Source organism: Podarcis raffonei, chromosome 10 (assembly GCF_027172205.1).
Source record: "Podarcis raffonei isolate rPodRaf1 chromosome 10, rPodRaf1.pri, whole genome shotgun sequence".
NCBI classification, from domain to species: Eukaryota; Metazoa; Chordata; class Lepidosauria; order Squamata; family Lacertidae; genus Podarcis; species Podarcis raffonei.
This window is the reverse complement of record NC_070611.1, coordinates 21,351,658-21,928,373: the sequence shown is the minus strand read 5'-3', so window position 1 is coordinate 21,928,373 and position 576,716 is coordinate 21,351,658. Positions and strand designations below refer to the sequence as shown.

Here is a 576,716-nt window from a genome sequence, read left to right as displayed (position 1 = left end):
TGGCATAGGTAGAGACACCAATTTCCCTTTCAGAGCAAATAGGAGCTTGAGGGGAATTTCTATTGGGAAACATCCAACCTTCTCACATTCCAGATGAGGGTTTCCTACCAGTTCAAAATAAGAAAAAGCTATCACATATTTAACATACTGTATACCTTGACTCTCTGTAGGATAAATTTATCCCTCCTTAAATTTATTTCAAATGCATGAATCTCTGCTAGCTTGGACACACGAAGGCAGAAAATAAGAATTCTCACAACAGAAATTGAACAATACCAAATTTCTGGGCAGCAGTAATCCATGGATACTGGACTTTATTTTTTCCCCTATATCTGCATACTAAGAGGCATTCAGGACGACAAAATATAAGCAGTGGCTTTTTGATAGCAACAGTATGTGATTTGGTCTAAAATTGTAAGTCTGAGTGCAAAGTGTTGTTGTTTAGTCATTTAGTCATGCCCGACTCTTCGTGACCCCATGGACCAGAGCACGCCAGGCACTCCTGTCTTCCACAGTGCAAAGTACACATCTTGTATTGTGTCTTTTCCCTTTTTGAGCTACAGATAACACTATTTTGTGGGTTCTTACACTGCTTGTACTGAAGAAGGAACAAGGGAAGAAAAAGGTTAAGAACACCTAAATGCAACCTTTTACATGTTGTTGTTTAATAGTTTAGTCATGTCCGACTCTTTGTGACCCCATGGACCTGAGCATGCCAGGCACTCCTGTCTTCCATTGCCTCCCTCAGTTTGGTCAAACTCATGTTAGTAGCTTCGAGAACATTGTCCAACCATCTCGTCCTCCGTCGTCCCCTTCTCCTTGTGCCCTCCATCTTTCCCAACATCAGGGTCTTTTCCAGGGAGTCTTCTCTTCTCATGAGGTGGCCAAAGTACTGGAGCCTCAGTTTCAGGATCTGTCCTTCCAGTGAGCACTCAGGGCTGATTTCCTTAAGAATGGATAGGTTTGATCTTCTTGCAGTCCATGGGACTCTCAAGAGTCTCCTCCAGCACCATAATTCAAAAGCATCAATTTTTCAGCGATCAGCCTTCTTTATGGTCCAGCTTTCACATAGCTGAGGTATATGCCCTTATTGTCATTATCCCTCCTACTTGATAACAGGAGGGTGAAAGATTAAAGGAGAACCTTTCCCCCAACATGTCTTGTGTTTACACATTTATCCAGCATTATAGTGCTACATTGGTAGAATGATATATCTTCTCCATGTTTTACAAAGAGGTTGACTTTTCCTTATAGGAAATCTGGGTTTAGCTATAAGTGGACAGAATTCCTGCAGGATTTGACAGTATCTGACAAGACAAACACATGTGATAACAATAAAAGGATTCAGGCTTTTGACATAAAAGATGTAATGCAAATACCCTTAAAAGGTCTGGGTAGCTGTGTATGCTATGTGTTTTTCACTCATCTTTGAAGCATTAAAAAAAATAATCTAGCCAAAGCTGGAGTTTCCGGACCAGGTGCAAGCCTCCTTTACCATAGGGCCCCTGCAAACCCTACTGTTCCAAGATATCTTCGGCGAATAGAGAACAATGTATGCTCAGAAGCCGTCATTGCAAAGCTTAGGAAACTTAGGAAGAGCTCTTAGCTTTTGCGAGCCCTCTTGACAGCCTCCCCCATCATTCTACCCGGACACTGAGGTCCAGCACCGAGGGCCTTCTGGTGGTTCCCTCACTGTGAGAAGCCAAGTTACAGGAAACCAGGCAGAGGGCCTTCTCGGTAGTGGCACCTGCCCTGTGGAACGCCCTCCCACCAGGTGTCAAAGACAACAACAACTACCAGACTTTTAGAAGACATCTGAAGGCAGCCCTGTTTAGGGAAGCTTTTAATGTTTGATGTATTACGGTATTTTAATATTTTGTTGGAAGCCACCCAGAGTGTCTGGGGAAGCCCAGCCAAATGGGTATAAATAATGAATTATTATTATTATTATTATTATTATTATTATTATTATTATTATTATTTCCCCCTCATCTTTTACTTGGCGAGTGAATTTAGGAAACTGGTTAAGAAGAGGCCTGGTGGTGGAAGGGCTTTTCCAAGGTTGAATCTGAATGTTGAAGGGTAGATATCTTAGGGGTGGAAAGGCAGATGAAAATTTACCAAGAGTTCTCAAAAAAAAAAAAAGCCTAAAAAACGGAAAATGCATTCTGCACACTTTGTTTCATCTGCATTGAGTTGCAGGGAAGGTCAAATCAGTCTAACTCTGGCCCATATCACACCCATCTATCAGTTCCATATCATTCTTGCATTAAATCTACAACATTTGTTTTAAAATGTATGTGAATACCCATATTCAAATATATATATATATATTTATACCGGTATGTTTTCTCACAAACTGTGCATTTCTAAACATATTTTCTCTACATATTTGCATACATCTAAATGTACTTTCTGAGCTGAAAACTTTGCAAAATATGTAGGAGTGCAAAATCCATCGTAAAGTGTGTGTTCCAATTCACATATTAGCCCAGGAGGTGTGATTATGTTCTGTTGGCATCAGAATTCACAAAGAATGAATTCCTCGAACATTACTTGCCAGCCGTGTTGTGAAGAGCCATGGGCCCTGGCATAATTCCAGGACACACTGAATGTTAGCAGCCTACTGTGAACTGGACTCTGTGGTCATTCCTAGTGATATGCTAAAAGTCTACGCAGGCTTTGTGTTCCAACAGACTACGTATGGCTGTTTTTATACATGCCACTAGTGATTTGAAGTCAGCATGAGGAACAGATAGCATTCTGGTGGTGGTCATGAGATTCAGTTCCTTGTTGTTTTCTTCTTCTTCTTCAGTTGTCTTGTTTTCGATGCAGGAATTATAACATCATTTCCAGACAATACAACTGTAGCATTTGCTGCAGTGACAGATGGACCACACCCAGCTGCGTTTTAAATGCTAAACAAAGACCACAGGAGAGCCAGCTGAGATATTACCTGCTGGGGCGATGAAAATGCTCACTTGTGCATTGTGACTAGCATCCTAAAAAGCAGGATGGCACAATTAGCTTGCCAAGCAGAAAGAGAAGAATTGTCTACGTCCCCTAACTCACCAAAGTTCTGTCATATGCACATCGCTACCCCATTATCAGAGGGACGCGGGTGGCGGTGTGGGTTAAACCACAGAGCCCAGGACTTGCCGATCGGAAGGTCAGCGGTTCGAATCCCCGCAACGGGGTGAGCTCCTGTTGCTCGGTCCCTGCTCCTGCCAACCTAGCAGTTCAAAAGCACACCAGTGCAAGTAGATAAATAGGTACCACTCCGGCGGGAAGGTAAACGGTGTTTCCGTGCACTGCTCTGGTTCACCAGAAGCCACATGACCTGGAAGCTGTACGCCAGCTCCCTTGGCCAATAAAGCGAGATGAGCGCCACAACCCCAGAGTCGGTCACGACTGGACCTAATGGTCAGGGGTCCCTTTACCTTTACTCCATTATCACGTGTTTCTGTTATGTTTGAATCTTGCCCATCCTCTTCAACTTGTTAAGACAAAGCTTTTGATTAAGTCTGAAATCATACACACGTGAATTGTGTGCTCTGCCGCTGAGCTCCAAGGCTTCCCCACACACTGCGATGTGATCTCTGAAGCAAGCTTTTTCGGAGATAGTGTTTTACTGGAGGTGTCAGGGAATGAACCTCAGACTTTGAACATCACTGAAATATAGGGCCTTTCCCAGTGGAAATATATGAAGCTGACCTAAGACACTGCTCGGTAAAAAATAGTCAGCATTATTCACCACAAACGGTTCTTGCTCTTCGGCCCTCTCCTAAGAACCGGACTTTGAAGAAAGGCTTCAGCCTTTTAAGAGGTATGATATTAAAGAGTTCCATTTGAAGACATGATTAACAATTCCCTTTGGGGCAGATTGAACTGGTACAGAACCTGATTGAGCTGAATGTGAACTTTGAACCCAAAGATGACCCAAGTATGTATCAGCAGAGTTCAATCCCTGTTTCTGTGAGACTCCAGTTGCAGGATAACAGTTCCTCCTAGGAACAGCAGCCTTGATTGAGCAGCTATATGCCAGGTGGATAGAGAATTTAATCTGCTGCTACTATGGAAATTCAGATAGAGACTATAGTGTTGGTTCCTCTGCTAAGATCTTGCCATGAATCACTTTGCTGATGTACCATTGGGGGAAAATGTTTCATTGTTGCTTGAGAGAAGTGACAATAAATTCCCCCTTGCCTTTATATTCTGTGTTGACAAAAGGTGCACACCTCACAATTCTTAAAAATCAGAGCTTTAGATAATACTCAGTTAGCTTTTAGTGTCTGCAATCCTGCCAGAATCCCTTGAATTACAAATATTCTTACTGAAGTGTGAGGCATAATTTGATTTCTTTGTAACTCCTCTGAGTTAATGCACACAGAAAATCTTCAGTATATGAAATACATTGGCCAACCAAAGTCTTAAGCATAAGTATGGGGTCTGAAATGGGATGAAAATCCCATAAAATCAATCAATCTAGTGAAAACTTGATGTGTAGGGCCTAAGGAATCAATACATTCATGTATATCACTTGATTTATCTAGAATTGATTACTGAAGACTTACTGCTTACTGAAATGATGACAGGCAAACTGGATATTCTGCCTTAGATTCTATAACACTGATGTCTTGTTCAGTCATCAAGTGATATTACAACCTACCAAATGCAAATCCATATTTCTGGCTTACAATGAAAAAATGTAAGAGTTGGTACTGGCACATTACTCCACCATTGCAGGAGCAAATGCTTAAAATCAGTGTTTGTTTCTGCTCCTCAAAGTGCTTAATTCCCAAACCAAGTGTAATATCAGTTCCGGCAATTCTCAGGTGGGCGCCATTGCCATTATAAGAGAACATGGGAGGCGTTCCTGGTGAGTTCTGGCACCTCTTTTCCTAGAAAAATAGCTCTGTGTAAATATGTCCATCCAACAAGGTAATCTCCTTCTGCTTTTAGTTTTTAAATATTTCATATTATTCAGCACAACTGCAATAAGACCAAGAAGCGGTTCAGAGGGGTGGCAGGAAATCTTTACCTCATTTTCAGCCTATTTGCTTCCATTGCGCTGCAGAAAAAAAAGTAAGTCCGAGTTATCTCTTGACATTAAATGAAGAACAATCCTTTAAATCCTCATTATTCTTAAGCCTTCAAAAGATTACAGGTTTATACAGCAGATGAAAGCAGATGCAAGGGAATGACAAAGATGTACGCAAATGGGAAGTCGAGCATGCTTTCCTTTCCAAACATGGAAAGAAGAAAAATAATATTGACAATCCTTCGGCGCTCTCCTGTTCTCCAAGTGCTATGCTAATGAGAAAGTGTATCTTAAAGAATTGCTTAAAACGAGATACGAGGAGGGTATCTTAACACTGAATAAGCGAATATATTTTTTTGCAATCCATTTAGTAAACAAACAAGCTGTGCCAAGCAAATATCTACTTCTGCAGAAAATGTTATAAGACTCCTGCTGTATTGAATATAGCATGCAGTGGAAATGGAGTGTGTCTTTTCACACCAGACATCTTTTGTCTGGAATTTCCATCCTTTATTCACTCACTTTTTATGGAGAATCCAGACATTGTTAGCATTGGATCACTGCACTCCAGTATTTTTCTGCGATGTCTTCCTATATTTCCCTCCCAGACCTTAATTGTGGCACTCTTTGCACAGTAAAACGCAACAGCAGCACAAACTCATTCAGTCTGTGGACAGGCCAATTGCATGGATGCTGTGCCTTTAGTTAAAAGTCTCCTGTCCCTCTGCCGTGCTTGTTTTATAGCTTCCTGTTGATCACCGCAGAACACTAGTGATGAGTAGCCTTCCAACAGTCCCAGTTTCAGTTTCCATGCCTACAGGGGTGGCTTTCATTGCTGGTTTCCTTGTATTACATTATCATTAACATAGGTCTCCAGGCCTCTCTGTATGACACACAAGACTATATATTTAGGCCACACCCCTCTCTGACCCCACACCCAATGATATTTGCCTGGCTGCAATGTGTCCTTGAATTCTGATGGACTATTTTTCAAACTACTTTTAGAATGTTTTTAATGCTAATGTTTTAATGGTGTGTTTGCCACCCTGGGCTCTTTTGGGAGGCAGGGTGGGACATAAATGGAATAATAATAATAATAATAATAATAATAATAATAATACCTATTTAATTGTTCCACCCACATTTGCCACTGACACATTTGGTTCCAGTGACATGGGCCTGTAGAAAGATGGCCCAAAAGGGAATGCAGCCCTCAAACTGAAAAAATATTTCCAACAGTTGTGGTACAGCCAAGCAGGAATCTGTCTGTTAGCTTTCACTTCTCCTTGAACAATGGAAGGTGAGAGGTAGGAGGTGCCAAATTTTGGTGTTGCACTGCTGAAATTTTAAACTGGAGAAAAGTTGACAACATTCTATGAAAGAAACGTCTCTCCCCCTTTCTTTTATTCTGTATCAATAAACATTTAGCATTTCACTGAAACCTGAGAAACTTCAATGCTTTCTCTGAACATATCAGCCTCTCATCTAAATTCTGTAATAAGGCCTTGATTTTCTACAAAATGAAGCATATTGCTGGCTTGTAGGATGTTCTCAGGAGCAATGTAATACAACTCCCTCCTTGCTCCCCACAGAAATCTGAACTCAAAACTTTTTGACAATGCTTTACTTTTGTTCATTAGGGGAAACAGTTGTAAAAAGCTTATTTCCACCAAGCTGATTTCCAGTTAATTTCTTTTGAGTATAGTAGCTGTGCCCAGAGGAAGCGATAGTTACATCTTTGAATGGAGTGTTAATGTGCCAGAATCTAATATGGATTATGTATCATGGCTGAATTTATAATAAACATTATGAAGGAACACTGTCTTTGTGTTTTAACCAGATATTTAACATGCGCACCCCAAAACCCAGTACCACAAGCGTATTAATAATTAGCCAAAGAGTGATTAAACAGTTGATAAATCAGTAAATGCTCTGATATCAAAGCAAACATCAAAAGTCCATCAGTGGAAGTGTCTGTGTGTAACATATAATAAAGGCCATAGCCCAGTGAGATGTATTGTGTGTGCATGCAGAGAGAGATAAAGAGTATATGAGCCATTGACCAGTGCTAGAGTTTGACTCCTAGACAGCACACATGGCAACATCTGGGTTGTACATGTGAGTTGTATACAGGTGAAACTCAGAAAATTAGAATATCATGGAAAAGTTCATTTATTTCAGTAATTCAACTTAAAAGGTGAAACTAACATATGAGATAGACTCATGACATGCAAAGCAAGATATGTCAAGCCTTTATTTGTTATAATTGTGATGATTATGGCGTACAGCTGATGAAAACCCCAAATTAAGAAGCTCAGAAAATTAGAATATTAAATGAAATCAGCAAAACAAGGACTGCAAATAGAGCAATATTGGACCTCTGAGAAGTAGAAGCATGCATATGTACTCAGTGCTTGGTTTGGACCCCTTTTGCATCAATTACTGCCTCAGTGCGGTGTGGCATGGATGCTATCAGCCTGTGGCACTGCTGAGGTGTTATGGAAGACCAGGATGTTTCAATAGCAGCCTTCAGCTCTTCTGCATTGCTCGGTCTCATGTCTCTCATCTGTCTCTTGGCAATGCCCCATAGATTCTCTATGGGGTTCAGGTCAGGTGAGTTTGCTGGTCAATCAAGCACAGTAATCTCATGGGCATTGAACCAGGTTTTGGTACTTTTGGCAGTGTGGGCAGGTGCCAAAGTCCTGCTGGAAAATGAAGTCAGCATCCCCATAAAGCTCGTCTGCGGAAGGAAGCATGAAGTGCTCCAAAATCTCCTGGTAGACAGCTGTGTTGACCCTGGACTTAATGAAGCACAGTGGACCAACACCAGCTGATGACATGGCTCCCCAAATCTCTTTTCTGATGACAGCAGCTTTTCCATCTCATTTGGAAACCAAGGACCCAGAGTCTGGAGGAGCCACATAATGCCAGATGCTTAATGTCCAGTGTGAAGTTTCCACAGTATGTGTTGATTTGGGGAAGTGTGGAGAGCAAGGCCAATGCATCCAAAGGCAAGGTAAGGGAACTTCCTCAGGTGGCAGGATCCACTGGGACAGCAGACCTGGCCTCCAAGGAATGCATCACCTGCTGGTGCTGCAGTAGCAGCGATGGCTGTGGCCTCCTTGGCAGCCTGCCCCCATGCCACCTCCACAGTTGGCCCCTTGGCAAATAGGAAGTGCTGCTGGTCCCCTCCCATCCCTAGAGAGGAAATGGCAGGGGCTGCCCTCTGGGGTCTCTTTGGCTGCGCGCTGCCCATCACGATTCAGAGCAGGCCCCTTGACTCCTCCAATGGTAGCCTTTGATTCCCACTTCAACCATTGGTTAAGTTTGATTTGATTCCCCCTCCGCTGATCTTCACTCCCCCCCCCCTTTCCTAATGTTGATTTTCGCTCACACCTCTCCTGCTATTGGGCCAGGCAGCATTTTGTGGTTTGCCTTAGGTGCCAAAATGCCTTTGAATAGAGCCAAACAAATGTATCAGAAGGGATAGAAAGATAAGCTGTGAGTGTGTGACACTCTTGGACCTGGATCCTGAGACAACTTGCTGGGATATGGGATCCTGGCTGACTGGCCACCACCATCTCTGCTACTTTGGAATGGAAGAAATGTTCCTTTTTTAATCTTCTTTATTCACCATTGTTATTTCCCCCCGTGTTTGTTTGAAGCTCTGTGCATTTCCAATAAATCTGTGTTAAAACCATAAACATATTTGTTTTCAATACACGATATTTAAGTCCAGCAGGTGAACTAAAGGCTCCCAAGGACCAGGGATTAAACAGATAAGTAGGATTTGGCAGAAAATCTCCAATTAAAGTTCTGGGACCTTATTTAAAAAACCTCCTAAACTTATAATCCTTTCACTTAAGAAGCAGAATCCTGAGACCTCCTGAGAGTGCTGAACATCTTTCACAACTCATTGGATCTAAGCCAATGACATGCTGAGAGAGAGAGAGAGAGAGAGTATGGGCCAGACATAGGCAAACCAGGCCCTCCAGATGTTTTGGGACTACAACTCCCATCATCCCTAGCTAACAGGACCAGTGGTCAGGGATGATGGGAACTGTAGTCTCAAAAACATCTGGAGGGCCAAGTTTGCCTATGCCTAATATTGGCCATAGCCCAGTACGAGAGCATCTCCCTCCCTCTCTCTCTCTCTTCCTTCTCGTCGTCGTCCTCCTCTCTTCTCCAGTTGTGTTCCTCTGCTCACAGAAGGCTCTACAATCCCAAAGAGGTTCCATATGCAGAAGAGAGTGATTCTCATTGTCTCTTCCTGTCCTTTGCAACCCTGTTTTTGCCTCTAACAATCTTCTTCGGAGAGTTAAGGAGCTCTTTGAAGCAGCATTGGAAGTGAAGTTGCAAATAATAATAATAATGCACTTGTTTCCCTCTCATTATCCCCTTGCTCTCATTGATTTGCTGTGAGCTGTGTAAAGGATTGACGAGATTTGTGTTGTCGTCCCCCCATCCCTTGCCCAAATCTAGAACCCTCTTTTATTGTCAAATTTGTTTCTTTGAGGGTGGGGTGGCTGAAGTTCCAAGAGGCAGTCTACCATGTTTGGTGCTGTGGGGTGTGTGTGTGATAATCACCAGTAAGCAATACAATACTGTACATGAGTGTGGCACATGAACAAACACTGCAAGCTGGCAGAAAACTCTTGAAAAACTGATGAGTTTTGTCTGGACAAATACCAAGGAACTAAGTACTAAGCTGAAATTCAGTGAGAGATCATTGCAAGTTCCCTGGCTAGAGAACATATGGCGAAAAAGATGGGATGAAAATTAATGTAAATAAACTTTTTAAAATGACAGTGCAGTGCCTGATGGGGCGTGGGCTTCCTCCAGATAAGGCAGATCCTAATATCCTTAGGTTGGGTGGGCAACAGAAATGTTGAAAAGGTTTTAATTTGTAAAACCAAAATAAACTCATTTATCTTAGCAAGCTACATGTGGTGGCAAAAAGACAGCAGCAATTTATTAACAATGTTTTATTTAAAAAACAACAACAACAACGAATGGAGATAATTTATATACAATAGAATATAGCCACATCCTAATCTATTGTTTCATAGTAATTTTTAATATCCAAGGCAAAATGCCTCTTGCAAATTAAGCAGGAGTTTAGCTTCTTAACTAGAGAGGAACAGTATACACTGCATGACTAATGGTCCAATCCTATGTACAAATCTTTTCAGAAGCAAGATTGAGGAAGGTTAATGGAGCAGACTCCTAGGTAAGCAGGTATTACAGCATTGCAGTCTTAGATTTCAGTCATATGGATACTTATCTGGGTGTAATCCCCACTAAACTCAGTGGGACTTATTTTTGAATAAACATGCATAGGATTGCATTATAAAAGAATATATTTCCAGTGTCACAACTTTATACAGTATGGATTGCATCAATACAACTTTCCCCTTGGTTTACCAGATTTTTGCAAGCAATAACGTTTTAGAAACACAGATAAACTCTTCCCTTGGAATTCACACTCCTTTTTAAAAGCAAACAAAATAATTCACAAGGAATCTAGTTTTTTTTTAAGATTACTTTAACATCTCAAGTGCAGCAGTTATACCTTTGAAGAGCTTCCTCAGAAGAATAAAAAAGTAAACAGAAGTGAGTGCTTTTGAGTATGGATTTTAAAATTAAGTATACAAATATAAATTGCACACACCCACATCATTTTTTGAAAGTTCGTGTGCATTGTGGGAAAGTGTTTGTCTTTGGAAAGTTGTCATCATAAATATTGAATTTGTTCCTAATGTTACTATATTTTGAAGAGCCACACCAGTGAAAGATAAGTTTGCATTTCACAGGTTGTTATTTGCTTACATCAGTGGTGGGGAACTTTTTTTCAACCTCTCCCACAGGCTATTTTGATAGACTGACACTTTTATACACCTATAAATCACCTTTGATCGTTACAACTTCAGGTGAAGTTTCCAAGGAGCTTGTTGCAATCCCCACTTGACCCAGGCATGGTTTGAATTTCCACCCATGTCTGCACATGGGGAAAAGTCTATTTACAGGTGTAGCTTGAATACAAACTGTGCCTGTAAATAGACAAATTGGGGCTTTCAATTTGGCTTTTTAGACAAAATCAGGTGGTAGCTGCTAAAAGTGTGCCTTCAAAGGGGTTCACTGTGAGCATCAATGAGCTCATGGGCACTGCCAGCAAGTCTCCTTGCAAAGGAACAATGAGACATCACTTTAAGCTCCCAATACTTCATCCATGTCCTTGTCTGTCCTGCATCTGGCATCACATACAACACTGGGTGTGGGCAGGTGGATGTGGTTTGCGTGTTCAGACCCAGAAACCTCCCCCCTAAATAAATTCACACTTGACTCAAATTTTGGTTTTGGTTTTTGGCAGAATTTAGGCCACAACTTTATTGATTACAGAAAGTGACTGGTTGCATAGGCTCTGGTTCGACTAGCTCCCTGCACCCTTGCATATAGCGCTGACCCAGGATTCCAGCATAGGTCAGCCAAGGGTGAACACCTGAATAAGAGGAAAGCTGGGAACGGGCTAACTCCGCCACCCAAATGCCCCCCTGGACCCAGGCACAGGCACAACCCTCTCTCTGGGGTTGACCAAACCATCGAGTCCCTGGATTCCTTTAACGGAATACCCTTCACATAGGGATGGTGAGAGCGTTCTCCCATTCCTATCACCTGAACCAGAGCCTATCTGCAACCTTACAAGTTGTGACGATTTGCTATGCGGCAGGCGAAACCCAAATGGCAACAGCCAATCAGCCAAGTGGGGGAAATTCTTGCCATGCCCCTGTCCCAATGACAGACGACACACGATGGCATAGCAAGGTCAAGCGCAAAGCCCTAAAAGTAGGGAGAGGTGGGCGGGTGTTCCAAATGCATGTGCCGAAAGAGGAAGCTCTGGGTCACGTGCATGGGCATAAATAGGTCCCTTGACTGTGTCCCATTGGCCAGATTGCACCCAGCTACGAGCGACCTACCAATTGGGTGTTGTGGCTGTCCAATCGTACCCACCCACAACACAGGGTGTCAGTTTTCCAGGTCTCACCGCAATACGTGCCCTCTTTAAGGGAGGACCCGATTTGGCAAAACATCTGACAGATCAAACTGGGATCCATCCTGGGCCTGATTAAGCAGGCCAGAGAATCCCAAGCCTTGCCTTAAATTTTGTTTTCTATACAGCTTTTTACAGAAAGACAGAAGATTCATAGGTAGACTTCACATGGAGAGAGAAAAATCCTGGACACTGTGTTGCATATTCATAAGGCTACCCACTGGTTATACCTAGAACCTTATGCAGAGTCAATTTGTTGCCTTTTCATTCACCAACTTGACCCCAACATGTGAATATTAAACAAACTCAGCATTCAGCATTCCTCAAGAAGAAGAAGACAGCTGTCTCTGGATTATCTAACAGCTTGCTGGACAACTGCATAATCACAATTTTCCTCTAGGTATAACTGAAATGTGTCCTGCCTATGAATGAATTGGCTCAGCTGAGCCACAGTTAATCGCTGTGACTCTCTTCTGACTGAAAATATCCAATGCACAATCCTGTGCTGCGAATGAAAGAGAAGGCAGGGAAATCAACAGACCACATGAATGAAGCAAGGAGTGTGTCTACACGGGTACTCCTTTGGAATTAAGGCCATAGCCTTGATGTCATCCATTTGGGGTGGAGTTTATTTTCCTACAGTAAACTAAGACATTGAAGCATAAGTAATTCACTTCCTTCATAGCTAAAGAACGTGACTCTTACTAATGAAATATACTTGGAGTCGAGAGTGGATTTCATGCTCTTTATTCAGCTCATAGTGGTGAGGAAGTTCCCTGGAAGTTCCCCCAGAATGTCTGCTTTATATGCATTATTTACACAATGGGCTAATTCCAGGATTCTCCTGTAGGCCAATCAGGTTGCGGATTCACTTCCACCTGGAGCTGGATTGGGTGGCTCCTGTGGACCAATCAGACCGCTGCCTTCTGGGTCCTATTGTTCTAGGACCAATCAAACTGCTGCATTCTGAATCCTATTGTTCTAGGACCAATCGGACTGCTGTATTTTGGATCCTATTCAACTCAGTACATAACAACTAAGACTGGAGAAGTACAGACTGCAAACCTCAATGTATACCATTCCTACCATTTCCCATTGTACCTTAGGGACTCACCAAACCCTGATATCCCCAGGTTGATCGCTGAGGTAATCTGTAGGAGCATTGCTGGTTATCCCATGAGTTGGTGAGACTCATCTGACATAAACACAAAAACGGAGCCTTCACTATTATTGGCCCAGGCCTGTGGAATGCTCTTTTAATTTAGATTCAGCAGGTGTCTTCTGTTGTAACTTTTAAACATTTGTTAGGAGACTTCCAATCCCCTCATCAAGCTACAATTACTAAAGTTCCCTCTGAAGAGGGATTGATTGTTAAACTGCTCTGGAAACTGTAGCTCTATGAGGGGGGAAAGGGAGTCTCCCAGCACAACTCCCAGAATTATTTGAGGAAAGCCATGATTGTTTAAATCAGTATGATACTGCTTCAAATGTATGGCGTTGATGGGACCAGAATGTGTTGCAAATGCACAGGGCACAGACCCTCCAAGTGTCCCTATTTTCCAGGGTCATGCCTGATTTAGAGAAGTCATCCCAGTTTAGGATTTGATCTCAGAATGTCCTGCTTTTCCTTAGGATGTCCCTATATTCACTGGAGAAATGTGGGAGGGTATGGAGTTATCCGACCTGCAAGCCATCTGAAGGCAATCCTGTTTTGTTTTGTTTAATGTTTAATGTTCTATGATGTTTTTATATATGTTGGAAGCTGCCCAGAATGGCAACCCAGTAAGATGTGTGGGGGACGTGGGTGGCGCTGTGGGTTAAACCACAGAGCCTAGGACTTGCCGATCAGAAGGTCGGCGATTCGAATCCCCGCAACGGGGTGAGCTCCTGTTGTTCAGTCCTTGCTCCTGCCAACCTAGCAGTTCGAAAGCACATCAAAGTGCAATTAGATAAATAGGTACCGCTCCGGCAGGAAGGTAAATGGCGTTTCCGTGCACTGCTCTGGTTTGCCAGAAGCGGCTTAGTCATGCTGGCCACATGTCCCGGAAGCTGTACACCAGCTCCTCGGCCAATAAAGTGAGATGAGCGCCACAACCCAAGTCGGCCACGACTGGACTTAATGGTCAGGGGTTCCTTTACCTTTTAAGATGTGTGGGTATAAATGGCAAAATTATCATTATGGAGTGGGACGTTCCTATTTTCATCAGAGAAATGTTGGCGGGTATGAGAGCACACAGAAAGTGACGTTATGCAAGTGGTTTCCTATGTAGCATTGCACCAATCACGAGCTGCGCACTTGTCTCTGTGGCTGAGAAATCTGTTGCACAAAGTTTTAAAATCTGTTGCACAAAGTTCTAAAAGTTTTATTCCCTTCGTTTCACTTCCTCAACATTACGTGGAAATCAAATGCAAATAGTGCTCTAAAGACTAACCAACTCTGACAGTTTGTTGGCAGAATGAACTTCTATCAGCCCTGAGGGAAAATAATGAACAGGTTGTCTTGATGGTATTAAAAGAGGAACTTGAATCCAAACAGAACTCTTTCTGCCTTTAGTCATTTTCCCCTGATGGCAATGAAATTTATTTCTCCTGCTAAAGGACACCATGAGCTATAAATTGGTGAAAAGAAGCTCTTGTTTCTCCGCATTGGGGGGAAAGCTGCTTGTTCAAGGAAAATATAAGGAATTTATTGGAAAATGTTCTGTGTAAATTTGTCATTATTTTTAACCGGCTTTGTCTTTAAGTAATGTATACTGCATAGGGCCAGGAATCTTCAAAACACTTAATGCCACCAAAATTAAGCAGCTTATTCCGACACAAGTGATTAGATGATCACAATCAAATACTGGAGTGTTAAGAATACAAATGGAGACTTCATTATCAAATCAGAATTTCCTAGGTGATGTTTAGGGAACCCCGGTACGCCATGTTTGATGAAGCTACACTTTGCATATGATGTGTGAGCGCATGAATGTAATGTGAGAGGAAATGCATACGCATAGCAACTATCATATGTCTATGCCACTTCAATGGCTATAAAAGGTCGTAAAGCAGCATGACCACGAGCAGACGATTCACACAATTTATTTGAAGTCTTCAGCTGAACATAATGATCCTGCAAAGATTGCAGAGCAATCCTCTGCATGCTTAATCGCAAGGAAGTCCCATTACATTCAATGGGACTTACTCACAGGTGTGCTCAGGGTTGTTGCCATAGTGCCACATGGGCAAAATATGGTGTGCATGGTAAATCGTGTGCCCAGTACATGGAGATACATGCACGGTGATAATACAGTGGTACCTCAGGTTACATACGCTTCAGGTTACAGACTTGGCTAACCCAGAAATAGTGCTTCAGGTTAAGAACTTTGCTTCAGGATGAGAACAGAAATCATGCTCCGGCGGCGTGGCGACAGCAGGAGGCCCCATTAGCTAAAGTGGTGCTTCAGGTTAAGAACAGTTTCAGGTTAAGAACAGACCTCTGGAACAAATTAAGTACTTAACCTGAGGTACTACTGTACTTTATTACAATTATATTATTCCCTTCCTACAAGGAGTCCAGGATGGCTACACAATTATTCCAGTTATTTAATTATTGCAGCAACCCTGTGAGCTAGGTTAACCTGATAAAAGAGTGACATTGGATCATAGGAGCCAACTCTTAGGGTCTTTGGCCACCTAATAAAATATTTGTGAGGGCTTCCCCCCAAAGTTGATGGGGGTTGCCATGCAAATGGTCACATGCACCACAACATGTGATCAATTATGTAGACGGGGGCTTATCTGGGCACCCCCAATATTTTATTCAAGTTGGCACCCCTGCATAGAATCATAGCATTGTAGAAATCATTTAGCCCAAATCCTTGCAATGTAGGAATCTTTTGCCCAACATGGGGTTCAAACACGCGACCCTGAGATTAAGAGTCCCATGCTCTACTGACTGATGGTTAAGAGTGGTAGACTCATAATCTGGTGAACCAGGTTCAATTCCCCGCTCCTCCACATGCAGCTGCTGGGTGACCTTGGGCCAGTCACACTTCTCTGAAGTCTCTCAGCCCCACTCACCTCACAGAGTGTTTGTTGTGGGGGAGGAAGGGAAAGGAGAATGTTAGCCGCTTTGAGACTCCTTTGGGTAGTGATAAAGCGGGATATCAAATCCAAACTCTTCTTCTCTTTGATCTGATCCGACCCTGGATTTCTCCAGTCTTAAGCTACACCCGCACAAGACATATAAAGTACTATCGTACCAATTTTAACAGTCATGGCTTCCCCCAAAGAATTGTGGGAACTGTGGTTTATTAAGGGTGCTGAGCATTGCTAGGAGACCCTTATTCCCCTCACAGAACTACACTTCCCAGTGTTCCCTGGGAAGAGGGGCTGATTGTTAAATATTTCTGTGGACCATAACTCTGTAAAGAGGGCAGAGGTCTTTCACAACCCTTGGCACTCTTAAACTACAGTTCCCACAATTCTTGGGTTTTTTGGGTAAGGGAGAGCCATGACTGTTAAAGTGGTATAATAGTGCTTTAAATGTATGGTGTTGATGTGGCATTTGACTGGTATGATCCTACAGTCAACTTCAGGTTAAGCAGAAAAAAGTCCTAGAGCCGTAAACAATGTGCAAGTACCTTAGTAAATTTCTGATTCGCTTGGCAGCCCTAAATCCTATCTTTAGGGAAGACATTTATTTGCATTTATTTTGCTGAGCCCCGAGTGAGCAGTTTTTGAGAATCCTGTCAAAATGTAGTATATATTGAAATGTCCAAGGAGCTATAGAGAACATCTGAGAGCCCTTCACTTTACCTTGAACTGTTATTAAGGCAATATAAAATGGTCATCAAAAATAAAAAATAAAAAATAATTCTATTCCATGGAATGACAATGGTGATTATCTCCGTATTGCAAAAATAAGGAAAAGTAGGCCAGACCGGTACATTATAATACATGGCTTTAAATTTAAATGTGGAGCCTTTCTGTAGAAGTAAGCCTGCAAGATGCAATTTAAATTCAGACTGGAAAATGGAAGACAGGCATCTCAAAGACCTTATTGAAACTATAAATATTGAAGCGTAATGAAATATATAAATATTTTTTCAGGAAGTTTCACTAGGGAAGAGTTCCTCAACAGGTGGTCTCTTCAGGTGGTCTAATTCAAAGTGATGTGTGAAGAAGATCCAACTGAACTCTTCCTCAAAGGGATCCTTAGAAATGTTCCAGAATTATATTCTTACCAGGGTCAAGCAAAAAGGGCATCCCAACATTCTCCACACTATGTAATAATACTCACACATGTCAAGGTCTTCTCTGTTGTAGCTTAACTGCCATGAGATTCTTCAGAGAAGCCCATGACAGTCAAGCAAAAGAAGGTGGCTTTTTTCAAAAGGCCTTTAGCATCAGTTGACTTGTACATTATATTATTTCTTGATGATGGGAGTAGCATAGCTGATTACTGATGCTTTGAAAAAAGATATCGCTGGGATTTCCAGTGTACTTGATCATTCCTGTTCTCCTGCTGCAGACATTAAGTTTATTATCTTGTAGTGTGATTAATTCTTTTTAATGATTCTGTTGCTATTAAACACTTCGAGTTTTTCAAAGGGCAAATTCGTGTTGTTGTTTTTTTAAAGGAACAAACTGCTTTTACTTTTTAAAAAACAAGCCCTTATTGTGTTCATTCTTGGTTATGACTTTTTAAATATTTTGTATTTGTATATTTTGTTGTGTTAACGTTGATACTTGTGGTTTGCTTAAAGAGAACTCCCCATTTGTGCAGGATTGGTGCACACTACTTTCAGCACTGCAAGGGGGTGATTTGAGTCAGAACTGGGCGGGCATAATTAACAGTTAGCCATGTCTATTAATTTCAATAGGTATACTCAGAGTAGCAGTAGGATTTGTTGCAACCCATTTTTTTAATGTACCAGTGGAAAATCTGATTATAAACTGAGTAGCAGTTTATTTGAAGTAAAATGTGCATAGGATCATTAGCACAGTATCCAATTCATGAATACAATTCTCTGAATGAACTTAAGAAAATGTTTGAAAGTTTCTTCCAAAAAAAGCCCGAAGCCTTCCTGCTAGTTGTTAAGTTGTGGGCGAACATATCAGACGACACAGCGATTCTTCCAAAGCAGCTCTTTATTAGTAAGCTGGAACAGAACTAACTGAGGAGCTCAGTCAGCCTGCTTATATAGAGCTCCAGAACAATGTAACTGTTGCCATTTTCTAAAACTATCCAATCAGTGAACGTCACTTTCGATCCTTCATTTGCATACAAACTATCCAATCACTGAACGTCACTTTCAATCCTTCATTTGCATAACTATCTACAGTATACCCCTGCTGGCCCAGGGTGAGAACTTCAGTACATAACACTAGTAATAATGAGCAATGAAATTTCAAAGAAATTTAGGTGAATATTCATATATGCTACAGTAGCAGCCAGAATTCTAATTGCAAAAGGCTAGAAAGGACACGCTATCCCATCCAAATCAGACTGGGAAAATAAGATGCGAGAATATGCAGAGCTAGCCAGATTATCAGCAAGGTTCTGAGAAGTTACCATTGAAAAATTTAATAGAGAGTGGGAAGTGTACAAAGTTTATCTAAAAGAACATTGCAAAAATATAAATCCGTTGGCAGGTCTGGACTGACTTATCTGTGTGTAATAGGAGAATCTTACAAAATTATTGTAACTGGAATAACCTAGAGGAGATAAAGCTTAGTGTGCAACTATGGAATGATATGAGAACCACAAAGGGGTGGGGGAGACCGGAGGTCACGTAGAAAGTTATTACTAAGTGTGATATATAAAAAGCACTAACTATGGAAGAAATGTTTGTTTCTTTGATCTTTTTTCTGTTGATTACATATGTTACATAGATTTTTAAAACCAATAAAGCATTAAAAAGAAAGAAAGAATACAATTCTCTGGAAATTCTCAGAAATTATCCTGTCATATTTGAACTGTAAGCACATGTATGGACAGGGCCTTGTCAATCATGGCCCCTTATTTGTGAAATCCCCTCCCAATGGATACTTGGGTACTTCTGTTAAGTTCTGGTGTTTCCTCGAAACCCCATTTGTTTTGAGATTATTTCAGCAGGCTGAATTTCTAACACTGCTGGCTTCAAAGTACTTTTCCAATGGTTTAATTGGTTTTATATGCATGTTGGGCCAGACTGGCTGTTTTAAAATTATTGCATTTTATTAAAATGAAACATTTTAAATGTATTTTATGATTTGGGAGGACTCCGAAAGGTGTCGTACTTAAAGTAAATGAATTCAGAAATAAAATGAGCAAATTCCTATTGATCAGTCAGAACATCTGTCCTGTTCATTTAAACATGAAGGCAAATGGAAGAAGTAAGATTATCCACAGGACAAGTGACGGTCACATATCACACGTAATCCCATATCGGGTACAGGGGGCATGGTTCTAGGGCTTCCCAGTGAAGTTCTCAGGTTTTCTGGATCATGTTCAGAATGAACTGATTAATTTACCATTAGCGATGTAAATAGTCATCCTCTTTCTAAAGCTGGTCATTGTGACCTGAGCTCTTGTGTAACTTGAATAGTGCATTGAAAGCCTTTAAAAATATATTAATAGCAGAGAAAGTAGGGCCTTGAGTGACAGACAACTTTGCCTATGGCATGCCTTACAAATCGTATCCAAAAAAGAAATTTTGTCTGATTTGGGGAAGGCCACCTGTATGCCCCAAAACAGAGGTCTGCAAAGATATCTGGGTCTAGAAAGCCCCTGATTACATGATTAAAGAGAAGCAGGGTTCTGATTCTAACTTCACACCTGTCTTCTTTGTACCATTGCTGTGACTTTCTCAGATGAAGTTGAAGTCTGACAGGGAAGCTGTCTGCAGTGGCGGAGGAAGGGGGTGTGGGCCGCCCCGGGTGTCATCACTGTCAGGAGCTCAGCCTACACTCGAGTAGGACCCTGGCAGAGACACATGCCCGACTGGCATGTTCCCTCCCTCCTGGTTGATCGTTCAGGAGCTTTAAAAGCTTTCTTCAGCCAGAACATCACAGTGACCGATGACAACAGACATCGGCAAACTTAAGGATCCGCAGAGTCTTCACAGTTGTGTAACAGACCTCAGCAACTCGGCATTTTGGCTAATCTACTTTATTTACATATAAACAGACACAGAGCACTGCAACATGGCTCCCTCTCTCTCTAGCATCAGACAGCAAAGAGAAAGAACAAAAGACAATAGTCCCACTTCACGGAACACAGTAACACAAACATTCTGTCTCCGTCACTTCCCACTCTATGGAGTCAAAACATATACTGTCATGTGAAAGACAACAATCCCATGACTGCAATCATGGAGCAGGAATTCTAACAATCACTGAGTGGGTGTGGGTGTGACAAAATGAGTTTTTTAAAAATTGGGCTCACGAAACCTTTTAGGAGTGACGTGGTGGCTTAGGTTCTGCGCTGCCTGAAATGGCAGCATGGGACTTGCACTGGCCTGCCTACTGCCTCTCCCTCAGCCACCCTACAGCTGAGGGGGAGGTAGTGTAGAGGCTCCAAGCATCAGAGAGGCTCGCCCCACCCCCATGGGCACAGATTGCCCCACCCTCGGCTGCAGAACATGCCCCCACACCAGGCACATAAGCAGCTAGCTATGCCGCTGGCTGGCTGCACAAGTAGAGGCTCCTCTAGAATATGGGAGCTCTGACAAATTGGGGCTCTTGGTCACATGAAGGGACTTATATGAATACAGCCAGTGTCGACATGCAGAGGGCTGGGAGGCCAGCTGGCAAGCCCAGCTCAGACATATCCATTCATCGGCCCATGCTCCAACGTAAATCAGCAACCCAAACTTCAAAAGCCAGGGCACGCAATTAGCAGAGTGTACTGTGCACACAAGGGACGCGGGTGGCACTGTGGGTTAAACCACAGAGCCTAGGACTTGCCAATCAGAAGGTTGGCGGTTCGAATCCCCACAATGGGGTGAGCTCCCGTCGCTCGGTCCCTGCTCCTGCCAACCTAGCAGTTCAAAAGCACACCAAAGTGCAAGTAGATAAATAGGTACCGCTCTGGCGGGAAGGTAAACGGCGTTTCCGTGCGCTGCTCTGGTTCACCAGAAGTGGCTTAGTCATGCTGGCCACAGGACCCGGAAGCTGTACGCCGGCTCCCTCGACCAAGAAAGCGAGATGAGCGCCGCAACCCCAGAGTTGGTCACGACTGGACCTAATGGTCAGGGGTCCCTTTACCTTACTGCGCACACAGAAGTAGGCGTGAGACATGTGAAGTCATGCTACAGCTACAGATTTAATAAACATAAATCAGAACAAAGAAATATGTTTTTTCTCTCTCATGTCGTCTCGGAGAGAAAAGCAAAAGGAAAAGCTATACGCAACGGAAAAGCTATCCAGCATACTGTGCTGGAATGTAAACAGACATGTGACATGCAACAATCTCATGCCTGTTCCTTAAGGTGGAATGGAAATGTCAACAGCGAGCACACCTGTCACACCTTCAGTCAATACACAGATATTGATAGATGGAGCCAAGAAAATAAGAGCAATGTCAGAGTGGAGCCCTCCTCCCCTTTAATCGTGTGGACTCCCTTCATGTAACACATTTGTGCCATGATGTTCCTGGTTTTTCTCCCCCTCTTCTGATTCCTGCACACCCTCTGGAGCAGATTGTGGGGGTTCACGCAGAGCTGCGGCTATGGAGATGCCCCGTTACAGGAGCAGACACCTTCCTGCGCTACATTTGCACTTCACCTGAGCCGTCAGAATCATTTCAACTATGTTTCTGGTTGGGAGTCTTATAATAAACTTTGAAAAAGTTTTAGATGGAGACGGATGCAAGGCTCCCCCTCCCAAATTAAAAAAAGGGAGGAAATGGAGATTAGGACCAGATTTCTAGATTAGGATCAGAACTGAAATGTATTCTAAGTTGGCTATACATTTAAAATGTATTGGGAAAGTGAATCACAATTCTTTGCATGTTTACTCTGAAGGAAGTTCCATTAAATGTCTGAATAACATGTCTAGAATTGTGATCTAAGACTTCAGTTGTTTGCATGTACATTACCCCAAGGAACAAGCCCTATGGAACTCAGTGAGACTTAGGTAAAGGTAAAGGGACCCCTGACCATTAGATCCAGTCGTGACCAACTCTGGGGTTGCGGCGCTCATCTCGCTTTCTTGGCCGAGGGAGCCGGCGTACAGCTTCCGGGTCATGTAGCTAGCATGAGTAAGCCGCTTCTGGCAAACCAGAGCAGCACATGGAAAAGCCGTTTACCTTCCTGCTGGAGCAGTACCTATTTATCTACTTGCACTTTGACGTGCTTTCGAACTGCTAGGTGGGCAGGAGCAGGGACCGAGCAATGGGAGCTCACCCCGTCGCTGGGATTCGAACTGCCGACCTTCTGATCGGCAAGTCCTAGGCTCTATGGTTTAACCCGCAGTGCCACCCGCGTCCCTTGTGAGACTTACTTCCCAGTAAATATTCATGGATTCGACTATAGGAGTAACGTTTGAAAAGTACACAGTACCTATAAAACCACAATAGTCTAGAGAGTGTAAATCAGCTCTTTCCATCTGTCTTGGTAAATGCCTTGCTTCTGTAATCATTATGCGGTTTCACAATGCCTTTTTAAAAAACACACCCTAAAACTGCAAAATCACACTTTGCTATTCCACTACCAGAGTTCTGATTTTCTGCCATTATGCACTGGTTCAATTAGATCCTTACTACATGTAATGACTCTCTCTGTCTCTGCAGCAAAGAAGCACCAGGGAAACTAAGCATAGATTCCATATATTTCAGATTTGCTTCTCAATTTACTGATTTGTTGAGCAGGGTACAGTTGAGCACTTAACTTTTTGGAATTAGACTTGGCGAGGAAGGGAACGTGTCTCTTGCAGGAGAAGCAATCAGACATCTTTGAATGTGTCATAAATGGAATGGCTCCATCACTTTTCAGGGAATATATGAAGCTTGTCTTGGGGTGTAGCTCATTCTTTCTATACCTGAGAATGTGATCCAAAATGAGCTTCGGGAGTAAAACAGATTGAGGGACTCGGATTTTGAAATCTGTGTGTACTGTTTCAGAACTTCTTATTTCTCTGGACTGGATGTGAAGAGTACTCAAATTCCCCCCTCCGCCAGGGCTGCATGACTGATAGAAACCAACATCACAGACTTTGCAGTCTACACAGCTCACTCTCTGCCATAAGTCCTGAGTGAAAAACCTTCTGCTTCTATCAGCAAGATTCCCTGCTAGCCGGTTATTAAAGCCAGCAGGAATTCTGCTAATTTCCACCTGGGCAACAGCATCTGTCTAAAAGTAGGGGGAGGCTACAAATCTCCCAACACTATATTTTGTCATGGTGTGACTTGTGAGCACTGCTGTGATCCCAAACAACATAGATAGCACTCCGTAAAATGTCTATGAACCGGCACTTGTGCACACTTCTTGGAAGACCTTTAATTTTTGAAGAATATCCCAGTTTTGGTTTTTATCAGGCAATGACTCCTGACCTTACAAGCAGATAATCACATTGGGGGTTACTTATACAGTTCTGCAAAGCAGTCACCCTGCCAATAGGGATGGATTGATCAGTCTTACTGTCACACAGCAGAAGGTTCCTTTCATCCCATTTTCTGTGATCTTTTAAAAGGGAGAATGCACAAAAAAGTCTGCATTTAAGATATACACCTGTCAATGCTCTTGGAGCATTCTGTCATAAAACGTAACCTGTGTGCAACTGTGGGGAGGGAGATAGACCATGTAACAGGTCATATTTGTAAGAATCATGGTACTAGTGTTATCTGTTTTCTGCCGATACCTCCTGAAGAATAATAGAATTGTAGAGTTGGAAGGGACCCAAAGATCATCCAGTCCAACCCCCTGCAAGGCAAGAATCTCAACAAAAGCTAGAAAAATGCAACCTGTGCTGATGATGGAAGTAATGACTCATGCAACATGTTGGCGATTAATATACACAGAACAATAATTATACATACTTTATCAACCTTCTGAGAAAAATACAAAACATTGAACAAAGCCACAAATCAGTCTCTTAAGCCAAGAAAGAGTATTCTCTATAAGATTGAATATCAATATACGTATCAAGACTTTTGAGATTAGACCACTAAAGAAGCCCGGAAAACTACCTTGGGAGTGTGCTACCTGCAAGCCCCAGTTAAAGGGCCCCATCAGGGGTGAACAGTGGCCTCTTGATTAGTTGGACTGCCAGGGCGAAACAGGTGCAAAACGCCGGCACCCTGTCATCTACAACTTCATTGTCCACAACTTTATTAACATCTATCTACAACTCTACTAGCATCTCTCAGTGTTGTGAACTTACCTTTTGTTGCTATCTTCATGAACCCATCTAAAAGACTGAGTTAAGCATTTGAAAAATCTATTGAAACCAGACATTATAAATTCATTTTAGGCTGGGTAGTTCACAAGTCTTTGTGGCTTTGTTCAATGTTTTGTATTTTTCTCAGAAGGTTGATAAAGTATGTATAATTATTGTCCCGTGTATATTAATCGCCAGCGTGTTGCATGAGTCTCACTACTAGTATCTCAACCAAAGCATCCATGATAGATGGCCATCCAACATCTGCTTAAAAACCTACAAAAAAGGAGAGTCTACCACCTTCTGAGGAGTCAGCCCCCCTGCTGAATAGTTCCTACTGTCAGTTCTTAACTCAGAAACCTGTAAAGCTATAATCATCTTGCTTCATTGAGCACCATAGCTTGCTCTCTGTTTCTTTGTCCTGTATATTCTTTTGAGGGGGTGTTCCTGTCTTCCTACGCAGTGTCCCAAAGGTCAGAAAGAGACCTGGAGGGCCGGATTCTGCTCCTGGCCTGAGGCTCCCCATCCCTTTACTAAGAAGATATCTTAGTGCCAGAAAAAAAGAAGCTGTGCATCGCTGGAGCAGCTGTCATGTACAATATAGAGGAGTTATTTTTAGGTGAGGCAATTTAAGCTATGATCCCAAGATTATTTTATTATTATCTTCGAGTTTAGTTTTTTTTTTTTTTATGAAATCCACAGTATCTTTCCTGTCTAAACCATTTTAAGGGAGCCATCTTTTAAGAAGACTGGTTTATGTGGGTGCTACAAATACATCGAGGAATGTGATGGCCGAGAAGGGAAAAGGGGGGGACAGGAACGTAATGTGAGAAGAACATTTTTCACAGCAACCAGCCAGATGCTGATGGGAAGTCCGTATGCAGGCAATGAGGGCAATAGCTCTGTCCTGCTGCTGTTCCCGGCAACTGAAATGCTGTCTCCTAACCAGCCTCTGCTTGCTGCCATTGGATGGCATTCAGCAAGCTGTGCTCAGAGTAGACACATTAGAGTTAATGGACCTAACATGGTCATGTTCATTGATTTCATTGGGTCCACACAGATGTAAAATAGATGAATACCACCCAGTGACATCTTTTTCCTCCACGAATTTCCTCCAACTCCCACTTAGAGTCATCTAAGCTAATGGCACTCAACACAATTGGTGGCAACAAAATTCACAGGTTAAGTATGGAAGTCCGTCCATAATCTCATGCAAGTCAGCATCCTTATATGACCCTAGGTTCCAGCGTTACAGGGGAGAAATAAAGCCTCCCATTTGCACTACCCCATGAATTATTATTTTTTAATAAACCTTGATCAAAAAGCGTTCACCCTTCTTTGGGACATTGTCACAGAATTGTAGAAGGGGCCACAAGGGTCATCTAGTCCAATGTCCTGCAATGGGGGAATCCTGTGCCCAATGTGGGGCTCAAACCCACAACCCTGAGATCAGGAGTCTGTCCTGAGCTATCCCTGGCCATTATAAAGGTAAAGAGACCCCTGACCATTAGGTCCAGTCGTGACCGACTCTGGGGTTGCGGCGCTCATCTCGCTTTATTGGCCGAGGGAGCCGGTGTACAGCTTCCGGGTCATGTGGCCAGCATGACTAAGCCGCTTCTGGAGAACCAGAGCAGCGCATGGAAACGCTGTTTACCTTCCCGCTGGAGCAGTACCTATTTATCTACTTGCATTTGGACGTGCTTTCGAACTGCTAGGTTGGCAGGAGCAGGGACCAAGTGACGGGAGCTCACCCTGTCGTGGGGATTTGAACCACCGACCTTCTGATCAGCAAGCCCCCGTTTCTGTGGTTTAGACCATGGCACCACCCGTGTCCCTGGCCATTATACACAAATGTTAAATTTCAAGCCAATTTTGCACCATGGGTACTGGTGCAAGTGGCAATGCCAGTAGGCTTGCCATGCAGATACAGTCATACCTCATGTTATGTTTGCTTCATGTTACGTTCTTCCAGGTTACGTCCTGCGGTGACCCAGAAGTCCTGGAAAGGGTTACTTCCAGGTTTCACTGCTCAAACATGCGCAGAAGCACCAAATAACATCACGCAGGAGCGTCAAATCGCAACCCGTGCATGCTCAGATGCGCCGCTGCGGGTTGTGCTCTTTTCATGTTGCGAACGGACCTCCAGAATGCATCCTGTTCACAACCAGAGGTACCACTGTATCAATAAATGTTTCTGGCCATTTTATGGTTAGGAATTTGAAAAGAGAGCCTCAACGTTCCTCAGTTTAATGGCTGTGGGATTATTTCCAAAGTGGGAAATCTACCTGCATGGGTGGAATCTCAGGCCTCTACTCTCTGTTTATGTGGAAGAAACCAGAAGTCTTGTGGTTGAGAAACAAGGACAGTGGGAGAGAATAATTCTAGTTTCTAGCTAAAGCTGAAGTACAGTACTGGGACCCTGCTGCTCTATATGGAACCTGCTGCCTGTTGCAAGAGTGCCTGTTTTCATGTGTATTTTCAATAAAGCAAATATTATTAAGATGTCATAAGTCTCCAGTCCTCTCTCTCCCTCTCAGTCAAAGCTAGCTAAACCTGATAGCGCTTCTCCGAGTACTTATTTCTGGGGAAAGTGGGTAACACATAAATATGCCTTTTTGGATAACGCCTCTGATATACCATTGCAATTCTTTATTTTTATCAGTCCACCAGATGCTGTCCAGAATATAGAGAGGCATGGCTCTTGCCTGGCATGCTTTCAGATCCACTGCTGACAGATAAAGAGAGAGATCCTTGGTTGGCAGTATCAACCAGGATAGCAGAGATTAAGGTGACAGCAGAGAAGCTCCCAGTACATTTCCGAGCACAATTCAAAGTATTGGTGCTGACCTTTAAAGCCCTAAACAGCCTCGGCCCAGTATACCTGAAGGAGCGTCTCCACCCCCATCGTTCTGCCCGTACAGTGAGGTCCAGCGCCGAGGGCCTTCTGGCGGTTCCCTCATTGCGAGAAGCAAAGCTACAGGGAACCAGGCAGAGGGCCTTCTCGGTAGTGGCACCCACCCTGTGGAACGCTCTCCCATCAGATGTCAAAGTGATCAACAATTACCTGACATTCAGAAGACATCTTAAGGCAGCCCTGTTCAGGGAAGTTTTTAATGTGTGATTTTAGTGTATTTTTGGTTTCTGTGGAAGCCGCCCAGAGTGGCTGGGGAAACCCAGCCAGATGGGCGGGGTACAAATAATAAATTATTATTATTATTATTATTATTATTATTATTATCATCATCATCATCATCATCATCATCATTAAGCAAGCAGTGTGCAGTTAAGGTGGTCCATTTAACAAACGGCTTAAGTAGTTCTGGCATGGCGTAAGCCAGAGTTGGATGGTGGTACACAACCTAAATGCCTCCTTATAACAAGTCCCAGCTTCAGGACCAACTAGACAGACCCAAATCTTAACAGGAAGGAGCAGCATAATGATGGCAAAGGAAACAAAGGGAGAATCAAGGGAATAACAAGCAGCTAAGGGAAGAAATTGGATCCAATTAAGCCGAGCTAAATAGAATTTCAAATAGATTTTTCAAACCTGATTTTCACTTATCTCGCCCGATAACCCTTGTTGGGAAATGTAAAGGATCTGGTTCCCCCACAAATATGTCCAGTTATTAAGTCTTTTATTGACGACGGCCAGTATCATTGTAACTAAGCACTGGAAAATTGCTCCAAGGCCATTGTTGTGTGTTCATCTGTAGCTTCTTCCAAAGGCTCCCCATTCCTGAGTTAGCTGGTGGAAAGCATCTTAAAACATCTTCACATGTGTCATGGGCTAAGGCAGAAGTCTCCCAGCACTATCTTCTGGAAGCAGCCCATCAGGTAGGAAGGAAACCAGTGAATTTTAATGGCTCCAATTCCAAACCCAGAGTGTCTATCCAATAAGACATCATGGTTGATAGTATCCAAGGGGACTGAGAGGTCCATGAGAAGCAGCAGGCTTGTATTTCACCTATCCCTTTCCTTGAAGGGGTCACCATAATGGTCTGATATAGCTTTTACTTGCATACTTTCTATATCAAAATCAGGTGTGAAATCTGATTGAAATAGATGTAGTCAATGGTCCTATCCAAGAATACTGAGAACCCCAAAACTGAAAGTCAGCAGTAATCTTATTGCCCAACCCAAGCAACCAACAAAAAACAGAAAGAATGCTTAACCTGAACTATACATGTTTCTGTTTATTATAGATGTGTGAAAGCGATATACTTGCCTTGGATTAACTGAAAAATTACTCAATTTATTCCCTCTAAAATCAAGAACAACTGAATTTTGCTAAGCCATTTTGACTTCCCCTCACACCAGCCCTCCACATTTTCAAAAGTCTGCCATACAAGTCCCCCCTTCTCCCAAATACCCTCCATTTCCCTTACTTGGCCAGCAGTCTGGGATAGGGCAAGAGCAAGCGAATAATAATTATCTGGGTCATATTTTGATCTAAGTTGGAGAAGAATATAATGGTACCTTGGTTCTCAAATGCCCTGGTACTCAAACAACTTGGAACCCAAACACTGCAAACCCAGAAGTAAGTGTTCCGGTTTGAGGGAAAAAATTTGGAAGCTGAACATGCTTCGTTTTGAGTGTTACACTTCCATTTTGAGCGCCACAGATGTTGAGTATTACGCCGAGATCTGTCTGTTTTTGCTATTTATTTTGCATTTTTGTTTTTGCGGCTGTTTTTTTTTTTTTTTGTGACTGTGTGGAACCCAGTTCAGCTACTGATTGATTGGGTGACTGCAGTACATTGTTCATTGCTTTTCATTTTATAGTCTCGTTAGATAGTAAAATTCTTGTTAAATTGCTGTTTTAGGGGTTGTTTTTAAAAGTCTGGAACAGACAGTGGCAGAGCTTCATGCTCCAGCACCGGGGGCGGACAGCAGGCGGGGGTGTGGCTGGCGTGCGTCCCGGGGGTGTGACGCATGTCCTGGGGGTGTGGTGAACGTTCTGGGGGCATGGTGTCCAGTGCGGGGGGGGGCAGCCACAATAGCACCCCAGCGGGATCATGGTGCCGGGGGCAGTGTGCTCCCCCAAACCCCTCTTCCTCTGAAATTGGGAACAGATTAATCCATTTTGCATTACTTTCTATAGGAAAGCATGCTTTGGTTTTGGAACAGACTTCCGGAACGGATTAAGTTTGAGAACTAAGGTACCACTGTACAGTGATTTTAAAGATTTGCTCCTCATTTGAAGCAGCCTTTTATGCAAAAACAAGATTCTCCTCTGACCCCGACTTGGGAAAACACCGTCAGCTCCTATATTTGTACTATTGCTTTCTTAGAATGTTAGAAACTATTTAGTACTTTGAGTGTTGGGGAAAACAGTACTTCTGGGAATTACATTTCAGAATGCATCACAGATGTGAGCTGCCTTGTGCGGGTTCTTTTTCCATATATCTCTGCCGGGTTTGAAAGTGTCTCAGGCTTTCATATAAGTTATAATTTATTAAATATTTGTTCTTGCAAGGGGTTTGATTTATTTCTGCAGATATGGCAAGCTGCAGATTCATGGAGTAATAGAAATATTGCCTCTGTAAAGTTTTCGTATTTGTTTGGCAAACTTCTCTCTGCAAATGTCAGGTAGGACCAAGAACGGCTGTGTTTCAACTCAAAAGACCGCATATATGTTCAGCAGCAGCAAACTTGCGGGAGTGTTTGATTAAATGGAATATAGCACCACCTCTGCCTTGCCTGTGAATCTGTGATTATTTGGAGAAGGCACCCAATATCTGACATTCACTAGTTGCTGCTTGACTGAGCAACTGCCATTGGGGGGGGGGGGGGAAGATGGGAGGAATCCATTTTGGAAATCAGCAAAGCTAGCTTGTCTTATTTGAGATGCACATTTCTTTTTCTGTCACCAAGGCAACGAAGTCGTAGGCCTTCTCTTTTCTACTGCATAGATAATGCCTGGCCATTTACCATTAATTGCCCTTTTCATAGTTCTTGGTCAGACTTGTCCACAGAGGTAGAAATCTTAAATTAGATCTCTCCCCTCCCCCTCTGACAACCATTAATTTGAATTAGCATGAACAGTGGGACAGCTCTCCCGGACTGGGCTTCCCTTAACTAGCTTAAAAAAACAACAACCAAACTCTTGCGGTCTGTGCTGTCCTAGCTGCAAGCAGGAGCACATGGGAGTTATAGGAGTTCAGGCATTTGGGGGCAGACAGTGTGCAATGACAACCAACTCTTCTTTCCAGGCACTGTCACTTTGCTTGCAGACTGTTTGGCCTGGAGACAGCATTCTTTCACCTCAGCAGTAGTTCTTTTCTGTATTGGCAAACAGGATCTCTGAACCCCAGCATCCTTTTGGGCAATGTGCCACGGTCCGGTCTACAGGCGATCGAAGTCCTGGCTGACGACGTCGGGACCGGGGGCAAGATGGCAGGGTGGGAGCAGGAACGAGAGTCCAGAAGCCAGGGGTCTGAGGGTCAGGAAGCAGGGAGTCACAAAATCAAGGGTGCAATGGTTGAGAAGCAAGGAATCACGAAGTCAAGGGTCTGAGGATCAGGAAGCAAGAAGCCAAATGCAGCGAGGCAGGAAACATGATGCTGTGGCAAAGAGCCGAAGGGAAATGCTGATCTTATATCCCTTCCCAGCTCTTGCCACCAGATGCAGTGAGTTACCACTTTGCCTCTCCAGAACAAACTTAGGAAGGCCCCAGTCCTACGAAGCCCTACTGGTCACAGGGCCTGGCTCCCGCACACACTCCTGACACAAGGTTGTCTCAGTATAGGTGCAGACCTTGGTAATATGGTGCCCTGTGCAAGGTCAAAATTTGAGCCCCCTCTGCCAGCCCTTGCATTGCCTTCCCAAAGCCCAGTAAGTGGGGTGCCAGGCTTTGGGACAGAGGTGTGAGACTCCTGTAGCACCCTAAAGCCTTCCTGGCTCCTTCCCAAAGCTGGGAAAATGCTTATTAATTAGGCTTTGGGAAGGAAGCGGGAAGCGCCCCCTTGGCATCTGCACCCTGTGTGGGGGAACTGGTTGTGGTGAAGAAGAAGAAGAAGAAGAGGAAGAGGAGGAGGAGTTTGGATTTGATATCCTGCTTTATCACTACCCGAAGGAGTCTCGAAGTCCTTCTCCTTCTCCTTTCCCTTCCTCCCCCACTACAAACACTCTGTGAGGTGAGTGAGGTTGAGAAAATTCAGAGAAGTGTGACTAGCCCAAGGTCACCCAGCAGCTGCTTGTGGAGGAGCGGAGATGTGAACCCGGTTCACCAGATTATGAGTCTACTGCTCTTAACCACTACACCACACTGGTGCCCTAAATCCACCTCTGCTCAGTAGAATCAGCACTACCAGAATAATAATAATATTATTTATACCCTGCCCATCTGGCTGAGTTTCCCCAGCCACTCTGGTCAGCTCCCAATCGAGGGTTAAAAACAATATAGCATTAAATATTAAAAACTTCCCTAAACAGGGCTGTCTTCAGGTGTCTTTTAAAAATAAGATAGCTGCTTATTTCCTTGACATCTGATGGCAGGGCGGGTGCCACTACTGAGAAGGCCCTCTGCCTGGCTCCCTGTAACCGATCTTCTCGCAATGAGGAAACACCAGAAGGCCCTCGGCGCCGGATCTCAGTGTCCGGGCTGGATGATGGGGGTGGAGAGGCTCCTTCAGGTATACTGGACCGAGGCCGTTTAGAGCTTTAAAGGTCAGCACCAACACTTTGAATTGTGCTTGGAAACGTACTGGGAGCCAATGCAGATCTCTCAGGACCGGTGTTATGTGGTCCCAGCAGCCACTCCCAGTCACCAGTCTAGCTGCTGCATTCTGGATTAATTGCAGTTTCCAGGTCACCTTCAAAGGTAGCCCCACGTAGAGTACATTGCAGTAGTCCAAGCGGGAGGTAACCAGAGCATGCACCACTCTGGTGAGACAGTCCACTGTCTGAAGTGAGCTAAAATGACATACACACCTGTTAGGACCAACACCTTAAGTATTAAAAGTTTTGCTGCACCATTCAGACACTAGTTCCTGCCTTCTCCTATCTACCCTGAATGTTGCTCCATACTTCTGCATAGCTAGGCCAGCCTTGAGTGGAATCTGGCTTAGAGGTGAAATCTCTGGGCAATTCAGGCTCAAGGAGTTCCTGGTCAGCATCCTAAGCCTAGGACCTTCATAGTCTGCTCCCTCAGCCCTTCTGACTCAGTTGCTCGCTAGGTAGAGCCAGGGTCATCAGACACGTCTCTTAGGCAGTTGAAGATATTGATTCTTTTCTGCCGCAATAGATAAGTGCTCAAACTCTCCCCTTCCTGAAGCTTTCTCCTCTATTGAAGACTAACATTTAATTCATTTCTTTTCCTTTTTGGATGTTCTACGGATATGGGGACAAATTCTTATTACTCCCTTCTTCCAAGATAATAGGGACTGGCATCAATCCCTTAGCCCTTTTTATCTGATTCTCTGAAACCTCTTCCCCTGTAAAACCAAAATATATAGTTGCCATTAAGAGTTATTAAGCATGTAGACAGGCACAGCATGTTTAAAAGCCTCTTCAAATCCAGAGGCAATTTCTAAGTTAGGACATTGCTTTGTTATAGGGAATTTAGATCACTTGCAAACCCTCCAAGTGTCCCTATTTTCCAGGAGCAGTCCTGGATTTATAGAAGCCATCCCGGTTTCTGATTTGATCCCAGAATGTCCCTCTTTTCTTTAGGACATCCTTATTTTTATCAGAGAAATGTTGGAGGATATGGAGTTATGCGACCCCTGAGCCAAAGAGATAAGTAACTATAGAACCTTTAGAAGAAGGCAGCCCTGTAGAGGGGCATTTTTAATGTTTAATGCTTTATTATGTTTTCATATATGCTGGGTCAACTCAGTCCGATAGGTGGGGTAAATAAATAAATAAATAAATAAATAAATAAAATAATAATGATGATGATCATGATGATGATAATAATAATAGAATGTCCACAGTTCTTTGTTTTCTAGAAAAATAGGTGCCAATACTCACCATGAAGTTGTTATAGTAAAGTGGTGCCGGTACTGTGTACCATTGAATATCCCCTGGGGGGAAAAGCACCAGATATCCTTACTTTCATCAGAGAAATGTTGGAGGGTATGCACTTGGTAGTCAAAACTTAAAAGCAAATAAGGTATTGCAAAATGCTGTCTACTCCAGCATAGAACCCTACTAGCACATCCAACACAGAGAGCTTTTTGCAAATCCTTTTTTCTTTTACACTTTGAATCTCATTTATGAACAATAAATCTACAAACAAAGAGCCGAAGCCCTTTTACTCTTTTCAGTTTTTCTTTGGTTCCCGGCCCCCCATCTCAAAATATACTTTGTAATGGGTTTGTATTTTTGTATAGCTATGAATAAAGGTAAAGGGACCCCTGACCAGTAGGTCCAGTCGTGGCCGACTCTGGGGTTGCGGGGCTCATCTCGCTTTATTGGCTGAGGGAGCCAGTGTACAGCTTCCAGGTCATGTGGCCAGCATGACTAAGCCGCTTCTGGTGAACCAGAGCAGCACACGGAAACGCCGTTTACCTTCCTGCCGGAGCGGTACCTATTTATCTACTTGCACTTTGGCATGCTTTCGAACTGGGCAGCAGTTGGGACTGAGCAACGGGAGCTCACCCTGTCGCAGGGATTCGAACCGCTGACCTTCTGATCGGCAAGCCCTAGGCTCTGTGGTTTAACCCACAGCACCACCCGCGTCCCTCTAGAACAATAGGACCCAGAATGCAGCAGTAATGGGTTTGTATTTTTGTATAGCTATGAATAGGTAAAGGTACCCCTGCCTGTACGGGCCAGTCTTGACAGAATCTAGGGTTGTGGGCTCATCTCACTTTATAGGCCGGGAGCCAGCGCTGTCCGCAGACACTTCCGGGTTACGTGGCCAGCGTGACAAGCTGCATCTGGAGAGCCAGCGCAGCACACGGAACGCCGTTTACCTTCCCGCTGGTAAGCGGTCCCTATTTATCTACTTGCACCCAGGGGTGCTTTCGAACTGCTAGGTTGGCAGGCGCTGGGACCGAACGACGGGGGCGCACCCCGCCACGGGGATTCGAACCGCCGACCATGCGATCGGCAAGTCCTAGGTGCTGAGGTTTTACCCACAGCGCCACCCATCAGACTCTGATGGCATCCACCATTTTAACTCTCTCACCATGTCTCTGGAGCCTTGATATAATGTTGCCTCAGAGTGAAGCTATGTTGAGACTCCCACAGGCATTACAGTGAAATCAAAATGGCAGAGCCCAACACGGCTGTCAAGACTCCAGCACTGGATAAAGGAACACTGAAAAGAAACCACTCAGCTTGGTTGCCTATAACTTGCCTTTTAGATTGGCTGCAGGCTCAGCGGTGGGCGTTCAGACCATTGGCACCTGCCTGGCAGTGCTATCCCCTGACACCAGACCCACCTGGGTGCAAAAGAAGTCTTTGAATTTGTGTTGCTTAAAAAACAAACAAAAAAAACCTTATCTTGATAACAGAAGACTGGTGAGCATTCCATTTCTGTCCCAGCAGAGGAAAGGGGATATTTGAATAGAAACTGATTGAACTATTTTGTAATTGTAATGAGCTTAGTCATTATTACACAATAGTTAGAAATAAGGGCTGAAAATATATTTCAATTTCATTGTAAAATTAAGACTTCGTGATATATATATGTGTGTGTGTGTGTGTGTGTGTGTGTGCGCACACACACACACACACACAATGGGAAAATTAAGTAGGGCATCATATGTAAATGGAATTAAGAAAGAAAGAAAGAAAGAAAGAAAGAAAGAAAGAAATTCACAGGAGACAAGAATGGGATTCTGCTTTCCACAGACTATCAACTGGGTGGCATAGTATTTGAGTAAAATGCAGTTGTTTCTTCTCCAAAGATACCTAGCAGTAGGAACACATAAACTTCAAAGCAACGACAAGTAGAGGTGACCTTAAGCTTGTTAGCATGGAGAGCCATTTTAAAATGTATAAAGAAACCTTAGCCTGCAGGTTGTTCCGTGCTGTTTTAGCTCTTTTATGTAGCTACAGCGTACTAAAGCAACTATTACCAATACCTTACCTGTACTGTTAGTCATACCTACATTTTGTTAACTTTTGGCATTCTGCAGGAACTCGGAAAAAATGAGGAGTGTTGGTTCAGAGGAAAGATTTATAATAAATTCAGTATTGCGGAAATGGCAAGCATATTTGTTTCTCTTCCCTGTGATTGCCTTCTGCAAAAGTACTAATTTATGAAGGAGTCAGCCTGGCAGTAAAGAGGCAAGGTGGGTGCAAGGAAGGAAGAGGGGTTTTTTGGAGATAGTGTTGAGACTTCAGAAAAGCAATGACAAACCTAGACAGCATCTTAAAAAGTAGAGACATCACCTTGCCAACAAAGGTCCGTATAGTAAAAGCTATGGTTTTCCCAGTAGTGATGTATGGAAGTGAGAGCTGGACCATAAAGAAGGCTGATCGCTGAAGAATTGATGCTTTTGAATTATGGTGCTGGAGGAGACTCTTGAGAGTCCCATGGACTGCAAGAAGATCAAACCTATCCATTCTGAAGGAAATCAGCCCTGAGTGCTCACTGGAAGGACAGATCCTGAAGCTGAGGCTCCAATACTTTGGCCACCTCATGAGAAGAGAAGACTCCCTGGAAAAGACCCTGATGTTGGGAAAGATGGAGGGCACAAGGAGAAGGGGACGACAGAGGATGAGATGGCTGGACAGTGTTCTCGAAGCTACCAGCATGAGTTTGACCATGCTGAAGACAGCAGTGCCTGGCGTTCTCTGGTCCATGGGGTCACGAAGAGTCGGACACGACTAAACGACTAAACAACAACAACAACAATTGAGACTTCAAGATAGTGAAAATAGAAAAGCACTTTCTTTTGTGAACTGGATAATAACACATTCAGTATAGTTAATATATTGCTTCCAAGCAGTGTTCAAATTCAGCCTAGAAAGACTCTTATGAAGAGATCTGTTTTCCCTCTATCAACAATAACAAATAAAGATTAGATTCAAGGTACAAAATATAAACTGCGAAGCAAATCCACCAGGGCTAGAAATATTAAATATAGTCTTATCTTTAAGGGATTGGCCTTTCCATGGGTATTTCAGAATGGCAGTCTAAGAAATCCTACATGACTCTTTGGACATGAGTTGCAGAATCAAACCATTAAAAAAAAACCCAGTTCACAAAATACACTTTTATGATTTATGTACTAGATATGTAACCCTGTTTTTTAGGGCACTTACCTTAAAACACACTAATAGAATCGTGTGTGCCATTAAAAAAAAAAACTCCTACAAGGTACTTAATAGCACTGAAGTTACTTGGAATGTAAATTCCCCCCGCTTCCATATTTGGTTAAACAGGTTTTGTAGGCTTTTGAAGCAATACAAAAAGGAGCAGAGTTCGTTTAACAAGTGATGATAGGATAAAAAGAAAGAAAGAAACTGTACAAATATACTACAAGCAACAGCATGTTCAACAAGTGTATATATTTTTTATTCTCTAGTGTGGGGAAAAGTGCTGTCTGATGTTTTTGCTTTTCAGGGCACACACATCTTAGGTGAAGAGTGAACACATCTGTCCATCTTTGCTTTATCGGATTTAGATACTAGTTTAGGAGCAACACTGCTTTCAATATGCTAAAAGGAGGGCTGTCTGTCTGTGGCCTTGCATTCTACCTTTCTACACACATTTCAAGGTGGTGAAGTCAATTTAAAAAACAGCAATAAAGGAATCATTAAAAAGCAAGCAGACAGCATCAAATCAATAAAGCAGCCCGAGAGCCAGTCAAAACACACAACCTGAGCACAGGGGGGAGTGACTCTCTCGAAAGGCAGAGCAAATGTCATTAAAAGCCAAAGAGAACAGGACTGACTTGAAGGGGGGATTAAGAAGAAGGTGCCCAGCATGCATGATTAAGACAGTCATGGGTGCTGTCCCTGGAAAAGGTCCCATCTCAGGTAGCAACCTGCCTGTCTGTCAAAGGCAAGTGCACCTGGGGAAATGTAACATCATTTTATAGTAGACTGCAATGTGTGTCAACCTTGAGATTTAAGCTTGAATTCAGAGTCATGGGTTAAAAAAGGTAGACAGTCAGTGAGTTCCTGTCACTCTCTCCTGTATGTGCTGTATACCTATATACTGCATGTTTATAGACGATGGTCTGCTGCTGACACAAATACTGCTTGAGTGAAGCACTACAGTATATCTTCTCTGTGTCATTTTTTTTCTCTGTCCCTGTCTGTGGCATCCAGTAACACTCAGCTGCTGAGTGTTCAGTATCACATGTACTTCTTTCCTCAGAAAATCTCATACAGCACAATCCTCTACAGTGGTACCTCGGGTTAAGAACTTAATTCGTTCTGGAGGTCCATTCTTAACCTGAAACTGTTCTTACCCTGAAGCACCACTTTAGCTAATAGGGCCTCCCACTGCCGCTGGAGCACGATTTCTGTTCTCATCCTGAAGCAAAGTTCTTAACCCGAGGTACTATCTCTGGATTAGTGGAGTCTGTAACCTGAAGCGTCTGTAACCTGAGGTACAACTGTATATGAGAAGTAAAGGTAAAGGCAAAGGACTCCTAGATGGTTAAAGGCGACTATGGGGTTGCAGCACTCATCTTGCTTTTCAGGCTGAGAGAGCTGGCGTTTTTCCACAGACAGCTTTCCAGGTCATGTGGCCAGCATGACTAAACCGCGTCTGGTGCAATGGAACACCGAGATGGAAACCAGAGTGCACGGAAATGCCGTTTACCTTCCTGCCACAGTGGTATTTATCTACTTGCACTGGCGTGCTTTCGAACTGTAGGTTGGCAGGAGCTGGGACAGAACAATGGGAGCTCACCCCGTCATGGGGATTCGAACTGCCAACCTTCCGATCAGCAAGCCCAAGAGGCTTAGTGGTTTAGACCACAGTGCCATTCTATATGAGAAGTAAGTCCCATTCAGAGTTTACTCCCAGGTAAGTGAGCATATAGGAATCCAGTCTCAATTTCATCCTATAATTTGCCCTAATAGCTCCACGTATAACTTGCCCACATAGCCTCAGTGGGGCAATGTGGGTGTTCTCTCATCCTACTCTGATAACATCAGACAATGGAGGACACATCAGTGAAGCTGAGGGTGCAGTTTCTTCTATCACCATGTCATTTCCTGGAAACTGGAGCATTCCTAGCATGGCAAGGAGCTGCTACCACAGGCTTAAGAGGTTACCATACCGCAATGGTTTTCATTCCATTTCTGGTATCCTCAAAAGGAATCTTCTGACTTGAACGTTTGGGGGGAAACAGAATTAGATTTGCAGTAATATCTATCTGCCAAAGAAGGAAACGAGATCACAACCTGACAAATGGCATCAGCAGCTTGTAGATATAAGCGAACACCACAGCACACAAGTGTCATTTTCTGCCCTTCTTATATTGTAAACAACGGAAGCAATAGATTTGACTTCACCTTCGGTGAGCTGTCTCACCCCACCCACACCTGACATTATTTCTCTAGACCTTTATACATAACCTGACAGCGCTTTGCTCACAGGCTATAAAATTACCGACTGCAATGTGCTTTACGGTGAGCGGTTTGCCAGACTCAGTGTTACGAGGTTATGGCCTTGGAAGTTTGGGGACTCGCAAAATTGACACAACTCTCTTTTAACAGCACCTCAAGTGGCAAAGAGTACTGTGGGCAATGCATGACCCCTGGAAAAAAAAATAGATTCAGCAGTTCAACATGAAAGGCAATTAAAATGAATGCAGCGGCCTTGTACACTTCTGCACATCATAATGAAACCACCAGTGTGCTCCACTCTTTAGAAGTGGAAGCCTAGAATGTCAGGGCCAAAAGCACATTTGCACAGCTGCTCCAGGGAGTTTTGAAGTACTCTTAAGCCAAGCCATAATGTTGTTTTCTTATTTACAATGGGGAAAAAACTTACCATTTAAAAAGTAATATTTTGAGTGAGGGCAGCAAACATTAGATCCAAGACTATTGGTTTACTTTTCATTTTAAAATATATTATTTAAGAATATATTATAATTACTACTACTATTGTCACTATTATTATTCACACTCATGTGTTGTTTTTCCAGTGTTCCAAGTGCTTTACTTTGATTATCCCCATCCCAATGTAACAATCTGTGCCCTGGGCAGAGATACTGAACAAACCAGGAGCTTTTGGCATTTTGATGTGAACCAGCGTAATTCATATTTTCTGAAACAATCCACAATGCACAGCATAGCTATCCTTTGAAATTCAGTGTTCTCCAAATCTTGTGATGCAGTTTTCTGACTGAAAAAGGTGCTCAAAAATTCATACATTAGGGGAAAGTGTGGCTAAGAACACATATATTATACACTACATATGGGGAAATTGCTTGAAAAAATTGTGTATATTGGGCAACGTTGTGTACAAAAATGTGTGCATTGGCAGAGATGTTCACTATGGGTGGTAGCCAATGATGTAGTTCCATTTGTGCAAGGACTTCTAGCCTCACACTCTGGACAACAACCGTACGAGAAATAAGTAAAATAACCAAGCAAGTATTAGAAATCACCCCAGAATTGGCTTTACTAAACATCTTCCAAGACAATAATGCCCACTTATACCACAAAGAACTCATAACCCACCTACTTTCAGCAGCCAGAAGCATCATAGCCAGGCACTGGAGAGACCTGTCAGGAGTAAGCATGGACCAATGGTACCAAACAGTATGGGAAACAGCCCCACTAGAAAAATTAACCAATAAACTGAAACTGACATGGGGACAAATAGAAGAAGACACCTTCACCCTGGTATGGCTCCCCTTTATCACATACACAGCCCAACAAGACATTGACAAAAATCCACCAACAGCATACAAATCAATATGGCTAACCTGATCCAAAACACCCACCCACCCCATTCACACATGAAAACAAAGACCACCACAGCCAACCACAAATGAACAACCACACCCTAGGCCAACCCCAACCTCTCTCACCACCAAAGGAACACAAGCGAACAGCAAAGAACCGGCACAAGCAATGCTGACACCAAACCCTACATATGGTAAGTGAAATAGAAACATCGCCACCTGACCCCACTCTCCCCCATCTCTCCCCCCACCTCTTCCCCCCTTTTTTTCCTAATGTCTCAACAAATGAAAATGATTTGTAAAAATGTTACATGAGGGGAAAAAATGAGAGAGAGACATTGCACACTTTTGAAAATCAACAAAATCTTTAATATAAACAAACAAACAATGAAACTTTCCCTGTTCCTTTCCCCTCACATTCCAGCCTAAAATGCAAACATTTTCATAAGGACATTTTAAAAAAATTCTTGTAAACCAGTGCAGAAATGTGGCAACCTGAATTTAAGATCCTCTGCCTTCCAAACAGAGAAACTGAAATGGACAGCTCCATCCATTCCTAGGGGTTATATCTAGCAGTCGACACAGGCATAGTGGACCCACAAAAATAAAAGGACATGACTAACTTGAGTCCCTTAGCTCCAGTGCGTTTACTCATAAGTGGAGCTTTGATATAGCCCTAGCACTTGGGGCAGAGGGCTTGCAACACCCCTTGCCAAGAGGAGTCCAGTTTATCCTTTGTTCTAAAGAAACTGTAGAATCTAAATTTTACACAGTACTGCTCCTTGTTATTGATGTTGTTGCTCTTGTTGACTTCTACTTGGATAATCCAAGCCTGTTGAAGGACATACAGATCAAAAAAGTTCTTTCACGCTATTAGAGACCAGTTCTTATCTCACTTGCTCTGTGAATCACTGAGGACACAACTAAAGAGAGACCAGTTCTCAGCCCATAAATACTCAAACATCTTCAACAAGAGCTCCCGAGGATTCTTTTTTTCCAGAGGAAAATGTAGGACCAGCAGTGCGACTAATTATCCATCTGCCTAATAAATAAGGAAGGCAGGGAAACCTCGCCATTTTCTGCAGCGTGCTCTGTCCCTGAAACCAACTTTCTTTTCCCAGAGTGCATCATATTTAGTTATTCCTCTGTCCCCGCTCCTGCCTCAGATCTGTTCCACTGCATCAAAATGAAACGGGAATGCATCAAATCATTTAATCCTTCTCAATGGTGTTTTTAGCACAAAATAAATAAAGCTCAGAGAGAAGAGAGCATTTTTCTAAATGAACAGCAGCACACAGGTCATTGAAAGCTTCCTCTGTCGGAGCAATCATTCTTTCACACAGCAGAAAACATCTTTGAAGGATTAGAGGCACTTGTTAATTAATTTTCCAGTCTGACTTCTTCGGTCCCATACATAAAACAGACAGCTAATGTGATTATATGCATGCACATCCTAGAAATCAAGCGTAGCTAACAGGAACCGCTTCTCTAAAGCAGCAGCTGAACAGGGGTTTTTGGTTTTTTTTGAGGGGGGACTGCTGTAATACGAATGTGTTCAGATTATGATTCACAGTTATGGAGAGATGTTTTCATTCATTCATTGTTCAAGCTAACAGTCAACAGTTCATTAAGATATCAGAGCAATTGTAGGGGGGGGGGGGGAGGAAGGATTAAATATGTTCAGTATTTAAAATGGAAAGGTTTGAAGCTATTTAGTCACCCCCGCCCAGGAAACAAAAAAAATAATTTCTGTTTTTGTCACGAAGAAGCCATCAGAATCAATGACTCTTCATTGTGTTCTCTGGATATTGTCAAAGGCTGATAACATTCATAAGCATCTAAAATCAAATCTTTCATGAAGCTGCAATGAAATTTGGAATATACATCGAACTAGTGATGTACGGACACCACAACCCCTGGATTGAGTTTTTCCTTTTCTTATCAAAAATTCCTTTAGGCTTCCATTGGAATTCCTCATATGTTTCCCCCCACTTGCGAAATGCACCTTGAAATTTCATGTTAGGCAAAACCCTGTGGCAATTTAGAATGCGCTGGCCCTCAAGAAATGGCGCTTGTCTTATTGGAACACATTGCAGTTGCCATGAAATTCCACAGATGCTTCATCCATGCAGAAACCTTCAAATACAGTTTGGAGTTGAAATCTGGTGGCAAAGTCTTGTATTTAATTACTACATTTTAAAAATCCTGCTCTTCCTCCAAGGTGCTTAAAGGTAAAGGTAAAGGGACCCCTGACAGTTAAGTCCAGTCACAGACAGCTCTGGGGTTGCGGCGCTCATCTCGCTTTACTGGCCGAGGGATCCGGCGTACAGCTTCCGGGTCATGTGGCCAGCATGACTAAGCCGCTTCTGGTGAACCAGAGCAGCGCATGGAAATGCCGTTTACCTTCCCACTGGAGTGGTACCTATTTATCTACTTGCACTTTGACATGATTTCGAACTGCTAGGTGGGCAGGAGCTGGAACTGAGCAACGGGAGCTCACCCTGTTGCAGGGATTCGAACCGCCAACCTTCTGATCAGCAAGCCCTAGACTCTGTGGTTTAGACCACAGCGCCACCCACATCCCAAGGTGCTTAGGTGCTCGGTTATTGGTCCTCCCCCGTCCTTTTTTAAATCCTCACAACAACTCTGTGAGGTGAGTGGGGCTGCATAGGAGTATTATGGAAGGAATAGAATTTGAATACAGCTCTCCAACACTGTAGCCACTATGCCACAGTGGCTCTAGTAAGGGCTGTGTTAGGAATAAACTCCAATCCTCACATCACCGTGCTCCACTGTGCCTAAAGTCATCCTTCTTATTTTAGTGAATAGGCTATTTGCTATAAGTAGAAGCAACCATTTTGCATGCTGATATAGCTTGCTGATGTCTTTGTCCATGGAGTTTTTTTGGCAGCGATACTGGAGTGGCTTGCCGGTTCCTGCTCCAGGTGGATCACGTTTGGTCAAAACTACTATGACCTGTCCATCTTGGGTGGCCCTACACGGCATAGCTCATAGCTTATCTGAGTTATTCAAGCCCCTTCACCACAGCAAGGCAGTGGTCCATGAAGGGGCTCCAATACTTTGGCCACCTCATGAGAAGACAAGACTCCCTGGAAAAGACCCTGATGTTGGGAAAGATGGAGGGCACAAGGAGAATGGGACGACAGAAGACGAGATGGTTGGATGGTGTTCTTGAGGTTACCAGCATGAGTTTGACCAAGCTGCGGGAGGCGGTGGAGGACAGGGATACCTGGCGTGCTCTGGTCCATGGGGTCACGAAGAGTCGGACACGACCAAACGACTAAACAACAACAACAACATAGCTTGCTGATATAGCCTGGGCTATAGTTCCGTCTCCGGATAAATATTTTGGCCTACATCCTGAAATAAGTGAACTGATGGAACTAAATGTTTCTCATCCCATCCACCCTCCAAGCATCTGCCCCCCCCCGAAAAAAGCCTCTGCAGCAGGGTGGGGGTTGTCAAGGGCCGCTCCTGAACAATGGGGGGGCGTTTCTAGAGCTGTGGGGATTGGTCAAACCAAACAGAGCTCCACCCAGATCCGTATTATTCCTCACTCCTGCAGCATTTCCCTGCCATGGTTCCAACAGCAGCGGCTATTATTCTTTATGCACAGAAATGAAAGGAAGAAGTTCCCACCAAAGAAGAATCGTTGAGTAAGATAATGGACTACGCAGAACCAGCAAAATTAAGAGAATCTAATGACGATTGCTTTGTGGAAGAATGGATGCCCTTTTCGGACTACTTAAAGAAATATTATAGTATGATGAACCTCCATGTAGGATTTGAGATATGAGCAACAGAAGTAATTAGATTATAATATAGTGGTTACGATTTAATAGATAGGGTGTAGCAGAAGGGGAGAAACAACAACTCCATGGAAAATGGGGCGGAAAGTCGACAAAAATAAGAGGAAAAGGTGAAATTGTGTTTTGATTGTATATGTTAAAAACGTTGAAACTTAATATAATTGGGAAAAAATGAGTGGTAAAGTTGGGATGAGCGCCTCATTCCATCTACAAGTATTGTGTTCCGCTCTCATCCTTTAGAAGCCAGAGTTAGGGAGAGGTTGGCTGAGAGCAGAACAAGAAGCCTATGGATAGTTCAGAGATGCCTTTGTCTGAGAAGTGGGTTTTCTGAAAGAATGTCAAGATGGAAAGGAGCACTGATCGAAATAGAAGAGCTGTTCTCTAGATGTATTCTGCAGTTTTCGTCTGTAATAAAACATGTGTACTCTACTTTTATTTGGATAAATCCACAGTATCTATTAAAACCAGGCAGTAAAACTGACACCACTATTCTGTGGAATGAAAGCCAACCGGGGCAGAATAACAAGCAGGGCCTGTAATACCAAAGGCAGGTCAAGAGTTTTCTTTGAGAAAAGCAATGCCATTGTGGAGGTGTGAGTGAAAGAAGGAAATTAATCTCGTAATCACAAACATGATAAATTGGAATGAGCAGGAACAGTGATCCAAGTCTTTCCTCTTTTCATATTTATGTAACTGCAATCATTTTGGGAGGAGGGCTAGCTATGTATGTAACAAGTATATGAAAAATGGGGGAGACACACACCCTTTTCCTTATCCTTCGTTGCTTCCTATGATTAAAGGTATTTATGGAGGACAAAGTCAAATTGCTTAAAATAACAATAGAGGGTAAACACTCTTCAAAATACAAAATACTTCATACATATGCCCCCATTTTCATTTATCAATTTTTAGCATACACTGAGAAGATTTATTTGCAAGTTTTTCAGCTTATCTGGGTTGTTTTTTTTAATCCATCAAAATGAATTAACACCCATGATGAACACCCACATCCGTTAACAATGCCAGTTCATTTCTTCATATCACCATATCATATTACTGAATCTGTGCTGCACAGTCTAATAATAGGGTGTGTTGTTATTTTGTGACAAAGGAATGTTCCCGACTATTTAAAAATCTTGCTGCATTGAACTTTTCACTTTAATATTGAGATAATATTGAACGAATCATCAAAGGATCTCAGTATTCCTTTCTATAGAAAATATTGTTTTCATCCTGGGGACACTGGAAGGCAATAGACCAGAGACTCCTTTTCTGTTCTTTCATTTCTTTTGATATCTCCCTATTAGGACCCAAATTTAAATTCAGCATGATCGCCTAGTAAATAAAAGCCAGAGCAAGACCAGACTTCTAATAATAGATCAGATATCAAGTCATTGTTGTAACAAACAAAAAGATTCTACAATACAAATGTGTTTCTCCAATCTGGTGCTTGACCTCAATTTTGGATTTCGACACAACCACTTCAGTCATGCCACTGACTCTCTGGATGTGTGTCTCCATTGGATAGACACCTGGACAAGCTAGTACAGAGAAGTGGAAATTATAAAGAGACAGAGAAATGTCGTGGGCATAAAGAAGACTGAAAGGGAGATGAAGAAGAAATTACAGAGTCAATGGAATACGAATTCATTGAACAAATGGGCTGAGAGTGGCTATATTCTCCAGGGTTTACAAACCTAGGCATCTAACTGATCTTCAGTGTCTGCTGAAAACAACAGCAATACTTTCCTGTCTTTTAAAGAGTGGGCCAGACCTAGGCAAATAAATGAAATTTATATGACTACACATTCACTCAATGCACACATGAATCACATTCATTTATTCCCTCTTCTTAATTGCAAGTGCTTGTGGCTATTGTGAAAACAAAATAGTTTATTTTAGAACTGAGCCAATACTTCTGAAGACATTTCTTCCAGAGAAAAGAAGGCTACTTCACAGAATTTTCTCCTGAGAAATATTAGAAAATAGGTTAGGAGTGGTGTTTTGGTTCCATTTGAAACAGTTATAAATCGAGTATTAATTCCCAAATAGGTTGTTTTACAAATGTTTTCCAAAGTTGTGTTTTGATTGTGTTAACCTTTGGCAGCGGTAGGTGATGTTGTGAATGGGATCCGTTCCGGAGGCCCGTTCACAACGTGAAAAGCCTGCAACCTGAAGTATCGTACCTGCACAGGTGCGCGGCGCGATTTGGCACTTGTGCGCATGCGTGAAGCATGATTTAGCGCTACTATGCATGTGCGAGCGGCGAAACCCAGAAGTAACCCTTTCCAGTACTTCCAGGTCGCCACAGGACTCAACCTGAAAAAATGTAACATGAAGCAAACGTAACATGAGGTATGACTGTACTGCCAATCGGTGTAGGCAATGCTGAGCTGCATAGACCAATGGACTGACTTGGTATAAGAGGACTTTCCAGTGGTGGTTGGCAGGGGCAGAGGAAGGGGGTGCGGTGGGTGTGGTCCACCCCGGGTGTCACCACTGAGGGGTGACAAAATGCCGGGCAGCATGAGCCACACCTCTCTCCTGGGAGAGACGCAGTGCCTTGGGTGCGAGCAGGCTCTGAGCTGCCCAAACGGTCCACCTGCTGCCTCCCCCCCCCCAGCTGTAGGGTGGCTGAGTGGGAGAGGCAGGCAGTCTCTAGAGGCCCCGTGGTGCAACTCACCCCTTTGGGCCGCTCACTCCACCCTCGTCCCACCCCTATGGGTTGCTCGCCCACCCCCCCGGGCACGCCACGTCAGGCACCCAAGCGGCTTCCTCTGCCACTGGTGGTTGGTACTTATTGGGATGGGTGGGGTGTGTTACGAAAAAGGAGCAATGCAGCAGCGAGCTCCAGAGGGCTGGAAAGCCAAACAGGATGTTGATGCTTGGGACTGTACTGTGGGAACAAAGGAACAGTCTATTCACTGTACTGAGCACTGGATGTTAGCTCAGAGTGTCATCTGACCTGTACTGGAAGTACAGGGGAGGAGTTTCTCTCTCTCTGTTGTTGGCGTTAAGAGAGTGCAGACACGTTTCTCTGTACTGCTGGAAGGACAGAAATAAAGGCATGTAAATACATTTCTGTCTGTCTCTTTCCCCTCCCTGGGGATGGTAGGGAAGAGGGGAGGAGTGGTGTGTTCTTCTCACGTTAGAGGAGGATCGCCGATTGAGATCTCGCCTGATCTTGCCGGGAGTCGCAGACGGGGAGGTCAACAAGGAACTCAAGCCGGGTGCCTGGAGAGTGGCCAATTCCTCTGACTAGGCTTGATTCCTACAGGGTGGAAGGCAGGGAGCCTAGCAGTAAGCTGAGTCAATGACAGGCAGATCCAACTACTTTTGTCGCCATCTTCCTCCCTGCTAAGTTCTACAAGGTCAAAACTGAGACTAAAGAGGAAGATGAGAGCCAGCACCATCCCCCCAACTGAAGGCAGCTGGGGGGCATAACTGAGGACATCCTGGAGGGCTGATGAGGCAGTGCTCCATTAATTGTCCAGCATCCACGGTGGCTTCCTATAAAGAGGTCTCCTTTCTGTTTTCTGCAAGTAAAAGGTTGCCTGCCATGGAGCAAGCGTTTGGGGGATGCATCTATCTTGTGCAGAGATCCTTTGTGCTTTCTGCCTAAGAAACCTTTCAGTGGGCAAATGCATACATTTCCCCTTCTCTCGTGTCACTCTGTTGATTTCCAGGCAGTGTAGCTCGTCTCATAATGGTGTGGTGTGACATGCACTGGAAGGTACTAAATCATATTCACTTTCCATGTGTGTTTGTGTCAATCATCAGTGAGGGCGATACATATTCTCCACCTCCCTCAGCCAACCGTGCGAGGTGCTTTTTGCTTGTCATGATGTCTCAAGATAAAAAGAAATCTTTCTTTGCTCCTGGTGAATAGTCTGTCTATTTATAATGCAGGTATTAATGTTTGCCATTATCACCTTTTCCCTGTCGTCAGCTTAGAAGTCGGGTTTTCCCCATTATTCTGTGCTCACTGCCACCCTTTGTTTCTTTCCTGGCATGCATTTGTCCTTCAAAAATTGCTCATGGTGCATTCAAAGGTTTGTGTATTTTCCCCAGTTTCACTTCCGCTATATACTCTGCCTTTAATATGCCTTCTTTGTGCAACTCTGTGGGGTTGCTCACCCTGGCCTTGTCCCTGAGCAAAAGTCACCTCTTGTGTCATCCTCATCAGTGCTTGAATAGCTATGGATTAATTGCCAATTGCTCCCTACCATCTGTGAATATACTCCATCTCAGAATGAAAGGCAAGCTATGCTGCGTAGGGTCATGGCACAAGTATGAATGAGCATTTTAGAAATAATTTGCATGAGTGTGAGTAATGGCATGTTGGTATTGCTAAGGCCACTGGGCCAACAGTTCACCCTAGGGGCATATTTAAAGTCAAAATGATTGCATTAGTCATTTCATTGAGCAATGGGGACTTTCAACGTAATTACTCAGAAAATCCCCAGAGATTTGTTGTCATTTGTTGGACAAATTGTAATATGGATGTGCTCAAATATATGCATATCCAGTTGAACATGGTCTTTTCTGATGGGGAGAGGATTTCTGCAGGTCTCTCTACTAGCAGAAACATTTTAACACGTGGTCTTCCAGATGATGTTGGATGACAGCTCCCACCATTCCTGACTATTGATCCTGCTGGTTGGGGGCAGATGGGAGTTGAAATCCAATGGCAAATGAATGGTCATAGGTTCTCCATCTCTGCTTGCTTCTATGGCAGGTACCAGAGAATGAAGCAGTGGTGTGTGGTCAGTAGACTAGGGGGACAAGGCTAGACCCCTAAATGTACCCCTGGCACCTCCTCCCCAAAGCCCAGGAAGCTTCTGCTCAGCTTAGGGAGGGAGGCACAATGTTCTAGAGTGGTTCAAAAGCCCTCCTGCCACCTTCCCAAAGCCTGCTTGGCTTTGGAAAGGAGGCAGAATCCTGTCAGAGCCCTGGCACCTCCTTCCCAAAGCCCAGGAAGCTCCTGCCCACCATAGGGAGGGAGGTGTGATGCTCAAGCATGCAACGTTAGGACCTCAAGATGTCCCATGGACGACATCACCCCTCAATTGCCCTCGCAAGCTGGTGCCTCTGGTCCTAATGAAACATTTCACCACACACCACTCGAACAAAGCTGGGTGGTTATATAGGTAAAGCATGCTCTCTCCCTCAGAACTGTTTCTGCACCCAAAGCTCTTAACTTCCATTGGCATTTGGTAAGGAGCTGTCTCTAGTGGCCGAGGTTCATGGTATCTCCACACAGGGTTGGGAAAGACTACTGTGCAAAACATTAGTTGCTGCAAGTCACTGAGGCAGAAAGTCCTGAGGTAGATGGGCCAGTGTAAGTAGGGATGCTTGTGAGATTTGAGCTTCAAAAATTCTTATAAGAATTGGTTGGATCAGCACTCCTAGAGCAGCTGCCATCTTGTCGGCTGAGGAGCTGATGGTAACATCTGGAAGATACTTGGTTGGCAAAGGCTAATATGTGGAACAGAACTTAGTCACCATTTTTCATACTTCTGGCATGTTTCCACTTACAGTGGTACCTCTAGATACAAATGGCATCCGTTCCAGAGCCCCGTTCACATCTAGAAGCAAACGTAACTAACGACAGCACGTCTGCGCACACGCGCGTGTCACTTTTCCCCGCTTCTGCGCATGAACGTGACGTCATTTTGAGTGTCTGCGCATGCGCAAGCGGCGAAACCCAGAAGTAATGTGCTCCGTTACTTCCGGGTTGCCGCGGAATGCAACTCGAACGCGCTCAACCCGAAGCGCATTCAACCCGAGGTATGACTGTACAACATAGTTCCCAGTGCAAAAAGGCCCATTTTGAAAGCAAATATGTTTAGAAATGTATAATTTGAGGGGAAATGCATTTAAAAATATATTTTTTAATATGCATTTAAACTAGGTGGGGTTAATGCAGTTGCGTGGCAAGGTCCCAAACCCTCCCAGGAAGTGGAATAAAGACACATGAAACAGTATTTTAGGTTAATGGGCAAAAAGAGCCACAACTTTATTGGTTACAGAATGTGAGTGGTATTGGCTTAGGCACTGGAAACCACACGACTGTATCTGACACCTGCCCGTCCGCAGGAAGTCTTGGAAGGGTTAACCACCAGTAGGGGGAGTCCTGCTGGTGCACATCAACTAGGAACTCCCCCAGGGTCACCGCTAGGGGTCGTGCCATGGCCCTACCCATAAAGTCTGGGGCTTTGGAGAGACCATGCCCCTCGGATTCCTTTAACAGAATACCCCTGACCAGGGAGAAAAAGGGGGCAAGTCCTCAGCCATGGGCAGTTTTAAATAGCCTGCACCAAGCCTCTGGACCATCCAGATTGGACGGCCTAGGGATGACATGGTCAAGGACCCTCCAATGGCGCAGGGGCTATCCTGCCCCATGTGCATGGGGAGGGCTTGCTTCCAGCCCACAACGTCATTTCCCCGGGAATGTGAAATGGCTAAACAGGACAGAATAAACTTGTGAACACATGTGAAAGTGTCATGGACTTACTGGTGTCTGGAACACAGTTCTTTCCCTAAGCACAAGGCAGCTTCTGCTGTGGCTGTGGGAAGTGAGCACATTTCATACTCACTTCCAACGCTGACTGCTAAAAGGATCACATTTTCATGGCTTGGCAAAAATGTCGAAAGCCAGCCTTATGACACAAACGTTTATGACATTCAGTAGCAAATCACAATGCAGTGATTATCCAAAAAGCTGTACTTTTCATCATTTCAGATCTCTTTTCAGCTGTCCTAAATGCTGTCATTTACTGGTAAATGATGGAAATGAGAATGAAATGGGGTCATCTAGCGAAGGCATTTGGACGCTTCTCAAGAAGTACAACTTAGAATCTTCTGTCAAAAAGTTCTTACTTTTTTCTCGTTGGCATCCTAAAATCTTTGTATTATCCATTAAGCACTGACGTTCTCTGGGTCCCATGCACACACTTCTGAATTTTGTCTGGACCCAGCACTTTTGCACAGTGTATCCATACTATAAAACAGGGGATTCATTTGATACTTTGCTATGGTTTTATGAGTGCTCCTTGACAGATAGCTGTAAAAAAAGTCCTTTCAATCTTTATCAGTCCAATATATTCGCAAATGGTTCTTCCAATTGACCTTCAGATGGGATTTCCACAAGCACTTTGGTTTCTGGCCAGTTCAGTACTTCTCCAAAGTGCTCAATGCCTCATCATTTCTTCCTGCTGAATTGTGCATATTGCTGCTAGCAGAGATGGTAAAAGGAGGTTCAATGCATGCATCTTTTCTTCCTCATTTCACTTTGCAATATTAGTGGTGGTAGCGGGGAGATTCACACGTGTGGAGTTGCATCCAGAGTAGTAGTCACAACCACAATCCCAACACCAGCAATGCTACAGTTTACCTGGACATGTCAGCGGTGAGGTTGCGGCTGCATGGACGCATCAGTAGAGCCCACCCCATCCCTGCCCAGCCCAGATAAACTACAGCAATGCCTGTTAGGATATTTCCGTTCCACCTTAAAAGGGAGCAGGATGTTTGTGTCACAGCCTGCGTATTTCCTGTTCACAGGATGTTTATGTTGTGTCGTTGCTTTCGTTTTCTTCTTCTTGCCTGAGCAGACCGAAGCAGACGGTCATGGTTTCTTTGTTCTGACCAACGCTGAATAAACTGTAAATATGCTCTCCTGCTGTGCATCTTTCACTGTGTGAATTCTGCTGATAGAGTGTGCACCAGCCTAAGAATGTGGCAATCTAATATTCTGAGGCTTCGTGTCGCTAAGAGCTGATACTGCGTGTCTACGGGAGATCGATGGATCGTCCGGCAGCCAGCTTGGGGCTAAGATGGACTTTGTCTCCCTGGCAGTATCCCAACAATGCCAGTGTTGAATAGGTGGCTTGGTGACTACTGCCACCCTACTGGAGGGTCCAATACGTTGCACTAGTGACTAGACTGATGATGGAAATACACTACTGCCAACATATGCCTCCAGTGTTCAAAAGCCAGGTTCAAGTTTCTTGTATTGATTTTCAAGGTTCTGAACGAGTCCAGGACTGCCTAACGCCTTATATTGAAATATAATACAGGTGTTGAATACAGCACAATATATTATGGGCAGTCCCGTGAATCCACTGGATGAAATAGCGGAAGATCAGGCAGAAGATATAGTAGCATTATTAGTCGCACCAACAGGGTAAAGAACAGCTTCTATCCGTGGGCTGTTAGGCTGCTGAATGAAAAGATAACAACAGGGCAACTGACTTTCGGGTTTGGTGGGTGTGCGTCAGTAAATGAGGGGAATTAAGACTAAGAGAGCGGAGTGGGGGTGCTTGTGTAATCTCACTGTATACAAGTTGTACAAGTGACAATAAAGTATTTCAATTTTGATATCTGTGCCCGATCACTGAGATCTTTGGAGACTTCTTAGCAGTCCCTCTATTGCTCACATTCACAGGTCATATCCACCAGGAGCCATGTATTATGGGCTCAATGTTAAGAAGCTCCCTTCCACCTGAGGCCAGACAGGCCCCCTCCCTGTTGGACTTTTGCCATCTACTGAATAATAATAATAATAATTTATTATTTATACCCCGCCCATCTGGCTGGGTTTCCCCAGCCACTCTGGGCTGCTCCCAACAGAATATTAAAAACACGCTAAAACATCAAACACTAAAACCTTTCCTATACAGGTCTGCCTTCATATGTCTTCTAAAAGTCAGATAGTTGTTTATTTCCATGACATCTGATGGAGGGCATTCCACAGGGCAGGTGCCACTACCGAGAAGGCCCCTGTAACCTCACTTCTCGCAGTGAGGGAACCGCCAGACAGCCCTCAGAGCTGGACCTCAGTGTCCAGGCTGAATGATGGGGGTGGAGATGCTCCTTCAGGTATAGTGGGCCAAGGCCGTTTAGGACTTTAAAGATCAGCACCAACAGCACCAATCCAAGATTTAGAACCTCAAAGCCAAAGTGAGAGCATTTGGGTCAAAATTAAGAGAGAGAAGAATAACAGTGACCTCATTGTGGGAGTTTACTATAGATCCCCAAGCCAAACGGAGGACATAGATGATGCCTTCCTGGAACAGATGGCCAAGCATGCAAAAGGAAGGGAGATAGTAGTAATTTGTTGGATGTCAAACTCAGCCAAGAGCATAAGGTCAAACAGATTCCTCACTGGCCTTGCAGACAACTTCATTGTCCAGAAAGTGGGAGAAGCAACAAGAGGAACAGCCATTTTAGATCTGGTCCTAACCAATGTTGATGACCTGGTTAGTTGGGTAGAAGTGGAAGGATCATTAGGCGCGAGTGATCATGCTCTTCGGAAGTTTACTATACAGCGGAAAGGAGCAGCCAAACATACTAGGACTCAATTTCTTGACTTTAAGAAAGCCGACTTCATAAAACTTAGGGAAGTGCTGGGTGAGATCCCATGGACAGTAATACTAAAAGGAAAGGGAGTTCATGATGGCTGGGAGTTTGTTAAGAGGGAGATAGTAAAAGCACAACTTCAGGCAATACCAATGAGACGGAAACATGGAAGGTGCCTAAAGAAGCCAGGGTGGCTATCTAAAGAACTTTTAACGGAGTTAAGATTAAAAAAGGATGTGTACAAAAAAATGGAAAAGGGGGGAAACCACCAAAGAGGAATTCAAACAAATAGCCAGCACGTGTAGACACAAAGTCAGAAAAGCTAAAGCACAGAATGAACTCAGGCTTGCTAGAGAGGTTAAAAGCAACAAAAAAGGCTTTTATGGGTATGTTCGAAGCAAAAGGAAGAACAAAGAAACAGTGGGGTCACTCAGAGGAGAAGATGGTGAAATGCAAACAGGGGACACAGAAAGGGCTGAACTCCTCAATGCCTTCTTTGCCTCAGTCTTCTCTGATAAAGAAAACAATGCCCGACCTGAAGAATTTGGAGCAAATGATTCAGCAGAGGAAACACGGCCCAGAATAACTAAGGAGATAGTACAAGAATACTTAGCTAGTTTAGATGTATTCAAGTCTCCAGGGCCAGATGAACTGCATCCAAGAGTATTAAAAGAACTGGCAGATGTGAACTCAGAACCACTGGCAGTCATCTTTGAGAATTCCTGGAGAACAGGTGAAGTCCTGGCAGACTGGAGGAGGGCAAATGTTGTCCCTATTTTCAAAAAGGGGAAAAGAGAGGACCCAAATAATTACCGCCCAGTCAGTCTGACATCAATACCAGGGAAGATTCTGGAGCAGATCATTAAGCAAACAGTCTGTGAGCACCTAGAAAGGAATGCTCTGATCACCAATAGTCAGCATGGATTTCTGAAAAATAAGTCATGTCAGACTAACCTGATCTCGTTTTTTGACAGAATTACAAGCCTGGTAGATGAAGGGAATGCAGTGGATGTAGCCTACCTTGATTTCAGCAAGGCATTTGACAAGGTGCCCCATGATATTCTTGTAAAGAAGCTGGTAAAATGCGGTCTTGACTATGCTATGCAGTGGATTTGTAACTGGCTGACTGACTGAACCCAAAGGGTGCTCATCAATGGTTCATCTTCATCCTGGAGAAGAGTGACTAGTGGGGTGCCACAGGGTTCTGTCTTGGGCCCGGTCTTATTCAACATCTTTATCAACGACTTGGATGATGGACTCAAGGGCATCCTGATCAAATTTGCAGATGACACCAAACTGGGAGGGGTGGCTAACACCCCAGAGGACAGGATCACACTTCAAAACGACCTTGACAGATTAGAGAACTGGGCCAAAACAAACAAGATGAATTTTAACAGGGAGAAATGTAAAGTATTGCACTTGGGCAAAAAAAATGAAAGGCACAAATACAAGATGGGTGACACCTGGCTTGAGAGCAGTACATGTGAAAAGGATCTAGGAGTCTTGGTTGACCACAAACTTGACATGAGCCAACAGTGTGACGCGGCAGCTAAAAAAGCCAATGCAATTCTGGGCTGCATCAATAGGAGTATAGCATCTAGATCAAGGGAAGTAATAGTGCCACTGTATTCTGCTCTGGTCAGACCTCACCTGGAGTACTGTGTCCAGTTCTGGGCACCACAGTTCAAGAAGGACACTGACAAACTGGAATGTGTCCAGAGGAGGGCAACCAAAATGGTCAAAGGCCTGGAAACGATGCCTTATGAGGAACGGCTAAGGGAGCTGGGCATGTTTAGCCTGGAGAAGAGGAGGTTAAGGGGTGATATGATAGCCATGTTCAAATATATAAAAGGATGTCACATAGAGGAGGGAGAAAGGTTGTTTTCTGCTGCTCCAGAGAAGCGGACACGGAGCAATGGATCCAAACTACAAGAAAGAAGATTCCACCTAAACATTAGGAAGAACTTCCTGACAGTAAGAGCTGTTCGACAGTGGAATTTGCTGCCAAGGAGTGTGGTGGAGTCTCCTTCTTTGGAGGTCTTTAAGCAGAGGCTTGACAACCATATGTCAGGAGTGCTCTGATGGTGTCTCCTGCTTGGCAGGGGGTTGGACTCGATGGCCCTTGTGGTCTCTTCCAACTCTATGATTCTATGATTCTATGACTTTGAAGTGTGCTCGGAAACGTACTGGGAGCCAATGTTGGTCTTTCAGGACCAGTGTTATATGGTCTCGGCAGCGGCTCCCAATCACCAGCCTAGCTGCTGTAGTCTGGATTAGTTGTAGTTTCTGGGTCATCATCAAAGGTAGTCCCACATAGAGCTCATTGCAGTAGTCCAAGTGAGAGATAACCAGAGAATTCACCACTCCGGCAAGACAGTCTGCGGGAAGGTAGGGTCTCAGCCTCCGTACCAGATGGAGCTTGTAGACAGCTGCCCTGGACACAGACTTAATCTGCACCTCCATGGACAGCTGTGAGTCCAAAATGACTCCCAGGCTGCTGAAGACTTTTTTTATTCTAGCAGGCATTTTAATGGAATTCTGACATTATACTTTAAACCATGTCTCTCTCTGTGTGTTGTATTCCTTGTGCAGCACGTAGAGACAATTGCAATTAAGCAGGAGGAAATAAATTGTTTTAATAAATAAATAAAATTAGAAACCATCTGGGCTGAGAGATTTCATAGAATGATAGAAGGGACTTTGGGAGATATCTAGTCCAACCCCCTGCAATGCAGGAATATGCAGTTGTCCCATATGGGGATCAAACCTGCAACCTTGGCATTATCAGCACCATGCTCTAACCAACTGAGCTATGCAGCTGATTGGTTGGTTTTTAATTTGTCCATTAAGCACAGGACTTCATTTCTTCTCACCGCTACTTACTTATCTCTCTGGCCCCTCTCTCCCTTTCCATATATGTTTGTGCGTGTGTATAGCCTTGTACTGAAAGCCTAACGAGGCGCTTTACAAAACGTCAGACCCTGACCATATAGGGTTTTAGAAGCAAGTTGATTTAGATGGTTAAAAGTAATGGGACCCCTGACCATTAGGTCTAGTCGTGACTGATTCTGGGGTTGCGGCGCTCATCTCGCTTTATTTGCCGAGGGAGCCGGCGTACAACTTCTGGGTCATGTGGCCAGCATGACTAAGCCGCTTCTGGAGAACCAGAGCAGCGCACGGAAACGCCGTTTACCTTCCCGCCGGAATGGTACCTATTTATCTACTTGCACTTTGACGTGCTTTTGAACTGCTAGGTTGGCAGGAGCAGGGACTGAGCGACGGGAGCTCACCCCATCGTGGGGATTCGAACCGCCAACCTTCTGATTGGCAAGTCCTAGGCTCAGTGGTTTAACCACAGCGCCCTATTTAGATTGTTACTTCCCAGTAAAAGTATTTAGAGTGCAGACAAAATCATTGCCAAGGGTCTGCTTACATTCTGAAATATAGGCAAAGGAAAAATAATAGGCCAGAAATCAGACTACAAGAGACCAAAAGCATAATATGGATGTGATTAAATGCAAATGTCAAGGAAACACTCACAGAGTAGTAAGTAGACTGGACAAGGATGAAGGAACAGTGGGGCTTAAAGCAAATTAAATAAGTTGAATAAAATTTACATAAATGATGCAGGCAAGCTCCCTTTGGGAACAAAATGAAAAAGACAGCAGTCATTGGCCATCCATATACAAGAGAAAAACCTATCTCAGGATCTATGACATCAGGGTTTGTTTTAAATTTGCCTTTGTACAGTTTACATGCTTATTTTTCAATGAAATATCAAGCCTAATTTTATTGAACATTTGCTCCAGAGGTGGAGATTAATGTTTTATAACCCTTCAGCAAATAACCAAGTTTGCCACAGCCTCAACTCTCAAGCAACTCCTTCCAAAACTTCAATCAATAACAATGTGAGAGTTAGGTGAAAATCAGATTGTATCATTACAGTCAAAGCACCACAAGAAACTCATAAGGAAAAGAAGTAGGGTCTCCAGGTGGCATCCAATGATTTCACAACGGGATTTCTGGTTTTCCTCTGCTTTTCTGTACCATCAAAATCAGCTTCAGGGTCCCTCACCAGAAAGGGCATGCAGGGGCTGCAGGGAGCACAGGTGGAGAGGAAAGAGAAGTTTTGTTGTGTGAGTGGACTACTGCAATGAGCTCTACATGGGGCTACCTTTGAAAGTGACTTGGAAATGACAATTAATCCAGAATGTGGCTGCTAGATTGGTGGCTGGAAGCAGCCGCTGGGACCACATAATCTGGTCCTAAAAGATCTACATTGGCTCCCTGTGCATTTCCAAGTACAATTCAAAGTTTTGTTGTTGAACTTGAAAGCCCTACATGGCTTTGGCCTTCCACCACCACCGTTCAGTCAAACTCCGAGGGCCTTCTGGCAGTTCCATCATTGCGAGAAATAACTTTTGTGCTCAGCAATAAAAAGATGAAAAGCAGTATTGGTGTAGAATGGCTACATCAGGCATAGGCAAACTCGGCCCTCTAGATGTTTTGGGACTACAACTCCCATCATTCCTAAGTAGCAGGACCAGTGGTCAGGGATGATGGGAGTTGTAGTCCCAAAACATCTGGAGGGCTGAGTTTGCCTATGCCTGGGCTACATCTTCACTTAAATCTGCAGGCACAGCATGCCACATCAAAGCAGTGCTGTGAATTAATTGGGAAGGGATGGGAGGAGAGAAGAGATGGTCTGCTCTTATCCACCCAGGGTATTGGCCTGGTTATACCAGAAATGGCCTCAGGTGGTCTGAACACACCCAACCACCTTTTCTAGGGGGAAACTGCATTGAGCAAAGGCAGGCCCCCCTCCCATAGATGCCTCAAATCTGTACAGTACTGCCAAGTTTAGCCACTCCAGAAGACATAAAATAATCCTTCCTGGTCTTCAAAAGAGTGACTGGGTGTGGCCTGCGGTAATCCTGCAAGCTAAGTGGGGAGGATAGGTTGAGTTGCCCATCTGGCTCAACCGAGACCAGCCCACAGGGTCTTTTACAGGGCCTCACAAATTTCATTTTCCATATCCCATGAGATGGGTAAATAAAATCCCTGTTCTCAGAAGATTTGGGCTCAGCAAGAGGCTGTGGGACTGCCCCAGTGGCACAAACCAGTACATTCAATGCTGCACTTTCACAGCTGTACAGACTGGGGCATTAAACTACCTGGAGTTCTTTTGCTTGAATATTGGTGAAAAATTGAAATGCAGCCTACAATGACTCATTATTTTGAAAGTTGAAGTAGAGGAGGGAGAGAAGGAAAACAGTTTTATATTCTAATCAGGTGTGCTAATAGTATATTCTCAATGAGTCAGACATTCTTTAGTGCATTCCTTTTGTTCCGTCATGTCCTGGAATAACAACTCTCTAGACAAGCGGGGAAAGTGGATGGAATATTCAATTTTGTTGGGTAAGGACTTAAAATTGCAACCTTTTTTATGAACCATGTGCCTCTTCCCTCCACCATTACTTTCTGCAATTTTGCAGGCTTCAGCTTGCTATTCTGTGATTCTATTATAATCTGTCTCTTACAGATCAGCACTTCTGTAGTTATTCAGACTGTTTCTCATTGGCACACACACACACACACACACACACACACCAGGTTGAACTAAATGCATATTTCTGAACTTCCAGGAGGATTTCAGAAGAGGCTTAGAAATAAGACCAGTTCCAGGATCCAAACTTTCTCCATGAAATGCATCTGGAGAGCTGGTTGGAGTTGCAGTTTTAACTGTGGAGCTGGGCTGTCCAAAGTTATAGACACAACTGCTCAGAGATCATTGCTGTGACCGGAACAATGAAATAAATGTGCTACCACAATGGCAGGAGTCTTCATAAAATAAGGCTACAGATTAGGCATGGGAACTTCTGCCCTGATAGATGTTGCTGAACTAAAACTCCTATCATCCAGAAAGGTTCTCCACATCTTCTATAGATGCAGCTTTAGCCTAGAGTTGCCATATTTCAAAAAGTGAAAATCTGGATGCAATCTAGCCAGGTGCCTGTAGGAAGCACACAAGCAGAATCTGGGCACAACAAATAGGGCTTGCCCGTGGAGACTGTGGTGTCTTTATGTGAACCACCCTGAGACCTCTGGGTATAGGGCGGTATATAAATTCAATAAATAAATAGTGATATATGTGATTCCCAACAACTGGTATTCAGAGGCTTACTCTGCCTATAACAAATGCATTTCTCTCCCAGTTGGTGCATTACATGGAAAGGATTACTGAACATGAACTCAGCGTCAAATTCAACAGTGTTTACTCTCAGGTAAGTGCATATAGGATTGCAGCCTCAATCTTCTTGCCTCAGTTCCATAAAACAGCCTCTTTTCACCACGGCAGACTTTGGCAATATGGTGCCCTGAACAAGGACAAAATTTGGCATGCACACCTGAAATAGTTCTTATTTTCACATTAATTCCTTTTGGTACAGTTGCTTTTTTATGGAGCTTCTCTGTAGATAGCACATAAATATAGGCATTTATTATTCACATTAGGTTGAGTGCCCTGTGTGGTGGAACTGCCCTAAATCCAGGACTGCTTTTCATATAGCAAACTCTTGAATGTTGTAAACTGAATTGCCATTTTATTCACTATTTTCTGTAAGTATAGTTGTTTGTGAATCATATTCCCAGTGAAAATAAGGACTTGCAGTAGACCGAAGCTGCCATTTTATTCAAGCTGGCACCCTTGCTTGGAATGTTGGGCAGATGGATATTGGGATTTAATTCTGAGTGAACCTACTGAGGACTGAGCTGACAAGCTTACCAGGACATTCTCCTTTAATTCATTTCATTCTCTGGAATACCTTTCTGGAACAGTCCCATAAACATCAGTAAGACTGATCCCTTTAATAGGACACTATTGCCACTGTGAATATTTGCAGAACCAAGCCCTCTTGAATATTTACAAGTTCCACAACCCATCCTAATCTTCGATGAAAATGAGAAAACCAGGTAAACTGGCTGCAAGCATATATAGTGGTTCTACATTTGCTTTGTGCCATTGGTACAAATCTGATCATAAGGTGATGCTATAAACCAATGTGATGACTTAACTGCAATGTCCTTGTAAGTAAACCCAACCCCACTGAATTCAACTGGACTTTTTCCCAAGAAAATTGAGCTTAAGCTGTCAACTTAATAAAACATTTGGACTTGCAAGCCTTTACTTCTAGGTTTCAAATACCTTTTTAATGCCTTCTTTTTCTGACACATTCAAGAATTTCTGTGGAGGACAAAGAATCAAGTTTTGGATAGTTCTACATATTTTGTGGAAGGCTGTGCTATACAGCACACCCACACATCCCTTTAAATGGAGCGTGCCTTCATCTTTTGTCCCCAAAGCTGTAGAAAATACCATAGATAATATAGCTTTTGATACAGTATCTTATCCAAAGTACACAAAATGCAAAACCTAATTTAAATAGGCCTTGAAGAAGTAACATTTTCCTCCCTGTAGTATAAAGGAATCAATGCTTTGGTAAATTTTTGGGACAGAGCTGCAAAATTTGAGAGCATGTGAGCAAAGGGCCTTGTCACTTTGGAAGCAAAACCACAAAAAAGCAGAATTAAACAAAGAGGTAGTTCTGCAGAAATGAATCAAAGTCACAATTCATAAAGAAAGCAAGTCCAAGGGGGCTTTAAGTATAAAATGACATTTTATATTGTTTCTGACATGGTGGCAAAGTACAGCGGGTCACATTTTAACTGGAATATAATGTGCACAATTAACTTAGTGTGGGGTCAGATATTGAACTGTAGAGTTGGTTTTTACTGGCAAGATCCTTGGAAAAAACCAACCACTCCCTGTGTACAGCTGAATCTTTGTCAAACAGTGACCACAACTCAAAATGGAATGGTGCTTCCAACACACATGCAAGCTTTGAGTTGCTCTATTGGTTTCCTTCAGTAGTGAGAAAAAACCATGCAGCGGTGCCATCAGGACAGGACTTCGGAGCAGAAGGCACCAGCAGCTCAACTGCTCACTGGGACAGAATATTGCCATCCTATTATGCTACTGCTGAAAGAATTGCAGGGGCTGCCAATTAACTACAAGGCTAAGTTCAATATGCTGGTACTGGTGTACAAAGTCCTATACAGACCAGGAGACCTAAAATATAGTTTCACCCTTTATATACCCAACTGTTCTACAGGAAAGGGTATCAGGACGTCAATTCCACACAATGTAGGAATTGGACCTTTACTGTGCTGGCACTTCTGAACTACCTCCCATTACATATCAGACAAATGTTGTCTGATGTCACTGTCAACGGAAGATCTTCCTTTTCCAAAAACCCTTTTAAGTGGAATTTATCAGTGACCCGGAAACTACAACTAATCCAGAACGCAACAGCTAGACTGGTGACTGGGGGTGGCCGCCGAGACGACATAACAACGGTCTTGAAAGACCTACATTGGCTCCCAGTACGTTTCCGAGCACAATTCAAAGTGTTGGTGCTGACCTTTAAAGCCCTAAACGGCCTCAGTCCAGTATATGTGAAGGAGTGTCTCCACCCCCATCGTTCTACCCGGACACTAAGGTCCAGCACCAAGGGCCTTCTGGTGGTTCCCTCACTGTGAGAAGCCAAGTTATAGGGAACCAGGCAGAGGGCCTTCTCGGTAGTGGCGCCCTCCCTGTGGAACGCCCTCCCACAAAGTTGTTGTCAAAGAGGACAACAACTACCAGACTTTTAGATGACATCTGAAGGCAGCCCTGTTTAGGGAAGCTTTTAATGTTTGATGTATTACAGTATTTTAATATTTTTTTGGAAGCCGCCCAGAGTGGCTGGGGAAGCCCAGCCAGATAGGCGGGGTATAAATAATAAATTATTATCATTATCATTATCATCATCATCATCATCATCAGTCTATACCTGAATTGAATTTGGTGTTGTTTTTATATGGTTTCACTGTTGATTTTTTTTCATTAAATTGCTTCAGGGATGTTTCATGGGAAGCTATATAAATAAAAATGAAACCACTTCATTGACTCCTTGCATGCTTATAAGTTGTAACTCTTGGCAAAAAATGGTGTTGCTTAACTCAGATGTTCAGAAAGAGTGACTGAATGTTTTAATAAGAAGCCTCAGCAATAGCCACTGTGATATTATTTCCTTTTATGGTACCCTATCTGAACTCTGATATGAATACTATCAACAACAGCTAAGAGTCTTGTGGAATCTTAAGTCTAATGACCCTTTGATGCTTTTGCTGCAAAACACTAGCACAGATACCCCTCTGGAAATGTTTACTATAAAACAAGTCATGTCGGCTTATTGTAGCATCACTAGAGCCTATTTAATTTAACGTGTCACAGCAGTTTGTCCCTTTGCTGCTACAGACCCATCCAGCTGCCCATCTTCTGGCATTGGTTGCTGACAGCAGCAAACAGTTGCCAACAGATTCACATTCCTCCATGTAGTGATGGCCCCTGGGTAAAATCTGAAGCTACACGAGTCCATCTCAGAGTCTATTCAGTGCCCAGATGGGTGACCATCTGGGAAACCGTATGTCCACCACCTTGGGTTCCATGACAGAATGAAGGTAGGACAGAAGTGTAAGCCAGCAAATAAAGTCAATGGAAAGTATTTAGGTTCTACAAACACAGGCTTGGTTCACAGATCCTGAAGAATATGTAGAGCTTTGTAAGAACTAGTAGCCATCTAGAATCCCTTTCTACATAAATGCATGCATGACCAGGGCTACAGACTTCCCTGACCAATAGTAAAAAACAGTAGAAGAGGGACTTCTGATTTAGCAGTTACAAGATGATATACTTCCAATGATCCGAACAAGAAGCAGAAAGTTTTTATTTTCGGAGTCTAATTTAGCTGGGTTGTAAGAGAGGAGTTTAATTGTTCTGCTTATTAAGTGGTGTGGTTTTGCTGGAAAAAAAAGAAAGCTCAACAACTTTTCTGTCCACATTTTTGAAATATGGCAACCCTAATGAACAACAAACTTCAGATATTCAGGAATCCAAGATGTGGATTTAAGAAAATAGAATGCCATACACAATGGTCACAAAAATGTTTTAGGATCTCATTTTCTTAAGTCCTTTGGAATGGGAAACACAAGATTTCAGTTTCAATCAAATGCATGAATACTATGTATTATTGTACTTGTGGATACTTTGGTGGAACTGATATTTTGGAATATCATTTCTGTCTTTTGTTTCTGTGCTTTTGTTTCTCATACTAAATTCATATCAAAATCAGAGCTCGGCCATCTCTACCGCAGACAATTTACAGAGATAGGTATTTTTTATTGCCCTGAAGGGACTGGCTGGTGTTCAGGTTTCCTGCTGCGGCTGTGCATTGTGAAATATGGGCTGCCTGTGCACCATATGTCTGCTGCTCTTAGCTCTTCAGATGAGCAGTGGGATATAAATATGATAAATAAATAATTTTCCCCTACAATAGCCTAGGAAATTCATCTTGTGGAGTGGCTGTTAGACTCCAATTGTCTTAAGTGCAGCTCAATTAGCTTTCATCAATTTGTACAGAACGATACTAACAAACTGCTACTTACAAAGTACTGAACTGATGACAGCTGAAGATCCATTATGAAAAGGCATCGATAAACTGAAAATGTGCTTGTAGAGAACCACCCCACCTCCAATAAAATTTGCATGTTCTATTTATGTATAATTTATGTATTTATGTATTGTGGAGGGTTGTCTCCAGTGCTATTTTTCTAGGAAAAATAGGTGCCAGAGGTGTCACCATGAATGCCTCCCTTGTTCTGTGATAATGGTAACGGCGCACACCTGAGAGGTGCCCAAACTGCATCAAGTTCCAGCTGAAAAAGAAGTCCTGTTTGCTTCACACCTTAGTATCTCCGTTTCTTTATTTAAGCTATAAATTTGTCTTTTATCACTGCCACTATGTCACTAAATACCAGGTCAATTTTATACCATAGGCATGGGATAAAACAGCATAGACTCAACTATGGAAAGAAAAGGTTTTTTTAATCACATATATATCCACTCTTCCTCCCAAAGGAGCCTAGGGTAGGACAGATGGATAGATGGTAGGTAGGTAGGTAGGTAGGTAGATAATGTTTAATCTAATCTATCTATCATAAATAGAAGGTGATGTCAGCTGGCATGGCTACCTACAGTATGTTGAACATCACTTGCTTACTATTTCTTTAAGTCAGAATGGTTACACTGTAAGATTACTGTTTCTTTATGAAGGCAATTATGAGAGATTCAGTTCCTCCCAATAGTCAAAACTTTTAGCCTGTTTCCTTATACCATTCCTACCCAGTGAACACTCATTAACTAGGCACTGAGAACAATCTTCAGCCTTTCCATCTGCTATCTTCATCCTGGTCTAGTAGCCTCTGTGGCATCAGGCACTAAGCATCCCTAATGACTCTTGAGACATATACTCTTCCCCACAGACCTCATTTTCACCAAGTTCAGAACTTGTCTTCTCAGTTTTCTAATCCTCAGTATCCTCCACCTGACTCTAGATTCCAGCTCATACAGTGTACATCCTCTAGCTAACCCCTGGGACCAGCCTTTTATTTCCAATCAGGGTCTCTCTCCAGCCAATCATGTTAAGTTTGGGTGGAATTCTCTCTCCCCTCCTCCCCTCCCCCACCCTCATACACCCATAACTATGGTCCAATGAGATGAGGCAGAATGTCCACAGAATGACCAATCAGAACTCACGAGTTTCTAAACCACCCTCACAACTACCTTTGTTTTGACACAATGCAAATGGCAGTTAAGTGACCCAGAGCCCCTCTGCCATTTCTTTGTAGCCCTACAGCTCTCTGCAGAAAGTCATGAGTTTGCATGCAGTTAACACTTCACATTCAACAGTATAGATTGGATTGTATATTCCTTTGGGACAAAATTTTACCTCAAAAATAAATCACAATAATCCCAAACTGCCCCAAAGCGGCTGAGGAAACACAGTCAGATGGATAGGGTATAAATAACAAAATTATTAAAATTAATTATTATAAACTTTCAGATCCTTGGGGTAACAGGGTCCTTGCTGGGTGTGTGTATGTAACATTTTTGCTACCCCAGTGTTTCCTAGGTATCCGTGTTCGTTTCCCACCATCTTCAGCCCCCTTTGATTCCTATTGTCCTGAACCCCTGGCCTACCTGGCAGCAAGTTGGTATGCCAAGTCCAAAAGGTCAGGAAACACAGTCCAGGGTCAATCCAAGTAGCCAGATCTGAAGTCCTGCAGTCAGGGTACAGTCCAGAGTCAAACCTGAAGCACAGTCCCATAGAGTTCCTGGAGCATCCTAGGGACGCTGCTGGCTCTGTGGCCTAAACCACTGAGCCTCTTGTGCTTGCTGATCAGAAGGTTCGTGGTTTGAGTCCCCAGACCAGCTTGCGCTCCCATTGTTCTGTCCCGGCTCCTGCCAACCTAGCAGAGCAGTTTGAAAGCACGCCAGTGCAAGTAGATAAATAGGTGCTGCTGCGGCAAGAAGGTAAATGGCATTTCCGTGTGCTCTGGTTTCTGTCATGGTGTTCCATTGCGCCAAAAGTGCTTTAGTCATGCTGGCCACATGACCCGGAAAGCTGTCTGTGGACAAACACCACCTCTCTCAGCCTAAAAGCGAGATGAGAGCTGCAACCCCATAGTCGCCTTTGACTGAACTTAACTGTCCAGGGGTCCTTGACCTTTTACCTTTTTTTATCTGGAGTATCCAAGCTGAGGCCCATCAACATGGGGAGTTGAGCAGACACAGCACTTCAGCTCAGCTTCCATTTTGTACTCCACATGCTGATTGCAGCATCTGGGCTTGACGAGGCAAGTGACCCTCACCTGCTCCAAGTCTAGTCCAGCTGACCCCAGCTGACCAATCAGAGCTCTCCCAGAGCTAGCAAGCCACACCTGGCCCTTGCCTGTTTCAGCCTCCTGAACCACCCCTCCCACTTCTCCCTACGCCTCCTCTGTCTCTAGTGGTGGGTCCTGCTGCTCTGGTTTCTATGCACTGATCCACATCCCCTGACCATCCTCTGTCACCCTGGGAGTACTTCCTCCCTCATTCCGAGCTTACCCTAGTGTGTCCCAGTCCCGACTACACCCCTCACCAGGATCCTCTTCCTATTGCGTGTCATCCTGCCATTTCATGTCCCCTAATATATCTGCTGCAAAACAGTCAAATGTGCCCTTGTGAGAGAACCACTATAGCTATCATTCTAAAATTGACAGGCTTTATCCTTTTAGATGGGACACGGGTGGCGCTGCAGTCTAAACAACTGAGCCTAGGGCTTGCTGATCAGAAGATCAGCGGTTCGAATCCCAGCAATGGGGTGAGCTCCCATTGTTCAGTCCCAGCTCCTGCCCACCTAGCAGTTCGAAAGCATGTCAAAGTGCACGTAGATAAATAGGTGGGAAGGTAAACGGTGTTTCTGTGCGCTGCTCTGGTTCGCCAGAAGCAGCTTAGTCATGCGGCCACATGACTCGGAAGCTGTACGCCGGCTTCCATGGCCAATAAAGCGAGATGAGCACGCAACCCCAGAGTCGTCCACGGCTGGACCTAATGGTCAGGGATACCTTTACCTTTACCTTTTATCCTTTTAGAATCATAGAATCATAGAATCATAGAGTTGGAAGAGACCACAAGGGCCATCGAGTCCAACCCCCTGCCAAGCAGGAAACACCATCAGAGCACTCCTGACATATGGTTGTCAAGCCTCTGCTTAAAGACCTCCAAAGAAGGAGACTCCACCACACTCCTTGGCAGCAAATTCCACTGTCGAACAGCTCTTACTGTCAGGAAGTTCTTCCTAATGTTTAGGTGGAATCTTCTTTCTTGTAGTTTGGATCCATTGCTCCGTGTCCGCTTCTCTGGAGCAGCAGAAAACAACCTTTCTCCCTCCTCTATGTGACATCCTTTTATATATTTGAACATGGCTATCATATCACCCCTTAACCTCCTCTTCTCCAGGCTAAACATGCCCAGCTCCCTTAGCCGTTCCTCATAAGGCATCGTTTCCAGGCCTTTGACCATTTTGGTTGCCCTCCTCTGGACACGTTCCAGTTTGTCAATGTCCTTCTTGAACTGTGGTGCCCAGAACTGGACACAGTACTCCAGGTGAGGTCTGACCAGAGCAGAATACAGTGGCACTATTACTTCCCTTGATCTAGATGCTATACTCCTATTGATGCAGCCCAGAATTGCATTGGCTTTTTTAGCTGCCGCGTCACACTGTTGGCTCATGTCAAGTTTGTGGTCAACCAAGACTCCTAGATCCTTTTCACATGTACTGCTCTCAAGCCAGGTGTCACCCATCTTGTATTTGTGCCTCTCATTTTTTTTGCCCAAGTGCAATACTTTACATTTCTCCCTGTTAAAATTCATCTTGTTTGTTTTGGCCCAGTTCTCTAATCTGTCAAGGTCGTTTTGAAGTGTGTTCCTGTCCTCTGGGGTGTTAGCCACCCCTCCCAGTTTGGTGTCATCTGCAAATTTGATCAGGATGCCCTTGAGTCCATCATCCAAGTCGTTGATAAAGATGTTGAATAAGACCGGGCCCAAGACAGAACCCTGTGGCACCCCACTAGTCACTCTTCTCCAGGATGAAGAGGAACCATTGATGAGCACCCTTTGGGTTCGGTCAGTCAGCCAGTTACAAATCCACTGAGTGGTAGCATAGTCAAGACCGCATTTTACCAGCTTCTTTACAAGAATATCATGGGGCACCTTGTCAAATGCCTTGCTGAAATCAAGGTAGGCTACATCCACTGCGTTCCCTTCATCTACCAGGCTTGTAATTCTGTCAAAAAACGAGATCAGGTTAGTCTGACATGACTTATTTTTCAGAAATCCATGCTGACTATTGGTGATCACAGCATTCCTTTCCAGGTGCTCACAGACTGTTTGCTTAATGATCTGCTCCAGAATCTTCCCTGGTATTGATGTCAGACTGACTGGGCGGTAATTATTTGGGTCCTCTCTTTTCCCCTTTTTGAAAATAGGGACAACATTTGCCCTCCTCCAGTCTGCCGGGACTTCGCCTGTTCTCCAGGAATTCTCAAAGATGACTGCCAGTGGTTCTGAAATCACATCTGCCAGTTCTTTTAATACTCTTGGATGCAGTTCATCTGGCCCTGGAGACTTGAATACATCTAGACTAGCCAAGTATTCTTGTACTATCTCCTTAGTTATTCTGGGCTGTGTTTCCTCTGCTGAATCATTTGCTCCAAATTCTTCAGGTCGGGCATTGTTTTCTTTATCGGAGAAGACTGAGGCAAAGAAGGCATTGAGGAGTTCAGCCCTTTCTGTGTCCCCTGTTTGCATTTCACCATCTTCTCCTCTGAGTGACCCCACTGTTTCTTTGTTCTTCCTTTTGCTACGAACATACCCATAAAAGCCTTTTTTGTTGCTTTTAACCTCTCTAGCAAGCCTGAGTTCATTCTGTGCTTTAGCTTTTCTGACTTTGTGTCTACACGTGCTGGCTATTTGTTTGAATTCCTCTTTGGTGGTTTCCCCCCTTTTCCATTTTTTTGTACACATCCTTTTTTAATCTTAACTCAGTTAAAAGTTCTTTAGATAGCCACCCTGGCTTCTTTAGGCACCTTCCATGTTTCCGTCTCATTGGTATTGCCTGAAGTTGTGCTTTTACTATCTCCCTCTTAACAAACTCCCAGCCATCATGAACTCCCTTTCCTTTTAGTATTACTGTCCATGGGATCTCACCCAGCACTTCCCTAAGTTTTATGAAGTCGGCTTTCTTAAAGTCAAGAAATTGAGTCCTAGTATGCTTGGCTGCTCCTTTCCGCTGTATAGTAAACTTCAGAAGAGCATGATCACTCGCGCCTAATGATCCTTCCACTTCTACCCCACTAACCAGGTCATCAACATTGGTTAGGACCAGATCTAAAATGGCTGTTCCTCTTGTAGCTTCTCCCACTTTCTGGACAATGAAGTTGTCTGCAAGGCCAGTGAGGAATCTGTTTGACCTTATGCTCTTGGCTGAGTTTGACATCCAACAAATATCCGGGTAATTGAAGTCCCCCATTACTACTATCTCCCTTCCTTTTGCATGCTTGGCCATCTGTTCCAGGAAGGCATCATCTATGTCCTCCGTTTGGCTTGGGGATCTATAGTAAACTCCCACAATGAGGTCACTGTTATTCTTCTCTCCCTTAATTTTGACCCAAATGCTCTCACTTTGGCTTTGAGGTTCTAAATCTTGGATCTCTTCACAGGTATACACATCCCTGACATATAACGCCACTCCTCCTCCTTTCTTGTCTGGTCTGTTTCTCTGAAATAGATTGTATCCCTCCATTATTACATTCCAATCGTGGGACTTATCCCACCAGGTTTCAGTGATGCCTATTATGTCATATTTAGTTTGCTGTACCAAGAGCTCAAGCTCATCTTGTTTATTTCCCAATAGGGGCAACTATTTCCAAATTGCATCAAATTGTGGCAGAAAAGGAAAAATGTATAGACTTTTTTTGTTTTTAAAAGCATTTTTTAAAAGATGCCCTGAATGGAACCCCCTGGATTTGTGTGTTTATGATATCACAGGCTTAATCTACTCTGGAGTGGGGTGGGGGGGAGCTCCTATGCCTGCAAATTTCAGCCACTTATTGGAAAAGGAGAAACAAAGTTGGGGCAATTTTAAGGCTCCCCATTATAGTGAATGGGAATGGTGAAATAGAGCTTCATTTCAAACAGATCTAATTAGGTTCTGAATAATGAGTTGAAAAGGAAAGAAACAGAGTGGCTCTGAAACAAATAGTGCTTCTTCCCAAAGCTACTGATATAGATACAAGTCAAATATTATGACCAGTGCATACCCCTAATATAGAGGCATCATGACAGGTAGCTATTGATAAGACTATCTCCTCTTATCTAAGCATCTTTTCCTGATGTTCAGATCAAGAGCTATGCCCCGGGTGCCTAACAGGCAGCCTTAGGGTTCAAGTTCATAAGTTTATTTTTCTAGCCAAAGGCCATGGCAAGCTTGCATTAGGCAATACAGAATATACATCTATAATATAAAAATCCATAATATAGAAAATACGTTGCTAAGTTCCTGAGCATTAAAACAAAGTTCCCCTTGTGTATCTCCGACAGTTCGAATTTTCATGTTATTTTGCCATTTTAAAATCCAATTTGCCAACATCTATGATGTAAGAGAAAGACGTTACTAGGCAGCCTTAGAGTATTAGCAAGATTTATAATGTTTACAAGACTCGCCTTTCACTTTTGCTAGAAGTCTATAGCACAATATAATTTATGTTTTGAATGTGTAATTACAATGTTGATTATGTTTCAAAACTGAAATTCTCTATGAGGGAAACCTCTGAGTAGCTTGCGCCTTATTGAAGTTTTCTGTCATAATGAAGGTTATTCATATTAGAACTCTATAAATACTTCAATTCTTTACAGATATTCTGTAGAGGCATACAGACAAATAGATATTGTTAGAAGTGTTCCTATGGCTGGGCTGGTTCCTCACTCAGAGTATGTATAGCAGGGATGGAAAACCTCAGGCTTGGGTGTAACATGGTGACTGGGTTCTTGGACACCCACTTTGTCAGGGGCCTGAGGGCCAGTTGTGAATCTTTAGAAGAAGAAGAAGAAGAGTTTGGATTTGATATCCCGCCTTTCACTCCCTTTAAGGAGTCTCAAAGCGGCTAACATTCTCCTTTCCCTTCCTCCCCCACAACAAACACTCTGTGAGGTGAGTGGGGCTGAGAGACTTCAAAGAAGTGTGACTGGCCCAAGGTCACCCAGCAGTTGCATGTGGAGGAGCGGAGACGCGAACCCGGTTCCCCAGATTATGAGACTACCGCTCTTAACCACTACACCACACTGGCTCCTATGCACTCAAGTTCTGGGTGGTGGTGACTTGACCTCTGCTGCAGGATCCACTAGGGGGCTCCTCCTCTAGTACTCAGACTACAACCCACCCAGAAGGCCCATCAAAAGGCTATTCTGGAGGCAGAGCTAGAGAAGCATGGGGGGGGGAATGCACATGTGAAAATAACATACCAAAATGCATTATATTAGACAAAAATTGTTTTGCAAAAAATCAGCATATTCAACAAAACTGCATACAAACATGTCACTAAAATGCTGGTGGATTTCCATGCAAACCTTTAAAAAATAAATCAAGTGCAAATGGTTGTGAAAATGTAGAGAACTGAACTCAAAATGGGGAAAAAGAGAGAAGCAGAAAACTGATAGATCCCCCCATTCCTAATCTTGTTGCATCCTAAGTACATCTCAGAGATTTACATGTAAGCAAATATGTTGAGTTGGAATCATTTATTGTGTGCCGCGCTAAATGTTTGTTTCGCTGGCAAAGGATTCGGACCTCTGATGTTAGTGCTTTCCTCAGTAGCACAGGAGGTCATCAACATCAAATATTCAGGAGCTCAATCTACTGTGCATCTGGGTCAGCTCCTGCATTGTTTGGCGTTCTCATTAACGATCTGCAAGAGAGGGTAAACAGTAGTGCATTAATGAATAATGCTTAGGACTAGATTGGGTCTGTTAGAATCAGCCTGTGTATCAGTAGCAATTCAGAGCAACATTTTCCAACGAGCAGAGCCATTCACTATAATCTCCTTTATTTCTGAACAGATGTAGAGGGTCAATGTCTCATCATGGTCCTTCCTCTACTAGAATCCCCCCCCCCAAAAAAAGTTGCTGTATGTTGACAGTGCAAACAGACACAGTCATGTGCTTGGATAAGGTGCCAAATTGATAGACAGGTATAAGGTGTGCAAAGATGACCTTTGGAAAGATGGCTGTGAACTAGTGGAGACTCATAAGAATTCACAGTGAGTGTGGAATAGAAGAAAAACAGACCTCTCTGCCTCTCTTCCTCTTCTCACTCCCCAAAGGGGAATGCTCCCTTCTGTTCTAGCCAAAGATATCCTGACTTGAGTATTACTGCTATGACAATACCAGGCCTATCATACCAGTAATACTCAAGGCAGGCAGGCCTGGGACACAGGTGGTGCTGTGGTCTAAACCACTGAGCCTTTTGGGCTTGACAATCAGAAGGTCAGTGGTTTGAATCCCGGCGATGGGGTGAGCTCCTGTTGCTCGGTCCCAGCTCCTGCCAACCTAGCAGTTTGAAAGCACACCAGTGCAAGTAGATAAATAGGTACCAGGAAGGTAAACGGCGTTTCCGTGCGCTCTGGTTTCCATCACAGAGTTCCATTGTGCCAGAAGCAGTATAGTCATGCTGGTCACATGACCCAGAAAGCTGTCTGTGGACAAACGCTGGCTCCCTTGGCCTGAAATTGAGATGAGTGCCTCAACTCCATAGTTGCCTTTGACTGGACTTAACTGTCCAGGGGTCCTTAGCTTTTACCTTTTTTAGTAGCAGGCCTCTACTAGAGCTGACTTTCTGGGCTTGACTCCTGTCTCCTGCAGGAAGTCAGTGTTCAATGGCACAACTGATATGTATGGAAAACCAAACATTGATGTTTCCGTATCGGTTCTGCAGATGTATATAATTTGAGTGCATATATAAGCTGAGAGTTAGAGTTGCTCAGGTATGTTAGCAGTGATGTATGTTGTTGTTGTTGTTTAGTCGTTTAGTCGTGTCTGACTCTTTGTGACCCCAAGGACCAGAACACGCCAGGCACTCCTGTCTTCCACTGCCTCCCGCAGTTTATTCAAACCCATGCTGGTAGCTTTGAGAACACTATCCAACCATCTCGTCCTCTGCCGTCCCCTTCTCCTTGTGCCCTCCATCTTTCCCAACATCAGGGTCTTTTCCAGGGAGTCTTCTCTTCTCATGAGGTGGCCAAAGTATTGGAGTCTCAGCTTCAGGATCTGTCCTTCCAGTGAGCACTCAGGGCTGATTTCCTTAAGAATGGATAGGTTTGATAGCAGTGATGTATAGGAGCTGGCTAATTTAAGGCTGTTTTAACCTGTAATGATAGAACTGGTATTGCGATAAAGAACTGTTTTTCTTAACAGCACATGCTGCTAAAGCCTATTCCATGCAAATGATATGAATATCAGAAAGTAAAAAAGAAATGCCTGGAACATTTTTACTTGATTATTCCATTTGTCTCAGCCTGCAGCAGTTTTCTCGTCTCTTGGGACTCCTTGAGTGGAACGTCCATTGTCAAAGAAACAGCCGTTCTCTTAGGAACAGCAGAATTCTTAATGCACAGTCAGTTCAAAATAGGCAAGAGCAAAATGTAGTATGAGTTTTGAGTACACAAAAAAAAGAAAATAGTTTAAAAAAACTTTTTTTAGAATTACAGATGAAAAGATTTGCGGTTAGTACCACAAATCAGTAGATTTTCAGGAGACTGACTAATGTAAGGAAGTGAGTATCGTTGTAAATATTTTTATAAATTTTAAGTGGTTATGAGTGACAAACAAAATATCCAATTCAAAATTCAAAGGAGGAGAATTTCGTGAATAATCTGTATATATTGAACAACATCCTCTCTATTTTTCATTAATTTGTTTGCCAATGCATCATAAAAACATTCGGTTGAATCCAAGTGATCCATACGCAGAGAAGACCAAATGAAATCAAAAAGGTTAAATTAGTCATGACAGATTTAGTCCATTGATTTCAATAGGTCTACTTTGCATACTGACCACAAGATTTGGTTTGGGCTGGACTTTGGCACTTCAAACAAGAGCAAGCACTTCATTGTCTGATTTGACCTGGAGTTTAAAGCTGTGCCCCAGTTTAGGGAGAAAATGAAGCTTCATGTCTCCCTTATTCCCTGAACCCATAAAAAAAAATTGGCTGTACCCTTTTCTATACAGTGGCACCTCAGGTTACATACGCTTCAGGTTACATACTCTTCAGGTTACAGACTCTGCTAACCCGGAAATAGTACCTCGGGTTAAGAACTTTGCTTCAGGATGAGAACAGAAATTGTGCTCCGGCGGCGTGGCAGCAGCAGGAGGCCCCATTAGCTAAAGTGGTGCTTCAGGTTAAGAACAGTTTCAGGTTAAGAACGGACCTCCGGAACGAATTAAGTACTTAACTGGATGTACCACTGTATTTGGCAGAACTGGATGAAATTTGTAGGAGTATCGGTTCCTCTTGAGCATGTAAAGTTTGCCAAATTACAGGTGAATACATTCAGAACTTTTGCACTGGGTAACTTTGACAGTTGATATTTCTTCTTCTAAAAAAGAAATATCAATAATTTCTTTTGAAAACTGACAGAATTTGATGAAGCTTTCAGGCATGGTAGCCTCTTTTGAAGGAACGAACTCTGTGAAATTTCAGGATAGATGCAATAGTTTTCCTGCAAGGGCAATCCCTACAGTTTGGAGTGGTTAAAAAAAATCACTTAATCTCCATTATTTTATAGGCAATTTGTATGAAAATAGCATACATAAAAGAGATCCCTTTAGGTATGAATCCCTGCCAAATTACAGATGAAGAGGTACAGCAGGTTTTTTTGTGCTAGGCCCAAAAGTTCATTAAAGGGAACTTTAGAATTCATTAAGGAAAATGTAATACTAAATTGAATTTGCTCCCCCTCCCCATGGTTTTGTGGACAATACTTCTAGAGGACTGCAAAATTTTGGATGAAATGAGGGCTGGTTGCTAGGAAGTTATGATGAATGAAGGAAAAAAGAGTGCAGGCCCCAAAATTCACAGAAACCAAGGGCAACACCAATGTACATGAACAGATGTTTGGGAATGTGACACAGAAGCAGAAAAACTTGAATATTCAGTATTTCATAAGCAAGCATCTGTAGCAGCGCAGAACAGACAGGAACAAGCTGATGCACTGTGTCAATATCCTTTCCCCAAAACAAAGTGATTGAAAGCCCTGGTAGAAGTTAGATCCATCAGTTACATGTACAAAAAGCTCTCCCTTCCAACTTTCCCCATCCTGGCTCTTTCCCTATATGGCAAGCTTGGGGAGAGGTGCTTCAGTTTTTGCAGACATACTGTCTGCAGCATTTATTTTTTTTAACCTCCAAATCTCCAGAGCACTTTGGAGATCCAAACTCCAGTTCCTAGGGATTGCATCTTGATTTGCATGAGGACCGAATCTGTCTGAAGCAGCCGCACATTGTTTCTTGATTTGAGACACGACTTAATCCTTTGCACACCCCTCCTGCACACATACAGAGGATTGCTGAGAGGGGACATTTTGAAAAGACTGCATAGCAACAGACACGAGAAACAGCCAAAATTCATGCTGCTGAATTTGTAATGTGCTATGAGTCAGAGAAATTGAAATCCTTGCCTTCAAGTCAATATTTGTTGCAATGGGTACTTTGGGAGAGCTAATTGTTTTATTTTATTTTTACATTAACTTGTTTTGAAATTATACTGATTCGGTAATGAGAAAACAGTCTCTTCTTTGGAAAAGGAGGGTTCCAGCGGAGCTGGAGTAATTAATTAATAAATGATTGCCTACACTCTAATAAAAGTGATTATTATTTGTTTACTTTGTTTTGTTCTCCTCAGGCCCAAATGCTACAGAGTGATGCATGCTGCAATTTTACTCATGTTTGCTTGGATTTAAGTTCAGCTGATGCTAACCCAGCAGTCAGGCTATCCATTTGGTAAGGCAGGCCTATGTAGCTTGTGACCCAAGTCAAACACCAGCAGTCAGGAATATGTGGCAGACCACTTCCAGGGGATTTGATAAGTCTTTATTCTCCTTACTTGTTTTTTGTTCTAATGAAAAGCACTTTTGCTTGTTCAAGGCAGGCTACTCAATTTCTGCCAATCCCCTTCTTAATGGTAGCCCCTTCCAGCTTCCAAAACGATTCCTGAGAGTTGGGGAACCTTCTAGCACATTCTGGGACATTGTGCAGAGAGCTGCAGAGGGTGGGGGCATAAGTGAAAATCAGACACCACTTTTTGCATCAGCTTGTTCTGCTAATGCAAAGCCACCTATTGGATGCAGGCCACTGGGCCTACTACCATCAATTGCCATTGTGAACGTCAAATAGCTGTTGTTGTTTAGTCATTTACTCGTGTCCGACTATTCGTGACCCCATGGACCAGAGCACGCCAGGCACTTCTGTCTTCCACTGCCTCCCGCTGTTTGGTCAAACTCATGCTGGTAGCTTCGAGAACACTGTCCAACCATCTCGTCCTCTGTCGTCCCCTTCTCCTTGTGCCCTCCATCTTTCCCAACATCAGGGTCTTTTCCAGGTCAAATAGCTATCGACACCTTATTCTGAATGGAAATTCACCTCCCTTTCAAATCGTAAAATAGTACGCATTGTACGTAGCGCTTAGTTACACTGTTTAGGTACAGTACATAGTTATATTTGTACGATTATGCAGTATATAAACCGAACAAAGATGTAAGATGCTTCAAAGGCCGGGCAAACACTTGAAGCATACTTGACTGCCTGCAAACAGAATCGAGATGAGTACAGCCCTCTTTGAATGAATTATCTGCCTCAACTATGGTTGCGCCATACACAGCTCCCTGGTGCCCAGCTGCAGTGTTGCCATCATCTGCCCACCCCAGTGGAGAGCTGCCCTTTGACTCTTCATGTGCTAATAATAATAATAATAATAATAATAATAATAATAATAATAATAATAATTTTATTTATACCCTGCCCTCCCCAGCCAGAGCCGGGCTCAGGGCGGCTAACACCAGTAAAATTACAGTAAAAACATACTAGGGAAAAATAAACCCATTTAAAATACAGGTTAAAATGCCATTTAAAATGTAGCCTCATTTTAAAAGTAGCCCATAGATCAAAACCATAAGGGGAGGGAAACATAAGGGTCAGATTGAGTCCAAACCAAAGGCCAGGTGGAACAGCTCTGTCTTGCATCCCCTGCGGAAAGATGTCAAGTCCCGCAGGGCCCTAGTCTCTTGTGACAGAGTGTTCCACCAAGTCGGGGCCAGTACTGAAAAGGCCCTGGCCCTAAGCTGAGACAAATCTAACCACCTTGCAACCTGGGACCTCCAAAATGTTGTCATTTGTGGACCTTAAGGTCTTCCACGGACCTTAAAGGAAAGCAGAGGCATGCCTTGGGCCGAAGATTGGGGGGCCAGTGCTGCATATTGCACATGTCATCAAGAGGAGCCATGTCTTTGGGAAGAGGCCTGGCCCAGCACCGTGTAACTTCATTGGAGGTTGAATCCTGACAAGACAGAAGTACTGTTTTGGGGGGACAGGAGGCGGGCAGGTGTGGAGGATTCCCTGGTCCTGAATGGGGTAACTGTGCCCCTGAAGGACCAGGTGCGCAGCCTGGGAGTCATTTTGGACTCACAGCTGTCCATGGAGGCACAGGTCAAATCTGTGTCCAGGGCAGCTGTTTACCAGCTCCATCTGGTACATAGGCTGAGACCCTATCTGCCTGCGGACTGTCTCGCCAGAGTGGTGCATGCTCTGGTTATCTCCCGCTTGGATTACTGCAATGCGCTCTACGTGGGGCTACCTTTGAAGGTGACTCGGAAACTACAACTAATCCAGAATGCAGCAGCTAGACTGGTGACTGGGGGCGGCCGCCGAGACCATATAACACTGGTCTTGAAAGACCTACATTGGCTCCCAGTACGTTTCCGAGCACAATTCAAAGTGTTGGTGCTGACCTTTAAAGCCCTAAACGGCCTCGGGCCAGTATACCTGAAGGAGCGTCTCCACCCCCATCATTCTGCCCGGACGCTGAGGTCCAGCGCCGAGGGCCTTCTGGCGGTTCCCTCATTGCGAGAAGCAAAGCTACAGGGAACCAGGCAGAGGGCCTTCTCAGTAGTGGCGCCCGCCCTGTGGAATGCCCTTCCAGCAGATGTCAAAGAGATAAACAACTACTTGACATTCAGAAGACATCTTAAGGCAGCCCTGTTCAGGGAAGTTTTTAACGTGTGATATTTTACTGTATTTTTGGTTTTTATGGAAGCCGCCCAGAGTGGCTGGGGAGGCCCAGCCAGATGGGCGGGGTATAAATAATAAATTATTATTATTATTATTATTCATCCTCTCTCCCATTAAGGAGAAGCCTGCCTTTGATGCTGTGCTGGGCTCAGCTTGGCGATTCGGCCTGAATATTGGTGGGTGGCTGAGCCCCCTGCTAAGGAATACTGAGGTGACTGATGACACCCCTGCCCCTTAGAATTGGCACACCCTCTTTTGGGAATTATAGGGACAGAACTACCGAAACTGTATAGAAACGTATTCATGCACGCTACTACAGCAGCAAGAATGTCATTCTCCCCAGGAAAGAAGCAGAAGTCCCAGCAAAGGAAGAATGGATACAAAAACTGATGGAATATGCAGAAATGGCAAAACTTACCGGAAGAATAAGAAATCAAGAGAACAAACTTTTTATAAACTAATGGAAATGGTTTATTGAATATTTACAGATAAATTGTAAACAGATAAGAACATCAGCAGGATTATTGTAATAATCTGCAGTTTGATAAGAGTATATAAGTAGATGAATAAATGAGCAAATTTAGTTAATTTAGATATGCAGGAGAAATTAAAAATGAATTAAAGAACTGCAGAAAGAGGAGGAAGGAAGTCAAGTTTTGAAATGTTAAAATGATTGTAAAATTAGTGAAATGTAGAAACCTTAAAAGCATAGATAAATAAATAAAAAAGAATTGGCACACCTGAAGGAGAGCATAGGTAAAGGTAAAGGGACCCCTGACCATCAGGTCCAGTTGTGACCGACTCTGGGGTTGCAGCGCTCATCTCGCTTTATTGGCCGAGGGAGCCGGCATACAGCTTCCAGGTCATGTGGCCAGCATGACTAAGCCGCTTCTGGCAAACCACAGCAGCGCACGGAAACACCGTTTACCTTCCTGCTGGAGCGGTACCTATTTATCTACCTGGACTTTGACGTGCTTTCGAACTGCTAGGTTGGCAGGAGCAGGGACCGAGCAACGGGAGCTCACCCCATCGCGGGGATTCGAACCGCCAACCTTCTGATTGGCAAGTCCTAGCCTCTGTGGTTTAAGCCACAGCGCCACTTGCGTCCCTGAAGGAGAGCATAGTACGGGCCTATTGGGCCTCTCGCTGACTGCAGAGGATGATAACACCACCATCTTCTGAGGCTCATGGGTAGTTCAGATCCCAGGATACCAGCCAGAAAAAGGTAAAGTCAAGATCACAACACTGACAGCACACTTTACTTGCAAGTACTGGGACAAAAGACCAACTTATCTTCAGGGGAGCTTTCAGCACCTGCTTCATCAATTTTCATTTCAACGTGAAAGCCCCCCCCCCCTTCCAGGGGCAGGTAAATCTTATAGGTCATGGAGTCAGGGCTGGACCACCCAGGAGGCAAGGGGAGGCCACTGCCTCAGATGGCAAGATCCACAGGTGCAGCAGTTCCAGATCCAAGCTACATCGTCCGCTGCTGCCGCTGCTGCCGCTATCATAGTGGCATAACAGAGGGAGGTTTTCTCAGATGTATCTTAACTGAAACACCGTTACTTTTCAACTGCAGCAGATTTCATAGCAGCATGACGATAGGCACTGAGTAAATGATAAAAGTAATATGCATCAGACGCAATTGGATTATCTTTCGGTACTTACTCCTTTTTTATGAAACCTTCATAATTAAGAGAAAATGGGGAAATGAATTTATCATTTGACATATTCAAAGGTTGAATCAAGACAAGTTAACGGCGTACTGTTATGACAAGTGCAAGAAGTAAATGAAAAATATCAGAACTAATTTGGTTTGGAGCTATTACTGGAGTAAACTAATAAGATAATATGCACTCTCCACGTAAACACAAAACTTGAATTTGAAGTTCCTACAGGACTCATTTTGTTTGATTTATCCTTTAGTAAGTATTGCACGATTGTCCTGATTTAATTTATTCCTTTTATTTTTAAGCATTTGCACAGTAAAATTGGTAGAATATGAGATTTGCTCAGTGATATTACAAATGAACTCTGGGTAATCTCAGGATACCTTTTTGAAGCAAAACTACTAACTGAATGTTTCACATGGGCTTATAGAAACCCATTTTTAGCTCTTATACTTGCTGGAATAGAAACTTAAAAAAAAATCTTCCTTGTTTCTGTCCCTTCCTGGTTTTTCTTTGCTTTTCCCTCTGCCTTTCCCTCTCTGTCTCTTTAATTATCCATTAAATTCTATAACTGCTCTTTCGGAGAAGTTTATAGCTTCTCCTAGTGTGTCATTTAACTTCTTTTGACTGTATTTTTCAGTTACTCTGACACCTCTTGGTGCTCCTTGTCACATCTCAGTGTCAGTTCTCAAGGTTACACTCATTGTCAGCCATGTTTTCAAACTTACTATACCCTCAGTTGCAATTCTGTCATACGCCTCTTCTTTTCTAAATGACAGATCCATCCCCACGTTCTGTTCCAGCCCCCATATTTTTAAAGCAGCCAGAATTCTCCCCGTGGTGCCCTACAGATCCAAATACTAGAAATATAAGACAGCGTTCAACTAGGTTTCATTCAGAGTAGCCCCACTGAAATTAATGAACCTCACTAAGGCAGGGCCATTTATTTCTTTTTATATATAGAATATGATTTTTATTGATTTTCAAAAAGAAAAGAAAATAATTTTTTAAAAGAACAAAGAAAAGAAAAAATAAAGTTACATCATAATATCATAAAAATTCCATATGTTGAGATTACTCTGAATCTTGACTCCCCACCCCAATCCTATCCATGGGTCCTATTAATTCTATTTTCAACTGCATATGAACACTTCTCCAATTTTTCATATTTCTAGATTATCTATGCTTTCAGTTACAATGCAAGTGTAATTAAAATCCTGCTACTGTTTTGACCTGTTTGCAATGATTTTGTATATGCATAATAAATATTTCCCATTCTTTTTTAATTTATTGTCTTCTTGATTCCTGAGTTTCCCAGGTAGTTTTGCCATTTCAGCATAGTCCATCATCTTGATTTGCCATTCTTCTTTGGTCGGGGTTGTCTCTTCCTTCCACCTCTGGGCTAACAACATCCGAACAGCTGTTGTAGCATAAAAGGGCCATTGATTTCAACTCTGAGTAAAACTTAGCTGAATATTGCCCATAATTTCAAACTGTACCAATTCAGGTGCAGCTCTAGTTACCTGCATCCCTTATTTTTTAAAGATGAGGTAGTTAAAAGTAAACTTTTTTACTTGATTCTGTCTAAGTGTAATGGCCAAAAAGTATAACCATGAAGGTGGCTATTTAATAATAAAAAAAGCAAACACACAGAGAGAAACATAGCTTTTTAGTTTCCATAAGGCAAGTGAGGAGATCATATGGATGTTCAGATGTTGTTGGACTACAATTCCCATCCACCCTGATTATTGACCATGCTGGCTGGGGCTGGTGGGAACTGGAGTCCAACTACATTGAGAGGGCCACAGGTTCTTATCCCCTACCATAAGGAATCATGCTCTGTACTCCCAAGAAGTTTACAACCCTAAATGCAGACCATTAATTTACCTCAGTTTCAGTTGCTTTTCTCCTTTGCTGGTTTACCTCAGAAATGTGAGGTGCAACACCCATCTATGGGTGGTGTTCACCTAAGTTTTACTCAGAGTAGACACATTAAATTTAGCAGAGTCATGTTCATCCATTTCAGTGGGTCTACTCTAGATGAAGCTTAGCTGAATGCCACCCCTATATATTTAACACAACGTTGGAGAAAATATTACCCATAACAACAAATTAGAATTTATATGAGCACTTCAAGATTTAAGTATCACTAGAACAAATCCTCAAATACGTTTGTTAGGCTTAAGCTTCCTGATAAACATATCCTCTGCTTACGTCTACTGTGGTCGTCTTCTGCAGGATTAAGACATCTCATCTTAAAGGAGGCAAACATGAAAGTTAAACCCTTGTTTGAAAAGTAATAGAATTATTTTATAGCTGCCACTTGTACACACAGAAGTCCTGAAATCTCATGTATCAATATAGCATGTGTCTGGTATGTGTTTAATTACATTCAAAGCAGCTGTGGGCTTTCATTTTGTATTCCAGTTAGTTTTTGTTTGAAATCGAGGCCCAGTGTAACATTTGCATGAGAACCTTGATCTTAGATATGGGAGCCTCCTGGTGGGAGCTGCAAATATGGCCACTGCCATTCCTAAGACGTGACCTCCATTTTTCAGGTTACTGCAATAGCACAAATTATAGTATTGTGGAGGTATCTGCTTAAACAAGGGATACCTTTGCATGAGAATGGTGTGGTTGTGTCTCAGTGGTATCCTAGAACCTGCCAAAGCTGCACATGAGGTAAATGCGAAGAGCCCCAATTAGAAAACATTAACGCATGGTGTGTTCGTTCAGTTCTTGTTTGTTTGCCTGCAATCATCTGGGAATGAGGTCCATTAAACATGGGATTTACTTCCAAGTACTGCTAATGAGCTTTGGACTATACCACAGGGGCTGTGCTATAGGGAGACCTATACTGCATGCTCCCCGCAATGTTAAAAAAAAAGTTTTAAAAAGTCAAGTGCTTTGGGATTTTAATGAAGCGCATTAAATGAAATGAATCATCCTAATTTTATTTATATCCCATCTTTCCACATAGTCAGTTTACATCAAGAGATATTTGAAACAAGAGAGAAGAGGAGCATAAATATTTTAATATATAGGACAGTACAATGAACAATGCAAATGAATGCAATAATACTTTTATTTCTGAAGCACACATCAAAGTAGGAAGTGAGAGACGTCCCAATGTGAGAGATTTCTTCAGGTCGGAGACTTGGACACTTGAAAGCATGTGGAAGGGGGGTAAAGAAATAGTTGTGTGAGGAGCTCAGAAGCTCACAGGGGCTGGACCCTGTACTTTCTCTAATCATGGGCATGATAGGGTCTGAATTATAGGAGCCAACTCCTAGAGGCCAAGGTCTCTTTGCCCACCCACAATAAAATATCTGAGAGGATCACCACCCCCAAATTGATGGGTATTGCCATTCAAATGGTGTGTGTGTGCCGAGGCTTGCAATGGATTATGTGGGGAGGGGCTTACTTGTTCCCCACTCCTCAATATTTTATTCAAGTTGGCACCCCTAGTCTGAAATGTTTTAAATTGGTTCTGAATAAGTCAAGAAATGTTCCTACTGCCAGGTGGTGGTGGGATAGCTCCATCTATGTGTAGACAAACTGAAACGAGCTCTTCCATGACAGACAGCAGGCTCCCCACTTCCCCCTGTAACTGCTTCTTCGTTTAAGAAAATTCAACAAGAACTTGGAAGCTCACCCACAATTCCCTTCATTCTGTTGAGATACGTATTTCTGAGCATATCGACTCCAAAAATGTGCCTCTTAATTGATATGTTCTTTAGTCCAGAAGTTAATCAGGAACCTCCTTGATGGACCATAGCCATTCCTAACTTGCTCCACTGGTGGTTTGCAAAAAGCAGGGAGGGGGGAGCGTTAGGAGTGTGGCTTGTTACCTCATTGCAACCAGGGATGAGGCAGAGTGCTGATCAACATGAACAGAGAGTTGCATATCCTCCAACATTTCTCCAGTGGAAATAGGGACGTCCTAAGGAAAAGTGAGACATTTCGGGATCAAATCAGAAACTGGAATGGCTTCTGTAAATCCAGGACTATCCCTGGAAAATAGGGTCTGACATTGTGAAAGACGAAGGCCTATTTTATGGGCCATTGCCTTAGTACAGCCAGTGTGGTGTAGTTGTTAAGAGCAGTGGACTTGTAATCTGATGAACTGGATTTGCGTCTCTGCTCCTCCACATGCAGCTGCTGGGTGACCTTGAGCTAGTCACACTTCTCTGAAGTCTCTGAGCCTCACTCACCTCACAGAGTGTTTGTTGTGGGGGAGGAAGGGAAAGGAGATGGTTAGGTGCTTTGAGACTCCTTAGGGTAGTAATAAAACGGGATATCAAATCCAAACTACTACTACTACTACTACTACTACTACTACTACTACTACTCTTCTTCTTCTTCTTCTTCTTCTTCTTCTTCTTCTTCTTCTTCTTCTTCTTCTTTTTCTTCTTCTTCTTCAGTGCAGTTGCTCACATACCAATGTATGCAGGGCCGTCTTACCCATAGAGGCTAGTGGCACGGGGCGCCAGGGCACCAAGTTCTGGAGGGCGCCAGGGAAGAGGCAAGGCTGGACACGGCGTCTTCCAGCATCAGCTCGTCGCCCTCGCCCGCCTCTGCCATCCTGCGCCGAAGCAGCACCACACCTGGAGCCTCCGTCTGCCGTGGCCACCGCCGCATGAAGTGGCCAGCTGAGCCAGGAGGCACCGCGTCCAGCGTCCACCTCTTCCCCACCGGAGGAGGCGCCCTCCAGTCACTGCCCACCTCCTCCAGCCCCACCGGCAGCGCCGTCCTTCCTAAAAAAAAACCTCCGGGAAATGGTGGGGGCGCCGCCGGAGGGAGCTTTGCACCATGGCGCCAGATACAGTGGTACCTCAGGTTAAGTACTTAATTCATTCCGGAGGCCCATACTTAACCTGAAACTGTTCTTAATCTGAAGCACCACTTTAGCTAATGGGGCCTCCTGCTGCCGCTGCGCCACCGGAGCACAATTTCTGTTCTTATCCTGAAGCAAAGTTCTTAACCCGAGGTAATATTTCTGGGTTAGCAGAGTCTGTAACCTGAAGCGTATGTAACCTGAAACGTATGTAACCTGAGGTACCACTGTATGCTTAAGACGGCCCTGAACGTATGCATGCCATAATATTATGAAATGAAAAGAAGTTTCAGCCATCCCATACTGCAGAAATGCAGAAAGGCAAACCCACTGCTGCCAGTTATCAAAACACAGCAAGATCTTCCCTCACAATTTCTTTCCCTCATCTTTCCTGCTGCTGGAGAAGCCAAGCCAGAAATGCTCTTAAATCTCTTCTAAATCCTACAATAGAGAATGTGATGAAGAGCTAAGATACTGGGGTTCTTCTCAAACCAGAAAAGGTGATTATGTGCTCTATCTATAAGGCCCACATTTACAGTGCATTTGCAGGCTTTAAATCGGCAGGATGAGTGCTGTGTTCTTCCTGGCCTTCATTGAGTGCCCTAGGCCCTCTCTGTTCCTGAGAGACAAATGGCCTGGATTTTAAAATGTAAGAAACATCCCAAAGACAACACTGTACTTTGCTGGCTTCCATTTCTAAACAGGAGACGATTCCGCTTCTCGCAAGTGGTTGCCATTCCACGTAGATCTCTTCCTTGCTTCTCTTCACTCCTTCCCTCTTGTTTCGTGCATTCTTGATCTACTTGACACTGCTCCTGTTTTCTTTCTTTCTCAGTTAACTTCACTGTTTTCTCCTATTTGTTCTGCATTGTTTCCTAAGGAGGCTGATTCGCTCTTTGCTCGTTCTACAACAATTGATTCTCTCAATCCTCGATTCGTTCTCATTGTTTTTCTCCATCACCCTTGGCTTATTTTTTTCATTGCACTGCGGACCCACTCACAGTGGCCCCTCCCTAGGGAGCAAGGCCTAACCTAAGAAAGGCGAATAAACTGGACAAGACAACATTCTGGGATTTCAAAACTGGCCACAACTTTATTGATTGCAGATGTAGGCAGTATTTGGCTTAGGCATTGGGTGTATATCCTTCTCAGCCTCTTGGTGGAGGGCTGAGGCATGACAGGGTTGAGCCTAGGATTAATGGGTCATCTACCAGGCAAAGATCTACGCAGATGGCCATCTCAGGCAGCTGAAGACAGCTCTATGTCCTATCAACCGAATGCCCTGGCTTTTGGACAGAGACTTCCATGTAGACCCTTCAAACAGGATACACCTCTGTTATGTACTGAGTTGAATAGGATCCAAACTGCAGCAGTCTGATTGGTCCTAGAACAATAGGATCCAAAAGGCAGCAGTCTGATTGGTCCTAGAACAATAGGATCCAAAAGGCAGCAGTCTGATTGGTCCTAGAACAATAGGATTCAGAATGCAGCAGTCTGATTGGTCCTAGAACAATGCAGCAGTATGATTGGTTGGCAGGAACCACCCAATCATGCTCCAGATAGAAGTGAATCCACAACCTGATTGGCTTACAGTAGAATTCCGGAATTAGCCAATCATGTGCAGCCCATTGTGTAAATAATGTATATAAAGCAGATACTTTGAGGGGACTTCGATTCATTCCTCCTCACCACTATGAGCTGAATAAAGAGCATGAAATCACTTTGCGACTCTGAGTATATTTCAACCTCTTCTGAGGTTGGGCTGATATACCACTTCAGGCCCCCACCTGATGTTAGACTAAAAGATTTGCCTTATCTGCCAAAGTCATGATCATTGCTATGGTGAAGGCAACATCCGAAAATGGGGCCAATCTGTTTGCAAGCAAATTCCTTCCCAGCTCTGAACATGGCAACCATTATAGAACCAACACAAAGTTGATAAACACAGTGCGGAAGGAAGGAAGGAAGGAAGGAAGGAAGGAAGGAAGGGAGGGAGGGAGGTAGGTTAGCATACAAAACCACAATAGGACTAAATAAGAAGTGAGCAGGGAGAGTGTTCTTCGGCCGACTGTGGTTCTGAGGTCAGGCGCAGCTGGCTCTTATTGGCTAGGGGTAGACCTGAGTGAAGCCTGCTCCACACCCAAACAATGTCCACCCAGTCTGGCCAAAATTGAAAAACTGGCCAGGTGGGAAAATTTGCTAACCAAAGGGGCCAGCCAGGGGAATCCCAAAATGCCAGGCACCATGCCTAGTGTTGCTCTCCAGGGATTTTGGCCTACTGCGCTGGGCTGCAACCACCACCCACGCCGGGACTGGGTAAGCAGCCACAAACTTCATTCAAGTACTTGGGCTAGTGGACGTTCATGGCACAGGTCCCAAGCATGTGTTACTTTTCTCCAATATACATTTATGTTTGATTCCTCTTCTGCTTCTGTTTGTGAAACGATCTTATTTCTCAAAATGGATTCTTTTCCCTCCTCTTCTCCTTGCCATCTCTTGTCCACAGTTGATTCTCTTCCCTCATCTCTAACTCATCAAGGGGCTCATTCCCTGTCACCAATAATTTGTATTAAAATGTTTCATTAACAATAGAAATGAGAGAAGGGACTATAAATATAGTTAGAATAAAAACTTGATTGATTGCATCATATTTTGGATGATGCAAAACTAATTTTTGGGTCAATTCCCCCAGCTGCTATTCATTCCTCTACTTTTGTTGACCAATCTTTGTTTATTTATGACTTCTTCCAGAACCTTCTTTGCTTCTTCCATTCTTCTCCCCACCTCGTGTATTTCTTACGTGTTATTTTCTCTTAGTGTTTTCAAAAATGTAATTTTCTTTTTGATATTTGCCATTCTGGTTTCTGGGTTACCATTCAACAGAAGCTATTTACCTTTCTTAACTTTTTTTCTAATCTACCAAGAGAGCAGCACCAGTATTTTCCTTCATGTACACCATGTTTCAATACTATTTATCGTTCTGTTCTTCTTTGTATGTTCTTGACTTTCAGGGTTCTGCTCTGACTCTGTTTTGCTTTTATCGTGTTTATGTCCCTTAATGGAGACCCAGTCATAATTTCTCCTCTTTTCCAAAATCCATCAGGATTTCCTCAAGATTTTATTTTAGACTACCTGCTTTTTTATTTATCAGTATCTACATCCTTTCGTTCCTCTTCGTTCAGAAATTTGCTATTATCATATATTTGCTTACAGTTCAGTTACTCTTTTATACCTACAGCACGTCCTTTTCTTCATTCACCTTGTCTTCTTGTGGTTTCCCATGAGTCTCTGCTCACTCTTTGAAGCTAATTATTTCATAGGCAGAATTTCTTTATTTATCCTACAGATACTTCCCTTACCATTCCTTCTGATTATTTTTTTCCTGTTGCTGATGTCAAGAGTTTTCCTTTCCTTTCCTTTGAGAACAGGGTGTCAAGGTAGCTGACAAAAAAAGGGAAAATTAACATACCATACATATAGGGAGATGGTTTATTTTAAGTGGTGATTGAAGAAGGCACTGGAAGATGGGGTGTTATTGTGAAATGTCCACTTCCCAGCCTTAGATGTTTCTATCTGCTACTCCTAGATGGGCTACATTCCAAGGTTGATGAACCCCATCTGCCCCTGGGCTATAAACGTTCTTAATGCATAATAAACAAGATTATGACAATCTTTCCCACTCCTTGTCCACAGCACAATTTTTGTTGGAGGCCACTCAGATCCTTGAACAGCATTGATATGCTAGGGCTGCCATAGACCTGAAATTTCCATGACATATCCAGGATTCATCTGTCGGGAATAGCGACCGGCGGAATTTCTGAAAATCAGTGAAAATTTCCAGGAAAACCAGGGTGTATGGCAAACCATGTTCGAAGGGTTGATTTTTCCCCCGGCGAATTTCCTTAAAAATTTCTTTTTTCTTTTGGAGATCTTGCAAAAAAAGCTCAACTATATTGGCCACCACCAATATTTGTTGTTGTTGTTGTTTAGTCATTTAGTCGTGTCCGACTCTTCGTGACCCCATGGACCAGAGCACGCCAGGCACTCCTGTTTTCCACTGCCTCCCGCAGTTTGGTCAAACTCATGCTGGTAGCTTCGAGATCACTGTCCAACCATCTCGTCCTCTGTCGTCCCCTTCTCCTTGTGCCCTCCATCTTTCCCAACATCAGGGTCTTTTCCAGGGAGTCTTCTCTTCTCATGAGGTGGCCAAAGTATTGGAGCCCCAGCTTCAGGGTCTGTCCTTCCAGTGAGCACTCAGGGCTGATTTCCTTAAGAATGGAGAGGTTTGATCTTCTTGCAGTCCATGGGACTCTCAAGAGTCTCCTCCAGCACCATAATTCAAAAGCATCAATTCTTCGGCGATCAGCCTTCTTTATGGTCCAGCTCTCACTTCCATTCATCACTACTGGGAAAACCATAGCTTTAACTATACGGACCTTTGTTGGCAAGGTGATGTCTCTGCTTTTTAAGAAGGCTGCCATAGGCAAGTATTAAAAGCTCACAGCTCATTCTGCTTTGACTCTTCAACCGTCTTACTGGAATATATAGAACGGTTTTGGAGTACATTTGTGGTGCGTTCCTGCCTAACGATTCCCATAATCATTTTTCAGCATGGTAACATCACTTCACAATTTTGGTTTGGCAAAGTGGCCTTGAGGATGTGTCAGATCTAACGCTTCCAACATCCTTTCTATCTCCTTTTCAAGCAAAACTTGTTGCGCCGCATGACAGCTAGAAAAGGCCAAGATCATCAGTGAGGAAAGAACTCCATTCCTAGTGGCAATAAGTTACAGCTGGGCCATGAAAATGAAGACCATGGGATATTTTTATGACTAAATTTCTGCAATCATTTGTTGGCTTAACTAGGATTGGCGTATTTCAAAAAACGTGATTTGTCAGCTGACTTGCCTAAGATCCAGGACATCCCCCCCCCCTAACGTCAATTCCGCCTTTGAAATCCCGGTGATGTCCGGGAAAATCTGGGTGTGTGGCAGTCGTAGCTTAACTGTTGTCATATATTCCCCCCCTTAAATTTCAGAAATCTGTAACTCTACAGTGTTGCATCAGATCTCTCTGAAGCTGGCAAAGCTCTAACTCCTTAGGGGAACAATTTGAGTTTTCAGTTAATATTCCTTTCCACTCTCAAACTTTGGCAGTTTTGAAGTCCCTTGATTTTTATAAAATGAGAAGTGTGAATCCCTACCCCACCATTTTCTTTCTTAACCCAATAATAATTGACTGCAGTACGTTAAAACTTTCTAAATCACTCCTCTATGAAGCGCCATCATAATGCAGACAGCTACGCTTCTGAAAGCTAGAGTTGATGCTACAGTCTCAAGGTGTGAATCTTAGCCACATTCTCTGCCATGCGTATGCATGAACGCTTTAATGCATGTTATTTCACTGAAGCTTTTCTTCCAGAATAAATAAGATGAAATTAGAGAAGGGTAGTAAGCCCCTATAATTTTCTTTGTGCTTGCGGAAATCACAATATTCACTTTTTCAGAACATCGCTTTCCCCTTTTATTTAAAATAATAATAATAGAAAAAGAAGCAGTCGTTTTGAAATGAGGATGAAAGGATTATTAATATCGAAAAACCTACACATTTTCCCCTGCAGAATCTTTGTCTATAATGAATCTAATGGCAGGGGGTGATTATTATCTTAGCATACTCTTGCAACCTCGCATCTTTCAGAATGAATCATCAATATAATTCAGCCAAAGGCATATTTGGGTGAGCACTGGCTGATAACAAGAATTGTTTCGGAAAGGATATTTTAATTCTTTAAAACTCTCCCCCACATTGCTTCATGCTTGAATTGTCTTTGGTTTCTGAATTATTAGCAGAACTCTTTGAAATATTTAGCAAAATCATGGTTCGCTGCCTCTCTAAGGCAAGCCGGATAGTGCTCTCAGCATGGCAGAGAAGGGAGGAAGGAACAAGCTAACTCTCTGAGATGACAGCCCCAGGAACCAATCAAGCATCCTTGGACAGCTTCTGGGGGCAGGTATGAGTTGTGGACCAGAGGGAAGACTAGCTTCCTCCAGTCTACACCCTTGGTGAAAGGTTCGGCAATCTAAGTACTATGTTTTTCTTAAAGAAACCTGAACGCCCAAAGCCTCCAGGCAAAAGTACCTTTTAAAAAGGTATTGCCAGAAAGATTACAGCACATCTCACCAGGCAATATATAAGTCTCCTCATCCACGCTTCTTTATTTTACGCTACACATCTCTTCCTAGAAATAGTCTCTTGGTTTCAGCATTAGGATAATAAATATTTTAAACTGCTGAAAGTTATTGTTGCTTTACTATCCCGCCAGTAAGAGTACATCATCCCGCTATTTCACACACAGCACCGAGAGAAACTAGTTTCTGCGGTCTGGCAGTTGCCATGGAAACTGATGTCAGAAGGCCTACTGTTTAACTACAACACAATTTGGAGTATTATGGGATCTTGCACTGCCTCTCTTGGAAAAAAACAACAACAAGCAAAGTCTCCAAAGGAATGGGTGATCTGTTATCTAGCTATTTAATACTTCTAGACAACCTGTCAAGTTGAATGGATTAATTAATTAATTCTGGGTGAGATTCTCCTAATGCCTCATCGGTGGAAGCCCTGTGCAAGGACATTGAAATCCAACCTCTCTTTTTAACTCTTAGGATTGCTATATGTTGCTCTGTCTCTGGAAGGACTTTTGGTGCTCTTCATGGGCTGGAGAAAACTACTGCTCTAATTGGCAGGTCCAGCTTCTGCCCCAATAATGGTGTTGTGCTACAGTCCATTTACCTTTGTCAGCTGGTCTTGGAAATGCAACGATGTTATCTAGCAGAAAAGTCACTTCATCCATGGCCGTGCTTGCTGGGACTGATGGGAGTTGTAGTTCAGCAACATCTGGAGGGCCAAATGTTTTCTATATACCCTCTCCATTCTTAAGGAAATCAGCCCTGAGTGCTCACTCGAAGGACAGATCGTGAAGCTGGGGCTCCAATAGTTTGGCCACCTCATGAGAAGAGAAGACTCCCTGGAAAAGACCCTGATGTTGGGAAAGATGGAGGGCACAAGGAGAAGGGGACGACAGAGGACGAGATGGTTGGACAGTGTTTTCGAAGCTACCAACATAGAATCATAAATCATAAATCATAAAGAAGATCAAACCTATCCATTCTTAAGGAAATCAGCCCTGAGTGCTCACTGGAAGGACAGATCGTGAAGCTGAGGCTCCAATACTTTGGCCACCTCATGAGAAGAGAAGACTCCCTGGAAAAGACCCTGATGTTGGGAAAGATGGAGGGCACAAGGAGAAGGGGACGACAGAGGACAAGATGGTTGGACAGTGTTCTCGAAGTTACCAGCATGAGTTTGACCAAACTGCGGGAGGCAGTGGAAGACAGGAGTGCCTGGCGTGCTCTGGTCCATGGGGTCACGAAGTGTCGGACACGACTAAACGACTAAACAACAAGTACCTGTGGCACAGGCGAATGTTTTTAGTGTCTTGACTCTTCTCTTAAACTGAAGTTTTGTTTTTTTAAAAAAAATCTTAATTGGAGTATATAAGCAGAACCCATCCTATGCACTGGAGAAAATTATGTCCTAATGTGTTCATACAAATGTTAATTGATGTGCCGACGGATAATGCCAGGAGAGCATTAAAATTATAAATTATAGCACCTGCACAAACTTCTGCAACATGTAAACCGTAAACATGTTAAAGGATTTTGCAACAAGCCCCAGCCAAATGCTCAGAAGAATCAGAAGTGCTATGCTGCATCAGACTAGGAATTCAGGAAGTCCAGCACCCTGTTTTCAGAATTTACTACCATTTCCAAGCTGCATAAACCAGAATTCCACATCAAACTTTCTAGCAGATTGTGCTAAATTATATGATGAAGTCCAAATACAGGTTTGTTTGTTTTTATTCCTTTAGCCATTTCCTCCATAGCATGCATTTTTTTAAAAAGCTCTATCATAACTTCAGGAGCAGGAAAAGTTTAATTATTTTTATTTTTATTTTTATTTTTATTTTTATTTTTATTTTTATTTGTACCCCGCCCATCTGACTGGCCACTCTAGGTAGTTTCCAACAAACATAAAAGCATAATAAAGCATCAAACATTAAAAACCTCCCTATAAGGGGCTGCCGTCAGATGTCTTCTAAAAGTTGTATAGTTATTTATCTCCTTGACATCTGATGGAAGGGTGTTCCACAGGGTGGGTGCCACTACTGAGAAGGCCCTGGTGTCCTGTAACTTCCCTTATGTAGTGATGGATCCGCCAGAAGGTCCTCAGAACTAGATCTCAGCGCCGAGGCTGAAGGATGAGGATGGAGACGCTCCTTTGAGTATAGAGGGCCAAGGGGTGCAGGAACATTTCTCTATTAAGACCCATTGACTCAAATTCTAGGGTTCTGAGAGAGGGAGGAAACCTTTTCTCTATCCGCTTCCTCAGCACCACAAATAATCTTGTACACCTCCAGCATGTCCCCTCTGCACCTCCAACCAAGCACAGGAAATTGCTTGGACAGTATTGCTGATCCATGCAGGGAGCTGTCCATGGGCTAAGGTAGAAATCTTGGCCAAAACCCGTGACCTGAAATCTTTGGAGCTGCCAGTGTGGGAAGTAGGTATAGATCTCACACAAAGACCGCATGTGCTTTTCCCAGTGAACTAAGGCTGCTCCCCAAGAGACTTGAGAGGTAAAAAACACCATTATGTGTCTCACTGTGTATATATGAGGATAAATTTATTTTTTTGTATCACAGAGATGGGAAAGGACACTGCAGCTGTGTATGTGTGTGCTGTAGATTCAGGTTTTCTTTATGGCTATATTTAGCGATAATATGAGCTTTCTCCTCTGACAACAAAAGGAAATCTACTTCCTTCCATTTTCACATTTCAAGGTGTTCAATTGCTAGTTGATATTATTTTTAAAAGATGGTTTTAAAAAATATTTTCTGCACAAAGAGCAACATCAATTTGGAGAAACATAAAAGAGAAAGGAAACGAGTCCCAGCATTTCTTCCAGCTGATGCAGCTTGCCTCTGCTTGAGTGAAACAAATGGTATGGGGCATTGATATTTCAAATAAAGTGGACAACCAGTGCCGATGTGAAACAAACCAATGGCATTTATCCAGGTTCTTTGGACTTTCTTTCTTTGCTTTCCTTTAGAAAGGCAACATAGCTGTAAGAATTCTGAAAGCACAGTTCTTTCCGTCTATGCATCCTTGCACAATGGTGGCACCTTCTCGCAGCAAGATTGTATTTTTCTATTATAGTCATTGCACTAAAATGAAATTTACATGAGGATTTCCACGTGGGCACCTAAGCTACGCATTTTGATTTGCGCACTGTGTACAGCATGCATTCTAAGTACCTGCCGAGGTCTTTATTAATATTGAGACACATGCTACATGATTTCAAGGGGCTTACATTTAAAACATCGTACTACAAACACGAGGTGCTTATTAGCAATAGATAAATTGAGCGGCTATGTTCTGAAATATAGTGAACACACACACACATATTGAATCTTAAGGAATATTGTGTAATGTGTGCTGTACACCAGTCATCAGCTGGAACCAGTGAATTTCTTTTCCTGGGGGGACACATACCCCTAATTTTGTGAATCATTGTACTTTTGTCCATTTACTGTATTTATTTTTCCCGATTTGAACTATAAAATGGTGATTCTCTTGAGTCAAAATGAGAGTGCCCCTAAACATTTTTTTAGGGGAAAAAAGCACTGGCTGGAACTATTTAGATAAAACATTGATTTTCAGGGAAGTTTTTAATATGTGACATTTTAGTGTATTTTTGGTCTCTGTGGAAGCCACCCAGAGTGGCTGGGGAAACCCAGCCAGATGGGTGAGTTACAAATAATAAATTAGTAGTAGTAGTAGTAGTAGTAGTAGTAGTAGTAGTAGTAGTATAGTTACAAAACACTGAAAGTTGCTGGATGCTGTACAATAAGCACCAGCCTTGCCCTCAGATTTTACATACAGCACTTCCCCATATATCAGCCTGCCTGGTCCCTAAGATCTTCAGGGGTGGCCATTTTGGAGGTTCCCCTGCTGAGTGTAACCCAGATGTGGTGACTCAGGTCAGGGACTTCTCTGTGGTGGCTCCCCAGCTATAGAATCCCCTTCTCTCAGTTGTACAGCAAGTCCTATCATTATTCGGTTTCCATGACTGGTTAAAGATGTACCCCTTCCCCAGCACCACGGGGGGTGGGGGTGGTTTTCTCAAAGCCAACAGCAATTTCACGGATGCCCATTTCCTGTATGACACGGTGGGTTTCAGACTGGTTTTAAACAGCTACATTGCATTTTATAGTTTTAATATATAGGTCCTTTAGTTAGTAAAATGCTCTGGGTTCACACGTGATGAGGAGGGATTTCAGCATTGAATGAATGAATCTAAAAGGTGAAGAAGGGACACTTTAGGGAGGGAAGAATAAAAGAGAAGGAAAATCCACCAAGGAAAGCCAGGTCAATAGAAGAACATTATCTCATGCAGAGTGCAAGAGTCTGAGAGGGATGGACCACTTGTCAAAATGGTCAAGGGTCTTTCTTCCTCTCCTTCTATAGAGCTTCAGGGATGCTGGAGGATGAAAAGGGTAACTAACCTAGATACAGGTTCAGTGGTACCTCGGGTTACAGATGCTTCAGGTTACAGACGCTTCAGGTTACAGACTCCGCTAACCCAGAAACTCTGGAACCTCAGGATTCCAGAATTTACAGCTATCAGTTTTGAGGGAAGGCAGGCAAGGACCCACAGCCCAGGTGGGGCTTGTTAGATAAGATTTGATGTGCTGTGTCATGTACTCAACTATAATGAAAACAAAAAATTTTTTTCCTTCCCGTAGCACCTTAAAGACCAACTAAGTTAGTTCTTGGTATGAGCTTTTGTGTGCATGCACACTTCTTCAGATACCACACGAAGAAGTGCATGCACACGAAAGCTCATACCAAGAACTAACTTAGTTGGTCTTTAAGGTGCTACGGGAAGGAAAAAAATTTTTTGTTTTGACTATGGCAGACCAACACGGCTACCTTTCTGTAACTCAACTATAATGGTACCTCGGGTTACAGAAGCTTCAGGTTACAGTCGCTTCAGGTTACAGACTCTGCTAACCCAGAAAGAGTACCTTGGGTTAAGAACTTTGCTTCAGGATGAGAACAGAAATCGCGGCGACGTGGCAGCAGCAGGAGGCCCCATGAGCAAGTGGTACCTCAGTTTAAGAACAGTTTCAGGCTAAGAACAGACCTCCAGAACTAATTAAGTTCTTAACCCAAGGTACCACTGTAAATTTCAAGAGAATGACATACAGAAGGGCAGGGAGCTAAGAAGGATTTGACTATAAATAAGATGCGGCAAGGGAAAATGTCATACAGCCTTCTCCATCCTGGTACCCTCCTGACATTTTGGATTACAACTCCCATCACCCCTAGTCTGCCTAGCCAATGGCCAGAAATGATGAGACAATCTGAAACATCTAGGTTGCACTTGGTTGGGAAAGGCTGGCGAAATGGAAAATCTAGACACACTTCTCTTATCCCCTTAAGGAATTCCTTCTCTCTGCTAACAGCTTCCCATCCCTATTGAAGGGAAGAGGAACACACCAAGGAATGCGTCTAACATGGAGAATGGACAGAGCAAAGGTAAGCATCTGTGAAGAAGATAAATAATCAAGTTCCCAGGTGAAAATGTAAAAGTATGTAATGTAATGTCGGCATTGAAGGGCTTGCTTAATATACACCACTATGCTGAACATTATCCAACCCAGTTACAGATAGGTAGCCGTGTTGGTCTGCCATAGTCAAAACAAAACAAAAATTTCTCTCCAGTAGCACCTTAAAGACCAACTAAGTTAGTTCTTGGTATGAGCTTTCGTGTGCATGCACACTTCTTCAGATACACTGAAACAGAAGTTGCCAGATCCTTCTATATAGTGAGAAGGTGGGGAGGGGTATTACTCAGAAGGGTGGTGGGAATGGGTGATTGGCAGATAGCTGTGATGAGCCTGTTGACGACTCTTAACGACTGCAATAGGTCTTACAGGAAAAAGCAAGGGGTGAGAAGGTGAAAAATGGCTTTGTCATGTATAATGAGATAAGAATCCAATGTCTTTGTTCAGACCAGGTCTCTCCATGGTTTTAAGTTTGGTAATGAGTTGCAATTCAGCAGCTTCTCTTTCCAGTCTATTTCTGAAATTCCTTTGTAGTAAAACAGCCAACAGAGAATATCCCCCAGGCAACAGGTGTTAGTCAAGTAAGTTTTGCTCAGAGTAAACCTACTGAAATTAATGGACATAATTTTCATTAATTCCAATACATATATTCTGGGGGAAACCTGGATGACTACCACCCATTGTTTGAATCATGACACAACAATATTTGCCCTCTAATGCACATCTCTCCACTCTATTTTTCTGCCCTCTAAGCCAGTATGACAACATCTGCAAAACTCTAGTTTTGCAGTCACGCAGATTATGTAATGTTGTTCACCCTTAGTCTAGTAAGCATAAATGACGGGTAGGAACTAAGAAACATTGACCTCAGTGGACATCTGTTAATGCCAGCACATAATCAGCCTGATATATAATCCAGTTAAGCTGCGGTATTAAGATTTATGTAGATTTAGTCCCATTGACTTTCAGTACTTTGACTTAACTGGCTTGTGGATTGGGCTGTTAAGAGAGCACCCAAGAGGAATCAGAGACACAGCACTTTTACAAATGAGGCATGAACTCCATGGCATCGGAAGGAAGAAAGGGTTTGTATGAACAATCCGACAAACAAGAAATTAACAGATGCAGCATCTGTTTAGAAAAAATAAAAAATAAACACAGTAATGGATTTGTGTGTTTTCTTTGGGGGGGGGTCCTTAACTTTATTTTTGTCACTTTTAAGTTAATGAGCCAACTCTTTGTACGGATCAAGGGCTTTCACAACAGCCACCTTAGCTTATCTCCAACACTGCAAAGGGTTGAGCGAGGGAGAACAACACACGGCCAGAACTTCACCTGCTCTTTCTGCCAAAGCAGTTCGAAAAGGCAAGCGACTTTTTAAACTGAAGGTTCTTTATCAGTGGAAGACAGTTGGGATAGACATCACAAGTCAAACTCTGGCTTGGTGTACAAGTCTTTGTCTGCATGTAGACCACATTGTTCAAACGGTGCCTTCAAACTATAGGGAATCCTATTGACTCTTAGCAATCAAATGGCAGAGTTGATTGGGAACCCTCATCATCAGAAGAGTCCTGCTGGATTGAATGACAGATTTGTCTAGTCTTCTGTTGTTGTTTAGTCGTTTAGTCATGTCTGACTCTTTGTGACCCCATGGACCAGAGCACGCCGGGCACTCCTGTCTTCCACTGCCTCCCGCAGTTTGGTCAAACTCATGTTTATGATTCTATGTTGATTTATTATTTATGATTTATGATTCTATGTTGGTAGCTTCGAAAACACTGTCCAACCATCTCGTCCTCTGTCGTCCCCTTCTCCTTGTGCCCTCCATCTTTCCCAGCATCAGGGTCTTTTCCAGGGACTCTGCTCTTCTCATGAGGTGGCCAAAGTACTGGAGCCTCAGCTTCACGATCTGTCCTTCCAGTGAGCACTCAGGGCTGATTTCCTTAAGAATGGATGTGTTTGATCTTCTTGCAGTCCATGGGACTCTCCAGAGTCTCTTCCAGCACCATAATTCAAAAGCATCAATTCTTCGGCGATCAGCCTTCTTTATGGTCCAGCTCTCACTTCCATACATCACTACTGGGGAAACCATAGCTTTAACTATATGGACCTTTGTTGGCAAAGTGATGTCTCTGCTTTTTAAGATGCTGTCTAGGTTTGCCATTGCTTTTCTCCCAAGAAGCAGGCATCTTTTAATTTCGTGACTGCTGTCTAGTCTAGTCTAGTCCTAACCAACAAGCTTCTGCTCAGAAGCCCACAAGCAGGGCTTGAAGTCAACAACCCTTTCCCACTTCTGCCCTGCGAATGGCGTTCAATGGCATCTTGCCTCTAAACACAGGGATTCCATATGGCCATCATGACTAAAGGCCATTGATAAGACTTATCCTCCATGAATTGGTTTAATCCACTTTTAATAAGAACTCTGTTTCCAGCCACTGCATTCATTGGACCCTGGCCAGGGTAGCGAGCCAAAGGAAGGGATAATCCATAGCACACAGACGATGGTGGGGAGAAATATTTTTGTGGGAGGGGAATTATGATGGGCAGAAGAAGTTGTCTGCTTCTAAATATTTCCACCTAAGTAAGCATTTCACTTGCCCCATGTCAGAGATAGGGATGCCTGAGAAACGGGATTTTCTCTGATGCAAACAGACCTGAGCTAAACTTCTGGAATTAAAATGCAGAATGGATTTCACACTTTGTTGGCTTCCACGATACTTTGAGATAAAATATGTTCATCAGATGTGTATTTTCTAAGAAAAGGCATTCCGAATTATGTATTTCAAGACGAATCTTCATATGGATTATTATTTTATTGCAAATTAAGGTGACGATGCGATGGAACAGATTTATGAAGGAATGCATGACAAAATGACATTCACCGAAGGTAGAGTGATTCATCCATCCCTTGCAGAGAATCAGCGCAGAGAGCAGTAATCCAAAAGTATCTGTTTTTAAAATTAAAAAACCCAAGTCGAGTGCTGAAATTTCCATTCCAAAGCCTTATGAATCCCATCCACCAAAGGCAGAAGTGTGTGTGAATCATACAGCACTCATGAAAAATGCTGAAATCAACCTTCTATAAGGATAATTTCACCGTTCTGAGAGAACCCATGAATGTGCCTCTCTTCATGCTCTTTCTGTAGTGTATTGACCTTCCTGGCTTGCCATACCAGGAACTGCTGAGTCAGCTCTTAGGAGGTGTGTTGTTTCAGTACAATTCTGCAATACAAGCAGCAACTTGTTTCATTGCTTGTTCCGTCCAAAACCCTATTTTACATTAAAGTTGTTTCTGTGTCTTTGTGGCCTTCTCTTCATGATACTTTTACTTTCAATCTAGACAAAGCACACAACAGGGGCCTCCTCAAATATTATCTTGGGGAGACTGAAGACCCCTCGGCATTGGCTCCTATGGATGGCTGTGACTTAACTTTCCACAGCTTCTAAAATACTTGGGTCTTAGGGTCTTTCATCTTTCATGCAGATCAGACCTAGGATGGATCTACACACAGGGGAAAAAAACACTGCAAATAAGTCATAAATTAAATTGCTAGAACAAAAGAAAAAACCCCTATGTAAAACTGCATAGAAAGGTTTTGTGCTCTACAGCGCCATCTGCTGTTGCATGTTTATAATGCATTCAAAACACTGTTATTTTGACTAATGTAGCTGGGTCCCTACAGACATAAAAACAGTTTGAGCTCTTCATAACAACCCTTAATAAGAATGAACAAAAGAGGATGCAAGGTGGTTAAAGATAGCAGAAAGCCACTGGAAAAGTTTAAGTTAGCTTCCAGGCAGTCACTATTTTGCAGAAGGGTATGGCATACAGGCAACAGGGTGCAACAAACCCATTTTAAAGGAGTGGACTTTCTGTGGTAAGGAAAGTGATGGGAAAACACACTTCAAAGTGTGGGAGAATGATTGATGGGAACACATCTGGGCTACGTACATACCATACACTTAAAGTAACAACCCCCCGACTCCTGGATACTGTAGTTTAATTATCAGATCTACAATTCCAAACACTTTCAACAAACAACAGTTCCCTGAAGTCTTTTTTTCAAAGGTGTTTTAAATGTATGGTGCAGCCCAGGTGATTTTCCACAAAAGTATCCACGCAAAACAAATCAGGCTGGAGGCTCATCAGGAAGCAAATATAAAAAGTTGCCAAAAATTTATTCTATATGGCTTTTACACATTATGAAGATTATTGTGACACTGATAGTAAATTAATAAGTTACATTTCAATCATCCTGAAAAGCCAGACATTTTTTAAAAATTTATTTCACAGATGACAGCTTTCCAAGTAGCTTGGTATATTTTACTTCCCTAATGAACGTGCATGCCATAAAATATGCCAGTCTAATATGCTAGAATAAAACAATAAATATGCAAATGTGCCATACTTCAATACTTTGTGATATATGGTAAAGCAAACCCTAATCCATCAGACTTTTCTAATTACAGCATCCCATCTATTAAGAAATACATTAGAACATTGCTAATATAAAAATAATTGCCTTGGTGGAACACATTTTATATCACAGCAGGGCTATATTTGTTTATTTTGTTTCTGATGAAAATTATGGTCCAAACATTGCTGCACATATGATTGCAACGTGGAGGTGGCTGGCTGAAGAGTAATTTCGGCAATTAAGTACAATTTTGTAAACTTCTGAAGAGAAATTACCTTTCAGATGACTGCATTCAAAGATAAGTGTGTGGCTTATTAAGCCCTCCTAGTAGTATTTTCAAACAATTAAACGTTAAAGAAATTAATAGCTTTAGTGTCAGTCAGCAATTGTTCGCTAACTAATCAAAACATTGTGCAAGTTTCCTCAGAACCTGAAAAGGTCCTGATATGAAGGCAGATCACATAGCAGGTAATACTCACAATGAGTGGAAAGTTTTCACAAGCTTTGACATGGTAGAAAGAGTCACAAATTAAAAGCATATTACACAGCACACTTCAAAGGATTTTACCTCACTTAATTTAAGATGCCAAAACTAAAGCTAGTCTGCAATTTTATTCTGACATTTCATCTGTCTGGCACATAAGGAAGGGTTATCATGACCCCAAGTCCCTTGCTCACTACAATTATTCAGGCCTACAATTTTACTTTTGAAAGGCTCGTTTCTTTGCCATTTCTCGCCTCTCCTCCTCTCCCTCGGTGCACCAAGTCAGCATGATATTAAAAGTGATCTGGTTTATTTAAGAAATGATGGTACTTGACGGTCATCTCTGAGGACAGATTAAGGCTTAACTCTGACGCTACAGATTAAGTGTATTTAATGTTCCTGAAAGTACAGGCTGTTTAAAACCCAGTTAATGAAAGTAATTTGCTGTAGGTATTTAGATTCTTTGTATATATCTAAATACACTTGTTCATTATCTTTCCCTGCCTCCCCCTACTTTCAGAGTTTGACTTGCTCTCCATGGCAATTTTTAGTGGATTCTTTATCCGTGCGTATCAATTGAGGAAACACCTCTACATTCCAAACCCATGGATGGCGATAAAGTACAGTGAGTTCTGCCTGTGTTCCTCTTCTAGCACAGGGGTTTATGAACTCAGTCTCTCCATTTCAGTACAGTGGTACCTCAGGTTAAGTACTTTATTAGTTCTGGAGGTCTGTTCTTAACCTGAAACTGTTCTTAACCTGAAGCACCACTTTAGATAATGGGGCCACCTGCTGTCGCCGTGCCGCCGGAGCCCGATTTCTGTTCTTATCCTGAAGGAAAGTTCTTAACCTGAAGCACGATTTCTGGGTTAGCGGAGTGTGTAACCTGAAGCGTATGTAACCTGAGGTACCACTGTACTAATAATATTTCTCAATACAAGAGGTGGGAAACATTTTTCACCTCCAGGACCACATGCCAATGTGGATACACTTCTGGGGGGCCAATAATGGGCAGAGCCAGAGAGCATAGTAGGTGGGGCCAGTATCCCCCCAAAAAATGGGCCAGGCCAGAGCAGAAAAGTGTTCTGGCTTAAATTATCTAGAAGAAAGAACATCCTGCTTCAATTTTCACTGTGCCTACCAGTCTTTGCTGTACAACACCCATCTTAATTAAGCCCCACTGCATATAAGACATTATGTAGATGATTTTTTTTTTTGGTAGCAGGCACAACTAATTTTCTAGAAAGCATATGAAACCAATTCCTTTCTGACTTTACTGTGCTACACAGAGGGAGAAAGAGAAATGAAATCTAGCATACACAAAAAATACCCCACACCCCTTTTTTCCTCCAAGTCCTTAAATCGGGGGGGGGGGGGGAGATATGATTTATTTGAAGAAAACTAAACACTGCCTTTGCCAATTGTCTTAACTATACAGAAAGAGAGGTTGGGGATGCCTTTAAGGAAGGAGCAAAGCACACGGCAATTTTATTTTGAGCACAGTTGGGAAACTAACCAATTGTTTAAACACCAAGAACTGCTTTGGATCACAGGAGCTCCATGTGTCCCTCTGCATTTAAAAAGATCCCTTAAAGACTGTGATTGTGATTACTAATGTTTAAAAGCCTCTCTCACACTATATTCCCCCTTGGCGCTTGACAGATGCGGTTACAGTTGACCAGCCACCCCAAAGTCTTTTGTCTCCCTCATTTCTGGCTCAGACATGCTAGCATGCTGGAACCTCCTTTTCCTAACTCTCCCTAAAGTCAGGATGCTTGCGGGAAGCAGTGAAGGTGGGTGGAGCGGTTGTAAACTAGCAGAAGCTGTTCGCTGCAGAAGAGGAGGACAGAGGTGGAGTTGGCCTGTACTGAGCAAAATATGGAGCAATGAGTGGGCTCAAATGATGCCTCTGATTAAAGGAGATTTCACAGCTATTTGAGGCAGTTTGCTTTGTTCCTCCATCAGCAGCTCTGCAAAGACTCAGCAGCCACGCATCCCATTCCCCTCCTCTCAGCTGTTTCTCTCAGTTAGCTAAACAGCAGGGATGAGAAGATTGCATGAAAGAGAGGCTGAAACCGCCCCACTCCACAATCTCTTTCCTTTGGCCACTGATGAGCTGATTTGTGGGAAGCAGTGGAGAATTTAGGAAATGGGTGGAGAGGCTGGGGAGAATGGGTGGGGCTTTGGAGGGTACTGACAAATCAGATGGGAAGGCTTTGCAGGCAGCAGGGTCCCCCTCCCCTCGCACTGCCTTGCACTCAGAAAGTTTCTTTTATTATGTACCATCTGCAATAACAGGACAACCATTTTGCATGCATCTCTGCAAACGTAAGAGAAATAGCATTTGTTAAGTATATGGCTGCACTCTGTTAACAGATAAATGTAGGGATGAACCCAGACTTAAGCCACAGGGTCTCAGTATATGTAGTATAAACACCGACAACTGGGAAACACTGGCCTGTGAGCGCTCCAATTGTAGAACAGCCTTTACCAAAGGTGTCATGGGCTTTGAAGACGCTCGAACTCAGGACGAAAGGGAGAAACATACTAAGAGGAAGGCACACTTGGCAAACCCTCACCGTGATCAACGCCCGCCTGGGAACCGTCCCCACTGTGGAAGGACGTGTGGATCCAGACTTAAAGATAGGGATCATTGGTTCTTGTAACCACCGATAAAAACTTCGCCACTGCTAATGTTCTAGTGTTTGTCCGGTCTTCCAATAGGAACCTGACATAGTGAGCCTCTGATTTTCCTGGGAAAGGTACCAACAAGGGTAATATCAGTTCAGCCCTGGCTTGCTCATATTTTGCACAGTGCAGCAAAATATGTTTTATAGAATCGATGTCTTGAGCACATGAGCAAAGTTTATGAAAGACAATCTTACTCGGCTACAAGTGATCGCCAAAGAAGAAGAAAGAAGATATGTACAGTTTGCCTTTCATTCTCCAATACAGTGGTACCTCGGGTTAAGTACTTAATTCGTTCCGGAGGTCCGTACTTAACCTGAAACTGTTCTTAACCTGAAGCACCACTTTAGCTAATGGGGCCTCCTGTTGCTGCTGCGCCGCCGGAGCACGATTTCTGTTCTCATCCTGAAGCAAAGTTCTTAACCTGAAGCACTATTTCTGGGTTAGCGGAGTCTGTAACCTGAAGCATATGTAACCCAAGGTACCACTGTATAAGTAAATACCAAGATACATACTAATTCTGCCCTGTGTTCTCCAGTATTCTTTTTCAGCGTTTTGCTTTCTGTTCACGAGAAATGTGATCCAATGGACAATATCTTGGACTTAGCCATGCGTCCCACCTTCAAGTCCCACCTTCACTTTACCATCTCTCAAAAAAGGACGCTTCCTGAGATTGTTTTGAGGACAGCGATGCCAACGAATAAAATATTAGGAGGGCCAGGTAAGCCCCACCTCACAGAATCAATCACATGATGTGGTGCATGCACACCATTTAAATGGCAATGCCCATCAACATTGGAAGGGCAATCCCCTCAAATATTTTATTGGGGGGCGGTCTGAAGGGACCTTGACCCCTAGGAGTTGGCTCCTGTGTTTGAGGATGAAAACTATAGTTACCTGTGTTAACAATATGCTAAAGCATTGCTGTTTGCTGTAGAAAAGTAATAACCAAAGACGGACTAAAACTAGAACAGAAGATGTGATATATGATGCTCATAATTACACAGATGGAGCACATAACTCTGAGATTCATCATAAAGTAAATATAGCCCCACAGCTTTGGAATAGAACATGTAATATCAGGTGTGAAATTTAAAAATGATATTCTTACGCTCTAGCAGGGGGGTAAGGGAGCTGTGGCCCTGCAGATGTTGTTGAACTTCAGCACCCAGCAGCTCAAGACAGCATGACTGATTATCAGGGATTATGGGAGTCAGGGCTTTTTTCCAGCTGAAACTCCCCTAAAAAGAGCTCAACAAGTTCTGGCACCTCTTTTTCTAGAAAAAAAAGCCCTGGTGCAAGTTATAGTCCAACAATATCTGGAAGGCCAGAAGTTCCTCATCCATGCTCTAGTTTGGGACTGCCTCTCCTGGTATGTCCCACAGAGGAACTTACGGTCTTCAAACAAAAACATCCTAAAGGTCCCAGGCCACAGAGAGGTTAGGCTGGCCTCAACTAGAGCCAGGGCTTTTTCGGCTGTGGCTCCGATCTGGTGGAACGCTCTGCCACAAGAGATTAGGGCCCTGCGGGACTTGACATCTTTCCGCAGGGCCTGCAAGACTGTGGCAAGGGGACAGCCTGACTCCCTCCTTTGGCAATCTACCCAATGGTCGCCAACAATTTGATTTGAAGTAATTTTTTAATGAAATGATTTTAAAATGTTGTCTTACTTTATTGTTGTCCTGAGCCCGGCTTCGGCTGGGGAGGGCGGGGTATAAATAAAATATTATTTTATTATTTTTATTTTTATTATTATTATTATTATTATTATTATTATTATTATTATTATTATTCTAATCCTATAATTCCTAGAAGGATGTGCACAGCTTCATGCTATTTACAAAGTCTCTTGGATGGAAATGTCTATCTAATAGTACACAGTTAATCAAGGTTCATGCATGGTCTTCCTTTTTTAAAAAAAAATTATTTCAAAACCAAAAAAAAAATTACAAACATCAAATTCAACAGATGGATTTTGAACATGCATGGTGTTCCTTATTCCCAACGGGCATACTTCCCAACCTTTGCTAATGCTTTGGTAAGTAAGTTTGAGATTCTTTTCTCTTGTAATTCAAGTCTTATCCTTTCATTTCCGACAAATAGTATTTGTGCAAAATGGCACAGTGGATTGCCAGTAGATTGCAAGCGGAAGGTGTGCTTATAAATCCATTGAACTTCATTAGACCCACGCGGTAGTTCACATATTTCTGACAAAATTAAATAACACATTTGGGGAGTGTGTGAATTTTCTGTCATAGGTAATTTTTCATGTCCTCTCACACAATGAAAGTGTAATATTCTCCGTAGGTGCCAATGTAGTGCACTTTAATGGTAAGTAAAACCGTTCTTTAAAAATAATAAAAAAGAAAGAAGCACTAATCTCATCTCATTGAATAGCAACCTAAAATTAAACTTGTCAACCACTTGAGCGTTGGAGACAGACATGTTAAAGGAAATTGCTGCCTCACTTAAAAAACAACTACTGCATATTTGAAGTTTAATCAGTAAGAAAAGGGATGACAGTAGTGCTATGTTGAACATTTATCCTGTATTTCTCCCTTTGCCGTTCTCCATCAATTAATAAGAAAATAAATTGCCTAGGGCTGTTTGCAAGTGTCTATTCTTCCATTCTACAAATCATCTCTTCAGCATCCAAGATGGCCACGCTTCAAATAAAGTCCAGGGTCTTTTTCACATAAGGAAACACAGGCAGCCACAAACATACAGCCTCCTTAGCCACCTCACGATAAGGCAAGTTCAAAACCCTGCATCCGTCAACCGTCTAAAGAGCCCTGCGAATGAGGCAGAAAACAGAACTGTCTTTTGCAAAAGAAGACACTTTCAACACAGCTCTTCATGGCACTTCCTGGACACAGCCACCATATTAAGCAGCATATGGGGAGACTAGAAAAGTCACTTCCTAACAAGCTATCTTGAAGTCTCATTAGAGACATCTTGGAGGACAATTCAACGGATGTTTGGCATCACATACTTTCCCCAATACACTACAGATATAGTGAGGTGGCCTAAGTTCAAGGTCAGAAACCTCATGCGAGCATCCCCATACAACCAAGAGTAACAATGTGCTTTTGTCACCATCGTTAATGGGCTGTGTTCATCAGAGAACAGCGTGAACTTTGGTCTACACACGTTGAGTAGAAGAATAACATGGACTCTTGAGATGCCGGTGTTATTATAGGGCAGGTGGAGAGTATTTGTTCCAAATTCTATCTCAAGTTTTTAACAAAACTCAGCAAATCGAGCAGAAAAGCCCAAAACCACTCTTCTCACTGCTAATTGTTTTGTAGATCTAGACAAATGCTTATGTAAAGGAGCATTAGAAAGTGTGCACCTAAAGCACTAGTCTGTTTTCCCCCTTCAGCACTCTACTTCATCCTGTTGCATGTGGATCAGGCCTCACCTTGGATCTATTCAAATGAATCTGGCTAAGATAGCTACCACCTCCTTGGAGGTTTTGCCAGTTGCAACACTAGGGTCAGGAATATAGAGCTAAAGTCAATGTTGAAGGGGCTAGTCATCTTCCCCAAAAGGATTATGTACTGGGACCTGGGGCATCCCAGTTTTTGGACTCAAAGCACCCTCAGACCCAGCCAGCATAGCCAATAATCAAGAAAGATGGTAGGTGTAGTCCATCGTTCTGCCCCACCTCCATCGTCTGCCCGGACTCTGAGGTCCAGTGCCGAGGGCCTTCTGGCGGTTCCCTCACTGTGAGAAGCCAAGTTACAGGGAACCAGGCAAAGGGCCTTCTCGGTAGGGGCACCTGCCCTCTGGAATGCCCTCCCACCAGATGTCAAAGAGAAAAACAACTACCAGACTTTTAGAAGACATCTGAAGGCAGCCCTCTTTAGGGAAGCTTTTAATGTTTAATAGGTTATTATATTTTAGTGTTTTGTTGGAAGCCGCCCAGAGTGGCTGGGGAAACCCAGCCAGATGGGTGGGGTATAAATAATAAATAATTTATTTATTATTAAATAATAAATAATAAATTATTATTAATTATTATTATTATTACGCCTGAAGGACCACAGGTTGCCCATGGGTTGTCGTAGTCTTGTGCTGAGCAACAATGAACAGAGCTCAGTGGAGCAGGATGCTGCCCAACCTCTGAGGTGTGCTTGCCTGTAGGCAAGTCAGTATCCAAAGTCAAGTCCAATCCTAGGGTTGGGCAAACAGAAATTCACATGGTCAGATGGTCCAGGGGTCAGGAAATCTGATGGCCAAAGGGTCAAGATGAGCAGGAAGCAGCAAAGTAGAGCCAGAAACTACAAGTGGTGTTTTCAGCTGCTGCTGGAAACTCTGCTTAAGAACCCTGAAGCCAGCTGGTTCTCATCATTGCCTTCTCCTCTGTCTCCTTGAAGGCTGATCAGTTGCAGGTGGAGTCACTCTGCCTTCTCCCTCTTCAGGCTGCTGTTCAGCAGGTGAAGCTGACTCCTGGTCCATGATATGGGACAGGTATATGTTCTCCCTAAATACAAGACTACAAACCACAAATCACTCATGGTCCAGTTTCTGCCACCAGAAACTCTCATGGCAACCAGTCCTTTGATTTTCTCCCATACATGTCCCTGCTATTTGCACGCTGGGTATTATACTGTGGTATTATCTAATATTATTAACCTCTAAGGAAGTCCATTTAAAAAAATTATGAGCTTCTGTATTGGGAATATTTAACTGCTCTTAAAACTCATATTAATGTAAAGAAAATTAATGATAAGATGTTAGAATGAGACACCATCATGCATACCATCAAAGATCAGTAAAGTGTGATCCTCATTTCTTGCATGGGTGAGTGCCAGAACCAATTAGGCTCTCATATATTATCGGCGATAACAATGTTATACAATAAAGGTCACACAAAATTGCATGTGTTGGTTTATATTGTATTAGACTGATGATAAAGAAGTAATAAGGCAGTCAAGCTTTCCAGGAGCATAGATTCTCAGACTGGGGACCCTAATTTCAGTTGAAAAATAGACAAAGCAGCACAGTGTTGATTCAGATCATGTAATTCAATTAAGGGACAGGCTTGAATTGAATGGGTCCCTTCTTCAAAAATAGCCCACGAGCGTGAAGTTGCTCTGAATTATTTTAACTAAACCTGCAGTGAGAAGAGAATATGGTTCTCACTAGAAGGTGACCTTTTAATACTTTACCAATGATAATACTCCTCAAGATATAATACATGATCTAAAGCAAGAACAAGCTAAATACCTTTCATAACCATTGCGTCTTAGAATTATAGGACCTTGCCGAAATGATTTATGGAATGCCACATAGTAGTGCAATAGTTAAAGCTAACGGATATGAGCTGTCAAGATGCTGTATCTGAAATTATGCTCCTTTCTAGGTGACTAGCCCTACAAAGTAAGGACTAGCATTTTCCCCCTGCTCCTTTTGTATTGCTAAGAATAAAGTACATTACGTCACCTACTCTCCAGTTTGTACATCACTAGGAAGTACTTTAAATTCATCAGTGGTGATCATCCTAGGGCTGTCACACTTCTGGATTTTCCCATACAACTTTTGGGGTGTCCTGGTTTTTACTTTTTGAAATATGGCAACTCCAGATCATCATATCATTAATAACAGAATCCTATAAAAAAACATTTTCATCATCACTGACCATCGACAATGTTGGCTGGGGCTAATGGGAGCTGGAGTCTAATATCATTCAAAGAGCCGCAAGTTACCCACCTCTGCTTCATTATCAACAAAAGTAATCACATTACTTCACATACATTGTCTCAGTAATCCTTCTGATGACACATACAATAGTTCAGTATTCCTGTCCTATGCAGAAGCAGAGGCAGAAAAAGGATGAAATAAACGAGGCTGCAACCTGAACCTATATAGTTATTCATCTTGTTGCTAGTTTTATTTATTCTGTTGCTGTTTTTAAGTCATTGATTTGTTGTCTTTTTTCATTACTGTAATGGATAGATGGAAAGACAGAGAGACAATTACACTTTTATTAGTCTCCTTGGATGTTTGGATTGAAAAGCAGGATTTAAGTGTTTTAAAACAAATATACGGTACCTTGTCCTGAGCTGATGGATAATTTTGCATCTGTAGATTTGAAGAGCTAGCCATAACCATAAAAATCTGCAGGGTCCTGATTCCAGTGTATTATGGCCTAGAATTCGAACTTTAGTACTCAGATCAATCTGATGAATTTAATATGCTAAATTACTATGAAAGGCCACAATATTTTAAACATAAAGGGGGGGGAGTTAACAATATTTTAAAAATATGGTCCGATTGGTTTAATAGTGGCATGCCCTCACAATCTCAACATTATGCACTGTGATGGGATGGTGAGCTGTTTGTGCGTAAAATCCTAGTCCCTCAGAGTTTGGCTAAGTCCACAAACCTCTGTCTGTGACGGAGCTCCTTAAGCATGGCTCCATCAGTCGCTCGTTGAATCGGACAGTGGGCGTTTACGGAACTTCTTCCAGCATAAAAGCTCCTTATCGGAAACGCGTCTTCTGGACTCTCGGCGTGACAGTTTCCGGCGAGGAGTGGGTGTCCCTATAGGAGGTCCTGAAACCTCCCCACTGTTCTCGCTTGAAGTGTCTCTGAGCCCTCCCTCCGACTCACTTTCCCTTGGAACTCCACTTCTCCCCCTGCTGGTTCCCTCCTCAGCTGAATGGTCTCTCTCACCCTCCGTGAGCCCTTTCACCTCCTGCGTCTCAGATGGCAGTTCCCTGACATCCACCTCCCCTCCAGGGCCCCCTTCACCCCCTTCCCTCCCCTCCTCTGCGGGAGGCGAGGGAGCAAAACCCCTGAAGGAACCTCCCTCATCTTCCGAAGTTTCGAACACTTCCCTCCACCTGTTGCTGTTTCCGGTTTCCAAGTACTCCTCCTCATCGGAGTCTGTTCCTTCTTCCAACTCCGATTCCCTGAATCCTTCCAGTTCCTCCTCATCGTCGGTGGTGCCAAAGTACTCCCTCCGGAACCTCGCTACTGGCTGAGGTTTCCTGGGGAACCTTTGGTGGAACGTTTCGATCAAGATCTCGTCACGGACCTCCTCTGCCGTCACCCAGGTGTTTTCCGACTCCGGTTCCCCTTCCCACGCGACCAAATACTCCACCTGATTACCCTTCCACCTGGAGTCGATGATTTCCGCCACATGGTTGCTGCTTTCCCTTTCTTCTATGGCTGGCCCCCGTGTGGATACCCCTTCACCTTCCCCCCTATATGGTGACAGTAATGACCTGTGGAATACTGGGTGCAGTTTCATGTGGTTCGGTAACCGGAGTCTGAAAGCCACTGGGTTGACCTGTTGGATGACCTCAAATGGTCCCAATCTTTTGGGTCTCAATTTCTTGCAACCCCCCTTGAACGGCAACCCTTGGGTTGATAGCCAGACCTGACTCCCCACCCTAATGGTTTCACCTTCCCTTCTGCTCTTGTCTGCCTGCCTCTTATATTCTTCTTTGGCCCTTTCTAAGTTGAGTTGGAGTTGACGATGGATCGCTTCCATTTCTTCTACAAACTGTTCAGCGGCCGGGACACTCCATCTCTCCCCTCCTCCCCCTGGAAACGCCCTGGGGTGGCACCCATAATTAGCCAAAAAGGGGCTCATCCCGGTGGACACATTCTCCGCATTATTGTAAGCAAATTCCGCTAGCGCCAACTTTTCGACCCAATCGTTCTCTCTGTCATTGACATAACACCTCAGGTATTGTTGGAGGATACCGTTTGCCCTCTCCGCCTGCCCATTGGTCTCAGGGTGCCTGGCAGTCGAAAAGTTGACCTCTACGTGCAGCAAGCTCATAAGTTTCCTCCAGAATCTGGACGTGAACTGTTTCCCTCTGTCGGAGACCACCCTCAAGGGGGCGCCATGCAGCCTAAAAATATGTTCTACAAACAATTTCGCTGTCTCTTCCGCCGTGACTGCATGTGAGCAAGCTACAAAGTGACCCATCTTAGTTAATAGGTCTACCACCACTAGTATGGCGGTTTTCCCCTGGGATTTAGGCAGATCAGTCATAAAATCTATCGATACCGCCTCCCACGGTCGTTCTGGTGTGGGTAACGGTTCTAATAACCCCGCTGGTGCCCGCCTTTCTCCTTTGGCTCTCTGGCATTGGTCACACCTTCTCACATACTCCCGTACATCCTCCCTCACCTTGGGCCACCAAAACTCCCTGGTCACCAACCACATGGTCTTGTGTTGCCCAAAATGCCCCGCTGTGGGGTTGTCGTGCAGCTGTTTGAGTACTCTCCCCCTCAATTCCCCTTCGGGTATATATAGTGCCCCTTTGTAATACAATGCCCCGTTTCTTTCTTCAAAACCTCCGGGGTCTTCTCCCTCTCTCCTTAAACCTCTGAGCTTATCCTGGGCGTATTCATCATTTACCGTTCCCTCTACCAGTTCTCTTTGCCCCACCCAGGCCGCCCCACACACCCAGTGGTCCTCTGGGATAATATGTCTCTCTTCAGGCGCTCCCTCCCCCTCCAAATATTCAGGTTTGCGAGAGAGAGCGTCCGCTCTGATGTTTTCTGGACCTGGCACATAGCAGATTTCAAAATGGAATTTGGAGAACTCCTGGGCCCATCTCACTTGTCGTTGGTTGAGCACTCGTGCCGTTCTCCAATACTCCAAATTCTTGTGGTCCGTACACACTTGCACCTTATGCTGTGCGCCAATTAGTAAATGTCTCCATCTCCGGAACGCTTCGTGAATGGCGAGTAGTTCTCGGTCATATACGGTGTAGTTCCTCTCGGATTTGTTCAGCTTACGCGAAAAGAAGGCACACGGTCTCCATTCCAACTTATTGCTCCCTGGCTGAAGCAACACCGCCCCCACCGCCCGGTCTGAGGCATCAGTTTCCACTCTCATGGGTTTTTGTAAATCCACATGCAGGAGCTGTTCTTCCGAAGCGAATGCCCTTTTCAATTCCTCAAATGCTTGCTCTGCCTCCGCCGTCCAAACGAATTTCTTCTTGCTGCTTAGACAGTCCGTGATGGGAGCCGTTAAGTGGGCAAAGTTCTTGATGAATTTACGGTAAAAGTTCCCAAACCCTAAGAACCTTTGCACATCCTTTTTCGTTTTCGGTGTCTTCCATTCCAGCACCGCCTGGACCTTGCCTGGATCCATGGCTAATCCCTTGTCTGATAAGCGGTACCCCAGGAATTCCACCTCCTTGGTGTGAAACTGACACTTCTCCAATTTCACCCACAGCTGGTTTGCTTGCAGCTGGCTCAGCACTTCCCTGACATCCTTTACATGCTGCTCCTCATTCTCTGAATATATCAGCACGTCATCGAGGAAGGCCACGCAATTCTTGTAGAGCAAAGGTCCCAGGACATGGTTCATGAGCAATTGAAAACAGGCGGAGCCTGATTGCAATCCGAATGGCATAACTAAATATTCAAAAGCCCCCAAAGGGGTGAACATGGTGGTTTTCCATTCATCCCCTTTCCTTATTCGTATCAGGTTGTATGCCCCTCTCAGGTCCAATTTCGTGAATATCTTTCCCTTCCTCACCCTGGTCAAAATGTCATCAATCCTGGGCATGGGGAAAGTCACTGGTTCTGACACGGCATTTAGCCGCCGGTAGTCCACTACAAGCCTGGGTTTATCCGTGTTTTTTTTGTCCACAAAAAACACTGGGCTCCCCCCCCACCGCTCTGGACTCTCTGATGAAGCCCCTCTTCAGGTTTTTATCAATAAACTCCCTTAACTCCTGCATTTCCCTGTCTGACATGGCGTACAGCTTGCCCACAGGGAGCTGGGCCCCAGGGACCAGGTTAATTTGGCAGTCAAAGTCTCTATGCGGTGGTAGTTTATCTGCTTCCCTTTCGCTGAAGACCTTGCTCAGGTCAGCGTATTGTTTGGGCACCTTCCCTTTGTCTGCCACTTCCGTCCCTGCTAGAAAGGCTTTTGCCCCTTCTGGCACCTTTCCCTCTCTGCAGTGTTCCAGGCAATGTGCTGACCCAAAGGAGACCACTCTCTGATGCCAGCCCACTAGCGGGTCATGCAACGCTAGCCAGCTCATTCCCAAAATGACGGGAGCCCCTCCCAGGGTGGCCACATTGAACGCTATTCTTTCGGTGTGCCTGGCCACCCTCATAACCATTGGGACGGTCTGTAGGCTAACTTCTCCTCCCAACAGCTCCCTCCCATCGATCGTGGTCACCTGCAGGGGGTTGCTTAAAGGGAGTGTCTGTATCTGGTGTTCAGCTGCAAACTCCTTACTCATAAAATTACAGGAGCTGCCTGAGTCCAACAGCGCCTTTGTCTTTAGTGGGTATCCGTTTGCCAGCTCTAGCAACACCTCTATTACTAGGGCTGGTCTTGGAGGTTCCGGAGTGGGCACTTTTACTGCTCCTTGGCCTGGCTGCAGTGCCCTGACGGTGGCAGCCAGGCGTTGGCTTTTACTGGCTCCTGGACTCCCTCCTCCTTCCCCCCAACAGCTCCCGCCATCCCTTGCCATTCCTTTCTTTGCGGGCAGACTCTGGCAAAGTGACCTGGCTGCTGGCAGAGATAACATTTCTTGGCGCTCTTTCCCTCCTTCTTCCTCCCTTCACTGGGATTTGAAACTGCGCGCGCGCGCACTGTTCCAACTTCTATCGGCTCTCCTGGCGGGAAACTTGGCTCTGGAATCTCTGGAATGCGGAAATCCCTCCAACGCTCTCCTTTCCCCTCCCGCTTCTCCAAGGCTCTTGCCTCCTGGCGCGCTCCAATGGTCAGCGCTGATTTGGTCAGCTGGTCCATAGACTCCGCTCTGGGCGCCCGGGAAAGTTCGTCTTTCACCGCCGAAGAAAGCCCCTCTTCAAAGAGCATTTGAATGGGTTCCGCCGATAGGTCCCACCCCAATTTATGTATCAACATTGTAAACTCAGTCCAGTACTCACGAACCGATCGGCTACCCTGTTTGCAAGCCATCAATTGTCTGCGCACCAGTCCCTGTTCAATCTCGCTGGAAAACATCAAATCCATGGCGCGAAAAAACTTCCTCGTGTCCTTCAGCATTTCACTATTCCCTGCCATCAGGGGTCTAACCCAGTCTCTCGCCCCCCCCTTCGAGATGGCGAATCACAAACGCCACTCGCGATGCCTCGTCGGGAAAGTCGTTAAACTGCAGTTCGAGAGCATACTGCATCTCTGTCCTAAAGGCTTGGTAGTTCCTGGGGTCCCCCCCAAACTTCTGCACCAATCCTGGCATCTTTCTTGCTAGTGTAGCGCCTTTTGCCTTTTCTGCATCCTGCGCCCTCCTTTCTTCTAGCCTCGCCGTTTGCAGTGCTAGCTGGACTTCCAACACCCTGTACCTTTCTTCCAGGCTTGGACCCTCTCCAGCTCCTCCTGCTCCCCCGGCTCCGGCTGGGTTGCTCATGATGCCTCTCTGCACAAGCTGCTTTCAGGGACTGTCCGATTGCTGTGATGGGATGGTGAGCTGCTTGTGCGTAAAATCCTAGTCCCTCAGAGTTTGGCTAAGTCCACAAACCTCTGTCTGTGACGGAGCTCCTTAAGCATGGCTCCATCAGTCGCTCGTTGAATCGGACAGTGGGCGTTTACGGAACTTCTTCCAGCATAAAAGCTCCTTAACGGAAACGCATCTTCTGGACTCTCGGCGTGACAGTTTCCGGCGAGGAGTGGGTGTCCCTATAGGAGGTCCTGAAACCTCCCCACTGTTCTCGCTTGAAGTGTCTCTGAGCCCTCCCTCCGACTCACTTTCCCTTGGAACTCCACTTCTCCCCCTGCTGGTTCCCTCCTCAGCTGAATGGTCTCTCTCACCCTCCGTGAGCCCTTTCACCTCCTGCGTCTCAGATGGCAGTTCCCTGACATGCACATTCAGCGTGTGCAAAGTAAATAATATTTCTGAGAATATTAACTAGGGTTCAATCTTGGGGGAAATCAATCATTCTCGAGACTGCGGTCCTAACCGCGCACATTAGGGAGCGAGTCCCACTGCTAATCTGTGTTGACAAGATTGAACTGGATGGACCAATAGGCTGACTCAGAATAAGGCAACTTGCTGTGTTCCTATGAACCCTTCTTTAGGATTGTGCCGTGTGTAATTCATTGAAGTGAGATGGGTTAAATGAGCAAGATAGACTTTTGCTCTCCACTGGTATCTGATGGCTGTACTGCAAGGTGCTGCTAGCACGAAAGCGTAGGATTGTGCCATAAATGATATTCTACACCTGTTGATTAATAATTAATCCTGACATTTCTGACTGGAAATAAATGCCTGGGAGAATATAACACTTCCAATTATGTTATCAGCATACTTAAGAACGAAGACTGTGATCCATACATGAATTATGCCAGCAAACTTTCACTTAAGATTAGCATAGCAATTCTGAAGCCAAAAGAGAGAGATTAAGCCAGCTTAACAGAAAGCATGCTTGTTTAAATCCTTTATATATCGTACCATAAAAAGTAGTCGATATTAAAAAAAGGCATTTTTATCAGCCACCTGTCAGTCAGCTGCTCACCAGAATGTTCAGAAAATGTGAACAGAAAAGAAATCAAATGCACCTCCATACAAACCCATGATTTAACAAAGTTGTGAAGCTCCAGTACTGAGGTTTCATACAGCAGTGGTCTTTTCATTCTTCTTGTTGGAGTTTAAGAAGGACATCTGAAGATTCTGTGAAATCTGGAATTGGGTTACGAGCAAAGGTGATCGTGTCGATCTGAAAGTTTATTTCATTCTAAAGTCTTCTTTCAAGTCTGCTCTTAGTGTGGTCATTCATGCATTTCCTTGGATGCTGAGGCATTGTGTGGTCAGCCATACCATACGTTAAACACCTACAAGAATAAGACTTACCTACTTTGTAAATTCACTGAAGTACTTTATCCAGAATTAAACAAATTGAAGCCACTAAATTTGATGGATGTGGGCTTCACTGTGAACCATTTGGTTCAGTTACAGCGTTGACTTTGCTATGTGATTTTTAGGACTGAAAGGTAGGATGGCAATCTAAAAAGGGAAATGCGAGGCTTGGCTCCATTTAATCAAGAGAATTAGGGACACAAGTTAACTGCCACATTTTTATCTTTTTGCGCAAGGTCTCTGATTCTGCTCTGCTCCCAGCAAAGCTATTGATAATAGTCACTGTGGATTGAACATATTGATACAATCCCTTTGGTTTACGACTGAAAAAAATGAGACCTTTAAGTGACTGGGCCAAAACACACAGCAGCAAAGCCACAGCAATATTGCTCGGTGAAACTTCAGAGAATCAGTGCACCTAGAAAGGGGATTGATCACCCTGGAAACATCTCTTATCTAGGTGTTCCAGACAGACTGTCTTCAGTGGTTCTGCCTTCTGATGATGAAGGAAGTAGGTGCAGGAAAAGTGGGGAGTCCTCAAGCATGGGGTCCTCAGTGGGCCCCCTTGACTTGTGAGAGGTGGGACACACAAAATGGCGGGCTGCATCTGATGCTCTGGGATAATCTCTGCAAATTGGAAAGGGCAATGTTGCTGGGACAGTGGTTCTCTGCTAATCTGGGAAATGTCCAACTTAGCCAACCTTTGGAGCCAGCCCTGATGAGGTCACAAGTCTCTGTACCTGCCTAGATACAGCTTCAGAGGCGGTGCTAACCAGTCTCTTTTAACACCAGCAAGAAAGGATTAAAGGTAAAGGAACCCCTGACCAGTCCAGTCACGGCGACTCATCTCGCTTTATTGGCTGAGGGAGCCGGTGTTTGTCTACAGACAGTTTCCAGGTCATGTGGCCAGCATAATAAATAATAATAATAATAATAATAATAATAATAATAATAATAATTTATTTATACCCCGCCCATCTGGCTGGGCTTCCCCAGCCACTATGGGCTGCTTCCAACAAAATATTAAAATACAGTAATGCATCAGACATTAAAAGCTTCCCTAAACCAGGCTGCCTTCAGATGTCTTCTAAAAGTCTGGTAGTTGTTGTTCTCTTTGACATCTGGTGGGAGGGTATTCCACAGGGCAGGTGCCACTACCGAGAAGGCCTCTGTCTGGTTCCCTGTAGCTTTGCTTCTCGCAGTGAGGGAACTGCCAGAAGGCCCTCGGCGCTGGACCTCAGTGTCCCGGTAGAATGATGGGGGTGGAAACGCTCCTTCAGATATACTGGACCGAGGCCATTTATGGCTTTAAAGGTCAGCACGAACAGCATGACTAAGCTGTTTCTGGCGGAACCAGAGCAGTGCATGAAAACGCCATTTACCTTCCCGCTGGAGTGGTACCTATTTATCTACTTGCACTTTGACATGTTTTCGAAGTGCTAAGTTGGCAGGAGCTGGGACCAAGCAACGGGAGCTCACCCATCGTAGGGATTCGAACCGCCGACCTTCTGATTGGCAAGCCCAAGAGACTCAGTGGTTTAGACTACAGCACCACCCGTGTCCCAAAGGATTAGAAAGGATTAGAAAGCCAGAAAAAAGCGATACAATACACCAGTGATATCATCTGAGGATAAACTTTTGCATTGTCTGAATTACTTGAGTGCCCCTGCATGAATTCCAACTAATACAACATTTTCACACATAAGAGAACAAACAGTGTGAGATTATAGGGGGGATTTTAACAAAGAAAAATATACTTTTGATCTGAAATCACGATGTTTAAGGAAAAAGCAGCATGAATCCTTTCTTCTTCTCTCCCTCCCCTTTATTTTCCTGCGCTTGTTTTCTCCTCTGACTGGCAGTCCAAAACATTATATTGGTTTCCAGTACAAAAGAGTGTTTCAAAAATTATTAATGGATAACATCTGAAACCTTCATTTATGCTTTTGGTTGCTTGTTTTGTGGGTGGTGGAAATATAGTGCTACAACACTGGTTTGGGGGTATATATTTTTCACCAGATGCCCAGAGGAAAGCGGGTACAGTGGTACCTCGGACTACATACGCTTCAGGTTACATACGCTTCAGGTTACAGACTCCACTAACCCAGAAATAGTGCTTCAGGTTAAGAACTTTGCTTCAGGATGAGAACAGAAATCGTGCTCCGGTGGCAGCGGGAGGCCCTATTAGCTAAAGTGGTCTTCAGGTTAAGAACAGTTTCAGGTTAAGTACGGACCTCCGGAACGAATTAAGTACTTAACCTGAGGTACCACTGTACTTTAAAGAGGCAGGAATATACTAGCAGGGCACATAAAACCCATGTTCTGATTAGAAGGCTATGCAAATAGAAGGCTCAAATAAATGAACACTGCTAATTAAATTAGACATGTACCACTTGCGACTCAACAGGCTAAATGCAGCCCCTCAGTCATATAATGTAGCTTGATGCTCCTCCTGTATTTACTGTTTCAAGTGGGCAGCAAAATTTGGAGTTCTGTTCAGCCTTGATGGGTCACCCAAGATGGCTGGCTGGCTGGCTGAGTTCAGCTTGAGTCATAAGTTGTCAGCATTCAATTGGTTAAACATGTTCCTTCAAATCAAACATCAACAGAAAGAGATAAATTGTATCCAACAAAAACAAAGGCTTTGCTTTAATGAGAGAAACTGTTTTCCACCCAAATAATCATTAATAAATCATCAATGTTTCCAAGAGTTGATAAAAATACAATAGGAAAATCATCATTCACATTGATTGTTTAGGATACCACTTCAATGGTGTTGACACTAATAGAATTTTTTTTGAGAACATACTTGTTAATTTATTCTATTTTAATTTGCCAGTGTCAATAAAAAAGTTACACGCTTTTTCTAAATACCAGTTACCATTTTTCTTCTTTAAAATTTATTCTTTCTCTTTTCCACCCCACAAACGTTTGATACATGTAACCCATTTAACTTGTTGAGCGGTTGGGTTGGGTGAAACATTCTGAAAAGTTTTATTCTGTTTTTAGTGATCTGTTGGGAGCCGCCCAGAGCGGCTGGGGAAACCCAGCCAAATGGGCAGGGTATAAATAATAAAATTATTATTATTATTATTATAACCATATTTATTCCATCTGGTTTTAACAAATTAATTCATTGATTGAGTTTGCGTCTTTTAAAACTTACAATGAAGTAAGTTAGGGAATATTAGCAGTAATACTATGGTATTTAATGTGCTGTTGATAAAACTAGTGTAAATTACAAGGTTTGCCTTGTAATTTCAGGAAGAGCGGAGGCCTAACTGACAAATTAAAAGCCAGCAAATTACCTGGTCCAAATGGCTTGTTTTTTTATTTAAACAATTTGTATACGATCTAACTATAATCATCTCTAAGAGGTGTACAAGAAACACAATACAGAAAAAGGCAAAAATCAATTAAACCCCAGATGTTCAGCAGTGAGAGGGATTTCCATAAAAAGATACAAGTTTTGGAGACTTGATAGCCATGTATAAAATTATGTATACTATGGGAAAGAGAAATCCTTCTGCCACACATATCATGCTAGAACCCAGGGTCATCTAATTAAACTGAGGACAGGCCAAAGGAAGTACTTAATTACACAATGCATAATTAAATTATGAAATTTGCTATCATAAGGGATGTAGTGCTAGCCATCAACTTGGGGTGGATCTACACACAGAAAAAAACCACCGCTATAAATAAGTCAGAAATCACATTGTTATAACAAAAGATAAAAGCGCTATGGAAAAACGCTTAGAATTTTTTTTGCTCTCCACCGCCATCTGGTGTTGCATGTTTATAATGCAGTCAAAATGATGTTTTTAGACTAATGTAGCTGAGTCCTTGGGTGATTAAAGGAGATTAGACAAATTTACAGAGGACAGGGCTAGCAGTGGCTATTAGGATTGAGGGCAATGTGCCAACATGTTGTTGTTTAGTCGTTTAGTCGTGTCCAACTCTTCGTGACCCCATGGACCAGAGCACGCCGGGCACTCCTGTCTTCCACTGCCTCCCGCAGTTTGGTCAAACTCATGTTTATGATTCTATGTTGATTTATGATTTATGATTTATGATTTATGATTCTATGTTGGTAGCTTCGAAAACACTGTCCAACCATCTCGTCCTCTGTCGTCCCCTTCTCCTTGTGCCCTCTATCTTTCCCAACATCAGGGCCTTTTCCAGGGAGTCTTCTCTCCTCATGAGGTGGCCAAAGTACTGGAGCCTCAGCTTCACGATCTGTCCTTCCAGTGAGCACTCAGGGCTGATTTCCTTAAGAATGGATAGGTTTGATCTTCTTGCAGTCCATGGGACTCTCAAGAGTCTCCTCCAGCACCAGAATTCAAAAGCATCAATTCTTCGGTGATCAGCCTTCTTTATGGTCCAGCTCTCACTTCCATACATCACTACTGGGAAAACCATATATTTAACTATATGGACCTTTGTTGGCAAGATGATGTCTCTGCTTTTTAAGATACCGTCGAGGTGCCAACATGACAGGCCTCTGAATATCAGAGGCTGGAGATTATAAACAGGGAGAAAACTATTACACTCAAGTTCCACTTGTGTCACAGGCACTTGACTAACCACAGTGAGAATTGGACTAGATGGGCTTTTGGCTTGATCCAGCAGAGCTCTGGTGTCAGCTCAGGTTTCTCATGTTTTCTCAATTCTTGGGGGAAAGCTCGGATTTTTCCCATATATATGTTTGTTTGTTTGTTTATCTGATTTCTGAGGTTGCCTAATTTATTTTACTATACATGCTATTTTGGAGCTTTCACAAATAAACAAACAAAGGGGATGAGTGGCCGTCTCAGCGATCGGCATGTGCTTCCCTATTGCTTGTGAAGAGTCGATTGTTTGCCATAGCTATAGCTGTGCAAGATTCAGTTTTGATGATGCATTAGCAATTCCATGAAGAGCTCTTGCACCTGAGTTCTGAGCATGCCCGATTTCGCTTTGGAATGCTCGGCACAATGAAAATGTACCAATAGCCACAGATTTACAAAATTGTTTTATGCCGCAAAGCCACATGCTGGGAACAATCAGCCTGCATATCGTTCAGAAGGCTGATTTCATGATCTGCTACACTTACTGATTTAGTTTCCTCCTACTCTGTGTGTCCATGTAGATATTTCCCTGAGAATGTAATATGGGTATTATATGTTATTCAGGGAAGAACAGGAGGTGTCTGATCCAATTCCAAAGCAACTGATGCTTGCGTAACAGCCCCAGTGAAGAGTGTTGGAGTCAGGAGAACTGATTTCAAATACCTGCTCAGCCATGAAGCCTACTTAGTGACCTTGGGTCAATCATTCTCCCTTAGACTGACCTACTTCACAGGGTTGATGTTAGGTTAACCCCATGAGCCTGTTTTCCATGTTAATTACATCATTGAAATGCAATAAATTAGTAGAAGGCAATGTTTGTACCATGGTGGCTCAAGCTGACTCAGGGCCAGCAACAACAGCATGGTCAGGCATTTGACAAAGGTTCTCAGCCACCAAAGGTTGAACCTGCTTCTGCCTCTTCATCATTGCAACCTACTTGATTCTTTCACTTATTTTGCCATTCGCTCTGGTGCAAGCAATGCTGGTGGTGAGGAGCAGTACAGTGGTACCTTGGATTAAGAACTTAATTCGTTCCGGAGGTCCATTGTTAACCTGTTCTTAACCTGAGGTACCACTTTAGCTAATGGGGCCTCCCGTCGCCACGTGATTTCTGTTCTCATCCTGAAGCAAAGTTCCTTACCAGGAGGAATGGAAGAAATTTAAAGACTATTTAGCTAAATATGCTAAAATAATCTAAATAGAAATACTTGCAAGTACCAGATTGGCCTAGGATTTAAATATGTGAGGTTATAGAATAGTATGTCTAAAGTAAAAAATGAAGAGAAAGATGTTAACTGATTAAGTAAATTATATGTAAAAATAGTTTTGGAAAACTATTATAATGATATAGATTGAAATTCAGCTTGGGGGAGTCGAGGAAGTCATCCAACAATGTAAAGAAAAGTGGAATTATTACACTTAAGATATATGTTTGTTTGTTTGTTTGTTTGTTTGTTTGTTTGTTTATAAGTATGGAAAATCAATTTTAAAAAATTGGGGGGGGGGAATGAAGCAAAGTTCCTAACCTGAGATACTATTTCTGGGTTAGCAGAGTCTATAACCTGAGGTGTCTGTAACCCGAGGTACCACTGTAGTTGAGTACCTGTCACAGCACATCAAATCTTATCTAACAAGCCCCACCTGGGCTGTGGGTCGTTGTTTGCCTTCCCTCAGAACTGACAGATGTAATTTCTGGAATCCTGAGGTCAGGGGTGGTACGTCCCATTTTGCCACTTCAGGCAAAATAGGAAATGCCACCCTGCTCTGCCACACGACCACTCGTGGGACAATGAACACCACCTGCCAGTTGCACAGCAGCTGTACTATACCCTTCAACATTTCTCCGATGAAAATAGGGACATTAGATTGCATAATGATCATTTTACTATTTATACCCCCACATCTTATTGGGTTGCCCCAGCACTCTGGGAAGCTTCCAAAACATAATAAAACATTAAACCTTGGATCAAATCTCTGCTTCCAGGTGCCATAAGAAAGCTGCAGAGATTGTGCAGGATAGTGCGCGCCCCGGAAATGATCTCTTCCAGCTTCTGCCTTCTGGAAGAAGGTGCAGGGTTATAAAGACTAGGACTAGCCGCCTGAGAAACAATTTCTATCCAAATGCGATTTTGGTTTTAAACGTAGTGTAAGGTAGTCTTTATGGGAGTATATTGTATTTAATTATGGGGTATCAGAGTTTTTAGGGGGTTAACCAGACTGGGATAGCTGGGATAGCAGGCTTGTTTATTTTTTGAATGTCTGATGTAGATTTTTTCATTTTCGTTGTTCTATATGGGACAATGACAATAAAGATTATCGTATTGTATTATCGTATCGTAACATATTTTTTTTAAAAAAAACCTTCCCTATACTATATTACCTTCAGACAGCTCAGTTGCCGGAAAACTCCATACCATCCAACATTTTTCCAATGAAAATAGGGGCATCCTAAGAAAAAGTGGAACATTCCAGGGTCAAATCAGAAACAGGGACAGCTTCTCTAAATCAGGGACATCCCTGGAAAATAGGCACCTCGGAGCTTCTTTTGTCACCTGATCTGATCTGCAATACTGTCATTGAACTGATAGAGAATACCAGAACCCGCTTTGCAGCCTTGGGATAAGGCTACTAATATACTTCTATAGATCTAGTGAAAGCTGTGAAATATAGACCTGATGTTTGTCTCTGAGCTGGAAGGGATTTCTGTAGAAGAGTTTTTTTTCTCCCCAACATCTACTTTCCCCCCTGAATTTTCTTTTTTGCTTTTACTACTGGCAGACACAAGGGAGATAACTGTGTTGGAATACGCCCAATTGCTGTAGAGGAGTTCCAGATGTCATTTTAATCCCTTCACATCTGTTATCCCAAAACAGCTATGTTTTCCCTCTGAATGGAGAAAAATGTGCGTCATTGACCGTTCTACCTGTGTTATATTGGGATCCATAAACACAGCAGGAGGAGGGCAGCATTTAGCTATGTACCAAACATCCAGGATGTCTCAAGACTTCGCGATGCCGAAAGATAACAAGAATAGCTCAACCGTATGTGGCAGGACAGAGCTAAGATATTATAACTATAGGATGTGGAAGAAGAGGGTGGTCATTCAGTCCAGATGGGAGGTAGGATAAGCTGTGCAGAAACAAGCTGGCTGGCTGGGTTAAGAAACTCAAGAACAACAGAATAACCTTTAGACCAGATTCAGTCTCAGAACAGTATTTTTGAAGAGTTGGAGCAATTGGTAGTCTTGTTTATTCATTTAAATATTTAAATATTTAGAAACCACTCTTTCATTAAATATATATAACAACAACATAAAACAACTACAGTAGCATGATTTAAAACATCAATAAAGACTGGTTGGTTATACACACACACACATATATATGATATATATATATATATAATATATTTTATATATATATATATATATATATATATATATATATATATATATATATATATATATAAAACGTTCCGAAGGCTTTTCTGAACAGTGGAGAGTTTTTTTTTTAAAAAAATAGATGTCTAAAGGAAAGCAGAGAAAACTCCTCCTGGTCTTCTATTGGCAAGGAGTCCTCCAGGGCAGGGCCTGTCACACTAGAAGCTAGTGATCCTGGTGAAGATCCTGGTGAAGATCAACGAAACCTCAGGGACCACCAAATGTGTCCCATCAGAATATTTCTGAATATATCATAAGGAACCAGGGAGTCCAAAAGGTAACATGGACCCAAATTACTTAGGACCTTTGTGAATTAGCACACAAATAAAATGTTGATAGAATATTGGATACGGTGGACAAACCATTGGAGACTCAAGGATCATCTGTTAGGATCAAATGTTATTTGGTTGGCAAATGCAGGAGAAGGGATGGGTGCCATATTTCAAAAAAAAAATTGGCAAAGAGGTGTGGTTTTTTTTAGTTTTGCCCAAAGTTTGAAGTTTCTGAGCTATTTTTAAGAAAAGTCACCCAAAACAGCACTGCCAACATGGGCTGCCATATGTCCAGATTTCCCCGGTTGTTTAAGGGATTTCTGCCCAGAAACTTTTTCTGATGGCCGATTGCCAGCTATGTATGGAAATTTCCAGGCGTATGGCAATTCTAGGAGAAAGTCATGTTTGAACCAAGTTTCTTCTATTTGCATATCTTCCATATAATTCCTATATCCCAGCACTGCAAAGCACAAGAAATTCTATATTCATGCGCCTCAGATTTGATTGGTGGGTGCAAGATTTCTAGACCATTTAGTGTATGTCATCTAAAGGCTGTTTGGTATTCTGTCAAGTACTTCTCTTCCAAAGGAAAGTCTTAACTGAAAACACATATTAGAAGGGAAGCAGCATACTTGACACCATGATTGTTTTCGCTAATAAAATAATAATTCAGCAAGATATCTGCCCTGACATTTTGCTTTATGGACAACATTGCCTCAGGAAAAGCTCTTTTAATTGATAAACAAATAGCATAATCTGTCTATGAAGTGAATTTGCCTTTATTAAACCTTTATTACTTTTAACTACATTAGCATTCATTTTCTTCTGGCCTGTGGGTGGCCCTATCCTAAGATCATTCACCACGCTTTGACACTATTTGCAGAAAATTGCACTCTGGGTAATTAATTGTTCCTAGGAAATATTTCAAGCTGTGTTTCAATTCAACGATAAGGCATAATAATGAAATTAAATTTTTCTCTGTGACCCTCATTTTACAAACATATAAGACAGGAGCACGTCATAGCATAAAAAGAGTTTTTCATTATAATTGTCTTGTCTTCAAGGAGGTTATGCCCTTTTGCTGCTAACACACCTGGTCATTTACTGACAGGCCGAGCAGCCCCTTATCTCATTACTCATCTGCAAGCAGGGTAGATGTCTCCCCTGGAGAGCCTTCTCAGCTAGATAACATGTGGTTGCTTTTTCACAGCACAGACATTGATATTTGCACATAAAACAAAACGATGGGAAGTCCACAGCCTTCAGTGAGAATCCATTCCACTGTCAACAGCTATTTCTGTCAAAAAGTTCTTCCTGATATTCTTCCTTCTTCCTTGTAACTTGAATCCCTTGCTTCAAGTCCTTCCCTCCAGAGCCAGAGAAAACAGGTTTGCTCCATCTTCCATGTGACAGCCCTTAAGATATTTGAAGATGGCTACCATATCTCCTCTCAGTCTCCTCTTTTCAAGGCTAAACATTCCCAGCTCCTTCAACTGTTCCTCATAAGGCTTGGTTTCCAGACTCTTGATCGTATTGGTTGCCCTCTTCTGCACACATACTCCAGCTTGTCAATATCCTTCTTTGATTGTGGTGCCCAGAACTGGACACAGTACTCCAAGTGAGGTCTGATGAAGGCAGAAAAGCACGGTACTCTTACTTCCCTTGAATAAGGTGGATTATACTTCTGTTGATTCAGCCTAGAATAGCATTAACATATTTTGCTGCTGCATCACACTGTTGACTCACGTTAAGCTTGTGGTCTACTAAGACCCTTATATCCTTTTTGCATATACAGTGGTACCTCGGGTTAAGTACTTAATTCGTTCCGGAGGTCTGTTCTTAACCTGAAACTGTTCTTAACCTGAAGCACCACTTTAGCTAATGGGGCCTCCTGCTGCCGCTGTGCTGCCGGAGCACGATTTCTGTTCTCATCCTGAAGCAAAGTTCTTAACCCGAGGTACTATTTCTGGGTTAGCGGAGTCTGTAACCTGAAGCGTATGTAACCAGAGGTACCACTGTACTATTGGCAAGCCATCTCATATTTGTACTTCTGGTTATTTCTGCCTAACTGGAGAAGCTTACATTTCTCCCTATTGAAATTCATTTTGTTAGTTTTGGCCCAGCTCTCCAATCTGTTAAGGCCATATTGGATCCTGATTCTTTCTTCTGTGATATTAGCATAATCTGATCCAACTTTGCTCTTCTCATATTCCATTTTAGGTGTAGAACACACCAATATACAAAATTCAATTCTATGCATTTGGGAATCAATAGAGACTATAGAGAAAATGGTGTATATACATACTAACAACTAAGGATGCAACTGATGAAGCATATGCCATAATAATAGTTTTTTAAAAGTATGGGTTTTTATTGGTTTTCATGTTTAGACTACACAGCTACCTCTCTGGAAAGGAATATCCAGAATGGCAAGTCATTCAATTCATTTTTTTCTTTTTATCTCACACTTCAGTAGCCCCTACAGCCACACAAATAGAAGCGACACCGAAAAGTTCTCCTTGCTACACTTTCATGAGTGGCTTTGTTCAGTAAAGCTTTTTTTCCCTGTATGCAAGTAGGCATAGTTAAAGGAAATATCTGCAATTTGCTCTGAGTAAGTCCAATTCTCAGAATGAATGGCTTCTTAAAAAGCCTCAATTTACATGACACTGAGAGCTCTCCACATACAGATCTTCCATTTTACACTGGGTCTCAAGGAATGCCACCCCATGACACCATCCATCTTCTACGAAAAAATAATATATACTGTGAATCTGTGTCAGTACAAATTGCTATATAATTTCTCTTCTTCCTGAGATATTACATAAATTACTCATTTGTGTAACATATAGCCATAATTTTAGACCAGTTATTACTTGTGTATTAAATCTGTTCCATTAAGTCAACAGTGGGAATGGAAGAGTCTTGGACTTCGTCCTAGTAAATGGGGAATCAGCTGTTGTTCTGCTTAACAGACAGGTCTTTGAGGAACATAGTAAGATTTCTAGCACAGGTTGACTCACGGAGAATTGGTTTGATGAGATTGGAGTTTCTCAGTTCCATTGGTGATACAAATAACCATTTCAATGTGGTAACTTACCAAGGTGTCTATGTAACCTCAGAGTAAACCAGTAGCTAGCATACTTCTGTATCTGATCATAAATGAATGCAGACAACCATCTATTTATTACATGTGCACACCATCACTTAGTAAGCTAATCATCTGTAGAATCCTCTCAAATGTGATAATTTGACCATCCACCCTCCCTGCCCTCCCTGATTAGAAATATAAAAGGTAAAGGGATCCCTGACCATTAGGTCCAGTCGTGGCTGACTCTGGGGTTGCGGCACTTATCTTGCTTTATTGGCCGAGGGAGCCCGCATACAGCTTCCAGGTCATGTGGCCAGCATGACTAAGCCGCTTCTGGCGAACCAGAGCAGCGCATGGAAATGCCGTTTACCTTCCCGCCAGAGCAGTACCTATTTATCTACTTGCACTTTGATGTGCTTTCGAACTGCTGGGTTGGCAGGAGCAGGAACTGAACAATGGGAGCTCACCCCATGGCGGGGATTCGAACCGCCGACCTTCTGATCGGCAAGTCCTAGGCTCTGTGGTTTAACCCACAGCACCACCCACGTCCCTTAAAAATTAGAAATATAAGGATTAGAAATATAAGGCATATATATTCCTTGTCACTGAGGTAGATACAAGTGACCATTCTGCTAAATTTTATCATGCACCAATAAAGTCCTCTTGCTGGTGCACTCCTGTTCTTTGGTTAAGCCAGATATTCATTTTGTGTTTTTCTGAACCTCATCCCATGATGGCTTTTAATAGCACAACAATTTGATAAGCAACCCCCACCCACCCATCCACCCACGTTCCTCACGACAACACTTGCTTTTACCTCCCATCATTCTTGTGCCCAGTTCATTGTCTCATTTACAGATCCTTTGATTTCATAATTCCCTGCTGATATTATCTTGTGCTATGTCGCCTAGCATAAAAGTCCTTAATTAAAACAAATTGGTTTCCCACATCTCATTCTTGTTAGGAGAGCAGGAAGATAGTTGTAAACCCTCAGAACACTAATGCCTTCAGTCGCACCAGGAGAGGAAAAAAGAATAAAGGAATGTACATTGATTGGGCTAAAAATGGTACATTAAGGATTCTACAGGTGTTGCATGTCTACTTTAATACATATAAATTCCATTTGGCCTCTGTGAGCCTTAAAAAAAAATTCATTCTCATATATATTTTACCCCAGAGTTCAAATAGCTGATAAGAGTAACATTTTGGAGGGGCTTAAAATATATATATGTTGCTGTAAGCATAAAAGTAGGTGAAGTGGCTTTTGGCTGTTCTATATTGTATATCTTGTGCAATTTAACAGGCTCCATCTTCCCAGAAATAGCATACTTCTTTAAAAAGTTAAATAGGTTCCCATTAAAATCAGTGCAAAAAGAAACACCTAGGGCATGGTTCAACCAAAAATGAGGACTTTTAAGGACAGTTCAGCATGTGCTTCCAACTTCTCTATTGAAATCAAGGGAACTTTTAAAGTAGCTTACCGGTAACTTTTATCAGCATTTTTAATTTCTAAAACAAAAGACTGCTCTTATGTGGTCTAAACCACTGAGCCTCTTGGGCTTGCGGATCAGAAGGTTGGTGGTCCGAATCCCTGTGACAGGATGAGCTCCCATTGCTCTGCCCCAGCTCCTGCCAAACTAGCAGTTCGAAAACACACATGTGCAAGTAGATAAATAGGTACCACTGCAGTGGGAAGCTAAACAGTGTTTCTGTGCACTCTGGATTCCGCCATAGTGTTCCGTTGCGCCAGAAGCGGTTTAGTCATGCTGGCCACATGACCTGGAAAGCTGTCTGTGGGCAAACACTGGCTCCCTCGGCCTGAAGTGAGATGAGTGCCGCACCCCATAGTTACCTTTGACTGGATTTAACCTTTACCTGTTTACCAGTTAGGCATGTATCAATAATTTATTGTTCAATTTAATAGGTTGGATCAAGGGCCCTTGTACTTGTAGGAGGCATCTTTCCTTTACAGAAAGTCTTTTTTAAAAAAAGAAGAAGAAGCCTTTCATGCTAGAAAATTGCATAAGAAAAATGAAACTAAATTGGAAGCTCTCCATCCACTTGTGGGAAAACTTGAGTGATGTGTGACACAAGTGGAGACATGAGAACTACTATAGAACATACCTATTAAAAAAACTGCCTGAAGGTATTGCACAATATCTTGTGTAACAATCTGTGGAACAGCACTAGTGACTATTTTCCTTCCATTCATGCTTTTTTGGATCAAACCCAAACTATATCAATAAAATTCACAATCCAGAGCAAAGATCCTCAGTTGTATGCTTTTGAAATGAAAGTGTGTCCAGGAAAACCCACCAATGTTCTTATACATTTTGATGTGCCTCTGATTTTCCAGAGCTGATATTCTTCTCATGCTTTAAGTTCCTTCATAATGTACCTCTCTTACATATGAAGTCCAGCGGCACCAATTGGAGTGGGGCAAAATTGGCAGTTGCCAAAGAAGGAAGAGGGTCTTGAGGTGTGTGGGAGTGGTGGAGACAGTCTGGGCTGTGGGATGTGATACATAAATAGTAGTCAAGTACAACATTCCTTGTTTTCCTAGAGTGGACATGTGGATGGAATGTTTGGTCCAGCCAATCAAAAACTTCCTGTTTCCTCCTGGCTGGGACATACTTCTTTTGCATGTGACTAGAGGTGGGCATGACCTTACCTGTCCAGGTAACAAAAAGGACTATGCACTCTCTCTTTTTGACTTCCTCCATCGTTGGAGCAGCTTTTTAGCTAGAGATGCTCTGTTGGCTTCCACTGGGATTGTTCCCATATGGGATTGCTCCACATGTATATACTTTGTAACTAAGTCTGCCTTCAGGGATCCAGCTGTGAACTGAATGTGAGTAAACTACTTTTATATACTGTAGTTTGTAGATTGTGGTGTATTTATTCTTTTAAGAGGTATATAAGGGAACTTGCCAGGAACCTAATAGTGAGAGGCTTACACAAGCCTGCAACCAGCTATCCGCTATGCATTTAAAAGGGGGAATGTGGAACTCTGCTAAGTAAAGGAACTTGCTAGCGCAAGTTAGGAAGGATGTTAATAAAGAATATATCCCCTCTTGCCTCCCTGAATATTCGCTCAAGAGCAGTGGTGTGAATGAGAGTGGACATCCTGGAAATGAAGTCAGATGTGTCCATCGCCACTCAGCCTTCAGATAGCATGGTACCCACAGTCAAACTGAGCTGGCATTTCCCTGACATCTCATGGCAATATGATATTGCATTTTGCACCAGGGGCAATCGCCCCTGTGCCCCCCAGGCTACACCACTGAGAAGAAGCAACATGCTTCAGTAACTTCCTCTGAAAATGCCTTAACCAAAATACCGTATTTTTTGCTCTATAAGACTCACTTTTTCCCTCCTAAAAAGTAAGGGGAAATGTGTGTGCGTCTTACGAAGCGAATGCAGGCTGTGCAGCTATCCCAGAAGCCAGAACAGCAAGAGGGATTGCTGCTTTCGCTGCACAGTGATTCCTCTTGCTGTTCTGGCTTCTGAGATTCAGAATATTTTTTTTCTTGTTTTCCTCCTCCAAAAACTAGGTGCGTCTTGTGGTCTGGTGCATCTTATAGAGCAAAAAATATGGTACTAGGTTTCATATTTACAGTATAGAGCCTTGATGCATTGACAGGACCTGTTTCAGGCTATCAATTAGTGATAAAATAAAGACAAACTAATATGCACTGCTGCCCTTTAGGAAGGGAGTGCTGCTAGCACTGGCCAAAGCAGAAAATTGGAGACACACAGAAACATATATGCAGCCCTGTTTTGGTTTTGCTCTGCAAGCCTCAAGGTTTGATTTGGCCTACAACTGGTAGCTGCATGGGTATGGGAGATCTTTGGCTGGCTCAGCTCTGCCATCTTCCCAGTCCTTCTGAACTCCCTCCCTGACCTCCAAACAGCCTATTTCAGTGCTTATACTGGCTACAACTGGTGGGGATACTGCCAGCAGTGGCTTTTGACTGCTTGCACCTTCAAGCTGCTGGAGCACCCATCAAAATGCTGGAGGACACCTCTACTACATCCAAATCTTCCCCAATCCATTGGATCAGGGGCTTGGGTCATTCTGTTACCCATTATCCAGTGCTTTTTGCTTTGCAATTTTACATTTTGCATTCCTGTGGCAGCGGGTCAGTCTGAAAATAATTATTGGGAAAGCAATGCAATGTCCGATGCCTAACAACTCCAAGATGATTTAGAAAGTAAAAACAAAATGGCTACCACCATTATGGTAGCCATTGAGGGCCATTATGTTCCAAACCAACCTCCACTATCTAAACTGAATTTCAGGTCAGCAACAAGCAACTTTATTTATTTAATAATTTAGTGTAATGCACTGTAGTCTATGTAAACTGTTGTCTTTTTTATATTTAGAGATCGTCTCAATAAAACTCTTAAGCAATTAAAAATTTTGCCATTATATTTGGTAACATTTTGGCTTCCATCATTGCATTTGTCTGGGATTATTCACATGAAAACAGGATTCCACCCCCTTCTTTACAGATCCTGCTGTTTAATTCTTACTTGAAGTCATAATCCTTTTTATCACATCACGACAATTTCCTGGTAAATGACTGTGATGTCACAGAAAGAGGATTATGACTTTAAGGGATTAATTGATTATGAAGCAGTTTTAATTTATATGAAATTAGGCTTTATAACTTACATTTTTTATGGAGTGCTACTGCAACAATTTTTATATGCCTGTTGTCTTTGTCCATGGAGTTTTCTTGGCAAGGATACTGGAGTGGCTTGCCGGTTCCTCCTCCAGGTGGATCACGTTTGGTCAAAACTCTCCACTATGACCTGTTCATCTTGTGTGCCCTGCTCGGCGTAGTTCATAGCTTCTCTGAGTTCTTCAAGCCCCTTCACCACGGCAAGGCAGTGATCGCCGAAGAATTGATGCTTTTGAATTATGGTGCTGGAGAAGACTCTTGAGAGTCCCATGGACTGCAAGAAGATCAAACGCATCCATTCTTAAGGAAATCAGCCCTGAGTGCTCACTGGAAGGACAGATCGTGAAGCTGAGGCTCCAGTACTTTGGCCACCTCATGAGAAGAGAAGACTCCCTGGAGAAGACATTGATGCTGGGAAAGATGGAGGGCACAAGGAGAAGGGGGTGACAGAGGATGAGATGGTTGGATAGTGTTCTCGAAGCCACAAACATGAGTCTGACCAAACTGCGGGAGGTAGTGGAGGACAGAGGTGCCTGGCGTGCTCTGGTCCATGGGGTCACGAAGAGTCGGACACGACTAAACGACTAAACAACAACAACTGCAACAACCCCAAAGACAAAGAGAGAGAAAAGAACCTATACCCAGATAATAAAAACATACACAAGGAAGTACTCCTCCCAATTCAACTTTTGTGGGGGTGAATCTCAGCTGTGTATGAAATGGATTTTGTGGCACAGTGAAAGAGTAAAGCATGGCTGCATAGTTCATGATGAATAGTACTTTGCTCCACATTTTCTTCATCTTCTTTGGTGATCACTTGTAGCAGATTAAGATTGTCTTCCATGGACACGGTCTTAACAGTGAATCCATAAGTGACTGTGGAGGCCAGTTCTGAATCCACACGTCCTTCCACAGTGGGGACATAGGTTTCTGGGCAGGAGTTGATCATGGTGAGGGTTTTCCAAGCATGCCTTCCTCTTAGCGCATTTCTCCCTTTCGTCCTGAGTTTGAGTGTCTTCAAAGCCGATGACACCTTTGGTAAAGGCTGTTCAACAACTGGAGCGCTTGCAGGCCAGTGTTTCCCAGTTTATACTACATTTTTTTAGATTTGCCTTGAGAGAGTCTTTGAACCTCTTTTGTTGACCACCAACATTACACTTTCCATTTTCAAGTTCAGAATAGAGTAGTTGCTTTGGAAGATGATAATCAGGCATCAACACAAAATGACCAGTCAAACAAAGTTGATGTTGAAGAATCATTGTTTCAACACTGGTGATCTTTGCTTCTTCCAGTACATTGGCATTAGTTTGCTTGTCTTCCCAAGTGATGTGTAAAAATTTTCGGAGACACCATTGATGAAATCTTTTGAGGAGTTGGAGATGGTGTTTGTAAGTGGTCCATGTTTCACAAGCATACAGTAAGGTTGGTAGTACAATAGCTTTGTAAACAAGCATTTTGGTTTCCCTGCGAATGTCCCGGTCCTCAAACACTCTGCACCTCAATCAGGAGAAAGCTGCACTCACAGAGCTCAGGTGATGCTGGATTTTGGCATCAATGTTTGCCCTGTGGAAAGATAACTGCCCAGGTAGCAGAAGTGACCAACATTTTCCAACATTACACCGTTGAGTTGGATATGTGGTGCAGCAGAGTTTTGTGCTTGTTGGTGCAGCACTTTGTTTTTTGGGATGTTTAGTGATAGGCCAAGCTTTTCATAAGTTTCTGTGAATATATTTAGGATGGTTTGGAGGTCATCCTCTGACACTTTATACAGTGTCTGTCACTGTTACAATCCCCCAAAGCAAACATATAAAGTGCAAATAGCTGGTGCATTTCCTTAGAAAACCTTAAGGACAAGTATTGTTCGTTCATATTGTCCCACTCCCAGAATAAAAACATGAGGCAAGATTGTTAGATTAGACTAAAGCCATGGCCTTATTAAACAGCTGGTCTACAAGCCCCCTCTCTTTTATTTTGCGTAAGTCCCCCTTTACCAGTTTGATTCTTCAACATACTCCTTCCTCTTTCCCAATCCAACCCAAATCCAACCTGCTCCTTGTGACATCAGTTTCGGGGGCCAATTAACTCTGAGCAGGTCAATTTAATGAGAAGGCTACCTCACGAGAAGAGAAGACTCCCTGGAAAAGACCCTGATGTTGGGTAAGATTGAGGGCACAAGGAGAAGGGGATGACAGAGGACGAGATGGTTGGACAGTGTTCTCGAAGCTACAAACATGAGTTTGAGCAAACTGTGGGAGGCAATGGAAGACAGGAGTGCCTGGCGTGCTCTGGTCCATGGGGTCACGAAGAGTCGGACACGACTAAATGACTAAACAACAACAACAAGGTCAATTTAAAGTGAACCATCAATAGACTTTGACAGTGCAAAACAGGCACAATCACAAGGCACTATCAGTTTTGGGAGCAGGGAATGGCACAGGGCATTTGTGTCTGAAATAGTTGCATTCACACTTCCTCGCCCTTGACTTGGCACTTAAAGCCTCATTATACCAGTCAGTTCCATCACCCCCTCCAGCCTTGCACTTTATTCATAAAAACATGAAGGAGGTATGGTCACCCCGACTCACAGGTAGTGAGTTGGGACCTGTATTGTATATTTGCTGTGAGAAACGCCAGCGCAACAGTGGCATGGCAACAGCATACAGAATGGTACATAAATTGAAGAACTGTGGTCAAAGTGTTTTCTTGAATGGCGAGCATAGCCGTATATAACAAGGGTGGGAAACCCCAAGCCCAGGGGTCAAATGAAGCCCTCCAGGCATTTTTGTCCAGCTGTGAGGACTCCCATCAGCTCACCATCTCCCCAGACACACCCAATCTCTTCACAACCCTCAACGGCCTGGTCTCGCACCTTCTTTGAACATTTTGGCTTGGCTGGATTGTGTCCTTGAACTGCTATAATGACTCTGCTTGCCTCAGTGGCAAAGCGTGGGTTGCCAGTGCCCGGGGCTGCATGGAGGGGAGAAACAGATGAAGTATACATGCGCATTCAACTGCCAAGCAGTGTCCATGCCACCCAGGAGATTGCAGCCACAGTGATAAGAAAAGAAGATGAAATATACTCAGAGTCGAGAGTGGATTTCATGCTCTTTATTCAGCTCATAGTGGTGAGGAGGAATGAAAGTTTCCCCAAAGTATCTGCTTTGTATACATTATTTACACAATGGGCGGCACGTGATTGGCTAATTCCAGAATTCTCCTATAGGCCAATCAGGTTGTAGATTCACTTCCATCTGGAGCTGGATTGGGTGGGTCCTGCAGACCAATCATACTGCTGCATTGTTCTAGGACCAATCAGACTGCTGCATTCTGAATCCTATTGTTCTAGGACCAATCAGACTGCTGCATTTTGGATCCTATTCAGCTCAGTACATAACGCCAAGAGTTGTTCCATTGTCTGAAGGGGTCGCTTCCTGGTTCACATGGAGAAGCCATTTTCAACAGAGACCAGTGACGGATGCATGCAGCTGTATTGAGGCAGCACTGAGTGTTGACATTTTGCACCCCCCTAACAATTTTGCTTCTGAGATGGTGTGTCTGTAAAAAGAAGCTTAGTGAGGAAAGGTAAATTTTATATTCATTGTTCCACCCACTTTTACCTCTGGCTACACTTACCACATAGACCAAATCCCATTCATGGAACTAAATACGGTAGGAACATCTTCAGAGGCATCCCAATCTGTGCAGTTTGGACTGGTTCAGTTCACAATTTGGACTCAAATCAGTATGCACCACTATCCAAACATTGCCCCAAACCCACAACTTAATCTCGGGAACAGTCAGGCCAAATTGGGTAACAATATTTCAACAGGTGCCCGTGCACAGAGAGAATAGACAGAGATACAAACTGTTTCCCAAAATATATAGCAGGTTTAGATTTATACAGCCTTTTGTACTTTGTATTCAGAAATATGAATCGTTTGCTGGAGTAATTTCATGTCTCAAAATGGAAATTGATTAGCAGTTGTCTCTGAGAGATGATTCACTTAGAAATAACTGGATAGATTTGAGCAAACATCAGAGGGAAATTTTTTTCCCGGGCTGAAGTTCTTGTTGAATTGTTGAACTTTTCTTGTAAGTCTACATGAGGTTTATTGACCAACGAATGAAGCTGTGGGAATAATCCATTATACATCTAACCTCTGCGGAGAGACAATACAAATGAATTTACCAATAAAAATTTAGCAAGCACATTTCTGACCAAAGTTTTCTGAAACTTTGTTTGCAATGACAATCCAATTTTTGTGATTTAGACACACACAAAAATGTCACATTAAATGTACAAATCTGAATATTTTTGACAAACAAGTTCTCCAACTTAATGCAGTTTAAAGAAAGGATTTTTCCCCTTTAAGACTTACAGAAAATATCACAGAGGCATCAGAAATGTTTAACTATAGGCTGCTCTTGATCCTAAACAGCAACAAGTTTCCATTTACAACTGGAGTCTTGCAATCCTAAATGTACTTCCTACGGAGTGGGTCCCATTAAGGTAAGTGGAGCTAACTTCTGAGCAAAGTATTGCTGCAATTCTTTAAAAGTTTGCAGAATTTAAAGAAAGGCTTTAATAAGGGTATATTTTGGGAGTCTGGTCAGCAGGAAAACACACTTTAAACGCATTTTTGGTAGTACACAATGGCTCATTGCTGTCCTACTGAAGTGAAGACATCAATCAGCTGCTTTGATAGCAGTCAAAACATTATCTTCCAACATTATTAGATCAGAGGCCCTGCCCTTTCACTTAGAATTTGAAAATGGCATCACTGACATTTATTCCACATGTCCTGACTAGCTTACAGGAAATTGAAGAGCAGGTCTTTTTAATAATACAATTACGACATTTATTCTTTTTGCAATATCTGGGGTGTTAAAGCTCTTGTCTGCACAAAGCTCAATATAACACAGCTTTTCAAGGTCAGTCTATTTAAAGCATCATTCCTGCTACACCCTAATGAAAGTTTTGTCCAACTGCTTTCACTTATAATTCAGGGTGGCTAAAAACCTAGTCTCCCCGAAAAGTTATTCTGCCACCTAAGGCTCCACTAATTTTGGTGTCAGTAGCAAAAAAAGGAAAATAAAGTAGGCACACGCTGAGCTGGACAGAGCCCAGGGTCCTCATAAGGATTCAAAGTGTCCCTTCTCTAGTCATCAGATCCATCATTTGATCAGTGAAGAGGGGAGCCTTTCTTAGCTGACCTGCAATGATCAGATGAGGAGTGTGTGTGTGTGTGTGTGTGTGTGTGTGTGTGTGTGAGAGAGAGAGAGAGAGAGAGAGAGAGAGAGAGAGAGAGAGGTGGTGGGGTGAGAGAGAAGGAAGGAAGGAAGGAAGGAAGGAAGGAAGGAAGGAAGGAAGGAAGGAAGGGTGGTCACCCACTATTGGCAAGTGGTCCTTAGAGGATTGGCCAAAAAAAGATTAGTCACCACCTCTGATCTTAGTACACATCCTTCTCTGTTTTGTAGCCCCTGTTCTGTACAGTGTGGGGAGGGGGCAACGCTGCAACCAGTTCCCCAAACACAACCAATATGTAGCAGGCCCCACCACTGAAATAGTTTTAAAAAATAGACCCCGTGTTGCGAGATCCAGTTAATTTTATTTTTTAAATGTGAGAGTAAACCATATGTTGTTTAAAATGAAGAGCTCGTCTTTGTCTACCAAGCACATTTTATTGAAACATTATGTAAATGTAATGCAACATTGCACCATCAACAATGACTTCATTCATTTACCATCATAAATCACTCCTCTAACTGCTGTACAGTACATATGCGTACCTTTAATAATTACCGTGAAGGTGCCTGGTAGTGCATTCATAGTGCACATCATTTTAAAACATTGCTCAGACAGACCCCTTCTCTAATTCTGGGCTAGGTTTCAGCGGCAGTCATTAAGCTGCTGGTAGGTGAGGATTTTAACTTCTCACATGTACTGGGATGCAAGCCCAACCAGAAATGCTTCTTGCCCTAACTCTTGCGTGAAGACTGGTTGTGGTTGTGCAATGTGCAAGAAACATGCTCCGCACATGCTTACATACATTTCTCTGCACATGCTTACATACATTCCAACATTTCTCTGATGAAAATAGGGACGTCCCAGTCCATAATGATAATTTTACTGTTTATACACCACACGTCTTACTGAGTTGCCCCAGCCATTCTGGGCAGCTTCCAACATATATAAAAATGTACGGTAATAAAATATTAAACATTAAAAAAATACTTCCCTATACAGGATTGCCTTCAGACGGCTCGAGGGTAGGATAACTTCACACCCTACAACATTTCTCCAATGTAAATAGGGACATCCTAAGGTAAATAGGGACATTCCAGGATCAAATTAGAAACCGGGACAGCTTCTCTGAATCAGGGATGTCCATGGAAAATAGGGGCACTTGCAGGATCTGTGCTTAGGCCTTAGGCGGATTCAGAGCTAACCTGGAATTTCCACAAAATGATCTAGAACCATGATGCTCTCTAGCTCAAATTTAAAGCCACATGGATCTGGGGCCAGGCAAGGCAGCGGTGACACCCGTTATGCTTTAGCTGTTTATAGCAGTGATTTCAGCCGCTTATTTTACATTTCCTCTTTAATTGCCTTTGGGACACAACAGACAAGTCTGATGTTTTGGGCAACGCAAGTCAAGGGTTCACCTCGTTTCATGATCAGCATAGTTTTACAAGTATTGTAGTCAATGGTACTGTTATTATTAGCTTGGAATCTATGATAGATTAACTTAAAGAATTTCATGGAAGAACAGTCTCCTGTCTGCTTCTCCCGCCTACAGCTATTTGGATCTGTAGAAACTTCTTGGAGTGTTGGGGAACCCCGTTAACCAATGTTAGATTGAGAAGGGGAGGAGACAGAAACATTTCTTTCCAATTAACTTCCTTAGGTTATCTTAGGTTTAAGCACACTTGTGCAATTCCTACTTTCTCTAGGAGGGTCTCCTGATCTTCTGGAGAGGCTTTTTTTTTGGGGGGGGAGTGCCTTCAAATAAGATGATGAGAAAGGAAACATTGCTTCCATTGTCTTCATTAAGTTTCCACTAGTTATTGGCTTCAGTTAAGCTCTGTAGCTAAATTGCCCTATTAATTCTTTTGTGGTTCTACTACACATTGTCTTCTTTACATTTATACAATAGTGATTTACCACCACCACCACTGCTTTCTCATCATTCAGCACATCATCATCTTAACCTAGGTTTTATACAATTTTGAGCAATAGCTCAGTTGCTTAGAGCATGGTACTGATAGTGCCAAGGTTGCAGGTTCGATCCCTGTATGGAACAGCTGCATATTCCTGTACTGCAGGAGTTGGACTAGATGATCCGCAGGGTCCCTTCCAATTCCATGATTCTAAGAACTGAAATATATACTAGATTCCAGAACTATATTCCAGCAAACCTCTCAGTTGTGTGACCCCAGTAAGCAAGGCTTTAGTGAGGTGGGTGCTGTGCAGTGCACACACAGGGCAGAACCTTCCTGTTTTGCCTTAAAGGTAAAGGGACCCCTGACCATCAGGTCCACTCGTGGCCGACTCTGGGGTTGCGGCGCTCATCTCGCTTTATTGGCCAAGGGAGCCGGCGTACAGCTTCCGGGTCATGTGGCCAGCATGACTAAGCCACTTCTGGCGAACCAGAGCAGCGCACAGAAACACCGTTTACCTTCCTGCTGGAGCAGTACCTATTTATCTACTTGCACTGGTATGCTTTCGAACTGCTAGGTTGGCAGGAGGCAAAAAGGATGGGTCCCCCCCCCCCATTACGGCACCATGTGTTCAAAGTTTGACTGTGTGGCATGTGGTGTACAGCTTAGACGCATGTATGATTACATGCATTATGATTCGATTACATGCGTCTAAGCTGTACACCACATGCCACACATTTCTGATTTGCCTCAGGCAGCATAATGAGGTGGGTCGCTTCTGGATCCTCTATATACAATTAAATTCCTGATTCATATATTCTTGGGAAGGAAAAGAGAGGAGAGGATGCCTTTCCCTGACATCAAGTTTTATGCAGATATAATTTTTGTACCAAGAAGCATTTCAGTCCTGTAACATCACCCCAGGCTGAAGTGGTCCAGCTCACACAACAGGTATCAACCATTTCTGAAGTTGGAGCCATGAAGGTGCAGCGGAGACTTACTCGTCCTCTACGCGCCATCTAGCGGTCAAAAAGAGAGGGATTCTGGTTTTCCAAAGCGGACGGGGATAAGCGAAGATGATTTGGAAAACGAGAGAGAGAGAGAGAGAGAGAGAGAGAGAGAGAGAGAGAGAAACCTCCCAGGAATGACGATCATTTTCGAAAGCTGGTTCAAGGCGATTTGGCCAGCGGCTGCAAAACACAGCGAAACATTGCATAACCTTAGCTTAGTTGGTTGTCATTTGCAAATGGGCATTCTTGGGAATCCCACAAAGTTTCAGAAATATTAGAAGGGGGGGGCGGAGAAAAAACACCTTCTGCAAAGACTTCTTCAGAAAACGTGTGTGGTGGGGCAGACGGACAACCAAGGTGTCGTCTGCGGGATTCCGATGAGGGCAGAGCGACACACGCAACACACACACACACACACACACACCCCGCTGCCCCTTCTCCTGCGTTGCCAAGCCGGAGTGTGCACCGATTTGCAATTCTCTTTGTTCCTCTCCGGATCGATGCCCTCCTCCTCCTCCTCCTCCGCCCCGGGACTCCCTCCGCCTTCTCCCCCCCCCTCGCCCCCCCCGCGCCGCCCCAGTGACATTTGCCGGGTGGGAGGAGGCGAAAGAGGCGCCTGTGTGAAATCATAACCTGCAGCAGCAGCGGCAGCGGCGGCAGCAGCAGGGTGGGCTTCTCTCCCCTCCTCCGCCTCCTGCTGCTGCCGTCTTCCCCGCTTCCTTCTCCGCAGCCCCGCCAGCCCCGAGCGGCGACAGGAGCGGCAGCGGCAGCAGCATCCTCGGCGGCGGCGGCAAGCGAGAAGCCCCCCTCGCCCGGCTCTGCCAGGCATGGGCCACCCACTGGAAAGGCAGCAGCAGCAGCAAGGAGGAAGCCGGTCTTCGCCCCCAGCCCTGCCCTCCGTCAGAAGCAGCTTCCCGCGGCATGGACGGCGGCAGCAGCAGCAGCCCTCCGACTGCCTGACTGGAACCGCCGCCGCCGCCGCCGCCGAGCAGGGCTGGTTCCTGAGAGGAGGAGGAGGAGGAGGAGAGGAAGAAGAAGCGGGTCTGCATTGAGCCGCCAGCAGGCGGGATTGCGTCGCTCTCGCCACACGCCCACCGGCCGCCCCGCCGCCCGCCCGCCGCCGCCGTCGAACTTGTTGCTGAGGGGAAGCGGCGGGAAGAAGGGGCGGGCGGAGGAGAAGCCTCTCGCGGAGAGAGGTGGGGGGGGGAGAGACGCACGCGCGCCCGCCACCTCCATGCCAAACGGGGCGCCCCGGCCACGAGGCGACTTCGCCAGGTGAGGAGATACTGCAAGGGAGGGAGGGAGGGAGAGACGGAGCCCACCTCAGGAAAGAGAACGCGCCCCCCCGCCCTAACCTCCTCGTCTCCACACACACATACACCTTTCACACGCCCCTACTCCATATTATTAGGAGCACACACACACACACACACACACGGGTCAGCAACGGGTTTTTTTTTTTTAATGTTTAATTCCATCTCTCTCCGCCGCCGCCGCCGCCAGAGGTTTTGGGCGCCGCGCCACCTGCTCGGCAGCATCAAGTGGCGAGGAGAGTTTGCGAGGGCTCGAGAGGCGCCCAGGCGAGGCGGCGCTGAGGGAAGGCGCGCGCCTTTTTCGCTCTCTTTTTTTGGGCGGGCGAATTCGGGCGAGGGGGGGGGTTGCAGGGAGCGGGGCTGGGGGGGGGGGAGAGGAGCCGAGAGCACTCTGGGCTCCCCAGAGGACGGAGGCAGTTTATTTGCTTTCTAATCTCTTTCATTAGATTGTTGGGTGTGTGTGTGTGTGTCCGGGGGGGGGAATCACACCCCACCAGCCCCCTTTCCTCCCTGAGACTACAAAATGAACTTCCTGCCTATGTCCTCCTGCCCCCCCCCCCCCGCGCGTGTCCTCGGTTTCATATTGCCCATAAATCTCTTTTTTGTGAAACTGTTGCTGGAACTGTTTTCTTTTGTGTGAGCTGTATTTTCCCCTCTCCCTCGTAGTATCTTCGGACTCCCTAAGCTTACATATTTTCTGACATCCCTGAACTCCCTGAGGCATGGGGGGGGCAGGGGGGAACTGTCCCCGCTAGATCAAGTAAAACAATAGAAATAACTAATTGCCCTATCACGTCGGTTCTGCCCCCCTAACCAAAGTCTCGCCCCCTAACAAAGCCCTGCCTATGCCCATGCCCCAAGGCACCCACAAACACCCACACTTGCTCATAGGACCCCAACCTGTCTTCAACCTTTCCTGAAGATGGTCCTCCTGCTCCCCAGACACCCACTGACCCTCCCTTCCTCTTCCTGAACTATGAATACTCTAATCCAGCCTAACTCGACTGCATCTGCAAACTCAAATCAGTTAGGTCTCTTCTACCCACATCAGCACCCTCAAGTTCCATCCTTATCCTCTCAGGAACAAACTCCCAACACCTCTCCTTCCCTCCAACTTATCCTTCATTTCCCCCCTCCCCAACCTATTACAAAGCTCCTGCCTTTTCTCTCTGCATTTAATAAAATATGCCCCCCCCCATAAGAACCTCTCCCTCAGAGTTTCCTACTTTTATTCCTGTACCCACAACTGGTCCTTCTTCCTGAACTTCTGCCCAGAGAAAGTCACATTTTGACTTTCTCCAATTGTTTAATATGCCCACCTTGCTTACTAAGGTACTCTATTTCCCTTTTCATCTTCATCTTCCCTAAGACAGCTTGCAGAATCCAGGTCCCAGTTTCTTCTAAACACCTGTTCCCTCCATCACCTGTTCCTCAGGAGTCAAACCGTCCCTCTGCAAGTTTTCTTAAAAGAAAGCTTGTCTTTCCCTAACTTTTAAGTTACTGGTTTGCCTTTATCCCTCTGCCCGGTTTCCCCAGAACAGGAGGAGTCTGGAGAAGGTGAGTGGTGGGTTGACATGATGTGAAATCAGCTGTGAATTCAGAGTGGACATCTTCTTCCTAAACCTGCTGTTTCCTAAAAAATGGATGTGGAAAAATTAGCAAATGTTCCTTTAGCAGCATAGCTTAAGGATTTACCAAAGGGAACATAGCATAATCATCTGTTTTCTCTCTTCATTTCCAAGCCAGATATTTGCAGCTGATGGCTAGTGTAGGAGTAGGTGAGAAGGGATTTGGGCTTGGATTTGGGCTTGGAGTGCATCTCCAGGAATCAGGACAGTACAGGAATTGTTCCTAGCTAGTAGATTGTGCCTTTGGCCTGGAATATTATCTAACTGCTGCTTATTGGACCTGGCAGGCTGGCTGACTGATTACCTCTTGCAGCTGTATTTTTCTGCATGTGAAGATTTCCTTATCAGGAACCAAGTGGTAGAGACAGGAGGTGCCAGTTTGGGGATTATAGTACTACATGACATCTATCCTTCTACCATCAGTAGTTAATATACAAAATCTGATTTCTTAGTCTGACTTGAATAATGATGGAATGGTGGCAAATGAAAGAAGGTGACATAGAGTAAGAGGGGAGAAATGGTAAGGTTTTTATTATGCACTCAGAATATGTTGATACTGCTCTTCACTGTGAGATGATCCCAACAGTAGAACACCAAGTAACACATCGGTAGACTAAACATATAAAATAATAGAATGATAAAATAAACCTCAAAGCAACAGACATAAACATAGAAATTTATATTCTTTGGAAATAGCAGGCATCCTAATTTCTTGGGACATTTTGTTTTTTTTTATGTAGACTGGATTATTTCTAAAAAGAACCCCTGGGCATACCAGTAGCAACTTACACCATGGCAGCAGGAGTAGCAGCATGGCTGCCATTTGCTCGGGCAGCTGCTATAGGATGGATGCCGGTGGCCACAAACCCCATGCCGACTGCCCCTCGCCAAGAGAGGAAGCGTAGCCAGGACTCTCTGATTGTGCTGAATGTCAGTGGCACCCAGTTCCAGACCTGGCTGGATACCCTGGAACGCTATCCTGACACGCTGCTGGGCAGCTCAGAAAGGGATTTCTTCTACCATCCTGAGACGCAGCAATACTTTTTCGACCGGGACCCTGACATCTTCCGACACATCCTCAATTTCTACCGAACAGGGAAGCTACACTACCCGCGTCAAGAGTGCATCTCAGCCTATGATGAGGAGCTGGCCTTCTTTGGTATAATCCCTGAGATCATTGGTGACTGCTGCTATGAGGAATACAAGGACCGCCGGCGGGAAAATGCCGAACGTCTTCAGGATGATGCTGATCAGGATAATGCCGATGAATGCAATCTGCCCTCCATGACAGCCCGGGAGAGGATGTGGCGGGCCTTTGAGAATCCACACACCAGCACACTGGCCCTGGTATTTTACTATGTTACGGGCTTCTTCATTGCCGTCTCCGTCCTTGCCAATGTAGTGGAGACAGTACCCTGTGGGCTAAGTCCTGGTACCATCAAGGAGCTGTCCTGTGGAGAGCGCTATGATGTGGCTTTCTTCTGCCTGGATACGGCCTGTGTCATGATCTTCACAGTTGAGTATCTGTTGCGTCTAGTGGCTGCCCCGAGCCGTTACAAGTTTGTGCGTAGTGTCATGAGCATCATTGATGTAGTGGCCATTATGCCCTATTACATTGGTCTTGTGATGACCAACAATGAGGATGTCAGTGGGGCCTTTGTAACACTGCGTGTCTTCCGTGTATTCCGGATCTTTAAGTTTTCCCGCCACTCGCAGGGTTTGCGCATCCTGGGCTACACTCTGAAAAGCTGTGCATCAGAGCTTGGCTTTCTCCTCTTTTCTCTCACTATGGCCATCATAATCTTTGCTACGGTCATGTTCTATGCTGAGAAAGGCTCAACGTCCACCAAATTCACCAGCATCCCTGCAGCTTTCTGGTATACCATTGTCACTATGACCACCCTTGGGTAAGTGCATATTGGTTTTGGTAGCTACCTGAGCAGAATATTAAAAAAGCCATGTTGCTATCATTGCTTTTCCAATTTTGTGTTTCAAAATTGCGTGAGGAAAGTGACAATGTACACCTGTGTTTTGATCAAGGAAGTGCCTCTGATCTATCTGCCTGTGGTGATGTGCAGAAGTATGGGAGTTCTCCATCTCTAATTGAGCACAATAATGAGTGGTCCTTGCAATTGTAAGATCGCTTTAATTTTAATATCTTTCCTCTTGCATATTGAGATCACAGTGTTTAAATTTCTATTCACCTACTTACGTTTGAATGTTAGGGAACAAGAGGTGATGAGTTACATGCTTGAAATCCAATCTAAAGTTTGGTGATTTTGCTCTCATGTTAGTGTTGGACCAAAATTGTAAATTCTTTTAAAATATTTTAAAGGTGAATGTATATGTCCAAGAAAGAGTAAGTATATTTTTACAAACTTTAGTCTAACCTCAGGAAAGTCAATATTATTCTCCAATGGAATCAGAAATGGGATACCTACCAATTTACATGCATTTATGCCAGTGCTGGTATATCAGAATGATATATTATGATGTTTGTACTTAATATGTGTTAAATCTAAGTCCTGCTAACTTTGAAAATATAACAATGAAAATTTCAAACCCGTAATAATATAGTGAACTTTGTGTGGGAAGTCAAAGTCTTCTGAAACTGCAGCAAATTTACCAAGGACATTAATAGCTGGTGTAGTATTGTATTTCTAAAAACATGTTGTGTAAATATATTTGCTTAAGATGGAATATGATACAGCATTAAAATCAGTGGTTCAAGTGCTGGATTTGACCTGAGGAGGTAAGTCAATTCTAGGGACACCACAGTCATTGTATTCCCAAATCTTTGCAAAACCTTAGTCAAATGTATGGCTTAAAAAATGTAACAGTATTTATCTCATTTCAAAATTTTCATTGCTGCAACTGTGTTCTAACATCCATATAAACTTATTTGCTGAAGATAAACTCTGTATCAGAATTAATGAACTCACAGATTATGTTTTATATAGAAAACCATTTGCAAAGCATTAAAAATGTGCATAATTATACTGCTATCATTTTCTATTCAACAATGGTATTGGCTGATAAGGAAAATTATTATGGAGGTAAATCCTGAACACCGAAAATATTGTTCTTGTAGAGGACTTGGCATTTCAGTAATGGATAGTGATCTACTTATACAGGAAATTGGTAGTCCCTCTCTATATGTTACATTATTATTATTATTATTATTATTATTATTATTATTATTATTATTATCCATTTTAATGTTGTTTCATGCATAGGGCAAAATACGGTCAATTAAGCTCCATTACTTTCAATAGAAGAGATTTAAGCAAGTACTTAACTCTCCCATTGAAATCAGTGCTGTGTAAAAGTGCTTAACTCTGGCTTGATTGTGCATACAAATTAGGTTGAAATTAGTAATGATAATGTCTTTAAAAAGGAACCAGTCATTAATAAATGGGGGCAGGGAGCTGATTTTAAAGCAGAAGGGTTGTATATGTTGGGAGTACTGAATCCTCTTCCACTCAACAGTTTATTTCTCCCCAACTCTTCCATTCCGTCACTTTTCTCTCAGATAGGCAAACCTAGTTTTGGAGCATTGGAGAGAAAATTGTTTGGGAGGTGGGACTGACTGACTGTGGGAAGAAAACAGAGACAAGGGAAGCCTCAGTACCTCCCACCTGCTCACTGTTTTTGCTCATAAAAGTAGACCCTTATCCTCTGTTTTTGATGGGATTGAGGCATATCTGTGTCATGCCTATATATTAAACCAAAGTGTCTAACGAAATGTCTAGTTTTGCACTCAGGGAAATATTATCAGTAGCATTTTTTAAAATAAGTGGTACACAGTGTTGATCTAATATTTTCCATAACACTTGAAGAAACAATGTTGATGCAATATCTGCCACAATATCTGAAGAAGAAGAAGAAGAAGAGAAAGTCTGATCAGTAGTTGCTATGACTCACATTAAGTGCAGGACATGTTTAAATGACTGCATTGATGGTAGTATCTGCTTGTTCTTGTCCATGGTGCTGAAGAGGCACTTGTCTTTTGTTACATTGCCTTGCTGTTGAATTTCCCCCATGCTGTTGTTATTATTTAGTGGGATGATGGCACCAGACACTTTGGAAAGTAGGTAGTCTGATATGCAGATAAATAGAATTGTTCTGCTTCTTCGTTCCTTAAACACTAGTTAGACCACGTTGCGTCTTATGACAAAATGTCCATTGTCCCACTGTGTGATACTTTATAAAGCAGCTTTCCTACTTTTGTGTGATACCCCCTTTCCTTTTTAGGACCACCTCTGTGGATATTCTTAATGCTCTTAGAGAGAAGGAGTATTACTAGTACCAAGGATATGTATTAATGTTAAACTTGGCTTGAAGGGGTGTTGACAAAAAAGCACTGTGTAAGTTTTCTTGCGGTTCATTACTATACACATCAACAGATTGACTGATTCAATTTATCTTTTCATATCAGTTCTTTGCAATTATAGTGAAATTATAGTGAAACAGTAATCTCAAGAGCAATCCCTTCACCCCACAAATGATATTTTCATTTGGGACAAGGCCAAAAGAAGGAAAAGTAGAAGCAGGAGAAAGCAAACTCAAGGTTGTTATATATTACTCACTTCTAAAACTCAGTGTTAAATTCTGCAGTTCTCCATTAGACAAAATTATCTTCAGTTTACATGGCTGGCTTAAAGCCTATTTAAGGACATTAAGATTTGTTTGTATAAAAGAATGTTTTAATTATGGACAAAGTGAAATGAACTACACTTTGCTTAGTAACTTCTCTTGAATGCTATAAAACCACATGAAGGTTTCTGGTAAGTAAACAGCTAAATTTTGTACATTGTAGAAAATGAATATGGGCTTTTCTGAAATAGCAAGGATATGGAATGAGAACTTAGTCATGGAAAAGTCATAATGCTGGGAGCAAAGCCATATTTCTTTGTGATTGCTAGACAATTTACCAATCTTATAAAAATGCAACAGATTACATTTTCTTTTTTACAGAGCACTCCTCATGTTAAATATTGTCATATTTTAGTCTCCAAAAACAGCTCTAATAATACAATTCTATGCATGTTTACTCAGAAGTCACAATATGTTCATTGGAACATATTGCACAATACTTCAGCCTTTTTCAAGGAGTTAAGTGAGATGTTAGAATAAAAGCTTGGACCAACTTTAAAGTAGATCAGAAACAATCTTGTTTAGCTGTAGTCCAACTTGAGATAGCTACAGCTACTATTATTAGACCTTGCCACTTTTTATTGCTAATTCAGTGTGGGTCGAATCTATGCTAATTTGCAATGCCAGAGATCTGGTAAATAAATCAATAATGGAGATTTTAGTAAAGGATGGATAAAGTAAAAAAGCAAAAACAAAACTTTTTTGTTTAATTAGTATTGCAGTTTATGAATCATCGCTACATTTTTTGCAGTTAGTGAAAAGATCACAAATATGTTTTCATAACCAGGCAAAAGTAATTATCTAGGCAATAATACATAGAAGTATTATAAGCTATTTCAGTGTCTGATTATATTTCCACATAGAAGTGAATGGTAGACTTTTTTGAAGATGATTTGCAAATACATCCTAGTGTTTTGTTGCTTTTCAGCTGTGAACTGCTGCCCCTTTATGTGCTGAATATATAAAGCTGCTATTTGTTTATATTATCATTTTGTTTAAAAGCAAACAGTGGCAGCCTATCAGTTTGAAGCGAAACAGTAGCTTTTACAAATTCAGGGGACACAACAAACATACAGAAGTATATAAGTGCTGCCTGACAGAAACCCGTGAGCTTGCATAATGTGGATGGCAGTGGAGCCTACATAGAAAAGTGGGGGGGGGGGAGAAGGGTTTTTAAAAAATTAGAAGACTGATTGTGTGGCTCTATTAATCAAGTTAGTGGCTAAGTGCACTTTGAGACACAGAATGTTCATGCATCAGTTGAAAGTATCCTCTCTCCATCACTCACACAACGGAGGTCAGAGGCAGGAAAGGGAATCAACCTGCACGCATCCCAAACAGCTTATAGAAAGTATCCTGGAGAAAGAGAGAATTAAGGTTGGATTGGAGAGATGCCTTTCTCATCACTAAAACTGCACGTCCTCCACTCTGGTTTTGGCCTGGCAGTCGTGCAACACTATATAGTACAGAGGGAACCCTTTTCGGTGGCTGAAGAAAAATGATGTCCTTATACCTTTTCAACTCCTGAAACTTGCCTGCTCTCCTCCCCACCAATACCACTGAAGGCCTGAACAGTATTGCAAGGCTTGTGTTATTGACTGCCTGGAATTATAAATGGGATACACTTCCCAACATTTTGTTGCAGGTGTCACTTGTTACTATAGTAATCTCACCTCCAGCATCAGAGACATCCAATTATTTCTAGACAATTTTTCATGGAAAAGAGACAGCCCCCCAAGCCCACAAAACTGCTTTATTTCTCAGTTCTCTATCCCCTGCCTCTGACCACTACAGCCTCTCTTTTGGCCATCCCTGCTTAAAACCTTGCTGGTAATGAAGTCCCCTTCTTGGTCATTCTTGCTGTATTTTTGTGTCACTATTGCTAACTTGTCGTCTTCTGTGCATTTTTACTGTACCTATCCAGGTTTTTGATGAAGCCCTCCATTATATTCTTGCAGAAAAGCTGGTAAAATGTAGATGAGGTAACTGTTAGGTAGATTTGTAGCTGGTTGATTGAACTAGCCCAGATTTTACTCACTAATGGATCCTCATCATCCTAGAAAAAAGTGACAAGAGGGGTGCCTTAGGGTTCTGTCCTGGGCATATTGTTCAATGTATTTATAAACAGCTTGGATGAAATGCCCCAGCCAAGGGAGGAAATAGTACCACACTATTCTACCTTGGTCAGACCACATCTGGAGTGCTGAGTCCAGTTCTGGGCACCAAAGTTTAAGGATATTGACAAGCTGGGACATTTGCAGAGGAGGGTGACCAAGATGATCAAGGGTCTGGAAGCCAAGTCTTATGAGGAATGGTTGAGGGAGCTGGGTATATTTACTCTGGATAAGAGGAGACTGAACAGAGTTATGATAGCCATCTTCAAATATCTCGAGGGCTCTTGCATGGAAGATGGAGCACACTTGTTTTCTTCTGCTTCAGAGGGTAGGACCCTAACCAATGACTTCAAGTTACAAGAAAGGAGCTTCCAACTGAACATCAAGAATAACTTTCTGACAGTAGGAACAGACCCCCTCGTAAGGTGGTGGACTCAGCTTCATTGTAAGTTCTGAAGCAGAGGTTGGATGGCCATCTCTCATGGATGCTTTAGTTTAGATTCCTGCATTGCAGGGAGTTGCACTAGATGACCCTGAGGGTTCTTTCCCACTCTACAATGTTGTGATTCTAAGGTTCTAAGAATGTACTATTTATGATGCAAAGTCTATGGATTTTAACAGAACAAAGTTAAAAAGCCAAGATGAAAAGATTGTGTAAACATGAGTTTTATGGGGGGGGAAATGGTTAGAAATATATTGCTTTTAGTGTTTGAATTAATTCAGCTTGTAACACACATTATGATTATGTAATTTGATAAGCTTCCTCTTTCAGGTTTGTAATCAAGGGCAATGACTGTGGTCCTAAGGCAGAATCACACTATATTCAAGGGCTGGAGAATTGGATCTGGCTGTCAGACTGAATCCTTATCTCCCAACACACCGCACAGCTCATGTTAGACAGATTGGTTCCCAAATGGTTGATCAGCTGATATTAGGTGATCAAATCTTGCCTAGTGCTCTGCAAGTTGTGTTCTAATGCCGAGTAAAACAGCCTATCAAATGCCTGAGAGCAAAATTGACATCTGATGCCAAAAAGATAGTAACAGGTGGGGCATTCTGAGAAGGGCATTCCCATAGATTGGAGACCACAACCAAAAAGACCTTCTAACTTGTCACCACTCTCTGAATCTGTTATGGAGGTTGCATATGAAGGAGGGCTTCCGATTTAAATTTTGGATCAGCTCAGGTAGAGAACAAAGTTTACAGGTGGGAATATACCATGGACAAGGCCAGGAAGAACTTTGAAGATCAAAGAGTTTGTAGTAGTTGAAGAAAAAGAACACATGCTCAAGATTATTCCCCTAACAGATAATATAGTATTTTGATGACTTGCTGATTTCATGAAACTGCCATGGCCTGAGTGTTGTGTCACCAAGTGTCAGTTTGGTGGCAGGTACGGTAATTCATTTTCCTTTCCTTAGATTGGAAGCAGATGGAATCAGGTGTTTTGGCAGTTGAGTCATTATGAGTCAGAAAATAGCAGTTTGACTGGTGCAGTGGAGACCAAAAGCCAAAACAACAAATATTTTACTGCAACACTAACAGCATGAGCTGTCATGTATGATAATGGCAGCTAGGATATGATTTATTAGTCTTGGACTATTATTTAAGTGATGTTCCGGAGTGTTAGAACGAGATTAAAAACCTGACTTAAAATAACAGAAAAATCCAGGACTCCAAATGAGTGTTACCTTATTTCTTGTCCCCATTTGTTTTTACAAAAATACTGAAACATTTATAATACTGGTGACTGAAATGTTCTCAGTGGCGTAGCGTGGGTTGTCAGCACCCGGGGCAAGGCAAGTAATTTGTGCCCCCTAACCCGTGGATTTGCGCCCCCTAACCCGTGGATTTGCGCCCCCTAACCCTAACCCCCAGATGTTGCGCCTGGTGCGCCCGGCCCCCCTGCACCCCCCACGCTATGCCACTGAATGTTCTTACCAGGTTGGAAAAGGGAGCTGTAATATGAAGCACAGTGAAATATAAAAAAAACCTTTGCAAATAAAATATTTATCTGATATTTTGTTGACATGAACAGTATTTTACAAGCACAAGAGAAAGTACTCACCTTGTTTATTATTTACCAGCAAATTTTGTTCATCTTATTGCTTTCTTTGTCATATAGAATTTTGTTCCTGGAGGTTACTCAGTATCCACAGAAAAATCCCTTCTTTATAGAAAACCAAGTGAGAAGAGAATCAGTATTTATATGGCAATTGTTTTAAAACAATTAGGAATCAATAAACTGTCCAGAACTAGTGATACAGTTGCAGATGCATATATTCAAAAACAAACCCTTCCTTTCCATCACTGTGGTCCAACATTTGGTGGTCTGCTTTGGTGAGAATTATGTTACCTCCTTAAAACATTTTAAAACCCCTTATTATTTTCCAGCTTATCACAGAAAACATTTCCATCTTTCTGAAAAAGATACTAATGTGGAATAGATGTGGAAACAACCCAATCAACCCCCCACCAAATAAATTCTCAATATTATACCTCACCAAGATTAGGTAGCTTTCTTTAAGCACACACTTAACTGAAAAGTATAAAAGCATTTTGGATATAAGAAGCATCCTGCAAAGCAAATTTCTGGATGGAAGTAAAAATTTATGTGATCAGCGAACAAAGTGCTACCAGATACATCAGTGTTTCTGATATAAAGCAATCAATGCATGGACATGACATTCTGCCAGTGTAACTCAATACACAACCAAGTTAAGGGATGTATTTTGAGTTAGACAATCTGGTGCCATGGGCTTCACTAGGACAAAATATGTGCTCTGCTATATATCTGGGAGTAGATCTGATAAACAACTGTGACTTAAATGAAAATCCCAGGTATTATGCAGACATCTTTAAACAAGAATGAACTAATTTAGTATATTGGGGCATACTGCTTCCCACATTTCTATGGCATCTCTAAACCTTATTGCTGTGATGTTTGCAGGAGCTTCATTTATTCACACTATATGTCTTTCTCAGATATGTTTAATCCTTTTTTTATGAACACAGTCTATGTATCTCAAAGCTGTACCTGGACCCATCCCAAAGACTCACTGCAGATTACAGTGGATTAAAAATACTACATTCCATTATAATCTGAAGAAATTAATTTTAACAGCTATAAAGGTAATACTAAAACACTGAATCTCCCTCTACTGGCTCAATGGTTACCATTTTCCAATAAAGTCCTACATATCGTTTACACAAATTTACTTTCATGGGGTTCAGAACAGGGTGCAAGAATGGCTGTCATTGGTATCTCTGTTTAGGCGACTTGTTCCAAATCTAATGGCATATTATATAGCCTAATTCTGTTGATAGCCTCACAGTTGCTAAGAACATGAAATACCTGAGAGTGGAATCATGTAACTATATGGGATGTATGTATTTTGAAATTTCCCTAACAGCAGTCTAAGCCCCCAGGTATGTTGGAGAGGGTTTGGGTTTCCTCCCCCAGCAGTAGCCATTCAAAACACCAGTCATAGGGCATTCCTGAGAGTGGGGTTGAAAATGGACAGACCTGGACCAGGCAAGGAGTTGGTGGATCCTAAGCTGGTCTAGCTACCAACAGTGGACCTGGCATGGGCCTCTCTGCTGCACCAGCCTAGAGCTACTGCAGCAAAAAGGGGGAAGAAACTACTCTCCTCCCCAAACCTTCCATTGTGGCCAGCATAAGTGGCAGAGATCCATTCAGCCCTACACTCCCAAACAGGAGTTAGGATTGTTTCTTTAAGCAGCTATATAATAAATCTGTAGCTGGTTGAACTTTGGCCGTGCAATAAGCTCAATCTAGACTAAGGTTACCAGATTTTTTTCAAAGAATCCGGGGAAACTTTTAAAAAGAGAGAGAGAGAGAGAGAAAGAGAAAGATATTTTTTAAAGTTATTTTAAAAAATTAAGAATTAATATCTTCTCTTCTGTGGTCTTCTCTGACATGTGACCTTCCTCTGGGCCCTGGCCTGATCTCTTGGAGCACTAGCCGCCATGGAGTAGGCACAGGTCAGGCCTGGGCTCGGCCACCTGTCCTTGCCCTCCAGGTGCTCTCCTACCCCTCTTCCTGAGCGGCGGCAGCAGCGCGGCAAGGTCGGGGCTCCACTTTTTTTCTCTTTCCTCTTTCTCTCTCTTCCTTCTCCTTGTCCTCTCCTCCTTCTCCCTGCATCGGCTCTGGGGTTTTCCTGGCCCCAGAGTGCCGCTGGGCAGTTGGGTCACGGGGGGGGGGGGCGGTCAGCGGTTCCCCCAGTTGACACACCGGGCATCCCTGGTTCCCCCTTGGCAGTGGTGGTGGCAGTGGCAGTCTCAGCAGCCCGGAGCCAGCCTGGTAGTGCAATTGTCTCTGGCTGGCTTCAGGAGCTGCTCACTGCCATGGCGCCTGCCATTTTGCCTCGCCGGAAGTCCCCACATTGATGTGTCTTGTGCCGTTGAACCAACCACGCAACATTCATTCCTACTAATAAATCTACAACACTTAAAATATAAATCCGGGGACATTCCGGGGACAGATTTTGTCCGGGGACAGATTTGTAAATCCGGGGACTGTCCCTGGGAAACGGGGATGTCTGGTAACCATAATCTAGACAAGTGAAGCTTGGTGGTAATGCTTGATGTTCCACGTCACATGGCCGGTGTCTACACACATCTATCTCTTCGCATGGTTAAAGCCGCCACATGTGCAGTGTCTCCTGGATAATATACAGTCTTCCAGTCCTACCCTATGAAGTTTGTCTGAAACTTTAAGATGTGTGGGTGAATGTGGAATCACTGGCAGACCCAATGTAAGAGCCGTCATCTTGATAGTTTCGTGATAGGTAGGCTGGGAATAACCTTGCGAAGAGCCTTGAAAGAAAATTTTATATTTGATATGGTAGAAAAGATGGAGTGGAAAAGGTGATGTGATTGAAGCAATTACCCAGAAGAATGGCTGTTACCTCTAAGCTTGAATAGATAGAAAGATGTATGATGAGGTCTGGGAAAGCTGGAGAATGGGAGACTGAAGTAGTCAGGTAGAGGCTACATATTAAAATTAATAGCATGGCTACAACAATGCTTTGGCTGAAGGGGCAGCAATTCAGAAAGATGCTACAATATTGTAATGGGGAAAGGGGTAACCCGGCACAAGAAGGGGAAAAAATGTGATTCATCAGCATCCAATTGTTATTCTTGTACTCCCTAGATAATTTACTTAATGAGTCCCCTTATAAATATAACAAATATGTAAACTTTTATTTTGTTTGTAATCAGTATTAATAATGTAGGTAAATAATACCATGCTGTCCATTTAATTTATTGCATTAGTAGAACAGCAACCACAGAGGCAGAGTGAGTGACAGCATTAAGCTGATCTCCAGAATAACACCATAATACATACACAGATAAAACTAATGTGGACCATAGTGCAGGCTGAGCTTCAGAGAAACAGGGAATTCTTTGTGGGCCAGTTCAACATTCTGTCATGTAACTGGACTCCAATCCACTATCAGATCCTTTTTCATGGCAACCATATAAAGGAATAAATAGGTTACGGGTTGTTGTTTTTAACAGCTTTACCAGTATTGCTTCCAAATCACTTAGCTAATCTCCTTCTTGTTAGATCATGACATGACAACTAACATTCCTGATTCTATTAATCAGTTTCTGTGCCATTTATTCTAATACCTGAAGGTCATTTTACCAAGAAAACTATGCTTTCACCATTTTAGTTGCAAACTGGCACTATATTCCAGCTTTTTGTGGTTTATCTAGTCTCACCAGCTCAGAGTTGTATTGCTGATCATGACCATGGCTTTTCTTCAGCCGGAACACACCAGAGCTCAGTTCCGGCACCTCTCAGGTGGGCACCATTTCCCCTATAAGAGAACAAGGGGGCGTTTATGGTGAGTTCTGACACCTCCTTGTATAGTAGCACTGATCATGACCATATACTGTAGTAGTGGTGTCAAAATGGACTCAGCTGGCAAACTTTTCAACTACAGTGGTACCTCAGGTTACAGATGCTTCAGGTTACAGAATCCGCTAACCCAGAAATAGTACCTCTGGTTAAGAACTTTACCTCAGGATGAGAACAGAAATCGTGTGGCAGCGGCATGGCGGCCACATTAGCTAAAGTGGTACCTCAGGTTAAGAATAGTTTCAGGTTAAGAACGGACCTCCGGAACGAATTAAGTTCTTAACCCGAGGTACCACTGTAGTATGTGAACACGTGTTTGAACAAAGTCCACAGCTAAATACAAGCATATTTATTTATTTTTTAAGATGAGGAGCATAATCACTAGAAGTATTTCAAAGAGAAGGTCTGCCTGACTAACTGTCTCTGTGGATCACTTCATGTGACAATTGTTCTGCAACTGAAAAATATATATGCTACTGTTTAATAATGAATATGTTGTTCATACAATATTGGATTGTCATCATAATAAAAGTAACACCATTTCAGGATTTAGACCACTGGAAGTTATCTAGCAGCTACTGTATAGAAAAATAGCATTTCCCTATTTTCACTTTCTATTTATACAGTGAAAGTACTCCTAAGGGAGACTACCAACATCTGCTGTTATAAATTATATTCAAGAGGTGGCATCCTGGTCCACAGCAGGGCTATTAGGTATAAACCAAGGCTTAGAGACAGAAGAACTGTTGCAAACATATTCAGGGAGACTTAACATTATGCTTCCTACCCTACCAACTTGTCTTGTAGAAGTGGCAGAAAATATCTCCCTTTTGCAGTCTACAGATGTACCCATTATTGTGATATGGCGACTATTCTACCTATGGTAGAATACGACTTCTGAATTAATACTACTGTGGTGTTTTTGTCCCTCCCCCCCATTTCCCCCCAAATTAAAACTATTTTTTATTAGTTATCACCACCCAGAGACATATCCTTTAAACAGTTTTTGCATCCTGGTGGTAACTCCTGAATCTCTTCTGAGTGAATTCACTCCTCTTGTCAAAAGGAATTAGTTGCCCCATGTTTGTGGGCGCTACCATAAAGGGGGAAAGAGGCTAATTTATGTCCACCATTTTTTATTTTTTATTTTTTGAGCTGGTCTTTATAATAAGGGTAGCACAGAGATAGTACAATCATTTTTTGTAATCTCTATTCACTTTCCTACCAGCTAGCTAACATTTCCTTGAGCTGCCTTTATCACTTGTGGACAGGAGCAACGAGGCTGTGCTAAAACGGCTTAGGAATAAAGTTGATGCATTTTGCTATGGTGGATTTCAGCTGCATCATGACTCTTTTGCAGAGAAATGGGAGATATGTTGTCCATCACAAAATAAGAAGAAAGCACTGTACACTGGCTTTAAGAAAAGAGTTTAATCTGGTCACTGATGTGAACCAAAACATTTAAAAATGAACATCACTCTTGTGAAAATGCAGCTATAATGGCATAGGATTTTTCCTATGCATTTACTGTAGAAACAACTTTGGACTGAAGATGATTCATAGCAGCTAAAATGAATGACTCCTTTTTCCCCTTCAGGGGAAAACTGATCTCTATTCATGACTTTTTCCTTGCCACAGAGTTTTCACAGTACACGTAGCAAACTTAGCTGCTGCATGTACATTTTCTTGAGCTAAGAAGCCCAGTGAAGGGTCCAGGGCTGTGTGCACAGCACCAGCCAAATTGCTCATGATTACACCAAACATTCAGGATGCAGAAGAGTGATTTTGAATAGATGGGTTGGTCCTGTCACTGACAATTTGTCTGGGGATATCACCCAGTTTCGATCTTGCATGAACTCTTTCTTCCCCTGGACAATGTGTGTGCCCCTCGTCTAAGTAGGGATCTCCTCTTGAAAGGTTGTGTCTGTACACAATTGGTATTAGATAATGGGAGCTGACTGCTGCTATTCTAGTCTCTAATATAATAAATTCCACCTATTGGTTTCTTTGAATAGATGAATGCAACTGTGTTAATTTGAGTGCACGCAAGTATGTCATGTCATGAGATGATGGCTCCCAATTCAGGAAATCTCCCACACACAAAAATGAAAAAAAGGCTGAAGCCAATTAAAATGGCTGTGACAAAAGTAGGATCCAGGATAGCAAGCATTGCTACTACATACTAGATTCAGAATTTCTCCCAATTAAACAACTCAGTAAAAACTTCCCTCTACCTCTAATTTATTTATAATTCTGAAAATGTTCATCCTCAAATCACTCTGCCTTTCTCATAGTACTTTCCTACCCAAAGCCCAAAGGCAATAGCTCCCTATCAGAAATTATCCTGACATCTCTTTTCTATCAAAGGGGCCAAGAGAGGAACATTCAGTTGACTACTCACTTTGTATATTGGTATATGTGCAGTTAAAATAAATCACACCTCAGTTTGAGAATCTGTATAGCTTTATAAGTTAAAAGAAGCTTTAGAATATGCTTTATACTTCTTTAGATTAATATCAGAATGCTACTTATTCATCAAATCTACTTATGATAATAAAGAGCCTGAACAAAGATGAATATTAAGATAGAACTGCACACCAGATGGTAGTAATGTTGGGACAAGTAAATTATTCCAATAATAAAAACAGATGAGTTATTTGGATGTTACAATATTCATCAGATACACTGTAATCAACTACATTAAAAATACTTATAATCTCAAAACAACTTCAGAAGAAAGTTTAGTGAGCCTATTATCATATAATGAATGGTAATTTTCTACTCAGATCATTGAGCAGGAAGCTTTATGAGCTACAAATTAGATTGTCTTTCTCCAGGTAATAAAAAATATAAATATCCAAGAAAGAAAGAAAGAAAGAAAGAAATTCCACCTCTGTATAAAGGAATCAAATAACAGTTGCTTACTACACCAAACTTAATCAAATTTTCAATAGGTAGCAAAAGTTGTAACAAATGTCTGGTAGAATATTTGTTCATTCCATAAAAGTTACTATTCTTAATATCAGTATGGAAATTTGATTACGATACTAACCCTGGAGTATAATATATAGCATTGGTGATGCCATCTGAAGATAACTATTGTATACGGAGCACTAGAGAACAACATGCAAATTGAAAATATTTGATACTTAAATACAGTGGTACCTCGGTTTACAAACTTAAGCCCTTCCGGAAGTCCGTTCTTAAACCAAAGCCATTCTTAAACTGAGGCACACTTTCCCTAATGAGGCCTCCCACCGCCGGTGCCCTTCCACCATTTGGCTTCCATTAGTAGACCAAGGTAAAGTTCGCTAACTGGAACACTACTTCCGGTTTTGCAGAGTTCGTATACCTGATAGTTCGTAAAGAGGACTGTTCTTATACCAAGGTACCACCGTACAGCTCAGATGATCAGTCAATGCATGCTCCAGCTTTCACAGAACAGGCAGTCCTGCCTTTGTATGAAGTGCTGGAGAACTTTACAAACATGAAGAACAGGGAGGAAGAGACAGAATGTAATGCCTGTTAAAATAGTTTTGCTATAGCTTTGTTTGTTTGTTTGTTTGTTTGTTTGTTTGTTTGTTTGAAAGGGAGTAGAACAGTTTGCAGTCAATGAAAATATAAAACAACACAGTGCGACAGAATAAAAATCAAATATAATAAAATTAATTCCATAAATCCAACACAGAGAAGAAAAGAAAAGAAGGCAGCATTAAATTCAATTCCATTAAAATCTGGCTGTTAATTTTTTTTTTAAAAAAAAAACCCAGCTAACAAGTGAACAGATAGGCTTCCTGTAGTGGCAATCATGGGTAATGACTTCTAAAATAAGGAGTATCAGAAGTAATGCAGAACTGTATAAAGTATAACAAGCCAAGGTGTTACAGAAAAGGCAGTTGGTTTCAGACGTTTAGGCTGCAGTCCAGCCCCCTGTTCTCCTTGACTGTAGGGAGATCAAGTGGATGTATCCCTCTGCTCATTTCTGCTAATATAAGCAGCATTCCAACAACAGAGTCCTCCCCATCTGAATGGGTGGGCAGGAGTCCTGTGGTTGGTATCCCCACCAGCAGAAAGCCCCCAAACAGGACATTCCAAGGGTGAGGTGGAGCTGGTCTAGGATTCAGTAGATCCCAAGGCAATCTCACAGCTGGTGTCAGAAAAGATCGGGCCCAAGCTCTGCAGGAGAACTGGGAGCAGGAGATGTGGAGGGTGAGCCTAAAACATTCTCTATATGAAGTACTGCACCTTGTTGACCATCGTAAGAACAAAATGTGGGACCATATAAGCCACTGGCCTGGTGCAGCAGGCACGTATATGCTCTAAAAGCACTGTCATTGAGTTATTAACATTTTCTTGTTTTCTTCTGTGAAGAGAAAGTAGATTCCAATTTCTAGAACCCCAGTAAGTGCCTAGAAAGTTAGTTGGGCATTGTGGTACATATGAAAATAGCTCGGTCATTTGATGTTGTTAGAAGTATTACATAATAGAACTGATGGTTTCAAAATTGATTTAATGTATCCTATTTGAGCCATTATCATTTTCTCCCTAACTCTTACGATGGGTTAAGAATGGACTTTTAAAAGTTACTGCCTAGAGAAAAATCAAAAAGTTGTGCTGTAGAACATTCATACAACACCATCAAAAGTATTCTTTATTCACTATTCACTTTTGGATGAAAAGCTGATTCTTTATTAGAGATGTGAGAAGAAAGAGATGTAGTTTAAGAATGACTTTAAGGAAGTCATTCCTCATCCTCAAACAAATAGAAAAATGGAAACTGGCCCTTGAAAATTGCATTTTTATATGAAACTTCAACAATTACTCTTATGCATCAAATGATAAAAATGTTCATTATATTGAAATGTTTTTTGAAAGGTTTGTCTTTCTTATCATAAATCCCACATCAAGAACACTGAAAATAAAGCAGCATCTGCTGTGGAGGAAACCATAGCTTAAAAAATAGCACCAATGTACTAGTAAAATTTCAAAGAACACTATGTATCAAGCCTACTGTCATCTGTGTTTTGAGGAAGAACACATTTTTTTAAATAGTAGGGTAATGGGTTTCTTTAAAATATTAATAATTATTATTAATATTAAAAACCATGTAAGATACATCTCATAAAATATCAGCAAGTGAATCTAAAATAAGTTACATTATATACTGAAGTCCTTTAGTGTGGGTGGGTGCAATGGAATAAGTGGTATTTTAGCTAGTATCAACAGAAATGGTATCCTACATTACACAATAAATACAATCAAGCTAGTTGGAAATGTCTAGTAGCATTTCAGAAGAATGGGTACAGTGGTACATAACTGGGTACAGTGGTACCTGGGGTTACAGACGCTTCAGGTTACAGACTCTGCTAACCCAGAAATAGTGCTTCAGGTTAAGAACTTTGCTCAGGATGAGAACAGAAATTGCGCGGCGACGGCATGGCGGCAGTAGGAGGCCCCATTAGCTAAAGTGGTACCTCAGGTTAAGAACAGTTTCAGGTTAAGAACACACCTCCAGAACGAATTAAGTTCTTAACCTGAGGTACCACTGTATCAGGAATATCGTTATGCAATGACCTGAATGGGGAAAGAAAATTTCTGTGAAATGCTTGTGGGTTTGGTGATGGGTTTTGTTGCAGACCCTCTTAACCTCATCAATATGTTTTATTGTAAAGAAGATTGTGCAATACCTCTCCCCAACAAGATCAAGGCTTGTAAGGCTTCTAAAGCACACCCAGATTACCCATCAAAGCCTCGTGGATGAGCATGGTGCTATTATGGATGGACCTGGCATTCAATAACAGCACCATCAAACCAGAGGGCTCAGTTGGTTAGCCAGCAGTAACTGATGTAGGAGTGAAAGGGCTGAAATGGAAGACAGGGGTAAAATACCTAGATTTCCTCCACAGATGGTGGTCAGCCCTTCCAATTTGACTACTTTCCTGTGTCCACCCCTACCACCGCTTTAGTTTGAAGATGGCAAAGTATTGTTCGTGAGTGTCCTTTCTTTCATTTTTCCTGAGTGGTCTGCACTCTGAAGCCTTTTCAGGTGTTTTGTGTTTCCTAAAAACTGTGTATCATCCTCAGCTGCGCCACCATGTCACAATGAGTAGGTGGAGAAACTGCCTCCTGTGTAACTTGACAGCTCTTTCTTTTTTTAAAATGAAATATTTTTACTTTTAAAGAAATGAGAATGGAAAAGGTCTTTCAAGCAAAGCTTGAAGGACTTTCAAAATCAAAGAGTGTACCAGTCTAGGGTGCTTGGTAGCCATCCTCCGTGGCTTCCTATGCTCTGGTGAAGCTCATTGGAAGACATCAGTCTTCCATATGGCTTTTTCAGATCAGGCACAGGTAGCTGAGAAGGGTGCAGAGCTCTGGAGAGAAGTTCAGTGGGGAAAAACACCCACATCACCTTGCAACAGTAAGGTAAGTGCGAATCTGCACACACTTCAGGATTTCATTACAATGTTGGTAAGAAACAGGAAAAAATGGAAGCTTCCTTGAAGTTTTTAAGTATTTGGAGAATAGATTCTGGCAGGGAACAATTTTAAATAGGCTAGGCCAGAAATTATTTCCATTGACAACAGAGCCTATTACCTGATGAGTAGGTTAGGTCTCTCACAGCTGCTATATCTTTTGCCTATGATTTCTTTCCTTAATGTAGCTAAATAGGATGCCATGCTAGTGCAATCAAAATGTGCCAGACAAAATGTGATTCATAGAGTGGGGATTCCTAGCTTACTTCCTTGTGGATCCCAAGTGTCTTCTTTTTGGTCAAAAAGTATTGTTCATATTAACTTGGTTTTGGAAAAATCATTGATATTTGTGGATGGTCATGCACTCTTAAATTATATTCCTGAGACATGGGACAAAAAAGTAGATCCTTTGAGTCCCTATTGTTACAAAGCTGATTTTGGGAGTGGTGCAAAGGGAGCTAATGTGCTTGTGGAAATCATTCCCTGTGCATGGTGGTTTAGCTGGATAGTTTCTCTTGCAGCTTTAAAACAATCGCTCCAAGGCACTCCAAATAATAATAATAATAATAATAATAATAATAATAATAATAATAATAATTTAAAAAAACCCCAACTTTTATTTATATCCTGCCCTCCCCGGCTGAAGTCGGGCTCAGGGCGGCTAACATCAAATATATAACATAGGTATAAAATCAAATAATAATTAAATTACTTTCTGAAAACAGGTCAGAATCAAACACATGAGCTCAATACTTGGGATTTGTATGAATCTTTCACACACACCTAGTATGTCGAATCAACAGCATTCCATTCCATACCCACAATGAAAACACATAATTTTTGAGCCTGTCATAGAATTCTTCAGCTGGTTTATGTAATTCACTTTGCAAAATGCAATTACTCTTCCGTATTGAGCTCTAAGGGTTAGATGCTGTGCAAGTGTTTGCAGCCAGAGACCATGACAATTTTTTAGGCTGTCTCATTAACAAATTGTAGTTCTGCAATATGTGCTGATTTACTTATTTATTGAAGAGATAATAGGAAATAACCCATTTCTTTCTGAAGTCATAAATAATATGACAGGAGGATATTAAGTGCACCGAGATGTGACAGAAAAGCTAAAAACTTTTAGTTTAGTATTTTATGGTGCCTGTTCCATTTTAACAACTACATGTAAAACAAACAAATGTTTTCACCTGTTTTTGTGTTGTCGTTGTTTTGGCCAATTATTAATTTATTGGACTACTGAAATGGTGAAGACTTTATTGTAATCTCAGACATTCTGTTTCTGTATAACATTTTGAAACTTTAAAAGTGGGGATGTTCTCATTTGGGGCGGGGGCATTGCCATATTTGAAAGATACAACAAATATTCACTAGCCATGGCTCAAGGTCACGGAATTTCAATCTGAGTATGGAGAGCAAGCATAACTTTGGGTCTTTCACCACCTTTTTGCCAGTTATGGATATAATTTCCCCCAGCATTCTATCCAAGAAAGCAGAATCAAACAACAGTCCCAGAATATATGCCATTATGTATTCTTATTTGGGCAGCCCTGCCAACAGCTTTTAGACCCTAGATCTAAGATATGGGCAAGCCTGGCTGGTGCATTGAACCACCAGTGCACTACTTTGAAAGACTTCTCCTGTATATTGGCAGAAACTGAGGAGAACGGCTTGGTAAACCAGACTTTTCTCTTTCAGAGCTGGTTCTAAAGTCTTCCCCAAGTCTCCCTTCCACATGGCCTTCAAATTGTCAAAAGTGGTGAATTGGCCTCTCAAGCAGGAGCCAAATTGCTTGAAACAGCTTCCTCATGCGTAATCATTTTTTTGCTGAAGGAGACAGAGGGTCGGATCCTTCTTATTTCAAGAGGTAAATTTGACTTAGCAGGATGCAGCCTTTGTGTGCAGCTTCACTATGTTTCGTCTAAGCTTCAATTCTAATTAATTTTAATGGATTTTTTTTCTATTAAAAATATTACCCAAGTTAGTATAACTAGGTGAATCCTCTACAGGTAAAAACATATTGTATCCATAATTCTGAAGACTACAGAAATGACTTCACTGAATTTAAAATGAGTATGTGTCTCTCTGTGGCTCTTCTGAGATGAGCACTTATGACATAATCTCACTGAGCAAAAACAATGTAATTAATTTTATTGAGTCTTATAATTTATGTGCACTGCCTGACTTGAATTATACAGGTTATGCTACCAACAGCTCTACGGTACACACAGCATCTTTGTCATGTCAAATACATCTTTGGATGTCCTAGCAGAAATATTTTCTTTGGAAAGCAATGTTCTCATCTCAAAAAGACACAGCCGAGTACACTGTATGAGGTTAGGAAAAGGTGCTTGCTTGTTACATTGGGACACCATGCACAAAATAGTTCCTTCTCTGTTACACACACAAATGGCTGTCTTCTGTTCTGCTTGAATATCAGGCTTATTGGAGTGATTCTCTTCAAAACTGCAACAGTCCTAACTTAGTCATGCATGGGTAAAACAAACGACTTAAAATATACCAGCTGAAGAAAGAGTCTATTCCCCCCCCCCAGCTGCTAATTCTGAAACACATGAGGCATTGGCTCTTTATAGTTACTGGCAAACCTTGTAATAAAATACAAATTGATTCTGGACATGAGGACTGCATTATGCCAGTGTAAATTCCAGCATGAAAATATGCTTCATTTGGTGATTCATTCATTATGGAGATACTCAGTTATCATAAGGACAGATGCATTAAGCCTCACTATAAGAAATACTTTCATAAAATATAACCGGGTTTTTTGTGTGGATAAATTTGGTAATTGAAGAGACCTGCAAAATGTGAATTTGAGCAGGTATTTATTTAGGGGGAGGGACAAAAAACTGGTTCTTGTTTACAAGCTCACTTTCACACCTGACCCCCATTTGCTGGCAACCAACATCTCAACTGGCACTTGGTACTACAGAGGGCTTCTTAATATTCTGTTAAAATTCTACAAAACCAACTATGCAGCTACTCTATAAAGGTAAAATAAGATTGTTAGTTCAGCCTTGGTGAAAAATGAGGTTCAGTTTCAGCAAGACCTCATCTTTGCTGCCCAACAATCGCTGTTTTTGGAGAGACGACCAGGTACTAACAAGTTCCTATTTAGCTCTATACACACCTGGGCACCCTACTGAACACAGTGGGACTTCTTTCTGAGAATCTAGGAATGTAGGATTGATATGCGGCAAAATCAGCTGTCAGGCCATTTTGTCTCGTATAGAAAAATCTGGCTGTGTATCATCAACCATAGCCTAAGGTTGGTACCACACTTAAGGAAGTCCTTGGCTTGGAGTCACCACTGAGCCCCCAATATACACCATATGTTTTAGAAGTGACCCGGAGACACAGCTGCTTTTGAATGGGAGCCAAGCTCCAAATTTCAGTGGCTCAGTCTATAGATCTGTGAAATCAAAAGAAGCTTTGCTTCCCGTCCATGACCAAAAGCGCCTTCTGGGAACACACACAGGCCACTCACATGCATACTGTATAATATAATTTGATTATTTGCAGGAGCAAAACCTACCTTTTATAGGTTATAGAACAAGAGCAATAAAAGTAAAATCTTACTCCAGCATTTTTCAGGAGCTTGCCTGTGATTTTTGAAAGAGAATTTCATAACATACAGACATCTGCGCATTAAAGCTTATCTTTATCCCTTTCCACATTCAGCTAGGTAATGTTTTCAAACAGATGTAGTTCTGGATTTGGGCTGTTCAAGATTTAATTCACAATTTGAACAGAGATTTCCTGAAAGTTCAGGCTAGGTTCAGTCATGCCCCATAGCTCAGATATGCATCTGGTTGTCCACTGATCAAGCAGGGCTTTTCTTATGTTTTTTTTAAAAAAATATTCTGAATCTCCACCTGGTTTGTTTATTTATTTAAGCCATTTGTACATTGCTTATTGACCAACATTTCCTGGGCTATTCACAAAAATCAGTAAAGTAACCAAATACAATGCAACCCATAAAACAATTAATACAAATATAAAGATACAGAACTAGCGTAAAGCTTTTCCTAAGCATGATAAATATCAGCAGAGAATCAAAATGGCTTCCCTGTAGCTATAGGCTCCAGTCTGTTCTTTCCTGAAAGAGCCTTGGGTTCACTGTGGAAGTGGTAGCAATTACCAGAGCCTCTTCAGGACAAACCAGTCGGGATCTTAGACAGTTCCCAGTGGTCCCTGCTGGCTGAACATTACCAGTTGTTGTCTCAGCAAAGGAACAGTGTCATCTGAAGCCCTACAAAGGCTGGCAAGACCTGTTCCGGTGGTTTCAGGCCCCGTGGGAAAGATGTATCCAATCTTTAAAAGGCCTGCAACTTCTTCTGAAGTTACATTCTCCTGCATGGCTGTAGACCAGGAAGAATTTCAAGAGGATTCGTCAACTGTGTCTGATACCATACCCTCCAACATTTCGCTGATGAAAATAGGGACGTCCCATTCCATAATGATAACTTTATTATTTATACCCCACTCATCTCACTGAGTTGCCCAGCCACACAGGGCAGCTTCCAACATATATAAAAACACAAAAAACATTAAACTTTTTATTTAAAAATCTCTACACAGGATTGCCTTCAGACGGCTCAGGGGTTGGATAACTCCATACCCTCCAACATTTCTCCAATGAAAATAGGGACATCTGAAGGAAAAATGTGACATTCTGGAATCAAATCAGAAACTGGGACAGCGTCTCTAAATCAGGGATGTCCCTGGAAAATAGGGACACTTGGAGGATCTGTGATACTGATGAGAGAGCCACTTTGTCAGAATTAGATGATGTAGAAATGAATTCTGAAGACCAACCTATGGTGGGTTTATAGGTACGAAAAGCATTAGCAGCCCTTGCAGCTGAGCCCCCACCCCCAAGTTAATTGAGAGGATACATATGAAACATGACTACAAACAGTGATTTGCCATTGTTGACTTCTAGTGTTTTAGCGTGTTGCATGGTTTCTACTCTCTGATTAAAGCCATTGGAGGCCTGGTCTGTTAGGGTGGAGGTCACCAGCCCTGGTGCCCATGAAAACCTTCCTTGGCACCCCTGAACAGGGATTTCAGACTCTGAGCCTTCATTTATTTATATTTTTCTAAAGGGAAGTCTCTAATCCTTCTGGATCTAGCCCATCATTTGTGTTGTCTTATGTTTATTAATACTACTTTCCCTTGTAAAGTGGCAGAATATAAATGGAACATTAAAAAAAATATCCTTACAAGCAATCAATTCTTTCAGCTAACAAGAAAGTCAACTAGATTCAGAGGAGAGAGTCAAAAGGTGCCCTTCCACTCAAATTGTGAGCAGAAGATTTCGTCCATGGATGCCAGGGGCTTTTGAATAAAATGCTTTACCGTTGAACCAACCAAATGCCACCAATTCCTTCAGCGTCCTTCAATCTTCCTGTTCACTGTGTATGTGCTAGAAAAAAGGCTTTGGAAGAGGCATAGTGTTTTTCTAATAGACTATCTATAGGTTTTATAGTTGTGGAGCTTACTTAGGAGTAAACATGCCTAGGATTTTGCTGTAAATCAAGAATTTATTATTCACTTTGAATATGAGAACATTTGAGTATCTAAACCATTGTTGGACCAGATTATAAACTTCTGTCAGATGTTATTCTGTGATGGAAAGACTGCATTAATCACTAATTTAATATCTAAAGTTGGTTGATGATGGGGATGGGGTTCCCCTCCCATTGATGGAAGAATTGTTTTACACCTTACACTAGGGCATTGTATGAGCAAAGTGAAACTTTAGGCAAAGGTGATGTTCTGCCTGTGAAACAATTTGTGCAAACTCCTGCACAAGTGGAAGCGTGAGAATGGCTATACAACCCATAAAAGCACTGAGTGAACTTCTATGCATTTGCAGAACAGCACTAAAAAAGACTATTTTCCTTCTGTTCATGTTTCCTTAGATCCAGCACACACATTATAAAACTATAGTGACAATACACTTTCTGCATTAAATCTGCAAAGGGGGGGAAACTTTACAAAATTGCTGGCAGTTTTGAACATCAAAATATAGAAATATGAAGAACAAAATATGCACGTAGTAAATAAAGGATTGTGCAATGTAAATGTTAAATAGTATGATGAATTCTGTTGCATTTATAATCCAGTACCAAAAACAGATTCATGGTTTAATCCTTAAGAAGGGGAGAGGTAGAGGAGAGAGGATTTTTAAATATTCTGTGGTAAAACTGCTTTGTCCAGGGCACAGCTTGTACTGCAGTCTTTACATATAATGAATTATTTCAGCATGGAATGGTGAGCTCTGTAGGCACATAATAAAGGTTACTAAAATGAACTAAGAAATTGAGAAGAGAAGCAGAATAAGAAATTCTATTTTGAATCAAGGTTGATATGAAAAGAGGGCAATGCATTCCTTGGCTATGATTAGATCTGGCAGTTATATTATCCCTAATAACTTGCTTTCTAAGACAGAAGTGAAAAGTTATTTTTTGGTTGGCTGGGTGAATTATATCATTCTAGTAAGAGTCTGTAGCCAAACAGTGCTTTCATTTGGGAGGGGGGAACCAACTGATGTGCACACAGGAAAGTCAGTTGAAAATTCATCATAGTATGGAATGGGGGGAAAGTTTGCTTAGAATTTATTATCTAGTCTGTCATCCAGCCTTCGATAGGAGTGACTTCATAAGTGGTTCTAGTTTACAAATATATGAATTAGCAATTATCTGAAATACTACTGTCTGGAAATGTCCCATCAAGATGAGTGGGATTTCTTCCAAAGTAAGAACTGAGTAATACTATTGCAGGTAACTGGGAACAACTGGGATAACTGGATGAGGGTGGAACCGAATAGCTCCTCAAGCTTCTTTTTCCCCCCAAAGGTATCTTTACTGCAAATGATATTGTTATGCACAAAAAGAACCTGGGGGTGATTTTTTGGTAGGAAAATGGCCAGCTTTCAGCTTGGTTGTTTTACATGTTGCTTGACCCTTTAGAGAATGAGTCACTGCTCAGTGGAAAACTCAAAGCAAAATAGAAGGCTATTTTTAAGTAAAGTTGACACAACCAATGTAATGTTGGATATTCCAACCTGAAGATGTTCATCAGTCATAATGTATCTTTCAGTGTATTTAGGCTTCGTGTTGAAAATTGCACGTAGTGAAGTCTCAGGCAGTTGAGAGCAGCAAAAACATTTCCAGTGACAACACTTGAAGAATTGGAAAGATTGCTCACATTCAGTGCAGCATTACATCATCATGCAAGAGAAACAACATGAATTTGAATAAGCAGGATTCACATAATGGTGCTGCTGCTATGGCTTCACTCTCATATTATTTTCTTAAAATTGTAGTAATCTCCATCAAATCTAAAATGTATGGATAATACATTTGGATAATACATTTGGATATGGAAAATAAGAGTGGTATATTAGCATGTGTTGTAAACAGCAACACAGGACAGTATTAAACAGTGCCAGACTTCTAGCTGGATTTATGCAAATATATGCGACAATTGTCCAGCTCCTAATCCCACTGATGTCAATAGCAATACTCCATAGAATTCAGCAGGAGAAGAATTTGGTTCTGTGCCTGACCTGCTGGAGAGCATGTGATAATGGAGCCTCAGGGCCTTGCAAACCACAGGATCCTTTGCTATGGAAATTGATTTCTGGAAACACAGACACTTGTGATTGCTTCACATATATTCGCCAGAGAATGAACAAATATGTTTCTTTCTATTCTTTCTTGTCACTGCTGCTGCTCTCTTTACAAGTGATTCATTTTGCTGTACCAGAATGTGTGTGTGTGTGTGTGTGTGTGTGTGTGTGTGTGTGTGTGACACATATTAACTTAGGAAGGATACAATTGCTCTGGAAATAGCATATCTACATAATCATTAGAAATAATGGATGGGGGCATAGCAGACCCTCCAAGTATCCCTATTTTCCACGGACAGTCCTGGATTCCTTGAGATGTCCTTATTTTCATTGAAAAAATGTTAGAGGGCATGGTTAGATGTCCCTTTTTCATCAGAGCAATGTTGGAGGTTATGAAGTTATCCAGCCCCCAAGCCATCTGAAGACAGCCATGAATTGGGAAGTTTTTTTTAATGTTTAAAGCTTTATTATGTTTTCATATATATTGGATCACCCAGTCAGATGGGTGGGGTGGTGGTAATAATAATAATAATAATAATAATAATAATAATAATAATGGATGTCCTTATTTTCATTGGAGAAATAGTGGAGGGTATGGTTAGTATCCCAGATTATTAATTATCCCGTAGATTGCTGGAAACACTTGGAACTCTTCTATTTAAGTCTGTATTTATACATGCAGATACATAGACCAACAATTATATGTGTGTGTGTGTATATATATAATTTAGATGCAAAGCAGCCCTTGGAATACTATATATATGCTAAAGATTAAATAGCAAAAGGCATTCTTTCAGGTAGTAATTGTGCTGAATTCTGTAACTGGTGATCCAGAATAATGACTTATGTGCCTCATAATGTACAGTTGATTTCAAACTCTGTGTTATTTCTCTCAGAGTCTTCCAAGTGTTCAGCAGACCAGCCATTAAAGAAAACTCATTGTGTGCAATATGTTAAATCCTTACTCTGTGGAAACTTGTTTGAGCTGTTCCAAAAATGGGAATTTAAGTGCTTCTGCTAAGCACACGGATTTCTGTTGCACAATGGAACTTCCTCTCCCTCTCCTCTCCTTGCATGTCCCCATCCCCCAATTAAATTTGCTCTGGAGAGTTGCAGGGAAAAAACCTAGAACAGATTTAGGAGGTTGGCAGGTAGAGGAGAAGGAAGATATGATCCTTTGCACAGCCAGAAATCCTTGGTGGCAGTGGATGAACCTCAGTGGATACCACCTATTCACCTCAGAAATTGGTAGCTGGTAAATAATGGGGAAGATGTGGTCCGTGAAATGACCCCCAAAACAAAGAATGGAGGAAGGGGATAATATGGTAAGCCTTAAGAAGACCAGGTCACTTTTATTGTAAATTGCGATACATATTTCTGCCATCATGTCAGACACAAAGTTAGCTGTTCTGGACCATACAGGCAAGCAACTAGTATGGTATCATGGTGAGGGTGCCAGACCAGAACTAAAGAGGCCCTTCTTTAAATCCCGATCAGCTATGAAGTTCACTGAGTAAACTTCAGCGAGTCCCTCTGTTTTACCCTAACCTACAACACAGGGCTGTTTTGGGCCCTAAGCTTCTTGGAGGGAAGGTGAGTTAAAATTCAATAAATACAGGTTGAATAAGTCTCTCTCTTGCCTCACTACTCAGAAGGTTGGTGTGGATAACTTTGACTCAATCACACTACACTGAGTTCCTTTCGGGGGGCTAAATCAATGATTTCAAAACCTCCTTTTATTGGCTTAAGTCTCAGTCAAGCATTGCGTGTCAACACCCCTGCATCACCCCCAGGAGAATAACGACACAATGACACAGAATTTTAGGTTAATGTAAATGGGTGAAATTTAGACCGCAACTTTATTGGCTACAGAAAGTGAGCGGTATTGGCTTAGGCATTGATACCAACAGACTGTTAGGAGAGGCTCAGAACTTACAGGGTTAAGAGTTCTGAGTGATGACGCCTCACATTCTGAGGGCGGGTTTAGAACACTGAAGGGAGTGGTTTCTCTGTGTTCTTTCAGTGTGTGTGTTAGCTCCGAGAAGAGAGCAAGCAAGATGTGTGCTCTGTCGCCAGGCAGGAGATTTATAGCTGTTGTGTTTTGCTAAGGAATAAAGGCTTTAAGATAAGGAGACTGCTGCGTTTCAGCCTGAGTTATTGCCTTCACACGAAGAACGTTTCCTGCTTCTGTTCCGCTGTGTTTACGCTCTGCTGAGTCAAAGGTCCCAGGGGGGAAGACCAGAGCGCAGAGGAAGTGTGCCGGACCCCCGGACGTCATTGACCTCCAAAGGTTATGGGAGATCAGCAATAAAGATAAGGAACGTTCGTGCGTGTGAGGAGGCTGCAGCCAGAGGCCAGCCGATGAGACGCTGGGAAGTGAAACTGCAGGCAAAGAGGCTGAGGAGCAGCCAAAGGCCAGCTAAGGAGTAGCTGGAGCCAGCCGGGAGGAGCAAGGATCTGCCGGACCGGGAGGTGCTACTGTACAGTAAGTAGGCCGGGCCCCGGGGGAGAGATGGCAGACAGCCAGAAATCGTCAATCCCTTTTGATAAGGTGGACGGGAGCAAGCCCTGGGTCGAGAGAAGGCAGGCACTGAAGAAGACAGTGGGAGCCAGGCCAGAGGGGGCTGAGAATTGCTCTGAGGAAGCACCAAGCCCAGGAGGGGCTGAGAGCTACTCAAAGGAGGCACCAAGCCCAGGAGGGGCTGAGGGACGCCCAAGAAGCCCAGAGGGGGCTGCAAGTCCAGGAGGGGCTGAGGGACGCCCAGAAGGCCCAGAGGGGGCTGGGACTGTGTTGGAGGGCTGCCGGAATGCCCCTACGTATGAGCTGCGTGTTGGAAAGCAGCTGAGAGAAGAGAAGAGCTTTGCACCTGAGAGTGGGGTTGCAGGCCATTCCAAGGGTCTTGAGAGTGCCCAGGCTGTTTGGCAGGAGCTGGAGGGGGTTTGCAGAGAAACCACAGCAGAAGCCAAAAGCCATTTCCCCAACAGCAGTGCTGCTGGAAAGGTTGGGGGGGCAGAGAAGACCAAAGGCAAGTTTGCAAAGTTTTCCACGCGGCGGTGTTTTGTTTGTGCTTCGGCTGACCATCTGCGTCGCAGCTGCCCACAGAGAGCAAGGGAGCCAGGGCAGGATGTGTCCAAGGTCGCTTCCCATGGGAACCAGCCGGGTTTCCATGGCAACTGGGCCTGCAGAGGGAGCAGGCGTGGGAACGCTTATCAGCTGACTGCGTCGATGGCTGTTTTGGAGAACACCTGCAGCGAGAGCCCCAAGGTCGGGGGCAGCAGGAAGTCAGTTGCTAAGGCAACAAAGAAGGACACCTCCGGAGGGGGGAGGGTCCTACGTTGGGTTGTTGACTCGGCTGCGAATGGCCATCTGGTCACAGCGCCACCTGATGGACAAATGTAGAACTGCAAGGCTGTTTCAACTGAGAAAACAGTTATATTTGCTACAGGTTCTCAGGGTCGTGTAACCCATGTCGCTAACATGTTTGTCTCTTTCTTGCAGGCTGAATTGAAGGTTTATATTCTCCCTGAGATAAAACATTGCCTGTTGTCTGTACCTTCTCTTTTACAGGAGGGATATTCAGTGAGTTTTGAAAAAAATGTTTGCACAATTTCCAGAGATGGGAAGAAGCTCATAAGTGTTGGAAAAGATCAGAACAACCTCTTTGTTCTGGAAACACCTCTGGAGGGTGAGGGGAATACTGGGAAAGCCACTGATCACACTCATGTGTCGTGTGCTTGCGTGTGGCACAAGAGAATGTCACATGGGTCCTGTGAGGACGTTCAGATGTTATCAGAGTGCACCAAAGGTTGCAAGGTAAAAGAATGTGGTAAACCTTTGAATTGCAAAGCTTGCAGAAAAGCAAGAAACAAGGGATTTAATGATCCCAGGGTGGAGAGAGTAACCACAAAGCCTTTTGAGCTTGTGCATGCAGACCTTTTAGGTATGCCACAGCCAAGTCTGGGCAAGGCCAAATGGCTGATGGTGCTGACAGATGATTATACGCGGAACGCATGGGCTTTCACGCTGAAAACTAAGGAGGAGACAACACAACTGATCAAAGATTGGGTTGCTGAGGTGGAACTAAGGTTCTCCACCAAGGTGCAGGGGTTCAAGTGTGACCGAGGTTCAGAGGTCACTGGGTCTGCTCTAAAGGGTTTCTTTCGCCAGAGGGGGATACGTCACAAGGTGACTTCTCCTCAGGAGAGTGGCGTGGCAGAGCTTAGGAGTAAAGCTCTGGTTCGGGCATCCGAGATTCTAGTGGATGACTCTGGTTTGCCTCAAAGTTTCTGGGGGGAGGCGGTAAAGACAGCCAATTTCACGATGAACAGGTGCTACAATGCAGTGGTAGGTGACACCCCGTATTTCCTGCTTCATCGGCAGAAGCCGCTTGTGCATTTCTTTCGCACTTTTGGTAGCAGAGCCATGGTGCCTGTACCAAAGTTTCTGCAGCAGGAGGGTGGCCCAAGGTACCAGGAAATGATCTTCTGTGGATATGAGCCTGCGACAAAAGGGTGGAGATTCGCATACCCAGAAGGTGATCAGACCAAGCTTCTGGTCAGTAAACAGGCTGAGTTCTTTGAGCAGGATGGTTGGGCAAGGCGCAAAGCGCGCTCTGACGTTCACTCAGATTGTCTGTCTGACTCTGAGGAGGAAGGAGAGCCAGAGCCTGAACCTGCTGGGGGAGACCAGGTCCCTGAACAGAGTAGGGCGTCTCCACAGGTTGTTAAGGGAGTGTCCAAGAGTGAGCCCTCATCTCCTGTGCGCATAATGGAGAAAGCTCACAGACGTGTCAAGTCAGAGGGGGAGTCTTCTGATGAGGAAGATGCACACGCTGGCCCCAGTGGGTCAAAAGGAGCACCCCAGTTTGTGCCCAGGCGGTCATCGCGGGCTACAAAGGGAATTCCACCTGAGAGGTTTCAGGTCACAAATGCGTGGGTTGGTTTCGCACAGTGTGAACCTAAGGTTTGTGAGGTTCAACAGGTGCCTAACAACGATGCCAGGAAGGGGCGGAAGGCAATGGGGAAGGTGTTGAACACTCAGAGGTCCTCTCAGAACGTGATTCGAGAGGGGGTGTTAGGAGAGGCTCAGAACTTACAGGGTTAAGAGTTCTGAGTGATGACGCCTCACATTCTGAGGGCGGGTTTAGAACACTGAAGGGAGTGGTTTCTCTGTGTTCTTTCAGTGTGTGTGTTAGCTCCGAGAAGAGAGCAAGCAAGATGTGTGCTCTGTCGCCAGGCAGGAGATTTATAGCTGTTGTGTTTTGCTAAGGAATAAAGGCTTTAAGATAAGGAGACTGCTGCGTTTCAGCCTGAGTTATTGCCTTCACACGAAGAACGTTTCCTGCTTCTGTTCCGCTGTGTTTACGCTCTGCTGAGTCAAAGGTCCCAGGGGGGAAGACCAGAGCGCAGAGGAAGTGTGCCGGACCCCCGGACGTCATTGACCTCCAAACAGACTATATCTGACTTCCTCCCTGCCTTGCAGGAAGTCTGGTAGGGGTAAACCACAAGAGGGGGGAGCCCTGCAGATGCGGATCGACTTGAGCATCCCTTGAGTTTCCGATGGGGTCGTGGCATGGCCCTAGCCCCTCAAACGAGACCCCCACTTCCGGATTCCTTTAACAGAATACCCTTGTTCATGGAGGGGCAGCCTCACACAGCTGTTTAAATTGCCCTGGCCACGCCTCTCAGTCCGCCCTATTGGTTGCCTGGCAAGTTAGTGTGACCAGGCCTCCTTGGTGTGACACGGGACGCAATCCCGCCCCAACGCCGAGGTGGGGGGTGGGCCTGGCAGCGAGACCGCAACCTGCCCCCACTCGGAAGTAGAAGCGATTTCTGAGATATGTCCTTTCTGAAAATGACCCAAGCAGGTATATAATTGTTTATTTAATTTATGAACTACTTCCCATGACAAGTCTAAAAGTGATTGCATATAAACACAGCTAAAAAACTCGTGTATATATATACAAGTCCATGCTTTGTTTTGGGTGTGGAGGTGGGGTTTCCCCCCAAATAAAATAATAAAAATAGGATACTATGTAGCTGTCTGAATAGATAGGAGTCTTAAGTCAATTAATGATCTGATCCACAGCTCATCTGAAAATATAGTCCATTAATACAAACATGGCAAGTCTCTACAGGGTGAATAAAAACAACACCATTAACAATTAAGCAAGCAGCAGGACCACATATATACAGCTGTTAGGTGCTTTTGCAAATTGTTCCTTAAATTATTTAATCCCCTAGACATTTCTGTATAACAGCTTAGCCTCTGTGCCTGCAATTCCCCAGTGACATTGAATGAAGTCTATACCAGTATGATTCCTAAGGGATAGCATTCATTTTGTAAAGCACAAACACTAGAAGACATAACTACTAAACATTTTGCCCATTTATATTAAAACATCTCAATGACATGTAGGATTCCAAGCTCATATAACTAGCATGTTTGAAACTAATTAGTGCATGAATAAGCCTCCGTACCAGACTTAGCTTATGTCATTGTTTCCCATCTTGAGAGGAAATGGGTCACCAAACTTTTGTTATTTCTCACTTTAAGTATGTAAGAAGCCTTGAGCTGGTTAGCTCATGGTTTTAATGAGCCTCTTTTGTTTCAGCCCAGAATGGAGTCTGAATCTAGAATTTTTCTATTCCAATAGTTTAGAAACTTTTACCTTTTGCAACCAAGCAACGTTTTAACTGCCTGTGCTTCTTATCTGACTGCTGTATGGAAAAGCACATAAATCTGACTTTTGAAGTGTTTTGTAAGTAAGCCGTTTTATAGTATGCCAAGCGTGTTGTCTGTTTCAGTGCTAGGGAAGTGGGGTAGTTTGGAAATAGCTTTTTAAAGGGACAATTTGAGACTCACTGGAAGGGCACAATACAAGGTTTTACAGCCTATATTGCCACACTTTTATTTGCAAATATCTGCTGCGGTTCTCTAAACCAAGAGTGCTTGCCCCAAACTTGGATCTTGTTAAACATAAAATACAATGTAAACAATGAATTATAGATATGACAATTCTGTTGGCTTTTAACTTTGCAAAAGAAAAACAAAAAAATAGAGCCTTCTTTATTTAGATAGGAACTTGCTTGTGACGTGATTGGTAGGAAAGGAACACAGGAGCCATGAATGCTTCAGTGGTCTGCTGGAACTTGGAAGACCATGGTTGGAAATTCCATAATTCTTGTTCACTTGTGGAAGCCTTCAGGCAGTCCAAATAGAAGAAAATGATTAATCCAGGTGGACATTACAATTTTTTAAATCATCAGTTTCCAGTTGCGATATGTTTGCAAATTGCATGTGCTCTAATTTGGATGTTGACTTGCTGATGAGAAGTGGAAATCCCATAGCACCTGTCTGTTGCAGTTGCTTGGATGAGTGCTGATAGATTTCGCCTGCAGATGCAAGCAAGGTCATTGCTCAAGTCCATTCCATAACTTGCCTCTTGACCCTTATGCTGGTGTTAGTCATTTTGGAACCTCGATTGTCCTATCAAGTTTGGTAATGAACCTGCCTTTATCAAAAGGCTTTCATCTGGATACCTGTTCACCAGGGAAATGTGCAGAACAGAATAACGATTAAAGGGCTAGTTGCGAACTATTATCTCAGTGTGAAAATATACCAGCGTGAAAGCTTAATATTTGGCTCAAGGAGGCATGTAATTAGAAGAGAAAACAGAAATACTTGGCCAGGAGAAATGCTAACATTAATTCGAAGAATAAGTACAGGGTTATTTTCTCCCCATATGTGAAAGTATCCTAACCCAAACCTAGGATGCGACCATAGGATGGCTGAGCTGATTCAAACAATATTCCCTTCTCGACAGAAATGTATGTCATAGATCTGACTTTAGAAATATGAAAAGCAAATTCACTCTCTTTCTCTTTGGCTTTTTGCTGCTTTTGACCTGTAATCTTAAGACTTAATTATCCTTGCTGCTCATGCTCCATCGGAGAAGATGCTCTTAGATGAGTTCTGTTTTAAGATATATAGCAAGGGGCAACTAACTCATAAAACAACCTTAGTTTAACATTTTGAATGTCTTGAATCTCTTGTTTCCTTTGAATCATCCCATGACTGTGTACTTTAACTATACAGGAGGATTCACTAGGATTAATACTACAATGGAATGAATTAAATAGATGAATTCATAGTAAGTTACATACCTAGCAGATAAGCGCCAGCTGAGATATGAAAAGCATCGAACATTGTCTGAAAGGCAAAGTACCTCTTAGAAGAAGTGGGGGTGGAGAATCCAGGGATTAGCTCTACAGAGGAAGAATTTTTTGGCGGGTGTCCAATATGATTTAGAGTATTTAGAGGATAAGGCAACCTCATATGTTTCTTAAGTGCAGGTGAAGGTTCTAGTTTCCTTGAAGTAATTTTCTGTATTTGCCTCATTTATAATTATATTTTATAAAAGGATATGTTCTAGTCTCGAATAGGAAACTTTTGTTATAAAGCTCAGCGGTAAATAAAATAATACTTTCCAGGTGGTTAATGAAACTGACTTTTGCCATTGACAGAACATAAAATGAAAATGGCAGCCTCGAACACCAGGGGCTACATTCTGCATCTATGATTGTACTGTGGAGATCTGGCGCCCACACCAATGAAACAGTCATTGTTGTCTCACTTAGTGGGTATGGATCTAGCCCTTCTATGTCCATACCCAACACAGATTTGATCCCAGCCCAGCAATAGATACTGCACACCTATTTAGTCTATACAGCAACCTTCCATGCACACAGAACCAAATCTGGAAAAGGCACATCCAGGCAAGCATGCAATATTTGTTCCATTCCCAAAACTGGATGTGCACGTGCTGGTATTTTTTTCCCTTTCCCAGTCCTGAGCAATCTAATGAAAAATATGGAATTTGTGATAAATATATGACTTGAACCCGTCTCCCCATGACATTTTGGGGTATTTTTGTGGGCATGAACTAAGATATAAATTTAGTTATACCTTATTACTCTAGAAGTCCTCAAATGATTGTATTTGCTGCTTTAGCAAGAGATAACTCTTGTGGTTAAAAATAGGAGTCCTAAAGGTTATGACTGCTGCCTACAAAATAACTATTACACCTATCTTGCATAGGAGAGTAGCCATTCTCTTTTCAGACTTACTGTACGCTATTTTCTCTCTTTTCCTGAGACAAATATTAATATCTTTTGCTTAAAGCTAACACAGAAGCGTTGGGTTTGGTTTGAATAAGAGTTGCGAAAAATTTAAGAGCTTCTTGCAAAAATCAACGTTTTTCTCATAACTGAAAACCTGTCCATTTTGATTATTTCAGAGTTCTGACAAACTGAAATGATTTCTCATCATTCTAGAAGCAATTTGTTTGCAGAATAGAATTAAAATCAATTGTGGGGGAGAGGAGCAAAACTTTTCATTAGAAGTGGCTGACACCTCAAGTCAATTTGGTGAGTGGGCAGAAGGGAAAGGAAAGAGAGAGCAGAAGTTTTGACACAACCCATTGCTCTTTATGTCTTAAGATCTGAAGAAATGGAAATCCTGCCCTCCGACAAGCCAGTAATTCAGTTTTGCCTTTAAAGCACTTTCCTAGCCTACTGTCCTGTGTATTTATCCGCAGTAGAGGCAGGCAGTAAATGATTTTTATAGTAGAAAACACTAGCTTGCCTCTGCATGCAAATCAAGAGGAAAAAGGAATTCTTTTCCTTGCCAGACACTGTCAGGAAATGGTGGTGGGACTCAGAGTGCCCTCAATAACTACCCCAGTTGTGGTCATGCGCAGCTGGTGCCAAAGAGAATGGCTAGCTTGTCAGCAGCAACATACTGACAGAGGGGGTGCCTTGTCCTCATCGCTGCCTCCTGTTGGTTATTGCTATATGTAAATAGGAATTCCCCTTAAGCTATCGGCTGCAGCCAGCAGTTTCTACTAGAGATGGGTACAGTGCTACCTCAGGTTAAGTACTTAATTCGTCCAGAGGTCCATTCTTAACCTGAAACTGTTCTTAACCTGAAGCACCACTTTAGCTAATGGGGCCTCCTGCTGCCGTCGCGCTGCCGGAGCCCGATTTCTGTTCTCATCCTGAAGCAAAGTTATTAACCTGAAGCACTATTTCTGGGTTAGCAGAGTCTGTAACCTGAAGCGTACGTAACCTGAAGCGTATGTAACCTGAGGAACCACTGTACTGTGTAAAAAATATAAATAGAAAATAATGTAGTTTAGGTGTAAAAAAAAAAGACAGATATTTAAAAAGGAGATTAGTATGGGGTGTGGTTTGTACAAGGCGGTAGCTGCATGAAAGGAGAAGAAAGGCATAAATGTAGGAGTGAAGTTGAAATGGGTGCAAAGTAGAACTGCAGAATAGGAGAGAGAACTGGCTTCAGAAATGGGATAGGGAAGGTTAAAAGTGAGCGTAGTGGGTAAATGAGGGCTGCTGGTGAGCACAGAGAGAAGGGGCACAGCCCCTAGTTTACTAATATGTACATTTATTGTGCATGCTTTTTTAAATAGACAACTGTGTCACAAAAGGTCTATGTAGCACCTGATTTCTAAATCTCTACATCAGAAATATTTGCAAACCCTTTAATCCCTTTCTTTGAAATTTCAAGAGAGGAGCTTGTTAAAAAGTAGCAATGCTCTATCTATGCAGGAGTATTTTTATGGTTGTGATTTTGTGTGTGTGTGTCTGCTGGCTGCATGAAAGCTTGCTTGAACAGCTGTGTTCTCAGCGCATGAATATGTTTTTGCCTCTTCTATCCTGCCTGATGCAGTTTTGAGTAGGAGGTATAGTCTATTTCTTGTGATTTGTTTTGAAATGCGCATCAGGTATTTATGTCATCCCTGATATTTTTATACTTACCAGTCTTTAGCTAAAAAAGAAAAAAATATGAATAAGACACGATTATGAATAGTGCTATATTTATAGTTGGTAATCAAATGCCACATAGATTATTATGATTCAACACTAAAAGGTCAATAAACAAATGATCCGCAAAAAATCTAATTATACTGAGAAAAATATAGCCTCTGTTGTCTAACAGCTGCTATTAAACTATTGTTGAAATCCCCTGTAGTGGCTTTACCTTGTGAAATTCAGTCACCAGTGATACTGCTAATAGATCTTCACTGTACATGTAGTAATTCCTGTTGTGTGCTATTTGTCTGCCACTCAGGTACCGTGTCTGCACCAGGGTACTAGCTATTAGTTATTCTTATATAACAACAATTAAAAACAGGAAAAACACTCCACTGCAAATCGAAGTATCTTTTGGGTAAATTTAGACTTTCCGTGAAGTGAGATCTGCATCATTAAAAAAAACCAGCTGTTGCAAAAATGTTACAAAGATGTAAACAGACAAAGTTGAACACATAATTAAAATTTATATCACAACATAGTTACTAATTTGTAAAATTATGCATAATGATGATCCAGAAAATACATCAACACCACCCAGCAGGACTCAATGTATCTTATCATGGGTGTTCAGGGTCCTTTATTGACCACATGCTTTTTCACAACTACAGAATGCTTTCAGTGTGATATGTGAAAGTTCATCTTCAGTTTGCATTCAAAACAGTTCCTATTTGTTGCATACTAAGAGTGGGGTGCGGCGGGGTGCGCTCCTGTTGTTTGGTCCCAGCGCCTGCCAACCTAGCAGTTCGAAAGCACCCCCGGGTGCAAGTAGATAAATAGGGACCACTTACTAGCGGGAAGGTAAACGGCGTTTCCGTGTGCAGCTCTGGCTCGCCAGATGCAGTTTGTCACGCTGGCCACGTGACCCAGAAGTGTCTCCGGACAGTGCTGGCCCCCGGCCTCTTGAGTGAGATGGGCGCACAACCCTAGAGTCTGTCAAGACTGGCCCGTACGGGCAGGGGTACCTTTACCTTTTTTAAGAGTGGGGTTAGGGACGCGGGTGGCACTGTGGGTTAAACCACAGAGCCTAGGACTTGCTGATCAGAAGGTCAGCGGTTCGAATCCCCGCGACAGGGTGAGCTCCCGTTGCTCAGTCCCTGCTCCTGCCAACCTAGCAGTTCGAAAGCACGTCCAAGTGCAAGCAGATAAATAGGTACCACTCCGGCGGGAAGGTAAATGGCGTTTCCGCACGCTGCTCTGGTTCGCCAGAAGCGGCTTAGTCATGCTGCCCACATGACCCGGAAGCTGTACGCCGGCTCCCTCGGCCAATAAAGCGAGATGAGCACCGCAACCCCAGAGTCAGTCACGACTGGAGCTAATGGTCAGGGGTCCCTTTACCTTTAAGAGTGGGGTTGGGAGAACTAAGCATGCTCAAGTGTGTTGTTATGCTGGAGACAAATGATTTAAAGCTCCCTCTGTCTTCTGAATTGAAACAGGGTTGAGGTGTACAGAGAAAACTAAAATTGTCACATATCCCAGAGGAAAATGCTTGCTTTGGTCATGCTCAGTAGTGTCATTTTTAACTAAGGAAGTTCAGAAAGTCATCCTGTGAGCCCCCTACACCAACATGGGTTTCTCTTTCAACTTTTGGTTTGGGGATGTGAATGGCAGGAGTAGTCTTAACTATGTTTAATTGCAAATATGGAGAACCTATTTTTCAGTTCACAGGCCATGTTTCCTGATAAGCAATCTTCTGGGCCCAAGGCCGGGTGGGGGGGCAAAAGTGGGCAGGGCTATTAATGTTATGCTTTGAACAGTAGATTACATTCCAGCCACACAAATGCAAAAGGTTTCTGCGCGCGCGCACACACACACACACACACACTACCCTCTATTCAAGTAAGCAAGAGGCATGATCACAGTTCGAAGAAAAAAGTGTTCAAAAATGGGACCAAGATGGCCAATGAGGACTGTGGCCTCAGGAGGAGACATCTGGATAGAGATGTACATTTTCCCCAGAAATATTTGGCTCCTGGGTCTGAAGTTCTCTACCCTTAGTTTACTGAAACAAATTAAATTAAAAACAATAGTTTGTGAAGCTGGTTTGTTTCAATAACCATAGTTAAGACAACCACAACCAGGGGGTTGAATCAAACCTCATTACTTGAAAAGAGAAGCGAAAGCTTTTGTTCATATAACAAAAAGGCATAGTTTATCATTGTATTCTAATGTAGTCATAGAATCATAGAATCATAGAGTTGGAAGAGACCACAAGGGCCATCGAGTCCCACCCCCTGCCAAGCAGGAAACACCATCAGAGCACTCCTGACATATGGTTGTCAAGCCTCTGCTTAAAGACCTCCAAAGAAGGAGACTCCACCACACTCCTTGGCAGCAAATTCCACTGTCGAACAGCTCTTACTGTCAGGAAGTTCTTCCTAATGTTTAGGTGGAATCTTCTTTCTTGTAGTTTGGATCCATTGCTCCGTGTCCGCTTCTCTGGAGCAGCAGAAAACAACCTTTCTCCCTCCTCTATGTGACATCCTTTTATATATTTGAACATGGCTGTCATATCACCCCTTAGCCTCCTCTTCTCCAGGCTAAACATGCCCAGCTCCCTTAGCCGTTCCTCATAAGGCATCGTTTCCAGGCCTTTGACCATTTTGGTTGCCCTCCTCTGGACACGTTCCAGTTTGTCAGTGTCCTTCTTGAACTGTGGTGCCCAGAACTGGACACAGTACTCCAGGTGAGGTCTGACCAGAGCAGAATACAGTGGCACTATTACTTCCCTTGATCTAGATGCTATACTCCTATTGATGCAGCCCAGAATTGCATTGGCTTTTTTAGCTGCCGCATCACACTGTTGGCTCATGTCAAGTTTGTGGTCAACCAAGACTCCTAGATCCTTCTCACATGTACTGCTCTCAAGCCAGGTGTCACCCATCTTGTATTTGTGCCTCTCATTTTTTTTGCCCAAGTCACTTTGTTATGTCTACGCATGTGTGTAAACTGATAATTCTGAAGCCTTATTGCTATATCAAAATGTAACTACTAAAGATTTTTCCTTTTTTCATCTCAAGATCCCTAGGTAGTTCTGTGTTTCTGTTTCCTACCTTTGTAAGGATAAAGAAGCTTTGTTGAAGCATGCTCTGCACATTCATGAGGCGACCATTTTATGCTAGTTTTCCTCTCTAAGCTTTAGCCTTAGACGCAATCCATCATAATAGTAACTTTTTCTCTCTTGAGTTCACACTGAACAGAGGGGACTGAATGCTCATTGGAAGCAGAGGGAGAAACAGAACAGTAGGGAAACAAACAAAAAACAAAAGCAGCAGATTCACTTAACATATTAACTTTTCCGTTGTTGGAAAATTTATGAGGGAAAGAAAGGATAAGAGATCCTTCCATTCTAGTCAGTATTTCTTCTAACATGACCCACATAAAGATTTAACAGAAATGTTAGGGGGTCTTTTTCTTTATTGTTTTTTCAATGCTCCTTTCCCCTCTTTTGAAACAGTCTGTACATCTACAATATAAAGTCAAACATTAAGTTTCTAAGTACAGTGGCACCTTGGGATGCGAATGGGATCCGTTCCAGAGCCCCGTTCACATCCCGAAGAGAACGTAACCTGTGTCCACGCGCGTGCGCGGGTCATGTTTCAGTGCTTCTGTGCATGCGCGTGATGTCATTTTGACGGTCTGCGCATGCGTACGCAGTGAAACCCGGAAGTAACGCGCTCTGTTACTTCCGGGTCGCCACAGAGCACAACCCGAAAATGCCTAACCCGAAGCGTATTCATCCCGAGGTATGACTGTAGTTTAGAAATGATGACAACAGTTAGGTGTCCTCTACTCTCCCTGTAAAACCATGCCTGACACCAGCACCTATACCCGTCCTGAAGCCTCTTTAACCATATTGTGCTGGTCCTCTAACCAATAGGAGCATGCACTGACCACAACATTTGGTCAGGTCATGATTTGGTATTTCATAAAACAGTTTGATTGGGAATCAGTTTGGAGGCTGCTCAGTTCAGCTCACTTAGTCCTTATCAATCCCCATTTACTATTGGGGGGAAGAAGAAGAAGAAGAAGAAGAAGAAGAAGAAGAAGAAGAAGAAGAAGAAAGCTACAACCCCCCCCCAAAAAATTGGACATAAGTGGATGAAATTTGCAGGCTTTAACCCATTCAAGCCTGTCAAACTACTAGGAAATGGATCCAGGCTTTGATATATATATATATATATATATATATATATATTTGAAAAGCATCTATAAAGGTCTATTTTGAAGTAGAATTAAATTATGTTTGTAGCCAAGGTGCCGCTTCTGAGGGCATGAACCCTGCCAACTTTCAGAAGGGTAAAAATATTTCCTCTTTACTCCTTCTAAATGCAAGTTAGACCTACCTGTCACATTGCAGTTCTCTTTCTGCATCCTCTCCCCTCGTACCCTATCCCCACATTGGTTTTTGCTTCTCCTTCCCTCATCACAGCATCCTGGCATTATGGCCACCTTGGAGACATAATTTCACTTTCATCCCACAGATTATTTTTATGTCTGTGTGTTCAAAGTACCCCTAAGCATTTCAGAGGTTCCCACTTTAACTCTTTTTTGGGACTCTGAAAAGGCTCTAGTTGTTCACTAATAACTCATTTTTATTTTAATATTGCAATGGCCATGCTTTTCAAGTCATGCAATGAGCTTGCTTGGTCAGTGAGTCCAAGGAGTGTTACTATCCCGATGCAGGTACTAACTTCCTCAACTCACCAGCTAAGGAAAGTATTGGTTAAATCCCATTTATCAGATACCGCATTTTTTGCTCTATAAGACTTACTTTTTCCCTCCTAAAAAGTAAGGGGAAATGTGTGTGTGTCTTACAGAGTGAATGCAGGCTGCACAGCTATCCCAGAAGCCAGAACAGCAAGAGGGATTGCTGCTTTCACTGCGCAGCGATCCCTCTTGCTGTTCTGGCTTCTGAGATTCAGAATATTTTTTTCTTGTTTTCCTCCTCCAAAAACTAGGTGCATCTTGTGGTCTGGTGTGTCTTATAGAGCGAAAAATTTGGTAATCTATGGAGAGATTGATTTCCACTGAATTAGTGCTGGGGTGGGGAACAAAATCTGGCTGGTGGGCCAAATCCTGACATCACCCAGTCTACACAGGCCACTTGAACAGATTGGCATTTTTCTTCACAGACTGGCTTGAATTCATGCCCATCCACAAACTGTGTGGACAAAGGAAACATTTTCCTTTAGAGACCAGCTTAAATTCAGGAACTCCAAAATGGAACCTATCCCAATTGGGCTTTCATTTAGCAAGCCACAGTTGGAAGTGCATTTTAAGGCTTTTGAATTGTTCCTTTGCAGCAACATCTTCATCCGCCCCATACCTGGGTGTCATGTAGGACCTCTGCTGGGCTCAATCTGAGCTGCAAGGCAGACGTTCCCCACTGCCAGAATAGTGGGAGTGACTGGCTACTCTCTCACTTGCTGCAGCATCCCTACCTGATTTGGAAAGAGCTGTTCCTTTTTAAATTGTTATTCTCACAAAGTTTCTCCCTGTGGATTCAGGGGAAGTCAGAGATATCTTAGTCCATTTCCGTTTCTAATGGCACTGCCCGTTTAGTGCCCAATTCACAAACCTTTGGACACAGCAGCAATGTACAGCGGCAATCTTGCCCATTCTATTTGGAAACAGCAGTGCGATTGGTACTGAGTTGTGGCAGCCCAGCAGGTAGAATACATTCAGAATAGGGAGCTTGAGAAAAGCTGGGCTATGCCAAAGCTTATACCACAACAAGTGACTATTATGGAGGTGTGTCTTTTGATTTTCTGCCACTGTGACCAGCTGAAGAGGGATATGGCAGTGTGCGTCTTTTGTGGCTTCCTGAAGCTTGGACTGCATTCTCTTCAGAATTTTGCTAACATCTCATGACTTTATATGCCAGCAGGACCACACTTCCTGCTGTTGCTGTTTGTGCAGGCACTGCTGGTGTTGGGATTCACTCCTAAATTGCAAGAAAAACAAATAAATCAATTTCCCTCTTCAATAGGAGGGGTTTCACATTCAGTACATCGTTCATTTATTTTATTCATGTTTTGCTGTCTTTCTGTTTTTGAACTATTATTTGTTAGTTACTAAATGTCAGAGAGGCATTCACAATTTATGCATTGGATTCTTCCCCACAGTGCTTTACAACTCCTACCTATAACTTTGCTGTCAGAGGCAGTCCCATCATGGCTAAGGAAATTTATCCTTTGATGTGCTTTTCCCCAGCTTTTTTTTTTAAAAAAAGAAATTAAGGAGCCATGTTGGTGTAGGCAGCATGGCATCCCTAAACACATTTAATTAACTTTTTAAAATGTTGTGTTTGTGGTAATAATGATCAAAACCTTCCAGGCATGACTGGGGGTTAGGAGAGATGGATCAATGAACAAGAATAGTTCAAGCACAAACAGAGGCCGTTTCTGTTGCTGAATATTTTAGCATTATATTATTAATTCCTATTACTCTGCACCATCTTCTGAAAATATTAATTAGCTAATCAGCATGATTAATCAATTACTCCATTCAGTTTGGATAAAAGATGCTTGTTTTTAATGGGTTTTTAATTATTGCTGTCTCCTGCGAATGTTATTCGCTACTGATGGTATTGTTGTGAGTGATCTGTGTATAAATCCTGTAGCACTGGGTAGCAAATCTATTTCCAATGAATATTTGAAATTATCCACTCACAACAAAATACTATATTGGCCAAAGATCCAAAGACTATTTCCTTATTGGGTTTACAGACCGCTGCTTCTCTTACAATGAGTTTTGTGATCAATCCAGGTTGTTCTTTCAACAATACCATGTCTCCATCAAGTATCAAGTGTTACAGCAGTGCAATCTTACTCGTGTTTACTTTGATGTATATTACAATGACTTCAATGTGAATTAATTCTGATCCTACAAAATTCTTCATATATTCTTTCAGGAACTTAAAAGCAAGAATGGATAATGGAGGGGGGGATTCTGAAGGAAATGTTGTTGTTGTTGTTGTTTAGTCGTTTAGTCGTGTCCGACTCTTCGTGACCCCATGGACCAGAGCACACCAGGCACCTCTGTCCTCCACTACTTCCCGCAGTTTGGTCAAACTCATGCTGGTAACCTCAAAAACACTATCCAACCATCTCATCCTCTGTCACCCCCTTCTCCTTGTGCCCTCCATCTTTCCCAGCATCAGTGTCTTCTCCAGGGAGTCTTCTCTTCTCATGAGGTGGCCAAAGTACTGGAGCCTCAGCTTCAGGATCTGTCCTTCCAGTGAGCACTCAGGGCTGATTTCCTTAAGAATGGATGCGTTTGATCTTCTTGCAGTCCATGGGACTCTCAAGAGTCTTCTCCAGCACCATAATTCAAAAGCATCAATTCTTCGGCGAAGGAAATGTTAAGCAGTAGGAAATACCCACTATTTGATTTTTATTGTTAGTGATCTTACAGCACAGTCCTTTCTATCTCTACTCAGAAGCAAGTCCTGGTGAATTCAGCGGGGCTTATTCCTAGGTCAATAGGATTGCAGCCTAACATTCTTTCTGGTATTTAGAGCTGTTGTTTTGGTGGTGGTGTTTTACATATTTATTTATTTATTTATTTATTTATTTATTTGCTGCAGAAGTCCATACTTTATGGGGCGCAGATACCCATGAGATCAGCAGAATGGTAGTGACCTCAGCACTGTGACCTTTTGACAATATGATTTACACATCAGTTCCTGCATTTAATCCCATTAGAATAATCGAGGTGCTGGCAAAGCGTTTTGAGAATTAGGCTTTTAATTCATTGCCAGATTGGAACCTTCATCCTGGCAGACATCTGTATCTTATTGTGGGATCCTACAGGCCTTTTTATATAGAACTTATTATATGATCAGGACCTTGGGATATAAATATTGTAATTAGCAAAAAGCATTTAAGGGGAAATCTATGGCTATAAGCATATGTTTCTCATGAATCATTCAATACTGAGAAAATGTTAATGACAGTATGCTAAATTGCTTCTCAGATATAATTTCTGCTGTGTAAAAATTGAACCCATTGCAAAATTCCCTGCACTTCATTTGAAATTGGAACTATTTCCTTTTCATAGCAGAAATCAAGCTCTGGTTCATTCACTCTATTACAGTTATGGGCTATACATGTACAAAATCAGGCTTACACTGTCATATTCCTAGAGCTTGTGGTTTGCAAGTTTTGTATCGCAATGGTAGAGCGCTTCCTTTGTGTGCAGAAGGTCCCATGTTCAGCTGCTGGTAATTCCAGGAAGACTTGGTAATGACTCCTTTCTGAAACCATTCAAAGCCACTGCCAATCAGCATGGATAATAATAATCAGCTAAATGGACCAGTGGTCTGACCCAGTATAAAGCAATGCCATACATTCAGAAGTATGGCAAATTGTGCATGTTAAGTGGGTGCTATAATTCTCCACCCTGGTCTGGTCTGACATCCAGTCTAGTGGAGAAGGACTCAATTGTATCCTTCCCAACGTTTTGGGTCAGAGAGGTGGCAGCTTCCTCAAAAAGTATCCTGGCTGTTCCATGTAAAGGTGAAGGGACCCCTGACCATTAGGTCCAGTCGTGACCGAATCTGGGGTGGTGGCGCTCATCTCGCTTTATTGGCCAAGGGAGCCAGGGTACAGCTTCTGGGTCATGTGGCCAGCATGACTAAGCTGCTTCTGGCGAACCAGAGCAACACACAGAAACGCCATTTACCTTCCCGCCGGAGCGGTACCTATTTATCTACTTGCACTTTGATGTGCTTTCGAACTGCTAGGTTGGCAGGAGCAGGGACCGAGCAACGGGAGCTCACCCGTCACGGGGATTCGAACCGCCAACCTTCTGACCGGCAAGTCCTAGGCTCTGTGGTTTAACCCACAGCGCCACCTGCGTCCCTGTTCCATGTACACTCTGTAGAATCAAATTAGAAGACTCAGGGGCAAGCCTAAACTATGCTACAGTTCATACATAGACAACTGGCTTGTTAGCTTAGGTTTAGAGGAGCTTATCAGTTTAACCAGGCTTCCTCAACCTCGTCCCTCCAGATGTTTTTGGCCTACAACTCCCATGATCCCTAGCTAGCAGGACCAGTGGTCAGGGATGATGGGAATTGTAGACTCAAACCATCTGGAGGGTTTGAGGAAGCCTGGTTTAAACCACCCAAGAAGCTTTCTTTTTGTACTAATTACTTAACATTCAAGAGAATGTGCCTTTATGGGAATATTGATGAGTACAGAGCTCTAACCCACAGGAGAGAGGATTATGATTAAGGAACGACAAACCATGTGTTGGTGCTGATTAATTAATACTTACCTCAAAGATGTAAGGTAAAGCACAGCCAAAGCAGAGGGCCCCAAATGCTCCCCAGGTATATATTAATAAGCAACACTAACAAGCATGTTTGACTGTGATTATCAGGTTGGCAATTTAAAATGAAGATGATATGCTTTTAAATATTCAAAAATATTCTTATTAAGGTTTAACTAGCCCCAAGAGGAGCTTTGGTATACTTAATTTTTGATAAAATTGTTAATTTAAATGCTTTAATTTCCCTTCCCCCATCTCCTTGATACTTTTTCTTCAGTCTCGCTTTCCTTGATGCTTTTTCTTCCCCTCCTAACTTTGTTAGCAGTTGCAGGTTGGCTCCTTCTACAGAGTGACCAATGTATTAAGAAACATTCTCCATTGACAGTGGTTCTAAAGTAGCATCGTAGCAAAAAAATATTTCTTGTTACAATAGCAAATTGGTCATTCCTGCTGGGGAAAAGAAATCAGCCGTGCTGTGTGACATATTTTCAAATTCCAGGGGGCGGGGGGGGGTGGTAGCCATATTAACCTGTTGCAGCAAAAACAGGGAAAACTCCTGTAGTGCCTTAAAGATTAACAGATTTGTTATAGCATAAGCTTTCATGGACTTGTTCCAAAACATAGTTGCTAGTCTTTAAGATGCCATAAAACTCATTTATATTTTCAAATGCAATAAATGAATCTCAGTTTCTTATTTTCTGCTATCAATATCATAAGAGGATGTATTAGAATGATAGCAATCCTATGAACACTTATCAAATGTGACTTACCCTTTGCAAATGTGCGCAGGATCAGGAGTGAAGAGTTCTCTTCTACGGTAGTTTACCCATGTTGTTTGTTGACCTCTTGTGTTCAAGTGTTCCTTTCTATGTTCCATTCCATACTTTCTGTTTGTTGCACCATCTCTCTGTATGGCCAGGGGACAAAGTCAGTTTCAGACAGGTCAGTTTCAGCTATCACGCTGAATTATTTTTATATATTTGAATTGATATATGTTTATTATATCCCGTCTGTGGCCTCTCTTAGACGACCTGTTCCCTTTAAGAGGCTTTAGGTCGTGCATTAGAATTCAAGATGCTCATTAATACCTATAAAACTTTTAATAATCATTAATACCCTGCCCATCTGGCTGGGTTTCCCCAGCCACTCTGGGTGGCTCTCAACAGAATATTAAAAGCACAATAAAACATCAAACATTAAAAACTTCCCTAAACATAGCTGCCTTTAGATGTTTTCTAAAAGTCAGATACTTTTGATTTCCTTGACATCTGATGGGAAGAGGTTCCACTACCGAGAAGGCCCTCTGCCTGGTTCCCTGTAACCTCACTTCTCACAGGGAGGGAACCACCAGAAGGCCCTTGGAGCTGGACTTCAATGTCCAGGCTGAATGATAGGGGTGGAGACCAGGATATTTGAAGGACCATCTCCCCCACGGACCCATCTATTAGTGGTAGGTATCTTCAAGGGGACTGCTCAGCATTCCATCACCAAGAGAAGTACGATTGGTGAGGGTTCAGGGTGGAGCCTTTTCAGTGGCAGCTCCCTGTTTCTGGAATTCCCTCCAAAGGAACGTTATACTACTCCTCTTCTCTGTTGTCATTTAGGTAGACAGAGATGATGTTGCTATTACCCCAGGTTCCTTGTGTGATTTAATCTTTCTAGCTATGTTTTTGTGTTTGTTTGTTTTTGGTTATAACTGTTTTACCCTAGTTTTTAATACCTTCTGGGCTGAAGTGTATTGGGATGTTGCTGTTGTAAACTGCCATGGGGATGCTTATTAGGGATGGAGAGTGGTATTGAAATGTATAAGTAAAAACCAGCATACAAAAGATGTGAGTAAGCTTATACTTGCAACCTCATGACTCCTATATTGCATTACTTAAAACGACTGGCCACCAAGGGATGCTGTTGTCCTAACTGGTTGTCTATGTCCAGTGCTTGCAAGTAAGAAACTGAGAAGATGAAATCATTTGCATTTCATTTTTGTTCTGTACTCAATACCTCATGAAGAGCACTTAAAATTTTTCTTCCTCTCACCTCTCTGAAACATTGCTTTTTCATCTAAGTGCAATCATTTGTTTTTATTATTTTAATAAATTACACTGCCCACTTACACAGTCGAAAGCTTGCCGTCAATAGGGAGCATAATAGAAAGATGCCCAGTGTGCAGAAAAATCTGGATATGTTAAATGCTGCTGCTGTCAATGATGTATTTCTCCATGTGGTTTTGTTTTTCTAGTTCTTAAATTGCTCACTTTAAAAACCTGTTTTAGTGGAGTCAGACATAAATATTGCATGATGTATCCTTTGCCTTGAGTTTGTGATAATGGAAGACAGAATTGTTTCTAGAAGTACAAATGTGCTGAAGAGCATTTGCAATTGGCAGCAGAAGGACTTTTCTTTCACGCCTAAAGTTCAACTTAAGGCCCCTTTCTCAGTTCCTTGTAAAGAAGCATGATTGTGAGGTTGAAGGGAAATAGGTGGGGGGAAATACATCTGGTGAACGTGTGTGAACAGGTGAATGAGTGCATGTGGATGGATTGACAGAACATGTGGATGATAGGTGGACATACTGTGTGAATGGATTTGGGAGGATGTTTATGTAACTTTGGCCCCAACCACCACTGGCAGATGGATCCCAGGAGATTAGCCCAGAGGGCGTGTCACCCTTGGGCTGAAAAAGGTGTTGAACCTTGTGCCATACATGTCACAGAAAGCAGAGGGTTCTGGTACAGTTGAGAATGCCAGGTGTGCAAGATCCTGCACAAAATCTTATGTGAAGGTCTCAGGAATTATTATTATTATTATTATTATTATTATTATTATTATTAATTATTATTTATACCCTGCCCACCTGGCTGAGTCTCCCCAGCCACTCTGGGCGGCTCCCAATCAAGTGTTAAAAACAATACAGCATTAAATATTAAAAACTTTCACATTGCTATCTGATCTTTTTAAGTCGGGAGGCAGAAATTGAACTTGAAGCCAAAAACACTAAAACATGTAGGCGGGGGAGAAACATTCCCAAGGACTGACACCTTCATTGAGACCTTTTTCTTCCATGCTCAATGGGAATGGTCACACAATATCTTGCCTGACTCCATCAGTGTATCGCTCAGTTGGTTAGAGCATGGTGCTGACAATGCCAAGGCTGCAGCTTTATATTCCTGAATTGCAGGGGGGTTGGACTAGATGATCCTCAGGTTCCCTTCCAATTCTATGATTCTCTGTTTTCTTTAACTAGAGATGCCTTTTTGGATAGTATGCATTGCAACACTGCTGCTTTTATGAATAGTATTTTATGACCGTTTACGTTTCACTTCTTGTTTGGTGTAAGGTTTTTAATGCAAGCTACCTTGGATTTCAACTCCAGCGTGCATTTAGTTGACAATGTGTAGGGACTTGCAACTAAGAACTTTATTTCATGACCTTTTTCTGGTTTTTTTCCAAAAGTCAGAAGAACAAAGCCGCATGCAATGAATAGTTCAGATAGAGCTAATGAGGATATTTATTTATTTCTGCCACACTGCATTCCAGTGGCCTTACTCATAATTGCTAGTCTTTATCTAAAAGTTTGTTGTATCTAGGAACTTGGCTGTGATACACTTGCAATTTTGCAACTATGTCACACGAGTGCTGAGCTTTAGCTAAAACCCAGATACTTCCCCCCTAATCTTCTCCTTCTCTTCCTTCCTTTCTCTCCCCCCACTGCCTCTGCTCCAAACAGCTTGCAGGGTCAATCTTTTTAAAGTTTATGCTTCACTGAATACAATTATTAATCATTTCCCTTCAGGAAAAAAAATATGAAATTAAGAATTAAAGTACAGATCTAAACACTGTTAAGCCCAGAGCTTCTAAGCTCAGAGTTTCAACTTCATTCCACAGAAGATAACTGACCTGCTCCAATGGAAATGTGAAATTGGCACTGAGATAAAACAAATCATCCTACTCCTGCTTTATCAGCACTTTCCCTTCATTTGGGACCTATTCTGCAAGGTGCTGAACACTGAGGCCTCCCCAGAAGTGGTCTGTGTCATACAAACTACCTTTTCCTATTATTATGGAACGACCTGCAGGACACCTTTCTCTTAAGACAGTAGACTAATAAGAAACAGAAATAGTAACATTCGACATGATTTCACAACTGCCAAGAGGGTTAAGAATAGTTTGGCACGAACAAGCAACATATTAATGTATGCTGCTCAAAAGTCGCCACTTTGGTCCTCTGTGCTGCTGGCCACACCACTCAGGGAGAAATGAACCATGAGGTTTTTCATGTAGCCTGGAACTGGGTCCATGGTTTGTTTCCCCCAGGCATGTGCCAGCAAGAAACCTCGACTGCTTCTCTTGGTTTGTTTTCAGAAACAAACCGCAGGACTGGGCTCAAGCATGTCAGGGAGTGATGGCCGAGTGAAGCAGGGACTTTTGAGCAGCATGCAACAGCACACTGTTCATTCACCTTAAACTATTTATGGTTTGATGTGACATGAAAACCAGGCCGTTGTGTAGTAAGTTTTCCTTCTACAACCATAATGTTTAACCCCAGTAACTGACAAAATACAGATTATCATGTAGTGATTCCCCCCCCCACACACCTCTATTTCTTGTCATTAATCACTTTGGGCAAGGATGGAACGATGTACTGCTTTGTGGCCTACATACACAGTACAGGGCTGGGGTAGGTTGGTGACAAGGTTGGGACTGCATGGGTGAACGAGGCAAGCCAATTTGGTAAGGAGGGTGGCAGCAGAGCTGTGGCTCTGCACCTGCATGAGACATAGGACCTCTCTGCACCTTGGTTTAATGTGGATTGTGAACCCCTTGTGGCATTCTCTTCCAACTACTGCTGTCCCAAACTTTCTCCTCCCCAAATCTGGAGATTAGGATTTTCAATGTGTAGGAAAACACTGTGTTTGGGGAGGACAAAGTGTGGGACTGCGGTGGCTGGAGGATAACACAGTATGAATGAGGGCAACTGAAGGATGTTCACAATCCACGTTAAGTTGAGGTATGGATGGGCCCCTACAGTGGTAGCTCGGGTTACATACGCTTCAGGTTACATACGCTTCAGGTTACACACTCCGCTAACCCAGAAATAGTGCTTCAGGTTAAGAACTATGCTTCAGGATAAGAACAGAAATCGGGCTCCGGCGGCGCGGCAGCAGCAGCAGGAGGCCCCATTAGCTAAAGTGGTGCATCAGGTTAAGAACAGTTTCAGGTTAAGAACGGACCTCCGAAACGAATTAAGTACTTAACCCGAGGTACCACAGTACTTTTAAAGTGACTTGTATCACTTGTAAAGTCTTCATCAGTTTGGAGAGACTCTAAATCATCCTCATTTTGGATGGAAATCTTGGTGTCAACCATTTAAGAATTTACCCATAGGAAATCGCTTAAACTCACTACACTGTGACTATGTTCTATGTGGGGTTTTTTTTTTTTGGGGGGGGTGTAATTGTAAGAATTATTGGAACTATGCCAGAATTTCTCTAGGAAATTACAGAAATGCTCCTGCTTTTCCTTCAGGTACGTCTAACGTCTTATTCGCATGCCAAATGAACTATTTATTTGAAGGTTATTTCTCCAACTTCTACAATATTCCATTTTCTCATTCTTTGTTCCTTTTGTCTGCTAAACACCTATAAGTAGCAGAAGAGAGAGGGAAAGCCAAATGAATAAATCAAGGTATATTTTCCTATAATGAAGCAAAGGGCAAACTGAAGAAAAGTGACCTTCTGTTTTCACACTAGCAGGTATCACAGAACTGCAAAGCCCACATTCTACAGATAAGAGTTCTATGAATGACATAACCTTTAGTCGTGGCTCCAGAGGCAATTATAAATGACAAATTACTGCAATACAATTCTTGCTAGCAAAATCTTTGAGATGCCTCAGATGATGGGTCGGTCCAACTGGGGTTTCCTGTATTGCAGCCTCTGGTTAACTGCACCCAATATCTGTTGATGTTGATTTTCTATAGTAAGAAGGGTAATAACTTATCTTTTCCAGACACGCTTGGATTCCCCCCTCCCCCTGTCTTTACAAATCATTTTAAAACACTAATGATCCATATGCAAGATTCTATCAATGAACTAGTGGTATCCCGCCCCCCCCCCAGATTACTTAAGAGTATAAGCAAAACAAGAAAGGTGAGACACTGAATGCAAGAAAAACAAAATGAATAGGTTATATGAGTACCCTCAAAAAGTTTGTTGTGGTTGTCAATATAAAACACTTGGGGGCACTCTTCAGGGGAAATACATTTTGTTGGAACACTGCAGAAAAATGCTCTTGAAATGCATTTGGCTAAGGAAGAAGCCTCAGTAAGATTTTTGGCAGTGTCCCAACAAAAATAATTGTAGCTGAAGAACAGGTGGGGAAAGAATCCAAAATGCTGCAATAAAATTTTTTTTTGGGGGGGGGGACAAAACTATAAGAACCTTTATCTCTTTTGCTACTTAAGATTATAAGCAACGGTCACAGATCGATTTGTGGGCCACAGAAAAGGGAAATAACATGAAACTGTATGTATTATGTTGTGTAGGTTTGCACTTCACTACTGGTATTGGGTTCAGTCTTGATGATATATCATTTTTAATGGTCCAGAAAACCAAGTTAAACAGCCCAGAAGCAAAACCTGCACTTGCAATATTGCAGACAACAAGGAGAAGGTTGTTGTTGTTGTTCATTTCTATAGCACTTTATATTATTTTTTAAAATCTCAAAGCAGTTTACAACACATTAAAACATTAAATAAAACAATGCATGATAGAAACATTACTGAAAACCGTTTAAATATAAAGTATACATTAAAAGCAACAATAATCAACAGGAAACTAAAACATTTCCTTGAAGATTTCAAAGTGAAACATTGCAAAGGAGGTCAGCTACAGAATGAACAGTTAATGCAGCAAAGCTAAACACACACAAAATATCTTAAATGTTTCAAAAGAAAACATTACTAAAGGAAGTCAAATATAAAGTGCATATTTAAAATAGCATAATTAGAAAGGGAATAAAATATTCCTGTAGTGCAATTATTTAGAGCCATCACTGGCTTTCCTAAGTTTTCATTACTCTTTCAGAATCTGCCTCACAGTATGTCTTCCATCAGAGGTTCAGCATTTATCTTGGAAACTGTAAGATCAATATGTATGAATGTGGATTGTGAACCTTTCCAAAGTAATGTTTCAAGACCTACACATGGTTAACTTTGGTAGCCTGTACATGACTGTTGCATTCACTAGTCTGGTTGTGTATTTGCTGGCATTCACCAAGTGCCATAGAAAATAATAATAATAATAATAATAATAATAATAATAATAATAATTATTATTATTATTATTATTATTATTATTATTATTATTATTTATACCCTACCCATCTGACTGGGTTTTCCCCAGCCACTCTGGGTGGCCATAGAACCATCATTCCTAGTAAGAAGCATAATTGTCAGATGCGGAGGGCAACTCGGGACCTGGTCATCTCAAATAATGTCCCACTTGTAATTTTTTCCAGAACAATAGTTGATCATAACGACAACAGGGAACAGATTGGTGGTGTTGGTCAAGGGTGTGTTTTTGTGCAAGGGTCCTTGGACTCAAACACCCGGGTCCACATTTCAGTAGTGAGTGTGACCAAAAGTGAGTGAAACTACTCCACACACATCTGTGCATACAGCTGGACATACAGTCCCCCTCCTCAGCTGGTCAGTGGAACATTGTGGGGTGGGAATTTGCGGGTGTGTATGTGGTATGTGTATGCCAGCTGTTGGGTGGCCCTGTCCCATATTCAGCCATACAAACCCTGGAAGATGGCGGTGCATCCCTCAGGGCCTTGAAAGGTTCACCTGTAAAATTTCCAAATTATATTTTAAAGGTAAAGGATCCCCGACAGTTAAGTCCAGTTGCAGATGACTCTGGGGTTGCGGCACTCCTCTCACTTTACAGGCCGAGAGAGCTGGCGTTTGTCCACAGACAGTTTTTCCGGGTCATGTGGCCAGCATGACTAAGCCACTTCTGGCGAAACCAGATCAGTGCACGGAAATGCTGTTTACCTTCCCGCTGGAGCGGTACCTACTTATCTACTTGCACTGATGTGCTTTCAAACTGCTAGGTTGGCAGGAGCTGGGACCAAGCAATGGGAGCTCACCCCTTCATGGGGATTCAAATCGCCAACTTTCTGATTGGCAAGCCCAAGAGGCTCAGTGGTTTAGACCACAGAGCCATCTGTGTCCCATAAATTATATTTATAGAGCACTTATTTTATATACCCATTTTTGGAACCAAACTCCTTCCTTCTTTCCTTCCTTCCCTCCTTTCTAAACCAACTGTAATATGTTGTCCAATGTCATCCTTCTTAGAATTTTATTTTGGGAATTGTTCATTCAGTTCCTTCAGGCTTGACACAGACACCTTTACGGGTTTGTTACTCGGAATGCCCATCGGTGGCAAGACTAAATTTCGCACTGATCTATTTTAACTAAATTGAATAGGCACCAGTCTACAGCACTGGGATAAGTTACTATTGATTTAAAGTGTCTTGGTGACGCTTCTTTTAAGAACACCTAACAGAATTGCATTTAAAACCCCTTCTATTTATGTAGCTAAAAGATGGAGAAACATATTTTTATATGTGAAAAGGTTCTGATTTCTCTGGCATGAATAGAATATCATTAAAACTAATGAACCATTGGCTACCATTTGAAAAGCCAGCTAACAAGCCATTTTCTTCCAGGAGCCTGAGCAGACTTAATTAAATCAATTTCTTTCTTTCTGTGTGCCTGTTGCAAGTGGACTACAGTTCTTTCTAAGCATTAGAGATAATCTGTTTCCCTTTACTAGAGACAAGTGACTTCTATTTGGATGCCCTTTTTCAAAAGGGATTACTGATGTTCGTTTTAATCAAATTAAAAGTGTAGAAACACTGCATGTCTTTGAGGTACGTTTTGTGCCCCTTAACACATAATTCATTCCGTTGGCTCAGGGCCAAACTGCACGTGATGCTAAATGTGCCACTCTTGCCAGGCTGAGTTGTCAGATTATTTAATATTAAATGTGGGCTGCCCTGATTGGATCAGGGCCATGGCACATGGGGTGACAGGTTTTACCCTTCCCTTCGAAGCTACCATCTCTTCAAAGATCTCACATCAAGAAACATTAGCACCAGGGCAGACCCATTAAAGTCGGTGTTAAGCCCACTATTTGCAATGGGTCTACCCTGAGTGTGGCTTAAACCAATACCACCTTAAAACATAAGCGTCCATAAATTAGAGTCTACTTCAGGGGTAGTCAACCTTTTTGTACCTACCGCCCACTAATGCATCTTTCTGGATGGTAAAATTTCCTTACCGCCCACCAGTGCTTGATGGAAGGAGGATTCAGCTTATGCCGTAGAACCCCCTACGACCCACCCAGAAGCCTGAAATGCCCACTAGTGGGTGATAGGGACCAGGTTGACAACCCCTGGTCTACTTCATAATTTGTATGACACGCTCTTCAGTTAGGAAGTATAGATGCACATAGGTGTAGAAATTGTAAACAGTGGGGTCACATGACAGTGGAATGCAAAAATGAGAAGCTTAGACATGCAAAATAACTGCACTGGTAATTCACAACAGCAGTAATTGGTGATAACAAAATCATTCTAGCCTTGATAAGATAAGAATAAGACTTATGATCTTATTCTGTGGTTTTATACTATACTCCCCCTTAGAAACACTTTTATTGCAGAACAGTAACTTTCAGACAAGAAGTTGAATATTGTTGAATATTGTGGATGATTTAAACCACGGGGAGGCAAACTAAGGCCCGGGGGCTGGATCCGGCCCAATCGCCTTCTAAATCCGGCCCGCGGATGGTCCAGGAATCAGTGTGTTTTTACATGAGTAGAATATGTCCTTTTATTTAAAATGCATCTCTGGGTTATTTGTGGGGCATAGGAATTTGTTCAGTTCCCCCCCCCCAAAATATAATCCGGCCCCCCACAAGGTCTGAGGGACAGTGGACCGGACCCCGGGTGAAAAAGTTTGCTGACCCCTGAAAAGGTTCTCCCTCTAGTTTCTGAAAGTTGCCTTTTTGGGATGTCTAATTTGCATCCTTTTATTCTGATCCCACTAATCCCATGCAGAATGCAAAATAGCACTGCTTGCAGGCTGTGAAACTGACACCGCAACTTCAAAAAAAGAAAAAGGCATTATTATTGACTTGGCCATGCATATTTTTTTTCCTGCTGTATCTTACCACTGCATATGTGCAATTGTGTGAAATAAATACAGTAAAAAGTGCCACTCCGTCCAAGAGTTATAAGACAATTTGCCTTATGTGAATGAGATTGAAGAGGAGAGATTATGTACATTTCCTTCAAGCAGCATTAGTCACGTTAACAGCAAGGTCATGGGTCATGTATTACAGAGTCTGTGCATAAGCAATTGTCTTAAAAAATAACAACTGTTTTTCTATATTTTAAAAAAGCAAATCAGTTGGGAATTCTGTACCCAATATTTACTATGCATAGCTCTCTGCTCAATTTTCATAAGTGCAGGATCTGAGGGACCATTTACAAATGTGAGTGTAATTACACAATAGATTTCCATGCCTTAAAAGCTGTAATTTTGTGCATAGACAGAATATTTGCATGCAAAACCAGACAATTTTGTAATGGAGCATTTTTCGTATACAGTGCATGTTTCACCGATGCAATCATGGAAACTGTCTATGCAAATTGGGGGGTTGTGTTTGTGCATGATTCTGAATTTCTTTCTTTTGAAAATCAGGTTCCATATACATAGTTATAAAAAATAAAGTCAAGTTTCTGCTAGTAGGATCCATACAAATCACAAACTCTGGACTTGAGGGTTTGGGGCATTTAGCAGGCTTGTCAAGGAAGGAACAACCATAAATAGTACAAAGGCATATAATTTTAAGCAAATTAGCTATACAATCCTATGCATGTTTGTTTACTGAGTTCATCAATACAGTGGTACCTTGGGTTACAAACGCTTGAGGTTACATACGCTTCAGGTTACAGACTCCACTAATCCAGAAATAGTACCTCGGGTTAAGAACTTTGCTTCAGGATGAGAACAGAAATCGTGTTCCGGCGGCACGGCAGCAGCAGGAGGCCCCATTAGCTAAAGTGGTGCTTCAGGTTAAGAACAGTTTCAGGTTAAGAACGGATGTCCGGAATGAAGTAAGTACTTAACCCGAGGTACCACTGTACCTACTCCCTGGTATGTGTATGTATTTGGGTAAAAAAAAGAGGTTTTGTCTAGTGTCTTAATAATAGCAAGTGCTATTATTATTATTAATTTTATATATATATATATATATATATATATATATATATATATATATCGCCCATCTGGCTGGGTTTCCCCAGCCACTCTGGGTGGCTTCCAACAAAGTATTAAAATACAGTGGTCTGTTAAACATTAAAAGCTTCCCTAAACAGGGCTGCCTTCAGATGTCTTCTAAAAGTCTGATCGTTGTTCCTCTCTTTGACATCTGGTGGGATGGCTTTCCACAGGGCGGGTACCACTACCGAGAAGGCCCTCTGCCTAGTTCCCTGTAACTTGGCTTCTCGCAGTGAGGGAACCGCCAGAAGGGCCTCGGCGCTGGACCTCAGTGTCCGGGCAGAACGATGGGGGTGGAGATACTCCTTCAGGTATACTGGACCAAAGCAATTTAGGGCTTTCAAGGTCATCACCAACACTTTGAATTGTGCTCAGAAACGTACTGGGAGCCAATGTAGATCTTTCAAGACCGGTGTTATGTGGTCTCAGCGGCCACTCCCAGTCACCAGTCTAACTGCCTCATTCTGGATTAGTTGCAGTTTCCGGGTCACCTTCAAAGGTAGCCCCACAGAGAGCACATTGCAGTAATCCAAGCGAGAGATAACTAGAGCATGCACCACTTTGGCGAGACAGTCCGCTAGTGACTGGTGCTGGATGAACCTTTCTTGGGCGGGGGGGGGGGAGAGAGACATTCTGTTTCTGGGATAACACTGCAGAGAAAGATTACTCGCTTGTAGGTCACCTGCAGTTGTTTCAGAACTTAGCACAGGCAGTGAGACACATTTCATATAGGGTTGGAGGTTATGTACATCATTGCTGCTGCTGAAAATTCCCCCTCCCCTCCACATGTCGACAGATGGTCATTGCTGTAAGCTCTGGCAGAAGATTCGTTTCTCGAGCCAAATGCAGGTGACTGACATTTTCAATACTGTACAGGTTAAAGGACATCAGTTGATGGCCTGTCAAATCCGGCCTGTCCTTTTCTGACACCATTTTCACCAGGGGTAGAAGTTGCTTCTAGATAAGAATCACAATTTTAAAAGATGACATGGAAATTTTTCTATATATCCTTACCTTTTACAACTTCCCACAATATCTAAAATTACCCGGTCATTTAACCAGCTTGTAAAAATTCATATTAGTTTATATACTTTACACTGAAAGGGCAATGGAATGAGAGACATATACCATTTATTATTTCATTCAGCCATACTATTTGGCATATGTCTTCTATGTGAACCCATGCAGAAAATTTATAACACAGTTTTAAGTGAGGAGCTCATTGCAGCTAAAGCTGAAACAAATGCCCAGTAAATTGCTAAATGCCATTTAGAACAGAGAGTGACTTTTGTATATGCAAAATATTTTGTTTCAGGAATGCTCAGTTAATTTGGAACCATAAGGTTAACTGCATCACCTGAGGCTATGAAAAAGTCCAGCCAAGTCTTTTGCCAGTTGGTTATCTATCTGTATATTGATCCAAATGCATAATATAATTTTTGAATCCATTTATAACTTGGCAGTTAGAGTGGATATAACTTTTGCATGGTAGAGAAGAGATGCACAAAATGTAGGAAGGAAAATAAGAAGCAGTGTTTCATCCATTTACATAATGCACGAAATAAACATTAAAATCCTTTATTAACATTACAGCTAAGTCCTTTGTTCTGATACTCTCCTGACAGTGTGCTACAGATGGAGGCTTCTGTCAATTTCAGTCTCTCATAGTTCAATTTTAAATCCTGCTCATCCTGTTTCTGCATCAGTCTATGAACTTTTGTGAAGAAGTCTACATGAAAAATTGTGTGCACCTTTCGACTCAGCTACATTGGCAAAGAAAAGGCGCTTTATATGCGTTGTTTATGCATTCTAACACCGTGACACCAGATGGCGCTGTGGAGTTCCGTTTTTGCTAACCCGATTTCTCATCCAAAGTTTGCAATGAGTTTAACTGAAACGCTTCTTTGATGCATCTAGATCCAGCCTTTGTGTGCTTTTCTTTTAATATATGAACTTCTTATACACACTGACACAATGCCTGTTACAATACTGAAATCCAAACTGATCCATGCGACACTTGAAGATGTACCACGATAACTTGATAGTTTGCTGCATGTGTAGTTGTTTCAGAAAACAGTTTTAAAAGCAGAAATTGGGAACAGAGGGGGGGCATTGACTCTTCAATAAATGCACATGTTGATATCTCCTTTTTTTGTTGGGGCATGTGCAGAGTGCCCATTCAACATGCCTGCAGCTTGTGCAAATAGAAAACCCAGATTAGGTTTGTCAAAGAAAAATACCAGACAGTTTGGGTAGGGTCAGTTCCTTTATTGACAGGTAGACCAAAGTATAATGCAGTTCCTCAGCTTACAACATACAGTTGTAGCATAAAGTACGGTAATCCTGCCTCAGTCTGTCCAAACAGACGGCTTACAGCAAGAGTAATAAAAAGTCTTTTTCCGGCAACATGTCCTCCTCGCAGCATTCTAACACAGATTCGGTTCTAGCCTAGGGGCAGGGGCCCTGAGGCAAATATGCTACAAACACAAGGGTATCATATTTCCTCGAGTCTAATGTGCCATCGAATCTAATGCGCACCTCAATTTTCAGAACCTTGAAACAAAAAAACCCCCTATTTGCTGGCGAATGTAAATGCGCCATCAAATCTAATGCCCACCTTAATTTTCGCAATGTAATTTGGCCCAAGAAGGTGAGCATTCGATTCGAGTAAATACGGTATTTATACTTTATATTCTGCTGAGTCACTCTCCGACTCATTCTCGCAAGTTTGCTGACTCACACTTGGTTGCAAGGGTAGAGCAGGCACACCTAAATTAACCCTTTATTTCCCTTTTCTCTGAATGCATAAACTTGTTTTTTTGTTCACTCACATCTTGTACCCAATCCATTGGTACCCGTATTTAACAACATTGTTGCGTAATAACCTTTTTATGCTGCAAAGTACTCAACAGCAGCAGCAACTTTTTTAGCTGTACACTGAGCCCTGCTTTCCCTACATCAGAATGGCAGTTATTAGTAGGAATAGGTTGAATATAGTACAAAGAAGGTGGAATATTCTCCACCAGCCCCATACTGACTGATGCAGGATATGCATTGGGGCACCATCCCAATGTCATATACATAAGAGGTCAACAAGAGAAAGGAAGAGGTGAATAATATTGATTAAATAAACATAAAATCGTACTTTCTGAGAGATGAGCTAAGCCTTAAATGAATAGATTGAGTGAGTCTGTGGGTCTGATGTTCTGCCAATGCCTAAAATGGTTTATTGGCTAGTTTTACTTTTGGTTGGAACTGGTTTCTGGAGTGATAAGCTTTTCAAGAGCCTGGTTGCCAGAATTAAGGTTTATAATTAACAAGTATATATATCTTATTAAACTTTGAACTAGGACCAATCCGAAATTGTGTTACCTCCAAGCTGTAGAGGGAGAAAAATGGGTCTGAAAGACCAAGACCAAGTGAGCTTGCATAGAGCCGAAGTTGTAAGTGAGCACAAAAAATGTGAAACTGTAAACTGAGAAGAATGTTTATCAGTGATAATATGGTGGATTGTAAAGATTTGATCATCAATGAAATATAGAAACTCATGTGTTTTGGGTTGTATTTCAAGATATTTGTGTGTGTGTGTGTGTGTGTGTGTGTGTGTGTAAGTAAATTGGCTAATATTGTCTTTTAATGGTGTGTCTATGTGCATTCTGTATCATATGGATAGGACGTATATTTCTTTGTAGTGATGGTTGAAATGACCATGATGGTCACAACAACAAATGTAGACTGCAGAATGTGTCTACTGCTTGGACCAGGCATAGGCAAACTTGGCCCTCCAGCTGTTTTGGGACTACAACTCCCATCATCCCCAGTTAACAGGACCAGTGGTCAGGGATGATGGGAACTGTAGTACCAAAACAGCTGGAGGGCCAAGTTTGGCCATCACTGGCTTACATGGCAAGGAAATCAAGGTGGGAATCTTAATTTGTAATATTCAGTGCCTTTGGTGTATGGGTGAATTTGTAAGAGATTTAATTATTCTCTTTAACCAAAGATTTTTTAAAAAAATAACCTAGAGTTTCATACTCTTTTATTAACTTGCTCTCTTTAATATCTCTCATCTCTCTTTCCCCTCTGTAGCCTCTAGGTCAAACAGATGTGGAATGAATTCACAGAGGGTTATTCTGTGTAGCAGAGCTTCTTCCTTTAGGTGATGAATGGCTTTTAGTGCCTGATACTATTAATACTTTGGTAGTATTTATGTTTCATGCTTTATTTACACGAAGGTCCCTCCTCTTTTTTATTATTTATTGCCTCTATCCCTAGAGACTGTGTTTCTTCAAAGCAGCTGGCTCTTTATATAGATGAAAAACAAACTACAGCTTCTGCAGTATTTTGTTTTTCTCACTTCTGCTAATCAGCAAAATATGAAAGGATATGGAAAGTGCAAATTTGACAGATTCAGCTTTATATATGAACTGAATTAAATTTCTCCCCCAGTCCCTAGTCAGCAGCCAGGTTTTACTCATACATGTTAAACTTATTGACTTCTAATTATATAAATCAGAGAGACGGGGGATAAGATTAGCTGAACAGTGGTTGCAGCGATCTCTGGATTTTGACAGATGTCGATCACCTCACATCACGATGACTGGCAAGCAGCTGGTCACACCCACCTGTCAAATTTGGTCTGTGGGAGCTTGGCAGATAAGGATTTGGCACTTTGTTGTTCAAAGGTTCAACCACCTACCAAGTTGAACTCCTGCTATTAATGTAGTTAAATGTTTTTTCTTTGTTCTTTCTGATTTTAGTAATGCGCTCCTCCTTTTTTGTATCCCTTTTTGTCTGCTTTCATTTGTTGTGCTTGTTTTCTTCTCATTTGAAAGAGACTTACTTTTTCTGAAGGAACCTTCCTGGCTCTAATAGCTTCTTTCAGTCTGTTCATTAACCACACTGGCCGTGGTGTTACCTTTCCTGATTTGCAGTATACATTCTAGCTGAGCTTCTATTATATGGTTTTGAATAAGCCCCAAACATTCTGGAGAGATCTGACCTGCTCAACTTTGCCTTTCAACTTCCTTTTTGCCTTTATACTCTGACTTCTTTGCTCCCTTCAGTGTGCATGGACAATAGTGGCAATATCAGACTTCTCTTGGTAGGGTTCCAGAGGATAAACCAGTCTACGCTGGGGAATGGCACTCTTTGCTACCTTTTGTTGTTGTTTAGTCATTTAGTCGTGTCCGACTCTTCGTGACCCCATGGACCAGAGCATGCCAGGCACTTCTGTCTTCTACTGCCTCCCGCGGTTTGGTGAAACTCATGCTGGTAGCTTTAAGAACACTCTCCAACCATCTTGTCCTCTGTCGTCCCCTTCTCCTTGTGCCTTCCATCTTTCCCAACATCAGGGTCTTTTCCAGGGAGTCTTCTCTTCTCATGAGGTGGCCAAAGTATTGGAGCCTCAGCTTCAGTATCTGTCCTTCCAGTCCTCAGGGTTGATTTCCTTCAGAATGGATAGGTTTGATCTTCTTGCAGTCCATGGGACTCTCAAGAGTCTCCTCCAGCACCATAATTCAAAAGCATCAATTCTTCGGCGATCAGCCTTCTTTATGGTTTTGCTACCTTAGCTTCCCAAATTAGCAATGAGTCCAGCAACACCCTAAATGGATAGATAACTTGATCCTTCAGTGGAAGAGCAATCCCGTCAGGACAGAGTGAACTCTTTTATCCAGGAATACTAAATTTCCCACCCACAGCATGTCCAACTTGCCTAATGTAAGCTTCAGCTTCTTTCACCTTGTCCAACACAAAACTGCTTCCAAACAGAGGAAAGTAAGGTGTGTAGAATTGGTTCACCATCACTTCCCAAGAGGGTGCCATAGCTTACAATACCACAGTTCATCTGTGGCTTTGATCCAGCACCAAGATTTTTGTGGGGTAGGAAGGTTATCTGCACATAAGAAGTCTATTACTGAACCTTATTCCAACCTAGAATGCAGATGTTTTCAGATGAAAAAGAATAGGCCTTGATCATTTTATTAATTTCAAAGAATGAACACTAATTGAAATCATTGCAATTACTACTTAAAAAGTAATTCCGTGTTATGGGGCAGTAATTTCTGAAATAGATTATTTGACTTCTCCATTTTAACTTTATGATTTAGGATGCAGAATAAATTTATTGATGTTTTATATCAATAAAGCATTTGCTAAGATGTAATGAAGTACGTGATTTTTCAACTTTCTGTAGTTTAGTGGCTGTTAGTAGATAAAATTCTCCATGCTGAAATACAATGCATGCCTGTAAATCTTGAGAGAATCTCCCATAGAATCACAACAAATCATTTCACTGACATAATAGATTCCAAACTTGCTTTCACTGTGTTTAGCATATGACAGGAATTTTATATCTCCGTCAATCAAACCAATGTTCATGATCCAAAGAAACTGACAAGTTTTGCAAAAGCCATTCCAAATGTTGAAAGCTGCAAACCACTTTTAAAAAGTATTGCCAACAGAAGTTTGACAAACAGTGTAGGTTCTATGAGGGAAATGAAAGATAGGATGAAGAAAGTGTTTCACAGAAGGCCCACATACAGATGGAACTATATGTACTGCTGACAGAAAGTGAAGACTATGATACTGGACAGACAAGAATGTTTTAGGCATGAGTAGCTGTGGCACTGTGGGTTTAACCACTGATCAGAAGGTTGGCGGTTCGAATCCCCGCAACGGGGTGAGCTCCCATTGCTCGGCCCCTGCTCCTGCCAACCTAGCAGTTCAAAACTACGTCAAAGTGCAAGTAGATAAATAGGAACTGCTCTAGCAGGAAGGTAAACAGCATTTCCGTACGCTCCTCTGGTTCGCCAGAAGTGGTTTAGTCATGCTGGCCACATGACCCGGAAGCTGTACACTGGCTCCCTCTGCCAATAAAGTGAGATGAGCGCCGCAACCCCAGAGTCGGTCATGACTGGACCTAATGCTCAGGGGTACCTTTACCTTTACCTAGCTAGAAGACATTTAATAAGAAAGGCCAGAAATCGGAGGGAAGAATGACAAAGATTGGGAATAAAATCAGGTACCTGAAAGAAGTAGATATATAGAAGACAGGGGGCTGGGGTGGGGTGGGAGTCAAAGAGGCAAGGAGTTAAAGAGGCAAAGGAAGAAAAGATGAAAGCTGGGAGGAGCCATGGACTTTTGATAGAAAGAGATCAAGCAATGAAACTCAAGGTTGGGAAACAGAGGACCATGGAACCAAGGAAGAGCCAAAGAAGCTGTGAAATGAGCTAGGAGGCTAAAATATACACACCAATCTGAACTAACAAGGGCTGGATCTAGACCCGTCTAAGAAATGACATTTCAGTTAAACATATTGTAAACTTTGAACGAGAAATCGGGTTAAGCAAAAACGGAACTCCACAGCGCCATCTGGTGTCACGGTGTTAGAATGCATAAACAACACATGTAAAGCCCTTTTTCTTTGCCAGTGTAGCCGAGTCCCAGGTAATGTTTTACAAATTTTTAACAGATCTCTATTTGTGCATCTTAAAAAGCAGAGACATCACCTTGCCAACAAAGGTCCGTATAGTTAAAGCTATGGTTTTCCCAGTAGTGAAGTATGGAAGTGAGAGCTGGACCATAAAGTAGGCTGATCGCCAAAGAATTGATGCTTTTGAATTATGGTGCTGGGGGAGACTCTTGAGAGTCCCATGGACTGCAATAAGATCAAACGTATCCATTCTTCAGGAAATCAGCCCTGAGTGCTCACTGGAAGGACAGATCCTGAAGCTGAGGCTCCAATACTTTGGCCACCTCATGAGAAGAAAAGACTCCCTGGAAAAGACCCTGATGTTGGGAAAGATGGAGGGCACAAGGAGAAGGGGACGACAGAGGACGAGATGGTTGGATAGTGTTCTCTAAGCTACCAGCATGAGTTTGACAAAACTGTGGGAGGCAGTGGAAGACAGGAGTGCCTGGCGTGCTCTGGTCCATGGGGTCACAAAGAGTCAGACACGACTAAACGACTAAACAACAACAATTGTGTGCACAAAATGCACCCTCTCTTTATGATGGTTGGTACATGATCATGGCTTAGAGGGGGCTACCTGATATTAGAATTTGGGTGGCAGCTTGGCAACACCCCCCAAAAAAGAGGGCAACAATTTGCAGAGCAATTGCTTATGGTAGTGTAAGGTGTACAGGTGCAAATTTAGAAATAATTGTTATATTTTAAATAGAAATATAATAAATCTCACCATAGTTTGGGGGTGGGGGAGACAGTAAATGTACTTCCATCCATTTTACAAATACCTTACCAGAGATCTGCACCTGGCGACATTCCTAGCTTCTCAATTAAAGCCCAGGGGAAGACATTATGAGGTAGCTAAAGAGGCCTTTTCAGGTTAGGAGGAGCAGGCAGTTGGGGAGAGACTCTCCTCCCTGGAAGAGAGGGGAGTGGTTGTGGGCGGGAGCCCAAGCTCCGCCCCTGGCCGGGGGCCTTATCCCCCGCCCCTCCTCACCTGGCTGGCGCCCACGCCCACCGGAGGCAGCCAACCAGGTGTCTCCGGGGGGGCGTGTTTAGCAGCTTAATGCTGCAGCTCCAGCTCCGCCTCCTCCTCAGTCGTCATCGTCCCGCAGCAAGTCACCCACCCTCCACTCCCATTTAGCTCAGGGTCTAGGTTTTTTGGCCTTGCTATGGACCTTAGGTTGGTCGCCCCGGTTGTCTGGGGGGCCTGGTAGGAATTTTTCCATTTGGCATTAGGCTTTTTGGTTTTTTCGCCTACCTCGTAGCAATCGTCACAACTTTTGTGGTATTGGTGGGTAGGTTAGGCATTGGATTCATGTGTGTCAAGGGCTAGGTGTGGCCATCGCCTATGCTATCTACCGTGGGTTATTCCGTTAAAGGAATCTGGCGGTCGTGTATTCCGTCCAATGCCTGCTTGGCGGGAGGCCATGGCACGACCCTCGGTGACATCAGGGGTGAGCCTATAGTTGGATTAGCATCAACAGGCTCCACCTACTGTTGAATAAACCCACCTCCTATAGTCATCCAATGCCTAAGCCAATACCTTTTCACTGCTGTAATCAATAAAGTTGTGGCCTTTTCTTGCCCATTAACCTTATATCACGTGTCCTTGTGTGTTTATTTCACATAGCGGGGGTCGGGCCCTCGATCCACAAGCTTCAGATTGCTGAAGGAAATGCTTACTGGAAAGGAATATGCACATACCACACTTGGCCACTTCACAACAGTAACATAAGTGCAAAGCTTCACAACCCCCAACATTCTTAAGTGCTCAGAATGATGCCATGAGGGAAAAAAGAAAAGAAAAGAAAGCCTCTTTTGCGGGGTAAGAAAACTTCTGAGAAATTGGAGATTTTGACAAATCGCTATTGAAGCACACATAGCACATTTCTGGTTAGAATGAAAATTTCACTGCCTTCCTCCCTTACAACAAATCTCTAGAAATGTTACCCAACACTTTTGTATAGTACAGAAAACCAACAAAAGCAAAAAAGAAAGAAAGAAAAGCAAACATTTTATATTTATGCAATTCCACAGTTGTAGGTGCAACCCTACAGTCAATTTGATAGCAGGGCTTTCTTCCTTGGTGATTTCTCTTCTGTTCTCTCTTTCTGTGTGTTCTCTGCTGTTACTTACCTTTCCTCTCTCAGGAGAGCAGATGTAATTTGTATGCTACATGCGAAGCATGACCTTGGCTTTCTGTGTTTTATCATTCAGAAAGCAAAGATTTCAGACTGTCTGGGTGTGCTTGTAGGCCAATGCAATATGTTAGGCAGTATGTTGATTTCTAGCAGTTCTAATTTGACTTCTGAAATAGATATCGAGTTGCATTATGTCTGTCTCGTCTGTCATCTCAATTTAGTATTTTAGTGAATTTTAGCAAGCTGCAGTAAAATCAGGATGAGTAAAGCAGTGAAGGATTAGTATTTCCCCCTATCTCCTTATTTCCTTCCTAGAGGGCAATATTAATTCTCTGTCCATTGGAGATTAAGATACTTGAGAGACCTCATGGTGCAATCTGTGTGCAGGCACTTGTGCAATGTGATACAGTGTCCACAAAGGACTTCTTCAGTATGTGAAACTGACATTTGCTGTCTTCCCTCTTCTAGTGTGTGGCAGTGGTGGGCAATTCAGTACAGTGGTACCTCGGGTCACATACGCTTCAGGTTACATACGCTTCAGGTTACAGACTCCACTAACCCAGAAATAGTGCTTCAGGTTAAGAACTTTGCTTCAGGATGAGAACAGAAATTGTGCTCCGGCGGCGCGGCAGCAGGAGGAGGCCCCATTAGCTAAAGTGGTGCTTCAGGTTAAGAACAGTTTCAGATTAAGTACGGACCTCCGGAACAAATTAAGTACTTAACCCGAGGTACCACTGTAATGGAAAATTGTTATCAGCAAGCATGTAACACTGCAAACATATAAATGGTTTAAATATATATATTAATGTGGCAATTACTACTGGTAAATTACTAATTTTGTTATCATGCCACTAAAACGAAGGAACAAATTATAAGACCTGTTCACATGACCATATGTCTCATCCACCCATAATATACCTTGCTTGTGTCAAACTACTATTTTAACATAGCCTCCACAAAAGAGGCCTTTCTTTTCAAGGAAACTCAAGGACACTTCAGAGGCAGCACAAGACGAAGGGGCAAGAAAAGAAGTATGAGGGAGTCGTGCTCCCTTCCCCATTCCTGTCTAACCTCCAATTGGAGGAAATTAGCATATGGTAGCTGATTCTCCCACTGACGATGATGTCAGGTAAGGTGGGAGTGAGGGGACAGGAGGTTTCCTGACCACCTTGTCTCCTCAGCTGAGGGAGGAAGAGTGCAGAGCCACTGATTGGCTACAAAACCTGAACCGTAGCCCTATGAGCATAGGTCCACCTCAACAGAGCAGGCCAAATGATTAGTCAATGTGGCTGCTACCCAAGTGAGAGACAGAACTAGCAATTGATCATGTTCAACATGGTGGGCTCTGCCCAGGGAGAAAGGTTGGCTGGTGAATCTTTTATACCATTTTGGTTCTATTGTCACCTAGTAATCAGAGCTCTGTCCGTTCCACCACTTCCACCGCTGGTGAGAGGGAGGCATTGCCATTTGTCTTCGCCGCCCTTGAGGAGACGCTGATCAGCATTGCATGAAGGAGCACCTCGGTGGAAGTGGGTGGGGCGGTGGCTGGGGAGGCAGGAGGCATCACTTCCTGTTTGCCTCAGGCAATGAAATAGGACAGACCACCCCTGCTGGTAATTGTGTGTGTGTAAGTGAATGTTGAAAGGGATGTGGGTGGCACTGTGGGTTAAACCACAGAGCCTAGGACTTGCCGATCAGAAGGTCGGCGGTTCGAATCCCCGCAACGGGGTGAGCTCCCGTTGCTCGGTCCCTGCTCCTGCCAACCTAGCAGTTCGAAAGCACATCAAAGTGCAAGTAGATAAATAGGTACCACTCCGGCGGGAAGGTAAACAGCATTCCCCTGCGCTGCTCTGGTTTCGCCAGAAGTGGCTTAGTCATGCTGGCCACATGACCTGGAAGCTGTATGCCGGCTCCCTCGGCCAATAAAGCGAAGATGAGCGCCGCAACCCCAGAGTCGTCCGCAACTGGACCTAATGGTCAGGGGTCCCTTTACCTTTACCTATGTGAATGTTGAGAGTTTCAATGGTGCGTATAGTGTTGGGTGATGCTGCTGAAGGATGTTGAGAGTGTTTAAGTGTAGGTTGGGTAAGCATGTGCCTGAATGGGCAGAAAAGAAGTGAGCGTAAGAAGAGCATCATTATACCAGTGATTATAGGCAGGGGAGGTACAGCTTTGATGGAGGGTGAGTCATCTGTAGAGAAGAGGAGGTTGATGCCTTCTGCCCTTTCCCTCTTCTGGCCCCCTTTCCTAGCCTTAAGGATCCTGCTTGCTCTAAGGCAGGCATCCCCAAACTCGGCTCTCCAGATGTTTTGGGACTACAGTTCCCATTATCCCTGACCCCTGGTCCTGTTAGCTAGGGATGATGGGAGTTGTAGTCCCAAAACATCTGGAGGGCCGAGTTTGGGGATGCCTGCTCTAAGGTTGCAACCTGTGGCCTGATGTTGCTGCTTTTTAATTCCAGGTCAATTCACAACAAGTTCATGCTAATGTGCAACTTGATTTGTGGCTGAGGGATCTGGCCTGGCATGTATTACCAACATGGGTGGGTAGATTGAGTAGAGTTAATCTTTCCTCAGTTGTTCCACCTGAACATTGGATTCAGCTGTGACATAGGATAGGGGCCGGCTGGTTTTCTTTTCAATTTATTTGCTATTCACGTTTTATTCTGAATGGTAAATTCCATGGTACTTCTGGATTTTTGCACATCACTTTGTTATTGTGTATGAAAGGCAGCGTGGAAACATTTCAATTAATAAATACATCCTGTGGAGTAATGTGTATTTTTCAAGATGAAGGGAAAGAACTTTCATCTACCTGTGGAGAACATGTCATTCTTGCTTCATCTTAATGGTGCTTTCTGGAGAGCATCTAAAGTACTCCTTAGTTGCTGCTTACAAGCTTACAGTGTGATAAGTTCAGCTGCCACATCATGTGACTATGAGAATTAATCCCCTAGTTGCAACTTCAAGGAAAGTTTGGCAGGCTTATCCACATCCCACATAAACTGACGTCCTTGAGTGTGAAGTGAATCCCAGCAGCAGTGGCTTAGTTTTCTTGTAGATTGTACAAATTACTGCCATATTTTAATCTGGAAAGTAATTTCAAAAATTAATAGGGTAATATTTTTCACATCTCTTAGACATTTTGTTTACCCTTGCAGAATCTTTGATGAATTCATCTTACTGCCACATATTTTTTTATTACAGATTTGGCCTTAAGATCATGCATATACAGAAATACTCAGAATTCAGTAAATAGGGGAGAGTACTTTATTCCCTTGGGAGGGGGGTGGAGTGGGAGAGCAGATTGCTATTTATTCAAACATCAAAGTGTAGATTGAAGCACACTTTTAAAAGCATTTAAAAGCATCTATAATTTCAAAGCATTATCTTGATTTAAAAGGTATAACAATCGGTGTGATAAGCTAGAGCCGAATTTTTCAAACCATCCTTTTAATTTTGCTTGAAGGAATATCAACACTATGAATCATTTCCCCCAGGTTCAAGCTTATTTCGGGAAACCCTCATTTCGATTCTGTTTCTGCTGATGGCTCCCACCAGGATTTTTAATGCTTCCCATTGAGCATTTGGTAACCACTGAGTTGTTGATTTTGTAGGTCAAGTTACAGCATGGTGTATTCCTCTTTTCTGGGAAAGTATTATTAAATATTAGCAACATCAAAGGATGAATGAATATATATAGGTGCATTATTTGCACTCGAATGTGATGGAGGCATTTTATGGAAAAAGAGAAAGCTGTACTCATAGTGCCCTAGTGTAGCCAAACAGAATGTTATTGCTCTCTTATTGGGGTTAGAGCAAATGTACATTCAACAACCGTTTTAAAACAAGGCCAGAACGATGTGTAATAAACTTAGATTGAAATTTAGAGAATTGTGTAACTAGTTGCACACAATCAGGGATAAATGTTTTTCTCTTCCTGCCTGCCTCAATTTTGGAAATATCAGTGGTCCTCTGGTAAAGGGGGAAACCGTTTTTGAAACTTAGAGAGCTGCAGTGTGTCATGAGAGGCTTACGTTGTGAAAAAGTGAAACTGGGCATTATGGTTTGAAGGATCTGTCCATTCTTAATTCTTTTTTTTTTTTGGAAAAGTTTTTATTGTTAAAATAATTCAGCATTAATACACATGTACTGTGAATATACAAGCATACAAACATACATTTCATACAATCCTTAAAAATATTCAAACATACCTACACTCAATCCCACAGATAATTCCTTTTCCCATCACCATCCACCACCCCTCACCCCCACCTTTGTGTTAGACTTCCAATCTACTCAATTGCAATTTCTTTCCACTTCTATTACTTTCTTTCACACACCTTTAACCTAATTTCATGCTTCTTTTTCTATTACACATTGTTATCCATCTTATTTAGTATTTCAGTATTTAAAACGGAACTTGTTTATTCTAATAGGAATTCTGATTTTTCAATAGGATTTTGCAAGTATCCTTTAATTCAGTTCTCCACATTGCTACACAATTGCCATTCTTAATTCAGTTCTCAACATTGCTGCACAATATGAATATTTTTATTTATTTTTAAACTTGTTCAACACCCTTCAGCATACTGCTGTGCAATTTCTCCCAATAAACACATTTTTTTTGTATGCAGTTTTGACTAAAATTCAAATTTTTGCTTGTGGTTTCCCCTGATGTGGTGCATTTTTATATGCTATTTTTACTAATATCTTCAATTCCAAAACCGGCCAAAGCAGCAGGATTTAATCACTGCTCACCAGCTGTTGCATGGGGGTTAAATCCTGCTCAGTTCAGATAATTGGGAGCAAGGGCTGTTTGAAAGCTCCCTACTGCTTGTTTTGTACCTGCTCCTTCAGTTCACTCGTGTCCTCCTTTGCCCTGCCCAATGGGGTTGGTTCAACCCTAACATCAGAGTGGAGGAGTGTGGTGGTAGTTTCTGCTCTCCCCTCCCTTCCTCACTGCCTTCTCTTCTCATAATCACCCTACCCTATGCAAAACAATGCACTTTCTTCTCCCCTTTCATCCATCTGCAGCATTTCCTTGGGAAAGTGGTGCCATGGTCAGGACAGGGTGACTGGTAGAAGAAAAGGAGAAGATAGGAGAGGAGAAACTACACTCAGAATTTTATGGGCATCACTACTCTCAAGAGAAGGTACTTTTGTGGCAGGTCTTCCAAAAGCAGGATTGAAATATACTCAGAGTCGCAAAGTGATTTCATGCTCTTTATTCAGCTCATAGTGGTGAGGAGGAATGAATGAAAGTCCCCTCAAAGTATCTGCTTTATATACATTATTTACACAATGGGCTGCACATGATTGGCTAATTCCAGAATTCTACTGTAAGCCAATCAGGTTGTGGACTCACTTCTATCTGGAACATGATTGGGTAGTTCCTGCCAACCAATCGTACTGCTGCATTGTTCTAGGACCAATCAGACTGCTGCATTCTGAATCCTATTATTCTAGGACCAATCAGACTGCTGCCTTTTGGATCCTATTGTTCTAGGACCAATCAGACTGCTGCAGTTTGGATCCTATTCAACTCAGTACATAACAAGGATTATCTGCATGTGGGACTCTCCTGCTTCAAACAGCCCTATGTTAACAACAACAACAACAACAACAACATTCTATTTATACCCTGCCCATCTGGCTGGGTTCCCCTAGCCACTCTGGGCGGCTCCAAGCAAAACACTAAAAACAAAATAAAACTTCAATCATTTAAAACGTCCCTAAACAGGGCTGCCTTCAGGTGTCTTCTAAAAGTTAGATTGCTGTTTATTTCCTTGACATCTGATGGGAGGGCGTTCCACAGGGTGAGCGCCACCACCAGAAGGCCTTCTGCCTGGTTCCCTGTAACCTCACTTCTCGCAGTGAGGGAACCACCAGAAGGCCCTTGGCGCTGGACCTCCGTGTCCGGGCTGAACGATGGGGGTGGAGACACTCCTTCAGATATACAGGACTGAGGCCATTTAGGGCTTTAAAGATCAGCAACAACACTTTGAATTGTGCTTGGAAACATCCTGGGAGTCAATATAGGTCTTTAAGGACCGGTGTAATATGGTCTCAGCGGCCATTCCAAGTCCCCAGTCTGGCTGCCGCATTCAGGAGTTGCAACACAGCTCTCCTTTCTTGCAGGAAGTGGAGGATTAAGAAAAAGATGGTAGTATTTTACAACCATTGCTGCACTTAAGTGGAGCTGTAAAAAAGTTTTCCCCCCCTCTGCTTTTTGCAAGATCTACTGCAAAGGGGGGGGGTCTTCTTGAGCACGGCTATGCTAATAAAATGCCTACATTTTTTCTCCCTCCCACAGGGCAGGAAGAACTGCATAGTTCCCAAAGCTTTTTGCAGATCTCCTGCAAGAGGTGTTGCTGTGCTCAAAAAAAAGTCACTTTTTCAGTGGATGTGCAAAAAGGAAGGTTTCTCTCGAGCACAGCAATGCTTCTAAAATGCCAGTGCCTTTTTCCCTGTCTCCCATGAGGAGAAAGAGTCACATTGCAAGCCCTGGACATCGGGCTGTTTGTGAAACTGGGGAGTCCAGCATGCAGGCAATCTTTTCCAAAGGCAGTCGTGTTTCTCCCTTCCAGGTCAGGTGATTGGGAGATGAGATAAGCAGCTGGCTGCTTTGGGGAAGATTGGTTGTGTGCAGGAGGACAGATCGAATCATCCTTCTTCTTTGAATGAAGACAATGAGAGGCTGCGTCAAACAGCACTTTTGAGAAGGCTTTAAGGCAGCCCCCATGATCCCATTTCACACTGTCTTAAAGTATTTGCAAGTCTCCCCAAACTCTCGTTTTAAACTTCTGAGATTAGGAGTTTGACAGGAGGGAGACTTCCAAAGCTCCACATTTGACAGGAGTCTGACCCTGCCCAGGTGGGTGGCCCCAACCTCCATCCCATTTGGCTGACCAGGTCGAGCGAGATAAGGACATGGAGCATGGAGCCAAAAAGTTTCCCTGCCCATGCATTAATTATTTGTTCAGTTTACACTTTTCAATGCATTTCTTTGTCACTTTACTACGAAAAGGTTGTTTCTTTTTAAAAAGTGGATTTGTTATGCTAGAACACAGGGCACTTTGGTCCATTTTAATTGCCCAAGCTTAAATTCCCTAGCATACAGGAAGTCTGAAGATACCCTCTTAATAGATTTTTCAAGATTTAGAACACTGAATTTAGATTAACATTCTTATAATTGACTTCCCATTAAAACATACTGACTTCTATCCTACTCTAAACTCAATAGTTTACTTCTATGGGAGTTATTTCCAGGTAGCTCTGCATAGGATTGCAGAAGCTCCATTAATGATTGCAGAAGTTCCATTAATGATAGGCCTCATCCACCCATTGCTACAATTCCTGAAGCTGTTTCAAAAGTGCTGCTTGTAGCAATCCTTTTTAAAATTTCTAATCCAAAAGAACAAAATTTATGCATCCTTCATTCTATGCACATGTCAGCCCCTTTGCTGATGTGGCGATGTAATCATGGCAAATTGAAGAATGAACAAGAGTGAGGTTTACACATACTGTACATTGATTGTATTGAGCAATGACTCCCTTTTAAGCACATCTGTATTGTTCATCTATCTTGTAGTTATCATCACACTTTGCAAAATGTCCAAAGAATTATGGTGCTTGGCACATGGAGGAAAGCAAGAAGCTGTGGAAATGCTAGGCGTAAAATTACATAATTAAACCTAATTTCCCCCAGAACTCTTCCAAAATATTCTAGGGCTCTACTATAAATACTGAAAACAAAAACAAAATGTAAGTTGACAAAGTAAAATGTATGCAGTGAGCTGCTGCTGTCTCACATTTCCATGCTAATGGAATACAAATTTTCATATGAAGCATACCTCAAAATATGACAAGATCTAATTCCAAAAAGACAGGACAGAAATGGTTTCAATCATCACTATTTATACAGCAGGTGAAAATTCAGATCAAAGAGGGTGGGTGTCATTCGTCACAATCTGGTTTCTTCGGAATTATATAAAATAGATGTTGGCAGGCATCTTGTTAAAATTAGTTGAGTATTTTGAAGAACTCCCTCTTTGCTGTTACTAACAATCATTTGGATTTAGAGTCTTTTTGCAGACAGTAGAACACATCCGTATCTCCTTAAGAGGTTTTATGGCATAATGGAAAATTGTCAAAAAGAATTGTTCATCAGAAATGATTTCTTATATTCCAAATACTTCCTAAGGCAGTAAGTTATTGTATTTTGATACAGCTAGAACTCCATTTTCTTCTTCTATCTGTTTTTAAATATTTTTTATTGGTTTTCACTATCAAGCATCCCCATTTTCTCTGTAGAAAATGGCTCAGGACCGCAATACCTCAAGGTCCGCCTCTCCCCATATGAACTGGCTCGGACCCTGCAATTATCATACAAGGCTTTTCTTTGTGAGCTTCCTCCATGGTAGGTTGAGAGGGTGGCAACATGAGAATGGGGCTTTTCTGCATTAGCTCCCCACTTGTGGCACCTTTAGGTGTCAGGCAAAAACATTCCTCTTCTCCCAGGCCTTTGGCTAATCAAAAAAGCCATGGCATTTTAAACTGTAGAAGTTATTGTTTTTCTTTGTTACTATTTTATGTATTTTTGTGTTTTTATATTGTAAACCAGCCTGTGATCCTTGGATGAAGGGCGGTACAGACATCATCATCTTCATCATCATAGTGAACTGAAACACAAAGTTATCTGCCTCCTCTGACAGTAGACTAAAACTAAAAAAAAAAGGGATTAATGTAAATATTGGGGGAGGGGTTGTTCCATCCATACCCCAAATCATGAGACCCACTGGGGTGGCTCAGGAAATCCTTCACATTTCCAAGTTGGTTGTTCCTTTAATCAGACATCTCAAATCATATCAGGGGTGGAGCTTAGATATTTAGTGGGAAACCACAAAGTGTATTTTCCCGACTATCTGTTAGTTTCAACCTTGCCCTCTACTGACTGAAGGCATGCAAGGTTGCTTATAGCCAACAGAAAGGTGGAAACATCTTTTGTTTTAAGTAGCTGTAGTGATGCTTGTGAGGTTTGAACTTAGTAAATTCATGTATTACCCTAACCCTAACCTTAACCTGATCTTCACTTCTTGGTAATGCACAAATCAGCACTTAGCTCTCTAACAGATTTTGCTCTTTTCCAAATGTTGCAGCACAGTTTTCAGAAGTTTAAACCTATTAAAATATACATTTGGATGGATAATACATGTTTATACATTGTATATTATAATAAATATGCTGGAATTAAAAACAAGAGATTTCTATATCTCTAAGTGACTGCCTTTAATGATAGATTTAACAGAAAATTGGCATTCCCTGATAAGGTATCGCTTATTATAAGATGCACTTTTACTCCAGCTCTACATAACATTGTGTTTTATATCATAAAAAAACCCAAGTGTGATAAATGATGTTCCTGTCTCCTTTCAAGATTTCAGTTCACATTTCAGCTCACATTTGTCTTCTATAAAAACCCCATCATATGAACATGGACAATGATTCCATAGAAAACTGAATTGCTGAACATTTAGGTATCCTTTCTGCTGTGACTGTGAAGCTTAAATAGTTTCTTATTCCCCCATATGCTGGGACCACAGTGCTCGGCTATTAGTTCACTGCAAGTAAAAAGCAAATTGTCATGGGCTAAAGCTGTTAAGGAATACCTCCCTGCTCCTTAATGCAGTTCAATTGTACCATAAAATCATAGCCACCATTTGCCAGTACTTCACACCACTTCATAATTCTAGGCAGCATGAGAGAACTGTAATTTCTAGCAACCGGCTATCGTCTGCTACACTCCGCCAAGCATGCAGTACTGTAGCACAACCCTGGCTGGCTGCCAAACCTCTTCACTCCACAGCACTCCACCTTCAGCACATAACTCAGCATCGCAGCATTAGGATGCCATAATGGACATCACGTTGTGTGGAAGAATTTAGCACAGCTGTGGTGTTATAAGCCAGTGTGCTATTGTAACACATTTCCTTACAAAATTCGTTCCCATTTTCAACGAAGAAAAACGGCATTGGCTGGTCAGCTGAGGGCACCTGAAGTATAGCTAAGTCACACTGCTGTACCAAAATAGCACCTTATATATCTAAGCAAGCTGCTAGCAGCATGGATCATTTCAGCGGCAAATTTCATGCGGGAAAATGTACGAAATTCCAAATGCAAGCAGCCCAACCTTAAGCCAAAGTAAGTCCTATTTATTTTCAAATTAAAGGGCTCCTCGAGACAACCTGATTATTGAACTTTCATCCACTTGATTTGCTTGCACAAAACTTATGTGTGGGTTAGACAATGTCCAGCCTTTAATAATAATAATAATTTGTTTTTTATACCCCGCCCATCTGGCATCAAACATTAAAAACTTCCCTAAACAGGGCTGCCTTCAGATGTCTTCTAAAAGTCAGATAGTTGTTTATCAAGCATTTGATCAGGAAGGTTATACTACAAACAGCACAAATCCTTATTCTGCATGCGCAATGTTTAATAGGTCTCCCATTAATCATTTCTTCACCTCACACTTTTCAGTGCATTTCCCCATCACACCCTAACCACAAAAAGGCAGTGGTTTTTTTTGTTTTGTTTTTAAAGTGGATTTCTTGTGTTAAGAGTGACAGAGCACTTTAATCCACTATAATGGTGCAAACCTAAATTTCTGGAATGCACTTGAATCCTGCCCACAAACACTGACAGTCAAAGGGTGACATAACTCAAAGGGTTGGAGCTCATTGGTAGAACTTATGAGATGAGTATAAGGCATGCCCAGTTCAATTCCTGTCATCTCTAGGCTGGGTAGAGAAAGGCTCCTCTCTGAAACCATAGAGAGCCACTCCCAAAATACAAGTCCAAAATTTCACTGTGCAAAAATAGCTACTCATGTGATTCTCTAGTATGCACCCTAAAATGCTAGAGGCTCACAACAACACATCCACCCATGGTTCTTTCTGAACATCTGCTCTAGTCAGTTCCTATAATACAAGCTGCCTTTCCTGGTTTTGGTTGTTTACAACTTACATTTTGAATGGTTTAAGCCCCACAAGCTGCTGCAACTGTTAGGATGTAAGTTATACTCTTAATAAGTTGCGTCTATGCGCCTGACACATAAATGACACTCCATTGTTGCTTTCAGTTTGGGATACAAATCACACTCAAGAAAAGCTTGTGATGAATCATCCTGCACTGCCCAAAACATTTTCAGACCTGTTTACCATGTACATCATTGCTATCATGCTGAAGGTCTCCCCGCTATGCGAGACTTTGGAATGGGTGCGGTTCTAAGGTTAGCAGTTCTAAATTCTCCAAGATGGAGATCACGTTCATGGTTGTGGGTTTTTGTGATACACAGTGGATAAAGGTAAAGGTAAAGGGACCCCTGACCATTAGGTCCAGTCGTGACCGACTCTGGGGTTGCGGTGCTCATCTCGCTTTACTGGCCGAGGGAGCCGGCGTACAGCTTCCGGGTCATGTGGCCAGCATGACTAAGCCACTTCTGGCGAACCACAGCAGCACATGGAAACACCGTTTACCTTCCCGGAGCGGTACCTATTTATCTACTTGCACTGTGACATGCTTTCGAACTGCTAGGTTGGCAGGAGCAGGGACTGAGCAACGGGAGCTCACCCTGTCGTGGGGATTTGAACCGCTGACCTTCTGATGAGCAAGTCCTAGGCTCTGTGGTTTAACCCACAGCGCCACCTGTGTCCGGTGGATAGATGAGTGCAAAAAGTGTTTCCTTAGATTGCCATCCGTGATGTGTTTCTGTGGCATTGGATCTTGCACTACGATCCACCTTGAAGGATCATCTTTGAGGTGTATGATGGGGGAAGGTAGATCACTTCAGTGAAATGGAGCCTCAAGGACTAGATCACACAATAAGTTCTTGTCTAGAGAATGATTTCAAGGCACACAATAAAGTTATGCGGAATTTAAGCATATCTTGCCATAAACAGCCAAGCCAGCCACTGTGATAAATACATAATTTATTGCCCACACAAGCCAAACTAGCTTGCTCTCAATACATGCACTCATAAGGCTTAAAGGAATGGGAGGTCTGGATCATCACAGAAATAGTAGAAAATCATTTCCTGGGTCACATTATTCTCACTGTCACAGTAACAAAAATTGCTATCAGACATATGTGATAACATGGATCATTATGCAGACATTTGTCCTCACAACTAAGGAAAACCAAGGCTGCTTGTGTAGGTAGGAAATGTGTTAGCTGTGAACAGGCCTTAAGCTTACTGTAACTATTTACAACTAATAAAATGATGCCTTTGGAACACTTTGCAATTTGAGATCTCTGCACTTCGAGCCACAGACTTAATTTCCAAAAACCAAACAGTTCTGTAATAAGAACAAAAATGACCTAAGGCAGTGAAGTAATGAAGGTAGCAAATGTTTAGTAACTGAACTTGGTGGAAGTGGCTTCAGCGTCGTGGGAAATGGTCGCGTTCCAATATGCTCACAGCGATGGAAAAACTTCCAGCTGGCATTGTGAAAGTACTCAAGGGTCTCTCCTCCAAATGGCTTGTAATTCATATGTGAACAGTTTTATGCGTAATGCACTAAATAAAATATACTTATGCTTTGTGTGTGGAACACTTTCAGTCACTTCAGTCAGTTCGGTTCTGTTTTGATTCAGTGCAAGTTACAACATTATATATGTTCTCCTCTTGGCCATCCACGCACAATGGTTTTATGCCTCTTCAGAGACCACCTACACTTTCCCCTTTATTTAGCCCTGCAAGCCATGTTGGAGCAGCTTTCAGAGCTACCTCATTTATCTCAGAGGATGCAACTTACACTCTTAGCTTTCTTTGCTGCATCTGAGTGCTGGCCTGGAAGAGTCAGATATTGAGAGTTAACGGAAAGGACCAGACCTTTTTCAACAGAAGCCTGTTCACCCTTGCGGCTTTTCTGTGAAGTATGGGGTGCAATAAATTGTCAAGACGTGGTCAATATTGTTACGAAAAAGGAGCAATGCAGAAGCGAGCTCCAGGTGGCCGGAATGCAAAACAGGATGTTGATGTTATGGGACTGTACCGTGGGAACCAGGGACAGTCTATTCAGTGCACTGAGCACCGGATGTTAGCTCAGAGTGGCACATGACCCTGTACTGGAAGTACATGGGAGGAGTTATTCTCTCTCTGCAGCTGGTGATGAGAGAGTACAGACACGATTTCTCTGTACTGCTGGAACGACAGAAATAAAGGCATGTAGATATATTTCTGTCTGTCTCTTTCCCCTCCCTGGCAATGGGAGGGGGAGGAGTGGTGTGTTCTTCTCACGTTAGAGGAGGATCGCCGATTGAAGACCTCCCCTGGTCTTGCCGGGAGTCGCTGACAGGGAGGTCAACAAGAATTCAAGCCGGGCACCTGGAGGGTGGCCAATTCCTATGGCTTTTGGCTTGAATTCAACAAATATAACTATGTAAAGAAACAAGTAAATCTTCTATAATAATATGCTTGCCTAAATGCAGACAACTCTCCCAGCCTACCTTTCTCAAACTTTCACTTCTGTGGTCAGAAAACTGAGAAAGAGGTCAAGGTAACCAACCTGTGACTTTTCACCTTGGACAGAGACTTTTCACACGCCCTCTTCAAACATCTAATCTTTGCAGGAACAGTAGAAAGGGCTCCGTTAATGCCATTTCGACATCAGATGATAGTACACAAATCCTCTCATTCTATAGGCTCCCAGATCTACATGTCTGAGAATTCTGAGTGGTTGTGCTGCAGCCTTCAATCACTCCCACCATTTCATGTTCATATTGCTAGTAAACAAATAAGATAAAAACCCTATTTGGATGTTCTAATTCCACACACAATTGGAAGGAGACTGGGACAAGAATTGTGTGAAGGAGACCGGGACAAGTTCCACCACCTCTCCACAAGCTGGAGACGAATATCTGCACCGAGGAGCCTCCTGTACCCAACTAGGTTCCTTGCACAATATAGAGCCCTGGAAGATCATAGTTCTAAAAGGCATGGGGAGAGTAAAAAGGTAAAGGATCCCTGGATGGTTAAGTCCAGTTGTAGACAACTCTGGGGTTGCGGCGCTCATCTCACTTTACTGGCTGAGGGAGCCAGCGTACAGCTTCTGGGTCATGTGGCCAGCATGACTAAGCTACTTCTGGCACAACAGAACACCGAAATCAGAGCAGTGCATGGAAATGCCGTTTACCTTTCCGCCGCAGCGGTACCTATTTATCTACTTCTTGCACTTTGTTTTTTTGGCATGCTTTCGAACTGCTAGGTTGGCAGGAGCTGGGACAGAGCAACGGGAGCTCACCCTCTTGTGGGGATTTGAACTGCCGACCTTCTGATTGGCAAGCCCAAGAAGCTCAGTGGTTTAGACCACAGCGCCACCCACGTCCTATGTGAGGAGAGTCCAGGACTGCAAAAGGTTCCTCACTTCATCATCATCATCATCATAATAATAATAATAATAACAATAATAATAATAATAATAATTTATTAATTATACCCCACCCATCAGGCTGGGCTTCCCCAGCCACTCTGGGCGGCTTCCAAAAAAATATTAAAATACTGTAATACATCAAACATTAAAAGCTTCCCTAAACAGGGCTGCCTTCAGATGTCTTCTAAAAGTCTGGTAGTTGTTGTTCTCTTTGACATCTGGTGGGAGGGCGTTCCACAGGGAGGGCACCACTACCGAGAAGGCCCTCTGCCTGGTTCCTTCATATGTTATCCCTCCAACTTGTAGCTAGCAAAGCAATGGAGGGTGGATCAAGGATGATTATTCCTGCTGACCATCACCACACAAGAGATTAGAACATTTGAATTCAAATATTATGGATCCACATATTCACACCACATTCTAAATGCTCTGGGTCTGTGTTTGTGTGTTGCTTTGAATCATATATTTCGATACATACATTTCATTATTATTATTTTTAAAAGCCATTGGGTTGCAGTGTTTATAATTTTCACTCATGACCCCACAACCAAGGGAATTAAGTTAAGCGCGGGGCAGGGATTAAGTTGTAAAGACTCTGTCCAGTCTCATATACTGTGTTCACTTACATATTAGGTTCCCACACTTTGCTTTGATCTTTCAGGTGAACATTATATTGGGGAGAGGGGCTGAATCCATGGGAATGGGGGAATCGACAAGTACAGCACTCTCTCCAGTCATTTTCTTCTTTCACTTCCAAAATGCCCTTCCTATAATCCCAGGGTGATTAAAAAAAATAGAGAGAAAGAGACAAAGCACGATTTAACCACAATTAAACCATTATAAAACAGAAAGAAGCAAATCATTTCGATCACAACTGCAACAGTTCATGGTAACAACAGCAAACTTGGACAGACTAATCAATATCCACCAAAAGCCTGTGAGAACAAACATGTTTTAACTGGTTGCCAGAAATCAATTGCCCCCTACAGACCGGATGGATTTCTCATAGATGCATTTAAACCAGACACTATGCTTCCTCAAAATGCTCTTCTTCACCCGTCCACTGTTGTACATGGGGTATGAAATATGCAGGGAATTAGAAAGAAACCCATAGACTTCAAAGGGAGTTGACTCCAAATAAACAGACATAAGACTCAGCATGACCTCGTCATCTGGGGATAGTTTTATAGTTTTATTTTATGGTTTGTCATGTAAACTATACTTGTTTTAGTTATGACAATTTATAACCCATATGTCAATTGTAGAACCATTTGGTGAAGATCAGGCGATAGGTACAAATTATTATTTTTTAAAAAAAATACAAATATTAATTTAATTTATTATATTCTGCCTTTCTCCCAGTGCAGAACCCAAGGCAACTCCCATCATGTATTTTTTTTAAAAAAAGAATCAGCTTTTTAAAAAATAAAAAACACCTGTTATAAATATTAAAGAACAATTAAATAAGGTTCCACACCTCTAAAACCATTTAAAAGCACAAGAGGAGGGGGGGAATACAACACCCACCCTTAAAAGTCCCAGCTGCAACACACAGTTAGTGGCCAAAGACCTGTCAAAAGAAAAAGTATTTGCCTGCCAGCAAAAGAAAAGCAGACAGGTGGTCAGCTTAGACTCCTGTGGAAAGGAAGGGAAAGGAGATTATAGAAGGCTATTCTGGAATATAGAGGCTTGTGCACTTAACATTAGTATCAGCTGAACTGCAGGGTTTGCTATGTATCTGCTCAGAAGTACTTTTTCGTTCTTAAGACTTTTCTGGCAGTAACTGCTTTACAGAACCTTGAATGTCACAGCTTGTGGAGATACAACACGTAGGGTCAAGTGCGGTACTGCTATGGAAAAGGACGTATTCAAATTGCTACTTATTGTATGTGCCATCCCACTGCCATATGAACCTTAAGGGTTCCTTCCATAGCCTTCCTGAATTCCAGAAATGGTTGCTAATGAGCAGAAACCACAGCAGAAAAAGAAAAAGAAAAGGCGTTAGGTTGCAGGTGCATCCTTAAGCAAGCTTAGCATCTGGAACAGATTTTTTACATTGATATCAATATTTTAAGAGAGCGCATAATTCTGTTGCTATGGGACAGAGATGACTTTGGTCATCATGGTAGATGATGGATGGGACAGGGGGAGTGTGTCCCTGTTTTTTCTGCTAGACCTGCCAGTGGCTTTCGATACCATCAGCCATGGGATCCATCTGGGCCACTTTGCTGGGATGGGATATATAGGCACTGCTATATAATGGCTCCATTTCTTCTTGGAGGAGCAAACCCAGAAGGCGGTGCTAGAGGGCTCCATTCCCTGTTCTCTACATAGCTGATTTTACTATCTGGTTTTTATTTCTGAGTTTTATCTTTTTCTTTTTTTACTGCTCCTGTAGGTATTAATGGGGGGGGGTAACAAGAGAACAAAATAGAAGGAATAGTACAAAATGGACTTAGAACATTGCCAAAGCACTATGTTCTATGTGCGAATTGGAACTGTAATTATTTTTCTGGAAAAATATGCAACCAAACATGGACCACATGAGGCTCATCAAGGTCTTCTTCATGCCTATGAAACTAAGGACTCAGCCACACTTTCCCTTAAGTCCGTACCTCTTTGACCTGTTTTGGATTTTGTCTGGCCTGGGTGCTCCTACTTATGATTTCTGCCTTGGATTTTACTTGGGGAAACACCCCTGAAACCCTGTTTTTTCTAAAACCAATAGTCCGCGTTTCATGTTGTCTCCACCTTCAGCTCCACCCACCCGAGGCAGAGAGTCAGAAAATCAGAAGACCAGAGGATCATGTTGACCAAAGGAGTTGGCATCCTTCCAATATGCGTTATTAGAGAAAATAAAGCAGTCATTGAAACCATCACAATCAATCAAAACAAATGAGCAAGAACACACACACACACACATCAAGCATATATAACCTGATCACAATTTTTTATATGAGTGCTAAACAGGGTAAAGTACAATAAATTTAAAAATTAAGCACCCGAAGAAAGCCAGAAGTGCACTGCTCAAAGCTAGAGAGACAACTGCCCTGAACCTCTCTGAGACCTCCAGGTATAGGGGCGGTATATAGATGCAATCAATAATAACTGGGAAAATTACCTTGCAGGGCAAAGCAGGAAAAGAAGGTCTCCCCCCCCCACACACACACACAGTTCCCCAGAAAGCACACAAAATTCTGTTCAGGAGCTATTTTGGTTCAGAAAAGAGGCAATTTTTTTCCCAGGTTTTCCACAAATTGTTCTGATTCAGCACTAAACAGCGGGGTTTCCCTGGAAAAGTGGTGTGACCAAAAACAAACACGCCCCCCCCCGGACCCAACAGAACAGATTGACACAAAGTACTAGAAATTGTGGGAGAAATGAAATTGTGGATAGGCTCTAAGAGACGCTCCCACAGTGTTGTGACTCATCAAAAAAACACATTGGGCGGGGGGATGATTTTGTGAGGAAAGACTTTGCAGGTCTGGAAAGATACCACCCATGCTGCTGCCTGGTTTTGTTTCCTAATTTTACATAAGAGCAATTAACCAAGGGATGGGGGATATAGCTGTGAGATTCATAATGAATATGTTTTAAATTGCCTTCAGTGACAAAGGAATCTTAATTCAGCATAGTAATTACAAGCATATTGAGTCTGTGGTTAATCATGAAACGAAAGGGGCTGTGGGATTGGTTGTATGAAACCTAAGTATAGTATGTGCCAGATATTTTTAAAGAAACATTGTTGGCACGTTTGTGGATAGAGGTGTCAGGAGTGTGGCAAGTAGGGAAGAAAGCCCAGAAAGAGGGAGAAATTCTCAATACACCCAGGCCAATATATTGCTGCAGGTGGGGGAGCTTACATGAGTCACTGGCAATGAATTATCTGGTGTTTGTGTGTTAGCTGTGATCAGGAGATTCCTGAATAGCACTTTATTCAAGCTGACCTGTAACAAAGTGAGACCTGTGGCAAAATGTTGCAGTGCTCAATGCTCCCTGTTCAAGATTTCACTTCTGTCCTCCCCCTACAACACAAACAAAAACAATTAGCCAGCATTCTATGGCGAATGAGCATGCTCAGTCCTCACTGGACTCATATAGGGATTTCTTTTTTTAACATATCATTTTCGACGATAATTAAACACACTTTAACATCTTATACAGTATTTTTTACTTCCATCAATCACATCTGAAAATTTTCCAATCTATTCACTTAATATACATTTCTTACTTTCACTATTACATTTAAATCTCATAACTAACATCTCTATTCTTTTTCTGCTTTGCAATATTTCATATATTTCTCCTTACAAAACTTCTTGTAGTCCTACTAGTGTAATTTGTGGGTTACAGTTGCTCTTCAAATAGTTCGTATATTTCTTCCAATCTTCTGTAAATCTCTGGTCTTGCAGGTTTTGAATCCTTCCTGTCATTTTATCTAATTCTGTGTAGTCCATTAATTTTGACTGCCATTCTTCTTTCATAGGAATTTCTTCTTGCTTCCATTTCTGGGCTAACAATACTCTTACTGCTATTGTTGCATATAAAAACATCTTGTCTATTAATATCATCACCTATAGGGATTTCAACACCTATGGAATTTCCCCCCAACAATGGTAGCTTGCTTTGTTTTGTTTTTTTGTACTTCTGCAAACCTCACTCTTATGGGTGGTGCCAGTCATAGAATGAACATCAGAAATAGAGGATATGGTTTAGAGGATTGATATTGGTTGCCTGTTGGTCCCCTTTCTCTGTACAGGTGATCACAGCCTGGACCTTTTTATCTGAAATCAATTAGCCCTAAAATAACAAATCTTTAAAAATCATAGAGGGACTGTGTTCCAGAATTTGCTTCCCATAAATTCGCCAAACTGGAAATAAAGTTTTCTCAGCATGTACGGAAACTTGCAATTTTCACATGCATTTGCTTCCAATTCATTTTCCGGCATCAGATTATGCAGCAGAATTCAAGCCAGGCAGCACTGAGCTTGTAGAATAATGGAGGTTGCTGGAAACAGAAATTCATCATGAGCCTCTGGGACCAGCATGCTGAAATAGATGATGGGAAGGAGAATGACAGAGGGGTTATGACACATTTCATACTACCGTTGAACTCATACTAACACTGAGACAGCCCAGTTGTAGGTCAAACATTTGCAGAGGCCTTTGAGGTTTGGAGCCAAAAGGCTTTTAATTTTCCATTTTCATCTAATGATAATGTCCTCCGTTTCGATTTACTTTCTAACTTGAATGCCAGCTAGACAGGGATTCTGTTAGTACGTAAAGATTTACCATCCTCCGATTTTTGTTGGCATTTATGATTTTACAACCCCCAGAAGTGTGCTAGGGAATATCCTAGGGCAGACAAATTATAAGTGGTACCGCCAGAAAGCTTATAATCTCATTTTACTCATTGACTAAATGAAGGGGCAATAATGTGTAGTGGGAGTTGGATTATGATAATGCCGACAATCATTCTCCTTCCCAATCATGGATCATTGTGCCATGTGTGGCGCAACATACAGACTGATTTAACTCCTGACAGATGCGTTTTTAGGATGCAATAATGAACAATAGCTAACGGTAAAAATCACATACATTGGATAAATGATAAATTGCACAAAACTGCAACTGTTTTTCTTCTTCTTCTTCTTCAAATAAGTGAGAATCTCTCTCCCTTTGGACCCCACTGCTCACAAATTAACGTGAGCTCAATTGATCTTAAGTTCATATGTTTCCCTGTTCACATCTGGAGAAAGATGGAGAGTATTGGCATGTGCAAAGCCACATCCCTAGTATTATCCAATGAAAGCATAGAATTCATTTGAAGCAGGGCCTGTATTGAGCTAGGGCTCTGGATTCGTGAGCACCAAAACTATTTTCATAAAAAGCAACCTACAGAGTGTTTTTTTGTTTTTTTAATGGAAGTTACCTGTCTAAATGTGCTGGTCTGGTTCGCCAGAAGGGGCTTAGTCATGCTGGCCACATGACCTGGAAGCTGTACGCCGGCTCCCTTGGCCAATAAAGCAAGATGAGCGCCACAACCCCAGAGTCGGTCACGACTGGACCTAATGGTCAGGGGCCCCTTTACCTTTACCTTACCTGTCTAAAACTAATGGCTTCTGAATAAAAAAAAGCAGGTTTCATCCTGTTACCTCTTGATTTAGTAATGACACGGATTTTCTACAATGTAACAAGAATATGAGTTAGAATGGAACTACAGTGGTACTTTGGTTCTCAAACGCCTTGGTTCTCAGACGCTTTGGTTCTCAAAACCTGGAAGTAAGTGTTCCGGTTTTCAAACGATTTTTGGAAGCTGAACGTCCGATGCAGCTGTTGGTTATTTTTTCCGGGGTGCCTGCACCAGTCAGAAGCTGTGCCTTGGTTTTCGAACATTTCAGAAGCCAAACGGACTTCCAGAATGGATTACGTTTGGCACTTTTGTTTTTTCTATTTAGTTTGACTTTTTTTGTTTTTGAGTCTTTTTCAGTTAATTTGTTTTTGTGACTGTGTGGAATCCAGTTCAGCTACTGATTGATTGACTGTGGAAATGGATGTGTGACTGTGGAAATGGATAAAAGCCCCCCATCCAAACAATGACTATCATCAGTGCAGGGAAGAAAAAATAAATAAATTTAAATTTTTATCATCTACAATACTGTCTTATTTATTTTATTTTATTGATTTTATAGTACAGTACATTGATTATTGCTTTCATTTTATGGATCAACGGTCTCATTAGATAAATTCATGTTAAATTGCTGTTTTAGGGGTTGTTTTTTAAAGTCTGGAACGGATTAATCCATTTTGCATTACTTTCTATGGGAAAGTGTGCCTTGGTTTTGGAACGGTTTGGTTTTGGAACAGACTTATGGAACGGATTAAGTTTGAGAACCAAGGTACCACTGTAAAGTTATTTGATTCTGAGAATTTAGGAACACAGGAAGATGCCTTACGCTGAGTCAGATCACTGGTACAACTAGATCTGTGATTTCTACACTGATTGGCAAAACAGTGGAAAGAAGCTGTGCTCAAAATGAATTCAAACATTAAAATGAACTCATCTGTTAGAATAAACTCATATGTGAAAAAATATATCCCCCAAAATGTGGGAGATGTGGATCTATAGGATTGGTCAACAAAAAGGAGAGGAGGGATGAGACAGGGGAAATCCCATGGAAAGTGCTGACACCACGATTTCTGGATCTCTGCCATGTCTCAAATGAGATGCACTTTTCACACCTAAATTATACCCGCCTCATGCACTGGAAAATAAAAAATTAGTCTGCAAATCTTTTCATACTTGGAAAAAAAATCAGTTGATAGTTGCTGTGAATGTTCATTTTACTGCTTACTGGAGCATTTGAGGGGCAAAGAGTAGCGAGGGGGTATTTTCAGCCACACACATGCGCCATACATTCCAAACACATTTCTTCCCCCTATGAATACTGGGAGCTGTAGTTTACCCCCCACAGAGCTATAATTCCCAAGATTCTTTGGGGGGTAGTCACGTGCATTAAATGTGCTTTAATGTCAATCAGCATCTGATTATCTCCTTCTACCAGTCCACAATAGAAAGTGTCCTTTCATACTGCATCACGGTGTGGTACACTGGTTTGACATCAACTGATAGGAAGTGCCTACAGAGGGTGGTGAATTCAGCACAAGATATTATGGGCTGTCCCGTGAATCCGCTGGGTGACATTGCGGAAGAACGTTGCCTCAGGAGAGTGAGGAAAATTCTCAGGGATGCTTCACACCCTGGCCGGCACTTTCTTGATCTCCTGCCCTCGGGCAGAAGACATAGAAGCATGATTAGTCGCACCAACAGGGTAAAGAACAGCTTCTATCCGTGGGCTGTTAGGCTGCTGAATGAAAAGATAACAACAGGGCAACTGACTTTCGGGTTTGGTGTGCGTGCGTCAGTAAACGAGGGGAATTAAGACTAATAGAGCCGAGTGGGGGGTGCTCATGTAATCTCACAGTATACAAGTTGTACAAGTGACAATAAAGTATTTCAATTCAATTTCAATTTCAATTTAACCGTATGGTGAGCACGCAGCCCAAATCAGGGCCTTTTGCAGCTAGTATGCCTTCGAAATGGAGATGACCAGCTTATATGTGCTTATTTAAAATTGGTATTTGATGTAAGGGGCAGTTTGGCCCTAATATGTGGGATGAAACTTTCTTCCTCTTTGCCTCTTCCTTGTCAGCCACCTCCAGAGAGATTCCTGGTGCTGCTACGGCGCCATGTCAAGAGGACCTGTGTGGTCTTTTCAGATACGAAAAAGCAGAAACGATTTTATCTAACGCCTTCTTTCTCCCATTGGGAATTCTTCTTAAAAGGACTTCTTAAAAGCCAGAATATAACAAAAGCCCCAGTCAGCAAACCCCCAGCTAGTGAGTGGTACACACTGAGGCAGATCAATACAAGTCGTAAATCAATTTAAAAAACAAAACACTGATTATTTATGTATTATGACTGCATTTTGTGAGGCAGCAAGGTCCAGCTATGTAACCCATATATTTATCCGAGCTGTTCAAATATTAATTAAATGTATGCGCAGTTTTAGATACCGTATTGAAATCTGTGCACAGTGAAAAAGGAGCAATCAGTGAGGTCAGAGAATGGCTTCAAAGTTTGCTGCATAGATAAAATCCTTGGCCTCTCCATGAGTCAGCTTTTGCCTGAATGCGGAATGCATTCCAAAGAGCTTTGTTAAGCCCTTCCACAGGAACCCAAACAGACTTGCCTGGAGAGCAGAAGTTCTTCTGAACGATTCCTCCAGCCCCACTAAAGAGAGGACAGCAAGCTACTTTTCTAAAAAACAAAAAAAGCCCAATAATCAATGTGCACTTCATCATGACAGGAAGATACAGCTTTTCATTTAAAGACTACACTATAGATTTACTGGGTTTTGACCCAAAATGTACTTTATTGTGTAAATTCCTTAGTTGTTGAGCATGAGGAAAGCAAAAAACTTAGATGAATTGCATACTCTGTGCTGAGACGCTGAGCACTTCGTCTCTGTCACACCACTGTTAAGAAATGGAAATGGCTATTAATCTTCAGATAATTCATAAAATATGTATTTTGCACTCAGATATATTTAACCACTGTATGCTCTGCATGAGAGCCTTATGTACTTGGTGACGTACAGAAGCTTCTGAGATGCAAAGCCCTCACAAAATTCTCCTTGAGTTCAATGCAATCTTTGCATTCATCTTTCTGTGGGTTGAAGTAGAAATATAAAGGAGAACCAGGACTCTGCATCAGGGTTCGACCCTCTTTTCAATGTTAAATCTTTGCCTTCATATATACGTGATAATAATGGGGTGTCTCTGAGCATGAACAGAGTGCCTTTAGAGCTCCTCGCTTTTGGGATTAGGATACATGCCTTTCAGGTCAAAGCGACTTAATGGGATTTAACATATGGTTACCAGACGTCCCTGTTTCCCAGGGACAGTCCCCGGATTTACAAATCTGTCCCTGGACAAAATCCGTCCCTGGAATGTCCCCGGATTTCATTTAATGTCCCCGGATTTATATTTTAAGTGTTGTAGATTTATTAGTAGAGAACGAATGTTGCGTGGTTAGTTCAACGGCACAAGACACATCATATGGGGACTTCCGGTGAGGCAAAATGGCGGGCGCCATGGCAGCGAGCAGCTCCTGAAGCCAGTCAGAGCTAACTGCGCTACCAGGCTGGCTCCGGGCTGCTGATACTGCCGCTGCCACTGCTGACGGAGAACCGGGGACGCCCAGCGCATCAACTGACACACATGCGCGCGCAACCCAAATTGAGCTGGGAGCGAGAGCACCTGGCCACCTACCCAGTGCCGTTCCGGGCCAGGAAAACCCCAGAGCTGATGCAGGGAGAAGGAGAGGAGGAGGAGGAGGAAGAGAGGAAGAGGAAGGAGGAAAAAATAGAGGAGCCCCGACCTTGCCATGCTGCTGCCGCCGCTGAGGAGAAGAAGTAGAAGAGCACCAGGAGGGCAAGGACACATGGCCGAGTCCAGGCCCGAGCCGAGCCTACTCCACTGCAGCTAGCGCTCCAAGAGAGCAGGCCAGGGCCCAGAGCAAGGCGGCGCGACAGAGGAAACCACAGAAGAAAAGATATTACTTCTTAATTTTTTAAAAAAATAGCTTTTTTCAATGACTTTTTTTCTCTTTTCAAAAAAATTAAAAAGTGTCCCCAGATTCTTTGGAAAAAATCTGGTAACCTTAATTTAACGCCAATTTCCAAAGATCTCTCAATGGTTTGCTTAAATAATTAATCCTCCCCCACACAATTATTCTGTACACTGTGTAAGAACAGGCTATAACATCTCCAAATACAGTGGTACCTCAGGTTAAGTACTTAATTCTTTCCGGAGGTCCGTACTTAACCTGAAACTGTTCTTAAACTGAAGCACCACTTTAGCTAATGGGGCCTCCTGCTGCTGCCGCGCCGCCGGAGCACGATTTCTGTTCTTATCCTGAAGCAAAGTTCTTAACCTGAAGCACTATTTCTGGGTTAGTGGAGTCTGTAACCTGAAGCGTATGTAACCTGAAGTGTATGTAACCTGAGGTACCACTGTAAATGGAACATTGCAAAATGAGGTTGCATATAGCAGTGCAGAAGGGTTTTAGCCAAATTTGTCATCACTACCATTGATATTTGGGTTTGTTCTTCTAAAACAGCCTCTTAGGTTATCCAAGAGAGAGAGAGACTTGTGTAGGCAGGAATGATGGATGTCTGTCATTTCTGCTCATATTTCTTCTCTCAGCCCACTTTCTTAGCTGTTGCAAGAGAGTGGCTGTGTATACACCATGAATTTAAAGCGCAAGGCTTCCTTTAAAAAAAAAATCATGGGAACTGTGGTTTGTCAAAGTGCTGAGAATTGTAGCTTTGTAATGGGAAAACTTCCATTCTCAGGATTCTTTGGGGGAAGTCATGTGTTTTGATCATCTACCATCTCTGGAGCTGAAGCAGGGAGAGGTTCTGATGATCAAAGCAAGCTCCATTCTCTCAAAATACCGTGCTCGTGTGAGCGGCCTTTGTGACTCTAATAATCACTGTCCTATAATCCTATGTGAGAATTACCTTTTGTTTCATGAACTGAAGGACTGCACATCTCAGGCTATTTTTATGAATAGAAGCAGGTTACGTATTAAAACATTGGCAACCTAATATACCGTATTTTTCGCTCTATAAGACGCACCTAGTTTTTGGAGGAGGAAAACAAGAAAAAAATATTCTGAATCTCAGAAGCCAGAACAGCAAGAGGAATCGCTGCGCAGTGAAAGCAGCAATCCCTCTTGCTGTTCTGGCTTCTGTGATAGCTGCGCAGCCTGCATTCGCTCCATAAGACGCACACACATTTCCCCTTACTTTTTAGGAGGGAAAAGGTGAGTCTTATAGAGCAAAAAATATGGTACATTATTTTCCCCGCCCCCACAGCCATATTTCCATTTAAAGATAACAAGTATCACAAGGGAGCCATAAAACAGAGCCATAACAGCAGAGAGAACTCAATGTAGGAAAAAAAATGTTTTTGCAGATTGCCTAAGCTCCATAAAAGATGAGGCAAGCTGGACATCTCTAGGAAGTCCCATTACCTGTGAGCTACAACAGGCTCTATTCTGTGTCCCAGCCAGCTACTGCCAAAGATGATGGGATGCTGCAGCATCCAATGAGAAATTCGAAAGATAGGCAGGTTCGAATCGCCTGGTCCCAAACCACTTAGGGAGCCAGGAAGTGAACTGGAAGCCTGTGCAAAAATCAAAAGTAATAAAGCCAGACCGCTCTGAGGGCACTTCCAAGCAGTCACTTCTTTGCAGGTGGGATTCAACTGTGTATCAGCAAATTTAGATTGTGCAATTAAAGTTGATTTGGCATTCTTGCACAACAAACCCAGATAACAACAACAACAACAACAACAACAAAAAGAATGAATAATATGCCTTTTGGGCAAAGTGACGTATATAAAATGTGTGGAATAACTTCACATGATGTTGTATAACCTTAACTCTCTCGCCCTGACCTAGCCACTGTGATCCACGCGACAGTCACCTCCAGACAGGATTATTGTAACTCGATCTACGTGGGGCTGCCCTTGAGACTGACCCAGAAACTCCAGCGGGTGCAGAATGCCGCGGCGAGACTCCTTACAGGGTCCTTGCCATGGGATCACATTCACCCGGTGCTATACCAGCTGCACTGGCTCCTGGTGGAGTACAGGATCAGGTTTAAGGTGCTGGTTTTAACCTTTAAAGCCCTATATGGCCTAGGACCCTCGTACCTATGGGACCGCCTCTCCTGGTATGTCCCACAGAGGAACTTATGGTCTTCAAATAAAAACATCCTGAAGGTCCCAGGCCACAGAGAGGTTAGGCTGGCCTCAACTAGAGCCTTGGCTTTTTCGGCCGTGGCTCCAATCTGGTGGAACGCTCTGTCACAAGAGACTAGGGCCCTGCGGGACTTGACATCTTTCCGCAGGGCCTGCAAGACGGAGCTGTTCTGCCAGGCCTTTGGTCGGGGTTCAGTCTGACTCCCTCTCCCCTTTCATAAGAACTTGCATGAAAGTGGCCTCCCAATTTTTCTCACAGGCCCATATAAGTGCAGCACAAACAGTTGGGCCTGGTGAGCATTTAAAGTCCCCAACCCTAATCTGCGGGTTGCCATCTGATTGGATTTTATTCTGATCCTGATCTGATTTGAGGATGTATTTTAATTGATTGTCTGATTTTATGTTAATGTGTTATACATTTGATGTTAGCCGCTCTGAGACCGGCTTCGGCTGGGGAGGGCGGGATATAAATAAATTATGATGATGATGATGATGATTGTTATTGTTATGATTATGATTATGATTATGATTACGTCCCTGAAAACAAATCAGAATGAATGCTCAGTAAACAAACACATTGTATAGCCTCTCCACAAACTTTGTGCAAACAAATTGGGGTAACAGCTCAGGAAACAGGTTGTCTGGAAGTGATCTAACTCCAAACAATTTTGCATTAGCTACAGCTTCTGTGTATTTTTAAAGGGCAGTCGCAAGGAATATGACAACATATTCTTCTCAACATTCTCTGGGCTTCAGCAAATCCCACCCACTGCTGATACTCTCCATGTCTTTCATTCTGGACCTCTGTATTTTTTGTAATTGCTTTCTCACTAGAATGCCTGCCTTTCCTTGACTTACAGCATGTAGAGTCTTCACCAGCAGATTGGTTTATTTGCCTTTAACCTACAGGCTCTTTCTTCGATTTTCACCTTTCTCTTCAACTAGATTAATTATGCTAATCACCCATGCAGTGGACAGAATTGCCTCTAATTACCAGATTTGGCATATTCATAAATGATAACAGTAGAACAAGAACAGGGGGACACATTATGTTACATTCATACAGGACTTAACAGTATGCCCGTATGGACCAGCCTATTCATGCAAATATTTATATATAATTAGCCTTTTTGGAGTCATTATTAGAATCTGGATTATATATATTTGTATAATAAAGGGCATGATTTACACAGAGTTAATTCCAATGAAATAGTCCATTCTTTTGTTAGGGTTGACCTGGAAAATGTGTTATTAATACACTACTTCAATTTACAGACTAAATCCTCAGTTCTGTACTCATTTACCTGGGAGTAAGTTCCACTGAGCCCTAGATACCGATAGGATTACATTGTTACCCTGCTCCTCTGCTATCTAACAGCAGTCTGTAATACAGAAATTAAGGAAACGGAATCCCCACCACCATTACTTGTAGTCTTGAGACTGCTTCACACAGATATGTTCACGTGTAATGACAGCAACATAAAGTAAAGGTAAAGGAATCCCTGATCATTAGGTCCAGTCGTGGCCGACTCTGGGGTTGCAGTGCTCATCTCGCTTTATTGGCTGAGGGAGCCGGCATACAGTATCTGGCTCATGTGGCCAGCATGACTAAGCCGCTTCTGGTGAACCAGAGCAGCGCACGGAAACACTGTTTACCTTCCCACCAGAGCAGTACCTATTTATCTACTTGCACTTGATGTGCTTTCAAACTGCTAGGTTGGCAGGAGCAAGGACCGAGCAACAGGAGCTCACCCCGTCACGGGGATTCGAACCACTAACCTTCTGATCGGCAAGTCCTAGGGTCTGTGGTTTAACCCACAGTGCCACCCGCGTCCCAGCAACATAAAAGTCCAATTAATATGTGAGCAGCAGGTAGGGCACTCGCAGTTTCAAGGCAGAGGGGTGGAACATACTTCTTGTCCCACCTCTGAAGTTGCACTGCTATGCAAGCTACCCCCATTAATAATAATAATAATAATAATAATAATAATAATAATTTATTTATATCCCTCCCTCCCTCCCCAGCCAAAGCTGGGCTCAGAGTGATTAACAGTAAAAATAACACAGTTTACATAAAATCACAACTGATTAATTAAAATACATTCTAAAATCAATTCATTCTAAAATCGATTCAGAATCAAATTAATGGCAACCATTGGGCTAGAGTTCTATGAGGATTACTGAAGGACTGTGCCCTGGCCAAAGGTCTGGTGGAACAGCTCTGTCTTGCAGGCCCTGAGGAAAGATGTCAAGTCCTTCAGGGCCCTAGTCTCTTGTGACAGAGCGTTCTACCAGATTGGGGCCACGGCTGAAAAAGCCCTGGCTCTGGTTGAGGCCAGCCTAACCTCCCTGTGGCCTGGGATCATTATTTGAAGACCGTGAGGTCCTCCGTGGGACATACCAGGAGAGGTGGTCTCGTAGGTACAAGGGTCCTAGGCCGTGGCATGTTGAGCTTGGTTATTTGCAAGGGAAGCCTTGAGTGCCAACACTGCTCACACACAAGAACACCACACATTTGGGGACCCCACACAATTGGATGTTTTGATTGCATGGTATGTGTGCCTAAGTTGGAAGCAACTGAATTTTCATATCACTAGTTGCCACCTCACACTGAGTGGCTCATTGTGGATGTTAGTCATATCCATCTGTGACTCATCATACATGCCAAGGCTAGCCAGAATAGGAGATTCTGGTGTTCATCTCCCCACCCCCAACCCCTTTCCTGGTGTAGATCTTCCCTGACTCCTACTCCACTGGCAGGGAGGGAGACACCATTTTGGGGGTCTGCCGCAGATACCAAAATGCCTTGGACCAGTGATGGTTGGACCAGTGATGGTTGAAATGACCATGATGGTCACAACAACAAATGAACTGTAGACTGTAGAATGCGTCTACTCTTGGACCAGGCATAGGCAAACACCCTCCAGATGTTTTGGGACTACAACTCCCATCATCCCTAGCTAACAGGACCACTGGTCAGGGATGGTGGGAGTTGTAGTCCCAAAACATCTGGAGGGCTGAGTTTGCCTATGCCTGCCTTGGACCAATGAAGTGAAGGCATGAGACAGGAGTTGATAATGCAGGTGAACTGTGCAGGAGCAAGCATGCTCCAAGCAAGCTGCCGTCTAGCTCTGTAAAGGCTCCTTTTATTAGCGGAAGTCAACAATTGGAAACAGTAGTGAAACCACCCTGAACTTAACGTATTTCCATCTAAGCACATTTCCAGCATTAGCAAATACACGTGTCAGCAGGTGTTTCCCTCAAATGTCCCCCCGATATTTGATTATGTCTGTTTTCCCTGCCATGCTCCAGCCAAGCAATATGTCTAGCAAACAAATTGTGAAAGGACAAAAGGTCAGGGGGAAAACCCTGTTTTCTAGCCAAGAAGGCAAAAGGTCAGGGAAAGCAGGCGTAACGCTCCTTGACATACTGTTGCACGTCTGGTGCGAGGTTTGCCTTTGCAAAGCGGAGCGTTACCTCTTCAGACCAGCCTTGATACATGTGTGAATAGGCACTTTAGAGTGGTTCAAATGACTATTTGCAGAATTTATAGGAGTTTATATAAATCCTAAGTGAGCTGATAGCAGCCAAATAGACTGCCAGTTGCCTACGGAGTGTGGAATGCGAATAATCATACTTGAGAACCATACAGAATGGAATAAGATAACGTGAGCTTCATTAAACTGACAACTGCATTGCTGCAAGTTTCCCATGCACCTGCATTCACCTATAAGCTGAGTGTAAATGGGGTCACCACAGCCAAATTGGTCTTCTGCATCGGCAAATGCTTGAAGATAAATGCACATAGCATATTGGAAGGAATTGCTTCAAATCCCACAATTCTGGCTTGTAGATCGAACTGTCTTTTATGTTTTTGGTTTTTTTAAATGTCTAACTTTTGAACATGTTTACTTAGAAGGAAGTCCCAATCGTTCCTAATAGGACTATTTTTTAATGTGTATACATGTACTTACTAGGGAGGGAGGAACATTATATACATTATGATTCACTTCTGAGTAAATGTTCTTAGGATTGTGCTATATAATATAAAGGTAAAGGTAAAGGGACCCCTGACCATTAGGTCCAGTCATGACCGACTCTGGGGTTGCGGTGCTAATCTCGCTTTATTGGCCAAGGGAGCCAGCGTACAGCTTCCGGGTCATGTGGCTAGCATGACTAAGCCGCTTCTGGTGAACCAGAGCAGTGCACGGAAACACTGTTTACCTTCCCGCTGGAGCGGTACCTATTTATCTACTTGCACTTTGATGTGCTTTCGAACTGCTGGGTTGGCAGGAGCAGGGACCAAGCAATGGGAGCTCACCCCGTCGTGGGGATTCGAACTGCCGACCTTCTGATCCGCAAGTCCTAGGCTCTGTGGTTTAACCCACAGCGCCACTCACGTCCCCGCTATATAATATACAGATGCACAAAAGGCACCTGGGTAAAACAACACAGTCATTTTCACTCCTTAAAATAAACTCGGAAGCTATAGGAGAAAGCAGTTTGCTCTAGGGTTAAAAAAACCACCTTAATTTATATAGTCTTCTACATAGTTTTTGACTAGAAATATTTTATTTTGGAAACTTTTAGTATATGCAATCTCATTAAAAATAATTGGGCACAGGAATTAAAAAGGGGGAGCAGTTTGCTGTATTAAGGGCAAAATTGCTTTCAGAAGAATAGTTCGTGCAGTTTTATTTCTTCCAAAACTATGCTGCATATCTTCTTCACTAAACCAATCTTACATAATTTTTACGATTACCAATTTGATATTGCATATCATACCTAATCTCCACATCAATACTTTTGGTATTGAAAATCTTAGGTAATTTGTCTGAAGCTGATGATTATTTGATGAACACAATTATTATTTTATAAAATGACTCTTAAGTAATGATATTTTGTCACCATAAGGGGTTTATTTTTATAGTACAATCTAATAAATGTCCATTCAGAAGTAAGTCTCACTAAGTTGAACGTGGCTTACTCTAATGTATGTGGCTACAGGTTTGCAGCCTTCAAGTTTCTAGGTAGCTTAATTTTTGCCATTATTATCTTATATTACTCCTATTAATTGCTTAATGTTTAGCTGCACTACTGTGTTCCCTTTTTATTATAATTTGTTTTAATATAATAGTGCCATTATGCTGCAAAGAATGTCAGAAGCTCTTCCATTCTTGTTCTTCTTTCCTAAAGTAGTCATTTTGGGATTTCTGTCTTGTTTTTCTCTTTGAAATACAATGAAATCTACAAAACAGGATGTTGAAACTTCAGGAAATCACATAGATAAAAGTAATAGATCAGAAGTTCAAAAGCAACAGCTTCAAGGATCTCAAAATATTGACCACAGTGCTATTAAACTAAGCACACGTGTAAATGACCAATTGCCAAGAAAATCCAACATGGTCATGTTCGACTTCAAAAGAGGAAATTTACCCAAATGAGGGGATTAGTAAAAATGAATTTTCAGTTCTCAAGCCAATACGCAAATCAAAACATGTCAGCCTTTGAAATTTGCACTCAATGTGTGCATTCATTATAACTGTATATGTATAAACATCATCATCATTTGTACCTCTTGCTGAAGAGAAGAGGACAGTAGTGTATGACAACATAAAAGGTAAAGGTAAAGGGACCCCTGACCATTAGGTCCAGTCGTGGCCGACTCTGGGGTTGCGGCGCTCATCTCGCTTTATTGGCCGAGGGAGCTGGCGTACAGCTTCCGGGGCATGTGGCCAGCATGACTAAGCCGCTTCTGGCGAACCAGAGCACTGCACGGAAACACCGTTTACCTTCCCGCCGGAGCGGTACCTATTTATCTACTTGCACTTTGGCGTGCTTTTGAACTGCTAGGTTGGCAGGAGCAGGGACTGAACAACGGGAGCTCACCCCGTCGTGGGGATTCGAACCGCCAACCTTCTGATCGGCAAGCCCTAGGCTCTGTGGTTTAACCCACAGCGCCACCCGCGTCCCCTGTATGACAACATACCCTCCAACATTTCTCCAGTGAAAATAGGGATGCCCTATTCTGTTGTTGTTGTTGTTGTTGTTGTTGGTAATCCCCCACTCATCTGATTAGGTTGGCCCAGCCACTCTGGGCTGCTTCCAACATATATAAAAACATAATAAAAATCAAACATTAAAAACTTCCCTATACAGGGCTGCCTTCAGATGTCTTCTAAAAATTGTATAGTTATTTATCTCCTTGACATCTGATAGGGGGTGTTCCATAGGGTGGGTGCCACTACTGAGCAGGCCCTTTGCCTGGTTCCCTGTAACATGTGTTTATTAAAAGAAATTCATACTAAAATGCTGATGAATTTCGTAAGAAATTTTTATATTTAAAAAATGGCAAATTGCTTCAGAAATGGGGAGAACTGAATTCAAGATCGAAAAATGAGGAACATAGAGAACAGAAATTCACAAATTCATCCATCCCTACCTTGGAGTAAGCCTCATTTAACATTGTGGGATTTACTTTTGAGGATCTGCCCATAATAGCATTCATTTTGTTTTATTACATCTTGCATATTTCTGCAGTAATATATTAGATCACGTTGCAATCGTCAATGGAATGAAGTGTTACAAGAAAACATGTTCCTCCTCCAGTTGAAGCTTAGAAGATCATGTTCCTTCCTACACTGCTTTTTAGGCCACATGGGAAAAGCTCAGACTATAGCTCTGCCCCACTTTGCCCCTTGTAGAGATATAATCAGTACTGATGGAAGGGAGAGTTGCCCTGTGATGGGCTTCTCCACTTGACCATATTACTCAAGTGGTATCAGAAGGAGACACGCTTCTGCAGCTACAAATGTAATGTGAGGAGGTAGTTCTGAATGTGCTAATTAAACCTACTACAAGTCTTTAAAAAGCTGGCAAAATGCGTCTGTAAAAGTCATGTTTACAAAGCTGGATAGCACTGAGAATTACAGAAAGTGTATTCCGACTGCTCCAATCTGTTTGTTTCTACCATTCGCCATATGCAGGAAGTAAAACAGGAATAAAGTAAAAAAAAAACCTAAACCAACTTTAAGAGAAGCCCAAGGCAGCTTTGAGGGAGATATATAATTTAATAACGCAATTCCATACACGTTGTTTCGATCTTCCTATGCTCCATTGAGAATGCAACACACTTCTGACTTTACACTTAAATACTAACTGCTTATCGACTTGGGAAATTATTCAGTGTACACACTCAAAGTCAGAGAAATATGTTGAGGTTGCTATCACATGGAAGTTTATCTGTGTGTGGGTTGAAGACACCATTTGGTGGGTTACAAGTACAATGGTTGTCTGTTATGCTCAGCATCTTCAGTTGTCTTCAGATTGACTGGTTATATTTGCATTCATATCATGAAAGAAAGGGAACGTTTCTAGATATGGCAAATGATTAAAGCAGCCTTGTGTCTCCATATTTTTCCACCCTCCCCAGCAAACATGCCATTGATCAGGGATGATGGATTTGTAGTCCAACAACATCTGGGATCCCAGGTTGTGGGGGGGAGACTGAATTAAGTCTTAGAACAGTTTGGGAAAAGAGGTGATCCATAGCTTAACACTGGGTGCTGCCAAAGATCTGGTACAGAATACAGTGGTACCTCAGTTTAAGAACAGCCCTGTTTACGAACTATTTGGTTTACAAACTCTGCTAAACCGAAAGTAGTGTCCTGGTTTGCGAACTTTATCTTGGTCTAAGAACAGAATCCGAATGGTGGAAGAGAGGCAACATTAGGGAAAGTGCGCCTCAGTTTAAGAATGGCTTTGGTTTAAGAACGGACCTCCAGAACGGATTAAGTTTGTAAACTGAGGTACCACTGTACAAGTGTTACCATACCACTGGGGAACATTAACCAAAACAATATAATGTTCAATATATGGACAAGTAGAAAAAGTCTAGAAGTACAACATAATAAGGTAAAGGTAAAGGGACCCCTGACCACTAGGTCCAGTCGTGACCAACTCTGGGGTTGCGGCGCTCATCTCGCTTTATTGGCCAAAGTACAACATAGTCATACTTAATTTTGGAATTATGAATTTCTAAAAAACACATGAATGGAAGTTGAAGGCACAAATACTTTTTGGAAGCATGAGGGTAATAATAACAACAACAACAACAACAACAACAACAACAACAACAACAATAATAATAATACAGTGGTACCTCGGGTTAAGAACTTAATTCGTTCCGGAGGTCCGTTCTTAACCTGAAACTGTTCTTAACCTGAGACACCACTTTAGCTAATGGGGTCTCCCGCTGCTGCCACACGATTTCTGTTCTCATCCTGAAGCAAAGTTCTTAACCCGAGGTACTATTTCTGGGTTAGTGGAGTCTGTAACCTGAAGTGTCTATAACCTGAAGCATCTGTAACCCGAGGTACCACTGTAATAATAATAATAATAATAATAATAATAATAATAATAATAATTCCCCATTTATAGTATTGTAGTAATATTGTAGTAAGTTTCAGCTACCCGTCTGGTTGGCTTTTGAACATGGAGGGGAGAGAGTCACAGTCCTTCAGCAAAACGTCTTGGATAAGTCTTGCACATACATTAGAGTGTTCCCTCTCATTACATTGTAAGGTTAATGCTAATAACTTTGATCATGTGGGAAGCAATCTCTAAAAGCTAGATAGTTGTCACCGTTTCATTTAATATAATAATACGTAGGTTATGGCTAGTTGAATTTCATCCAGAAGCCAAGAGATGAATGTTCCAATTTCCCTTAACCAATAGAGACAAAATAGCAACTAATCCCTCTCTTTTAAAGTAAATCCCTAGTAGTTCCATTTATGACCTTGGGGTAGTAATTTATTTCAGCTTTACAGTTTTTTTGCTATAAAAAAGGTAACAGTGTCAGTTTGTGACAAACTAGGGCAAAGTAAGTTGATGATAAAGCGAGTTCATTCCAAGATGTTTATAACACATATTTGGAATCAAAATATGTATTTTAATCTGTTGGACAAGCTCTAGTAGTCTTTGTAATGTGGCTTAGATCTTATTTTTGAGTTAGACACACAGACACATATAATTAATTCCCAGTTAAACTATTATCCTTTCAAAATGACCAATTTTGGAGCTATAATTAGATTTTTGTAGAGTTGTATTAATATGCATTTTAATAACAGTCTGATTTAAAGGAAACAAATAGTGAATCAATCAGATCAGGACATTGGCCTTGTATTACCTGGCTGGATTTAATTCAGTAATAGAATTTTCTAAGTCACATCTCACCTGGAAGGCTTTTCATAATTGTGATTAAATACTTGAATATTGTACCTTGAAATTTGGGTTCAAAGAATCTATGTGTATTTATAGATTGATCTATGCCCTTGTATACATAGCTGAATAGCTTTTATTACCACATTTGCCTTGCTTGACAAGTAGAGACCCAAAGTTGGCTCTGCTAACTATTATTATTAATAATAATGATGATGATGATGATGATGATATCATCATCATCATTGTTGTTGTCATCAATACACACTTCCTGCTGAATGCAGAAAAGACAGGCAGGAAAGGGCCCACTAGCAGTGACTCCCTGGAAAACCTCAGTGCTCAGGCAGGGATTAAGGTAACAAGGTATTCCCTCAGGTATCTTGGTCCTGACTTGTTAAGAGCCTTGCAGATAAATATAAATACTTATGTGCTGGTGTTAGTTGCAGCTTTGAGTCAGGCCTGGTTGTAAATGACCTTGACTCCAGCTGGATCAAACTTGCTTAAATCAAATAGCTTTTAATTAATTAGATTGTGCTTCCCTCTTTTTATGAAAATATATATAGTGGTACCTCGGGTTAAATACTTAATTCGTTCCAGATGTCTGTTCTTAACCTGAAACTGTTCTTAACCTGAAGCACCACTTTAGCTAATGGGGTGTCCCGCTGCTGCCGCGCCACCGGAGCACAATTTCTGTTCTCATCCTGAAGCAAAGTGCTTAACCCGAGGTACTAGTTCTGGGTTAGCGAAGTCTGTAACCTGAAGCATATGTAACCTGAAGCGTATGTAACCCGAGGTACCACTGTATTCCCAAGTAAAGTTTGCAAACTCTGAGAAGTCTATCGTTACACTCACTTTAGAGAATAGTGGAACACTTCTGAACTGAATGCTAAAATGCTTCGCCCTAGGTGTATTCAGTGAATTATAAATTAAAGATAACATGGCTATATTTAAAACAGAAACATAATTCCTGTTAACAAAAATAGGGCCAGGATTACCCCTGAGTGAATGATTGGTTGTCTGGAAAGTGATTCTTCAGGAGTGCACTTCCAAATAATTTAATTACAGTTACTCTGCAGGGAGCACAATTCTTTCTGTACCATTACAGTCCTATTACACTAAATGGACAACAGAAATCTTCATTGGTGGTTGTTGGTTTTTTTAAAAAAAATGGGAGTATCTTTTCAACATTTCTAGTGGAGTTAAGGCTTTCAGCAAAAGTTTCTCTTATTTTCTGTAGCATTTGAAGAATCCACCTCAGTTTTAAATAACTTTCTTAAAAGGCGTAAAATCTAAATCTCATACACTCGAGTTTTCTGCATATGAATTTATTTCAGCCTTCTAAAGATCTTCGTGTTAAACTGCTTTGCCTCCTGGCTGAATTTTTATTGGCTTCGTGTCTCGATAAAAGCTGCCAGAGAAGCAATTAAGTTAAGAAGAGATGCTAATAATATAAACACAAATTTGAGATTATCCCTCCCTCTAGGTTTTTTATATATATATTTCTAATATTTTTTTGCTAGTGGGAAAAGAATTTGATGTAACAAGCAAGTGCTTCAGGAGAAGTGAGAGTTTTCTGAAGAGTCACTTTATGATGATTCCTCTGAAGCTATTCTTGCACTTTTCAAATCCAAAGGTGTCCATTCAATACTTCCTCATTCCTTATGCAAAATCTTATGATAACCACAAATGTAGAGTTCCATATTCAGAATGTTGGATTATTACTTTTTGAGCAAAATGTGAACTGAGGTCAAGGTGCAACGATGGTCCTCTAAAGGCATATTCCCCCTCACACATTTCCTTTTGCATTAGGGAGTAGTAGCTAAGCCCCTGGCTGATGCAATTTCCAAGTTCGTGTTGCCCTTTGTTACATGGTACAGCATCCTTTCTGGAGTCAATCTTACAAGCAAGCTACTACAAAATAAGGAAGCTGATTTAAATTCAGCTACAAGCCTATTGCAAGTGACCAAGTATTACCTTGTGGGCTGCAAGTGCGATAAGGGTTTTCAACAAGTTTTGATAGATGCTACTGGGATTACAAAGAAATACCAGCTAACTCTTGAATCAGAACAAGGTAGAAAAAGGAGAAAGAAACAGCGGTTTGAGTATGAGGCCCAAGAAGAGGCACCACAAGATCCAAAGCAGGTGTTAAAAGTAGAGTTCTCCTATGCTGCATTAGACATGGCCATGAAATCTGTTGAAGGGAGTTCCAACAGCTACAACAATATGATCATTGATGGAACAAAGATATTGATATTGAAGATCTGTGTTGTGAACTTGCAGCAATAGCTTGAAGTCTTCCAAAGTCTGTGGCACCACAAGGAGTCCTTCTGTTTATATTGAACAAAAAATCCTGGATAATATGCCTATTGTTTCTGTTGCTTCAAGGATCCTTCTCATACTTCCAGTGTCAGTAGTGAACGCAGATTCTCAAAGCTAAAAATTATAAAAACTTGTTGTTGTTTAGTTGTTTAGTCATGTCCAACTCTTCGTGACCCCATGGACCAGAGCACGCCAGGCACTCCTGTCTTCCACTGCCTCCCGCAGTTTGGTCAAACTCATGCTGGTAGCTTCGAGAACACTGTCCGACCATCTCGTCCTCTGCCGCCCCCTTCTCCTTGTTCCCTCCATCTTTCCCAACATCAGGGTCTTTTCCAGGGAGTCTTCTCTTCTCATGAGGTGGCCAAAGTATTGGAGCCTCAGCTTCACGATCTGTCCTTCCAGTGAGCACTCAGGGCTGATTTCCTTAAGAATGGACTTTCCTTAAGAAAGAATTTAGGTAAAGGTAAAGGGACCCCTGACCATTAGGTCCAGTCATGACCAACTCTGGGGTTGCGGCGCTCATCTTGCTTTATTGGCCGAGGGAGCCGGCTTCCGGTCATGTGGCCAGCATGACTAAGCCGCTTCTGGTGAACCAGAGCACCGCACGGAAATGCCATTTACCTTCCTGCCGGAGCTGTACCTATTTATCTACTTGCACTTGGACGTGCTTTCGAACTGCTAGGTTGGCAGGAGCAGGGACCGAGCAATGGGAGCTCACCCCGTTGCGGGGATTCGAACCACCGACCTTCTGATCGGCAAGCCCTAGGCTCTGTGGTTTAACGCACAGCGCCACCCACGTCCCATAAGAAATGATTTGCATACACTCAAATTCGTTGCAAAAGGGACAAAGTGGCAAAGAAAAGGTCTTTGTACCAAATATTTACTGATGTTTTCATTTTTCTTATTGTCATTCTGTAGGCAGAATACTGCTCTTCTGTATTTTTATGAAAGAGAAGTCTATAAATATTTCAACAGATAAATAAAACCACACACTAGTAGAATGTAAAAAAAGAAGGAGACACAACCACCCAAAGCCTGTGTAGATGAAAATGCCTTAGGCTGGCATTTAAAAACTGGCAATGATGGTGCCAGGAATGTTGTAAAAGACCGGTCTCATATTGCCATCCACTGCACCTCTTTTAGATAAAGAACACAGAGGGGTGTGTGTGTGTGTGTGATGAAGAACACATAACTCATTGGGGATGCAGGAAGAAGTCAGGAAGGAAGTTCTGTCCCAATGTTATCTCTGAACTTGCAGAAAGGATTTTTGTGTGTGTGTTGTTTTGCAGCAGGAACATTCAAAAATGTGTCTGAATGCCTTCTGAAGGCATTCTGAGGGCACATGTAACAACTGATTCTGCTGCAAATATACAGTGGTACCTCTGGTTATGAACTTAATTCGTTCCGGAGGTCTGTACTTAACCTGAAACTGTTCTTAACCTGAAGCACCACTTTAGCTAATGGGGCCTCCCACTGCTGCCATGCCGCCAGAGCACAATTTCTGTTCTCATCCTGAAGCAAAGTTGTTAACCTGAAGCAGTATTTCTGGGTTAGCGGAGGCTGTAACCTGAAGCATATGTAACCTGAAGCATATGTAACCCAAGGTACCACTGTAAACACAATCTAGCCATGACTGCACTATAGCGCACTAGATTTCACTTGTCACCTATACCGGTTTAATATTTTTTTTTTAACAATGGGGTTAATGTTCCACTTTTGAAAGGAATAAGATGGTGCACTGTGTTACCACATTGTGTATCTTCTCGAGTCTTTATTTATCTATCTTCTTACATTGGTGTTTATTATCCATGGGCACAGAACGCGCATGACCTTGCCAAAGATCAAGAGGTGTGTCTGAAGGAATTATAATTTCTCGGTATGCGATTTATGTGATGACTGCCCAAAAGAGTACTTGTTCTGCAGTGACTGATGAGATCCCTGGCAGTATTCACTGATCATTAGAAATATTTATATGGCAGATTCCTTAAGGTGGCAGAAGACTTGTAGAGGAGATTAACTGCACACAGGATGGAGAGAAAGAGGAACAGGAAAAAGGAGACATGCGTGTAACCAGCTCTCAGTTGCCCTCCCCCTTTTATCTCCTTCAGAGAAAATGGAAAGCATGCGAAGATTCCTATAATCCTTCTGAGAGAAAAGATAGTATTTTGCAACTTTTCTTCCTCCAAAGACAGCGTGTCCTTGAATTAGCATGCATGTTCACTGACTTCTTTAAGGCAGCCTTCATTATTTTCTTAAGGCGAAAGCAGCAGCCATCGTTACATGGTTTAAAATCCACTGAGCCTTTTTATTGGGCCCATTAATTATGATGCAAGAAACATTCCCACAAAAATCACATGGGTGTTTATGGCTTTGCAAACATGGGGCAGGAAATGTTTGAGATGTCTCCTGACCCCTTTTTGTTTCTCAGGTCCTTGAGGAGAGAATAATAGTTATTAGGGCATGCTGAATATATTTCTTTTGTGTTTAATTTGACAGTGTGACTGTAAAGGAATACTTACAGCTTTAAATAGTGTGCATATACTATCTAAACACCAGGTTATTTGGTCATTTTGTTGTAGAAAATGGGTTATGTTTTTCGTAGTAATCTATAGAAAAACTTACTGTGCTTGTCCTTCACGTTATGTTTGATGGAAGTTAATTGTTCATTGTTTTTAATTATATACCAAGGCCTTTGTCCTGGAGACAATCCAAAGAGTAGATCATCTTGGTGTGTAATTAACTGAAACATTTTCTGGGCTTTATGCCATCATTGGAGTCAGGTGACACAATTGTCATTAAAATTAGGAAAATATTAGCATGCATATTTGAATTCAGAATTAAGGGAGAGAAATGTTTCAGAACGCTCTACAAAATGCTACAAATGTTAATTTCTCATCGTTGTCATTTTGGAATAGCTTTAAGATGAAACTGTATCATTCCCCAAGTAGCAGTGTATCATTGTTCACCTCCCTTTATGACAGAGAACAGCAGGTCATGAATATCTCTGAAACTTTGCAGCAGGTGGGTAGGTGTGTTCAAATCTCTTGCAGCAGCTTTGAGAACAGCCATTAGGAAAGGATGGTCCTGTTCGTACTGGTGTGAACTTTGTGTTGCACCAAAAAGATTCCAAATCCCGTCAAAAGCTGGTGCTATGTTATGTTGTGCCATACCGTATTGTGCCACAGTGTTGATATGACAGAGATAATGCCATTCAGTTTCAGTCAGGTAGGAAGAAACTGTCTCTGAATGGCCCGCCATTGCAGATTCATCCCGAAATATGAGGAAGTGACTTCACCAGAACATTCCTTCATTAATTTTCTAAAAAGTAAAAACACAGCCACAGTTCTACTGAGTTCTAAATTGATTCTATCTATTAATACCAGGAACAGCACAATATATTTATTTTGGTTTTGTTCATAATGGCATGAGGAGCAACTCAATAAAACTGAGGGTAAATATTTTCCAAGATGTCAAATATCCAGGGCCAACTTTCTTGGCCTTGGTTAGGTGAAAGTGTGTAAAAATGAGAGAGAGAGAGAGAGAGAGAGAGAGAGAGAGAGAGAGAGAGAGAGAGATGGTACCTTCTCCTCCATCAGGCAGAGCTGATCCTCTTCTTAGTGGGATGTTTTGTATCCCTAGATGCAATATTTTACACACTTCTGCATTCAAGTTCCATGAAATGGAAGTACTTGTAAACTGGGACATCTGCTCTGTATTCATTAGCTTCCCATCTTTCTTGCAATGGCCTCAAGTATTTAAGTTACACCTCCTCTATAGCAAATTTATAGATTTAAAATCAATTAGAAGGCCTTTTCATAATTGACTCCATATTATTGAAACTCTCTCCCAGTGAACGTACCTTTGGCTCTATTGAAGTTAGGCTTTAAGCAAAGAGGTGGATTTTGGGAGCCTGACTGGTTCACCCTTAAACGTAAAGGTACCCCTGACCATTAGGTCCAGTCGCGGACGACTCTGGGGTTGTGCACTTGTCTCGCGCTATAGGCTAAGGGAGCCGGCGTTTGTCCACAGACAGCTTCCGGGTCATGTGGCCAGCATGACTAAGCCACTTCTGGCGAACCAGAGCAGCGCATGGAAACGCTGTTTACCTTCCTGCTGGAGCACTACCTATTTATCTACTTGCACTTTGACGTGCTTTTGAACTGCTAGGTTGGCAGGAGCAGGAACTGAGCAACAGGAGCTCACCCCGTCGCGGGGATTCGAACCGCCGACCTTCTGATTGGCAAGCCCTAGGCTCTGTGGTTTAACCCACAGTGCCACCCGCATCCCAGCAGGGACCCTTACTGGGTGCCAATCCTAGAGGGTGCTGCAGGGGGCACCACAACAATGAAAAACAGTGGAAGGCAATAAGCATGGGGGTGGCTCTGAATTTTGGTATCACACAGGGTGCCTCTGAAATTTGATAGCTCAAAGTCTGCCACTGTTAAGCAGATGCAGTGCCAAATGTTTTGGCTTTATATTTCTGCTGTTTTAAATTCTCACGCTGCAGACATATACCCACTTACCTGGGAGTAAACTCAATAGAACTCAATGAGACTTACTTCTCAGTATATGATTTACATTGCTGGTTGTCCAGATAATTTCTTTTTTGGTTGCGTGCTCGCCTTTAGAATGTTGTAATAGTCATTTTTAGTATGATTGTATTTAACTGAATTTATGTTGAAATAAATAAAAAAATTAAAAGATTGTCCAGTAGCACCTTACAGACCAACTAAGTTTGTTCTATGTACAGTGGTACCTCGGGTTAAATACTTAATTTGTTCCAGAGGTCCGTTCTTAACCTGAAACTGTTCTTAACCTGAAGCACCACTTTAGCTAATGGGGCCTCCCGCTGCCACTAGAGCACAATTTCAGTTCTCATCCTGAAGCAAAATTCTTAACCTGAAGCACTATTTCTGGGTTAGCGGAGTCTGTAACCTGAAGCGACTGTAACCTGAAGCGGACGTAACCCGAGGTACCACTGTATAAGCTTTTGTGTGCATGCACACTTCTTCAGAAAAGTGGATTTATGTTCATATTCATTATTTTTATGTAAGTCACCTTAATAAGGTTTGCGCCAAAAGGCCGCAACAGATACTAGAACAATTTAGTAATAATTTCTTAAGACTTTTTTTTAAAAAGGAAAGTGTTACAATCAGTTCATTAATACACCTGCTTCGGAAGTCTATGCAAGGCAGTCTATTGTAGACTAAGTTAGTACATTGAACAGCAGTCAAAAAAAGATTATCTGAAATAGTGGGTGGGTGGATCTCAGACAATTATTCTTGCTGTGGGGATAGGGGTATTCTAAGGATGCAAGTGTATCTCCAGAAATGCTGGCGGATATGAAACAAGTTCCACAGAGTTCACTGCAATTTGCTTTTCTAGCATATATGTTTACAGCCTTAAACTGAAAAAGAAACCTGCTCAGAATAATAGGGGGCTAGAAGGTCTCTCAGAATATTTTAAAAACAAAATATGAAATAATCCAGGCTGTTTAGACATGTCTGGAGGCGGAATGTGGTAGGCAGTAGCCTTTCTGGGAAGACAGAAATCCCCCTCACAGATTTCAATTTTAAAATCAATTATGGAAAAAAGGGAACATAGTGAGGTGCACAAGTGAAAATTGTGTGGGTCAAAGGATAGTGTCTGGTTCCTTGTAGCATGTCAGTAGCAGTACATATTTTTCATTGTGTGTGTCCGTGCATATTTGTGTGTGTGTGTGTGTGTGTGTGTGTGTGTGTGTGAAGTGGAGATTGCCCTTTTTTGTTTGTGAAATTCTTGGCTGTTAGCTCTAACCTGGGAGTAGGGGGTAGGTGCATAAATAATAATTTAGGGTCCCTAAATTTTTGTATGTTGTGCATTACCACAGCAGATAATACACAACACCCATGCATCATACACTAATGCAACAATACTCAATTTAACAATATGCATTAATGCTATGTAACTTTCATGTGTCTCTTCAATACGTTTTTATGCCTATGCAGTTATTTATTTTTTTCTTAGGATAAGCCTGTTACTTTAATAATTATTTTTGCACTGTTTTATGGTATTGGGGCGGGGGAGTTGTATTTGTATATATTGTTGTGCACCACCTTGATATATTACATAAGTTGACAGCATATAAATAAATGGAAAATAGATAGAAGTGCTGGGCAGGAAAACAAGGGAAAGGACAGACCAAGAGGAATGTCTCTGTATTTCACGAATTTATCCATGTGGAGGACTGAGGGTTGCATATGCAATGTCATCATGCTCTTCTTGAACATTTGTGGTAGTGAGCAGCATGCAGATGTGAATCCGCAGAAAGCTGAGTCATTAGGCGGAAGGGAATCAAGCAGCCTAGAACCCAAGCTGAGAGAATCACAACACAAAAGCACCAAATAAACTCTGGACTGGAATTACTCTGGGTTTATCATGAACATATGAAGCTGCCTTATACCAGACTATTTGTCTATCTAGTCTTCTCTGACCGGCAGGGGCAAGGGTGCCTCCCAACAGCTGCCGTCTAATCCTGGTTTGGGCCTGTTTGGGGCTCAGAGCACCAGTGTTTTTGTGTGGCCATTCTGTTCTACTTTGGCCACACCTTTGCCTCTGCAGCCTCACTTCAGATGTCCAACAGAACTCTGTTTCAGTGGGAACGTAAGAAGGGGATGCTCTGAGGTTAGTTCCTTATGCACTTATGGGGGGGTTTCTTGCCTCATCTGTTAGTGCAGGCATAGGCAAATTCGGCCCTCCAGATGTTTTTGAGACTACAATTCCCATCATCCCTGACCACTGGTCCTGTTAGCTAGGGATGATGGGAGTTGTAGTCCCAAAACATCTGGAGGGCCAAGTTTTCCTATGCCTGTGTTAGTGGCCTATTTGGTGGAGAACAGCCTGGTGCAGCAGACAGGGCTCACTGTTAGTCATGGCACCATGAAAGACCTTCAATGCATCTGTGCTTGGACCCCAGGGGTAGTGGCAGTTTGGTCGACACTCTTGGAGAGATGGTGCTGGAGAGAGGCACCCTAATGACTCCTAATAACATTGATGGGACTCACCAAATAGTTAACCATTTTGTTAGGAGAGATGCCCTTGCATCTGGGGTGTGTGTGTGTAACATCCCTCATTACTATGACATTCCTACTCAGATGGCGTTCACCTTTCCCAGGAGAAAATAGACATCTTTTTGAAGGGCCTGCAGAGAACTCTAAGTGAGCTCTTGGGTTTAGTGGCTGATCATTCAGTGCAGGCATAAGGTAAGCTTTTAATTTATTGCAACCCTAAGGCATTGTGGAGGCAAGGGATGCTCTTGAATTATCACCCAGAACCAGAGGCTTGCAGGTACTTGGGGGTTCCTTTGGGGCCTGGCCTGCACATCATGGTCAGCATTGAACAATGAGGCCCAGGTGCACAGCATGAGCTTCATATACCCAACACTCACTTAACAAGAAGGGATGATTTCTCCCCATCCTTTGCTGAGAAGCACACAGCCTGCTAGTTTACTTGCCCAGGGGTAAGGGGTGATTCCCTCCTATGTCCGCATTGATTCCCCCTACCCACACTTACTTGCGTGTCAAATATGTCACATCATCTAGCATAAATTTAAAAAATTGTCCAGTGGCAACTTAGAGACCAACTAAGTTTGTTCTGGGTATAAGCTTTCGTGTGCATGCACACTTCTTCAGATACACCGGACCCTTATATATAGTGGGAGGGTGGGGTTTTTCTCAGAAGGGTTGTAGGAGATGGGTGATTGACTCAATGGGTATGGTAAACCTGTAGACGACTGTTGACAACTGCAATTAGTTAGTCTCTAAGGTGCTACTGGACAATTTTTTTATTTATTTCGGCTGCGTCAGACCAACACGGCTACCTACCTGAATCTAGAATCGTCTAATATGTTATATTCTAATAAATATAACATTTTAGACACTCAGTAAGGTGTTGTAGGCCCTATTTCTGGGTGCTGAAGCAACTGATCCCAAACTAAGCTACAAAACAGAGAAGCTCAACTCCTGGAGAAGACTTAATGCCTTACTTATCGCTGCACAGCCCAAACATGGTAACTCTGATTCTTATTGCAGTAATTCATTTGATAAATTCATTTTATAAATATGGGTAAGTCAATGGGAGAGATTTAGGAATATCTGATGCTTGTTCTGATTTATGCCTAATTCCCCCTTTGATACCAGAAGGACTAAAAAGTGCTTAACTCCTCTCCTTTTAAAAATAAAAATACTGTTATGTAAGATGCTATACAGCAAAGAACAGCTCCCTCAAAGATATGACTGGGCAGTGTCCTGAGAACTCATTCTATTTTAAAGTAATAGTTTGTGGTCTCGTTCTAATTAGCATTTCATGAGCCAAAACTCATTGTGTTAGCAGTCAAACGTTTATTTTAATTTGGGAAGTTCATTGCAAATAAGTTGTCTTTTCTTGATTTAGGTAATTACAGTCACTTATTACGCTAATGGCAAGGCCTGTTCAGGCTTTTAAAAACATTCTAGCTTTCTGCAGAACACTTATTAAGAGGAGTGAGGGGTTTGCAGTTTTCTTTGATCGCTTTAATGAACCTCAGTGTTTTTATTGTCTACTACCGTACATGCAAACCATGGCACAACTGTGTATATGCTCCTAATTAAAGTTTTATTCAGAAAAACATAAAAGCCAGCTACGTCATGATTAACATTTTGAAAATAGACTTCCTAATGACTATCAAAGTCCCTTTATAAATCACTTTGAAATGCTCATCCTTTTTCATGGAGATTAAGTCCTCAGATGCTTTTTGAGTTTGTGTAGACTTTGTTTTGCTGAGTAGATGGTTCATTTGAGTTTGCAGGATTACTGGGATATTAAATCTGCAGTAGTTTTAGTTGAAGTCTATTAATAAATGTCACAGCTTTACAAATCGTATCTTATTCACTCTCAGCTATGTAAAGGAGGTTTCTTATGTTTGCATGTTACAAGGAATTGATATTGAGGTATAGGAACTTCATAAAAGGCAACTGAATAGGCTCATAATTGTCTGGTTCATTATAGTCAAGTTTTTCTAGGGAATCTAGTGCATATGCATTTAAAAATGCATGTTGTGTGCACAACATTTGTTTGTTAATCCATCCATACAAACATTTCAATGTTGGGTTTCTCTGCAATAGGTTTCCCACCATTTTGTTATTTCTCCAAACATAGGGCTATGCCCCTTCTGACAGGCGGTCTCCATTAAAGATACATTCATTTCATATTGTATCTTGTCAGTTGATGTTTTTGTACTGTTTTGCTGTTTTTATGATGCTGACTGCAAATTGCCTTGAGGCATGTATGTAAAAGGTGATGCATAAACAAATGTTATACATTCGAACCTCCTCCACATTTGTTTCGACACTGAGCAGTTCATTATTAGCCTAATGATAAATTTGAGGCAGAAATACTCGCTATGCAATCCATAGGTTTTTAATTGGATGGTGTCAGGCTGTAAAGGTAAGCCACTGGCACCTGTAAAAATATACTAACAAAAAGAACCACAGTCATGGAACAAGAGCTATTTCTTTCCTGCTTTGCACGATGGCACAAAAAACTGGTTAGTTTATCAAAATTTCATTAACATCCACAGAAAAAGCTTTGTGCTTTGATGAGATAGTATGGAGACTGGTAAATATCACTATTTTCTTTCTTTCTTTCTTTCTTTCTTTCTTTCTTTCTTTCTTTCTTTTCCTTCCTTCCTTCCTTCCTTCCTTCCTTCCATCTACACCTATTGAGTAAGGTTGGGGAACCAATGGCTCCCCAACTGTTGCTGGATTACAAATCCCATCATCCCTGAACACTGACCATGGTGGCTGGGGTTGAAGGATCCAATGACATCTGGCAAGCCAGATGTACTGGATATTCATGGATGTATCGTGGAATATATCCTGCATATATTTATGGAAATGGGTGTTCGCTTGTTTTTTGTATTGAATTCCATATGTACAAAAACGTATCTCATTTTGCATAACTCTTGATCCAGGACAGTTAATTTTCATAAACACAAGAGCATATAGAGGCCTAGTCCATTTGTCTGAATTCTTTGCATGCTGTTTATTTTTTGTTCTTCAGCTTGACATGGGCCCACTAATTATTCCAGCACTTTTCTAGCAAATGACCTACATTAACTGAGGGCTCAGATGTTAATTAGATGTATTAATTTTAGATGCAATTGCTTCGGTTCCCTTCCTTACATTACCAAGGAAACCCTAACATAGCTCTCCTAAAATTAAAGCAGCTAATATTGCTCCGTCTGCGTTTTTACAGAAATGTGAATGTATTTGTTATCTTTAAGTATGTAGAAAGTATTGTGTTGGCTCGGTCATCATTTATATTTAAAGGGAAATGTGGCTCAGTTGAAGTAGACTGCAAACTCATTCAGGAAAAAAAGTGAGAGGATGTATTTCAATTCCTTACCCATGTTCCAAAATGCTACTATATAAACTCACTTTATGGCAGGTGTGAATTTTAAAAAAACAAACAAAACCTAAAATTCTGTCACTCAGCCTTCTCACTCTACGGTCTCCATGCTGCATGAAGAAGTAAATTATTTTATCTGTCCTAAATCTTCCAACAATCAGCTTCACTGGACAAGTTTTAATGTTATGAGAGAGGGAGAAAAACATATCTCTACCCATTTTATCAATGCCATGCATTATTTTATAAATCATGTCATCTTTGCTTGCCTTTTCTCTCATCTAAAAAGCTTCAAATCTTGCGACCTTTCTGTATGTACTGAAGTTTTCACCCTGGGCCAGCAGGGGGATACTGTAGATAGTTTTCACTCAAGTCCACATATGCAAATAAGGGATTGAAAGGGACGTTCAGTGATTGGATAGTTACAGAAAATGGTTACTGTTGCGTTGTAGTGGAGCTCTATATAAGCAGGCTGGCTGAACCCTTCACTTCAGTTCTGGCCTGGCCTGTGAATAAACAAGAGCTGTTTGAAGAATCGATGTGTTGTCTGATATGTTCACCCACAACTTAACACTTTCCTCAAAGGGGAGTCGCTCCATTCCCTTGATTATCTTGGTAGCTGTTTTCTGAACCTTTTCCAACTGTACAGTGAACATCCTTTTTGAGGTGAGGCGATCAGGACTGTACGCAGCATTCTAAATAATTTGTATAACAGCTTAGTGATAGTTTTATTTTACATTCCTTCCAAATGATCCCTAGCATTGAATTTGCCTTTTCATTTGCCCCAGTGTCACCAGAATGAAAGGCAGGACTATGGTTGCTAAAATATTAGTTATGTATATGCTTTGTTTCATAGATGGGCAAATAATAATAATAATAATAATAATAATAATAATAATAATAATAATAATAAAGTAGTCTACCAAGATCTCCACCAATTTTTAAGTGGTCTACTAAAACTGAAAATAAAAAATTGAGAACCATGTTTTTCAGCTCAGAAGCCAAAACACTTCCACCAACACTCCACCACAGATTATTTCAGCATTCCCACTCCTAAAAAATGTAAACTAGGCAAAATCAACGGGAAGCAGTGACATCATTTTGATATATTTCTTCCATGTCCCTTTCAAAAACACTGGTGATTGGAGAGAGCCCTGGTAAAGTCATTTGCTGACAATCATAAAACTACATCCTCTCTCATTTCCCCCTCTTCTCACTTCCTGACATATTCCTTTTATGGAAAGCAGTGACTGGGAATGCATCCATTTTAAACTGTGTTCCTCCAAATCTCCAAAATGGATCCTGAGCTTTGGGATATAGGAAGGCAGTACCAACAGTACAGAGTCCATCATACTACTTTGCTGAGAATTAATCAAAGCATGTTCCATGTTTCCCCCCCACACACATGTGTTCTTGAGAAAGGAAATGCATTTTCTATACCACAGAGATGGTTTTTGGGTATACTCAGTTCTTTAATTTCATTGCTGGTAAACAAAAGACTATTATATCAGCACTAATATGCCAACATGGCATTAATTCCGCATAACCTTCAGAAATTAGGAAAGGTAGCAATTAGACCCTTAAAAAGTCATTTTTGAATTGACTAATTAATCATTCATCGCCTGTGGCACTAATAAGTCATTAGTCTTGTAGTGGCTCATTATAAGGTGCAATGTGTAGATGGGCTCATTTATGCAACTCCTTACTGAATGCTGATTAGGTTATTTATAGATAATACGTGCTTGTTATGATCAATTATGGCTTACATCCACGAAGAGTTTTCCTGTTGAAAGACAACAAGGTTAAGGCTCAGTTAAACCATCTGTACAATCACAGCTTTGTTAAATATTCCCTTAACAACTTGTCTTCTTCATGCAGATGGGCTAAATCTTCATGGCAAGAAAGCCAACTGTACAGCTGATTTTATTTATTTTTTTAAAGCGTTCACGCTTACTTTTCAGTTTACTTTTCAAGTGCTAACCTGTCCACTAGGTGTAGCTTTCAAGTGCTGCTGCTACCTGTTTCTGGGCTGCAGTAGCAGTTGGTGTGGTGGGGCAGAGCTGTGGAGCCAGACCTCCTGCCACCAAAATCACTACAGATTATCTGGATGGAGTCTGGGCACATAGGCAGGGAGGCCAGGGATTCACTGATGCACCAGCAAGAGTGTTTCAATAGAGCATCTGTGCAGCTCCAACCACTCTGCCACCCTGCCCTGCCCCATCCCCATCCACACAACCCACTGCTCCTTCTACCATTGCCATCACCCTGGCCTTCCCCATCCTACTCCCAGCGGCGCAACAGTGACACCTCGGCTCATGCGCCATGACTAACTGTGGTTAGTCTTAACTATGGTTTAGGGAGACAAGCCAGAGTTGTAAACTACAGTTTGAAGTTGACCAACAGTAGTTTGCCCAGGTTCTGACAAGTTGGATCCTCCTAACCAAGGGTCCATGTTGCATGCAGCCCTGGGACTCCCCCCAAGCGGCCTGGAAGTGGGGCTTTGCCCCGCTCCGGGACGGTCGTGTCACAATCACACCACTGGCTCTGAGCCAATTGGCGTGGTGGGGTGATCGGGGCTTTATTATTTAAATGGTAGCATGACGTGGGGAACCCCTCTTGCTTTATGCTGCCGAACACCCACCCATCCATCCATTGATAGGTCAGCGTTTGGCCTTGCTTTGGACTTCGGTTGGTCGCCTGTTTTGGAACGGGGGCTGCGTAGGAATCTTCCCAATGTGGCAGATTGGCAGTGGCCACTTGGTTTTTGCCTAACTCTTAGCAATCGTCACAACTTTGTAAGGTTTGGCAGTTAGGCATTGGTTTAGGGGAATGTGGGGAGGGTAGGTGCGGGCCATCACCTGCCCCTCCATTTGATAGGGTATCCCATTAAAGGAATCTGGGGGCCAGGACCCCCAGGAACCCCAGAGGTGAGTGCCAGTCAATAGCCATTCTTGGCTATTGCCAACTGCTGGTAGTTTACCCTTTGTAGGCTGCCTGCTGGGTGGGCAGGAGCCATTTATAGTCATTCAATACCAATGCCTAAGCCAATACCAGCCACACTTGTGTATTCAGTAAAGTTGTGGCCTAAATTTGCCCATTAACCTTTAAACTAATTTCCGTGTCCATTGTGTCTTTATTCCATGTGGGTGGGTTCCAGGGCTTGACACGCAAATGGATAAACCACATTGAAAATGGAAGTCAAAGCTTCTCACTGTACCTTAGGAAGAGAGATACGTGGCAAGCTCACCATAATTTAGTGTTACACCCGGACTGGAGACAGATGGTCAGGTTGTGTATCCATAGCAGTGACCAGTGAAGGAATGACAAGGACTTGTTCTACAGGGAGCGGGCTTCTAGCGCCGGACCTGTTGGCAGGCCAACTCTGCGTTACAAAGATATCTGCAAATGTGACATGAAGGTTGGCAACGTCAACTCTACCATGTTGGACTCCCTTGCAGATGACTGCAGTGCCTGGAAACAGACAGTCAGGTCATGCAGCCATAGCAGGGACTAGAGGAGGAATGACCACTGGGGGGAGCACAGAGAGAAGAAACGCCATGGTGCATTTACAGCAGCACAACTGGATGCCTTCATCTGCCCCAGCTGCAACAAAGCATGTCTCTCCCATATCAGTCCCTACAGCCACAGTAGCTGCTGCAATTTTCCAGTGGTTTGATTTCACCTCCAAAGGCATACTCCTCCATAGTTTCCTGAGACAGACAGATGCCAGCAACTACAATGCCCAGACAAAACCAAGCACTTGAGTCAGCTTATGTCACGTGAGTCAGCCCAGCCACAGATTCACCATCACATTGAAAATTAGATCTTAGACTTCTAAATTATATTGTTAAATTGTTGAAATACACCTTGCCCCTTGATTTAAGGTGTGGATAGTTATGTGGTGTTCTATTTTTCAAGTCTTCAACATGTCTCATAATAAACTCCTAGGATTTCAAGCAACCTTCTGGAAACAATGTTTGATCATATTTTTTGTTGCCATTATTAATAAAAAGCATAGTGCTTTGTCAGGCAGCTTGAATTAAAGGGGGGGCAGTGCCAGATTTACATATAAGCTAAACAAGCTATAGTTTAGGGCCCCACTCTCTTGGGCCCCCCCAAAAAAAATTAAAGGAAAAAGCCTGGATGTACATTTCCAAAATATAAGATAAAAAACAAATAAAATAAAACCTACATACAGCAACAGTGTTATGTGTTTTGTAGGCCTCGCTGATGTAAGTAATGAGCCCCATCTGCTAGCCTGCCCCATTAAATATCACTGGTTTGCTCATTTCTATATATAGGGTGTCCACATTCTGCATGGACTGGTCCATAAATTACCATATAGCATATATTCAACACAAAAAACAATGGCAATTTGTTGTTGACAAAGGAGAGCTGGATATATAAAGAGCCCCATTACCTTCAGTAGCTCAGGGCCTCATCAAACCTAAATCTGGCCCTTGGGGGCGGGTCCTCTCTCAGAGAAGATCTGTGATTATTTTGACACCACTAACATTCAGAGCACCTCCAAGTGGACATTTACTTCCAGCTCAGTGAAAAAACCTAGTTGTGTTGAAGATTCATTGTATATTTGACCACACATGGAACAATAGATCAGAGTATGTGCTATCACTGTAAAATTACTTGAAATTTTCCCCCCTATATATTTTCAGACTGAACAGCCCCAGCATTACAATCATTTTCACCTAACCTACGGAAACTGAATGTCTTAGCAATTTGCTTGCAAACATACGTCCAACACCAAGTAGGTATACACAAAATTGAAGGCTACAGGAACAGTGACAGGTTCTAAGCATAACTAATTGCAGTTGAAGACTTAAAGCCTAGGTGGAGGAAAGGAAGAAAAAGTACAAGCAAGCTGCATTCTGTCAGCATTGAACTGTTATACCAGCTGTTTCCTGCTATCTGAGGAAATGATATATCTGTATGAAAATATTATTCACTGTGAATAAGCTCATCAAGAGACTTCACTCCACCACAGGGGGAGTGAACCCCAATGTCTGAAAATCTATAAGAATGGTTATATTGGTGCCCCTTCATGAATGTGTAAAGAACACCAGCAGATTAATTAAAGTAAGGATGGGCACATCAAATATTTCAAGGGACAATTCTTTTAGAATTTGTAGTTGTTGATTCATCTGCGCTCATTTTTTAAAAAACAACAACAACCTAATTGCACAGTACATGTGTGATCAAAGGTAATGCAATATTTATGCAATCAACGTAAATGTATATAATGATTTTGCCAGATAAGTTGTGAATATGAATTACAGATTAACATAATTATTAAACATCATAATATTTGCAGGGAGAAATCATATTTTTTCAAGTAATGGTTTCTCTCATTATCTCAAAGAGGATTACATGAATTAATTGTTTGAAGAGAGTCTCCATAGGCCAAATTACCCTTTGATCTCCGAATAATTTTGTGTGATGGTATTTAGATATCAGCAAATTGCAGGCAGTTTTGTTACCAAGGTATACCTAGGTAATATAATTGTCTGCACACACAAATACCAGTATTTCAAATAATTAAAATCTCTTCATGGCCAAAGAAAGGTGATCTCTCTATGAGAGGGAGGGAGAAAGAGAGGGGGGAGGAGAGGTAGGATACAAATGTAATAAAAAGTCCCATTTAAACCCATGATTTATTATATTGTAGAAGACCCACTGGTTTCTATGTATATTCAGCAGTCAACTGCTAATTACCAAAATAAGGATCATGCACAGCCAATAAAATATCCCAACATTTTCAGTAAGATTAATAAACTTTGTAGCTATCTGATGAACCTTGGGAAAAGTAAAAAAGTTGGAGGGTATGGTAGGATGTCCTTAGTTTCATTGAAGGAATGTTGGAGGGTATGGAATTATGTGACCGCTGAGCCAAAGAGATGAGTAACTATACAATCTTTAGAAGATGTATGAAGACAGCCCTCTTCTCTTCATCAAAATGGTCATAACAGTAGATTAGGTTGCAGGGTTGGTATAGCACACACTCTTTGCTACTGTTCTGTCCCCTGTAATATGGGTATAATAATAATAATGAACTGCACCAGCATTAACACAGTAATTTTAAAAATGTTTATAAGCTCAGAAGGAAAATGGATGAAGTAAGAGCATGGGAAGCCAAAAAGCAATGCTACAGCTCTAAGGACCACACACTCATGATGTATTTATATACACAAAGTTAAGCTCATGTAGGTGTTGGGAACAGCACTAGTGATTTGACAGAGGATGTTGCAAATGAAAGTGTTTGTGTTTTAAAGGCACATATTCCAGTTGGTGTTCTTTATTAAAATGTAAATATCAAAGTTTTATCATAATTTGTTCTCCATACTCTGTACAGCACAGTACAATTAAAACACAGCCTTTTCCCCATGGGCAGTTTGACATCATTCATTTTCTATTCCCGAAACATCCCTGTTCTATCATTCATGGAAGAGAAAAGCACAACTTGAAATGCCTCTTGTTATTTGTGTTAAATATAATCTCCAATTTCGGAGCACTTCAGATCTCTTTGTATTAGGGAAAAGGTTCCCATTCCATTGCAACGGTTCTCCTTCAAAAGTCCCAGCATCAACAAAGCCAAGGGCGTGTGTGTTTTCCCCTCATTTTGAAAATTACCTGAACTTCTGCTCCATGACGGTCGAAAAGCTGCATTATTATTATTTTATTATGGCACTGACCCAAGCTGCTTTCCTCATTGCTGAACCTGGAATGCTCTCTCACCTTGGCAAGGTTTCAACTATGTCAGCTAAATCACGAAGAGGAAAACTCTGGCCAACAGCAAGTCACCTTTCCTAGATAGATATGATGCTGACCTAGAAATAATACCAAGACAGGGGAAACCACTTCGCTCCATCCAGTTCAGTTGTTATCTACAGAATATGTATGAGATGTATTGCATAAATAGGAATATTTTGTTGGTACAATAAGTTCAGCATTAATCTTTATTTTATTTTCAGTCTGCATACGCACACAAAAATCACATTCAAATGCCTAGTTTTCAGTGTATTTTCTCTCAAAACACATATTTTGTACACAGACGGCCTTAGGCCTACTGTATGACTCCAGCCCATTTGCTGAGCAGCCAACAGCAAATGGAAAACATTTCAAACCTTCCAATGGTTGTCTGTTTCCCTATATTTTAAAATGTTTCTAGTAAGCATGCTCAGTCAAAAACAAAAAAAACCCCAAAACAGTTAGACCAATGATTTTTTGTGCAGATTGAAAACAAACCATGGATCAATGCAGAATTAGCTCTGAATGGACTTGGGACACATCTGAAATCACCACAGTCAGGAAACAGATTGAGTTATCCATCCATAAAGTTGTTGTTCTTTCCAACTAGCTTGTGTGGTAGAGCCTCTTTCTAATCCAGCATGGGTGTGTACAACCTTTCCTTCTTTCCTTGCTCCTGTACCAGGCACAATGGAGTGTGGTCAATTATTTAAACTCTCATTCGTACCTGCAGAGGCGTACCTTAGCAAGGAGTTGTATTGGTGCCTCTGAAGCCATGAGAGACCATGGACCAGAAACTCAAAAGGTTTGCTTTTCATCACCTTTTGCTCGCTGCTTTCCTACCTAGCTACTCCAGGGGAGAAGCATAGGTTTTGCGCCCCTCTGGATCTGCACCCTTGGTGGGGGCCAATATGGCCAGCCCTTAGGTATCTGTGATTGAACCTCCCCGCAGACTGTCTCGCCAGAGTGGTGCATGCTCTAGTTATCGCCCGCTTGGACTACTGCAATGCGCTCTACGTGCGGCTACCTTTGAAGGTGACCTGGAAACTACAACTAATCCAAAATGTGGCAGCTAGACTGGTGACTGGGGGTGGCCGCCGAGACCACATAACACCGGTCTTGAAAGACCTACATTGGCTCCCAGTACGTTTCCGAGCACAATTCAAAGTGTTGGTGTTGACCTTTAAAGCCCTAAACGGCCCCGGCCCAGTATACCCGAAGGAGCGTCTCCACCCCCACCGTTCTGCCCGGACGCTGAGGTCCAGCGCCGAGGGCCATCTGGCGATTCCCTCATTGCCAGAAGCAAAGCTACAGGGAACCAGGCAGAGGGCCTTCTCGGTAGTGGCGCCCACCCTGTGGAACGCCCTCCCATCAGATGTCAAAGTGATAAACAACTACCTGACATTCAGAAGACATCTTAAGGCAGCCCTGTTCAGGGAAGTTTTTAATGTGTGACATTTTAGTGTATTTTTGGTCTCTTTGGAAGCTACCCAGAGTGGCTGGGGAAACCCAGCCAGATGGGCGGGGTACAAATAATAAGTTGTTGTTGTTGTTGTTGTTGTTGTTGTTGTTGTTGTTACATCAGCTAGATTACTAACTGAAGCCAGTGGCAGATCTTGGGCTCTCAAATTTCGGCAGTGCCCTGTGTGGTGCCAAAATTTGGTGCCACTCACACTCCTTTCTAAATCATAGTTGTGGCATCCCCGCAGCGCCCCTGAAGCTCCATGCCCAGTGCAACCGAAATTGTCACACGCCCCGAAATCTGCCTCTGCTGAAGCTTCAAGTCATATCTCAGTGATGGAATACATGCCTTGGTTTCAGGAAGTCTTAAATGTGCCCCCCGACAGTGATGGCAGGGGCTGGGGCCCATTGGTACAGAGCCAACAAAAGGGCACAAGCCAGCTCATTCAAAGTTTGCTCCCATCTTCTTCCCTGCTGAGATCTGCAAAAGATCAGCAGACACTAAAGAAGAGGAAGCTTACAGGAAGTGGTGCCCCTGGATTGGAAATAGCAAGAAGGCAAGGATCAGACTGTCTGGGTGACAGCAGACTGAGGCCGGTGGGCAGTGCCTCATTTGCCCTAATGGGTCAGCTTCCACCAATCACTGGCATCTATAGTTTAAAAAGAAATAATGTAAAAAGGCTGGGAAATGTCTACCTGTGACCTTAGAAAACCATGCCTGCAATAGCAAGCAATACTAGACTTGAGAGGTGCAGTAAGTTTTCTCCAGCGTGGAGAGCTAGCGTGGTGTAGTGGTTAAGAATGGTGGACTCGTAATCTGGGGAACCGGGTTCGATTCCCTGCTCCTCCACATGCAGCTGCTGGGTGACCTTGGGCTAGTCACACTTCTCTGAAGTCTCTCAGCCTCGCTCACCTCACAGAGTGTTTGTTGTGGAGGAGGAAGCGAAAGGAGATGGTTAGCCGCTTTGAGACTCCTTAAAGGGAGTGGAAGGCGGGATATCAAGTCCAAACCCTCCTCCACCACCTCCTCCTCCTCCTCCTCCTCTTCTTTTTCTTCTTCTTCTTCTTCTTCTTCTTCTTCTTCTCCTCCTCCTCCTCCTCCTCCATATAGGGCACATTCACACATTTGAACCTTAGACTATTCTTGTGGCCACCGTTTTATCAAGGCTGTTGACATTATTCATTGATGTTGGGCTATTATTACTGTTTCATTCAAATACCTGTAGTCACGTTGTGTGTTTATGGAGATTTAAAAGGTATAATTGGTGTGATCTTGATTTGCTCAAATGGAACTGTTCTTAGCATTCACTTCAGAGGAGGAATGTGCAACTTTAAAAGAGAAATAAGGGATGCCAAATGCTATCTCTAGTACAACTCATGAATGCATATTTTGCATTTGTCTCCTGATGTTTTGAATATACACCACTTTTCAAGTTTCATATAGATGGTTAAATTAAACTTACATTTTATCTGATACAAAATGTGCATTCTTGTATAAAATTCAGACTGATTTTAAAAAATTCCAGAAAAAAGGACTTTGAATGAAGAAATATGTTGCTCCAGTTGTTGACTTCATGCATGGGCTTCTGGGCTTTTATTTTCTTTGACTAACACAAGCCCATATTTTCCTTGGGCACACAGACTTATTCACAAGGTTCTTTGGACCCTGGTCATAAACACTCATTTCCCAATACTTGAAATGATTGGTACAATAGCTTATTTAAACAACGTTCACATAAATATGACTGTATGGATGTCTAAATTTGGCAAATGTGTCGTTTGATAAAGGCTGTCTGAACTTTTGCCTAACGGCAAGCCTTGAAAAACCCCTGTTTGCTTATAATTAGCAGAAGCCAGCAGCATATTTTCTGGTTTATCGTTCTGCAAAAACAAAATGTATTTTTCCTTGCTTACATACATTGTTGTTGATTCAAGACAAGGGATTGCAAGAAGGAGGGTTTTTGGAAACTGTTTTTGAAATTTATGGTTTCAAAGGAGATGCTGCAGAAATCTTTGCTACCATCCTCATATGTCACCCCACACTCTTTTGTCTCTTTGCTTGATGAATCAGTGCTTGATAGCTTGAAGCAGAGTAGGTGACCTAAGTCTAACATGAAACATGTTACATGTGAATTGTTTTTGTAAAATTTGTATGTGAATTCAAGCTGACGGTGATCTAGAAGAACACATGCAGCTGTGTACTTGACATTGTCATCATGTAGGGATGTGTGTTTAAATTCACTTAGACAGCGATAAAGAAAAGCAACACATTTTTCTTTGTAAGAGAGCTGCATGGATTTCAGCTGTCTCTTAAACTACTTCATGTAATATAATATTAATGGTGTAAAATCTGAAATTGGGAACAGTATCAAAGTATTACCTGATCTCAATCATTACGTGCCATTATGTATTACTAAGGACCTCAACAATTGTCAAAAGTATTCATTAAATATGACATTTGACAAGGATAGAGTAATTTATTTCTTGTACCAACTGTCTGTTTGAACAGTACCTTTCATTCTGATGTGAATGAATATTTTCCCCAGGTCTTCTAGAATACAGTGGTACCTCAGGTTAAGAACTTAATACATTCTGGAGGTCCATTCTTAACCTGAAACTGTTCTTAACCTGAAGTACCACTTTAGCTAATGGGGCCTCCCGCTGCCACTGTGTCACCAGAGCATGATTTCTGTTCTCATCCTGAAGCAAAGTTCTTAACCCGAGGTACTATTTCTGGGTTAGCAGAGTTTGTAACCTGAAGTGTCTGTAACCCGAGGTACCACTGTATAGCATAAACATTGGAGTGGCAGAACTAAAAATAAATAAGGAGGCAAATATTGAGATTTGTTCTAGAACTGTACAAATTTTCTTATAATCCTATAGATTAAGAAAAAGAATTATAATAAATTAAAAAGCTGAAAGATGGAGTGTGATAAAGAAGGTCATATTTAGACTAAGAACTAGATTCCAATTTCCAGTAAGCCATGAACCTGACTTTGGGGTAAGCCTTTATCTTTCAGCCTAATTTATTATAAGGTAAAGTAAAGGTAAAGGACCCCTGGATGTTTAAGTCCAGTCAAAGTGACTATGGGGTGCAGCGCTCATCTCGCTTCATGCCGAGGGAGCCAGCGCTTGTCCACAGACAACTTTATGGGTCATGTTGCCAGCCTGACTAAACTGCTTCTGTCACAATGGGACACCATGATGGAAAACAGAGCACACAGAAATGTCGTTTATCTTTCCGCTGCACCAATGCCTATTTATTTTCTTGCGCTGGTCTGCTTTCGAATTGCTAGGCTGGCAGGAGCTGGGACAAAGCAATGGGAGCTCACCTCATCACGAGGATTCAAACTGTTGACCTCATGATGGGCAAGCCCAAGAGGCTCAGTGGTTTAGACCACAGCACCACCTGTGTATCCTCCTACCTTAATTTGTAGTGATGCTGTGAATATACAATAAAGCCAAAAGAACTGTCGGAATGCTGATGTATTACACTTATTCCAAAGAGAGTTTAGGAAATACATCTTTTAGGAATCTTAAGATTCTGAATCTTGTAAATGGATATGCCACTCTTTTTCTTTATCATGTGCCTTATTTCTCTCTTAACATTAGATTTTTGTATACTTCAGTTTCTTGCACTCATGCTCAATAGGATTGTGGAAAGTAGTTGATTTTTCCTTCAGGGTCCCTTTCTGTAGCTCCTAGAAAGGCATATTGCCAAAAGCAATTTGAAAAATGTAATCACACCCCCTCCTAAAACTCTTGACAGCATGCTTTTAATTAAGCTATTATGTCAATGAAATAAAAAGTTGTCTTAGGTTAATTGACTCCAGCTGCCAAATAAATACCACTGAAAAGCAAGACTTTTTTTTTCTCCCAAAGTAATAGGCATTGATCTTATGACAATGACTTTATTCCTATCATATCAAATGAACAATGCACATATTAATCGTTTTATCACCTGGGCTAGAAGCACAAAAGACCAGGCAGATGCACAATGCAACAGTAAAAAAAATTGCAGCATTTTAAAATAGGATGGTGACAAATCATACGATTTTTTTAAAAAAATAAGCTGCCCAGATGTTACAATTTTAACTGCAATTGGCTTAGCCGGTTTTAATGCTTGATAACAAATAGTTCCTCCCAAGCCATAATCGCTAGGGCATGGCTTCAGACATGTCCACCTGAAATAAGCAGGAACCTCAAGTGTCTTCCACTTCCTGTTTATAAACTTCTGTTTTTTAGTTTGGTTTTTAAATACATCATCATTCGAAAATGGAGAATGACCTCCTCTAGGACAGCATAGAGCTGTATGAACCTCCGCTCTCAGCATCTATCCAGATTAGTTTTGTGCCCACACCTATGAACTGTTGTCAAAACCAGGCGAATTTATCCACACGTGTGTTTTAAATTCTATTTTCCCTCTCTGATCATTATTTTTTTAAGGGGAGGGGTGTTATTGGGTTGTTCTTTTTATTTTGATTATGTATTTTGTGTTTTTATATTGTGATTTTACCCTGTGAACCACCCTGGGACTTGTGGGTATAAGGCAGTATTAATTGCCACCTATCAATAAGGAAGGTCACAATCTATAGCGCTGGTAACCTCCTTTCCAGCATAAATTCCATCAAAACTGCTCCCTGAGTTGTGATAAAAGCCAAAGCTCTACATATGTTTGGGGTTCTTAATATGGCATAGGTTGTGAACCTTTTTTTAGTTCTAGGTTTCTAGTGGGAAACCTTATGAGGGGGCACACACTAGTAGTGGTAGAACATCAGCCGCATCAAAGAGCTTTCTACATGTTCGCCAACCAAGCAAGCTAGAGGCATCATTACAGCTCATGGACACATTCCGGAAAGAAAAAGGAAAATGAAAAACAGAGCAGGGGTTGGAGTAGGCCAGTGAGGTATGTAGCGTAGGCAGGAGTCATGGCCTGAGCAGGAGACATGACCTGTGAAGGGTTATGGGAGCTAGATAGAGAGACCTGAAGGGACATGTTTGGCCTTGCTTTGTGGGATGAATAGAGGAGGATACAGTGGTACCTCAGGTTACATACGCTTTAGGTTACAGACTCCGCTAACCCAGAAATAGTGCTTCAGGTTAAGAACTTTGCTTCAGGATGAGAACAGAAATCGTGCTCTGGCGGCTCGGCAGCAGCAGGAGGCCCCATTAGCTAAAGTGGTGCTTCAGGTTAAGAACAGTTTCAGGTTCAGTACGGACCTCCAGAACGAATTAAGTACTTAACCCGAGGTACCACTGTACTGCCTTTCTTCATTGGATATTTGAGTATTGTTGGACCTGTTCCATATCTGCTATTTGGTCCCCGGAGCACAGATTCACACAAAGTGGCAAAGACCTTGCAGGTTGTAACAGGGTTTATTTGAAATGCATATGCAGAACAAAGGTACAGAGCGATAAGCTCGCAATCTGCACACCCCAGTCAGGGTGCGCCCACTTTTTATAGACTATACAAAAAAAACAGAGAGTGAGACTTTACATTCTTATCCAATCAGGCTCTAACATTCCATGTTTCTCCTTTTGAAGGTTAACACTTCTTAATTTACTCATTCTTTGTTTGTCTGCCTGCTACGGCCTTCCCTGTCTTGTAACAGTTGCTTTGTTTGTCTGCCTGCTTATGGCCTTGCCCGTCTTATAACAGTTGCTTTGATAACAACATGCTGAAATTTCTATTTCTGAGGCCCTTCAGTATCACCACCAAAGTAGCTGCTACAGGGACATGTAATTGCTATCCTTCAGGCCAAGGCTGAGGCCTGTTGACTGAACAGCATGTCAGTTGACCACTCAGAACCAGTGACACATCCCTTCAAATTACAGTGGTACCTCGGGTTACAGATGCTTCAGGTTACAGACTCCGCTAACCCAGAAATAGTACCTCGGGTTAAGAACTTTGCTTCAGGATGAGAACAGAAATCGTGCTCCGGCCCCATTAGCTAAAGGGGTGCTTCAGGTTAAGAACGTACCTCCGGAACGAATTAAGTTCTTAACGCACGGTACCACTGTATACAGAATTTGTGCTTTTTCTTTAGCATAAGTGACTAGTCTCACCTGCCCTTAATTTCTGTCTCCTACCTAGCACCACAGATCATCCACTTTCTTTCTTACTTTGCATGTGATTGTGGTCCCAGCTGTTCTTCCCCACTGGTCCTTACCCTGTTGTAGCTTAGGAAAACCATACACATACCAGGATATGCTCTAGTCTAGAAGAATATTAACCTAGAAGACAAAGGTAGAAGAAAACTTCATGTTTTCATTCTAGAAACATTTTTGGGACTATATTTTGAATCTCAACTCTGTTGCTTTCATTTCTTCCATGAGACCCAAGTGTAAATCCCTCACAGGGAGCTATTAAAAGTCCATAAATGGTTTTTTAAAAAACAATTCTAAAGACCATAAAAAATTCATTATTTTAGTTTAGGTGCTTGCTGAAGTCAGAAGCTACTTCTGGGTCATACTGGGAAATATCATTCTCTCCTTTTCACTGTCAAACTTTAATACTGGTCCTCTTGGGAGATGGCTCAGGTGGTTTAAATATGAGGCAGCCTTCAACTTTCATACTGCCAGTAAGAATTATAACTTCTACCATGTCCCTGTATACCATACTATGATGCTAAACTATATTGTAAAACAACACCATGAGCTGCCACGTGAAGGTAGTAAATTATTCTGCATGATGATGACCCTTTTTTATTAAACCTGCATCATGACCACTGGCCTCAATGAAAAGTAACATACACTTTTTTATTTTTTTAAAAAAAACAAACCCAAAATTATAACAAAAGCAAAGTATCACCTAAGCCTAAAATGGAACAAAATCTGCAGACTTTCCAAATGTTAGGTGTCTTTGCATGTGACACTCCAGAAACCTAAATTGATTTATGGGCTACTGCTAAAATAAGGCTGCATTTGAAGCTGCATTTTAATTATTGTTTTTTTTCTTTTTTCTATTACGTTTTATTGTAATTTATATTCGGTGTTAGCTGCCCTGGCCGGGGAGGGCAGGGTATAAATTATTATTGTTGTTGTTGTTGTTGTTGTTGTTATTGTTAGGCAAGGATGTAGGCAAGAGAGAGCTGCAGAATGAATATTCCTGGAAGCAGAGAACAGAAATCTGGTATGAGCACTCCAGGCTAATGGAGGATAGGATTTCAGAAGCTGGATGTCAGGGAAGCAAACCATCTGCCTCTTTCTTCTCTTTAGTCTAGGGCCTAGACTTTGGACATGCCATTCCTCACAAAGATCCAGATCTATGCGTCTCTTAGCTTCTTACCCACCCCTCCACCCCAGTTTATGGAAACTGTTCTTGCCTTCCCACAGGGAGCAAGCCTGCTGCAGACCCATGTCAGGACACAGGAGAGTGGTTGTTGCCCGCATGCCAAAGTACCAGGGCACATGCACATGGCATGCACATGGCATCATCTGTTTCAGCGGGATGAGTAAGAACTAGCAACACCACAGTGTCCATTTTAGCCATGCCCCTTCCCTCTTCCTCTGTCTCGCCTCTCTTTCTGAGGGAAAGAATTAACTGTTGGCTGGAGGCTATTTGCACAGTTCTTCTGACATGTGGAGTAGAGTCAGTTCTACTCCTTAGGCTTCATTCTTTTTCTCAGAATCTAAAGGCCCATTTTTAAGACTGCATTGCTTTTAAATAATTACCTTTTACATTAAAAAAAACCCCACTTGGTTAAGAAAAACAAGCAAGCCTGCCCTGTGGAACGCCCTCCCAGCAGATGTCAAGGCAATAAACAACTATTTTACTTTTAAAAGACAACTGAAGGCAGCCCTGTTTAGGGAAGTTTTTAATGTCTGATGCTATATAGTTTTTAATATTCGGTTGGAAGCCACCCAGAGTGGCCAGGGAAACCCAGCCAGATGGGCGGGGTATAAATAATAAATTATTATTATTATTATTATTATTATTATTATTATTATTTGCCATTTAAGGGATCTTTGGGTTTGCAGGAGGAATTGGGCAAGCAATTCTGAGCTCTATCTCTAATTATCTCCCCCAAAGTTCGAAAAATAAAAATTTATGGTTACAAACAGATTGTTTAAAATAATATTAAATCATACTATATCTGCTAGTTGGGCTTTTAATAATAAGAATTAGGATGTTGTGTCAAGTCACTATTTCAATGCAAACACCATCATAAGAGTAGAGGCTTGTTTGAGGATAGTTATTGATAAATTGTTCCCAGTAACTGAAAATAATTGAGCACATTTCTAAATAACACCCAGTTAAGTACAAAGAAGACGCTGACAGGGTTTTTCAGTAGCAATATTGTAAATTTTATTTAATATATCTCTTAAAAAGACATCTCTGATTTTCTCAAAATTGTCTTTCTCTTTCTCTTCCTAAATAGCAGTTTGCCCTCTGAGCAGGCCGAGCAATTTCAGAGCAGGGCATTTTATTGTTTACCACTTGAATTTTTTGTATTCCTGCAAATATTGTCACTGTTCTGCTTATCAACTTTTATAAGCAACCTTTTTGTTTATCTTCTTGGTTCTATGTACACTGATGCATGTTATACTCCATATCCATACCCAAATGTGTCCATGTTCAATGCCTCTATATGAACAACCAACTGCACAAGCCATCAAACTTAATGCTGTGTTAATAGAGGACAACCACATTCAACTGTGCATTCAAACACAGATGCAATCCATCTGTCCTTCATTACTTTCAATGGGATGAGTACCCTCGTCCATACTGTGCAACAACCAGTCAACTGCATGACACTGGCAAAGACTGAAGGAGCATCCACCTGATAGTTACCTAAGCAATGGAGACACATTCTAACCCTAACTCTAACACCCAGCTTCTTGTGAACATATTTGCATCCATTCATCAGAGGTTTGAAAAATCCCCAAATGTTTTCAGAGTGCAAAGACGTTGACCAACACACACACACACACACACACACACACACACACACACACACCATTTTGGTTCTGCACTAAATTAGATGCAACATCAGGAGTCCTTTTCCTCCTCCTCATCTGCATCCTTAAAAGAAGAAGAAGCCTATAATAGACAGAATGAAGTCTATATAATAGTCTCGGAAGTGCCTCTTCTCCTTCTGGACCATCATCTTCTCCTGGCATTAGATCTTTATGTTTAACACAAATAAGACAATTTGTGGCCCACTGTGCCCAACATGGCCTACCAGCCATTCATCATGGCCTGTTGCAGCAGCAAAAGCAGAAGGACTATCACATCCCTGCTGTCAACCATCACTGGTAGACTGCATTCACCTTGGTGAATCACAAGTAGGGAAACCTGTTATAAGCTACTGCCTTGGTAAGTAAAAAGTAAAGGACCTCTGGACAGTTAAGTCCAGTGGGGTTGCGGTGCTCATCTCGCTTTCAGGCCAAGGGAGCCAGCGTTTGTCCACAGACAGCTTTCTGAGTTATGTGGCCAGCATGACTAAGCCGCTTCTGGCGCAACGGAACACCGTGATGGAAACCAGAGTGCACGGAAATGATGTTTACCTTCCCCTTTGCAGTGGTACCTATCTATCTACTTGCACTGGCATGCTTTCAAACGGCTAGGTTGACAGGAGCTGGGACAGAGCAACAGAAGCTCACCCCATCGTGGGGATTCAAACTGCTGACCTTCTGATCAGCAAGCCCAAGAGGTTCAGTGGTTTAAACCATAGCGCCACCCACATCCCCTTGGTGATGGTGCTTATTGGATTGGGCATTTATTTAAACTCCTTACCACCATAGCATCCAGTATTAGTGGTTACCTTTCTTTCTGTCTTTAACCCCTGCCTATGAAACCCTTGTAACTGCACAGACATTGCTCAGACATGCCCCATGTTCCACTCAGATGGCTTCACACTATGATATTTCCCCATTTTAGAAGACATTCTATTTGTTTCTTTTGGAGGCTGGGGGAGGGTTCAGCAAGGCCAGCACTGAATGAATATTGCTACAATTTTTAAAACGGTATGTGACATCACTAACACGAATAAAAGGAATTTAAAGTCATCCAATTTCACAACCTGATTAGGAGCTAAAGAGGCTGAAGGACAGTTTAGACAGAAATCAATTTGTATTTGACAAGTGCTAATATCTTTAGCAGACTGCTGTGAATACAGGCTGCCACAACAACTCAAACTTCACTCTTTGGGGAAATAAATAAGACATCTGGAAGGCAATTTATATTGCTTCTTATTTACTGCTAGTGCTATAGAAGTGCTTTCCCCCTTAATCCTTCTCTATTAATATATATTAAATGTCTGCTATTTGAAAATCATAGGCCAGTGATTTTTAAAAAATTTTTTAGCCATTACTGAGCTGAAAGTACTATAAATTAAAAAAAAATTTAAAAACACATACAGTGGAGAAGCAAACTGACAATTTCTAAATGGGCTTTCAAAATTCAATACAGTGGTACCTCGGGTTACATACGCTTCAGGTTACAGACTCCGCTAACCCAGAAATAGTACCTCGGGTTAAGAACTTTGCTTTAGGATGAGAACAGAAACTGTGCTCTGGCGGCGCGGTGGCAGCAGGAGGCCCCATTAGCTAAAGTGGTGCTTCAGGTTAAGAACAGTTTCCGGTTAAGAACGGACCTCCAGAATGAATTAAGTACTTAACCTGAGGTACCACTGTACTTAACAAAATAAACAGCAGGCCAAATACCTTCTTGCTTCAACCAGACTACAGGGACTATGGGTGACGGAGATATACATCTGTGTATATCCAGATGTTTTCACCTTTAATCAGATTTTGATATTTTGATCTCTTTAGAGAAGTTCAGAGATTAGTAAAAATATGTTCTAGAGCTGATCAGTTTAAACAGTTTGTTCCTGTTTCTTATCAGGCTGTGATTTGTGAACTGATTTTGAGGACTGAAGAGGGAATTTTCTCCCCAGATAAAATTGCATGGTAACAAGGGAGTGCAGTTAGAATTGTCTTCTGAGGTGTATGGAAGCACAGCTCATTTGCTAAACGTATCATTAAAAACATTTAGTGGGTTTGTTTCTCTCTCTTTTTTCCTTTTTAGATGCCTAAAATTATGCTACATTTAATTTCATTTAAACAAATATTTCCTTTAAATTTTGCTTAAATATGCCCCTAGTTTGTTCCAAACTCTTGGCAGCTTCAAGTTTCCAAGTTTTATTACGGCAAAAGCCAGTGACACTAAACACCACAAGATCAAACAAAAAGAAATCAACAGCAACATCAGAAAAGAAAAAAAAAAGGATTACACAAGGGAACTTCGCAGTGTGCCATTCAACAGAAGAGATTTACGCTTCCTGATTACTAAAGTGCAAAATTTGGCCACCTCATATGATATTGAGCTTGAGGAATCTTCCAGAAGGTATTTTCGTAGAATTTCGGGGGAGGATTCCAAATAATGTTGTAGGGGTATGAATTTTGATAAAAGCGGCAAAATAAGTTGAACTTGCTCTTCACTATAAAATTCGCAAAATAGAAGGATGTGTGTGACAGATTCTACCTTATTAGACATACAGGGGCAGAGGCGCGCATGCATTGGTACCCGCGTGAATTTGCCGTACAGCACTGCTGAGGGCATTGTCTCAAAGCGGGCTCTAGAGAAAGCCCATCTATAAGCTTTGTTAGTGATGTTAGTTAAGTAAGGGGCAGTTGCAAAATTAGGCCAAGCTTTTAAGCATCTATACGTCTCCGGGAGCAGGGCGTCTTCTTGTTGTAATTCGACATCGTAAAGTCTCTGAGTGATAATTGCTTTTGCCTTGTTCAGAGTTCCAATAAAAAGGTTTTCAGGGTTTAGGCCAATTTGTTTGATCTTATTAGTTATTTGCATAAGCTTGGCAGCTTCAAAGACTCACCTGGACGCTTCTGCAGATAATGTTTGAGATAAGAGGGAGGGAGGGACAAGCGGTGTGTAGGAAAGCCACCAACAGGTTGCATACCATTCATGGAAACTCTGTCCTCTAGGACACATGGAAAAGACACATGAAAAGGAGCAATTACCAGTGATGAACTCCAGATTGAAATCTGGTTTGCCTCATCTCACTTGTGCACATTTAAAAGTCATCCGGGAGTGGCTCTGAAAAATGGTACTGAAATATACTCGGAGTCGAGAGTGGATTTCATGCTCTTTATTTAGCTCATAGCGGTGAGGAGGAATGAAAGTTTCCCCAAAGTATCTGCTTTATATACATTATTTACACAGTGGGCTCCTCGTGATTGGCTAATACCCGGATTCTCCTGTAGGCCAATCAGGTTGTGGATTCACTTCCATCTGGAGCTGGATTGGGTGGCTCCTGCAGACCAATCATACTGCTGCATTGTTCTAGGACTAATCAGACTGCTGCATTCTGAATCCTATTGTTCTAGGACCAATCAGACTGCTGCATTTTGGATCCTATTCAACTCAGTACATAACAGGTACATTGTGGGGTCACTCAACACAGATCTTTGTCTTTGAAACAGCAGCTATCAGACTCCAGTCGGGGCATTTGAATGCTGTCTTAGAGAACATCATCTAGATGTGCTGCATCTAAATTGTTGCTGTTTCCTCTTTGTGTGTGTGTAAGGGGAACTCAACCAAGAATTGCTAAGCATATCTGATTGTGGGAATAATATGCCTCTAGTAATATATCTGGCCACATGACCCGGAAGCTGTACGCTGGCTCCCTCGGGCAATAAAGCGAGATGAGCGCTGCAACCCCAGAGTCGGCCACGACTGGACCTAATGGTCAGGGGTCCCTTTACCTTTACCTAGTAATATATCAGCAAAAGTGGATCTTAATCTGTCTTCACAGATACATGTTACTGAAGATGTGATTGTAGTTACTGCTGCAGCTGACTAGCAGTTGCTCTCCGGGATTTCAGACAGGGGTCTCTCTCAGCCCTACTCGGAGATTTCAGGAATTGTGTCTACAACTTTCTGCATGCAAAACAGATGTTCTACCACTGACCTTTGGCCCTTCCCAAAGTTTATACTGTGCAATTGTTAAACTTTCAAAAGGAGCATTTGCAGTCACCATGCGAAGAAGAGCTCCAACTGGATCCAATGCTATAAGAACGGGCCAGCTTTCTCATCAGGTGGAAATGGTCAAGAAATACCCCTACAAGAAAATCTATATTTAAGAGTAAATCCAAGAGCTAACCGAATCCATGCATCTGTTGAATATGGCTCTTTCTCACGTGCAGTGCCGATAAACACTGCATTTTGAGATAAGTAGGCTTATTAGTTTTGTCTGTCATAGATGCACATCTGGGGTTGATATGACAGCAGGAAAGTCCCCTCTACAAATGCTTCCCCTTTTTGGTTCGTCTCAGTAGCCTTTCCTAATGAAAACCATGAGATATAATGTACCAACAGGACCTGAATAGCTTGTGTAATGATTGCTACACATTTCCATTGGTAACTGTATCAACATCAGTCATTGAAAAACACAGTCTTTAAAACATTCTGACTGGCTTATATGCTTGGCTGCACTTTCAGACTTCCATTTAGCCAAGTCATTTAGAGCTCAGGAGGGGAGGAAAACCTGCTCAGATTGTGTCTTTTTGCACTTGGCTTAATATTGCATCATACTTTGTTAATGTAGTATTCAGTAAGCTCAGGCAAACTTTAGCAAGGTATGTTTCAGAGGGTCAGGGTGGGGAATCAGCTTAGAAACAGCTACTATGTATCTTGGGTGGAAATTTTTGGAGCATTTGAAACAAATCCCTTTGTGACAACTTACAGCTATGACATTACAGGGCAGATTCTTGCCTAATTTAAAACAATGAATGCATTCTGTAGAATTTAAATGAGGCCGGTGTTCACTCATTAGGATGCAGGTCTGGCATGTAAATCCCCCAACCAAATCGCTCTCTAATGGGGCTCCATGCTAGAATTACTAAAAAAAAAAATTCCTGCAAAGAGAAGCCCTTGTTACAAACGATGCTCATTTGTATTGCACATGTGTTCCAAAAGTAGTTGAGGGACATCCCTGGACTATAAATATATCAAGAAGATTGTTGACAGTTTAAGCTGCCAAGCAGCTGATAAAATGTTGCCTCCCTAATCTAGGGCTGCAGGGGATGCTGCTTTGACTTTAATTCAAACTAGTTCTCAAATAGGGACCTTTCAAACTATTAGTGTTTCCTAAATAGAACTGCTGTGAATGAGGAATGGTAAATGAGGGAAATATTGGGGGGGGTTAATTTTAATTTTTAAAAGGTAAAACTGTTTAGCAATGCAAGGCATTTTATGCATATTATGATCCTGAAATCAGGCACTCCACCAGTTATTATTTTTTGTAGAAGTAGGCACATGTTTTGAGGCAAAAAAATTTGACAATAATGTGATAGCTCTGGCCAGTGGCAGCTGGTGCCCATCAGTCCTAGAGGAGCTGCTAGGAGGTCATGGGAGTGGAGCAAAGTTATTCTGGTTTTCACATCTTCCCTCCTTGCACAGTTACCATGGACGCTTAAGCATTGTAATATTACAAAAAGTAAGCACCTAACTGAACTGAAATGTGTCTTGCTTTGGTTCCCTACTCTCACTGTTGCTTCTTTGCTGGGGGAAAAGTGTGACCCACTCACACCTATTCTGGTTCTCTCTCTTCACCTCCTTCCTTCTCTGCTTTTTTCCCAAGTCACTGTGTTTTATAAAAGACGGCACAACAAATCCTTGACTCTTAAACACTTTGTTTTCCAAGCCTAAAACTTAAGAATTAAAGGCTTTTGCCTGCAGTCAAAGCAGTCAGCTCTCATGATCCGGGGACTTGGCTTCCTCCGTCCCCTTTGGCCGTAGATAGGCAGGACAAAGCGAAGAGAGTCACTTACCATTTGTTTAGTCATTTAGTCGTGTCCGACTTCGTGACCCCATGGACCAGAGCACGCCAGGCACTCCTGTCTTCCGCTGCCTCCCACAGTTTGGTCAAACTCATGCTGGTAGCTTCGAGCAAACTGTCCAACCATCACGTCCTATGTTGTCCCCTTCTCCTTGTGCCCTCCATCTTTCCCAACATCAGGGTCTTTTCCAGGGAGTCTTCTCTTCTCATGAGGTGGCCAAAGTATTGGAGCCTCAGGTTCATGATCTGTCCTTACAGTAAGCACTCAGGGCTGATTTCCTTAAGAATGGAGAGGTTTGATCTTCTTGCAGTCCATGGGACTCTCAAGAGTCTCCTCCAACACCATAATTCAAAGCATCGATTCTTCGGCGATCAGCATTCTTTATGGTCCAGCTCTCACTTTCATACATCACTACTGGGAAAACCATAGCTTTAACTATACGGACCTTTATTGGCAAGGTGATGTCTCTGCTTTTTAAGATGCTGGCTCACCATTTAAAGGGTCTTTAATGATCACATCAAAAGAACAAAGCAGCCATTCTCGGAATAAAGGTGTTCCCAATTAAGGATTCCACCCACTTCCCCCCTAGTCACTTCCATCTTGCAACTTGATCTGGCAACCATCCTGTTTTTTGTGTAGCCAACTTATCTGCTCTACGTAACCTTGGACTGATAGGTTGAATACTTTCTAGCTAGAGAGAGTCTGTTAGCTCTTTCCCTTCCTGTTCTTTGCTGTTCACCCCCCAGTTCTTCCTAACTTTTGTCTTCAGAACTACGTTCCTCTCCAAACCAAGTCTCTAAATCTATCCTGCTCCACTGCTCCTGGGCATCTTCAGGATCCTGGTCAGGAGCAGGGGGAGGGGGAGGGGGAGGCTCCCACCATTCCTCATCAGAGCAGTACACCTCAGCCTGGTCTCTGACATCAGCAGAGCATGAGACTCCTAATCACAAGCCCCACATTGGACGAAAGATTCCTGCATTGCATTGGATAAGACTAGATGGCCCCGTGGTCCCTTCTGACTCTATGATTCCATGACTTATGTGCATGTGTAAGTGGAGCTGGGATCATGCCTATTGGCAACACTGGTTGTCGGTTCAAAGAAGGGCTTAGTCAAGATACTATTAATGGGGTCCTCTCTTCCTTCCTGCCAACTGCATACATGCCCTCCTACTGGGTCAAGTCCCCATCCCTGTCCAGAGAGAAAGGGCTGATCAGTGTATAGGCAGCGAAAGCTGCTGTTGCTTTTGCCCAATCCATTGTTTGCTAACACTGTCCCTCCTGGCCAGAAATTGAGCAGACGGCAATTACAAAACAGCAGCATTAAGGCCATAGGTTTCTGATGATAGCAGCTGCCTCCCTGTTGAGATGTGGGTCTCAGAAAGTGTAATGATGAAAACTCCTAGGTGGTGGAAATAGAAACTTGTTTCATTGTCAAGGCTCCATGATCACTGATAGGATTTTGTCCCATAATGTTGTACAGAACATCATGAAGCCCAGGCATGGCTCAACTGTGATCCCCAGATGTTTCTGGACTCAAACACCCATCAGTCCTAGCCAACATGACCAGTAGCCAGGATTGATGGGAGTTGCAGTCCTGCAATATCTGGAGCGCCACAAGCTTGTCAGCCCTCAAAATAGTTTGAGGCTAGTTCTCTGCTGTATGAATAGAAGTAGATCATGTGAGACTCCTTGTCATAAGTGATTCCCCCAAAGACACTCAGTGGCTGAATAACAGTCATATAAACACAGGACAAAACAGATAAACACAGTATAAAACTGAATGTTAATGCAGTAATTCCAAGCTGCTGACACAGAAGTAACTTCAATTTAAATGTGTACTTCAAGATGAGCATTAAGGATTATGATGTTTAAGAAATGAATGAATGAAGCAATGGAAATACTCAGAACGGCTTTTCATTTGCAAACTTATTTTTGAAATAATTGATGGACCTCCTATAATATGTCTCTCCCAAATATCTGAAGTTTAGAGATTGATTGATGACATTATTTAAATTGTAAGAATGAAAGAATTTAAGACTTGGAAAGCACCGCTTAGTAAAATTTCACTCTGCCAAGTAGAGCCAAGAAGCAATGTTTGTTGTGTCTGGTAACACCAACACCAATTTAACCTTATACCACTAAAAGATTCTAGCTTCTCTGCTAATGGGGTTACTCTAAACTAGACCTTGAACCAGTGGCATCAGTTTCTAGCTTGGGATCACTAAGAGCAACATTTTAAAGTTAATGGCGATATTCCAGTTTACAGGTTTTCACTTGGCTTGTTGCAGCTAGACTATAATAATGAATATGGTCAAGGGTAATAAAGAGCATAGAAATAGTAATACTTGAAAAGTCATTATGATTTCTCTTCCTTGACTCTTCAAAGTGCTGAGTTACATTCATTTGGAATTGCCTGTTATAAATATATTTCTCTTGGCATGTACACAAGATCTAATATACTATTTATATTAGATAGTCCTTGCATTTCAATAAAGTAATTTTGCTGAATGACTTACATAGACAAGTATGTCTCTCTTTACAGTTTAGACTTATAGCTAGTCAACATTTGCTGGGTGTATTTCTATCTCCTTCAAGGCCAAGTGTGTCCTGACCCAAAACCCTTAAATGAATTTCTAATGAACTGTAAGAACTAGTGTCTAGTATTACAAGTAAATGTTTATCCTTTCAAGAGCTTGGGACTCCTTTTGACTCAGTCCCAAGTGTTAATTTTAAACGTGAACAACTCTTGAATATTAAATTTTCTAATTTGGAGGCAGCAGAATTATTACCTATCTCCTTGGAGCATGTGAGGGTTCTTCTTTACTTTGCTAAGACAGATATTCCAAAACTTATTTGGGGGGGGGGAGGAAATACTTAAAACACATTTTGCATTTGTCTTTATGGAGACTTTGGGATTAGACCCCTGCTGCCTACCAAGAGCAGTTAGGAAAACTGATAAAAGTCATGCTAGTTCTTGCTATTCTAATTTCAACCTCATTGACTGCTAAAATAATCTTCTGGGGAGACTGATATCAATTTGCCCTTGGGATTCATTTGAAATTAATATCTAGTGGTTTTTATTAATATTTATATCTCTCTATTTAAATGTAAAACCTGTGTAAAGGAAGCATGCATTAAAGTGGAATACTGTATCTTTATCCACAAAAGTTCCTGAGGTCTATTTGCTTGTAGCTAAATGACAAAATTCATGTTGGAAGCCAAATTGCTGCTGCTATCAGAATCCAAGAAGGATAGATCTTTCCCCTGTAGAAATTGTAAACATCAGGGTATTAACTTTTCAGGCTTTTGTTTGGTCCATCTACAGTACAGACTAGACCTACTAATTCTTAGTAGAATGGTTATTAAGGATGGTCACAGTGGGTTCACCTTTATGAATTACTGGGACTCCAGTGTGGTAGATTATTGTTTGGTTTCCAGAAATATTTTCCAGTTATAAAACCTTTTATATAGACTTTAGAACCAAGAGCAATAATCAGCCACTGGTAAAAAACAACAACCCTGTTGACTCCAGAGCTTGGTGTGGGGTTAATCCAATGCCTTCAAACTAACACTGCAATTGAAGGCCTGCGGAAGATAAGGAAGAAATGATCAGCTAACTTAAAGCAGCCTTGCTGGCATTAAACTGAACTCTCTTTCAGCAGCCCAGTTAATATCTATAATACAGTCTGAAAAACCTCCTCCTGTTATTATTGAGGCATATGAGGAGTTTATGTCTTCTCCAGGAGGTCGTGATACTAGATTTAAACCCCTCTTGCGGGAATTTTGGCCCAGTGCTTTGATGTGGGGCTCTGCTCTGTGAAAAGGGCATTGAGATGCCTATATTTGTTAAAGAGAGTCCAGGTTAAGTTTCTTCTGGAGGTATTATGGCCATCAAATCTGGCATCCGTTCATAGCCTTATCTTCTGTAAGTTTAATTCCTTTCTAAAGCCCAATAAATGGTTGGCTATTGCTACATCTCATGGAGGCAAATAGAGTGTAACTGTGCACTCTGTAAATAAGTACTTCCTTTTGGCTGTCCGGAGTATCTTCCACAGTCCTCTTTACCAATTGACTAACCCTGGATTCTAGTATTACAAGAGACAAGAAACATCTGTCTATCCACACATAATTTAATATATCTTTATCATGTCTCCACTAACTTAGCTTTTCTCTTTGCACCTTGTATGTTGATGTGTAGCTTATTTATCTTGCTGCTATTTTATATTTTAACGGGCTTTTTTATTTGTTACTTACATTGAAACAAATGTGGCTTTCGTGTGTGTGTGTGTGTGTGTGTGTGTGTGTGTGTAGCACTTATTTGCTGACATTAGGAAGAAATCACTTTATTTTGCAAATAAAAGTATTATGCTGAGCTATTGCTCAAGCCCAATAAGAAATATGCAGAGTGGCTGATGTTAGGCTTCGACCATTAAAAATGAGAGCTGGTTTCATTTCTAGTAAATATTTCATGAAATGTAAATCATTTCAACGTTTTGTTCCCTGGGGAAAGTACAATGAAACTAAAGAAAAGTCCTGATGTGTAGAATTGGCAGAGACATATGGGCATAATGCTTTTTTATAATATGAGAAAGTGCTGTCATTTCTACAGGATGAGTGAGACATGATTTAAATTATCTCTTACAACCTATGTTGCCTTTCTAATATGTCAGCGGTATGGTATTCTGGTCAAAACTATTGTGGGGGGCGGGGAATGCCTAGAACCATTAAGATAATTTAATAATATATGTTCAAGTCCCTCATTGAAAGCTGTTGTATAGTAGCTAAGAGGCAGAGCTACAAATCAAGAAGTTCCCCTGGTTCAAATCTGTCTCTGCCATAAATTCACCATGTATGTTCAAGTGACTCTCTGCTTCAGTCCCACTCCTGTTAATAAAGCTGCCCTACAGGTTTGTTGAAATGAGAATGTTCAGCTTAGAAATTGGCTAGAGGGGCTGCCATTTGTTTGTGACGGCTGCCATGTTTTTCCTCAAATGCCCCATAAACAGTGCTTTTTCTCCTGGGGGTACGCATACCCCTAAACATTTTGTGCATCTGTGTTTGGCCTCATTGGGGGGCAGTATTTCAATATGAGCAGGAAAATGAGAGTACCCTTATACATATATTTTTTTAGGGGAAAAAGCACTGCCCATAACAATGCGACATCCAAAGCACATTGGCAAAAAAAAAAAAAAAAAAAGAGGCAGCTAAAGGTGTTCTGCTACCACTGTTGTTGTTTTCAATACAGTGGTACCTTGGGTTAAGAACTTAATTCGTTCTGGAGGCCCGTTCTTAACCTGAAACTGTTCTTAACCTGAGGTACCACTTTAACTAATGGGGCCTCCCGCTGCCGCCGCGCCGCCAGAGCACGATTTCTATTCTCATCCTGAAGCAAATTTCTTAACCTGAGGTACTATTTCTGGGTTAGCGGAGTCTGTAACCTGAAGTGTCTGTAACCTGAGGTACCACTGAATAAACCAGGCAGAGGGCCTTCTTGGTAGTGGCACCCACCCTGTGGAATGCCCTCCTATCAGATGTCAAGGAAATAAATGACTATCTGACTTTTAGAAGGCATCTGAAGGCAGCCCTGCTTAGGGAAGTTTTTAATGTTTGATGTTTTATCGTGTTTTTAATATTCTGTTGGCAGCCGCCCAGTGTGGCTGGGGGAAACCCAGCCAGATGGGTGGGGTATAAATAATAATTGATGATGATGATGATGATTGGCCCTCTTCCCCTTCCTGCAGAGGAGGAGGTTTGCCGGAGCCCAGGGGCACATCTGTGAAGTGGTCTGGATAAGGGATGCATCCCTGACTTTGCGGGGCATAGTGGGGGGTGGGGGTGGGTGCTCAAACATCAAATTCTCATGACGTACAGGAACTCCCATTATTTCAAGTGTCAAATTTTGGGAAGTTCTATGTAAGGCCCCACACACATTTCTCAGCTTGTTTTTTGCACCAGCAAGCAATCCAACTCACCTGCCCCCCTGCCCAGGGTTATCCAAGACCCCTTTGGCAGCAAGAAGGAATTGTCTTCATCCTGTCCCAATTTGCTACCTTCTTGATAGCTGTGCTGACTCTTTAGCTCCCCATTCTTGGGGGTGGGGTGGGGGAGCTGCCTTATAGCATCCTTATACAGTGGTACCTCTGGTTACGTACTTAATTCGTTCCGGAGGTCCGTTCTTAACCTGAAACTGTTCTTAACCTGAAGCACCACTTTAGCTAATGGGGCCTCCCACTGCTGCCACGCCGCTGCCACACGATTTCTGTTCTCATCCTGAAGCAAAGTTCTTAACCTGAGGTACTCTTTCTGGGTTAGCAGAGTCTGTAACATGAAGCGTATGTAACCTGAAGCTTATGTAACCCGAGGTACCACTGTACTTGTTTTCTTCTTTTTTCCTTCAGAATTAAAACTCAGCTGTTGGAGCGCATTGTCCCTCGAGTTCATCATTTGGTTTGGTTTTTGTAGCACTGTAACAGTTGTGGTGCACTTTTCTTGCTGCAATTAGTTGGCTTTTTTGTAGAAACAATACAACTCTGTGTTCTAACACACAATGCCATATGATCCAAACACTATCTTAATTCATAAGTAAGTAACAACGTATAAATATTTCCCATTCTAATTAAACGTTTGACTTGGAATTTCTGCTAGGGGTGTGGCCAATATACAGGACAGGGGGAGCTCAAAATATAGCACCCTTCCTTTCAAAAAAAGTATGTTCAATTTTGACTGGAATAAAGACCCCTTCCAGCTTGAATCTCACAGTTTACCATGGCTCCTACTGCCTGTTATACCGCTCCTTCCTCCTCAAGTATCAACAACAACAACAACAACAACAACAACGTCTTACCTGTAGAAGCTGGGAAGCAGCAGGGCAGAGAATCATGGGACTTGTAGTCCATGGCTGCAAATGGAAATGGCAGACCCTCCAAATGTCCCTATTTTCCAGGGATAGTCCTAGATTTACAGGAGCTGTCCTGGTTTCTGATTTGATCCCAGAATGTCCTGCTTTTCCTTAGGACATCCCTATTTTCATCGGAGAAATGTTGGAGGGCATGAAATGGGGCTTTGCATAAGTGGCTAACCTACTGAGGTATTTCAGGTTTTCTAGTCAAGCCTCTTGGGTTTTGACAAGCATCCAGTTGGCATGCTTAAGCAGCCCAATTTACTTTCCGGGCAGGGAGGAGGGCTGATCCCCATTTCTACTTTAGCCATCATTAATGTGCAAGCTTAGGCTTTTGTTTTGTACCACCTTGCCATCACCATGGCAACGAGGCCCTTTTTGTCATTCACAAAATTGGCAAAAATGCCTGTTGAACATCCTGGGATATTGACTTTCCTTTTACTTCAGGTTGAAATCCCTGCAGAGGCTAAAGGTCTTTAAAGCAAATCTAACTCAACACGTTTCAAGTTGGGGAAGATATGAAACAAGTAGAGGGCTATGCTAAAATAATGAAAACAGTCAATTTTCTGCAGTGAAATAAATGTCTTCAATATTTTAAGAGTATCAAGAATGAATTCATGATTCCTGTGGAGGAATATAGGAAACGGGGCTCATTTATGTATCAGGTGTGACCCTCAAATGAAACTTGTGAAATTGAAGGTGACAATCAGACTACGTTAAATCCAGTTAACCTGAAAGCTGGAGATTTGGTTTATACTTAGCATATAAAGTAGTGTTTTTTTCCCAACTTTCTGCCTTCAAAGAACCCTTTTCCCCATCAGCTTGTCTGCTGAGTAACCTCTGTGGGTACACACTATGCATTTAAAGCAGAGGATTCCCTCCAAAACATCCCTGGGAGCTGAAGCTTATGCCTCAGAGGGCTACAATTCCCAGCACCCTTAACAAACTACAGTTCCCAGATGTGCACATCTGGATACTTTCTGAGCTGGTATGGCCAGAAATTTGCTCCAGAATGCACCCAATTCCCCTAGTTTGCTGCACAAGCAGGGAGGGAAAGCCACTTCCGAACTGGTGAGGAGGTGAGGTTGCGGGCCCTTGCCCTCCCCATGCACGTGGGGGGCTGGCTCACAGCCCCCGCGAGAGTGAGGTAATCCTTGGGCGCGTCATCGCCCCGACCAGCCAATCAGCTGGTTGGGGAGGCGTGGCCTGGGACATTTAAGGCTGGTGCACCCGAGGACTTTCCTCTCTTTCCCATTCCAGCTGCTCCGGTTTCCCACCCCGCCCTCCCTTAGGTATAGCTCTCTGACCTGGCTATGGACTCCGGTTGGTCGCCGTCAAGGGGCCTGGTAGGAATTGTTTCCACTTGGCAAATTGGCACCAGCCATTTGGTTTTTCACCTACCTCGTAGCAAACGTCACAACTTTCGCGGTATTGGCAGTTAGGCATCGGCAGGGGTATTGTAATGCAAATGAAGGGGGAAGGAAGCGCCATCACCTTCCCCCAAAGCAAACGGTAGTCTGGTAAAGGATTCCGGGGGCATTGCCCTGTCCGAAGCCTATGGAGGTGTGGGCCTAAGGCACGCCCCCGAGCGGTGACACCCAGGGGATCCTAGTTGACATACTTCAGCAGGACTCCCCCCACTGATGGTTAGCCCTTCATGCAATTGGGCTGAAGCCGGTTCGTCGATAGGAACCAATGCCTAAGCCAATACCTCTCAATTCCTGTAATCAATAAAGTTGTGGCCTTTTACGCCCATTAACCTTAAATAACGTGTCCTGTGTCTTTATTTCACAAGGGGGAAGGGGGACTTGCCATGCAACTGATAATGGTGGACAAACCACCTTCGGTGGAAGCTTTTTTGCCATTATGGATTTTCTCATTGAGGAACCCTTGCTAAGCTTTCAAGGAACCCCAGGCGTCCCCCCAGATTGCAATTCTGCCTGATATGCTGTGCAGCGCCTCGGGGGTTAGGAACGACAGCGTGACTTGGGATTTTGATGCCTCCCAAAGACAGCTGGAGACATCCCAAGTGAAGACCCACAATCCCAGATGAGACCATGCTGTCTGAACTTACACACTGAAGAGACACATCAGGATGACAAAGGGGAACAGAAGGGGATTCTTTCTCCCTGCTCTATGGGCCTGCTGTCGTTGGCACCATCCTCACATGCAGATAAATAAAAGGAAGGGTGGGGGGTGCTTTGAAGGTTGACAGGAATATTAAGCTGAACCAGAAAAGAGTATGAGGGGTCTGCTTTTCTTTCCCTCTCCTTCTAAGTACCCCTTGAAGACACTTGATAGCTAATTTCTGAGCCAGAGATGCAATTCCATAGCACCTCTTCAAGACACAGTGACACAGGTCACACCACATTTAACACACATTTAAACATGGTTTCCCCCAAGGAATACTGGGAACTGTATTCATTCTCAGCACCTAAAAGAAAAACCACCGTTCTCAGGATTCTTTGCTTTAAATGCATGGTATGGTTGTGATCCTGGTGGCAGGTCAACATGTTCTGGGCATTTCTCGGCTTATTGTTGCTGTTTACAGGCAATGCTATTCTTTGAGAGCATCTGTTATTGCTGTTGATTTGATTATGTTCATATATACTTTATTGTAATTTGGTTTGTATTTTGTAATTCGCTTTGGGAGCAATTTTGCAGATAGGGTGAATTATAAATGTTTTAATTGAAAGATAACCAGTTAGGCTTTGGGTGGAATCCCGAGCCATTCAAATGAGTTTTGTCGTTGATTTTTTTAACATATAAAATCAGGTACACCCATTTTATATATAGAACCATGTGTTAAGAACTAACTTTGGTGTAAGAAACTCAAGATTCCTATCTTAATTTCCTTTAACAGTCCGATAGCTGCAAAAGAAGCTGACTTATACAGAATCAGACCATTGATCCCTCTAGCTCAGTATTTTCTGCACCGGGGTTTCCCAAATGTGGGTCTCCATCTGTTTTTGGACTACAAATCCCATCATCCCTGGCTAGCAGGGCCAGTGTTCAAGGATGATGGAGTTTGTAGTCCAAAAACAGCTGGAGCCCCCAGTCTAGGAAACCCTGGTCTACACTGGCAAGCAGTGGCTCTCCAGGGCTTCAGTCAGGAGATAGTCTCAGTCCTACCAAGAGATGCCCGATACTGAATTCAGTGTGCAAATCATGTGTTCTAGCACTAACCTACTTTCCCAGTAGTGATATATGGAAGTGAGAGCTGGACCATAAAGAAGGCTGATCGCCGAAGAATTGATGCTTTTGAATTATGGTGCTGGAGGAGACTCTTGAGAGTCCCATGGACTGCAAGAAGATCAAACGTATCCATTCTTCAGGAAATCAGCCCTGAGTGCTCACTGGAAGGACAGATCCTGGAGCTGAGGCTCCAATACTTTGGCCACCTCATGAGAAGAGAAGACTCCCTGGAAAAGACCCTGATGTTGGGAAAGATGGAGGGCACAAGGAGAAAGGGACGACAGAGGACGAGATGGTTGGACAGTGTTCTCGAAGCTACGAACATGAGTTTGACCAAACTGCGGGAGGCAGTGGAAGACAGGAGTGCCTGGCGTGTTCCTGGTCCATGGGGTCACGAAGAGTCTGACACGACTAAACGACTAAACAACAACAGCACTAAGCTGCAATCCTTCTCCAATCATATACATCTCTACTCAGAGATTTCTAAGTCCCCTTGAGTTCAAGGGGACTACTCCCAGGTTAGCGTAGACAGGATTGCAGCCTTGGTGGAATAGCACTTCATGCTTCAGTATTCAAACTATTCATAAGGATGCCCCCAAAAGAGTGAAGCGCAGTTTATGGATCATATTTTAGATTACATTTAATTCTAGCAGGTTTTCATTATACCTGACAGATAATGTTTTTACATTTGGTTTTAACTGCTGATCCTGTTTCTTTAGTTGAGTGTTTTATACGCTTGGTTTTTATGAAGTTGTAATTTTAGATGTAGTAAGCTGCCCTGAGTGGTCTTTTCTTGTGCCAGAAGGATGGGATATAAATTTTGAAATAAATAAATATTTATCATTGGTTTTAAAGCAGCAACTGCTGAGCTAAAGGGACTGCAGTAAAAAGAACAAAGAACGAAACAAACAATTTAATTAAATTTCACTACTATGATTTAGCATATGCATCCCCAGGCATATTTACTACTTCACCTCCATGAATACAGATTTGACATGAAAGAGGATTTCTAAAAATAATGTGACAATAACTAACATAATTAGGGTGGACATCAACGCAGGGCAGTCGCTTATCGATTCATAGACTCTTCCAGATAAAGGACGGTGGGAAGACTCCCTGAGACACTCATGTGATTTGAATCTGCTGCTCTTTGAGGAGAGGCAAAACACTGTGTGAAAATGGGAAACAACTGACTTGCCATTTCTAAGCACTGAATTTGTGTTATGATTTTAATATGTGAATGTTAGATAGCCATTACTTCATCGAATCTCTTGCAGATGCTGGGGTCCTGACATCATTCTCCAAAGGCTACAAAAATGCCCAGCATTTTTCTAATGATACAAATATATCCCGTGCTTCTGAATTCCTTACTTGCTGTTCACATTCCAAACCTATTAAGAAAGAGTGGAGCTTAAATAAAATTTTTATTTCTCCGTCCTCCACCCCATGCAACTCATACAACTCATCCAGAGCAGATTCCAATGTATAGTTAGCAAAGTAAAAACTTAAACACATTGCAGGATCCCCAAAAATAGACCAGGGGCAATTATATTTCACCCAGCAGAGCTTTACTGCTAATGAAGGCAAATGAGCATAATGGTCACAAATCCAATACATTCAGGATTGGCAGTGTCCATGAGAAATCCAGTTGCCGCAGACTTAATTTAAACAACTCTAAACCTTAACACTGAGCATACTATGTACAGAAAACCACACCAGAAGAGAGATAGAAAGAGAAAGTGAAAACCAGGCTCCTTCTAGCCTATTACTATAGTCAGCGTGATCTTGACAGAAAGAGATAACAGAACCAGTTTAAGCCAGCTGTACTCAGCTTCTCTGAAGGTATCCAGGCATGTTCAAACTTGGCCCTCCAGATGTTTTGGGACCCATCATCCCTAGCTAACAGGACCAGTGGTCAGGGATGATGGGAACTGTAGTCCCAAAACATCTGGAGGGCCAAGTTTGGCCATGCCTATAACCCAGACATCATGAACCTTCTGCTTGTTTCCTTCACACAGAGAAGCTTCCAGAACCCTCTTGAATGAAGTAGAATAGGAAAGATTTCTACACATCAGATCAATATTTTCTGCACTAAGAAATGCAAACTGACATATTCCATATTCTGCCTGGAATATGCAGAAATAGCCAAACTAACAGGGAAAATTTGACTACAAGGCGAGGAAACATTTCAAAAAGAATGGGAAATTTTTATGTTGTATATAGGAAAGATAAGATGAAATAGTAAAACCAGTAGAGTTGGAAACAAACCTCATAACAGGAAAGATTAAGAAAAGTGATGGATAATGAAAATAATAAGAAGCAAAATGTATAAGGAAACTAATATAACTAACAGTAGTGGTAAATGAATACAGACAGACAACAAGAATTGTATAAACATGAAGACTTATTTGTTTATGGATACACTATGGACAAATATGGAAAATGAATAACAATATATAAAATAGAAGAAAATAATGCGATAAAATTATATGTGATATAAAAAACCAGAAGAAGGAAGGAGGGAAGTCAGCTCTGAAGAGCAAGTATAAATGTAAAATGTAATACAATATGTGTATGTGGAGTATCTAATTGAAAAAACTAATAAAGATTATTGGGGGGGGGAGAAAGAAAGAAATGCAAACTGACACCTGGACTTGGTGCCAGGCGGTGGCATCACTGGGCAACCTGCCAAGTCCCAGCCCACAGTAAGGGGTCCACAGCCAGCCTCTGGAGCACTCTGACACCGCTCCCTTCTTTCTCCTCTTTACTGTTTGCTGCTTGTTCACCTGCCCTCTCCACATATACAAGCAGTGATGAGGCGATGGAGCAGTGCCTCTGCTCTGTTGTTGAACTACAACTCCCATCACCCCTAGCTAGCAAGGCCAGAGCTCAGGGATGATGGGAGTTGTAGTCCAACAACATCTGGGGACCCACAGGTTGAGAACCGCTGCTCCAGCGGTTGGAGAAGGCACTTTTAAAGAGCCCTGCAACCCCTGCAGCAAGCATCACTGCGACAACCTTCCTCCACATGTTTCCCTCTCAACTATCATGCCAGAGATTTCAGTTTACATACGCAAGATCTCAGTTTTCAAATTCCAGCTACAGTGTGATCTTTTTTATTTAAAAAAACCACACAAATGAGGTACGTTAATTTAGCACATTATTTGTATATTCCTTATTTGCATAATATTTGCAACATTTCCCCCATCTGACAGCTTTCCCTGGTGCATTGCTCTCACTCTGTTATTATGCTCGGTTACGCACAAAAATTATATTTTCTTTAGACTCTAATAATAATAAGTAAGCAGGGGCATCATCCATCCTTCAGCCCAGCCTTTCTCAACCTGTGGGTCCCCAGATGTTGTTGAACTACAACTCCCATCACCCCTAGCTAGCAAGGCCAGAGCTCAGGGATGATGGGAGTTGTAGTCCAACAACATCTGGGGACCCACAGGTTGAGAACCGCTGCTCCAGCCCATCATTCTGTTATTGCCAGAAGGCATTTCCAAAGGGCTCAGCTGAAACCTTTCTCCAGGGACAAGTGAACCACATTTGACTGCCTGAGGTGGAAAAGGTTCCCACTTCCCCCAAATCCATGTACAGCCCAAACTGGAAGTTAAATCTAATTTTAAGACTGGCACCAGGACAACACCACACACACGCACTGCACCTAAAGGCAGCAGGCTAAGTCTGGAAGCACACACAAATCTGATGTCCAACACTTTGCTACTGCCCTGTGCTCTCCTCTCAGCATCTGCTGCCTCTGGTGGCTTCCTGCCTTTTTCCAACAGTAGGGCTGGCCCTGCTGGAAATATGCTCATCACAATGCCCAGCCATTGCCAGCCATGGGAGGCCAATATGTAGTTTCATCTAGCACACTCTGCCCATACTTTGAACTAGCTGTGTGGGAGGATGAAGCGTGCCTGTAATGTACCGTACTGTGCAAAAAACCTAATCAGTAATCCTCAAAAGCTTTCTGTGCTGTTATTAGGTAGGGCTGTTGTTGTTGTTTTTAACCATCCTAATTAAGGTTTCTCTCAGATTGCTTTTTTTTAAATCTGGAAGAACGAGAGCTACCAAAACAGACTGCAGTACGTTACTTCTGCTGCTTCTATTATTTTATAATCCCTGCGTAGTAAAAAGTGATATATGAATAACACTCCATGGATTCCCTTCATAAACTAATGGGAAAGTTATATTGAGACGTCCTCTTTTGTACCTCTCAGAACACAAATCACATGCTTGCAACAGAAATAAGCTGGCTTGTTATTAAAAACAAGATGCGTCTTGTGGAAGCTCATTAGGTAGTTTGTTAGCAACCCATGAATCATGGGGAAAATTATTTCTGTTGTTTGCTAAATTATACCTTTCTCTTTGGTTACTGTCAAGTTCGCCTGGCAGGTTAAATTTGTTACTCTTTATGCTAACTTGTTCTATCTCTTTAAAGCAAGAAAGGCCAACAACATTATTACTTTTTAATTTGATTTGTTTATTATGAATTATTATTAGATTTTTATGTACTGCCCTTCATCAAAAGATCTCAGGGTGGTGTACAACATTAAGAACATAATTTATGGAGAATAATAATAAAAAAACACAATACAAAGCAGAATAATAGACATCAGAAGAAAAATCATAGTAACAGTCCGTCCACCCCCAAACACATCTAACAGGCCACAGATTATTTAATGGTCAAAGGCCTTAGTAAAGAGGAATATTTCCACCTGGTGCCTAAAGACATGTAGTGATGGAGCCAGGCAAGCCTCTCTTGGGAAAGCTTTCCTCAGACGGGGAGCCACCACAGAAAAGGTCTGTTTTTGTCATCATCCTCTGAACCTCTTTGTGAAGGGGACATAGAGAAGGGCCTCAGATAACAGGCGAACAGACTGGGTCGGTTTGTATGGGATAAGTTGGTCCTTAAGTTATTGAGATCCTGAGCTGCGTAAAGCTTTAGAGGTCAACACAAGCACTTTGAACTGGGCCCGGAAACTAATCGGCAGCCAGTGCAGTCAGGCTAGGATACGAGTTATATGCTCAAACATGATGCTATCCAGACATTATTGGTGTACAGTTGCCATCCCTGTTGTCCATGCTGACTGGTTCTGACAGATGTCGAGCACTATGTGGGCTCTGGTTTCAAAGGTTCAGTTCAGAAGTCATCTCCCCACCCTCTGCCATGGAAGCATACAAATCAGAGAGGCTGCTGAATCAAGGGTGAATTTTAACACCTACCCAAACATTGCATGGCATGGTTAAATGATTGCCACAGAGAAAAGCCAAACCTATTTTCATTTTGCTATCAATAAGAATTCTATCCTCCTAAGGAAGGGGGAAGTATATTTAACCCTGTATGTTGCAATCATGGAGGCACGGGCATCCCTAGTCAACCAAAAGAGGGCTGAGCTTTTGTGAGCTCTCAGTCTGAGCCCTCACAAAATGCCCATCACACCACCCCTTTCACTGTCCCTCAGGGCCCCAGAGATGCATCTGCGGTGGTGGGGGAGGCAGCAAAGGGGGCAGCAGGCCCCTCCAGAGGCCTAGAAGAAAGTCTTCTCTCACTGGGGGTGGAAATGGAGCATGACTCAAATACGTAAGCTCTTTCCGTAAAGTACATTTGTACAAACCTGCTGTTTCCATCAAGTTTATTGATATTCCTTTTAAAATGAACAGTGATATAATGAGATGCGAACCACAAAATACAGGTGTGCTTGAGTTTTCTATTCAAAAGACACAGAAGGGTAAGTAGGAAGCAATGTTGTTTGCATTGAAAAATTGTAGCATTTTTAAAGCTACTAGTGGAGTATTTTTCTGGATTCTTAATGAATCGAATCGCTTCTCTCTCCACCACCCCTTCTAGTTACATAGGCACTGAGTGTGGTAGATAGTCTTTCTATGGGCATGCGTCTTTCCACACCAACGCACAATTGTCTTATTTTTTAATGTATGCAGTTTGACTTTAATAAATAATTTAATGTGCATATCTTGTCTCCAGGTGCCTTTCCTATAAATATTGGAGAGAATTCCTTAAAATGGAACGAGCAACTTCTTTTCTCAACCGGGAAGGGGGGATTACTGGAGTAGAAACCAGGACTACTAATATAGTAACCATTAAACTATCATAGCTCCCCAAGGCTTCATTTTTCAGTATGCTGATTGTTTCCTATAGTTTCTGTCAGCTGATACACTATGTTGACTCCAGTTATGTCCAGTTTATTAGATGAGATGAAAAATATAGGCTAACTGAACATTGCAAACATTTTCATTTTTCCCTCCAAATATCTCCCTGTGTTATTTTGGGATGTAATGTTATATGCTAAGGATGTGCACCAACCACAAGAATTGGTTCTGCCCCAGTTTAGCACTTCAGAAAAACAACATGTCTCAGTTCAAGATGGATTGGGGTATCTCCAATTTGGACCAGGGTCCAAAAATGATTCTTTGTTTCATTTTTACATAAGTAGATGAAATTTTAAGGCATACCAGTCCCTCTTGAGTTTGAGTGAAAAAATATTGTGCCCCCAGAGTGTATAAAACCTGGAGAAATAGGTCCAGGGGCTTTCATCCTGGACACCTTTAAATTTGATATATTTTCAAAAGGAACCTCTAACTTTTAAGATTAACAGCAGAATTGCACGAAGGTTTCAGGCAACATCACTACTTTTGAGGGCATGAAATCTCCTAAATTTTTGAAGGCTAACCTGCAGCAGTCAAGGCCCCCCACCCCCTCCCTTGAGGTATGAAAACACGTACACACGTATTTTGGTTAATGGGCGAAAAAAAGCCATGACTTTTGTTTGTTACAGAATGTGAGTGGCATTGGCTTTAGGCATTGGACCTGAACCGACTATATCTGACTCCTGCCCGTCATGCAGGAAGTCTCACAAGGGTTAACCACCTGTAGGGGGAGCCCTGCTGATGCACATCAACTAGGAGCTCCCCCAGGGTCACCGGAAAGGTCATGGTATGGCCCTAGCCACCACCCGGGCTTCGGACAGGAACCACAACCCCTGGATTCCTTTAATGGAATATCCTTAAAGGGGAGGGGTAGGTGATAGCCACAACCTCCCCTCCCATGAACCAAGCTTTTCCAATGCCTAACCGCCACTCAAGCCAAACGGCTTGCTTTCAAATACCCTCACAACTGCAACCAACGCTTAATGCCCTCGATAACATTGGCTAACCAAACATCATTTCCATGATTAGAAAGATGCACGCCATCTTCACGAAACAATGCCTTGTCGCTAAACGTGATATCCATGTGCACAATCACATGGCCATTCAATGTTTGTGCTTTCCTTGCCATTGCTCAATTCACGAGCTTTCTGGCTTTGTTGATGGCAGCTGGGCGGAAACTGCAATGGCATAAATGCCTCTCCAGTAGAGATGACCACATCAAAGTCATTTTTGGGAATGACAACTGCTGAGAGACTCTTTCCTTTAAGGCTACCTTCTATTTTCTCCCTAGCTGCTTCCCCCTGCGTCTTCTCCACTTCACTTTAATCTCCTGCCCTTCCAAAATTCCAAAAATTAAGGGACTTAGGTTAAAAGCTTACTATTTGGTGTGCAAGAGGAAACAGATGCTTCTTGCTTCCCAAGCTAGAGTGACCATTCGCCTACACATTCCCTTGTCTCAAACCCAGCTTTTTCACATCTCGTGTTTTCCTTATCTAGATTTGTCCTTACATATGATTAGCCTTTAAATGCTGACATATATTATTCCAGTTCTTATGCTTCCTGATTTGCTATTCAATGCCTCCGGTGTTGAATTCATTTTTGGTTAATTAAGTGCTTCAGTAAGTGTGTGAAAAATAACTGAAAGTTGTGTGACATTGATTGAAGTAGAGAATGCTTTTGACCTATTCAATCAGCTTACTGCTTCCTAATAGTTTGATTCCACCTCATACAAGTGGTGGTTGTGAAGACAACGGCATGTATCTTTGCAACTAAAGCAGTATCTGAAGCATAGCCAGTGTGGTGAAATGGTTAGAGTGTTGGATTATGGCTTGGGAGACCAGTGCTCATGCAGTATTTTGGGTTGGAGAACTGTATCACAAAATTTGGAGAAGTGTGTGAATTTCCTTTTAGTTCACAGTTGATTCAGGAAGTGAGAATTGTTCACATTAAAATGCCAACTGAGTGGATTTCTCTCCATCCCAGCTGGGAGAGGAGTGACAGCAAGACCCCATAGATTCTTCCCTTGGGTGGTGTGAAGAACCAACTGAAGCAATTTATCTTCCTTTTTTTAATCACACACCAGATTTCTGTAGAAAATTAAATTGCTGTTAATTAAACAAAACTCAAGTTCTGTCAAGTAGTATGCTATTAACTCAAGAATCTTCCCTTAAATTGGATGAAATTGACTTTTGCTGCATAACCCCTATTAACACGAATGCCAGTTGTGTCTCTAAAAAGCCAAAGTGTCACCCTGAAAATGCCCCAGTTAATATAGGATTTTCATTTTCATGGGGTCTGTAACATTGGCATCCTTTTTTTCCATTTGTCTTGCGTTGGTGGCCATCAATCATTTTCATTTTCAATGACCTGTTGACTCTGATCAACATGGAAATGTTCTTTTAAAAGAAATAACACTGTATAAAAAAAATGCAACTGCTATTAGCTTCTTTGTAGAGTAAATAATTTTATTCAGGAGAATCTATTTGAAATCTTGAGTTAGAGAGATAGCGTTTTCATTTTCACAACTTTACCAGGAGGAAAGGCAGCTTTCCCAACAAACTGTAAATAGACTGAGATTTCGCATCAAAAGACTCAAATTCCCCACATGAAATCAGAGCTCTTCTTACAAAAGATCAAGGAACGTGGCAATGGATGCAGATATTTCGAGGTCTTCAATCACAGACATTGGACATCATCCAACTAAATATAAGCATATTCATGGTCCACTGATTTTTATGAGAGCATTATATACACACACAAACATACACACACACACACACACACATACAATGGTACCTCAGGTTAAGAACTTAATTCATTCTAGAGGTCTGTTCTTAACCTGAAACTGTTCTTAACCTGAAGCACCACTTTAGCTAATGGGGCCTCCTGCTGCCGCCGCACCACCACCACGCGATTTCTGTTCTCATCCTGAAGCAAAGTTCTTAACCCGAAGTACTATTTCTGGGTTAGCGGAGTCTGTAACCTGAAGTGTATGTAACCCAAGGTACCACTGTATTATATGCTTAGCGGTAGTAGCGGACAGTTTGGTGGTTTGGATGTGCTTATCCGCATGGGCATGGCGGTAGGAGAAATAGATTCACTCAACTGATGTGCTTGAACCACAGTGACCTCCCCACAACATTGCTTCTCCCCCTCTCAGTTCCTAGCAATGACTTCCATGTTAGGAAGCCAAGGGAGCAATGCTGCCCACCCTGTTCTGCCCCACCACTACATCTGGTGCCACAAGTTGGGAATGAAGGTGAGCGAAGCTACCAGTGGAGAAACAGGTTTGGAAGGACAGAGGCTAGGTTCCCCTTGGGTTTTCTTTAAAGAGGCAGTACTGATTTCTGTGTTGCGATCTCTGGATTTCCTCTCCCCCACCAAATAATAATAATAATAAAATCCTGGAGCTTGGACTCTGGCTCAGACCATAGTGCAGTCCAGCCCTGCAGGAGCGTTGCTATTTTCTTCACTCTCTCATGGTTCCTGACCGTACAAGGTTGAAATTTGAAAGATTAAATTCTGGCATGCCAGAAAAAGGTCCACCTGTTTTCATTTAATTTTTTTTTTAATAAATTTTTTATTGGTTTTTCAACATATAATATAAAACAATACAAAAAACAAAAACTAACAAACAAACATATAAACATGTATAATTTCATAAGTTTTTTCCGTATACCCAATTTCAGCGACTTCCCCATGCCTCCCTTTTCTGCATCTCTATTTTAAATTTTTTCAGCAACCCCTGGTCTGAATTACTTATTAACTCCTTTCTTTGACCCTCTTTCTTTCTTCTTGTCCAATCATTTATCGCTGCAAGTCTGCTTTACTTAAACCATGACATTTTAACACTCCATAATCTTACAAGAATTTTTAAGATAAAGTTTAAATTTCTTCCAATCTTCCTCCACCGTCTCTTTCCCTTGGTCACGGATTCTGCTCGTCATCTCTGCCAGTCCCATATAGTCGATCACCTTCGTCTGCCACTCTTCCAGTGTGGGTAGTTCTTGTGTCTTCCAATACTTTGCTAATAACACTCTTGCTGCTGTTGTAGCATACATAAAGAACATCCTATCTTTCTTTGACACCAATTGGCCTACCATGCCCAGGAGAAAAGCCTCTGGTTTTCTATGGAATGTACACTTAAGTACCTTCTTAATTTCATTATATATCGTTTCCCAGAAGACTTTAATCCTTGGGCACGTCCACCAAAGGTGATAGAAAGTGCCTTCAGTTTCATTACATTTCCAGCATTTGTTATTGGGCAAATGATAAATTTTTGCAAGCTTGACTGGGGTCATGTACCACCTATAAATCATTTTCATAATATTCTCTCTTAAGGCATTACATGCCGTAAATTTTATACCGGTGGTCCATAACTGTTCCCAGTCAGCAAACATAATGTCATGACCAATATCTTGTGCCCATTTAATCATAGCTGATTTAACCATTTCATCCTGTGTATTCCATTTCAGCAGCAAATTGTACATTCTAGACAGATTCTTCGTATTGGGTTCTAACAATTCTGTTTCTAACTTTGACTTTTCCACCTGGAAACCGATTTTCCTGTCCTGTTTAAAAACTTCATTTATCTGATAATAGTGAAGCCAATCTCTTACTTTAAACTTCAATTTCTCATAACTCTGTAGTTTCACATTCCCACCTTCTTGTTCTACAATTTCCCAATATTTTGGCCATTTAGATTCCATATTAAGTTTTTTAACTTCCTTAGCCTCCATTGGTGACAGCCACCTAGGGGTTTTATTTTCTAACAGATCCTTATAACGAATCCAAACATTGTATAATGCTTTCCTAACAATATGGTTTTTGAAGCTTTTATGGATTTTTACCTTGTCATACCATATATATGCATGCCAACCAAATCTATTATTGAACCCTTCTAAATCCAAAATGTCTGTATTCTCAAGAAGTAGCCAGTCTTTCAGCCAGCAAAAAGCTGCTGCTTCATAGTAAAGTTTTAAGTCCGGCAGGGCAAACCCCCCTCTTTCTTTTGCATCAGTTAATATCTTAAATTTTATTCTGGGCTTTTTGCCCTGCCAGACAAATCTCGATATATCTTTCTGCCACTTCTTAAAACAGTCCATTCTGTCCACAATCTGCAATGTTTGAAACAAGAACAACATTCTTGGCAAAACATTCATCTTAATAACAGCAATTCGGCCTAACAAGGAAAGTCTCAAATTTGACCATATTTCCAAATCTTCCTTAATTTCTGTCCAGCATTTCTCATAGTTGTCTTTAAATAAGTTCACATTCTTAGTAGTTAGATTGACCCCTAGATATTTCACCTTATTTGCTACCATTAATCCAGTTTCACTCTGAAACTTCTCTCTTTCTTCCACCGTTAAGTTCTTTCCCAGTACCTTTGTTTTTTGTTTATTTAACTTAAAACCTGCCACTCGACCAAAAACTTGTATTATCTCCAAAACTTTTTTCGTACTAGTGTCTGGCTCTTGCAAAGTTAAAACTAGATCATCTGCAAACGCTTTCAACTTGTATTGTTTAGCTCCGACCTGAATCCCTTTTACCAGCTGATCCCCTCTAATCATATTTAATAACACCTCCAGAACAGTTATAAAAAGTAGTGGGGATATTGGGCACCCCTGTCGTGTCCCTTTTTCAATAGCAATTTCTTCAGTAACCACGTTATTTACAATTAGTTTTGCTTTTTGTTCAGAATAAATTGCACCTATACCATTCTCAAAGGCTTGGCCTACCCCCATTCCTTTGAGATTCTTTTTCATAAAACTCCAAGAAATGTTGTCAAATGCTTTCTCAGCGTCCACAAATATTAATACTGCCTTGGTATTAATATTATTCTCAAGTAACTCCATAATGTCTATTATATTTCTCACATTATCAGATAAGTGTCTTCCCGGGAGAAAGCCAGCCTGGTCTTTATGAATCTCACCCACCAAAACCCTCTTCAGTCTTTTTGCCAAAATGTCTGCAAAAATTTTGTAATCCACATTAAGCAATGATATAGGGCGTTAGTTCTTAATCTGGTTCTTTTCAGTTTCAGATTTTGGTATAAGTGTAATATATGCTTCTTTCCACGATTCAGGTGCCTTCTTCCCCTCTAAAATTTCATTGCAGACTTCCTTAAACGGTTGAATCATCCAATCTTTCAAGGCTTTGTAGTATCTGGAAGTCAAGCCATCTGGTCCTGGAGATTTTCCCAGTTTCATGTTTTGAATGGCTCCCTCTATTTCTTGCTCGGTTATTTTCTGGTTCAAAATCATTCTACTTTGATCAGATATTTTTTGTAATCCATACTTTTTAAGAAATTCTTCCATCTCTTTTTCCTCCACCGGCCCTTGTGCATAAAGTTTCCTGAAATAACTCTGAAAACAGTTTCTAATCTCATTTGGCCTAAAAATGTTTTTTCCTTCAACCTCTAAGCTTGTGACCGTGTTCAACTTTTGTCTCTTCTTCAATTGCCATGCCAGAAGTTTCCCACATTTATCTGCCGATTCAAATGTCTTTTGTCTCATTTGCTTTATTTTCCATTCTATCTCCTGGTTCATCAATTCCATATACTGTCTCTGGTAGTACTTTATTTCTCTTAAAATTTCATGAGACTTTGGCTTTGATCTCAATTTCTTTTCACCTTCTTTTATTTTTTCCAAAATTTTATTTTTCTTTTCATTCTGCCTCTTCTTTTTCAAGGTATTCTGCTGTATCAGAAATCCTCTCATAACAGCTTTGCTTGCGTCCCAAATTATTCTTTTTTCCACCTCTGTTTTCAGATTTATCTCAAAGTAGTCCTTAATAGATTTCTGGGCCTTTCTGTACACCTCTTCATCTCTAAATAGGGAGTCATTCATCCTCCATCTGAAGGAGCCAGCTGTTGTTGTGTTCATTTCCATCTTTACAGCATTATGGTCGGAGCAAGTCTTTGGGCAGATTTCCACTTTCTTTATCTTAGATGCCATTCCACTAGTTACCCAAATTTGGTCGATTCTGGTCCAGGTCATTTTTGCTTCAGAGAAGAAAGTTCCCTCTCTCTCCAGAGGGTTTCTTGTTCTCCAAATGTCAATCAAGTCCATGTTATCTGTCATTTCAAAAAAAGTCTTAGGTAGTCTCCCATCCTTGGAGACCACCTGTCTTAGTGCTTTGTCCATATTTGTAGAGACCACTCCATTCATGTCTCCCAACATAATTATATTGTAATCCATATAGTCCATTAATGTCTCATGTAGTTTCTTAAAGAACTCTGACTTCCCTTCATTCGGAGCGTAGATCCCAATTATCAACAATTTTTCTCCCAGGCCTTTTATTTCAATTGCCAGGTATCTCCCTTGTTCGTCTTTAAACATCAATTTAGGGGCCAATTTTTCCTTAGCATAAATCACCACTCCTCTTTTTTTCACTTTATCTGATGAAATAAATTCCTATCCCAGTCTTTTGTTAACAAGTAATCTTCTATGTGTTCTAGTCACGTGGGTTTCTTGCAAACAAATCAAGTCCAATTGTTCTTTTTTTAAAATATGGAAAACCTCACGTCTTTTTCTGGGAAGGTTCAAACCGTTACAGTTCCAACTTAAAAATTGTAGAGCCATATTGTTGTTTACTTTGTTGCTCCTCCAACTGCCCCCAGCAATTGTTCTTCCTTTGTTGGGGTCTGAAGTCCAAATGTCAAATTCGATATATCCGCTAAATCCTTTGCCTCAGTAGTCAGGTCCACCACTCCCTTCACGAGGTCCTCTTGATTTTTTTCCAAAAACTGTTCTTTATCTTGCACTGTTTTTATTTTAATTTTTTTCCCTTTGTAGTTAAAAGACAGGCCTTGTGGGTACTCCCATCTGTATATTATGTTATTCTTCATCAACAGGGTAGTCAAATCCCTGTAGTAGGTTCTCACTTCCAAGATATATTTAGGAATATCCTTATAAATCTGCACAAAGGAGTCTTCAATCTCCAGAGATCTTTGATATTGTAAATTCAATATTTTATCTCTCTCCTCCTTAGATCTCAAAGTTATCAGGCAGTCTCTTGCTTTCTTTTTATTCTGTCTTCTACCCAGTCTAAAGGCCGTAACTATCTTGAATTCCTCTTCTTTCAAGTTCGCTTGCCAAAAATCCACAAATTCTTTTGTGAGGAACTCTGCCAAATTGTCCTGCTCACTTTCTGGAACGGCCCTTAATCTCAAGTTCCTCTCCTTTCTCTGAAGATCTATTAGGGACAGGGCCGCCTCGTGCTCCTCTAGCTTTTTACAAACAGGTTCTAGCTTTACCTGCGTCGATTCAGCTATAATTTTTGCCTCTTCAGCAGTCTTACGGATTACAACATTTTCTTCAATTAATTTATTTATAGTCTCTGTATTAGATGCAACACTTTTAGTATTCAAATCGAGCTTCTCTGATAACTCTGTTAATTGTTTAGAGTTTTCTGTACCTTGCTTGGTCAAGGCCTCTAATGATTCATTAATTTTTAATAGTGCTTGTGTCACTGTATCCATCCCTTTTTCCTGCCCTTCTACACCTGCAAAGGCTAAGCCTGATATAGAACCCCTTCTCCTTTGTGCAATTTTTGTTTTTGCTCTTGTTTTTATCTCATCCTCTTGGCCTCTCATGTCCCAAGGTCGTTCCCACAGGAATTGTTTCAGATGGAAAACTCCACTGACTTACTCTTCACACTGTTAAATTTTCCTCAACCCTCTAGAGGGAGCAGTTCACAGTTCAAGATACAGGGAAACAAAGAAAGAAGAAGCAAAAATGGCCACAACTTTTCTGGTAACTTTCCAATAAGAAAACTGTAATTTTATATCCTCAGCCTCCAACAGTAGCAAATAAAGTCTCTACTTTATATCCAACTTGCAATGCACCAACTTTGTATCCAATCTCAAGTGACAGTTCCCAGTCCCGGTGACTTAATCCTTTTTTTAAAGCAGTCCTTTCCCAAGGGTTTAAAACAGCGGAGTAATTTTTCCTTTCACCTCTTTCCAGCAGGTAATACTAGTTCAAGTTCATCCCCCCCGCTCCTGCTGCTAAGGGGGGAGGTTCAGGTTCAATGCCTAGGTTGAATCAAAATAGAGCTGTCTTCCGTCAAATTGCAGCTTATATATCGTTGCTTTAACTGTCATGCAGTCCGGGAAAGGCAGACTTCCTTATTTTAGCTCTTTCCCGTTTTCAGCCAAATTTTCAATTCTTTTCCTTTAAATCCCGGAGATTTCCCAATCTTACTCACGGGTAATTGTAAATCCAAATCCGAATGCCAGGAAGGAATCGGCGCTCTCCGTTATGGCGACACGGCTTCACTCCGCAAGCTGGGTAGCGACTCTCAGCACCGCGCTCTCACCCGCTGCCGCTCCGGAGCCTTTAAAAAGGCTCCTTTACAGTAACGGGGGGCGCTTCAGGTGCCCACCGAGTCTCCTTGTTCACAGGCTTCCGCGCCTGTGATTTTAGGGGTCCCCGCTTCGCCGTAGCGGTCGGACCCGAACTCACGGAGTAGTCTCCCTGAGCAGAGCTCAGCAGGAGACCGCCATTGAACGTTGGCGCCGACCGGAAGTCCACCTGTTTTCATTTAAGAGCTGCCACAGAGTTCCTTAAAGCACAGGGATCCCTTCTGGAGAAAAGTTGGCAATCCTAGCTGAAACAAGCAACCATGAATGAATCATCACTGCTAATAAATTCTGCCACTGTTAACGAGCAAAGGGTCAGGCTGCAAACATCGCTGAAAGAGCTATAGAGCAGGTGTTCTAAAAGAGCCTTTTTTCTTTCTTTCTTAGAATACATATATGGAATCCATTATCAGAGTCTTATAAAATTGCATTAGGAGACTATTCTGGCATCGGTATTTTCGTATTGTAACTAAAGGTTGCAATCCAACCAACTTAATTTTGCATCCCACTAAATCAATAACTTGAAAATGCTAATTTGACTTTATAGAGTTATGGGGTTTGATCCAAAGTAAGGAGACTGGGGAGGAAGGTACATTTTACCAGTTTCTCCTTCCCTCTGCAGCACCCTGTACCCCTGAAAAGCTGTTCCAGGGTGCTGGGGAACCCTGTGAAACATCATGGGAGGTGGAACTGAAGGCTGAGTGGAAGAAGATAAATTAGCAAAGACAACGGTGTTTATGCCTGAGCAAATATGCATAGCGTTGCAATGTAAATTGTTTTGCAAAAAGTTATTAAAGTGGAAATCAATTAAAATATACTTGTGGAAATGCTCAGCTATGACTGGATCATACTCAAAGTGATTAAAAGATGCACCTCAGAATTTCACCTGAGATCTGAAAAGCATCAGACAGTGTGACATCAACCCAAGCAATTCCAACCATAATGCAAAAAGCTCCTGCAATTTAATACAACAGTGCTCCTGTTGCTTAAATAAAAAAAGCTAGTGCAATGAAATGTTCCATTAACCTAACCTGGCATAATAAAAATGTGAAATTAAAAGAGGGGAAAGTGAATTTCCGGTAACTCAGCAAGAACGTCTTCTAGTGTCAATCGTTCCTTAATTCAGAAATCCCTTTACTACGTCTCACATCTGGCTGAAAGCATTTGCATGAATTTTAAGAAAGGGTAGGCATTAACCTTCCAGATCCACCTCCATCTATACAAGATTAAAATGCAAGTTCATTTTTAGATGGATGGCTTTATTCTAAATGTGTTTTCCATTTCCAAAAACAAAAGAAAAGCCATAGTTTGCAGAGGCTTAAACGATTACTTTAAAAATGGAAGAGAGAAGTTCCAGTAAAGGCATTGCAAGACATTTCTGGTGTTATTTTTTTAAAAAGTCAGCGATTTTCATTTCCCAAATTCTTTCATTCTATAGCAATCAGATTTTGACCACCACCACCAAGAATAATTTGCAATCTCAGATGCTAAATAATTTTCTGTTAATACATGGAACACGTCTTCAATAGCTGAACACATGCTTTTATTTATTTATTTTATATAAAAAAGCAATCTTAGAGCAGCACTGCTATAGTTAATGTGTCAAAAACATCACATCATTTTAACTGAATGTGACATCTTTTTTTACCCTTCATATTGTTGGAAAGAGGCTGCTCCCCCCAAGGCAGATACACTTTATTTTGCTGAACAAACATGGTGTGTAATAGTCTGACTTTCAGCAGACATCAGTGAGGTGTCACTCTGAATCATCTGGAGCAAAGAAAACGTCTCCTTCCCCCCACCCCCAGCTCCCTGAAGCAAACAAATCAATCAAAACAAGTTTGCATTTCACTGCCTGCGATCATAACACATACAGTTGTTCATGATAGTGCATGTTACATCACCAGCGTTCCCTTCGTGCCCAGGTGTGACTTCTAACTCAATAGGATACTGTTTACAAAAAAGTAACAACATGCGTTTAGTAAATTGTGGGGGGGAAAACCTATTCTCATTTTGCTTGTCTGGACAAGAGGAATTGGTGTGAACATTTGTAGCTCAGTCAACAGTGAACACTGCATTGTCCACCCCTGTCAAAGTGCAATGTTTTAGGTTCTGGCTGAAAGCTTCAAGAAGCAATTCTTCATGAGTTATCACAAGTTTCAAAATAAGTTTAAACACACTGGTCAAACTGTTTTAGAAATTATCCTTGCACCAGAATCCATTGCAGGGGGGGGTGTAGCTGCGGAGAGGAAGTAAAGCAAAGCAATGCTTTACTCATATGATATGTTTAAATGATTTAATAATTTGTACTGTCGGTTGATGGCGTGCTACAAACCTGGCAGCATACTTATCTACTTGACCCAGTGACAATGGATTCTAGACAGTTCTGAATCACGGTTGCATGCAATCCATTGACCTATTCGACTCCCCACTTGACTCATCGGTTATTAAAACTGGTACATGTAATTAGTAATCCTCTGCAAATTAATTGGAAGGGAGAAGGGAGGCAGAGAATAAATGAACTTTGTCTCAAGGTGATTGATTCCTGAATTTTCTGAATATGTTAAATATTAGGAGGCATGGTGTTTCCTGTGTGATATTTCCTGCGTAAAATTTCCTGTGATTCTCTGGGCTAGGCTAGCCTCTTTTGGGGGACTTCGTTTTTATGCTGCCCAATAGAACACTAGTGGGGGGGGGGATCAGTGTAGGAGGTACATCTGGTGTATGAGAATACTAATGATTTCCAAGTGGACTGCAGACTTCATTAGTTTTTAATTTCCCATAATCTCTTAAATGCCCTTTCCGAGGGAAACCAGTAGACAGTGGAGGTAAATTGTAAATTGATTTTTAAAACAGAGGGAGGGCAGGTTGCCGTGATGTAGCAAAAGTGACTAATTAGTGGAGGAGCGCTATCGCCTTCCAGAAAGACGCTGATGTGAAATTGCTACCATTTCGCGAAGATCCAGTTTTATCTCGCCCATCCCCCTTAGGTTCCTTCAATAATTGTACAGGGTATGGTTCGAGGGAGCCTGACCTTCTAACAAAGAGAATGCACAAGAGCCATAACTATAACCCTCTAAGGTGCCATTTACATTTTGTGAATTATATCCATAACTTCTTTGTGGTGTTTCCTGGATGTCAGCTCTGCAGCATCAAGCTCAAGGTGCCATTGTGCTGGCCTTTGATGATTCCCTTTTGACCATGCACACAGTTGGGGTAGATGATGCAGAATCTTGAACAGTCTCTCATTCACTTCCATTCAAAACCAGAAGCCTCTCTGTTGACCTTCTTTGATGGTTATCACAAGATGGGGAGGATCTTAGATCCAGGGGCCAAACCGCTTCCTGGAGTCATATAGGAGGGTGGCACCAACAGAAAAATAAGATGACAAAATGTGGTGGGATCCAGATAGGCTTTTAGGGTCAGACTTTGATTTGCTCTGTCTCATAGAATACATACCACCGCCCGCCCCCCCAAAAAACCCAGTTGCTGTGCATCCTACTTCTGCCTAATCCCTCCCCAATGACTAGTAGTATTCATGTCCTGTTGTAGCACTCTGACGTTCTGCGTTTCCCCCCACTCCCACGCCATATCATTGACAACCAAGAGCAGATAGCATGAAAATGCAGGAAATGCCATGATGTTGTGGTACAGTGGTACCTCAGGTTACAGACACTTCAGGTTACAGACTCCGCTAACCCAGAAATAGTACCTCAGGTTAAGAACTTTGCTTCAGGGTGAGAACAGAAATCGCGTGGCGGCAGCGGGAGGCCCCATTAGCTAAAGTAGTACCACAGGTTAAGAGTTTCAGGTTAAGAACGGACCTCCAGAACGAATTAAGTTCTTAACCTGAGGTACCACTCTACTAGGTAATTCTACTGATGCTATGGAGAGACAAACTGCCGATGTCTCTGCATTTAATGCAGTTTAGCTTTATCCTAAGATGGATGTGGTGCTCTTTTGCAGCTCCCATTTTGTTCAGTTGAGTTTTCACAGAAGAACATCCTTGCTGCCTTAAGCCCTTTCCCTAAAAGGGGATTGTTCTGCCAGGAGTGCAGTAGGCTAGTGCAATATCAGGGTGGTGCTTTTCTTTGCTAAATTCATATACAGTCCTTCACCGGATGTGATGGAACAGTATGAACTGAGTATTTTTACAATATTGCTTTCTACACTCCTTATGTTACAATGACATAGTATTTATGAGGGGCTTGTTGAAAAGCAGGGACAAAGCAAGCACTGTTTTAATATTGCCAGTGGTGCAAAACTACCCAATGTAGGACATGCTTTTCTCCAACATGGACATCACTTCCCCTACTATTCAGATGTTCAGTGGACCTACATCAAGCCTAAGCAGTAGGGGAGAGTGTGGAAAGCTGGAGCGCTTTCCATGAGCTGTTGGAATTCATCTAATTGGGCTGCTAGGAAAGAAATGTCTAGCAGCTTATAAAATACATCACAGGTCCATCTGTGAAAGTCTGCTCTGGTGTCTCTCTCCGCCCCCTTTTTGAAGTAAGGAGTAGGACTGCCTCACAGCATTGGGGAGCTGTAGCTGTTCCACAAATTGACCAGATAGCATTAATATATTTTAAAGAATGCAGGGATTGGTAGAAGAGAACCACTAGAACTGAGAAATTAATTTCCACCAGAAAATCGAAACGGATTAGAGTAGTATTAGTTGATGGATGGAAATTTCCCTGTAGTATAAGAATGCCATTGATATCTTTTACAAGCTAGACATTTCCTTCTTTTTCTGGAAGGCCTATTAGATGAACTCTAGCAGTCAGTATTCTTCGGACCGTGCTCAAGGAATTAGTTGACCTGAGGCAAGAGGAATCTTCTTCTAATTAGGTGTACTTACATCAGTGGAAATGGTATTAAGTGCTCAAAAGGTATTAGGGATTTCATTCAGAGGAGAGACCCAGAGCCCTATAAATAGTTCCTGCAATATGAGTGATCTTAAATAGATTTGTTTGATATTTAGACTGTGTGCAGACACTATTAACTGCTTGAGACAAAGTGCTATGATGAAGGAGAATAATTAATCATCTTAGCGGCTGAGATTTGACCGGAGATTAACTGAGCAGTGTGTGATAATAAGAGAAGAATAGGGAAGAGAGAGTTGCCGGGATCAAGGTGAGTTTACTGGAATGGCTGCTCTTTGTCAAGGGGAGAAAATGGAGGGGGTCTAAAGGGAGGGGGCTGTTAGGCCATGCTTGGCAGCCTAGGGCTGCATGGAGTGGGTTGCTGCCCTGTATCTGCCCCTTTCATTTCCCAAACAGGCAATATTGCCTCACATATATCTTCCTCGCTCTGGTTCACCTTTCGAGGATAAAAGGAATAAATGTAAGGTAGGGCCAATTTCTGCTTCTTGACTCTAACTCTCTACAGGTGTTCATTCAGGGTGTGAAGAAGAAGAAGAGTTTGGACTTGATATCCCACCTTTCACTCCCCTTAAGGAGTCTCAAAGCGGCTAACAATCTCCTTTTCCTTCCTCCTCCACAACAAACACTCTGTGAGGTGAGTGAGGCTGAGAGACGTCAGAGAATTGTGACCAGCCCAAGGTCACCCAGCAGCTGCATGTGGAGGAGCGGGGAAGCGAACCCAGTTCTCCAGATTACGAGTTCACCACTCTTAACCATTATACCACATTGGAGGAGATCAGGGGTTGGTTCGGCCCTACCCACATTCACTGACTCTAGAACCAATACACATACAGACTAGTATGCACTGATCATTTTTATTTTATTTTAATCAGGAGAAATATCATTGTTTGCAAAAGTGATTGCAGCATGGAGGCCCCTTCCCCACTGAAATATACTCAGAGTCGCAAAGTGATTTCATGCTCTTTATTCAGCTCATAGTGGTGAGGAGGAATGAATGAATGAAAGTCCCCTCAAAGTATCTGCTTTATATACATTATTTACACAATGGGCTGCACATGATTGGCTAATTCCAGAATTCTACTGTAAGCCAATCAAGTTGTGGATTCACTTCTATCTGGAGCATGATTGGGTGGTTCCTGCCAACCAATCATACTGCTGCATTGTTCTAGGACCAATCAGACTGCTGCATTCTGAATCCTATTGTTCTAGGACCAATCAGACTGCTGCCTTTTGGATCCTATTGTTCTAGGACCAATCAGACTGCTGCAGTTTGGATCCTATTCAACTCAGTACATAACATCCACCTTTGCTCATTCCTACCTGGACTGAATGCCTGACCAAAACATGAAACACAGAACTGGTGACAGAAAACAAAATGTGTAACAGAAGAGTGAGTGGAAGAATGATTGACAGCAGGGAAGTGTAACAGAATGTGATGGGAGTGAGTGAGTGGCAGGTGGAAACAGTCAAACTGAGAAAGACTGTCAGGGAGAGCGACCATAGGAAAAAGATGTGAAGTTGCAGTAACCATTAAAGATGGAAGTCAAGTACTCTGGGTCTGGGAAATAAAACTATTTGTCGTTCTTTATTAAAATAATATTTGCTATAATTGTTGTTTTCTGTAAACAAGTATATATGTACTGGTTTTTAAAATTTGTGTTCAGGACACAAATTCTAGGTTAGCATATCTCAACCCATGTGCTGGCTTTGAATTACAAAGCCAAGTTATTCATTCGTTCGTTCATTCATTCATTCATTCATTCACAGCCATTTTTAGCTCACTCTTCAGCCAAAAAGGGGGGGGGATTCTTACAAATGTCAGTGATTAGACAGCATACATTCTAAAAGATATATCGCAAAAGGAAAGGGAATCGGTAGATAGGAGCAAGGAAAGCAAACCAGCCACAGCGTTATTCCTTAGTTAACAGAGTTCTTGTAAATACCAACTGGAATTGAGAGATTTCAAGGGGAGTCCAGAACCAAAACTGGATAGTCTTTCAGCAAAGTTGATGGGAAGAACCTGTGTGCGCATGTCTCTCCCTCTTCTGTAGCTTGTGTTTTGTGACAAGGCAAGACTAGACTCACATAGCACCACTGAGCCCTTATATAGTAGTAAGAGCAGCCTGGTTGTTAGGACCAAGATACTGTTTTACTGAGAGGGGACAGCCTTCTCCATTAATCTAATATGACAGAAGAAGATGGCAGTGCCACATCCTCAGCCTGGGTGGTGGAAACTGGCACCACAAGTACATCTGAAAGCAGCGCTTCTGGGGCTGGCCCTGTATGCCCTTCCTCTTCATGTTCTGAGTCCTCACCGCTGCCATTCAATGAAAAGGAATCAGACTCCTGGTCGCTGACACCTTGGTGGGATAGCTGATGATGACAATTGAAGGAGGAGTGAATAGTGATGCCTTGAAGTCCCATCTTCATCTGTCTTCTGTACCTTGACGGAAAGCCTGCTGATGTATAGGAAATTAAAGGAAAGCCCTATAGCTCTTCTTGAAAAGGGGGGAGGCTCTTACCTTGGCCTTGAATGCAGAAGGTTTCAGGTTCAGTTCCTGCTTGTAGGGCTGGCTGGAGATGTCTCCTGTCTGAAACCCTGGAGATACGCTACTAGACAGTGTGGGTAATACTGAGCTGGCTTAGTGTACGACAGCTTCCCATAAGTTCTCAGTGCCCGTTCCAGTGAATGTATAGAAGTCCCTTTCCCACCCCTTGTTCATCCCTGGCTGGATTGAATGCCTGAAAAGGTTTTAGGTGACTCAAATATGAAACAGAGCTTTGGTGGTAGATATTGAGATGCTGTTACACATATGCTAGAAATGACAGAGAAGACATGTGAGAGAGCAAGCATATGAAGCCTTATGCACCAGTTCGCACCTGCTAACCAGGGCTGGTGGGATGTATAGTCTCCCAAAAAAATCTGGAAGACACCAAGTTGGCAAAGGTTTCTGCAGACAGTAGTGGACTAACATCTGATCTGCTGAGCTTCCTGACTCAAGGTACCTGCTGTGCTTAACAGGTCCTCTCTGCTCAACACCATTAATTGGATATGTAAACATTGTGTTTATTTTAAGTTGCAACCTTATCTAGGTTACTTTCTTCTAGAGAAATCTGGCTCAGCTACATAGATAAGCCCCACAACTGGCCAAATTGACTGTGCTGGGGCTTGAAGGAATTGGGCAGGAATGGGAAATGCATTCAGCTCCTCGACTTGGGAGAGGAACTTCATTCCACATGGTCCAAAGCACAAATGTTTGCAGGAACCAACCCAAGTATATTAAGTGGAAAGGAATTTGGTATAGAATCTTTAAGAAATTACGCCTTACCTTAAGTAATAGAAACCGCAGAAGCCTTTTGCCCAAAGTGTGGTCCTCTGAGATCCATATTTTAATCCTTTCAAGTCTACAACGACAGGCACTTCATGTGCAGCAATATATTGAAAACAGTGGTGATACAGCTTAATTATCTCCACACTGTAGATGCTGGGTAACCCTTAGAAAAGTGATGATAAGATGTGGCAACTATTTCATTTATGATGTGAAACATTGGCATTGCACAACCAATGAGTCTTTCAATAAACCACTCCAAAGAAGGCATTTTCATTTCCGTTTTGAGCTGTGCCAGGACTGGAGACACAAGCTGCGTTTTAAAGGTAACCAGTAGCACCTGAATAAATAAGCAAACAAACAGAGCAGATAGCTGGAAATAGATTAAGCAAATCGAGAAAACATGGCAAGGAGGGAATTGACTTGTCAAACGGCCTGCCATCTGCAATCTCTTCTACAGAGCTGCACAGTTGGATAATTTATATCAGATGAAACATGGAAAAAAATAAGGGTGGGCGGGGGAGAGAAACAGAAAGAACAGACATTAGAGAGGAAAAGATAACTGGGGGAAAATGTTCTTAAAATGCTTCTGTGAAGAAAAGCAGACTTTCTAATATGGAAAGCTGAAATAACTGCAGTTTTTAAATCCAGATGGAACTCTAAAAACGTTTATTTATTGCTACAGTTGACAGAGCTTCAGGGTTGACCCTGATTGGGTTTATACTAAGTCTTGCGCCAGAAACAAAGGTCTGGATTGCATTCAGTTTCTGTGGTTGTTTGAAGTACAAGGGAAGTTCAGTTTTCCTCTCATCACCAATCCTCAGTCTGGAAGCTACATCATAAGTTTATTTATTTTTTAAAAATAATTGTCACCCCCATTCTTCAGTGGAAACAGCTCCCAGAAAAGTTGGCATAATATTAAGGACAAAATGGCCTGTGCCCGCAGGCTTACGATTTAAAAGACATGACACAAAAGCAAAAAGAGATGCGAAGCGAGAAAAAAAATCTAGATTGGAAACAGTTCTGGGACAAGAGGGGCTGAAAGGACCTGATGCCTCAGCAGAACCACTGGAGAGGCCTGGTGGTTGCCCTCTCTTCCTCTCCTTTAGCCCAAAGGGATGGCTGCTGCCAGATGATGACAGTTCCACGAACTGGTCCCTTAACAGAGCCAATGGAGTGGTGCTGCTTCCCTTCTTGCCCTCTGCTGCAGCCAGATGGAAGGTCCTTTTTTAGCTCATTATACAAGAAGAAGCCTTTGACGGGGCAGAAAGCAAGGGGCATGTTTTTCAGGTGATAAGAGAACAGCTCCCCCAGCACATGCTCATCCCCCACCTAAGAGGCCTAAAGCGAGAACTACAGATTAAGAAGACTCTGTGGTGTAGTGGTTAAGAGTGGTAGACTCATAATCTGGTGAACCAGGTTCGCGTCTCCACTCCTCCACATGTAGCTGCTGGGTGACCTTGGGCTAGTCACACTTCTCTGAAGTCTCTCAGCCTCACTCACCTCACAGAGTGTTTGTTGTGGGAGAGGAAGGGAAAGGAGAATGTTAGCCACTTTGAGGCTCCTTGTTGTTGTTGTTTAGTCGTTTAGTCGTGTCCGACTCTTCGTGACCCCATGGACCAGAGCACGCCAGGCACTCCTGTCTTCCACTGCCTCCCACAGTTCGGTCAAACTCATGTTGGTAGCTTCAAGAACACTGTCCAACCATCTCATCCTCTGTCTTCCCCTTCTCCTTGTGCCCTCCATCTTTCCCAACACCAGGGTCTTTTCCAGGGAGTCTTCTCTTCTCATGAGGTGGCCAAAGTATTGGAGCCTCAGCTTCAGGATCTGTCCTTCCAGGGAGCACTCAGGGCTGATTTCCTTCAGAATGGATAGGTTTGATCTTCTTGCAGTCCATGGGACTCTCAAGAGTCTCCTCCAGCACCATAATTCAAAAGCATCAATTCTTCAGCGATCAGCCTTCCTTATGGTCCAGCTCTCACTTCCATACATTACTACTAGGAAAACCATAGTAGTGATAAAGCGGGATATCAAATCCAAACTCCTCTTCTTCTTCTGTTCTGCAAACCCAAATCTCCACCTGGAAACCACAAGTGGAAGAGGTGAATGCAATTTAAATCAGAGAAGCAGTGGGTGTGGGAGGGATGCAAAATTATTCTCCCATCCCACGGTCTTCCCCTGAAATCCTAGTATTATCAACACTGACTGGTAATTGCTCAGATCCATGGTTTCTCCAGTATGGGGTTGGTTCTGTTGTCCATCTTGTTCAACAACTACATGACGCTACTGAGTGGGGTCATACAGAGTTTTATAGTGTGTGGCCATCACTGTGCTGATGACGACAAGCAGGTCTATTCCTTCTGTTCATCTTCTGTTGGTGAGGTAGTGGATCTGCTAAATCAATGGATGTGCTTGGTCAGGATAAGGGCCAAGAAACTGAAGGTCAATTGAGACAAGACTGACAGGTTGTTAGTGGGTAATTTCTCTATCCAGCCGAGTTGCATATGGCCTGCTCTTGATGGAGTCACACTCCCTCTGAAGGTGTGAGTTTGTAATTTGTTGGTTCTCTGCTGTTGTTACTTGAGGCACAGGTGTCATGGTGTGCCCTCCATCAACTTAGTCTGGTGGCCCAACTATGAGCCGATCTGGGCAGGGATAGTTTAGTCCAGTTACTTTAAGACTGGACTATTGCAGCACACTTTATGTTGGGGCTGCCCTTGAAAATGGTTTGCAAGCTTGCAATTAATGCAGAATGCTGTTGTCTGACTGTTGACAGGTTGAAGTCAAACAGATCATATAACATCAATTCTGTTACAACTGCACTATGGGATGCGGGTGGCACTGTGGTCTAAGCCACTGAGCCTCTTGGGCTTGCTGATCAGAAGGTTGGCGGTTTGAATCCCCACGACAGGGTGAGCTCCCATTGCTCTTAAATGACAGCAAAAGGCGATTTTGCAGTGCAATCCACTACATGTCTGCTCAGAAGTAAATCCCACTGAGCTCAATGGGGCTTACTCCCAAGTCAGCAGGTGTAGAATTGTTGCCTAATGTTACATCAGTACATAATATTTTATTTAGTTTGTTATTGCAGTAGGAAAGCAAGATGAAATATAACCAAACAGAACTCTAATAGCTTTACCTAATTATACAGTACCGCTATATCAAAATCACTTACATTTCTAAAGATCTCTCGCTCACAAGATTGTATGGTGAAATCTAATTTGAAACATGGCATTTTGCATTTCCTCGTTCTTATTGCCTTAAAAGAAGCTTAAAATAAAGGACAATTTAATTCATTTGTGCACAAAAAATCCTCTAGAAAAAGCAACTAAAATGGGGTAAATATCTGAACTAAACAATCTGAACAGCTATTAAACGCTAATGGATTTTCAGTTTACCATGGAGTCCTCCTTAACTACATTACTTCTGAAAATAAAGCTAGCTAAAAAGAAAGGTTGATTAAAAGTTCAGCACTGGGTTTGGTTTGGTTTTTGCACAAGTTACATTCTATGGAAAGAAACACGAAAAGAGATCCAAATGGATTCCTTAGGAGTGCTCAATTTTAAATTCAAAAGGCTACAAGCAAAAACAGTGTTCGCTCTGTCTGAAGGAGGGCAAAGTTACAGTCCTAAAGAGTCATTGCATGGGGAAAGGACAAGAGTGTGACTTAACACCACCCATTTTGCTAGGTCACATGGCTGCAGTTCATCCTGCCATGTCCCTGGAATACTCCCTTTTGCTGACTTATCTCAAGCTTCAGCTGGCAAGAGCCACAGTTGAACCCAGGCTCAGGTGGTCTTAGATGGACATCCACCTGTTCCATACTCTGCACATCCCTGTGGATCTTGGGTTTGGATTGTTCCTGAAGTCACATTAAACTCAGCAAATAAGATTGTGCTATAAAATCAGAAAAACAGAATGCCATAAAACCAACAGCTAGTAAATCCTATACGCGAACCCATTCTACTTGTGCGCATGTGCAAAAACACACAGAGAGAGATTCAGGACTGTTCCATGAAGTAGTGTACTGTAGATGGAGGGATACACTAATCCAAAGTGGATTAGATTCAATAATTGTGTTTCTCTAAAGAACAAAACTCTCTTATATTGGCTCAGCATGTTTTCACTCAGTGGAAAGGCTGGCTATTTAGTATTTTCAAGTTTTTGACCCATAGTGTTTTAGTAATTCAACCCCAGGTAATATGATGCTCTGGGCTTGGTGACTGTGGTTAAATAGGCATGAAAAACATGGAGTGAGGATGTTCATAATCAGAGGTTCTGTTCATAGAAAGAGTAGCATATGATAATCTTGTATTATAATGAGTTATCATCCTAAAGGTCTGCACAAATATCAATGTCTGGGCTTGACAACTAAATGTAATTGAAACATAGGGAGGGTTCAGATATTCAAAGGAACACCGAAGCAAGATATGTGAATAATCCACATTTCCTTTCAGTGATATTCCGTTTCTTTATCCGCTCTCTTTTTTTGAAGAAATTTAAAATACAGACAAGAAAAAGAATGCAATTTACAATACAGCAAGATCACAAAAGAAATAAAGAAACTCGCTGATTACTGTCATTTGTATATCATAGGTATGCCTGTGGGAAAACTAGAATAGCCAAAGAAGCATGATAGAACTTGCACATCTTCCCCATGTATTTAAAATTCATGAGATCCAAGTGCATGTGGAACTGAACTCAGGTATCTTTCTGCAGGGACAACGTACAAATTTACACATTGTATGATACCCAACAAATGCAAAATTTAGTCATCATCACCCATTCTCTCTACACTTTTTTAACACTCCAGAGAAGAAGGTGTAAGTGTATCAGAATAGCCAGGATGCAAAATCACACTGAGAACTTGAAGGAGAGAGAGCACACTATTTACAAAACAAGCACACCCAAACACATCATACCTTTTGAAGAGAACAGGGGTATAGCTGTGTGTGGTTGTCTGTTGCTTTGTTCAGAAGTCACCATAGACCTGTGCTTCTCTTGCAAATCAGGCAGCTGTTTGGCCCTAGGTTTCCCCTTTGCAACTCTTGGCTGTGAGGTCGCAGGGTCTAATGCAGGCCTCATAGAATCATAGAGTTGGAAGGGAGTTAAAAGTTCATCTAGCCCAAACCCCTGCAATGCAGGAATCACAACTGAAGAATCCCTAAACCTCTGTTTGAAAAACTCTAATGAAAGATAGTCCACCACCTTGTGAGGTAGTCTGTTCCACTGGTGAACAGCTCCTACTGTCAGAGAATTGTTCCTAATGTTTAGTCGGAATCTCCTTTTTTCGAATTTGAATAGTTTGGATCGGGTCCTTTCCTCTGGAGCAGGAGAAAATATGCTTGCTCCGTCTTCCATGTGACATCCCTTTAGATATTTGAAGATGGCTATTGTATCACCTCTCAGTTTCTTTCCTTCAACTGTTCCTCATAAGGCTTGGTTAAAGGTAAAGGTAAAGGGACCCCTAACCATTAGGTCCAGTCGTGGTCGACTCTGGGGTTGCGGCACTCATCTCACTTTATTGGCTGAGGGAGCCGGCGTACAGCTTCCAGGTCATGTGGCCAGCATGACTAAGCTGCTTCTGGTGAACCAGAGCAGCGCACGGAAACGCCATTTACCTTCCCGCCGGAGCGGTACCTATTTATCTACTTGCAATTTGACGTGTTTTCATATTGCTAGGTTGGCAGGAGCTGGGAACGAGCAACAAGAGCTCACCCCGTCGCGGGGATTCAAACCGCCGACCTTCTGATCGGCAAGTCCTAGGCTCTGTGGTTTAACCCACAGCGCCACCCGCCTCCCAAGGCTTGGTTACAAGCATCATAAACTCTATGGCTGCCATTGACTCAGCTGTTTTGATGTCATAGAAGGGTTTATGGGCCACTCTTAGCCCAGCTGAGCAAATTATGGGAGCAACTTGTTTTGGACTTTTTATGATTTGTCTGGTTTTGCATTTTTTATATTGTTGGAAACCACTTCGAGATATTTTTTAGTGATATAGTGATATATTAATATTTATATAAATAAGTAAAATAGCAGTGCCTGAGCTGCTTAGCAGAAATAAATCAGGGAGCACTTCCCAAATAAAAATGTTTGTTTTTATGCTAAATAAATTCAAAAGTATTCCAACCAGTGTTTGTTTATGGGGGGGGGGGGATGATAGGTTTTCTGGTACAGTGCCATCAAAAGCAAACCATTACAAAGTTGCTTCTTGTTTATAGCACTTGAAGTGCACATTTAGCAGTATAAGCTAGCACATCTTCATAAAACTCCTAAAAAAGAATCTGAAGAATGCAAATTCTGCAGTAACCTGGGAATCCACAATCTTTCCATTAACAGCTGCTCAGGCCCAAAGCAGCCTTCAGTCAAAGTGCATATATATATATATATATATATATATATATATATATATATATCTGGGTCATGTGGCCCGCATGACTAAACTGCTTCTGACGCAACAGAACACCGTGATGGAAACCAGAGCGGAAATGCCGTTTATATATATAGCAATTAAACATTTTCAACACTCAGTTTACATTCAGACCTGACTACATTGGGTGCAGAAATGCTACTCCACATTTTGAGCCTTTTACAAGGTCTTACATTTCCTTTCATTTACCTGTTGTTAATAATAATAATAATAATAATAATAATAATAATAATAATAATAAATGTTCTAAAAATTATCTCTTTGTGACTACATATTGCTTAGCTAATAAATGACAAAAATCAACTCTATATGTTATAGTCGTTTGATTATCAATAGGGAGTAATATAGTCACATGTTTCAAGTTAACATTGCAAATGAAGTCATTCATTACTGTGCAGATTTGCTTATCAGATAAGTTATATGTGGTGCTGTGTGTGTGTGTGTGTGTGTTGCACACCTGCAAAAGTAGGGTGTGTGCTATTAAATAATAACTTGATGTTCATCTCCTAAAATATGCAATGGCCTAGAAAGACTTACTGTAGCTGTAGCACATCTTATGCTTAGCAAATGAGACGTGTTCATTCTCCTCTACTGCCTTTGGAGACCCAATCCCATTTAAAATGGCTAGCAGATATGAGGTGCATAGCATCACTCTGAAATGGCAATATAATATTAATATGCCTGCTTTATAGCTGTCCCTGGTTTCTCTGCTATTATGATCCATGCTAGGACAGTCCCATAATGGCAGCCTTGATTCCACAGTCCCCATTTGAGGGCCATTAAAGTGTGGGGATGCTTAGGCATGGGCAGAAGTCAGGGATGAGGGTGAAACTCACAAACAGCTCTGCAGCTCCTACTGGTGGTTGTCGAGTGGTGGTTAGCCTGAAACCTCCATCAGATAACTGCTGTCACCACCTATGCTTGGGAAAGTAGGGTGACCTCTGGTGGCTATGGTCAATTTTGCCCCTGATTTTTGAACACGCACACCCCAAATTGATGGGAGATTTCAGCACCCATTTCCCACCTTACAGTTTGAATCCTATGAAAACTTTCAGTTCAGCCTTATACAGAACCTTTTCCTCAAATGGTAACTACACTGTGAAGTGAGGAGAATAATAATAATAATATTTTATTTATATCCCGCCCTCCCCAGCCGAAGCTGGGTTCAGAGCAGCTAACAACAGTAAAATACAGCATTCTAAAATCAATTCATTATAAAGTCAGTTCAAATCAAATTAGTGGCAACCATTGGGCTAAAGTTCTGTGAGGATTACCAAAGGAAGGAGTCAGGCTGTGCCTTGGCCAAAGGCCTGGTGGAACAGCTCTGTCTTGCAGGCCCTGCGGAAAGATGTCAAGTCCCGCAGGGCCCTAGTCTCTTGTGACAGAGCATTCCACCAGATCGGAGCCACAGCCAAAAAAGCCCTGGCTCTGGTTGAGGCCAGCCTAACCTCTCTGTGGCCCGGGATCTCCAAGATGTTTTTGTTTGAGGATCATAAGGTCCTCCGTGGGACATACCAGGAGAGGTGGTCCCGTAGGTACGAGGGTCCTAGGCCATATAGGGCTTTAAAGGTTAAAACCAGCACCTTAAACCTCATCCTGTACTCCACCAGGAGCCAGTGCAGCTGGTATAGCACTGGGTGAATGTGATCCCACAGCGAGGACCCCGTAAGGAGTCTCGCCGCGGCATTCTGCACCCGCTGGAGTTTCTGGGTCAGTCTCAAGGGCAGCCCCACGTAGAGCGAGTTACAATAATCCAGTCTGGAGGTGACCATCGCGTGGATCACAGTGGCTAGGTCACTGTCATGCTCCCCTGAATTTCTAATTGATTGAGGGTATATATCCTTTGCTACTCAAAGGACAAATAACTTCAGGAAACAATGGACGGTATCCAAGTAAACAGTTGTGCTTGCACCAAGAACTTTGGGCTCTGCCACAGGATTAGCTCAGGTTCCTTGGTGGAGGTGTTAGTCAGACTGTTGATCATTGGTATTTAAGAGTATATCCCCACTTTCCACTGGTTTTGCAGCTGTCAGAGGGACCCGCCACGAAGGTATTGGGTTGTATTCTATGAAGTTTTATTCAGTGTTGATCAAATGAAATGAATGAGCTAGACTAAGTTAGGTCCATTCATTTAAATAGATTTATTCTGAGTAAAACTTAATTGAATACCATCCTGTGTTGGGTAGCAGAAGAATAGACAATGAGCAAACAGGCTTGTCACTTGCGTGCTATGCAACCACTGAGCTTCTTGGGCTTGCCGATCGGAAGGTCAGCAGTTCGAATCCCCGCAACAGGGTGACCTCCTGTTGCTTTGTCCCAGCTCCTGCCAACCTAGCAGTTTGAAAGTATGCCAGTGCGAATGGCAAGACAATCTGTTAGAGTATATTGAACTGGCTAGATTAACAGAGGCAATTAGAGATCACACTAGACAAGAGTTTTGAAAAGCATGGGGAAAATGCAGATAATACTTCACAAAACAGTCCCCTAAAATATATTCTTGGACTTGTTTCGATTAAGGTCTGCAGGAGACTTTGTGGATATTTAAGTTATAATTAGAAAAACCTTAATAATTATTCATAAAGAAAACAGTTTATAAGAAGTAAATAAGGAGGCCAGATACAGGAAAAGGAAGTCTTTTTGTTGTTGTTGTTGTTTGTATTGTTGTATGTTATGCTCATTGTGTGTTATGTTCACATTTAATGAGGGTGGATTTGTGTATTGGGAGGGTGGGGGTTTATGTTATGTTGTAAATAAAATTCCAATAAAAATAAAAAATAAGAAAGTATGCCAGTGCAAGTAGATAAATAGGTACCACTGCAGCGGGAAGGTAAACGGCATTTCTATGTGCTCTGGTTTCCTTCACGGTGTTCCATTGCGCCAGAAGCGGTTTAGTCATGCTGGACACATGACCCAAAAAGCTGTCTGTGGACAAACGCTGGCTCCCTCAGTCTGAAGCAAGATGAGCACTGCACCCTATAGTCACCTTGGACTGGACTTAACCATCCAGCGATCCTTTACCTTTACACAAGCATTTAACTACATTAACATTTATCCACTCTGAATGTGTCTTAACTTCCTAAGAGTGATCTAGTGGCCATCGCCACATGAAAGTAAGCACATTTCCTGAAAGGAGGGCTTCTGAAGGAAGCTTCTCAAAGGAAAATGGGAAGGGAGAAAAATCAGCAGGTTTAAAAAATGAGGAGGCTGACACCATAGAAAAGCTGAGAGATGTAAGGCAGAAAGAATGCCAAAATTTATAGCCCATTTTCCAGCACAGGAGGATACTTCTCATTTAATTGCACACATCACTTGGAAATGCTTGACTAGAGTGTGCACTTGTGTAATTAGCATCTGACACTTCAGAAACATGAGGAAATTCAATAGTAACAAATTCCATTAAAATACAGAGTTAGGCAGGTGTTTTAGTCTAATTTAAAGACCACCAAGGAAGGAATTGCAGGCTCCTACCATTCCCATCCATGACGGCCAACACAGTACCCTTTAGCTATTCTAAAGAGTTAAGATAGCAAGAAAAACAACAGCTATATGATATGTGGGAATGAGGTATTAAGGGTTAGGGTTATTTCTGTCCACACTGCTGGGCATCTGAAAAATAATTCAAGGTGGGAGGAGGTATGTGACTTGTAACTACAGGTTGTTGGCTAAACTATTTGCAGTCTTTATATGACTAAACCCCACCCACCATGACAAGTTGCTCAAGAGAAGCCACGAGAAACCATGGTGATTTAGGAGTTAGCTACATTCGTAAAGATAAAGTACTTAATATGCGCTGTAACACTGTAGCACCAGATGGCGTTGTGGAGTCCTATTTTTCGCCAATAGGATTTCCCTATATTAAGTTTACAACACGTTTAACTGAATCACTTCTTTGATGTTTTCTTGATCCAGTGTTGTATGGGGATGATATATTTCAGAACTCACTTCTAACAAATTGCTTTATTTGTCCATTTAACAACAAGAGAGTAAGGCACCAGAAAGATATACAGCTTCTGTCTGTCCATTGATCAATGATACCCTAGGACTCTAAACCAAATTTTAAAAGCCCTAAGGCTGAACTTCACAACTTTTACACAAAAGTTGTGTAAAACCTTTGGCTGAGGTGAATGCCTGAAGTAAGAAACAATCTCCCCACCCTCCACCCCTCGCACATCCATAACATAAAGAAACATATAATACAAAGTGAATCATTCTTTAAATGAAAATTGGAGTCTTTGAGAGTCTTGGCCAAATTTCTCCTTGGGACAGGTCTTGTTTTTTTTCTCTATGAATGCTCAACAAGCAAGAAAATCAATCTTCACTCATTGTCAGACACAGCCATGTCTTCACGTTGACCAAAGTGCTGAAGGATCATTCAGTTGTGCCTTTTGTAACTGGGAGGGAAAGTGCTTGCAAGGACAGGTATTTTAATAGCCACTCTCAGTAGGATTGGTCTCTAAACCTCTTGTTGACTAGCTGGTAAAAAGGTAAAGAGACCCCTGACCATTAGGTCCACTCGCGGAAAACTCTGGGGTTGCGGCGCTCATCTCGCTTTATTGGCCGAGGGAGCCGGCATTTGTCCGCAGACAGCGGTCATATGGCCAGCATGACTAAGCCGCTTCTGGCGAACATGGAAATGTTGTTTACCTTCCCACTGGAGTGATACCTATTTATCTACTTGCATTTCGTGCTTTCGAACTGCTAGGTTGGCAGGAGCAGGGACCGAGCAACGGGAGCTCATCCCATCGCAGGGATTCGAACCGCCGACCTTCTGATCGGCAAGCCCAAGAGGCTCAGTGGTTTAACCCACAGTGCCACCAGGGTCCCTCTTTACTAGCTGGATGTGCATGTATATTGAATATCTACATTAAAATACATAAATAAATACATTTACACCATGCCCGCAGACACACATGTGCACATTTACTTGGAAATAAACTATGTTGAACATAGTAGGCCTTATTCATCTCAGATTGTACTAGTAATGGTGCTAAGAACCATGACATCCATATTTGTAGGGAGAAAAAATTGATAAGAACTGGTAATGCATTCAAGCCATGATTTTCTGTAATTGTTTGTAATCCTCGGGTGTAGTTTCTGATAAAAGAAGGTTTCTTTGAGTTCTGCTACCCCTCAGTGTGGGACCATATGGAAGTTGATATGCTGACTCTTGAAAAAGCAAGTATATTCAGCATTGAATTTATTTACATTTAAAATTGTACTAAACTGTGTTTCTTCCTTAACTCAGGATTTAATGGGATTTGCTGTTGTCAAAGAATCCTAGGTAGCTGAGAGTCATGTCGTTATAAATGCACAAGGGAGCAGTTTAAAATCAAATGCAACCACATTAATATTGATATTCCTTTAGTATTTAACTGAGGAACCTTAACATTGTTTTGAAGCAGGAGGACTATGCAGATTGCATTATTCATGCATGCATGCTTACATTGCATGACATACCAATAAGAAGACTGATGTAGCCATATTTAAGCATAGTGCATAGCAGTAGTTATCAAACCGTTTTACTCTGGGCCACACTTTCACAGTAAAAATTTGCTTGTGCCGCACCATTTTTTTTTATTGATAAGAAATACATTGGCAAAGGAAAAGAGAAAAAAATCCTAGCAATGCTTGGTTTATAACATAGAACACAACAACTTTATAATATGATCATGGGATATCCAGAAAATACAAAACAATGCAGCTACATAAGAACATGAGTCATTCCCAAAATATAATACTGATTGTTCTTGAATCTTCTTGCCATACTTGCCATCCTCTCTAGCCGCATCAATTTGGCATGCCACACCCTTTGAGAATTGCTGATGTATGGCATAGACTCTTTGTGTTCTGAACTAAGCATTTGACAACAAGCAAACGGATACTGTATTGGCTAGATTGAATTTAGACTGCAATTTTGGTATTGCAACAGGTAGCAGTCAATGCTCATGGTTTTTTGCCTACTTAAAAGGTAAAGGGACCCCTGACCATTAGGTCCAGTCGTGGCTGACTCTGGGATTGCGGCGCTCATCTTGCTTTATTGGCCGAGAGAGCCGGCATACAGCTTCCAGGCCATGTGGCCAGCATAACCAAGCCGCTTTTGGCGAACCAGAGCAGCGCATGGAAACACCATTTACCTTCCCGCTGGAGTGGTACCTATTTATCTACTTGTACTTTGACGTGCTTTCGAACTGCTAGGTTGGCAGGAGCAGGGACCGAGCAATGGGAGCTCACCCCGTTGCGGGGATTCGAACCGCCGACCTTCTGATCGGCAAGTCCTAGGCTCTGTGGTTTAACCCACAGTGCCACCCACGTCCCTTACTTGCTATTAAATGTCTGAGCCATCTTTTTTTCTACAATAGTATACAGGATATAAGGTAGATCCTATATGAAAATAATACCATAGCATGTGAAAACAAGATTATAATTCAAAAGATAAAAGTTCTTTGGACACTCATCCCAATAATTATGACAATGCTCCAAGGAAGTATTATATTTTGAAAAAGATCCAATTCTTTTTCCTGAAAAGTATTTGGTGCCGTTGAGGACTGAGGTTGGAAGGCTGCTGATCAGTGGTCAAGAAATGAATTGTTCTCTGTATTTTACAGTTTGAAAATGAATAAATAAATGAATAAATAAATAAATAGTGCAGTGAACTCAGCCAGTTCCATAATCTCTAAGGCAATTATCAGCAGCTTTCCAGTGGTGTGGTAGATTCAGGCTAGTATGCTACACATGAGCATGGCTAATAAACCATAGACTTTTGTTGAATGAACTTGTGATGGGGTCACGAAATTTGGCTTTGCCATCATCGTGCAATAGAAGCTCTCATGAAAGCGTCCAGCCCATTGTTTGCTCAGTTGATTGGCAACTCTGCTTTAATCAGAAACGGGCTTCAGTATTATGTTTCCCAGATGTGGGAAATTCTAGTACTCTAATACTCATTCTAAAACTGAGTAGCATTTTCCTCCACAAAGTAGTAGACTAGAGATACATTATTCCTGTCTTTGAGTCTGACCACCATATTAGTTTCCCACATATGTACTCGTCATCTTTAAATTAAAGCATAGGCCTAACCACTGACAATCAACATTTTATACCAGAAATTTGTCTTCTCAAAATGTCTGAAATGTGATGTTTTTAATTTTATTTATTTACTATATTTATACAAGGCAGCCCAACAATATTGTTGGAAGCTCACAAACATAAGAAGATAAAAAAACATTTTTAATCAGTAATGGATGCCTGCTTCATTTGCTCAGCTTAAAATATCATGGGAAACTTTTGCAAACATGACACCAGGTGAATGAAGTAGGCACTAACCTGACTTTCAGCCCCTGTCTCAGTAAGTAGGTGTGGCCAGTATTCCTACCTGATCTTAATTCTCCATTAATGAACATTCACTGTTCACATCCTGACCACTAGACAGAAGAGTATATTGCTAAATAGGAACAAACATATCATGATTATATGTGACATGTCTTGTTACATTTTCAAAAGATCTGGTATCAGCGTCCAAACGAATTGTAAAGGTCCTTCTTGTTGCATTCTTATTTATTTTTTTACTCCAGAGGGAAATTGGCTCAGCTTCACAAAAGTTCCATAAATCACTTGAGACTTACATTTAGCTCTCATTAATGACATTTTCCTGATACCTTGGGGGTGAAAGGGAGGGTGTGAAGGTGTTAACAAGAAGCAGTTCATTGCATCAGTATTAACACCTGTACTTCTGATCACTTAAACTGTGGCTTAAATGTTAAAAGTGTATAAAATTAAAGACTTGAAATTTGCATTCAGACACACACGTTTTTACATTTGTGGAAGGTGGGTTTTTTCTTTCTTTCAAGATAACAGATAGCATGGGCAATAGTCCAGCCGTGGTGAAACCTATACAGTATATTTAAAACATCAGTAACATTTATTCAATAACCTTGCATTCACCTTGGATCAAATACTAAGCCGCTTACAGTGCAAGCCTTTCCATGTCTACTCTGAAGTCAGCCCCACTGAATTTGACAGAATTTACTTCCAGGTAAATGTGTATAATATTGCAGCCTTAGGTATCATGATCTAGTTGAAGGGCCAGGAGGTTTGCAAAATCAGTTATGTGAGCTTCAAATGAATCCTCAAAAGAAATTAATCTGGATGTCTATGAAATGATCTACAGGAGACTGTCATTAAACTGACTGATGTTTTGTTCAAATGCACCAATATCTGCCAAGGCAATATACCAATATTTGCAGGGTGATATTAAAAGTCTTTGCTAGTGGCAAAATATTAAACACATTGCACAACTGAGCACATCTGAGGAGCATTTCATTTTTGTTCGCTTCTATTTTTGGAACAAAGCTTGTGGGACAGTAACACATTTCTCTTTTGCTACTATATTTGTAGTCTTGTTCTCTACAGCAACTGGCCATACAGCACACATTTTGATCCCCATTGTAGTTGAAAGATTTTGCGTGTATATGTGTATACCATTCCTGTGTGTCTTCTACATTATTATGTCTCTCATGTGGAATCCAACTGATGCCGTTGCATTCATTAAGGGCTTAGATCCAATGGATGGCTCCAGTAACAGAAGAGGAGAAGCAATTTTTGCTAATTCACCCTTCGACCTGCAGTCCCCATGACACCATCTGCTCTGCTCTGGAGGGTATCCTAGCTCTCTGAGAGCTGATTTCGAGGGCTGCATTGGGGAGGGATAATAATCAAAAATCACCTCCATTCTTCTTTCATCAGTGGAGGCATACACTGGACCAAAAACCCTTCCATGAATATAGTGGCACCAATTGAATCCCACCATGTTTAAAAACAACAATTGCAGTATAGAGTGATATATGCTGCATTACTTGACTACCTCATTTGCAATATAGTAGTCACTTAGGTGCATCACGTTTACTGCCACAGTGAAGCCTTTCACTTTATACTTTGTGTAGTTCTTCTACAGAACGCTCAGAGAAACACCAAAAGCTGTTGACTGGTCATTTAATCTGTGTCTGGAGCCACCCCAGTTTGCACGTAACTAAACCGAACCACGGTTAACCATGAAAATGTTCCTGCGACACTCCACTTTTGGTTCTGCTGCTGCTGCCGCACTGCCCAAAACTCAACCGTGGTTTGGCTTAGTGGTGTGTCTGAACCTGGGCTTATGCTTTGTCTCACTCCAGACCATGGGTAGGCAAACTAAGGCCTGAGGCCAGATCCAGCCCAATCATCTTCTAAATCTGGTCCATGGACGGTCCGGGAATCAGCATGTTTTTACATGAGTGGAATGTGTCCTTTTATTTAAAATGCATCTCTGGGTTATTTGTGGGGCATAGGAATTGGTTCATTCCCCCCCCCAAAAAAAAAAAATATAGTCTGGCCCCCCACAAGGTCTGAGGGACAGTGGACCGGCCCCTTGCTGAAAAAGTTTGCTGACCCCTGCTCCAGACAAATCTTGAGGTGTAACTGAGGTTTGTTCTTGGCTTACTGCTCAGGGTTTGTCCAAGGAAGACAAATCACAAGTTCAGGTTCAGACATAACATTCAGCCAAACCAAGGCTTAATTCAGAGTAATACATCAGTAGCAGAACCAGAGAAGAGCAGCAGGTGTATTTTTTGTACCGTGCGTAGCTGCTTGCTCACACATTTGTGCTATGCAATACAGTGGAACCTTGGGTTAAGTACTTAATTCGTTCTGGAGGTCCGTTCTTAACCTGAAAGTGTTCTTAACCTGAAGCACCACTTTAGCTAATGGGGCCTCCCGCTGCCGCTGCGCTGCCGGAGCATGATTTCTATTCTCATCCTGAAGCAAAGTTCTTAACCTGAGGTACTATTTCTGAGTTAGCGGAGTCTGTAACCTGAAGTGTATGTAACCTGAAGCGTATGTAACCTGAGGTACCACTGTAGTTTGACTTAGCATTATGTGCTGACTGCATACTCCCCCAACATTTTGGGAGGATAAATTTGGCACCTCCGCCCCCACCATCGTGCCATCCCTGTTGCTTGTCCCCTTCCTCGCCCCCTCACCCGCTTGCCGCCAAAACAGGAGCCAAAATGTGACATCCCGGATTGGGATCAGTAGTGAGGATGGCTTCTGTCTATGTGGGATGTCCCTCTTAAAACAGGACGGTGACATGGTAGGTGACTGGGCCATTGTATCAAGTATCAGGGATTCTGACACTAGTCGTATATCATATTCAAGTCAATAGCAGCTTTCATGAAAAAGTAAGATCCTAGTTTAAAATTTGAGCGTGAGAGAGGACCAAATTAGACATGGTGCCAATGGAGAGTTTCTTCCAATGCAAACAGTGGCTTCAATGGAGTAATTTTAATCAGGACCACGGTGCCAGGGATTAAATTCCCCCTCCTGATAGATGTGATCCTGACCTTATCAGTCCACGTCCAATGGTTTCCATTTGCTCTTTTAAACAAATGCATGTTAAATGCAAATCTGCATTTAATGTCATTTTTAATTTGGCTCTAGGGCTGCAGTTTTCAAACGCACTTTCTAGAGAACAAGAGCATTGAATACAATGGGACTTCTGAGAATTCCATTGTACGCTGCGCCGAAAGCAATGAGACAAGTTAGTCACATGTCAAACCTATTTCATTAGTCTCAGTGGGACTTCGTCACCATGACCAACTTTAGCTGAATTGGGATCTGTGTCTAACTCTCAGTTCCAGTGGTAATTTTTTTAGAAAAAGAAAAAGCAGTGCCTGCTAAACATTTTTGCGCTAGACAAACTGAACAGAAATCGAGGCCTGATCTAATCACAAAGCTACCCCTGCAAGAACACAACCGGCAATGCATCTTCGATGCACACAATTTATTTTGTCTTCTGTTTCACTGATGTCCTTTCCAGTGTTTGACACATCTGCTCACTCTCTGAGCCACCACAGCATATCCCAAAACTCTTTGTATATAACACTACAACTTCTCCATAGCTGGTTTAGGTTTATGTGTTTTGTTTCAGATATGCTTAGAAGCATTGCCTTAAAAATGTGCTAGTAAAGCACAAAAGACTTCCGAAAAATCATAGCTGCAATTTTAAAAGCACTGGAAAGCTATTCATCATGAAAGTTGAACCAGCTTCTCCAATGCTAGCCAGCAACTCCACTGTAAATTATCCACAGGCATATTAGCTTATCAGTTATGGCACTTGAGTACTTTCCTGAAGGTTATGGATTCAAATCTCAGTCTACATCAGTGTAGCTCCTCAATTCCTGTTCATCATACTTAGTTCGTTTCACCGAAGAAAATCAAATCAGTTGTGGGCTACAAATATTGCTATAAAAGGCTTTATTCCAGGTTATTCCTAAGAATATCTGTCTGAAACAATTGGTGTAGGAAAGGAAGTAAAATAAACTCCATAAAAGCTGTGTAAGAAAAGGGATGCTGATCTCACCAAACTTGAGTCTAAAGGGACTTTCAAATTAGGAGTAGTTCTAATATAATTTTTGTCTCTATGGGAGTGCTTTTGGAATTGTTTCCATGGAGGTGCCATTCGGTAATTTTTAAAAAAGCCTTTATTAGTTTCATTACATTGGAAAATTAAAAATAGAAATACTAGTAATAAGGGTAATAGGAAGCATGATTGCACAACATGTGAGGTAGGTAAAAAGCTGAACACTTTTAATGATATACGAATCCATGAGTAGATTACCTCCACAGAACCATCATGGATATTTACATTACAAAATGACAGAGGTATCTGCACAAAAAGCACTACATCAGAACTCAAATCCACATAGATATTTCAGGAAAGACTTGTGAGTAGATATTTAGACACCTGTCAGCTTGTAGTTGCATATATTTTCTGGGGGGGAAGCCCACCTGGATTTTCAATACAATCACAACATTTTAAATATATGTTCAGCTAAAGAATAATTCAAAAAGCACTTCTGTGGAGGCAAACATTGTTTGGGAAGTCGAGTGTTTGAAATTACTGACAATACGATTTAAAAACAGCCAATATATGAATTGATGCTGTATTCAGAGACGAAGAAAACTGAAGGTTAGATGAGTTGTCAAAAATAAATAATGGCCAAGAAAACCTACCCAAATATATCTACATGGAGCCCCAGCCAACCTCAGGTTATTCAAGGGATACAAGGATTTTTTAAAAAAAATTCCACAGCAGCTTTATTTCTGTGTCTCAATAATTTTTTTTTAAAGTTGCATAATTATATTCTGCACATAGCATTCATAATCTTATATGAAACAGCAAGAAATTTGCCAAAGCAGCCCAACCTCTTCATCTAAGAAGTGGATCGGCATTGTTTTTTTTGTTGTACCGCAATCGTGCTTTTCTTAGTTACATTGAAATATGAATAAATATAAGTGATATATCTCTGAAGGCATTTTTCTTTCATACTAGTAGGAGGAAGCAATGTTCAAAATTGATCACCCTATAAACACCAGGAAGAGGAAAAGAGGGAGCATTCAACATGTTGGAGGGCCCCAAAATGAATATGATATATAGTTTTTATGTGTGTAAATAAATATAATTTATTAGAATGAAATAAAATACCCAGCAGTGAATGTAATACCTAGGAAGTGTGAGCATTGCCTTCCTCAGCTGCAAAAGGATTAACTTGTAAATCCAGAAGCCCTGCTGTATTGTCAGCCATACCTTGGGGCTTGCAAAACCTTCTCCTTGTCATAAACACCATTTAACTTCAACTGTTAATTATTGGCAAATGGAGAATATTGAACAAGCAATTCTTAAATCCTGCTTCTGAGCTATACACTTTAAATGTGTCTGTCATTACTTACTGGGAGGACAAATGTAATAGCCTTCCCTAAATGCCTATTATGGGTGTTATTATAATTTTTTTGAAATGCATCCAATTTGTGTAGCTTTTCTCTTCTATAAGGTAACATGATAGACATCAGGTTTAGCGTATGGTGCTGGCATCTTGGGTGTTTTTATGCTATTGTTTAAAAACTAATAAATAAAATAGTCCCTCCAGTGGTCAACTTAGATGGGGAATGTCAACAGGATTGGAGCCAAAATGAGGGAACACTGAGAAACAATCTCACCTAAGAAGCAGACAATGGGGATAATTCATTCTGATAGCTCAGTTGGTTAGAGCATGGTGCTGATAACGCCAGGGTCGCAGGTTCGATCCCCATATGGGGCAGCTGCGTATTCCTCCATCGCAAGTGGTTGGACTAGATGGTTCTCAGGGTTCCTTCCAACTCTACAATTCTATGGTTCTATGAGAGCCTCCATCTGGTCCCATCACCTCCTGGCAAATAGAAGGGGAAGAAATGGAGGCAGTGAGAGATTTTACTTTCTTGGGCTCCATGATCATTGCAGATGGTGACAGCAGCCACAAAATTAAAATACGCCTGTTTCTTGGGAGAAAACCAATGACAAACCTAGACAGCATCTTGAAAAGCAGAGACATCACCTTGCCAACAAAGGCCCATATAGTTAAAGCTATGGTGTTCCCAGTTGTGATGTATGGAAGTGAGAGCTGGACCATAAAGAAGGCTGATCGCCGAAGAATTGATGCTTTTGAATTATGGTGCTGGAGGAGACTCTTGAGAGTCCCATGGACTGCAAGAAGATCAAACCGATCCATTCTTAAGGAAACAAGCCCTGAGTGCTCACTGGAAGGACAGATCCTGAAGCTGAGACTCCAATACTTTGACCACCTCATGAGAAGAGAAGACTCCCTGGAAAAGACCCTGATGTTGGGAAAGATGGAGGGCACAAGGAGAAGGGGACGACAGAGGATGAGATGGCTGGACAGTGTTCTTGAATCTACCAGCATGAGTTTGACCAAACTGCGGGAGGCAGTGGAAGACAGGAGTGCCTGGCGTGCTCTGGTCCATGGGGTCATGAAGAGTCGGACACGACTAAACGACTAAACAAATACAATGAGAGCCCCAAAGTTAACAGAAGTGAAAATAAAGCTTTAAAAAAAATCAGAGGTGTACACCTCCCTCTAATTCCCCCCCCCAAAAAAGTCCCAATTTATGAACATGTTCAGTAGCCATGGGCACAAGTTGATTTAGAGGAGTGCAACCAGTTCAGTTGCAAGGGGCACACAGGCTTGGGGGCGCCACAGGGAGATTTCACAACTATTATTTAGAATGGAGTGCGAGAGGCAGGGGACGGTGAATTCTGGTGCCTCACAGGGCACTGCCGAAATTTGAGACCCCAAAGTCTGCCTCTGCCATGGGTTGTTGGGATGGTAAAGAAAAATGGGGAACCAGTTGGAAAAGAAAAAACTGAAAGCCAGAAGAGATGGAATTGAATTTCCTAGAAGAGGACATGGCTGGTGACAAGCTGGTAGCTTGAACAGGACTACAGTGGTACCTCGGGTTAAGTACTTAATTTGTTCCAGAGGTCTGTTCTTAACCTGAAACTGTTCTTAACCTGAAGCACCACTTTAGCTAACGGGGCCTCCTGCTGCCGCTGCGCCACCAGAGCCCGATTTCTGTTCTTATCCTGAAGCACTATTTCTGGGTTAGCGGAGTCTGTAACCTGAAGCGTATGTAACCCAAGGTACCACTGTATTCCATACTGCAGCATTCCCACTTGTGTGATATATGGATCATGGGTGATTGCATAGTTAGAATCATAGAATCATAGAGTTGGAAGAGACCACAAGGGCCATCGAGTCCAACCCCCTGCCAAGCAGGAAACACCATCAGAGCACTCCTGACATATGGTTGTCAAGCCTCTGCTTAAAGACCTCCAAAGAAGGAGACTCCACCACACTCCTTGGCAGCAAATTCCACTGTCGAACAGCTCTTACTGTCAGGAAGTTCTTCCTAATGTTTAGGTGGAATCTTCTTTCTTGTAGTTTGGATCCATTGCTCCGTGTCCGCTTCTCTGGAGCAGCAGAAAACAACCTTTCTCCCTCCTCTATGTGACATCCTTTTATATATTTGAACATGGCTATCATATCACCCCTTAACCTCCTCTTCTCCAGGCTAAACATGCCCAGCTCCCTTAGCCGTTCCTCATAAGGCATCGTTTCCAGGCCTTTGACCATTTTGGTTGCCCTCCTCTGGACACGTTCCAGTTTGTCAATGTCCTTCTTGAACTGTGGTGCCCAGAACTGGACACAGTACTCCAGGTGAGGTCTGACCAGAGCAGAATACAGTGGCACTATTACTTCCCTTGATCTAGATGCTATACTCCTATTGATGCAGCCCAGAATTGCATTGGCTTTTTTAGCTGCCGCGTCACACTGTTGGCTCATGTCAAGTTTGTGGTCAACCAAGACTCCTAGATCCTTTTCACATGTAGTGCTCTCAAGCCAGGTGTCACCCATCTTGTATTTGTGCCTCTCATTTTTTTTGCCCAAGTGCAATACTTTACATTTCTCCCTGTTAAAATTCATCTTGTTTGTTTTGGCCCAGTTCTCTAATCTGTCAAGGTCGTTTTGAAGTGTGTTCCTGTCCTCTGGGGTGTTAGCCACCCCTCCCAGTTTGGTGTCATCTGCAAATTTGATCAGGATGCCCTTGAGTCCATCATCCAAGTCGTTGATAAAGATGTTGAATAAGACCGGGCCCAAGACAGAACCCTGTGGCACCCCACTAGTCACTCTTCTCCAGGATGAAGAGGAACCATTGATGAGCACCCTTTGGGTTCGGTCAGTCAGCCAGTTACAAATCCACTGAGTGGTAGCATAGTCAAGACCGCATTTTACCAGCTTCTTTACAAGAATATCATGGGGCACCTTGTCAAATGCCTTGCTGAAATCAAGGTAGGCTACATCCACTGCGTTCCCTTCATCTACCAGGCTTGTAATTCTGTCAAAAAACGAGATCAGGTTAGTCTGACATGACTTATTTTTCAGAAATCCATGCTGACTATTGGTGATCACAGCATTCCTTTCCAGGTGCTCACAGACTGTTTGCTTAATGATCTGCTCCAGAATCTTCCCTGGTATTGATGTCAGACTGACTGGGCGGTAATTATTTGGGTCCTCTCTTTTCCCCTTTTTGAAAATAGGGACAACATTTGCCCTCCTCCAGTCTGCCGGGACTTCGCCTGTTCTCCAGGAATTCTCAAAGATGACTGCCAGTGGTTCTGAAATCACATCTGCCAGTTCTTTTAATACTCTTGGATGCAGTTCATCTGGCCCTGGAGACTTGAATACATCTAGACTAGCCAAGTATTCTTGTACTATCTCCTTAGTTATTCTGGGCTGTGTTTCCTCTGCTGAATCATTTGCTCCAAATTCTTCAGGTCGGGCATTGTTTTCTTTATCGGAGAAGACTGATAGTTGTCTATTACTTAATAGCTACCCAATACAGAGCTGGCAAAATTAACCCACAAATGTTTATTAGGAAAAATGGGGTGTTAGTCCTTTAGGGGAAAAGAAACAGTGTCAGGAAGGGGGTTGCATGCGGTAGTCAATTGTCCATCAAGTTTGTATCAAAAGAAAGTAATGGAAGCTTATGAGAGCATGGTTTTTACTGTGTAAGCTGAAAACGTACTTGGAAAAGAGGGTCATGGCTGATTTTTTATTTTATTTTTTTGAGATTAAAATTCTTAATTGTCCATCCAACTGAAAGGCCTCAGAATGGCAAAATAAGGCATCCTTTTTTTATGTTGATTGTAATAAAACAGCAGGGATAAAATTCTGATAGGATTAGCAGCCCCTGTTTAGGGTTCTCCAAGTCTTCTGTTGCACCTCTGGCATGCTAGCTTTTTGGTGATCCTATATCCACTGTGATTTTTGTATACAATGGGAATTTCTCAGTTCTTTCTACTGTGTATTTCAGAGTGTTTAAGCCATCAGAGTTCATCGTCTCCTTTGTGTCAGCAATTTTGTTGAACCTCTGTGGGTTGGGGTCATGGCTGATTTGAGGTCTGTGTCAGTTTTCCCTGTGAAGAAGACAAAAAGCAGGGAATCCTATGCAACAGGATCTGAAGAGGCTGTCTAGTCAAGAGAAGAGGAGCTCCAAGGAGCCATTTTGCCATGCAAGTTTGGCAATGGGGTTCCTTTCCTCACTGTGCAACTCCCCATTCTTGGTCCACTCTATTTTGTTTTTCACATTGCTTCATATACCTACCATTTTGAAGTGATAAATTTAACATTTGCAGACCTCCAAGTGCACCATTTGAATTCATTTAAATCAGTTTAAATAACTGTAACAGTCTAATTTCATGGTTCAGTCTAAGATATTGGTTACAGGCTTATGCCTTGTTTGCACTAATCACGAACTATTTTCACAGAGTTTCAGGAAAACACTATGACAATGTTCAGCATTCATGGGGTGCAAAAAAAAAATGTATTAGGCAAGCTGCTCTAGATAGTTTCTGCTTTCAAAGTGAACTTGTCTTTACTATATATTTTATCTTAACATTCTGCTGCATTTTCCTGCAGAGAGGTTACTTTTCTACAGTAGTATTTAAAGTCGTTCTTCAGCACTGAACATAGTAGGCCTAAACCTTCTTAAAGAGCATTCAGAAGGTCATTTACGGTACTTGTAAATAAAGGTGAAGTATGTTGAACCAGGAGAATTAAGTGTAATGGATTCTTCCACTTTCCTAAGTGTGATAAGTACTCCATCTTTACTGACCTTGTGAATATGGCCTTTATAGCATGGAGAGATGAATGCAAGAACACAAGCAGGAGGGTGGTGCTCAAGATAAATTGATACAGAAACATTCCCATTTAGGAAGACTCATTATTTGAAAGAACGGCTAGTGATCCTTTATACTAGAATAAGTATAGATAATGGTGCATTGTACTGTGAGGGAGAAAGTATTTGGAATATGCATTAGAAGAGCTTAAATACGGCATCACTCATAATTGAAACAGTATTTCAAAGTTTGATTTCCCATTGTACACCTCAATTACACGTCGAGGTTAAGAACCATGAATTGAGGTGCCACAATATGGCCTTGATCTCTCTGTGGGTGTAAATCCGTATATGGGAGCCTTTTTTTTATGAAGAAAGCATTTTATCTGAGAAATTATGGCTTATTTTAGAGTTTTTATATTTAATAAAGGACATAAATTATGGATGAGGAGGGGAGAGAGAGAGAGAGAGAGAGAGAGAAAGGAAAGAAGGAAGAGAAATCAGGGTAAGATAGGCCACGCTTAGAATCATAGAATCATAGAGTTGGAAGAGACCACAAGGGCCATCGAGTCCAACCCCCTGCCAAGCAGGAAACACCATCAGAGCACTCCTGACATATGGTTGTCAAGCCTCTGCTTAAAGACCTCCAAAGAAGGAGACTCCACCACACTCCTTGGCAGCAAATTCCACTGTCAAACAGCTCTTACTGTCAGGAAGTTCTTCCTAATGTTTAGGTGGAATCTTCTTTCTTGTAGTTTGGATGCATTGCTCTGTGTCCGCTTCTCTGGAGCAGCAGAAAACAACCTTTCTCCCTCCTCTATGTGACATCCTTTTATATATTTGAACATGGCTATCATATCACCCCTTAACCTCCTCTTCTCCAGGCTAAACATGCCCAGCTCCCTTAGCCGTTCCTCATAAGGCATCATTTCCAGGCCTTTGACCATTTTGGTTGCCCTCCTCTGGACACGTTCCAGTTTGTCAGTGTCCTTCTTGAACTGTGGTGCCCAGAACTGGACACAGTACTCCAGGTGAGGTCTGACCAGAGCAGAATACAGTGGCACTATTACTTCCCTTGATCTAAATGCTATACTCCTATTGATGCAGCCCAGAATTGCATTGGCTTTTTTAGCTGCCGCGTCACACTGTTGGCTCATGTCAAGTTTGTGGTCAAACTTGTTCATTTTTACAGACATACTTGAAAGGAATCACATACGGATCATATCCAATAACACAGCACTTACCAGTATTTGACTACTTGTTCTGAGACCATTAATATTGAAACACTCGTCACACCTCCAGTTAGTAAAGTATAGTTCCAAATGACAGAAATCAGAAAAAATAAATCAAGTCCTTAGAGGCACATGGGTCACCAAGGTATGGGGAGAATTTTCCACCCCTAGCCCCAAAACGCCCAAATTGGTTCTGGCAAGTGATGATGTGTGTCATATTCCCAGCAGTCCTAGGCACTGAATGAGCATCACTCTGACCAGACAAGAGGGTCAATTATGTTTTCTTAATACTGTTTGGAATACAGTGGTACCTCGGGTTAAGTACTTGATTCGTTCCGGAAGTCCGTTCTTAACCTGAAACTGTTCTTAACCTGAAGCACCACTTTAGCTAATGGGGCCTCCTGCTGCCGCTGTGCCGCCGAGCACGATTTCTGTTCTCATCTTGAAGCAAAGTTCTTAACCTGAGGTAATATTTCTGGGTTAGCAGAGTCTGTAACCTGAAGCGTATGTAACCTGAAGTGTATGTAAAGCGTATGTAATCTGAGGTACCACTGTACTATCTTGAAATCCAAAATTCCTTGTCCAAACTATTGTCTCAATGGAGGCAAGACTCTGAGTTCTTCCCTCTATGAAACAGCTGCTGCAGGGTGGAACAGGGTATTTTTTAAAATAATGATAATAATAATAATAATAATAATAATAATAATAATAATAATAATAGAACTCTGAGTGAGCATGCCCTTTGGGGAATGAAAGGAAGCAGAGATTTTCCATGCTTTCCTCTAGGTGACCATGAGGTGAGAGATATGTTTGGCTCTGACACATGGGATGTTGTCTCAGAGACATGGATGTTGTCTCAGAGACGCTTGAGGAGCAAAGTTGAGCTAAAGCCACAGTTGAGCTCGAGAGGAGGTGGGGTTGCGGGCCCAGCCCCTCCCAGACACGCGGAGGCTGGTTCTAGCCCCCACAAGAAAGAGGGAATCCCTGGGCGCTCCTGCGACCCGGCCCGCCAATCGGCGGGCAGGGGAGGTGTGGCCTAGCCCATTTAAGGCCGGCGTGCCCGGGGACCGCCCTCTTTGCCCCGAACAGCTGCCCGGTTTTCCCGTCCCACCATCCCTTTAGGTTTAGCTAGCTTGACCTTGCTATGGACTCCGGTTGGTCAAAGTTGAGCTAATCCCTCTCGTCATCTCTGGAGGGGCATGTAGGGAGAATTTGACTGAGAGACAGGACACCCCTTTGTTCACAATCTCCAAATTCCTTCCTCCAACAGCTGTATCAGGGAGAAATGGAGGCTGGCATCCTTCAAAATGCTGCTGAGATGAAGGATTTCCTCCACAAATTGAACATAACAGACATTCTTAGGGATGGTACAGACCCCCCCAAAAATCAATTACTTTTCATATATTTGCTCAGAAGAAGAAATCTCCACATCTTTCACAAAACTCACCAATGCCGTGCTAACAAGGAGAGAATGCTAGAAAAGATTGGGTAGTGATGTTCTCACCAAATTTCAGTTTGAAACATCATTTCGGAAGAGACTGGAAAGACAGGAGTTATGAAAAGGAGAGAGCTGTCCATGGTACTTGTTTTATTTTGCCGCTATTTAGACTGGTATAAAAGAGTTGGGAAATATCACGTGGCTACCCACTGGTGAACCTGGACAACTTCAGCTATTCTGAAAATAATGTGCCCATAAAAATTATCATTACTCTGTTTGAAATCATTTATAGCAAGAGGCTAGTCTTGCAGAACTGTTACAGTCCAAGAGCTCTCAGTTTCCACCAGCTCCACTGGGAGACTAAGCAGGCTCTGTTGGCATGTGGTATCTCTTTTTCAATGGGGGAGTGACTTAACTAATAAATACAATCAAAATCAAATTTCATCCAAATGGAAATCGTGACCTATACAAAGCAAAGTTCACAATCAAGCATCTTTGAATGCTTTGAAAGCCATTGCAAGTAATTAGAAGAGTGATAGCTATAAGACAAGAGGCACTGACATGGCAGATGTTTCCTTTCAAAGAGATAGGTATAATCAGGTGTAAATTCTGTGCTGGATTTGCCTAACACATCTGAGTGGGCACTTCAGCTAATACACTTCAGCTTACATAATCAGCAGGATTTTTCCGAGAGCATATTGACTTGGTAGCCAGCACTGCATTATAGCTGTTTTTGACCAAAATGTATGGTGTGTTTTTTTCCTAATCTATGAGTGCTAGCAGGCAAAGGTTCCCCCCCCCAGCCCTTTGTGTGATATCACCCATAGTCCTACACATAGTAGACCAATTGAAGTTGCACTCATTTCAGTGGGTCTACTCTGAGTAGGACTTCGTTGAATACCACCCTTTACGTATTACTTAAGTTGCAAGATTTTTCCCCATTTTATGTACTTGTCAACAATCAAGCCTGGCAGAAAAATTAGGACATCATCAGTCCTGATTAAAACACAACAATTTCTTAGTCACATGTTTCGGATGCTTCACTTGTGATTCCAGGATTTGCGTCAATTCTGTGATGAAAATTTTAAGCATCCTTCCATCTTTCTTGTAATGAAAACATTTTCTTAGGAATATTGATTGACTGGAACTTTTCAGTAGTTAACTCGCTCCTAGAAACTGCTTATAGTTTACATCTGCCCGGGGGGGGGGAATGTCGTCTAATTTTTCTCCTATTTTTTATTATTCTAACTTCCTTATGTGTCTGAAATGTGTCTGAGATCTATGGATATAGGGTGGAATACAAATATAATAGTAATAGTAATTAGTGACTAGGCAAACATTTATAAAATACCACAGAAACACACAAATTGCTCATTTTTAAATGAAAAGCAAATTTCTTGCACATAGGATGAAAAAAGTGTATGCAGGATACGAAAAGTTTTCTAGTTGCATTAGTGTAGTATATTCACATTTCCTTTAACTGGTGCAGAATTAATTAGAGTGTCTTCCCAGTAACCTTATTACACAGCGCCCAGCAAAAAGTGATTTAGTACATCCCATCACTTAGAGCCAATGAAGCAAATTAAGTAATTGAAGAAACACTAGCAAAACAGCAAAGTAAGGCAATAGCTATTAATAGCAAAGTTTAATAGTCTCCGTCTATCACTTCAGTCCCTAACCAAATCTTCTGACTTCATCTGCAGTCTCTCCTGAATGTTTCTAGTAGCTGAATGGCAGATGCCCACATCCCAAAACAAAAATGCATCAGGATAAATGACTGACATAAATCTGATCTGTGACTCCCTACTCAATAACAGCTTGCTTAGAAATGCTTTGGGCAAGTGCTTGGGAAGAATCATAATTATTTAGCTTCTTCCTTAGCAGAATCCACCTTTCTGCTGTCTTTGTAGCTTAAATATAAGATGCTCTAGCATTGACTTTATGTTCTATTGAAACAGATATTTGAATTTCAGCTGGACCACAAAAGCCAAAATATAAGGAGCTGCTTTATTCTATCTATCCCAGTGCTGTCGACTATTATTGGTAAGCGGATCTCAAAAAACTCCTAAGCAGGCTCTCTGAACACTGTCAACAGACAGAAAACTATCATTCGACAGCAGATAGAATGGAAGTGGCTCCTCTGACATGCAAATATATTCTTTGCCATGCTTTGGCTACAGTGCCTTTTAAGAAGTATCTTTTTAGAAGTGTCTCTCTTTGGGACTTGGGGCAAATATGTCTGCGTTAGCTGAAATATTTTCATATTAGAGTTCTTTTCAAAATAATTGTCACCAATACAGTGACAATGGTTGAAGAACAGCTTAGTTTATGAACAACTTGGATTAAGAACGCTGCAAACCCGGAAGTAGGTGTTTTGGTTTGTGATCTTTGCCTTGGAATAAGAACATGTTTCGCTTCCGGTTGAGTGTGTTCCATTTGTAAATTGAGTCCCCCGCTGCTGTGGGAAAACATGCCTTGGTTTAAGAATGCTTTGGTTTAAGAACAGACTTCCAGAACGGATTAAGTTCGTAAACCAAGGTACCACTATACCCTTCTTTTTGCTGCAGCAGATGAAGGCTACTGTTCTGGAAATTTATTTATTATGCCAGGTGTGGTTGGGATTGGGGTTGGAAAGCATGCATTCACAAATTATGTTGGCTTGAGAGCTCAAGTGAGTTTGTTTTCAAAGCAATTAAACCATTTTCCAACACAAGAAATGTGGTACATTGATCCTTCAGGTATAATTCATAGAAGTGAACAGGAGCTTGTTGCACACAACCTGTATGAACCAAGGAAAACATTTCAGGAAACTCTGGTTAAGGTCCAGTCTGTTCCATGACGTAGTATAGGTAAGGTAAAGGGACCCCTGACCATTAGGTCCAGTCGTGACTGACTCTGGGGTTGCGGCGCTCATCTTGCTTTATTGGCTGAGGGAGCCGGCATACAGTTTCCGGATCATGTGGCCAGCATGACTAAGCCGCTTCTGGTGATCCAGAGCAGCTCACGGAAACGCCGTTTACCTTCCCGCCGGAGCGGTACCTATTTATCTACTTGCACTTTGATGTTCTTTCGAACTGCTAGGTTGGCAGGAGCTGGGACCGAGCAACGGGAGCTCACCCCGTCGCGGAGATTCGAACTGCCGACCTTCTGATCTGCAAGCCCTAGGCTCTGTGGTTTAACTCACAGCGCCACCCGTGTCCCACTGACATAGTATATTCCTTCCCTAAATAAAGGCTCCTGAAGAACTCAGTCTAGTAGTTCAGTCTGCTGTTTCCATATCTGTGGCTGGTCTTTGTTGTTGTTGTTTTGTGAGGGGGCAAAATTAATCTGCTGGAACTGCAGTCCTTTGCCTAGAAGGAACTTTCAGTATAAAAGCACTGCACAAAGTCACTTTCATAACACTGGCTGAGAAGGGAGGGGATCTACTTGCCAGATCTAGCTTTCAGGACTGTTACAAGAACAGTGATCCATACAACTCTATGGAGGTCTCATAGAATAGTGATAGCAGTAGTACGGTGGTTGTCTGGGAAGTAGAATATGGAGCCTAGTATATAATATATAGTAAGATGGCGCCATTCAGTTTGACCATGTGAGCATCCTGTATCATGTGCTGCAGTGCATTGCACCATTTGGACTGCTGCAGATGAGCCATACATGTCGGATCAGGTGCAGCCCCATTAAAATCAGTGATATTTCAGGCAGCTTCAGGGTGAGTTTATCCTCCCAGGGTCCATGATGTTTTGTACGCATAAAGCTTGGCATGTTGGAGGCTTGTATTTCTGTTAGTTCCGATAACACTTCAAAGTTAGAATTAGCCATCCCATTCAAAAATAACCCGCAGACACCACACATGCAGCTAACATAAATCAGCTTGAATCCAAGTACTCTAGCTTATGTAAATTGTGTACTGTGTGCATAAATGAATCAGCCCTGTAGTACAACGGGGCTGGAGGTGAAAATCAGCTTCTGGGGGGTATGCTATTGCTTACGCATATTTTGTTTTTATGATGAGCCAAGTAGCTCTGGACAATTTCAGAGTAAAAAATTTTACATCTCCATTCCATTTTAAAAAAAACAACCTATGTTACTATGCAAATGCTTCTTGCTGGAAGCAGACTTGTAATATAATGTCATATGGCAGAATTTGAAATTAGGCATATATGACTGTTAATGCTTCTAGAGCCCTGCTAACTGCATCTGATAACTAAATCTGTAAATTGGGGGAGAAAATCCTTTGGCTTAGGGTTGCCATCAGCCTTGAGGAGCTGCCGTTTGAAAGCGATTACATATTTTGCTAACAACTGTTTCCAAAGCTGTTGACAAAAGGTAATACACGTCTATTATCTTGAGGTTCAATCTGCAAATGTGATCAAGGTGATGTTCTTTGGCTGATAGTGTTAAAGCAAACAAAGGGCATCATAAAATTGTGTTTGTGCATATTTAAATAATGTTTTAGGATCCTTATCTGTCAATGTGTTTTGTAACACAGGGCCATTTGTAAGGTTGCTTATACTTTCCCCGCACACTGAAGCATATTATCTTTGTTTCTAAACCTAAGAGGGTACTCAATATTCAAGCAGCCATAATATTTAAGTGCAAAACTCGCTGACATTTGAAAAGGAGAGTCTGGACAGAATTTGATGATATTGCTTCCATTGTGGAATATAAAAATGTGCAATTCTGTACAGGTCAATTGGGAACATTGTAATATTTGCACAGGCAGTTTAAAGATGATGTGTACGGAATTATAAGCAGCAATCCGATTTGTATTGTTGCCACTGGCTTGAGCCAGCAAAATTTCTATTTCTGTTGCACTCAGATTTATAACCCTGTAACAGCATGATAGGATATGACAGGGCTGCTAGACTCATAGTTCAAGGCCACATCTATCTACAACAGAAAATATCGAATCCCTGAACCAGATCCATATCTAGAATGGAAATATAATAAGGATACAATTGGGGGAAATGGACTTGATTGTTTCACATCAGTTCTTTCTGGCCTGGTTCATACATTCAAACTCACAGCAACATCTTCCATGTAATAGGCGCTGGGGCAGAGGCCATGTGAATGATGTCTTATATGAAGCAGCCCACAATATACATGCTATCAGTCTTTCCTCCTCCCCAAAGGAGTGGAAGGATCACACAGATTGTCCTGCTCAGAAATACATCGTTCATACCAGCCCTAAAACCCAGTCTGGTGCCAGAAAGTAAAAATAAAAAAACTGAGCCTAAGTTTAACCCAAACCCAGATGCTAAGGTGTTTTGGTGCATCGAGGCAGACAATTTGTTCAGCATGGAAAGCTGCAGCTAATTTTCATATATGATCGCTGATAGCTATGCATCGTGAGCACACATACAGTGGGTTGACTTCCCATGATGCTGTGATACCATATAGAAAAGGACTTCAGTAGCATCAGATTCCATCAAGACTCAGCCTCAGAAAGTCTGAAGAAGAAAAAAGGACATTGCCCTAGAATATATGAAGTAATCTTTTGAATAGTGAGACTGAGTGTGCAAAATGAAAATCAGCTCCACTTGTAGGGCAGACAAAAGGAAGTGCTTTTGGGGGGGACAGTTAAACTATGGAATTTGCATCCAAAAGATATATTGGTGGCCATCAAGTTGAACAGCTTTATGTCAAGAGCTCGTCCTACACTCGAATAGGACCCTGGCAGAGACACATGCCCGACTGGCATGTTCCCTCCCTCCTGGTTGATCGTTCGGGAGCTTCAAAAGCTTTCTTCTGCCCAAACATCACAGCGACCGATGCCAACAGACATCGGCACACTTAGGGATCCGCAGAGTCTGCGTGGTTCGCGTGACAGACTTCAGCAACTCAGCATTTTGGCTAATCTACTTTATTTACATATAAACACACACGGAGCACTGCAACATGGCTTCCTCTCTCTCTAGCATCAGACAGCAAAGAGAAAAAACAAAAGACAATAGTCCCACTTCACGGAACACAGCAACACAAACATCCTGTCTGCGTCACTTCCACTCTGTGGAGTCAAAACATATACCGTCATGTGAAAGACAACAATCCCATAACTGCAATCACGGAGCAGGAATTCTAACACTTTAAATGCAGACTGGGTGAATTTTTGGAGGATAAAACTATTTCTGGATACCAGTCAAGCTTGCTGTGTAATACCTCCAGTATCAAAGGCGCCATGCTTCTGAATGCCAGTTGCTAGGGATCATGAATTGCCTTTGTGCCCTTTTTGTGTGCCCTCTTGTGAGCATCTGGGTGACCACTGTGAGAACACTGGACTAGACTGGCCTCAGGTCTGCTCCAACAAGGATTTTCTTATGTCCTTATTTGGGGTGAGTTGGAAAGGGCTCCCAGAGCAACAGGAAGTTTTACTTCCTGACAGGTATGATTCTCAGGGCTCTCATTTCAGAAATCAATCTGTGCATCAGCTCTGTGGCTTCATTCACTCAGCTGTTATAACAACGACCAAAACCTGACTCACATTTAGCTTCCGAGTGATGTCTAACTGCTGCTTTTTTGAATTAATGAATATTCTGAAACTCTGATTTGGACACATTTTGAAGCAGAGAGAGAGAGAGATAGACAGAGACAGTCAGACACACAGAGAGAGAATTAAACTCCTTATGCACATTTAGTTGCTTTTAGACAAAGCAGAGGTCAGTTTGCATATAATCGGGTTCAGTTTGTTCATCACTAATACCAAAGGACCCAGTGGATTTACGGCTGGATGAACTGCATTTGGTCCATCGAGTGCCTGCTCCTGTCTTTTGCAGTTATTTCCTCGGCTTGCTACAAATCTATAGAAGGATTTATTTTCATCTAGCCAGCAGTAAGTAGTGACTGGCAAGCAGTTCACTCTTGGGAATTGTCTTTACCTCCAGCTGGCTGTGACCCAAAGCAAGCATTCCTAAATCATATTGCGCTTCATACTAAGTACAAAATACTTTGAAGGGTGGGTTAGGGGCAGCATAGTTGTTAATGCTTATGAAACGGATGATCTCTGTGTCAGGGGGAAAGAGACAAAAGAATCTACATGCACTGCTTCTTATGCCTGACCTAGAACTAATATATATATATATATATATATATATATATATATATATATATATAGTCATTCCACTTTTCATAAATCACATTTTAAATTATGGGTATCTTAAACATATTTTTAATAACATGCTTTCAAAGATTGATTATTCCGTGGTATTTCTGTGTGTTTTTTTCCTTTTGGCACTTTTAGACTACCCCGCGGAGTTAGTTGATGGAACGTCTGGTAATATAGTGAGCCTTCAGTGAAATTTATTATCCTTTTTAGGTGACATAAATATCTTAAATAAAACTTTGGCATCAACATCAAAGCCTTAAAATATGCCTTGTGTTCTCTCCAGCTATTTTATATTTTATGTGTGTTTGATGTTAATGTGGATGTGGCGTCAGGCTTAATAAATGTATGGGAAAGGGAAGAGTAAATGTCAATAAGCTTCGCTGAACACTTTCATTAAACGGTTGTGCAGTGTGAAAAGGCACCTTAAACTTAAGAGTCATTGTAAATCCTGCACGCCGACATTAGGTAGTTCTGTGTGTTGTAAAGAGATTTATAATCCCCGGTAGAACCCTCTAAAGTAATCAGTTATTTGGCTGTTTTAATATTTTAAAAAGCCGATGTGATATTTTTAGCACTGTGAGGTTTAATCGGTGAGTTAATCAGCTAAAGCGTTAGTTGATTAATTGGTGGGACCGATTTTAATTGGCAAGGGCAAATCTTAATGAGTGGGGTCGAGAGTTAAGGGCAAACATGTTTATCTGTTGCATCTGGTAACAGAAATGGAAAAACTACATCAAAAATTATGCTTTTATCTAACCATGAATGGTAGGGTTTTTTTAATTAAGCAGAAGATTGTTGTACACATATTTCTAATGCACAAATAGATGACTGTTGAGATGTTGGGAATATGCAAACTTCTTAATGCTAATAAATTAATTAACCAATTGATGAAATAGTTGGTTAATTAATTGCATTACAAAGGGTTAACTAATAAATTAACAGTGAAATCTTATGCATATTAGGACTCACTCAGAAGTAAATCCCATGGTATTCAAATCTTGTTACATGAGCAGACCTTATTCCACTTGCACGTTACCCACTTAATTCCACCCCGTGCATTTAGCTCCATCCTATCTGTTCGATTTAAAAAGTGTTTGAAAACCCAAGCACAGCTTCTGATTGGCTGCAGGAAGCTCCTGCAGCCAATCGGAAGCCCCACTGAATATTCGGCTTCCAAATGAATGTTCAAAAACCGGAACAGTCACTTCCGGGTTTGTGGCGTTCAGGAGCCAAAATGTTCGAGAACTAGGCTGTTTGAAAACCAAGGTATGACTGTATTTCGGACACCACCTCTCTGTTGTACATGCTCTTTGTGGTGTGTGGTTTACTTTGTGTAGGAAATGGGTGGGTTGGGCAATTTTGCATTTTGGCAAGAAGAGCAGAGCTAGATTGCTGCTCAGGTGAGAACACCTTATTTGTGCAGAATCTGATATACCTTTGTGCCCATGCACAGGTAATTGCGGCACCCACTGACTAAGCAATCCCTTATTAATCCTTCTCAGTCAAGCTATATTGGAAGCCTGTGGTGCACCACACATGCCAATCAATACATTCCTGCTAACACTGGCACATTCTGCTATTTTGTCACTGTGATTGTCTACAATGTTGCATTCACATTAAAACGCCGGCTCTTTAGATTTAACGGTATGCCTTGCAGCCTGCTGCTCCTGGCTTGCTCGCAATTATTTGTTGATGCTTTTAGTAACTACAAAACTATGTGATGTTCATTTTCCCTGCTTCACATTTACTTCTTCTTTTTTAGTTTTTTAAAAGTTCGTTTCTATTCACAGTGGTTTGTTGCAAGCAACACGGCACAGGTTTTTTTAATCTCATTAATGAAATTCATGGTTGGCATTCTGAATGAAAGCTAATGAGAATATAGGTTGATTATGTTACTTTGCTTTGTTTCATCTTAGGCCAGTTTTCTTGAGCTACTGTTCCTATCCATAAAATAGCATTCTTCAGTATGAGGATTGGGTTGTAAAAAATATAAATAAATAAATGTCGTGGTTTTTTAAAAAAGGAACTAATAGGGGGGAAGCAAAGCAAGGGCAATGAATGGGTCAACATTTTGCAGTGGCCAAGCATTATGAGTGCTGCTGGATTAGACCAAAGTCCTGCCTGGTTCAGAATCCTTTTCCCCATTGTGACCTGCCAGCTGGCTCTAGGAAGCCCACCAGTGCAAGTAGATAAATAGGTACCAATGCGGCAGGAAGGTAAGCGGTGTTTCTGTGCGCTCTGGTTTCCGCCACGGTGTTCCGTTGTGCCAGAAGCAGTTTAGTCATGCTGGCCACATGACCCAGAAAGCTGTCTGTGGGCAAATGCCAGCTCCCTCAGCCTGAAAGCCAGATGAGTGCTGCAACCCCATAGTCACCTTGGACTGGACTTAACCGTCCAGGGGTCCTTCAACTTTTAGAAGCAGGATATGGAGACAAGAACCTCACTTGCTCTTGCTCCACAGCACCTGACCTATGCATCTTAACTTGGAAAAAGCCCATAGCCATCAAAACTAGTAGCCACTGAGAACTTTATCTTTCATGCCTAACTCCCTTTAACAGTCAATTACGCTAATGGCTGTCACCACATCTTGAGGCAACAGGTTCCACGAGCTCTCCATACCCCATGTGAAAAAATGCTTCCTTTTGCCTGCCCAAATCTCATTTCCATTAGTTTTACTGCATGACCCCCAAGTTCTGGTATTAAGAAGAAAAGGAAAACTCCCATTGGCTTCATCTTTGATGCCTCTTTCTTCCTAGTTTCCCACGTTCAGTCAATAGCCAAGTCTCCCTTTACAGTATTACAAAAAGACAACCCCTCTCTCTGTTTCCTTGGCAAAAGCTTTGGTCCATGTCCTGGTCATCTCTGACTTGGACCACTGTAGTCTTCTCCTCTGTATTACCTCGGTCTCCCTCTTCCTCTCACATATTTCCAGGACTCTGCGTCCAAAATCATTCACCTCTCTCATTGCTCTGATCACATGAAAGGCTTCCTTAAATCCCTACACTGGCTTCCTGTCTGCTCGCAAATCCTGTACAAGCTCCTCCTCCTTATCTTTAGAACCCTTCATGATCTTGCCTGTCCTTGCCTCTCTGCTCTTATATCCTGATACATCCCTGCTCATAGATCTTTGTTCTTCCAGCTCCACCACTGGCCTTCTGCTCCTCAGAAGACTCTACTTTTTCTTCCTTGCTGCTCCATGTGGTTGGAACTTTCTCCCAGATCATCTGTGTGATGCCACCTCTCTTGGTTCTCTCCCCAAAAGCCACCTTTTCCATGAATCCTTTGGCACAACCCCCTTGTGTACAAATTCCCATGCCCCAACTGTAACTATTCCAAAGTATAGGTGTCTAACACAACTTTACCCCTGCCTCCACCATCTTCTGGTCTTTCCCTTGTTCCAGATGATAGACTGGGATCTCTTGCAATTGAATCTGTGCTCCTCTACTCTGGAAGGTGCAGTGCACAGCGATGCTGCATCATCATCATCATCATCATCATCATACCATTGTCTATACGCTTTCTCCACTCCATACATGATTTTATAAACCTCTATTATGCCCCTCAATCCCAGTCCCCTCTTTCCAAAACCATTACATCACAAACATTGTAGCTTTTCCTTAGGTACTCCATACCCCCAGCCCAATCAGTTTGGCAATTCTTTTATACATCATTTCCAGCTCCACAAAATCCTTTAAGATGTGGGATATTCTGCATGCTGTTCCAAGTGTCGCAACATAGATTTGCAATAAATCTATTGCAACATGGATTCGTATAAGCGCATGTCACTGCAAGATTAGTGGAACAGAGCCTAATCAAGATTCATTTACTCTTTTCTTGCAAGCTGGTTTTGGCCTTCTATACTTAACACATTCTAAGCTAAATCAAGACTCCATATTTTAAAACGTACATGGCATTTATTGTGATGAACAGTGAGTTTGCTACAGGTGCTCTGTTGTTGAATTGGATGTTGTTTGGGCCACAGCCCTATTCCAAGTAGCCAGAAACCCTGCAGTTGCTTTTAGCAATTAAAATCTGTCAACAGACTTGCTTGGCGGTGCTCAACCCATCCCTGCTACCTGAGCAAACCTAATTGGTGGCAGGCATTGAAGCCACTTGACAGTTTGGGAGATTCAAACCGATAGGGAAGTGATGAGCTGAGGACAGAATATTGGGAGGCTGCGGCTTCAAATGACTAGATTGGATCTGGTTCTTGCATTTCACATTAAGGGCTGCAGGAAACATTATTAATCCTAGATAATAAGAACCCTATTATACATTTGGATAGGGGCAGAAAGCAGCCTTTACTCCGTTCAGGGACTAGTTATACAATCCACTTAAGCCTAGTTATCTTGGTAGCTGTTTTACTCATCCAGCTAGCATTCCAGTGCTGGGGGGGGGACAAAAGCCCACCCCATATTTCTGCCTCATTTGCAACACATGAAAATGGCTCACCTCAAGGAAAGGTAAAGGTAAAGGGACCTCTGACCATTAGGTCCAGTCGTGACCGACTCTGGGGTTGCGGCGCTCATCTCGCTTTATTGGCCGAGGGAGCCGGCGTACAGCTTCCGGGTCATGTGGCCAGCATGACTAAGCCACTTCTGGCAAACCAGAGCAGCACACGGAAACATCGTTTGCCTTCCTGCTGGAGCGGTACCTATTTATCTACTTGCACTTTGGTGTGCTTTCAACTGCTAGGTTGGCAGGGGCAGGGACCGAGCAATGGGAGCTCACCCCGTTGCGGGGATTCAAACCGCCGACCTTCTGATCGGCAAGTCCTAGGCTCTGTGGTTTAACCCACAGTGCCACCCGTGTCCCTCACCTCAAGGAAACTTGAGAGCAAAAGTGCATTTGTTCCGCAAACCTGAAAAAGTGCATTTAGGCAACTTTTAATTTCTTTATTTGGGAGATGAAATACTTGTCAGATGAAATTGAATTGGATTTGGCACTGGAAGTTTCACCGGTAGAACAATGGTGCACCATGTGTGCAGGTTTACAGCTGTTTGTATATGACATGGTTCTCATTTTGCAACTAGCAGGTTGGTCAGTTAACAGCAGTACTCACTGCAAGACATAAAGTCTATAAGATTCTCTCTGAACTGTATGCAACCCTATTGCAAATTGTTGATTCTGTTTTCAAGCTGTACTTATACAGGCACCACCGTTAGCAAACGGCATGGGCCCATTTGTCTCTATGTTGTATAACAATAAGATGAGGAGCTGCTCTGCAGCTGGGAGTAGAAAGGAGGGGGATATTTTCATGGGACTCATGTTCTATGTATCCTTTTTGTGTTTGAATATATTTAATCTCAATAAAAAGTATATGTTTAAATAGGTTAACAACTGTATTGCAGAAGTGGGAGGGAGGGATTCCCTGTCTTGACATTTGAATGGGAAACATAAACTCATTCATTGGAGCAAGGTTTAATTTCCATAAATCAGTTTGTATGGAATTCTCATTCAATGTTAGTTTATATTTCTACATAGAAAGCATTATTTTACTACATTAGCGAGGGTAACTGATTATTTTTCCTACCGACATCATCTTGCCAACAAAGTTAAAGCTATGGTTTTCCCAGTAGTGATGTATGGAAGTAAGAGCTGGACCATAAAGAAGGCTGATCGCCAAAGAATTGATGCTTTGAATTCTGGTGCTGGAGGAGACTCTTGAGAGTCCCATGGACTGCAAGAAGATCAAACCTATCCATTCTTAAAGATCTGGAAGGACAGATCTTGAAGCTGAGGCTCCAATACTTTGACCACCTCATGAGAAGAGAAGACTCCCCGGAAAAGACCCTGATGTTGGGAAAGATGGAGGGCACAAGGAGAAGGGGACGACAGAGGACGAGATGGTTGGACAGTGTTCTAGAAGCCACCAGGATGAGTTTGACCAAACTGTGGGAGGCCATGGAAGACAGGAGTGCCTGGCATGCTCTAGTCCATGGAGTCATAAAGAGTCGGACACTACTAAACGACTAAGCAACAACAACACTGCAGTCCTAGACATGTCTACTCAGAAGCAAGCCTCACTGAGTCCAGTGGGACTGCCTTTCAGCCCCAAATGCCATTAACCAAGGAACCATCCTTAAGCCATTTTCATGGGGAAAGGGTTATTGCTTTTCAGAACTCTGGGGGGAAAGAGACTCTGTGTTGTCTAGCAGGTAATGGCTTTTTCTGCCTGCCTTGCAGCCCAGTAGATGTTTTTAAGGAATGACAGCATAAATAGAACTGGCCAATTTTTTGTCCTTATTGTGGAAACTCTCAGCTTTCTGAAACAGATTTCATCATAGGTTCAGTTTACACCTTTCACATATCCATGATGTTTTTTAATAGGATATATACAAATTCACCTTAGGTTTAAAAAAAGGTAAAGGACCCCTGAACGGTTAAGTCCAATCAATGGCGACTATGGGGTTGCGGTGCTCATCTTGCTTTCAGGCCGAGGGAGCTGGCATTTGTCCACAGACAGCTTTCCGGGTCATGTGACCAGCATGACTAAACCGCTTCTGGAGCAGCGGGACACCATGATAGAAACCAGAGCACACGGAAGCGCCATTTACCTTCCCGCTACAGCGGTACCTATTTATCTACTTGCACTGGTGTGCTTTAGAACTGCTAGGTTGGCAGGAGCTGGGACAGAGCAACGGGAGCTCACCCTGGTGCGTGGATTCAAACTACCAACCTTCTGATCGGCAAGCCCAAGAAGCTCAGTGGTTTAGACCACAGCGCCACCTGCGTCACTGCAAATTCACCTTAAACTGTCAATAGAAATGATCTAGCTCAGACTAGCAGCGGGTTCCCCAGGGATTCAGACAACATTCTTTTGTAGCTCTACTTGGAGATTCCAAGGCTGAATCTTTAGTACACAATGCATGTGTTCTATAGGCCTTATGAAGGTCCTTATATTTCATTTAGCCACTCTAACAAGGGCTTAATTTGAGTTAGAAGAAATAAGCTCTGGGATTTCTTTTCAGCAACAAAACTCATATGTTCCACATCAGATTAGGTTATGATTGCCCCTTCTGCCTCTGCATGCTTGCTAGGTAGAAGAAGTCTTTCTCCCCTGCTGCCCCAATGGTAAAGTTATTCTGAAAAAATTAAGGGTCAGAGATTCCATGTCAGAAAGTGTAGTCAGAAATAAATCCTGGCAACTTATTTTACAAATTAAACAGTGCCTCTACCCTTGGCAGTTAATTAGTTACTTAGCTCATAAAGAGTCAAAGCCAGCCTTGTTTTTAAGGCATGAAGATTTCCATTTTTGATGGCATAAATGAGGCATGCTAATCAAAGTGCAAACTTTTGCAAAGGAGGTGTGTGTTTGCTACTGGATCCTTGAGACTGTAGTAATTTACACACCATTACTTTCTCACAGTCGCGTTGCTAATTATGTCTACGTAACGATAATTATTATACCACAGTGATTGCTCCTTTCTTCACATGGTAGGAACAATGCTGATCTAAATTTTTAACTAAAGCTGCACCTAGTATTTAGTGGGTTCTTTTCATTTTGCTGTGTTTCAACAGGGGGGGAAATGCAGATAACAGTCATGGTTAGTTTGAGACTCTGTGACCAGTAAAATGCACTGCCATGTTCACTCAGGTCGCACTTGAGCAAAGGACGGTGTGTTTGAACACAAAAAGCAGGTGTCAATGTGACGTGGTATTAATAATGTCAGACTAAGTTGTAGGAGACAAGGGTAGAAATCCCTACTCAGCCATGAAAATCACCAGGTCCACCTTAAGCCAGTCACTGAGGATAAAATGCGAGGAGGAACCAACCATGTATGCTACCTTGAGCCCCTTGGAGGAAAGGTGGGATATAAATGTATATTGATTGATTGATTGATTGATTGATTGATTGATAACACAATAATTTCAAAAATAAGAAATGCAATTCAGATTCTGTATTCAAAATTCAAAATGTCATCCTTTATCAAATAGTTCAGTTCAAAATGAATACAAGTATAACAAGGCAGGTGTACAAACCAGCTTTGAATATTTGTAAAAGTTGTATTTTAGTGGATGACTTTAAAAGGTAAAGGGACCCCTGACCATTAGGTCCAGTCTCGGACAAGTCTGGGGTTGCAGCACTCATCTCGCTTTACTGGCCGAGGAAGCCAGCGTACAACTTCTGGGTCATGTGGCTTGACTAAGCTGCTAAGTGAACCAGAGCAGTGCATGGAAACGCCGTTTACCTTCCCGCCGGAGTGGTACCTATTTATCTACTTGCACTTTGACATGCTTTCAAACTGCTAGGTTGGCAGGAGCAGGGACCGAGCAACGGGAGCTCACCCCGTCACGGGGATTTGAACCACCGAACTTCTGATCGGCAAGCCCTAGGCTCTGTGGTTTAGACCACAGCGCCACCCACGTCCCAATAGTGGATAATTTACCCATCTCAAATAAGGGTGTGCGCGCTCTCCACTAATTGAGAAATGAATTCATTTTCTCACATCGTTAGCTCAAGCTAGTAAGGTTATATAATGTTTTACAAATTGTGAATGTATGGTAATCAGAGACATCCTGTGTGTTTGTATGTGTCAATTAAGGAAAACTGCACCTTTTTTTCTGGCAAGGAGGGCAACAGATTTTGGGCATCACATGACAAGACAGAGCCTCAAACAAAGATGTGCTCTTCCCAGCATGTTTGCACTCCTGTCTCAGCGACATCTATGCTGGCATGGTCATGCCCACAGAATGGAAGATGGCAGGATCCCCAAAGACGTGCTCTATGGGGATCTGATTTCATTGGCAGACCAACTCTGTGTTGCAAAGATGTCTGCAAAGCTTGCATGGAGGCTGGCAGCATCAACCCTCCCATGTGTGAATCCCTAAAGGCAGACAGTCACGTTGTGCATCCATAGCAGTGATCTGAGGAAGAATGACTGCTGGGAGGAGCGCAAAGAAAAGAAGCTCCATGGTGCATCTGCAGCAGCACAACCAAATGCATTCATCTGCCCCTGCTACAACAAAACATGTCTCTCCTGTATCAGTCTGTACATCCACAGCAGGCGCCGTAACTGCCCAACAGTTTGACTTCACCCCCAAAGGCACACTCCTCCATTATCCCCTGAGACAGACGGATGCCAATGACATAAGTAGCTATAAACACACACAAATGATGTGATTAGAACTACTATACGTTCACAGTTTGCAAAACCTTTTGCTATATTATTTGCCGAGTTAAATTAATGAATTGAGGAAAATGCATTTGTTTCTTAATTAAGACTTAATCGCCTTATATCCATTTCATTGTTGCTTTGGTATTCCACCAACTTTGCTTCATATTTATAATTTTACGGTCTCGTATAAGTTGCACAAAATAGATTTTTAATGTTCGTGGCTACCAGAATTAATATAAATTATGTGTTCGGTCATTATGCAGCAAATTAACTGTTAAAAACCAGGCTAAAACAATGACTATAACAATTATGGACTGTGCACTCCAAATCTTACTTATGGGTAATAATTAGTAAGCATTCTACAACATCAAGTAATATTTTCATTGATAAATGACTCACACGTCCCGGGAGACATTCTAGATTCTTATCTGCAGTATTATATTAGAATCAACTGGCTGAAATCCTGAAGAGCAGCGCTCCACATCACCTCATTCTGTTGCAGTTGTATTTTAAGAGCCATCATTTAACTTGCGTTCTACAACCACAGAAAAACATACCCAAGCTATACCGACATCAAGCATTAAGGCTGTAATACAACAGGATAACTGCTATATTTCTTGGAGCAAAAGAGCAGTCTCTACCTCTGTTCACCATAGCTCATGAGCTGCTATCACAGCCCTTCTCACTCAGATTCTATAACATTTGCAACACACACCTATCTGCTACTTTGAAGTAATAGAGCCACAAGTAGTTCAAGGCTGGACTTTAAAAGTCTAGTCCTAAACATGGCTGCATGTTTGGGCCTTACAACTTCCTCCATAGTAGATGCTTACTTGCATAATAGGCATTCCCAGTTAAACTCAGTCATTCAGACATCCTTCCAAGTACACAAGCACAGAATCATGGATCCTTGAGCTGTAATCTTAAACTACAGTCAAACCTCGGTTCCCAAATGCCTCCGTTTTGGAACGCTTCGGCTTCCGAACGCCGAAAATGGCGGAAGTAAATGCTCTGGTTTTTGAACGTTTTTCAGAAGCCGAACATCCACCGCAGCTTCCGCTTGCGTGCTGGAAGCTCTTGCAACCAATCAGAAGCCATGCCTCGATTGTTGAACTTTTCCGAAGCCGAATGGGCTTCTGGAACAGATTACATTCGACAACCGAGGTTTGACTGTACTTAAGATAAAATCCAGCCACATTTAAGCAAATGTATTCAGAACTGTATGTATGTATGGGACGCGGGTGGCACTGTGGGTTAAACCACAGAGCCTAGGACTTGCCAATCAGAAGGTCGGCGGTTCGAATCCCCACGACGGGGTGAGCTCCCATTGCTCGGTCCCTGCTCCTGCCAACCTAGCAGTTTGAAAGCACGTCAAAGTGCAAGTAGATAAATAGGTACTGCTCCAGCAGGAAGGTAAACAGCATTTCCGTGCGCTGCTCTGGTTCACCAGAAGCTGCTTAGTCATGCTGGCCACATGACCAGGAAGCTGTACGCTGGCTCCCTCGGCCAATAAAGCGAGATGAGCACCACAACCCCAGAGTCGGTCACGACTAGACCTAACAGTCAGGGGTCCCTTTACCTTTACCTTTATTCAGAACTGGCCTTTAAAAATCACTCAAGATGAATCACTTTCCCAAATTCTGTCTCTGCCACTTGTGATCCTCAGCCCATTGTCACCCTGAACCTTTGTCTTCCAACATGCAGATAAACCTTCTGGTTTGTTGCTTGCCTGAGATGGCAAAAACAAGAGATTGACAGGCACATGTACCACTCCATTGTTTTTGACTGGTGGGCTACATTTGGTTTCCTAGGACTTAGCTTCTTCTGCCCTGTTCTGGGTTAATCATGGCAGCATCGACTGGCCCAGTTTGTCATGCATATTTTTGGATTTAATCATTGCAGCAGAAATTTCAAGACTACACCTATATCTTTCCCAGTAAAATAATTCTGGCACGTTGGGTTGTCTGACACAAACAGCATAACAAACATATGGTTTCTCTACAGGATAGTAGATATCCTAGATTAAATAATATAGTCCACAAAGAGGTAATCTTGCTACTTTTTATAAATAACACTGCATGTTAAAAACATTACAGATCACACATTTTGAAGTTAAAAAGTTAGAGAATCATACCAGAAGTAAATGATTTGTGTCTCAGGAAAGCAATATGATCTTAGTGTCAGAGCTACTCTATCTCATAATGAAAACGTATCTCCTAACCTTTCACTTAATGAAATTTATTGAACATAGCAACAACTTATTCTCCTAATTTAAGAAAAATGCCCCGAGTACATGCAATTCTTCTGGAATATAGCTAATATTGTGAGCCTCATATGACAAAATATTATGCTGACATTTCTATAAACTGCCAAATTAAGCTGTGGCTGCACCTCCTAGTAATGAACATATCAAGCTAAAACAAGCATTTCATCCCTATTGCAGGGTTCTAACTTGTATTCCAATTAGTAGGGCTGAATGGATTGCCTCACAGTATAGTCCAAAAATAAAGGGGGGATCCATCTCTTGTTGCACTGCATAACATAGGATTGATCATATGAGATGGAGTGTAATATTTTGACACAACACTCCATTGTGGATGCAGCAGGGTTGCAGCCCTCAAAGGCAGCGCATCAGCATCGCGCATTACTGGGATGAGCACATATATTGTCTCATCATTGCACTGTGTTCCACTGAGCTAGGGGAAAGAACGGAACAAACAAGATTTATTTCCTGCAGCGTGTAAGAGCAACAACACCTTTTCGGTTGCATGGAGTTGCATTTTTATTTGATAATTTGTTTTTGTTTTTCATATTGCAATGTATTAACATATTAATGAGTTTACATCATGGGCCCTGGCATATCACAACGAGAGTAATCTAGGGCAGTGCTTTTTTCTGGAGGTACTCAATGGTACGCAGTAACTGCAGCAGTTCCCCCCCCCAAATGTTGTGGCATTTACTGTAACAACAATAAACTCATCTTATGCATGAACTGACTAGAGAATGAACTGATCCACTGGGTCTTCTGCTTTTTTCATTGAACTTTATGAGACTTCCACTGAAATCTACAATTTGATACAATGAATAGTATACCTTATTTATTCAAAAGTACAGCCGGTTACGTCTTATGTGTTTATTGAGTATGTTTCACGTAACCATAGGTTTGTTGTTGTTGATTTACTGTAACAACTTCATGGTGAGTACCAGCACCTTTAAAAAAAACTGGTCTGGGGCCACTGCTGTGAAGGCCCTGACGCTTATGCCCACCAACCTAATTGCTCTTACAGGTGGCCACACAAGTCTGGCCTCTGAAGTAAGTGTGGGCAGGTTTATATGGTTGAAGGCAGTCCTTCAAGTAACCTTGTCCTATACAGCTTTAGACTTAGAATACTTAACATACTAGATTTCCTACATGAAAATCACTTCCCTATAGTGAATTCTGTGTACACCATCAAATGCGAGAAATGCAGTCATCTACTTTACTCCACCTCCTGCCAACCTAGCAGTTCAAAAGCACATCAAAGTGCAAGCAGATAAATAGGTACCACTCTGGCGGGAAGGTAAATGGCGTTTCCGTTCACTACTCTAGTTCGCCAGAAGCGGCTTATTCATGTTGGCCACATGACCTGGAAGCTGTACGCCGGCTCCCTCAGCCAATGAAGCAAGATGAGCATTGCAACCCCAGAGTCGGTCACGACTGGACCTAATGGTCAGGGGTCCCTTTACCTTTACCTTTACTTTACTCCACACAGTACTGGTGGAAATCCACTCATCACAGTCCTCTGTGTGCCAGAAACAGTTTAGTCATGCTGGCCACATGATCCAGAAAGCTGTCCGTGGACAAATGCCATCTCCCTCGGTCTGAAAAGCAAGATGGGCATCACACCCCATTGTCGCCTTTGACTGGACTTAACCATCTAGGGGTCCTCTATGTTTTACCTTTACCACTATTGTAGGGTTTATGTGCAATTAAATGGACACATCAATGCTTATCACTCATGTCATGGTGCATGCGGAGCACGCAAATGGTTGAGTAGAAGAAGGAACTTGCACCGACAAGGGAAAAAGTATTGGTACAACTCTCTCCCCCTTTGGATGCCATCTAGATAAGTTCTCAGGCTAATTCTTCTAATGCCTAAACATCAACCAAAACCACAGTCTTGTTTGGCAATCCCCATGTACGTACATGTGTGGGAGGAAAGGGGAATGAGACTTAAGGTTCACAATCATAAAGAAGGAGTCCTTTATTGTATGTACATAAAGTATGCAGACCTTCAAAGGAGCACATTTTGTTTGGAGTGGGCATGCAACCGCCATAACCACTCTTCCTCCCCTCTATCAGTCAGCTGGAAATTGCTAATAATAGAGGCTCATTATCTTTTTTTAAAAATCATGCTTGGTTTAATCCATACCAATTAAGCATTACTTGAACTATAAATGCAGTTGTCTCTATCATGCATTGATGAAACTCCTCATTAGCCAATTTTATTATAAGAGGCACATACATAGCAGATTTGAGTAATAAAATGAACTTCATAACATTTTTAACAGTGTTTGCTCCTTCAGGGCATGCAGAAAAGGTGTCACAAGCAAAATTATTTACAATAAAAATGGGGGGGGAATAAGGGGAATTTGGAGCTTTTATAGGGTTTTTAATATTTCCAGAAAGTACTGTGACCATATAATTTATGCTGCTACAGCTGTTAATTGACTAACATATATATATTCTATTGATCTGATTTATCATTCCTTAGCTAAAAGCGAGGCAGATGGAACAAACTATATTCTGTTGTCTTGAGTGCAACTAAAAAAATTTAAAAGCTGGGCAGCCGCGGATAATGATTTTAACCCAAAGCAAGATTTGGGAACTGGAGAGTGGGTTTCACAGTACTTCACTCTATGCATTAAAGCAATAGCACTTGAGCATAGAGCTATATACCTCAGCATCAAGTGGTTATTTAGGCGAGAGAGATTCCTTGATTAAAGCTATAGCACTGGAAATTATCATAGGTCATAGAGAGACATGACTATACATACATCAGACCAACAGAGATTAATCCATGATTTAGACCACAGTATACCACAAGAAAAATGCTGTTAAACCCAAATAAAAGTGTTCACAGAGCAAGCAGTCCAAGTCACTCAAGCTATAAACAGATGCAGCATTTTCAAAAAAGCACAAGTGGCAAGATAAAGCAACTGAAGTCTGCAATACATACATTTCTTCTGCCTGTTGGGATCTTTGATGAAACCAGCTATAAAAGTTTTGCAGCACAACAAGCTTTACTGCAGAAACTCAATTCCTGCATGCATGACTGTAGGCACCTGGGTCAAATCTTCACCTTTCACCTTAAAATGAAGGGGGAAAGATATTCAAATTGTACCTACATTATAAAATTATGATCTTAGCTGGAATGCTTGTTATTGCATCAGGATGGAAAGAAAAGGATAAATGACAATGGAAAAAATGAAATTACTATGACAGAAGATACATGGGAAAACAAATGTCAAAAGATTTTGAATAAATGGACAAGTTATAGGAATTGGATAGCACGGGGGGAAGCCAACCCAAGCACCCAAATTAGAATGAATAATCTGTGCACATGGTTAAAGATTTGAAGTTTTGGGGGGAGGGGTTAAAGGGGAGGGAGGAAGGGGGAAAATATGATAAATGAGTAGGGACAAAAGTATATACTGTTATGTATTACTAATAGGAGGATGATTCTGTTGCATGTTATTATTAGATTTTTGACTGAATGATGTTTTTGTAAGTTATTCGATATCACTGGATGAAAGTGTGATTATAAAGAATGGAGGGGGTATATATATATATATATATATATATATATATATATATATAATTGTACCTACACGCATCACCACACATTACTCACGCACCCAGAAAGAAGACTCAAGAGACATAGCATTTGGTTATAAAGACAAAACTGTTATACAGCATTAAGATCTGTAGACAATCAACCAGATTATGAAAGTACAAGCAGGTAGTGCCTGAGTATGTCATTCCACTGGGCAGGAATATTCCAGCAGGCCTCCATCCCCAGAGCGGAAGATGGGAGGTGAAATTAGGGAAGTCATGGGTACCTAGCCTGTGTACCCTGCCCCTGCTGTCCAATGTTCTAATGTTCATCAGGTTGCACATTCCACTCCCCAAAGAGCCCCCAACCAAGGAAGCTGCCAAACCATTCAGCAATGGAAGGTGACTGGAGAGTGTTCCTCACCCATCAATGCCTTGCGATGCTTATCCTTGACATTTCCCAAAATCCACATGCCTGCCAATCAAACAAGAACAGCAGCATGTTAAATAACTGAACCACGCCCCCAACAACCAACTGCAATTCCAGGCTGTGGCGTAGGTGAAAAATAGAATCCAGCCAATCAGATGTCCTACTAAGGGTGGATAGCATAGTCCACACTGCCAGTGCTGCAGGAAGGAAGGCTGATGAGGGAATGGTGCCAATTTGAATACTAGAATACCAGCCCCCTTTGTGATTGGGTGGAGGGCCAGCTCCATCCCCTCCCTTCAGACTGCCTCTGAATTGGGGTGGGGAAAATCTGCCCCTGTTTTTTCAAAGGGAATGGCATAGTCTTTTTTTACATGGTGAAGGTAAACACATTTCTCCACTGTCTGAAGAGGCTAAGTATTGGTGGTTTTTAAGCAGAGTTTGGATGGCCATCTGCCATGGATGCTTTTGCTGTGATTCCTGCATTGCAGGAAGTTAGACTGGATACAATTCTACGATTCTATGAACTAGCCTCAAGTGTTCTTTAAGTTTGCCTTAGAAAACAAAATATTTTTTCATAGGTCCAGACTTTTGGTAAGTAATATTCCATGTAACTATTGGCTGGCTGCCTTCTAATAATGCATCTTTCTATATATATTATTAGATAGATAGATGATAGATAGATAGATAGATAGATAGATGATAGATAGATAGATAGATAGATGATAGATAGATAGATAGATAGATAGATAGATAGATAGATAGATGATAGATATAATTAAACAAAGAAATTCACTAAGGCTGCAATTCCATGCTCACTTCCTTTGTAGTGACATTGAAATCAGTTGGTTTTATTTTTCTGAGTTAAGACGGATGGGATAGGGTTGTCAAAATTAATACATGGGACTAAAAAAAGATGCACTGAATATATCATCTATGTACCGGGATTATGCATTTAACTCATTCCCCATAAACTATCTAAATCGGGCATTTTAAAGTCCAGAAGATTTCACACCTGAATTGCGGTGAAATATTTTGGGATTAAAATAAAACCTTGAAACACATTCTGTATGCCTAGAATGGATAAAGCCATGTTCCACCATCAGGGAAATATTTGTTTTTCACCAGGAGTGTTGAACAGCAGAAGCAGAACACTTCACAAAATATACCATCCTAAGCTTTGGGGGGGAAATCTATATAAGAAAGGCAATTTAGTTCAACAGGTTGTGGTCTTTGCCATCTGAAAACAGTATGTGACTATGTTGAAGGTTAAAAAACAAAATGTACCCTTAAATTGATTGTCATCTGATTCTAAGATAGTTAAAAAATACATTTTTAAAAAAATCCAAAATTGAATGTGATAGTCAATACCACATGGGATTTAGGGTTTTCAGGGCAGGGATGTAAAAATCTGGCAGATTCCAAGATATTAGTTCCGGGTTTTTAACTGGAACTGTTTTGACCATACTATTTACTTCTGTTTGAATCACCCACAGATTCATCTCTCCCAATAACACACGACTCCAGTAAGCAGGTAATCATTTTTTCTCTAAAGGATATTTTCAACATGTCATAAGAAATCGAATGGGTACAGCAAATCAGTGAAATTATAGTGCGAGTTCCATCATCTTGAAAATGAGGGTGCTTTTCGAAATACGTGATAAAAGAGGTGCCACATCATTTCGTTTCATTTTCCGTTGTGTAGTAATTTCTCTATTAGGCATGATCTCTAGTAAAGCATGACCAGTTTCTCTCAGAAATAGTTTATGGCATCTCACAGTTTCAAAACAGCTGTTCTGCTGGAAGCTTCTTAAATTTTACTGCCCATACAAACATATTGGTAAACCTAATCTCGTGAAATTGAGGAGTAATCATAAATTAATCAAAATATGAGGTAAGCCCAATAATTGGTTTGATTATTAGAGAAAATCAGATGGAAATATACAACAATTCCACCTACTCCTACATACATTCTTTTTTCATTTTTCATAAATTTAACACCCCATGAAGATTTGTAATCCATGCCAAAGTTTTCAAAAATTGGCAGTCTAATAATGTGAACTGGGCAGGGTTCCCATACGCCCAGAATTTCCTGGACATACATGGAATACTGCAGTCGAAAGCCATGTCCAGGTAGAAATCACGGAAAAAACATCCAGGGAAATCTGGATGTATGGCAACCCATGTTAGCAGTGTCATTTTGGGTGATTTTCCATATATATATATGTTGTTGTTGTTTAGTCGTTTAGTTGTGTCCGACTCTTCGTGACCCCATGGACCAGAGCACGCCAGGCACTCCTGTCTTCCACTGCCTCCCACAGTTTGGTCAAACTCATGTTCGTAGCTTCGAGAACACTGTCCAACCATCTCGTCCTCTGTCATCCCCTTCTTCTTGTGCCCTCCATCTTTCCCAACATCAGGGTCTTTTCCAGGGAGTCTTCTCTTCTCATGAGGTGGCCAAAGTATTGGAGCCTCAGCTTCACTAAGTATTGGAGTCTCAGCTTCTAGTGAGCACTCAGGGCTGATTTTCTTAAGAATGGATAGGTTTGATCTTCTTGCAGTCCATGGGACTCTCAAGAGTCTTCTCCAGCACCATAATTCAAAAGCATCAGTTCTTTGGCGATCAGCCTTATATATGCTCCAAAACTTCAATATGGCAAGCCTGGGGTTTACCCCACTAAAAGCACTTTGCATCTGAGGTCTGTTGAAATCAAAGCTTTGTTTAATAACAGGATTACCGGCATTCCATCTTCGGGGGGTGGGGGACCAAAAAACAGATATATAATAGTTTTGCATGTATATGATCCTACATGAGGCCAGTAGGGACAGATCTTTCGATATGTATCTTCAGCTAAATATGTGGATAATTGTGCGTGGATGGCAAAGGAGGGTTACAGTCAATCCATAAGAATCCAAAATGAGGTTCTCAATACTCCTACCATCCAATCAGAATCCAGCAAAGTTTATTTCCCTTTTAAGTTAAGTACTTAACTCCGGAGTTCACAAAATCAATACCAAGCCACTCCAGATACACTAATCTGACATGTTTTGTATGATCATATCCTGGACCTCAAAAACTGAATGCCATTGGAGTCTGATTTGCTCTTCCAATTTTGTATAAAGATGCAAATCTGAATCGATAGGAATATATGATAAGCCTCCAGAAGGCTTTGTGCTTAAATCATTGGACAAGTAAATTGTTTTGAAAGGCAAAACTAAAAACTGCAAAATTATTTCAGGTACTGAGTTTTCCAATTTGATTGCAATCATAACTTTGCATAACATTGTAGCATGGAGTCAGCCACCAGCATTCATCAGACAACATACTGGTGCATACCAGCTTCACCAGGCTTGTTAAAAAGAGCATTTTAAAACAAAACCTGGTGTTATCAAGCTGCATAATGTTTGATCGCTCGAAGCAACAATAGCCTTCAACAAAGCAAAGGCCATGTATGCCAGCAGTTCACTGAACCCTTTGTTCTTTATGTGTAATTTGAAAGCAAGGTATTAAAATGTGGACATTTTAATCTTAAGGGGGGAATTTGCTGGGTTTATAGCTTGTACTATTATAGGTTTATGTAATGCAAATCTTCAGATGGATCTGGCTTTCATTGGTGTGGAAGTGGGACCTACAGGCTTGATTCCTAGGCAAATAAAGGACAACAGTTGTACATAGTATCATCGGTCAATGCTGCTATCCAAGCACTGTGGCTGGATGAAGGTCCCATGTTAGAATTAAGACACTGAAGCCTGATGTTGCAAAGCAGAACATCTGTACACTGTGCTGTGTTGCTGTCTAGTGGCAAAATTAGAAAATAATAGGTATGGTGCTTATAAAAACTAACAGATGCAAGAGAATTTAGTGTCTGAAGTTGTATATATGCATAGCACTCCATAATTCTTTTTTCTAGTGCTAGAAAGTCTGCAATAACTCTGAAATATTGGCATGGAACAGCAAATGGAACCATAATAATCTCCACAAATCATGGATCCACAAATTGTGGATCTGGCCCTATAATAAATTCAAGAACATTAGAATTTCCACCCAAAGAATATGTAACAATAGGGGTGCACAGTTTGGGGGTCAAATGTAGCTAAGAGGATTGAGTTTTGTCCTCAGAAATTCCATTAGTTGTAAACGTTTTCCTTTTTTATCCCATGTAGTACCTTTGTTTTCCTAATTTGTTCTTCTGATTGTTCTTTCTTCGATGTTAAATTAAGTGCAGACTTGTAGCATCATCCCAATAACGACTAAGATCCATTATGGCCAGGAATGCTGGCTGGCACCGGCAGTAGAAAATGATGTATTAGACAAGCTGATCGTGAGCTGGACTCAAACTTTAGGATTGGGCTCACCTCATAATGGCTTCATGTTTTCCAAACTGGAAGAGTTTGGTTCGGAACCTCAACAAAGAATTTCACTGCCATTACTAGAATAAAGTAACAATCTACCATGCCATGTCTACCCATCTGGATGGGGGGATAAATAAATATTGTTGTTCTTGTTGCTATTGTTATTAATATCCTATTAATTTCCATATGTTTTTAGCATGGATTACCTCCATGGATTACCACCTAAGTAAGCAAGCCTTAAAAACTTTTGCACATATATGTAGGTTGTTTTGCTTCCTTTGTCTCAGTGGTGTAGCATGGAGGGGTTGCAGGGGCAGTTTCCCTAAGCACAGAATGCTTAGGGGCTCAAAATACAGCTGTGTACTTTTGTCACTGGGCTCTGCTGAAAATGGCTTCTCCATCTGACCTCTCCAGACAATGAAACGACTTCTCTTTTCTTATCTCTGTAACTGTGATCTCCTGGGTGACACGGGCACCATTAGGCAGTGGAAAGCACATGTGTAGCACATGTATGTTCTGTCTTTTTCCCTTCCCACCCCTCCATGTGGCCCCGGGCACTGGCAACCCACACTACACTACTGCTCTGTCTCATAGGAGAACAGAATCAGTTCATATCTCCTCACCCACCCCTATGTCTAAGCTCCATAAAACATGCGCGAATCCTCAGCAATATCTCTTCTGATGTCTTTAAGTCCAAGAACAAAAGATAATAAAATAGATTTACAGATGATTAACATTTTCCTACAAGAACGGGATTACATTCTTTGATTCTTAGTATTTGCAGAGCTTCTTTCATCAGTCGCTCTTCTTCTTCTTACATCTATAATTTAAGAAACTATGTGCTTTATATCACTCATTCAGCGGGTACACCTAAGCAATCTCTGTCTGGCTTTTGAAGTCAGTTCTATTACTGTGGAACACTCTTCTATTTTCTTTGCTGAAAGTCTGTACAAAAAAAAAAGTGAGACACAGCATGAAAAGACTAACAGAGTATAGTTGTTGGTAGTTCCCATTCCAAATGACTCCTTTAGACGCAAGCAGTTGGGTTGGGGGAAAATAACGTCTCTACCTAGGAATGTTCTGTCAGCAGTAGCGATAGATCCTGCTGCCCGTGTATAAAAATCTCCACCATTTAGACAACCCCCAAGTCAGGAGTGTGTGGCAATCAAACATCAATGTTGTAGAAACAAATTGAAAGGGACATAAAGGAACTTAATGGCTCCCCAAACTCTGTCGTACTGCTTTTTTGTTGTGGTACATAATGATAGCAGCTGCTAGAGGCAAACTTATTTCACTTGCTCTATCTTAGAGACACAGAAATGTTACATTTGAGATGGGCCATAAAGACCTTGGAAAGGCAAGTATATCTTGGCTTTTCCTGGGGCTTTTAGATTACCGGCTATCGAGTGTACACAGTTTGTCATTAGTTCTTAACTCAAAACAGTTAGACGTCATCTGTGTGGCTTCCTTACCGTGAACGTCTCCTGAATCAAAAGTGAATTTTATGTGAAGGTATTGTTTCATGACCGCCTATCTTGGGTACCATTCCCAGTACTCCGTGAATGCATTTGCCTCCCCATCCTCTCAGTGCATGCTTGACAGGAAATGGCAAGCACAGAAAGTACCCTCACTTCCTGCCATGAACCTGGAAGCTCAAAAGTTCTAGGGTAGCAAAGTGGTGATCACAACCATCAACAACAATGATAACCGTAGGCCTTTATTAGAAATGTATGGTTGGTCACAGAGATAGAGAGATGAAGTGGCAACCCATGAGGAGCTATTATCGTATCCCACCGAACAGAGATCCAGATAATAGACATGACAGGCATGATATCAATTTTGCATGTTTCCATTGCTATGAAGCCTATACAGTGGTACCTCGGGTTACATACGCTTCAGGTTACGGACTCCACTAACCCAGAAATAGTGCTTCAGGTTAAGAACTTTGCTTCAGGATGAGAACAGAAATTGTGCTCCGGCAGCGCGGCAGCAGCAGGAGGCCCCATTAGCTAAAGGGTGCTTCAAGTTAAGAACAGTTTCAGGTTAAGTACGGACCGCCGGAACGAATTAAGTACTTAACCCGAGGTACCACTGTATTGATGTATTACAGTATTTTACTATTTTTTTTGGAATAGAGTGGCTGGGGAAGCCCAGCCAGATGGGCGGGGTATAAATAATAAATTATTATTATTATTATTATTATTATTATTATTAAGCTCAAGATTCCTGAAACCGCCAGTTTTCTTCCATAGAAAACAATCTTCCGTGCTTCATTATGCAGCTAAGGCCATACAGATTTGATACGTATGAGCATAATTTACTTCATTTGGAGACAAGCTCCGCTTAGAACTGGGAAACACACACAAACACACACAAATAACACGCATCCAAAGCGATGGCTTACAATTCTTTTGTGAATGCCAGTGCACACATTTGCCATGGTAACAGAACATATTTTCTATTTCTCATACAACCCTTCTCCTCCTCCTGTCTCTGACCATTTGAAAATATAATGAATTGCAAGGTTCACAGATGCAACATAGTTTGATAATCAGGAACCTTTAATACACTGGCAGCTCACAGCCACGAATGCCTGAAATTTTCATTGAAAGAGCTAAATAGTAAAAAAGATGCAAGCCTTATTTCCATGGTGCTACAGCAGCAGTGGTTTTTAGAGCAAATTGCCACAAGTGCACTAATTTAAATGCACAATGTATCAATGTACCTTGAAAGTCAAACGGAATCTGTTCCGTAAGTCCATTCCACTTCCAAAATGTTCAGAAACCAAAGCCCATCTTCTGATTGGCTGCAGGAAACTCCTGCAGCCAATCAGAAGCTACGGAAGTCTCGTTGGACGTTCAGCTTCCAAAAATAGTTCACAAACCAAAACACTCACTTCCGGGTTTACGGCGTTTTGGAGCCAAAACGTTCGAGAACTAAGCTGTTTGAAAACCAATGTATGACTGTACTTATTACTACTGAAGAACCTCAGGTCTCCTATACAATCCATTTAGTTACCAGTATTTATAGATTCTCTAAGCATGCCTTCTAAGAGTGTTCTTGGGTTTCACCTGGGACTCAGCTACAATAGTAAAAAAATAACATTTTGAATTTGTTATAAACATGCAACACCAGATGGCACCAGAGAGCAAAAAAAAATGTATGTGATTTTTACATAGGTTTTTCTTTTCTTTTGTTATAACAATTTAATTTCTGACTTATTTATAGTGGGTTTCTTCCTGTGTGTAGGTCCACCCTTGGTGTGGTTTCCAGTCAGAGATCAGAAAGCAAACTCTTATTGCCCATAATTATGTGTTTGTGTCTGATTCAATGCAGGTTGATGTCTAATGCCTCTTGTGCATTTCTTTGAGCCTTGTTTCCCTGCAGTTTAAGTGTTTAGTCTTTTCACCTTTGCACTGTAAATTCTTATGCAAGAAGAGGTATGGAACTGATTTAGGAGATGACCATTCTTTTCCCCCTGTAACCTTGGTAACCTTGAGCAATGTATCCCCTTTGCCTTTCACGTAACCTCAATTCCATGATACCAAAATAAGTTTTAAAAAAAGAACTTCCGATGATGCACTGGGCCATTCTGAAATATTTTTAGCAAGCATTATTTCTGGATGCATGAAACTAATCAGTGCTCCATATACAGTAATCAGGGCTCCATCTACCTCCTTAGCTGAGGGCATAATCATCAATTTGTGAACCATTTTTTTCTTTTGTTGAACTGTCAGGGCAATAGATGGCTTTAGTGAACTGAAACCGGCTCTCAGCCTCAGCTCCTTTGACTGAAAGTGAGCCTTATCTGTGCAGCACATATGCAGTCTGCCAGAGAGCACTATATTTAAACTTCATTACAATTCTTGCATATTAACGCTAAGGCAGTTGCCAGGACCTGACCTTAGCAGGAACACAGCTGACATTGGCATGAGTGTCTAAATAAATGCACTTTATCGGCACAAAAACCACTGGGCTCTTTTGTGTTGCAATGTAAAGACATTATTTCTCGATAGCTGCTTTTTCCCTACAACATTCACAGTGCCCTAGTGTGTCTGTATGTGATTAAATGATTTACCACCCTTAATTAGCCCATGATCTCCCGATCCTATAGCGTAGAACTCATACTGTGCGTGCACTCACAACATCCATGTTTTTCACATGGCAATTGTAGTTATCACATGATGACCTAATCAGTACATTGTTCTGTCACAGAAGGGCTTTCAGTAGTACTTTGTGATAGATACACATTCCTAGGGGAACATTTATCTTTCCATGATCAGCGCAGTGTTATTAGAAACACAGGAACCATGACTGAGGACCATTTTAATGTTTAATAGGTTATTGTATTTTAGTGTTGGAAGCTGCCCAGAGTGGCTGGGAAACCCAGACACCTGGGTGGGGTATAAATAATATATTATTATTATTATTATTATTATTATTATTATTATTATTATTAGTCAGTCTTGTTTGACTATTGTCTATATGCCAGCAGCTCCCTGGGGATTCAGACATGAATCTTCATTATCCTTACCTGATGAAGCCAAGGACTGATCCTGACACCTTTTTGCACACAAACATGTACTCCACAACTAAGCTGTTATCTTTCCCCACAAGTTGTGGCCTCTCTTGCTTTCAGTTCAAGGTACTGTCTAGGAACGGAACCCTGCGGATTTTTCAGGCCCAAAATCTTGCAGATTCTCCAAGTCTCCCTGTTTTCAGGGACAGTCCCAGATTTACAGAAGCCATCCTGGTTTCTGGTTTGCTCCTGGAATGCCCCACTTTTCCTTAGGGTGTCCCTATTGTCATGGGAGAAGTGGTGGAGAGTATGGAGTTCTGCCCTCCAAACCAAGGAGATAAGCAACCATACAATCTTTAGAAGACATTTGAAGGCAGCCCTGTTGTCAGGGACTGGGAAGAGGAGGAATGGTGGAGACCACTTCCCCAGCCTGACCCTTCCAGAGAAGAAGAAGACAGTTCAGAATTACAACACGGGTTTGAGGGAGATCACAGTTCAGAGGCAGATGAGGGGGAAATCTGGGGAAATAATGGGAGAGGAGGAAGAAGAAGCGCCAGAGGGGCAGGACAGCTGATGGACACAGTGTCTTTAGGAGGCATTCGGGACCCCACCTTCCAGAACCCAGCGAGCATTGAAAGTAGGAGAGCAGAGGGCTCAGAGGCAGATGGCGCTTCTCAGCACCTGTAGTGATGATGCATGAAAAGGAGAGAGGGAGGGGCTGGAGACGCACTCGGGGCAATGCTATTATTCTGAGATGCTACTGTCCCAAGCCTCTCTCTGTGAATATGGAATAAAAGCAAATGGAAAGGATTTTTCCTTGTCTCGTCCATTCCTGGCAACCGGCTGTGGGGGTTGGTTCCTCAGCCGCCTGACACCTGTACAGTGGTACCTCGGGTTACATACGCTTCAGGTTACATACGCTTCAGGTTACAGACTCCGCTAACCCAGAAATAGTACCTCGGGTTAAGAACTTTGCTTCAGGATGAGAACAGAAATTGTGCTCCATTGGCGCGACGGCAGCGGGAGGCCCCATTAGCTAAAGTGGTACCTCAGGTTAAGAACAGTTTCAGGTTAAGAACGGACCTCCGGAACGAATTAAGTACTTAACCCGAGATACCACTGTATAGGGAAGTTTTTAAATGTTTCATGTTTTATTATGTTTTTACATGTGTTGGAAGTCACCCAGAGTGATTGGGAGAACCCAATCAAATCGGCGTGGCAAAAATAGTAAAGTTGTTGTTGAATAGAACCGCCCTATTTTCATTGGAGAAATGTTGGCGGGTGTGATCCTGCCACTGGACCAACAACCCACCCACTCATTATCGGCCACAGATCTTACTGTCTGCTCTTCCATCTTCCTAAACCCACCATCACCCAGCAACTTAAGAACTGATCAAATTGGAGTCAAGGACCTCAGTCTAGTGAGACAATAAATATGCACGAGTTTCAGGGTGACCTTTTTCTGCCATCAGCTCCCAGATGAATCTCAAACTCTACTTTTTCACTTGAGGAGCTTACAGGTGCATGCAGGGATTTGAACCATCAGTGCTCTAGATTGTTAGGTGGCAATGAGTTGTACCCCAATATTTTTTCCCTTGGAAAGATTCTATGAGTGCACATTGCTCGTGGTCAGGGGCTGAACTTTCAGACCAGGGAAATGAATTTCTTACGCACAACCCTAGGCTGCTGACTCTAGTTGTTTGTTTGCTTGCTTTCACTTTTGCTTGTAGAATGCAGCTTGGCTCACTTATATAGATGAGCTACTTGCATCTGGCACAAACCTACTTAACAAAAAGTTGCCACTTTCAGGGTTCCATGAAGGACCACTTTCTGCATCCCCAATTAAGTGTCTGGCAATAAAGAGGACATGAGAAAAGAGAGCCCCCCCAATTCCAGCTGAATAATAATAATAATAATAATAATAATAATAATAATAATAATATATTATCTATACCCCGCCCATCTGGCTGGGTTTCCCCAGCCACTCTGGGCGGCTTCCAACCAAATATTAAAAACAATACAGCATCAGACATTTAAAACTTCCCTAAACAGGGCCGCCTTCAGTTGTCTTTTAAAAGTAAAATAGTTGTTTATTGCCTTGACATCTGCTGGGAGGGCGTTCCACAGGGCAGGTGCCACTGCCGAGAAGGCCCTCTGCCTGGTTCCCTGTAACCTCACTTCTCGCAGTAAGGTAACCGCCAGAAGGCCATCAGCACTGGACCTCAGTGTCCGGGCAGAACGATGGGGATGGAGATGCTCCTTCAGGTATACAGGACCAAGGCCGTTTAGGGCTTTAAAGTTCAGCACCAACACTTTGAATTATGCTTGGAAACGTACTGGGAGCCAATGAAGATCTTTCAGGACTGGTCTTATATGAGAATATGAATACGAGAATGTTACAGGGACAAGTGTGTTATTATTATCCTGTTTCCTTTGGGTGCCACAGTAGTGGGCTGCCCCCATTAATGATTTGTCAGTCTTACGAAAGCATCCCCAACTTCACATGAGCATGCAAAGAGAGAAACATGCTGTCCCTGGTGCCTCAGTAAGCAGCTAACCAGGCATGAAAGTGAAAACTTTCATGCATATGTAAAAAAAGCAGAGGCATAAAATAAAATAAACCACATTTTGTATATGTACTTGATACAGCACCATTCTAAAGGGTCTTCTGGCTTTACATAAACACCGGACAAGGCACTTTGAATGCAAACTGCTTCCTCTGGAAAGAAAAAAATAATGTTCCTTTTTAAACTGAATATTCCCCCGCCCCTCCTCAAAAACTGGCTTGAATTCGAAGTACTGTAGGAAACGCTTTGAATCTAAGTCACCTCCTCCAGCCCTTGGCTGCAAATTGCATGTGATTCCAGCTGATTGTTGGGACTTAGGCTGTACAGGGCTGGATAACTAGATTTTGGGTGGGGAACTGTTTTGCAAAATCGAGAGACGTGTGGCGTTCAAAGGATGGCTGTGTTTCACTTCACGTCTTGTTTCAGAAGTGTGGATTAGGTGAGGCCGCCTTTAAATGGGAGCCGGATCAAACATCTCCCCCATCCCTATTCAAAACAGAAGCGCAAGAAAGAACAACAGCATGAATATTTTATGTAAAAATAGGTTGCATTTTTATTAGCCACATACAGGTGTTATGTGGAGCACCCCAGAAGAATATGTCTCTGGTACTATTTAAGGTTGCTGTAAACAAGAGAGCCAAAGCTACACTGAAAAGAGGGAGCTAACCTTAAGTGAACAGTGAAACTAGTAAGAAACCTGCTGATTCTTTTGAAAAAGAAGCACTGCTGATTTGAGTACAATGTCACATACCCGGTTTCATTTATTAATCTTGCTAGGAAAGTAGCCTGGAGCAGAAACAATGGGACAAGAATTTAGAAACACTATTAGCCCAATCAGTATTTCCATAGCCTCAAGCTACTAGACAGAAACTACTTTTTAGATATTTTTAGAAAGGCACCGGTGCGACATTGTGCAACTTGAGATTTGGAGACTGATGTTAGCTAGACATTGTGTCTACTTTAGTGGCTTCAGATAAGCCAAGGCATTGGAAGAAGTCCAGTTCATAGGTATGCTGTTGTTGCTTTCTGTACCACTGTATCCCATTAATCTTTCTAGCATTGCTGTTTAATATTTGCATTGCAAACAGTGCCTGAAGGCGTGAGCCAAGATTAAGGCTTCATTATACAAAATGGTATACAAATGCACAATTAAGAGGGATCTGCTGTTGTAAATGTCCCGACACTCGTAACAGGAATTACAAGCATGTAGAAAACAGCCAGAAATGAGGATGAGGCTAAGTGGTTTGCTAAAGGTCAAAAAGGTAGTTCTGAGGGAAAGTCAGAAACAAAGCTCAGGTCTCCTGAGCCAAACATTCAATGGTTTCAAGGCACACTGCCCATCTTGAGATCCACACTATTCAAAACATAACATCTGTGTAATATTTCCTTTAAAAAAAGATCCAATTAATGAAAGACTAATATTTGATTCTGGTGCTGTCAACTCCAAAAGTCCATTGAAAATTCCCTACATTATTAGAAAAGAAACAGCTACACTGAGTACAATGCAGCAGGAATTTCTCCTGCACAAGCTCCATTGAAACCAAGGCAAGCTTAGCAATAGCACCACTCCAGCTCCCCATTCTTCTCAATGGGCTTGACGGTGTTCCCATGGAGTGTGCCAACAGCTAGGAACATTTTCTAACAAAGCTTCTGTTTGCCTGATTTGCAGAAAAGACTGTCCATTGGACTGAGGTGTTTTGTTACTGGGCAAGCCTTTTGTTCCGATTTCTACTAAATATCACAACTAACCCCTCTCTCCATATTTCACATTAATCCCAGGTGTTAAATTGTGTGGTCCAAACCCTGAAGCGCACCTCTTGGATCACAAGGTTGCATCTGTTTCAGTTGGCCCCTTTCCTTGCCAGTTCCTAGGCTGTCACCAGCTGCCGGCCATGTGTATCGACCATCACTTGCATGATCCAGCTTTCAGAACTCATCAGCAAATGCCCAATGTGTGCCATTTGCAGCGGCATGCCAAATTTTTGAATCTTGCATATGGTGCCACCTGTTTTGTGAAGTGAGGGGTGTTTTGGCTTAACCCCTTAGTCCTTGTTCCAAATGGAAGCGTTGGCTCACATTTATCCCTCGCTACCTTCACCTTTGTTCAAGTGAATATGGTTTTCTGTCAGGATTTAGAGCGCAAGAGCCTCACATTCTTTGTTACGGGGAACTGTCAGGCATCAGAGGATCCACCCCCCACCCACCCCTAATGGTAGGTTGCCAGGAATGTATAAGACAATAAAGTTCTTACCAATGTTGTTTATTCAATATTCATAGAGAGAGGCTTAGAAATGCAGCCTCTTGAAGTAATGGTGTTGCTCCCTGAAGTGAAGGACATGAGGCAGGAGTTGATAATGCAGGTGAGCTGTGCACAGGTGAGCTTCAAGCAAGCTGCTGGCCAGCTCTGTGGAGGCTCCTTTTATTGACACAATATGCAAACCCAGGCAGATACATTTTGGGCTGTGACCTTTACACATCTTCCAGTCCCGGGACTGTGGGGTGGTACAAAGTTATTTTGGCACCTGTTTCCATTGCGTCATTTTCCCCTTGCACAGTGTATGACGAAGGAGACAAAGGTCTCAGAGACAAAGGTCACAGACAGGACACCGCAGACTACTGAGAACGCAAAGGGTTAAACAGAGGGCAAGATGTTCAGACAGTTGTGGCTTTATCTGTGAGGGGGAGTGTGCCCCGCACCCCAAGGTCACGTGTGCAGGAAGCTGAGGCTGCCCGTGGGCGGGGAGTGTGCTCCGCACCCAGCGATCATCCCTACACTCCCCCCTTCTCTTCTACTTCCTCATTCGTCAACAGCACACCCACCTTACGGTTGCAACTTAGGACCATCTGTCTCCAAGCCCTTTGTTCTCCTACTTTCAATGCTCTCTGGGTTCTGGGAGGGGGGGTTCTGGAATGCTTTCTAGTGATAATGTGTGAGCCAGTTGTTCAGGTCTCCTCCTCTCCCATTATTTCCCAACTTTCCCCCTTATCTGCCTCCCGCAAACTACTGTTGTAAATCTATACTGTCTTCGTCTTCTGTGGAAGGTTCAGGCTGGGGAGGCAGTCTGCACCAATCCTCCTCTGTCCAGTCCCTGACAGGAACTGGCATGAGTAGAATTTTCATGTAAGGTTGCCTTGTGGTCTAGTTTGCTGATGAAAGACCTCCATTGGAAGGGCTGTAAGAGAATGGTCCTCTATTTGAAGATATATTCTATTTGAAAGGCTCTCTGGTTAAAGGCCCCTTTGTTGTTGTTGTTTAGTCATTTAGTCATGACCGACTCTTCGTGACCCCATGGACCAGAGCATGCCAGGCACTTCTGTCTTCCACTGCCTCCCGCAGTTTAGTCAAACTCATGCTGGTAGCTTCAAGAACACTGTCCAACCATCTCGTCCTCTGTCGTCCCCTTCTCCTTGTGCCCTCCATCTTTCCCAACATCAGGGTCTTTTCCAAGGAGTCTTCTCTTCTCATGAGATGGCCAAAGTATTGGAGCCTCAGCTTCAGGATCTGTCCTTCCAGTGAGCACTCAGGGCTGATTTCCTTCAGAATGGATACGTTTGATCTTCTTGCAGTCCACGGGACTCTCAAGAGTCTCCTCCAGCACCATAATTCAAAAGCATCAATTCTTCAGCGATCAGCCTTCTGTATGGTCCAGCTCTCACTTCCATACATCACTACTGGGAAAACCATAGCTTTAACTATACTGACCTTTGTTGGCAAGGTGATGTCTCTGCTTTTTAAGATGCTTTTTAAAATGCATCTTAAAAAGCAAAGGCCCCTTAGAAAAGGTTATAGCACACTGGTACAAGCATCTGCTTTGCATGCAGAAGGTCCCAAGTTCAATCCTGACATCTCCAGGTAGAGCCAGAAGACCTGTCTGAAATCATGGAGAGTTGCAGCCAATCAGTGTAGACAGTACTGAACTAGACATGTCAATGTTTTGATTCAATATAAGGCAGTTTTCTAGGTTTGCTTGCGAATTATGGTTTACAGATACAGGGCGGGACTCACCTGAGCAGCCCCGTCAACAGAAGCTCTATGCAATGACTTCTGCCTGTGCAATGGGGTGTCAGGGGCTGGACTGAGGCGGAGTGGTGGGAACTGCCGCCTCCCCCTCTTCCTGCACCTTCCCAAAAAGAGGAGGACAGTATAGATTTAGAACAGTGGTTTGCAGAAGGTCATAGTTCAGAGGCTGCAGAGGGGAGAAGCTGGGAAATATTGGAAGAAGCAGCACCAGGGTGTTTCAAGAGTGTCTCTTGAAAGCATTCCTGACCCCCCCCCCCCCAGAACCAGGTGTGCTTTGAGGGTAGTAGAACAGAAAGCTCAGAGACAGAAAACACAGGTCAGCCGGCACAGGGGTGACATAGAATAGGAGGGACTGAGGGGGTGGCACTTTACTTGGAGCAATGCCATTATCTAAGAGAGACTGCATTCCTTCATCTCTCTCTGTGAATATGGAATAAACTACTTGGTAAGAACTCTTCTGGTTTTTCTGCTTCTTGGCATCCCACCATGAGACAGAAAGGATTCCCTGAATCCTTGACATGGGGCTTTTCTTCTTCTTTGCCCTGCAACCCTCAAATTGGCTCTGGGGGTCATGAGAGGTAGGAGAGGGGGAGAATCTTTCCATCTGCCAAGCTGTAATGCTTGCTCAGATGGAACTACTGGGAAAACTTGGCAACAAATTCCTCCCATAAAAGCCTAAGAAGGAAGAACAGCATCCTTAAAGTTGCCCATGAACAGTTAACCACAAGAGTCAGCAGGTGACCTGATCAGTCTTCCCAACCATGGTGTAATATATTTCAATTTAAATTATAGTGACTATTTCTAGATTTGCAACTATGCATTTAAGTTAGCATAAGCAAAATCTGCATGTCCTCTTCCTTTTTTATTGCATTTCCTCTTTTTTGGTAAGGCCAAACCTATTTTTGGCCAGCCCGTTTTGAATTCACTCTCAGCAGACCCAGCAGTCTTGTGAGCCAGTTCAGTTGCAAACTCCAGCCTCTGACACACACACACACACACACACACACGTGTTTCTGACGCATCTACAGCTGCATGCAAAAGTTATAGCCTGTCCACCCATTGTACATTCTGCTAAGCAGCTTGGTTGACTGCAAAAGCTTAATAAAATGGAACACCCGGTTACATTCTCAGCCCTTTTATGTGAGTGTATATAATGAAATAATTATGTCCGGCAAGACAAAAAAAAGTTTACAGATATAAATAATTGCATTTATTGAACCTGTGGGGGCGGGGCTCTATTATATTCTCATTTATTTTCAGAGGCTGCAATACATGGCTGGGTGAACTTCTTAAGTTTCCCCCCTCCTCCTAGGGGATTAACTAAATCCACTAAACCCCTCAGCTACAAGATAAAATGCACCAATTATTTTGACTGTCATAAAGTTCTGATTGTCTTTACTGGTTCTCTGATTCAGCATTAACATTACCAAAGCAAACACCTGTTGAGGGAAGTCAGCCCATTCTTCCAAAACACTGTTTTATAGATTCCCATCTCACGGCAGACAAAATAATGGTTTGCTAAAGCTGCAGCCATTATATAAGGAACCCTCACAGGACTACCTAACTTCTGTTTGTTTGTTTGTTTGTTTGTTTGTTTGTTTGTTCGTTCACAAAGCCCAACTGGGCAGGGCCATTTCCACCTGCATTTCCAAATGCAAGGTGGTTCTTTTAAAATGAGATTCAGAAGTACCGTATTTTTTCGTGTATAACACGCCCCCATATATAAGACGACCCCTATTTTGGGGGACTAAAAATTAAGAAAGTTGTTGGGCTTTTTTTTTAGGGGGGGTGGCCCAGAGTTGTTGAGCTGCTTTTGGGGGGGATTGCCAAAAATCGCTCACCTGTCTGACTTGTGCTGCCACTTGCACTCATTGGGCAAATCACCTATCGTCTGTCCCCGTGTCGGCACAAGCTGCCAATCGCCTGCCCTATTGACGCAGCGACAGCTAATCAACACCAGCCCTTGCCACAGCCACCAATAACACGCCAAATAGCTGCTGGCAATCTCCAGCTCGTGATATCAAGACCTCAAGAAGTGGTGAATCAGCCTCAGCTTGCACAGCCCCACAGCCATCAGTCCATGCACAAGCTTCTCTCTCTAACTCTGCCTACAACCATCTGATTTATAGATAGCTAACCTGTGTGGTTTGCCCGACTAACTATGTGCAGATCACTAGCTACCGGCAGATTATTCATTAGCCATCCTCTCCCAATGCCTCACTTTCTTGAAACAATGTCCAACATCAAAGAAGGTACTCCTCGCTATGGCTTCCTTCTGACAGATTAGGACATTATTAAAGACTGTTCTCAGCCATCAAAGAGCTTAACAAGAGGTAGACAAGGGGAAGGAACGGGGGGCAGGAAGGGTAACCATGCCAAATCACTAACTTCTTGAAATACAAATATCTTCTGGATAGATTGCCTATAAACCACCATGCTAAAGAAGATTGAAAGACTGTTCCTATAATGATGTAGAAGAGTGGGGGGAACTGCATCCCCCCCCATGGTTGTACTCTAGTATCCTCAGATTCTTAGGATATAAACTGCTTAGGCAGATACCCCTCTGCCAATCTCACCCTTCTGTGACAGTGTGGCAGCTCAGCCAATCACTGCAAGAAGCTTACTCACCACCTCTGCGAATTTATGCATTACGATACACGTGAAAAGTAAAAGTTCCTTAGATGGCAAAAATATATAGTTAAGAAGGGCAATAAAAGTAACAGGATATAGTTACTAGCACACAAAACTAACTTCTTCTTTTTTTACTGTTACGAAAAAGGAGCAATGCAGCAGCGTGCTCCAGGTGGCTGGAAAGCCAAACAGGATGTTGATGTTTGGGACTGTTCCGTGGGAACAAAGGAACAGTCTATTCACACCACTGAGCACCGGATGTTAGCTCAGAGTGTCACCTGATCTGTACTGGATGTACATGGGAGGAGTTATTCTCTCTCTGCTGTTGGTGTTAAGAGAGAGCAGACACATTTCTCTGTACTGCTGGAAGGACAGAAATAAAGGCATGTGAATACATTTCTGTCTGTCTCTCTCCCCTCCCTGGGGATGGCAGGGGAGGAGTGGTGTGTTCTTCTCACATTAGAGGAGGATCGCTGATTGAGATCTCACCTGATCTTGCCGGGAGTCGCAGACGGGGAGGTCAACAAGGAACTCAAGCCGGGTGCCTGGAGAGTGGCAAATTCCTCTGACTAAGGCTTGATTCCGACACCCTGCTCTGAAACCCTGACAATTAAATGACTGGAAACTGCAAGCCTGCCAACCCAACATGGCCAGCTGGTCTTGCCCTCTGTCTCCATTACCAGGCTGAAGCTAGCCATGGTGAACCAGGTGGCTCGGGAAGGGCGGCAGTGAGGGATGCGGTAGGGAGGTTCTCAAGGAACATGAACCTTCCCTGTTCTGACAGCTCAGGGAGGGGAACAGCAGCAATGCCAGACCTGCAGCTGGCTCCAACCTAGTGGTGGCAGCAATCATCTCCAAAGGAGTGAAGGAACAGGTCCGGGAGAAGGTATCCTGTAAGCTGCCTATATCTCCCTGCAGCTTGAAGATCCCAGACCTACAACAATCTTTGGCTGGGAAGGGATGGCTTCCTGAGAGCACAGCACCCATCTCAGTTCATAGTTAAGAAGACCGGAGATATGAGCTTGCCGAAAGCCCCTGGTGGAAGGGAGAGAGGGAGGGAGGCCTACTTTTTAGCCACATTCGTGTTTATTTCTGATTGCTTTCAGCCAGTTATCCCAGGAAGAATAAGGGCCAATGATGCAACTACATGCTCTCCACTCATAGCTGTCAACCGTCCCTTATTTGGCGGGAAACTCCCTTATCCCAGCGCTGTTTCCCGCTGCTGTCCTGGATTGATGATATCCCGTAAATTTCCCAGGTTTCAAAGGAAGCAGCTCTCTCCCTCCCTCCCTGCCGGCCAAGGAGGAGGGAGGCTCCAACTGTGTTGCTTGGCTGTGTTGCTCACCCAATAAGGAGTCTAAGAACAACTGGGGGTGGAGCTTGCATGCCTTGTGCCGATCAAATCAGCCACGTTGCCTGGTGTCGCCTTTGCTCAGCGCTTCCCAGCAGAGAGGTGACGGTGGTTTTCCTTGCTGCATCCCTTTTGCTGGGTTGCTGGGCTGTGGAAAAGGTCTGTCTGGAGCGGGGGCACATGGTGAGGAAAAAGGAAATCCCTTATTTTGGCTGCTGATCCCTTATTTTCGAGGCTGCTAGTCCCTTATTTTCAAATCTGTAAGTTGACAGCTATGTCTCCACTCACCAACCAGTATAGCAACTGGGGTAGGAGCTAGTCTTACACTGGAGGGGTGAGTCCCAACCCCTTTAGATCAGGCTTTCTTTTCAACCTGCCTCCTTAACACCATCAGAGAAGCCTACACTATTATATCAGCTGGATTGAGGAGACAATTCAGGAAGCCTCTGCTTCGCTTATTTCTTTCCCCCGATTCCCATCTTGAAAATGCCAGCCTCTGTATCACCACCATATTATGCACCAGCAACATGAACATATCAGAGAAAGCAGGGACTGATGTTAGCGGGTCAATAGTTTACAACTTGACTCTTGAGAGGTAATGAAGTGATAGCTGGATGTTGTTTCTATCAATCAAAAGATCATGGATTATCAGGCAGCTGAGGCTATTTTAAGAAGGACGGATGCAGGGGAATAAAGGATAAAGAAAGCACTTATCTGACTTTGCATTGAACATGAACATTGTTGTCAGACAGAATCCATAATTTAATGATTTAAATGGTTTCTGTTTAATAATCTGTATTTGATTTTGTGGAGGATGGCCTCGTGAAAGGATTCCCAAGGACAGCAGCAGCAGGTGGGACAAACAGAGGGGCCACTTTAAGGACACCCTTATTTGGCCCAGCTGCAGTGCAGCAGAGAAACTCAGAGATGAGCCGTAAGGCTGGTTCTTTATTCCGAGAAACCAAACCCAGCAGAGAGCTCCACAGGGAGGTCTAGCCCAGTGAGGCAATTGCCAGAACTGAGGATATCAGCCTCCCACTTCCTCCTAAAGCTCCTCCCCAGCCGACTGCCTACCCAACAGTCACAAATTGCTTTGAGGAGGTGCTCTCTGTGCCTTTTGTTCTGCTACACGTAACACCCTCCTCAATCTTGGGCACAGAGGAGGAGGGGAGATGGGAACAGTGGAACTGGCAGGTGGCTGGGGATCTGTCGCAGCCTCAGCCTCCTCCTTCACTGCCTCAGTATTATTATTATTATTATTATTATTATTATTATTATTATTATTATTATCTATACCCCACCCATCTGGCTGGGTTTCCCCAACCACTCTAGGAGGCTTCCTGAACATATAAAAATATAACAAAACGTCAAACATTAAAAACCAAGCCGGGCTGCCTTCAGATGTCTTCTAAAAGTCAGATAGTTGTTTATTTCCTTGACATCTGATGGGAGGGCGTTCCACAGGGAGGGCGCCACTGCCGAGAAGGCCCTCTGCCTGGTTCCCTGTCACTTCACTTCTCACAGTGAAGGAACCACCAGAAGACCCTTGGAGGTGGACCTCACTTAAACCTATTGCTTGCTCAGCCTCCAACCCATCTGCACCTCCATCTTCCTCTGACCTGTCTCCTGCATCCTACCACCATTCTCCTGGCCTGAAGCCTTCCCCCTCTGATGCTTTCGTGGAGAGTTCCCTGGCTGTGTCCTCAGACCATTCCTCCATGAGTAGCCAATCCCTGACATAGGACTAGGCCATCACTGAATTTAATAACTGGCTGCATACATTATGAGCTACCCATCAATGAAGCACAGTATCATTTTAGCTAGACCCAAGTACTTCACCAACAGGTGAGTATTTGAAAAGATGAAAAGCTTATTGCTTAGTTCATGAAACCACATTTCACAGTGGTATTAAGACTGTGGCTCTGGTTAACTTGCTCTGCTGGACAAGCAACAGCAATTAATTACCTAACGGCCTCCCTGCAGCTGTACCAACATCACATTGTCGACTCAAGTAAGGAAGTATCCAAAACAAAAGAGAGAGTCACAGTGGGGAAAGGGGAGGGGGGCGAACAGAATCAATGTTTGACAAACAGAAAAGGACGAACACAACAACAAAACAGGACAGAGGACTTGTTATTTTAGGCTTTGGAGGGGGGGAAAGAGTGTTACAATCAATGAGAAGAAAAAGAAAATTAAATCCTGTAAAATGGAGAGGCCTTGATAGGCAATCTTTAATTGAGGCTCTCTTCTGTTTAAAGCAGGTTGTCAGTGGGATAAAAGCAGCAAGGATGAATCAAACCTTGAACAGAAAGGGAGAATACTGAGAGGTATAATATGCCAAAGAGAAAGATGCTGGAGGCAGTCAGCTGCCGAGAACGACTGGCTGAACCTGGCGAAATGGTTTTAGCTTGTATGGAGCAACTTTTTTATAATCTTTTTATTTGATTTTCAAAAATATAAACATACAACAAAAAACAGTACAAAATCCAAATATCAAGGTTACTCTGAATCTCCTGACTCCACGCCCCCATCCCTTCCATGGGTCCTTTTGATTCTATTTTCAACTGTATATCAGTACTTCTCCAATTTTTCACCTTCCCAAGTAATCTATAAATTCTGTTACATTATAAGTGTACAGTGGTACCTCAGGTGAAGAACTTAATTCATTCTGGAGGTCCATTCTTAACCTGAAGCTGTTCTTAACCTGAGGTACCACTTTAGCTAATGGGGCCTCCTGCTGCTGCCGCCACTGCGCAATTTCTGTTCTCATCCTGAAGGAAAGTTCTTAAGCTGAGGTATTATTTCTGGGTTAGCGGAGTCTGTAACCTGAGGCGTATGTAACCTGAAGCATCTGTAACCTGAGGTACCACTGTATTTAAAATCCTGCTAATGTTTTGACCTGTCTACATTTCCCATCCTTTTTAAAATTTCTTGTCTCCTTGTTTTGCCATTTCGGCATAGTCCATCAACTTGATTTGCCATTCTTCTCTGGTCAGTTCTGTCTCTTCCTTCCATCTCTGGGCTAGTAACATCTGAGCAGCTGTTGTAGCATACATGAACAGTTTTCTGTATGGAGCAACTTTTAAAACATTGTGAAGAAAGAGATGGGGCCCTACTCTTTTCTTCCTATTGTATTTTACTGTAGCTGCCCAGATGGGGTATAAATTAATAATAATAATAATAATAATAATAATAATAATAATAATAATAATTCCTATGCATCACTTGGTCCTTCTCCCTCACTAGGTGGCATAGCAGTGGGCAGTGGAGGTGCTAGTAAGTTGATGAGACGTACTATCCCCTTCCCTATCGCCTTCCCCACTTTTTACGGAATAGACATGCTCCAGAATGAAGCACCGGCCATCTTCATTTCACAGGCAGCCCTCTGGGAAAGGAAGAAGGTGGGCACGACGGTTAGGAGCTTTGCTCTGCAGCATGGCTGCTCTTTGAAATAGAAACAAATTGGAAAGGCGGAAGCAACAGTAGCAACTGCTACTGATGTGGGGAGTGATTTGGGAGGATCCTGAGCTGTGGGGCTGCCCCAGACCTGTAGCACAACAACCTGCACTCCCTAGCAGCACCGCTGACATTCAGACAAATTCTGCCAAGAAATAGGAGCTCTGTCCTTGGTCAAATGATACTTCCTCCAGTTATCAGCCTCTGGGGAGATCTTTTAACAGGAGAATTAGCAAATATTGTCAATATTGTATGTTGCATCAAGCGCCTTTGGGCAAAGCATTGATTGATAAATGTCATAAACAACAAAAATAGCAAATGTTGGAGCCAGCCCTTAATTTTGCAAAGCAGAAAGTGTTTGCTATGGCATGGAACATCCAGCCAATTAACCGATCTGGACACTCGTTCCTTTTCCACTTCCATAATCCAGATTCACAGATGCCATGCCTGGGGAGGCTGAAGCGTTGGCCAACTTTAGGAATTTATCTTCGCTCCAATATTCTAGCAGTTTATCTAGCCTACAGACCTAAATCGGTGTTTTATCAGTTCAACTGATAAAAACTTTTTTTTAAACAACAACTAGGAAGTATGGTTTCCTAGCAAATTATGTTGGAGAAAACACAGGCAATAGGAAAAACAAGACTCGTATTTTAGCCGTGCTGTGAGCTGTCTGCACAATTCCAATGGCAGAAGGACATTGTAGCAGCAAATCTTAATGCTTGTTCAAACTGGCCATGTTGCCCTGCCTGTGTGCTTGCCTTTTCCCTGACCCTGGGTGCCGATGATACCTGGTCCACTTCCCAAAACCCAACACACCTTGGAAAGTGATTGAAAGACATCAGGCTGAAGCAGAAGGAGAAGAGGGCAGCAGGGAGAAAATGGATATGGAAGGGGGAAACTGACAACTTGGAGTGTTCGTTTGTCAGTTTTGTTATAAAGGTCAGCTCGAAGCACTGAGAGTACCCTGGACAAGACAAGCCTCTCTATATATTACATTTGTCTCCTCTCATATGTATCCCTAGCCCTCTGCTGAAGGGTCAGAGTTCCCTGCGAAGAGGAAATAGCTGTGAAATTAGCTTAAGTCTATGGCATCGCTGTGCACAAATGAAAGTTGTATTCAAAGGAAAGGATAATGGGTGGTTTCGTGCCTTTTTCCTTTGGATTTGGAGCATGTTTGCTTCAGTGAAATAACTTGAGAAGACTCCCTGGAAAAGACCCTGATGTTGGGAAAGATGGCGGGCACAAGGAGAAGGGGACGACAGAGGACGAGATGGTTGGACAGTGTTCTCGAAGCTACCAGCATGAGTTTGACCAAGCTGTGGGAGGCAGTGGGAGACAGGAGTGCCTGGCGTGCTCTGGTCCATGGGGTCACGAAGAGTCGGACACGACTAAACAACTAAACAACGACAACAAAAATTGGAACTTGGTAAATATATTGCAGTGGTGTGTCGAAATAAATCGCATGGTAAGATTGCTGGTTGAAAGAATAAAGAAACTAAAGGTCAATTATCATAGACATTCGAGCACAAGCTCCAATATGGAGTCATGAGGTCAAAAGAGCCAAAGGCGTCCTAACACTAAGACAAAGAAAAGACTGATGGAAGTAGAGGAGGAAATAAAATGAAAAGGGAAGTAGTTCCTAAGGAAGGAACCAACAGGAGAAGGAATATGTTGTATTTCCATCGCCCCCAGATGGTTCAGGTAACTAACTGCAAGCGCTGTTACTATTCTTCCCAACAGGTGGCAGGCGTTCAAAAGGAGCCCATGACTGCTCAGGAGTTCATGGGCAGAGTATTCTGACTATATCTGAACAAATGAACACATTATAGGATGGCCGAGGGCTTGGCTTTAGGCCTGAAATTATTTTCTAAGAGACACAAAAAGAGAGAAGATGGGATAGTCAAAGATGGGGGGAACACAGGGAAGTTAGCAGTGTTGCCAACAGAAAAAAAAAGCAGTGAGGATGCATCATTTGTGAAAATAGAGTGTTTTTGGGTGATTTGGGGAGCCAGTAATTGGAAACAGAACCTTTAACCTCTGGGGCAGAGATTCAGATCAGGTGCAGGCTGAAAGAAACAAAGCCATTATCACTGATGTCACAGGGCGGAACCTCTGACTGCAATCTTCAGATTACTTACTGATAGTCGTGGTGTTTCACAGAATAAGTATGTAACCCTGAAGATCAGGGTGTAACAGTACGGTCCTATGCATGTCAAGTCAGATGTAAATCCCATTGAGTTCAGTGGGGCTTAAATTGGGGAAGCACAGTAGCCTAAATCAGATTAGGTAGCAACATCTGTCCAATGCCCAGCTCATTGAAATGCAAAAGGCAGTTACTAGCACGTTTCGGTTTTGGGGTTCATCCCACCTTGTTCCTCCAGAGGCGATCTGCAGTGAAGTGTGCAAAGCCGCCTCTGTAGCTCAATATGAGCATGCTCAAGCGGCAGCTCTTTAAGAAAGAATTCCATCCCCCCCATCAATTTTGTAGATTCAGGTAGTACTAGCTAGAGCAGGGGTAGGCAACCTGTCAGGGAACTGCCATCAGCTCAGAGGCGAGAGGTGGAAGGGCAGTTGGCTTACAGGGAGCCTCTGAAGATCGTGCGAAGCAGCTCTTCCTCCAGCGAGGAGGGAAGCCCCGCCCCCAGTGGGGAAGGGATGCATGGATCGGAAGATGCTAGAGAGAGCCACAACACCGAGCCTGAGCAAAGCAGGGGAGAGACAAGTCCCCCCTTTGCCCATGCCCTCTCTGCGCAGTCGGTTCGCACGCAGAGAGGGTGTCAGCATCGCCCTTGAGCCAGTGCCACCGACTGGACTCATCCACTTCAGCCCCGACTGGGCCAGGCGAGCTGGGGTAGCACTTCCAGAGACCACCTTCTGCACAGGAACAGGTCAAAGTGCTGTGGACTCACAGCTTAGAGTTGTGAGCACCGGATTCACTCCAACAAGAAGACAGTCGTTGCACGGCAGAGTATAGCAGAGTATAGCAGAGCATAAACGACTAGGAGAGCAGCTCTTCTTTATTCTATCTACAACTATATACAGAGCTAAATGAGGTCTAAACGAAAACGCTGAACTGCACTGAGTGTCTGCAGCTGCTCTTAGCAGCAACCTTATCTATACACACGATCTCTCTCTAACACTCAGTCTCTCTCTCCGACACATTGATGTGAGGCTGGAGCGGAATAAGTAGAGAGCAGAAACCGCCCCTCCTCTCTGGAGAATCAGCAGAGAACATCAGCAGATTCTTGGATATGGGAGGGGTGAAATCTTCTCAGAGGGGAGGAGAAGGATGGGGGTCAAAAGACTGTTATGCTGGGGAAAGTTTAAGGACCGCCCACTCCCAGATTCTGCTAGCGACTGAGCAGACATGGACTTGAGACGCTCTGCACTGTAAATGTTTTTGTACAGATAATAAAGCCTGGAAAAGACCGGTGGGAGTCTTGCCTGTTCGCTCTTGAGCAACCACACCGGCACATAACACAACCTAAGACTTACAAGCGGCCCATGTGGGTCGTTTAACCAGCCCATGAGCTGCCCCCGAACCAAGCCACCCACTCTGTGAGTCCCCACGTGCTTCACTAAACCAGCGTGGCGCAGCGTGGTGTGGGGACTCGCTTCCGTGGCGCCGGAAATCGTGTCTGCGCAGATGCCGGAAATTGCGGGCGCTCGCGCGCAATCCAGCCCATGGAGGTATCTCCGCTGGAGGGAACCGGCCCAGGCGAGGTAAACCTTGCCGACCCCTGAGCTAGAGCTCCCATTTTTTCCTATGTTCCTGGGCCTTTAACATCTGCATGCTTTTTTAAGCGCAGGGATAATGTTTAACTTTTTTTTTTTTTAAGCGCCAGGCTTTCCTTCAGGACCATCGCAAGGTCACGGATGCAGTTGCTGAGCACCACATTTATTTTGGGTGCAATTATCTGCGGGGTAAAGGTACGACAAGCAGGTCATCCTTAAAAACTGGCATCCCTATGACTAGCAGGGAGAAAGTTAGTTTCCTCCAGGAGACAAAGCGCTCGTGTTCAGGTGGGTGGGTGTTTCGTAGAGAGAGGGTGAGATTTAACTGGGCTCAGCAGGAATGAATTAAGGCTGCTAGGAGGGACTATAGGAGGAATGAAAGGTGAACCATCCACTATATGCTCTCGGATATTTGACCTGCGATGAAAGGAAACGTTGGCTGTGAAAAGCCTTCCTTTCTTAACTAGCTGAACTCTGAATCCTGGCATACCTGATTCTCCCCCGTTTTGTTCACCCCTCAGAACAGTAGATAGTTCCTTTCTTTCCTTCAGTTTATCTGAGCTTTTCCAGAGGCCGATGGAAATAAGTCAGAGAGGTGTGGGAACATATTGGTATAGAAAAGAATTTGCAAGAGGGATCTCAGCTCATGCTGAAGAGACTTTTGGTTATTTTATTCTCCCTCTCAGGAAAGGCAGAACAAGAATGAGTACAATAAAAGGGGGTTTCAAAAGGGTTAGAAATGAAAGTAGCACCTAGGGAGAAAGCCCCATTGAATTCAATAGGATTTACTTATGAGTAGGATTGCTCTGTCTGCTACCATATTAGTATGAAGGTTTTCTATCTTAATATAGCATCCCATGGATACAGCAAACTTATAATTAGTGTCTCTGAAGCGTTTATTCACTGCAGTGCTCAGTAACTGGCAGAGCTTCATGTAAATGTTGTGCCAGTATCAATCTCTCATTGGCGCAAACCATATTGCGTGTTCCTGGTTTGCCTGAAGCTGAGATAGAAATCTGGAAACATTTTTCCCCCATTGAGAATAATGGCAATAAGCAAAATGATACAATGCTCTTGTTTATCAGCTGCTTAGCTTGATCTCAGATACCATTCTCAAATGAAATAAAACTGTTTAAAGGGAATAATGAAAGCACAGTTTCTCAGGCTATGTTCCTGACATTACTAGATCTTCTTTGCTAGGAAGGGAAATATATTATTCCTGATTAGTATCTGGGGCAAGGACTCTTCAGACTCTCTGCCCCAACACACATATGAAGGGCAGTGGGTACAGATATGTGCAGCGTACCCTCCAACATTCTCCTTGAAAATAGGAAACAACAACAACGACCCCCCATTTGAATGGGTTGAAGTGTAGGTGGGTTCCCATGAGGCAAGACACAGTGATAACAGCAAGAACCTTTATTTAACTACATAACTGGACAACAGGGGCAAAGCAACTGCTTATATACATTTCTGGAGTCCTGGGCCACTCCCACTCCCAACGTGATTGGCTGTCTAAACTTCCAAGCTGCGAATCATGACTCAGAGTTTAAGGGCCAACGGCAGAGGCCCAAATCCTGAAATGTTCTGTGATTGGATATCAGGTATCAAATCAGAACACAGGAGCTCAGAATCCTTAGTTCAGACTCAAGCTCAGGCAAACACAGACCACTGAATACATAACACAGTTCACTCTTCCACCCTATCAAAATCATCAGGATCCACCCTGAGGCATCTGCGTAGCTGAGCACTCTTCATCTGACCTGCCAGGCTCCATCATATGCCTGCATGAGGTGCCATAAAGCTGTATCCCTACTCCACAGGCCTAATGGCCAGTTCCACTGGAAACCACCTTTAGCTTCAAGGCTCCAACCTCTGAAGTTTCAGAATGCGAGCTTCCGAAGACCTAGTAACCTGATTTCGGGAATGGTGGTTGTTACTCTTCAATATAGGTCTGCACCTATAACAAGCAGAAACTTTATTGACCATTCCATAACATATCTGGCAAGCATCCTAATGGAGCAACTATGTTACAGTCTGTGGTTTGAATAAGGGAATGCACTCGTGGCATCTTTGTAAATTAAAATGCTCACAGAGACCGAGGTTACCACAATATGAGATTATTAAGGTTCATGAACAAGGGGCACTTGACTATTCTGCCTTACCATAGAGGACAACATAAAATGCTGCGGTCTACTCTGTCACTAGCAATCATTTGCACACCGACTGCTAGCGAGGAGCTGAATAGTACACATATAAGGCTTTAAAGACCACAGGACTCAGGCTTCTTATAGCTCCCCCATATCAGTTTTTTGATACTGTATTATGAGACATCTGCCTTATGGTATACCGATGTGTTTTTGCTTTTATTGTGTGTTTTGTGCTCTCGTTTTGTATTTTTATGTTGTGAATCACCCTGAGATCTTCAGATGAATGGCAGTATACAAATTTAATAAATAAATAAAAATTTAAAAAAGATTGATTTGTTTAAGTAATGAAAACGTAATTATGAACATCCTTCGAACTTTGGGTATCTGGCCAAAGTACCGGTACCTTTTTTTTTTGGCTTCTATTTATTACCTAACCTTCCGCCCTTATGTTCTTTTTACCCATCCTCAACACAGCTGCATAGTCACAAAGTATAATATTCGCTCCGCAGTTGAACTTGAAGCACTGCTTATTTACTTTGCTTACATCAAACTTCATGTGAACCAAAAATATAAGACTGGTCTACTAGAATCAATGGGAATTTCCCCATTGGTTTAAATAAGGTATGAGAATATCATCACACTTTCTAGATGCTTAAAAGGTGTCTTATGCCTGGATTAAGCACTTCACCAGGCCGTTACTCATTTTATATGCTGGATAAAGGCATTGCTTGTTCTTAGAATAAGATCTGCAATGGAAGAGGGGCTCCTGATCTTATGGGAACACAGCGTAAGTAGCAGCAACTTAAGACATGGACTTATTTTTAGCAAGTGTATTTTGAATTGATGTCTCAACAGCATCGTGTACCAAAGCTTGTCCCACATGGGAGAGTTTGTAGAGGCTCATTCCAGCAGACATTGGATTCCTGGCTTCTCTAACTGTGAAACCTTTGGCAGGTCCCCGAAGCTTGCTGTGGCTTAGTTTACCATCTGTACTATGGACATAATTAGACTTTGCTGGGGCAGCCAAGCTTTGGGAACTGATTCCCTTGGCCTGGCTTAGTAAACAGCCTGCGTTCGATAGCTTGTGGGCACCTGCTTCCTAGTCTGTGAAGGCGAAGTTTCGTGCAATGCATTAAAACGTTATCGGTTTGCAGCAGAGATAATTAAATCTGCAGATGCTTCACAGAGTCTGATTGTATACATATTTATTATAGGTGGGTGTGAACATGATTTTTTGTTCTTGGTACTATGTAGGTTTCCTCCCACACCTTCTTGCTGTAACAAAGCTTATGCTTAATTCATGCCTTGAACTTCTTGGCATGTCTCTCTTTATCATAGCTGCCAACTTTTCCCTTTTCTTGCGAGGAATCCTATTCGGAAAAAGGGAATTTCCCTTCAAAAAAGGAAAACGTTGACAGCTGTGCTCTTTATCAAAGTAATTGCAAATAAATAGCTGATTTATCATCTGAGGTCGCACTATTATTTCCGATGCCTCTGAAGATATCACTGCCAAACTTGACACAAGGGTTCCCAAGGTCAAGACAGCAGGCACCATTTTGATTCAAAATGGCAGACCACAATGTGATATTGCCCATTATTTTGGCATAGGTTTGCCTGTCTCTTGAGATATTGTCAGCAAACTCAGCACATAGTTTATTCCCAAGGTGGGGTGGTAGACTTTGTCGCTGGGCATCATTTTGAATCCAGATGGTAAGCCAAATCATCGCTTTGGCATGACTTTTCCCATTTTTTGGCATAGGTCTTGTTGGCACAAGGCTTCCAGAGGTGGGAGTGACAAATGTCTTCATGCTTGGATGCTGGGTGCCATTTTGAAACAAGATGGCAGACTGAAACATGGCATGTAGATATGTTTAGGGTGGGGCTCTTTACGTCCCTCCCCTCCCCCCAAAAATGGAAATAAATTGCTTCTCTTTTAGCTTCATCTGCCATCACATATTCTTCAGGCTGTTTTGAGTACCATGCTTTGTTCACCCATCCTCTCAGAGGGTATAGGAATAAATGAGTGTCAGGAAAGCTGATGTGATCTCTGTTGCTAGTTTTTCTTCCATCAAGAAGTTATCACAACTGAACAATCGGTTGCAAAAAGAATGCATATATAAACTGGTTATTCAACCTGGAAAGTGCAAAATGACGGTTGTTGTGAATTAAGCAGTGCAACAGATTAATGACCTTCACCGAAACCAAAATATCATTAATTCACCTAGTGACATTCTGTTGTTCTGAAGGGAAGTCGTGGCTCCGACAATAATGCATCACTTTGCAAGATGTTTTTGGGGATGGAAATAATGCGTTCTTTCTGATCTTGCCCATGTTTCTGGTTTCTGAATCCCCCAAAAGTCAGACAATCTAATCTTTTCAGAGGGGGAAAGAATGCAACAGTCGTGTTGAAAAATGGCACAGTGTTCATGCAAAGAACATTCTTTTTATAGGCAGGCCACTTGGAGATTTTTCCATTAAGGAGATAGGTAAGACAGAGGTATAATGCAGAGTCTGCTCTGATCATTCATGTCAGCTGTTCCTTGCCTTATTTCTTCTTGATCTGTGCAGAGTAAAGGCACATTGGCCCCGCGTGACTATTGCAGAGCAGCAAAACCTCAGGAACAATATGCTGAAGAGAATGTTTAACTTCTGTAGAAGTGTTATGAGCCTGTCAATAACGATCCAGTCAAGCATTCGACTCATTTTCATTGCTGCTGGGCTTTTTTTGCGAGGGGGGGAGGAGCTGTTGCAGACTTTACAACAATAGGCTCATATGTGCGGTATAGCATGCAACACAGGAAATCAGGAGGGATTGTAACAGCCATTTCCATAATTAGAAGGGTGGAAATCCTGCATTTTGCAAAGTTTCTAATCACAAACATAGTCTTCTGTGAGTGCATGCCACTGTAGACCGTTTCTGTGAGCCGTTATTTGCATTTAAAATAATATTTTTTATTATTTTTCCATTTAACAATATATATTCACATCATTATCATTCACTTTACCTCTTTGGCTCTTCAGAGCCTATCGACTTCCTTCCCTCCCACCTCATGGTTTTCAAATGTCAATCTTTATATCATAGCATTTTATGCATTTTCCAATTCTAATTTCACTCCTTACAAAATACATCATAATTTAAATAAAAATGAAGAGGGAGAAAATTTCTCATTACAAGTCTTCAGACAACCCTGCTAGTGATGTTAATTGCTTACAATAATCTTTCAAATATTGTGTAAATTTACTCCAGTCCTTTTGAAATACTCAATCATGCTGGTTCCGGATTCTTCCCATCAGCTTCGCCAGTTCCACAAAGTCCATCATTTTCATCTGCCCCTCTTCTTTCATTGGTACTTCTTGTTTTTTCCACTTTTGGGCTTAAAGAATTCTTGCTGCTGTTGTTGCATACATGAACAGTATTTTATCTTCTCTTAGTATCTCTTTCCCCGCTATACCCAATAAAAAGGCTTCTGTTTTTTTCACAAAAGTATTTTTAAACATTTTCTTTAACTCATTATGTATCATTTCCCAGAAGGCCTTTACCTCTTTACAAGTCCACCACATGTGGTAAAAGATACCTTCTTTTTATTTGCACTTCCAACACTCATTAGTTATTTGCATTTTTACTGATGTTCGCAGTAACTAAACACTTGACAGATCCAAAAAACAGATCTTCCAAGTGTTCTTATTTTCCAGGGACAGTCACAGATTTACAGAAGTCATCCTGGTTTCTGATTTGATCCCTGAATGTCCCATTTTTCCTTAGGACATCCTTATTTTCATTGGAGAAATGTGGGAGGGTGTGGAGTTATGCATCCCACAAGCCAAGGAGATGTAACCATATAACCTTTAGAAGTCATCTGAAGGCAGCGCTTTGGATGACTTCTAAAGGTTAGTTTTTTTATATAGGGAAGTTTTTTTTAACATTTAATGTTTTATTATATTTTTATGTGTTGGAAGGTGGCTGGGGCAACCCAGCCAGATCAGTGGTATATAAATATTATTATTAATTATTATTTATTATTATTATTAATTGAATAGGACGTTCCTATTTTCATCAGGGAAATGTCAGAGGGTATGAAAAAAGGAACATATCACGTAATGTCATGATATATAGTAGCATATGTTTATTTATCTACACCATAGGTCATGACAGAAACAGTCTAATTTAATGCAGTCGCAGGCCTTTAAAGTCAACTGATTAAACAGTCGACGTTGCTCATAAAACCTGCCATAAATCATAAGAAAAATGCAACCATAAATTAACATCCCATTAAAGATTTAATTGGTCTTGAAGCAGTCTATCACCTGTGTGTCAAAAATAGTTCTGGTACTACCATCTCATCACCAGCACAGAGGCAAATGAAGCCACCTTTTCCATTGTACAGTGGTACCTCGGTTAAGTACTTAATTCATTCTGGAGGTCCGTTCTTAACCTGAAACTGTTCTTAACCTGAAGACCACTTTAGCTAATGGGGCCTCCTGCTGCCGCCGCGCCGCCAGAGCACGATTTCTGTTCTCATCCTGAAGCAAAGTTCTTAACCTGAAGCACTATTTCTGGGTTAGTGGAGTCTGTAACCTGAAACGTATGTAACCCAAGGTACCACTGTACATCTGCCATTGTAACTATATTAATTGCAGCACAGTTTTCTTGGCCCTCTGCTTGAAAATAAAATAGTTTTTTTCTCTAAGCGTTCTGTTTAAAGAAGAAATCCTTTCAATTATCAAACTTGTTTCCTTCCTGTAAAAGTAAAGGGGCCCCTGACCATTAGGTCCAGTCGCGGATGACTCTGGGGTTGCAGCGTTTATCTCGCTTTATTGGCCAAGGGAGCTGGCGTACAGCTTCCGGGTCATGTGGCCAGCATGACTAAGCCACTTCTGGCAAACCAGAGCAGCACACGGAAACACCATTAACCTTCCCGCCGGAGCGGTACCTATTCATCTACTTGCACTGGCGTGCTTTCGAACTGCTAGGTTGGCAGGAGCTCGGACCGAGCAATGGGAGCTCACCCTGTTGTGGGGATTCGAACCGCCGACCTTCTGATCGGCAAGCCCTCGGCTCTGTGGTTTAGACCACAGCGCCACCCGTGTCCCTTCCTGTAGGGAACAGCAATGATCAAAAGCTGCATAGGATTCCATTCATTGCAAAGCTTTGCACAAGCCTATTGCCAAACTGTGTAGGAGCTTGAGAACCCAAGACTCGGCTACCCTATCATATCCAGTGCACATGAAGGATTTCCTTACGTGTTTTGAAAAGGATGAGCCTCAGTTCATCCCAAGCTCCATGCACACATTGGAAAAATAGACAGAAGCAAATCTGGCTGGTTTCGAAACAGAAACTGCAGGAAGTAGAAGCCTCCTAAAAATTACCGGAATGCAAGAGATGTGTGCATTTGTAATGCACATGAATGGTTCCAAATGCTACTTAAGATTATTACCAGTGGCATTTTAAATTAACTACTCCAGTGTGCCGTTCTGAAATAAATGACTAATTAGGGCTCACTTGCCAGTGTTTAGTCACCAAGCGGCTTGGAAGCTATAGGGAACAGTTTTATACCGATTTGCTTCACCCTCCACAGACAAGCAGCCTATTTTGCAGTTGCCAAATATAATTTGACAGCTCTATAATATTATTTCATATTTTTCCTTTCTTGTTCCACTGTTTCAACACAGGCCATTCCTGTCCTTCACTAATGGTATTTTCTTGAGCCACTATCCAAATGAAAGCATCTGACTGTTTGTTTGCTTTAATGTACAGAGAAGCATGCCAGCATTGGAGAATTACCCTAATTTCCCACATTAATTGTTTGGCTGTTTGTGCATAAATGCTGGTTTGTTTGTTTGTTTTGGTTTATATTCCACCTGGTTCTTGAGAATTAGGTTGGGTGTAAAATTTTGGGGGGAGAAATAGAACCATGCATTAAAAACATACGAAATGTTAAGCCGAAATAGCCCAATATTTATTCTTCACAATACAGGAATAATTGGAAATGGAAGAGACTTATGATCACCACAGGAAAACTCTCAAATGCAGAATCTGGCATACCTTCTCAATCCAATTTGCCTCCTATTTGCAGCACCCAAAAGTAATCTCCATCTTTGTAAATATAAAGACTTGCTCTTTATTTTTGTCCTCTAAAACAGAATATTACAGAAATGAAAACACATTAAGGGTTTGTTAAACCAAAGTTGTTTTTGGTGTGTGTGTGAACAGGGCCACAGAAAGTTGCCTGTAGATTGTTTCCTGTTTTCCAGAAGAAGAAACCCATTTCAGTATTGCTTGTACGTTTGCTTTTACAACGGCTTACTGGACTATTGTGCTATATTCCAGGTTATTTGGAACTTAATTATTAGGTGCAGGCTACTAGTGATACAGCTGATTGCCTCCTAATGCACAACAAACTTCCACACCGGCTTTCCATTTCTCAGAACAACTTGAACTTTAGATGGCAAATCACTCTTGGTGATTTGAGCCATTTTACAGATCAGAAGGAGCTTCTCATATTCTGATTAGTGACAGCTAAACTGGAAAGCAAAAGGCAGAAAGACTCAGAGATGCAGGAGAGCTCCGTCAATGGAGGGCATGGGCCTCTTAAATCTCTAGATTCGACCCCCAGCTCTATAATTCTATGACTATGTTGTCAAGCTTTTGCAACGTTTGTCAAGAAGTGTAGCCTCATTCAGATAGTTAATGCAATAGCTCAGAATCTCAAAAATGAAATAAAATACTACAGTCTGAAGCAGACATACCATATTTTTTCGCTCTATAAGACGCACCAGACCACAAGATGCACCTAGTTTTTGGAGGAGGAAAGCAAGATATTCTGAATTTCAGAAGCCAGAACAGCAATCCCACTTGCTGTTCTGGCTTCTGGGATAGCTGTGCAGCCTGCATTCACTCCATAAGACACACACACATTTCCCCTTACTTTTTAGGAGGGAAAAAGTGAGTCTTATAGAGCAAAAAATACGGTATTTTGTACGGCATTGTATTTATTTATTTTCATTCAATGTATCAGCAATCGTGAGCTTCAACGGCACCTGTCGCTTGTCACTTTGCCTCTCGGGCTGAGCTGTTTTGTCAGCTGGCTCCTCCAGAAGGGGCTCCCCTCTTGCTCTTAAAGATCATCACTGTGGCTTTGTTGTTTTGTAATGTTTTCCTGTTTACACTGGTGTTATCAGCAGCAATGGGGACACGGGTGGCGCTGTGGTCTAAACCACTGAGCCTCTTGGAAGGTCGGTGGTTCAAATCCTATCAACGGGGTGAGCTCCCACTGCTCTGTCCCTGCTCCTGCCAACCTAGCAGTTCGAAAGCACACCAGTGCAAGTAGATAAATAGGTACCGATGTGGCAGGAAGGTAAACTGCATTTCCGTGTGCTCAGGTTTCCGTCATGGTGTCCTGTTGCACCAGAAGCAGTTTAGTCAGGCTGGCCATATGACGCAGAAAGCTGTCTGTGGACAAACGCTGGCTCCCTCAGCCTGAAAGCAAGATGAGTGCCGCAACCCCATAGTCACATTTAACTGGATGTAACTGTCCAGGGGTCCTTTATCTTTACCTTTTACCTATAAGCAGCAATATAAACCAAACAGGAAATATATATTATATGCCCTTCTATCTTTTGCTTCCCCATTTGGCCTCACTCTTTTCAGACAACTGTTGCACCATGATTTTCATTTCTCTGTACTCAAGACCATGTTCACCTGCCCACTTTGGTGACCGCATCACTCACCTGATGAAGTTGCCTCTGGTCCTCAAAGTGTTAACTCCACAATAGATCTATTAATTTTCAAGGTGGCATAAGACTCATTTGACTTGGCTTTCAAGACTCAGGGTCCTTGTTGAATTCTTCAACCAGCAGGCCCTATATTTTCAGACAAGAATAACTCATACAAATTAGAATACATTTGCTCACCCTGCTTCCATTCTGTTTTCCTGCAAAATTTGATTTTCCCCACCTTCTAATTTATTTATCAGCCGCTGTGATTTTTGCTGTCTAAAGTTTTTCATCTTTTTCATGCATTAGTAAGGAATGACCTTGCCTTTTAAAAGGAACACTGTCAGGTTCAATGACCTATTTGTTTTACTTTCCCAGTCTCTGCAGTCCCCTTTTTACAAGCTGCAAAATAAAACCAAAAAGTCATTGTACTATCTTTCTCTCCCCCCCCCCCTTTCAGCAAGCACAGCAGAAGTTAGACAAGAAACCCCACATGGGTATAACATTTGTGGAGAGAATGTAATTGAACTGGAAAGGAGGGTATCTGCAGTACGTGTTTGGGTACATTTGTGTCTCACTGTGTAAAATATGACACATTTCAGCTGCTTTCTGGTGGTGTTTTATGCCCTCTAGTGGGGCAGAATATTATTGTAGCACATTAGTTTTCTTCTGCTTTGGCTTTATTTCATGGATAAATTGGATTCATTCCTAACTCTTAACCAGCAAAAAAAAATAATAAAAAAAAATTAAAAGTTTCTGTGCAGAATTCACGATACGATTTTTACTTTTCAGCTGAGAAGTATCTTATAGTCTGTTCCTAAATAAAAAAATGCACCAAATTTAATTCTATATAACTGATCAATAGTTTAAATTTTTCCTTCTAAATGAGAGGGAACAGCGTCTTAGCCCCTGCCCATCTATTGCTGTAGGGCAGTTTAGAAAACTTTTGAGGGATGAGGCTGTGTAAGTCACACTTCCTCATGTCTGACTGCCCATCCTTATGATGTAATCTCTGAAGTGCTGCTCTCTTCCAGCCCATAAAAAGGAGCACTGCCATCTCAGAAGGGATGCTAAATAAATTTAACATCCTCCAGCCAAGAGGTTCATGGGGTAGGTCAGCACCAGACTTAGGGATGTGTGCGTGGTTCCCCCGCACAAGATGCTGAGCCAAAGGGTCACAAAATAATAAGAATAAGAAAACCTGCGTTCATATGTGTACCTACTCAAAGTAACAAAAGGAATTACAGTCATGCCATGGAAGTCAACCAGCTTAGTTCCCAAACGTTTTGGCTCCCGAACGTCGCAAACCCGGAACTGAAATCGCAAAACCGAAATTGTTCCGGTTTGCGAACAATTTTTGGAAGCCAAACATCCGATGGGGCTTCTGTGGCTTCCGATTGGCTGCAGGAGCTTCCTGTAGCCAATCAGAACCCACACTTTGGTTTTTGAACGTTTTGGAAGTCGAACAGACTTCTGGAACGGATTCCGTTCGACTTCCAAGGTAGGACTGTATTGTGAAAATACGAAATATTTTTTGGGGGGGTGCACCCAACTTTGTCCTTGCTCAGATGCGATATTACCAAAGTCCATCCCTGTTTTGGGTGCATTTCTGTCGAACCTAACAAAAACCTTGAGAGGATTAATGGGTACTCTTTGTATGCTGTGCTGAGGTCACTGGAGGAAAGGTGTATAAAAGTGATAAACAGGAATATAGAATATGCCATTGGTCCATCTATCTCAATATTGGTTACATCCCTGGGGATGCTGCATACGGAATGTGGGTCAAAGTAGGAAAAGTTACTTACGAATGAAAGTAAAGTAGCAGTCGTACCTTGGATCCTGAACGCCTTGGTACTCGGACATTTTGGCTCCCGAATGCCACAAACCCGGAAGTGAGTGTTCCGGTTTGTGAACGTTCTTTGGAACCTGAACATCCAATGGGCCTTCCGTGGCTTCCGATTGGCTGCAGGAGCTTCCTGCAGCCAATGAGGAGCCATCCTTTGGTTTCTGAATGTTTTGGAAGTCGAACGGACTTCCAGAAGGGATTCCGTTCGACTTCCAAGGTACTACTGTAACGTGGCTCTATCCATTAAAATTCTATCTAGGGAAATGTACACAGGTGACTCTTACATGGCGGTCATGTTCTGGGGATAGCACTTAAAGCCAAAATCTCAGAGTCAAAACACATTGGGTTCAATGGAAGGTAGGACTGCCAAAGTCTTTTTTCCTGGACACCTGCCTTGTTTCCACCTCCTTTTCGTAAAATAATAATAATAATAATTTCAGCCAAGCCCGCCAAGCTGGTTAAATATGTGTGTAAATTGCAAGTTACCTTTAAAACAGAAATCTCTCCTTTTTCCCCCCCACCGCAGGTATGGTGACATGGTGCCGAAGACAATCGCTGGGAAGATCTTTGGCTCGATTTGTTCCCTGAGTGGGGTCTTAGTCATTGCCCTTCCAGTTCCTGTGATTGTCTCCAATTTCAGCCGCATCTACCATCAGAACCAACGGGCAGATAAGCGCAAGGCACAAAAGGTGTGCTTCTACTTTCCATTCATTACATTCTGGGATAGACACAAAGTGGTTCTTTTGTATGCTGTACGTTATCAAAGTGAATTTGCCGTTGTTAACGAAGAAAAAAATGTGACGGCTTCAGAAGCTCTGGAACAAAAACAAAAACCATCAACTGGAAATCGGCTTTCACTCCTCCTGAAGATATAACTACCGTATTTTTCGCTCGATAACACGCACCAGACCATAACACGCACGTAGTTTTTAGAGGAGGAAAACAAGAAAAAAAATATTCTAAACGAAATAGTGGATATATGATTTTTGTGGTTCATGCTGTGGCCACAGACATGTGATCTGACAGTGAATTTGGAGTAGCCCAATGCAAAAATCCTGAGGATCCATGTGGATCCATGCTTTGTAACCACGGAGGAGGAAAGGAAGGGGAACCATGGATCCTCTGCTCACGACTGCAGCAGATCCCCCCCGCCACCCGCAGACATTCGCTCCATAACACGCACAGACATTTCCCCTTACTTTCTAGGAGGAAAAAAGTGAGTGTTATGGTGCAAAAAATACGGTACTTGATTGGTTGGTTTGACACATTAAAAAAACAACCTTAATAATTGTTTTAAATTCATGCATATAAAAGCATGTCTCTAAAATTACGTTTTTAAACCATTTTGAGTGGATTTTTATACATTTTGAGCATGCGTTATTAACGTTCAAAAATTGCAAGTATACTAGAGATTTTGTGTGGATGGAAGTGGGGTTTGCAATGGGAAGTCATAGTCTATTTCTTTAAGCCTGCAGTCTTAATCCCCCCCCCCGTATCTGAAATATTGATAAATCATCTTTCATTCTGCCTGATTTCAAGGTTGCTTACAATGAGTATCTCTATATGTGCCTATATGAGAAAAAAAGACCTCACTGAAACTAGTAAGATTCAAATCTGAGTAAATGTGCATAGGATCGACCTCCCTGTGGGACTTGAACCATTTAAGATCATTTATATGGGATGTGATACCAGTTTAAGTGGTTTGTTGGGTGAATTACATTTATTTTCCCAAACATCAGTGTTTATATTATTATTGTTACTATTATTTTACTTAAAACAAACAAAGCTAAACCCTTCATTTTCTCTCATACCTCCTTTCCAGCTGTGAATTCAAGAAACCTTTAATTTCTGCACAGCCAAGGAATTATGAATGAAGTGTTCTTCATAATCAGTAAAAAATCAATTTCACTCCAAATGGCCACGGGAAACTTTAATTAACAGCCTGCAAAAACCCTGGCTACCTAGAGAAGCCTCGCGTGATATTTTTAATAAAAGGTGCAGTAAGTAGGAGCTTAAGGAAAAGGTGACTTTTGAATCCATTATTAAGCCAAGGCATTTCACATGATTGTGATCTGTTAAGAACCTTTGCTTTGTGTTGAGTATCCTTCAGCTCTTCCTTTATTTCCTGAATGATTGTGGAACCTGCAGGAGGGTGACTTATCTGAACCTCCCCTTTGACCAAAGCGTAGTATAAGTGGATGTACCATATACAGGGAAGAAACAGCCTATAAAATATAAAAATGTATTTGAAAAACCGTTTCATTAATTCCTGAAATGCTCCCAGCGTTTGAGGAATACTTTAGAACTACCTCACTGGGGACCAAAGTGCATTTCTACATGAGCCACATAAATATGACTTTCAGATTAAACAAGTTGTTAGCTTCACTGGAGACGTGAGGATATAATTAAGCAAAGCGCTTGCCCTACATTTTCATACAGAACAAACGCTAAGTATAGTTTGCACTCAGACAATTATCCCTTCAGGAACCGTAAATCCTCTTTCAGTCATCATACACATAGATCTGCATGAGTAGATGAGGGAAAGACACATTAAATATTGGTGCAACTCATAGCTATCTGAACTTTAAGTAAACCCAGTTCCAAAAATATCGTCCTGTCTGTGAATGTGTGGGAAAGCCAAGGAAATCCCAAAGTCTCTGTTGATTAAGGCTTGAGGTGTGAGAAAATAGATAGGTAATTGATGCTCTGCAATCTCTGGTTCTTGGGAGAGCATCTCCAGGTCCTCCTCACTGGGGGCAAGAACAGAGGTCCACCCTCAGTGTGGGGCACTGGACTTCATATTGTTGTAAACAAAATCTGCCCTTTTTCCCTTATGGGGTATCCAAGAGCCCGTATAGAGTCCTTACGTGGGTTCCCTATTGGTAGGAGAAAATTACAGAGACCAACCAGAGAATATTGAGAAGCAAAGCAGCTAGTAAGCCTGATCTTTATTGATTTGTTGCAACAGGGTGCTCCCCTCACACACAGGAAAGGAGGAGGACCTCGAATAATGGCGCACAAGGCCTTATATAGACATTTTAAATTTCCTGCCCTAGAGCTCAAGACCACCCATCCATACATCATATATACATCACAGAAGGGGTGTAACCCAAGACCACCCCCCACAAACATCACACCTACATCACAGAAAAGGTGGTCTACAACAGAAATTTGAATGTTGTTGTTTTTTCTGTCTGCCAGGTTATCTGATAATGCCTTATCTGATTGCCTTTTCTGGTAGTCTGTCACCCTTTGAAATGGTGATTACTAAATTCCTGTAACAAGGAAGGTTTTTTTTTACCTCCTCCCTCCTTGCAGAGAAACATTTGGTCAGCTTGGGAGTCAAAATGGTTTCAGGACTGTCTTCCTGTGCTGCTTCAGACATGTGATTTATGTACGTGTTTGCTTGGTACATTTATGAACATTTATTCTATATCTAAGACCTTAAAATTCTTATTGCAATATGACTCCTCCATGAGAGTGCAGAAAGACAGCCAGTGTCCCTCCACTGGGCCTCAACTTTGGAGTAGGCAAAAAGGTGTTCCAGAGGGTGTTCTGGGAAAGAACGTGGATCAACAGATCTAAAGCACTCCTGTTCCCCTTACGCCCCCCTCCCACAAAATGGGGGACAAGCTATACTAACTTTAGCATACCCTCCCACATTTCTCCAATGAAAAGAGGAACATCCTATTCCATCCCCTCCAATATTTCTCTGATGAAAAGTGGGACGTCCTATTGTGTACCTTATTTCACTCTCTATTCAATCAATGGAAGGCAAACTTTTTTTAATGAATAAAAACCTAGAAAGCAGGAGTGAAGGGGAAATCTGCTATGGTGGCATGAGTTCATAGCTGTGAACTTCTCCCTTTTCTTGTGAGGAATCCTATTCGGAATAAGGGAATTTCCCTTAAAAAAAAAGAGACGTGCATGTGCTTGGCAGGGCATAGGAAAAGGTTGCCCCATCCACTTTTGGATTGTTTCATGAATCCATTTTCTTTGAAACCAGGGAACAAATTGGTCTCTCTCTCCCCCCACTTTCTCTTTCACATTAGAACATCAAGACTGTAAAGAACGAACACTAAGCAGCAAAACGTCATGCTTGATTTTGTGTGAATAGTAGATAGTTAAAATGCTATTGAAGTAGAATCAAATTTACCTCTTTACAAAAAAAAAACACCTGACAGATTTTTATTGATCTCAAAGGCTAGAAAGGAAGAAAGCAAGAGAATTTCCAATCACTATTTATTGTAGGGCTGTGTCCTCTGAAATATAGGGAAATGTCCAAGGTTTGAAGAAAAAACAACAGATGTTTAAAGGTTCTGCACTGGTGATGTATTATGATGCAAATGACAGGGAATAAACCCCAAACCCAGGGCCCAATTTGTGTTTACTGGATATCCAAGCGATCCAGAAATTATTCACACAGAATAGATACACTATTTTGATGTTATAGACTAAGAATTCATAGCATACAAGGAAAAAGAGATTGAATTCAGGGGGTGGGGTTCTGGAAATAAAGCTGGACGCATTACTCCTGGGACGTGCAATTTTTTTGGCAAGTAGGCAAATGCATTCACATTTGTCACCTATCACCCAACCTCTGAGAATAACAGCATTTTTTGAGCTTCCAGATTCAGTATCCATTAGGGAAGTTGTGAGATCATGTTCACTGTTAACCTTCGGAGGCCACAAAATTCAAAGGGAGCCCCGTTTTCCCCGTTTCCAAATTCATTAAAGAACTGAGTAGCAGAGGGGTGCCATTTTGACTGTTTGCCTCATGTGAGTGAATGTGGTGTCGTATTTTAGCCAGACAAAGAGATGCAGTTGGCAGGCAAATGTGGTACAAATTCGTCGTACAAGATCAATAGCTGAATTCAAGACACATACAAGGAAGGGGGCATGCGATTCCAGAAAGTTCCCTTTGTGTTGGCATTTTTGAGCTGTATGTGCAGGGAGAAATCTTAAAGCGTCTTTCATCTTAAATATCCTGCCCTTCCTCCAGAGATTGCCAGGCTCACAGGTGCCTTTAACCAGCATCAGCATTCTACTGATTAAGGGAAGAAATGGAAAAAACATCACAGCCAAGACAGATGACTTGCTCCAGCAGTACCTGCATTCCCTTGTTTTGAACTGTGGCATATGCGTGCGTGTTTTTTTCTGTCCTGTTGCACGAAGAGAAAAGTGCTTTGCATTGGCGAAATCAAAGCCCAAGCCCCTTCAGCGCACCTGACAAAACACTCAGGTGGCAGGTGCTAATGGAAAAAATACAGTTCTTTTCACTCTCTGATGACATACAGAAACCATCCATTCTCCACCTGGCACCTCTCGGGGACTAAACATATTAAATCGCCCCAGTGAATTCTGTCAAAAGCAGCTGAATATGAACAGTAACTGATCAGTTCAATTTTGGCAGCCTGTTCTGTGATTAGTAGTACAGTGGCAGCATGAGAGAGGAAAAAATGACAGGAGTAATTTCAAGAGCAACTAAGTGATATTTACTGGACATGTATTTGCTTGGAACACTGCTTAGAAAAGAGGGAATTGCCCACAGATTGCACCTGCCAGTAATGTCGCATTGCAAAGATTTAATATAGCTAAGGGCTCTCTTCCACAAAGCACTAGAGGGCCTACTAGAAAACATGCTGTTCTGTTCCTCTTTGATTTTACACATACAGGTGCACACACACAATGAATCTATAGCGCATAGGAATATACTTGACCTCCATTTTGTGTGGACTCTTAAAGCCATGACATAGCCCAACTTGATGACAAGCTGGGTGAGGATATCTGGGTGGGATTCAGGGCTGGCCCTGTCATGAGTTACAGTGTGGCATTTGCCTGAAATGTCCACTTGTGTGTTTTTAAACCGTGGGATGTTGTTATTGTTTATAATAATACCTCAGATGCTGGGATGTCTTGGGCTCACCTTCAACTGAGTGGCGTGCATGGCAACATTATTTAGGGTTGCCATATTTCAAAATTGTTGAGTTTTTTAAGGAAACCACAGAAATTATTGAGCTTTCTTTAGGAAACCCCCAAAGCTGTTGAGCTTTTTTCCATAAAAGCTACAAGAATTTTTGAGTTAGGAGCTTTTTTATTCAATTTTTTAATTAATTTTCAAAAAAAATTAAACAAACAAATAAACAAACAAACATAAATCTCAACTGTATTTAAACCGAACTTAGTAACATTGTTAAGTGAGTTAGGAGCTTTTTTAGGCATTGAAACCCCCTATGGGTGCTATTGGAAGAGTTCTTTTTCCCCTATGGAAGCCCTACATTATTGTGTGATTGTTTCATACAGATCACCAGCACTTGCCCATTAGGCAAGGAAAGACAACTGCCTCGGGTGGCAATACCCGCCTGATCCAGCCCCACAGTGGCCTCTTAGCGAATAGGAGGCACTGCTGTTCTCCTCCCATCCTTGTTCCCGATGTAGATAGTTATTCCCACCTTGTTCCTGATGTAGCTCTTCATTCGCCCCTTCCTCCCTGACCAGAGGGACGCCATTTTGTGGCTCACCTCAGGTGCCAAAATGTATTGGGCTAGCCTGCTGACCACAACTTAAAATTCACTCCAGTTATTGCATAATGAATTGTGATGTCAGTTGGCTTTTCCTCTGTACTGTTCAATGGCACTTGATTCATCAGGAGTTACTTTCTGGTGTTGTATGCCATCCTCATGCTTTTCTAACCAGCTCAGCATGCATTCCACTAAGATTACTTAAGGCCGCATCTTACAATGCAGAGGCAGCTTGAAACTTCGGGTCATGATGGCTGCACCTTTTAAAACGAAAAAAAAACGAAGATCATGGCCACTGGTCCCATCACCTCCTGGCAAATAGAAGGGGAAGAAATGGAGGCAGTGAGAGATTTTACTTTCTTGGGCTCCATGATCACTGCAGATGGTGACAGCAGCCACGAAATTAAAAGACGCCTGCTTCTTGGGAGAAGGGCAATGACAGGCCTAGACAGCATCTTGAGAAGTAGAGACGTCACCTTGCCAACAAAGGTCCGTATAGTTAAAGCCATGGTTTTCCCAGTAGTGATGTATGGAAGTGAGAGCTGGACCATAAAGAAGGCTGATCGCCGAAGAATTGATGCTTTTGAATTATGGTGCTGGAGAAGACTCTTGAGAGTCCCATGGACTGCAAGAAGATCAAACCTCTCCATTCTGAAGGAAATCAGCCCTGAGTGCTCACTGGAAGGACAGATCGTGAAGCTGAGGCTCCAGTACTTTGGCCACCTCATGAGAAGAGAAGACTCCCTGGAGAAGACACTGATGCTGGGAAAGATGGAGGGCACAAGGAGAAGGGGGCGACAGAGGATGAGATGGTTGGATAGTGTTTTCGAGGTTACCAGCATGAGTTTGACCAAACTGCGGGAGGTAGTGGAGGACAGAGGTGCCTGGCATGCTCTGGTCCATGGGGTCACGAAGAGTCGGACACGACTAAACGACTAAACAACAACAAATGTTCTTTAAGCGTATGAAATACTAGAGTGAATGATTAGGAAGCTGGAGACTGGGGTTCAAATCTCTACTCAGGTATGAAGCTGACTGAGTGACTTTGGGTCAGTTACTATCTCTCAGCCTAACCTGCTTCACTGAGTTGCTGTGAGGATAAAACGGAGAGGAAGAAGAGCATGAACACTACCTTGAGCTCCTTGGAAGAAAGTAGGCATATAAATGTAATAATACAAGCCCCATCTGCATTATATATGTATCATACTATTTTAAGCTGCCATGGTTTCCCCCAAAGAATCATGGGAACTCAAGTTTCCTAAGGGTGCCGAGAATTCCCCTCACAGAGCTATGATTCCAGAGTTCCCTGGCAAGAAGGATGAATTGTTAAACCATTGAAATTATAGCTCTGTGGGGGCAATAGGGGTCTCATCAACACTCAGTAGAGGTAACTCACAATTTACACACATTTAACTTGTGCACATTCAGCTTTACGTGCTTGGCAAAAGTTAAAAAAATTAAAAGTGGGTGGAAAGTGGACAGGCATCCAGGAAAAAAAGGCTTTGGCAATCCTACCTGCCATTGATCCAGTGTGTTTTGACTAGACACAATTTTGGTTCCAAAATTTCCAGAACATAACCCCTGTGTAAGTTGAAAGTTGTCCATACTCTTAACAAGTTCCTATGATTCTCTGAGGAAAACCATGGCTGTTTAAAGTGGTATGATATTGCTTGTGGTACAGTGCAGAAGTGGCCAAAAATGAAATAAATACTCTTTAAGAGCCTGTCAGTCATTATATTGAGGTGGCAGCTTAGAAGGGTTTTGACAGGCGTTATTTGCCCATAGTATATTATGTGTGACTGGTGTTGGATCCTTCCTTTCCCAGCCCCCCAAACTGAGCTCCATAGCAAACAAACAAACCTGCTCAGAACAGCTATATGGTGTAAGACTATCAACGCATGTGGAAGGTGATGTATCCTACTTCCATGAAGCCATTGTAGATCTTCAGTGGAAGTTAATTTGGCTAATACAACTTTTGTGCTTTGGATACTATTCAAGGATTCTGTCAGTATTTGTAATTAACAGTGCTGGGGGGGAGGTAGGAGGGACGTCTGCCTCATTTCTCCCCCAAAATTAACTTGGTAAGTCATTTTCTTAAAAATGAAGCATTTAAATCTTAATGGAACAAAACTTCAGACCAGCTTCTTCCAACGTGCTTCGTCAGTCAACCTGGACTGCCACCTAAAAAATATTCAGCGCTTGACTTCAGATATCAAACACTAGCAGCTGAAGCACATGAACAAATTCAATATGGCTTCACCCAGCGCACGCATTTTGCCATAGAAGTAAAATGACTGGAGAGAGTACAAGTGTTCATATTCTGAGAGGTCAGGGGAAGGCTGTTTTATTATCTGCCATGCATTTGATCCTATGAAAATTGTTCCTTTCTAACAGAACTTGTAATCTTTAATGTTGACTTCCTGCTGTTCAATTTACACATCTTACTTGCTCAAGCTGACATTCTTACTTTAAACTTCTTCTTTTTTGCAGTCTTCTTTGTTCTCCCTCGTGTTATGTCCCCTACTTGAAGAGCAATCTTCCTTCTAAGTTGTGCTGGCTAGCAAGCAGGGAAATGCCTGCCCTAAAAATCCCTTCCCACCCTGTCACAGATTTAGAATTATAGAACAAATATAGAGAGAGGCTTTGGGAAAGTTGTAATGCGTGGCTTCTACGAAAATCCATCAGCCCTGCCCCTGGAGGCATGCAGCATTTGAAATGAAGCTTCAGAGCACTGACTCTTATTGCCTCTCAAACTCCAATTAAAATGAAATTTTTAAAAACATTAATTTCATTTATGGGGTCAACACAAGGCAAGGAATCAGTGGAACTAGTTGCCGGGACCTACCAGGACTAAAATATCAGCCCTGATGAGACTCCTACCCAGCTGTTATCAACATGGGACTGAAAGTCACTTTAAAAAAAACAGAACAGGGGATTTATTTTATTTGTTTAAGAGATGGCTCAGCTCTCCAAAGCCAATGTTGAATTGACTTAGAAATGCCCTGGGGGGGTGGTAAATTTGCTCCAGCACTCCACTTCCCAAAACATGACCACCCTCTTCTCTTTCCTTACCTGGGCAGGTGCGGCAAAGGACTAGCAGAGTCCTGCTACTCTTCCCCTCCATAACTTCTCTCCCTTTCTTTCCATCAGCTTATTGCGCTGAGGAAAGGCATGGGGATTCATATTCTTCTCAAGGATTGCCTCCTTAGTTCTGAGAAGACTACAAAGCCAAAGGATTAGCATGCTACAGAGAGTGGGTCTCCCCATGAGCCACCACTGCTCTCATCACCACAACCACTGCCCAGATAAGTAAAGGGAGAATATTTAAGAGAGTCAGGGCTTGAAGTACAGTAGTGCCTTTGGGAGATAGGGAGGCCTGGTGTGAAAAGAAGAAACAGGAAGCCAGGAGTTCTTCTCTGGCTCAGATTTAAATCTGAGCCTGAGAAGAATTGTAAATTCGCCTTCCAGTCCCCTAAAGTTATTTCCCAAGCCCACTTCAAGAGCAGCATTTCTAGTATCTCTGCCTTTCGCTTTGCAATCTAGTATGTTAGCCAACCCCTGATAAATTTATCTGGGTGCTGGTGGACCACCACAGAAAGTTGGGTAGAACCAGAAGTTTTGCACCCCGATTTATCATAGCAATGACCCAGGTTGTAGAGCCAGTCATTGTGCCTGAAGAGCAATCACATCCCTAAATGGGACCTTGAGACATCAACTTGAAGCTTCAGGCCCAACTTACCATGGTCTACCTACCAGTCTCCCACAGATCTGTCTTCCCAGGACAGTCATTCTTCGCAGCCCAATCCAGGTAAAGGTCTGTCCCAGGCTACATGCTGCATACTTGTGAAATCGTTGCTGCTAGCTTCTGCCAGTTATTATAAATTAAGCACAGCTATCAGGGAGGGAGACAGGGGGGTTGCACCGTCAAGTGACTATATGGAGAATAGAATAGCCCTCAAGAAAACTGAAGTCAGCTAGTCCTAGCATATGCAGTGTGTCTTAGTTAGAAAGTCACTGCACTTCAGAAAGTTGTATACAGATGGACAAGCCAAGCTGCACCCAGTCCTTTCCTCATCTTACCCTCCCTTATGGTAGCTTTCAACAAAGTTGCACTAGTACAAATTTGATGCATAATACAACTGAAGAATCACCATACTCCTTGGTCTCTTTGGCCTCTGATATGAGAAGGAGAATCCAAATGCTTTGCTGAAAATGGCTCCATATTAAACACTGGTGCATATTTTCTTTACCCTAAGGGTAACTGTTTCTTGTATGTCAGTTCCTGCAAAACTGTGCAATTATTAAGAGAGACATATAAGCCTCCTTTTCAAGTGTTATGGGATATATGAAAATAGGATGCATCACTTGTGTTTCCAGTGTCAGCATGCGTGACAACATGCGAAAGCTGTCACTGTAGAAAAGAGTTGTCTATTAAGTATAGCACTGAAGATAGCTCTGTAGATAGCTTGAGAAGAGAGCCAGAACTCAAGAGCTTTCATCTAACATGATTTGCTTAGACTACTGCTTCTTAGCCACAGGGTCTTACACTTCTTTATATTAACTCTTGGAACATTCTTGTTGATGTTTGTGCTTTGAATTTAAGGTGGACATTCCTGGATTGCCTTGATAATGGAAATTAAAAGTAGGTTATTCAAATACGAAGGTTTTCGTTTGAATTCTTCAGTGTTTGGGGCATTTATCCAAGCAAAGTCCCATCAACCAGGCCTTGTTGTGTGTACACTGTTGTCATATCACAAGGCCCTGTACTCAAAGAAATTGAGATCCACTGGTTTTGCTCTCCTTGTGTTATGCAGATGTTCTACCACAAATCAGAATGTTCTGAGCAATTGTGTGTGGCACCTCACAGCAGTTTAACAGCGAAACATTCTTTTTGGTGTATTATCCTTTTCTCCGAAGGAAGCTTTAGAAATGGAGTAATTAAAGTGAGATGAAAGCAGCATTTCTGACCTTGACGTACAAGCAACAGCATGATCGTGGTGATGGAAAAATGGAGAAACAACATGTCTAATGTGAAAATGCGTGTAAACACCATTCATTGTTCACGTTGGCTAATGCATGCTGAGAAACAAATGCTTCTTGCTCATTTGCATTGTAAATCTGAAAGCGCCGCACCTGAAAGCCCAGTTGAAAGAGTCCCTTCCGTGATTAGGGACCTTGCTATTCACAGAAACGCAATTCCAATTAGCTTTGTAATCTTCCTTTGAAAACAGAATGAAGGATACCAAGGCAAGTGACATTTCTTTCTTATCCTCATTCCCTCCCCCTTCCCCCAACACAGAAAGCCAGGCTCGCTAGGATCCATGCTGCGAAGAGTGGGACTGCCAACGCATACATGCAGAGCAAAAGGAACGGCTTGCTCAGTAACCAGGTAATGAGCGTGTGCATTCTAAATTCGGGGAAAGCGTTCAGTAATAGCCCAGCAATCCGTGTTCTGTTTCACACCAGAGGCCTCCCAACACAGAATGACAGTCAGGCTGAGGAAGGAAGCATTGTGCTTCTTAAGAGGAAGCTGTGACAGCCAGGTTTCCCTTGGGACTCAGTTAACTCTTTGTCGAAGGTGATGGAGCCCTGCCCGCTCAGCTCTGAAAGCAGCCTTCATCCTGTGAATCTCTGATATAGCTCCCAAGAGTTTGCAGCTGCCGTCCAGAAAGCATCTCCCCTTCGCATACAGACAGGGGCTGGATCTACACACAGATATAAAAAAGTTAAGAGGTGGAAAAAAACCATTATATAGCTCTCTGCAATTTTCCATTGGCTGCTGTACAGTGCCTCCTGGTGTCACATTCTTATAACGCATTTATAACGTTATAACTCACCAGGATAGATTAATCCAGGCAGGCACACCATTAAATAGCATGGACCAAATGCCTGGTGGTCTCCACCAAGTTTCATACTGGTCTGCAACTTTGATGCATAGTATATTACAGATGAATGGGACGTGGGTGGTGCTGTGGGTTAAACCACAGAGCCTAGGACTTGCCAGTCAGAAGGCCAGCGGTTCCCATTGCTCGGTCCCTGCTCCTGCCCACCTAGCAGTTCGAAAGCACGTCAAAGTGCAAGTAGATAAATAGGTACCGCTCCGGCGGGAAGGTAAACGGCATTTCCGTGTGCTGCTCTGGTTTGCCAGAAGCGGCTTAGTCACGCTGGCCACATGACCCAGAAGCTGTACTCCAGCTCCCTCGGCCAATAAAGCAAGATAAGCGCTGCAACCCCAGAGGCGGCCACGACTGGACCTAATGGTCAGGGGTCCCTTTACCTTTACCTTTTATATTACAGATGACTGGCCCCTGCTATAATGAGGGTGTGCTTGCATCACAATCCCTCTCCTGCAGTTTATCTCCTCTTGATCTGTCCATTCCTGACTCTCTTTCTGTTCACTTATTCCTCTGCTAAATCGCACATTATTGCATCACATACGTTAAAGGGCAGGGAAAGAGATGGAAGACAGAACGTAAACCCACATCTAAACAAACTTGTGAGCAGCCGTTTCCTAACCTGCCCACTTTAATGTAAGAGGTGAAGTCATCTGCAGCAAACATCAGGCCCTTTATCACTAGCAGTTCCAGAATTCTGCAATCACTTCCCTCAAGAGGTGCAGGTCTATATTCTTTCCTCCTGACATTCAGGTGATTTTCTAAAGTCCATTTATTCAGGAAAGCTTTAGAGCATTAAGAATTGCTGGCTATCCTTTGAGACGCTTTTAGATCGTGCTGCAAAGTGTGCAGCTATGTTACTTAACATATGGAGTTTGCTACAATATATATTGATGATAACCAGCGTAGACGTATTTTTTAAAAAGGATTAGAATGTCAAAAGGATCCTTCATAGAGGATAGCTTTGATCAACAGCTACTGTGGAGGGCAAACCGGTCATTTGCTTAAATGCTTCCACTTTTCTTGGTCTTAAGACCGAATACTTCACCTGAAATGAACTGTGAATCAGGTTATTAGCAGGGATGGGGGCTCATTGAAAGGATTTTTCGAGGAAATCTAATGATCAGTGGATATGCGCAAGTTATTCTATATTAATTGGTATTTCCACAAAACAGATCTCTTTATAAATTGTCCAGATGTGCTCTGCTCAAGAACTTAGTTTAAAAGTCTATTCCTTCACAACTGAGAAAAATATAATATTCAATGTATTTACAGTTATGCGGTGATGAACAAGAGGCCTTTGTTAGCAAATCTGGTTCTTCCTTTGAAATCCAGCACCACCACCTGCTGCACTGTCTGGAAAAAACCACGGTAAGATGATAAACCTGCAGCTTCCTTGTGATCTGAGAAAAATAAATATGGTGTTGATTTCCTGTTCTCTTGTTGCTCTTAGTTAAGAACTACTCTGATGAAGTAGATTTTCATCATACTTAGCAAGTGAAATTTCATGAAGTGGCAGTTTCCTGAAATTATTTTGGTGGCAGAATTTATATGGAAAAATGGCACTCATTTGTGTTTTTATTAGCTCTGTTGAGAATACTGCTGAGCTTGAATGATTAATAGCTCAGTTTAACCTATGAACAGCTTGATAAGATAATTTGCTGGCTGAATTGCATACTCTCCAACATTTTTCTGATAAAAATAGGGACATCCTATTCCATCATTGTCATAATTTTATTATTTATACTCCATCCATCTGACTGGGCCACTCTGGGCAACTTCCAACATATACAATATAAAAACATAAAATATTAAACATTTAAAAAACTTCCTTATACAGGGCTTTCATTCAGATGTCTTCTAAAGGCTGTATCTCCTTAGCTTGGGGGGTTGCATAACTCCGTACCCTCCAACATTTCTCTGATGAAAATAGGGATGCCCTAAGGAAATATAGGACATTCTGGGATTAAATCAGAAACTGGGACAGCTTCTGTAAATCCGGGACTGTCCCTGAAAAATAGGGAAACTTGGAGGGCTCCCTCCAGCAAAGTGTGCAGCACTGTTGATACTTGCTCCTATCCATATCCTGAACTTTGCATCCCTGTTCCTGAGTCCATTCAACAAAAAGAAAGAGGATAGATCCAAGGGGAAATCTGAACATGCAAACCAGTGCAGGGAGTTCTCTCAGCAGATACCAAAAACCCCATATGACAATTCTGCTGGCAAAATTGTACCAGACAAAGACACTTCCTCCAATGGGAGAAGGCTTCCTGACTTAGAAGAAGCTCCCTTTGTTGGAAGAAGAGAACTTTGAGTTCAGTAGTGGTTTTATTATATGCATTTTTCTTTTTCGCTTTTGCTCACTGCGAAATAGAAAACGTAGCCTCTTGTATCCCGCACTGGACCATTATACGGTGTTTGTTTTCATCGCTTTCAATGACATGAGCCTCATCTGCTCCTGGAAGCTCAGTCAGGTGTGGATGACACTCCTGTGTTCAGAAGCCACCTGATGTTTCAGGGCCGCTGCCTTGAGTTTGGTGGCTGAATGAGTCTGAGCTGTGAGGAGTTCCACAGCACCAGATTTGATCCCTTTTAAAAAAATAGTGTCCTTTAAACATGAAAGGTTGGCTTTTTTGTGACAGGGCTCACCCACAGGAAGTACTGTTGCTTATTCTTTTGCCCTGCATGGCAGCCATTTTGTGCTGGCACACACAGCATTTTGATCAAATGCACCTTGGGTTTTTTAACTTTAAAAAAAGCACAGTTATATGTGCACTCCTATTTACCATCCGTACTCTGCACTGCGAGGACGCGGGTGGCGCTGTGGGTTAAAGCTCCTGCCAACCTAGCAGTTCGAAAGCACGTCAAAGTGCAAGTAGATAAATAGGTACCGCTCCAGCAGGAAGGTAAACGGCGTTTCCGTGCGCTGCTCTGGTTCGCCAGAAGCGGCTTAGTCATGCTGGCCACATGACCCGGAAGCTGTACGCTGGCTCCCTCGGCCAAAAAAGCGAGATGAGCGCCGCAACCCCAGAGTCGGCCACAACTGGACCTAATGGTCAGGGGTCCCTTTACTTACTCTGCACTGCACTGGATCATGTTTTGAAGCATACATATAGCAGACTGAAATGCAATTCAGAGTGTTGCAGCATGAAATTGAGCAAAGTTTGGGTCTGCCAGACTTCAAGTTAGCAGCCCTAATGATGCCATTTTTTAAAATAAGCTATAGAAATCTGAATCAGAAGGGGACCTTGTTTTTGCTCCTTGCCTTATTTACTTGGGCTCTGTGATGCTTTTGTTTAAATTACTTTTAGTGAAGGGAGTTCAATTGGCAGTATTTTTGTTTTAAGTCTGTTACCGATATGGCTGACTGTGATATATTGGGCAGGAAGCAAACGATATAGAAGAATTTGGGTTCCCCTCCCCACCCTTCCTTCTGCTGTTATCGTGCTTCTGATTACATTGCTTATATTTTGGTATAGTTCTAAATTATTTTAAATGTTGTAAGCTGCCATGGGAAAACATTGTATTTTGAACAGTTGGGCTACTAAATTTATTAAATAAGCAAACCAGCTCTCTTCCCATGAAATATGAACGAGGCCGAATCTTGAGCCATGGGGAAACTTTCATTTATCACAGCTGCTTTTAGCTTTAACGCTGTTTTCCTTTCTGAATCATGTGGAGCAGAATCACGACTTCCTGGACGAACAAACCTACGAAGAAAGCTGCATGGAGGTGTCCGCTGCCAACAGGCAGTCCAGCCATAGTCCTTCCCTCTCTTCTCAACATGGAGTGACGAGCTCCTGCTGCTCACGGAGACATAAAAAGACATTCCGCATCCCAAACACTAACCTAACTGGCAGTCGCCCAAGTAGTGTCCAAGAACTCAGTACCATTCAGATCAGATGCATGGAAAGAACACCTCTGTCGAACAGGTACTTCAGCTTAAAAATGACCCCAGACAGAGATAGCATTATGTTCGCTCTCCAGGCAGAGATAACATGATGTTCGATCTTGCCTATCAAAGAATTAGCATGGAACATGTGTGTGTGTGTGTGTGTGTGTGTGTGTGTGTGTGCGCCCACGCAAAATATTGCTCCATTTGGGGTCATAACCTGTGTTCTGTAATGTTACAAGGCAAGCCGTTTCCTAGTCTTGAAACATAACGATTTTGAAGTGCTTAACTGGCAGAGGAACAGTGAATGAATGTTGGTCCTTTTAAATATCAAAGCAAATCATTTGTGTAAAATGTTGGGCTCTACTGGAAACCACATTTTGAGAGACTTTGAGTAGTCCCATTGTGACAAGGCACAAATGAATTGGAAACACCTATGAATTCAATATGGTCAGTATGTTTACAGATAGCTGTTCACAAGACCATTTGTCATACTTCCCCTTGATAGATGACCTCATTAAAAAAAAAAATCTTAACTGCACCGCGATTGAAAATCTTTATTGAGAAAATATTGCTGTGTAGATGAGCCCTGAACTTACTCATGGCACTGGGCAATATTGTGATTAAAGGCATATCAACTGATCTCATACCATATCACATGGGAGAGGTGCTTTTTAAAAGGAAAAGAAATCTATTAAATAAACATTATCAAGACTTAATATTAGTCATATACTGAAAGATTCTCATATCCATAACTTGTACATAATATGACTGAGATTTATGACCTTTTTTTGTAAAATGGTGAAGTCGAAATATGCTAACCTTTGAGGGCATTTTAATAAGGTGCATTGGTCTTGTGAAAGCTTATAACCATGTTGTAATAATAGCCTCCAAAACAACCCAAAGAGTAATTTGGTGCACCAAAATCTGTTGCAATTCAAAGATTTGTATACACTGACAGGCACACAGAGTTTTGCATGTGTGACATGTCTCAAGCACTTCTTTACACCCCAATATGGTGGCCTCCGCTGAAATGAATGTAGATAGACGAATTGCACATGTCTGTGACTCAGGTGTCCGCACTTATAACATCTATGATATCTAAGTTGGTTATCTAATGTTAGTAACTGAGGTCAGCTGTTCCATTACTCTCAACAGCAAATACAGCCACCTGAGATGCCAACAGTCACTAGGACCAGTATGAAGCAGTAGACCAGAAAACCGCCTTGGTGTTCTGTTCATGGTGATTTCACAGACCTGCCTACCTTGTAGTGCTGTGTTTCTTTCTTATCTACAATGAAGACATGGTTCCTAATTGCTTCCATGTAAAATGTGTTGAGGCTGGTGGATGAACAGTAGAATAAGCATTGGAAGAGATAATAGACATTCAAGTTGCATCCTACATGCAACCGGGATGCTTTTGTGACATACCAGAATTGAATAGAAAACACTAAGCAGATGGGACATTTGTATAATTTTTTTTATCCATTGGTTGTTGTTTTTGTTTGTTTTTTTAAACTTCTCTAGCCGATCCAGTTTAAATGCCAAAATGGAAGAGTGTGTTAAACTAAACTGTGAGCAGCCTTATGTAACCACAGCAATAATCAGCATTCCAACACCGCCTGTGACTACACCGGAGGGAGACGATAGACCGGAATCTCCAAGGTACTCAGGAGGAAACATTGTGAGAGTATCTGCTTTATAAAACAGTTAGAATAAAGACCACTCGGAAGCTGCGGCCAAGAGCATAAGATCCCGAAGAAAGAGGGACACGACAACTCTTTGTTCAGTGGAATGGCAAACAAGAAAAAGAAAGAAAATTTGAGTTTCTGGAGATGCAAAACATTTGGGGTTTTCCATATTGAACTGTGAGCTTTGGGCAACCAAATGGAATTTCTACACATCACTTGAACTTTTCTGGAGCAAACTCTTCTGTGACTCTTTTGATTTACTCTATGAGCACAATGAAAGGTCTCCCATTGATGCTTCTTCTTACCATGAAAAATCTTTTTGATAAAATATCTTAAAAAAAAACAAAAAACAAAAATGCACCTGGCAACCCACCAGTCAGACAGTTCCAAATGAATGCAAAACCAAGACTGGAAATGAAGTTTTGATAATGTGTCCTCCTTTTTCCTGTTGATAAACCATGAACCCATAACCAAGTGAGTTTAAAAGAGATAGTGAGAAAATGGCTCATACAATATTTGTATCAATTGAAAGAAACACAACCATAATGCATGTGAAAATTCTTTGGAGCTGTGATCTGAGTTTACTTCTGTTGTTTATTTCAGGTTAGGCATGATAACATTTTACTGTAGAAAAGGGACATTTCTGTGCACTTACAAAAAACTGATTGTTAATGTTCCATGGTTGTGCAAATAACTTCCTTTCTTGTGGGGGAAATGAAGTATTTCTCACTTGAAACATGCATTAGTGAACTTGAGGTGTTCAGTTAGTTTAGCATCTATCATTCTTTTCGCTTGCTTCCTTGGTACTGTTACAACTGCAATAATTCAACATACACCTGTTGTATCAGGAATCAGGCCTTTATGTATAAAACTGCACAAATTCAGCTACACAGGTAAAATAATCACCCGGATAGACAGTAAAGTATTTTCTGTTGTACGAAAATGTTTTGAATAATTTCATAAGCAAAATTTTTGTGTCACAGATGTTAGCTTTTGGGTTTTTTTAAAAAAGTTTATTTAATTCTCATTACCCTGTAATTCCTTAAAGCCAACCATTGCCTTTTGCTGCATTTCTATCCTCTTTGAATGTCAAGGGTTTCCATAAATTAACTGAGAAACCCTGTTTTATGAACACCATCCTTTATGTTTCCTGAAAACGACAGTCTTCCTAGTGCAGTGATACAATGTAAATCTCATCCAAAGTGACAATCACTTGGTTTAGTGATTAACATCTCTAAAACGTCGCTGTTATGTTGTACTATTAGACAAGCTGAGCACTGGGAGACATGCAAGTTAATTTTGCAGAGGATTACGAAAATGTTGATTGTCAAATCTGTAGTCGGAAACACTTAGTAATGCAATACCCTGACAAGGATGAATGGTGAAAAGGACCTAATTTTGCAAAAAATCAGTGATGTCAAAGGATGTACCCCAATAGGATTACTCATATAATTGTAGGAACAATACACAAACTTTACTGTTTAATTTTTTTTCTTTGTTTGTTTCATTGTCCAAAGGATTTTTAAAATGCTGTTTCCAGAAAAGTAACTTTCCTCCATCGTTGCTAATTTGTTTAGGAACATGGTGGGTTGTTTTTTTTTTTCATCATTTCAAATCTTCAAGATATTTCTAAGTAAGAACGTGTAACCAAACATTGAAGGTGCTTCTCAAGAAACTACTAAATAGATTTATATAGCACCTCTGCTAGAATGGGTCCTATATGATTGTGTATTAACAGATGTGTCTTCATCTAGTCATTGAATACACTGCTGTATGGAAGTAAGGATGTCCTTACATAGTTTCTTGTCTGCAATTATGTCATATTAAAAATAATATATTGGATGTTGGTCATCAGATGCCATCCTCATCTATTCCCAAACAATTTGTCTAGTATGGGTTAGTTACATCTATTACTGTAACATTATGTGACCAGCATCACACCCAAATACATTTCACATTGCCACAACATTGGATCAGAGGCTCATTTATAAGAGAGGGGATGGGGTATGTAGAATTATAGGCTCTCCCAGCCCAGTCCTCTGGACGGATTAGCCATGCTATATCAGTGCATTAAGAGTAATAGTTCTCGGAGTGGGCAGGAAAATATCTCCCTTTGGTGTGGCTCCCCCCCCTTTGAAATTGAATCAAGGGGAAATGAAACAATTTGTCATAATGTTATACATACAAGAGCAGAGGATCACAGGGATTAAGCTGGGGCAACAAGACATGTTCATGCAGGTATCATTGGTTGCACAGGTAAAACTCCTTTTTTGGAGCCTGGTTCTAAAGGGGGGGGTTGGGGAGTTAATAAAAGAAATTGTAGATTTCTTGCATATATATATATATATATATATATACCAATGAATAATGCAAGGCAGAAAGTGAAATAACTTTTGCATCTTCTGGCATTTTTTCACCTAGATCACATGTATCTGCCCTGGAAATTACCCTCTCCAAAATGCGCTCATCTTAGCGCTTACGTTGTTGGTACTCAGTGCACCAGAAGTAAGTCTTTTGCCAGTAGGGTGGCCAGGTGTAAAACAGTGCGATCTAAGGACTGTGCCTAAGAACTAGGCAGATAGAGGCATCTGCTAAAATCCCCTCTTCTATACAATTGTTATGGAAGCAGGAGCCCAGTCCTCCTCCTCCTCCCCCCTCTCCCCCACCCCCATTGCCAGGGCTTATGTTTGCACCAATTGGTAGTATTTCACACGAGACGTTGTGGCAGGTACCGAACTAGTCCGATAACCCATCAGTTACATTATGTTTCTGTGCAGAAGATTTTCAATGGGGCTTCCTGCCAGGTAAGTTTGCATAGGAAACGTTACACAAAACGGTCAAATTGGTGGGGGTTTTTGTTTTGTTTTATAAACGAAGGCAGATAAGCTGTGATACGTAGGCATAATTTTCATCATTTGCATTGGAACACCCATTCATTTCCGCACACTGGAAAGAGTCTACAGCATTTGCAAGTGACATCTGGCCCTTTTTACTCAACTGACTTTTTTATAATATGCAAAGCTAGAGTTTTCTGCTCTCTGCTGTAATCTTTCTAAGTGACTCCACTGAACCACACAATCATTTCATTCTTCAGCCACAGAAACGCAGCTCCATTTTGACAACCTGCCGCTGTAACCCTTCACTCCTGCGGAATATGAACATTTTCATATAATGCGCTGGGAAATAGTGAAGCAGCCCTCGGCTTGCCTCACCATGCAGGGAGTGCGCGATCTGCTCTGGACTCTTAAAAAAAAAATTGCAAGAAAGGGCAGCTCAAGATTTACAAACTCTCCCTCCGATTAACTTTGACGAGAACTCGCTTTGTTTGCAATTTGTGTCAATTTCTGAATCTGCAACAGCTTCTGCTTCTTTTAGTAACATTGCACTTCTGAACTGAGTTTAATGAATGTTAAATTTGCCAATAAAATACGGCACCCACAGAAAACTCCTGGAGACTTAAGACCTGGTCCAGGAGATGCACTCTGCATGCAAAAACAGGTTATAACACAGAGATCTGCCACACCGGTTTCACAAAAGGCTTTTGTGCAAGAGGAAAACAGAGCAGAAGCACAATGATGTGTCCAAGACCCCCAATCTTGTACCCTATTGAAACCCTGCTGGGATTTAAATATGCCATCTCTAAAGATGCTACATTCCTTATAGAACAGGTTACATTCCAGCAGTGTGACCTTCATGCAACCCTCTCTGCCCCCGCTGCCCTTGAATTTGGTAAGGATTTTCTACAACGCTCGTCGGCCCCATCACCCATGCAAAAATGTTATATTTCCCCCCCTCTGAAATTCAGATGCTAAAACTTCTTTTTGTGTTTTAGGTGATTTAAATGCTGTTTTTCGGTAGTGAATGACTTGGCGACTGTGTAAAATGCATCTGTGCTGTAAATGAAATGTAATTATTTCTGTGTATCACACAAAAGAAACCAAGGTTGTTGGAGGGTTTTTTTGACAATTTTGGAGTGGGGGTGGGGAGATTTGAAACTGATATTGTACTTTGGAAAGGCGGTATAACAAGATGTGTTACGCTGAATAAATCGGACATCTGAGGAATATTTAAATAAAACTTCTGCATGCTTGAATGGGACAACTGGTTTTGCAATAACCTCATTCAGGAAGCGCTTTGCTCCTGCCTGTATTTCAAACGAACCTCAAGTGAATGTGAGAAACCTTTGCTAAAGGTCCTGGTGTGATTCGAGATGGCATTCATTCTACTTATTGTGCAGACAAAAGCACCACTTTTTTCTGAACATCAGTCTCTCCTCCATTGCCTCAAAATAGCACATTTTTTACTGTCCTACAAAAAACACACACCCTCTAATGCATGAAGTCTCTTCAAATCCTGTTCAGCACCTGTACACACATAGTTCTAGTCTGATCATCAGTCATAAAGGTAAAGGTAAAGGGACCCCTGACCATTAGGTCCAATCGTGACTGACTCTGGGGTTGCAGTGCTCATTTCGCTCTATAGGCCGCAGACAGCTTCCGGGTCATGTGGCCAGCATGACTAAGCCACTTCTGGTGAACCAGAGCAGTGCACGGAAATGCCGTTTACCTTCCTGCTGGAGCGGTACCTATTTATCTACTTGCACTTTGTGCTTTCGAACTGCTAGGTGGGCAGGAGCAGGGACCGAGCAACGGGATCTCACCCCGTTGCGGGGATTCAAACCACCGACGACCTGATTGGCAAGCCCTATGCTCTGTGGTTTAACCCACAGCGCCACAGTGACCAAGAGATATGGCATAAGCATCTCTGCTTCCAGGTATTTAACGTGCCTAGGCTACTTCTTGACCACAAGCTACAGTGTAGTGTTGGCTAGAGGAAGGCTGTGGTGCAAAAGATACAATCTGCAGACTTTAGAGTCTACTCTCACTAAAGCCAGGCACCGGTTTATTTCAGCACAAATAAAAAAAGGCCCTTTGGACAAGTGAAACCATGGGACAGAAGGCAGTCAAGATTGATTTTGATGCAACTGATGAAAAATTCTGATATATAGCATAAGCTAATATTTCTGTATAGGAGAAAAATGACAATAGAAATCATGAAAGCCTTCCATATGGGCAGGAAAAAATCCCCATCTATTTCTGTAGTTTTGTTTTTTTTTTTTAAGTAGGCTGTGGGCACCTACGTAAATTGGCAGATTAAAAAAGGCCTCCGTTAAACATGATCGCTCCAAACTATTTTTACTTACGTGTTGCCAAAGCTTTCCATCTAATGTGTCTAGACAAAGCTCCGTTAAGTGAAGTGAAAGTACAGATGGAGAACAGAGACCCAAGGAGGCCAAATTTACAAAATTACTCATGTGAGTTCATTCACCTCATTTGTGATGCACCCGAATCTGTTAATATTCACGCTCAGGTCTACATGACTGACAGTTACCTTTTCTGCCTCCCGGTTCCGGGGATTCTTAAAGGAAATATTGGCGTGTACTACAGAGATAGAGACATTTCTCCATGCCTGCGATAAAGAAAAGATTGGCAGTTCTCAGGTAATGTCTGTTTGTTCTATAGGCAAATATTTGTTATTGGACCCTAGGCGCTGGCAAGGTGCTGTTATCTTTGAAAACACTGCAGTGGCACCACGTGATAAAATGCTGGTTTTAAGATGGCCCCTGAGGAACTATCTCATCTTGTTGTATGGGATCTTATTTTGAGCTGCTGTGATTTGAGGGCATGCGGGATAATTTTCCCAGTCTGGATTTATCTTGGGTCCAGAGGGTGACAAAGGCATCCTTGTGGGAGAATGCGCTGGCCTCGGCCTTGAAAGAGGCAGTTATTCCCCTTACCATTATGCAGTAGACACGCAACTTACGTTTCAGGGATCACGTCTGAAGCCAAAATTCTGTATAATCCAAACCCACTGGGTTCAATGGTGAGTGGGAATGCCAAAGTAATTTTCCACACAACCCCAGCCCCTTTTTATATTTCTTTGTGTAAAGGTGAATGTGCACAAGTTGTGGGCTTGCCGTAATACAATGGTACCTCGGTTTTCGAACGTAATAATAATAATAATAATTTATACCCCGCCCATCTGGCTGAGTTTCCCCAGCCACTCTGGGTGGCTCCCAATCGAGTGTTAAAAAATTATTAAATATTAAATATTAAATATTTCCCTAAACAGGGCTGCCTTCAGATGTCTTTTAAAAATAGGATAGCTGCTTATTTCCTTGACTTCTGATGGGAGGGTGTTCCACAGGGAGGGTGCCACTACCGAGAAGGCCCTCTGCCTTGTTCCCTGTAACCTCACTTCTTGCAGTGAGGGAACTGCCAGAAGGCCCTCGGCACTGGACCTCAGTGTCCGGGCTGAACGATGGGGGTGGAGACGCTCCTTCAGGTATACAGGACTGAGGCGTTTAGGGCTTTGAAGGTCAGCACCAACACTTCCATTCTGGAAGTCCGTTCAAGTTCCAAAACATTTGAAAACCGAAAACTGAAAGCGGAAGCCTCAAAGCGGAAAACTCAAAATGGAAGCCGCGTTTCCTGTTTGACTTCTGAGGCACGTTTGAAAGCTGAGGCATTTACTTCCGGTTTTTTGGCGTATGAGTTCTGAAATGTTTGACTACGGAGGCATTTGAAAACCGAGGTACCACTGTATTAGCTAAATATAAAGAAGGCGAAAGTTTCTGTCTGCAACGCACAGAATCTTAGGAAAGTGGGAGGGCAACTCCCATTTCAAATAAAGCCATGACAAAATATACGACAGTAGTGGTTTTATTGCCTGCAACAATACACATAGCTTTTTTTTTCTCCTGAAGCACTGTGAGTGCAAACTGGAACAATTTTTAAAACCATAGGAGGACACAAATTTCCACTCGGGCCAGTGCAATGCTGGCTTCATCCCAGAAGGGAAGTTCCCTGGTCTGACTTTGCAGGCACTGAGGGAAACTGCTCAAGAGGAAAGAAGCTTAAAGGTGGGTTCATATACCCCAGAGTCACATGGCAGCCACTTCAAGTTTATGTGGGAATGCAAAAGTCGGCAGTCTCCAACCTTTGGTTTCCACCCAGAGTTACCCCCACACACCCATTTTTGAGCATCAGTGGACGGGGGACCAACTTGGCTCGAAGCCAGAGAAGTTCAGCTTGGCATGTGCCGGCATTTGCCACACAGTCAGCTTTTAAGCAGCTACCACAGGATTGGCAAGCATTTAAATTAACTACTATAACATGTGAAACAAGAATGTGGCTAGGTGGAAACAACCGTAACTCTATAGTACACATAAAATACAGTAAGATGCACTTTTCGCAATTCAATAAATACATTTTAATCTCTTTACCATGTTGCTTCGGAGAAGACTTCCTTCTCCGTTAAATTGCAGTCTCTGCAGAGGTCCAGAATGAGAAATGCTATTTGAAGCACTGTGTATAATCCTGGTTTGTTAACGAGGATCTCAGAAAATGGTATTTCAACAAACTTGGGTCTATACCCAAGGCACCGGAGAAGGGGAGGCAAGGCAAGCTGTTGCTCATTCCCAGTCCAATAAACTGCTCCAAATTCCTACTCCAACAAACAAGGTTGTCTTTCCCCAATCTGGTGCCTCCTAAATGTTTTGAACTGCCGTATTTTTCGCTCTATAAGACGCACCAGACCACACCTAGTTTTTGGAGGAGGAAAACAAGAAAAAAAATATTCTGAATCTCAGAAGCCAGAACAGCAAGAGGGATCGCTGTGCAGTGAAAGCAGCAATCCCCCTTGCTGTTCTGGCTTCTGGGATAGCTGCGCAGCCTGCATTCGCTCCATAAGGCGCACACACATTACCCCTTACTTTTTAGGAGGGGAAAAGTGAGTCTTATAGAGCAAAAAATACAACTCCCACCATCCATGATAATTGGGCATTCTGTGTGTGGCTGGTGGAACTGCAGTCCAACAACATATGGAAGACGCCAGGCTGGGAGAGGCTGGCTGGACAAGTGTTGGCCATCCATCCATCTCCCCATGCAATCTAGATGAAAGCATCCTCCAAGCAGTGGCCCACAGAATGCTTTCTACAGGTACAAACAGCTCTAGATGATTCAAGAAAATGAACCAGGTCATGTGCTACAGGAAAGAAACCAAACGTTAAGAGTAATCAAGCCAGAATTAAACACATGTATGCATCATTGGCTTCAATGGGAGAGTTAACACCATACACATTCCGAACAAAAAATGAACAGGGCAGGAAAAAGAGGATTAAAGACATTATCCTCACGATCCCTTGCTTAGACAGAATGTAGAATCTCTCTTCAATAAATCCAGTTCCAAGACCATTCAGAAGAGAAGAAGAAGAGTTTGGATTTGATATCCCGCCTTTCACTCCCTTTAAGGAGTCTCAAAGCGGCTAACAATCTCCTTTCCCTTCCTCCCCCACAACAAACACTCTGTGAGGTGAGTGGGGCTGAGAGACTTCAGAGAAGTGTGACTGGCCCAAGGTCACCCAGCAGCTGCATGTGGAGGAGCTGAGACGCGAACCCGGTTCCCCAGATTAGGAGACTACCGCTCTTAACCACTACACCACACTGGCTCTCTTACCACTTAATTTCCTCTCCTAAAAGTGGGTATTTCAGATATAACTCATTTATTAGCATTTTAAAAATCTCTCTGGACCATATAATTTAATTTGAACATTAAAAATTAATTTAAAAAGTAGATGTTTGAGGTACAGTGGAACCTCGGGTTGCGAACGTGATCCGTGCGGGAGGCACGTTTGCAACCCACAGCGCCGCGTCTTCACATGCGCAGGTCACGATTCAGTGCTTCTGCGCATGCGCAAAGCGCGATTTAGCGTTTCTGTGCATGCATGAGCACCAAAACCCGGAAGTAACCAGTTCCGGTACTTTCAGGTTCGGCATGGTGCGCAACCCAAAAACGTGTAACCTGAAGCATCTGTAACCCAAGGTACCACTGTATTTCTTTTTTTAAAAAAACAGCTAGATAAAGACACTGCTAAAAACACACGTTTCTCTTTTTACAAAATTTAAAAGTGTGAAGTAAAATGTGAATATGGATTTCAGTTCTGCTACACATACACATGCCTTATTATATACAAATAACATCCCTGATCTTTTAGAGGCAATTTCCACAAAGTCCAAGCAGAGGGGTTGAAATAGGCTTTCCTAGCAATTTATCAAGTCCTACCAGCTTACAAACAACTAACTGTGCACCAACAATTAGCTTGCCCATGGGATATGGGCTCTGTGCGTCTAGGTGCACGTGGTGGGAGGGCTGGATGTTCAGGGTTTTGAAATGCTGGGGGAGAAAAAGATCCGAAGATCCAACTTCGGAATTGCACTGGCTATGGCTACACAGGGAAGCTAAGACACATGGATTTCACTAAGCTGCAGCTGAATATGTTTCACCCAGGGCTGGTCCTACCATTAGCCAGAGTGAGAGCACTGCCTCAGGCAGCAGATTCTGAGCAGCAGCCACTCCACTCTATAGGAAGAGAGAGCGGTGTATGCCACAGTCCTTAAATTAGTGTGGCTCCCTCAGGTGTGACAGAGGATGCCATCCCATCATAAACATCAAAGTAAGATTCAAAAGCCAGTCTAGGTGGATTCTGTACACGGAGCGGGAAAGGTGATTATCTTGGATTTTTTTTTGTAAAATCTAAGAAAGAAAGAAGCACTTAAAAGAGAAAGCAATCCCTGTTTTCCAACCTCATGGCTTTAGACCCTTTTCCAGGTTTTGAAGGGTCTGCCTTCGGCTGTGATTAACAACCCCAGAAGAAGCTTATCAGAGTGCAACTTATCCAACAGCTGCGCCTTGCAACACATCAGAGTATCAGAGTGCAACACATCCAGCTACCATTTCTCCAAATGATTATGAAAATTACTTAAATTACAATTAAGCAAAAACACTGATCAGCTCTCAGTGCTGAGCAAGTTGCCCACACTCTTACCTAATCATTTAAAATCAAAAGTTCAGACAGAATCAAAGAGCCCTAAAGCCATAACCTGAATATGTTCTTTTTGACAGATGCTTCTTAATTTTAAAATGTTGATTATTTTTTTAAAAAGTTTTAAAGGCCCTGCTACAATCAGCATTTTATATAATGCACATCTTCTCAAAAAACAGAACCTATTCACTCTCAGTACTTAAAACAATAGATATATTTTAGTGGTAAAACTATAGCTAGAACCTTCAGGCCACGAACGTTTTAAGAAATAAAAAGGTTAAGAGCCCGGGATTGCTGTCATTCGTGAAGAAAATCTCCATTAATTCTGTTTTCTTCTCTGAATCAGAATGATAACCTCAGACTCCTCTTTCAAATGTACAGTTAGCAAAAGTGACGATCACTCTAAAGTTCCTCCATTTCAAAGTGTGTGGTGAAGCTATTTGCCATGGATGTGTGCTCCAAAATCCTTGTCAGGCTGGGTTTCAGCAGTTCCACTGAATGACATGACAGGTGCTGTGTGGTGTCATTCTTCAAGGACAACATTTGATCTGTACCTGGGCCTCGTCGGTCGTAATACAGAGCCCACAGCAAAGTAATAGTGAGGATCATCGCCAGAATCTGGGTGACCCCAATCGATATTCCAAGAAACCGAAGCACTTGCAGTTGTTTCGTTCCTCTCAGGAAAGTATACATCTTCTTACCACAACCCTGTGGACCAAGAGAGATGAGAAAGGTCAACCACCATTGGAAGTCATTACCCCAAATTTCCAGATCTTTTTCGCAACACTTTTGGTGTTGCTGCTTAATGTCAGTCCGTAAAACAAAACAGCTATCATCCCTGACTCCATCTGGGAGAAGGGTGCTGACCTAGAAGCCATAAGAGAAACCAGATGGACATAGCCAAGTTGATATTTCTGCTTTGTGTCCACTTGGGTTCTTGGTGCAGCACCAACATAATAAACAACTGTCTGACTTTTAGAAGACATCTGAAGGCAGCCCTTTTAATGTTTGAGGTTTTATCATGGTTTTAATATTCTGTTGGGAGCCGCCCAGAGTGGCTGTGGAAGCCCACTCAGATGGGCGGGGTATTATTATTATTATTATTATTATTATTATTATTTTAGATCATTGGCTTGTTGGCCGTGTGTCCTGACTGGCTGGGTTCGGGAAGTAGCGGATATATTTTGCAAGGGGAGGTGATCCCAGCTGTCCTAAGGAATCAGGCATGGGACCAGCCCAAAAGCCCACCCAGGACTCCAAAGATCATCCAAACTGGCTGAAAATATTCCCTGCTGGGGCAAGGTGTTTGTTGTGTTAGTCTGAGCATTCTAGGAGCTTGGTTTCAGGCCTGGCTTTGGGCGCCAACAGGGTCTTATCCTGACAGAATACCTATCCCAGGAGAAATCAAGATGAATTCATAGTTCTCCTTGAGTCTTTGCGGGTCGAGGTACCTGATCATGTTATCCTTCTAGACTGACTATCTAGAAAAGAAGCTGGTACCTGCACTGGTTCTCACCTTGATAGGCTTTTCAAGCCTTTCACGTCAGTGCTAAGAAACTGTTGCAGTGCTCCACAGCATTTGTGTTATATTGTTCGATCCAATTCGAAGTATTGATGCTTTCCTTTAAAGCCCTGTACAGTTTGAGGCTGGACGCGGGTGGCGCTGTGGGTTAAACCACAGAGCCTAGGACTTGCTGATCAGAAGGTCGTGGTTCGAATCCCCGCAACGGGGTGAGCTCCTGTTGCTCGGTCCCTGCTCCTGCCAACCTAGCAGTTCAAAAGCACGTCAAGTGCAAGTAGATAAATAAGTACCGCTCCGGCGGGAAGGTAAACGCCGTTTCCGTGTGCTGCTCTGGTTCTCCAGAAGTGGCTTAGTCATGCTGGCCACATGACCCAGAAGCTGTACGCCGGCTCCCTCGACCAATAAAGCAAGGTTAGTGTGGCAACCCCAGAGTCGGCCACGACTGGACCTAATGGTCAGGGGTCCCTTTACCTTTACAGTTTGAGGCACAGGAGCCTCAAAAACAGCCTACTCCCAGCCTACCTGCCCATCGATTGAGGTCATCTTCAGAGGTCCTTTTCCAGGTACTCCCGATGCTCTGAGGGTAAGTCCCTCAACCACAGTAGCAACATCTGGAACGCTCCCATCTCAGAGAAAGTTGCCTGACACTAATGCTTACAACCTTCCACTGCCAGGAAAAGCCTTTTTTCTTTTCTTTTCATTTTCCCCATGCCATTTAGTTTATTGTTAAGAGTTGGTTTTAATTCTGCCTTGTGTGTTTTTTTATTGTTCTGCTGTTCCAGCGTTTTATCTGCTTTCAAATGCTGATATTTAATGGCATTATTATTACTAGTGAGCTAGCTATCCTGGGGAGTAGGAACGCCAATGAACAAGACAATAATTTTCAATAAATTAAAGAGAGAAAGAGAAAGAGAGAATTTTAAGTTTCCTAGTCATAAAACAGCCTTTTCTGTTCCAGCTCTTCCCCCTCCCCCGTTTTCTACAGAACCTTTTGATGTCACAAAAATTTATGTTCGTTAAAAAGCCAAGATGCCAAGATCTCTGAGGACTTTGAAGAAAGTCTCCAAAGCTCCATATCACTATACAGATATTTTTAATGAACTCCCAAAATGATGAGATGAGTTTGTTCCTTTCACAGGAAAGCACATTCTGTTGAATAAGAAAGCTATAGGTCTCTCATGGAGGAGATTCAAAAGGCCACGCTCTCCACATACTTCTGAGGGATCTTTGGAGCTATGTGACAAGTGAAAATAGAGACTCATTGATGGGATCGCCTATAATTATTCACTAATAGCCGTAAAGTTCATACTCCATCCAAATCTCCGCACAAAACACTTCAACTCTTCAGATAAAAGAAGTGGGAAGATAATGAAAAGAGCGAGGCATTTAATTCACTGCAGGTGAAATTAAAAGTCCTTTGTAGCTTGCATATTATCACAATGCGGATACATAAAACTGGAGTTTGGGGTTTTTTAAGTGAGGGAAACGAAACCTGTGCAAGGAGGCAAATTAGAAGAGCAGAATTTTTGAACCAATGGCTTAATAATAATAATAATAATAATAATAATTTATTCACAAGAAGAACATACGTTTAAAGAAGATTGGAAAATGTTTAATGAATATATGGGGGAAATTATGTACACTTGAAAACGTTGGCAGCATTAAGATAAATTCAACAGTGTGAATAAGTTGGATGGATGTAATAACGGAATGCTGAATGGTTTAGTTTATGTAAAATATGCAGGGATTTATGATATGCAAAATGAACCATGGAAAGAGAAAAGGTCATTGATATTTTAAGGATGTTTAAATGAGTATTCCAAATTGTAAAACAGAAAATTTAATAAAAATAATATTTTAAAAAATGGAAGGAGAGTTCACCACCTCCCAAGGGAGACTGTTCCACTGTTGAACCGCTCTTACCATCCAAAAGTTCTTCCTGATGTTTGAATGACCTCCATGGGAAGCTACTGCCATAATAATAATAATAACAATAATAATAACAATAACAACAACAACAACAACAACAACAACAACAACAACAATAAATTATTTATACCCCGCCCATCTGGCTGGGTTTCCCCAGCCACTCTGGGCGGCTTCCAAAGAATATTAAAATACAATAGTCTATTAAACATTAAAAGCTTCCCTAAACAGGGCTGCCTTCAGATGTCTCCTAAAAGTCTGGTACTTGTTTTTTCCTTTGACATCGGGTGGGAGGGTGTTCCACAGGGCGGGTGCCACTACCGAGAAGGCCCTCTGCCTGGTTCCCTGTAACTTGGCTTCTCACAGCGAGGGAACCGCCAGAAGGCCCTTGGCACTGGACCTCAGCGTCCGGGCAGAATGATGGGGGTGGAGACGTTCCTTCAGGTATACTGGACCGAGGCCGTTTAGGGCTTTAAAGGTCAGCACCATAACAGCAGCACCCACCTTCCAAAGCTTAGAAACAAAAATGTTGTGGACATCCTTACCTCCTGGTAAAGGTCACTGAGATCCTCATGGTGCGCCTGTTTGGAGCATCCTGGGAATTCTCTGACGCAACAGGAGTCCGGAGGCCAGTCCATCTCCGTCATTTCCAGCCAGTCCGTGAAGTACACAACTCCACAGCATTTAAACTGCAAAAGGAAGGTGGCACAGGTGTGATTCTCCATGGGAATTAAGAAGAATTTGAGGTCCCCTTCCATCCTGCACCCCATATGGAGCCTAGTATGACTTTGAATGCACCTTATTTCTCCCTTCAACTAAATATTCTGGTGTGCCTTTATGTGGAAAAAGTAGAATTTCTGACAGATATTGAGTGAATCCAGAAAAGTGAAAGGAGAGTAAAGTCAAGATAGAAGAAGAGATTAAAGAAATAATGAAATGCGTTTAAGCTAGTTGGAAAAATAAAGTAGCGTAACAAGAGTGGCTGGAAGTCAAGCCACTTGGTGGGTGTTCATGTGGGGTAGGTGTGTAGGTATGTTGATATGTACAGTATAGGTAGGTATTATATAGAGTAATGTAGGTATGTTTTATTTTATGAAAATAAGATAGCATGTTATGTATGTGTATTGTGTAAATGCATATGTATGTGTTTTATATGTAAATAAATAAATATTAAAGGGTAAAGGTAAAGGTACCCCTGCCCGTACAGGCCAGTCGTGTCCGACTCTAGGGTTGCGTGCTCATCTCGCTCTAGAGGCTGTGGCTAGCGTGGCGAAGCTGCAGCTGGCGAGCCAGCACCAGCACAGCACACAGAAACGCCGTTTACCTTCCCGCTATAAAGCGGTACCTATTTATCTACTTGCACTTAAGAGTGCTTTCGAACTGCTAGGTGGGCAGGAGCTGGGACCAAACGACGGGAGCTCACCCCGCCGCGGGGATTCGAACCGCCGACCATACGATCGGCAAGTCCTAGGCACTGAGGTTTTACCCACAGCGCCACCCGCGTCCCTAGTAAATAAATATTCTGGTGTGCCAAATTGGCTACTTCCTTCTGCTTCTCAGTCTTCCACCTTGGCTGAAATTTATAAATCACTGACTCTAGAAATGGGCCATAAACTCCAGAAAAGCTCAAGTGAGATCCCATCCCCCACCCCCACCCCTACACTAAATTGTGTGATTTGTAGTCATTAAACACATTCCCCTTAACCTCGGGTTCATTCCTGTGTCTTGCGATGCATACCTTTTTTTAACAAGTTGGTATCAGGAAGTGAGAGAACTCTGCATAAAACACAGCCGAGTATTTTTTTTTAAAAAAAAAAAACATCCTTTCCAAACTAAAATTATCTGCTTTCAGTAAAATAAAAAGATAGGCCCTCATTAGGGCAGAAAATGAGCGCCGCTCTAACGCATTCAATAGCTGATCTGTAAGCGGTCAAAAATAGTTAGCAGAATGTTCAAAACGGGAAACACACCAAATCAGTTATAGTCCCATAATAGGAAGACAGCTTTTCTAATTAAGCCTCCTAAAAGATTGCCCCTGGCCAGGGATACATTTAATATGTATCCCTATTTCCAAAGTATATCTGGCAAGAGAGTGCTGCTGGGGTTCTGGCTAATTTTAAAGAAAGGAGAAAATTCTATTCATAGGAAATTCTACAGCAGGAAATTCTATTCATAGGCAGTCACTTCTGCGGCATTTAAATCAGGCAGAAGGGCATTCTGCACCTGAAGAATCTCAGCTTTCTTCTTTTTAAAACAGGTTTCTAGTCCTCATGAAACAGAAACGGGCTTCAAAGTGCACAGCAACAAATTTCAAAGGAACAGCTGCACTGGTCAACTGAAACAAAACTGTGATGTCTCCTTAAAGACTAACAGATTCATTGTGTCGTGAGATTTTGTGGGCCAGAGCTCAGTTTGTCAGGTGCAACTTGCAGATGTATGTCTCTCACACACATGCACAGAGAGAGTAGAAAAGAGTGGAGAATATTAGTTCAAACTGACACCAAAAGGCCCCAGTAAGGCAAGAAATAACTATCATTTCTCCTTACTATGCAGAAATGAAGTCCAGTGGAAAACTGGGAGAATGGGGACAGGGGATCTGAAATCTTCAGACCCTAACTGATAATGAATGGCAATGGAGGAATAGTTTCTGAAGGAACCTTCTGAAGCAAGTTCCTATGAAGACAGATAAATCTAATAACTGGGGTTGCATCCAACTAAGTTATACTCAGAGTCGACCTTTTAAAACTAATGCACTTAAGTTACTCATGTCCAGTAACTTTAGTGGGTTTACTCAGAGTAGGACTAGCATTGGATATACGGTAACCTATGAATTCCAATTAAGCAGCGTCACGGGGGGAGTCACACTCTGAAATACGACAATGTTCCAGTCTGCACTGGAGAATGAAATACACATCCATGTTTCTGAGCATCAATGTTATAAGATGTCTGATTTATTTCTATTTATTCTGAGAATAAAGACAGCTGGTTTTGACCTAGGTTTCTGTGCAAAACCATGCTCCATTATTTCGAATGGCTCTCATTTACATTTTTGCTCCGCATAGCAATGGACTAATAGATATTGCATTGATGGGCCTTTGGGATTCACTCTGAAACAACATCCTCTCTTCTGCTGTGTGCGTGTGTGTGTGTTAAGGATTGCACACATACTGCTCTAACCCTGCAAAAAAACACCACCACCCAAAAACATGTGTTTGGCAGGTTTATAGCTAGAAGTGTTTGGGGGAGGAGAGTGGGGTATATTAAAGGGGCATTGTGAAAACCCTAAACACAAAAATTTTCAAAGAGCTGAGACGTGTTCACCAAATTACTATAATAAATTGTTCAGTTTCCAGAAACATTTCAAAATGATCCCCTCCCCCTTTTTCTTTTTCCTTCTGTGATGGAACCCCTACTTGGGGACTTCCCTGGCTTTTTTTGACGTTTTCTCCCCCCTAAATAGTTTTTAATCTGGGCTTCCACTGAAATGAGGCTGCAAATTAAGTGTATTTTAATCCTGTTTTTAAGTTGCATTTTAATCAATTGTTTTTATATTTGATGTTAGCCTCCCTGAGCCCGGTCTTGGCCAGGGAGGGCGGGGTATAAATAAAATAAAATAAATAAGTAAAAACAAATGCCAAGTGCCCATCGTTTTGCTATTGAGCCAAGAAAAGCAGTGTTTTTGTATTACCAGCCAAGCAAATAACCACGGCCAATGAGAGTTGATTGGACTCAACCCGGGAGGAAGTTTTAAAAAAATCTCCCAGCATTCATCTGTGCAAGCAATAAAGCAGCTGTATCCCACCGGCATGGGACGCGGGTGGCGCTGTGGGTAAAAGCCTCAGCGCCTAGGGCTTGCCGATCGAAAGGTCGGCGGTTCAAATCCCCGTGGCGGGGTGCGCTCCCGTTGCTCGGTCCCAGCGCCTGCCAACCTAGCAGTTCGAAAGCACCCCCAGGTGCAAGTAGATAAATAGGGACCACTTACTAGCGGGAAGGTAAACGGCGTTCCGTGTGCTGCGCTGGCTCGCCAGACGCAGCTTGTCACCCTGGCCACGTGACCCGGAAGTGTCTGCGGACAGCGCTGGCCCCCGGCCTCTTCAGTGAGATGGGCGCACAACCCCAGAGTCTGTCAAGACTGGCCCGTACGGGCAGGGGTACCTTTACCTTTACCTTTACCTATCCCACCGGCAGAGCTATACTAACTCCCTGGTGCAATCACGACCCAGGGACCACTTGTGCTCACAGCCTGGGCCCTCACAGTAGCAGCAGTGGAAGCTGTTGTGTTGGAGGAAGATGGTGCATTCTTCCTGAGCCAGCTTTGGGATGGAGCATCAATTGGGTCTGGATTGGACCCAATGCAGCGGATCCTGGGCTGGCTCATTCCCACCCCCCAAACACCATATTTCAGGGATGCCACCAGTGAACAATAAGAGGCCAGCTGAGCCCATGGAAGTGAGTGGAGGCCTTTGTCTGCCCAATCTAAATCTTGTAGCAAGTGGTGGAATTGCAGCCAAAGTCACACACAGTGTCAACCCATTTAAATCCATGTTGTCAGGGAATCAGGAGCAGGAGCACTGGGGAGAGAGGATTGGGAGAGCGAAGGGGAAGAATCTGAGGGCAGCGTAGGGGAGTATGACAGTGGCCCGAGAGATTCCATGAGCTTCTCCAGCGAATCAGAAGATTCCCAGAAGGGGGCGCCGATGGTCAGGGCAAGGGGGGTCCCAGGGGGGACGCACCAGAAACAAGGAGCCAGAGGGGAACCCCAAAGCAGCAGTGAAGAAGAAGAAGAAGAGTTTGGATTTGATATCCCGCCTTTCACTCCCCTTCAGGAGTCTCAAAGCGGCTAACAATCTCCTTTCCCTTCCTCCCCCACAACAAACACTCTGTGAGGTGAGTGGGGCTGAGAGACTTCAGAGAAGTGTGACTGGCCCAAGGTCACCCAGCAGCTGCATGTGGAGGAGCGGAGACGCGAACCCGGTTACCCAGATTACGAGACTACCGCTCTTAACCACTACACCACACTGGGGGACGCACCAGAAACAAGGAGCCAGAGGGGAACCCCAAAGCAGCAGTGGAGGATCGGGACCAGTTTCCCCACCAGAGCATAGTGGGGGGGAGGAGTCACATGTGTCAGGGCCAGCGTCTCCTCCAGAGAGGGAGTCAGGGCTGACCACGCCTCCATCGGAGAGTGGGGGAACGGAAGGGAGGTCAGTTGCAGCTAGCCCCCCCGAAGGGGGAAGCAGTGGCAGCAGCAGTGAAACGGTCAGGAGGAAAGCTGCTGGCTGGGCGCGCGCGCCAAGTTCAAATGTGCAGGCGCGCGGAACAGCAGGAGACCCGGATGGGGAACCAGCTCCTAAAGCCCGCCGGAGGGAGGGAGAAGGCTCAGGGGAATCAGCGGGAGAAGAGGCTAGAAAGGGCGGAACCCCGGCGGGCAGGCGGACCCAGAGGAGGAAGGAGCAGCGGAGAAGGTGGAGCAAGGCTAGGATCTTAAATTGGTGTCAGGGGGGAGGAGACTCAGACGGAGCATCAGTGGTCTGACACTTTAGACGTGGGGCTGCGCGCTGCGGCTCTGGAAGTGAAACTGAACTTCAATAAAGACTTTTATACTTAACAACGAAGCAGCGTTGGTCCTTTGTGAGCTGGGACCTAGGGCAGCCCTGACACATGTGCATGGCTAACTTGAGTCCATTTATTTCAGTGGCTTAAGTATGACTTAAATGTGATTTATTGCGATGTCATTTTGCTCACTGGAAAGCAGGATCAGGTTAATTTCTGAATGAGCATTTGGGTAAAACACTTCTGCACATTTTTACTTAAGTGTCTGTAAATAGATAGACAGAGGTTTTCCCCAGTTAAAGTAGGGTTGCCATATTTCAAAAACTGAAAATCCGGACGCAAAAGTTTTTTTTTGCAAAGAAGGAGGAGGAGGAGGAGGAGGAGGAGGAGGAGGAAGAAGAAGAAGAAGAAGAAGAAGAAGAAGAAGAAGAAGAAGAAGATGATTCTGAGCTACAGTGGTACCTTGGGTTAAGAACTTAATTCGTTCTGGAGGTCCGTTCTTAACCTAAAACTGTTCTTAACCTGAAGCACCACTTTAGCTAATGGGGCCTCCCGCTGTCGCCACAGCCACCAGGTGATTTCTGTTCTCATCCTGAGGTAAAGTCTTCTTAACCCAAGGTACTATTTCTGGGTTACTGGAGTCTGTAACCTGAGGTACCAGTGTATTTTTAAGGAAATTCTGACATGGGTTGCCATACGTCCAGATTTTCCAGGACGTTTCAGCAATTTCCGCCCGGACACTGTCTCCAACTGCCATATTCCAGATATGTCCTGGAAATTCCGGATGAATGGCAGCCCTAAGTTAGAGCAAAATCATCATGAGAGAGATTCTCAATTACTGATCACGGCAGCAATTCCCCACAAGTACTCCCCACAGCTATTTCTGAAACTGAGCTTTCTGGATGAAGATGTTAGTGGCTCCATTTTTAAATCCAGTCACCCGAGTGCAAGAAAGAAAGTTAATTTTTCAGGTTAAGCAAACCAGAATTCTTTCATTCTGTCTTCATAAAAAGCTGCTATTTCTTCTCACACTTGAATAGCTTTAGAGGAGTGCAACTTTAAACTTGTTAATTCTACGTTCTGTCTATTGAGTGCTTTCTAAAACAAATACAGACATCAAATGTGGCCAGGAAACACTTAAATAAACAGGAAATCTGTGCAACAGTGATAGATTTCAGATTTCAACCAGGGCAAGAGAATGACAGGCATTTAAAGTGTTCTTTTCCTGTGCGTGAACATATATCTAGAATTAATGGCTTTTACCTTGTGCACTTCCATGCTTTCGCTATAGAATAGCTCATTCTTTTTTAAAAAACACAAACAAACAGTGCTGTGTTTCCCCTCAGCAAGGATCCAAAAATATACAAAACCAGGGCTGTTCTCACCATACGTTTGATGCAATAAATTAAACACAAACAAAAACTGGCCATTTTAATATATCAACAATCCAAAACACAGTACTTGCACCTCAAACCCAACTTTTAGACATTCAAGTTTCACACTAGAGTCAGTATTAGCAATCTCTGACAAGCTCTTTGCTTTCATTTTGTGGGAAAGCTTCTCACTTTAACTTATGAACGTTAAACTCCTCCACCCTAGGGTGAAATCTATACACATATTTAAAAAATGCTGTGAAAACGCTTTTTTGGAAAAAAAGTTTTGAAAAATACATTGAAATTTCCATAGCTCGCTGTCGCCATCTAGTATCGCATTTGTACATTGCACATTACAAAACACTTAAAACATTTTATTTGCAGCTGTGTAGCTGAGTCCTAGGTCAGGCCTGAGATTCATCCAGCCCAGTACTATTTCTATTGCCTGTCCTTAGCATAACTTAGTGGCACAGCAATTCAAACCCCCTTTTAACTGGGTGGTGCTGGATTCAATGGACAGACATGTCAATCATGTTCCCTGTGGGCCGCTGTGGAACTCCCCCCTTCTGCCCACCAAATGAGGGGGTAAGCAGAAGTGTCGCTGGCAGGATTCCTGTGTGGGGTTTTCTAGTGTGGGGGCAGCCCTGAACTGGAAACTGATGGATGCCAAGGCAGTTTCCATTATGTGACAGCATGGGGCTCAATTGCTTTGCTAGCTCCATGGCAGCACAGCAATCTGCCTGATCCTCCACCTTCTGCTCTGGCTACCATGCACGACAGGTCTACAAATACTTTGGAGACCCCACCATTTCATTAAAACCTGCAGCCGGGGGGGAGGGAGTTGCAACTGCTCCCTTAATCTGGCTGCTCTTTCCAACAAATAAATGCATGTCTTCAGGGTTATTGTTCATCATGAGCAGGCAAGAGAGTGAGCTATTGTTCCCTTTTCTATTATTGTTGTTTAGTCGTGTCCGACTCTTCGTGACCCCATGGACCAGAGCACGCCAGGCACTCCTGTCTCCCACTGCCTCCCACAGCTTGGTCAAACTCATGCTGGTAGCTTCGAGAACACTGTCCAACCATCTCGTCCTCTGTCGTCCCCTTCTCCTTGTGTCCTCCATCTTTCCCAACTTCAGGGTCTTTTCCAGGGAGTCTTCTCTTCTCATGAGGTGACCAAAGTATTGGAGCCTCAGCTTCACAATCTGTCCTTCCAGTGGGCACTCAGGGATGATTTCCTTAAGAATAGAGAGGTTTGATCTTCTTGCAGTCCATGGGACTCTCAAGAGTCTCCTCCAACACCATCATTCAAAAGCATCCATTCTTCGGCGATCAGCCTTCTTTATGGTCCAGCTCTCACTTCCCTTTTCTATACTAATTCATTAAAACCAAACACAAACTATGTGTTTCTTAAAGGGGGCTGGGGTGTTGTTTGGGTTTTTTCTTGCTGTTGTTGTTTTTTTGTATCTTTATTTCAGATTTATGGGGAAATGGATCAGCTTGGTTTTGTATTTTTTAATGTTTTACCTGCGGTTTATGACTATTTTTGTTCTGTCATAATTCTGTATTATTTTAGTATCAGCTCGACCACTTACCTCTCTCTGAAAGAAATTCCAAGCATGAGTAAGCCACTGATATCTAGGCAAGCCGTAGTTGGTCATTCTGGCTTTCAAAGTGACCATATCTGACCACTGCACAGGGACCTGAGGGCGGGGAGACAAAACACAGAAACATAAATCCACGTGTTGGAAAACTCAGGATGGACAAAATAAAGTACTTTATTCAGCTATGCAATTCGCTCCCTGAGGAGGCGGTGATGGCCGCCATCTTGCCTGGCTTCAAAAAGGGATGAGAGAAATTCATAAAGGATAAGGCTACTAGCACAATGTCTAAGCTCTGCAGTATGCTTCTGAATACTGTTCAAGCTTGTTGTCCATCGTTTTTCACGGTGAGGAATTTCATGGCTCCCTTTTCTGAAGGCTGAAGAGGAAAAACCTCATCAGGTTTGCTCTTTCCTCTCAAAAACAGTTCTCCGATATTGACTATATTTGATATTTCATTGAAGGAAAGCAATACATTCTTGTTTAGAATTGTGCAAAATAACAACCACCACAACACCTGCGCATGAAATTGACCAGGATGATAGGGAATCAATTACAATGAATATTTATCCAGTAAAAGATCTGACTGAACAATTTGTGTTTATGTACGTCATGATATGGTTTTTTTCCCCCCTGCAGATGTGTGCTTTTTTGTTTTTGTTTAGTTTTGTTTTGTTTCCTTTCCCTTTTTTTTCCTTTTTCTTTTCTTTTCTTTTTTTTTTTTGTATGTTCTGGGTTTTTTTTGCTTGTACAGTACTATTTTGGATTCAATGTTTGTAATTTTTGTTATGATTCTGCATTGGAAAAAAATAATAAAAAAAAAGAAGACCTGACTGAAAAACACTCTAATAAAATGTGAAGAGAATCGATAGGAAAAAACACATGGGTGGTATTCAACTAACTCCTACTCAGAGTAGACCCATTGAAATTAATGAAGCTAAGTTAGTCACGCTCATTAGCTTCGGTGGAACTAAATAGAACCTCAGTTGAATACCACCCATAGTTTATTTTCGCTGGTAAAATAAACAGCAGCAGCAATACTTGCCCAGCAGTGAGTGCTTGATAGGTGTGAGGAAATATTTCCTTTACAATTCTCCCCCTCCACCCACAAAAAATAAAGACTATTTTTATATGTGTACAGCTTGTTTTCTCATGACCCCAGTCAGTGCTTGAGTAACAAGGTTCAGCATGATTCTGTTTCCGTCAGCTTCACTGTTCTCTGAGTGAGAGAGCGATTCTGCATCAAAATAAACACCCACTGAAACACCATAATTCTGATATCAATTCTGTAATTCTGCACTCCTACATTCACATTAACAACAAAACTATTACAGCTTTTTCCTAGTTGGCTGAATGTTAAGGGGGTGGCCAGGCAGAGAAATTTCTGTTGCAGCTCCTCAAGTGATATCCCTCCCACTTTAGTGTGCGATAATCTGCAGGTATCTTCAAATTTTTATGGGTTTTATCACTTGGCATCCTTGCCCTGCCTGTCCTTATTAGGTAGCGAGCTAACGGGAAAGCATTTTGCAAAAGCAAACTAGTGATAATGGCTCCTCGTAAAACTAAGCAACTATTATAGAGCAGGAGGTTTATCGTGTAAAAAAAGCACTAAATCCTCTCATGAAAACAGATGGTGTGACTCAAGACGGGGGCCTCCATCCTGAAATAACGCTTCCAGACTAGTACATGCTGGAGTGTGAATGATAATACTATGGAATCCATTCTTAAACGCAATTTAAAATGATACCAGCTTCGCGTGAACTTGGTTCTATTTAAATCTGATTCACGGTAATATCAGCTGTTTCCCTTTCTTTTAGCACAATAAGCATTCAGTCTTTCAGTAAAGGACCCCTGGATGGTTAAGTCCAGTCAAAGGAGACTGGGGTTGCGGCGCTCATCTCGCTTTCAGGCTGAGGGAGCCGGCGTTTCTCCACAGACAGCTTTCCGGGTCATGTGACCAGCATGACTAAACCGCTTCTGGTGCAACAGGACACCGTGACGGAAACCAGAGCACACGGAAACGCCATTTACCTTCCCACCTCAGCGGTACCTATTTATCTACTTGCACTGGTGTGCTTTTGAACTGCTAGGTTGGCAGGAGCTGGGACTGAGCGACGGGAGCTCACCCCGTCGTGGGGATTCGAACCGCTGACCTTTCAATCGGCAAACCCAAGAGGCTCGGTGGTTTAGACCACAGCGCCACCGGCGTCCCTGCAGTCAAGAGGAAGTCACTGCTAGCTTAGGTAAAGAAAGCCTTTTCAAAGCTTATAGCAAATCATCATTGCACCTTCCGACTTGGTATTTTCCCCTACCCTGGGTTTAGTTAGGTTAGTTTAATGATATACTTTTCACTTATCTCCATCAAACAAAGGTGAAACCAAAGTGGCTTTCAGGTATTAAAGTATAAAAACCACAAAAGCAAAATGCAAATGGTAAGCTGCATTACAAACAACACCATCGCAAAATGCAAGGTGGCAAAAGAGAAAATAAGAAAGACCATAACCAGGCCAGGTGACAGTGATTTGTTTCAACGCATCAGGTGAGCACTAGTATTAATAAATTTCCAGCCATTCATGTTGACAAGGACCAACTGTGACTTTTGTACCAGTATGGTGTCTTTGTGGTTGTGGACAGAAATTTGTAAATGAGAGGACAACTCATATGACAGGCTCAGAAATGACTTCCCTCCCCCCCAAAAAGAGGAGGGCAAGCAATATCACCCTTTACATTTTCAGATTTTTTGTAACATGCCCTTCTAATGTTCCCCCACCTCATGATATTTGTGGATTAGTGAACAGAAACATACATGGGATGTTTATTCATTCCGCCACGAGTTACTCTACAAAATGGGTGAAATTGGACATTGTCACACTTCTAATAAATATTAATTATAGCCTGAAAATGTAATGTCATGCCATGACATAGAACCAAACATCAAATGACAACTATGGAAACTACCGTTAAAATGCAGGACGCGCTGGCGGTTGTATTACCTGAATTATTATTTTTTGTCACAGCTGCCGATGAAGTTAATTGGCCAGCTCAACTCCCTTCCAGCCTTTGTCAATATTAACATACAGGAACTTGGAATAAGAGGAGCTTAGAATTAAAATCTCTATCTTAAGTGTGAATAGAGATCAGAAAAATTGCCGGGGCATCTACAAGACACCCAAATCTTGAAATCTCGGGCAAAATGGCACAAATGTTGTGATTAAATAAGAGAGAGAGATTGTCACATTTGTAGGCCGACGTTCTTGTGTTCAACTGTCATTCAAATCATGAATGAGAAAATGTACATTTCTCTGCATCCCTTGGTCTCCAGATGTATCTTCCAGAACAAAATCATTTCCCTGCGTCTTGTATAAATGTGCATCAAGATAAAAGCAGGTGTCTATAATATTTCTGAGAAAATGGTTTAATTCTTAGGGGTGTATAAGGAGGTTGAAGAATCAATGGGCACAATTGTGTCAATTTCTAATCAAGCACGCTCTCAGCAAGCAGCCTGGATTTTAAAATCATGTTCATTGTCATTTTTCTAATAGCTTCCAGGCCTAAAACTTTGCTTCGAGGAAGCTAAACACCAGTTTGTGGTTTCTCAGTCTTATGGAAGACATTAGACACACCAGACACACTTCTGGTTGTGAGAACTATCATAACAGAAATCAGATCCTCGATGCAAATGTTCTCACGGCAGATACATGCCAAAAAAGTGTCAAGTGAGACTTTAAATGCAGCAATGACTTCTCCCCCCTTAAGGATGTACAAGCACCAGCACTGACTGGACCTCTGACACTGCTTTGGGCGCTCTCATAGTTTTATGCGAAGTTGAAACCAAAATGGGGCTCAGATTGTTCTTTGTTCTTTGGTACTGAAAGAAATGTGTTTCTCTTAGTATTGTTATGAATAGCAACGATAGTATGTGAAAGGACACTTGTTCCAGGTTATACGTCTCTAACTGTGACCCTGAACTACAACTCCCATCTTCCTTGGTCATGGTGGTTGGAGCTGATGGGAGTTGTAGTTCAGCGACATATGAAAGGCCACTGGTTAGACATTTCTGCCCTAAAAACGAAAGAGATTTGTTGAGTTCACACCTAATGGGAAAGCATGGCTTCCTGCTTACGAGAACAAACCACAGCAAACTTCACATGTTCCCTAGTCCTCTTCACATATGTGCTGGAAGAAAAATCTGAAAGCTTCTGCTCTCGGTTTTAAACTGCTTATGATGTAAATGGAGTGAAGGTGAGAAAGAATATTTCTGTGAATTGATAGGATTCAAAGCAATTCATGGTTTAGGGGTAGCCCAAAGACAAAAGCAGGGAACTAACCGGTGACCTAAAAGTAAAAACTTGTGTTGGAAACTTTGTTGTTGTTTAGCCATTTAGCCGTGTCCGACTCTTCTGTGACCCCATGGACCAGCACATGCCAGGCACTTCTGTCTTCCACTGCCTCCCGCAGTTTGGTCAAACTCATGCCCAACCATCTCGTCCTCTGTCGTCCCCTTCTCCTTGTGCCCTCCATCTTTCCCAACATCAGGGTCTTTTCCAGGGAGTCTTCTCTTCTCATGAGGTAGCCAAAGTATTGGAGCCTCAGCTTCACGATCTGTCCTTCTAGTGAGCACTCAGGGCTGATTTCCTTAAGAATGGATCGGTTTGATCTTCTTGCAGTCCATGGGACTCTCAAGAGTCTCCTCCAGCACCATAATTCAAAAGCATCAATTATTTGGCGATCAGCCTTCTTTATGGTCCAGCTCTCACTTCCATACATGGGTGTTAGAAACTAGAGGAGAGCTATTGCTTGGGAAACACTGGGAAATAAATATTATTCCCCGATCAAAGCTGGAAATTTGGATAAATTTAAGAGTTCACTGTTAAAGAATGCTGAACTTAGTTTCTTTCTTTCTTAGGTGTCACGTTCTTGCCCAGCAAGAATGATATAAGCAGCAGAGAAATTTGCACAGCAGGTTACGCAGCAGAGGCTGCTGCGATGGCAAGGGCAGGGCGGCATCGCTTAGCTGGCTTCCCAAGAACATGCCTTGCTCCTGGTTACAGGGTGAGGGGTGCAAGGCAGCGGGGATCTCAACCAGGTGCAGGCAGAGCTAATCCAATGCTGCTTCTGCTATGACCACACCAAGCTCCTCGCTGCCTCGCTCCCTTACCTGTCGGTAACCAGGAGCAACATGGGGCACTGGGAAGCCAGGTGATTCAACCACCAATACATGCATTCACTGAACATGGCAGGTTTTGCGAACGGGTCTAGGGAGCAGTTCTCTGCCAAACCAGAAGCAGAGTCTTTGTGCTGAGAACAGAGGATAAAATGGGATAAACTCCTTGCAGGAAGGATAGAGCGTACAGGTAAGGACAAATTAAATATCAAATCCTTCATAGTTGTTATGTAGCAGAATCACACAGCTAATTTCCAGTGCCCTTTGTAATAAAGAAACTGTGATGGCCTGGGATTCGGACTCAGAGGCTGAACCTGAGGAATCCCAGCCTGCACAGGAGTCCCCACCTCCAGAACCAGCTGAGCCGGGGCTGGAGCTTGAGCCTGAAGGGTCCTCACCTGTGCTGGATCCTCAGGTGCAGGCACCAGCTGAGTCTGCTCTGGCCCCTGAGGTGATGGAGGACCCATTGCTTGCAGGTGCTCCACTCTCAGCCCCGTCAGGGGAAGAAGAGGTTGCCTCTGGGTCCGGTAACCCTTCAGCCTCTCCTGAGCTTCAGAGGCTCAGGGCAGAGAGGCGGAGGGAACTAAGTTCCTGCAGGAGGAGTGCTTGCCTCCAGGCCAGGAGAGGCGAGTCACCTGTGGACTGGGGCTGCCCTATGCCTCAGGGCAGATAAAAGCCTTCCAGCCCCAGTCCTAGGTTGTGGGAGCAACATTGTTGGTAGCCTGTTCCTGCCTGCACCCTGTCCTGCTCTTCTGCCAGAGTTCCTGACCTCACCTGACTCCCTGCCTTGGACCCCACCTCACCTTTGACGGACAGCCTCCATACCGGACCCTCGACCTCGGACTGGACTCAGGCCTTGCCTCTCGGTTAGCCCCTGGGACCAGCACACAAACACACACACAAGATCAGAGATTGTGGCCCTCTTGTTGGACTATTATCACTGGCCATGCTAGCTGAGGCTGATGGGGGTTGGAGTCTAACAACATCTGGAGGACCAGAGGCTCCTTGCTCCTATTCTCAGAGGGTCCTATTCCTATTCTAGATATAGCTGCATCACAGGAGTGTGGATGCCAGAAGAGAGGATGAGGAACTTAATTCCAGTGATCTTTGCCACAGTCCCTCATACAGCAGACAACATGACCCTGTTGAACTTCTTCATCAACACAGAGTGTGCGCAGTGAATGGAGTGTAGAAATAAAAAGCTGTCCGCAATATCTTTTCTTAGTTTTATTTTCGAAAACGTTAACAGCCAAGCGCTGCAAGCCATCATTCATCCTCACCAGCAGCTTACAAGACATTTGATCAAACTAAATACCTCGGGTTATTTGATCAAACTAGTGGTACCTCGGGTTACATACGCTTCAGGTTACATACACTTCAGGTGACACTCCGCTAACCCAGAAATAGTGCTTCAGGTTAAGAACATTGCTTCAGGATAAGAACAGAAATCAGGCTCCGGCGGCACGGCAGCAACAGGAGGCCCCATTAGCTAAAGTGCTGCTTCAGGTTAAGAACAGTTTCAGGTTAAGAACGGACCTCCGGAACAAATTAAGTACTTAACCCGAGGTACCACTGTACAGTTTGAATTAATCAATTATCTTATCATTGTCAGAAGCTCATCCTACACTCGAGTAGGAGCCTGGCAGAGACACATGCCCGACTGGCATGCTCTCTCCCTCCTGGTCGTTCGGGAGCTTCAAAAGCTTTCTTCAGCCCGAACATCACAATGACTGATGCCAACCAACACCGGCACACTTAGGGATACACAGAGTCTTCGCAGCTTGCGTGACAGAACTCAGCATTTTGGCTAATCTACTTTATTTACATATAAATACACACGGAGCACTGCAACATGGCTCCCTCTCTCTCTAGCATCAGACAGCAAAGAGAAAAAGAACAAAGGACAATAGTCCCACTTCACAGAACACAGTAACACAAACATCCTGTCTCCATCACTTCCTACTCTGTGGAGTCAAAACATACACCGTCATGTGAAAGACAACAATCCCATGACTGCAATAATGGAGCAGGAATTCTAACATCCATATCCCTAACTGCCCCCGGTGCAGAAAGTAACTCCCCTTTTAATTAGGCAAAAAGTCGAGAGACCACAGGTGTGCAGCTAAGTAGGTCAAACTGCAAACATACATCTCTGAAACCAACCTGGTTCCTGAGTAGCATTATTGACCACTTTAAGATAAAGGAAAACCGACAGACCCATGTGTACAGCCCCCAGCAGAAGTCAGCCTTGCCCACCAAGACCTACAGCCACGCAGAGTGGGCCACCACTGACCCAATGTTTCTGGTGTCTTTTCCTCTGCACTGTTGCTGCCTGTTCACCTGCCCTCTCTAAACATGCAAGCGGTGACAAAGGTACAGAGAAAAAGCAGCATATTCCACATGGGGGGCTGCCAACAGACTGGGGGGCGCAGTGGAGGAATCGTCCCCCAATGCCTCTGCGCTGATATGACGTCTCCTTCAAGTCCAACCCTCAGGCAGCGCCTGTCAAGAAGCATTATTCCTGAGCTCCCAAAAACTCTTCCTTCCTCACAATCCCAGAGGAAGGGGGGGAACACTCAGCGGATGAAGGAAGCATGCAGTTACATTTCCATTTTTATTCTGACATTTCAACAAAGTAATCTATTTTTTATTTTATTTTTAGAAACTGCAGTTGTATTTGGAATAGTCGCCTCTCGCTAGAAATCTGTACAGCAAGGGAATGAATTCTGATGAAAACTGTTAGCATGCATTTTCAGACGTGAGATCTGCCAGAAATTCCTTTGGTCCCAGTGCTGTACAAATACCAAATGAACTCTCTCTCTTTATTTAAAAAGAAAAAGAAAACAGCCAACGCCACAGCGTTGTAATTTCTAATACACTTGCTGCTGTTGAAAAGGCCACTGCCGCGGTTATATTTTGGCAGCTCTGTGAAAAAACTTGTCACTCTCTTCATAAATATGTACCAGACGGAATATAAGATGGTAGAATTTAACAGTTAGCTGAATAACATGCCAGCTTCTTTTTTCCTCGGTGATTAAACTATTTCCCCATGCAAGAACAACACCTCTAGCTTGAAAAGGATGCCACCTCAAGGCAAAAGCTCATATGAATAATTGCTGTTTTAGAAATGATGCGAGTTTTCCATGAGCAACTTAAGAAACAGTCGCCAGACTTTTTCCAGCACATGGCATTTAACGGATGGAATATATTGTGGCCCCAATCCAGCTGTGACTAAGACAGCAATCCTAACAATCCAACGAATACACCCAATGGGGAGCAAATCTATACAGAACTGCTGTGCGTACCTTGTTGAAAGCAACAGAGCTTTCCAACAAGTCAAGACTGACCTGTTTCATTTATTTCAATGGGTTTCAAAAGAACAGCTACATTTATCTGAATCAGGGACTAGTGCCTGGTCATGTAACACAGAATTTCAATATGCAACCTCCTCAAAAGGAAATGAAGAATTCTCTCCCTCTCTCCACACACACACACACACACACACAGAGAGAGAGAGAGAGAGAGAGGGAGAGAGAGAGAGAAATGGTTTCCCCATTTTTGGAAAAAAATTGTTACAAATGAGTGCCATTTCCCCAACTCAAAGAAATACAAATAAAAGCAAAACATCCTCACATGACAGTGCCTGCACATCCAAAACTAATTTTCGGGATTAATATGAAATAATTTGTAACTATCAGGTGATTCTGTGTTTGCACTTTACTGCTTATGTGGGCAAGACGTGATCAAAAGGAAGCCTTTAATATGGGTAGAATCTGAGACTGCAATCCTGTACACACTTACTTGAGGGTAAGTCTTATTAAGGTAAAAAAAAAAAGGTAAATAACCCCTGGAGGGTTAAGTCCAGTCAAAGGCAACTATGGGGTTGCAGCGCTTATCTCTCTTTCAGGCCGAGGGAGCCAGCATTTGTCCACAGACAGCTTTCCGGGTCATGTGGCCAGCATGACTAAACCACTTCTGCCACAGTAGAACACCGTGACGGAAGCCAGAGCGCACTGAAATGCCGTTTACCTTCCCACTGCAGTGGTACCTATTTATCTACTTGCACTGGCTTGCTTTGGAACTGCTAGGTTGGCAGGAGCTGGGACAGAGCAATGGGAGTTCACCCTGTTGTGCAGATATGAACCGCCGACCTTCCAATCAGCAAGCCCAAGAGGCTCAGTGGTTTAGACCACAGCACTACCCGCGTCCCTTAAGTCTTGTTAAGCTCAGTGAGTAGACTTGCAAATGGGTTGTGCTGAGAGTCGCTTTTACATGGTGAGTTAATTTGTCCATTCTCACTGCAAATTCTGATTGAATGGGTCTCCATCCCCACAATCCTTTGGTGAGGCTAATTTTTTCTCAAAGAAAATTTGCCTCGGTATAATGCAAGACACAGAGAGCCAGGTTTTTTAAAAAAATGATTATGTTCATTTTAAGCACATTTTAGAATCGACTCCATTTCCGAAAGGACAGCTGATAATCTCACACATACAAAAGCACCTGCTGTTAAAACTGCTATTCAAGGATTAATCTGAGCTCATACTTGGCCCCCACATCCTGTTTTCACTGCTAGGATTCCTCCCTGTAGAGCACCCAAAATAATAATGAAAAACGCCTCTAAACATGCACAGCGTAATACATTTTAAAAATTCTGTCATGGTTATTCATCAAGGAAGTGCTTTCTGACATTCCACTTTACACAACAATACAAATTAGAATGCTTCAAAATAGATAAAAAACACAATCCTGGACACATTTACTGAGAATTCCAGTGAGATATATTGGACTTACAGCCCAGCTGGTGGGTTTAAGATTCGCACGTCACTAACACTAAGCAAGAGAATCCCAAGGCTGCCATTGGACACCCACTTAACTGGAAGTAAGCTCCATTTAACTCAACAGGACTTACTTCTGAGTAGAATGGTACAGGATTGCATTCAATTGATTTCCATAGGCTTTGTTTCCAAATAAACGTGCTTAGAATGGCAGGACAAATTAGAGAGAAGGGATTGCAGTTGGTTCTCAAATGGAATTCATTCTGGAAGTCCGTTCGACTTCCAAAACGTTCGGAAACCAAAGTGCAGCTTCTGATTGGCAGCAGAAAGCTCCTGCAGCCAATTGAAAGCCGTGGAAGCCCCTTCAGATGTTCGGCTTCCAAAAATAGTTCACAAACCAGAACACTCATTTCCGGGTTTGTGGCGTTCGGGAGTCAAAACGTTTGAGAGCTAAGCTGTTTGAAAACCAAGGTACGACTGTATTTTTTTCCAATCAAAATATTTGAACACTGTACATTACCCACTCACCGCAATTTCCTGCTCGTAGGTCCAAACTCCGCAGGCCAGTTCAATGCAGAATATCACAAGCAAACTTCCAAAATACTGCAAAACACAAAACAGGAGTTAAATTGTAACTAGTCTGGTAGGGAGAAATGACTTCTTGTTTTAAAACACAATTTTCACACTCTAAAAATCCTAAAATAATTTTGGCTTCTTAACCAAACGCATATAACGGCTGTTTTGGTATAGTTAACCTACCTCCCAGTCCCGTGCAAAGCAAGATGTTCCAAACCCACTTAATCAATGGGCAGGATGCAAGCCAACTGCTGTGATAATAAACAATTAGACAAGAACTGCTCACAGAGGGTAGTTTTTGCCCAGAGGGTAGTTTTCAAGAATTAAGGGCAGAAGAGGAATTCAGAACAGGCAGCTGGTGCTATCATAGCAGGTTACATAACCAGTGGCTGTTCAATTCCAAGTAATAATTTTAGGATCAAGTTGCAAGGCGGTTTTTACCATGCAGTAAATCAAAGCTGGTTTACCATACGGTTATTTCTGAAAAAAGAAAAAAAAAAGCTTTACTACTCTAGCCACTACCCCACAAATCGCACTGACGTGACGAACGACACACTAGGAGGAATATTATTGGTAGCAACCACAGCTTGGCAAATATACAGCACATCCGAGCGTTCGAAGGGTTTCCCATGTGTCCTTTCAGGAAACCTACAAAAAGCTATTTGGTCGCTATCACAGGCAGTGAGTCTTATTTAAGGTCACCCAGTAAGCAAATAGTTAAAGTGAGTGCTGATCCACAGCTATATCAGTTGTTTAAAAAAGGTGCTTAAAAATGCAACCTTTGTGGTTTAGTAACCACATTGACATAGGGTGGATATACAAGAAATACCGTTATTTTTTGCACCATAACACTCACTTTTTTCCTCCTAGAAAGTAAGGGGAAATGTCTGTGCATGTTATGGAGCGAATGCCTACGGATGGCGGGGGGATCTGCTGCAGTCGTGAGCAGAGGATCCATGGTTCCCCTTCCTTCCCTCCTCCGTGGCTTGCTTTGCAACAGCAAAGCGGGAGAAGAGCCACTGAGTGGGGAGGAGAGAGGGACAGAGAGCCTGCTTGCTTTAGAGGAGCAAAGCGGGAGAGGAGAGGAGCCTTCTCCCCTTATACCCGTCTTCTTCATTATTAGCAGCATCCTTCTCCACACACTCCACGCATGCTCTTTGTCCCTTGAGTGCTTTTCCTTCCCTCCCCACTTAAAACGTGGTTACAAAGCACGGATCCACATGGATCCTCAGGATTTTTGCACTGGGTCACCCCAAATTCACCATCCGATCACATAGCATGTCCATGGCTACAGCTTGCACCAAAAAAAATCACACACCCACTGTTGCCTGGGGCCGCAGTGGTGCAAAAATGTGGTTACAAACATGGATCCACATGGATCCTCAGGATTTTTGCATTGGGCTACCCCAAACTCACCGTCAGATCACATGTCTGTGGCCACAGCATGAACCACAAAAATCATACATCCGCTGTTTCGTTTAGAATATTTTTTTCCTTGTTTTCCTCCTCTAAAAACTATGTGCGTGTTATGGTCGGGTGCGTGTTATAGAGCGAAAAATACGGTATTTCCTGGCACCTTCGGGTTCAGTCATAGCACCAGGAGATTTCAGTCGGCAAGCTTTAATTGGAAGATGGGCATGTATCAAGCATTTCTTGTCTTAGGGCTTATTAACAGGAGATGTTTGCGCACGCCAGACGGAGAGAAGGATTGCTTTCTTATTTGTTACTGAAATTCAAACACTTACAAATTTGTTATTGGCGTCAGCGGGAGGCCCCATTAGCTAAAGTGGTGCTTCAGGTTAAGAACAGTTTCAGGTTAAGAACGGACCTCTGGAACGAATTAAGTACATAACTAGAGGTACCACTGTATAGGTGTATGACATGGGTAGGCAAACTAAGGCCCGGGGGCTGGATCCGGCCCAATTGCCTTCTAAATCCGGCGCGCAGATGGTCCAGGAATCAGCATATTTTTACATGAGTAGAATGTGTGCTTTTATTTAAAATGCATCTCTGGGTTATTTGTGGGCATAGGAATTCATTCATTTCCCCCAAAAAAATATAATCCGGCCCCCCACAAGGTCTGAGGGACAGAGGACCAGTCCCCTGCTGAAAAGGTTTGCTGACCTCTGGGTGAGGTGGCTGGGTGCTGAAATCCCAAGGGAGCAGAAAAGACTATTTATGTATGCGACCACAGCTGCATGGATGCTATTGGTCCAGAGCTGGAAAGATGATAAAGTTCCTACCAGAGAAGAATGGCAGATGAGGTTGATGGACTACGCTGAAAGGGCTTAAAGGACCAGAAGAATCAGAAATCAGGAAGAACAAAATTTTAACAAGGAATGGGGGGGGAATTATAACCATTGTAAACTGTTAAAATCGTTAGTAGGATTAGAATATCACTTGTAGGTTAAGGGTGAATTCTGGACACAGTGAAGATGTAAAAGATTTGTATCATCATAAAAGATGCAGGAGGAAATGATTAACAATAGAACCCACAAAGGGGAGGATGGAAGTCCAAGAAGTTCCTTGGAATCTTGTCTTTATGATTTATGTTTGATATATCTCTGTAAAATTTTAATTTGAAAAACCAAATAATTTTTTTAAAAAAGACAGGTGGCTGTATATAGGAAACTTGTGACTTTACAAAGGTAAGTCTCACCTGTTGCTCTGCCCCATCACTGGCTTATGGCTTTCAGAAAGTCGCCTATGAGGAAATGTGCAGTTTCCCTGACCCTGAGAGAGAATGTGCAGATTATTTACAGCAAAGAAGTGGGGGAAATGTTGCTCTTGGGAAATGTTGTTGTTGTTGTTGTTTTAAAAAAAGCATTTTATGGGTCTTTCCCTTTGCAAAAGTGTTTCCTATTTTCTCTCTTCTGTCAAAGTTACAACGTTGCTAGAAAACCAATTAATCATTTGTCAGGATGCATCTTCCACTGTTATTAATTTATTCCCTTTCACTGCCCTAATAAATAACGAACATGCATACAGTGCGTCGTACGGATCGACTCTGCCATCATATTTCAGGCAATGGTGCAAGGAATGCCGGCGTGGAAATAGAAAATGCTTCACATGCAACCATTCAGCCACTTCTTCTGCACTCAATATATTGGTTTAATTCCAACATTTCCTTTTTTCTGAATGCCATTAAATGTTTCACAGCTGAAGCAACACAGTGTGTGTGTGTGTGTGTGTGTGTGTGTGTGTGTAATTTAAATGGCTTTCTGCCTTACAACAGGTTTTCAGAAAGTTTCTGAATAACTACACAGATAGCTTTTAAGTACTGTTAAAAAGACGGGGGGGAGAGAAAATAAAATGGAATGTGTACGATGCATCATTTTGTGCATCTATAGCAGTGTTTCTCAAACTTGGGTCTCCAGCTGTTTTTGGACTACAACTCCCATCATCCCTAGCTAGCAGGACCAGTGGTCAGGGATGATGGGAATTGTAGTCCAAAAACAGCTGGAGACACAGAGTTGGGAAACCATGATCTACAGCGAGCAAGGAATCGACACAATGTTTGCAACAAGCATTTAAAACACATTTCTCAGCAACAACAGGTGAGATTGTAGGTGGAAGATTCTGGCTCAAGAAAAAGAGAAAGAAGATTGGTTGGTGCCTGGGAGAATTTCAAGAATAGATTAGCCACTCTCACATTACAGGGGTTTTGTATGGATTTTATAACTAAATTTATACTTGTAAACCGCTCAGATGCCATTTTGTCATGCAAGCGGTATATAAATCAAACAATTATAATAGCTATTATTGTTATTTCTAGGAATCATTGTGTCAATACTGGCTTTTTCTTTTTGTCTCTACAAAAACACTTTGTCATTCTGAAACTGTTAATCTTTTTTTTATTCTATTTATATGAATATTTATTTACCACTAGCTTGTGCAGAACACATCCACGCAGTGCACTATCTATCTATCTATCTATCTATCTATCTATCTATATATATATATACACACACACACACACATATACACACACACACATATTCATATACATATAAACGGCAATAAATGTTACGAGATGTATAAAAGCGGTATATGCCATAAGGAAGTGGACAACCACACAAAATCCACCCAGCTGAGATGGCCTGGCGACACGAGAAAGCTTTCGAAAGACATCTAAAAATAAGAAGGGCATTCCGCACCACTTGACAGGCTCAGTTTCTCACAAATGACAAGCAGGCCTCATTCACAACATTCAGACAACATCTTTTAATATTTACAACTGTCTACCTATTTTCCTAAAGAAAATTATCCAATAGACTGTAAAGGCTGCACAATATTGTTTCTTTACAGAGGCTGGATAGAGAAGAAACCGTTTTGAAATATCTGGGATTTAATAAATGGGGGAGGGGAATGCTCTTGCCTTTTGGCAGGTTAATACAAACAGCAGCATCCCAGGATAATCACTTGCACCCCAAGTAGGTGACTTGTCCATGTCACTCAGCCATGCTTAAACGATTATTTAACCACAGATCACATGAGGATGCATGACATGTATACCTAGACAATATATAGTACAAACTGTAGAAATTTATCCTTTAGTAAATGACCATCTATCCTTAAAAAATTCGGCACCGGGGACTGGACAATACAGTGGTACCTTGGGTTACATACACTTCAGGTCACAGACTCCGCTAACCCAGAAATAGTACCTCGGGTTAAGAACTTTGCTTTAGGATGAGAACAGAAATTGTGTGGCGGCGGCACGACAGAAGCGGGAGGCCCTATTGGCTAAAGTGGTACCTCAGGTTAAGAACAGTTTCAGGTTAAGAATGGACCTCCAGAACGAATTAAGTACGTAACCAGAGGTACCACTGTATTATTATATTCAGTGTTAATTAAAAAAACCAATAACATTAAAAAGAAAAAAATGAAAGTTATCACATTTATAACTGGAGACACATTTAAATAATCCCAACTAAACATTTTGCAGCTTGTGAAGACGTGCTTTGTTAGGCCAGTATTCAATAAACCTTGCCGGAGACTGTTTAAATGTTTTACATTTCTGCCTTCTTTCTTCCATTCTTAAACAGCTTGCAAGCTTCACTATAACTACATATTTGGACTTTTTGGCTTTCTAATCTGTTACGAGTGCTATTGTTTTTTAAAATAATAAATAGATAAACTTTATCAAAACCTGGTGCATGCCGCCACACAAAATTGTCTCACGGGTGAGGTCAACTCTGTCTCTCCATTTAATTTAATTTCTCGTTCCCGTGTGCACTAAGCATGCTCAGTTCTCTTATCCCCACACGTTTTTTGAGCAGGTTGAAGGAGAACAAATAGCATGAATGACTGGCTGGAACCCTGAACAGGAGCAGTCCAAGTTGCAACAGGATCCACTCTATCCCCCAGTGCTTCCAAAACCCAATAAAATAGATCCTGACCGCCGGAGAGCACACGATGCATGAAGTTATCACCCATTTCCCATAACCCTTGACTTTCCCCTGCAAGCAAAGTCAGGAAAGAGAGAAGGGCAGATTTGGAGGGTGAGTAGCTGCAGAAGGAAAGCTTCAGGGAATCTCAAAAGGCTGGCATATACAGCGTGTCAAACAAATGCCAAAAGATTGTGAGATGTGAAGTGCAGCATTTCCTACTGGCTACCAGTTTTCTTAAAGAAGGCTGATCGCTGAAGAATTGATGCTTTTGAATTATGGTGCTGGAGGAGACTCTTGAGAGTCCCATGGACTGCAAGAAGATCAAACCCATCCATCCAGACATCGGCCTGTACTTCAGAAACATCTCATGACCCCCAGCAGGACGCTCCATTTGCAAAGGGAACTCAAAAGGAGAAGAAGAGAGCCAAGAAAAGTTCCTGCCTTTGTAACCGATGGTTTCTGCTGCTCAGATCATAGTTACAACCCAACGAAGCGTGATGAGAGGCGGCCCAAATATCACTCTGGAAGCTGCTCTTTTAAAACTCTGATTAAATCCAAGAACAGCATCCCAAATAATGGGAAATGAATTCCTCAGGGCACACTTCTTTTCGGCTACCCTTATCAAAATCCCGGAGTGATGAAACTCAGCTTTTCCCGTTTGCATGTCAATAAAAGGGCGTTTCCTCAGCTGGGAAGACAAACTATTTTCGAAATGGAATGAATGTCGCTAGGTCTTTAAAAATAAATCCTCTCAATGACAGATATGATCAACGCAAAAGGGTGGACTTAGGTCAAGCAAATTGAAATGTAGCTGTTGACTTCAGGGAAATCAGGATGAAACTAAATGATCCCCCTTATTGTTTGCCAGTACATGGAGTGTGAAATCTGCTAAAAGGTTGTTTCTTTTAAAGCCCCAAATGTTCTGTGGAGTGTGTTAATTTTTTCAGGTTTCCCCTGAATGTGGCACTATTCTTTTTGGGTTGTGCATGTGTGTGCTTTCAGTGCAGACTTCATTTCTTCTCCACATTACCATTTGAAAGATAATAAATGCCATGTGTTTATCAGTTTATTCCCACATGATCAAATACAAGTGAAACACCATTTCAGATGGTTCGAACAGAAAGTGAATGAGAGGAAAGCTGAGTTTTCCTGAGCAAAGTGAGAGCTTCCATGTGCTGGTGAGGAAACCATGGTCCCATGCACGCAACAGGGCCCCTAGATATAGAAATACATGGATGTCAAGATAGTGTCGTTCTATCCTCCCATTATTTGGCATCTTGGCAAATAATCCTCAAGGCTAGAGGGTGAGAGCCCTGCGGAGGGGGACTGCCACAGCTTAAAAGCAAAGCAAAGAAGCCTGTAGTCCAATGGTCAATGAGCATGGAAGTTGTGTCACAGATTGCTCACCCTTTCTGTAAGAGCAGGACTATGCAGCATTGACAGGAACAAGCAGATACTCCTCCATTAGGCTGATCAAGCATAAGACGTTGCCTTGATGCAGCACTTTGAGAACGCCATGTGGAATTCTCTTGAGCAAAGAAACCTACTGGCGCATTTGGAAGTCAAATATGACCTTCTAGGAAGCACGTTCCTGGTGAACTAGGAACTTTGTCACATAAACTGTCTAACAACTGTACTTCTTGCGTCACCTCAATTGTCAATAAGGTATTGGAAGAACCTAGGAGTCTGGGGTGCTTTGCCTACACAGTGCAAATTGTGGGTATGATGTGTCAGGAGCTCAGCCTACACTCGAGTAGGACCCTGGTAGAGACACATGCCCGACTGGCATGTTCTCTCCCTCCTGATCTTTCGTTTGGGAGCTTCAAGAGCTTTCTTCAGCCCAAACATCACAGCGACCGATGCCAACAGACACCAGCACACTTAGGATCCGCAGAGTTTGCGCATCATGTCTAACAGACCTCAGCCACTCAGCATTTTGGCTAATCTACTTTATTTACATATAAACAGACATGGAACACTGCAACATGGCTCCCTCTCTCTCTAGCATCAGACAGCAAAGAGAAAAAGAACACTTCACGGAACACAGAAACATCCTGTCTCCGTCACTTCCTACTCTGTGGAGTCAAAACATATACTGTCATGTGAAAGACGACAATCCCATGACTGCAATCATGGAGCAGGAATTCTAACACAATGAATCTAGTACATGGAAGGTAGCATGGCTCTGGGGTTTGGGTGAGGAACTGACAGCTCTTCAGTTGGTTCTTGGACTTCAGTTCCCATCAGCCGGCATTGCCGGCTGATAACAGGATAACAGCATATCAGAGATAACAGGAGCTGAAGTCTAACCACATCTGGAAAGCCACAGGTATGCCATTAATGCTCTAGAGCAGGGTTGCCCAAACTCGGGTCTCCAGCTGTTTTTGAACTACAAATCCCATCATCCCTAACCACTGGTCCTGCTAACTAGGGATGATGGGAGTTGTAGTCCAAGTTTGGGAAACGCTGCTCTAGAGCATAGCCTCTAAGTGTAGCCCCACCTGTGGAAAAGCTGCTGGAGGGCTCATGGACAAGCTGTCTTCCCTCAGTTTCCTCCAATATTCCACGGGAAGCCCACCCCACCCCTCCAGACACACCCCAGGCCTTCCTGTGGCCCCCGCAACTCTCAGGAGATCCTGATCATCCAAATTTCCGTATTCAAGTGTATTGCTATTGTGAGCAACAGTTAAGCACAGGGCTATCTTTATTAGAAGAAATTAGTCTGCGAGGCAACGTGATTAAACAGGAAAAGAGTGTCAGGAGCAGCTGGCATCATCAGCTCCCTGCCCAAGCTGTCAGCCTGATAGGCAGCTGCTGGCATGAGTCAAAAAACCAGAAGCCGGGCAAGGCAGCCCTGGGGGAGGAGGAGGGGTGCTCAGCCTGGATAAAGGTGTGGCCTGCAGCACATTTAGGGAGGGGATGCCAGGGACCGTGCTGAGGAGTTCTGCACTGAGGAGAAATGGTGGGAGCCTCCCCCTCCCTCTGCTCCTGATCAGGATTCTGAATCTCCCCAGGAGCAGGGGGGCAGTATAGATTTGGAAAAGTGGTTTCCAGAGGGGCATAGTTCAGAAGGCAGAAGCTGGGAAATACTGGAAGGGAAACAGCTAGGAGAAGTAACACTGGGAGAGAGAGGGTTAACAGATTCATTGTCTCTGGAAAGCATTCATCTGCTCAGCCCAAGGTCAAGAAGAGCTGATAAGGTGGCGGAACAGAAAGCACAGTGGTTACGAGCTCAGGGTACAAGATGCAGTAGTGACTAGTGACGTGAGTGACTAGGGAGGAAGTGGGTGGAACCCTTAACTGGGAGCACTGCCATTCCTAGAAAATGGATTCTTTGTTCTCTTGCTGTGATCATTAAAGTTTCTAACTGGTAAAAAGACTCCTTTCCTTTGTTCTGCTTAAAGGTCAAGGTACCCCTGCCCGTACGGGCCAGTCGACAGACTCTAGGGTTGTGCGCTCATCTCACTCTAGAGACCGGGAGCCGGCGCCGTCCGAAGACACTTCCAGGTCACGTGGCTAGCGTGATGAAGCTGCTCTGGCGAGCCAGCACCAGCGCAGCACACGGAAATGCCGTTCACCTTCCCGCTATAAAGCGGTACCTATTTATCTACTTGCACTTTAAGGGTGCTTTCGAACTGCTAGGTGGGCAGGAGCTGGGACCGAACGACGGGAGCTCACCCCGCCGCGGGGATTCGAACCGCCGACCATGCGATCGGCAAGTCCTAGGCGCTGAGGTTTTACCCACAGCGCCACCTGCGTCCCATTGTTCTGCTTATCTACTGCCAAAGGGGGGGGGGAGGCAGCCAATTCCCTGAAGCCTGACAGAGAGCGAGGATGGAGAAGAAGTAACAGGGGGAAAACAAAGAGGTCTGCTAGGCTGTGGGCAAGATTGTCCACAGCAACTTAGGCCACAGCATGGGAGGAAGGAAAAGGCAGTATTTCTGGGACTTGATACCCCAGCAGAGGGTCAGGGATGGAAAGGGTAACTGAAGGAAGGGGCAGGCTCCTTGCACATCTGATAACAGAGGATAAGCAAGACCGCTTGAATAAACAGCTCTCAGAAGGGCTCAAAGGACAAGAAAGGCTCTAAACTCATCTGAAGGAAGAGTTCGCCATGCTTTTTAAAAAGCCATGGTTTAGCATTGCATTAGCACCGAGGAAACCACAGAAACACAGTATCACACAATTGTGAGGTTGGAAGAGATCCCGAATCCTATTCAAAATAAGGGAATTTCCCTTTAAAAAAGGGAAACATTGACAGTTATGGACAGATGGCCGTCCAACCTCTGCTTTTAAATCTCCAAGGAAGGAGAGTCCACCACCTCTCGCTGTCACACAGCAGGGTTGCTTGTGTTTCTCTATACATGCTTTTCTGAGGCAAGACTTGGTTCAGCAAACTATGTTTCTTTAAAACAGAGGCAATACAACAAACCATAGTTTACACCTAACTATGGCTGAGGTAATAGAAGCACTGAGCCATTGTCATACTTACAGAAGAGTGTGAAACCAGCTGGCTGCTATTAAACTTGTTAAAAACCTTCAATTGTTCAATTTTGGTCTGAAAACAAGATAACAAAATGCCCCTTATGCGTCCTTTTCCCTCATAGATTTTTCAGTGTTTTTAAAGCTAGATAGAAGAGGCATCAAATGGGGGGAAAATATATCTTAAAACTGAATGTGCAGACTCTCTAGCCATACGCTACAACTACATGCTTTATTCTAAGCTGAAGTGTTAAATACCTCCTGAGATGTGGGACTCTGCAGAACACGATTGCAAAGAAAGCAAAAGGATCCATATAAGTACTTAAAGTGCTGCTGCTATACATTTTGAAAGCAATTCAAAAAAGAGGATTGCGCAGACTCTCCTTGCCAAAACATTCAGCGCTGACCACCCCAAAATACAAAAAAAAGCTGATTAAAAGCCGGTAATCCAGCAGGGATGAATCCCAGTCTCTGTCAGGCCTGGTTCTCTGCAGACCTTAACGCTAAATCTCTGTCAGTTGTTTATATTTTTCGCTGCTCATACTGATTGGCTATTGAGTGATATATTGAAACACTCCCATTTAGCAAATAATCAAAGTCCAGTGTCAATATTTGTACAAGGTAATGGAGCAGCTGGTGGACTCTTAATTTTGTACTTAGGTGGCAACTGCATTCCTTCATGCCGGACACCAACTCCCCTACATACCTAAACCCCAAAGTGTAGGTGACCAAAGCACTCCAGGAGATTAAGGTAAATATTAGGGGGAAGAGGTTCTGCCTCACTTCCTCTGTAAGAAGGCAACGTTGGTGTGAGAAGCTGTAGTGCTAGGAGTCAAAATGATGTGGTTCTTCTTTACCTGAAGGAGCGTCTCCACCCCCATCTTTCAGCCCGGACACTGAGATCCAGCTCCGAGGTCCTTCTGGCAGTTCCCTCAGGGCAAGAAGTGAAGTTACAGGGAACCAGACAAAGGGCCTTCTCAGTAGTGGCGCCTGCTCTGTGGAACGCCATCCCATCAGATGTCAAGAAAATAAATAACTACAGTGGTACTTCGGGTTACGAACTTAATCCGTTCTGGAAGTCCATTCTTCAACCGAAACTGTTCTTAAACCAAGGCACGCTTTCCCTAATGACACCTCCCGCCGCCGGTGCCCTTCCACTGTTTGGATTCCGGTCTTAGACTGAGGTAAAGTTCTCAAACCAAGACACTATTTCCAGTTTTGCGGAGTTTGTAAACCAAATCATTCTTAAACTTAAACTGTTCTTAAACCGAGGTACCACTATATCTGACTTTTAGAAGACATCTGAAGGCAGCCCTGTATAGGGAAGTTTTAAATGTTTATTATGCTTTTATATTTGTTGGGAGCCGCCCAGAGTAGATGGGGCAACCCAGTCAGATGGGCATAGTACTATTATTATTATTATTATTATTATTATTATTATTATTATTAATGGCCAGACCACCCATGGCTGGCCCATGCGATGCAGTGCAGATCCATGGATGATCCCCATAAACAGAATGGCCTATAGCTTGTGAGTATCGTATCTGACAGTCACCCACCACAAACTATCACACAATTCTGCCATTTAACTAAGAGCTACCTGGATGACTAGGTCACACGCTGCAAATGTAACAGCCCTGATGGATCATGGTTTTACACAATGGCAATACATATATAAAAATAAAAAATAAAAAAAATACACAATGGCAATACAGCCGCCTCAGGGAAATCCACAAAGGCAATTGCTCTCTGCTGTTGTTGCTCCTTAGCAGTTGGTATTTAGAAACATGTTGTCTCTGAATCACAATGCTCCATTTAGCCCCCACCCCACCCCCATGACTAGCAACTATTGAATTTGTATAATCCCCCTTTAAAGGCTGTCTAAGCAACCGGTCAACACTACATCTTGCAGCAGCGAATTTCATAAGTTAATTACAATAGCGTGTTAAGTGGTGCTACTGATTGCCCCAAACTCCTGCCAATCTGCTGCATTCGATGGCAACTGAGCTCTAGTTTTAAGAGACCAGGGTTGAAATCTTGTGAAACTCATTTTCATTATGAGAAAGTGGCCTTTCAAGTTCTTGCAATTATGGAGGAAGCCTCTTGAACGTACATGACTGAAACTACAACTTTCAGGTCTGTGTTACTATGCCAAAAGGACAAAAACAACGCTCACAGTCCTTCTGGAGCCTCAAGTAAGAGGCCAGGGGAAGGCCTTGAAAGTGGAAAGGAGAGATTAAAGGCTGAAGCTATTGAGAGAAGTAACTGGAAGAAGAAGAAGAAGAAGAAGAAGAAGAAGAAGAAGAAGAAGAAGAAGAAGAAGAAGAAGAAGAAGAAGAATGAGGAGGAGGAGGAGGAGGAAGAGAGGGGGGGAGCCAGCCTTAGCAACTGTACAGTTGTTGCTTTTGGTAGCAAACTCCATTTGTTTGCTTGTGCAACCGATGAACATTATATCGACTCTTGTATCGTAAGGAAGGAGGAGGAAAGAGAGGAGGCTCACCCCAGAAGAGCGAGCACAGGGAGGCTCATCTCAAAGGGCAATTTAGAGGCACAGGTTTGAGCATCAAGAAAATTCCTCTTATGTGGATGTGTGGGTTCTTTCAGAAGAGGGAAGAGTCTTCCCACAATACATGCAGAACTCAGCACTGATGCCTTCAGACTGCAACCACATACCCTCCAACATTTCTCCAATGAAAATAGGGACGTCCTATTCAATACTATTATTATTATTATTACTACTACTACCCCACCCTTCTGACTGGGTTGTCCCAGACACTCTGGGCGGCCCCCAATACATATAAAACCATAACAAAACAATAAACTTTTTTAAAAAAACCTTCCCTATGATTATACAGTTACTTATTTCCTTGGCTCAGGGGTTGGATAACTCCATCTCTCCAACATTTTTCCAATGAAAATAGAGATGTCCTAAGGAAAAGTGGGACAGTCCAGGATCAAATCAGAAACCTAGACTGCTTCTGTAAATTCAGGACTGTCACTGGAAAACAGGGGCACTTGGAGAGTCGGCAACCACATATTTCCACCTACTATGACTTATTTGTACTTTTGATCTATGAGCTACTTCAGAGGGCCAAACGCAGGCCACGGTCTGTGTGTGGGTGTGTTAATGGACAAACTGAAAAAGTTGCATCCATATTAGAAAGTGATGGGGAGGGAGATGTATTCTAGGAGTTAAAATGGCACGAAACGCCAGTTCACCTACAGGTCATGAATGCCAGCTATTCATCTTCTGCTACCAAATCTGGGAATCTTATCAGCTGCCACGACCTGTTTGGTTCTATCTGCACAACTTTATTCGTTCATAAAGGAACTTACTCATTGTTAAACCAAGATCTTACACATTTTGGTCTGGCTTACGTAGAGAGGGACAAGCCAGTTTATAGATTCATTGCACCATGCATGACTGTGTTAAGCAAATGTTAAAATACAAATCATTTGGCTGTGCAGTGAGAGCCTTCCAGTGCTTATCTGCCAAACAATATTTATTTTTCTGCCATTTTTCCGATAAAAGCTATTAGTAAAGAGATTTGTGCCGTCAGCTCAGAGATATATTCCTAACAGATTTTCTTTGTTATATAGATACAAATCCACAGGAAAGCAATAATTCTGGCCCATGCTTCGGTTTGCTGTAACAAAAGCCTATTTTCTTACTTCTTCTTTTTTTAAAATTCCACCAGCTTCATGGTCGTATTTTTGTCAAATAATGACATAGTGTGTTTTTATTGGCTAACCAAGATGATAAAAGAATTTCAAGAGGCAGTAGACATTTGTGGAAATTACTTCTTACAATCTTGGCGTATTCAAGGCTGAATCTGAGCCAAGGCTCGGCCCTGTAGTTTGTGTAACTGCAATAAAAAGTGCCTCTGAGCATGTGAAGAACACATTTTTCAAACCATGGATGAGTCATAGACTCATGTACCTGGAACTGAAGAAAGGTTAAAAATTAATGGACAGAAACTATGGTCCCTCTTTAGACGACATTAACCATTGGTTCTTAGAACGTGGGTTCCAATCCACATGCTTGTATCACAATACATTTGGTAGTTGACACTGCAAGGTGCAATGGGTTGTATCCACCAAAGTTTTGATCAGAGTAGACCCAATGAAATTAAAGGACCTAAATTAGTCATGCTCATTAATTTCAATAGGTCTATTCTGAATATGACTAAAGTCAAACCCAACCCCATGTTGGCTTTTCAGCAAGAGACCAACATGGATCTGAAAGTTATCAAGCATTTAATGTGTCCAACTTTTCCTGCAAGTTTTTCTGTTCCCATGTCCTATTCACTACAAAGCCATGTATAGCCAAAATAGCCACCTCTGACTTTTTTCCACCCATCAAGTTCCAGTGGGTCCACCTGAAATTAACCAGTCTTCCAGCAGTGAACTGTGGTCAATATTCAGTCTACCCTTGTGGTAAAAAAGATAACCCTGGACGGTTAAGTCCAGTCAAAGGCGACTATGGGGTTGTGGCGCTCATCTCGCTTTCAGGCTGAGGGAGCTGGCATTTGTCCACAGACAGCTTTCCGGGTCATGTGGCCAGCATGTCTAAACTGCTTCTGGCACAATGGAACACCATGATGAAAGCCAGAGCACACAGAAATGCCATTTACCTTCCCGCCACAGCAGTACCTATTTATCTACTTGCACTGGTGTGCTTTTGAGCTGCTAGGTTGGCAGGAGTTGGGACTGAGCAACAGGAGCTCACTCCGTCATGGGGATTTGAACTACTGACCTTCTGATCGGCAAGCCCAAGAGGCGCAGTGGTTTAGACCACAGCACCACCTGCGTCCACACTGGTTCATGGACTACAGAGAATTTTCTTGTGAGAGGAAATAAGAAAACTATAGGAGCTCAGATCAGCTATGGACACAAAAGACTTCAGCTAAATGGGTTGAGGCTGTGTGCTAGATCAGCTGGTGCTTAGATAATTTGCTAATTAACTGTATTTAGCAGCAACAGCTTGTAAGTAAAGTTGAGCAATAACCTCCCAGCAATGGAGTCACAGAGTTGGAGATGTGTTGGATACCAGCTGAGCTAATGAAGCTCCTGCTGGTGTGTTTGTGCAGCCCCATTCTTGCTGTTGCTTCGCTCTTCTCTCTTCCCTGGTGTTGTAAACAAAATCTGCCCTTGTTCCCTTATGGGGTATCCAAGAGCCCGTACAGAGTCATTATGTGGGTTCCCTATTGGTAGGAGAAAATAACAGAGGCCAACCAGAGAATATTGAGAAGCAAAGCAGCTAGTAAGCCTGATCTTTATTAAAGCTGTTGCAACAGGGTGCTCCCCTCATAAGCCAGAGGACGGAGGAGGATCCAGAACAAAGGTGTGCCCACCCTTATATAGACATTTTAAATTGCCCGCCCTGGAGTCCAAGACCACCCCCAGAAACATCATAATACATCACAGAAGAGGCGGTCTACAACAGAAATCTAAGTGCGTTGTTTATCTCCTGTTTGGCAGATTACCTGTTAATGGTCACTTGATTGGATTACCTGGGGAGCCTGGCCAGTCTTTTGTAATGATAAATACTTAGTTCCTGAGCCACACACACACTGACATACCCTTAAGACAGGATTTGTGAATGAAAAGACAATGGGGAGGCTTTTCCATTTTCCTTCGATCTTGCAGAGAAATATTTGAGGTCAATTTGGGAGGGACAAAATGGTTTCAGGAGTTTTTCTGTGGGGTTTCAGACATGTGGTTTATATATGCAGTTATGAATATATATATATGTGTGTATATATATATATATATGTGTGTATATATATGTGTGTGTGTGTGTGTGTGTATATATATATATATACACACATACATACACATATATATATGACCTTAAAATTTATAACACTGGCAAACAGAAGTGACTGCATTCCTTGGAGGCAGTTGTGAGGCTCCACCTCCCCCAGTGAGCTGCTCCTGGTGTTTAGCTCCAGGATCTCTCCCTGCTCATTCATCCAGATATATCAATGTGATCTCATCAAGGGATGGCCAGATGGTCTGTGAGCCACACCTGGTCACCCCTGTTGCAATTGCAGTCTCCCCTCTTATTCCCATCTTCCCAGGCTGGCGAGGAGGAAAGATCTCAAGAACATCACTTTGCACTGGATGCCAGGTGAGTCCAAGGGACTCCTTGATGGGCAAGGAGTTACTTCCCATGCACATAGTAAACAACAGTCTCAGAAGTGAAACAGATGCCTTTGCAATAGTGCAGAGGCCCCTGGGACATCCTGCCAACTTGCACAGGGCACCCACAGCATTTGAAATCCCTTGCTCTGTGGCCACAAGCAGGTGATGTCCCATTTGCAGTTCAGTGCAAGTCCCATGCAAAGTAAGAAGCCCATTTCTGACAACTTTTGGAGCCTATCTGTGGTGGTGTCATGGCTGGGATGGAGCTAGGCTATGCCTCTGTAGTGGAGGCAGCAATGCTTATGAACATCAGCTGCTGGAAACCGAACAAGGGGAGAGGGCTCTGGCACTCAAATCCTGCTTGCTGGTTCCCCAGAGGCCACTGGGAGAACAAGATGCTGAACTAGATGGGCCATTGGCCTGAACCAGTAGGCTCCTCTTACGTTCTGATGGATCTGCCATCTTCTCCATGCCATAGATGTTGGCTGTTCCTCATCTAATGGCCTCGGTCCAGTATACCTGAAGGAGCGTCTCCACCCCCATCATTCTGCCCGGACGCTGAGGTCCAGCGCTGAGGGCCTTCTGACAGTTCCCTCATTGCGAGAAGCAAAGCTACAGGGAACCAGACAGAGGGCCTTCTTGGTAGTCGTACCCGCCCTGTGGAGCACCCTCCCATCAGATGTCAAAGAGATAAACAACTACCTGACATTTAGAAGACATCTGAAGGCAGCCCTGTTCAGGGAAGCTTTTAATGTGTGACATTTTAATGTATTTTTAATCTTTGTTGGAATCCACCCAGAGTGGCTGAGAAAACCCAGCCAGATGGGCGGGGTACAAATAATAAATTATTATTATTATTATTATTATTATTATTATTACTATACAGACCAGCTTCACTGCTTCCATGACCTCCAAGAGGAAAAATGAGAGTTTTTCAAGGTATATGCCTACTAATATTTTGGTGTTTCTGCTTTCTTTATCAATTAAAAATTAGTGAAAGTCTTTATGAGAGGGACAGAAATCCTGCCTGAAGCCTTGCCCATCTAATCGTGAGATCTCCCTGCCTCTCTGAACTGTCTCTGAGGCAGCACCCTACTTTCCTGGCAGAAAGCGCTACTGGAAACAACGAATAATTTTCAGATAGGCATGTATAAGATTGCACGGCTAGCTTTTTAGAAAGTGATATCAGGCACTCATGTGTCTTTGATGTCAAGCTGAAATGGAATATTTAAGAGATCTTTCACATACCGAGAGATTTTTGCAAATACAGAGGAGGAGAAGCAGGAGATTTGCATTTTATTTCAAAATAAAAATGACCCCCTAAAGCTACAGAAACGAAATACATTACAAATGGATCAGATGAAAGAAAAATTCTGTGATGAAATTCTTCCTGCAAACATCTTAACTTTATGATGGGCAAGTGTTCTCCTCCAACCAGAATGCCCCAGCCACCTAATGCAAAACTAAGTATTTAAGAACCAGAATCTCTGTATATATAGCATTCACCAAACAGGAAACCAGATTATTTGGCAAAGAGCCAAACTGATAGGCGATCTGTGCTCAAAGTCTCATTGAATTAAATGGAAGCTTAACAATTCCTTGAAGCCTGAACTACCTGAAACTGATAGCATCTTTTATCCATTGCTGCTTCTTAAGTCGTCTCTTACTGGAATTACTGGCTGCAATTCTATTAGGTAAAACACTGGAAAGTCTAGTTAAGAGGAAATAAGCAATATAAAAGACAGATCTATTGTTCCTGTAAAGGGAGAATGACCACCATTATCTACCTAGCTCTACTGGATTTTATTTTCAGGTCTGTTTTTTGAAAAAGAGAACTATAAAATCTTGGTTTGATGCCGTAGTCCGATTTCTGCAGCAACACTGGAGTTAATTCACTGCTGGCTCAGGAAACTTAGCATTATGGAAATGAAAAATTTGGTTTTATCATACAGCCAGCAATTTACTGTAAACTTTATTCCAGTGTGCCAGCTTGGCACATTCCTAGTCTCGTGCTAGGAAAATCATTCTGCAGCATTTGTGGTTCATCTTAGCACATACTGTGCACGCCGGAATCAGTTCAATAGGGGGAAAGGCTAAATTTACTCAAGGAACACTTTTAAATGTTCCGCCAGAAGCTACATCACTAGAAGCTCATATCACAAAATAGCCATTGGAGCTATTTATTGCGTTGCATAGCTTCCTCAGAAGAAGAAAAAAAGATCTGTTGCTTAGCCACTTAGTTGCACAAGGCCAAATGCAGAATATCAGCTAGCTCTCTCAGGAACTATTCAGGCTAGGCAAGGCATGCAATTATAGACACTTGTTCAATCATGTAATTCTTGGTTGAGCTAAGACGGAGATTGGAGTTGCCTGGTGGCCTTGGGGAGCTCCCAGCTTTAGAAGCTAGTTAGATGGGAGTCTGAGGCAGAGAGGCATGTAGTCTCAAAAACATACCCTCCAACAGTTCTCTGATGAAACTAGGGATGTCCTATTTTATAATAACAACAATCATTTTTTATATTAAAATAATATATAAAATAGTATTTTACAATACAGTGGTACCTCGGGTTACATACGCTTCAGGTTACAGACTCCGCTAACCCAGAAATAGTACCTCAGGTTAAGAACTTTGCTTCAGGATGAGAACAAAAATCATGTTCCGGTGGCGCGGCGGCAGCGGGAGGTCCCATTAGCTAAAGTGGTGCTTCAGGTTAAGAACAGTTTCAGGTTAAGAACAGACCTCCGGAAGGAATTAAGTTCGTAACCAGAGGTACCACTGTAATAATAATTTTATGATTTATACGCCACCCATCTGACTGGGTTGCCCGGCCACTCTAGGTGGCTTCCAACATATATAAAACATAATTAAACATTAGGGGAAAAAACTTTCTTATACAGGGCTGCCTAAGATGTCTTTCTAAAGGTTGCATAGTTATCTCCTTGGCTCGGGGGTCATATAACTCCATACCCTCCAACATGTCTCTGATTAAAATAGGGACGTTCTAAGGGAAAGTGGGACATTCGGGAATCAAGGAAAGGCAGGAGGAAAGGCAGTACAACAAAGCTTCAAATCTTAAGCTAGTGTTCCCTCAAGATTTTACAGCTCACATATTTAAGGCTGGAAAGGAGGCTTTGCAGTACAGCCTTAACGCAGTTCTTGCATTTGCCTGTTCAGACCCAGAAACCCCCCCCCCCAAATAAATTCACACTTGACTCAAATTTTGGTTTTGGTTTTTGGCAGAATTTAGGCCACAACTTTATTGATTACAGAAAGTGAGTGGTTGCATAGACTCTGGTTCGGCTAGCTCCCTGCCATGCAGGTAGCGCTGACCCAGGGTTCCAGCATAGGTCAGCCAAGGGTGAACACCTGGATAAGTGGAAAGCTGGGAACAGGCTAACTCTGCCACCCAAATGTCCCCCTAGACTCAGGCACGGGCACAACCTCCTCTCAGGGGTTGACCAAACCATTGAGTCCCTGGATTCCTTTAACAGAATACCCTTCACATAGGGATGGCGAGAGCCTTCTCCCATCCCTATCACCTGAACCAGAGCCTATCCGCAACCTTACAAGTTGTGACTACTTGCTACGCAGCAGGCGAAACCCAAATGGCAACAGCCAATCAGCCAAGCGGAGAAGATTCCTGCCATGCCCGTCCCAATGGCAGACGACACATGACAGCATAGCAAGGTCAAGCGCAAAGCCCTAAAAGTAGGGAGAGGTGGGCGGGTGTTCCGAATGCATGCGCCGAAGGAGGAAGCTCTGTGTCATGTACATGGGCATAAATAGCTCCCTCGAACCGTTTGGACTGCATCCCATTGGCCAGATTGCACCCAGCTTCGAGGGACCTACGAATTGGGTGTTGTGGCTGACCAATCCAAGCCACCCACAACACAGGGTGTCGGTTTTCCAGGTCTCACCGCAATATGTGCCCTCTTTAAGTAAGCACAATAAGGACATCAGAAGTCCCCTGCTGGATCAGACCAAAGCGGCCCCCCTCGCCCAGGCCAGCATCCTGTTCTCACAGTCAGCGCCAGTTGTATTTTGCCACTAGCAAGCAACCTTTTGTGACTGTATGGAGAGGTCTGAAAAGAAGAAGTCCCCGCGAAAGAAGAATGGATACAAAAACTTATGGAATATGCAGATATGGCTTAGAAGTAATATAAAGAATAACTCAATAATGTTATGTATATTCATTACTAGAATAAGGCTATATACCGGGAAGACAGGAAGTCTACACCTTTTAGACTTCCAACTACACCTTTTATTCTTTTTTTCTGGTTTTTTCTTTCTTTAATTCATGTTAATAAATAGATAAGACAACAAAAGAAAGTAAAAATACGAATTAGTTTAATTTATTAAAAAAATCCTTCCAGTAGCACCTTAGAGACCAACTAAGTTTGTTATTGGTATGAGCTTTCGTGTGCATGCACACTTCACGAAAGCTCATACCAATAACAAACTTAGTTGGTCTCTAAGGTGCTACTGGAAGGATTTTTTTTATTTTGTTTCGACTACGGCAGACCAACACGGCTACCTACCTGTAACTAGTTTAATTTATGTAAGTAAACAGAATACTGCTTGTATATGGTTTTTGCTTACACGGATTATATATATGTTTACTCAAGAAGATGTACAATACATATGCAGCACAAACCCAAGCAGACCACAGGACATTGGCTAGGAATAGATATACTTTCATTTGCATGGTACAGCATCAATCTTTCACAGGGAACTCACAGAACTGGACTATGAATTGTAATTTTTTTGGTCCATTTTTCCATTTGTAAAGACAAGAACAGGAAAAGTATACATTAATAAGTTGGATTAAAATGGTTAAAAAATAAATCACCTACCAAAAACAAGATTTTAAAAATACTTTAAAGCAACAGAACATGATCCGTTACTGTTGAAACTCAGGCCTAAAACCCAGATTGAAATGGATCTAGATCATGGGTAGGCAAACTAAGGCCCAGGGGCCGGATCCGGCCCAATCGCCTTCTAAATCCGGCCTGTGGACAGTCCGGGAATCAGCATGTTTTGACAATAATAGAATGTGTGCTTTTATTTAAAATGCATCTCTGTGTTATTTGTGGGGCATAGGAATTCGTTCATTTTTTTTTCTTCAAAATATAGTCCACAAGGTCTGAGGGGCAGTGGACCAGCCCCCTGCTGAAACAGTTTGCTTACCCCTGGTCTAGATAATCAGGGTCATCAAAGATACCCAACTGAGGTATAATAATGGCGGTCAGTCTCCTCTTACAGATACCAGCCATCTTTCTTGAGCATTGCTTTCTTCATCCTTAACAGGACCCTCCAGCTCTCAACTAATAGGTTTTTGCAATTAATGTATACAATCTATACAGATGGACTCAACTTCAGTTTAAGCCAAAGGGAAGCCTCCTCATTTTTAACCTTTCCGTTTAGATTGCTGTCAAGTGACCATATGCAGGCAGCTGCAGATAATAAATTATGGTCTTCTTGTAGCCGGGTTCCAGTGCTATTAGAGAGGCTAAACATGTCAGCTCTGTTTAGATTTACATCTTGCATTAAACCCAAACACTTCCACTTGGTTTAGATTTTACTACATGGTAGTGTTTTGTGAGGAAATGAAGGTACTGCCAGCCTCAAAGCTTCAAAACAGAACTGGAAGATTTGAGTTTCATAAAACATGTAAACGTCCTTATAGCAAGATGCCCAATGCACTTTTGGGAAGGCTTTCTTCAGGGACATCAGAATACAGGTTTCCTATTAAAGAAACAGTATTATTATTATTATTATTATTATTATTATTATTATTATTATTATTTTATTAAATGCACTTTGCAGCTTCATATTGTGCCCCTGTCCTCACTCTGAGAAAGAAACCTTAAAGCAACCTGGATTTCAAGGTGGTAAGCGGCTCCATTTGAATTTGAATTTTTTATAGAAAAATCAACTCTTGCATTCTGCATGTTAGTTCAATGCTATGTTCTCAAAGTGGCTAGCAATAAGCCCATGAACTTTCACAGGTGGGAAGAGGACACAGACCTGGAGCTTCCCTTTAATCCTAAATAAAAGTTTCTGGATTCTGATCTTATCCCTCCATCCTTTAACTTTCACCTCCTCTTCAGTCCAGCTCTCTTACCAAGACCAACCTAGAAATCGCACCTTCTTTCTTGGGGATACTACTTCTGTGAACACGAACAAGCTAGCTTAGACGTCGCTCAGACAACAGTGTGAACATGCTGGGAATGTGGGCTTAGGGGAACACATCTTTGTTTAAAATTGTCCTGCCATGAGACAGGGATGTGAACACCTTTCCTCATAACAAATTTTATATGTGTGTGTGTATGTAATGTTTGGAATAAGAGCGATAAGACCTACTAATTTTTGCAAAACAAGGCTTTGTTTTGTTTTTACTGGAAGCTGACAGTATCTTTCGTAACAAAATAAAATAATTAAAATAATAATAATAAAAAAATCCTTCCAGTAGCACCTTAGAGACCAACTAAGTTAGTTATTGGTATGAGCTTTCGTGTGCATGCACACTTCTTCAGATACCTGAAGAAGTGAATATCTGAAGAAGGGTGCGTGCACATACCAATAACTAACTTAGTTGGTCTCTAAGGTGCTACTGGAAGGATTTTTATTTTATTTTATTTTAATTATTTTGTTTTGTTTCGACTACAGCAGACTAACACGGCTAACTACATGTAACTAGTATTATTCGTGTGTATGTGTGTGTATATAGATGGTATATCACACCGGCAAAGATGGTAAAATGTATAAAACAAGCTCAAACAAGTGTTGGAAATGTAAAGAAAATAAGGCACGTTTTTTCATATGTGGTGGAATTGTAAAATAATCAAAAATTTCTGAGAAATGATTTATAACGAAATGAAAAGAATGCTTAAGATAACTTTTGTTAAGAGACCAGAAGCTTTTCTGCTAGGCATTATAGGTCAAGACTTGCCAAAAGATCAGAAGAAATTATTCATGTATACCACAACAGCAGCTAGGATATTACTAGTCCAAAAAAAATAGAAAGACGATAAAACACCAACTAAAGAAAAATGACAAGAAAAACTGAAGGAGTATGCTGAAATGGCGAAGCTAACTGGAAAACTGAGACAGGCTTTAAACAGAGGCTTTAAAAAAGACTGGGAACCATTTATGTTGCATCTACAGAAACATTGTAAAGAAGTGGACTCACCAGCAGGGTTTGAGTAAACACAACCAACAAAACAAAGATAGAGAGTAAGATGTAATAATGGGGAAATAGTAAAATATTGGAAGTAATTTAAAAATAAGTACGGGGGGAAAGAAAAATGATAAGAATATATAATATTCAATTGGAAGAATGTAAGGCGGGTGGTGCTGTGAGTTAAACCACTGAGCCTAGGGCTTGCCAATCAGAAGATCGGCGGTTCGAATCCCCACGACGGGGTGAGCTCCCGTTGCTCGGTCCCTGCTCCTGCCAACCTAGCAGTTCGAAAGCACGACAAAAGTGCAAGTAGATAAATAGGTACCGCTCCAGCGGGAAGGTAAACGGCGTTTCTGTGTGCTGCTCAGGCTTTCCAGAAGAGGCTTAGTCGTGCTGGCCACATGACCCGGAAGCCGTGCGCCGGCTCTCTCGGCCAATAAAGCGAGATGAGCGCCGTAACCCCAGAGTTGGTCACGACTGGACCTAATGGTCAGGGGTCCCTTTACCTTTTAAGGCATGAAAATAAGCAGGAGATGTTATTGCATAGCAAACCAGAAAAGGAAGTTGAGGGAAGTCTCCGGGGGGGGGAGGGGATGAGAACAGAAATCGTGCTCCGGCGGCGCGGCGGCAGCAGGAGGCCCCATTAGCTAAAGTGGCGCTTCAGGTTAAGAACAGTTTCAGGTTCAGAACGGACCTCTGGAACGAATTAAGTACTTAACCCGAGGTACCACTGTAAAGACATTTGCACCCACTGTATTAATGCCACAGGGGACTTTTCTATGTGTTCTTATGACCAACAAGTGGTGGAAGGAGCGAGCCGCATTCCGCTGAGTGAGTCTGTCCCTGGCTATAATACTGGCTTTAGCCCTCTCACTAGTCAGAGCTGAAGAAGCTAAAGGGCAGAGGGATTAGGAGAGGGAGGCTGGGGAAGATGAAACAGGTTTGAAAAGGCAACAAACCAGCTCAGGTAAGATTACTTTTCAAAACTATTGGGATTTTTTTTATAGAGTAAATGAAGGGATTTCCCTCTGCTGAAATTCATCATTTACAACTTTAAAAAGGGACACAGGTAATTTTCACCTGCGATCTCTGCTGTGGTTGATTTCAAATACTGTGCACCTATATCTTAATCGGGTATTTGTCCCTAAAAAGTGTTAGCAGAGGCACTAAATTTTAAATTGAAAGGAAACTGAAGGAAAATAGAAGATCGATGAAGACTTAATCCTAATAAAACAGGGACAGTAAATTGTAGACAGATGGTGGACCTTGAGAAAGTCCCCCCCCCCCAAAAGAGTTTAGCCAAGCAAAATTTAAACTGAAAACTCAGAAAAATACCAAGATGGAGATGTTAAAGAGAATCTAGAAAATTAACTGGAAAAGCCAAGAGAAAATGAATGAAGTGAATGAAGGGATGTGAAGCGGGCAGAATCAAGTTTTATTTACCTTTCAAACTAATTACCGTATTTTTTGCTCTATAAGACTCACTTTTCCCCTCCTAAAAAGTAAGGGGTAATGTGTGTGCGTCTTATGGAGCGAATGCAGGCTGTGCAGCTATCCCAGAAGCCAGAACAGCGAGAAGGATTGCTCCTTGCACTGCGCAGCAATCCCTCTTGCTGTTCTGGCTTCAGAATATTTTTTTTTCTTGTTTTCCTCCTCCAAAAACTAGGTGCGCCTTGTGGTCTGGTGCGTCTTATAGAGCGAAAAAATACGGTAGTCTTCGGATGAAAAGAAGGAGCACATGGATATGAAGCCTGCTTAAAGCAGAGAGAAAATGAGTAGGGAAAATAGAAGGCATTTCTTTTAAAAAGCAACTAGAGAAGTCATTTCATGAAGAGAAAGTTGGGGTTTTTATTGCTGAAGCTAGAAATGTGCACGTGGGGGGGGGGCAAAGAAGACAGGGAGAGGACAAAACTGCTCCTAATTTCATGTTGGCTCAGGTTGCCTTGGAAGGAGAGAAAGAGAGGTAAGTAAAAACTTGCTGAAAAGGCGAATAAAGCATTTTGAGGATGAACCTGCTGATGGTGACTGGAGAGTAACTGCTCAGGGACATGGCAAGTCCAGGATCTCATGGGAAAGTGCTTTCTCTGAGGGAAGTTCCTGAGAGAGTGGTGGATTAGTAACTGGGAGACTTGAGTTCAAATCCTCACTCTGCCATGAAACTCTCTATCTCTCAGTCTAACCTACCTCACAGGGTTGATGTGAGGCTCAAATGAGGAAGCAGACTAGAACATCAACTCCACTAAGCCTTTCCAGCAGAACCTGCAAGATTACGAAAAGATATGGGAAATGGAGCTCAAAAGGTTAACTATGGAACAGGCCAAGCAAAATGATCCCTGATGCATAACACGGCTCTCTGGTGGTAATAAACAAGGTTTTGGGATTTTATTTTATTTTTGCTAAGCATCTTCTTGGAACAGCTATTTAGCATGTAGCTCAGACAACACAAAGCGTTGACTTTATATAAACAAAAATATACAAACTTCTCACTTTGAAGTGACCATCACAGTGAAAGGAAGTTACTATCAAGTACTCTTGTATTTTCAGAGGCGATGTCAGGCTCAGGTACCTCACAAGTAAACCCTAAACGCTACATCACAATGACAGAAGCAATATACTTGTATACATTATGCCTGAAGGACATCTAAGTGAGTATCCCTTGCTTGGCTGGGAAGAAAATTTATGTTGTGTTCCTTCTGCAACTCTTTGTGCTAAGACTCTGTCAGGTTGCGGTGACGGAGTTGTCAGAAGAGGCCCTATTCTGCGTCGCCACAATGAGGCTCACCTGCAGGTAGGAGAACACTTCTTTTCTTCCAGCTCTTCCTTCCTACAGGCTTCCCACAGTTCACTGTACCTGAGGTGAGAGTTGCCAGCATTTGGACTGTGCTGCTTTAGGTAAGTTCACATTCCACCACTCAGTGGTCTTTTTTTTTCAAGACAGTATCTTTTGTATTAGTCTCTCCTTTTTCTCATTTTCTTTTCTGCTGGTCTTTTCACAGGTCTCTCCAAAGAGCCCTCAACCCTCAAATGAGGCCAGGGCTTCCAGCAGAGTCCCAGAAGTCATGGTGGTAAGAAAAGCCATTTTTTATAAATAAATAAAACCTCGTTTTCTGTAGGATTGGTGGAAGGTGGCTGGGGACAAACTAGTGACTCTAGATCGCACACCAAAAAAGGGGGAACTGCAAGACACAAAGTCACCCTCAGATACACAAACGAAAGGGTGAACAATCTTCCTTCTTTCCACACTAAATCTGAATCTCATCTCTCTGTTGTGCCCCTGTAGATCAATGGCTCATCCAGCTTCAAACAAAAATGACGGTCAAAATGGTATTGTATGACTGAAGGACGTTTAGGTGAGTAAGCCTTGCTTGGCTAGGGAGAAAATCTCTATTGTGTTCCGTCTGCAACTCTTTGTGCTAAGACTCTTTCAGGTTGCGGTGATGGAGTTGTCAGAAGAGGTCCTATTCTGTGTCGCCACAATGAGGCTCATCTGCAGGTAGGAGAACACTTCTTCTTTTCTTCCAGCTCTTCTTTCCTTCAGGCTTCCCACGGTTCACTGTACCTGAGGGGAGAGTCGCCTGCATTTGGACTGCGCTGCTTTAGGTAAGTTCACATTCCACCACTCAGTGGTCTTTTTCCAAGACAATATTTTTTGTATTGCTCTCTCCTTTTTCTCATTTTCTTTTCTTTTCCACAAGTCTCTCCAAAGTGCTCTTCTGAACATCTAATGGGGTTTTTTCCCCCTGAGAGAACATTCTGTGAATGTCCTCTCAGGTTTTGCTTTTTACCTTGTTGCATTGCTCAAAAAAAAGCAAAAGACACTGGTGGACAGCGCTCCTGGTTCCCAGGACGGGGTTCAAGTCCCTGTGGTGTCCATGCTAACTTCCAATGCAACAATCATGCCCCTCTTATTTTTCCCTATATCCCTCACTTCCCAATGTATTAGCATGGGAGGGTTTTTGGATAGTGATTTCAGTGAATAAGCTTGGTTCTGAACTCCGCCAAGGCATCTAAGGACCAATTCAAGCAACCTTTGCACTGTGCCTGCTGCTCTAACGATGCTTCCCTGATTCATCACCGGCTAGATCATGTGGGTGCTTCCTATCCTAGCATCCCAGGTATGTATACATGTATGTATGTATGTATGTATGTATTAAATTGCTATACCGCTTTATATTTTTAAGAAAAATCTCAAAGCGATTTACAGAATATTAAAACATCAGTAAAACAATCTGAAGAAAGTCAAATATAGAGTATATTCTGTCAGATTTAAAAAATGAGATGCTGACACAAATGCAAAATGCAAATGCAAAAGCAGAAAGAAAAAGTTGTAGCGGAATTGGGGAAGAACGCGAAAATGGTCAAAGAAACGTCTGGCAAATTAAAAGCTTTGGACATTTCTGTGAAAAACTTGGAAAAAATTGAAAAAGAACGAAGAAATTTGAGGGGAACAAGAGATAATAAGGGGGGGATATGAGAGGTTTAGCTGGCAGACAGGGTCAATTTGAGGATTGTCTCACGGTCTTAGAGATGAGACAAAAATCTAATGTTCTGCAAATAAGAGGCCTTCTAGAGGCGGAGGGGGAACAAGTTCTTAAAACATGCATAGCCAAGACAATTGCAGATTGGTTGGGAGAGGAACAGGTGTATATTGAAGGATCTATTGACAGTTGCTACAGGGTCCGGTCTTAATCAGCTAAGGCTAAGAAACAGCCTGGAGAATGTTTGGTAACTTTTAACTCTAAGAAGTTGAAGGACGCTATAATTGAAGGAATTGAAGGAAGTGCAGGCAGAGGGAGAAGGCAGTCAAGAAGTGAGGGGGTTAAACGCAGGACTAGATGAGTACAATCAGGAGTCCTGTCCCCAACCCTCAGGTACGTCGACTGGAAACAGCCCTGATGGCAGACAGACAACCATTTGCCAGCCGACCAGTGGAGTTCAAATTACAGAGATGCGTAGCAGCTGCAGCTCAGAGAGGGGGAACGAACATGGAAGCTCCGTGTCTGGGAATGAGGAAGGGGAGGGGCTGACCCCCTTAGCCCCCGCTCTCGTCAAATAGGCGGCCTTCAGGACAGATCACGTCACAAGAGGAGGCTGGGCTGCTTTTGCTTTCACCAGAAGAAGTCTCCTCAGTAGGAACATCTTCACTGATGGACAGACGGCAGCATTCACCGCTCCATGAACCCTGTTGGGTTTTTTGCAATAAAGCTTCTTTCTAATTAACCATGCTCATTTGTTTCCAAGATTCCCTGACAAATAAAATTGAACATATAATTCTCGAACAAAATTTAGGTGTAATTTGTCTTCAAGAAACACATATAGCGAGCAAACATAATGGGCAGGTTCCAATCTGCCTTCATGACATATCTCTAGGTGCCAGGCAAAAAAATTCCTCTCCAGGCCTTTGGCTCATTAAATAATCCATGACCTTTTAAGTTGGGGAGGTTAGTGCTACTCTGGTATGCACTTTTGTGTTTTTATATTGTAAACTGCACTGTGATCTTCGAATGAGGGGCAGTAGAGGAGGAGGAGGAGGAGGAGGAGGAGGAAGAAGAGGAAGAGGAAGAAGAAGAAGAAGAAGAAGAAGAAGAAGAAGAAGAAGAAGAAGAGGAAGAAGAAGAAGAACAGTGCTCTGGTGTGGATTCACTCTCAGTTTAGACAATTAGACAATGGTTGTCAGGGTTGGGAAGTGTGTGAGCAGACATTGGGATGGGTGCAGAAGACTTGCAATGAATAGTTTTGCCCTCATGCCAAACACCAATGGAGGAAGTGGGAAGATTATTTTCAATTATCCCTCCTTCCCCATGTAGCCCCTGCCCTTGTGACAGGACCGTCTTTACCTGGGGATGCTAGGGGTGCGTTGTACCTGGGCGCCGAATTCTGTGGGGCACCCGCCTCTGAAGCCACCTAAGCTGTTAACCACGACCTATGCGTGATTGCGTTTGATGGGTCATTTCTGTTCTCTATTGCGGAATAGCTGCACAATCAACATATCTGGCGACGGCCCCTAGTGGTGTCTTTCATTTTAGCATGACTGCAAAAATGGAAAGACGGAGGCATCGCAGCCGTTTTTTACTTTTTCATGTTAGCGGTTTTTGCTGTCCCCCTCCTTAAAAGCTCAAAAACTCTGAGCTGCCCCTCTTAAAAAAACTCAAGAACTTTGACCTGCCCCCCCCCCAAAAAAAATTTGGGGTGCTGGGCGAATTTTTGAACTCCGGAGCCGCATATGCTAAAGAAGGCCCTAACCAGGGTACAGGAACCTAGCCCCGAATTGGCTGCTGTTCTCCAAAGTCTCAGGCAGAGAGAGAGAGATCTTTCCCATCGCACAAAATCCAATGCCTTTTTGATGAGAAACTAGAGACGGAAGGAACAGAGTCTGTGATCTGCTGCATTCAAAGGATGTGAAAGCTATAATCCCAGACCAAAAAGTGAAGAGATACACTTGGAGACGTGACTGGGAGGAAGGCTAATCCCGTCCTCTTCCTCAAGGACTCCATCCATTCTGGGTACAGATGGCTCCTTTCTGAACAGTGCAACTTATGCAAACCACCCTATTCTTTAAGACTGATGGTCGTGCCTCTCTTGCATGGGCCATTGGGTGGTTGGCAACATGTGAGAATGCTTTTTCTGCGTTGCCATCCCAAGTGTGGAACTCCTTGAGGCAAGAGGTTAGGGTTTCTGTTTCAATCTCAAGACAGTGCCCTGTCATTATTTGCCCCTTCAGCTCCACCTACTCCCACCCTGGTGGTTTCGTGCCTTATAAAGTACAGGTATAGGGCGCTGTAGTCTAAACCACTGAGCCTCTTGGGCTCGCCAGTCAGAAGGTCGGCAGTTCGAATCCATACAGTGAGGTGAGCTCCCATTGCTCTGTCCCAGCTCCTGCCAACCTAGGAGTTCGAAAGCATGCCAGTGCAAGTAGATAAATAGGTACCGCTGCGACGGGAAGGTAAACAGCATTTCCGTGCACTCTGGCACTCGTCACAGTGTCCCATTGCACCAGAAATGGTTTAGTCTAGCGGGCCACGTGACCCGGAAAGGTGTCTGTGGACAAACACCGGCTCCCTCGCCCTGAAAGCAAGATGAGCGCCACAATCCCATAGTTGCCTTTGATTGGACTTAACCATCCAGGGGTCCTTTACCTTTACCTTACAGGGCAGTAAACTTATAAAATAAAATAAATAATATAAAATAGTGGGACCATCCCTCTACAGTACACCACACTTTAAAAACACTTCTCTGGGTTTAAATTATTTTTGTGTGTGTGTGTGTGTGTGTGTGTGTGTGTGTATAAATTTAGCTTCGGGGTGCATTCAAATTAATGTGTGCTTGATTACTTCAATCCTCGAGAAGTCTCAGAATGAAAAACAAAGGGAAAGATTGAAAAGACTTAATATTTTACACCATGTTTCTTTATCCTGCATTTCATCTGGTTTTACGAAAGCTTTTTCTGTCGAGCTCTTCTGGGGTGTTGTTGTTGCTTCTTATTACGGTGATGAATCAACTATTGAGTCGCACCTGCACATCTCCGCAATGCCATGGTAAACGCCTTATTTAGCAATTAGTCAAGAACTGCGGTGTACTTAGGAAAAGATCATTTATTTTTTGCTTATCAGTTGGGCCAGAAAGAGCTGGTTCTCAGGCTCCCCAGAGTGAAATATTGTAGGTTAAGAGCTCTAGAACTGCCTAGGCTTGATTTAATGGAGTTTGATTGCTCTACACATAGTACATGTGTTTACTTCCAGATTGTGTTAAAGAGCAGTAACTGATTCCACTTCTCCACTGGCATTTTAAATAAACAAAGAAAGAAAGGATTAGGACCCAGTTTTAAATCATTTTGTTATTTGAACACACTGCATTTTTTTTTTTAAAAATGGTGATTAAACAGAACATTCATCTGAGATTTAAAAAGAACAAAACGATAATGGGTTAAATGTTTTAAGACACTCAAGTGATTTAAGAGCTTGTTTTAGAAGCCTGGGGTGGCAAGAACCAAATAATTCAGATTCTTTCCCATTCCCAGGCATCTGTCAGTTAAGGACAACTTACAGTGGAATGTTGCCTGGTACACAGCCTTATCTCAACTGTAATGTCCAGATTGTGGACTGCACTAAGGCTGCAACTCTATACACATTTACCTAGGAGTAAGTGCCACTGAACTCAATGGAGCTTACTTCCAAGTAAATGAGGAATTGCAGTGCAATTTATGCATTGCTCAGAAGTAAGCCCCACCAAATTCAACAGGACTTACTTTGGAGAAGACCAGTACAGAATTGTGTTGAAACTGCAGCACTGTTTTCTAATAATGCTGGTTCAGTTCCACTCATGAAGTTAAGATTGAACCAGTTTCAGAGCTTTGTAAATAAGAGTCTAAATTCCACCATTCAAGCAAAGCTAGGCATTCCTCAAGCTCTTAATCTATATTCCACTGGCAAAGTCTTCATTTCTTTCCACAAGCTTTGTCCCATACAGAACTGTATCTAAACACAGAATGCTCCAAAGCAGACTGGAAAGTTGAACAAGACTTGGTCCCAGAGCAGAGAAGAAAGTTCTCCATTTCTACCAGCTTCCGAGACTATGGGTGACCAAAATACCTTCAGCAGCCCTCTTCTCTCTTTTTCCCCAAAGCCATTTTAAAAAAATAAATACATTTATTCAAAAGTTACAATACAGCTTTGCCCACTGCCATAATATCACAGAATGATCACTCCAATCCTCAATCCCAATCACTGTGGGATTGTCTAAAAAAATCTAGTATGAACACCGACAACTGGGAAACACTGGCGTGCGAGCGCTCCAATTGGAGAACAGCCATTACCAAAGGTGTCATGGGCTTTGAAGACGCCCAAACTCAGGCTGAAAGGGAGAAATGTGCTAAGAGGAAGGCACCCTTGGCAAATCCACACCATGATCAACTGCCGCCTGGAAATCTATGTCCCCACTGTGGAAGGACATGTGGATCCAGAATTGGCCTCCACAGTCACTTACGGACTCACTGTTAAGACCGTGTTGATGGAAGACAAACTTACTCGGCTACAAGTGATCGCCAAAGAAGAAAGAGTGGCAATGGGATATTAAGAGACGTTCTCCTTGCATCAATGATGAAATGGCACGGGAAAACAGAAGACTCTTACCCACACGAGCAGCAGAAGGCTCCTTTTCACTGTTCCGCAATAGCCCAACATTCCAACAATGATAAGGAAACAGCAGACGGCAATCATGACTGGGTGGACAACTGGAAAGTAAGTGGAAAGAACAGCTTCCTCTACCCTGAAAGCAAATGAAAACAACAGGATCATGCTAACAGACCTGAACCGTGGCTCATTTTAGAAAATGGTAGCCTTCTGATCAAGGAATGCAGAAACCATTAGTCTTACCCACTTAATTTTATTTTGATTTTTAATGTGATTCGAATTGTATTTTAAACTAATAGTTTGATTTTGTGTTTTAAATGTATTAGATATTTGGTGTTAGCCGCCCTGAGCCCAGTCTTGGCTGGGGAGGGTGGGGTATAAATAAAATTATTATTATTATTATTATTATTATTATTATTATCATCATCATCATCATCATTACATCTACTACTACTACCAGGAGTGTCCTATTAAGAGGCAGTTGTGCCCTTTGAATCTAGATGGAAATGGCCTAACAGCTTTTAGAAGCTATGAATTATCCAATTTCTTGGTTTTGAAATAACCCATTTTGCTGTGTACTTTAAAGTACATAGTCCTTAACGTACGGACAATGAATGAACGAACTGAGGCTGCCCTAGACTATACTGAGATCTCACGAGAGGCAGAGTAATAAACAGCCATGGAATCGGTGCTCAAGGGACAACCCCAGTTTTCTGGAACCTGTATAAATTATTGTCCCTATTTTGTCCTTCAGGGAAGATTTGAGGGTGCTTAAAAAAAAAAAAAGGTCTGTGCCTTTTGCTTCTGAAACTGCAATCCCTCAATGGCTTCTCCCTTCTGAGGAAGAAAGAGAGGTTTTCCTTTTTTGGGAAGATCAATCCCTCAACAACTAACAGTGATAGAGAAGTAGAACCTCCATGTTGGGGGCAGTATATCTCTGAATATATAGCCTGTGAGTTTACAGCCAGAGGACTGCCGCCTTCAAGCTGCACGAAGGCATTTGTTTGAGAACTCTTGGAATTAGAACTGTATTATTATTATTATTATTATTATTATTATTATTATTATTATTATTATACGGGTTTCTTTTTGTGGTACCTGAAGGTATTTCCATGATTATATATACTGTTGCATTTGATGTCCTCTCTCGATGCATTTTGGTGTTTTGTATATGCTTCGTTTTTGTGGTTTAAAACGCTTTGCCCATTTATGTGCATTGCTTAGAGATACACAAGTGAGGAATTCGACGTGGTCCTACGTCAATCATTCCATCAGTGCAATCTGTTCAGCCTGCCAGATGGAACAATCCCCCCTCTTCTCCCCTCATTTGCTGTTCCAAAGCCAATTTGGGGGGCACACAGGGGAAAGAAGAGGGCGAAATTGAATCCTGCTCTCATTATGCTACTTAAAATGTGGAATTAGCATCAAAAGTATTGTTTAGTTTTGAATATGGAATCTGTATTGCTTCCCTTATATCAATTACTTTCTATTGGGATGTGCAAGTAGGGCATTTGCGTTGTAATTTTTACACTGATTCCTTTTTTGCTGGGCTATGAGTCTTCCGTTGAAACAGAATACAAACAAATAAAACGCAAACAAGTGAAGAGGAGCTTTCAGCAATTTGGAATAGGGTTGGGTGGAGAGGCTCAAGCAATGATTGTTGGTGCAAGAATAGGGATGTTACATTTTCCGACTTTGGAGGTTCTGGAGGATGTTGCCGGACTACAATCCCCATCATCCACGATCTTTGGCCAGGCTGGCTGAGGCTGATGGGAGTTGGAGTCCAACAACAACTGAAGGGCAAGAGACTCCTCATCCAGGGACTAGACCAGTGTTTCCCAAACTTAGGCTTCCAGCTGTTTTTGGACTACAATTCCCACCATCCCTACCTAGTAGGACCAGTGGTCGGGGATGATGGGAACTGTAGTCCCAAAACAGCTGGAGATCCAAGCTTGGGAAATACTGGGCTAGACTCTTCAGAGAAAGAGTCCAAGAGGGGCGAGCAAGTGGGGAGGATGCCACCACACCCCACAAACTCACCCGGAACAGAAAGGAAACTTACGGTGAGAAAATGGCCGAAAAGGCCACAAAACGACTATTCCAGCTGAACGAACCCCTAACCCTCTCTAACCTTTATACTATTCAAACCAAGGTTTGACTGCAATGGTGCATTAAATGTATGGTGCAAACATGACCTTAACCAAGATTATTCCAGCAGTGGGTTTTTTTAAACAGCGTCTCAGATAAATTATGCGAAATACCAAAGCCCTTTTCAGAAGCTTTGTGGGACCTCACCCTTCCTTCCCCTCCCCCCACATAGGAGCATTCGCACTTCCCTCCTTGGCAGTCTAGCTACATGCGGACAACCACGACAAGCCTACCTTGTTTCTGCAGTTAAAGTGAGAACATTATTCAAGTAGTCCCTCATCCAGGCGGAAACGGCTAACACAGTGACGGACATCAACTGAAATAAAACAGGGATTTTATTTAGCAAACACAATTTAGAGCAGACTCAATTATTAAAACAGCATTACAGGCAGTGTGCACCGTTGCACAGAACATCCCCCCCCCTCACTTAGTGCTGTGAGCAGATGTGTTGCTAAAGTATTACTTCTCTAAACATGGCAATCTGCTCCTTTCCAATTTACTAATACTTTGGAAGAGCGAGTTTCTCAACGGAGCCGTTTCCAAACTGGCTGCTCTCCCCAAAACTGCGCACCTCGGGGACCCGGTAAGCTTTGAGGTTTTATTTTCTGCTTGTTGTAAGATTAATAACTCCAGCAGAGATTTCATAAGTGAAATCCACAAGGTACCATGATACGTTTTCCTTCAGACTACTGGCTTTGAGAGACCACTATGTGTATAATTATCGGATTACTCAGGGGAGGGGAGAAATCCTCACTCAAGCTGGCATGTATGGAGAAAGCCACTTGTGTGATTGAAGCTGAATGAATAATATGCAGCTCATCAGAGGCCTGAACTAGGTTAAGATGATGGAGTGTAATAGGATCAATTCCAGCTGTTGAAAAGGTTTTGCCAACTTCTGAACACTCACAGTTTGGTTATCAAACGTGGGCAATCAGGAAAAGCAAAACTAACTTAAGATTTCATATTTTAAACTATACGTGATTTAAAAAACCATAGAATTTCAGAATTTGACGGGGCCGTGGAAGTCACCAAATCCCACCCCTTGCTGAGCATAGCAATCTTGTGGCTAAAAGGACTTAAAGTACTCAACTTGATAGAAAGAAAATATACATCGTATTTTTCGCTCTATAAGACGCACCAGACCATAAGACGCACCTAGTTTTTGGAGGAGGAAAACAAGAAAAAAAATACTCTGAATCCCAGAAGCCAGAACAGCAAGAGCGATCACTGTGCAGCGAAAGCAGCGATCCCTCTTGCTGTTCTGGCTTCTGGGATAGCTGCGCAGCCTGCATTTGCTCCATAAGACGCATACACATTTCCCCTTACTTTTTAGGAGGGAAAAAGTGAGTCTTACAGAGCAAAAAATACGGTAAACAGGCACATTCACAATACTGAAATACAGTGTTCGAAACTCCCATTCTTCTAGGCACATTTTGTGACAGGGAATTTCACACGAGCAGTTTCTGAGATCTGGGCGCAGTACCACGCCTGAAATTTCCGATTAAAACGGCAGAGTGGAAGGAAAGGAGGACCTTTTTCTGCTTCCTCGCTTCCAGCTACTCTCCGAAGACTGGAGAAGAGACCCTCTTAAGAATATTAGGGGGGTGGGCAGGGGAAAGACTAGACCATGTGAAAAATGAACATAATATTTTAGCTGCAGTGCATTCATTTTCAGCTTCGTATTCTTGTTATAAAAAAGCGCGCCTAGACATTTTGTTGTTGTGCCCATAAGCTCAGTTTAAGGTGCCATTTAGCTCCTAGCTTTCGTATCTCAGTTTCTAACACTGCTGAAGGAGTAACTAAGGATGTGGCCATGACATTTTTAATTTCGAGCCACAAAAAAAGGACCATATAAACACACCCATTCTGGAAGAGGATCAAATTGAGCTTTCATAATCTCCATTTAGGGAGGCTTGAAGGAAAGTGATTACCTCATCATTTGCTATTATTATTGGTCATTAAATTTATATACAGCCCTTCACCCGATGGTCATAGGGCAGTTTACAAAATTAACCTCCTTCAGAACTGGGACACGGATATAGCATCAAAAGAGTAGCCTGATCTTAGATAAAGAATGGAAGCAACTGAAGGTTGCTATTGCTATTTGTTTTCTTCTTCTTTTTTTCAATACAATATTTTATTGGTTTTTTTCCATATTACATCACAATATAAATAAACCAAAGCCATCACCATATCCTCCCCATCCCCCCATATATCCATTAATCAAACCTAATATTCTTTTGTCCCTCCCCCGTTTCCCTCAGATACTTTACATTTTAATCTAGGCATATTAGCATATCTTTTTTTGAGCAATGTTTTACCATATATTCATCAAAACATTCCCACTCCTTTTTTAATTTTTGATTCGATTGGTTTCTTATAATAGCTGTTAGTTTTGCCGGAGTTAAGTATTCATTTAGTTTACAAATCCATTCCTCCCTTTAGGGTAGAGTTTGTGACTTCCACATAGCAGCAGTCACTACTCTAGCTGCTGTACTTGCATATAAGAAGATTCTTTTTCCCCTCCGTGGTATCTCTTCCCCTATCAGTCCAAGGAGATATACCTCTGTTTTTTTTATTATTGATATTTTCAACATCTTCTTTAATTCTTCTTGTATTACTGTCCAAAATTTCTTAATTTCCTCACACCTCCACCACTATTGCTATTTTTTTTCCAATGCTTCTATGCAACCCTTCTCCCCCTACCCAAAGAAGCGTATATAATATATGCAGATCTTAAGACTGTGGGTCCTGCACCCACATTTAAGAATCCAAAGAAACGTGCAGGATCAGACATTTCCCTGTCCGCTTTCCAACTCTAACCATAATATTCATGTTCTTAATTAGGCTTTAAATCAGATCCTGATCACTCATTAATTCTGTAAGCATTAATTATCGGGAGGGGCCTGGAGAGGGAGTCTGGCATAGCTCCATGATTTTCCTGAACAGCTATGGGATTGCAACATGATAGATCTACATAGGCTCATGGCAGTTGGTTTGTACATTGCGCATGTAACAGTGGCTGGAAAATAGCCTAATTCTTATTACTAGATTTCGGGGGGCAATCTACAAGTCTATTCTGAGGCTGTGAGGTCAACAAGTCCACACCATGTAAATGGCCATTATTCATCATACGAACCCACCAATGACCCAGCTCTCTTTAGAAAGAGCAGCACATGGACTCGGGATCTGGTGGAAACCAAAAGATGACCAAAAGTGCAAGAGATGGCGGGTGCAAGCTATGTGGGGGATTTGGAGATCTCTTTGGAGAAGCCTGGGTGCTTGACGTGATCTACCTATCAAAAACCAAAATCGCCTTTTATCGATTTTATCTAGCCTCTATGGAAATAAAATCCGCAAGTTTCATCGATATCTCTTTAGCCCCCTTAAACCACCCCCACCAACTTTGCTTTAAAGAAAGATAAGCACAGACCTATCGGTTTATCTGGCCTCTGTCGCTGAGCAGTTAACAGCATCAAACTATGACAACGGCACAAAAGGTTTCCAGCTGTAACTTCTAATTGCGTCCACGACGCAAACGATTAAGAAACAGCTCTGCTATCTCAAGCAGCGCCGCTTTATTTTTTACTCTCCGTTCCCTCCAAAAGCAAAGGAAAACAAAGGGGTGACACTGAGTTGCTGGACGAGCAACTATTAATTACATTCGGCAGCAGGCTACACCACAAGCAGCTATGCGGAAGACAGAAGAACCCTGTATATATTTGAGGCAAGAATGTCAGAGGAGCAAAGGAACAGCTGCAACTAGAACCATGCTCCTTGGCGTGGAGTTCCAGCTACAAAACTGACAAGCTCACGCTGGCGCGTATGAAGGCGTTCATCCCACATCAAGACTCCTCGTCCACTTTTTGCTTCCAGCCTTTTCTTCCTTCCTTGGCACAAAAATGGGCACAAGGCCCTGGAATGACAATGCAAATGGGCATGAAGGCGTAGCCCATGGGTAGGCAAACTAAGGCCCGGGGGCCGAATCCAGCCCAATCGCCTTCTAAATCCGGCCCGCGGATGGTCTGGGAATCAACGTGTCTTTACATGAATAGAATGTGTCCTTTTATTTAAAATGCATCTCTGGGTTATTTGTGGGGCCTGCCTGGTGTTTTTACATGAGTAGAATGTGTGCTTTTATTTAAAATGCATCTCTCAGTTATTTGCAGGGCATTGGAATTCGTTGTTTCCCCCCCAAAAAAATATAGTCCGGACCCTCCACGAAGTCTGAGGGACAGTGGATCGGCCCCCTGCTGAAAAAGTTTGCTGACCCCTGGCGTAGCCTCTCTTCACCCTCTCACAGTGCCAGTGAAACCTTGTTTTGTCTCCTGAGGGAGGCGTTCGATATACAGTGGCACTTCTAGATGTGAACAGGATCCGTTCCGGAGCCCCGTTCACATCTAGAAGCAAACGTAACCCGTGTCCGCGCCTCTGCGCGGGTCACGTTTCGGCGCTTCTGTGCATGCACGTGACGTCATTTTGAGCACCTGCGCATGCGCAAGCGGCGAAACCCAGAAGTAACGCGCTCCGTTACTTCCGGGTTGCCGCGGAGCGCAACTCAAATGTGCTCATCCCGAAGCGCATTCAACCCGAGGTATGACTGTACACAACAAGTTAGCTTTTGGGCCACACATACTTCTGCTTGTGGGGCAGAAGAAGATCTAGCCAACCCCTAAGTACGACCCCTGCGTTTGGCCTCCATCTCATGGAAAGCGATGGTGCCAACTCTTAGGGGCCACAGGCCCCCCAATAAAACATTGGAGGGGACATCCAAATGATGTGCATGCGCCACATCTTGTGATCGATTATGGGGAAAGGCTTACCTGGGCCCTCACAACGTTTTATTCAAGTTGGCACCTCTGATGGTAGGGAACTTCTGATCCCAGCCTCTTTGCACATGCCCACATGTCAAATACCTGAAAAGGCCTTTTTTATTTTTTTATTTCAGAAAATGTATACACATTGGTAAAAAAACATAAAACAAAAAAACCTTGAAGTGGTTTACAGAAAGATAAAAAAAAAAGACCAAGGAAATGTTACAACTATACATGCAAACGTTAAAATTTTACTTGAAAACATACAAATGTTAAAATACTCTCAATCATAACAGGCTCCTAAATGGCTTTACAGAATCTAATTCACTTATTCTGAAACTGATAAATTAAGAGAGGAATGTTCTCAATTCAGCAGAAATATTTCTGTGGAGAATTTTATACAGTATAGAAGAAATTCATTCTGGTGGTGATTCTTTCAGCATGGATTTTTGTTGTTGTTGTTGTTTTAAAAAGTTTTGTTTCATGATTTACTTGGCTTTTGTATTATTTGTTAGGTGCCTTAAAGTGGGGTGTTTTTTAAAATATATATATAGCGATGAGGATTAAAAATTTAAAAATGCATATTTTACATTCTTCCCTTAATAATTGGTTCTATGGAGGCTGTGATTTTGTACTTTTTTTTTGTATTTTGCTTAACAGTTGGTTGATGGTATTAATTTTGACTGATTTAATACTTGCTTGCCTGAAGGTGTCCTCTATGGGAAGGGATGTCCAGCCCAAGTCCAGTTTAAAGATAAGGAACCATAAGAAGGCAGAGGAGGGCTCATCAACAGTTGTTGTTGTTGTTGTTTAGTCAATTAGTCGTGTCCGACTCTTCATCACCCCAAAACAGGCACCAGAGGCTCCTGGTTGCCCCCAAGATTTGGGGGGGGGGGGGCAGCGCAGATCATGTGACATCACACACACCTCCCAACCTCATGCAAGTCTGTGTAGCCTTCTGCAACATTGCACTGGGCCCCTCTCAACATGGGGGGAGGAGGGCTGGGCCCCCTTCAAGCAAATATTGAGGGGGCTGAAGACCCCTCAGCCCCCAGAGTTGGCATGCCTGGCACACCCATAGCTCATCTTGTCACAGTTTTACCCATTATATCAGACGCTCCAAGTGTCCCTATTTTCCAGGGACAGCCCCGGATTTACAAAAGCCGCCCCGGTTTCTGATTTGATCCCGGAATGCCCCGCTTTTCCTTAGTACGTTTCTATTTTCATTCGAGAAATGTTGGAGGGTATGGTAGGACGTTCCTATTTTCATCAGATAAATATTGAATGGGTATCTGACTATGAGCCATCTGAAGGCAACTCTGTAGAGGGAAGGTTTTTTTTAACGTTTAATGTTTTATTGCATTTATTATATATGTTGGAAGCTGCCAAGAGTGGCTGGGGTAACCAAGACAGACAGGTGGGGTATTATTATTATTATTATTATTATTATGGAATAGGACGTTCCTATTTTCATCAGAGAAATGTTGGAGGGTATGTTATATCGATATATAGTGTATTCAAATTTTGGTAATCATTTCTAAAATTTGCATCTATCCATATAAATTAGCATAGGCATGCTTTATGTAGATTGGTTTTCTCTTCCATCCTCTTTTTCCAGTGATGTATTTCTTCTTTGTGGGCTCCCAAGTGTGTGACAATCGTATTGTATACCTGTCTTCTTTGCTCCATGAATCCCCTTCTCTTTTCTAAAATTCTCCTTTCTAAAGTTCCTTTTTCTTCTTCTTAGCAATGGCGCCAGTCTAGCAATCTCCCTCTGACCTGCCCCTTTTCCTTCCTTCCATCCTTTCTTTCTGCTTCCTTTCTTTCAACAAAACATATTTATAGAGAGAGAGAGAGAGAGAGAGAGAGAGAGAGAGAGAGAGAGAGAAAGGAGATAACATTCTTCCTTTTTTCTCCAACCAACAGCATTTTGGTAAGCTCTAGCAAAATATTTTTCGTGGCATGCTTCTCTGCACAATACAATTTGTGAGCATACTGAGCAGCAGAAATTTCCCCAGTCATATTGCTTTTCATGTTGGGACTGCATTATCTTACTATTCCGCCGCTTTTGAAAAGTGAGGTTAAAGCAGCAGCATGAAACAAGTAGGAGCTGCACACTTACATAAGATGAAGGGAACTAGCTCACTTGCAGGAGTTTGATCCCTTTGCTATGACTAAAATGTCATTTCTCTCTGACATTACCACAGAGCTGCTTAACTGTCATCAGTTCATCTGTTTTTGCTCTAAGGTAAGGACTGCCATAGGAATAATTGCGATGGAAAGCACACTTTCCGGGTGCGTTGCTGTTACGGAATTGTTTGGGGGGCATTGATTTTAATTAACTAATCTGTTATCACATTTCTGTACTGCTCTTCATCACATTTGTCCTAATCTTTGTTGTCAATGGACTTTCTTGTGTTTTTTTTAGGTATTGAGTTTTCATTTTTCTACATATCAAATTAAACATTTTACAAACTTTGAAACATCCAATGACTTCCCTTTTTCTCCTTCCATGGTTCATATTTCCCTTTCCTGCATATTTTACTATAACCATTCAAATCAGTTTTCCACTTTTACATCAAACAAATATTATTTACTCTGTTGAATTTATTGAACGCTGCCAGCGTTTTGAGCTGTGTAAAATTATTTTCCATATATTCAATAAATATTTTCCATTCTACTTTAAGTTGCTTTTTTTTTTTAGTTTCTTTCCCCCTCGTCATATGGATTCAAATATTTCTTTTTGCAATTTGAAGGTCTGTGGGCTATCAATAAACTTGAACAGGCTTGCAATATTAGTGGCTGGGTAGGTGGATATAGTACTGAGTTTGCAGAACGTACCAGTTTAGAACATTTTTTCTGGAAAATACAGAGAGGCATAAGCATTAGCAGTTACAGGCAGTTTAGAAAAGAAACTGAAGGAGAAACATAATTCAGCATTTTCAATCCTGGCTCTTCAATTGATGGCAGTTGGTCTACTGACCTTAAGACTAAAAGGTTACTAAGCTAAACATCTGTACTGATGTGCACAGCTTTCCCATAGCATTTGTGGAAACTAATATCCCTTTCACGACGAAAAAGCTCTCCTCCTTTCAAAACAATGCTCTACTAGCCTAAGGTTGCTTGGGAATTCTTGTCCAACCAAGTCTGTAGACAGATATCTAATATAATTTACAGATTTGGGGTCAGCCAATGCTGAAGTTAACTTTTAAGACGGGCCCTTTCAAGTGTTGTGTTAATTACAAAAGGCATCTGGAACTATGAAGGGATAAATATCAGAACAGAGATGTTTCTTCCCAATATTAATTTTGGTAGAAATTTAGCAGAGAGCTGGAGCAGCAGGCAGGTAGGATGCAACATGGGATTTAACAAAATAATGGCGTGAGACAATTCCCTATGAACACATACGCTGTCTCTGAAATGTGACAAACTCAGCATCCTATACCCTTTTAAAAATGTGGCTCTTTTCTGGGGTTTGTGTGTTATTGGGTTGTTGTTTTTATTCTGATTATATATGTTGTGATCTTTTCTGTGAACCAGCCTGAGACCTCCGGGTATAGGGCGGTATATAAACGCTAATAATAATAATAATAATAATGCTCTCTAGGCTACACTGAAGTCAATATATAGCTAGCTAGATAATTTTAAAATTTGCGCGTTCAGACCCAGAAACCTCCCCCCTAAATTAATTCACACTTGACTCAAATTTTGGTTTTGGTTTTTGGCAGAATTTAGGCCACAACTTTATTGATTACCCAAAGTGAATGGTTGCATAGGCTCTGGTTTGACTAGCTTCCTAACCCAGGGTTCCAGCATCGGTCAGCCAAGGGTGAATACCTGGATAAGCGGAAAGCCAGGAATGGGCCAACTCCACCACCCAAATGTCCCCCTGGACTCAGGCACGGGCACAACCCCCTCTCAGGGGTTGATCAAACCATCGAGTCCCTGGATTCCTTTAAGGGAATACCCTTCACATAGGGATGGCGAGACCGCTCTCCCATCCCTATCTCCTGAACTAGTGCCTATCCACAACCTTACAAGTTGTGACGATTTGCTACGTGGCAGGCAAAACCCAAATGGCAACAGCCAAGTGAGGAAGATTCCTGCCATGCCCCTGTCCCAATGACAGACAACACACAACGGCATAGCAAGGTCAAGCACAAAGCCCAAAAGTAGGGAGAGGTGGGCGGGTGTTCCGAATGCACGCACCAAAAGAGGAAGCTCTGGGTCACGTGCATGGGCATAAATAGGTCCCTTGAACCATTTAGACTGCGTCCCATTGGCCAGATTGCACCCAGTTTTGAGGGACCTACCAATCGGGTGTTGTGGCTGACCATTCGTACCCACCCACAACACAGGGTGCCGGTTTTCCAGGTCTCACCTTCCTCTTTAAGGAAGGACCCGATGTATCTAAAACAGGTTTCTTCTATATTGCATACAACATTCTTCACAGAAATCTTTCCACTGAATCGAGAATATTCCTCTCCTGTTTACCAGTTCTGGGACAAGTAAATTAAGTTTCTGTTAAGTCACTTAGGAGACTTCTATGACTGGTAAGGCACAGTAGCCCTCTTTAGCATTTGATCCAAGAGGGCACCAGGTTGGCAAACGCTGGAAACCCCATTCTAAAATCTTTCCCATGATTTGCAAAACCACCCAAAATGAGTGCATTTACATACCCTCCAACACAGGGGCATCCCAACATTTCTCCAATGAAAATTGGGGTGATCTATTCCATGCCCTCCATAATTTCTCTGATGAAAATGGGGACATCCTAAGGAAAAGCGGGACATTTCGGGATCAAATCAGAAACCGGGATGGCTTCTGTAGATCTGAAACTGTCCCTGGAAAATAGGCACACTTGGAGGCTCTGTGTTTAGTTTTTATTTTGAGAAGTATTTTTATTTTGAGAAGTAGTTGTGAGACATCTGCAATAATCTGTCAGTTTTGGAGACACTGCAAATTTATACTCAGCAGCATATTATCTGTATTTGTTATGCAGAGCCAGAACCACAAATGTGGGAATAGTGTTCAGGGTAATACCCCCCACTCTGAAGGAGAAGGAAAAACTGGTTACTACCCAGCAGAAGATGACATATAAGTGGAAGTCATCTGGCATCTGGATTATATATTCAATATGCACTTTTGGCTTTTGACTGCAAGGGAAAAAACACATCAGCCCACACAGCATCTGTGCTTCTAATATAATTTGTTCTTCTCAACACTTCCTCCTACTGAATGTTGAAGATTTCCAGACGAATCTGTCTTGCTCTGGGTCCCCAAACCACACACTCCGCAATTACACAGGAGTTGGGTTAATTTACAAGATAAAAATGCAGAAGGCACTCTCTGCTTTCTTCTCAGTATGCAGAATTAAAGCAGGCATTCAGCAAAACAAGGAGCTCCAACTCCTACACAAAAAGTAATGTGTGCATTGACAACACAGGAATTTCCCCTCAAAGCACGTCAATAAATCAGAATCGTGAGCCCCTCTGCCTTACAAATTGAAATTTGCTCCCTATTATCGAAGCCTCAGTCCAACTATTGCTTGTACTGGATCCCAAACACTGTGGTTCAGTAGCTCTGATACTGAAAAAACAATTCCCTCACAAACTCGGCCTTTCATGTCCTATTTTACAAGCAGAGGAAAACTCCTCGTGCACAACAGGGAATCCCCAATAATAGGAAGAATATTTCCCGTCATAGAAGAGAACAGGAAGTCCCTGTGCATGCTGGACTTATGCCCACATCCCTTGGGTGCAATCCAGCAAAAAGTTTGAAATCCATTCGTCTTATGCTCCAAACCAATTCACAAATTCGGCAAATTACATTTCAGAATCTTCCTGGAGGTGTGCCGTTTTAAACTGGAGCTGAAGGAATTACCTTTTTTAAAAAAGTCACTGCACAAAAATTACACCCCGTACACAGAAACCTAGTGCATAAGGAACTGGGCTAAAGTAGAAACACTCGCATCTGGTGAGCTATCAGAGATTTGTTTTGTTCTTTTTAGAATGTAAACCCGCACCTGCAATCTGCTGCAATATAGTGGCAAGAAAAAATTTACACTCCATGATTTTGCTGAACATCTCACTCATGTATAATTACCATCAAATTGGGGGGACCGAAGAGCACAGCTAAGTGCTTTTAAAAAAAAAATATTGAGACTTACTCAAAGATATACAAAAATACCTACCCATTATCTTTTTATAATATACTGAGATAAAACAGCTACTTAGTCTTATAGGAGAACAAAGCCAGAAGGGAGAAAAAACAAAGGAACAGAAAGCAAGAAAAAAGGAATAGAAAGAAGAATATAGCTAAGTGCTTAAGGCTGCAGCTCTGGACACATTTTCCTGGGAGTAAACCCCACGGAACACAACAGGACTTATTTCTGAGTTGCCATGTCCAGGATTGCACCGTTCCATTTACATTGGTGGGACACACCTAGCTTTCTGTGCCAGCCGACCACAATCAACTGCAGGAGAATAGGAAGTGGAAGCAGAGCTATTGAAAATGGAAATTATTCCTTGCTTGTGTGAGCTTTCCTTTCATAGCCAACAATGGGCACTCTGTATCCTGACAACCTCCGGATGGTGGGCATTATGTGGAACCAAGTTTTACTAAAACCAGTGAACTTATTTCTATGTAATGTGTTGATAGGTAAAGGTAAAGGGACCCCTGACCATTAGGTCCAGTCATGGCCGACTCTGGGGTTGCGGCGCTCATCTCGCTTTACTGGCCAAGGGAGCCGGCGTACAGCTTCTGGATCATGTGGCCAGCATGACTAAGCCGCTTCTGGCGAACCAGAGCAGCGCACGTAAACGCCGTTTATCTTCCTGTCGGAGTGGTACCTATTTATCTACTTGCACTGGTGTGCTTTTGAACTGCTAGGTTGGCAGGAGCAGGGATCGAGCAACGGGAGCTCACCCCGTCGCGGGGATTCGAACCGCCAACCTTCTGATTGGCAAGTCCTAGACTCTGTGGTTTAACCCACAGCACCACCCGCATCCCTAATGTGTTGATAGTCAGCACTTATATTTAACTGCATCTGTAAGCCTGCTTAATGGGATGCAGGTGGCCCTATCTTTCTCTGGAATGTGCCCATTACACAAATCACATTAATTTCTATGAAACTTATTTAAGTGTAAACTTGTTATGAGCTTCCAGATAAAACTCAGGGATGTTGAAGCAAGCTTTACTGAAATAAATGGAATTTACATTCCAGCAAAGTGTTTGAGATCAAGGTGATAGTCTAAGGTAATCAAACCATATTGAAGTTTCTGAGAGAGCACGGAAGACCATTAAAAAAAAAACAGCATCATGTGCGACTTAAAATGCCAATATATCAATAATGTTAAGATCCAAAAAGTATCTGTAGGTATCAGTTGTGGTATAATATAAACACAACAGTAACCAATTCAACATTTTCTGCTTGTTACAGTCGACTGACCAAATCACTTCTGGTTTCATTTTAAACCATCAGAATGTTATATAGCCATCACCATGAAATTGCTACTTTACATTTTTTGCTTGATACGCCAGCCTCCGTGATTGCCTTGAAAATAAGTGATGAAGCCACACAGACCAGCATTACGTTTTCAAGCTACATTTCCTCACTTTAAATCAGATATTTGCTTAATTGTATTTATGCCAAAAAAAAACCACCCAAAACTAGCAGATACTTTACAAAGTTGGTGCTTTAATGGAGACATTTTTTTAAAATGTTGTAGCCTAAATGAAAAACATACAAAATATATATTGCTAGCCATGACACTGGAGCAAACTGCAGGCTACAGTTTCATCATTTTTTTATTTTCTCTTGCTTGCTTGCTCTTATATCCTGCATGTTGTTCCCAAGGAATCTACCATCCAGACAATGACCAGATCTAGATCTGCTTAGCTTTTGTGAAGTGATAGCCTTACATGTGATCTCAGACTATACCCTGGGACCCAGGATATTTTTGCACACACATTTTCCCATTGTACTCTGCTTCCAACTTACAACAGGCAAAATACCTTAGCAGTAAGATAAGGCAAAAGTGAATGGCACTAACTACTAAAAAACTACTTCAATTCACAGCAATGCGCCCATTTCAATGATGACCAAACAACCAACAAGAGTGCTGTTTTGCCTTAGCTAGCCAGCTTGTCTGGGGTGGCCAAGACAGATAACCAGCTTACCGCTTAGTAATGCTTTCTGACACATGGCAGCTTAGTCACCTGTATTACTGCAAACCTGGTATAAACTAGGAATGAGGTGGGAAACTGGTTCCATTTAAATTTTAGCTCACATGGAACAGGAAACCATGGTTTCTGCTAAAATACTATACTGTACTGAGTGTCAGAAGAATTGATGCATTTGAATTATGGTGCTGGAGGAGACTCTTGAGAGTCCCATGGACTGCAAGAAGATCAAACCTATCCATTCTGAAGGAAATCAGCCCTGAGTGCTCACTGGAAGGACAGATCCTGAAGCTGAGGCTCCAGTACTTTGGCCACCTCATGACAAGAGAAGACTCCCTGGAAAAGACCCTGGTGCTGGGAAAGATTGAGGGTACAAGGAGAAGGGGACGACAGAGGACGAGATGGTTGGACAGTGTTCTCGAAACTACCAGCACGAGTTTGACCAAACTGCAGGAGGCAGTAGAAGACAGGAGTGCCTGGTGTGCTCTGGTCCATGGGGTCACGAAGAGTTGGACACAACTAAATGACTAAACAACAATTGAGTCTCAGGTTCTCACATATACAAACAGATCCCTTATGAAGCAGAGAAGCATTCCATTTTAAACTACCCACGGAGCCCTGTGGTGTATCCAAAATTTGGGACACTATGATTTGTTTAAAGCTGGCATGCTCTGGCCGATGGGGTCATGAAGAGTCGGGCATGACTAAACTACTAAGCAACAACAGCAATGGTTTGTCAACTAGCCAGGATCTGAAACCAGAGTTTAACCCAGCTTGATCTCACCAACTATAATTCAAGCAAACCAAAGTTCCCCACATCTGGACATCACAGGGAACTCTGGTTAGCAGAAATGTTCCATCAACCTAGGAAAAGAGGAGGGCAGGAGAGGGGATTAAAATAGTGAGGGTTTTGCCAGGTTTTCCATTACATCTGAACCAAACTAAAGTGTCAGAAAGTGAAGTCAGATACAGAAGGCTTCTCCATCAGAAGACATCAAAGGCCAAGTCCGGAAATTGTGTTACTTTATCTCATGTTGTACAAAATGGTATGGTTTTCACAGGAAAGCGGTAGGGAGATACCCAAAGGAGTAGTGGGTTTTTCAAACTTTGATAGAGGTCATATCTGGCTCAGAATCTTTATTCCCAGTGGAACTATCTATCCAAATTAAGCCAGACTTGGCTCAAGCAGGAGTGCTGCATGCTGTCGATTGTGTTGATCTTTCCAAACTCTCCAAATCCTGCGTAATTCTTCTGGCTGATTTTGGATATGAAACAGCCTGATGCTGCTCCTCAGCAATAGTATGTCACTGGCAAATTTAACACAGAAGCTACACAGTCACAAATACACAGGGGTCATAAGGACTGAAGCCTGCCAAATGGTAGCAGCTTCGCATTTGAACATCTGCTTCGTTTGCGGGCGGCTGCAAAACAATCTGGTTTTGTATGTGACGCTGCAGAACACAACCAGAAGGTGGGAGCTGTCGCCCACCCAATTTTTCCTTTTAAATGTCACAATGCACACAGGATTCATGGAAACAAAATTTTTAAAATCCTTCCAGTAGCACCTTAGAGACCAACTAAGTTTGTTATTGGTATGAGCTTTTGTGTGCATGCATACTTCTTCAGATACCATGCACACGAAAGCTCATACCAATAACAAACTTAGTTGCTCTCTAAGGTGCTACTGGAAGGAATTTTTTTTATTTTGTTTCAACTACGGCAGACCAACACGGCTACCTACCTGTAACTAGGATTCATGGACAGTGCCTCCTCCAAATTTCATCAGAACGAGACACTCCATATTTCATTTATTTCAAAATATACACCTAGCTTTTCAAGGCAAAGAAGTATTTTGCCTCCAGCGACAGTCATCTTGCAGTGTTTGCCTGTACCCGGTTCCAGTCTAATTTTAGGTTGGTCAATTTCTCCTGGATAACACCATCTCAGAAAGCATGTCGAAAGAACATTACTTGCCCCTTGAGCTCCAAAAGTAAATTTAAAGGATCCCTTTGATGTACCAAGCCACGGCCTCTTCTCTGACCTCTCTCAATGCCCTCACATGCTAACTAGTCCTCCCTCTTCCGTCGTTTTTACCTCAGTGCCAAGCTTTTAAAGTATGAAACTCTTTTATTTTCTTAAGCTATTTATAAGCTGCCCTCCATCAAAAGGTAGCAGGGCGGTGACTGGCCAAACAACAATAAAATACCGTCATAAAAATGGCTTCAAAAGGCAGTAAGCGCACAGCAAGACAAAGTAGCCAGCTTAAAATCTGCTCTGGAGGGTAGGACTCGAACCTGTGGCTTCAAGTTTCAAGAAAGGAGATTCTGACTAAACGTTTGGAAAAGCTCTCTGACAGTAAGAGCTGATTGGCATTGGAATGGACTCCCACCAGAGGTGCTGGACCATAGCTGTCAACTTACAGATTTGAAAATAAGGGACCAGCAGCCTTGAAAATAAGGGACCAGCAGCCAAAATAAGGGATTTTAGTCAACCAGTTAAAAGGGACCAGATAATTTTGGAGAGCAGCACCGGTTTTTAGCCCTTCGTTTCCAGAGGTTGCTGCTTAAGACACCAGCCGATGAAACACTGCAATTAAAGAACTACAAGCAGCAACCACTTTTCACGCAAAACAAAGTCCAAGCTACGAAGATGCTGCTGCAGTTCTGCTCCATCTGAAGCTCTCAATTCCATCAGGTGGGGCAGGAGGAAGGGGGGGGGAGTAAACCCGCATATCAGACCATCTATGCTAGTCTACCACTACAAATCTATGGGAGAAGCGCTTGCGGTCCTTCCCTTGTAGCCCTTGGAACACCTGCCCGCGCCTCCACCTCCACCTCCTCCTCCTCTCTCTGAACTGCTTTCTCTATGGTTGCCCTCGCTCTCCTCTCAAGGCTCCTCAACAATTCATACACCATGCCAGGCTGCCCATCTCATTCGGGTCCTTTGGAGGCACAGCCGCAGTACGGCCTAGCGGGAGCAGGAGCGGCGGCGACGGGCAGAGGGGAAGCCCCAGGCAGAGACGCTCAGTTTGGCAGCCACAAGGAGGATGGCGGCAGAAGGGCCCGAGACTCCCGCCAGTCCCGGCGGGGATGGGCTCCCAGGGGCCGAGGTTGGTGAGAGGAGGCCAGAGGGGGGCGGGCCGGGCAGCCAAGCAACACAGTTGGAGCCTCCCTCCTCCCTGGCCGGCAGGGAGGGAGGGAGAGGAGCTGCTTCCTTTGAAACCTGGGAAATTTAAGGGACATCCATCAATAAGGAAAAGCAGCGGGACATGGCGCTGGGATAAGGGACTGTCCCTCCAAATAAGAGACGCTTGACAGCTATATGCTGGACTCTCCTTCCTTGGAGGTTTTTAAACAAGAGGTTGGATGGCCATCTGTCATGGATGCTGAGATTCCTGCATTGTGGGGGGTTGGACTAGATGACCCCTGGGTCCCTTCCAACTCTATCATTCTATACCCAGGCAAACAGAAAAGTTTTGATCCAGAAGGTAGTGTCATGGATAGTGTCACGGCTTCTGAAATGTCGGTTACTGGTGAATTATTGCAGAATCTGCTTCATTGCTCAAATGACAAGTTCTGGGATAGTCTAACTCCCATTTAAGTTTTCTCCTGAAAGAGCGCTTGCCTGTTTTCCAGGGCAAATGCCATTAAATAATGCTGAGCCTTTTCCTGAAAGGATGATTGTCCTTCCCTCCAGGAAAGACAGAACATCCTACGAAGAAAACAAAAACGCTAGTTCAGCTATAGGGCCCATCCTGTCTCCAATACCAGGCAGTTCCGAACGCTGAAATTTACAACCGCAAAAATTATTAATTGAAGAACTCCATGCCGTGCGAGTCACTCCTACCTTTGGACAGACTAGGATATGACAGGACATTCTGAGCTTGACATCACATGCCTTAATAAATAAAATACCGTGTAATAAATAAAATACTGGGTGCGGGTTACTGTTTTTGTTTGCTGTTATGTTATGCATTTTGGAGTTTTTATATTGTAAATCGCCCTGTGATTCTCAGATGAAGGCACATAAATTCAATAAACAAATTAATAAATAAAGTTAACCATCTTGGATAATCTACTGCTATTTCTGTCCTCCACAAATCCGTCTGGTTATCAGACCTTCCAAATGTCCCTATTTTCCAGGGATGGTCCCGGATTTACAAAAGCCATCCCGGTTTCTGATTTGATCCTAGAATGTCCCGCTTTTCCTTAGGACGTCCCTATTTTCATCAGAGAAATGTTGGAGGGTATGGAATTATGTCACACACACCCAAGCCAAGGGAGGCCTATACAACCTTTAAAATACATCTGAAGGCAGCCTTGTATAGGGAAATGTTTAATGTTTTATTATGTTTTTATATATTTTGGAAGGTGCCTGAAGTGGTGCGGGAGCCCAGTCAGATGGGTGGGGTAATAATAATAATAATAATAATAATAATAAACATTATGGAATAGGATGCCCCTATTTTCATCAGAGAAATGTTGGAGGCTATGACATACCATCATATACATATGACTTGGCTCACTTTTATACCTGATTCCTGTACATACCCTGTAGCTTCCGCATTATCTGAAAGGATTTAAACCTATTTATGTTTCCACACAGCTTCTGACTTCGTATGCATCTCTCACAGGGATGACAAATTACAATGTGAATGCAGAGAGCCTATTTTTGGTGACTTTCTGTGTACTTCTTAAGAGAAAAATTGAATGCATTGCCCACAAAGCCCGGCACAATGTCCACTTCAGCACCTTGAAAGTAGTTATATTAGAAAAATTGCCCCCTGTGTGATTATTGTTATGTACTGAAGTTCTCGCCCTGGGCCAGCAGGGGGATACTGTAGATAGTTCAAGTCCACATATGCAAATAAGGGATTGAAAGTGACATTCAGTGATTGGATAGTTACAGAGATTTGTCACAGTTACGTTGTACTGGAGCTCTATATAAGCAGGCTGGCTGAACCCTTCAGTTCAGTTCTGTTCTGGCCTGTGAATAAACAAGAGCTGTTTGAAGAATCGCTGTGTCGTCTGATATGTTCACCCACAACTTAACAATTATAAATAAGGAATGGTAAAATAAAACAAGATAGAGAGTTATACCGACGACTGATTGAGGAGAGGATCAATATCAGCAGAAAATAAAGGATGGATATTAGCTCTTGAAATCCAGAACTTGGGGGGTCCCATTGAAATTAATTAATTTGGACTATAATTGGCTGTATTTTTTTTTATTTTTGAATGTGGAAACATTTGGTTTGATTTGTTATTAATATGAATGGGTTTTTTAAATTGGAAAATGAATAAAAATTATTTACCAAAAAAAAAAGTAGTTATATTTTACTTAAAATTTGAGGATCGCTCATTTTCCCTGCCGCACTAAACAATATGTGCAGGCTTCGGGAGATCGGAAACCAAAAGGTCTCTTCAGTGCTACTTTACTTCAAGTAATAGATAATGTACCTTAAAAGCAGCTACCTTCCAAGAACCTGCTGTAACAAGTCTGTGTAAAAACAATAAAGCAACAGGGGCCTTTTTTAGAAACACCAAGTTTAGGCCTGTCCAGATTAGATAACTGTTGATTTCTGAAAGAAGGCAAATTTCTCACCAACAATCTTAAGCCAGAGACAGAGAAACTCTCTATACTGATGAGAGTTGGTGGTAGTATTCTAAAAGGGGTTGATTTTCTTTCTTTCTTTACTGAAATATCTGTTTTCAAACCGCTCTTTCATAAGATATATCAAAGTGGTATACAACGTACAAAATAGAATAAAATCAGTAGAACTATCATCTACCAATCCCTACAGTATGATCCAATGCAAACAATGCTTAAACATAGATTCAGGTAGGTAGCCGTGTTGGTCTGACGCAGTCGAAATATTTCGAATGCTTAAACGTAGTTCAGCGCTGCGTTTTGCTGCCTTAACCTGGTTAAGACCCCAGGTAATTGCCCTCAAAGCAAACAGTTACTTGGTAAAAGCATGGGTTCGCTTGCCAAATTAAGCTCTCCCCTGGCAGGCCATATAGCTGTTCAAGTTTAATATTTGTATATTTTATACTGAAGTTTTATTTTGTTTTGTAACCTGTCCTGGGATCATGAAAAGTTGACGCCACGCAAACAAACAACGGCAATGTGGTTTTGAGTCCTTGTTTGCAGCCAAATGTTAACTACAGATTAAGTACTTGGTAAGTCCTTGTGTTCAACGATTGACTCCTGCTGAGCTAATTCTGTTGGAATCCTTTGCACAGAAATACAGGAATAAGCCATATTAAACCCAGCGGATTCCGTTGGAACTGCAAAAATGGCAATAAAGGTCTATCCAAGAAATCCAGCGCTCCTCTCCAATACTTGTGACAAAACCAATCAATCAATCTCCATGGGTTTGACCACTGAATTTTGTGGGGGAATATTTTCATATTGTGTATGTTATGCAACAAGAACAGTGGGTTAGCCATTGCAGGATAGGATTGTTGGTATTGCCCTTTAAGACTGACAGTGCACACCTGAGTAATCACACCTAAGTACAGTGGTACTTTGGTTTATGAACTTAATCCGTTCCAGAAGTCCGTTCTTAAACCGAAACTGTTCTTAAACCGAGGCGCATTTTCCCTAATGAGGCCTCCCACCGCCGGTGCCCTTCCACCGTTCGGATTCCGTTCTTAGACTGAGGTAAAGTTTGTAAACCAAGACACTACTTCAAGTTTTGCAGAGTTCATAAACCAACTCGTTTGTAAACAGGGCTGTTTTACCACTGTAAAAGGTAAAGGACCCCCTTGACGGTTAAGTCCAGTCAAAGGCGACTATGAGGTTGCGATGCTCATCTCGCTTTCAGGCCGAGGGAGCTGGCATTTGTCTGCAGACAGCTTTTTGGGTCATCTGGTCAGCATGATTAAACCACTTCTGGTGCAACCGGACACCGTGACAGAAGCCAGAGCGCATGGAAACATCATTTATCTTCCTGCCACAATGTTATCTACTTGCACTAGTATGCATTTGAACTGCTAGGTTGGCAGGAGCTGGGACAGAGCAACGGGAGCTTACCCCGTCGCAAGGATTCGAACCACCGACCTTCTGATCAGCAAGCCCAAGAGGCTCAGTGATTTAGACCACAGCGCCACCCACATCCCTTTAAGACTGACAGTGCACACCTGAGTAATCACACCTAAGTAATCGCTACTCAACGCTAAACAGCATCACCTTTTCTAAGTTCCAAATGTGCCCGTGAGCCTGAAAAGGTTCAGGACCTCTAACCACACACTGGAATTAAAACCATTTCAGCAAGTACACAACACTGCGGCCTTTTTTCTATGTTCTACACGCCCACCTGCCAATCCTTCCGAAGATGCCGCGAAGAAATAATGGTCGAAGGCCAGTGCTTCTGAACCTCTGGAGAAGAGAAAGAAATCATCTCATTGTGCTACAGCAGCCTCGGCTGTCAGATTACAAGATGCCCTTTGGTCCACAGCTGACATGGAGCGAAAGACAACAAATCTGTGAAAATATAAAGGCGCCACAACCGTCCTTGCATCTTGAATCGTGGGGCCCAATCTCAAAAACATGTATGCAGAAGCATTTCCAAGGGAATGCCTTACTTCTAGGAAAGTATAGTGAGGACAGCAGCGCCATGTCTGTTTTCTTGCTCCAGGCGCACCGAAGGACCTTAATCAACGCACACTTGACTGGCACGGCAGCTGAACACACCAAGGACACACATGCCCTACAGCCATAGTTAGGAAATCTGGCAGCAGCATTTGGAAGGGAAGGTTGCTCGACGGTAACAGAAAATGACTTTGAAATAACTTGGAAGGATTCAGGCTTGGGCATCTCAAGAGTTGAAAAGTCTCTGCGGCGGTTAGAGCCATCAAAGGCTGAAGTGGCGGCCAGGATTCAAGAAGAGCTTGAGTGGGAATGCCAGCCAATTCTACGCCTACGTGGGTAGACGACCCATTTTTCTTCCTGGCAAGAGATCATTGTGCCTCGTGGTATGCTTTGCCAAGACTGAGTTGCTAGCATTTTAGGGTAGCCTTGAGAAGCTGAGCCCAAAGAGGAAAGCTGAAAAGCTCATGAGCGCATGCAGAACACCACACAACATGTTTTGGATTGTTTATTTTTTTTTAAAAAAAAGTAAAAGATTATTCTCTGGGAACACTATGCAGAGATTGCGTCGCTTTTGAGTCCTGTAACATCAGTTAAACTATCATCACAAGTGCCACTCAGAAGATACACATAACTGGAACTTCTCTTGTGTTAAATTCGTAGAATCATAGAATTAAATTGGAAGGGACTTTGAGGAGTGTCTAGTCCATAAGGACATTGTTAGAAGAACCGAAGGACGATTTGTAGTAGACTGGCAAAGTGTTTTGCGGTCCTTGCCATTTAAAATCATTGCAATCGCAATTGCCCACTTCAGCAAATAACTACAGCAGCTCATTAGTAACATTAATATAGTCATTAAATAGATTGCCCCAGCTGCCCATCTTTGCACACAGTTAGAAACAAAAACCGTGGTACTTTTCAAAATCCATTTATTATTAAACTAAGCTTTCTTACATTTTTCGCAATCAGTCTGAAGGAGAGATCTTTTTACAACAGTGAATTTATTTTATTTATTAACCTCATTTAAGTCTTGATTCTCCAAGAGACTGCACGTAGAGCAATAAAACGACCATTCGTTCCAGTGTAATTAGGAAAAGAAACTAAAAAAGGGAATCTCTATAGCAGAGCAATCCAGGGCCTGAGTCACTTGTAACACCGAGACAAACCATGGCTTAGTCACTTCATGTGGTTGTTTCTTATCATCCTCTGATCCTGCTGCTGGGAACCAAACCATAGTTCAACATAGTTCTGCACCAAAACCCCAATTCATGGTCTATCTCCCCCAAACAAACCATGAGCGGTAAGTCATAGAATAAATCTTAGCTAAGCCTGTGTTTTGTCAGAGAGGGAGAAACCATGAGCTCGCAGTTCAGACCTTATAATTACTTTCCCCATTTTTCTATACCACTTTATATTTTTAAGAAAAAAATCCCAAAGCAATACACGGCAAAGCCAAACCATGGCTTAGCTCAGAGCATAGTGTCGGCAGCAACATCAGAGGGGGAGCAAAGTGACGGTACTGACGTCTCACTGACAGACAGCACACTCGTTTCTTCAAAACTAAGCCATGGTATGGATTAAAATTACATACAAACCAAGTCTAAAAAATCATCCCTAAATGGCCTCGGCCCAGTATACCTGAAGGAGCATCTCCACCCCCATCATTCTGCCCAGACACTGAGGTCCAGCTCCGAGGGCCTTCTGGTGGTTCCCTCACTGCGAGAAGCCAAGTTACAGGGAACCAGGCTGAGGGACTTCTCGGGAGTGGCGCCCTCCCTGTGGAACACCCTCCCATCAGATGTCAAGTAAATAAACAACTATCCTACTTTTAAAAGACATCTGAAGGCAGCCGTTTAGGGAATTTTTTTCATAGAATCATAGAGTTGGAAGAGACCACAAGGGCCATCGAGTCCAACCCTCTGCCAAGCAGGAAACACCATCAGAGCACTCCTGACATATGGTTGTCAAGCCTCTGCTTAAAGACCTCCAAAGAAGGAGACTCCACCACACTCCTTGGCAGCAAATTCCACTGTCAAACAGCTCTTACTGTCAGGAGGTTCTTCCTAATGTTTAGGTGGAATCTTCTTTCTTGTAGTTTGGAACCATTGCTCCGTGTCCGCTTCTCTGGAGCAGCAGAAAACAACCTTTCTCCCTCCTCTATGTGACATCCTTTTATATATTTGAACATGGCTATCATATCACCCCTTAACCTCCTCTTCTCCAGGCTAAACATGCCCAGCTCCCTTAGCCGTTCCTCATAAGGCATCGTTTCCAGGCCTTTGACCATTTTGGTTGCCCTCCTCTGGACACGTTCCAGTTTGTCAGTGTCCTTCTTGAACTGTGGTGCCCAGAACTGGACACAGTACTCCAGGTGAGGTCTGACCAGAGCAGAATACAGTGGCACTATTACTTCCCTTGATCTAGATGCTATACTCCTATTGATGCAGCCCAGAATTGCATTGGCTTTTTTAGCTGCCGCGTCACACTGTTGGCTCATGTCAAGTTTGTGGTCAACCAAGACTCCTAGATCCTTTTCACATGTACTGCTCTCAAGCAATGTTTGATGTTCTGTCGCATTTTTAATATTCAGTTGGGAGCCGCCCAGAGTGGCTGGGGAAACCCAGCCAGATGGGCGGGGTAAAAATAATAAAATAAATTATTATTATTATTATTGTTGTTGTTGTTGTTGTTGTTGTTGTTGTTGTTGTTATTATTCTTAATCTGGCACCTCAACACCAGCTGTGGAGGTATTTAAGTGGTGGGACGTAGAAAAGACCCTGTCTGAAGCCCACACCCCACTCACCTCAAAAGGTAAGAGACTTACAATGCAGATTTAAGCAAATGGGAATTTTGCAAGGGAGGCCATGATCTTTTGGATTCCCCCATTTGGAGTTTATAGCTCGAAGCAGCATTCTGTTTTGCCCCTGAAAACATACTAGAAGCCAGGGTAGACTTTGCAAGATGAGTACAATAATATTCAATGCAGGACTACCCTCTTCGCAATCTTGCCACTGCATATGGGACCAGTGCTTTTCCCAAGAAGCCTCAACACACTGCAGTAATCTAACCTTACCGTGAAAAGAGCATGGATTAAGTGAGGCAAGATCGCATCTATATAAGAAGATGGAGCACCAAAGTAGGAAAAAGGTATTTGAAACCCTGGGTGCTGCTTGGGTCTCCAAAGATAAGGTAGGCTCTTATTTACTGAAGATTGGAAACTCCTTACAGACTTTTTCGTGGAAAAGAAAATGAACTTGATACCTGGGTTTGAGGATTGAAGAAAAGATTGGTTTATAGAAATTAGAATTGTGGGGTGTTATCTTGGACTGGATGCCTTCAACAATTTTCTATATATAGCTGACAGATGAAGAATCGGAATTTCTCCTTTTCTCTTTTTGGTTTGTGTTGTTATTTAGGTTAGGTTTTTTAAATCTCTGATAAAAAAGATACTGGAAATTTGACAAAATAACATTTGTATTCTGTTTCAAACTTTAATAAAATCTGTTTTTTAAAAAAGCCCAAATCTGAAAGCACATTCAAGCTGCCAATCTAATCCCTCAGATCAATGCTAAAGTACAGTTCCCAAGATTCTTTGGGGCTGTTTAAAATGATATGATACTCTTTAAAGCAGGGGTTGGCAAAGTTTTTGTGGCTTGGGTCAGTTCACGGTCCCACAGATGCTGCGGTGGGCCGGAGGAGGCGTGCGCAGCTTCCTATTGGCTGCAGGAGCTTCCTGCAGCCAATGGGAAGCCAGCCAGCATCGCAGTAGGCAGCAGGGGTCCATGGGCCGGTTAAATGACCCCTGCTTTAAAGGCATACTGCAGATGAGGCCTAAGAAATAAATCTTGGAGGGGTTATATAGAGAGGAACGAACTTGATTCTGAATTACTTTGATTAACCGGCCCGGAGTGGGGGGACAAAGCTCCTATCCCGGAGATGTCCCAAAATACCTCCATTTTCTTTCTACCAAATAACGGAGTGCTTGCCATATACTCCAATGGGGGAAATGAAGAACTACAGACGAATGGGAATATGGGGCTAGATGAATTCTCAGACAAAGGGCAAGAAACCTCAAGGAAGACGGAAATTGCGGTGGATGGATAAAACAACCAAAACATAGTACGACACGAGGCAAGAACCTGAACTTCGCAAGACCAGATTTGGGTGACAACAGGTAAGACGTCAATGCAGCTTTATCAACCCATTATATAAAACAATTACTAGTTGGTGTGCTAATGAAGAAAATACTCTGTTTCAACACACAACACTAAAAATCATTTTAGAAAAAGCATCAAATCTGAATGCAAAGCCTATGTCAGCCCCAAAGATCGTGCCAGGCAGGTTTGAAGGGGGAACCAGCAACATGCAATCTGGTGGTTTCGTCCTAAATTGGTGCCCCTTTCCCCCCCAATAATTTTTATTGTTTTCATATAAATACAACAACAACATTAAACTACACTAAAAGCAGCAGAAATATGAGATGATTGGACCCTTACTGAACTCGAAGCATGGGAACCCCCAACAAAAAATTTATAATTTGGCAAAATATTTGGACTTTATGATATGTATTTGTATAATTTGGAATAATTAATGATTGGATTGTTAAAATGGAAAACTTAATAAAAATTATTATAAAAAACAACAACAACAAACTACAGTTACTTGTCCAGTGGTACATTCTCACTCAGTTTCGTATGGACTACACAGTACACAAGTAATATGTTTATTTATGCATTCTCAATTTAAGTATCCTCTCCGCAGAGATTTTTGTGTTGGGGAAGCCAGTCTTGGCCATGGATTTATGTACAGGGTAGCAGCCACCTAGAGGAGGGAGCTCAGAGCTCAGAGCCGGTACCAACACCTGTGGGCCCGTCAGGATTCTAGGCGCCCAGCAGCTGCCTAAGGGTGCAAATGCCACACACTGTAGGCCAGATGCTATTTGCATAAAATCAGTTGTGTTACTAGGAAAACACAGCCATGGAAAACCTGTATGCATCTTCTAATATATGCATCCACCCTAAAGAACACATTTGACCATGGTGTCAGGCTGTCAGGTTTTTCCAGCCCAGTTCCACTTTTCCTCTGATGAATGAGCAGTCCCTGTCAAAGGCTAGGGATCCTGCAGCCATCCAGATGTTATTGAACTACAACTCTCATGATCTTTGACCATTGGTCATGCTGGCCAGGACCAACGTGAGTTGAGGAGGGCCACGGGTTCCCTATTCCTGCTCTATAACATAAATTCATCATGGCTAGGTCAGCAGAGCCTTTTCAGAGGTGGCCACACACATCTTTGGAACCGCTTCCCCAAGGAAATTTGCAGGGTTGTATCGCTACTGGTTTTTAAGACAACTCTGAAGAAGCCTTTATGTATAGTGGTACCTCGGGTTACATACGCTTCAGGTTACAGACTCCGCTAACCCAGAAATAGTACCTCAGGTTAAGAACTTTGCTTCAGGATGAGAACAGAAATCGTGCTCCAGTGGCACGGCAGCAGGAGGAGGCCCCATTAGCTAAAGTGGTGCTTCAGGTTAAGAACAGTTTCAGGTTAAGAACGGACCTCCGGAACGAATTAAGTACTTAACCCGAGGTACCACTGTATTCTAGTCTGCATTTGGCTAAAGTGCAATATAAAAAAAGAAGCATTAGCTGCTCCTAATTCTAATTTAAATAGTGATTATTATTTCATTTTTGTGGGAGATTCTTTTAATTTGTAAACTGCCTCGCCCTAGAAATTATTTGAATAAAATACAATTTGTTGATGAGCAATATGGCTAACTGGCAACACTGGAAATAGGAAGGAGGGCATGAAAATGCCCTGCAAAAGCAGATTTGCATACTTTCCTCTTGACAACAAACTTTTCAGATGCAAGACGAAACCTAACATTACTTCCATGGCTATCCCACAGCCTTCATTTATTAATCTTTCCTTAATGCACAGGGCCGAGGTGCTATACATAAGGGAAACTTTTTTACCCTCGAAGAAGGAAAAAAGCAGAGGAATAAGTTCAGTGAACTAATTGTCCTTTGGAGGCAATATTTGGAAATGCTGGAGGCTCTCATCTGAGCAGGAGGAGGAACTCACCCAGAAAAGCAGGTTTAGGGCATACAGCAGGCACCGCAAACACTTCACTGAGTCTTCTCTGGCCATTGTGAGCGCCTCTTAGTAGAAAGCCCCATCCTCAGACTCGCTACATCCTCTTACGAACAGCCACCTCTGACACAGAAAATTTCAGCAATCTTCAAAAAAAAAAAAGGAAAAAAAAGAGGGAGGGAGAAAGGGAGGGGCAGGAAGAGAGGAAGGAAAAGGAAAATCATTTCACTGATGACAGTATAAGGAGAAAGCCAGCCAGGGGCGTGAAACCAACCGGGTGCCGCAGGACGGAGATGGAAAGTTCTCTTGCTGCAGCAGTCAACTTTGCAAACTTTTCTTTGCTGCTGGCTGTATACGTTTCAATTGAAGTGTCATTTGAGGGGACAGAGAGGGGGAGCAGGAGCAGCAGCAGCAGGCGCTGGCTTTCTGCACTGCCCCTATGCAAAACTTCCTGGGAGGGGAGGTCTCCTTTCGCCCTTGGCCTCCATTCACACGACGCGCGCGGGGTGGCACCCTTCTGAAACCCCCTTGTTTACTCGCTCTCTCTCTGTCTCCCCACACGCACACGCATCCCGGAATCATTGCTCCGGTTAAGGCGCTTTGGCGGGGTGGGAGGAAGTTTCTCCTTTCATTACTCATTAACCACCTCGATGGCGGACCGACGGCAGGGCGCAAGAAAGAAGACCTCAACTCACAGTTGTGGAGTTCAGGATCGGAGAAGGGGGACGCGTTCTTGGAGAACGCAGACCTTTCCCTCTTTGAGCCCGCCTCTTCCAAAAAATAAAATATCATTTATTTGGTTTTTTTGCAAATGGAAACGCCGTTCCCTGTTTGAGGATTCAGGGTAGACGATTGCTTCTGCCCTGGAACTGCTGCTGGGGTGACAGGGCGAGGATGTCAGAGTGGGGTACAGGGGTGCCAACTAGGATAAAATATTGGGGGGCCCCAGGAAAGCCTCGCCGCGCATAATCGATCACAAGACGGGGGGCGCACTATTTGAATGCGCCTTTGGGGAGGCCCTGAAATATTTTAGGGGAGTGGGGTGCGGGTTGCAACAAGAGAAACGGGCGATCGAGCCATGACAGCGAAGGATCCGGCTGGAGCAAGGCGCAGGGAGCAGCCACCGGGTTCCTCCTCCGTCTCCCACCCTCCCAGCTCCCGATCCCATGCCATGCCCTGAACTCCTTCCCGGGACAAGCAACGGTGAGCATGGACTCCAGGTGCCCCTGCTGCTGCCCAGGATCGCGGGGCAACGCTGGGAGTTGCGCCGGGGCGGAGGAGAAGTTGGTGAACTTACTTACCACGCTCGCCGCGTGGGTTGCAGCTCCGCGATCTCCCCCCCACAGCTGATCCCGACGGAGCTGATCCAAGGTGCAAAAAGGAGGAAGAGAAAGTGCTCCGTTCTAAAGCCTCTCCAAACCCCGCCAGGTAAAGGAGGGCTGCTTAGGCAATAACTCTCGCCCAATCGCTCGGACTCCCACCTCCTTTCCCCTCGGCGGCTCCACGAGAGGCAGCCGCCAGCTGCACAAGTACTTGCCACGCATGCTCGGCAGGAACAGCAAGACCGGGCTTCTGTCGGGTCTTAGAGACCACGGCTGCTCGGCCGGCTCCTGGGGCGAGGAGAGCGGCATCCCTGGTGATCTGGGCGCGATGCGATGCCATATTTCTTAGGAAACACCCTAAATTGTTGACATTCTTTTAGAGAGACCCCAAAATTCATTCATAAAGCAGTAACATAAATCTCCATTGCTACATATTGGGTAAGGAAATCAGCCGTGAGTGCTCACTGGAAGGACAGATCCTGAAGCTGAGGCTCCAATACTTTGGCCACCTCATGAGAAGAGAAGACTCCCTGGAAAAGACCCTGATGTTGGGAAAGATGGAGGGCACAAGGAGAAGGGGACGACAGAGGTCATGTCCACTACTGAGTGGACATGTATAGGATTATGAATGCCTTTCTTTGAAAAAAGTTTAAAAAATAAATAAATCTTGATTTACATGCCTTGCCTCTTTTTTCGGTTGTGCAGCCTTTCTTACAAGGTTGAGCTTTTTTAAAACAAAAACGCCAATGAAACATGATTTTCCAATTCACACACACACACACACAAAACAAGACAAAAACACTTCTGTAGTAGTATGCAGTACAGTAGTGTGCATACATAAAATGTTTTGCTAATTTTAATTAAGCATGCAAGGATTATGCACCATAAATAGCTTTTCTTATTTTCCCACACTTTGGGGTTCTTTCAGTAAGTTATGAACTCTTCGATTGCAGAGAAAATATATTAGCAAAAGGATGAGCAGCAGCAGAGTGCCCTGGAAGAGATCCTTCTTCTTAAACAGTGTTCTGCTTTCTAACAGAATAACAAGTCCGATATGGTCAGTTAAGGGTTAGGTCATTGTCTCCTGATCAATACAGATCTAGTCTTTCGGAGGGAGAGGGCCAGAAAGCTGGTAGAAGATAACACCCTTAGCTTGAAGGATATCAGAAATGCTGAATGGCTGTCCTGTTGGGATACCTTCTGACTTCTGCTTCCACTTTCTCTCTGCTTGTATATTTGTCAATAAATCAATTGTCACTGCAGGCACCTTAAGTTTCCTATACACCTTGCATGCAAATACTAATTGATGCATGACACATACGCATGCATATACTATTCAGTGCAAATATGATGCAGATGGGAGGAATGGTTGCAGATTCAGGCCCATTCCCCGCCTTCTACCGCGTGCGTCATCAGCAGTAAGATTTTATTATGCTTATTCTGAAGAGTTGATAACGCGGTAAAGCTTTATATTCGTTTTATGTCTTCTCACATCAACAAAACTATAATAAGTAGAATACAGGAGATCAAGCTTCTTTTGCCTTTCTCCATCTATTTTATCATTCTTGTTATTTGTTAAATTTCTATACTACTCTTCATCCTAGGACCACAGGGTGGTTTATAACATAAAACCACAAAAATACATAACATAATAGCAAACAAAACCATACCCCCACACACAGTTTAAAAGGCCATAGGTTGTTTAATTAGGCTGGAGAAGAGGCACATTTTTGCCTGATGCCTAAAGATATGTAATGAAGGCACCAGGAGAACCTCCCTGGAGAAAGCATTCCATAAATGGAGCCACCACAGAAAAGGCCCGTTCTTGTGTTGCCACCCTCTGGAGGGCATGGAGGGGCTGGGGCACACAAGGAAGGGCCTCAGGTGATGATTGCAGGGTCTGGGTCAGTTCATATGGGGAGAAGCGATCCATGAGGTATTACAACCAAGAGCTGTTTAAGGCTTTATAGTTCAAAGACTACATAGCTTTTAGAAGACACCTGAAGACAACCCTGTATCAGGAAGCTTTTAATGTTTGGGGTTCTTATTATATTTTTATATGTGTTGGAAGCTACCCAGAGTAGCTGGGCCGACCCAGCCAGATGGGCAAGGTATAAATGAAATGAAATAATAATAACAACTATTATTATTATTATTATTATTATTATTATTATTATTATTATTAAACCAGCACTTTGAGTTGAACCCGGAACCTAATTGGCAGCCAGTGCAGTCGGGCCACATTTGCTCCGGTATTTCCCGAAAAGGGATCTTTTTGAAACCACCTTGATGGCATTGAAATCCTGCATTTGATTTTGTATATGTTTTTAAGCAGGGTCATGAGCATTTAAACATTAATGTTGAATATCCTGAAGCTTTGGATACACATACACAGTGCAATCCTATATATTTCCTATATATACTATACTATATATAATCCTATACTATATATACAATCCTCTATATCCTATACTATAAGAGGGTGGCGCTGTGGTCTAAACCACTGAGCCTCTTGGGCTTGCAGATCGGAAGGTTGGCAGTTCGAATCCACATGACGGGGTGAGCTCCCGTTGCTCTGTCCCAGCTCCTGCCAACCTAGCAGTTCGAAAGCACGCCAGTGCAAGTAGATAAATAGGTATGGCTGCAGCAGGAAGGTAAACAGCATTTCCATGAGCTCTGGCACTTGTCACGGTGTCCTGCTGTGCCAGAAGCAGTTTAGTCCTGCTGGCCACATGACCCTAAAAGCTGTCTGTGGACAAAGGCAGGCTCCCTTGGTATGAAGCGAGATGAGCGCCACAACCCCATAGTCACCTTTAACCATCCAGGGGTCCTTTGCATTTTACCTTTTACATCTACTCAGAAGCGAGCCCCACTGAGTGTGTGCAGAGCCTCAGTCTAAAAGAGGTGAGAATGTGATTCGTGATCTTTCTATTATTTCTCCCTCGTTTAAGTGATGGATTGCGGAGCATGCATTGGACACAAAGCATGAGCAAGCACTTCTGGCAAGAAGGCAGCCTTGACATATGAGTGTTTGGCAGGCTCTGCAGCCTTAATGAACAGTCCCCGAGGAGCGCTTCTTTCTGCTGGACTGTCAACTTCCGTGAAATTTCCATGACACTGAAAATGGAAAAGAATCAGGGAGAACGTTCCCATGGAAGTAAAGCAATGTAGTGTAACCGGAAGTGTTAGCCATTCTGAAAATTCTGAAAGTCCTTTTCAATTATGCTCTGTTTGGAAACAAGCTGAAAACACACCAGAGGAAAATAAGTACTTTTAAAAGGGGGGGTACCAGTTATAAATGAATAAACCCTCCACAAAACTGGAGTGGAGTTCTAAGGTGGTTGGACCACATCAGTGAGGCCGAGAAGGGGGTCAACCCAGGACCTTTTGGTTATTCTTATGGAACTTCTATGTTGGCATGGCACTTCACAGCAGAGTGTTTATGAGTATTATACGCCTCCTTCCGGCAACTCTTACAGCCAAGCTGGTGCCAAAGGTATCGCTCTTGAAATATACTCGGAGTCCTGTAGTGATTTCATGCTCTTTATTGCAGCTTGTAAAACAGTGATTGAATTGCCCCCCAAACCTCAGGCTTTTATTTACATTATTTACACAATGAGTCCCATCTGATTGGCTGATTCTGCTTCCCTCCTGTAGCCTGATTGGTCTTTTCCTGCAGGCCAATCAGTTGTTGCGTTCTATAATCCTACCAGCCTAATAGGCTGATTAACTTCCTCCTGGAGCCTGATTGGTCTTTTCCTGCAAGCCAATCAGTTGTTGCATTCGAGGATCCTACTTGCCTATTGTTCTAGAATCCAAGCTTAGTACATAACAGCTCTATTTTCCTTTGGACCACATCAGTGAGACTGGAAGTCATCTTGTCATTGGGGCGGCTTAGGACCTCCATACAAACTGCCCAGGCTTGGGCCCCAGGGAGGTCACTTCGGTGCTGCTAACCCGGAGGCAAACTCCACTGTCTCTCGGGACAAATGGATGCCAACAACAGCTTTAAAATTCTTTTGAAACAATTTAAAATCAAAGTGACTGAAAAGAGAAAATATAATGTGTGCTCTAACACTGCCGACGTTTGTGTTTATTATATTTGCTGCAGGGGTACCTCTAAATATTTCTCTTCGGTCTTGGGACCCAACTCCTGCATTCTTGATGTCAGGAAACTCCCCACAGAACAAGCATGGGGTTAACTGGGAATCTGGATCCCAGATAGAAGAAGCAGAGAAGAGTTAGTCTACAGCTCACACACTAAAGCTTAAAAAAAGGGGGGGTAAAGGACCCCTGGACGGTTAAGCCCAGTCAAAGGTAACTAAGGGATTGCTGTGCTCATCTTGCTTTCAGGCCAAGGGAGCTGGCTTTTGTCCACAGACAGCTTTCCGGGTCATGTGGCCAGCATGACTAAACTGCTTCTGGCGCAACGGGACACCGTGACGGAACCCAGAGCACACGGAAACATCGTTTACCTTCCCGCTGCAGCAGTACCTATTTATCTACTTGCACCGGCGTGCTTTCAAACTACTAGGCTGGCAGGAGCTGGGACAGAGCAACGGGAGCTCACCCCGTCATGAGGATTTGAACCGCTGACCTTCTAATCAGCAAGCCCAAGAGGCTCAGTGGTTTAGACCACAGCCCCACCCACATCCCACACTAGGGCTGTCCAACTCCCATCATCCCTGACCATGATGCCTGTGGCTGACGGAAGTTATAGAGCTCAACCTCATCTGGAGTCTAACCACATATGCATTAGAGTTACTGTGAGAATGCAAGCAGGGGGTTAGTTGCAGAGCTGAGCACCCCTGCTCAGATTGTAAGCAGAACTGAAGCGGGTGCTGTTTGCTGGGTACCTGTGCCATGCTGATTCTGCATGTACCAGTGCTGTGAACATTTCCTGTTATCAGCTGCTTCCTTCTCCCCCTCTCTCTTTCCCAGGGCGAAGACACTTTCCTTGAGGAAGGAGAAGGGGGCACAGTGGCAGAAGCATTGAGTGCAATCCCACGGAGACATCTTTCCTCATAGGGGACCAAGACTTCACTGCAAATGCCAGGATTCCTGGAGAGAACCGACAATCTGTGTCTCAGTTCCTGCTGCAGCCTCTCTTCCCACCAGGGACTTGGGCTTGAAGTCCTTGGTATGAAAGGGCACTCTCTGTGAATCTACCAACTCTTCTGCTTCAAATTCACTTTTCTCAATTACAATCCCCCCCCCTTTTTATTTTTTGCCTTGGGAAGCAGATGAGTTTGCACTCTTTTCCTCTCTGCCCTGCCTCAAGTGTAATGAATGCCTGAAGAGCGCTAGAATCTCTAGGCTGGAGTGATGTGAACAGCTGGTCGTACACACGGAACCATGCAAATTTCAATTTGGAAAACATATTTTACTTTTGGGTTGTTTTGCCTCGGAAAACAGAACTAGCGACGAGTGGCTCCTGCCTTTTCCCTTGTATACTCACCATCATTACTCAGCAAAGAAAATTCTCCGCATTTTCCTTTCTTGCTAATCTCTTATCTCTCTTTCAGGAATTTCAGTATACCAAAAGCTTAAGGGAGCCTCCCTGGGGGAAACTTTGACATGGGAAAGGGAAGACCTGGAAAATGACAGTCATGGAAAAGATGCACTTGAGCCAGTTCTTTGAATGTCTGCACATTGGCTTTTAAACCCTGTGGTCCTCCGGCCTTGCCTCTGATCACTTTAGTTCTTTCTATTGACTTGGTGCCTTTTTAAGGCCAAGATTTCCCCTGAGCTGAACCATAATGAAATGATGAGCCTGCTAGGAGTATATTGTTTATCATGAGCCTTCGATCTCATTCCTGCAGTGTTGGGATGCTTTGTATAACTCTGTGGCATGCTTCACTTTCAACCGTCTCCTCAGCTTGCATCACAGTGCTATGTATAGCGTACTTGGGTTCTATCTTTACAGGATCAAAGGGGAGATCGCTGTGCTTTATAGACAAAGATAGATTTAAAGGAGTTGCTGAAGTAATTCCTGGTTAAATGGCTCTGATGAATTTCTTTGAACTTATCTCGGCACCGCCCTGCCGAACGTGTCCTAGATGTACGGAAGGCTATGTCCAATCGGGAAAGTATGACTGATCCCTTTGGTGTTCTGTCACCTGGAAGCAACTTAGTTTGGACTACATAGCTCAAAAAAGGAGAGCTAAACCGAGTCAATCGCTGCTCAAAAAAGGAGAGCTAAACCGAGTCAATCGCTGTGATTCGTCGGTTTGAACTTCAGAACCAAATTGGAGGAATACTTCCCATTGCATCAAGGGAGTTGTGATGAATGCCATGTAAGGAATTCAGAACCAGTGACATGTGGACCACGGGAACTAGGGTAGTCTCCTAAATGTTCCCGGCAAATTGGAGTATTAAAGTATTAAAGCCTGGTGCCTCCTTCTCAAAGCCCGAGGAAGCTTCTGCCTGACTTAGGGAGGGAGGCACGATGCTCTGACAGGTCAAAGAGCCCTACACCACCTTCCCAAAGGCCCAACAAGGCACGCAATATCAGCCCCTCAATTGCCAGTGCAAGATGGCACCTCTTGGCCCTAACTACAGTAACTGTTCCCCTACGAAAAATTTCACTGCACACCACTAACCATCAGTTAGAGGACTTCCTCCAGCCCTGGGACCTAAACTAGCCCCAGTATGGAAGCAGCCATGAATTCCAGACCAATCTAGCCTAGCTCAACTAAGAGTGAGTTGTGGGGAAGATCAAAGGGGCAGAAAGGGTAGGGAAGCCATGAAAAACTGTTCGCAATGGATCCATTGGGTGCCTAGCTGGATGCCCAGAGTATTCTGTACAAAGAGGTAATTTTGGAAAGGCAAGGAGAGGGTGCTGTTTATCTGCTATGACGGAAAATTTGCACTGCAGGAACCAGGAGCAGTGTGTCCTGTTTTGCCGCTTGAGCCAAACGAGTAGCGCTGCCCCGCTCTGCTGTGCCACTGCCAGACCGCTCACCTCCACTGGCATGACTTTTCCTAGCTCAGCTGGTAGAGCACAAGACTTTTAATCTCAGGGTTGAGGGTCTGAAACCCATGTTGGGCAAAAAATTACTGCCTTGCTGGGGGTTGAACTACATGACGCTCGTGGTTGTCCCTTCCTGTTTTTCATCTTAAAAAGCAGAGACATCACCTTGTCGACAAAGGTCCATATAGTTCAAGCTATGGTTTTCCCAGTAGTGATGTATGGAAGTGAGAGCTAGACCATAAAGAAGGCTGATCGCTAAAGAATTGATGCTTTTGAATTATGGTGCTGGAGGAGACTCTTGAGAGTCCCATGGACTGCAAGAAGATCAAACCTATCCATTCTGAAGGAAATCAGCCCTGAGTGCTCACTGGAAGGACAGATCCTGAAGCTGAGGCTCTAATACTTTGGCCACCTCATGAGAAGAGAAGACTCCCTGGAAAAGACCCTGATGTTGGGAAAGATGGAGGGCACAAGGAGAAGGGGATCACAGAGGACGAGATGGTTGGACAGTGTTCACGAAGCTACCAGCATGAGTTTGACCAAGCTGCGGGAGGCAGAGGAAGACAGGAGTGCCTGGCGTGCTCTGGTCCATGGGGTCACGAAGAGTTGGACACGACTAAATGACTAAACAACAACAACGGTTTTATGACACTGCACTGCTGGCACCAGCAGAGAAGCAGCTCTGGCATCCGTACCAATTCCCGGTGAGATCTCGCTGGAAATTTCGCAAGATCTTCAGCACGCCTTGACATTTCAGTGAGATCTCACTGGAAATCAGCACCGGGGCCGACGCAGCTTTTCCGCTAATGATGGAAGTGGCAGGGCATGTTGGGTCATCATGAGGGTGCTGCCTCTGGGCTTCTGCCATCTGAGGTGCTTCATGGGTAGACTAGTCTTGCCAGGAACTGAAGCAAACATACTTTTCCTTGGCATGATGGTTTTACATGGCATTATTGCTGTGAATGTACATTCAAACATGTAAATAACTAGTTGGAACCTGAAATGTAGAGTTCTTAAAAGGTTGCACCATTATCCTCCAACTACCCCAGCATCTGAATGAGCTTTGTACATGTACATCTGTCCTGCAGTGTTCAAATTTCCCAAAAAAACCAGAGTCCTTTCTGTTGGGGATAATTCAGACTTAAATTCCCAGGTGTTGAAAAAGGTTATTTATGTATGCTACTACCGCGGCTCATGTTTTGTTAGCCCCAAAATGGAAAACGAGCGAATTCCCAACCAAAGAAGAGTGGCAACTTAAGTTGACAGAATATGGACAACTTGAAGACTTATCATATAGAATAAGAGAACAAGAAGAACATATGTTTAGAGAAAATTGGAAAATGTTTATTGAATATATGGGAAATAACTGTGTACAGCTGAAAACGCTGGCAGCATTAAGATAAATTCAACAGTGTAAATAAGTTATGATGGATGTAATAATGGAACACTGAATGGTATAGTTTCTGTAAAATATGAAGGGATTTGTGATATGTAAAATGAACTGTGGAAAGAGAAGAAGGGAAGCCATTGATATCTTAAGGATATAAAAATGAGTACTTTACATTGTAAAACAGTATATATATATATATATATATATATATATATATATATATATGCAGGTTAGCTAAAGCATTTCTCCTTCCTTCATATATTTACCCAGGCTTTGAGATCAACCTTGGAGTCCCTTCACTGTCAAATGACACATATATACTCTACTGCCAAATGGGATGCATAAATCTCATGGGGGGAAACTGTCCAAATGTTCTCACATTTCTTTTCTTTATGCTCACGTCATTATACTGGCAGCTCAGATAAGGATAGTGCGAATCCTTAATTCTGTGCAAAGCAATGACTTGTCTTTCCATTGTGGAAGCAGTATGCCTTTGGCTGACCCTAGTGTATGCATGACTCAGTGGTAAATTCCAAACATCAATCAGCAAAACATGTATATCTTTGAAATACAGCAAGGTTTCCAGGACTAAGATAACTACCAAGATTTCACCCCAATATAACAGCAGCAGCAACAACAATTTATTTGGACCCCACCCATCTGACTGGGTTGCCCCAGCCACTCTGGGAGGCTTCCAACATATATAAAAGCATAATAAAACATCAAACATTAAAAAATTCCCAATACAGGGCTGCCTTCAGATGTCTTCTGAAAGTTGCGTAAAGTGTTACCTTGGGTTAAGTACTTAATTCATTCCGGAGGTCCGTTCTTAACCTGAAACTGTTCTTAACCTGAAGCACCACTTTAGCTAATGGGGCCTCCTGCTGCTGCCGCTCCACTGGAGCACGATTTCTGAAGCAAAGTTATTAACCTGAGGTACTATTTCTGGGTTAGCAGAGTCTGTAACCTGAAGCGTATGTAACCTGAGGTACCACTGTAGTTCTTTATCTCCTCGACATCTGATGGGAGGGCGTTCCACAGGGTGGGCGCCACTGCTGAGAAGGCACTCTGCCTGAATTTTCACTTCTCTCCATGAGGGAACCACCAGAAGGCCCTCAGAGCTGGATCTCAAAGGAGGTGTGCGGTGGGCAATTCCACAACTCCACATGACCCTAATTTCTGCCCCCACATCTCCAACACGTCAAGGACAAAAATAATTTGTGGTGGAGCCTCTGTGGTGTCCGATATGTCAACATTCATTTTCGTTGCATAAGACATACGATCGGATCAAAGGAGGATCTTTCGATAGACAAGAAGGCGCTGGGCCAGGGCTTCGGTTGAACGAAGCATTCCAACTATTCATTTCACTCTTCAGAAAGGTATGATATATTCACTACCTAAAGCTGTGTAAGAACCAGCTGTATAAAGAGGACACTGGCTTTGGCAGGCCAGAGAACCCAAGCAGATCTTCCAAGGAGTTTTGGTGCAGCAGATGCTGCCCTGTTAGCAGGTTTCCAAAATGGATGTGAGGCGCTTAAGTTGAGAAACTGACAATTAGCTCTCTTTGCTAAGCCAAATTCCAGTTGTAATTCTTCTTTATTCAAAAGTTGGTCCAGAGTCATCAGCTGGCATATGCATGTAGATCAGCTCCAGCTCAAGTTATGAGTGTCTTCCAGCCAAGCAAAGTGGCATAAATGGTCAAAGACACAACTATTTGTAAGATGCAAAGCTGACCTGAATCACATATTAGGCCTCCAGATGTCCATTCTTTCTTATGTCTATGGCGGATTTTTTGATTCCATTTATACTCACCTCGAATCACCAAGGATTGGAGAAGGTAACAGTCTTGTTTAATTTAAACACACACACACTTTAAATTTATTTTAAAACACATCAAATTTAACATGTACAACTAAAATTCTCCATTCCGATCCCCTGCCATTCAAAAATGCTTTCCAAGTCCTTTCTGCAATGCTTTTAGGAACAATATTTAAAGATGCAGCAGTACAATCAGCTTTCTTTCTTGGGGGAAATGTTTAAATACTCTTATTTAAAGGATATCACAGCACGCCCAATACTTCACAATTATTGGAAAAAGGAAATTGATCCACCTTAAAGCTCGCCAAGAACATTGCAACACAAATACATCACATAGTTTGAGGTAGAGCAAAAAACCAGCTATGTTATTTGCTGCTTGAACTTATTTACTCAAAAATCCACATTCAATGGGACTTATTCCCAAGTAAATATGCATAAGACACAGGCAAATATATATTCAGAGGTAGCTTCCAGATGTTTTGGACTATTCCCATCATTCCCAGCATGGTCATTGGTCAGGGTTGATGGGAGTTGTAATCCACAATATCTGGAGGATAGAATTAAGATTTCCCTAACAATTTGTATAGCTGCTTAACTACAACGGTGTTAAATCTTAGGCATTTTTAAATGGAAGTAATTCCCACAAAGTTCAGTGAAGTCCAATTGAATTCAGTTACGTTTACACCCAAGTAAATAGGATTAGGATTGCCGCCTTAGTCCTGATTCAAAAGGCATAAGAGGCAGGCAAATGACGATATAAAAAGCCGCATATTAATTACATGAAGATGATGTACAGATGGTACACAACACCAGTGTAGTTGGGGAAAATGTACAAAACTAGTTCAAATATATGTTGGAAGTGTAAGGAAAAGGAGGGGACATTTTATCATATGTGGTGGGATTGTAAGGTAATTTTTAAAAATTGGGAAATGATATACAACGAATTGAAGAAAATGTTTTCTTTAACATTTGTTAAAAAACCTGAAGCATTTTTATTAGGGACTGTAGGGAAAGATCTGCCAAAAAAAGCTGAAAAACATCTTCATGTATGTGACAACGGCCGCAAGAGTTCTGGTAGCACAAGGATGGAAGACTGAAGAAACCCCAACCAAAGAATCATGGCAAGAAAAATTGATGGACTATGCAGAACTGGCAAAACTGACATACAAGCTACTGGGCAAGGATAACTGTGACTTTAAAGAAGAATGGGAACCCTTTACAAAGTATTTGAAGATACAACAAAGCGAATTGGACTCCTTGGCTGGTTTTGAATAAACATTCACAAACTTTTTATTGATAATAATCAGCTAAATAGTTTGAGGATTTATGCAACTGTGTAACATGCAGAAAACAGCATTTTTAGAGAAATCAAAGACTGGAACTGAGGGAAGTTGGGGGGTGGGGATGGGGGGAAAATAAGGGTGATATGTTTCTGGATAATATGTTTTGTTTTAATTTTGAATAAAAGTTATTTTTTTTAAAAAAAGCCACATACTGGTAAGCAGTGAGACCTAGAAAGGAGAAAAAAGTAGAAACATGGAATTGGAAGAAACCACGAGGCTCATCTAGTCCAATCCCCAGTAGTGCAGGAACCTCTTGCCCAATGTGGGGCTCAATGTGGCACTCAAACCCATAACCCTATGATTGAGAGTCTCGTGCTCTTCCGACTGAGCTATCCCAGCAGTACAAGTAAACTGAAACCAAAAGATAAAAAAATGTTGTGGAATACAGATAATTATATGCAGCAAAAGGAGCAGCTGGTACGTTCATGTCTGTTATCTGATATGAAAACTCCATTGTGTGTTGCTATTTTCTTTCTGTTTACTGAAGCAGCAAATGATAGTAATTTTCTGATTATAAGGCATGTATAGCCAAGCTGTATTGATATTGCTTTTGGGAGCGGGGAGTGGGAATCCCTTATTTTTTTTAAAAAAGAAGAAAAAACCCTAAGAAATTCATAGGGATTAGTTTCCAGAAAAATTTCAAGCTTGTATTTATACAGATTTTTAAAATCCCTATTAAACTGAAGGTTTTATAGCTTTGATATTTCACACTTTGATAAGATTATACAAAAGGCAGGAGCAATTTTAAAATGAAGTTGGAGTGTTGTTCTCTTTAATTCCCAAATGCAATGGGAATTAAACAGTTTTCTATTCTGCTTTCTGTGCATAAGAACTTACCCTCTGGAAATGTATTTTTAAACTCCAGCTTGAAACAGCCAGACCCTGATTTGTAATGTGCCGTGAATTTTTTTACACATTTAAAAGTGAGGCTCCCTTTCTAAAGCCACGTTATAGCTGCAAAAGCATTACTTACGACTTCCATTGAAAAAAGAAAATAACGAAAAACCCCCGAACTGCCATGCTGGAAATGCTGGTGTCGTTAACCGAGTGCAAATGTCAGTAATTTTAAATCCCCTTGGCCTAATTATATATAATGGAGATCGCCAACTGGAAGCTTAAGGCTGTATAATTTCAGAGAATTTGAATCTGATCCCTCGTCTCCTCCCCAAATTTAATCAGGCTGTGGTGAAAGAAAAACAATAATCTCATTCGGCCTCACTTTAGAAGAAATTGCTTCTAAAGTTGTGAAAGCCAAAAGATACTCCACACTTTAATATGATATCTCTTAGGGAAGGGGAGTAAAAGTGGAGACTCCATTGTGAGCCGCCATTTTTTTTAATGCTGCCTTCTCTTGCCAAGTTCTAGGAGGCATTATTATTATTATTATTATTATTATTGGAATGGGAGACAAAGGATGAGCAAGTACAATCCCCAATGATACATTGGGCAATAGACATTGGTCATAATATAGACATGGAAGCATGGGAATGATTGTGGAATTTACATCATGTTATGCAGAGTCATTCTCGACTGGACTTATCTGTTAGGGGTCCTTTACCTTTTTACCTTTATAAGGGACGCGGGTGGCACTGTGGTGTAAACCACTGAGCCTTGGGCTTGCAGATCGGAAGGTCGGCTGTTCAAATCCCCATGACGGGGTGAGCTCCCATTGTTTGGTCCCTGCTCCTGCCAACCTAGCAGTTCAAAAGCACGTCAAAGTGCAAGTAGATAAATAGGTACCACTCCGGCGGGAAGGTAAACGGCATTTCTGTGCGCTGCTCTAGTGTCACAAGAAGCAGCTTAGTCATGCTGGCCACATGACCCGGAAAAACTGTCTGTGGACAAACGTCGGCACCCTCGGCCAATAAAGCGAGATGAGCGCCACAACCCCAGAGTCGTTCGCAACTGGGCTTAACTGTCAGAGGTCCTTTACTTTTTTACCTTTATGGTCTAAGAGAAAAATATATGAAAATGATATATTGATGGCATCTATCACCGAGTAAATTGGCAAAAAATGTATAAATCTAAATCAAATAAGTGTTGGAAATGTAAAGAGAAAGAAAGTTCTTTTTATCATATGTGGTGGTCTTGTAGTAAGGTTAAGGCATACTGGGAGATGATATATAATGAAATGAAAAGGATGTTTAAAATAACCTTTATAAAAAAACAACAACAACCAAAAGCTTTTCTTTTGGGAATTATAGGGACAGAACTACCTAAATTGTATAGAAGCTGATTCATGTATGCAACTACAGTGGCAAGAATGTTACTTTCCCAAAAATGGAAAGAAGCAGAAGTCCCAGCAAGGGAAGAATGGATACAAAAACTTATGGAATCTGAAGAAATGGCGAAACCAGAAAAATAAGAAATCAAGATAACAAACTTTTTATAAAAGAATGGAAACGGTTTATTGAATATTTACAGATAAATTGTAAACAGATAAGAACATTGGCAGGATTATTGTAATAACCTGCAGTTTCATAAGAATATATATTTAGAGTAGATGAATAAATGAGCAAATTAAGTTAATTTAGATATGCAGAAGATATTAAAAATAAATTTAAGGAACTGCAGAAAGAGGGGGAAGGAAGCTTTGAAATGTCAAAATGATTGTAAAATTAGTAAAATGTATAAACTTGGAAAGTATAAATCTATTTTTTAAAAACGAAGCATGCAAGGTGCTGCTTCCCACCTGGCATAGGAAGGGGTGTGTGGTGGGTTCGGTGTGCCCCGGGTGTCATCGCGTTTTTGAATCATGGCCCTGACTGATAATCTACTGAGCCTGTATGACAATGTCTCACTGTATGTAAGAGGAGGGAATCTAAATGTGCAATAAAATACATTTCTGGCCCACTCTGTGGGACATTGTGTCTGCTGAGAATGTTGACCATTCACGGGGCCACCAGGTGGCGCATTGGAAGATGGCCGACAATAACATCTCTCCGACCCACACAAGGTAATTAAGAGGCTGCTATGGGAAGTATGCAGCCTTCCCCCCCCCCAAGGAGATGGGGGGGACTGCCTTGCCAGCGGTGTCCATAATTCACCCCCGGATTCGAAAGAAGGGGGTGCGGACACTTGGCACAAGCCCTCGGGTGAAGTCGGCTCTTCCTGATGCTGTCTCCAATCAGTGCACTGGTTCGCTTTAGCTCGAAATATATAATTGGAAATATATAATTGGAAAGAAGCTAAAGCACATACATCAAGCGAAGATCGGGAGTTAAGACTGCTGATTAATGGATCTCTGTGAGCGGAGCGATGGGCGGGAGAAATAAATCAAGTGATGAATCACCATTAAGAGACTGGTATGTTTGGAATGAAACGGAAACGGGGTGGAGGAAAAAACTTTTCTTTTTTTTTGCTTTATGAGAGTATTAATAACCCTCCACCCCAGAGAGAAGAATCGTTGCAATTTATTAATCACAAGCAGGAATTTAAGAAATGTGTGGAGTGAATTATTGATCAAAGAGAGGATTGGTAAACATCGGAGAACGGAGGAAAGTTTTATGATGCAGTTTCAAATGGCGTCTCGCCAAGACAGGCTTGCCTAAGAAGGACGGGGGGAGGAGGACCAGGGTCATCGGAATGCGAAGGATTTTCGGAATGTGATCTAGACCTGGCAGAGCCCTCTGAGATATGCTTGGCAAGCCTGGGAAAATCAACGGACAGGCTGAGGGAAAGTTTTTTACGGAGGTGTGGAAATGGTGTCTGTCCTTATGTGATATGATTTTTGGAAAGTGTAAAACCCACACAGAGGATGTCTGTTTTCAACCCGCTTGTGAAGATTATCAGAGATCGCAAAGAAAGGAATATATGATAACAACAAGAAGATGAGGAAAGTAATAAAGAGACTATCTGGACAGAACTGGATAGAACTGTCTAATTAAAGCAGCAATATAAGTGATGCTTGGACCCCTGTTCGGAGCTTGAAGTATGGGTACCCCCAACAAAAATTTAAAAATCTGGCTGTATAATTTGGAACTAATGTGATTTGGAAATAATGTGATTTGATTGGCCTCTTAATAAAAATTATATTTTTTAAAAAAGAGAGAATGTTGACCATTCACAATATACAAATTACAGTGCTACCTCGGGTTAAGTACTTAATTCGTTCCAGAGGTCCGTTCTTAACCTGAAACTGTTCTTAACCTGAAGCACCACTTTAGCTAATGGGGTCTCCTGCTGCCCCTGTTCTTATCCTAAAGCAAAGTTCTTAACCTGAAGCACTATTTCTGGGTTAGCAGAGTGTGTAACCTGAAGCGTATGTAACCCGAGGTACCACTGTACTCTTATGAAGCTGCAGGTTATTACAATAATCTTGCCAATGTTTTTGTTATGTATTGAAGTTCTCACCCTGGCCACCAGGAGTATTGTGTATATAGTTTTCATTCAGGTCCACGTCAGTTATTTTAGGCAGGAAACCCTGGGTTGTTGTTGCTACAGTGTTGACAGCCGGCTGCCTATAAAAGCAGGCCGGCTGAGCTGTTTGCTGTTCAGTTCTGTTCCAGCTTACAAATAAAGAGTTGCTTTGGAGAAATCGCTGTGTCGTCTGCTATATCTACCCACTATTTAACAGTTTTTATCTGTTTGCAATTTATCTGTAAATATTCAATAAACCATTGCCATTATTTTATCAAAAGTTTGCTATCTTTATTTCTTATTCTTCCAGTAAGTTTCTCCATTTCTGCATATTCCATCAGTTTTTGTATGCATTCTTCCTTTGCTGGGACTTCTGCTTCTTTCCATTTTGCGGCAAGTAACATTCTTGCCAGTGTAGTCACGTACATGAATAGGTTTCTATACAATTTAGGTAGTTTTGTCCCTATAATTCCCAAGAGAAAGGCTTCTGGGTTGTTGTTTTACAAACGTTATTTTGAACACCACCGGAGCACGATTTCTGTTCTCATCCTGAAGCAAAGTTCTTAACCCGAGGTACTATTTCTGGGTTAGCGGAGTCTGTAACCTGAAGCGTATGTAACCCGAGGTACCACTGTACCGTAAAAATATTATTTCAAAATCAATTTGTGCACCAGAACTTCCAAGTGTCCCTATTTTCCAGCGATAGTCCCGGATTTACAGAAGCCGTCCCGGTTTTTTATTTTATACCAGAACGTCCCACTTTTCCTTAGGACTAGTTTCATTGGATAAATGTTGGAGGATATGGAGTTATGCAACTCCTGAGCCAAGGAGAAAGGTAGCTATGCAACCTTTAGAAGACATCTTAGGCAGCCCTGTATAGGGAAGTTTTTTAATGTTTAATGTTTTATTGTGTTTTTATATATGTTGGAAGCCGCCCAGAGTGGCTGGGGCGACCCAGTCAGATGGGCAGGGCATAAACAATAAGGTTGTTTTTGTTTCTGTTGTTGTTGAATAGGACATCCCTATTTTCATTAGAGAATTGCTGGAGGGTATGTTATATACACCATAGCTGTCAACTTACAGATTTGAAAATAAGGGATCAGCAACCAAAATAAGGGATTTTCCGGGCACAGGTATGTTCGACTTCTGAGCCCCTCCGAGCCAAAGGCAGAAAGTCCAGCCAGCAGCCAAACAAAGCCTCAAGTGGTGGTTCCCACAGCGCAGCAACCCAGCAAAGGGGATGCAGCAAGGAAAACCACAGTCACCTTTCTGCTGGGAAGCGCTGAGCAAAGGCGAGTCCCCAGGCAACGCGGTCGATTTGATTGGCACAAGGCATGCAAGCTCCACCCGCCAGTTGTTCTTAGACTCCGTATTGGGTGAGCAACGCAGCCAAGCAACACAGTTGGAGCCTCCCTCCTCCCTGGCCGGCAGGGAGGGAGGGAGGGAGAGGAGCTGCTTCCTTTGAAACCCAGGAAATTTAAGGGACATCATCAATAAGGGACAGCAGCGGGACACGGCGCTGGGATAAGGGACTTTCCTGCTAAATAAGGGACGGTTGACAGCTATGATGCACACTAAATTAAAATGTGCGCTTCCAAGCAGATTTTTGTCAGAGGTTTTGCAAATGCTGTCACAGAGAGGAATAGTTAGTCTATGGTATTGGTTCTCGTGCAGTTTCTGAGCCACATGTTTGGGGAATCACAGCTTATTTGTCCGATGCTTCCTTTAAAATGGTTCATAGACTCTTGTTCACGACGTAAAACAGAGTGCAGCCTGCTCAGGGCCAGTGAAATCAATGCTCAGGTCTTTTTTGTGGCTCTCAAATGTAGACCGAAAATGATAAATTAGCTGCATTCAGCACGTATCATCGGAAGCAGTTCCCAAGAAGAAAGAAAGAAAGACCCATTGTGGAGAAATCTCTGTCTAGCTAGGTCTTGTATTTTGTCCACACAAAGCCGTTTTAGCGCTATCATGATAATCTAATTTTCTTCTTCCCCAGATAGCACCAAACAGTATCCCACTGTTCCCTGCTGGAAACTAAATATTATGTTTTCAAGGGGAAGGCATTCTTCAGTCAAGTTCAACTAAGAATCTCACAAGGGAGCTGTCTCTATTGTCCAATCCATTTATGAGCCAGGATCAGTAAATAAAGAAAGCAAACTACATCTGTCCTGTAACTTTGGAGGTCACCAAGCAATTCGAGCAGCCATAAGTCACCAGTCTAATGGAATTTCGCGTCTCCTTAATTCAGAGCTTTGGGTCACATTAGCTAGCATCATTCACCCGAATTTTCGATATGAGGACATTCCCACAAAAAGGATTGCAATGTATGTTTTTCATTCTACTTGGCATACATATGCAATACATCTTGCTCAAGTTGGGAGATATAAACCCTTTGCTTCATTGAGAAATATATTCTTGCTGGATATGATAACATGCTAGAGGAATGATTGGGGAAATCATGGCAGGAGTGCTTTAGATGCTGCGCAGCATCTGAAAATAATATAAGTCTTTGCCCAGGGGACTTTCAGTCGATCGTAAAGGGACACAATAAAAAAATAAGATGTGGAAAAGAGCAATGTACGGTACCCTTTTCTGAATGTAGCTCTATACTTCACCCTCTTTCTCTCATTGGGAATACTTTCTGTTCCCCCGTGGTGTGGCCAGGATAGTTTGTCCCAGTTTTGCAATTTCTTACAGGTTTAGGCAAATATTTGAGAATTCAAGGGTTGCTTTAGAACAGTCAAGGTTGCTCAACCTTCACTTTTCTACCTAATCCATTGGGGGCCTGCATGGGTCTCTGTGACACTGAGGGCAGAACTTCGCTAATCGAGATGGTGTACCGTATTTTTCGCTCTATAAGACGCACATTTTCCCCTCCAAAAATTAAGGGGAAATGTGTGTGCATCTTATGGAGCGAATGCAGGCTCCTTGGCTTCAGCGATAGCAACGCGAAGCCTCCGAAGCGCAGTGGGAGAGCTCCCGCCACACTCTGGAGGCTTCGCATTGCTTTCGCTGAACCCTGGAGAGCAAGAGGGGTTGGTGCGCACCAACCCCTCTCGCTCTCCAGGCTTCAAGGATAGCCGCCTGAAGCCTCCAGAGCGCAGCGGAAGTTCCCGCTGCACTCCGGAGGCTTCGGGTTCCTTTCGCTGAAGGGTAGGTGCCCCTTCAGCAAAGGTGCAGCACCCCTTCAGCTAAGCGGGAGGAGAAATGGAAGGGGCTCCATTTCTCCTGCCGCTTTGCTGAAGGGGTGCTGCACAGAGAGGGGGAGATTTTTCCCCCTTCTTCTCCCCCTCTAAAACAAGGTGCGTCCTATGGTTGGGTGTGTCCTATAGAGCGAAAAATGCGGTAATTGCTGCAGGAACCTCGTATGGTTTACGTTCTTTGGTTTGGAGCAAACACTACATAAGAATTTTGTTTCGTTTTTTTAAAAACCAGACTGGATCAGACCTCTCTAGCCCAGCATCCTGCTCTCACAGTGGCCAACAGGATGCCAATGGGAAGCTTGCGAGCGGAATGTGTCAGCAACAGCACTTTCACATCCTGTGATTCCTCGCAGCTAGCATACCGAGGCATACGACTTCTGAGTGGAGGCAGAGCATAACCATGATGGCTAGTACCGTATTTTTCGCTCCATAAGACACACTCTTTTCCTCCTAAAAAGTAAGGGGAAATGTCTGTGCGTCTTATGGAGCGAATGTGTGGTCGATCGCTGGCTCCCTTTCCGGCCCTGCCCCCTTGCCCAGCTCTGCTGCAAGGAAGCATTGCAGCAGGTGTGGGAATCTTTTTCCCCACCTGGTGTTGGTAACTACAACTTCCAGGGGACACAGTGGCGCTGTGGTCTAAACCACTGAGCCTCTTGGACTTGTCGATCAGAAGGTCAATGGTTCAAATCCCCGCGACAGGGTGAGCTCCCGTTGCTCTGTCCCAGCTCCTGCCAACCTAGCAGTTCAAAAGCACGCCAGTGCAAGTAGATAAATAGGTACCACTGTGGCGGGAAGCTAAATGACATTTCCATGCGCTCTGACTTCTGTCACTGTGTCCTCTTGCGCCAGAAGTGGTTCAGTTATGCTGGCCACATGACCCGGAAAGCTGTCTGTGGACAAACACCGGCTCCCACGGTCTGAAAAGTGAGATGAGCACCACAACCCCATAGTTGCCTTTGACTGGACTTAACCGTCCAGAGGTCCTTTACCATTGGCTGTGCTTGCTGGTAGTTCAACAAGTATTTCAACTTTTGGTTCCCCTCTTATAAATATACTTGTGACTCTCTTCCACTTGGCAGCCATTAACATCATCCCTTAAAATCAGCTGAAGTGGCTACAGGTTTGCACTAGCTTTCATGTTCATGATAACTCCCAAAGCCTTAAATTTAGCATGGTGCAGAAAGAGGACGGATGGCGAAAAGGAAGAGCAAGCAGCCACAGAAGCTGCACCATAAAATGGTAAGATTCATGGGAAACATAGCTGTTTATGCAGTTTTACAATGGATTATAATCTATTCTTGCACAAACTATCTTTTGTTGCCATTTAAGTGACTAAATGCAGGCATTCTTTGCATAACAGTCCCATTAATAATAACTGTAAATCTGCAGCTTTTTAGACTAATTCATCATCGTGATCCTGCGGCAGGCTGGTTTGTGTTAATCCTGTTTACTGTGGAAGTCTTGCCATTTAAAAGTACTCTGGTTCCAGTATATAAATCACTTGGATCTAAGAATTAGGGCTCCATATTTATTTTTAGATAAAGTGCATATATAAGATTAACAGCACGCTAATGTTTTAGCTGCAACGGAATTGGAAAGTTCAATCACGATTCCCCACTTGCAGTTGTTTTTTTCCAGTTGGGCTACAGGACCGTTCTGCCATGTGAAGGTGGCTGGGGTCAATTGCCCCAGCTAAGAACAGCAATCCTCTGTGGTGCTATCTGAAGAAGGAAATACGCGACACAAAAATGTCCCTTCTCTAAAGGTGCAGTTTAAGAGTGAACAGCCCGGAATGCAGCCGATAGGTTCTTGGCCAGAAAGTAAATATGCCATAGTTATATTTGCTAAGCAAATCCCCCTGCCTAAGTTGTTTGTTTCTCCATATTGCAGCCCATGGTATGAATCTGCAAAATGTAAGGGTAAAGGTAAAGGGACCCCTGACCATTAGGTCCAGTCGTGGCCGACTCTGGGGTTGCGGCGCTCATCTCGCTTTATTGGCCGAGGGAGCCGGCGTACAGCTTCCGGGTTATGTGGCCAGCATGACTGAGCCACTTCTGGCGAACCAGAGCAGCGCACGTAAACGCCGTTTACCTTCCCGCCGGAGTGGTACCTTTTTATCTACTTGCACTTTGATGTGCTTTCGAACTGCTAGGTTGGCAGGAGCAGGGACCAAGCAACGGGAGCTCACCCTGCCGCGGGGATTCGAACTGCCAACCTGATTGACAAGGGTAATTCTGAGCACTGAAGTCCTTACCATCCTATTCAGCAACCCACTTTGAAGATTTCAAGCAGATCTTTGCCACCATGAGGGCTGAACATATGCTTTTAAACAATTTAAACCCCGGGATTCCACATTCTGTGTTTGGAATCAGAGAACCATGGAAAGGACCTCAAAGATTCCCTCGTTCAACCTCCCTGCCCTGCCAATTCAGGAATTCTGTTGTTATAGCATCCTTGTTAGGTTGTGACTGATTATCAAGTCCAGAATTTGCCATGGACAAATTTAACGATATTTGGAATTCATCTTTATAAATACTGTAGTAGGTTAAGGTCTGGGTAACTACAATAACATTTTTTGGGGTAATATATACATTTCGTTGTTGTTGTTTTGTTTTCTACATGGGTGCGATTCCCCCCTCCCCATTTTGCATCTTTTCTTACTCTGTGCGCTTGTTATCTTTAAATAAAGAATAATAAAACCCCCAAAAGTCCAGACTCCTTTTTGATGAGTGCTGTATTAACATGACAGATCATTAGTCCCCCAACCCCCATTTGATTATACAGTTAGACCCATATAGAACTTAAGATCAGCTTTTACAACAATGTACCACCATAACATGCTTACAAGGCAGTCATTCCTTCTGGACACAGTGGGTCTTACTTCTGAGTAAACATGCATAGGTGTGCACTTTAAAGAACTGTCGATGTCAATCTGCAATGAGTTACATCATAATGTAACAGCTATTATATTGGAAGTTATTTTATTGCATTCTAAAGCAGGCTTTCACCGTCAAATAGTAATAGAAATTCAGCGTTCTTGCCACCTGCTGTGAGTTGCCAAACTAATCAGCACCCACGATGCACCTCTCTGGCACAGGCAAAAAATTTTTTTAGAAATCACTGAGCAGAAAAAGGAAGGCGGGAGACTATAGTCCTGTAAATATCCCAAGGGCTGAAGTCTTTTGAATAATTCGTCTAGCACATGCCTGGTGAAATGGATTGCTCTAACCATTTCTGCTATCAGTTTCCTAATCAGGAATCTGTTATTCATAGAGATGAATTTCCAATCAACATTACTCCAGATAAAGAATCTCCGGTGCTACAGTGAAATTCTCGCTTTATATTCTGCTTCAGTGCCAAGCAGGGGCTGAAACAGAGTCAGCTATTAAATAAGTAAAGTTCCCAACAGGCAAGTAAATAAAAGCACCGTTTATTTCAACCATTTGTTAAGGAAGGAAGGATTCTAGAATATAGACCTTGGGGCACAATCCACCCAGGAAGTTCAGTGCACAAGCAAAACACTGAAATGAACTGGAGCTGGCAAGAGCACCATAGGCCTCTCCTATTTTATTCTGACACATCTCCCATTCATTTCAATGGCGCCTGCCTGGGAGAAGTTCCTGCAGTGGATTGTGCCCATTGGGATTCTTAACAGTAACTCAAGAAACCATAGCATGTCGTCATTCTGTGCTGCAGTTGCCAAACGCTTTGTGATGGCTAGGTGCTAGTTCCCTTACAGTGCTGGCTAATACACAATTCCTTGGGGGCGTTTCAGAAGATAATTTTAAATCCTTTGTGGCCAAGTGCTAAATTAACAAAGTATCAGAGAGCCGTGATTGCTGTGATTCATAAGGTTATAGAATATACTGGTCCAAAATCAAATGTAATTGTGTTTGCGAATCTTGCTGCAACTGCAAAGTTGGACATTTAAAGGAAAAAAATAGATGGAGACTTTCCAAACCAAAATCAAAAGTAGGAGTAATTACAAAACTTGCTACAACTGCAAAGTTTGAAATGGAGACTTTGTGACTCACCTATAGCGGAGGATATGCCGGTTTGGGCTGAGAGTACGGAGCAGAATGTATTTGGTAAAACTTGGAAAGACATGCAGCAAATGAGCAAGTTTTCAATAAATGGCTTCTGTTTGGGAACCAATGGAAACGGAATCTTTGATGAAGTGTGAACAAGGGCATTCTAATATTGAGATTGAGGCTCTTCTGGGGGCAGAAAGACATCATTTAATGTTTCTAATGGCACACCACAGTTCTATTACAGCAAACAGGCTAGTTGTCCATTCCTCAGTTCTGTCACCGGTCTTCTATCATGACGGCTTTTGATCATCTTTACATCCCCAGTCTCCTACAAACCTGAATGCGTTCAGGACTCCACCCCCCCCAATCTCTAGCTGTTCAAGATGTCTCTTAAGGTAAAGGTAAAGGGACCCCTGACCATTAGGTCCAGTTGTGGCCGACTCTGGGGTTGCTGCGCTCATCTCTCTTTATTGGCCGAGGGAGCCGGCGTACAGCTGGTCATGTGGCCAGCATGATTAAGCCGCTTCTGGCGAACCAGAGCAGTGCACGGAAACACCGTTTACCTTCCCGCCGGAGCGGTACCTATTTATCTACTTACACTTTGATGTGTTTTCGAACTGCTAGGTTGGCAGGAGCAGGGACCAAGCAACAGGAGCTCACCCCGTCGTGGGGATTCGAACTGCCGACCTTCTGATCGGCAAGTCCTATGCTCTGTGGTTTATCCCACAGCGCCACCCGCGTCCCTAAGATGTCTCTTACTAAGCATAAATTGAGAAATATGTTTGCCATCACCTTTTGGACTGGGCAAGGGTGAAAATTATCATATGGGCCACTTAGCATTTTGCGCGCTTGGCCATTGTGGAGGATCATGGGTTCCCGCCAAACACTTTGCTTTGAATTAGCCAATCCGCGGCAGTTTGTGGGGAGCGTGGCTTGCCAAGTGAACCTGAGGCTTCACTCAGGCCCGCCTGGCAAATATATATTCTCCGGCTGAGCAGGCTCTCTCCATTCAGTCAGCCAGGAGCGTCATGCACCCCCCCCCATTCAGAATTTATTACTGCATTAGCCATTTCCTTTTCAGCTAGGTGGGCTTTGCTGTGGTCTATTGACAGTCGCTGTATTTGGGGCAGGGAAGGAATTTTCCCTGTGCTGCAGGTTTTGCCTTCCCCATAGTGCCAGTCACAACTTTGGCGGTTTAGGCCTTGGGCGGGATCCTATAGTCTTTCATACAATTGGGGTGTGCTGAAGTGATGACTCATCCCCCCTTTTCCCTGCGGCAACGATAACAGGGTACCCCGTTAGAGGGGTCGGGAGGGAAGTCTCTGTCCAAAGTGCCAGTTATGTAGTGCTAGTGGGTGGCACTGTGGTCTAAACCACTGAGCCTCTTGGGCTTACCGATCAGAAGGTCGGTGGTTTGAACCCCCACAATGGAGTGAGCTCCCATTGCTCGGTCCCAGCTCCTGCCAACCTAGCAGTTCGAAAGCACACCAGTGCAAGTAGATAAATAGGTACCGCTATGGAGGGAAGGTAAACGGCATTTCTGTGCACTCTGGCTTCTGTCACAGTGTCCCATTGCACCAGAAGCGGTTTAGTCCTGCTGGCCACATGATCTGGACAGCTGTCTGTGGACAAATGCCGACTCCCTCGGCTTGAAAGCGAGATGAACACCGCACCCCATAGTCACCTTTGACAGTTCTCTTGTTTGTCTACACTGTAATTAGGAGGAGAACTCTGCATTTGGGCACACAATGTCCAAGCAGGCATTCCCAAAGTTTATATGTGCAGCCCATTTTTGGGGAGAAATCAGGACCATTCAGGAGGGTGAAGTACGGTAGGTTGCCCAAGGTGGTAGATTTGTGGGAATAATTAAACACCATCAAATGATCAATTAGTTGATTATTGTATTTTTATCACAATGAGAATGACTCCGATTCGATTTTCTACCAGAGGCACCAAAATTTCTGGAAAATACTACTTCATTGTCAGTCTTCACAAATTCTAACAAAGTTTCTTTTAAGTTAACCACTTTAGCTGCCTCTCAAATCCACAAGGGCCTGCCATTAACCATTAGAGAGATTTCCACAACTTTGCTACATCAATTTCAAAAGCGGTTTAAAGATTGCAGGCTAATTCTTTTAACTCCTGTTTTCAAAGCGGTCCTTTGAGATCTGCAGGATTAATGCACGGCAACAAAATAATCTTTGGATTATTCTTTCTTTTTCAAAGATGATTTTCTACATTGCACATTTATGCTTCTTCCTCCAGTTAGCAAATACTCTCCAGCTGCAATGTCCAGTCTTGGTCCTAGCTGTGCTTGTTGCAGACAGTGTGTCTGCTCTCTCTGCTGGCCGCAGGTGATAATGCAAGTGGAATGCTCTCTTCCTACCTGGTGGGGCTCTGCATTCATTATATTAAAAAAAGCCCCTAAGGAAGTAATTTTTTTACATGGTCATTAAAAAATAATAATCCAAAGAATATGACATCTTGTGATTTTCAGCTTCTTAAACAGGACATTTCTCGTGTAATCTAAAAAGCCAAATAGATTGCTGAGAAGTGAGTACTGATTAGGGCATATGGTTTTAGTACCCCTCCCTATCACTAGAAAAAAAGCAATAAATTAGAAATTTGTCAAATTTTGTGGGTTGCAGAATTCTTTTGGTGCAGAATTCATTTACCCTGACACAGGATCATACATATCCAAGTGTAATCTTCATTATTTTTAATTTAAAAATTCAGGGTGTTTTTTTTTTTTAATTTCAAGTGAGCCAAGGCCAAGATCATGGTCTCACAGGATTGTAGAGTTGGACGGGACCCTGAGGATCATCTAGTCCAACCCCCCTGTGATGCAGGTGTCCCTTTCAAGGATCGTGCCTGCAACCTTGGTGTGATCAGCACCACCCTAACCAATCAAACTAAAATATACTCCGAGTCGAGAGTGGATTTAATGCTCTTTCTTCAGCTCATGGTGGTGAGGAGGAATAAAAGTCCCCCCAAAGTATCTGCTTTATATACATTATTTACACAATGGGCTGCACGTGATTGGCTAATTCCGGAATTCTCCTGTAGGCCAATCAGGTTGTGGATTCACTTCCATCTGGAGCTGGACTGGGTGGCTCCTGCAGACCAATCATACTGCTGCATTGTTCTAGGACCAATCAGACTGCTGCATTCTGAATCTTATTGTTCTAGGACCAATCAGACTGCTGCATTTTGGATCCTATTCAACTCAGTACATAACACAAACTATCCATTCTGTGATGCAGATCTAACTTTTGGCCAGTCCAAGAGCCAGGGATGGGGAACCTCCGGCCCACAAGCCAACCCTGACCCTGCCAGATCTCCCCACTTGGCCTGCAAGCCATCCCCGCCCGCCCTACATGTGAAGTCAAACTGGAGTTTCAAAGAGCAGCACAGGATGGTTTGAAAGCTCTTTTGCAAGTGGTCCCACCCTGCTTTTTCAGCCCCTGAATTTTAGAAGCTTAAAGAGCCTGCGTGGCTGTTTGAAATGGGGCCCATGCTGCACGTTCAAATCCACACAATCAAAGTGCGGCATCACCTGACAGCACAGTAATGTCAGCTAATAGGCAGGTGGGCGGTCCAACTCACCTGTCAAATTTGGCCTGCGGGGGTGGGAGATCGGGATCTGCCCCACTTGGGCCAGAAAAAGTTCCCTATGCCCCCCCTAAGAGTTTGAGCATGGCCAGTGCAGTGCCATTTTTTTTAAATAAAAAAGAAGCCTTTTTTCCCTCATTTAACAGGACATCTCTGTGCTGTCAGGCTTTGTTATTGATTTGTCCTGCCCTCCGAGCTGCGCTTACTAAGGAGGAATCCCTATTGTGCTTGGTGGGACTTTGTTCTGCTTGTCTGCTGTTCAAATCAAATCTTCGCTTAGGCAAGGACCATCCTCAAACCATACAACAGTACAGTAAAAACAAAAACAAAAGGTACAGTCTCAAAAATTATAACAGATACAACGATCTGTGATGCAATATTCATTGCAATATTCATTGCAATATCCAATGCCATTTGCGACAATAATAATAAAAGCACTGATTCGCAACGGGAGGGGGGGAATCGTACTTATTTACCATTCATCCCAGCACTGTAACATGAGTTGTCAACCTCTTAGTATCGGACAGTCTTCATCCATTCATTATTATGTTTGCAGTCAGTCATATGGGATGTGGCCCATTCCTGTTTAATAGACTATATCGGAAGTAGAAAACGAGCAAGTTAGAGTTAAAAAATAGGAGCCTAAGGACAGGTGCATCCTTAGGAAGGTGGAGTGCCTGGCAGTTAATCGCACTGTGTGATTGTCATCTTCATCTCTCTGTTGTCCCTCTTCTTCATGGGACCGCCAGGAATAGGACTGTATATAAATTCAAATAATAATAATAATAATAATAATAATAATAATAATAATAATGGCTACAGACCCTTCTCCTGCTCCTCCCTGGCTTACTTTTTGGTGGCGAGCCTTGCTAGGGAGGTGGGTCTGTTGGTTGTTATTGTCAGCAGTTCAGCCTACACTCGAGTAGAACCCTAGCAGAGACACATGCCCAACTGGCATGTTCCCTCCCTCCTGGTTGATCATTCCGGAGCTTCAAAAGCTTTCTTCTGCCTGAGTATCACAGCGACCGATGCCAACAAACATCGGCACACTTAGGGATCTGCAGAGTCTGCACATTTCGCGTGACAGACCTCAGCAACTCAGCATTTTGGCTAATCTACTTTATTTACACATAAACACACATGGAGCACTGCAACATGGCTCCCTCTCTCTCTAGCATCAGACAGCAAAGAGAACAATAAACAAAGGACAATAGTCCCACTTCACGGAACACAGTAACACAAACATCCTGTCTCCGTCATTTCCCACCCTGTGGAGTCAAAACATTTACCGTCATGTGATAGACAACAATCCTATGACTGCAATCATGGAGCAGGAATTCTAACAGTTATTGTCACTGCCTGACACAGAAAGACCCAACCCCCCAGGGGTCCCAACTTGGATAAAACACTGGGGAGCATATAAGCCCTGCCTCACATTATCAATCACATGACACGGCACACACACACCCCATTTGAATGTCAATGCCCATTAACTTTGGGGAGGCGGCCCCCTCAAATATTTTATTGGGGGCCCAAGGGATCTTGGCCCCTAGGAGTTGGCTCCTATGGCCCCCTCCAACACAGGACCCTAAACCCCCAACCCATCCCTCACCCAATCCTTTTTGTCTATATGCAATTGGTATCGTTGATCTCCTGCTGTGCTTGAAAGACCTATATATTATGAGCCTCTGAAGTCCATCCTTCCTTAATGCATGACGCAACACAATCTGTGATGATGCCCGGCAGATGCGACGCAACACAATCTGTGATGATGCTCGGCAGAAACTGTTGTGAGAATCAGAAGATTAAGTGCGATGCCTTTAGAAAAAAAAGTTGTTTTGGACAACAGCATCTCGCATTTCGAAACAGTGGCAAAGGCAAATATCGTTACAAGCAAAATATTGGAAGGGAAGTAAAATATTGGAAGGCAAGTAAAATTCCATCGACTGGCAAATGGTATCATAAAAGTTTGGTTTGTGGTGGGGATGAATATAATTTCTATTATGGTTGATTTGTATAAGCAATTTAAATGAACTTTATCCATCTGTTAAAGAGTGGAAACCGTTTAAAGGATACTGTCAGTCTAGATTCCCCTATGACAATGATAAATGAACAAGGCTTGATGTTGTTATAAGTTTATTTGCCTCCCAAGGACAATTTATAAACAGAATTAGAAGTTGTCAGTTGTCAAAGAGAACTGGTTTAGATTGGTTTGCTGTTTGTGTACCTGTATGTGTACATGCTCATAACTTTTTAATAAGAATAAGAATAATATATTTATACCCTGTCCATCTGGCTGGGTTTCCCTAGACACTCTTAAGAATGTCATTCTACATAAACTTTCAAAATATAGTAAAAGAAATGTTGAAAACTCTCCCAACTTGCATTAGAAAAGCACAACTTTTACGAAAAATAAAACACAAAGAGTTGGAACCAGGTTTAGTCACACTCTGAGTATGCTCCTTGAAAACACCCTGGCTTAATTTGGTTTACTCTGAATACGATTAAATATGGATCCAAAACAAATGGGGTGTTGTTTTTTAACGGCTTTCAAACATTCCCACAGCTTCTAAAGCTGCTACAGCAAATTGGGAGAGGAGGACTGCTGATTTAGAAACAAGAACCCCAAGCCCCCTTGGCCATACAGTGGTACCTTGGGTTACAGACGCTTCAGGTTACAGACTCCGCTAACCCAGAAATAGTACCTTGGGTTAAGAACTTTGCTTCAGGATGAGAACAGAAATTGCACAGTGGTGGTGCGGTGGCAGCGGGATGCCCCATTAGCTAAAGTGGTGCTTCAGGTTAAGAACAGTTTCAGGTTAAGAACGGACCTCCAGAACAAATTAAGTTCTTAACCTGAGGTACCACTGTATTGAGAATTTTTTTAATGTTTGCTTTTTTTACTATGCTTTTGTATATGTCGGAAGCTGACATGTCGGGTTACATACACTTCAGGTTACATGCACTTCAGGTTACAGACTCCGCTAACCCAGAAATAGTACCTCGGGTTAAGAACTTTGCTTCAGGATGAGAACAGAAATTGTGCAGCGGTGGTGCGGTGGCAGCGGGAGGCCGCATTAGCTAAAGTGGTGCTTCAGGTTAAGAACAGTTTCAGGTTAAGAATGGACCTCCGGAACGAATTAAATTCTTAACCCGAGGTACCACTGTATAGATCTAGTTGCAACATTTTTTTTGGATTGAAACCTGAAGTGAATTGTACACTCGAGAACTAATGCACCAGATCCACACCCTATTTTCAAAGCACATCCAACACACATTCAAAGCACATCCAGCACACATTCCTCAAGGAATTTTCTGGGAAATGTAGTTTGTTAAGGGTGCTGGGGATGATTACAATGTGAAGGGGGAACTACAATTCCCAGAATTCTTTAGGGAACATTATGTGCTTTAATTGTATGTTGGATGCACTTTACACGTACGGCATGGATCTGCCAATCTCTGCAGGACCAAGGAGAGGAAAGGCAGTAAAACCGAAACAGAGAGGATGGTGAATACACCACAGATACCTGTTCTACTACAGATATGTGTAAAGGAAGCTTTCTTTCTATGCATTTAGGATTGATCGCTTTCCTTGCAAGAAGCCTGCCCCAATCATCCCCCCCTTTAATCCTATATTTGGAAAAGTCAAATTTCAAATTCTTAAGAATCCAAGGTTAAGAGCACCTGGGTCAATAGGTAGAAAATATATGTTGATAAGCAGTTGTAAACAGCTCAGTCCTGGGCATGTTTTCTCAAATACAATTTCCACTAAATTAAAGAGTGGGGGTTTTTTACCCACAAAGCGTGTTCTCCTTCATGGAGAGCACGTGTTGCGGTGGGGGTCGCCAAGACACTCCAAAGTTGGGGGCGGGCTAATTGATCGTTGGCCACTGATATGATTGGGGCTTCCCTTGTTGTTGAGAAGAAGTTAATGTTGCCATTTGTTGATTGACAGCCAGAAATGCTAAAACTCCCTGCACGAGGCTAGGGCTTCCTCTTTTCGCCCGTGCATCGGATTGCCCGTCCCTCCCTCCCTAGAATAGGGTTGTTCGCTTTGACCTTGCTATGCCTGTCATGGGGTCGTCTGCTCTTGGGGCAGGGGCCCGGTAGGAATTTTATCCATCTAGCTGATTGGCTGGAGCCATTTGGTTTTTGCCTACTGCGTAGCAAATCGTCACAACTTGTAAGGTTGCGGTAAGGCATTGGTTTATGGTTTGGTTGGTTGAGGGGCATGGATTGGCTGTGCCTGCCCCTCTAATGCTGCTGCTGCAAGGGATTCCGTTAGAGGAATTGGGGGCTAACTATTGCTTGTCCACTCTGTCAAGGGGGCTCGGGCCATAGCAATGAGCTCCTGGTTGCATTTGGGGTGAGGGCAGGTTCCCTGCTCCGTCGCTACCCCCAAGTGTATTCCCCTATTCTGACTTTCGCATCGTGCAGAATGTCAGTCTGTCCCCCACGGTGGGGGCAGATAGTCGCAACCAATGCCTAAGCAACCACTCACAAATTTGTATTTTAATAAAGCTGTGGCCAAAATTATGCCACAAATCTTAAACAGAAAATTCTGTGTGACGTGTGAGTTATTGGGGTGGACCTGAGGACCTCGACATGCAATGTATTTGTATAGAATCACAGCCCACACGAGCACAGTGTCTTTGTGGCAATTTTTGGATTCTGTTTTATTAGAAAAGTGACACAGCTCAGCGTGGGAGGTCTCCCAAAAAGAAGTTCGAGTTTCTTCGCTGGTGCTCACCACTTTTGACAGTCATTAAATTTCCCAGGCTTGCTGGCTAACATCTAAACAATGACCGTCCAACATCCTCGCAGCTGAAATCTGCAAGTAATTTCGACAACGGACTCGGTGGCAGATGAAGTTAACACAGGGATGAAGATATAATTGCTTGAGTCAGAGAGGAATTGAAACCCCAAGACAAATGGCATCTCCATTCTCTCACTCACTATTCAAATAAATTATCTGAGGCCACACACTGGCTTCCAGAAATAGCACTGCGAAATATAGAAATACATTGCATTAGTTTGCGAGGCACCAAGAAAGAAAGGGGATTGCCTGAAACAAATGATTATATGACAATTTCCCCTCATTTCACCTCTCCTTTTGAGATGATCCTTTGTTTTCATGTGAGACTGTCATTTCTGTTGACGGCATTATGGACACGGCTCAAAATTCCATTGCATGGATGCATTTTGAAATGGTTTTCTAATCACCTATGTTTATATAAATATTGTAGCAATATTTTGAACCAACTGCAGTTTCTGGATCATCATCCCAAACTTATTTGGCCTACCCCACCCCCTTTTCAGAAAATGTTTTTACTAAGTCCCCGCCCCCTGCCCCCCTGGAAATCTACCTTCTTTAAGCAAACAAAGAAAGATGCATTGGCAAATTTGCGTTCTTTCATGTATCTATATTTCTACCGACGTCCTCCAACATAGCAAAGGAAGATGATGTTGTAAATAAGACACCTTGAAGCTTGAAATTATACAATTACTTCTTAAAATCAACCGTGGTAACATTTGCATTACACACAGAAAATTAGGATAACGAAGGAAAATATTGAAATAAAAATCATGAACAGCATCAAAAAATAATCCCAATGAGAAGGTGCACTGCTATCAATTTTTGTCAGCAGCATTCTTAAATCAGCATTGTTAGCTATCTGCAGTCGGTTTCTTTTTTTAGTTAACAGATCTGTGACCGCAATTAAAAACTTTTGTACTATAACCCATAATCCAGGATAAAGTGCAAGTATCTGCTATTGCAGCCAGAACGCATTTGTTCTTACTTCTATCAGTTCTTCTTGTAAATTCTGAGATTCTTCTATGTTCATACTTGAAAAAGGGTGCAAAACCAGATTGGGCATGTTCATTTTAAGCATATCTTCAAATCATTGGCAGAAGTCAGAATGGAGAGCCTTCAAGTGCTGACAACAGGCAAGCAAGCCTTCATCATATTTGCCATCTTGTTTGGTAAATGCAGCTATTTATTGGGGAGCTTGAATGTAAAGCTTCAGGTGATGCCCTGAAATGGCTACACTCGCATTTTTATGCAGCTCCTGCTAGTGAAGTGACACGCTAGAATAAGTAGACGATACAAAATACCAAAATGTGCAAAACCCAAAACCTTCCTTTCTGAAGAGCGGCTTGTATTGTCCAAAATCTAGTAAGGAGCATCTCCACCCCTACCGTTCAGCCCGGACACTGAGAAGCAGCTATGAGGGCATTCTGGTGGTACCCTCATTGCGAGAAGTGAGGTTACAGGGAACCAGGCGGAGGGCCTTCTCGGTAGTGGCGCCCTCCCAGAAGATGTCAAACAGATAAACAGCTATGTGATTTTTAAAAGACACCTGAAGGCTGCTTTGTTCAGAAAAGTTTTAAGTGTTTTAAGTTGTATTGTGTTTTTACTTATTTTTTTGTTGGGAGCCGCCCATAATGACTGGAGCAATCCAGTCAGATGGGTACCATATAAACAAACTATTATTATTATTATTATTGAAAATGGGGAAGAAGTGTCGTCTGATACGTTCACCTACAACTTAACAACTTTTACGTTGGCTGAGTTTCATGATCAGAATACAGTTGTACCTTGGATGTTGAACGCCCTGGAACTCATACATTTTGGCTCCCGAACGCCGCCAACCTGGAAGTGATTGTTCCAGTTTGCAAATGTTCTTTTGGAACCCGAATGTCCAATGGGGCTTCCACAGCTTCTGATTGGCTGCAGATGCTTCCTGCAGCCAACCAGAAGCCGCAATTTAGTTTCCGAACATTTTGGAAGTCAAATCGTTCGGCTTCCAAGCTTTGATTGTAACTGGAACTGATGAACCAACATTTGTTAGTCCACGGACTGTTTTCTTTTCTTAATTTACATTTATATCCCTCCTTTTCCTGTTTTTAATACTGTGTAATATTGTATTTTAATATTAATGTCATAAGCTAGCCTGGGACTTTAGGGTGAAGGGCAGGTAATAAATTGCTGAAATACCTCCTCCCTTGTTAAGAAATTCAAAAACTACCTGGACTGTGTGAAATCAGCAAAGCTAACAGCTAAAATACAGGAACCTAACAATGGTTATTTTATGGAAGAATGGGAGCCTTTTTCAGACTGTTAAAGGAAATATTATAGAATGATGAATTTGCGGGCAGGATTTGAACTATGAGCAGCAGAAGGAATTGAGAATTATTGTATTATTGCAATGAAGTAAGAGAGGGAAGACAGGATGAAGCAAGGGGGAGAAATAAAAAAACACCAAGGGAAATGGGCCGACCAAGCAAAAGAAAAATCTGCTATTTATTGGAATGTACTGTATATGTGACTTTTTTTGGAAAATTTATTAAAATATAACTGGGAGGCGGAAAAATCTAAAACTACCATCGTATCCATGCTTACTTGGGAGTAAGATGCATTGCATTTAGCGGGACTCGACTCCAGCCAAGGATAGAAAACCATAGAATTGTACAGTTGGAAGGGACATCTGAAGGCAGCCCCATTTAGGGAAGCTTTTAATGTTTGATGTTTTATCGTGTTTTTAATATTCTGTTGGGAGCTGCCCAGAGTAGCTGGGGAAACCCAGCCAGATGGGCGGGATATAAATGATTATTATTATTACGAGGGTCATCTAGTCCAACCCCTTACAATGCTGGAATCATAAGATTGCTTGGTCAGTTAAAATCCCTTTGCTGCTGTTCCAATAACAGCCATAACTTCCTTTTTAAGCAGGCCTTTGCTTGGTTTGATTGCCATCCTATGCCCTTTCAAAATGTGTGTTGTTTTATGGGAAGTTGTTTTAATTTTGATTATGGATCTTGTGGTTTTATATTTTGATTTTATTCTGTAAACCGCCCTGAGACCTGCGGGTATAGGGCGGCATATAAATTGAATATTATTATTATTAATAATATATTACTAATATAATTGATAGTATATTTATAATATAATATATAATATTATATAGTATATATTACATATTATATTAATAATAATATAAATATATTTAACATTATTCATGCGGCTAATAGGAGCTTGCCTTTTGTATAATAATAATAATAATAATAATAATAATAATAATAATAATAATAATAATAATACCAAAGGCAAGCTTTCATTCGCAGCGTGGGTAAAGCCCAGCGCCCGCGTCCCTGCGTCACAACAGCAGCAGCGGTGCATGGTGGGATACGTAGTCCCGGGCGTGCTCCCCTCCTCCGAGCCTCGAGACTACATCCCCCAGGAAGCACAGCGCGGGAGAGCAGCGCGAGCCCTTGCGTCAGCGGCGCCGGCAGCCAATCGAGGCCGGGCCGACGCGAGCGCCGCCCGCCGCCAATGTTGTTTTCGCTGAGTCGAGCGGCTGGTGTTGTTGGCGGTGCCGGCGCCATATTGGAAGGGACGAGGCGGCGTTTTTTTTTTGGCCCCCCCTCAGCCCCCCCGCTCGCTCGCCCGCCGCCTCAGGAATAACGGAGCCCACCTCAGAGCGGGCCTCGCTGCCGACGCCGCCATGCTGTACCTAGAGGACTATCTGGAAAGTGAGTCTCCGCGGTGCGCGCGCGTGTGTGTGTAGAGGGAGGGGGGGCGCCAGGCCCGAGGGGAGGGGGGAGGGAGGGAGGACGGAGCGCGAGGCGGAGGCCCCGCCCACCGCTCCTCCCGCCCTCCGTGTCAGCTAACTCGCTCCTTCTCTCCGCCCCCCTCCCTCGCTAGTGATCGAACAACTTCCCATGGACCTCCGCGACAGGTTCACCGAGATGCGCGAGATGGACCTGCAGGTGCAGAGTACGTGAGTCAGCCCCGCCCCCCTCGCGCGTCACGCAGAGGGAGGAGGTGGAGCCGTTGGGTGTGAGCGACGCGCCAGCCGCCGAATAGGAAGTCGGCGAGCTCCCAAGAGCCCGCCCGCCGTGCAATGGAATTGGGGTTTTCTTCCTATCGATGCTGCAAAGCGGAAATCAGCCGGGCTTTATTCCAAGGGATGGGGGTGAAAGTGATCAAAGGTTTATTGGGGGGGGGGAGAAAGAGACTTATCCTGCAGAAGAGCTCCAGGATTTATAGACGGAATAATTTCCATTTCGTGGAATGATTTTTAGATTTTGCCGGACCGAACCCAAGTATTGTGTGTCCTGATCGTGGGACTTTGGGGTGGAGGGACTGTTATTATAAAGAGCAGTGTAGGAAGGACAGGGCAATGGCCGCATGCCTCAGTATGTGGCGCCGAGCCTCTTGGGCTTCCCGATCAGAAGATCGGCAGTTCGATCCTCATGATGGGGTGAGCTCCCATTGCTCTTTACCAGCTCCTGCCAACCTAGCAGTTCTAAAGCACACCAGTGCAAGTAGATAAATAGGTACCACTGCAGTGGGAAGCTAAATGGCGTTTCCATGTGCTCTGGTTTCCGTCACGGTGTTCCGTTGTGCCACTAGCGGTTTAGTCATGCTGGCCAGATGACCCGGAAAGCTGTCGTATGTGGACAAACTCTGGTTCCCTTGGCCTGAAGCAAGATGAGCACCACACCGCTTAGTCGCCTATGGGGTCCTTTACTTTTTTTTAAACCTTTTACTTTCAAAACTTAAAAGGGATCCATGAATTAGATCTCTTGTCAGATGCTTACGTACACATGTAGTTTTCACGCAAGCTGCCTTTTACTTCTGCTATACGGTTGCAAACCATTGTATAATTATACAAGACGAATGTACATTAATGTTCTGTGTGTTTTAAGATGCAATGGATCAACTGGAACAAAGAGTAAATGAATTTTTTATGAATGCAAAGAAAAACAAGCCGGAATGGAGAGAAGAACAAATGACATCAATTAAAAAGGTAGGAATGAGGTAATATCTGGCCAAAAGAAATAAAACAAAAACAAAACACCCCAAACCAGGCTATTCAATCAGTTCTGATGCTACTACAAGTCTCACACAAGCAATCTACTCAGAGCTTTTAAAAAGCTATGAATTCATAGAAGATTGTGGCTCCCGTTCTGTAAAAATGGAAAGCACAACTTGCAGTTTTTCTTCAGAGCTGATTTCTTGCTTCGCCTGAAAATGGACAAGTGACTTGTACGTAGTCCTAAAGAAATAATTGCAATCAGGCTTAAAATCACTTTGGTTGTACTGTTTATTTGGAATATTAGTATCAAGAGCCTTTAGTATCAAGTTAGCATCAAGTATCAAGACACCAAAAGAAATAGCTGCAAAGAAATACAGTGGTACCTTGGGTTAAGTACTTAGTTCGTTCCGGAGGTCCGTTCTTAACCTGAAACTGTTCTTAACCTGAAGCACCACTTTAGCTAATGGGGCCTCCTGCTGCCGCCACTCCGTCGGAGCATGATTTCTATTCTCATCCTGAAGCAAAGTTCTTAACCTGAAGCATTATTTCTGGGTTAGCGGCGTCTGTAACCTGAAGTGTATGTAACCCGAGGTACCACTGTACATGACTGGAGTTCCAGCAGTGTGAATCATGGCCTTGAAAATCGGATTTGAAATGCAAAAAGTCCCAAGTATGAGCAACATCCTTCAGTCTGATAGGAACTAAGCTTTATACCAAGTCAGACCATTGATCTATCTATCTCAGTATTGTCTTCACTGGCTGGTAGCAGCAGCTCTACAGGATTTCAGGCAGGAGAGATTCTCAGCCTTGCCTGGAGATGCCAGGGTTAGAACCTGTGACCTTCTGCATGGAAAGCAGAAGCTCTAACAACCGAGCTATGGCCCTTCCTCTAAATGTCTCAGTCTTCAAGGACAATAAACCTTGAGCTCTCTCACCTCTGCCCCCCCCCCAAGAAAAGCCCTCTGGCCCGCAGGTACGGCTATTATTTTTGATATACATAAAACATTTTTTAACTTCCATTCTGGTGTTTTGTTATTCTGGGGAAATACTGGTATTGTACTGTATATTGAATTTTTCTCCCATGTTTCAAAATAGGGGAATGTGGTGAGCTAAAGAATAATATTAAACCATGAAATCAAATAATGTTCTCAACCGTCATTTTGATAACTCAGTATTCAGCGACATTGTTAAATCATAAACATACAAATGTTGGACCAAATGGCCAAAACAGTCTCCTGCATTTCATTTATCCACCTATCTTGAAATGATTTTTCAAGAACTTGTGAACTTTGTTTATCTTCAGAGTTCTTTGTTTTCATGTATTATTGGTCATCCAAGTTCATTATAATTTTGTAGTACTAAAAATGATTTCTCACAGTATTTTACTTTTATTTTCCCCCCAAATAGGATTACTATAAAGCCCTAGAAGACGCAGATGAAAAAGTACAGCTGGCCAATCAGATTTATGACTTAGTAAGTAAAATAATGAACTTGGCTACTGGACTTTTAATTTGCAGACTTTTAAAATGTTAACACTCATTCTTCTTAACATTTCTTATAAAATTTTTGTATGTATGAACATTTATAACTCTGTAACACTTTTAAAATGTGTCGGGGGGGTTATTGGGTTGTTTTTATTTTGACAGTGTATTTTGTGTATTTATGTTGTGATTATATCCTGTGTACTGCCTCGAGACCTGCGGGTATGGGGCGGTATCCAAATTTAATAAATAATACAATCTTACCTTGGATCCTGAACGCCTTGTGAGTCTTAATGTTTTGGCTCCCAAACGTCGCAAACCCAGGAGTGTTCCGGTTTGCAAACGTTCTTTGGAACCTGAATGCCTGACGCGACTTCTGCAGCTTCCGATTGGCTGCGGAAGCTTCCTGCAGCCAATCAGAAGCTGCGGCTTGGTTTTGAAACTTTTTGGAAGTCGAACGGTCTTCCGGAACTGATTCCATTCAATTTCCAAGGTACCACTGTAATGCATTTTTCTGCTTATAGCTTTTTTAAAAAACTTGGGCTAACTGGCTTGTATGTACACTTAAATGTTTTAAGGGCTGAAATAATAAAAATTATTACATGCAAAAGCAGTTTCATATACGAATCTATGAAGGCATTTGCAGAGCAATCTTAAGTGGAGTTGGGAAGGAATGGAATGGCAGATGCACCAGTGCAAATAATGACATCTCATGCTAGCCAGGGCAGGATGTGGTTGGAGATTGGTCTTCCTTTTCTCTATACCAGCTCCAGGCTGAAATAGCTGAGGGGCCTGATAGTTAGGTCCAGGGCATCTGCAGGATTTTGAATCCAGTGGCTCTAAAGCAGGGGTTGGCAAGGTTTTACCTGCCTGGGCCAGTCAAGTCCCGCGGAGATCCTGTGCGCAATTTCCGGCGTCTGGGCATGTGCAGATGCAATTTCCGGTGCCGCAGAAGTGCTAAACCAGTGCGGTGCGGGGACTCGCTGAGCGGCGGCTCGATTCGGGTGCGGCTCATGGGCCAGTTAAACTGCCCCCGTGGGCCACTTGCAGCACAAAGGCCGCAGGTTGCCAACCCCTGCTCTAAAGCCACCAGTGCCCTGCCCCTAAAATGCCCCATGTTAGTACTTTCTGCTTGCTCCGCCAGCTGAAAAATTGCTGGTGGTAGTTTTCTGCTCCCTGGAATGCAGCTGGGGCCTTGGTTGTGGCACAGCCCTTCTAGCAATGCTCCTATCTACCAGCAGAGGCTGGCAGAGAAACACCTACTCACCTTCCTAAACTGCATCCTCCCCCCTTCCCCCCCTTTACCACCTGTCAGCTGGTGGCAGTAGAGCTCAAGCTTGCTTTCTGCAAACATCTGGTGCATGAGGAAGTTACGCATGGGAAACTCCCTTGTGTATCCAGTCCAGAAGGCTTTGGGGTTTACCAATTTTCCTTTACCAGTGCACAGTTTAGAGCACACTAGAGTCTCCTGATTGTGCATTGGCAGCTGTGTGTGTGACAGGTGTGGGCATGGTTTGGGAGAAGCAGCCTTGCAGACCAAATGTGAGGCACGTTTGGCCTGTGGGCTTGATGTTCCCCTACACTGCCTTAGGCAGTCTCAAAGCCTTGAGTGCAAAATAGTGAATCTGTAATTGGCAGTCTTTCATCTAATCTCTTTTAACAATTCCAAGAGGGGATGGTAGCTGTGGTTTGTGAAACCAGATCAAAATTTTCTTGGGGTGTGGAACTACCGTATTTACACGAATCTGATGCACCATCGGATCTAATGCACACCTCAATTTTCAAAACCTTGAAACCAAAAAAAGTGTTTGCTGGAGAATGTAAATGTGGCATCAAATCTAATGCACACCCTAATTTTCGTGACGTAATTTGGCCAAAAAAGGTGAGCATTACATTTGAATAAATGCGGTAGGTGGAACCCTACTTGCGTAGGGTTTAAATTCCAGCCATATGTTGGAGGCATTTGGGTGCCACATGTACTAGAAGGTTTCTGTAGCACAGTGCTCCGAAAGCTTTACACTTATCTTACTTAATATTTTTTGTTAATAGGAAAAGGTTTTTGACATGTACATGATTGATTAAATATTCTCAGCAGTACAATCTTAATACACATTCACACTAAAGGAAGGCTTGTTGAACTAAATAGCTTACTGTTCAATAGTTTTTTTCAGTGTACAGTATACACTTAACTTTAGAGTAAGCCTCACTCAACTCAACAAGATTGATTTCTGATTAGAACTGTATAGGATTTCATTGTTAGAGGTTTTTTTCAGCTTAATGTTTTCATGTCCAGGGATCCTTTTATACAGATTCTCATTTGGGATTTCTTAAAAAATACAGTATTGGTGTTTGCCACACTTCATATTAACGTTTTGATTATGTGAAGTAATAAACTGGATGAAAAATAGCCTGACATCTCAAAAAACATGTGTTCTTAAATCAGGTAGACCGCCACTTGAGAAAATTGGACCAGGAATTAGCAAAATTTAAAATGGAACTTGAGGCGGATAACGCTGGGATTACAGAAATATTGGAAAGGCGTAAGTATGCCTGGTGGCTTTCTCCAGTCATTATAATTTTGCCAGCACATAACATCACACTGTGTTGCTGCTGTAGCAATAAAGGATTTCCTTTTGTTTCTCATTTGTCAAAATGAATCATAACTAATAAAACTGGGTCAATTTTTTTTCCTTGGGTCCCATCACAGTATCATGAGCAAGAGTAGAATCTATGGTCTAATAGATGCTATATGCTGCTTTTTAGTTTGTTTCCTGAACATTTCACAGGATACCCATTTGAAGCTTCATTGCAAGCCATCTTTAAAGTGTGTCTTATCTGTGTGCATCAAGAATTAAAATAGTCTTGGTTCCTGAAGAAAGTCTTATCTGTTGCTTCTCTGTGTGTTCATACTGGTAGGACAGAGTGTAAAAACCTCAGGCTTTGGAGCCATCTGTCACACCGCTCACCAGTCCTGCTTCGTGCTCTTCTTGAGTGTTTCTCCTGATGTGTCCTTGAACTGTGATCGTTCCCTTGCTTGCTTGGATTGAAAGAAGCATGTGTGACCTTTGTGTGGCTGGAATGTTGTACAGATGTAAAGCGTCACATCTGTTGCTCTGTCGCAGCCCATCAATGACATGCAGCACCCTGAAGGAATGTGGAATTTGGACCTCAAAAGCCCCTGCGATAGGGTTGTTCTCTTCAGAACTCAAGAGGCCATTGGCTTGAATGTGGCAAATTAATGTGGCAAACCAGGATAGAGAACAAAAACCTCTGGTTAATTTCATAGTGCTAGCTTCTTCTGATGAAAATGCAGTGTGCAGTATTTTAAAGATGGTGTCGTATAACAAAACTTTCTAAGTTGTCATAACTATATTTCATTCTTAAACACTCTTTCCAATAGGTTCTTTGGAACTGGATACACCATCACAGCCACTGAACAATCACCACGCTCATTCACACACCCCAGTAGAAAGTAAGTTGAATGTTGCAACCTTTGCTTTTGTTTTGGTGTGAAGAAGAACAATACAACAGGCAGAAATTCAGCAGGTTGTGCTTTTCAAGAATAGAAATATAATATGGAGAAAGCTGTGATCTCTCCCAAATTTTGTATTGTGCCATGTGCACCCACAGCATTCTCACAAAATTCAACATGTGCTCACTGGTCCAAAAGGTCTGGTGACCCATATCTGTGGAAAAGAGCTCCTGGACTGAAATGTGATGGTGCTTTTCATGATGTGTGTTCGTGTGTGTGGTTTTTTCCTTCTATAGTGATTTGCACAAAGCGCCAAGTTGGCTTTTGGATTAATAGAGTGTGTTTTGTTTGTCCGTATAGAACGGAAGCATAATCCCTCATCTCACCATGCAGCGGCAGATCATGTCCCTGAAAAGAAATTTAAGTCTGAAGCTCTTCTGTCAACTCTCACTTCAGATGCCTCTAAAGAAAATACACCAGGTAATTACAATGTCAGGTGTAAGTGAAGTTTTAAGCATACAAATGGAGGACATTCTCTTTCCTGACCTATTAATGGGATTGCTCCCACAGGCTGTTTTTCAGAGAGGCAGGTACAATCTATTTTTAAACAGGTCTGCTAAGACTCCTGTATGTGGATCCCTAATAAAATTGTTACTGGTGGAGGAGAGAAGCAAGGCAAGGACAAGGAATTTATCCCTCCTTTAATTTTACCACCCATGCTTGCAACAGCAGCTTTCTAGTCCTTGTGATGGTGTTTCTTTGTTTTTGCAGGGTGGGGGGGGGGATCACTCACCTTTCCCCAACCTTGCATTGGGCTCAGAGGATGGAAGTGGCAAGATTCATTCAGTCCCCAATTGTAAATACTTCCTCCCTGTATTCTGCCCATCTCAGGAGTGGTGAGGGCGATAAATTTAGCTGAGAGAGTTTACTGTGGAGAAGAACTACTGTTGGAAGGTGGAGGGGGTTGGAATTTGGACCCTGTGTTCCCACTCCTTTATCCACCTCTTCTTGGTTATTTATTATTATTATCATTCAGTACCTTCTCTCATTATATACTTTCCTCACCCATCCTTCCATTGCCTTTTTCCATCCTCTAGGCCACATTTACCAGCTCCGCACACCTGTCAGCTTTGCCCACCAGGGTGGGGGAGATAAAGATCTGTCTCTCTTGCCATAAAAGGTTCCCCATCGTTGGATTTTTAAAACAATAAAAACAGAAGAGGCAACAAAAGGACAGGGTGGAGTGGTGTGTTTTCAGCATTTAATGGGAACTGGATAACAAAGATTCCAGGTGCACCTTGTCAGGAGAAAGTTCCATAGAAGTTCTACTTCTGATCTTGTAACACCCAAGAAGTAGGGATGGAGACAGTCGTTCAGATATTTAGGGCCCAAGTTGGTTAAGGCTTTACACATTAGCCCTGGGGCAGGAGAGCAAACAAAGATAGGAACGTCTGAAGAGTAGAGCAGTGCCAAGTTGTTTTACAGAACATTATATCCTGTTAGTCTCTTTGTCCATTAACGAAGTAGCTGACTTTCACTGGTAGACACAGCTGGTTTTCAGCTTTCTGAAATTTAAATCTACTTTTAGTTTTCACTTTGGACTATATAAATATGTTCCCTTTGTTCATCAAGGGTGTCGAAACAGTAATTCATCATCCTCATCCAACAGTGCATATAATGCAAATTCTTCTCAGCCATTGGCATCGTATAACCTGGGCTCATTATCTTCAGGAGCTGGAGCTGGTGCTATTACCATGGCAGCAGCTCAGGCAGTGCAAGCCACAGCACAGGTAAGAAATTCAAAATACATTGTTTAAAGTACCTGCAAGCTGAGTTGGACAACTTTTATTTAGTTTAGATTGGTATTTAGAAACTGAATTTTTATGGCACTAGTTAAACAGAAAAGGAGGCAGTCGTTTTTACATAGTACATTCTAAAAACTCTTCCCAGCATATTGAACTTGCACGTGTTTAATAAGGTTTGCAGTGTGATCCTGTGCGTACCTGTACAAAAGTATGCTGTGCTGAGTTCAGTAAGACTTACTCCAAGATAAATGGCTTTAGAATTGCAGCATTCAGCCTCAGTCCTGTGCACACTTACTTAAGCGTAAGTCACATTGAAATAGGATGCAAGACGATATCCAGCTTGGTTTCTTAGAGCATGTGGGTAATTACCATCAAGCCATAATTTCCTGTTAAGTGTTGGAAATGTGAGTCTACTCTTTTAAATGCAACAGATAGTTCAAAGCATGCTTTAAATGTTTACTAGCAACAGCATAATATATTAATATGGCTGCTTTTCTTTTAGATGAAGGAAGGAAGGAGAACGTCTAGCCTAAAAGCGAGTTATGAAGCCTTTAAGAACAATGACTTCCAACTTGGAAGAGAATTTTCATTATCCAGGGATACCGCTGGGTACTCATCATCCGCCTTGGCATCTACATTATCTCAGACTTTGAGTTCATCAACCACAGATTCACGGAGTGGTCGAAAAAGCAAGTAGGTTCATGAAAAATGGTTGCTTCCCTTCGGCTGGGCTCACTTAAGAATTTGGAGAAATTATTAATCTGTTATTATTAGTGTTCACAGTTTTAATAGAAACTCAGAATTTTGAACTGGTGATCTCATTTTGTTTCATTCCCTGATCCTTTGAGATGATTCAAACTCTACATTTAAAAAGTTTAAATGTATGCCCTCATGTTTTTATGCACAGATGTCATCATACATACACAACAGTCTAATTTTAACAGGTTCTTAGTAACGCAAGACCTGTACTAAGAATAGAAGTATACATAATTACCCAGGTGATAGTCTCTTCTCTTTCCTTCCATATGTCAGTTGACCCAGCCGCTTCTTTCTCTCTTTGACTCTTACTGAGGGGTGCCTACTTGCTCTTGAATGCTAGAAGAAATGAATGCTAAATCAAAAATATATAAAAGTAGCCACCCACACATTGATTTATAGAACTTACAAACACAGGATAAAAGCTCCATAGAAAATCAACAAGGTCCGGAATAGTACTGAGGCCCCCTTTTGGTTATGAAATGTGAATTTACCCTGTGTATAAACCATCAGTACTGTTGAAACAGTGAAAGGAAGAACATGATGAGCCAGTACAGAAAAAGCATGTCTACTCCTAAGCGAAATAATGTAATACTCAAGTTGTTGCCGTCTGTCAGGGCATGAACACTTGCTTATACCATTTCTAATCTCAAAAATCCTCATTATATTTTGTCAATTTAAGGTTGTGGGTTTTTTTAGAAAAAGAAAATGTTTACATCAAATGTAGATAATTGTCCAACAGCTTAGCTATGAACTTCTGCTGTAGTGTCTTTCTCGTTTCAAATTACACACACAACTTGATGGAAAGTAAAGGGAGAACACACTGGATATGTCTTTATTTTTCAGAAACAATAACAAATCTTCAAATCAACAATCGTCGTCATCTTCCTCGTCTTCCTCCTTGTCATCTTGTTCCTCATCCTCGGCTCTAGCACAGGAACTGTCTCAACAAACAGCAGTAATACCAGAGTCCGAATCTAATAGCCAAGTTGATTGGACCTATGATCCAAATGAGCCACGTTACTGCATTTGTAATCAGGTATATTTTGTTAAAATATGATGTTATGCAGAATACCTGGTAGAAAGTTTCAGTTTTTATAGGATAGTTTACTTGGCTCATTGATCTTGGTTCATTTACTGAGAATCGACCACATCTGGTAGCAGATACTAAGAGATAAATTATTCAGCTTTCAATGATTGCACTTTAAAGACAATATAGTGCTTTAGACTGCACGTTATAATGGCTGGTCTGTAAAACTAGACAGTTGTGATCAAAATCTGTTGATATATGCAGAATGCTAAGTTTTGTTTTAAATCAACTTATTTTCACGGTATTGTGGCTTCAATTAAAATTGTGGAAAATGCATGGATACTGCTAAGGTACCTTTAGGGCTTTAGATTGGAGTTCTCAGTACTGATTTCTGCCCTGTGTTTCTCTTTCTGTTACTCATGATTCCCAGCCACTTCCTTATAGCCTGGTGCATCTACAGCTCTTGCATTATTTGTGTCCTCCTTCCCATTCCCCAGTACCTGCAAGTTTTTCATTTCAAAGTGTGCCATGCACAAAACACTGAGTAAATTTATATAACATTTCTGACCATGAAACTTTGTTTTTGTCACTGCAGCATTTGTATAGTGAGGAAGCCTTGACATTTCCTTTTCCACATAATAACATCCAAAGGTCAATATTTATGAGGAATGTTAAAGCATTTTCTCTAGAAGTGATAACGTTTATAAAAAGGTTACAAAATCTTAGCAGTGTACAAATATCGAAAACAAAAGATAGGCCCAGCTTCAGACTTAAAATCCAATGAGACAAGAATTAAGGGGGGGGGGTTGACTGGGCGATATATCAACATATTGCCCAGGACCGGGACACCACAATGACAGCTTCACTCAGCGGTATATCGCTGGTGAAACCGTCGCCGCTCTTGAGTCCCTCTGCCTCCAGCGCGCTGAAGGAGAAACACTAGCCAGGAGTGGTAGTGGTATGCCGCTGGTGAAACCACCATCGCACTCTCCCCCAGCAGAGGGAGAATCAAGCTGATGTGCTGATACAGCTTGTTCCTCACTCCGCTTCTTTAAACCGCTTGGCCAAGGAACACGCTGCTGGCCTCCCCTTAGTAAAGCAGTTTTACAGAGTCCCCGCCCTGCCCCCAGCTCACAGGAGCAGCGTCGGGATGGGGTCTCCGTTAAAGTGCACCTCCCAAGCTGAGAGAGCCCCAACCCCGCTCCTGCTTGCACTTGAGTAGGAACGGGATTGGGGCTGCAGCCTTGCTTGGCTACCGCTTGGCTGCCTTCGTCTGGGATGGTGTGCTGTGCCTTTCCTCCCAGAAAGGCAGCTAGGCGGTGTAGGGGCTCTACACTGGCTCCCAATACGTTTCCAAGCACAATTCAAAGTGTTGGTGCTGACCTTTAAAGCCCTAAACGGCCTTGGTGGAGCGTCTCCACCTCCATCGTTCTGCGCGGACACTGAGGTCCAGCGCCGAGGGCCTTCTGGCGGTTCCCTCACTGTGAGAAGCCAAGTTACAGGGAACCAGGCAGAGGGCCTTCTCAGTAGTGGCACCCACCCTGTGGAACGCCCTCCCACCAGGTGTCAAAGAGAAAAATAACTACCAAACTTTTAGAAGACATCTGAAGGCAGCCCCGTTTAGGGAAGCTTTTAATGTTTAATAGGTTATTGTATTTTAGTGTTTTGTTGGAAGCCACCCAGAGTGGCTGGGGAAGCCCAGCCAGATGGGCGGGGTATAAATAATAAATTATTATTATTATTATTATTATTATTATTATTATTATTATTAATGCCTATTATTATTATTATTGATGCTTCGCTATGGCTGCCTGGTCCGTCTTCGGGGAGTAGGGGGTGAGCAGGCAAGGTAGCTCACCCACCCCCTACGCCAGCGAAGGCGGACGCAGCCTGGTTCTCAAGAGCAAGTGGTAGGGACAGCAGGTCTGGCTCCAAGGAGGCCCAGGTCCCCTGCTGGGTGTGCAAGCGGTGGGGGACCCGGGGCTTGCTCAGCTGGGGGCAGGAGCCTTTCTGGCCCCCGGCTGAGGGCCAGCTGTATTGGCCGCAGCCTGCGAGGCACTGAGGTGAAAGCACCTCGGCTCCCACGGTGAGAGCTTGCAGCAGTTTTACCTGGCACCTCACCGGCTGGGGGCCAATGCAGCCTTTTACAACAATCCTTTTTTTGGACAGTCTTAACGTTTTAAAAAGTCTAAACGTAATGGAAGACATTTTAATGCTTTTAGAATAACTACTTAATTTGGGGGATGGTAATGCAGAACTGCTTCAGGTAATGACTCGGGTAATAGAGTCAGCTGTTTAAACTTTAGTATTACTGTTGCTTCATTATTCAGCCATTCTTTTATGTTCACTGAGCTCTTCAGCATTGATCTCTCCTGGTGACTTGCTTATAGGACTCCTGGTGACTTGCTTATAGGACTCCCTTTCCCGGAAGTCAGGTTTACTCTGTAGTAATGTAGTCCAGCTTGGATCATCCTTTGGATTAGGTCACAGAAAGGTCCTCTGCTGAGAGCAAACCACCCTGAAATCAAGACTGTTTGTACATACAGTCATACCCTGGGTTATGAACGCTGCGGGTTGCACGTTTTCAGGTTGTGGACCGCGCCGAACCTGGAAGTACTGGAACAGGTTACTTCCGGGTTTCGGCGCTTGCACATGCGCAGAAGCACAAAATGACGTCATGCGCAGAAGCGCCGAATCGCAGCAGACGTGGTGCTGCGGGTTGCGAACGTGCCTCCCGCACGGATCATGTTTGCAACCCGAGGTATGACTGTATATTGTTTAATGCTAATTTCACCTAAGGCAGGTGAGCATAGCCACTCTTACAGATTAGGGTTTTTAGATTTTCACCTGAAAACACAAAATACAAATTTTCAGTTAAAATGAAAGGCAGATATTCTACATAGAATGTCCAAGCTGTGAAAATAATGAAAGTGACTTTACCTCCCTATGCTTTAAAGTGTTTTTTTTTAAAAAAAGATCATGCCATCCTAATCTTTTGTAAAAAAATAAAATAAAATAATTTATCCAGGCATTTAAAGAAATGATTGCCAAAACAAGTGTAAAACTGATGCCTTACTTGCATTTGATCATCTAGAAAATCACACCCTTCTTGGATGTCTAAGGGAGTCTAAAATAATGCAAAAATGGAAAAGCGAATTCGTAACATGAATGTTTCCAAGATGTACAAGTTTTGCATATTTTTCCATTTAGAGCCTTGCAACAGTAACTCTGATGTGAAAAATAATCTGGTCATGGAATACATTAATGCTTTCTTAATTTGTGTATATTGTATTCTCTCATAGGTGTCCTATGGTGAAATGGTGGGCTGTGATAACCAGGATGTAAGTATTAAAAAAGGGTGCAGGAGCTATTACACACACACACACAAACACACACACACACACACACACCTCTCTCTCTCCCCCCCCCCCTCTCTTCTTCTCTCTCTCCCTCCCTTCCCCCCAGAACTAGTCTTGGCTATGCAGTTTTCCACTCAAAAGCAGAATTTTGAGCCATCTTCCAAAGGAAGATTACACATGTCCATGAACACCAAGGCATTACTCTTTCCCGCAGCAGTTATTCATGGTGTAGATGAGGATAGATAGTTACTTTGAGTATGGGGACTGGTTTTAGACAGGGAACTACTAGCTTAGTATGTACGTCTGAAGCTAACCAAAAGAGAGCAGGTAGTTTTTGCTTCTGTACCTTTCCAAATACAGTGGTACCTCGCAAGACGAATGCCTCGCAAGACGGAAAACTCGCAAGAAGAAAGAGTTTTCCGTTTTCCGAGGGGCTTCGCCAGACGAATTTCCCTATGGGCTTCCTTCGCAAGACGAAAGCCCATAGGGAAATCTCCGGGGACAGCGGGGAAGCGCAGCGCGTCTTCCCCACTGTCCTCGGATCTCCTCCGAGGCTGGCGGTGGGGCGGAGAGACCTCCTCCCGCCGTCAGCCTTCGGAAGGCTCCTCCGAAGGCTGGTGGTGGGGCGGAGAGACCTCCTCCCGCCGCCAGCCTTCGGAAGGCTCCTCCGAAGGCTGGCGGTGGGGCGGAGAGCCCTTCTCCCCGCGCCAGCCTTCGGATGGCTGTTCTGAAGGCTGGCGGTGGACCGCCAGCCTTCAGAACAGGTCCGGGGACAGAGGAGAAGCGCAACGCGCCTTCCCCTCTGTTCCCGGACCTGTCTTGAAGACTTGCGGTGGGAGGAGGGTTTTCCTTCCCACTGCCAACATTCAGAATGCTGTTCTTAATGTTGGCGGTGGGGAGGAAAAACCCTCCTCCCACCGCAAGCCCCGGGAACAGAGGAGAAGCGCTGCACGCCTTCCCCTCTGTTCCTGGACCTGTCCTGAAGACTTGCGGTGGGAGGAGGGTTTTCCTTCCCACTGCCAACATTCAGAATGCTGTTCTGAATGTTGGTGGTGGGGAGGAAAGCCCTTCTCCTCACCGCAAGCTCCGGGAACAGAGGAGAAGCGCAGCGCGCCTTCCCCTCTGTTCCCGGACCTGTCCTGAAGGCTTGCGGTGGGGAGAAAAGCCCTTCTCCGCACCGCCAGCCCGGCAAGCGGTTTCCATAGGAACGCATTAATTGATTTTCAATGCATTCCTATGGGAAACTGTGCTTCGCAAGACAAAAAACTCGCAAGAAGGAAAAACTCGCGGAACGAATTAATTTCGTCTTGCGAGGTACCACTGTATTCCCAGATAATAGGTATTAAAACCAGTAATTCTGTTTTATTTCTGTACAACAAAGCAAAGCTACCAATATCTGCCTAAATCTATACCATGTCAAAAGAGCCTGTTTGGTGTTTTGTCGTGTCCGCTTTTAGGAACCAATCGGTATGTCTTTCTGATTGCCTTACAGTGCCCTATCGAGTGGTTCCATTATGGCTGTGTCGGATTGACAGAAGCACCAAAGGGAAAATGGTACTGCCCACAGTGTACCGCTGCAATGAAGAGAAGAGGCAATAGGCATAAATAAATGTCCTGCTCGCTTCGCTTCAATTAAAAATACGTGCTATGCTGCGGGGAAAGGGGAGGGAAACGCTTCTTTGGAACCAGTCAAAGGAGGATGGATTTAGCTGTCATAAAATGTCGACTTCTTAATTTTGCTAGTTGTGTTTTAATATTGTACTTAAATTATTTATGCACCGCGGTTGTGCTATAAATACTTTTTCCAGTTAGCCATGGATTTTGTTCCAGTGGCAGACATATGCAGACATTTGTACTCCCTTAACCATTTTCTCTAAGCGGTGGGCATTCTACAACAATTCAGCCTTCAAATAATTCCAGCAAATTTAAGATATTGAATGGTTTTATATTTAGCTGGCATTCTACTGCATGTTCTGTACTCGAGAGCTGTTAATGTGGGATTTTGTGTATATAAGTGTTGCAGAAAGAACATTAAGAGAATGGATTTTTTTCCAGACGCCTTTATAGCTTTGTTTCTTGTTGAAACTGAATTCAGCAGGCTGAAGAAAATGGTTCTTGTATACACTGGGCTGGTGTCCTCTAGAGTACTTGGTAAATAAAAACAGACTCTTGTACACTTTAAAACAAAAATTGTACCACTAGTCTTTATATGTTTTGGGGCCATTCAGGGCACAGGTCATTAAAAAAGGGTGTTAAAGTGATAAACCTTTTATACCAAATGTGTTTATTTTTGTGTGCAAGTGATCCTTTAAATTGAAACTGTATTAGGTGTTAAAATTAAAAGGAAAAAAAATCAAACGCTAGTATTAATGCTTGGCATACTTTATCAGAAAAGTACAGTAAAACATTTCATGGAGGCTTTCATAATATGCTGTCTAACTGGAGGATTTTAAATAGTTTTTATTTTTTAAGAAAATATATAAATAAAAGGTTTCCATCTCTGACATACTAAGTACTATGCCTGTTGTGTTGTTGTTTTCACTGCCAGAAATTACTCATTTAATAATACCAGGTGGATTTAAGTGGAAAATTTAAAAATAAAAGTAGTCCCATATAACTGAAATTTGATACATTGCAATTACTCTTAAGAGATGCACATCTATATTTAAATGAAAATGTGTTGCATATTTCAAGATCATGTTGGACTACGCTCAACTCACACTTAAGACATGGCAGAAATAATGTTATGCAAGACTCATAACATTCAACCTGTCTTGAAGTGTTTTAATACTAGGGTGACATCCTCTGGCTTGCACAAGAGAAATCCGCTTGTGCCACAGTTTCTCCTTTCCCTCTGCACCCCTCCTGTACATCTCCAAAATCTGTTTTGGAGGTTCCTCAACCCTCCAAAGCAGAACTAGAGGCATGTGAGGGCCAGCAGGGGTGACAAGGGGGAAGAGAAAATTGTTACATGTGCATGCAATGTGTTTAGAAATAGGACATGGTTGGAAAGACGGTCTAGAAATTTAAAATAAAAAAGAGCTAACGAATAAACCTAACAGTATCCTTTTAGAGCTGTTTGAGCAAATAACCATTGCACCTCTATATTTCAGGGCAGTTTCATAACATCCATACCTTATATTTTATAAAGAAATAGTGTGCAAAATAATACAAATAAAAGTAGTTTTTGTTTTGCACAACTACATTAGCCTAAACCTGACTATTCTGCTTCCCAAACTTGGAATTTATAAGTTTGTGTAACCCAAAATGTGTAATTAATGGACAAAATTGTGCTGCATCTTGAATTCAAAGTGACCAGGATTACCTGCTGAAAGTTTAACGAAGTCGTGCTGGCTGCTCATCTGCCTTGATTTCTGCCCCAGAAGGTGAATTGTAGGAGAGAAAAAGATTCAACCCGACATCCCACCATAGCTGTCAACTTACAGATTTGAAAATAAGGGACCAGCAGCCTCGAAAATAAGGGATTTTTGGTGCACAGGTATGTTCAACTTCTGAGCCCCTCCGAGCCAAAGGCAGAAAGCCCAGCCAGCAGCCAAACAAAGCCTCAAGCAGTGGTTCCCACAGCACAGCAACCCAGCAAAGGGGATGCAGCAAGGAAAACCACCGTCACCTCTCTGCTGGGAAGCGCTGAGCAAAAGCGAGTCCCCAGGCAACGCAGCCGATTTGATCGGCACAAGGCATGTAAGCTCCATCCCCCAGCCGTTCTTAGACTCCTTATTGGGTGAGCAACGCAGCCAAGCAACACAGTTGGAGCCTCCCTCCTCCCTGGCCGGCAGGGAGGGAGAGGAGCTGCTTCCTTTGAAACCCGGGAAATTTAAGGGACAGCAGCAATAAGGGACAGCAGCGGGACACAGCGCTAGGATAAGGGACTTTCCACCAAATAAGGGACGGTTGACAGCTATGCATCCCACTCACTTGCCCACCTCATTCACAGGCTTCTGACTAGCACCATCCTCTGCCTTCCTCAAAAACTGGGAAGAGTACTCTCAGTCAACTGAGCATTGCATATGAAACATCATGATGTCATGACACCATCACAAACCTAGTTCAGAATAAGGCAGATATTTCCCGGAATACCTGGAATACACTTTCTTCCTATTTGCATCTTGGAAGTGGAGAGAGTCGCCCTTTTGGCTTAGTCCTCCAATTTAACGTTCTGTCTTCCTGCAAGTGATAGCATTAGCGGTTAAACATGGAATGCCTCCCTAGCTGTTAAGCTTCTCGGTCCATTGCCTCGCAGCAAGTTTTTATAGGGTATTCTGGAAAGCGATATGACCTGTGCACATCATTATGGCGTAGCAAGTGGAACCCAAAATTGGATTCAGCCTGCCGTCATCTCCGCTAGCAAATTGCTGTGTGTCCCTGAGATAAGCTTTTACAAAATTTTTCCCTCTTATAAGTGAAAAATAGGGTTGCACTTTGCTTTCAAGTTGGGAAATTAAAGGTCTGTACACTACCCAGAGTTAAAGGTTATGATGGGATTGTTACTGTGGTGCATATGCTGAAGACTTTGAACAATAGATTACTGGGTTTCATGGGGCCATAGGACTCTAGTTTTGCTCTTCTGCAATTTTAGGTAAATAGTACAGTGGTACCTCGGGTTACATATGCTTCAGGTTACATACGCTTCAGGTTACAGACTCCGCTAACCCAGAAATAGTACCTTGGGTTAAGAACTTTGCTTCAGGATTAGAACAGAAATCGTGCTCCGGCGGCGCAGCGGCAGCGGGAGGCCCCATTAGCTAAAGTGGTGCTGCAGGTTAAGAACAGTTTCAGGTTAAGAACAGACCTCCGGAACGAATTAAGTTCTTAACCCGAGGTAATAGGATGATTGATTGGTAACCATAGCAGTAGCATGATCAATAGAACTTCAAAAGTGCTTTTACTGGGATTTCTCCCATAACTATTTTTATGCAGCGAGATTTAAATACTCTTGCCCTATCCCTAAACCTCAGGATTGCTGTTCATTTTTGTTTTAAGCATAATTTGGGAATTATTGTAATGATGCAACAGTAACTGTTTTGAAATGTTGCACGCCTGAACATATTTCAATACAGTTCTTTTTTTTTAATAAGATATTTATTAAGATTTTTTAAGGTATTACAATAAAGTGAAAAAAGAGAGAAAAAAGATAAATAACAAAAATACGAAATAAAATTAATTAAAAACACATAAATTTTCCATTGCTTATTTTCCTTTAACTTGTTTCCCGGACCTCCTCTTACCTCCCTTTTTTGTATTCCACCACAAATTGTTGGTTCAGCAAATCCTTACCATTATATTATTACCTATTTATAATCCTTTTTTCATATTCTCTTAAAGCATTACAGCTGGAAACCACTTAATTTCAATCCAACATCATTCTAGCATTCATTAATTTTACAATATTTCTGTAGATAGTCTTTAAATTTCTTCCAATCTTCTTCCACCGACTCTTCTCCCTGGTCTCGGATTCTGCCAGTCATTTCTGCCAATCCCATATAGTCCATCACCTTCATCTGCCATTCTTCCAAAGTGGGTAGATCTTGTGTCTTCCAATACTTTGCAATAAGTATTCTTGCTGCTGTTGTAGCGTACATAAAAAAAGTTCTGTCCTTCTTTGGCACCAATTGGCCGACAATGCCCAGAAGAAAGGCCTCTGGTTTCTTCAGGAATCAATACAGTTCTTCTTAAATTGTCTTGCTACAGCTGGAAAATTTGTACAACTATGTTTTTTAAAAACCACACGGTCCCCAGGAACGTTAAAATTAGCACTCATACAGGCAGGCTTTATTTGTAGCGCTGTGGAGTCGCTTTCGAAACGTGAACACAAACTTGAACAAGTTCCTGCAGTAGCCACCAGAGGTTACCCTTGACACTCTTGGCTGTTCCGAAATTCCATATTCTGGCAATAAGGGATTTACAGGCTACACATGTTTACGTGGAAGTTAGTCCTACTGCGTTTGATAAAGTGTGTTCCCAGGAACTGTAGAATCGCAGCCTTAAAGCCTGGAGCTCATTTGTGCATTTGCAGCATTTGTAACATACACCCTAATGGTATTGGATTGAAAATTTATACAAACTTGCAACGTATATGAACAACTTGCATATAAATGCAGGCTTGCCATGGACAAATTCAATGATATTTGGAATCCATTCTTACAAATACTGTAATAGGTTAAGATCTGGTGAAGTACAATAACAACCTTGTAAAATATACAGTTTTGGGTCCGCCCCCTTTGTTTTCCCTTTTGCACAGGTTCTGATTCTCGCTTTCTCTTGTTTGTTTGCATCTCACTATGTTTGGTACCACATATAGAATCATAGAATCATAGAGTTGGAAGAGACCACAAGGGCCATCAAGTCCAACCTCCTGCCAAGCAGGAAACACCATCAGAGCACTCCTGACATATGGTTGTCAAGCCTCTGCTTAAAGACCTCCAAAGAAGGAGACTCCACCACACTCCTTGGCAGCAAATTCCACTGTCAAACAGCTCTTACTGTCAGGAAGTTCTTCCTAATGTTTAGGTGGAATCTTCTTTCTTGTAGTTTGGATCCATTGCTCCGTGTCCGCTTCTCTGGAGCAGCAGAAAACAACCTTTCTCCCTCCTCTATGTGACATCCTTTTATATATTTGAACATGGCTATCATATCACCCCTTAGCCTCCTCTTCTCCAGTACATATAGTTACAAAAAGTACATATAGTTATGTACTTTTTGAACTTTCAATAAAGATGTTACAAAAAACCAAACCCTACCCCCTAACGGTGTTGACGCGAACAAAAGCATTGTGAGCAGTGATCATCCAATATCTCCGATGGTGTGTGTGCATGTGTGGAACAGAGATCTGCTCACAGATTTCCCCTTCTTCTCCTCTCCCCTGTAGATCCCTGTGGGTTCCCAACATCAGAACAGATTTTGGGGAGCGCAGAGGGCTGCAAGGAGGAGAAGGGCGGTCCGAGCAGAACTCCACTCTACTGATCTTGGATTCAGCCCCATAATCTATGAATCCATGAACAAAATCATCCATAAACTATTCACAAGAGGGGCAGATGGGGCTCATCAACATGGGAAAGCAGCGTATCTAGGAGCTGTGAAACCAGCCAATTCTTCTCTTCATTCCTGCAACCCCTGTTAACTTGGTCGGCTCAGTTTTCCCCTGCCTCATATGCTGGGGGCAGCGAATCACAAGAACAGTCGCCGGCAAAGATCACGATGCAAGAAAAGCCATGAAGCCATCCTTATTTCAGACATTGTGATATATCGGTAAATCGTGATGTTTAGCCGATGATATATCACATTGTTGGAAACCAGATATTGCCCAGCCCTAGCCTTGGCTTGGAGCCAATTGAAACATTCAGTAAAAAACATACAGTACAGTCTTTCCGGGATAGTACTTCTACAGTCTGGGTGATGGGATAGTTTGAGTGCTCCTCCATGTAGGAAAGACGCTTCCACAAAAAAGATACCACATTCTGAGCTAGAGAACCTTTATCCCTCATATTCTAGCTTTCCACAAGGAAAGGACATGTTTAGATGCACTGCTTTCTACATTATGGATGAGCACTATGTGTATGAACCTAGCATCCTCCTGGGATGGCATGCGCCCGCTCTCCTTTCATCCTCCCACAGTTAAGAGGAGGAGTTTAGAAGTGTTTACTTCATCTTTCAGTGAAACACAGTGTGTCATTTAATCCAAACTGGGAATTGTGGTTTAACAAGTAACTATGGCTAGTTTTAAAAAAGTCGGCTTTTTAAAAACTCTCCTGGCCACATGGGAAGAGGAATTGGGAGTGTCTGTGATCTCAGGAAGAGGCTAGGCTCCTTCACAAAGTGCTAAATCCAGTTTCGGTTTATTTGGCCTGTAGCCCATAAACATCAAATGTAGTTCAGGGTTCTGAAGACGACCACAGCAGGGAAAACGCACAAAAGACATGCACAAAAATTGTGCCTTTTAAAATAAGAACGTAGCACAAGCCCTGGACATTAAGAGTATAACAAAATAAAAGAGCAGCAATAGTTTTAAAATACAGACACCGTAGGGAAAGTTTATGGGAGATAACCCTATAAAAGTTACAGCTTATTCAAGTAGGTTTGGAATGTTTCTAGAAGAAATGTTACTGTGGTTAATTTATATTTCTTTAATTTAGCAATGAGAAGCATTGTTTATTGTTATTTTTTGTTTTAAATTTTATTTTATTTAACAACTATTAAGTATAGGAAAATGTGGACTAATGTTTCTACTGGGCCACTAGACAAACTCTCAAATGCCTAGACAACCTCATAAATTGACGTTTCACAAATACCTGCCTGTACACTAGGAATAGTTAATGTTGCCCAATACTGAGCATGTCAATAAGCGCTATGAGGTTGCAGATCAGGGGTGGGGAGTTGGATCCAGCCAGTAGGCTAGGTTCTTCCCCATATAACCTGCCTTGGCAGACCCCTTAGACAAGTGGACAAATTTGCGCGCCCCCAAAAACTGTCACCTGACATCACTATGATTACAAGCCCTGATTGCCTACACTGGAATTGTGCTTTGTAACACGACTCACTGCCCTATAAAGGCAAAATGGAAACACACACAAAGGTTCCCGATTGTGCATTGGCAGTTGTATCTCCACCTGCCCCTTGTTAGATGTCACATATGACATCAGGTTTTCCTTGCAGGTCAGATGGGAACCCATGCCAGCCCAATAAGGTCTGTGAACCAGAAACCCTCCACTCCTGTTTGTAGACTGAGGTATAGGGGTGAGCAGAAACATTTTACAAGAGTGAATGAATTTTGCAAGTTAAGTTCTAGAAGTCTCTGTTGGTGGGTTTTCTAATCCTAGTGGCAGAAGATAGGTTGTGAATAGCCAGAGGTGTTTAAAAGGTAAAGGGACATCTGACCATTAGGTCCAGTCGTGACCGACTCTGGGGTTGTGGCGCTCATCTCGCTTTACTGATCAACGGAGCCGGCGTACAGCTTCTGGATCATGTGGCCAGCATGACTAAGCCGCTTCTGGCGAACCAGAGCAGCGCACGGAAACACTGTTTACCTTCCTGCCAGAGCGGTACCTATTTATCTACTTGCACTTTGACATGCTTTCGAACTGCTAGGTTGGCAGGAGCAGGAACCGAGCAACGGGAGCTCACCCCATCGTGGGGATTTGAACCACCGACCTTCTGATCGGCAAGCCCTAGGCTCTGTGGTTTAACCCACAGCGCCACCCGCATCCCTTAAGAGGTGTTTACCTTTGTTATTAACCAATGTTGGCCAAGAACAAGCATAATTCTTAAGCAAAACCGAGGACAGGTAGCCCAAATCCATAGAGAACAAATGTCTGCTTCCAGTTGGAGAACAATATTGCACACACATCTTAGCACACAAAATATATTTATCAAAAAAAGTGGTTTGTGTCACCTCTGAGGATTTATTAACTCCCAAGATCCAAACCTGTATGCTATATGTAACCTTGGTAACTATTTTGGTTTTATACACCTTCAAAACTGAATGTATATATTGACCCCCTTTTGCACTGCAGAACCTTAGTAGTGTAGTGCAGCTTGAATATTCAGTGCACCTGATACAGTTATTGTGAATCTTAAGGATGAATAGACTAGATAGCATTTCCAGTTTTTAACTTGTTCTAAGTATTCTAGTGCAAAATGATGGTTTCTAGCCCCAAGGTGCATACAAACATGCAATCACATCTGTAGTCTCAACTGATACAGTCCCAGCAGGGTTTGACCAGATGCTTCTCCCCACCACTGAATATTGGATCAGTTGGTTCAAAAAAGAATTTCCTTGGGTGCCAAGATCCAAGTTTAGGGCAAGAACCTTTTGGTAAGAGAACCCCAGCAGAGATTTAAAATCACAAAATATGCAGCAAAGTACAGCATGACAATAATAGGCTGTAAAAGCTTCCAAGTGAGTTTCAAAACTGTTCCCTTTAGAAGTTCCTTCCAAAGTTTCCTTCTTCCCCCGCAGCATAGGAAAAGACACATCTGGTAAGTTAAAAATGGTTTACTTACAAACTCTTTAAAGGTCAGATTCATGTGCTTTCCCATGCATCAGTCAGAAAAGTTGCACAGGCAGTAAATATGTAGCTTTGTTGCAAAGTGGTCAAAGCCCCTAAACTATTGGTATGGAAACACAAAAGAGGCTGGTGAAAGCCATGCAGCTGAGCCGGAACGACCTGCTCAAACCTCACACACAGAACTCACAGGTAGAGGCTTCATTACCTATTTCCTCCCAAGGTAAGAGGAAGTGACATAGCTAAGCCTTGCAAAGCAACTTACTCTATGGTATTAACTCTTTCATATATTAAATTGACTTAAGTAAACTATATGAAGCTGGTCATCC

The 576,716-nt window shown here is 42.5% G+C and overlaps 3 protein-coding genes and 1 long non-coding RNA gene across 9 annotated transcripts; 3 read left to right on the top strand and 1 right to left on the bottom strand.

The window, feature by feature from the left end:
* Positions 1–141,945: 141,945 nt before the first annotated feature.
* On the top strand, positions 141,946–427,143 carry KCND2 (potassium voltage-gated channel subfamily D member 2). Its single transcript, XM_053407344.1, has 7 exons — positions 141,946–142,411; positions 144,818–145,984; positions 405,579–405,741; positions 416,873–416,962; positions 418,743–418,838; positions 421,152–421,399; positions 422,887–427,143. The coding sequence occupies exons 2-7, from the start codon at positions 144,870–144,872 to the stop codon at positions 423,062–423,064; spliced, it is 1,890 nt and encodes a 629-aa protein (XP_053263319.1). The 5' UTR covers positions 141,946–142,411; positions 144,818–144,869; the 3' UTR covers positions 423,065–427,143.
* Positions 427,144–431,924: 4,781 nt separating this feature from the next.
* On the bottom strand, positions 431,925–518,136 carry TSPAN12 (tetraspanin 12). 4 transcript variants are annotated; one of them, XM_053407346.1, is made up of 8 exons: positions 517,885–518,135; positions 516,579–516,733; positions 490,136–490,218; positions 487,755–487,890; positions 455,373–455,447; positions 444,900–445,007; positions 436,927–437,070; positions 431,925–433,641 (listed from the first exon to the last, which is right to left on the bottom strand). In XM_053407346.1, the coding sequence occupies exons 2-8, from the start codon at positions 516,642–516,644 to the stop codon at positions 433,336–433,338; spliced, it is 918 nt and encodes a 305-aa protein (XP_053263321.1). In that variant the 5' UTR covers positions 516,645–516,733; positions 517,885–518,135; the 3' UTR covers positions 431,925–433,335. The 4 variants fall into 4 exon arrangements, with proteins under 4 accessions (XP_053263321.1, XP_053263320.1, XP_053263322.1 ...); XM_053407345.1 differs by having other exon boundaries at positions 517,889–518,135; XM_053407347.1 differs by lacking the exon at positions 517,885–518,135 and adding an exon at positions 516,862–516,935.
* LOC128422822 (uncharacterized) lies at positions 479,493–482,309 on the top strand. Its single transcript, XR_008332601.1, has 3 exons — positions 479,493–479,593; positions 481,171–481,691; positions 481,907–482,309. It is a non-coding gene; the product is annotated as an uncharacterized LOC128422822 (long non-coding RNA).
* A 34,837-nt stretch (positions 518,137–552,973) lies between the features above and the next one.
* On the top strand, positions 552,974–568,880 carry ING3 (inhibitor of growth family member 3). Of its 3 annotated transcripts, none has more exons than XM_053405564.1 (12): positions 552,974–553,176; positions 553,349–553,420; positions 554,356–554,456; positions 555,873–555,938; positions 558,390–558,486; positions 559,347–559,418; positions 559,779–559,898; positions 561,150–561,208; positions 561,726–561,916; positions 562,826–563,018; positions 566,312–566,350; positions 567,861–568,880. In XM_053405564.1, exons 1-12 carry the CDS (start codon positions 553,149–553,151, stop codon positions 567,975–567,977), a joined length of 1,155 nt encoding a protein of 384 aa, XP_053261539.1. In that variant the 5' UTR covers positions 552,974–553,148; the 3' UTR covers positions 567,978–568,880. The 3 variants fall into 3 exon arrangements, with proteins under 3 accessions (XP_053261539.1, XP_053261538.1, XP_053261540.1); XM_053405563.1 differs by having other exon boundaries at positions 552,977–553,176; positions 561,051–561,208; XM_053405565.1 differs by lacking the exon at positions 552,974–553,176 and having other exon boundaries at positions 553,343–553,424; positions 561,051–561,208.
* The last annotated feature ends 7,836 nt before the right edge of the window (positions 568,881–576,716 follow it).

Bases quoted from the DNA above. Each gene is read 5' to 3' on its own strand.
- KCND2 (XM_053407344.1), top strand. From the start codon at position 144,870: ATGGCAGCAGGAGTAGCAGCATGGCTGCCATTTGCTCGGGCAGCTGCT. The intron at 416,963-418,742 runs GTAATGAGCGTG...ATGTATTTACAG, and splicing joins ACGGCTTGCTCAGTAACCAG to TTATGCGGTGATGAACAAGA. The intron at 421,400-422,886 runs GTACTTCAGCTT...AAACTTCTCTAG, and splicing joins AGAACACCTCTGTCGAACAG to CCGATCCAGTTTAAATGCCA.
- TSPAN12 (XM_053407346.1), bottom strand. From the start codon at position 516,644: ATGGCCAGAGAAGACTCAGTGAAGTGTTTGCGGTGCCTGCTGTATGCC. The intron at 445,008-455,372 runs GTGAGTGGGTAA...CCCCGCCCTCAG, and splicing joins CCTACGAGCAGGAAATTGCG to GTCCCTGTGCAGTGGTCAGA. The intron at 433,642-436,926 runs GTAAGGATGTCC...CTTGGTCCACAG, and splicing joins TCAGTGACCTTTACCAGGAG to GGTTGTGGTAAGAAGATGTA.
- ING3 (XM_053405563.1), top strand. From the start codon at position 553,149: ATGCTGTACCTAGAGGACTATCTGGAAA. The intron at 558,487-559,346 runs GTAAGTATGCCT...TCTTTCCAATAG, and splicing joins TACAGAAATATTGGAAAGGC to GTTCTTTGGAACTGGATACA. The intron at 566,351-567,860 runs GTAAGTATTAAA...ATTGCCTTACAG, and splicing joins TGGGCTGTGATAACCAGGAT to TGCCCTATCGAGTGGTTCCA.